At 44.5% G+C, this 576716-nt stretch overlaps 7 protein-coding genes and 4 long non-coding RNA genes across 25 annotated transcripts; 5 read left to right on the forward strand and 6 right to left on the reverse strand.

The window, feature by feature from the left end:
• Nucleotides 1–457: 457 nt before the first annotated feature.
• On the reverse strand, nt 458–84164 carry SLC44A1 (solute carrier family 44 member 1). Of its 2 annotated transcripts, XM_083593270.1 has the most exons (16): nt 83761–84164; nt 55245–55334; nt 52616–52758; nt 44599–44735; nt 37559–37652; nt 29513–29682; nt 26155–26244; nt 23341–23480; nt 21424–21610; nt 20058–20223; nt 16585–16741; nt 15188–15271; nt 14342–14479; nt 11195–11431; nt 9257–9337; nt 458–4447 (listed from the first exon to the last, which is right to left on the reverse strand). In XM_083593270.1, the coding sequence occupies exons 1-16, from the start codon at nt 83788–83790 to the stop codon at nt 4424–4426; spliced, it is 1968 nt and encodes a 655-aa protein (XP_083449396.1). In that variant the 5' UTR covers nt 83791–84164; the 3' UTR covers nt 458–4423. The 2 variants fall into 2 exon arrangements, with proteins under 2 accessions (XP_083449396.1, XP_083449395.1); XM_083593269.1 differs by lacking the exon at nt 458–4447 and having other exon boundaries at nt 9033–9337.
• Nucleotides 61607–63896, forward strand: LOC310753107. The gene is made up of 2 exons (XR_014543188.1): nt 61607–61823; nt 63411–63896. It is a non-coding gene; the product is annotated as an uncharacterized lncRNA (long non-coding RNA).
• Nucleotides 84165–86153: 1989 nt separating the features above from the next.
• On the reverse strand, nt 86154–93256 carry LOC310753056. 4 transcript variants are annotated; one of them, XR_014543126.1, is made up of 5 exons: nt 90547–91068; nt 88970–89096; nt 88355–88674; nt 87509–87607; nt 86154–87367 (listed from the first exon to the last, which is right to left on the reverse strand). It is a non-coding gene; the product is annotated as an uncharacterized lncRNA (long non-coding RNA). The 4 variants fall into 4 exon arrangements; XR_014543127.1 differs by lacking the exon at nt 86154–87367 and adding an exon at nt 92263–93256 and having other exon boundaries at nt 87377–87607; nt 90547–90752; XR_014543128.1 differs by lacking the exon at nt 86154–87367 and having other exon boundaries at nt 87377–87607; nt 88355–88561.
• A 15694-nt stretch (nt 93257–108950) lies between these two features.
• LOC310753153 lies at nt 108951–110775 on the forward strand. The gene is made up of 3 exons (XR_014543237.1): nt 108951–108992; nt 109262–109412; nt 110555–110775. It is a non-coding gene; the product is annotated as an uncharacterized lncRNA (long non-coding RNA).
• A 58991-nt stretch (nt 110776–169766) lies between these two features.
• Nucleotides 169767–278520, forward strand: ABCA1 (ATP binding cassette subfamily A member 1). 2 transcript variants are annotated; one of them, XM_083592615.1, is made up of 50 exons: nt 169767–170106; nt 189663–189804; nt 195746–195839; nt 197002–197143; nt 198428–198546; nt 218780–218901; nt 219058–219249; nt 224669–224755; nt 229880–230120; nt 230574–230713; nt 232511–232627; nt 235923–236111; nt 236600–236805; nt 236901–237077; nt 237720–237942; nt 238970–239191; nt 240551–240755; nt 242465–242575; nt 243275–243446; nt 243541–243672; nt 244214–244353; nt 245654–245791; nt 247206–247426; nt 248915–248987; nt 249792–249994; nt 251086–251134; nt 252750–252860; nt 253748–253896; nt 254348–254472; nt 255272–255370; nt 256399–256588; nt 257226–257320; nt 257517–257549; nt 258003–258108; nt 258917–258991; nt 259284–259453; nt 259693–259870; nt 260373–260488; nt 260578–260722; nt 262673–262796; nt 264205–264334; nt 265090–265210; nt 266977–267039; nt 267330–267436; nt 268529–268670; nt 269823–269957; nt 271084–271187; nt 272202–272294; nt 273946–274189; nt 275705–278520. In XM_083592615.1, the coding sequence occupies exons 2-50, from the start codon at nt 189739–189741 to the stop codon at nt 275843–275845; spliced, it is 6777 nt and encodes a 2258-aa protein (XP_083448741.1). In that variant the 5' UTR covers nt 169767–170106; nt 189663–189738; the 3' UTR covers nt 275846–278520. The 2 variants fall into 2 exon arrangements, 1 of the variants encoding a protein (XP_083448741.1); XR_014542954.1 differs by having other exon boundaries at nt 169770–170106; nt 272202–272622; nt 273084–274189.
• A 370-nt stretch (nt 278521–278890) lies between these two features.
• On the reverse strand, nt 278891–288105 carry LOC310752896 (protein NipSnap homolog 3B-like). The gene is made up of 6 exons (XM_083594048.1): nt 287833–288105; nt 283815–284022; nt 283162–283320; nt 281383–281532; nt 280527–280613; nt 278891–280407 (listed from the first exon to the last, which is right to left on the reverse strand). Exons 1-6 carry the CDS (start codon nt 287893–287895, stop codon nt 280331–280333), a joined length of 744 nt encoding a protein of 247 aa, XP_083450174.1. The 5' UTR covers nt 287896–288105; the 3' UTR covers nt 278891–280330.
• Nucleotides 288106–289643: 1538 nt separating this feature from the next.
• Nucleotides 289644–298468, reverse strand: LOC310752890 (protein NipSnap homolog 3B-like). Of its 2 annotated transcripts, XR_014543034.1 has the most exons (7): nt 298310–298468; nt 296279–296501; nt 294472–294627; nt 293309–293458; nt 291314–291400; nt 290819–291214; nt 289644–290669 (listed from the first exon to the last, which is right to left on the reverse strand). XR_014543034.1 is itself a non-coding variant. In XM_083594035.1 (6 exons), the coding sequence occupies exons 1-6, from the start codon at nt 298367–298369 to the stop codon at nt 291138–291140; spliced, it is 753 nt and encodes a 250-aa protein (XP_083450161.1). In that variant the 5' UTR covers nt 298370–298468; the 3' UTR covers nt 289644–291137. The 2 variants fall into 2 exon arrangements, 1 of the variants encoding a protein (XP_083450161.1); XM_083594035.1 differs by having other exon boundaries at nt 289644–291214.
• Nucleotides 298469–301197: 2729 nt separating this feature from the next.
• On the reverse strand, nt 301198–308005 carry LOC310752855 (E3 ubiquitin-protein ligase TRIM32-like). Its single transcript, XM_083593967.1, has 3 exons — nt 307822–308005; nt 303637–304179; nt 301198–301613 (listed from the first exon to the last, which is right to left on the reverse strand). Exons 1-3 carry the CDS (start codon nt 307831–307833, stop codon nt 301266–301268), a joined length of 903 nt encoding a protein of 300 aa, XP_083450093.1. The 5' UTR covers nt 307834–308005; the 3' UTR covers nt 301198–301265.
• An 11206-nt stretch (nt 308006–319211) lies between these two features.
• PSD3 (pleckstrin and Sec7 domain containing 3) lies at nt 319212–479299 on the forward strand. 7 transcript variants are annotated; one of them, XM_083592970.1, is made up of 16 exons: nt 319343–319464; nt 326253–326364; nt 343460–344486; nt 351545–351913; nt 370637–370849; nt 370981–371061; nt 372806–372918; nt 376394–376452; nt 382930–383019; nt 447314–447357; nt 453837–454030; nt 455123–455193; nt 460199–460356; nt 462963–463107; nt 465767–465910; nt 469439–479299. In XM_083592970.1, the coding sequence occupies exons 1-16, from the start codon at nt 319444–319446 to the stop codon at nt 469652–469654; spliced, it is 3057 nt and encodes a 1018-aa protein (XP_083449096.1). In that variant the 5' UTR covers nt 319343–319443; the 3' UTR covers nt 469655–479299. The 7 variants fall into 7 exon arrangements, with proteins under 7 accessions (XP_083449095.1, XP_083449096.1, XP_083449097.1 ...); XM_083592969.1 differs by lacking the exon at nt 326253–326364 and having other exon boundaries at nt 319212–319464; XM_083592971.1 differs by lacking the exons at nt 319343–319464; nt 326253–326364 and adding an exon at nt 337844–337958.
• LOC310753063 lies at nt 332226–340250 on the reverse strand. Its single transcript, XR_014543139.1, has 3 exons — nt 339962–340250; nt 333970–334105; nt 332226–332605 (listed from the first exon to the last, which is right to left on the reverse strand). It is a non-coding gene; the product is annotated as an uncharacterized lncRNA (long non-coding RNA).
• Nucleotides 479300–544535: 65236 nt separating the features above from the next.
• On the forward strand, nt 544536–567308 carry LPL (lipoprotein lipase). 3 transcript variants are annotated; one of them, XM_083593604.1, is made up of 10 exons: nt 544536–545008; nt 551597–551772; nt 553846–554025; nt 555027–555138; nt 556106–556339; nt 557703–557945; nt 559684–559804; nt 561282–561464; nt 563370–563474; nt 565086–567308. In XM_083593604.1, coding segments are annotated over exons 1-10 (1473 nt in total). In that variant the 5' UTR covers nt 544536–544890; the 3' UTR covers nt 565087–567308. The 3 variants fall into 3 exon arrangements, 1 of the variants encoding a protein (XP_083449730.1); XR_014543008.1 differs by having other exon boundaries at nt 544717–545008; nt 563370–563981; nt 564134–567308; XR_014543009.1 differs by having other exon boundaries at nt 544717–545008; nt 563370–563952; nt 564105–567308.
• Nucleotides 567309–576716: the final 9408 nt, after the last annotated feature.

Consider the following 576716-nt stretch of genomic DNA (forward strand, 5'->3'; position numbering starts at 1 on the left):
ACACAGAAGGGCTGCAATATTTAATTGTTTTAATCATTAGATTATGAATCGGAATCTGATTAATTGGAAGGGGCTGAGACTTAAGGACACACAAGTTAAGGGCACACATTTCTTTTTTAAAACAACTTTCTTAACACCAAACACATAGCCATTGTGCCCTCTGATGTTCCTGCGATGGGCTGAAGTCTTACAGAATACAGCCCCTCTTGAAATTACTAATATTTGATTGGTTACTGTTCTAATACATTAATACTTGGCCAAGTATACGGATTCGTCTACACTCAGAAGTGCATCTGAGAAGTGTCCGGGCTTCAGGTAGCATGACCAGAGCACCTGCACATGGATGAACACTTGGGGGCATGGGTTCACACATCAGCTGCCATTTGTACAGTAGTGTCTTTTGCAGATTGCAGCTGCCTGAGGGAAGTAATAGCCACAAAACTTTTTAAACACCATGTTAAGAAACCAAATTTATTTGTAAAACAGGACCTGTATATAAAAATGCTGCACAATCAAGGTATAAAAAAATACAAAATTTTTGTTTCTGATTACAATTCTAGTTGCAAGTTCAAACTCCGGAAAAGCATCTCTCTTTTCCCAGGGCTTCCGACAAGCAGGGAACACAAGCTGGTGGAACCTGGCGACGCAGGTGTTCGGATGATGTCCAAGGTGAGCCAAATCTAAGCCTCCCGTCTTGAGTGATCCTTTCTAAAACAGGTTAACAGCAGTTAACCTCAGAGGAGCTGCATATAAGTGACCCATTTTCCTTGCTTTGGGATCCAGCTTCCGTGGTTTTCAACCTGCTGAGCCCAGGTCTTCTTCCCACTGTTGTTGCCACACTCCCAGTGACCGAAGCAAACGGTGTCCAAAACCCAGTGCCACGGCACTTCCTCCAACAAATTAAGGCTCCTCTTAATTCTCCTCCTAAATATCCTTACAGTAACATGTAATATATACATTAAAAGAGACTTAAAGCAGTGCTCTAGTTTAAGCCTAGACTAACGCCTTGGTTCCTGCTAACACACATGCATTCAACGTTGATTCATGTCAAAACACCTAATGAAGATTTCATGGCAATAATTATGTTGGAAAAGTTAAGCACGTTGGGTTATAGTGTTAGCAGGAACAGAGGCTAATCTAGTTTCCTAGTCTTAAAATGTACTTCCATGATTGGTTTCTGTGACCGACCGAGAAAGGATTATTGCCCCCCCCCTTTTTTTAAAACTTGTCCTGAAATTTATTGCAAGTAGTCTGAAAAGGTTTTAAGATGTCAGATGATTTATAAAAATGAAACTGAAGCATTTAGTTACACAGCAAAGACCACCGATTAATTACAGAATGCTATGTTTCCTTCAGCAGCAATTTTAAAAGGTCTGATCCTTTGAAAGGAAGCACAGAATCAAAACAGCCATTTATAATAAAAAAATTGGTGGCCATTCAACTCTACTGGGTGTCTGCACCCGTTTAGCTAAGCTTATCTAGAACAATAGCTCTCTTTTTCCAAAAAAAAGAAAGAAAGAAAAAGATTCTCTTAAGGAGTGATCCATCCATTGAGGCATTACTTCTCTCTCTCTCTCCCCACATTTGCATTTAGTGCAATAAATTTTAAAAATTCTGCTCTGAAATATTTAACTTTACATTAACAAAAATAGTTCTTTTAAAAAAATTGTAACAAAACGGAATATATCGCATAAACAGATCATGAAATTATTCTCTGCAATTACACTGTAAGCATTTACTATTACAATAAGCCAAACAATGGAATATTAGCATTCATTATGTAGTTTAAAGTCTCAGGAATGAAGAAAGGAATTTAACACATATAAAAATGGTCAAGTTCTTATTACTGGATAGATGAAAGCTACTTAACTCGTAATGAAGTTCTTCAGGAGGCCTCTGTGCATTTGCATTAATGGGGATTGAGCCCTGTCAAACTTTGGAAGCTTCTGGAAAGCAATGTCTATCTGTAAAGGTCCCACTCTCTGACCTACACAGGCGGCAGGTGAGGTGCTACAATTGTTCCTGTTCGACTTCAGACTACGGGGCGAGATGTCAGGGAGAAGAGTTCTAGCCCAGCCTGACATGCTAGTATTCTACATACGGTGACTGGGCTTGTTCAAGCATGTGACCTACACACACAAACACAAATACCCCTTGCTATTTAAAATGGTATAGTTCAAAAGCAGTCTTGCTACTTGACCTGCTGTATGAGAAAGCCATGTAAGGAATGCAGAGCGCACTCTCAATTCTTTCCTACGAGAACCTTGCACTGTTAAACTAGGACATACATTTAATGGGAAGCCTGTCTACCTAGAAAGGCGCCCCCCTCTCTCTCTCTCAGAAATCCCAGTTACTTAAAGAGCTGGTGTAGCATAAGATTTTAACTTTTGAAGGAATTTCGAGGCACCGGATTAAGTCTTTGAAAGTTAGGCTCTCAGGGATGGGCGGAAATGTTGCCTTTTAGTTTTAGAGAGCAGGCAGCGGTTCTCTCATTTCCCGTCTTAGTGGTGCGGAACCACAGTGCTAAGATCAGAGATAAACCTCTGCCTGCACTCTCACAGCAAAAGGCAGCAGCCAAGATTTCCAGTTAATGTTAGTGCTATGGTGCTGAGTGCTGAGACCCCATATAGGAGAACCGATAGCATTAAGAGATCTTAACACTTACGCCATCAAGTGAGTGACAGGTAGACACAGTTTGCCCAAAATGGCCTTGCGGGTCAAATTCAGGTGGCCTAGCAGTTCCCCGCTGCTGATATACAGGCATAAAATGGCTGTACTGTAAACTGAACGTCCTCAACTCTTTCAATGAAGAACCCCAAGAGATATTCCCACGTGTTTTCACTATGGTAAGGGACAGCCAGACACGAACAGCAGAACTACGTCCAAGTATAGGGGCTATACCAACTTCCTAGGAAGTGGAAAGATCGGAGGCGATTTAAAGTGCAATATGGGTGGAGAACAAAGGCCACTGAACCCTTCTCTCTTAGTGTTTTTTGTCTCACATCTCCTTTTCTCTGGGTGGGGACCAAGATTTTGGATGGGGGGCTATGGGCTGAAGCAGTTTTTGGAAGGGGGAGCATCAACATTGTTCCGCAAGCCAGTGCCATGCTTCAAATACCCCAAATATAGGCATTTGGAGTGATCAAGCATACGGCCTCTGCCACCACAACATGTGTCTCGCCACTCCAATAACCAAGATAGCAGCTCGATCCTTCCTTCTCGGAGTGTGGGAAAGGTAGAAAAGGACAAAAATATTGCTATCTGGAAGTTTCTGAAGTATTCATGTGGCACTCAGGTACCATGAGCATTGAATGCACAGAGGCCACTTCAAGAACTGCTTTAGATACTAAGGCAGTGACATTATTCCCCACCCCACCTGCAAAAGATTTGTCTGCTCTTCCCCACCGTACTCCACTAATAACCAAACGTACAATGAAAACCAAGACCAAGAAATGGTTCCAACTGTAAAGAGAAACTTAAATGACTTACAGTACTTAATTTTTCTTTTTGTGTATAGTTTTGTATGGTCTCTCTCCATGTAGTCATGGATGAACAGTAACGTATATATCTGAGGCCGAGCTTTCGAAGCCTGCTGTCCAACTGCTTATTTAAAGAGTTTGCGTAGTTCAAAGGAACAATGATGTGCAAAGGGCGATACTGAAGTCAAGGGGAAATGATAAGGTGAAACAGGACAAAAATTGCATAATATAAAACTCATCCTCCCTCATATGCCTTTAGTTTGTCCTTCACAGATTCAGGGGCTGTCTCAATATCTAAATACCTGAGGAGTTGGTTAGGTTTTCTTAAAAATGTGTTAGATATAAATTGTCTAATGTGTTAATGAGGAAAAAAACTGGATTAAGTTGAACTTACTGGATCTTATTAGCATCCCATTGCGAAAAAGCAAGCAAAATCCAACATGATTAATGTATTATTCATCCCAGTTCTTTTTTTTCAAAAAAAAATCTATGAAGGATTTCCCCCTCCAGAACAGTCATTATCCATTGAGTTTTAAAGATTTATGCTCATTAAAATAACCACGAGGGAAAATTACTTGACCCACTTACGTTATTCCAAATCGGCAATCTTACACGATTCTTTTAAAATATTATGGAATCCTTCTCCAACTTGTGAAATATCTCAATCGGATTACAATCATAGCACTGCCACAAACCACAATGGTTTAGAATTTGAAATGGAACAATGATAAAAGTTGCTTGTAAAAGCCACCCGTATGAAAAGAGTACATGTTTCACAAAAATAATCATTAAAAAAGTATTAAATCCCTGTTCCTTTTCTCTGATTTTGGCTGCTTTTTAAATAATATATATATATATATATATAGATATATAGAGAGAGATAAGATAAGATAAGATAGATATTGTTTTGGAATGTTGATGGTTTCCATAATGGCTGACCAGCTTCAAGATGAACTTGCTCCAGAGGCCTGGAAAATATAAATAAGTCATAAATGAAGTTAGGAAATGATTAAAAAAGGACCCTGATGTTTACAGGCAGAAAAGCACCATCATAACCAGCACAGTAATTCTGAAAAGTTATCTGCATTTGAAATTCAAGCCGGCAAATTTAATGTAGTGCATTAATTTACTAAAGAATGGGGGGTGGGGACGTTGGTTTTTGCAACAGAATATCCTCAAGAAAATATGCGTACAGAAGTCTCGCTATATGGCAGTTCTTAGGAAATTCTACCATGTTTCATTAATTAATTGTGTTGGTAACGTATAGTGTGCTGTGTAATTACCAGGCATTTAATTTAATAATGCTTGTCTGATTTCCCCTAGTATTCTGATATTAAAAAGTGAAACATTAATTCTGAAAAGCCTCCTTTAAAAATACAAAAAATACAAAAATGCCTTTGTGGAATTCTTCTGAAACTTTAGCAATTGACACTAACGTAAAGGAAGCATAATACTGTACAAAATTTTCAGCAGGTAGCATATTCCAACAGTGGGCAGAGGCGATGGCACATAGCTGGCTTTCTGCTTTCGGTGTTGCTATGACTTACTGGGGGGAGGAAGAGGGGCAAGGGAGGGGCGCAGTGCAAACACCAGAGGGGGCACTGGATTGGCTCTGCCAGTGCATCTGCACCATGCTGAACCTCACTGGTGATGGAAAATCAAGTAAACTCTGCTGCCCCTTCCTGCTGACCAGGGACCTGCATTGAAACTATGCCTTTATTCTAAGGGATACAGTCAGACTGGCTCATACTTTCATCTAGGGTGAGAATGTCCAACAGTGCAGTAGTTTGGGGAAATGGTTGCCGATTACTACCAGAATTTTCTCCAGATTAGTCTACTGCAGGTAACTCCCAAAGATATGCTTCCTCATCATTTTGAACCTAATGACCATGGATTTCTGCATACACCTTCTTAAGCAATCACATACAGCAACAACGTTTCATACAGCACGCAATCTAAAGTATCCAAACAATCATCTAAATGCCAGTGGCTGAATAAAATCTGGGAGACATATGTACAAACTGAATCAACGAGGAATCCTGGTTTTTAAAGAGATATTACGGTACCATGGTTTCTGTTCATTTTCTATATGCAAACCCTTAAAACTTCTAATCAAATTTCAATAAAGTACAAATGCCCATCTTATGCTGATACACATGTCATATATAACTTATATATAAACACCCTATGGTGTTTGCGGGAAGGGGTTTATTGGTTTGTTTTTGTTATGTATTTTGTGTTCTTGCTTTGTATTTTTTATGTTGTGAACCACGCTGTGATCTTTAGATGAAGGATGGTACACCAATTAAATTAATAATAATATAGTTAGTGAGCTAGTTCTCCCAAAGCACAATATAGTAAGGATTGTAATCAGTGATTTTCTTAATTCCTTTAGTAACCTTGCTGGGTTGCGCATGTGTAGAGTTGAGTTTCTTTTTAACTCTGTTTCAAAATAAAATTCCATTAAAGTAACTGTTTTAACACAATTTGTATAAACAATCAATCTGATCACATTGTAAACATAAGAATCTCACACTTTTCCTGCAGTTTCCTTGAATCCTTTAACCCAATTATACATTTTGCCCAAGGATCCCACCAGTGCATTAATTGTTTTTACTACAAAGTACCAGTAGAGATAATTTTTCAGAACAGTGTATATTTAGAACATAGATTCATAAGCATAATTGAAAAATGTATGCTGCACTGACACTAAAAACTTTTCTGCTGCACCGGTTTTCAGTCCTTGGCACAATAAACAGAGATTTGATTGATATGAGAATGAAGGTCTGAAAAATAGACATATTAGTCAAACTTTTTCCAAAGTGGATATATATATATATCTACATAGTGTGATTTTTCTCTCTGGCTGAACCTAGATAAAGCAGCAAGCTGCACTAGGTTTGTTTGTACAAAGTTGTGTGCCCAATTAATAGCCCAGCTTCTGACAGCAGATTTCTAGTTGCGGTAGCGACAGCATTTTTTGGACGGATGCTACATTGCCCTGATCACCATGGGTCACGGTTGGGCCTCCGAGTTTATCGGAACGCTGCTTCCCTCTCCCTCTTTTCACAGCAGCAGAAACAGCAGGGTTGCGGCTGGGATGGGGAAGAGCAGAGGAAGAGATGGGTGGAGAAGAGGAAACTGGCGGGAGCAGTGGAGGGAGCAAGACCGGGCCTGATCAAAAGAGTCTGTGGACCTGCTGATTAGACCTAGAGGCCTCTCCACTTGTTTGTTTTGTCTTTTTCTTTTTTGGTGAACAAGTCAAGATCATAAAACACATTTTGATCTTGGCTTGTTTGAACTAACTCTAAGCAGTTTGGGTTTGGATGTATCAGGAAGCAAGTGCTTCTGATCTTCAGATAGCTATGCCAAGAGAAGAGAGAAAGGAGGAGCATGCAAGCCTGAGGATTGTGCAGAGTTATTTGTTGTTTAGCATTATGTTCCCAAAAAAATAATGTTAATTTTTAGCTTCAGCTTCAAACTGTAGCAATCAGGGCTACCGAGAGGATTGGCAGGTCCCTGAGCAAACATGCAAAAGGAATATTAGGACTTCCTTGCTGAATAAGATCAAATATCTATCTAGTCAAATATTCTGTTTCCAGCCTTGATCATGCAGAAGCTCACAGAAAGCTCAAAAGCAGAGCACCCCCTATTGCCTGGCCCCAAACATCTGGCATGCTGTTATTAGAAGTCTACAGCCTCTGCACACTTAGGTCTCATTCTGAGTGATCATTCATTACTAGTAGCCTCTGAGAAACTGAACTTTCATGAATTTATCTAATGACTTTCAGGAGGCATCTATGTTCATCTTTAATAAAGCAGCCACGTCAATGTGTTAATTGTGCTCTATGAAGCAATATCTCCCTGTGTTTGGCGTGGACCTACTGCCAATCTGTTTTATTGAGTTCTAGTGTTCTGGGAGGCTCTCACAATTTCATAAACATGAATTGGTGTTGCCCTCTGTTTTGAGTGCTATTCCGTGGTCACCCTACCATATTGTCTTCTGGGTAGTTCATATCAGACAAATTAGTCACATGGGCACCAGCACATGGGCACACTTTTAGGAATTATTACATTAATCATGTTGTATGCTTAGTTAGCCAGCAACTAGTCTTTCCTTTTCAGCTCCTTAGACCCCCTGAAGTCTAATGCATGGTTAAGACCATTGAAAAGCAAAGTGAAGGATCTTCTCCTCACTTAACTCTCATGTCAGACTTAGAAACTATTTGTGATAGCTGTCATTTACATTGATGATATCAATTAATCTTATGAGCTACTTCACAAATGCATTTGTATCAACTCATTTTTTGATAACCCACAGCCAAACATTACACCTGCTTTGAGTGAAAAGGAGTGATCAAATTATGGGGAGGGGGGACCCTTAATGAAATCCACAGGCCCCTGCCCCATGTAAATCATTCCCACCTGTGCATTTGAAAAAGAAGAGCACTGCCAACTGAGCGCCGGTGAAAAGGAATCAATACAGCTTTTCCCAATATTGGGTCCCCAGGTATGAATGAACTACAAATTCCATTATCCCTGGCCATCAGCCATGCTGGTGGACATGATGGGGTTGTAGTTCAGCAACATCTGGGGACTTGAGGTTGGAGAAACCTGGGTTAAGAGCTGGGTTAAGAGTTCTCAGTTTTCCAAGGGAGATTATAAGGGTCGCAACATCTAATTCTGAGAGGTATGAGCTCATTTGTATATGTTACTCTTGCCAAGTCAATGTATCTGGCTGCAAAAATTTGCCCCAACGTATAGTATGAACCAGCCACAAGTATTATATTGCGGCAGGGGGACAGGACATGTTTCTTCAGTATTGCTATCAATATGGAGTACATGAAATATATAATTTATTCACACTGTTTCCTGGCTTTCTCTTATCTCCAAGAATTTCATGACTTATCAAAAAGTTACTGCATGTTAAAATGGAAAAAGGACGTGTTTGAAGTGAGGGAGCCCAAATCCACATTTCTCCACCAGGCACAATGTTGAAACGCAGAAAGAACAATGGCAAAGAGAGAAGAATTAGGAGAAATGTTACTTTAGCAGGTTGAAAGGAATAACTGTATCAACTTCCTTGATGATGGAGGAATGCGTGGAAACTTAAAAAATGAGTGTTTAAGCGTCAAAATCAGGCTGAAGTGAATTGGCTTATGTGGCTGGAAATAAACAAGCTAGAATCACTCCAAATCACCTCAGAACTTATCAGCCAGATATATCAGGTACCCAGAGGCAGCAAAGTGGTGTGGAGGGAGGTCAAGTGACTCATAGCGATAGCCACTGTGCCTTCCAGAATCCTATTAGCAACTCAGTGTAATATTTTATTTTCCAACAAAAGGATAGTAAATGTCAAGTTAAAAACATGGACTAAGTTTTGAAACCCTACCACAAATAGGATACCTGGGCGCATAGTTATATATGTTTCATATTGGCTGTTTTCCCCCTCTATGTATACAGCCCAAAGGTAATTTTGAGTACCAGTAACATCACTACTGAGAGAATTCGGTTGCGCTCTGGGGTTACAGAAACACAGTAGAAGCATGAAGATACAGTTCCTTTCAGCTTACTTTTATGGGAGATGGTCTCAGCTGTGACAAAAACTCTGCCATCCAGGTGATAGGCAAGCTCACAAACAAAAAAAGCAGAACATCCTGAGTGACACAAACGACAAAGACTTCTCCTGAAGAAGCATAGTCAGTGAAAACAGAAAGGGACAGGAAGTACATGTGAAACTCTTGGAAGAGAGCAGCCACTTCTTCCAGAGGACCTACCATTGGTTTGAGCTCCCTGCCTTCGGCTCCAACTCCCCTGCCAGCTTCCTTCATTGCTTTTCTGCTGTTCTCCACAAATTCCTGAAAGACAGTAAGGAAAAGGTCCTCCATCATGACTCACGATCATAGAAAATCATTCTTCACCTGGGGGGTTGGGGCCCAATACTGAGCCTCATCTAAGATGGGTCACAATAGCAGCACTACTGCCAACCTAGCAGTTCAAAAGCACGCCAGTGCAAGTAGATATATAGGTAAAGGTAAACGGTGTTTCTGTGCACTCTGGCTTCTGTCACGGTGTCCCGTTGTGCCAGAAGCGGTTTAGTCATGCTGGCCACATGACCTGGAAAGCTGTCTGCAGACAAATGCTGGCTCCCTCGGCCTGAAAGCGAGAGGAGCGCCGCACCCCATAGTCGCCTTTGACTGGACTTAACCGTCCAGGGCTCTTTTACCTTTACCCTTTTACTACTGCCATGTAAGCAGATGATAAAATATTTAAGAAATGGTTCCCCCAAATGCCTGTTTGGGTTGGATCTGAAATGGTTGAAGACCATTGTCACAAACAGTCTTTGGAACACTGGAGAAGATAGTGGAGAGAATTTTCCTCCCTTGATTTGTCTTCCATGCTTTTAAAGAGCTGCCAGGAGGTATGACAGGTACTTGGTTCTCTTCCCCTGTGTTATGAGACCCAGGCTTCCAGATAGGGGAAACCAGTCCCTGTCAGCCAGACCACAGAACTACCACCCACTGTCCTGTTGTTTTCGTGTCCTATTGTCTTCCCAGTGCCAACTGGGTTGCTTGGGCAAGAGGTGCACTCCTGATATGCTTGTTGGGCACCCTCCTCCTCTGGTTGCCCTGGCACATTATTGCCCATGCTCTTGTAAATATTACAAGATGATGAGTTGGCTTGCAAGTAATGTCAAACCACACTTTGGTGCTGCAGGAATAAATCTGGTACTTGTGCACCCTCCCTCCCTCTCTCCACATGCTCTCTGCTTTAATGATTGTTGTTTGTTTATTACACTACTATCCACTCTTCCTCCAATGAACTCAGGGTCGCATGCAAGGTTGTCCATCTCCATGTCAGTCTCACAACAATCCTGTGTTGTGACTGGCCTTGAGGCTCCCCAGGGAACTTCATAGCCGAGTGGTGATATATAAACCACTTTGTCCCCACTCCTAACTTGACACTCTTGAGCACTAGTTTTCCATTAGTTGTGTTCTGGTTTGTGTCAAACAACAGTTTACCACAATATCTAAAGCAGAAAACCATGGTGCAGTGGTACCTCGGGTTACATACCCTTCAGGTTACAGACTCTGCTAACCCAGAAATATTACCTCGGGTTAAGAACTTTGCTTCAGGATAAGAACAGAAATTGTGCTCTGGTGGCGTGGCGGCAGCAGCAGGAGGCCCCGTTAGCTAAAGTGGTGCTTCAGGTTAAGAACAGTTTCAGGTTAAGAACAGACCTCGAGAACGAATTAAGTTCTTAACCCGAGGTACCACTGTATACTGTTTCCCTGCAAAATATGGTCAAGGGTCCAGCAAGATTCCCTAGTGCTTGCTTCTTCAGCAGAGCAAGCAGCTACAGCACAGAACCCTCAAAGAAGCAACTGATTGAGTACATGGCTCTCTCCCCCATATATACTGTACATCTTTATCTTACTGGACTGTTGCCATTAGAATCTATCTATCTATCTATCTATCTATCTATCTATCTATCTATCTATCTTGCTGGACTGCCATCACAGGAAACAAGAACTGAACTTTCAAGCACCTTCCCACGTGCCAGATTTATATGCTAAGAAAATACAGTGGCCCACAAATAGACAAGCCAAATGATGAAGCAAACCAGAACAGAGTTCCTCCTATCACTACTCTTAAGCCCTTTTCACTACACGATTCCTTGTATTCAGAAGCACACCACATTCTAAAGAACTTACCATAAGAACTTTATCCATGTAGAACTCCTTCCCAGGGCTGCCATCGTTATACTTGGTGTCAATGGCAAAACATAAGAAGAGGACGTCCACAACCATTTCATAAATGGATAGGAAGCAGTGAGCGACTAAGAATGCAAACAGGCAGACAATGATGAGCGGCAGCACCCACACCGTGTAGTCCCGTTGGTAGTTCAGCAGCATGATCCCTGCCAGGCCCGTGCAGCACACTATTAGAACCTGAAGAGCAGACAGAGAGCAAACAAAGTTGACAAGGAATATCACAAGCTTCTCGGTGTTGCCAAGCCTCTACTTAAACCAGATCTGGAGAAGACAGGGAGATACAGAAACCCCCCTGCAGAGGCAATTGTGGTCCTTTGCCTTTCTAGAATGGGTGGTGAGATACTGCACACGCATGTCATAAAATGTGTATGAAACACACAAGGAGATTCATTATTTACCATATTTTTCGCTCCATAAGGTGCACCGGACCACAAGGCACACCTAGTTTTTAGAGGGGGAAATCAAGGGGAAAAAGCCTGTCTGCTTCTCCCAGAGCTTCTTGGGGCTGCAGGGGGAAGCCTGGGTTCACCCCCCCCAGCCCCAAAGAGCAAAGAAGCCAAGACAGCCAGCGGGATCTATCCCGCTGGCTGTCTTGGCTTCTGCCATAGCCGCGTGCAGCCTCCCCCGACTGGAGAGGTTGCGCGCGGCTAAAGAGGAAGCCAAGACAACGAGCGGGATGGATCACGCTCGCTGTCTTGGCTTCTTTAGCCGTGCGCAGCCCCTTCGGCTGGGAGAGGCTGAGTACGGCTATGGCAGAAGCCAAGACAGTGAGCGGGATGGATCGCGCTCGCTGTCTTGGCTTCTTTAGCCGCGAGCAGTCTCTGCGGCCGGGAGGCTGCGCACGGCTATGGCAATTCCCCCACCTCCCGCAAAAGCCCACAGGAGCCGCGCGCTCCTTAAAGGGTGCATGGCTCCTGCGGGCTTTTCTGACTGGCCGCGTCAGTGCCTTCTCCCTCCTCGTAGAAAAGCCCGCAAGAGCCGCGTGAAGCTTGTGTGCGGCTCTTGGGGGCTTTTCCTGCCTGCCTCCCCCCTGCATTCGCTCCATAAAGTGCACACACATTTCCCCTTACTTTTTAGGAGGAAAAAAGTGCGTCTTATGGAGTGAAAAATACGGTTATTTCAAAACATTTCACAAATACACACACCGAGGGGTAGCTGAAGTTGTTTCTTAAGTCATACCTATTCTAGAGAACAGCAGCAAGAAAGCATACTGTGATCATTTGGGTAAAAAAAATGGGTATGCATGCGTGGCAAGTATCTCAAGATGACGACTACGCTGCTCTCTGAATCATTAGATTTCTCCAATCTCTTTTCTCACTTGTAAAAGGAAAGTGCTCCTTCTCCCTAAGAATCATTAGTACACGTTTTTGAAAAGTAATGGAAACCATTTCAAAGTTTCTTTTGGAAACATTTCCCCAAGAAATACATGTTAGTTTCATAAAAATTGATTTTCAGTGCATTTCCCGGCACAAATCTTGTTTTTTTAATGATAACTTCGTGCACAAATGGATCGCTGCATCTTACTTCAATCTGTATCTTTGCTTAAGTTGAAAAGCAGAGCTTGTCTGGTATGGGCGGCAGTCTTTCACTGACATTAACGGAGAGTGTTCTGCAGAGCTAATGTCAGCATTTCCCATCGTTCTTTTATTTTCAGCCATCTGAAAAACGTGTTCTCCCTGCCTCGAGGGAGACCTTCATGGTACATGTCAAATCCATTCTAAGCAAACCTCACTGTGCACTCCAGTCCCCCTAAGGCCATTATATCTAATTATGCGCTCACTCCTACCGAGACTTATTGATTTGTTTATTTGGGGGATTACAAAGTCTCCGCTTGGAAGTTGGGTTGGTTGCAGTATGAATTAATGCACAAAGAGCAGGAGGGAAGGAATTCATAAGCAGGACCCTAATGCCATGAGGTGGCGGTAGACATATTTGTCTTTGAAGACTGGTGCAAAGAGCACTGCAGTCAAATAAAACGTGCTTTGAAATAGGAAAAAAAAATACGGTTTGTTCATGGGTTACCTAGCAGCAAAAGTTAAGATCAAAACTGAACCATCTGGGACTTCAGAAAGAGACATCTTGGAATCAAGGGCCAAATCATAAGCTTTCAAATATTTAGAAAAATAAAAGCTCCTTTTTACTCCTCAACATGGATAATGCCTGCATTCCTATAGTCATTCATCCTGGCTAGTTCCTCCTAGCTACTGTCAGCATATGGAAACATCACCAGCCAGATTGTTGGCACCACATGATGCGCTTATCTGTGGGAAAGAAGAATTTCTCAGGACGTTCACAGGCTGGATAAGTCTCTGTGAAGAGTGTAATTTAAAACCTTCTGTGTGCGCATGTTCAGGAAGTCTGTCAGACGTGCTGGAAGAACTGAACTGAAAGGACGTGTTTTTCTCTAGTGCTGTAATGTCAGAAATAAACATCATGTAAATAGATTTCTGACTTATTTTCTTTCCCCTGCGGAAGCAGGAGGGAGGGGTTGTGCATTTTACCCACGCTTGGGAAAATGTCGCCTATCAAAATCTCCCTGGTATGTCCGAGATATCAGCCAGAGGAGGTTACCGGTAAGCAAGCTCCGAGGACAGTGAGAGGGGCCAGCCTCTATGGAGGGGGCTTGCAAATCGACAGCTACATCCACTGAAATGGTCAGACTGGCTCATCCTTTGGTTTATCTTCCAAGAGGAAAGTGAAAACATAAGAACACTAGCTGGGTTGGGCGAATGCCATGATTCTACAAAAGTACAGGATGTGGTCTCAGGTGAAGAATTCAGATTCCTAAGAATCTCAGTCTGCAATTAACTGCCCCCCCCCGAATTATCAGAATTTCTTCCCCCCTACTTTGGGCTCGACTGAGCAATTGCATGGTGTTTCTCTTTCTGGATTTTGATTAGTGATGATTTGTTTCACTGTTGTTTGTTGTTAAGCGCCTTGAATATTACTCTGGTGGGCAAAAAGGCAAGAGGGGAAATGAGAACTCTGTTTACAAGCAATGTTCTGTGCACAGAGTACACACTGCCCAGCATTGTGCAAGAGAAAGAGACCGTTTGAGGAGAACTTCCATTTTTCGCACAGCCCTACCTTTCCTAGAAAGAGCATGAAGTCTCCCACTGTGTTTATGGCAGCCACTCGCAGAGCGTTCTCCACTAGTATCACAAAGGCATCCTTTGCTGAGGTGCAGAAGTTGGTGCTGTTGATAGCTGTGGCTGTATATGCATTCTGGGGAAAGAGAGGCAGAATGCCATTGGTTAGGTTCTCTTCTACTCTTCCACACCCGACATCTAAGACCTTCATAGACATTAACGTGAGTTTTTGATGGATACAACCCTTCACTTAGTCACCGTCGTAGCAAACAGTGAAGGTCTGTGAAAGATCTGATGAACAGACCAAAAAGATAATCTAGATAAACTGGGGAGGGGGGTTATTATCTGGCCCTTCCTGCACATAGAACAGGACGCAACATGCCAGGTTCAACATTAAACTGTCCATTAAACACCCATCCACCTCCATGTTTCTATCAAAGGAAACTTGTGTATGATATAGTTTGTCCACTGCAATTCATTGTGGGTGTCCTGCAAATGAGGACAATCCGCAAATGCTCACTTTCTAAAAGGTTTTCACTCTTATTGCAAGGCGTACACACTGTAATAGACCCATATTTAACCGTTGTACAAAATATGCTTTAGCTCATAGGCAACAGTTTCATGATGGTTTCTCCTCCAAAACATTAGGCTTGTTCTTCTTTACAGCCTCTGAGAAACTACAACGCGTTTTAATTTCAGTAAAGGCTCTATTCCTGCAGTCCGTAACTGCATTCAAACGTTAACATACCATTCGGCATCTTTCAGTTTAGAGCCGATTGCAAGAAGGTTGAAGTGAAACTTTCCAGCCTTTGAAAAGGAATGCCAGGGAAATATAAATTCTTACCTGATTTAAGTAAGTCAGGCACTTTTCTAAACACCAAAGGCAGCAAATGCAGGCTTTCAACATACATCTAGCGCAGGCATTTTCCTAAGATGGGGAGAACGGCGACAACAAAACGGAAATCATAATCAGAGAAAACATTAAATTGCATTAAGTGCTAGGGCGTAGGTTGGTATCTAAATGGTAAGTACTTTCATATACAAGTCTCAATTTACACATATGCTTCCTCTGTAACAAAGGGCTCAGAGCCCAGCTTTAATACAATGGCTCCTGTAATTGGTGGTGATGTAAGACCAAGTCAAACATGCAAAAAAAGCTTCTTTTTCCCGCCATGAGGGAGAGAAGTCATGTGGAAGTTGGAATCAGGCAAAGAAACCTAAGTTTAACCCAGGCAGTACACGGAGACAGTTCATAGCTATTTCCACAGTTGTGGTGACAAAAGTTATTCCTGCAGTTGTGGAAATGGCCCTCTCTGTGTCTAGCCTGGTTCATGCTGAGACACCATCACTCCAGAGGAAAAAGTGGTTGGTAGTCATGCCTGAATCAACCCACAGATCATATGGGACAAGGCTTTGGGGCCCACCCTCCTCATTATCTAGACTCTTGTAGTGGCCAAGAATCTCACCATCCACTTTCCCGTATAAAGTTGTTATAAGGTAAACTTCAGTCATGAAGAAAGCTTGCCGAAAGCTCTCTAAAGTCTGGCTTCATTTCTTTTTCCACAACCTGAAAATTCTGCCGTGTTGAAAAGAACATTGAGATCCCTCCTTTGTATCTGAAACAGCAGCCACGTCATACTGTGACACAGCCTTTATTTTTGACAACCCCTTTTTGAACAGGTTGAGCTTTAAATCATTACAGAAGTCTAAAAAGGTAGGACAAGTGTTTCCGCCAACATCTGGTCCGGCGTTTTCCAAACTCGGGTCTCCAGCCGTTTTTGGACTGCAATTCCCATCATCCCTGACCACTGCGCTCCTGCTAGCTAGGGATGCTGGGAGTCCAAAAACAGCTGGAGACTTAAGTTTGGGAAACACTGATCTTGACTATTAAATTGTCCAAATGACATTCTAAAGATATATGTGCATTTTCTAAATGTGCATTTAGTTAAATAATAAAAAAATCAGGCCCCAACAGAATCTGTTTTTTGCCCTTTTTCTGCACTACCCCCAAATAGGTGTTTTTACCACTTTTGCTTCAGAAGGCTTGTTTTACTCATGAGGGAGAGAAGGCAACTCTCCTTTTTAATCCAGAGGTATATCTGGCTTGTCACTTTGGGAAGCAAAATGCTGAACTAGATCAGTTTTGGGGACCCAGCTGGGCTGTTCTTATTCTCTATTTACATTTTTCATCTGTCAGTTCCACCAATGGCCCACACTTCTATAGCAAAGTGTTCCCCTTACTTTTCCTTTGACTTGGGTATGAATATACATGAGTATCATTCGTGGAATCTTCACTAAGGTAATAATGAAAGCCCCTTTAGCCACAGTTCCTAGGTGGTAACAGATCAAGCGATTGACAGACGCCAGAATAGGTGTGAATGGCAGATTCCGTTTTTCTCTGTAGAGAGAAATTAAAAAATACAAAAACAGTGACAACACATAGCATCAGCAGACAAAAACAGGTAGCAACAGTGTTACTCAGAGGCCAACTTGAGATGTGAAGGACCCTACAATGGTAGTTCTGTAGTGAGTCTCAGCAATCATTAAGACCTCTGTCCGTAAAGCCCAAGAAACAAAGACACTAAAGGGATTCTTGATTAAGAAGGCAGAACTATCTAGTAACATGTCTTGTCTATTACAGTGTTAACTGATACCATGTGTTTTCTTGTTCAAATTAATTTTTTGCATCTCGCATTATGGCAGCCCCTTGCTGGCTTTGAGATGGCTATGAAGTTCTGCTTCATTAGCCGAAAATAAGATTTTGATTTCACACAGAACTGATCCAATTGTCTCCATATACTACGGCAGACAAAATGATGGCACCAATTTCGTAAAAGTATCAAAAGACACAAGCCAAGCTAACCAGGATCTGAAACCAGGATTTTAGAGCCTGGTTAGTAAACTGAGATCAAACCACAGTTTCCCCATTCAGATGTGTAATGGCTTTAGGGGTTGCTTGTGCGTAAGTTACCGCTGCTCTGGGCTAGGTTGCCTGGTTAAACCGTTTCTCTCTGGACAGCCATCCCCTCTGTGGCTGTTCAGTCGCTGGCAGAATCTGTCAGTGGGCGTTTCTTGAACCTCTTCCAGCAAAGAAGTTCTTTGACGCCAAGTCGCCGCCTACTTTCCCTGCGCGGAAGTCTTCTGCGCAGGGTGGGTGTGGGCAGCGGAGGACCTGTGCTCTCCTCGCTGGTCTCCTGCGAAGAGTCCTGGAGCCTCCTCTCTGCTTCCCCCATCGGCCCCCCTCTATCCCTGGTGTTGCACTGATTTTCTTCCCCAGCTGGAGACCTGCCTCTCACCCTGCTTGGCCCCTCTCCAGCATCGCTGTGGAGCCTCGCCTCCTCCTCTAGTCCCGATGGCAGTTCCCTGACAAGATGTAACAGGAAACTGTGATTTAGATTATCCACAACAGAAGCACATCATTTATTAAGCTGAGATTGTTGCATCTGTTTCCTACTATAATGAAGGCTGTTAAAGGAGATCCAGGTGTATCATGATCTTATTGCAGGAGTGAAATTGATTCAAAGAACCGGTATGTGTGTTTAGCTATCTAGACCAAAACAATCAGAGTGCCAGGCTATACATATTATGGGGCTAAAATAAACCAACAGTTTAGATCAGTTTTTCCCAAACTTGGGTCTCCAGTTGTTGTTGGACCACAACTCCCATCATCCCTGACCACTGGTCCTGCTAGCTAAGGATGCTGGGAGTTGTAGTCCAAAAACAGCTGGAGACCCAAGTTTGGGAAACACTGGTTTAGATGAAAGACAAACCTATCCACTTCAAATTAAACCACTAGTACGCTTGGGTAAAAATCCTACAAACCGGACACTAGTTTTCACTTGTGCTTAAAACATCTCATGTGGTCTTTATCCTCTGCTCTGCCTCTTTGCCCATTCTTCTCCTTTCAGACAGGACTGCAATTCATTTCTTAAAAACATAGCTTTAAGAGTTACACAAGTATTCTTGATGAACACAGGAAAAAGTCCCTGACAGAAATAGCAAAGAACATGCAAAACTTGGGTTATTTACAAACAGGCCTGTGAATCAACAACGGCCGATTTCAAGAGAGAGAGAAGCTTAAGGGATGGGTAGGCAAACTAAGGCCCAGGGCTGGATCTGGCCCAATCGCCGCCTCAATCTGGCCCGTGGACGGTCTGGGAATCAGTGTGCTTTTACATGAGTAGAATGTGTCCTTTTATTTAAAATGCATCTCTGGGTTATTTGTGGGGCATAGGAATTTGTTCATTTTTTCTTCTTCAAAATATAGTCTGGCCCCCAACAAGGTCTGAGGGACAGTGGACCGGCCCCCTGCTGAAAAAGCTTGCTGACCCCTGGCTTAAGGTATATGACAGAAATTAAACCATGCCAAGTCACCATGAGGAACCTGTTGCCTCAGGAGCCCAGGATGTAACTTTCATCCATTTTATTCACTTGGGCGTGGTCCACTTGCATGAGGAGCATAACATGAGAGAGACTGCCAGAGAGACAGCCAGAGACTGTGGAAGACGCCAGTGGACACATACTGTTCTCATAAAAACAAAAAAGCCCTCTCTGGTGACACCTGAAGATGTCTAAATTCATGAAGAGACTGGAAGGAGAGTCAATACCCTCATTTAGGGGAATACTTTCAGTCTGCAAGCAGTGATTTGTTGGTTTTAGTGTGCTTTCAGCATTTTAAGCTGCTGTAAATGGAAATGTTGCATTGGTATAGTTCATTCCCTTGAGTTTTACAAGCAAAGTGATTTATAATCATCATCATCTTTGGGTGCTTTAATAAATGTAAGAGAACTTTTGATTTAGAGTTATATTTATAATATAAATAATATCACATTTAATAAATCCCCCCTTCCAATACTGAATTTCATTCACATTAGACAGGAAACTACTCCCTTGAACCTTGAAGGGAACAGTCTTCTGTCTAACTTAAATGAAATAATTTGAAGAATGGTGATTCTTAACAAAATGCACCCTCTCTCATTTGAGACTTGTTCTGACCCACTGCATAGGTCAGGGGTCAGCTAACTTTTTCAGCAGGGGGCTGGTCCACTGTCCCTCAGACCCTTTTTTGGGGGGGCGGACTATATTTTGAAGAAGAAAAAAAATGAACGAATTCCTATGCCCCACAAATAACCCAGGGATGCATTTTAAATAAAAGCACACATTCTACTCATGTAAAAACACGCTGATTCCCGGACCGTCCATGGGCCGCATTGTGAAGACAACTGGGCCGGATCCGGCCCCCGGGCCTTAGTTTGCCTACCCATGGCACAGGTCATACAGATCAGAACAGCGTAACTGCAGGGGTGGGTGGGAACAGTGCTCTCTGTTGCTCATCTAACATACAATATATATTTTTTGTACTTAGCATTTTTTCATATTTAGCCTACAGGCCTCAGCAAACAAAGCACCACACCCAGCAGTATTGAACTTTGATCGCCTCTGATATAGTCATATGCTAAACAGCCACTGCATACGTTATCAGATCCAATATTGACCAAGGTACTGTTTACACAGAAACTGTGTCCTAGGTGAATAATCGAGTGGACTGTATTGGAGCGAATGCATTTATAACAGATCAAAACCAGCCAAGCACATTACTGGAGGCTTTGCCTTCGAGTTTCATCTTCTCATTACACCATCTGCCCATGCCCTGTTTACTTCTGAGGTTTTAGAGAACCAGCCTCTCGTGATTAAACTGCCCCGGAATCTCTCACCTTGTAAAATAATATGTCACAACGGCTCCTGCTACAGTCATCTGTTGACAGGCAAGGATGAATTCACTGATCCAAACTAACCCCACGACGTGATACCACCACATGTACCTCAGTGGGCCTGCAACTTGGAACTCTACAAAGCCCTGGTCGTTTTTGACAGGACTACCTACAAGCAGAAATGAAGAGCAAGGGAGAAAGGCATTCAAAATAGCCATTCCAAAGCAACACAACATGTTTAATATCAGCACAAAAGAATTATGCTCATGGAGCAACTCCTTGCTTTATGAGGCCAGCAATAATGGGTCCAAAAGGGCTTCTTTCAGGAGGCCATTTCAGAACGATGGTGCCACAAAGCAGAAATGTCCCTCTGCTGTGTAACCGCCTGCTAACTCATAAAGAGTGGGGAATGCAGAACTTAATCGAAGCTGGGCTGGGGTCCTTCCTGCCTGTGGGTCTCATTAGGCCTACCAAGCTCCCCCACCAACACCTGATATATCGTGCACACGTCTTACACCTTACACGATACATGACGTCAGGTTTGGAGTGGGTAAAGACCCAGATCAGCCAAAGGGGGTTTGCAGGAACCACCAATCAGCTGATCAGAGGCCTGGGCAAAGGCGTGGGCACTGCAGGCTCCGACGATCAGCTGATTGTCGGGTCCGCAAAGCGCCATGCGCAGCAACGCGCAAGCGCTCGTGGTCAGCTGGTGGTTGGGTCTTGCAACCCCCAGTTGCACGGTGCTTGCTGTTCTGATTTCAAGCGGTTTTTGACTTCAAACTGTGTGTGCAAAAACACGCCGCCCACCTGTCAGACTTGGTCTGGGGGTGAGGTGAGGGAGACAGAAATCTGGCCTGCCAGCCAGAACCAGCTCCTCACCCCTGATTAGGCAGGTAAGAGACAATCCTTCAGCTATTCTAGTAGTGGACTGTTCAGGGCCTTAAAAGCTAAAATCAGCACTCTAATTGGGCTCAGAAACAAATCAGCAAAGGGTGAAGAATTTTAAATATTGGTGAAAGGCATTCACTATCGCAGATCACAGGAAATAAAAGGGCTGTCATATTCAGGATTGGCTGGAGTTTTCACATGCTTTTCCTGCAGACACAAAGCAGCAAAGTTCAGTGCCTGCCTTTAACATCCATGCGCACCTGCTGCGAAGCCACAGCTCAATGTGCTCATACATAAAGATCAGCCATGCTGCATTTAACAGTACTCATGCCTTGTTTTGTTTTCATTTATTTTAATGCAGACTCATTTACTTGGCTGAATTTCATTTGATTCAGTCAATAGAGAAGAGCGACACTAACACTTTCTGAGGTTGCCAAAAAGAAGGAGAAAGGAATTATGAAATTGTGTGGGATTTACATACCTGTGGTACCTAGGAAGAGCAAGACCGCGATCCAATAGATCCAGAAGAGCATGAGGGCAAAAAACGTCCAAAATGGCTGGAAGACGAGTAGTGGCAGGTGAATGAAGACCTTGCCAGCCACGTGGAACAAGGCAATGGTGAGAGATACTCGCTTGCGCATAACTAACATTATCAACAGTAAGATAACCTACAAAAGGAAGGAGACTTGTTTTAGATGAATTTTACCTACTGAGACAAGACTCAAAAGTCTCACCCACAGCTCCGAAATTTAATTTTATATGTAATGTTCCTAGCCTTAGTCTTCATTACAAAATGTATGATGTCATCCTGACTTCATGAGCCACCTACTAACAATAATGGATGCATTTATGGGCATCACAGCACATAACTGGTCAGAGAAACCTGAGGCCACTCACCAATTGATGTGGCCCTTTTGCTGCCCACCAGTGTTTCAAAAAGTGGTAACTTACTGAAGTGTGTATTTAACCAAGGATATTTTACTATACTTCCACTTCCTTACATTTCTGGTTTAAGAGCAAAGCTTACAGTCATACCTCGGGTTGAATGTGCTTCAGGTTGAGCGCGTTTGAGTTGCGCTCCGTGTCGACCTGGAAGTAACAGAGTGCGTTACTTCCGGGTTTCACCGCTCGTTCATGCGCAGACGCTCAAAATGATGTCACGCGCATGCACAGAAGCGGCAAAAAGCGACACGAGTGTGTTCAGACGTGCCGTCGCTAGTTACATTTGCTTCTAGATGCGAACGGGGCTCCAGAACGGATCCCGTTCGTATCCAGAGTACCACTGTACATCACCATGCAGATGAACACTACAACTAGCTCCATATGTAAATTTAAGCTTTATTATTTTATATATCCCTCTCCTTGCCTCCAAACTCATCCTTATGCTAAAAACAAAACAAAAACCCTTCGGTACCACTGACACCTGTCCATCTCTCACTCCCACACATAGAGAAAGAAAACAACAACCGTAACGTTGGTATAACTGCACTGCTGTCAATGGATTTCTATGGGCTGGTTCACATAAGATCTCAGTGCCGGCGGCGGAGGAAGCCGCTTGGGCGCCTGGGGTGGCACGCCCATAGGGGCAGGGCGAGGCAAACCTCTGGGGTCGCCGGAGTCTGCCTGCCTCCTCCCACTCAGCCGCCCTACAGCTGGGGGGGAGGCAGCGGACAGACCGTTTGGGCAGCGTGGAGCCTGCGGGCGCCCAAGCCACCGCGTCTCTCCCAGGAGAGATGCATGGCTAGAGTGTGCTGCAGGCTCCGCGGTGAGTGCCACCTGGCATTTTGTCACCCCCCCCCAGTGGCACCCACGCACCCCCTTCCTCCGCCCCTGCTCAGTTTCACATTTGGCAATATGCAGGAGCAAACCCTGGCTTTGTGCACTTTCCCTACCAAGTATAGAGCTCATAACGTGAATTGGGAGAAAGGGGCACATGGTTGACATGAGAAGGACATATGCACTACGGGTTGCATCAACTAATTTTTCAGAAAAGACCCATTGAAATGAATGCATCTTTGTTGGTCGTGTCCGTTAATTTTCATTAATTCCAGAATCTCAGTATGACTGATGTTGGATACAACCCAGTATCCTAATTGATGTGGCAGGTTCCAGGCCCTGTGGGAGGCAGCATACAAGCCTGCCTGCCTTCTTCCTGCACAGAAAACCTACCTGATACTCCACAACGTACGAGGGTTGCTTCACTTTTTCCTACAGGGACTAGGGGGAAAGGCCTGTACCTGTGTACAGCATTGCACATATGAACTGCAAATGCTTACTGCATGAACGAGAAAGCTGTCATTTGCAGCCGTGAAGCTAAATACTTTGCTTCCTGCTCTGGCCTACACAGATATGCAGCATGTGTCAAGGAGCCCTGACTCCACAGCTATTAAATACGTACCGTGAAGACCGTAGCTGCAATGGCATAGATCAGAAGGGCCTGACGATTGTCTTTGGCTATTTGAAGCTGATCAACTGTAAGAGTATCGCTAGGAGACTTCCGCTGCTTGGCGTACAACCACCACAATACTCCTGTACCACCTGTGCTCACGAAGAAGAAGATATTGTGCATTTCAGTTTCACAGCATATGTGTAATAACGTATAAGGAGCACAATTAGCTTGGCCAGTTTCATCCTTTACCAGGCTAGATTCAGACTTAACTGATCTGCTGCAACATAAATGTCAGGACGGTGTGGCATTCTGATATCGCAAAAGACAACTGATCAAAGAAGGCTTGCTTTTTACAAGACATCTTACCACAGCTATGATGCTGTTCCGTAATTAGAAGCTGAGGAGTTCCAGGCAAGAAAAGGTTAGACACAGGAATTATTAACTAAGACACTCAATAGGCTAGGATAGGATGATCGGCACGAACCAGAATCGCAACTGGCACCTCTCCCTGAAGCGTGCTCATAGATGTCTCTCTATTTCTTGAGGCCTTGCTTTGCATTCCACCTTCATCACTGGTGAGAACTAAGAGGGCTTTTTTTTTTTTTTTAAGCTGGGATCAATGGAGCATTCATTTGCCCTTCCCCCCAAAATACATTTTTTACCCTGGCTGAACTTCCCAGTTCCCTTGGGTGGATGCTGTTTTTGCTGAAATGATAACTTGACAGGAGACAACCATCTTAACTGCTTAATACTCTTTCAAACTATTGTTTTCCCTGGTCCTTTGTATCCTGCTTTGAGCACATTCTGTTTGCTGGAAACTGAAACTCGGAATTCTATAAATAAATGCCCTCTTCTCCGATCTCCAAATCATCTTGGCCAAGGATTCTGAGGTGGGAAGGGTTATCTGCTTCCTTCTCCAACTGCTGGCTTGAAGAAAACTTCCGTTTGTGGGTGGCTTTTCACAAATGCCTCATGCCAATATTGATGCAGCGCAGCAATACAATTAGGGCAAAGACAGCCAAAGAACACTCTTGTAATTTTATTGCTTTTTATCTTGTATCGCTATATTTCCCTTGCCTGCTTCTTTTGCACTTTTCTATTCAGCAAAGTCTTATTCCCTGAAATCATCAATGGGAGGCGATTGTGGAATGTAAATATTGCCAATGCTTTGTCCCTTTATTTTTCTTCTTAATAATTGGCTGCATCCTCATTCAGTCCCATAAATCCTTAAACCAAATGGATATTGCTCCCATGGGCATAGCTTTAATAGTGCAACAATGGCTGCAAATCAATTGTTTCTGAAGTAGAAGGTGAATGGTTTTAAAGGAAGCAAGAAGGACAAAGGGAAGCATCACTTCCCTACTGATCTCTTCCAGTGTCTCTCTTTAAAGGCAGGAAAGTGAACTCCCATCTTTGCAATGCTCATAGAACAACCCAGGAGGACGTATGCGCCCCGTTCTCGAGTCATGCCTCAACATTTGCCTGAGCAGACAAATGCCAATGTGTGAACAGAAGCAGGGGACATACACAAGCCCCACCTCAACAATGCCATTGTGTGCATCCCCCACCCTTGGCTCCGTCCCTGACCTTCCCAGCGTTGCACAGGCTTCACTTGAACACAAGTAAAGTCTTCCAGGTGACCAGAGACCCTGCTTTATCTGGGTTTCTGATCACTCCAAGGGGTTCTACTCGTATTCAAATGTACACAAGTAGAAGCTCCATGCAGTGATTTCCTGCACAACATGGGAAGGGCAGGGGCTGGATGAGGCCCATGACAAGGTTGGGAACGAGGCTTGCATGTGATCTGGATTCTGGCAGATAGTTACCCATAGCTAAGGGACCATTTAGATAGAGGGTGTCCGGCATAGGACCACACTAGTTTAAAAAAACCACAAACACACAAACACACATGGGATTTTCTAGATCCATTTCAATTGGGGTTTAGGCCCAGTTTTAGCATAGAAACTGCTTTGGTCGCCCTGCATTTGTTGGGAGAGAGACAGGGGAAATATGTCCTAGTTAATTCTCCTCGAACTCTTAGCGGCTTTCAATACCACCAACCATAGTATCTGCCTGGAGAAGCTGTCTGAGTTGGGGGTAGGTGTCATCGCTTTGCGGTGCTTCCAGTCCTACTTGGGAGCTCAACAACCAGAGGGTGTTGCTTACGGAGTACTTTTCAACCCCATGGAGCCTTCAATGTGGAGTTCCTCGGGGCTCAATTTGATCCCCTGTGTTATTTAACATCTAGGTGAAACCGCTGAGTGGGGCCATCCAGAGTTTTGGAGGACGTTGTCAGCAATATGACGATGACATACAGCTCTACTTCTTCGTTACGGCTGCAGGAGAGGCAGTGGATGTGCCTTTGTAATGGATTGGATGAAAGCCAACAAACTGGAGGTCAATACAGATAAGACTGAGGAGCTGTTAGTGGGTGGTTCCCTAGACCGGATGGATGGGAGGTTGCCTGCTCTTGATGGGGTTACGTTCTCTCCAAAGGAGTGGGTATGTAGCTTGGCAGTACTCCTGGATCCTTTGCTGTCGCTTGAGGCTCAGCTGGTTCCTTCACTGCAAGAAGTGAGGTTACAGGGAACCAGAGAGAGGGCCTTCTTGGTAGTGGCACCCGCCCTGTGGAACATCCTTCCATCCGATGCCAAGGAAATAAACAACTATCTGTCTTTCAGAAAACATCTGAAGGCAGCCCTGTATAGGGAAGTTTTTAATGTCTGATGTCTTACTATGTTTTAATTTGTTGGAAGCTGCCCAGAGTGGCTAGGGCAACCCAGTCATCATCATCATCATCATCGACCAGCTTCAGCAACTTACCAAGTGATCCCAGAACAACAAGAATTGTTAAAATCCAAACAAGTACTCTTGAAATGTATCTTATTATCACCATCATAATCATGGAAAGCACTGCAGAAAACAAAAGAAAACAAGAAGGGTAATTATTTAAAGTGGAAACAGCAAAAACAAAAAAGAGACTTTATTAATACAAATACAGTTGAATTCACTTTTTAACTGTTTGTACAAAAATGTACAAGATAAACTAGCCATCCTACTCAGTGTCTGATTTGCCAGTTAAACAAACCAACCCTATATGAACATTTGCACATCATGGGACATATGTATTTAACAGAGAGATGCAGACACATACAATGACAGAACTAATGTTGACATGATAGAACTGCAACTTTATTATCATGAGTTGCAAAAATACTGCACAACTCATGTTGAGCACAACCCAAAAAGTTGCATGCAGACACACACATGCTCAAAAAGCACAATTATTATGACAAGTATGAATTAAGATGTCAAGATTGTGATAAGAACCACATGCTACTTTATGCTTGAGCTGCGTTTTTCAGGAGAGGTCATTAAATAAGATCTTTTCACTGTCAATCTTCTACTTGTCTAGCTCTTTGTTGATTTGGAACATGAAGGTCTTGTCTCTTGGCACTTAGGATCATAAGGCCATCATGGGCGAGTTTATCCTACAAACTACAGTGCCTTGGAAAAGCATGAAGAGCTTCAATGGCTTCCAGGTTGCAGGTATAATCTGGGAGGTGGCCACTGTTCCTGAAAGGAACCTGGTTGGTCATTCACATCAAACAAACCAAGTTTGTTTATGTGTGTGCAAATGTAGAGGTATACTATAGCAAAAGCCTAAAATTAGCAAGTATCCAAAAACACAGAAGAACAGGTGAATGCTGACAATCACTTAAATGCGACTCAGAACATACGCCAGTGAATACTGATAAAATGGGGAAATGCCTATCTGTTTTCAGACATTTAGTAACTTCAACTGGGATTGTTAACATTCACACATGCATGCCAGCATTCACCGACATTTGGAATATTCACTGCTGCATGAAATGTGAAGGCTTTTAAGTAAAAATCAGCTACACTGACTGTAACTTGGCAACAATCAATTTAACTTAGTTACCAAGTTTCAGAGGTCTACATTTCCACTATTCCTCCCAAAGTGATGAGTTTAACGTGCTTGTGCTTCGCGGTTATTTTAATTGTCTATTAATCCTATTGTAACAGGCCTTGATATAATCAATAATCAATAACTGATGTAATCATTTCCCCCCTGTGGGGGTATATAACAGCTGGGCCAGTTTGGTTTCCATTTTTAATCAATGGAGTTTTCCATCGGCTTTTTCTATTCTATTCAGTCATCAGATTAGTATATATTTAAACAGAAACTTTAGTATTAATAATTAGAAGCTGTAGGTGAAATTCTGCTTGCGTGACAGGATTTCTTCTTCTTTTACCCCTCTGGCAAGTCCTCCATGTGCCACGATCTGCTTCAGAGGGTCTCTCAACTTTCTGAAGCAGATTTGAGAGGTCCTATTGCACAAGCAGAGTCTCATCTGCAGACAAATGGGAACCATTGGATACCATGCAATATGTTTTGGCAAAGGATTAACACTGGAATTGCTGTTGCTGGCTTCTGTCTGGGTTAATTCATACCAAAACTCCAATGTCACGTAATAATGCAAGTATTGTTTTTATTCCAACTCTGCACAAAATTAAGAAGAGGCTTTAGCTACGGCTGCAATCTCTAATCTATTTAATCGATTATTCAAGTAAGTAGTTGATCAATCACTGAAAGCCGATTTTAATTAAGACTGCACTGAATGTTCACCCTTGAACATTTAAAGTTAAAGTGAAGTTTTATAGGGGGGCGAGCATTCTGCCCAAAACTGCTCTTTATTGCAGTCATTTCTCCTCTATTGCTGTTTCTGTGCCATTTTTTTAATTAAAAAAATAAAAATTCTTTCTCCTTTGCTACATAATCTCAGCCAATTGAGGATCATGTAAAATGATAACATCCTAGAGCCAAACAGATTTGACTACAGGGCGATGCCAAGGAAAGCAAAACTGTGCTGCCCTCATTCTAAAGCCAACCCAGCTGTACCCATGCCAGAATGTGCTTCAGAATGCCCATTCAAGTATGCTGCGTCTCACTGAGAGCAGGCAGAGAACGTCTACACTTGGATAAACATCCCAGGACACATTCTGATGTGCATCTGGGTCTGTGCTCTCCTTTTGCTGCACTTATATGACTTCATTTGGACATTTCGAAGTGTCCTCTCAACTGTCACTGAAAAGGTTATTTTTTAAAAGGGGGGGGGGCGTGTGTGTGTCTGCTCTGCTCTCATTTGAAAGAATCAGATACAATTTTAATTCATGGGACTAGAACATAAGGTACATGCAACTCTTTTTAAGGGTTAGTTAGGTACTGTATTTTTCGCTCTATAAGACGCACCAGACCACAAGACGCACCTAGTTTTTGGAGGAGGAAAACAAGAAAAAAAATATTCTGAATCTCAGATGCCAGAACAGCGAGAGGGATCGCTACGCAGTGAAAGCAGCAATCCCTCTTGCTGTTCTGGCTTCTGGGATAGCTGCACAGCCTGCATTCGCTCCATAAGACGCACACACATTTCCCCTCACTTTTTAGGAGGGGAAAAAGTGAGTCTTATAGAGCAAAAAATACGGTATGTTTCAGAAACAGAGAATAGGAGAGTTATGAAATATGGGCCTTTTCTTCCAATAATGATAGATAGCCTTTGTTTATTAAAGTGCAAGCTCCACAATTCATGCAATCATGATCAAAAAGGGCAGCTATACTAAAGCTACGATAATGTTCACATTTACTAAAATGATATTTTCATTGACTTCTTGTTTTGCTTTGCAAGATCTCTGAGGGAGCACCTTACATGTGGTTCTCAGGTGATCTCCCACTGAACTGGGAGACTGATCAACTAAATAAAAAAATAAAAATATCAGCCCTACTTTTAACCCAAGTCCCTGAAGATATTAAGGGTTAAGTATCAACATTCACTTAGCAATCTGAACCCAAAGCTTAAGCCCAAGGCTTATGAATACTGTACACTTGGGAGGTTGTTTTAAAGGAAAGCAGAGGGTTCAATGACAGTGACACAGAGCTGAGTCAAAATCCCCACATTAGTTACATATAAGGAGAGTCAAATGCACATACATGTTAAAAAAAACATTTAATTCAGCTGCTGGGTAGGAAATATAATTTGGAATCGTCTGCTATAATAGCGAATACTGAACATGCTTTATTTCCACATTGTGGGGACAGAAGATGTTCACATTCTCCTGTTGCAGTACTGTAGAAATAGCTAAGAACGAGAAAAACAATTACCTAGTGATAACAAGCAAAGTCCCAATATAATCTCTCTGCAGGTCATTACTCCACTAATCAGCCTGTGCAAGACACTACTGTCACTGACAAAGGTGATCAGGGCCTCTGCAAACTTGGCATAGCAGGAAATGTTCACAGGAGCACAGCGATGGAAGAATGGAATAGGTGCACTGGTGATACAAGGAAAAAAAAATCAGAAAAAAAAATTACTCCTAGGTAATATAAATGCCACATCAACACACAAATGGAAGGTGAACTGATGCCGTACACTCCACCCTCGTAAACATCTAACCAAGAGCTGCAAGGTTAACGGAAAGGTGCTGCTGTAAATGGAGATGACTGTAATGGGTCGTGATGCTGTTTTTAAAAACCAAGATATCCCAAGAAGAGGGTGGAGTGCACATTCTGATGTTTCCCGTCCCATCAATCAGAACACAGAGCAAAACCCATCAGCCCCAAATACATTTTTTTTTAAAAAAATACACCGCTAGTCCAATATCTCTAGATATAATTAATTATGTGTAACGTAGAGGTTTTCAGACATTTCCAGAAAATATTCAGATTGCGGTGAGCCTCGGGCAGACGATTTTCTGTAACTCCCAGAAGTAAGGCTGCTCACCTTAGACTTTAGAGACTGCAGCATGACATAAAGGCAGTTCAGGGTGTTTTACACGTATACATACCAGGGACCATGACAATTCCCCTGTGGGCAGCAGCTAATGTATTCTCCACCTACAGCGCCACATACAATGCTGAATACTGCTCCGAAAGCTCTGTCGATATTCAGTGGCAGGTTGGGGAAGGGAAAAATAGAGATAGGGCTGTGGGGGTTGGGAAGGGAGTCTTGGAAGTTCTCGGTGCACATGTAGATTATGGTTACCAGATTTTTGTCAATGAATCCGGGGACACTTTTTGAAGCTGAGTAGCAACAGGGAGTCAGTAGTGGGGATGGTGAGGCGAAAGACCCTGGGCCCAAGCACACATGCATATTGTATAAAGGTGCAAAGCCCTTCTTTTGCACCCTGTGAAACATAAATGCACAGTTTTTTAAAAAAACTGGGCAAAGGCACGCTGCCTGCCTGTGACTCCCGAGCCTTCCCTGATCTCCTTGCCCCTTTGTTTTGACAGATCAGGGGAGTCATGGGTGGGCGGCCCTTGCCCAGGAGGGGCCAGCCTAGTAGTGCAGTTGGCTCTGGCTGGCTTCAGGAGCTGCTTGCTGCCGTGGCGCAGGAAAAATGGTGAGCACCACGGCAGCGGGCACCTCCTGAAGCCAGCCAGAGCCAACTGCACTAACAGGCTGGCTCCAGGCTGCTGAGGTTACCACTGCCATTTTTCCCCAGGGACAGATTTGCAAATTTGGGGGCATTCCGGGGACGGAATTTGTCCGGGGACAGATTTGCAAATCCGGGGACTGTCCCCAGGAACCGGAGACGTCTGGTAACCCTAATGTAGATCTCTATGTAAAACTCCTTAGATCAAAGTGGGCAACCTTTTAGCCCCTAAGGGCTATATGGGCACACAGGCGGTGCATGCCAGTGGTGTGCTCTGGGCATGCACGCCCACACACACTCCACATATCTCACACAAACATTATTCACTCTTTCACAAACACCCTCCACACACCAGTGCAATATACCTAGAATTCCAAGCCTAATTCTGCAGCTACCACGCCCAAAGTCTCAAACACAACAATTTGTTTTGCTTTATCCGTATCAAGGAGCCCGGTTAACGACTGTTTCAACTCCGCTATAGCCAAGCAGGAGGGGAAATGTCTTCAAAAGCAGGGGCCCCAATGGCAATAGCCTCCCGGGGCAGAGAAGGGCAGGTTTCCCTCCACCCCAGCACAGAACAGAACGTGTTCCTCCCAGCCTGTCAGACAGCTGTCTGGCAGGCTGAGAGGAGCATGATGTACACATGCACCTTCTTGTGATTTATATATGTTGATGTCCTGTGCTCTTCCTTCCCCCCTTGCAATTGTACTCAGCTCAGCTTAGGCAACTGGCAACACTCTTTACAGGATGCTTGGGCCAGCTGCATGGGAGGCCTGTGTCGGTCACATGAGACCTGCTGGCCACTGATTGATTTAGATCATGGGTAGGCAACCTAAGGCCCGGGGGCCGGATCCGGACCAATCGCCTTCTAAATCCGGCCCCCGGACGGTCCGGGAATCAGCATGTTTTTATATGAGTAGAATGTGCCCTTTTATTTAAAATGCATCTCCGGGTTATTTGTGGGGCCTGCCTGGTGTTTTTACATGAGTACAATGTGTGCTTTTATTTAAAATGAATCTCTGGGTTATTTGTGGGGCATAGGAATTAGTTCATTTTTTTCTCTCTTCAAAATATAGTCCGGCCCCCGACAAGGTCTGAGGGACAGTGGACTGGCCTCCTCCTGATTTAGATCCTGGTTTTAAGATTTCCACTGATCTTAGAACAAAAAGGTGTCCAACAATTGTAGCAAAATAGCATTAAGAAAGAACTGTGTTGGAATGCCAAACATAGCAGACCTTCCCTAAATGTTTTATTTCCATGCTGAAGTCTCCTACTTTGACATACCATAGCTAAATACAAATTTTGCTCCCAGTTTATAATATTACTCCATGTCCTGCAAAAGCATTGCTGAAGTCGTGCTTCGGCAGTGGTGCCGAAGTATCAACTTATTGCTTTTGCAATAATATCCAAATCTCTACCGTAAAGAATGTTAGGAAAATCCCACATTTCAGTCATCAATATTTTGCATGGAATTAGGGCCTACGGAGAAAAGCACAACTTCCTGGCTTGTTAATGTTCCCATCAACCCCCATTCTTCTTACACAGACAGCAGCATTGCTGCCTCCAAAATATATACCAGACTGTCAAACCTATTTTTATTTCCCTTTGCAAAGAGAGAAGCTTTCGCATTTCTATTTGCAAGACACTCGTCTTTCTAATTGGAATCAATGAACAGAATCACTCTTTCATATGCAAAGGGAGCGTTATTTAACCTCTAGGCTCTTCTGTCTCTGAATCAGTTCCTGCTGTCTTACTTGCCAGGTTCAAGCAAGTTATGGCAAGCTGAGTATGCAATGCCTTTTGGGTCCTCGATGGGAAGTCTTTCAAAAAATGCTCAACCTTCGCTTCATGCAGGCAGAGTAGAATATGCTGCCTTCAACAAATCCCTTTCACGATTTATTACTTAATCACTCGCAAACATACTTAACACTCATTGTCTAATTATTATCCCCAAACTGAGAGGAAATTGCAACCTGCCACATCTAGAGAATTTTTAGAGCCTCCATTTCCACAGAGCTGACAAGCAGTTCTAAAGTGTAAGCTCTCAAGCGAGCTGCAATGACTAAAGCGTAGTATGTGCAGATGGAGTGCTAAAACTTCATTGGCTTGTACAACTTCAGATTGCAAAGGCTAGCGAGGCCACAGAGTCAACAGCACACCTTCATGCTCCTCTAAAAGGTAAAGGGACCCCTGACCATTAGGTCCAGTCGTGGCCGACTCTGGGGGTTGTGACGCTCATCTTGCTTTATTGGCCGAGGGAGCTGGCGTACAGCTTCTGGGTCATGTGGCCAGCATGACTAAGCTGCTTCTGGCGAACCAGAGCAGCGCACGGAAACGCCGTTTACCTTCCCGCCAGAGTGGTACCTATTTATCTACTTACACTTTGACATGCTTTCGAACTGTTAGGTTGGCAGGAGCACGGACCGAGCAATGGGAGCTCACCCCGTCGCGGGGATTCGAACCGCCGACCTTCTGATTGGCGAGTCCTAGGCGCTGTTTAACCCACAGCGCCACCCGTGTCCCATGCTCCTCTACTGAAGCCCTATTTAGGAGTTCATTTCCAAATGCCTGAAGGGGCCAGTGAGAACCTCACCCTTTCTACATCATGTCCACCACCACCACCACTCTCCCCAGCAAAAACACGATCACCTCAGCCTGAAGGGAGCTGTTCCAGGATGCATGGAGTTCCTGATGTTGTCCTGTGCATGATGAGGGGGAAGATATAAAATCCCTGAAGCTGTTTGTTTTGCAAAAAGCAATTCTAACCGTAAGTATTACCATTATGTAAGAGTCATTTCCCTTAATTCGGAATACTTTCTTACGAGACACCATACTTTCTAAAACTTTAGCTGTACAGTCAAACCTCGGAACCCGAAAGTAATCCGTTCCGGAAGACGGTTCTATTTCCAAAATGTTCGAGTTCCTGGGCGCAGCTTCCGACTGGTTGCAAGAGCTTCTTGCACTCAAGCGGAAGCCGCGCTGGATGTTCCAAGGAAAGTTTGAAAACCGGAACACTTACTTCCAGGTTTTTGGCGTTCGGGAACTGCGACGTTCGGCAACGGAGCCATTCGAGTTCTCAGGTTTGACTGTATACAGAAAATATACACTTGAGGCAAGAGGATCCCAGTTTCTATGGAAGAAATCTTACCTAGCTCTCATACAACACTGGAGAAAAACACTCAAATATATTGTGGCATTAGGTCCTGTCTATTAGCAACTGCTTCACCTGGATGCACCAGATAGTAGGCCTTGTTCTACTTGCTTGGCTATGAAACTAGCTGCATTTGGTTCTTCTCCTCTCTGAACTGTCTGGGCGGGGGGCTATTCCACCAGGCTACATACGAGAGAGAGAGAAGGAGAGAGGTGAGAGTGCTTCTGTTTGAGCTGGCTACCGCAAGAATGATTTGGGAACCTTAAGAACTGGGGTCTAGATTTACCTCTCTGTCCGCTTCTCCTTTATTAAAATGTGCTTGTTTCATTTTACAATATTTGCAGGACACCCTACAACAAAACGTTCATTGCGACTAACAATGTAAAGCAAAACAAGTAGGAAGCCAAAATAAAAACAAAAACGAAAAACAGGAAAGCAAATGTGTTCTGTCTGCTATATTGTAATGTTATGGGCCGGCATTATCTTGTTTTTTTATCTTTGTGCAGCACTTAGGAATCTTTAGGTGTTATTTAATAATAATAGTAGTAGTAGCAGTAATAATAATAATGTTATATCTATTATTATTATATTTTACTATAAATATTATTACTATATATATTTATACTCTGCCTTTTTCCCTGACATGAGTCAATATAGCTTACAGATAAAAACAAGAATTGCCAAAATATAGGGGGGAAATCATTAAAAACAAGTGAGCATTAATAGAATTAAAAAGATATACATATATAAAATTTTAAAACATACACATAATTACAGCAATAACAGCACTTGTTATTAAAATAATAAATGAATAACATAAAAATAAACATGAATAAACATTTTCATTACCTATGAATTCACAACTTGACTGAGAGAAAGGCACATGAGTCGAAGCATTAGGTACCAAATTTTTGGATTCTTCTCCACCCAAAATATATGAAAATACTCACTGCTGAGAGCAAAGTTTTCATAATTTCCCCCCTATAAAGGGATTTTTGTGGAAAGCAAGGTATTAAAGATAAAACTTATAAAACTTCGCTCATGTAGTGGGCAGTGTGAACAAAAGTTCTTAAACATGGTTTTGCTTTTCTATCTTTACAATGTGAACAGCAGATTCAGGAATAGCAACTTCTGTTATCAGAGAATTACACAAATGTCAAAGATTCGCCACCAGCCAAGGCCCATGAAGTGGAATAGTTTGTACGTGATTTGCATGTTGGTGCAATTTTACGAGGCAATAACTGTTTTCGAACCAGCATGGCATAGGTGAGCTCCTCCTCCTGAAACTTCCCTCCATTTTGAAAGCAGTCTGCTATGCAGCACTGGGCGGCTTGATTGTTGTTTGAGGAAGAGCAAGTGTAAAGCCACCTTGGCTTCACTGAAACCAGTTTCATGGTTGTTCAGGTACTAGCCATAACCCTTTGTTGGCAGGGGAGGCCTGACCCAGCATAAGGCAAAATGAAGCAGTTGCCTCAGGCGGCAGATACTGAGAAGCAGGGAGTGGACACAGATGCATGTGTTACACAGCCTGCTCCATGCCCTATACAGTGGTACCTCGGGTTACATACACTTCAGGCTACATACGCTTCAGGTTACAGACTCTGCTAACCCGGAAATAGTACCTCAGGTTAAGAACTTTGCTTAAGGATGAGAACAGAAATCGTGCTCCGGTGGCGCGGCATCAGCAGGAGGCCCCATTAAGCTAAAGTGGTGCTTCAGGTTAAGAACAGTTTCAGGTTAAGAACGGACCTCCGGAACAAATTAAGTACTTAACCCGAGGTACCACTGTATAAGCTAGCCTGCTGTATTCTGGCCCCATCGTTAAAATAAGATTCACCTGCCAATCTGGCTGGCTACTGTAAATGGCATAGGGGTAGGTGCCATCTTGTCCTTTGCCTCAGGCGGCAAAATCTCTTGATCTGGGACTACTCTTGCTCAGAGATGGCCTTGTCCTCTGCAACCCCAAATTTACCATAGCTAGCCATTACTACACTGAACTCCCTTTTGCTGAAGCCAGGGATTATCTACTACCTGGTTTTATGCGTAGGAGACAAAATCTAACTTTGCTATAATGAATAAAAAATGAGGTCAGTGGTTACTACATGATGTCTTGGAATAAATGGGACTCTTGAGAATCCAGCGCATGAGACTAATTTCTATTTCAGGAGTTCTGACTCTGGTAGGTGTGAGATGTGCTGCCCTTTTTTTTAATAACGAACAGAATAATAAATTTATTCAAAGTGGCCCTCTGTTCTTTTATTAATGGCTGTTGATTATATCCAGGGATATTACATGTCTTAATGGAATTGCAACTTCTCTCAAGTATAATCCTTCGTTTAATAATGTTCTGAGCTCTGTATGGACGGGAGGGATTCTACATTAACACACACACACACACACACACTTTCCAACACATAGATGCATACATACGTATTCAGACCTTCATTTTTACCATGGCATACAAGGTTTTTTGGGAAGGCAGAAGCGCCACAGAACATTAGCATCAAAAATGAGCCTGAAAAACAGAAAGAAGTCTGGGGGGTGGGGTGGAATTCTCCCCCTGTGCTCATTTCACTTTTCAAAAGCTTCCTATCTGGCCCCTTATTACACTGTTTTGCAGTTATTTCAGGGAAAATAGAATACAACCTACTGTTGTCACTTTTACTAATAATAGGTTTCCTTTAATCCAAATTATTGGATCAAATAAACCGTAACACAAACCTACAGAACTGGTTAGGGCTGCCATAAGTTGGGGTTTTACACTTAGGAATACGGGAAAAGAAAATGAAATTAAAGTCTCTGAATTTAAAAATTAAAACTGAGTTTTGCAGATCTCATTCCCTAAAAGTTTTGTTTACTTTCTGTGCTGATGAGGGGCAAAGGCTTGAATGCAAGATAAGTGCTCGTAAATTCAAGAAATCCAACCATTTTAGAGATTTGGGGATTAGAATCGGTCAAAAATTAACTGTTTGAATGTTCAGACCGAATAACCAGTTTAAATTTTTCATTAAGTGGCCTTCAGTTTCCTTCAGTTATGAGGCTATATGCTGATCAGACAAGCTCAATAAACTACGAGCAGTGTCAAAGGTTGTTTCCAGATTAGATGTTAAACCGTGGGTACAAAGGGGATCCCTGCATGGCTATGACTCTAGTTTTCCACATTCTAGACTGAGAAACTCAGGAGCAGGATGTTAGGGGTCCAACAAAAACCAGCCAACAAACCAAGTGTCACTCAGTGAAATACAAGAGAAGACACAACAGTTTTGTCGCAATTGACAAAGAACCATTCTCATGCACGTGCATCAAACACACCCCTAAGCTGTTTATAGCAGAGCATCCTAAAAGCGCTAAACTCCTCCAAGTTCCAGGCTGAGTGGTGTCAGCAGTATCAATATAACACATTTTCCAATGTATTTTTAAATGCTGTCTTAACTTGTAAAGTGTATCAGATAAGAAACTGGTCCTTTTCCTTAGACAAGGGCGTTAAAGGGAACACCTATAAATATACCCTGCGGCTGCATGCTGAGCTAGCGCTAAGGCTGCTGAGTCATTTCATCTCATATTAACAACGACAAAAGTTATGTTTTGACACAAGAATGAGACACAAAGCAGTCATTTCATTACCTCTCTGGAACTGGGAGCTTGGGGCAAAGCTTGGCAGCCCTTGGATCTGTAGTGTATTCAGATGGCTTTAGTTCGTAACTACACAAAGTGGAGCCTGTTTAAAGAAAAAAGAAAGGGAAAAATGGAAAACATGACTTGAGGAGGAATGATCCACCACGTCCATTGATATTATAAGCATGAACAGCTTTAGCGGCAGGGAAGCTAGATCTACAAAATACCAATTTTTCAAAGATAAAGCCTCCCCCCCAAAAAAGCCTAGTTCTCCCCAAGAAAGAACTGGTGTAGTAGTTTACACCTGCAATAGCTCCCCACCCACCTCTACGAATAAAGAGAATCAGGATCTAACCCAATGGATCAAAAGATTATGGAACTCTCCATTCCGCTAGCTGAGTTTGAGCCCCATAGCTAGTGGAGATAAAGCAGCATGGTTCTCCTAAATAATGCCACCCTCTGTGAACTGAAGCAAGCCACCGAATCCCATAGCTTTAAACTTGTATCAAGGGGTGACAAGTTATAAGTAGGAATGGCAGAAGGGCATTAAACATTCATGCCGCAGAGCTCACAGTAGATCAGGTTTTTTTTATCACTGTACATTTTAAGTGTGCTCCCTTTTATCAGCTGCAGAGCCCCTAGGCCTAGTGTGTCTATCTGGAGGCAGTTGCGTTTCTGGGTTGCAAGAAAGCCGCTGAAAAGGCTTCCCTGAGCAGCAAGGTCTCTGTGGGGAAGAAACGGAGATGGCACAATCTATTTGCACATTCAGAGCTTGTTGTCCTGGCAGTTCTCAAACTTTCGCATTTCCACTGAACTCTTTGGACTCTCCAGCAACCGCTCAAGAGAAGTGGATTTCAAACTCTGTGACCTTTTGGAAACCCGTTCTGTAGCTACCGTATTTTTCGCTCTATAAGACGCACCAGACCATAAGACCCACCTAATTTTTGGAAGAGGAAAAAAAAAGAAAAAAATATTCTGAATCGCAGAAGCCAGGACAGTTGCGCAGTGATCCCGCTGGCTGTCCTGGCTTCTTGCTTGGCTGCGCGCAGCCTCTCCCGGGCAGGGGATGAAGGCTCCCACTTCCCAAAGAGGCTGCGCGCGGCTAAGGCTCCCCCAAGAGCCGCGCTCCCTTTAAAGAGTGTGTGGAGTGTGTGTGTGGCTCTTGGGGGCTTTTCCCTGAGGAGGGAGAAGGGCAGCCCTTCTCCCTCCTCGGGGAAAAGCCCCCAAGAGCAGCACACACGCTCCATGCGGCTCTTTAAAGGGAGCGCTGAGCAGAGCCTCCCGCCTGCATTCGCTCCATAAGACGCACACACATTTCCCCTTACTTTTTAGGAGGGGGAAAGTGCGTCTTACAGAGCGAAAAATACAGTATTTATCAGTGCAGGAACCACTACACCGAAACCCTGCACACTACAGGTGATTCTGACAGTGGCATAGTGTGGGGGTGGCCACAGGGGCAGTTGCTCCAGGCACAAAATTGTTTGGGGTGCAAAATTTCAACCCCCAGTGCTGCCTCAATACAACTGTATGCTTCCTGGGCTCTGTTGAAAATGGCTTTTCCAGGAAGTGACCTCTCCTGACAACAGAGTGACTCTTCTTATCTCTGCGGCTGCAATCTCCTGGGTGATGCAGACGCCATTAGGCTGTTGAATGTGCATGCTTACAGTTTCCCTCCCTCTCACCCCCTCCCATCCATGTGGCCCCGGGCACTGGCAACCCACGCAATGCCACTGGATTCCGAGGCACTTACTGGGGTGCAGTCTCCATTTGCGGGACCTACCAGACTTTCTGGGGCTACAAAGAGGACAACCTAAAGCAAACCCACCCTTCTCCATGACCTGTGCATTTTGGTCGAAGATTGGCTATGGTGGACAACTTAATTTTTGCCGTTGCTGATATTTTTCTGGAAGAATCTTGATAAAACCCCTGGTTCTCAGAAACATGGTTCTAGCAACTGACTGCACATGAATTTACACATGACTTACCAGACAGAAGCTCTTCTCCATCATTCTTCCATGGTGAAGCTTCATTGATATGAACAGATTGTTCATATTCATATTTTAAGAATTATTGGAAAATACATAGTTATTTAAATTCCTCTTCTGACAGTGATCCAACTCTGCTGAAGCATATTCACAACAAAGCTTTACCAAGAAGGAATGAGGGAATTGTCATCACATGCCGACATTTCCTTCTTTTTACAAGATCACAGATTCCTTTGAAATTACTCCACAGTTGTCAAACTTCTGACTCAAAAACTAGCTTCACAACAGAGGTTAATGCAGAGAAGAATTTTTATTTTTTTAATTACAGCAGACAAAAGTTGTACCAGAATACTGCAAAGAAATCCTTTTTTGACCCTAAACCCTAGCTACCGAGACACAGAGAATCGGGGTGGGGGGAGGAGAGTACCAAAAATAACAGGAAAGTTTATGGAAAATCTTTGCAAGGTTTGTGATCTTCAAGTCATCAAAAAGCACCTGCAGGTTGAGCGTTTCAGTATAAGAAACAGTCCAATTTCTCCCACTTCTTGACAATCCCTCTGTACATTTTAATGGACCTAAAATGTGCTCAAAAGTGTTTTTCGTTCACTTTGTGATAGGCAGTCGCTGATGTAAACACGATCCATTAAGAAAAGGTACCGCCACTCTCAGCAGCCAAGCACATTGTTTCAAGTTTCTTTCCCCCACAAAGTCTTTTTATATTGTCTCTATAAATGTACATGACAGCACTGACAGATACAGACAGTCCTAGGCTATTATGAAGGACGCTGAAGAAGACCCCCACACAATACCACTGAACCGTGAAATATCAAACCAAAACATCTTATGTATCCATTACAACTTCTCAAAATTGCATTTCTGTTCAAATGACAGCTTGGGGCTACATGCCATCTGGCAAAAATCCAAAGGTTACAAGAAGCCGTTTTCCCCCATAGCACCTTTGACTACTTCTCCTAGGCAACGACCCCATTCACACTTACCGTATTTTTCAGTGTATAAGACAATGCTTTTTGCTAAATTTTGTTAGTCAAAAATTGGGGGTCATCTTATACGTGGAACAATACGGTATTTCCTTGATCTTCCCACAGCTGCCGTGAAAGCTTCTGCTTCACTCAGTGGGCAGCATTGGTGCCCTGCAGAAAGCTCAACAATTTTGAGTAACTTCTTAGTTTTGGATTAAAAAAAAAATAGAGGTCATCTTATACATGGAAAAATATGGTACTTATGAGAAAATATGGCAGAAATTAGCAGGGTTTGCTTAAAATAACCCCATGCCTAGGACTGATTTGGTGCTAAGAATTGCCTTCGGTGACAATTTCTTGGCTCTGATATTAAATTTGATTGGCTTTGATTAAATTTGACAAGTTAAATTTAATTAAAATGCAACTGTTGTTCACCTTGGGATACTCAGGTCTAGATAATGCCGTACTAAATCTAGCATAGATTTAAGCCTCTCTCTTCTTAAACCAGGAGGCTCTGTAATCATTTTCTCTAGAGACAAATACAACTCAGTTGCTTTGACATCGGTAGCATATCTTAACATCTCTAAAGGATTTTCAGTAAACCAGAAGCATGGGATATGTAGACGTGTCACTTAAGACCGATTGTTTAGTCGTTTAGTCGTGTCCGACTCTTTGTGACCCCATGGACCAAAGCACGCCAGGCACTCCTGTCTTCCACTGCCTCCCGCAGTTTGGTCAAACTCATGCTGGTAGCTTCGAGAACACTGTCCAGCCATCTCGTCCTCTGTCGTCCCCTTCTCCTTGTGCCCTCCATCTTTCCCAACATCAGGGTCTTTTCCAGGGAGTCTTCTCTGCTAATGAGGTGGCCAAAGTATTGGAGCCTCAGCTTCACGATCTGTCCTTCCAGTGAGCACTCAGGGCTGATTTCCTTCAGAATGGATAGGTTTGATCTTCTTGCAGTCCATGGGACTCTCAAGAGTCTCCTCCAGCACCATAATTCAAAAGCATCAATTCTTCGGCGATCAGCCTTCTTTATGGTCCAGCTCTCACTTCCATACATCACTACTGGGAAAACCATAGCTTTAACTATACGGACCTTTGTTGGCAAGGTGATGTCTCTGCTTTTTAAGAGGCTGTCTAGGTTTGTCATTGCTTTTCTGCCAAGAAGCAGGCGTCTTTTAATTTCGTGACTGCTGTGTGTGTGTGTACACACACACACACACACACACACAGTGGTACCTCAGGTTACATATGCTTCAGGTTACAGACTCCGCTAACCCAGAAATAGTACCTCGGGTTAAGAACTTTGCTTCAGGATGAGAACAGAAATCGTGCTCCGGTGGCACGGCGGCAGCGGAAAGCCCCATTAGCTAAAGTGGTGCTTCAGGTTAAGAACAGTTTCAGATTAAGAACGGACCTCCGGAACGAATTAAGTACTTAACCCGAGGTACCACTGTGTATATATATGTAGTAAGAGCCAAAATCAATTTTTTAGAAGTCAACATGGCTACATATTTTTACATTCCAACACCACAGGGCAGAGAAAATCCTTCACTACTGTTGGTAACATAATAAATTAAGTGTTGAATGATTGGTTATGATTATAAGCTGTGGGAGATGAGAAACTTCTCAACTTCTTATTAAATGCATTCATCATAAAATGTTTGTGTCACTTGTGTAAGTGTCAGGCTGATGCACTCAGTCAAAATGCCACCACGGTGGCAGGAGAGACAGGTTTTACTAAAGGTGGGGAAGATGAAGGCATCCAGTTTTGCAGCTACAACTCAATATTTATATGCTCTTTAATGATATTTCACCTCTGTTTCATTTTGCGGCAAACCTAAAGCCCAACACTTCAAGGCACTGAATTGCTTCAGAAACAATGCTAAACCATGTTTTGGTGTTAATACCCAAAAAAATCTTAAGTCTTGGGTTCACATGTGGCCTCCTTCCCTCATGTGCAGTGATTTCTGCACTTCTTTTGTAGTTCTTCACAAACCCTTGTTTTGTTATTTTCTCTGAAATGGAAAAAATGGTTTGTTTCAATCCTGGTTTGTGGTGCTGGATTGTGGGCAAACAATGGTTTGCACAAACCATATTTTCCTGGTTTGAATGTAACTGCAAGCATGATTTGCTACTTAAACAGAAGTGAGGGAAGAAAACAGGGTATGCAAGGGGAGGAGAGAGAAGAGACTACTCAAGTACCGGCTTCCTTCATGTTGCACCAAAGCATAATGGCCCACTATTTTTTGTACCTATGTATTAAGCAGAAAGTCTATAAAAACTCAATTACAAACCCTAAACCAGAAATTTTCTCATTTCTACAAGGCAGACAAAATGTCTCCAGTTAAATAAATCAGATTCCGAAGTATTTTAATTATGAAAACTTAACTAAGTCTCCCTTAACAATAATGTCCGTAAGAAATCTTTCCGTGAAATTCCTTTTTTCTTGATTACTTTATCAACACGTTCAATGCACCCAGTGGTTTGTCCCAACCCTCAGCGCTTGCATCTACTTTCTGGTACGCTTACTTCAAACACAAGCAGTTGCCCCCGCAAGGTCACACAAAGTGAAGAGAGATTAGTGTGTCTTTTCTGATAAAATCCAATGCCTTGGTTTAGGATTAACGTGCTAATGCTAATTTAAAAACCTGAGAGGGCTGGCAGAGGAGAGCAGAACTCTGAGGGAAGGGGAAGCTTTTTAAAATAAGAAGAGAAATGGGAATATCACATTATTAAAGAAGCATTTTTCAGCAAATATTAATATTGTTCATTTGTCACATAGAGTCAGAAATACTGGTTTTGGGCTAGCAGAGCATGCTTATTCTCACAGAAGCTTGGGCATCTTCTAAATCAGGAGAGACTATCATCATCATCTGTACACCTCCCTATTCCTGTAGATCTCAGGATGGTTAATAACATTAAAAGGATGCAGGACCTAGGGAGGGAGCCTGTTTGGGATAGGTTACGTCCCCCTGAAGGAACAGGAATGTAGCCTGAGGATCTAATAGGCCAGGGATGTCCAACAGGTCAATCGCGATCTCCTGGTAGATGCCCGTGAGGTTTTGGGAGATCACGGTTGATCACTGGGTCCCTTTCCTTAGTGTTGGTAAAATCGAATCTTGCCCTGCCCCCTCGCCCTGTCCTCCATTGTTGCACAATCTGCTGGATGGAAGATAGAGTTCACTCAGTGTTTGTTTCCCCAGCCTTAAAAACGGAGCTTTCTTCCTCCCTAAAAAAAAGTCAACAACTTTGACCTGAACCCTCCCAAAAACGGGGGTAGATCACTGCCAGTTTTTAGTTTTTAATTCTGTAAGTACTGTAGATCACAGTCTCTTGGTAGCTGGCCACCCCTGTAATAGGCAATCAGTGCAGTTCTATCAACACCAGTGTAATATGCGCACTTCTCACAAATGTCTCACAAAGCATCCTAGCAGCTGCATTTTGCACTAGCCACAGCTTCCAAACCAGATACAAGGGTAGCCCCACATACAGTGCATTACAGTAGTCTGTAATCATGCACACACATTATAGCAGGAACAATCTTAGAGAAGCAGAAAAACCTCTTCTTAGGTAGTGGACCACACTGTTTACTTTTTTTAAAAAAAATGCTCTCTGATTAATATTTTATTATTATTTATTCCACGAAAATTTCTACACTGCTTGATTGTAAGAAACAACAACCAACCTTAGAGTGGTTTACAAAAAGATAAAGCAATAAAACTGACAAAAAATCACAACTGTACTTTAAAACACAGAAAAGTTAAAATACCAGGAAAGCTAAAATACAGTGGAACCTCTATTTGCGACCATAATCCGTTCTGGAGGTCCGTCTGGAGGTTGAAATGGGTCGCTGGGAGAGGCGCCATTGTGCGCAGGCATGGGTGGTGATTGCCCACTCCTGCGCATGCGCAAACGGCGGCAAACCCACCGGTTACTTCCGGGTTTGCCGCGGTCACGACTTGCAACAACTGTAAGAAGAGGCGGTGGTAAGTAGAGGTTCGACTGTACTAAGACAGTATTATAGCCCTCTATAATACTGAGCAGAAATCGAAACAGCACTGTTGTTGTTTTTTTGCCTTACCATTAGTCTCTGCAAAATTCTGAACCTCAGCCAGGGTTTTCAACTCCTTGCGTGGACATGCTGATACGCAAAGAGCGATGGACTTGATCTTCCGTTTCACCAGATCTACATTGCATGGCTCCAAAAAGAACACGTACCTTTAAGAAAACACACACACCGAAACATTCAGAATGGATCAAAAACAGACTTTAAAAGGATTTCTGTCGAGAGATATCCTACGGTAAGGAAACTCCCAAATCGCTAAACAAACTTTCTTCATTTGAAAACTTGCAATCTTTCCCTTTCAGAAGTACACTGTCCACCCAGAATTTAGTAGTGGCTTCCCCTCGCCCCTTTTCCTTTTGAAATGACACTAAAATTTTCATAAGATGAAATGGAGCCCCTTTACAATGATGGATGCATGTCTGGCTATATAAACCATCACCAAAAGGCAAAGAGATAATATATGAAAATAAGGCACTGTTGGCAACTTACATCTCATCTGCTAAAGTACACCATGATTTCTCATTCCTCCTTGAGCTCTCAGGGGGCAGTGGGATGTGTGTGGCATTTCTAGTTACATTTTAAAAGAACATCATACTTTAAAAGTTTATTTCAGGGCGTACCAATAGGATAGGTAAAGGTAAAGGGACCCCTGACCATTAGGTCCAGTCGTGGCCGACTCTGGGGTTGAGGCGCTCATCTCGCTTTATTGGCAGAGGGAGCCGGCGTACAGCTTCCGGGTCATGTGGCCAGCATGACTAAGCCACTTCTGGTGAACCAGAGCAGCGCACGGAAACACCTTTTACCTTCCCGCTGGAGCGGTACCTATTTATCTACTTGCACTTGACGTGCTTTCAAACTGCTAGGTTGGCAGGAGCAGGGACCGAACAACGGGAGCGTACACCCCGTCCTGGGGATTCGAACCACCGACCTTCTGATCGGCAAGTTCTAGGCTCTGTGGTTTAACCCACAGTGCCACCCGCGTCCCATATAGGATATTCAGCAACAAAATCTGGCAGCCACTAGGATATTAGCCAATATATAATAATATATATAATAGCCAATAGGATATTCAGCAACAAAATCTGGCAGCCACACAACACCTGAAGCTGACCATAATTATTTCCTAAATGCTTTTCATTTTTCTGAGAATGGACTCAGCAAGTGCCAAGTTTAGAGAATGATTCACCAGATACTGTAGCAGGGAAGCTTGAAATGTGATACAGAAAAGCAGCAACTTGCTGCAATCGATTGTTCACAGTTACAGATTGATCTCTAGCACATTAAAGTGGTGCCGTCACACACAGCTCCATCTATCCTTTGTAATTGAAGTCACAATGTAAGCACTGAGTGTTTAGTCCACATTGATGTCTTCAGGATGATCCCGGCCACCCCACCTCACCGCCCCCCTCCCATTAAAATACCAAGCAAAAGTCAATTAGTAAAATTATATTGGTAACTTGAAAGCAAAACAGAGATCCCAATGTGTTCCGATGGATACGCATTACGGAAAACAGCTTCTTATTTTAAATAGATTTTCCACATGACTGGTTTCTAATTCAATGGGCAACTTCAGCACATTTTTTGGAAAGATAACTTTGGGTACCCGATTCCCCCCGACAATAGCTTAAAATAACTTATCTTAGAGAACTGCGTGATTTCTGTCGTTTAACAAGTTTTGTGAAACCAGAACCCAATGTCAACTGGAATTCATTTGGATCTATAAAATAATGCATGTACTTTGCTCGAGAGAATAAATATGCACTGATATAAGCTTGTGAACAAAGGCAGAAAACTGTCTTTCTGAATCTGTGTGTGTACTTCTTTTTTTTATCACCAGAAGTGTGTAAAATGTGGCAAGCCCTTAGTTATCATTAGACTATATGGTTTTATTCACACATATATACGACCTGGGCATAGGATGGAGGGACTCAGAGCATCAACACTCCAACAGATCTTGGCTCCCTTTGGTTTCCAGGGAGGCCTCTGAACCCTGAGCTATGCATTCAGCCCACAGAGAAAGTTAAGCTTCCATGTTTCCTTTTTTTTGTTTCCAGGTTCAGCTACACTCATTCCTAGCCTATTGTTCTCCTTCCTAGGATGAGTGGCACCTAGCCAGTTGAGGTGAGAAAAGGCACACTCCCGGAAGCATTTCCAGTTGTCTCTATGGAAACACATTTGTTCTGCACCAACTTCTTCACACGTGCAGAGAAGATGCTTAACAGATTTGGCCAGAGCCAAATGATCTTGAATTCCTTCTGCTACTACCATAGGCTCGGTTGGGATCCAGGGGCATTATCTAAACTAGAGGGGTCCAATGTGTGGCCCTCAAGGACTTCTTTGGTGGCTTTCAGCAGCATTTGACACCCACCCATACCTACACCCTGCAGCCCTCATGCTGGTTTCCCAAAGCCAGGTAAGCAAGGCGCTGGGCTTTGGGAAGGAGGCATGAAGGCTCCAAGAGGGTCCTAGAGTCCTCCCAGCTTCTTCGCAAAGTCCAGTTAGCACTTTTGCAGCATTGGGAAGGAGTTGGGAGGGCTCTAGGACCTCCTCACAGCCTCACACCTCCTTCTGAAAGCCCCAGAGCAGGCATCCCCAAACTCGACGCATCAGCTGTTTTGGGACTACAACTCCCATCATCCCTAGCTAACAGGACCAGTGGTCAGGGATTATGGGAATTGTAGTCCCAAAACAGATGGCGAGCCGAGTTTGGGGATGCCTGCCCCAGAACCTCGCTTAGACTGTATTTTTGGTTTTTATGGAAGGCGCCCAGAGTGGCTGGGGAGGCCCAGCCAGATGGGCGGGGTATAAATAATAAATTATTATTATTATTATTATTATTATTATTATTATTATTATTATTATTATTATTATTATTATTAGACAGCTTTGGGGAGGTAGCATGAGGGCCGGGGAGGGGGTGTCAATTTTGGGCCTCGTTACCTGCACTGCTGCAATGTGTAGCTCATGGGTTCCGTGTCAAAGTGGCCCGCTTGGTATGAAAAGTTGGACCGCCATGTTAAACCAACCCCCAGTCCTATATCACTGCACCTGATCATTTATTTCCTTTGCAATTGTAGTATCTGTCCCACAGATACCTGTCACCTACAGACATGGCGCAATTTGATTGCAAAGGTTTCCTTTTAAAGCACAAATTTACTGTGCAGCATTCCGTTAAATATGGACAAGGCTAACCAAGATTTGGGGAAAGAGTTCTTTAGCTCCTTCACTAGTATTATGGTCATGCTACTGGGAAAGGATGCCTTATGAGCATACAAATCAGGAATCAAAAACTTTTCCACATTAACAATTTAAGAGCTTGCCTATTTTAAGTCGGGAGCACGACTGCAGTGACCAAGTCCGTCTTGAATCTGAGCTTTAAGGTACATGCTCCCTAGGTTTTCCGATTTCATTGATTTTCTGCAATTCCTCTGGACAGCTCTATACTGTCAAACGAGCATGGCGGAGAAACACCAAACAGTATGCTCGATTAGAGTCTCAGGACAATTCTAGAGGCAAGCGTGGTCATATAACGGCTGCTTTGCACGCATCGCTAAGCCTTGATTTAGCATTACGCAGACAAGTCTCAGTCAGCAAGAGTGAAGTGGGGGGCTTGCATGCATCTCCTCTTCTATCCTTCTGCATGGACAGGAAAAGGTCTTCTGGGGAGTTACTTTCGCAGAATCTTGGCTTAGTGTTATCTGCAAACCAGGAATCCTGGTTCAAAACAAACACTAGTCAGCTGCTAAACAAGCCAATTTTAAACCACAGGTTTAAAAGCTTGCTTCTTTAGCAGTTAACAATAGTTCCTTTTAAATTGGGATTCTTGGTTTGCATGTAAAACTAAGCCAAGAGTCTCTGAAACTGAAAGTGCCGTATTTTTCGCTCTATAAGACGCACCAGACCACAAGACGCACCTAGTTTTTGGAGGAGGAAAACAAGAAAAAAAATATTCTGAATCTCAGAAGCCAGAACAGCAAGAGGGATCGCTGCGCAGTGAAAGCAGCAATCCCTCTTGCTGTTCTGGCTTCTGGGATAGCTGCGCAGCCTGCATTTGCTCCAGAAGACGCACACACATTTCCCCTTACTTTTTAGGAGGGAAAAAGTGAGTCTTATAGAGCAAAAAATATGGTAAACTTGGCAAAACCAAGTTTTTACATCACCAGATTTTAAAAATTGCTCATATGGGACCATATTGTTAGATAAGAGGGGGGTGAAGCTGAAAAATCAGGACTGTTGCCTACAGCCACTAAAGCCACTAGGGATTTTCCTAGCTCACAAGCCATCCATGACACTCGTTGCCTCTGTGTTACACCAGCTCTCTTGGAAACAAATTGCATATCAGTTTCACATATTCTAGGGTATCTGAAGGGATGAGGAAGGCAATAGGGAACAGTCATTATGATCTCCCAGGGTATTGGAAGAGGAGATTGTCCAAAGCAGCCTTGCCTTAAATGATGCTCTTCAGATGTTGGAGTCCAATCCCTATCAACCCCAACCAGCCTGGAATGATGGGAGCTGTAGTTCAAAAACATCTGGAAGGCACCAAGTTGGTCCAAGGGGGTGGGTGGGCTATGCTTAAGTTTAAAATGGAATTAGAAGGGTTCTCAGGCAGAAACCTTTTTCGTTTATTTTTGAGAAGGAAAATAAGCTTCCTGTGTTTCAAATTCATTAGATGTTCTGAATCATTACATTTTCTGAAATGGAAAAATTCTACCCATCAAACTATTTTACATCCAGGGATAGTGGGAAGCAAGTCAAGAAACTCGCAAAAAAAAAGTTGTGGCCTTTTTGCTGCCCGTCTTCGGTTCCACGTAATGTTTCCATCTCTTTAAGAAATAAGCATTTTTTATGGATGGAAAAGATGACATTTTTAAAAAACAGATTTTTAATAAACATTTGGACCAAAAAAGGAAGAATATGAAAAAAAATCTGTACGATAAAAATCTTGCAATAAAACCATCTGCTACGTCAGCTGCTGAGCAGATGGAGAACTTTTTGTGGCAATCTCAAGGAAATATATAGTGTATTAATTGCTAGTACTGTTTTATGGAGCACATTTTATTTCCTATAGGCCAAAAGGTTGTGTGTTCCATGGAAAGGTGATGACTGATATAAAGCATAAATAATTTGGTAAGAAGTGACTAGTACTTGTCTTTTGAGATGGGTCCCCGAATATAAATTAAACAAGCTCAAAGTAGGGAACCTCTAGTCCACAAGCAGAAAGTGACCCTCCAGATTTCTCATGGTACTCACCCTAGGCCACGCCCCTCTCCCCAGGTCACACCCCCAGGTCACACCCCATTCTCAGGCCACGCCCCCTAAAAAGCCCTGATCTGTGTCCCCCTCGGGGGCTTTTGTGTCAATGAGCTGGGATAATGTCTCCTGCTTACCTGCAGCTGCTGGGTGGGGTTGCATGGCTTTTGCATGGTTGGAAGGTAGCTGTGGCGATCACACAGGGCCCCGGGACGTTTGATGGTCTATTGACCCTGTGCCACCACTGTCATTGCTTTCTTCGCTGCCACCAACCCGTTTCTCACGGGTACACACGGAGTCCAGTCAGTTGTTAATATTAACAAATACCGTATTTTTCGCCCTATAGGACGCATTTTTCCCCCTCCAAAAATGAAGGGGAAATGTGTGTGCGTCCTATGGGGCGAATGCAGGCTTTCGCTGAAGCCTGGAGAGCAAGAGGGGTCGGTGTGCACCGACCCCTCTCGCTCTCCAGGCTTCAGGAAGCTATCCGCGGGCTCGCAAGGCTTGCAGGCAGCAGCCTGCAGCCCGAAGCACGGGGCGCTCTGCACAGCGCGCCCCGGGCTTCGGTTCCCCGACCTGGTTTGGAGGCTGGTGGCGGGGAGAAGCTTGTGGGGAGAAGCCCCACAAGCTCAGGGGACAGCGGGGAGGCGCAGCGCGACCTGGTCGGAAGGCTCAAACGCCTCAGACCATGAAAACCCCATTTTGTTAGCCTGAAGACAGAGTCAAGAATCAGGTTCTTTGTAGCTTTTCGAAAAGTGGTAGTTTTTATTACTTCTGCACCGTTTGCTCCCTGTGTCTCGCTTTCAACATCTGAACTGCACACAGGGGAAAAGTCAGCGTAGCCATATTGTCACTGCACTAAAACGTGACTGAAGTCGAAAAGGGGTTGAATTCTGTTACCACACATTATGCCACAACGAAAGGTAGCGCAAGAAGAAATTTCAAGACAAATCTTGTTTCTTCCAAGCGTCATTGCTTTCTGCGTCAATGCCTGCATGGCTTCTATCAAATTTCATTTTCTCGTTCACTGAATATATATTTTGCTTTTCAAAGGACTCTGAATTTTAGAGAAAGGAGGAAAGCCAAAAGACATGCCTTGTAATGGAAACTGATAGAATCCAACTGAATTATAACCTATCTTTACCGTATATTGCATCCACACCTTTGGCCTTCCCCATTTTGCTGCTGTTGCTCCCTTATTCTTTTCATTTTGGGTGACTTTTGGCCAGCTAACAATGGCAAGCAGTTACAGGACTAAACAGGAAGGTACCATAGTATGGTTCTCTTTGACTGCAATTAATGCTGTCTCCCATGTGTGCAACAGTATATATCCTTGTTACTTTACAGCATATCCAGGGCTAAAGCCCTGGATATGCACACACTCTCAGTTCTAGCGACCGGCCTAGGTCCAATACCTATCCCTGTTCCTTTGCATCATCTCTATTGTTTGATTTTCAATAGGATGTCCTTCACATTTGCAATGGAAAGGACTTAGGTCATTCTTAAGTATTGTTCCTCAAAGGTCCACATACATACACTTCAGCTATCCCAGAGCCCTTTAAATGTTTCTGAGCTACATAAACTCTGCCTTGCATCACATGACCCTGAAAACATATTCCAAAGCTCCCATAATACTAAAACACCTAAGGGCTTTTCTACAGCACAAGCTCAAGCTGATTTGTTGTTGGTTAGTCATGTCCGACTCTTCGTGACCCCATGGACCAGAGCACGCCAGGCACTCCTGTCTTCCACTGCCTCCCGCAGTTTGGTCAAACTCATGCTGGTAGCTTTGAGAACAAGCTGATTAATGGTCATTATCTATCCTCACTGAACTGTAGTCAGGTAAGAAACAGAGAATTCACTGCACTTTCAGCAGTGATATGGGTCTTCTAGAAAAGCTTGAATTAGAAAAGTTGCCTTTAGGTACATCAGAAAATGTTCAATTTGGTTATATTGTCTAAACACCAAATCAGTTATTGCATATGTTATTATTATGAAAAGTCAATTTTTTGTTTTACAGCTCTTATTTTAGAAAAGTGTTGTTTGTTGTTCACATTGCTAAATTATTTTTAAATGGGGATATGTTTAGTTTGCATCAGAAATTTTTTGTGATGTCCAAGAGAGTAATCTGATTTAGCATGTTTATTTTACATATATTTAGTAAAACCAACACCTTTGAAACTGCCTTACTTAACATCACATTTGCAACTGGTATCCATTCACTGTTACCAATGAACTTATGAACTTCACTGTTCATTCACCATACACTGTTACTAATGAACTAATGAACTTCACAGAAAAATTTCAACCCCATGTCACTACTTCACAGAAAACAATTCCTTTGGCGAAGACTAAACTGGTATATCACTAATATAAGTGCTAAAATAGTGTGTAGCGTATATATTCATATGAATTCTCCACAACAGAAGAGAATTACAAAAACATAATTTTGTAAGTAGTTCAGGAAACCCTGGAGAGGTACTAAGAACTCAGCACTATCTAAACACACAGAAGCATCAAAGGGATTCTAACTTGAAATTTCAGAGTACGTGGTTCACAAGTATGAAAGCCAGGAACACATTAAGGATGCACAAGTACCCAGGTACAAGAAGTGTTCATGAGAAAGTGATCACTTGACATAAAACTATGGTGTCCACACTTAGAGTAAGAAATGCATTAATGTTCTCCCTAATCTTGCCACCCACAGCCAAAATGAAAGAAAACTATATTCCATCAATTAATGAAACAACTGTAGCAGTAATTGGACCCCATTACTCACTTCTTTTTTGTGAGGTCTAAGCCACTGTTGTCTATTCCATCTATTTTTATATTCTTCTGTCCACAGATATTTCCGTAACTATCATATCCTGAAACCAATCTTGCAGCTGCTCCGGTAGCTATTGAAAAGCCACAAATAAGACCCTGGGAAGAAATGAGATGAGAACGAAAGCTTTCCATGGCAAACTGTATTTAAAAAGACCATTCTTTTTAACAGCAGCTTTCGGATATGTTCCCCGCAGAGATATATAAAACAAAAATTACTCCTATCTCGCTTTCATCCTTATTTCAGGATCTTTTAAAAAGGAAAAGTGCCCCCCCAAAAAAACCTCTGTAGCATCATGTGAAGTATGAATATATACCAGTTACATAAAGGCGGTCAAATTAAAACTCTGTGTTGAGAGAGAGAGAGAATCTGATGCATAAGAAATCTAGATGCATCTTGCTCTGAGTTGTCACAAACTTCCTAAAATAGGTTTGTGAACTGCATGAGTTTTAAAAACAGGGCTGCTTTCAGAAGTTCAGGTAATGGTGGAGACCAGCAGTACACATTATAAGTCATATATAATACGGCTGGCTGTGACCCTTCCTTTAGGATAAACATCTTGCACTAGCAGTGCCCATGCCCTAGGGATTTTCAGGCTGGGCTACTGGCACATGATATGGGGCTGACCCATTGCACTCTGTATGAGGCTAAGCCCCTGAAGGTACTACAGAAGCAGCAGCTAGTGCAGAATGCAGCTGCTGGCCTATTGACAGGTACAACAGGCAGAGAAATCATGTTATGCCGATTCTCAGCACTTGCTGCCATTTAGCTTCTTGGTCCAATTCAAAGTGCTGGGGATCGTACTTAAACCTCTTAACACTTTACATCCCTTGAGGGGGACCACCTCACAACTGGAAAGACTCTGCTCCATGTGTCTTCTATTAAAGGTAAAGGTAAAGGGACCCCTGACCATTAGGTCCAGTTGTGACCGACTCTGGGGTTGCGGCGCTCATCTCGCTTTATTGGCCGAGGGAGCCAGCGTACAGCTTCCGGGTCATGTGGCCAGCATGACTAAGCCGCTTCTGGTGAACCAGAGCAGCGCACGGAAACACCGTTTACCTTCCCGCCGGAGCGGTACCTATTTATCTACTTGCACTTTGACGTGCTTTCGAACTGCTAGGTTGGCAGGAGCAGGGACCGAGAAACGGGAGCTCACCCCGTCACGGGGATTCGAACCATCAACCTTCTGATCGGCAAGACCTAGGCTCTGTGTTTTAACCCACAGCACCACCCGAGTCCCAGCCTTCTATTAGGAAGGGAAAAATTAAGAGTGCTGAAAAGGAGTTTCCTCTGAGCCAGTGTTTCCCCAAACTTGGGTCTCCAGATGTTTTTGGACTACAACTCCCATCATCCCTAGCAATAGCTGTCAAATTTTCCCTTTTCTTGCGAGGAATCCTATTCAGAATAAGGGAATTTCCCTTAAAAAAAGGGAAACGTTGACAGCTATGTCCCTAGCTAGCAGGACCAATGGTCAGGAATGATGGGAAATGTAGTAAAAAAATAAAATCAGCTGGAGACCAAGGTTTGGGAAACACTGCTCTATGTGATCACACGAGAACTGAAAAGTCTCTAGGACTCATCTGGCAATATTCTTGCACTGCTTTTGGGTGGAATCCAGCAGAATGCTAAGGCACAAGGATTTCCACTTGCACAATGGAACATTGTCCCCCAACTACTGTCCCTGCACACCCCAAAATTCTGCTCTTGGAGTTCCCTCAATGCTCTGGAGCAGATTTGGGAAGCCTGCAGGGCACAAATGGGGAGAGGAAGAAATTCTTGCACTGATAAGTGAATACCACAGTGTATTCCCCCAGGCTTTTAGTATTCAAGTGTTAACTTTGGCATGATGGTAAGGAGAGGGCAATTGTATTGCAACGGTGCTGGATGTAGTACCGTATTTTTTGCTCTATAAGACTCACTTTTTCCCTCCTAAAAAGTAAGGGGAAATGTGTGTGCGTCTTATGAAGCGAATGCAGGCTGCGCAGCTATCCCAGAAGCCAGAACAGCAAGAGGGATTGCTGCTTTCACTGCGCAGCGATCCCTCTTGCTGTTCTGGCTTCTGAGATTCAGAATATTTTTTTTCTTGTTTTCCTCCTCCAAAAACTAGGTGTGTCTTGTCGTCTGGTGCGTCTTATAGAGAGAAAAATACGGTACTTAATTTCAGTATGTGGTTTTAATGTTGTATTTTAATGTATGCAACTGCCTTAAGGTCTTAAAGAAAGGCAGTCAAAAAGTTCTGAAAAACAAAAGCAAATTGTAGTTCAATGAAAGGTTGAGACTTTTTTTAAAAAAGTAATTGTTGGTGCCAGCATGTTTTAAAGCAGTGTTCAGATAAGTAGGTCAGCATTCTACAATAAGAGGTGTGTTGGCAGAAGAGGAACTGTTGTGTAATTTCTAATGCACAAAACACACTGATCTCAGAGTTGCGCTGAAGCCAGTCACATTAGTATTTTATCACAGCCATTTAACATCACACACACACATACACACACACACACAACCCTGCACCCTAAATAAAGGTTTCGACAAGGAGTCCCTTAAAAAAAGTCCTGCGCTGATTCCCCTTTAGAGCTGTGTTACTTACCATGCCGACGCAAAAGAGAATGAACAGCAACAGCCATGGGATATCTGTGCAGCTGCGATCCTCCAGGGGCTTCCACTCTCGCTTGGAGCTCTAGTATTTTTGGACGGGACAAGGAGAAAAAGAGGATGGAGAAAAGAGAAAGGTTATGCAAGACTAGTCAGAGTCAGACTGTTCTGCGCGAAATAAAAAATGCAACTTAAATAATATTCTCAGACACTGAGTCTATCACTGGTTATTCTACTGCAGACCTCCTGTTGGGTGGGCTCCAACACTTCTAGGCTTCAACGTCCCAGAACAGCTGGAAATTAATTCCTGTGCTTTTTATCACTGTCAGGAGCAGCAATAAAACCACCAGTGCAAATAGTTCAACAGCCAGACACTAATTCAGACATGCATGTGTACCACCTGATGGGAATAAAAAACAGATTGTGAAGCTGTGCTAGAAATTATTATTTTTTACATCTGTTTTTGATCCCTTTTGTGAATCATTCGATCACACAGCATCTGATCATCAACAAAATGTAACTGTCTGTCTGATCTGCAAATGTTCTTTTTACACATGGTACAATAAGCATATCAGTGATCAATCAGCACTGCATTAGTAGTGAAACCCTAATGTATTTATTCTTGTAGAAATATTCAATGTGAACACAGCCATGGACATACATTAATTTTCAAACACGTATACATCAATTCTTCGGCATCACATCCTTACCTGAAGATGCATGAAAACTAAGGTCAAGGCTGTACCATCATCAAATTCGCATTCTGAAACATGTGACCTGGGCAAGATTTTTGTGCAAGGTAAATACCCTACCATCTCATACACCCTTAGGTAGAACTTCCAATATTTCATCATTGTGCTTTTTAAAAGAGCAGAATTGAATTTGGTGGGAAGTTATCTAGTCAAGGCACTCCAGCAAGAACCTACCAAAAGAGCAAGGGGAAAGAAGGCAGGGATGAAAGACATCGTTTCTGTATCCCTGGCTGGAGCAGAAAATAGGAAACAAGCCTGGTCAATCAAGACTTTAGTAATTTCAGCATCCCTCCACAGCCTCTGTACATACAGTAATCTTCTTTACAAGAGGGATAAACAAATAAGCTATTCACAAACTCCTCAGTCTGAACACTACAGGCAGGATTAGCTGCAATAGAGACAAAAAGAGACATACAACTAATAAAAGGAATCGTTTTTCATTGCTGAAGATGAGGACAGGGGTGGCTTTGCAATTTTGGTGAGCAGGAACAAAGGAGGCCAAAGCTTAAAGGGGTGAGATTGAAAACAATCCACACTATTTAGATTGGGCCACTTGCTGATTTTAAGGTACCTATCTTTAACAGCAAAGTGAAATTGAGAAGGTATAATAAGACAAGATTATACTCAAACTTTGTCTGAATCTGTGGCAGGTGCTCAGTGAGTGCAAAGCTACTCTTTCTGGTAGCTAGAAATTCTCCATTAAGGCTCATTTAGATTTATAGTCAACTGTATGAGGCTCTAGACAAGTAGCAATACTTCATCCACCATCACAAAGCAAGGGATCATTATTGCTGTGCTACAAATGGAGAAACTGAGTTTGTTAGCGACCACACTCCAGACGCAAAGGTCGCACCAACCAGCCATCTTGTTTGAACTGCATTTTAAATTCTTCTGACGACTCAAATGTTTCCTTTTTGCTTCCTCCTAAGCAATACTCACACCAAAGTTCTAAATTTTATTAAAACATGCTTCGGGGACATGAGTAAGGAGAGCCCTCTAAAGGAATCCCAAATGATAAGCATGTTCAAAATTTGCACATCCAGATCAACTAGCAAAGAGTCAATAGGTGAGCTGGAATTCGAACTCCAGACCAGCTTCAATTAATCACAAGCACTTTATTCTCCTGCCCAGAGACCTGCTAGCTAACAAGCTCCTTAAGAGGCTTTCATTTTCATGACCACCTGTCTTCTATTTATCCATGCATGCCATGTGCACATACATCCACACACACACTAAAATCCTTTACTAATTGGAGAACCACATGCTAGAAGCCAAATGAAAAGTGTGCATGCAGATTATAGCTAAGTTGTCAAGAGGTTTTATTAAAAACTGACATTTCTTACCCCACATATTTTCCTGACGCTGTTTCTTTATCAGCAGAAGCTGCTTGTGCAAGATCCTCAGATCAGCAGGTGCTGACAGAATGGGGGCGAGGAAGGGAGAAAGCAAGTTCCTTCCCCAGTCATGGTGGTAGCTGACAGCGCCAGGGGATGTGTAGTAGAAGGACTAATTTCTCTCTCCGTGTTAAGGAAAGAAGGAAGTCCAGCTAGCTCCAGGTCTGTGAGAACCAGTAAACATGCAAATCCTACTCCAACCAGTGCATGCTAATTCTTAATATATACTCATCATACAATGCACCTGACAAAAGTGGCCTCAATGTGAACTCCAGCAATAGCCTATTACACTAGATTTATGCCGAGTGAACTTCAGCTTGCTCTGCTCTGCTGACTGTACCCCGGGCAATAAGCCACGGCATTTTGCAAAGCAGTTTGTACTCTTTCAAAAGCATGACTCTGAAAAAGCAAATGCTATTTGATTCATTTTTTCCTCCTTATTCTGTACACAGCCATTTCATGTTGCCCATGATTCCTCCTGTCCAATTACCAGCTCTGCCACTTTTCTTTTTCTAGAAAAAGAGGTGCTGGAACTCACCATGAACTCTGCCCCTGTTCTCTTATAATGGCAATGGTGCACACCTGAGAGGTGCCAGAACTGAGTTCCAGTGAGTTCTGGCTGAAAAGAAGCCCTAACTCCATCATTGTTTTCTGCAAGATGATCCCCTAGCCCCAATGTTCTTCTGTAACTGCTTAAATAAAATAATCGTAGTTTTTTTCCAGTTTACCCCTATCTCCATTCTGCCCTCTATTGTTTCCCTTGCGTCTATATTTAGATTGTAAGCCCCCCAGAGGAAGGGACTTGTCAAACCTGTTCTTTGTAAAGTGCATCCTTTGGGATCAGATCCACTCCACATTTTTCTGTGTGTTACAAGATGCGGTGCTGCAATCAGAAAGGCTTCAGGTGGCCTGAACAGAGGAGACAGGCAGGTGTAGAATTTGTAATACATGGGCAGACCAAGAAGGAAAGAGCAGGTCAAGGTAGTAAGACAGGGAAGCAACAAACAGGCAAAACCGAAGGAGCACAAGGAGATCTAAAACTAGCAGAAGTGGAGCAGGGTTGGCTCTTCATCACCCGCCTTAAACATTCAGGAGGATTCTGGCTAGTAATGTCTGCTGCCCAGCTTAAAATGCTGAAGTTCTCTTCAGCACAATGGCACGGGCAATAGGGAACAAGAATATGGTCCACAGGGCTCCTGGCTTCTTGGAACACCATTGCATTTAAGACTGGGCAACTGTCTCAGCCCACATCTTCCATCTACCGTATTTTTTGCTTTATAGGACGCACATTTTCCCCTCCAAAAATTAAGGAGAAATGTGTGTGCGTCCTATGGAGCGAATGCAGGCTCTTTGGCTTCAGCGATAGCAACACGAAGCCTCCGAAGCAAAGAGGGAGCGCTCCCTCCGTGCTCCAGAGGCTTCGCGTTGCTTTCGCTGAAGCTGGGAGAGCAAGACTCTCCTGGCTTCAGCGAAAGGAACCTGAAGCCTCTGGAGCGCAGCGGGAACTCACGCTTCGCTGAAGGGGCGCTGAGCAGAGAGGGGGAGAATTATTTTTTTTCTTGTTCTCCCCCTCTAAAACAAGGTGCGTCCTATAGAGTGAAAAATACGATATTTCCTTGGTTCAGAAGTGAGTGTCATTGCTTATGCAGTCTAAACAGCACTACTCAGCCACAGAGGGGAGGTATCATCAGGCTTGTGGGGGGGATGGGGACAGGGGGGAAGACAACACCCATGTTTGCAGGAAGTACCAAAAAATATTTAGGGGAACTAACCCTAGGGAAATGGGGGAACCCAAAACAGCCTAACAAGGACAGAGTGTGCTCAGTGGGGATGGCAAACTAACTATTGGGTGCGGGTGAGGTGGAAAGCCAGTCAGGAGAAGGGATGGAATAGTGTATCATGGAGAAGGGTGTAGCCAGGGGTGCCAACTTGAATATAATATTCAATGCATGCACACCATTTGAATGGCAATGCCCATCAACTTGGGGTAAAGGGACCCCTGACCATTAGGTCCAGTCGTGACCGACTCTGGGGTTGCGGCGCTCATCTCGCTTTATTGGTCGAGGGAGCCAGCATACAGCCTCCGGGTCATGTGGCCAGCATGACTAAGCCTCTCCTGGCGAACCAGAGCAGCGCACGGAAACGCCGTTTACCTTCCCACTAGAGCAGTACCTATTTATCTACTTGCACTTCGTCCTTTTGAACTGCTAGGTTGGCAGGAGCAGGGACCGAGCAACGGGAGCTCACCCTGTCGCGGGGATTTGAATCGCCGACCTTCTGATCGGCAAGTCCTAGGCTCTGTGGTTTAACCCACAGCGCCACCCGCGTCCCACCCGAGTACTATAGAAGCTTAATATTTAGGTTTTAGCCATTTTTGAAACTATCTTCTGCACTATTCTTTGTGTTGAGTGTTGCCACTGTACATCCACTGCTATTCTTTGCATCTGAAGCCATTTAGTTTTCTGAAAAGAAAGAACCTTATGACACCTTACCAGGACGTAGGCTTTCATGGGCTAGCATCCACTTATCATATGCATGAAGTGTAATGCTTTGTTGGCAGGAATATATCCAAATGAGTGTAAGGGGTGTGTGGAATGTGATAGTTGAAGTTAAATGGAAATGAAATGTAAAACTGCGACAGTTCAAGCTGAGCTTAAACATAAGCAAAATAAGCACAGTGACCCTTCACAACAGGAAACTATTGTCTCTGTTGGGATTCCAGTAAAGATAATTGAAATCAAGTTGCAATTCAGCAGTTTCATGATAGGGTGTCCCTTTCATGCTCCTTTTGTTCCGTCAGTAACAATTGCAGTAGGCTTAAATGTCCTACTACTACTGGTTTCTATTGCCGTTTCCAATGTCAGGTTTGTGTCCATTTATTATTTTGCACACAGCCTGGCCAGCTGCAACGAGCACAGCTACCGCCCTGGAAACTGACTGATGTGCGAAGTCTCACAACATTCCTACTAAAAAAAAAAAGGAGCGTTTGGAAATTCATATGGCAATTCCTCCAAAGGAAGAAAGCAATAACAATAACAATAAGGCTTTCTATTCTCTTGTGCATTCCACCTGCAAATGCAATCATGTAATAGGATTTTTTAAAGCCAATGAATGGAAAAGCTGGAAAGGGATTTGGGAGTCCAAGCAATCACTCCCAGTTACCCCTGTGTAATCCGCTTCATTGCTTGGTCCATTGAGAACAGCTCACTTTCAAAGGGGGAAAAATAGGTGTGGTTCTAACAGGTGGCTGAAAGGTCACCTGGATGAATTAAATCCACACCCATGATTTTCACCGTGCGTCACATTAAGCCTTATTGCTACACGCCCCCCTGCACCTGAATGATTAAAGCTACCGATAACCCTGCTAATCCAAGCTATTTAACCACTGTTCCCTTTACTCCCCGAGACATCAGAAGCGCTGAAATGAAATCGTGTGTGCAATAAACACAAAAATACTTCCCGGCTTAAAACTATGCTCATTCCAGCAATTTTAATATTTCATTTATGAACAACACATTGTTTTAATCCAAGTATTATTATTACACGCTCTGCAGCAGCTCATTTTGCCCCTTCGTTACTGAAGCACAATAAAGCCGCAGCTGACAAGCCTGGCCAGCTGCCCAAAGTGATTTCAGCCTCTCCTCTCAGCACAAACCAGAATAAGCACTATAGTTTGCCCTGCCAGTTGCCACAGTGAAACAGATTCCCTTCAAAAGTATTCAGGACCCAAGCATGGGGTGGGGTGAACATTTCGTTATGGCCTGGAGATCCAGGGGGAGAAACCCACTACCCAGACCCCTCAAAGTGTCCCTATTTTCCAGTCCCAGATTTACAGAAGCCGTCCGGGTCTCTCATTTTCATTGGAGAAATGTTGGAGGGTATGGAGTTATGAAACCCCAAGCTATCTGAAGGCAGCCCTGTATAGGAAATGAATTTTTTAAAAAATGTTTAGGTTTTTTTTATATGTTGGAAGCTGCCCAGAGTGGTTGGGGCAACCCAGTCAGATGGGTGGGGTATAAATAGTAAAAATAGTGCTGTTGTTGTTAAATAGGACATCTCTATTTTCATTGGAGAAATGTTGGAGGGTGTGCATTACCATGAGGGGGGCAACTGAGGTTATATTGTATAATATGCTTGATGATGATGATGATGATGATGATGATGATGATGGAAACTTTCCCCCTGTATATATGTACTTCCTGGCAAAATCTCATGAGATTTGCTCGACCCAATCGGAAGCAACATTAGACCATAGCAAGCAGCATTCTAAACAGACCCTTGTTGGCCCGGACAATAGAACTGAGAGTATGTGCATATACAGGACTTTAGCCCTGGATATGCTGTAAAGTAACAAGGATACATTGTTGTAAAGTAACTGTTGGACACATTGAGACAGCACTAATTGCAGTCAAAGAGAACCATGCTATGGTACCTTCCTGTTTAGTCCTATAACTGCTTGCCACTGTTAGCTGGCCAAAAATCACCGAAAATGAAAAGAACAAAGGAGCAGCAGCAGCAAAATGGGGGAAGGCCAAAGGGGTAGATGCAATATATGGTAAATATAGGTTATAATTCAGTTGGATTCTATCAGTTTCCCTTATTAGGCCTGTCTTTTGGCTGCCATATCTAACTATAAACACAACTAAGGCAGTCAGAAACCTTGCGTGGCGAGTTCCCGCCCCCCACCAGGATAAATAAAGACACCAGACACCATAATTTAAGGTTAAATGGGCGAATTAGGCCACAACTTTATTGAATTCAGGAATGAGAGGCATTGGCTTAGGCATTGGTCCTATCGACTATCCAGCTCCAGCCCATTTGCTGGAGACACGGGAAGGGTTAACACCATAGAGGGGGAGTCTCCTGCTGAGACACGTCAACTAGGAGCTCCCCCGGGTCACCGCTCGGGGGCGTGCCTTTGGCCCACACCTCCATAGGCTTCGGACAGGGCCACGCCCCCCGGAGTCCTTTATCGGACCACCCTTCGTTCACTGGGGGGAGGTGATGGCGTTCCTCCCCCCCCCCACATCCTCTTAATCCCTTCTTACCAATGCCTAACCGCCAATGCCGAGGAGTTGTGACGAGTTGCTACGAGATAGGCGAAAAACCAAATGGCTGTAAATTGCCAATTGGGAAAAATTCCTACCATGCCCCTTGCGGCGACAGACCGAAGTCCATAGCAAAGTCAGAGACCTACCTAAAGCCTACCCAAAGGGAGGGAGGGTGGGAAAACATGGCGGCTAGCCGGCGAAAAGAGGGCGAGCCCCCTCTGCACCAGCCCTAAATAGGGCAGGCCACGACCCCCAGCCAGCCAATTGGCTGGCCGGGGGGGGGGGGGGGAGATGCGGCCGGGATTCCCCTGCTCTCGCGGGGGCTGAAGCCAGCTGAAGCCAGCCCCCGCTCATGTGGGGGTGGGCGTGAAGCCCGCAACCCCACCTCCTGGGCAGGCCGGAAGTGGCTTAAGTGGGCTAAACAAAGGAAACAAAATGTAGCTAAACACCGCCAATCGATCCTCTAGTTTTTCAAAACAGACAAAGCTTTCTGTAGACTGGCTCAGGCAATACAGTAACTAGGGAAGTAGATGAACGAAAACAGTATGTAAACAATTCCAATGTAGAGACCGTGTCTATGGCAACTGATGAGGAAGCAAAGTTGCCAGATAAAATGCCATACATATATATATATATATATATATATATATATATATATATAGTGTGTGTGTGTGTATATATATAGAGAGAGAGAGTATAATACACACACACACACACACACACACACACACACACACATTTTTAAATAGGTATTAGCACCATAAGCAACGTTAATTTATGATTTTACAATGAAAAGGTCTAGAAAAATAAAGCTTTAAAACCCTTTGTGTGTGTCCCAGTCAGCATGGCCAACGGTTCAAGGATGGTAAGATTTGTAGCCCAAAATTTCTGAAGGGCACCAAGCTGGAGAAAGTTGCTGCAGAATCATTCATCTCATTCCCACTGATACTTTTTTTTAATACAGCCATGCAGGAGCAAAGAAATACAGGTGGTCACTGAAATTGCTTGTGAGCACCTGTGGTGTCTGGAGGAAAGACAGGTGACTGCAATAACCCATTTGATACACTGAACATTGCTATCACGGTGGCAAAAACATGCTGGGGAGCCACAAGAGACATCAGCAGCAGTCCAGGTGTGGAAGTGCCATCCTATTATGATGACTCTTCTGTCTGCTGCTTGATATGGCCCAGAGGTTCAGAAGCAGAGCAGCGTGCGAAACATCTGGAAATTGGGCCAGGGGAGACTTGAAAACACCTTTTCTCTTGTGATTCTTGCATCTGCTGCCAACAGCTGTAAACGTCATAACCGGCAGCCCAGGTGAGGAATCCCTGCCCCGTGAGAGACACGAATTTCTATTTTCATCATTGCTAAATGTTGTAAGCCACTTTGAGAACTTCTGTAATTATACGAGATATAAGTATTTAAAATAAAATATGAATGAAGTGCAAAACTGAAACTCTGTCTAGTGGGTTCTTAATCTTAATGCCTCTCTACCTTTCTCTGCTGAATGCCAAGATCATACACCAGCCGCACATGAAGACACATTTCTTTATTCCAGACACACTCTTGTGACTGATGTATTCCCCATTCTCCAGAGTCTTAAGAGCAGTGTGAACTGCATTTTAGCCACTGGATTTACAGTAGGATTACTTGTCTTTGTTCTCAGCAAATGTATCCAAAATAGGAATGGTTCTTATGCAAAAGGAAAGGAAAGGGAAAATAGCAACATGGTTCTCAGCACAGATGCTGGCTCTCACAGTTATTCTGCACACTGGAATATATAGCACAAAGCGTGCCAATATATTTTTAGTTTTCCTTTTATTTGTTTTCCTCTGATAAACACCTGGGGCAAGTCAGAAGGAGAGCATACAGGGCAAAGTTCTTAAAACATCACATTGAAAGTTGCTTGTTCTCAAGTTATACAAGGTAAGAATCATTCTCATCATCAGCAAAAGCAAAGGACTTATTGGCCCCAAAATGTAGATATGACAGGTGAATAAAATAGACTAGTAGTAAAATTACTGAAACTGCATAGTAAAGAACAGAGATAGGATTTTGGATAACCATTGCTGTAGCCAAAGTGCTGCTAATGTTTCCCCCCCTCCCTGCAAAGACTAAAGAATTGTGTTCCAAATATGCATGAAGGACAGAAGTCAGTGTGGAAATCAGAAGAATTAGTGGGACACACATAGGAAGAAGGGAAAAAAACCATAGGGTGGAACAGAATATAAACAACTTGTAGCACCAAGTAACATTTAGATGATAAATAAGGAGGGCTGTCAAAGTTTAAATATAATACAAGCATGTTTTGGGGTAGGGTAGTTTCTGGGGGGAAAAGTCATTTTCTTCAAGAATTAGCCTTGGATTCTTCAAATAGCGAGCATAACTGAGAAAGAAGATAACAATATGTGTGTATAAAATGCCTTTTCTATTAATACTTTTGTAGACCAACCTCCCCTTCCTTTGAAAGAGTGAAAATTTCCCTTATATTCTAAGAGTACTCTCCAGCTGTTCAAGAATCCACCAATTACTATGCAACTGACTGCAATAATTCCCCAAAGAATTAGCCTTTTCAGTAACACAGAATGGATTGGAGCAAAACCAAACGCACTGGAAAGAAGACTGACAAGGCAAACTAAGATTTTTACACCCAGGGCTCCCAAAGTTCTGCTGTCCCGTGGGAAACGTTACTAGAAAAGACAGACACTTTATACACTGAACCTTTCCTCACGGTCCCAAGCAATCTGAAGAAACATGTTCCAGTAAAAAAAAAGGCCGATGCTTCAGAATGTATAATACAAAAGCACAACAGTTTTATCAACTAGACCAGAAAGCTGGACTCAGACTACCTTTTAGTAACCCAACACCGGAGCTAAAGTGCAAAAATGCAAAAAAATCTCAGGTAGGAGATTAGATAACAGTAGCAAGGCTGTATGACTCAAACAGTGATAGACACAAAATGAAGGCATAACACAAAATGCCCTAGAAATGAGCCTTCTCAGTACATGAGGCTCAAATTGAGGAGGGGGATGTGCATACAGTACAGTGGTACCTCGGGTTAAGTACTTAATTCGTTCCGGAGGTCCGTACTTAACCTGAAACTGTTCTTAACCTGAAGCACCACTTTCGCTAATGGGGCCTCCTGCTGCTGCTGCGCCGCCGGAGCACGATTTCTGTTCTCATCCTGAAGCAAAGTTCTTAACCTGAAGCACTATTTCTGGGTTAGCGGAGTCTGTAACCTGAAGCGTATGTAACCCGAGGTACCACTGTACTAGGTGTGCCTTCTCCACCCCTGAACAAGGCCAGTCCACTCATGAGACAAGGTGAGGTGACCACCTCAGGCAGTGGGATCCACAGGGGCATAGATCCAGCCACCAAGAAAAACATTGCCTGCTGCTGCTGCCGCCGCCACCGCAATGGCAGCAACAGCTGTGGTTTGCCCTTGGGGGCCTCCTCTTCAGCAGCACCCCCCCAATGCCGCCTCTACAACGGCCTCTTGGCAAATAGGAGGCACCGCTGGTCTCCTCCCATCCTTGTTCCTGATGCAGATCTTTATTCCGCCCCCCTTTCTTTCCTTGGCCAGAAGAAGCAGGAAGCATTTTGTGGTTTGTCTCAGCTGCCCAAACGCCCCTGAACTCCCCCCCCCCCCTGAGTGAGGTGGTCTGAAAGGGGCTCCTTAGCACATTCAGGGGAAAGCATGCAAAAGTCTCTGTGCAATGAGGAATTCTGTTATTGCAGAATGCCCTACTGCAGAGAGGCTTCCAAGCAGATTTAGACAGACACACTTAGAACATCCCTTCCGATCATCCCACGCTAAAAGGGAAGGTGGAATAGGTGGGGGCACCCTCCCCCCTTGTGGCGTTCCTACGGAGCCCCCGGTCGTCTCACGGACTACTGACCCGTACACCACTAATCCGCTGCCACCAACCAGGTCCTCCCTGGTAAATCACTTAGTCTCAGTCAGGTTCTCAAATTAGAGTGTAGTTTATTTCAGACACAAACAAACTTTAACTGCATTCCAAACGTTGTTGCTCTTTACCTTCTTAGTCTTGTTTTATCCTGTCTCTGTCTCTTCTACGCCCTCACACAAGAACCCACTGCACTGTCTCTCTATTTCCAACTGCCTGCCAACTGCTTTTCCAACTGCCTTTCCCAACCAACCCACCCACTAAAACCAACAAACTAACCACCAACAACTAACTCAAACCTTGGGCTAAGCCCTTTTATATACAGGTAGGCTCTTTCTCTCTCCCTGTACAGACATTTTTCAAACGAACGGGCAAATGCCACACCCTCTTCTCTAGTTTGAGCCCTCACATGCCAAATTTCGCTCTGAGGGAAAGGGAACTGGCAACTGCGCATTCATACTGCAATTGCCATGTACAATGAGTTTATGCAAGACTCACATTACGTACGTGGCATACTGCCTGCAATTTGAACACTGCCTGCAATTTGAACACAACCTCCTGCATGCCTTTTAAAACTTTGGTCTTTATCGCTTCACTCCAGTATGGGAATCTTCAAGTAGTCTTTTTAAAAAAACAAAAACAAAACCGGACTTGTGAACTTCAGGAAGGTTGCCTTCTCCCTTGGCTCACAGCAACATCCCACTGTTTTTTAAAAGGGGTTTGTTTTTTATGGTTCCCCAATGACTCCACACTTCCTCCTCACACAGAAAACTCAGGAACTTAATATATGGCTGTTTTGTCGGGACACACAGAAGGAAGCATGCAGTTGCTTCCTAAATTCACTGAACTCTGGGGTGTGCTGTAAAATATCCAATATGTTCCATCAAGGACAGTCTTGTTCTTTGATGGGCAATGCAAATCACGCCAGGGAGTTTTTCTCCAAATGTTTTCTCAAGGAAGAAGAAGAAAAAAACCTCGGGTACTTTCAGCTGTTTAGATCACTCCACTATTGATCAAGGAAATGTTCATTCTTTACGAGTTTTAGCTGAAGTTAACAAGATAAGTACTATCCCGAGGCAGTGCTTCAGAGGCACAAGGAATCATTAGGTGACGAATCTGAAAAGTTGTGCATGCTTTGTATTGTCATGTAATTCATGCCATGCAGAGATGCTAAGCAACCTCCAATATTTCAAAGCATTAAAAGGAGTGCATTATTACTACAGAGCATTACACCTATACACCTGAGAGTTCCCTTGCTCTGTACACTACTTTTGGAAATGCTTGGCAACATTTAAGTGGATTTTTGAGAGTATGACCTTGCACTTAAGGGATGTATTATTAATGGTGATAATGAGACTGGGGAAGCGTGTTTACAATCGAGTTGCCTATTTCCATCCGTTACTGTCATGTTCACCCTGTGCCTCGATATACCACCTGCTTGTCAGCCCCTCGGCTGAGTCAATCACATTATCATGTTCTCACCAGGTTAGTGCATCCAATTGCAGGCATGACAAATTATGACTGTCTTTATCAATTTGGAAGGAAATGGCATTCAAGCCATCCTCAAAGCATGCAAACGTGCAGTTCAGGTAACCTTAATGAAACAATAACAGCATACTTCTGCACTGTGACATTCAGAAATCAGAGCGGGGCAGGGGAGAGATGGAAGGGTAGTTAAAGGGACCCTGACCATTAGGTCCAGTCGTGGCTGACTCTGGGGTTGTGGCGCTCATCTCACTTTATTGGCCAAGGGAGCTGGCGTACAGCTTCCGGGTCATGTGGCCAGCATGACTAAGCCGCTTCTGGTGAACCAGAGCAGCGCACAGAAACGCCGTTTACCTTCCCGCTGGAGCGGTACCTATTTATCTACTTGCACTTTGACGTGCTTTCGAACTGCTAGGTTGGCAGGAGGAAGGGCAGTTATATCATTGTGAAAGAGCTCTAGCCTGAAAAATTAAGCCAGTATTAAGTAATTTTAATTCATTCAGGAGCAGATATCTCCCTATTGATGATTCAAAACAATCTCTTTTATTTGCAAGGAAGGAAGTAGAAACTGGATCCAACAGAGCTCTGAGCATGACCCAAGTGTAAAGGTAAAAGATGCCTGGATGGTTAAGTCCAGTCAAAGGCGACTATGGGGTTGCGGCGCTCATCTCGCTTTCAGGCCGAGGGTGCCGGCATTTGTCCACAGACAGCTTTCCAGGTCATATGGTAAGCATGACTAAACCGCTTCTGGCGCAACGGAACACCGTAACGGAAACCAGAGTGCACAGAAACACCGTTTACTTTCCCACCGCAGCAGTACCTATTTATCTACTTGCACTGGTGTGCTTTCGAACTGCTAGGTTGGCAGAAGCTGGGACAGGGCAACAGGAGCTCACCCCGTCGCAGGAATTCAAACCGCCAACCTTCTGATCAGTAAGCCCAAGTGTAGATAAGCTTCCCCATTCAGTTCAAGAGCTGAGGAATAATCAGTGTACACATCTGCTCACATAAGGATGGACTCAGTTCCACAAAGAGGCTTAGTATCCCTTCTCCCTATCAGCCTAGATAGCTTAGTTGGTTAGAGCAGGCATAGGCAACCTTGGCCCTCCAGATGCTTTGGGATTCCCATCATCCCTGACCACTGGTCCTGTTAGCTAGGGATGATGGGAGTTGTAGTCCCAAAACATCTGGAGGGCTGAGGTTGCCTATGCCTGGGTTAGTGTGTGGTGCTGATCATACCAAGGTTGCAGGTTCAATCCCTGTATTGGACAGCTGCCTGTTCCTGTGCTGTAGCAGGTTGGGCCCTCAGACCTATGATTCTATCAGAATGCTTTTGAGCATGCCTCAGCTGAACAACAGTCCCCTGGGCAAGCTCCACTCCTCCCTTTCCCATGGAAAGAAGCTGGCAGGATTCCTGGCTGCCCAAAGCAGCTCAGCCCCACAAAAAAGCTAGGGATTTGAAAAACACAATTTTTCATTTGGCAACTGAGGCCAACTATGAACAGTGGACACTGCATCTTCATTATCAATTTTTTTTTGATGAAAAGATACTAAGTTGCTCTTACAGATCGATAAATATGGTGGTAGCATACCAAGGTTCTGTATATTTTGAACCTTTGGGTCATGAAAAATGCACAAGGATACAGGAGAGGTTAGGAGGAAAGGATCAGCAGGAGTCGCGGGCTGTAGCAAACCTCCGTCAAATTAACTTGAAAAGGCTTTAGGAATATTGTTAAATAAGTTACTTAACAGTAGCATCCACACACTGGTGACATTTCAGTTCAACAGAGAAAATCTGCAATTTCACCCTCGGGGTCAGGGTTTAAAGAAAATTCCTGACCAAATGATATCTCCCCCCCCCTCCTCAGGTTGAATCGAGTCCTTTGTCAATCTGGAGACATTTCTTACCCTTTTATGATTTTTAAGGCTAAAATTTCAGGAGACAAACCACCATAATTTTTGTGAGACCTCGTGATCCCATTCTATACTGCAGAAGAAGTAATGATCTTGCCATCAAATGCAGGCTCCTTTCAAACTAATATTTCAGCAGAGTCTTTGAACTGATTTGTCAATGGGAAGAGAATGCTGAATAAAACCTGACAATTTTAGAAGCAGGCTGTGAACTTTTAATTCAGGGAACATTTTGTTATTTCTGCTACCTGAGACTGGTAGTGTGAAGTGTGTCATGGTGACAGTTTTAGACATTACATGGAACTTCGACTAAAATAAGACACGTAGTTCTTGTATTTTCTGTTTCAAGTGACTGTGGCTTTATGGTCATAACATGACCACTATAAATGGCTCAAGAGGCGAGTGAAAGGAGATATGATGGCCATCTTCAAATATCTGAAGGGCTGTCAAATGGAGGATAGAACAAGCTTGTTTTCTCCTGCTCTGGACAGTAGGACTCGAACCAATGGCTTCAAATTGCAGGAAAGGAGTTTCCGACTAGACATACGAAAAAGCTTTCTGACAGTAAGAGCTGTTCAACAATGGAAAAATCTCCCTTGGGAGGTTGTGGATTCTCCTTCCTTGGAGGTTTATAAGCAGAGGCTGGATGGCCATCTCTGTCATGGATGCTTTAGCTGAGATTCCTGCATTGTAGGGGGTTGGACTAGATGACCCTTGGGTCCCTTCCAACTCTAAGATTTTATGATTCTAAGAGGCTAACTAATCTGCAATAAGGTACTAGCGGTGCAATCCTATACATGGTTACTCAAAAATAAGTTCCACTTGAGTTCAATAGTCACAGATAAGTAGATATTTGTTCTTTAGTCGTTTAGTCGTGTCCGACTCTTCGTGACCCCATGGACCAGAGCACACCAGGCACTCCTGTCTTCCATTGCCTCGCACAGTTTGGTCAAACTCATGCTGGTAGCTTCGAGAACACTTAGCTTAGATAACCATCTCGTCCTCTGTCGTCCCCTTCTCCTTGTGCCCTCAATCTTTCCCAACATCAGGGTCTTTTCCAGGGAGTCTTCTCTTCTCATGAGGTGGCCAAAGTATTGGAGCCTCAGCTTCAGGATCTGTCCTTCCAGTGAGCACTCAGGGCTGATTTCCTTCAGAATGGATAGGTTTGATCTTCTTGCAGTCCATGGGACTCTCAAGAGTCTCCTCCAGCACCATAATTCAAAAGTATCAATTCTTTGGTGATCAGCCTTCTTTATGGTCCAGCTCTCACTTCCATACATCACTACTGGGAAAACCATAATTAATTAATCAATTGAAAGTCTGTATTAATAGCTTAATATTTCAAAAATCGAAGGGCCAATTGCAGCCTAAATAATGCTGACATGCTGGCACCTGCCTGTCTCAAGGGACAATGGAGTGCGCCTCTGGGAGTGAAGTGAAACCGATGCGCTGGCAGCAATGAAGTGACTTCCCGAGGGTGCAGGCCTTTGCAGCATGTATGGGGGTCCTGGGCTGTCAAGATGACAAGACCCCCCTCTCAGCCTCGCTACTGTGGTCCACAGGAAAGCAGAGCAATACGTTTGGCATCCGCTTGGCTGCACGAGTTGCTGGAAGGAAACGTACAAGACACCATCCAACTGATTAGGAACTCCACTCTGGATTTGTGTAGGAGTTAGTCTTAACTTTTTCTTCTCTCAAAGATATCCCACAAGGCAGCAGAATTTAGGATCAGCATTTTCCTTCTCCTGATGAGCTACCTTCCCAAGTTGACGAGCCCAATCTGCCCCCCTCTACAGCAGCGGTTCTCAACTTGTGGGTCCCCATATATTGTTGGACTACAACTCCCCATCATCCCTAGCTAGCAAGGCTCAGGGATGATGGGAGTTGTAGTCCAACAACGTCTGGGGACCCACAGGTTGAGAACCGCTGCTCTACGGCATGGGTAGGCAAACTAAGGCCCGGGGGCCGGATCCGGCCCAATCGCCTTCTAAATCCAGCCCATGGACAGTCCAGGAACCAGTGTGTTTTTACATGAGTAGAATGTGTCTTTTTATTTAAAATGCACCTCTGGGTTATTTGTGGGGCATAGGAATTGGTTCATATTTTTTTTCAAAATATTGTTCAGCCCCCCCACAAGGTCTGAGGGACAGTGGACCGGCCCCCTGCTGAAAAAGTTTGCTGACCCCTGCTCTACAGCACGTGCAGAAACTGCCTTCTTGACCACTGGACCCACTGTTGGTCTCATCTGCTCAATCCGCTGCAGCTGGAAGTCCTTAATTCACCAAGGACCCATCAGCTACTCTCACCTGGTTTAGCCGGCCAGTCAAAGCCATTCCCAGGGTGTGGCTGCTGTTGCATGCTAGAAGCCACAGGTGAGAGCTGAGTTCAGTGTGGGGACGAAAGGGGAACAAACTACTCCAGAAGGAGCATGACGTGTCCCCCACCAGAGGTACTGCCCCTCCCCTAACACCCAATATACCCAGGCCACAAACATCACAGCTGCAAACTAACAACATTCACAGAACTTCAGTCTTCTTCCCTTGATAAACTATTCTGAAACAGTTACAGATAGGTAGCCGTGTTGGTCTGCCATAGTCAAAACAAAAAAGGCTTCTCACCCCTTGCTTTTTCCTGTAAGACCTATTGCAGTCGTTAAGAGTCGTCAACAGGCTCATCACAGCTATCTGCCAATCACCCATTCCCACCACCCTTCTGAGTAATACCCCTCCCCACCTTCTCACTATATAGAAGGATCTGGCAACTTCTGTCTCAGTGTATCTGAAGAAGTGTGCATGCACACGAAAGCTCATACCAAGAACTAACTTAGTTGGTCTTTAAGGTGCTACTGGAAAGAAAAATTTTTTTTTGTTTATTCTGAAACAGGTATCTGAAGAAGTGTGCATGCACACAAAAGCTTATACCAAGAACAAACTTAGTTGGTCTCTAAGGTGCTACTGGACAATTTTTTAATTTTTAAAAAATATATTATTCTGAAACAGTTCTCAGAGTGACTGTGGAGCTATGGATTAAAGTTCCATTGATTCCCTCCATTCTTTTTTTAACCCCCTAATCTATCAGGTTACAATTTGTTAGTATTCAAGCAGCAGTGACAATAATACCTGAGAAATAATGTTTCGCAATTCAAGGGGAGGTTGGGGGGGAATGTGTATAGTGCTGCAGAATACTATACTATTTATTTAATGCTCACCGTGCTCATTAGAGAGCAGAGAAATAGCCTGGCCCCTGACCAAAATGCTTACAACTCAAGGTAGACAGGACAAAGCCGTCCTGAAGAACAATTCTTGCTGTCATCACTGGATAGTGCAAACTCCTGACATATTTTTTTCAATACCTGAGAACTGTCAAGCTATTACCTTGTCTACTCTCAGTTAAACATACTTAGTTCCTTCAGCTTTCTCTGCCATTGTTCTGTCTTTTCCTGGAATATGTTTAAAGTGTCAAATCTTTCTAGAGTTTTGAGAACAAAGTAAGATGCTTACATTTGATTCAGTCAAGTTTTGGAATCAGTGCTATATAAATCAGGAATAGTGTATCCTAAATCTTAAAAAGGTAAAGGGATCCCTGACGGTTAGGTCCAGTCATGGCCGACTCAGGGGTTGCGGCGCTCATCTCGCTTTATCTGGTCGGCGTACAGCTTCCGGGTCATGTGGCCAGCATGACTAAGCCGCTTCTGGCGAACCAGAGCAGCGCACGGAAACGCCGTTTACCTTCCCGCTGAAGCGGTACCTATTTATCTACTTGCACTTGACGTGCTTTCGAACTGCTAGGTTGGCAGGAGCTGGGACAGAGCAGCGGGAGCTCACCCCGTCGCGGGGATTCAAACCGCCAACCTTCTGATCGGCAAATCCTAGGCTCTGTGGTTTAACCCACAGCGCCACCCGCGTCCCATCCTAAATCTTAGACCTGTGTTATTCACTCAATAACTTTTCAATCCTACTTATTAATGATTCGGCTTCACCAGTTATTCTCCATCTGGAAGAACAAACCTGGATTTATTGCAGAATGTTTGGCTACAGCTGCTTGTGATCTGATGACTGTAACTGTATGATGTTCCTTCAAATATTTCCATCTCACAGTTTCTTTAGGTATACCTCTGTGATTGTCGCGAGTGAACGATTAAATCTATGCACATTTAATTTATCCCGATTGATCATTGTTTTGGCAGCCCTGCTTTCTAATTTAATAAGATAATTTTGTGCTCTGGCCAGTCCTTGGAGCAGAAACTTGGGTCATTTCACAAATGGAGAAATGTACACTGTCTTACCTATTTAACCACCCCAACCAATGAGGTTGATGTGGACCTCATCAGCCATACAAAATATTTGTAAAAATTGCTAGAAAAACTGAACCACTTCATATTCCAGGTACTCCCCAACAATTATGGGGTCAGCTTACACATGATAATAGCATTAATTTACAGAACCAGTTGCTGGCAGCATAATAATGGAAGATTTCTTTGTTTACTGTAAGTCCATTTTCTTAAGCGTTCCAAGCACACCGTCACTTATATTTTACAGTCGCATTTTATAGCTCAACTACGTGGCATTCTTCAGCGCCTCATAACTGAATTTAATATTACTGTTTATCAATAAGAATCCCAAGAGTTGCAATCTTCCCGTTGTTTTTTGCACTTGGGTGCACATGTCTAATATTTTTACTTACTAAAAAGAAGATTTGCAAAGCTCTCACAGTCAGTTTCACCTTCAGGACATCTTAATCAGATAAAACCAAAGACAGGTAATTTCCCCTTGCATGATACCCAATTACCTATTTCCCCTCCGAGCATTTCCTCCTAAAAGGTGTATTATGTATCCTATGAAGGCTCACACATTAATTCAAGAATTAAATAGATGGTTGGAGAATTATTTTCAAAGTTCAACGCTCCACCCTGAACGGACCACATGAAAGAGGTTCGGCTGGTTGCTGTGGCATTTATATCCATCAGGGAAGTTGATCAGCAGATGGTACCATACTGTGGACAGAGATAGTGCCCTGAAGCCATCGTGATTGGCATGGTGCTAACAGTCTTAAGAAAAACTGTCGGACTACTTTAAGCCATTAACATCTTCTTCAATTATCTTCTATTGCCACAACTGTTTCATTACAAAGAAGGCAGAGAGTTTTGGAGCTAAGCTAGATGTGACGGGGCAGCCATCTAGTTGTCTGGCCTATTCACACATGAAGGAAGGAACATGCTGGGGGAAGAAAGTAAAACATGCCCCCTGCCCTACCACGCTGTGCTCGGTTACTTAAAAAGCACTTTCCTCCCATCCTGCCACATTTCCAGGATGAGCGAAACTCGGAGAAAGATACTTAAAGTAGTGGAGCACAGATAAGAGGAACAGGGAAAAGGGAGAAGGTTTTGCTCTCTCCATACTGTCTTTTTCACTGAAGGACTAGACAACTCCACCAGCAGGAGGGGCAGAACGGGGATCCCTGAATGGGAGTGCCTGGTTTGTGCCCCCTCAAAATTGTGCACCCAGGGCCACGGCCCCCCTTACCCCGCTAACTACACCCCTGCCCTCACACTTATTTAGCCCTAAGTTTCACATTTCAGTTGTTACCACCTAGAGCAGAAGACTCAATGTACACTACGTAGAGTTGTACTGCCTGCACGTGTTCTTGTTGTGTCTTAATTTCCCATCAAGAAGGGCTTGAGGTATTCCACTTTCATTATAAGAGTCAAACAACAGATCCACGATTTTCAAGCTTTATACCCTCAAGGAAGAACCCTTTTGATCTCTCTTCGTCCGGCTACAAATCCCTGTGGGTTGCAGGGAATTCAGACATGCATTCTAAAGCATATTTCCAGTTTATTTGGGACATCAGCCAGGCCTGCGGAGCCTCACCACTGCCCTAAACACGTAGAGACTTGCCCAATAAGTCCCTGCTGCTATGTATTGCAGGGGAAGATCTGTAGAGGCAGGCAAGCTAACCTTCGGGAAAGCTGAAGAACTCCAGGATTCCCAGGAACACAGCTGGGGGGCGGGGATGGATTAGATCTTATCAGCCAACTCCACCACACAGCTCAGGCACTGAAGCTCTAAGAACAAAGCCTTGTAGTCCAAGTCTAAATAGCCTTGCAACATGCTGGAACAGAATACCAATTCAATATCTACCGGTATGTAGATATACCTAGACTCTCTGTTTTTAAGTAGATAAATAATTTGTTCAAATTTTAGATTAATACAGTGCCTGCTATACTGGCTAGACACTGACAAATTATAGGTATACTACTAGTTCCACATTTCTATGCCATTTTCCCCAGTCACAATCTTAAACTGACCTCTGGATGAAAAAAATCTCAGTCGCTTCATCAGTCAAAATAAATCAAGTATGAAACGTATCCATTTATTAGAAGAAAAAAACCAGAGAATTAAGTTCAGTACCACAAAACTCCCACTACTTTCTTTAGAAGATGAGTAGACCTCAGAACTTTTATAGACTACCTGGAGGCCCCTCATCCCAAAAACAAATTTAATGGGCATGGTGATAGTCCTATTCAACAGGTAACCCTACAAAGGTTGCAAACACCCAAGCATTAGGACTAAGGATCTCCAAGCATGTACACAGAGTCTTTGTTAGGTGAACGATTCTTTGCAACTGCCCTACAGAAACTGACGTTTTGTACCACGGCTTTCACTGAGAATGGCAGCGGCCCAACAGGTGAGTCCTGCCTGAGAAGCTGGTAGTACTTAGACAAAATTTCTAACTCTATTCTGGCTGGACCAACTGACTAATCTATCCAGTATCTGGGAGACCAACATTCAGCCTCCCTGAACAGCCCTTACAAAGTGGAAGCACCCACCCTATAGTTCTCTAAGGGCAGAGTTGCTTGGAACAGCCTTGACATTCACAGTATGAAGACTTCACACAGCAATTGTGTGCACCGAAGTACAACTGCAGCCACAACTAGACCTGTGAGTTCTTCCTTCAGACACACTCCTAAGCCCCGTGTTCCTGTCCAGAGACTGCAGAAATTGAGCAAATGACAAATAGAACAGATGAGGCAATGAAGTGGTGTTGCGAAGGCAAAGTCCAGAAGCATTTTGGAAGAGGCTCTAAGGCTAAGTACAGTGGTAGAACTCCATCTTTACTGGAGAAGTGAATTTCACATTTAATGAGACCACCGGCGGAAAGACTGCATTATAAAATAAAAAGCCACATTGCTAGGAATGACTGGAAAATCATCAGTAAGGAGAAGAAAATAATATTTGAAACTTCAGAAGGAAGCAGCATTCAAAATTTGCCAGGCGCATTTTGCACTTGGCTATCAGCCACTTGAGACCAAGTGAAGATGCCCGGGTGCCAGGATGGCGCCTGACGACTCCACCATCTGGAGGTACATGCCTGGGGATCCTTGAATCTTGACTGTTTTCACACACAAGAAACACATCCTGCAGAATTCTATCCGTTATATTTTATCTGCACAATCAGTACGAATGTCAGGAACCAAAAAGTCATATTGAAAAATACGACTTTTGAGCTGCCTGGCCACAAAATCTCAACCAGGTATTCCATTTTGGCGACTGTAACCCTGGTTTAAGGAGTCACTTGGCGCCTAGCTTATACAGTGGTACCTCGGGTTACATACGCTTCAGGTTACATACGCTTCAGGTTACAGACTCCGCTAACCCAGAAATAGTGCTTCGGGTTAAGAACTTTGCTTCAGGATGAGAACAGAAATTGTTCTCCAGCAGCGCAGCGGCAGCAGAGGCCCCGTTAGCTAAAGTGGTGCTTCAGGTTAAGAACAGTTTCAGGTTAAGAACGGACCTCCAGAACGAATTAAGTACTTAACCCAAGGTACCACTGTATATCTGAGTTTCTATCAGTGGAAGTAAGTTGTGGTTTTTTTTAAAAAAAAGCAGTGGCTAAAAGGCGTAAGACTAACAAACAAAGCATCTTGCAGCACCTTGAAGATTTCATGTATTTATAATATAGCATAAGCTTTTTGTGTAGTACATTGAAATGTATCCTGAGTTACCAGAATATATATGCATAGTTTGCAGGAAAGATTATAAACAGAGGTCAGAGAAAAACGAAATGCAGAAAAGTACACATAATTGTATAATTTATTTATTTTTTACTTATTTTTAAAATGTATTTATACCCTGCTTTTCTCCCAGGCTAGGATAATTAACTGTGATAATTCACAAAGAGTTATTGATACATCCTGGACACTTAACATATGCTATAAAAATCCTTTGTCTCCATTCAGTCCTCAGCTGTCAGCCCTAGACTTCTTGCCACACCGCAATTCAGCACTTGCACAGCGCAGCCTCCCTTTGAAGTTCCTATTTTTTCAAGTGTGGCCATTTTAAGGTCATTTACAAAGTATCCTGGGAGGATGAAATGTCCTTCTGCTGGTTTTTATAATACTGTCACACCAGATCTGTGCCCATTTGTGGCCTGTTTGTGCTATGTAGAATGTGCAAAGCATTGCTGGCAGCCCTTTGTGGATGACATTTTTAAGTCCCGTAATAAAGTTGCCAGAGTAGACCTAGGGGTAGAGCTGGCATCTGGGTCTGCTGCAGAATTGCCACAGGATGTCTGTTATCAACAACTGTTTGCATAGAATCACAGAATGACCACAACCACAAAAGGTGACAACGCCACACACTTAGATACCTGTAACTCAGGATCTGATGAAGTGTATCATCACTTCATGCGTCTGATGAAGTGGCCTCTTGCCCACCAAAGCTTATGCCATACTATAGTTGTTGGGTCTTTAAGGTTGCGCAATACTTTGTTGCAACAGGGGTGCCTATTTGGGAAGAGATTACAGTGGTACCTCGGGTTAAGTACTTAATTCGTTCCAGAGATCTGTTCTTAACCTGAAACTGTTCTTAACCCGAAGCACCACTTTAGCTAATGGGGCCTCCCGCTGCCGGAGCACGATTTCTGTTCTCATCCTGAAGCAAAGTTCTTAACTTGAAGCACTATTTCTGGGTTAGCGGAGTCTGTAACCTGAAGCGTATGTAACCTGAAGCGTATGTAACCCGAGGTACCACTGTACAAGGATTTTACAAGGCTGGATGACATGACCAACTCCTTGTAGAATGTGCCTTGCAGACCAGAAAAAGGTCAGGTCGACAGCAAGCAAACTTGAGCAAAATGGAGATTTCATACAAGAATTTCAATGGAAAAGATTAAGGGAACAATCCCAACTCCTGCCTGAGGAACGGGGGTCTGAATGGAGCCCTGGAGCCACCGCCAATGTGGAGATCTGCTGCTCATGCCGCCAAGGATGGAAGGTGAGGGAGAGGAACCAGCTCCAGAATGGCACAGAAGACAGATCTGGATCAGATAAGTAGCTGGACTGGCTTAAGACTCATCAGATTGTTGGCCAGACAGGTTCTACCCCTTCCTCACACCCAAACTGCCCCATTTTGGGAGATGATGCTGACTACTGACCGTGGTAGCTCCCTGCCTACAAAGGGATACTTCCACCACATTCAAACCCTTGCTAGTGGAGCAAATCAGTGGTTTGGATCCATGGAAGAGGATTCCCAAATTAAGCTGCCTGAAAAACATTAGCAAACATGATCTAAGGCAGCAGGAAAAACCAAGTATGTTCTTATATCTTAAGAAAGCCAAAAAAATAATAATACTTGTACTGCAAGGATAACAAAGCAGAACAAAGTACGGCAGAAAAAGCTTTACATGAAAGGATAAGGAAAATTAGATGGGTAAGCAAATATTAATGACAAGGTTTCTTGCCTTCTCCTACAGCAGATTAAATTCAACCATAGTTTATGTTTTTAAAGGGTAGCTGAGCAAAGATCAATAAATTCAGAGTAAGGAAATAAATTTGAGTGTAGGCTGTTGTTTTTAACTACTATTATGGCATGGCAAAGGAAAAGAACATAAAGAAAAGGAATAGCCTTTGAGACAAGAAGAAAGACTTGAATAACAAGGTTATGAGCAGAGCAATCATTTGCAAACAAGCATAACTGGAAATACTACTTCCACAAAGCAGTAGAGGCAAAACGCACAAGAATGCTGTAATGGTCAAAATTAGAAAAGGGGGGAATCTAGCAATTTGATAGAAGAGACAGATACAAGCAGGCCATGAGGCACAGAGCGGATTCAACCTGAGGAGAAAGCCAGACAGAAAAAGAAAAGCCCAAATGTTGAAAAACTGTGTATATCATGTAAAGAACATGTAATAATAAGAAGCAGTGAACAAACTGAACAACCTGAGTTGCTAATATTAAGCCACTATCAGGAAAGTTAATTTGTTCAAACTTACTCAACTAATACATGTTTGTTTTTCAACACTGTTAATTCAAAAATATGGAATTATGGAGCTGAATGGAACCAAAAAGCCATTGAGTGATCCAGTGCCTGCTGTCACAATGCAGGGCCATCTGCTGATCAATCCAAATCACAGGGGCACACGGTCTCATAATCACAGAGCAGACACACTGCATAATGGATGCCAACCAAGCAGAGAGTTTTAGAAGGTTCAGAGAAGTGAATCACACTATGCAAAAATATGCTCACTGACATTATGAAAAGAAAGGGAACCATTAAGGGAAGGGGATAAGAAGGTTTTGGATACCAGCCTCCAAGACTAATGATGGTTAAGATGATAGCAAGCTGAGAACGGGCTAGGTCCAATTTGTTCAGCCGTCAACAACTTGCAGGTTTTAAAGCAGCAAATTGGAGTAGTGAGTGGAGTTATTTACTGTGGGTTGAATCTAATAGGACGACAATATAACCATGGCAAATAAAAATTGGCTAAAGCTAAGAGAAGGAAAGACGCAGGTGGCGCTGTGGGTTAAACCACAGAGCCTAGGGCTTGCTGATCAGAAGGTTGGCAGTTCAAATCCCTGCGACGGGGAGAGCTCCCGTTGCTCGGTCCCTGCCCCTGCCAACCTAGCAGTTCAAAAGCATGTCAAAGTGCAAGTAGATAAATAGGTACCGCTCCGGCGGGAAGGTAAACGGCATTTCCGTGCGCTGCTCTGGTTCACCAGAAGCGGCTTAGTCATGCTGGCCACATGACCCAGAAACTGTATGCCGGCTACCTCGGCCAATAAAGCAAGATGAGCGCCGCAACCCCAGAGTCGGTCATGACTGGACCTAATGGTCAGGGGTCCCTTTACCCTTTACCTAAGAGAAGGAAAAGAGAATGGGCAGAAAACAAGAAGCCCCTCTATGCATGTTACTTGGACTGAAAAAAGAAAAAGAAAACTCAAATCTCTTGGGTTCAAACCTCTAACTTTTGTGAACATAAAAAAATGCATGACTAAATATGGATTAGTGCAGGGATCAGAAAATGATAGTCATCACAATGCTGTTTTATCACAGGTCGGGTGCTGTGCATTGTAACAGGTACATTATGTTTGTAGTATATATATTCCAACAGCAGACCTAAGTTCCCACGCTTATTCACAAAGATGCTGCCATTATACAGTATTCTTGTCAGTTTCATCATTGGCTACTGAAGTCTCTCTCCAGAGGGCCTAGAGAAAGATGGCATTCTACAGAAGGAATAGATGAGTATGGATAGTGGGAGAGATAGAATACAATACACTGACAAATTGCCTCTTATTCATACAGGCACAAAAAAGACAGAAAATAATCTGAACAGAACTGTAACAAATTAGCCTTGCCTATCATTAGACAATGAAGACTTCACACCCATGCTTCAAGAACAGAAAACATATCTACAAGTTCATCTGTTATCCTTATGAATAGTTATCCTTATGAATATTCCACCTGGAAAAGTTACTGGCACCTCTCTAATGCTGTCCTCACAATGCTATCCTCACAATTACTAGCACCAGTTCTGAACATGCTGTGGAAGTAATCCACCCTTTTACCACCAAGGTTCCATGTAGAAAAATCAAAATGTCTTAAAACTTAAGCGATAATTAGTCCATGTGAAGAGGTCCTGAATGCCTCCCTCAGAGAGTGCCAATAAAGGTAGACAACAAAAGTCCTGTTGGATTATAGGAATATGGTATAGTGGTTAGAGGGCTGTACCTGGATGTGGGGCATTCTGCTTGGCTTTGGACAATTCATTATAGTTCAGTGGAGCCTACCTCAAAAGATTGCAAGGCTAAAACAGAATAAGAAGGGTAGGATCTAGATCAGGGGTCAGCAAACTTTTTCAGCAAGGGGCTGGTCCACTGTCCCTGAGACCTTGTGGGGGACCACACTATATTGGGGGAAGGAATAATGAATGAACTCCTATGCCCCACAAATAACCCAGAGATGCATTTTAAATAAAAGGGCACATGCTACTCATGTAAAAACATGCTGATTCCCGGACCGTCCGTGGGCCGGATTGGAAGGCAATTGGGCCGAATCTGGCTCCTGGGCCTTAGTTTGCCTAACCATGATCTAGATGAAATAAACAGCAGGATGCAGGCATACTTCTCATGAAGGATGGATAAGCAATGTGGGTTGTTAAAGCAAGCACGTGGTATAATGATGGGATGGAACTGGGGTGGGGGGCACAAAGTAGATGAAGAAAGATAAAAAATGGCAAGGATACAGCATTGTGGAGTATTTCAAAATATACAGGCACTGCTGCAGAGAGTGAGGCAAAGGACATACTCTTACAGAGGATGCAGCTGTCAGTGTGGCTACCAGCCACAATAGCTATGTTCTGCCTCTGCTGTTGCCTCTGCCAGCTGCTTGGGATCACAAGAGAGAAGCACACGGTTGCAATCACTGGCCACTGTGAGAACAGGATGCTGGACTAGATGGGCCTTTGGCCTTATGGATATTAAATTAAGCAGATGGGGATGGGTTAGGAGAAAAGGCACTTTTTGAGTGTGTCTGGCAGTGTGCAACAAGGCTATGCACAGTTTAGCAAGAAGGCTAAAGCTTAGGAAGGCTGCTTATGAAATGTTCCCTAAGAGGTGACTTGGAAAGAGACATTTCAACAACAGGGTTCCTACAGGGCAAAGGGGAAGGCATGTAGCTCAGTGGCAAAGCATCCGCCTTGCATGCAGAAGGCTACTGATTCTATCCATTGCATCTTCCAGTAGGACTGGGAGAGTATCTTTGCCTGGAACTCTGGCAAAGCCACTACCAGTCAAGTGTAGACAATTCTCTGCCGGGTGAACCAATGGTCTGACTCAGTGAATAAAGCAGCTTCCTATGCTCCTAAGAAACACCACACCACAATCCAAAGGGTCCACGTATGCAGCAATGGGTCAACGAAAGTTCATACGGACTCAAGGAAAGGAGAACTGCAGAGATACCAAGGCAGCAAAAACAAGAGGTGAGACAGGCATCCGTTGAGCGATTCGAGCGGGGGAGGAATTGCTTATGCTCATTCCTCCTACCAGTTGGTAAAGAAACACTTGAAAACAAGCGGCTGCAGGAGGGATGCATTTGCAACACTGCTTTTGATTCTGTTCCCTTCCCCTTAACGCACAGTGTCCGCTTCGCCCCTCCTTTGCTTCGGGCACTTTTAAAGGCTGCCCCCCCCCGAAACCGATATTATTTATAAATTAATGCCAGGGTCAGAATGGTCGTGACTGGAGGGTGGCAGCAGCGGCAGAGACAATCCAACTGCTAGATTATGACACACCGGGGTTGCAACCGGAGAGCCCTTTCCGAGCAGGCGTGGGTGACAGTAGATGATGGGGCTTAGGAGGCTTCTCCCCCCCTGAAAAAAAAACCAACCCAAAACCAAAATCCTATTCCATTTCGGTTGCATAAGTTTATGCCGACCTACTCCAGAATCTCCAGGAAGAAAAGGAGGAGAAATGAGGGGGTTGAGGGTGTAAAAAAATAATAATCCAGATAAATATAAACATGCCAAGGTGTAAACTGGGAAAAGGGGGGGTGAAGAATTGACGCAAATGGGAAGGGGATGGAAGAGAAGCGCGGGCAGGGCAAGAACCTAGAATAAAATAAAATAAAATAAAAGGTGGAGGAGCTTCTGTTTGCTCTTGATACCGGGGACAGGGGTGCTGTTAAGGATGGGGGGGTCCTGCCCTCGCCTCCCCTCCCCTCCTGACTCACCTGAGAGGCGGCGCTCCCGCAGCAGCCCATGGCGGGCTCGGGGCTGGGTCTCTGCCGCGGGCTCCCGGCATCCAAGCGCCGCGATTCCCCGGCCGCCCGCCCGGCCCCAGGGCGACGGCGGCGGCAGGGGGAGCGGCGGCAAGGCGGCGGGGAAAGGGCGGAGGAGGGAGCGGGAGAGAAGCGGGGTGGGGGGGGGGCTGGGCTGCTGGCTGCTCCTCCGCCGCCTGCCGCCGCCCCGAGGGCTCGCCCGCCCGCTTGTCCGCAGCGGCGCCCCGGAGGATCCCTTCGCCGAGGCGGCTCCTTAGCTCCTCAGCATCCCTCCTCCTCTTCCTCCTTCTCCTCCTCCTCCTCCTCCTCCCGCATCCCGGCGGCAGCGTCGCGCGGCGCTCCTGGGGGCGGGGCTTGGCGCGAGCGAGGGAGGGAGGAGGGAGGGAGGAGAAGCAGTAGCAGCATCAGCAACACAACAGCAGGCGGCCGCCTTCGCCAGCCAACCAAACCAACCAACCAGGCAGCAGCCCCGCGACCTAGAAACAGCCCCGGAACTCTCCGCCCCGGGGATGCGGGGGAGAGCCGAGCCCAATTGCGAAGAGGCACAAGAGCGCTTACTGCGGGCAACGGGAAGGGCCATACTATAGCGCCGCAATGGAACGTTATGAAGAGCGGGCGGACGGCGAGCGCGGCGGGGGTGTCCCGTCCGCTAAACGTGCCCGGCTCACTTCCGGCGTATCATTATTGCTTGCTTTCTCTTTTTCTCTCCTTTTCTTCTGTTTCGCTTGACGCACCTCCTGCTTTTTTCTGTTTCTTTTTTGCAGGAGGAGGAAAGAGTGGAGCGAAGTATTTAGCAGCGCGCCGGCTTGGGACAACAACGGCTCTTGTTGTTGTTGTTGCTTTCATCTCCTGATATAATGCCTGCGTGACCTTGGGAAAGCGCCTTGCACTCCTTTTTCCTGTTCCTGTCGTTATTCATAGGAATATCATTTCCCTATACCCTTCGGTTGCGTGGTGACCTTTGCGTCTCTCCTATGGCGGACGGGTTGGGAAAGGAGCAGGGGAGCGAGAGGGAAACCGGGGTGGGTGGGCGCAGAGGCACAGCTCGTGAGAACCCAGTGATTTTTTGGGGGGGGGAGTTGCTCATTTTTAATTCAAAAGGCAGCGATCGTGGTTTTAAAGCTAAAAAAACAGTGAGGAAGGATCGTGGTTATTTTAAGTCAACGGAGAGCAATCGTGGTATTAAAACTGTAACAGATCAACTATTATTTTGGGGGGGGGGTCTCGTCACAATTATTGCCAAGAAAGTTTTAAGTTTATTCCAAACTCAAAGAGCAGAGAGTTTGCACCTTCGGAGAGGTTTAAAATGAATGCACACCATGCATTTAAAGCACATTGCTTCCCCTCCCCCCTCACAAGAATCCTGAAAACTGTCATTTACCCTTCACAGAGTGACAGGTCCCAGCTGCCTTAACAAACTATACTTCCTAGGGTTCCGTGGGGAGGGTGTCATGTGCTTTACATGTATGGTGTATACACTTACTGGTTTTACATGTTTAAATTGTCACTGTTTCAGTGCATGTGTGCACGCATGAAGCAGCTTTGTGGATTTCTCAGCAAATATCCAGATCACCACTCTCCACCTGCTGAAAAATCTTAGAAAAAGTGGATTGTATTTACAATGAGAAACAATATGGGCACATACAATATTTTACAAACCACAAACCTATTGAGAGGGTCAACCCATGTTGACTCCAAAGCATGAAAATGGGTAATGAGAAATCTTCTTTGTATAACATTTCCCCCTACAGTGGGTCAAACATGAGGAAAAGCAGTTCTGAAATTACAGATGCTCAGATCTTCACCTGCATTATCCTTGCCTTTCTACATGAATCCCAAAGCCATGCTTTCGTTGATTAAGCAGTATGTAACTCTCACTAAATAAATACAGCACGAGAATTCTTATCAAACACAGATTTAAAATCTGAACCAGAGAAAACTTCCAAAGTTTTCTTTCCCTGCCCACCATCCACTACCCTTCCCCTTAAAGCTCTGTTTGACTGAGCAGTGGCAGCACGTGATAGGCATTGTTTCAGAATAGATTAAGGGTGGGGGAAAGCCCCACTGAACACAGTGAGACTTACTTCTGAGCAAATATGTATAAGATTCCTCTGCAAGTGAGAGGCATTATAGTCAAGATTAGACTGTATGAGAATAAGCCATTTGGGCACATCTACACAACAAGCTTAGGACATCCCTACACATGTCAACTCAGAAGGAAGTCTCGTTGAATTCACTGGGACTTATTCTCAAGTAAGTGGACACGGAACAGCAGCCTCAATAATCATTTGCTCTGCCTAACGAATCCTATAAACTTGTATTGTGAGAAAAGCTAGGGAGCATTAACAGAATTCTCAGCACTCACACCAAACAGCAGTTCCCAGTATCCTTTAGGGAAAGCCATGAGAATAAATATGTTATATAAATGACACTACATTTATAGTGCAGAAAGATGTATGAGATCATTCACAATGTAATAAATAATTATCACTCTTTTTTATTACTGTAAGCCACCAAGCCATAAACAACTCAGAAACTGACAAATGTCTCCTTAACGTCCAACACCCTTCTGAAAAAGGCATTTACTGTATATTTAGTATTCAGTAATATGCAGATTTATATAGATCTGTTGATTGCCTTGTAGCTGATTAATTGATCAACTAATTAAAACATTCTTTAATTGATTGACAGCTCTAGTAAATAGTCTTCTTGTGACAGACACCTTAGAAATTGACTCTAAATTGGTAGAAGCCTATAAAAATGCAGCTCACGATAAATCTCTCTCAGGGATCCTGCATTCTCTGAGCCTGTCACCAGGCAAAGCAGTCTGTAGGGCATCATGAGGGAATCCTAGACATGTTTACTAAGCAGTAAGTTCCACTACAGTCAGTGGAGTTTGCTCCCTACTAGGGCTGCGTGATATCTGGTTTTCATCATCACGATATATCACCAGCTAAATATGGTATCTCGTTATATCACAATATATCTGCAGCGACGGAGGGCCTTGCTGGGCCTCCCTGTGGTGGCAGAGGGGCCTGCCATACCTTCCTGCAGCAGCGGAGATTGTGCCACACGTCACTGCAGCAGCAGAGGCTCCCTGTGGTGGCAGAGGGTGTGGCGTGCTTCTCTCATCATCTGAAAGCTTTACACGGTGGGGTGGATCCTCAGGACTTTATCACTATTTGGTGAACTTCCACAACACATATGAACAAACAATCACTTTGTCTCATGTATCCATGCAAGTATGACTTAACTTGTTGGAACTTGTAAGACACAGTGGTACCTCGGGTTAAGTACTTAATTCGTTCCGGAGGTCCGTACTTAACCTGAAACTGTTCTTAACCTGAAGCACCACTTTAGCTAATGGGGCCTCCCGCTGCTGCCATGCCGCCGGAGCACGATTTCTGTTCTCATCCTGAAGCAAAGTTCTTAACCTGAAGCACTATTTCTGGGTTAGCGGAGTCTGTAACCTGAAGCGTATGTAACCCGAGGTACCACTGTACTTTCTTTTGGTGCAGGCTGGTGAGCAATATCTTGCCTCTGTCTGCTCTGGCAGGATCTATACACAGGAAAACCCCCACTATAAATAAGTCATAAATTAAATTGTTATAACAAAAGGGGGGAAACTGTGTAAAATCGCATAGACAAAGTTTTGTACTCTACAGCACCATCTGGTGTCACATGTTTATAACAGTTATACCATTGTAACATGGCTAATGTAGCTGAGTCATCTGTCTTCTTTGACAACACTCTTTTTACCTGGTTCTTGACCCTCTCACTCTTGTCTTCTTGAATAGCACTGTGGAGGAAGAACACAGGTTTCTCTATTTGTATGCTGTATGCTTACATTTTGTATACATACAGATGTATTAATAGAAATAAAGAAACAACAGAAGTAACAAATGAAGGCTGGAACTGGAATACTAATTAGGCAGGCACTACTACTCAAGAACCAATGTGGTGTGAGTGGTTAGAGTGCTGGACTAGGAACCCTGGGAGGTCAGGGTTCAAATTTTCAGCTTATTGAATGACTTTGGGCCAGCCACTGTCCTTCAGCCCAGCCTATCCTGCAGGATTATTGTGAAGATCAGATGGAGAGGGGAGAACCACATACACCACCCTGAGCGACCTTAAGGAAACGTGGTGTGTAATAGTAATGGTAAAGTTAAAGGGACCCCTGACCATTAAGTCCAGTTGCGGACGACTCTGGGGTTGTGGCACTCATCTCGCTTTGCTGGCCGAGGGAGCCAGCGTACAGCTTCCGGGTCATGTGGCCAGCATGACTAAGCTGCTTCTGGAGAACCAGAGCAGCACATGGAAACGTCGTTTACCTTCCTGCCGGAGCGGTACCTATTTATCTACTTGCATTTTGACGTGCTTTCGAACTGCTAGGTGGGCAGGGGCAGGGACTGAGCAATGGGAGCTCACCCCGTCGCAGGGATTCAAACCGCCGACCTTCCGATCAGCAAGCCCTAGGCTCTGTGGTTTAGACCACAGCGTCACCTGCATCCCCAAAATGTAATAATAAACTTAATGAAATAAAGACCTCAGTAGGGTTCTGGACAGCACTGAAGCAGCACCCTCTTTCTCTCAGAATTCCTGCAGGTTCTCTGAAGCACCTGATCCCACCCACTCTTGCTGCTGGTTAGCTCAGGAGATATTCCATGGCCTGTGAGTTCACAGTCTGAATACAGGACAAGTCGTTAACCTGGCTCAGTGGCAGGATAACTCAGTCAAACTTACCCGAATCGCACTATCAGAACGAGAAGACAAGACTTGTATTATTATAGCCATTCTATAAATACAGACCAATCGGAAGCGCAGAGAAGCCAGATGACAGGATGATAGAATCATTTTGCAGTCATCCTAAATAGAACAGATTTGCATGTGAGGAATGAATCATGATGGGAGAAGAATCCTTAGATGCTAATAGCAAGTGTCTTCACCTCTTTGGAATTAGCCCTGACACCTTTTCAGGAGATACAGAGCTTCTCTTAAAACCTAGGTGCTCATAACACTGTCAACAGAAGGTATGCAACTGAAGTGTCTTGCCATCTGTGTGATGCTAATACACTGGCAGCACAAATATCGCTATTATGGCGTGGTTAAGTAGTGATTTTTTTTTGCTAAAATTAGGTCGTTGCCATTGGCTTTCACTTACCCTAATCTGATCTGCCTAAAGATCAGTGGTTTTATCCTTTCCCATTGGTTTTCGCTTGCCACTAAATAACTGGTTAGATTTCACCGGTTGCAGATATGATGTGCCAACAAGCCAGAGAGACCCAACTCTGGAATGATATAAAGTACCTTTCATGTTTGATAAGCATTGTGTATGTGGGCAGGAGAAAGGATCTCACCCTCCTACTGTGCTCTCAACAACTTCCCAACTATTTTTATTCAAGAAAGCAGAATATGGTGAACAGGGGGCAGGGGAGGTAGCAAAGTCCTCATATATTTTGTGCTATATCTTGAATAATAGTCTGAAGACAGGCACCAACATATTTATTAAAGTATCTAATGCAAATGGTGTGGTATTAAACAGATAATCAACCTATAAAGGTAAAGGTACCCCTGACTGTTAGGCCCAGTCGCGAACAACTCTGGGGTTGCATGTTCATCTCGCTTTATAGGCCAAGGGAGCTGGCGTTTGTCCACAGACAGCTTCTGGGTCATGTGGCCAGCATGACTAAGCCGCTTCTGGCAAACCAGAGCAGTGCATGGAAATGCCGTTTACCTTCCTACCGTATTTATCTACTTTTGCACTTTGACATGCTTTCGAACTGCTAAGTGGGCAGGAGCAGGGACCGAGCAACGGGAGCTCACCCCGTTGCGGGGATTCGAACCGCCAACCTTCTGATCGGCAAGTCCTAGGCTCTGTGGTTTAACCCACAGCACCACCCACATCCCTCTCTGGGTGGGTTACGCACTCACAAAATGACTGAGGCAGGACTAAACCGCTTCTGGCGCAATGGGGCACCATGATGGAAACCAGAGCGCACAGAAACGCCACTTGCCTTCTCACTGCAGCGGTACCTATTTATCTACTTGCACTGGTGTGCAAGACTCTCCCGGCTTCAGCGAAAGGAACCCGAAGCGTTTGGAGCGCAGCGCGAGGTCCCGCTGCACTCCAAAGGCTTCAGGTGGCTATCCCTGAAGCCTTTGGAGTGCAGTGGGACCTCGCACTGCACTCCAAAGGCTTCGGGGTTAGCTGCGCAAAGCCTCTGCAGGGCAGCGGGGTGAAGGCACCCCGCTGCCCTGCGGAGGCTTGAAAGGCTGTCCCTGAAGCCAGAACAGTGAGACGGAGCGCTGCGCAGCATCTCGCTGTTCTAGCTTGGAGATGCCGGGGCTTTATGGGGAAACCCCAGGCTTCCTCCTTCAGCCCTGACACTGATTTGATTCAAAATATTTTTTGCTTGTTTTCCTCCTCTAAAAACTAGGTGCGTCCTTTGCTCGGGTGCGAAAAATACGGTAGGTACCACTGCATGGGAAGGTAAACGGCGTTTCCATGTGCTCTGCTTTCCATCACAGTGTCCCAATGCACCTAAGACCAGTGGGTGAGGCATTCCAGGAAGCAGAGCCTAGTTCACTAGCTGGCCAGGTGGGGAAGGACGCATGTGATTCCTCAGCTGGGGCACCTGCCTCATCAAGCGCAGAAGCTGCAATCAACAGACACAGTATAAGAAGGCAGCAGAGCTGAGGTACTGTGTCTATTCAACTGCCCATGTTGAGTGACCTCACCTGGGATTCTCCTCAGACCTTCATGGGTTTCTACTTTGAGATTGACTCTGGTCTGTATCCTGACTGCTGAACTCCCATATTGGCGTACCTGGACTGACCCTGGACTGCGTTTCCTGATCTTTGAACTTGGCTGGTATGGATTGGCTTTTGGACTTGGAACTTTGCCTTGGCACGCTGTCTGCCAGGTAGGCCGGGGGATCAGGACACTTGAAAAGATAAAATACAACAAATAAAGCCAATTTAAAAACAGGGGTGGTGTGGTGTTGAAACTATGAACAATACAATTACATGAAAAGCATGCTCAGTAAAATATGAATAAGGACAAGTCCTATCCACCCTGCTAAAAGATGAGCACAGCCATAGGAGACAATAGTAATAGCTTTATTTATATGGTGCCCATCTGACTGGGTTGCCGCAGCCACTCTTGGCTGCCTTCAGATGTCTTTATTGCCAAAGGTCTTGGTAAACAAAGAAGCCTTTGCCTGGTGCCTAAGGACCGACAAGAATGGCACCAGGCATGTCTCCCACCACACCATAAAGGCCTGTTCTCATGTGGCCACCCTCTGCACCTGTCTTGGGTGGGGCTCCTGGTGAAGGGCCTCTGATGAAGACCACAAGGTCTGGGCTGGTTCATATAGGGAGAAATAACCTCAATGTTCAATTGTGTGGTCATTTCAGTGCTAAGCCTGAACCCCTGCCAACGTGCCAACTACCCAAAGCTTCTCCACATGTGTCCATGTGGAATGTGAGGCTCAAAACTAAGCTATGTCCCTTAGGAACACTTATGTGGAAGGAAACCCAACTGAACAGAGTACAAGATGCTCTCCATGTCACACATGAGGGGCAGGACTTGGGAAGTCAACACACCTCCTCTGGCTCTTAGAACAATTTCCCTGCCCCTTAGCAGGTCCTGATAAGATGCTTCTCTCTGTTACCTGTCTCCTTCTACTTCCACAGCATTCCCATTTCATCAATTTGGGCTTCACTTAGCCCCTCCAAAGGCCTCAGCTAGCAGGAGAGAGACACATCTTTATATGTGGTTCATTTGGAACAGGCCACTAAACATTTGTCACTGCCTATCATCCTGACATATTGAATCTAAGGCACCAGGAACTATATACATATACATAAACACACACACATCTTCCTCAGAGCAGCTCCTTGTGAAAGTCAAACTCATGCCAGATAGTGACAGGATAGCTGCCTTATTTTAATTTATTTGCTGTTGCTTAATTTACTTGGCTTGCATGCACAGCCAGGAAAGCGCCATTTGTTTCGGCGAGGTGAGGAAAAGTTCTGTGCGACCCAAATGAGCTGCTGAAAACGGAACACAATCTTTCTTGCGCAGACAGTATCATCATAATACATTATTAGCCATTGTGATCTTCTATCATTCCACTCTGGGAGAATTATGGCTGTGGCACTGAGGATGTAAGGCTACAGGCTGAGCACTGCTTGCTACAAATCTCTCGCAAAGCTCTTGCAATAAATCTCCAAGAGAAAAGTCATTTAAAGAAAGGAGCGGGGGGGGGGTAGGATGACACTAAGGGGAGCTGTCATTTGTTTTCTTAGGGAAGAGGGGACAAGCAGCTGTGAAGGGACACGACGTACTCTTAACGTCGCAGAAGGTGGCAGCATTCATCACGGCAAAAGCAACGTTCTCGGTGGAGGGCAAGCATGGAGGGGAAACAATATCCAGCCCCCTTGCCCACAGACCTGTGAAATAAATGGCTCTCCTTGACGAAATCATTTCTCTTCCTTTTATTAGCTACATAGGAGACCACAAGTGATTTGGCCATTTCCGACGCTGAGAACCTGTGTGCGCACACCTTGATGGAATTCACCCCGCAAAGAATCATCCGCCGTCCCCTTGTTGGCGTGCCTTCTCACCAAAACGATAGCAGTGGCTTTTGTGGGGTTAAAACAGAATTACGTCGTTAGAAGAAGAAGAGGAGGAGGAGGAGGAGGAAGAAGAAGAAGAAGAAGAAGAAGAAGAAGAAGAAGAAGAGGAGGAGGAGGAGGAGGAGGAGGAGGAGGAGGAGGAGGAGGAGGAGTAGTTTGGATTTGATATCCTGCTTTATCACTACCCGAAGGAGTCTCAAAGCGGCTAACAATCTCCTTTCCCTTCCTCCCCCACAACAAACACTCTGTGAGGTGAGTGAGGCTGAGAGACTTCAAAGAAGTGTAACTAGCCCAAGGTCACCCAGCAGCTGCATGTGGAGGAGCGGGGAAGAGAACCCGGTTCACCAGATTACAAGTCCACCACTCTTAACCACGACACCACACTGGCTCTCATAGGTTTGGAAGCCTATAAGAGATTCCTCAACAAAAAGGTAAGTAATTATACTCGAGCCACATCCTACACAAAGCTGTCAGATCAGTATTATTTACCTGAACTTAAGAAGAGCTCTGCTGGATCACTCCAAAGGCCTGCATTCCGTTCTCACCGTGAGCAACCAGATTCCTATGGGAAGTCCACCGGTACAAGAACCTGCTCCCAATTCTGCCAGCTGGAATTGAGGCAGACTGCCTCAGATGCTGAAGGTCAGAGGGAGCCTTCTGAAGTCCCACCCTCCCATTTTATTTATTTTCATTTACTTATTAAATTTGTAGACCACCCTTCATCCTAAGATCTCAGGGTGGTTCACAGCATAAAAATGCAAGATAAAAACACAAAATGCATAATAGAAACAGTAACAGTAACAGTAACACCCACCACAACAAACACATTTAAAATGACATAGGATGTTAATCAGCCCAAGGCCTGGTTGAAGAGGAATGTTTTTGCCTGGTACCTAAAGGTGTATAACGAAGGCGCCAGATGAGCCTCCTTGGGGAGATTATTCATCATCAACAATTTTTTTAAATTTATATGCCACCCATCTGACCTGGAAATGTAGGGGACAGAACATGAGATTGAAAAACAATTAGGAACGGGGAGAAACTGAAATTCTCATATTCGCTCATCCCTGTAGACATATGATTCTAGGTCTTCATTATCACGGGCTAGGCTCCTGTTACTCTCAGGTGCTAAGACAAAGTGGATAAAAAGTGCTACCTATGATGTAGACATGAATGCCCTTCAACAGCCTGAAGCCCACAAAACTGATAAGCTGCTCAGCAGGAACACCTAATCCGAAAGCCAGTAATTCCTAAACAGTGTGTTGGGATGTACGAGTACTGTTAGAGTGTCTCAGGAATTAAAGGCACAGGTGAAAGGTGCAACTTTCTCACTGCATGTCAGCATGCTTCATTACCCTGGAAGGAGAAGCCCCATCAGGAAGAAAACATCTGGAGAGAGAGAGAGAGAGAGAGAGAGTTTTGGGGAGGCTGCATGGGTGAAGTTCGGCACCCTCTTGATCCAGCCCGTATTGTGCTGGTGCCATTTAGCCTCTTTATCCCCTGCCCTATCGAAATGTGCAGTGAGATGATTCTGACACACAGGTCTATCACCTGTCACATCTGCTTTGCCCGTTACAAGGACAAGATAAATTGTTCCTGAAAGCCCAGAGCTTTCTTGTATCCCTTCCCCCCTCCGCCTCAAGGAGCATAAGTCCTGATCGTTTTGTGAACATCCCCTCCCTGCTGCCCTGCTCTATCAATTCTTGCTTATCCAGAGACTGTATTAGATATCAATTCAATGGACGTGAGTAAACACAGCTGCCTGCTTGATGCTTGCATGGTCCACTCAGCCTCAGTTGGTGCTGTGGTCTAAACTGCTAAGCCTCTTGGGCTTGCTGATCGGAAGGTCAGCGGTTTGAATCCGCACGACGGGGTGAGCTCCAGTTGAAAGCACACCAGTGCAAGTAGATAAATAGGTATCACTGCACTGAGAAGGTAAGCGGCGTTTCTGTGCACTCTGGTTTCTGTCATGGTGCCCCACTGCACCAGAAGCGGTTTAGTCCTGCTGGCCACATGACCTAGAAAGCTGTCTGTAGACAAACGCTGGCTCCCTTGGCCTGAAGTAAGATGAGTACTGCAACCCCATAGTTGTCTTTGACTGGACTTAACTGTTCAGGGGTCCTTTACCTTTTTACCTTTCAGCCTCAGACATTTTGTGGGTGCGTAACCCACCCAGAGAGGGATGTGGGTGGCGCTGTGGGTTAAACCACATAGCCTAGGACTTGCCGATCAGAAGGTTGGCGGTTCGAATCCCCGCAATGGGGTGAGCTCCTGTTGCTCGGTCCCTGCTCCTGCCCACCTAGCAGTTCGAAAGCAGTTGTCAAAGTGCAAGTAGATAAATACCTTCTTCTGTCGGGAAGGTAAACGGCGTTCCCTTGCGCTGTTCTGGTTCACCAGAAGCGGCTTAGTCATGCTGGCCACATGACCTGGAAGCTGTACGCCAGCTCCCTCGGCCAATAAAGCGAGATGAGCACCGCAACCCCAGAGTTGGTCACGACTGGACCTAATGGTCAGGGGTCCCTTTACCTTTACCTTTAACCCACCCAGATATCTTCTCCACTCCTGTCTGCAGCATTCGACGAAATGTCCAACAAAGTACAGGCATAACATCTTTGAGATAAATCGCTTTGTAACAGTCAAGCTGTTGGGAAGTCCATGAGGCTAATGCTTTGTCTTAGAACTTTTGCCCGTATTTCTGGTATACTTTTATCGGGCACTGTGTCAGCTGAACAAGGGGGAGAAACAGTTCGTCTGCATTTCCAGTGTTGGGGAGCAAAGATCAATGACTCCTTCCAAAAAAGTACCTTAGAAAGAGGCGTCATGCCAGCTTCTAACACCACATGTGGTGTTATTGGACTCCAGCTTTAGGAAGAGGACACCAAACTGGGGCTTGTGGAGGGAATACCCTCTTCCTGTTCAGTTATGGAGAGAAAGAATATTATGTTCTGAACTGGCTGGTTGTTCCTAGATCACAGGAATGTTTTTTACGAAGGGGTTCAGCCTCCAGCAGCACTCACAGATGGGGAAAGTAGACCACGCACACATTCAGCAAAAATAGGCCATGAGAATGTTTGGGGCATAGCCTCCAGGATTTGTTTATTATGTCCATGATGGAGTGAACAACTTGTGAAGCTGTTGTTGAGTTACTCTCCAGCCCTAGAGTGATTTCTCAGACTAGCATCTGCCTCTTGACAACACATTGCTAGGACACATAAAGGCAACATGGAGGCCACCCCTGCAAGTCATCAGGCTTCTTAGGCTGTGGACATGTTGCCATTTATTGGGCTCTGCGGGTGGCGCTGTGGGTTAAGCCACAGAGCCTAGCACTTGCCAATCAGAAGGTCGGCGGTTCGAATCCCCGCAACGGAGTGAGCTCCCGTTGCCTGGTCTCAGCTCCTGCCCACCTAGCAGTTCGAAAGCACATCAAAGTGAAGTAGATAAATAGGTACTGCTCTGGCGGGAAGGTAAACGGCGTTTCCGTGCGCTGCTCTGGTTCACCAGAAGTGGCTTAGTCATGCTGGCCACATGACCCGGAAGCTGTACGCCAGCTCCCTCGGCCAGTAAAGTGAGATGAGTGCCGCAACCCCAGAGTCAGCCACGACTGGACCTAATGGTCAGGGGTCCCTTTACCTTTACACATGACTGTAGCCACAATCCATCGCATCCTGTCACTTTTTGAGAAGTACTGCCGATAAATTTTCCCTCAAACCAGCTTCCATCTGATTTGAAAACGTCAGCTGCAGTTAAGCCAGTGTTTCCCAAACTCGGGTCCCCCACTGTTGTTAGACTACAACTCCCATCATCCCTAGCTTGCAGGACCAGTGGTCAGGGATGGTGGGAGTTGTAGTCCAACAGCAGCTGGGAATCATCTAGTCCAGTGTTGGCCAAACTTGGGTCTCCAACTGTTTTTGGGACTACAGTTCCCATCAACCCCGACCACTGGTCCTGTTAGCTAGGGATGATGGGAGTTGTAGTCCAAAAACAGCTGGAGACCCAAGTTTGGCCAACAGTGATCTAGTCCAATGCAGGAATCTTTCACCCGATGTGGGGCTCAAACCCAATGCTCTGAGATTTAAGAGTCTCATGCTCTACTGAGTGCCCAGATGAGAAGTGGAGCTGAAGGTCTTGTGGGTGGGGTGGGAACGACAAATCAAGTTATTCATACTGGGTGATGACATCCTTGCTCTCTCTCTGCTGTGTACAGCAAAGTAATAATGCGAGTTGAAATGTAGCAGGTGGGGGGGGGGGAGAGAGAGAATGACCTCACTGTGTTTCAAGTCACTAATGTGTACATAGCCTCCACCCCCAAATAGTAGAGAGAGAGAGAGAAATATATGTGTGTAAAAAAAACAAGAGGTTATGTGCCTGTCACTTCCAGTTGAAAGGGGGCAATGAAGAACCATTGCCCAAGCAGGAGGCTCTGATTCCTGGAAGATTATCTCACTTGCTCCCTAGCCCCCTGGTCTTGACAATTTATTAAAGTGCCAGTGAAGTCATCCTAGCTGAGCACTAGATGAAAAGGACATCATCTGCAGCCAATGGCAATTTATGCCTGCCTCCCTTTTGGCTCCCACACCGGTGCTGTGAACGCATTTAGTATTGTCTTGTGCGCATTTCGAAGACTCCCATGGGGGGAACGAGCGCTAAGGTGGAGAGGCCACAGCTGTGCCTGCCGTTATAGGGAGACGGAGACTATTGTGCCACTTGGAGATCTTTCTCGAAACCAAAAATGCTGAGGTTAAAATGATTTGTTTCTGCAATCATGCCTTTGGCAGAATTCCAAGCGGAGAGTGGCTGGGAGCGTGAAGCCGTTCCTTTCATTCGGCTAAGAGCTTCTGTGGATTGATGGTCTGCGGAGCAGCGTTGACGTAGGAGACCATTTAAACATAAATAAGGTGTTTTGGGGGTTTTTGGTGTGTGCAGTGATATCTAGTGCACCGATATCAAATGGGCCGGTGGCTTAAAAAGATTATAACAGGGCACAGCCCAGACGTCATGGAGAGATGCAGAAAGGGTGTGCGAGAAAAAGAGTTGTAGAAAGCGTTAAGAAGAGTTTGGATTTGATATCCCGCTTTATCACTACCCGAAGGAGTCTCAAAGCGGCTAACATTCTCCTTTCCCTTCCTCCCCCACAACAAACACTCTGTGAGGTGAGTGAGGCTGAGAGACTTCAGAGAAGTGTGACTAGCCCAAGGTCACCCAGCAGCTGGATGTGGAGGAGCGGGGAAGCGAACCCGGTTCACCAGATTACGAGTCCACCGCACTTAACCACTACACCACACTGGCTCCTTAAGTTTTGTTGGGTTGGAATGTACTTTAATATATAAGCAGGGGAGCCAACCCGCTAGATCGGTGTTTCCCAAACTTGGGTCTCCAGTGGTTTTTGGACTACAACTCCCATCATCCTAGGCTAGCAGGATCAGTGGTAAGGAATGATAGGAACTGTAGTCCAAAAACAGCTGGAGACCCAAGTTTGGGAAACCCTGATCTAGATGTTGTTGGACTCCAAGTATTTATGGGACCGCCTCTCCTGGTATGCTCCGCAGAGGACCTTAAGGTCCATGAATAACAATAGTTTAGAGGTCCCGGGCCCTAAGGAAGTCAGACTACCGTATTTTTCGCTCTATAAGACGCATCTAGTTTTTGGAGAAGGAAAACAAGAAAAGCAATATTCTGAATCTCAGAAGCCAGAACAGCAAGAGGAATCGCTGCACAGTGAAAGCAGCAATCCCTCTTGCTGTTCTGGCTTCTGGGATAGCTGCGCAGCCTGCATTCGCTCCATAAGACGCACACACATTTCCCCTTACTTTTTAGGAGGGAAAAAGTGAGTCTTATAGAGCAAAAAATATGGTATCCTCCACCAGGGCCAGGGCCTTTTCAGTGATGGCTCCGACCTGGTGGAATGCTCTGTCCCATGAGACTAGGGCCCTTCAGGATTTAACCTCCTTCTGTCGGGCCTGTAAGACAGAGCTATTCCGCCTGGCCCTTAATTTGAATTCAGCCTGATCTTTTATTTCCCTTCTCTTCCCTCCCCCTCCCCCTTTATGAAGATTACCCACTCTGGGACCCCACAGCTAATTCTCCCCTGGCCTCCTCGCTGGCCCAAGTAGGACTAATTCAGCCAGCTAGCCCTGATGACTATCTAATGCTTATTAGATGGATTTCCCCCAAATTGATTTCTGAACTTTGAATTTTATTGTTATTCATGTTTTCATAATGTATTTTATGCTGCTGCTTCTACAATTAAGTGTTTTAGATTTGTTGTTAGCTGCCCTGAGCCTGGTTTTCTGAACCGGGAAGGGTGGGGTATAAATAAATTATTATTATTATCATAGCTGTCAAGTGTCCCTTATTTGAAGGGACAGTCCCTTATTCCAGCGCCATGTCCCGCTGCTGTCCCTTATTGATGGATGTCCCTTAAATGTCCCTTAAATGATGTCCCTTAAATTTCAAAGGAAGCAGCTCCTCTCCCTCCCTCCCTGCTGGCCAGGGAGGAGGGAGGCTCCAACTGCGTTGCTTGGCTGTGTTGTTGGGTCATCTTATACACGGATAGTGCAGAGGTCGGATGGGCACTTGGTGGCTGCCATGAGCAGGAGATTGTCAGAGGTGTTTGGGTGGGTGATTGGCGGCTGTGGCAGGGTCTGCTGTTGATTGGCTGTTGCGGCAATTGGGCGGGTGATTGGCAGCTGCTGGCAACCCCCCCCCAAAAAAAAGCTCAACAAGTCTGAGCATTCCCCCCAAAAAAGCTTATCTATCTGGGCAATCTCCCTCCATTTCCTCAAAAAAAAAAAAAAAGATGTCGTCTTATACACGGGGGAGTGTTATCCATGGAAAAATACGGTATGCTGTGGCTGTGATCCTGAGAGTACCTATATAATATATGGTATTTTAAAGAACACAGGCTATATAATAAGCACATCCTGAGTGCACAACTGGGGGTGGGGTGGAACAGTGTGCCACAGGCCTTTGAAACTTGTTTTCTGTGGTTTGTAAAAAGAAAGAATAATTTTGCTTTCAGGGAACTCTCTCACTACTTAGTATTACTCCTCCCCCTTCATCGACAGCGTCTGTATTAAAAAGTGTGCCAACTTTTGGCTCCAGGCAATTTTGTCTCTTATAAAAAAAAAGGAAAAGGGGGGAAAGTAGCCATATACATACACAACATAGCAGCTGTTCTCCCAAAAAGAAAGGATAATTAGACACAGCTCAGATCAAAACTCAGCCAATAATGCCATCAGCTATAACTGTTCTGCTGCTCTAGATTGTGGCTTTGATAAATCTATCCACATCCAGGTATTTCCCCTCTAGGTGCTGTAGGTAGCTGTGGAGGAAACCAAAGAGGAGACAGCAAAGCAAGAGTGGAAGGTTTGCTAGGAGTCAATAAACACAGAACTACACCATTCTGGAATGCCTCTCCCTACATGAACCTACCTGAGCCCTTAGATGTTCATGTGAGGCTCTTCTCCAGCACATAGCTGTCAACTTAGAGATTTGAAAATATGGGACCAGCAGCCTTGAAAATAAGGGACTAGCAGCCAAAATAAGGGATTTTAGTCAACCAGCTGAAATACGAATTTTAAAAGGGACCATATAATTTTGGAGAGCAGCGCTGGTTTTTAGCCCTTTGTTTCCAGAGGTTGCTGCTCAAGACACCAGCCGATGAAACACTGCAATTAAATAACTACAAGCAGCAACCACTTTTCGCGCAAAACGAAGTCCAAGCTACGAAGATGCTGCTGCAGTTCTGTATCTTTTCTCTCGTGCTCCATCTGCAGCTCTCAGTTTCATCAGGTAGGGCTAGAGGAAGGAGGCGGGAATAGTGCCCGAAGTAAACCCGCAGATCAGACCATCTATGCTAGTTTACCACTACAAATCTATGGAAGAAGCACTTGCGGTCCTTCCCTTGTAGCCCTTGGAACACCTGCCCGCGCCTCCGCCTCTGCCGCCTCGTCTTCCTCCTCTCTGAACTGCTTTCTCTATGGTTGCCCTCGCTCTCCTCTCAAGGCTCCTCAGCAATTCATAGGCCATGCCAGGCTGCCCATCTCATCCAGGTCCTTCGGCGGCGCAGCCGCAGTACGGCCTAGCGGGAGCAGTGGCGACGGGCAGAGGGGAGGCCCCAGACAGAGATGCTCAGTTCAGTGGCCGCGAGGAGGATGGCGGCGGAAGGGCCCGAGGCTCCCACCAGTCCCAGCAGGGAGGGGCTCGCGGGGGCCAAGGTTGGTGAGAGGAGGCCGGAGGGGGGCGGGCCGGGCAGCCAAGCAACACAGTTGGAGCCTCCCTCCTCCCTGGCTGGCAGGGAGGGAGGGAGAAGAGCTGCTTCCTTTGAAACCTGGGAAATTTAAGGGACATCCATCAATAAGGGACAGCAGCGGGACATGGCGCTGGGATAAGGGACTGTCCCTCCAAATAAGGGACGCTTGACAGCTATGCTCCAGCATCCCCATCTGAGAAAGGCTTGGAAGGTAGGGAGAGGGCCTTTTCAAGTGTGGCTCCCCATCTGTGGAATATTCTCCTTTGCAACATCCACTTGGTACCTTTGCTAACATATTTCAGGAGCCTTTCTCAATGCTGGAAATGTAAGCAGATAGATGGGCAGTTCTTCAATATGTGACGGACAGGGTGGATAAAAACCAATGATTTTTTTATTACTATTTAAAAAATTGGAATTTTTTTTGTTTAAATGGGATTTTTTAAAATTTAAATTGGATTTTTAAAATAAAATGCTTTTGGAGGAAAAATCTTTCTAAACATAGCTTTCTATTTAAGTTACATTATAGTCCAAAGGCTATTCATCAGGAAATAAGGATTTAGTTTAAGTTTTTCATGTGTGCTAAAACTCAGTCCAAGGTTTTTGTTTTTTTAAAAAAATTGTTTAACCACATCAGTTAACAAACCTGGATACATATGCTATAATGTTATTGTTTTAGTTAAATAAATTGTTTAAATTGTTATTAAGGAAATGATTATTTTTCTCCTTCCAATAAAGGACAGCAGAAAAGTTGCCCTAATATAAACAGTTAACTTATTAAACCTCACAATAATTTCGTAATTATCTATGTATTTCTAAAAGTATAACCAAATCAGTAATTTTTGATATAACTGTAAATACTACTCTGAAAAATTATTATTCCAAAAATGAAACCTTCATCTGATTGTAAATATAAAGATTGTACCAGCAAGAATGATTCCTTCTGTAAAAAAAGGATTTAAATCAAGTCTTACTGACTAGTGATTTAAATTGTGATTTGAATTGATTTGATTTAAATCAAATCCACTCTGGTGGTGGACATGCAAAAAAGCTAAAGGCTTTGGGGAAATGATATATAATGAAACGAAGAATGGCCCGCTTTTCCTTAGGATGTCCCTATTTTCATTGGAGAAATGTTGGAGGGTATGGAGTTATGCGACACACCGAGCCAAAGAGATAAGTAACTATAGAACCTTTAGAAGACATCTGAAGGCAGCCCTGTATAGAAAGGTTTTGTTTAATGTTTAATGTTTTATTATGTTGTTATATATGTTGGAAGCCACCCTGAACGACTACTAGGGCTGTCAGCTGACCAGAAATAATGACCTAGTCTGCTCCTACGCCTTTGAAAGCAGCCTGGTGTTCAAAAACCAGAAGCTGAAACTCATAACAGCATAGATGCAGACATTATAATTTGACAATACTTGTTAAAGGCACAACAATATGGACCTTTTGGAACAGTTGGCAACATTTATTATGATGTCAGAAGTTCTGAGTAAGGAAAGGGGCTGACCCATTTTGAAAGTCCGTTTTCCAGAGATGAATCTTTACTGACAAAAAATATGAAGCCTCATCCTTTGAAGACATAATCAATGTTTTTTTCCTCCCTCGTCTCCACCAAAACATGGACTGATAAGCCTTGCATGCATCAGAGCTGATGTTTCTGCGGCCTTCACAGTGCAAGCCATTGTTCTTTCTGGTATGAAAGTTAGAAGATTTCAAAGGGCATCAAAGCCGCAAGGAGATCCGCTGCCAAGTATCACAATATTTATTTTCTCCGACTTGAATGGATCCGCGAGTCCAGAGGCGAGCAAAAATAATGCGAGGCACGTCCATCGCCCTGCTTAAGATTCATGAGTCAGAGTTCTCTAGGAGGATTCAAAAGAGGAAAAATGGAGCAAATATCTAAATGTGACAACATCACAGCCCACGTTTGACTTTATTGTCGCTTTGGGTGCCTCTGCATATTCCACCCCCCTCCAGCCCCCTTCAGTCCCACAGGCAACTGAGACAGTCAACATTTGCTTTGCTGGAGTAGAAAACATTCCCCCCTGATTGCAGAGCAGCGAAGCCCAATGAGATGAGGGTGTGCTGTGGTTTTAAAAGAGAGATCTAATATTTAGCAGCAAAGAGCCTGCATAATACATGGAGAAAGGAGGAGGGTCAGTAAACATAGAGCTTTACACCTTGTAAGGGAGAGGAGAGGTTCAAGGTAACCTTTTAGTGACCAATTAGGAGAGTAGCCCAGACCCTACAAGTGTCCCTATATTCCAGGGGGCAGTCCTGGATTTACAGAAGCCATCGCGGTTTCTGATTTGATCCTGGAATGTCCCGCTTTTCTTTAGGACGCCCCTGTTTTCATTGGAGAAATATTGGGGGGGGGGGGAGTTATCTGATTCCCCCCCCCCCATGAGCCAAGGAGATAAGTAACTATACAACCTTTAGAAGATATCTGAAGGCAGCCTTGTACTGTATAGGGAAGGTTTTTTTTAATGTTTAGTGTTTTATTATGTTTTTATAGACAGTGGTACAGTGGTACCTCAGGTTATAAACGCTTCGGGTTACAAAGGCTTCAGGTTACAGACTCCGCTAACCTGGAAGTAGCACGTCGGGTTAAGAATTTTACTTTAGGATGAGAACAGAAATCGCGTGGCAGAGGCAGCAGGAGGCCCCATTAGCTAAAGTGGTACCTCAAGTTAAGAACGGTTTCAGGTTAAGAACGGTTTCAGGTTAAGAACGGACCTCTGGAACGAATTAAGTTCTTAACCAGAGGTACCACTGTACCTCGGTTTTCGAACATAATCCGTTCCGGAAGACCGTTCGACTTTCGAAACGTTCGAAAACTGAAGCATTTACTTCTGGAAGCATTTATTTACGGAAAACTCAATACGGAAGCCATGTGGCACGTTCGACATCTGGAAAGCATTTGAAAACCGAAGCAGTTACTTCCGGGTTTTCGGCGTTCGAAAACCGAAACTTTTGACTTTCGAGATTTGAAAACTGAGGGGGCGCTGTATATTGGAAGCCACCCAGCGTGGCTGGGGTAACTGAGCCAGATGAGTGGGATATAAATAATAAAATTATTATTATGAAATAGGATGTCCCTATTTTAATCAGAGAAATGTTGGAGGGTATGGCAGCCATGTGTCCTGCCTTGTAGAGGGTAGTCCTCTGCCTGATGTCATCAGTATTTGAAGCCATCCTTTATTTGAAGGGTTGGCTGATTCAAGTCCAGTTCCAGGATAAAGAATCCCAAGAAGGGACAGCAGGCAGCCCTAGAGATTGCTCCATTAATAGTGAGCACCTGAACAGCAGACAGAACAATTGCGTTTCTGTTTAGATCACAGCAATTATTTCTTACACCTGCCGGTCTAGACATAAATTAGAATATGCAAATCTTACTGAATTTTATATCCTGTTTTCTGCTAAAGTGGCTCCTGTCGTCTTATTATTTTGGCACTCGGTTAAGTCATCACCCTATTGATCTTGGGTATGGCTTTTGGATCAGCAACTCAGGAACCAAAACCATGCTTATAATTAGGGAGGGGGATCTTAATGGCATTCACAAGCCCTGTCCCCCCAATTCCTCCCCGTCTTGGGCAAATCACGCCCCGCAAAGCTTTAAAAACAGAGTCGGCCAGCACCCTTCTTAAAAGGTAAAGGGACCCCTGACCATTAGGTCCAGTCATGACCGACTCTGGGGTTGCGGTGCTCATCTCACTTTATTGGCCGAGGGAGCCGGCGTACAGCTTCCAGGTCATGTGGCCAGCATGACTAAGCTGCTTCTGGCGAACCAAAGCAGCGCACGGAAACACTGTTTACCTTCCCACCGGAGCGGTACCCATTTATCTACTTGCACTTTGACGTGCTTTCGAACTGCTAGGTTGGCAGGAGCAGGGACTGAGCAATGGGAGCTCACCCCATTGTGGGGATTCGAACTGCCTACCTTCTGATTGGCAAGCCCAAGCCTCAGTGGTTTAACCCACAACACCACCCACGTCCCTAGCACCCTTCTTACCTCTCCTGTAATTTGAGAACTTATTAGTTTAGAGAAAAGGCAACTAAGAGGCAACGTGATAGACTCGAGGTTTGCAAATTTATGCATGGCATGGAGAAAGCAGATAGAGAGCATTTTATCTCCACCTCTCATGACACTAAAATTGGTGAAGTATCCAGTGGAGCTGAATGTTGGAAGATTCAGGACAGAAAGAAAAGAATGCACTTCTTTACACGATGCTTAGTTAAATATGGAAAATGCTCCCACAAGAGGCAGCGATGGCTACTGTCAGAGCTACCCTAGGTCCCAGCTCACAAAGGACCAACGCTGCTTCGTTGTTAAGTATAAAAGACTTTATTGAAGTTCAGTTTCACTTCCAGAGCCGCAGCGCGCAGCTCCACGTCTCAAGTGTCAGACCGCTGATGCTCCGTCTGAGTCTCCTCCCCCTTGACACCAATTTAAGATTCTAGCCTTGCTCCACCTTCTCCGCTGCTCCTTCCTCCTCTGGGTCCGCCTGCCCGCCGGGGTCTCGCCCTTTCTAGCCTCTTCTCCCGCTGATTCCCCTGAGCCTTCTCCCTCCCTCCGGCGGGCTTTAGGAGCTGGTTCCCCATCCGGGTCTCCTGCTGTTCCGCGCACCTGCACATTTGAACTTGGCGCGCGCGCCCAGCCAGCAGCTTTCCTCCTGACCGTTCCACTGCTGCTGTCACTGCTTCCCCCTTCGGGGGGGCTAGCTGCAACTGACCTCCCCTCCGTTGGAGGCGTGGTCAGCCCTGACTCCCTCTCTGGAGGAGACACTGCCCCTGACACATGTGACTCTTCCCCCCCCACTACGCTCTGGTGGGGAAACTGGTCCCGATCCTCCACTGCTGCTTTGGGGTTCCCCTCTGGCTCCTTGTTTCTGGTGCGTCCCCCCTGGGACCCCCCTTGCCCTGACCATCGGCGCCCCCTTCTGGGAATCTTCTGATTCGCTGGAGAAGCTCATGGAATCTCTCGGGCCACTGTCATACTCCCCTACGCTGCCCTCGGATTCTTCCCCTTCGCTCTCCCAATTCTCTCTCCCCAGTGCTCCTGCTCCTGATTCCCTGACAGCTACCAACTTTGAAGAGCTTAAAAGAGCATTAGACCAATTCATGAAGGAGAAGGCTGCCAATGACTACTAGTCACAATGGCTGCACGCTGTCCCTAGTTGGAGACAGTATACTTCTGAATCCCAGTTGCAGGGAAAAGCAGGAGGGGAGAGGGGTGTTGCACTCAGGTGGGCTTCCCACGAGCATCTGGTTGGCCACTGTGAGAGCAGGATTCTGGCTTAGACTGGTCACCGTCCTGATTCGGCAGAGCCATGGACAAACCAGCTAAATTGTTTTCCAGTCTCTGATGAAATTGTATCATGGGTTCCGATTTAATATTGGCCACCGAAGATAAATCACGCTGCACAAAAATATCCTTCAACCTGTTTCTTTTTTTTTTAAAAAAAAAATCCAGTTTAGCATCTGACATTTTAGACTGTCGAAAACAAATCTGTGGGAAAGCCATATAATTGGATTGGCTGAGCTATTTTCCGGGATCCAAATGGGCAATCTGGAGGCATTTGATTGTAATTGTTCTTGTAGACGGAATCTCAGGAGCACATAACTGGAGTGCACATTAATAAAAGCCAGTAGTTAAATAGGTACAAATATATTCTTTTGGAAACATTCCTTTTCCGCTTCTCAGCAGTGCCAAGAGCAGACCCTTTGGCACAATGACGTTTTAGAAACGACCCCAGATCACATTTGCTTGGAGAAAGGAGACTTCAACACCAGCTCCAACCTGTGGACATAATTTGGTTTCTAAGAATTGTTATGATCATCACAACTTGTCTTCCCCTGTAAGACTCCAAAACTTTAGTATATACCAGAGACCAACTATACTACCTAATACATTTGCACAGGACTGTAGCCTTTAAAGAAGTGATGATGATGATGATGATGATGTTTCAATTGCTTGGCACATTAGTAGTCTTGAAACAACTTTAAGAGCATAAAACATAACATTATTTTTTTTTTTAAAAAGGAACAATACATTCCAAAAGCTGCAGCAGCAAATAAATAATAAGAATAATAAGAATAATAAGAATAATAAAATAAAATAAAAATAAAAATAATAATAATAATAATAATAATAATAATAATAATAATAATAATAATGTATTTATACCCTGCCCATCTGGCTGGGTTTCCCCAGCCACTCTGGGCAGCTTCCAACAAAATATTGAAATACAATCATCTGTCAAACATTAAAAGCTTCCCTAAGCATATCACCAATAAGCAGCAAAACCATCATAATCCATCACATTGCCTGAGACCAGGTGGACTAGATTGATGGATTGATCATCATTTGCAGTTGCTCTAGTGAAAGATGTTGCAGGTACAACAAAGGGCAAGGTTCCTGCACCTTTTGAGGCTGAGTGGGAAACAGCACTTTCTGTAGGTGTCCTGATCCTGTGCTTTTAACAACTTGCCAGTCAAGCATACAAACAGGGAAGTGGGTGCTTTTTCTGGCAAGGAGGTCAGTGCTCCTGGGGAATGGTTCAGCTGTGTCATTCTGGGTGCCAGGATGTTAGGGAAGGCATAGGAGCCAGGAGGAAAGGTGGCGATCCGGAACTCTTGAGGCCAGATCTGCAGATGCACCAGAACAGGCCTAGGCAAACTCGGCCCTCCAGATGTTTTGGGACTACAACTCCCATCATCCCTGACCACTGGGTCCTGTTAGCTAGGGATGATGGGAGTTGTAGTCCCCAAACGTCTGGAGGGACGAGTTTGCCTAGGCCTGCATCAGAACAAAGTGACAGAGGTGGTAGAATGGATGAATGAAGGTGTCCCCCCCCCCAAAATAGCCACCCCATTAAAATGCAAACAAAAAGTCTTCGGTGGAAGCAGAAAACGAGCATAGCAAGCAGAAAAGATCCAACCTAAGCTGCTCCCTGCTGTATATTTTTTCTATTGAGGGTTAGGGTGTTGTTGGAGGTTGTGCGATTTGTTTGAATGTTCTCCTATATATTTTAAAAGCAAACACAGCATTCTCACCTTCAGCCCGAAGTGCAATTTCACTTTTCCATCTGAGTCTGTACACTCAGGCATAAATCAGTTCTGAAATTAAAGGAGAGGTGGAAGGGAGCTGTCAACTGTAAGCATGGGCTTACAGTCCCTTATTCTAACTTCCAAACAACTGCCTTTACCTCTCTTTCCAGAGCTCAGCACTCATCCTGCTGTATCTCAGTTAGGCCATGCCTTGCAGCTCCTAGGAGAGATTTTGTGCTGGTCCCGAGGGGTTAACCGTGCGGCAAGGTCCAGTCGAAGGTCAAGGATGTGGTATGGAGGCCTTCCGTCAAAGCTGAAGCGGGGTCCAAGGCAGGGAGTCGGGTGACGTCAGGAACTCTGGCAGAAGAGCAGGACAGGGTGCAGGCAGGAACTGGCTACCAACAATGTTGCTCCCGTAACTTGGGACTGGGGCTGGCTGGCTTTTATCTGCCCCGAGGCACAGGGCGGCCCCGGTACACAGGTGACTCACCTCTCCTGGCCTGGAGGTGAGCACTCCTCCTGTGAGAACTTAGTTCCCTCCGCCTCTTTACCCTGAGCCTCTGCTGCTCAGGAGAGGCTGGAGGGTTACCAGACCCAGAGGCAACCTCAGCTTCCCCTGATGGGGCTGAGAGTGGAGCACCTGCAGGCAATGGGTCCTCCATCACCTCAGGGGCCAGAGCAGACTCAGCTGGTGCCTGCACCTGCGGATCCAGCACAGGTGAGGACCCTCCAGGCTCAAGCCCCAGCCCCAGCTCAGCTGGTTCTGGAGGCGGGGACTCCTGTGCAGGCTGGGATTCCTCAGGTTCAGCCTCCAAGTCCGAATCCCAGGCCATCACAGATTTCCACTTTCACCTCCTCCTGCAACTTTGCTCAATTTCTTCTTTCAAGCAGAGAAGCAGCACTCCAACACTCCATTCAACTTAGCAGTGTTCACAGTGGATTCCAAAACACAGTCAGCTTGCTTCACATAAAAGGGAGTCTCTCCTTCACTAGGTGCCTCCCATGTGACCAACATTAGCGAAATCACATGAGAACTACTAGAGACATCTCTAGAATTCAGGGACCAACCAATCAAATTTAAACACATGGTAATGCATACAAGCATTTGCAATCTCAGTGAATTACACTACTGTACTTAACACACAATGATCGAGGGTGTGGAGAAACTCGCCTGTGAGGAAAGCTCAAAGGGGGCGCACATGATTCCCCCCTCACTGAACCCCCACAACAACCCTGTGAGGTAGGTTTCTATGCCAGGATAATTGGCACCTTCTTAATTTCTACAGGTCAGGCTGCCACTAAAAGCACAATGAAAAGTTGGCTCACCTAAATGCATTAATTACAAAGCTATAAAGCTCAAGCATAATTGTCTGAGTAAGTGCTAATTTGAATTAAGGTGCTTCAAGTTAATCTGAATAATTGTCTAGTCAATTTGATTTGCGTACTTTAAAAATCCCCCCCTTATTTACGCAATACAGTGTGCTTACATAATTGCCATGCCTTTTTCAGCAGACTTCCTCTACCTAGTAACAGCCCGACATTCAACAGATACAACATCCAGATCACAGAGAGATATTGTGCGGGGGAAATCCCCTGCTGCAAGCCTGTAAAAGTCTACTCAGAATCAAGCCATGCTGAGCTCAGTGGGACTAAATCCTAGGTGAGCATGAGTGGGATTTGCAGCCAAAATGTATTGCTGTAGAAAATAATGCCTTGTAGGACTTCCCTGGGTTCTGATGTCTCAGTTTTCCACATTTCCTTTCCAGAAGAAGTCAATTACTCCCACACCACCATCCTTGACCATTGTCCATGCCATCTGCAGCAGACAGAAAATGAAATTCAACATCACTAAAAGGCCACAGATTCCCCATCCCTGATCTAAACACACTATTACAGTGGAACATCGGGTTAAGTACTTAATTCGTTCCAGAGATCCGTTCTTAACCTGAAACTGTTCTTGACCTGAAGCACCACTTTAGCTAATGGGGCTCCTGCTGCTGCCACACCGCTGGAGCACGATTTCTGTACTCATCCTGAAGCAAAGTTCTTAACCCGAGGTACAATTTCTGGGTTAGCGGAATCTGTAACCTGAAGCGTATGTAACCTGCAGCATATGTAACCCGAGGTACCACTGTACTCTAGTTGTGTCTGTGGCTAGATCTAGACGCATTAAAAAAAAACCGTTTCAGGAAAATGCGTTGTAAACATCATAACGGGAAATCACGTTGTGGAAAGACAGAACTCTGCAGCGCCATCTGGTGTCTCAGTGTTACAACGCATTTAAAATGCTCCCCCCCTTTTCTCTTTTTACTAATGTAGCTGAGTCCCGTGATTTGTTTTAAGCTGCTTTTAACGCTGTTTCTTTTAAAAATATATATTGCTGTAACCTGCCCTGGCACCTTCTAATCATCATCAAGTTTGTGGGCATCTGATAAGAACTGAGAATTGTCATTTCTGCTCGTCCCAGAACTGTTAAAGGGTATTTATTGCAAAAGAGAAGGCAGCTGCTCTTGTCAAGGATCTGAAAAAAAAACACAGTTTCAACCTCCTCTCCTCAGCCTGGCTCTTGTATCTTCAGCGCTTTTCGCTTGCTGCATTTTTGTGTGCTGAGCGACTGACAAAGTCACATGAGAAGCAGGACCTCATTTTTTATTTTTTATTAAAGAGATGGCAACTCTAAAAGGAAATGATGGTTTGCAAACTCTGGGGTAGGGGCCTAGAGCCCCAGAACATTACCACCCCTAAGGGCCCAGTATTTTTCTCTCTGCAAGCCTGACTGGTGTTAATTTCTCCTTTCTTTAGGTCTGCCACATTTCTAACATTGACACTGAACAGGTGTGACTGTGTGACCGGGCAAATAAAGTCCTGTTTCCTTACAGCTCGGGAGGAATGGCCTCTTAACGCTTAACCACAGGCTCGCAAAGCAAACTCCTGGGAATTGAGCTGTCGAGAATCTGAGCCATCCAGGCAGAGATCAATGGCACAGAGAAGCTAGCAAGACAGCATCTATCATGTTGACGTCGTCTTGCAGAATGAGAGGAAATAGAGACTGTGGTCTGAATGCCATACTGTGCCTCATCCTCACTCGTTCCTTTGCTGCCCTCTCCCAATCTCTGTCCGTCCGTCCTGGTACTTTGCTTGCTATGGTGGGGGGCAGGGGCAAATTAACAGGTTGAGCTGTCCTGTTCAGTTTATCTCCATGCTGGCAAAATGCTTTCCCTGCTAGATCTCGGCATCATCAGCTGCTGTTAATGGCCCAGGACTGGTAAAAAGAAGAACGATGTTCTAGTCCATGGGTAGGCAAACTAAGGCCCAGGGGCCAGATCCGGCCCAATCGCCTTCTCAATCTGGCCCGCAGACGGTCCAGGAATCAGTGTGCTTTTACATGTGTCCATTTATTTAAAATACACCTCTGGGTTATTTGTGGGGCCCACCTGGTGTTTTTACATGAGTAGAATGTGTGCTTTTGTTTAAAATGCATCTCTGGGTTATTTGTGGGGCATCTTCTGCTCTGCTCAGTTGCATGGGAGCCTTTCAGCTGCAAGATGGTGGCATGCCGACGGCAGCTCCAGGTTATAATGCTTTTTACATGAGGACGTGCCCTGCACCTTGATTCTCTGACTGTGGGGGCTGACAGAAATCTGGCTTGGTGAAGGAGGTCTCAGCTGACACCAACTTGTTCTGGCAAATGTAGCGCTGCTCTGCTGTAAATCACTAGCAGGCTGCAGCTGCAATATTTATAACCTCCTTTTTGCCTTCACAACACTTATTGAAAGTCTCTTATTTAAGGCCCTCATAAATTTTAACGGATACGCTGAAAATTCCATTAGGCGGGCTTGCCTGGATCATTCTCGCACCTGCATTTATGTCAGAAATTCATATTTAGTATTTCAGCTACCACCGTTTTTAATTTTACTGTTGTCGTTGCTTTGATATCAATATTTAAGCACCTAAAAACAGCATGATGAGCTACACATAGATTTCATACTCATTCACAACTGCTTGTCATGCGAAGGAGGGTTGCCACTTTTTAAAAACTCGCCCTGCTTCTGACAGCAGCCTGACACACGGGAGTTTTAGCCGGCGAAATGTTACTCACCACTTAATCACCAGGCTAGGAAATGCTTTGCCTGTTAAAATTTCGCTTCCAAATTTCCTCTCCAAGAGGATCATGTAACAAATATGTACTCACGTTGTCATTGTGAACGAGTCTTTTCAGGATCATTACCCACTGACAACAAGAATTTATATGAGTGTAGTAACTTCCATCCTTCCTCAGCCATATTTTTAAAGTACTGCTGCCTCTAAGCTTCAGATGCAGTTCTTTAAAAAAGAAAAAGGAAAAAAAGATTGAGGTGAAAGTAAGGTTGCCAGCGTTTTAACTGGCCTCTGTAGCTGTACTTTTAGCTGTGGTGTGATCTGCAGACATTAATAATAATAATAATAATTTTATTTTTATACCCCACCCATCTGGCTGGGCTTCCCCAGCCACTCTGGGCGGCTTTCAACAAAATATTAAAATGCATCAAACATTAAAAGCTTCCCTAAACAGGGCTGCCTTCAGATGTCTTCTAAAAGTCTGGTAGTTGTTGTTCTCTTTAACATCTGGTGGGAGAGCGTTCCACAGGGCAGGTGCCACTACCAAGAAGGCCCTCTTCCTGGTTCCCTGTAACTTGACTTCTCACAGCGAGCGAACCATCAGAAGGCCCTCAATACTGGACATTAACTGGTGTAATACTTAACTTTTTGTTGTGAAAATCAATCAGCTACTAAGAGCAGAGAAGCAGAGGCAATTCCCCCCGCAACTCTCAGAGTAGCTATAAAACTGCTGAGACACCCTTTTTTTAAACTAGTATACTCTGCAATGTAAAATTATTATCAGTTCAGAAGCTGGGATGGCTTTCCTAATCCCAGGAGTGTCTTTGGAAAATAGGGACACTTGGAGGGTTATAGCAGCAGCATCTTCTGTGGCCTGAGGACAACATGGGGCATGCAGCTGGCTGTCTGGCACACATTGCTCTGTCCTCTAACATCTCAGTTTTGATCCCCGCTGCTTAGTTTCCGCCCCTGAGGCAGCTGCCTCACTCTTCCTGCAAATATGTGCAGCTCTGAAATTCCTTGGACTTAGCTACTGTCAGGGAACTGCCATCGGCTCAGGGGCGAGAGGGGAAAAGCCGGATGAATTACCGAGAGCCCCCAAAGATCGTGGGAAGCAGCACTTCCTCAGCAGAGGAAGGTAGCCACACCTCTAGTGGAGAGGAGATGCAGGGCTCGGAGGAGGTGAGGTGGTGCCAGGACACCTTGGCTGAGCAAAGCGGGGAGGAGAGAGGTCCCCCATTACCCATGCCCTCCTTGCACAGTAGGCTTCCGCGCAGAGAGCGGAGGCGCAGACTGGGCGTCAAGAAACTACTCTGCTGGGGAAGGTTTAAGGACCGCCCACTCGCAGATTCTGCCAGTGAATGAGCAAGACACGGAATAGAGGCGCTCTGCGTTCCAAAGGTTTTTTATCACTGATAAGAAAGCTTTAAAACAGACTATTGAAGCACATTGCCTGATTGCTCTCGAGCGACCAACCTATACCTCTAACAGCTACGTTAGGAAAACACACACGTTTTAAATGCGTTATAACGCAAGGTAGAGGAGTTGGAGCTTATTACCTCTCGGCAGAAAAGTATCCGGGACTGCTGTGTTATGGTCCTTTTAGAGACGTGGCTGGATCCCTCCTTTCCACAGGGACTTCTGCAGCTAGAAGGACGCTCAGTAATTAGAGCGGATAGAACCGCTGAATCCGGGAAGAGCAGAGGAGGAGGAATTTGCGTTTATATAAATAACAACTGGAGCTCGGACATCAAACAAATGGACACGCATTGCTCTCCTGACTTGGAGTACCTAGTGGTGAAGTGCCGCCCTTTTTATTTGCCACGTGAGTTTAATGTTGTTATAATAACAGCGGTGTATATACCTCCCGATGCAAACACTACTACAGCTATGGGCCACCTGCTAACTGCTATTAGCAAACAGCAGCGGGCCCACCCGGATGGAGCATTTGTGGTTGCTGGTGATTTTAACCGAGCCGATTTAAGGACTGTGCTTCCTAAGTTCCACCAGTATGTTGATTGTCCCACTAGGGGGGGAAATACCCTGGACCGAGTATATAGTAACATCATGCATGGATACAAGACCAAGCCCTTGCCCAATTTGGGGCAGTCAGACCACATATCTTTACTTATGATACCATCATATAGACCTCTCGTATGCAGAATTAGACCATCAACTAGAGAGATACGAGTGTGGCCAGTAGGTGCATCTGAGCAACTTCAAGATTGCTTTCGGAGCACCGAGTGGTCGCTTTTTGTGGAGAATAATGTGGACACATACGCTTCAACAGTACTGTTCTACGTTAAAAGCTGCATTGATGTTGTCACTACCACCAAACAAATACGGGTGTTCCCTAACAACAAGCCCTGGCTAAACAGGGATGTGTATCTTCTGTTAAAGGCAAGAAATGCTGCTTTTCATTCTGGTGATGCGCAACAGTATAGAGAAGCCAGAGCCAAATTGAAAAAGGGCATTAGGAATGCCAAAGCTATGTACTGCCGGAGGATTGAAAAACATTTTGAGAGCTCCGACCCTCGTCGAGTATGGCAAGGCCTGCGACAAATCACAGGGCAAAATATTAAAAACGAACTGGCCAGTAGCAGTGCGCACCTGGCTGATCAACTGAATCAATTTTTTAGTCGCTTTGAGGTGGGAACTGGAACTACCGTCACTACAGCATTGGCTACCAGCACATCATCAGAAACTACTACTGATAGACAACCATTTTTATTACAGACCTCTGACGTACAACGTGCCTTTCGGAGCATTAACATTAGGAAGGCAGCTGGACCGGATGGAATTATGGGACGGGTTATTAGGGACTGCGCTGCAGAATTAGCTGGGGTATTTACGGACATTTTTAACCTATCCCTGTTGCAGGGTTCTGTCCCTACCTGCCTGAAGACATCGATTATAGTGCCAGTCCCCAAGCAGTCAGTGGTGGTATCTCTCAATGACTATAGACCAATAGCTCTAACATCTGTTGTTATGAAATGTTTTGAGAGATTGGTGCTAGATCATATTAAGGCTGGTCTTCCATCCACTCTAGACCCGTTCCAGTTTGCATACAGAAGAAACAGATCTACTGATGATGCTATTTCCATCGCTGTCCATACTGTACTGAGTCATCTAGAACGACAGGGAACCTACGCAAGGCTGTTGTTTGTGGACTACAGTTCTGCCTTCAATACAATTCTGCCAGACAGGTTATTTCTTAAAATGACCAATTTGGGTATACATCAGAAGATCTGTCTGTGGGTAAGGAATTTCTTGACTGATAGGCCGCAGACAGTGAGAATGGGACCTTACTATTCTTCTACTCTAGTATTAAGCACAGGAGCCCCTCAGGGATGTGTGCTAAGTCCCTTTCTCTATTCCCTGTACACATTTGATTGCACCCCACTGTATAAGTCCAACACAATCATCAAATTTGCGGATGATACAACAGTGGTGGGGCTCATTAGTGAGAACAATGAGACTGCTTATAGGAAAGAAGTACAGGGGTTAATTCAATGGTGTAAAGAAAACAATCTTATGCTTAACACCAAAAAAACCAAAGAACTCATAATTGACTTTAGGAGAAAGAAAAGTGTATTTTTACCATTGTACATAAATGGCGAGGAGGTGGAGAGGGTTGGTAGTTTTAAATACCTGGGCATTTATATCTCTGAGGACCTCTCATGGACTGCAAATATTAATATGGTTGTGAGGAAGGTGCAGGGGAGGTTGTATTTCCTGAGAATGCTCAGGAGACTGAATCTATCTCAGCACCTACTTCTGTCCTATTATCACAGTACCATTGAGAGTGTCTTAACCTATAGTGTATTATCGTGGTATGGGAGCAGCTCCGAAACGGATAAAAAAGCTTTACAGAGAATAATTAAAATTGCCCAGAATGTTATTGGGCTCCAACTACCAACCCTGGATGAGATCTTCACGTCTCGCACTTTGAAGAAGTCACACAATATCCTGAGAGATCCCACCCATCCTGCTCACAACTTCTTTGAACTGTTGCCTTCGGGCAGAAGATATAGGACAATGAAAACACGAACCACACGCCTTCTGAATAGTTTCTATCCAAGAGCTCTGATTGCACTAAATAATGATCTCAGGGCCAGTTGCAAGAAATAGCAAGCAGGGAGTAGGAAGGAATGAGATAGGTTTTAGGTTATGTTATGCTTTTAAATAGGTTATGTTATATTCTGGATTATGTTATGTTTTATAGATTATGTCTGAATAGGATGAGAGTGTTGGAGATACGTGTAAATGTGTATGTGAACCCGGTCTTTGGGGGGGGTTTGATTTTCGTTGTTGTGTATACTGTGTATATACGGACAATGACAATAAATTTATCTAAACACTGTGGCACCAGATGGCGCTGCAGAGTCTTTCAGCAACGTGATTTCCCATTATGATGTTTACAACGCGTTTTCCTGAAACAGTATTTTCTTTTTTTAATGGGCCTAGATGCAGCCCTTGTTTCCTTTTCCTCTGACTTTTACAAATATGGCCAATGACCTCTTGCTCGACTAAGGAATGTTTCAACTTCTCAAAACTCTTTTGAAAAAAAGTTGGAGGTTGATGGGCTCTGTCCCCCCCCCCCCTTTTAAAAATCCTATAGAATCAAACAGATATATGTAGGTCAGCTGCAAAATAAGTTTGGTCCTGATAGAGGCTACTTCTCCTCAATCCCTCCTCTCTTTCCCGCCCCCCTGCTGTTCAGGAGATAAAGACTGACACTAAGACAGACCAGAGGAGACAGTTAGTGAAAAGTGAGCCGAATGAATGTGACTCTTGTAACAAAGCGTTTGAATTAGCAGCAGATGAAAAGTAAATGGAATTAATTCCAGCGTTCAAACATCCAGTAGATGTTTATCAGTGTAAAGAAACAGATGCCGTGAGAGGCTATTGAACTGCGCAGTGATGCAGAAAACTGGACTGTAGTTTTGCTTTTGAAAAAACAGCAGTGGGAGAAAAGACTTGGTTACAGAATAAGAAAACAACTAGTCAAGAAATGACACTCCTTGATCTTGCAAGATTCCACTGAGGCAAAATTAAACTTTCCCTACTTTTACAGAGAGGATTTGTTCAGCTAGAACTCTGCACATGTTCCATGGATTTAATTTGAGTATCGCACTGAAGAGGAAGCACAGGGATAGCACATGTAATCAGAGTATGCTTAAGCCAGGTATAAGCTAAGCTTGGGGAAAGTTGCAGTAAAGGGTAAAGGGATCCCTGACCATTAAGTCCAGTTGTGGCTAACTCTGGGGTTGCGGCGCTCGTCTCGCTTTATTGGCTGAGGGAGCCGGCGTACAGCTTCCGGGTCATGTGGCCAGCATGAGTAAGCCGCTTCTGGCGAACCAGAGCAGCACACAGAAACGCCATTTACCTTCCCGCCAGAGCGGTACCTATTTATCTACTTGCACTTTGACGTGCTTTTGAACTGCTAGGTGGGCAGGAGCAGGGACCGAGCAACGGGAGCTCACCCCGTTGCGGGGATTCGAACCACCGACCTTCTGATCGGCAAGCCCTAGGCTCTGTGATTTAACCCACAGTCGCAGTAGTTCCTGCCAAATATCTTCCTCAAAATTACTATATAGCAATTTCCCAGCAGTGACCTGGAACTTGACCATCATATATGGATCACAACATTATATGCATGTTTAAGTCATCACCCAAGTCACTGCCATCCCCAGTGCAGAAAACCCCTTGCTTGCGAGTAGTGCTTTCCCTCCAACAAACCCATTCCACAGTTGTTTCCAAAAGCTACGCTCAGTTCCTGCAGAGGTGATGTCTTAAAACATGATCCAGGTTGGGTCACAACTGAGAAACTGAACAGCTGTGACTCGTGACAGCTGCCTTATGACCTGCTTCCTTTGTTATTTAATGTCACCTATGCCCATATCGGGGACGCAGGTGGTGCTGTGGGTTAAACCACAGAGCCTAGGACTTGCTGATCAGAAGGTCGGTGGTTTGAATCCCTGCGGCGGGGTGAGCTCCCGTTGCTCGGTCCCTGCTCCTGCCAACCTAGCAGTTCAAAAGCACATCAAAGTGCAAGTAGATAAATAGGTACCGCTCTGGCGGGAAGGTAAACAGCATTTCCGTGCGCTGCTCTGATTCACCAGAAGCGGCTTAGTCATGCTGGCCACATGACCTGGAAGCTGTACGCCGGCTCCCTCGGCCAATAAAGCAAGATGAGCACCGCAACCCCAGAGTCAGTTACGACTGGACCTAATGGTCAGGGGTCCTTTTTATGCCCATATCAGACGTTAACAGGCTCACCTTGCAAATTTATTTCAGCTCTCACTGATAAGCCACTATTTGGGTGTCAGGGGCTGGTTTGAGGAGGATTGGTGGGGACTGTCCCCCCCTTCTCATGAACCTTCTGGAGAACAGGAGGACAGTATAGATTCAGAACAGTGGTTTGCAGAAGGGCATAGTTCAGAGGCTGCAGAGGGCAGAAGCTGGGAAATATTGAGGAACAGCAGGAAGAAGCAGCAGTACCAGTGGAGAGACAGCTGACAGACTAAGTGTCCTTGGAAAGGTTGGAGGGTTCGCTCTTTCAAGACCCACACTCGACAATTTGCATGTGAACTTTCCCACTTGCTGGGTGATCCTAGTCTCCTTTCAGTTCTTCTTTGTTTAAACGTCCACCACAGAAATCCATAAAAGGCATATATTCACATATTCCTATCGGGAACTGCTTACGTGCGTGGTCCAGGCAACGCGGGGCAGGTACCGTAATTTGCAATCACTATCCCTTTTATTCAATTATGTTTCTGCACTGGCCCTTCAAGCTGCAAAGGCCATTTTTACTCTCAGCTACTTTGTGCAAATAAACACTCTAATCGAAACAAATGGCGTGGTTCTCGCTAATTCCCCCAAGCAAACAAAAAATAACATTGGCATTTATTGGTCGCTGCTGGATTCTCCCCAGAGTGAGCAAGATAATATTGCTGTTTCCTAAGGTAATTGCATCCATTAGAAAGTCTGCGCTGTGCAATGATTTCCAGTAAAGATCCTCAAATTATTAGTTCTATAAACAAATGTATACGGTTCACAAATGTGTGTGTACAGACACACTACCTCGTCTAGTAACGCCTTGCTGAATGGTGGAGCAATTCTGATAATTTCAGAGTCTTAATTCTCATCTTCAGTCAGGGAGTCAGGGTGCGGAGGCAATGCAACTCTGTGCAGAGATCACACACAACCTGTTGCTCCATCTGTCTAGCATCTAGTTGGTTTGGAGCTGCTCAGTCGTTGCCAGCAAAAAAAAGGGGGGGGGGGTTACAGAGATTGCAAAAAGGCAAGTGGCAGCCCCTTTGTTTATAATATTGTTAGGAGTTCCTGACTCCCCCATAGCTGTCAACTGTCCCTTATGTGGCGGGAAAGTCCCTTATCCCAGCGCTGTGTCCCGCTGCTGTCCCTTATTGATGATGTCCCTTAAATTTCCCGAGTTTCAAAGGAAGCAGCTCCTCTCCCTCCCTGGGAGGAGGGAGGCTCCAACTGTGTTGCTTGGCTGCATTGCTCACCCAATAGGGAGTCTAAGAACAACTGGGGGGTGGAGCTTGCATGCCTTGTGCCGATCAAATCGGCCACGTTGCCTGGGGACTCACCTTTGCTCAGCGCTTCCCAGCGGAGAGGTGACGGTGGTTTTCCTTGCTGCATCCCCTTTGCCGGGTTGCTGCACTGTGGGAACCACCGCTTGAGGCTTTGTTTGGCTGCTGGCTGGGCTTTCTGCCTTTGGCTTGGAGGGGCTCAGAAGTTGAACATACCTGTACTGAGAAAATCCCTTATTTTGGCTGCTGATCCCTTATTTTCGAGGCTGCTGGTCCCTTATTTTCAAATCTGTAAGTTGACAGCTATGGACTCCCCTGAGTTCCTGGATCCAGTAACTTCAGGAATTTCATCAAGCTTCCTGAACCCCTAGAACCAACTGATTGATTCTCCTGCAACACAATCCTAGGCGAGTGAGTTTATATAAAGTTTGTATAAAGTTGCAGCGTCAAATGGTCTGGGCTGCTGTTTACAAGTGGAAGAAAATTTAATTTAATTGTTTGTTTGCTTGGCTAAGATGATGAACCTGTAAATATGCAAACAACGACAAAGCAATTTAGCTTAAATCTCAGGTGGAGCAGAAATAAACAGACTCTGACATATTGGGTGGTATTTTACTAAGTTTTGTGCAGAGTGCATTAATTTCGAAGGGTCTACTCTGAGCAAAGGGGACGCGGGTGGCGCTGTGGCTTAAACCACAGAGCCTAGGGCTTGCCGATCAGAAGGTCGGCGGTTCGAATCCCCGTGATGGGGTGAGCTCCCGTTGCTCGGTCCCTGCTCCTGCCAACCTAGCAGTTCGAAAGCATGTCAAAGTGCAAGTAGATAAATAGGTACCGCTCCGGCAGGAAGGTAAATGGCGTTTCCGTGCGCTGCTCTGGTTTGACCGAAGCGGCTTAGTCCTGCTGGCCACATGACCCGGAAGCTGCACGCCGGCTCACTCGGCCAATAAAGTGAGATGAGCGCCGCAACCCCAGAGTCGGCCACAACTGGACCTAATGGTCAGGGGTCCCTTTATCTTTACCTTTACTCTGAGCAAGGTAAAAGGTAAAGGACCTCTGGACGGTAAAGTCTGAGCAAAACTCAGTTGAATACCACCTTTAGTTTGGTTTCATTACTTCAATCACTATCTACTCAGCAAAAAAAAGTCCCATTCAATGGCACTTACTTCCACGTGACATAACAACTTTTGAATCATAGAATTGTAGAGCTGAGAGTGATTCTCCAGGGGTCCCGACCAGATCATACCTAAAGAATCATAGAATTCCTTACAGATCATCGGACAGAAATTTCTGTACAATGTCATGATTTTGCACAGTTTGATGGAATTAATAAGGAAATAAGGGGGCTCTCGCTGTAACCCTGTAACGAAACGAAACTCTCTTTTTCTCTGTTGTTTCTTGTTCACACCGATTGTATGTTGTGCGACCTCTAGTGGAGCTTTGAGACAAATGACACACTGTGCTATTCCCAGAGTTTCCCAAACTTCTGGCTACAAATGAGACAGAGGCTCCCTTTTTTAATCTGAATTAAAATGTAAGACACACTTCAGTTTTATACCCGAAAAGCTTTAGTTTTAGAGCACAGGTGAGGAAAAACTAATCAGTACATACACAAATTATCAAATGTAAAACAACAACAACACAAATTGGCTTATAAGTATAAAACTAAAGTATAAAACTAAAGTGCCATGTGCAAGGCAGATACTGTAAACATGGAGTGGATAAATGTACAACTGTATCTTAATGGATTGCCGTTCTGTATTGGACTTACGCTACTTGTTGAACGGTTCATTTATCCAGTCTGTATAACGTTTACTGCACATGTAACTTGTTAAGATACAGTTGTACATTTATCCACTCCACGTTTACAGTATCTCCAGGCTTTGTCTTGCACATGGCACCTTAGTATGTTTGTTGTTTGAATGGTTTTACAAGTCTTTCTCTATTCTAGCTATTATTCTAGTAAATTTGGTTTTATACTTATAAGCCAGTTTGTGGTGTTGTTGTTTCGTTGAGGAAAAACTAATCGTCACCACATCGCCCTGCTATCCAATGGGGCCCCAGAGTAGCTTAACACAAGCCACAAAAAAGACGATAAAGAAAATTACAACCAAAACAACAAGGCAAGAATATTCAAACACCACAGTACTAATGAGCAGCATTAAAGCAGTCAATGGGGATTAAAACAAACCCCAAACAGCATAAAACCAGTGGGGAACCTTAGAACTACAATTGCCACCAGCCATTGTTGCTGGGGCTGATGGGAAATGTAGACCAGCACCATCTGGTGCAGGGGTCAGCAAACTTTTTCAGCAGGGGGCCGGTCCACTGTCACTCAGACCTTGTGGGGGGCCAGACCATATTTTGAAAGGAAAAAAAAATATGAACGAATTCCTATGCCCCACAAATAACCCAGAGATGCATTATAAATAAAAGGACACATTCTACTCATGTACAAACATACTGATTCCCAGACCATCCGTGGGCTGGATTTAGAAGGCGATTGGGCCGGATCTGGCCCCCGGGCCTTAGTTTGCCTACCCATGATCTGGTGTAACAAAGCCCCTCACAATACCCAATAAGGGAGGATTTAAAAGCCTGCAAAATGTCAGAACATTTGTCTGGTGCTGAAATGACCTTGTGAACCTCCGTCAGAAGCGCATTCTACAAGTGAGGTGCCACCCCTGGCTGGCTTCATCCATCCCATGGGGAGTTCATCTTAGAATCATAGAACCGTAGAGTTCAAAGGGACCCTGAGGATCATCTCGTCTGTTAGGGAACTGCCATTGGCTCAGGGGCGAGAGGGGAAAAGCTGGATGGATTACAGAGAGCCCCCAAAGATAGTGGGAAGCAGCACCTCCTCAGCGGAGGAAGGAAGCCACGCCTCTAGTGGGGAGGAGCTTCAGGGCTCAGAGGAGGAGGCAAGGCGGTGCCAGGACACCTTGCCTGAGCAAAGCGGGGAGGAGAGAGGTCCTCCGTTACCCACGCCTTCCTTGCGCAGTAGGCTTCCACGCAGAGAGGGGAGGCGCAGACTGGGCGTCAAGAAACTACTCTGCTGGGGAAGGTTTAAGGACCGCCCACTCTCAGATTCTGCCAGTGAATGAGTGAGCCACGGAATAGTGGCGCTCTGCATGGTGAAGGTTTTTTTTTGGCACCAATAACAAGGCTTTACAGCCGACCAGGGAGGCATTTGCCTGATTGCTCTCGAGCAACCCCCTGATACCCTTACATCGTCCAACCCCCTGCAATGCAGGAATATGCAGCTGTCCCATATGGGGATCGAACCCTCAACCTTGGTGTTATCAGCACCATGCTCTAACCAACTGAGCTATCCAAAGGAGGCGTGTCTGCATGATTCTGATCTGAGCATATGTCAGGATTGGATAAAGGCAAATCCAGACCATAGACCCATGAAGAGATGCAACAGGAGCACCATCTGAGATCAGGCCATTTGGCTGCTTTCTGAATTGGGAGTGATAGAATGATAGGAATGACGTTGTCGTCATGTATGCCACCTTTTCACAGTTAAAGCCATGCTCAAGGCAACATGAAACATAACAAAAATAGTCACAAACAACAAATAAAACGCATCAAAAAAATGCAACCAAACCGAACAATTCCCACATAAATTATAAAATAAAGATACAAAATTTAATATCAATAAAACCACAAAAAACCCCAACAGCAGCCCTAATCAGTATCCCAGCCCTGAGTGGCTGGGGTGACCCAGTCAGATGAGCGGGGGTACAAATAATGAATTTATTACTATAATTTAAATTATTAAGAGTCTGTTCAGCAGCCTCAGCAACCTTTTGCAGCTGGAGTCAATCAGGCCAGGTGGAAAAGGCCTGCAAGGCAGGGAGCAGGTCTTCCAGGACTCATAGCGAAGTCAGGGTCACGGCAAAATTCCTGACGGGAATCCACTCCAACACCCAAGGAAGTAGCTATTAAGTGAATGGTTGCCACAGGCAAGCCAGCTCTTCTGCATCAAGTAGGCTTCCTCTATTCTCCATCACCCACTTAGGCTTCCTGATGCAACGCTGCCAAGATCCTAATTAAAATCCTGCTGTGTGGGTTTGTTTATGCCTCCACCTTTCTTGGAGCACATTGTTGTGAATGGAGCCAACCTTGACCTAAGCCTGGAGGCAATTGAATGAAATGTATTCCCCCAATGAAGATCAAGAGCAAGGTGCAAACGTTACTAGAGTTCACAGACTATCAGCCGTGGTTAGTCGTCACCCCTTGCAGATCTTCTGTTGGCGAAAGGAGGAGGAAATGTCGGAAGAGTGAATAATATAGCTGTTAACTGCATGTGTAATAATAATAATAATAATAATAATACGCAGGGCTTTTTTTCCAGCCTGTGGATCTTAATCTCAGAATGCACTGGTGCCAACCTAAACAGCAGGAATTTCAGTACAGTGGTACCTCGGGTTGAGAACTTAACTCGTTCTGGAGGTCCGTTCTTAACCTGAAACTGTTCTTAACCTGAGGTACCACTTTAGCTAATGGGGCCTCCCGCTGCCGCCGCACGATTTCTGTTCTCATCCTGAAGCAAAGGTCTTAACCCGAGGTACTACTTCTGGGTTAGCAAAGTCTGTAACCTGACGCGTCTGTAACCAGAAGTCTCTGTAACCTATGGTACCACTGTACAGTGGTACCTCAGGTTAAGAACTAAATTCATTCTGGAGGTCTGTTCTTAACCTGAAACTGTTCTTAACCTGAAGCACCACTTTAGCTAATGGGGCCTCCTGCTGCCGCCACACCACTGCTGCACAATTTATGTTCTCATCCTGAAGCAAAGTTCTTAACCCAAGGTAATATTTCTGGGTTAGCGGAGTCTGTAACCTGAAGCGTATGTAACCCGAGGTACCACTGTATTAGCAAAGTACTGTCTGCACTGAAGTGAACCTGCATAGTTCATGCCTCTCTGTCCTGGCAGTGAAAGGGGCTGGAGGAACCCAGAAAGCTGTCTGTGGACAAACACCAGCTCCCTCGGCCTGAAAGCGAGATGAGCGCCACAACCCCATAGTCGCCTTTGACTGGACTTAACCATCCAGGGGTCCTTTACCTTTACCTTTAATGTTCCTCTAGTTCCCATGTCCACTGAGACTGTAACAAAACCAAAGAAATAGCAGGTGGTGGGAAAGACAAACTTTTCTTCCTTGCTTAGTCCCGCTGCTACTTCCTGCCCTCCTGTGTCAAATTTTAGATTGTAAGCTTTTTTAGGCAATGACCAACCCTCCTGTATTCTGCAAAACTCCATGGATGTTTCCGTCTAAACCTGTTTCACACAGCAAACTAAAGCGGAAGAGGCTACATACGAATGAGGATTGATGAGATTTTGCTCGATTGTTTGCTTTGTTGATCTTAAATGTTTGCATCCAGCTTTGCACTGAGGTCGGCCCCTCAAGGTGGCTTAGAATAAAAACAAAACCTCAGAATGGCATAGAAGCTAATCCTAAACAAGTAAACATCACAAACCATTAAGATGTAGTTCAAAAACAGCAAACATAAAATGCAGTTTTGAAACACAGCATGGAGACAAGTCAGCAAGGAGAAAGGTCGCTTGAGACAGATGGCTCTGTTGTTGACAAAATATTTTCTTTAAAAAAACCCATCAGATAAATACAAATTAAAAAAGAAGTAGCCTAATGGGCTTCTCTGAAGAAAAGAAATTCCGTACGGAGGGCACCATTGTTTGAGAGAGAGCCTTGCTTCTGCATTTCTCAGTCTCACCTCCAGATGGCAGTGGCATTTGCATCAAAGGTGGATTTTTGGCAATGGTCCAAGGTGGGTGCCAGCCTTCCTAGATAATGGGTGAGGTTGCCAACTTTCTAATTGACTGTGCGCTTTATCTGCCATAAAGTGATAATGTTTATATCCATGCTATAAAAAGAACCATTTGCTGACTTCTGTTTATCAGAGGCCCAAGAGAAGGCTGTTGCGTTTTCCCCCTCTGTATACCTGACAGGCCTGCTTATTCGTTTAAATTCTGGGTTATTAGATTTCCGTTCAAGGCACAAGACGAGAGAGGCAGTGGGAAACAAAATAAAAAATGGTTCTGTGATTCTATTAATTATATAATTCTATTTGAGGTATTAAGTTTGAGAGGGCCCTGCGGGACTTGACATCTTTCCGCAGGGCCTGTAAGACAGAGCTGTTCCACCAGACTTTTGGTCAGGGCACAGCCTGACTCCCTCCTTTGGCAATCTCCACAGAATTTTAGCTTAATGCTTGCCAATAATTTGATTTGAATTAATATTGATAATGAAATGTTTTTAGAATCCTGTACTATTTTATTGTTGTTAGCCGCCCTGAGCCCGGCTTCGGCTGGGGAGGGCGGGATATAAATAATTTTATTATTATTATTATTATTATTATTATTATTATTATTATTATTAGAGCTTCGATGGCCCATCGGTTATGGATGGTTTAGTTGAGATTCCTGTATTGCATGGGGTTGGACTAGATGACCCTCAGGGTTCCTTCCAGTTCTAGGATTCTAGGTAATAACCCCAATTAGAGGGATGCATTGAAGGCAGGGATGGGAAACTTGTGACCCTCCAGTCAGTCACAATGGGACCAGTAGCTCCAAGTGTCCCTATTTTCCAGGGACATCCCTGATTTAGAGAAGCCGTCTCGGTTTCTGATTTGATCCCGGAATGTCCCACTTTTCCTTAGGACGTCCCTATTTTCATCAGAGAAATGTTGGAGGGTATGGAGTTATGCAACCCCTGAGCCAAGCAGATAAATAACTATACAACCTTTAGAAGACATCTGAAAACCTTATACAGACCTTGTACTGTATAGGGAAATTTTCTAATATTTAATGTTTTATTATGTTTTTATGTATGTTGGCAGCTTCCCAGAGTGGCTGGGGCAACCCAGTCAGATGGATGGGTTACTAATAATACTATTAATATTTTAATTGAAGAGGACGTCCCTATTTTCATCGGAGAAATGTTGGAGGGTATGTGAGACTGCACATCCCATCATGCCTGACCATTGGCTTTGCTGGTTGGGGCCGGTAGGAGTTGGAGTCCAATGATGTCCAGAGAGCTACAGGGTCCCCTGCCCTGATCATGGGGGAGAGGGGTTATGCTTGAAGGAATTTTTATTTAGAGGTGGGTGGGGGTTTTGGGTGGCTGTGAACGAACATCAAGCGGCATGGGTTTGGCAGAACAAAAGCACTCACTTTCCCCTGAGAATTCTTACGGACAGGAAACAGGCTGGCTGAGTTATTTTGCCTTGTGTTTCCTGTCCTCCATCCTCTTCATTCAACACTCTGAAAGGCCACAGGAGGTGCTTATTTTCTGTTGATTTCCAAGCAGTTGGAATTAGCACTCTAATGCATCTAAAAAGACTCTTCAGATAACAGAGAGGACATCTCGTCCCACATGACCTGAGGTTAACACCCCTATTGCACCGCATATTTCCTGGCATGCTATTTCTGGACTGGACTCAGAACCTTACAAGAAGCCCCTTTTTTGCCTAAAGAGACTACAGTCATACCTTGGATTACAGCTGCTTCAGGTTGTGTTTCTTCAAGTTGCGGACCGCCGAAACCCGGAAGTACTGGAACTGGTTACTTCTGGGTTTTGGCGGTCACGCATGCGCAGAAGCGCTAAATCGCTCTTTGCGCATGCACAGAAGCGTCGAATCGCAACCTGCGAGTGTGCAGATGTGCAGATGCGGGTTGCGAATTCTGCAGGTTGCAAACATGCATCCTGCACAGATCACGTTCGCAACCTGAGCGTCCACTGTATGACATTTCCAGGTCATGATATGGTTTACTCCACCAAGCTAACCACTCTAAAAGAGAGAGAGGAGTCAGGGGTGGGGGTGGGCTGCCCCAGGTGTCACCACTGAGGGGGGGATGACAAAATGCCATGTGGCCTTTATCACGGGGCCTACAGTGCACCCAAGCCACATGTCTCTCCTGGGAGAGGTGCGGTGGCTTGGGTGCACGCAGGCTCCGCGCTGCCCAAACAGTCCGCCCGCTGCCTCCCCCCCAGCTGTAGGGTGGCTGAGTGGAAGGAGGCAGGCAGACTCTGGAGGCCCTGCGGTGTGCCCCGTCCCTATGCGCAGCTCACAACACCCCTGAGCGCACCGCCCCAAGCGCCTGAGCAGCATCCTCTGCCACTGAGAGGAGTAGGAAGTTTGGGCATTTTACAAGCTGTTTTTTTGTTTTTTTTTAAATGATATTTATTAGAAGTTTAAAAATTACAGAAAAAAGAAGAAAAGAAAACAACAAAAAATTAACAAAACATACATTACGATACATAAAAAACAAAGGGAAAAAAAACATAAAACCAATCCAACAATAACAATAACAATAAAAAACACACATCCAATATTCCATATCTTTATCTTTCATTTACTTGTTTCATCGACCTCCTCACACCTCCCTTTTTGTATTCTAGTTTAGTTATTTGTTTCAGCAAATTCTTTCCATCTTTCTCAGTTTTTATTGGGTAATTTATCTTAACAGTCTAACCTATTAATTAACTCAGCAAATCCTTTCCATCTTTCACTATATTCTGTCGTTCAATTTACCTTAATTTATTTTAACCTTATCTTACCATAAAATACCTTAAAGCTTAAAACTTAATACTTATTTATACATAACTCCTTATATCATTTCTACTAAAGCCAAATAGTTTCATTCCAACATTTTTCCTAATACTCGTTAATTTTACACTAATTCCCAAAATAATTTTTTAAAAACTTTCTTCCAATCTTCATCCAACGTCTCTTCTTCCTGGTCTCGGGTTATGTCAGTCCTTACTGTCCATTCCATCTAGTCCATCAACCTGGTAATCTTATGTCCGAGGCTCTTAAGTCTTTTCCATGTCCCTTCTGCAGATCTTCTTCTTGTTTATACCTGCACTTTATCTTGTCTTTTGCTGGTCTCTTTCTTAGTTTCTTTCCTTTCTCATTGAGGAGTAGGTCTCGGGGAGACTCCAACCCAAAAATATCTCCATCTCCCCTCAGCAGATCAGCCCATTCCCCACAGTCCCATTCCCCACAGTCAGCAGTGTAGTCCAGAAAGTATTTAAAAGCATGTTTCAAAGTCCCTCCAAAATTAAGAGCCCCCACAACTCCAGACCCCCCCCTGGCCCACTCCAGATTCAATCTTCAAGAACAGCGGCTTATGCTCCTGTAGTGCCTCGGGTCTCTCCATTTGTGTTACTTGAGGTTCAGCAGCAACCTCCTCCATTGTCTTCTGCATTTGCACTTGCCCTGTCAAAACAGGTTCCTGGGTTGGTTCCTGAATGGTTTCTATATAAGTATTCGCTGTTTGTCCAAAGTTTTTGACTGCAACAGTCATCAAATCCATCTTCTCATGCATCTGGTCCAACAAAGCACTTGTCTTGCAAAAAGCAAGCACCAAAACTTCTTCTAAACACATTTTTATTCAAGGTCAGAGTCTGGTCCCACGATACTAATCTCCACAGCTGTGAAATCCCCAAATTGACTCCAGCAACAATTTAACAAGCTCCCTCTAGAGGAGACAATTTCTATTTGTATCCATCTTTTGAAAGCAGGTCCAACAAAAGAAAATTACTTTCATTTTTCAAATTTTTTGTTTCTTTAAAATGCAAAAGGCAACATTGGAATCAATTTGTTTCTCTTCTTTAACTATCTGTCAAAAAACGTTCCATTCACAGTCAATGAATTTCCCCAAAAATTTCTGTCTCTGACACCCCGTTCCCAGGTTTGAGACGGTGGAAATTTATCTTTCTTTACTCTCTCTCCTGCAGGCTTGAACAACCAAAATTCCCCCTCTTTTCTCCTGCTTCCAAGAGGGGTTTTGGTGGTTAAAACTGAAGGAAATTTAGACCTTTATATACGACTTTCCAGACTTTAGCTTGCACAATTTTTGCTTTAGTCTATTTACAAAAGCGGAAGGCGGACTTCCTGTTTAGAACCTTCCCGCTTCAGTGCCAAATTAAACTGTTTCTTTATCCAATTTTCCGTTCTACTCACGGGTACTTATTTAGAGTCCAATTGTCCACAGGAAAAAGTCAGCGCTCTCCGGCAACGGCTGTGCAGCTTCACTCCGTAAAAATGGCGGTCGATTCAAAACACCGCGCCGCTCACCCCGCATCACTTCGGATCCCCGAAAAAGGGTTTCCCTGCGAGTAGGGGAGGTGCTCCTGGTGTCAGCCGAATCCCACATTCCCAGGCTTCCTCCGCCTGGGATTTTTGAAGGGTCTCCGCCTTCGCGGCGGCAAGACCCGATTTTCGCGGAGCGGGTTCCTCTCGGTCAGAGGAACTTCGCCATTGCCGATGGCGCTAACCCGGAAGTCCTCTACAAGCTGTTGATATTCATAGGATTATGAGTTGGGGCAGGTTGGGTCTAAAGATGTTTGCCCTCTGATTCGGGCATCTGGCAAGTGTTAAAATCTAATCGAGTCTTCTAATTCCTGGAATAGCCAGGCTAACCTCTTGGTGAGGTATAAGGAGAACACAGGAAGGGGCTCTGTGGGAGATACCAAATGGGTGGAAACTATCCCTCAACTCATTAAAAACCAGAGCCAACCCATCTGACTGTGTTGCCCAAGCCGCTCTGGGCGGCTTCCAAAAAATATAAAAGCGTAGTAACAAATATAAAAGCAAATTTCAGGTAAGCACCTGGAACCACTAGAACCTCGCTGCACTTGGAGATTGGGGTGCTGTGCAACAATATGAAGGTTTGCAACGCTTCCCTGTTTTGAGGATGGCTCCCTTCATAACAAGAAGTATTGTGCTGCAGGCAGTATAGGAGAGCGAGTGTCTACAGCAGGCTTATAGACAAAGGACACGGGAGGCACTGTGGTCTAAACCACTGAGCCTCTTGGGCCTGCCAATCAGAAGGTCAGAGGCTCGAATTCCTGTGACGGAGTGAGCTCCCGTTGCTCTGTCCCAGCTCCTGCCAACCTAGCAGTTCGAAAGCACGCCAGCACAAGTAGATAAATAGGTACTGCTGTGGCAGGAAGGTAAACAGTGTTGCCGTGCGCTCTGGTTTCTGTCATGGTGCTCTGTTGCACCAGAAGTGGTTTAGTCATGCTGGCCACATGACCTGGAAAGCTGTCTGTGGACAAACACCGGCTCCCTTGGCCTGAAAGCAAGATGAGCACCACAACCCCATAGTCGCCTTTGACTGGACTTAACCACCCAGTGGTCCTTTATGTTTACCTTAGACAAAGGTCGTGGTTGCTTTGCCTCCTGTAGAATCAGGGAAGTAAAAGACAGATATATGGTCTCTAGCCTGAGACTCGGTACCCTTAGGCCATGATGCCATTTACGCACGATGCCTGTGATGGGCAACAGCCCCTTTATCTCCCCTGTTTTCCTCAGGTGAAGTGAATCTTCCATAATCTTCCTCACTTTCCTCCTTCCATCATTGTTGCTTTGCTTCTTTACCTCCTCTCTGATTTTTTCCACCTTCCCCTTCTTCTGTTCTTTCTCTCCCACTATGAACAAAATATCAGAATCTTATATGTTGGGCAGGGAACTAACCTTTTGGGTGGTTTTTTTGCTTATGGGACGCTAATGGCATAATATAATGACAAACAATAAGCACAGTGACTCATTTGGAAAATTTTCCAAGACTCAAGGACAACGGGAAGGGATGCCCTTTGATCTGGAAGCCCTGCGACTTAATCCCAGGTACGTGTGGGTGATGGTTGCGGTTACTGAGGTTTGTGTGAGAACTTGGAAGTTTCAATGCTGAAGAGTGATTATAACCAGGTTACTAAGATTAGCTCAGTAACCCCCTGCAAAACAGCTCATGTTGTGTTCTAAAGGTAAGCTTTGTTTGGAAGCAGGGTGGGGAGAGGCCTTGGTTTAGCTTTTGATTTGACTCCCTCTGTTTGGAACAAAGTCAGTCGAAACATAAAAGAGGATGCCTCCTCCTTTAGCTTCAGATCCACCTATTTTGGTTCTCAAGCCCCTCATGATGTCAGAATAATTCTGTGAAGTTCTGAATCTGCCACTGGTAATTAGACAGCTTCTGAGATGGGGTGGAATATTCTGTTATTCTCTTTAGATCATCAGGGTATATTTAACCACGCTATAGATTTGTTCGCAGAGATAGTAAATGTGCAAAACTGGTGAAATGTAGTGAGCATTTTGCCTTCAGCATAATAAACCAATGCAGCTCTCAGCACTTTCCTCCATTTGCCCGGCCATCAGGGTCCAAGAGGTCAGCTTGCAGAGACTGCACCCCACTTTCATTCCCGCAACCAGCAATCCTCTTTTATTGCCCTTCATTTTGTTGACCTTTTCCTTACCCACCCTCCATAAATTTCCAGCTGCCGTCCTTTCCCTATTACCCAACATTTTCTGGAAAATAATTCTTTGAACTTTCCCCCTTTAAGTTGGATTTGCTTTAGCTGCGAGCTCTTCTCCCTTTACAACAGCAGTAGAGCTCCAGAACCATGTTTTCCCCATTCTCAGACAGTTTCACTTTCTGGGTACATCAAGGACCAAGTGCTGTTTTGTGGTCTCTCTCATCTTCTTTCTGGGCACTTCCCCACCCCATTTTTAAAAAGAAATCACCCATGTTTTGAAAAGTTCACAGACTGAGGGAAAGAGGGCTTCTTTTTGTAGCTTTAAGGGCAGGAGAAGTTAATCATGGTGAGGTAACCAATTCCTGTTTAAATACAGAGGGACCAAAATTTATTTTTAAATACAGACATTTTATACAGAAGCAGTTTTGCACAAAAATCGATAGCTAGCTATCCATCTATAAAACACACACAGTGTGAACGGTTTGCACATCACCTCTTGCACAAATGCACACACAGAGAGATGTGCATGTAGCAGAGAGGGAGATGGAGTGAAGGAAACCCACCACTTTAACATCGTTCATCTGGATTATTCTCTTCATTGCCACTGTCTTGCCACAGCTGCAGTCATTCTTCAAGTCGTTCAACCCAACTTATGTTATTTTTAGTGGAATGCTCTGCACAGGAGTTTTGCACAGAGCTGGTGTATGAGATAATCTGTGCACGATGAACTTCAGGAGCCCAAGGAAACAGACATACTTGCCTTGCGTGGGCCACAAGAAACAAAACTATTGTGTTGTGTTCAGGTGAGAAGAAAACAGAAGTGAAAAAATGGTAAAGGACCCCTGGATGGTTAATGTCCAGTCAAAGTCGACTCTGGGGTTGCGGCACTCATCTCGCTTTCAGGCCAAGGGAGCCAGCATTTGTCCACAGACAGCTTTCCAGGTCTTGTGGCCAGCACGACTAAAGTGCTTCTGGCACAGCGGGACACAGTGACAGAAGCCAGCATGCATGGAAATGCCGTTTACCTTCCTGCTGCAGTGGTACCTATTTATCTACTTGCACTGGTGTGCTTTTGAACTGCTAGGTTGGCAGGAGCTGGGACAGAGCAACGGGAACTCACCCCGTCATGGGGATTCGAACCTCTGACCTTTCGATTGGCAAGCCCAAGAGGCTCAGTGGTTTAGACCATAGCGCCACTCAATGAAAAGTTGCGAGAAGCGCGACGGTCTGCACAATACTCTGAATTCCCATTAAATGCCTTATAGGAAAAGCCCCTAATGCCAATTGTTTGGAAAAGCACGTTAGCTAGATCACCCACTAACTAATTTTTCTTCAGGTTTCCAAGTCTACGCAAAAATTTGGCTCTTGTAGATACCAGAATATTAGCTACCAATCTACGTGCTAATTAACTCCAACAGGCAGGATTGCTTCACGTTCGCCATGCAACTGAGACTATGATAATAACAGTGTAAAACAAGGTAGGCACATAGCACTTGTCCACACCTGAGTGCACTGTGTGGTTTCAGCTATCTGCATTCCCATTTAATTTGTGTAGTTCACCTGACATCACCCTCAACAGTGATCTCAATGCTTTCCCCCTGTAAATTTGGGTTTACCTGACACAGGGATAATCCAGTAAGTGGAGGGAAATCAGGTTCTAAAGGGCTGATCTCCCAGGGTCACAAATGTTTTGTTTTGGTACTTTGGAATGGGCAGATCAATTGTCACTTTCTGTTCTTTCACTTTCCATACTCGCTGCTTCCTCAATGCTTTTGTTTCTTTTCTGGCTGTGCCCATAATTATTTCTGGTGCACTCACAAATAAAGATTTCCCCCCACGCCACCCATCTTGATCCCTCAGATTTGCACAAAACCAGAAAACTACACAAGTGAACCACATTAAAAAAAAAAACCACACCGGAAATATTAGGCAGCAATCTGAAAACTCTGTGCAGAAAATGCAGCGCTTTAGTATATTTTATTGGTATGTCAAGAACGGCAAACATAATAAAAAGAAGGAAAACAAAATGTAAGGTACAGCACAGTTCCAAAGGAATAATAGGGTATTGACTCATAAAGGGATTCCCTTTAAAAATATATGTAAAATACGTTTTCCCCCATCTGTAAATTTAATCGTTATTGAAAATAAAAGTTATGCAAAGTCTTAGATCAGGGGTCAGTAAACTTTTTCAGGAGGGGGCCGCTCCACTGTCCCTCAGACCTTGTGGGGGGCCAGACTATATTTTGAAGGTGGGGGGAAGAACGAATTCCTATCCCCCACAAATAATCCAGAGATGCATTTTAAATAAAAGGACACATTCCACTCATGTAAAAACACACTGATTCCTGGACCATCCGCGGGCCAGATTTAGAAGGCGATTGGGCCGGATCTGTCCCACGGACCTTAGTTTGCCTATCCATGTCTTTTAGATGAACCAGACATTTGCATATACTGGTGAGACTGAGCAACTTTGAGCCTTGATATTCATATAAGAAAGCACAGAATCATAGAATTGTAGAGTTGGAAGGGCCCATGAGGGTCATCAAGTCCAACCCTCTGCCATGCATGCCATATGGGCGGAACCACCATTTACGGTACACTCTGCCCTTTAGATACCTTCAGTTTATGAGATAGCTTTCCAAGGAGGGCAATTTGCCAAACCCTAGATATCAGCAATCCAAATTAGGGCCGGATTTAGGTTTGCTGAGGACCTAATCTATTGAAGGTAATAGGGCCCTTTATTTGTCCAGCTGTCCTTTGTCAACAACAAATTGTCACTTTTTTGTGTTGGATATATGCTATATGGTAATTTATGGACCTAATAAGTATCTAAAGCCATTTGCACATTACAAAATATTTATTTTATCAAAGTAATTGTTGAGCTGAAATACAATTAAGAAGAAGTGTATTAATAGTGAAATAATACAATTAAGAAGTATATTGGGGGGCAAGAGAGTGGGGCCCTGAGCTATAGCTTGTTTAGCTTATACATAAATCCAGCACTGATCCAAATTATGGACGCTGAAGGTCTTATCAATGGAGCCCCAGGCTGCTTTTAAGAGATGAGAAGTAAGTTAATTACTTTTCAAGTCTCATTCTGTTTTCATGTATAGGTTCTAAAGTGCCACACTGGAAAGATGGAGCAATAGTTTGCATTGCTATCAAAGAGTTCTCAGCAAACACCTTATTTCAAAATTAAGTCTCCTTGAGGCAGTCCACCACATGTGCTAGTATGTACCAGCTACGCGGCAGCCATCTACTGAGAATGTATCACTGCTTTCATTTCTTTTCCAGAATGCTAATAATGCACCAGGAGCTTAACTATATATAGACATTTCTTTTGAGCCTCCGGATTTGCACAAAATCAGAAAATTGTGCAAGCAAGTTTACAATTGCCTAACTGTGCTTTTGCACACTTCTCAGACTGTTATCAGGTTTCAAACAGCTCCATAGTTCATTTCATTTAGCTTATTTGAGCTTGTTGTTTTGTAATTTGAATCCCTAGGTATAATGATTTAAAAAATAAATCAACACTTAAAATAATTTATATTTTAAAATAATTTATATTTTAAGTGTTGTAGATTTATTAGTAGGGAATGAATGTTGCGTGATGGGTTCAATGGCACAAGACACATCATATGGCAAGGCCACAATAAATGAAATCCGGGGACAGATTTTGTCCGGGGACAAATTTGTGAATCCAGGAACTGTCCCTGGGAAATGGGGATGTCTGGTAACCATATCCTAAGAAGACCAATGTCCCATCTAGTCCAGCATCCTGTTCTCACAATGTCCAAGCAGATTCCTGTAGGAAACCGGCAAGCAGGAACTGGACTCAGGGGAGAAGCCAGCTGACAGAAAGCTCAGCAGGGTGTATGTTGCTGAGCTGCTCCTTAGCAGGGCAGGGGAGAGGACTCGTGACTGGTTGAAGAAGTCCAAAATGCATGTGTGCCTGCTTTTCAATGACTGCGTGAGGTCAGGCGTGCAGGGTTCAACCCAACTTTGTGGGTGCCCAGCGTCTGGCGTCAAATGCAGCGGAAGGGACTGAACACCTTGCCACAGCGCATGACGCGTTGGGTCGCCCAGCCAGGTACCCACAATGAAAATTTTGTGGGTGCCCTGGCACCCAGGGTCCCCTGGCACCCATGCGCCTATGCATGAGGCACAGTATTATCTTGGGGGCTTTGTTCTTCCCCTTTACTGTCAGCACAACACAACTTTCAGGTATGGCAACTTCCAGTCTGAATTTTGCCACCACTTAAATTGCTCCCCCATCTGCTGCCTGAGGTGGCAGCTTTGCTCTACCTCACGAGTAGGGCAGGCCGTGGACCAGGCTACCTTTCTGCTGAGGAACGCCTCTCTCAGGTCTTTAAATATAATTAGTTTTTATTATGTCAGTCAGTTTTTGTGGAGCCTTTCCCTTTATGTAGGTCACAGTCTAATTACTTAGTGTTGAAATTGTTCAGGGTTACAAGAAGTCATTCACCTTATACACTGAATGAGACAATGCGGGAGGAGGAGGAGGAGGAGAAGGAGAAGAAGAAGAGGAGGAGGAGAAGGAGAATCATGAAGGAATGTATGAATGTATTTTTGGCCCCTGGGGCTCACGTGATTTTGACTAGCCGCAAAAAATGTCTTGTGCCTAAGGGTTTGCTTATCTTTCATCTTCATGTGTTCAAGAGATCAGCATTAAGCAGCTCCAACTCTGATAACTGGATAGCCAAAGTGGTTTAGCACAAACAAAGGGCACCTTCCACCTTTGGCTCATGATGACATCATCAATAAAAGCTGGAATCATTAAATATTTGCAGGAAGGAAACAGGAAGGTAACATGTCAGAGAGAGTGTAAAATTAAGAGAACTCAAGTGATACACATGCTTGCATCTAGTGCCGTCCCGATACATTCTGCTATCTGAGGCAGAGGAGCAAATAGCGCTCCCTGCTATCGTATCATAAACATCTCTCCCGCCTGCCCACCATCCGGGGGCAAAAATTACAGTGATAATAAATTACATAACTAGTGACTTGCTGCCCTTTCATGACATCAAAAATCAGTTGCCTCAGTCTGCCCAATAGTAGGGACCGGTTCTGCTTAAGTTGACTAGCCAAATTTACCATGGATACTTTAGGACTCGTGCACATGATGCAAAGATTTCAGACCGCAGATTTCATTTTCTGCAACTTTATTTTCTTGGAAATTCCAGAGAAGTAGACACCAAGGGTCTGATGAAGCTACTTCCTTTGAGAACCAAACCATGTGATACATGCATCATACTTGTACTTTTCTCCACGTTTATTCCTATACGCATCTGGGAAAACTGACGTCGCTTTGTGGAGAACTGGTTGCACCTTCACATATGTCATGTCACACACACACACATACACACACACACACACACATATATATATTCCATACTTTTCCGTGTATAAGACTATGTTTTTTTATTATAAAATCATGTTCAAAATTAAGGGCCATCTTATACATGGGTAGTGCATTGTGGGGCATTTTGATTGGTTGCTGCCGTGAGTTGGAGATTGTTATTGGTGGCTTCTGCAAGGGCTGTTGTTGATTGGCTGTCGCTGCAGCAATTGGGCGGCTGATTTGCTGTTTTTTTCAGCGACAGGACAGAGGATAGGTTGCTTTGGTGACGCGCGCGAGGGGCGTTGTCGGTCTGGTGGGTGAGCATTTTTTGGCATTCCCCCCCAAAAGAAGCTCAACAAGTCTGCCCCCCAAAAAACTCAACAACTTTGGGGAATATCCTCCCCATTTTCTTAATTTTGAGTCCCGCAAAATAGGCGGCGTGTTATACATGGAAAAGTACGGTATACGTTTTCCATAATTTTATACATCCATTATACAGTTGTCCTATATGCTTTGGCTTCTCCACACATTCCTCCATGGGTTCTTGTTTAGTCCTTGTTGAGTTGCATCTCCTTAGATACGACCCCTCTTCTAGTTGTTTTTAACTGCTGCTCATATCTGTGGCCCTACTTGGAAATTTATCTGGTCATTATATTTCTTTAACTATTCACCAAAGTATTCCCAATCCTCCCTTCTATCAGTCTCATCCTGATTCCTTCTCTTTACAGTCAACATTGCTAATTCCGCATATTCTATTAACTTGCTCTGCCATTCTTCTTTTGTAGGACTATTTTTGTCCTTCCACCTTTGAGCATAAATAATTCCAGTCGCTGCTATTGCATATAGGAAGAGACCAAGTACTGTGTTTTTCTGTGTATAAGACAAGGGTTTTTTTTACTATAATTGGGTGGGTGACTGGTTGCTTCGGCAAGGGCTGCTGTGGATTGGCTGCCGCTGTGGCAATTGGTTGTGTGATTGCCGGCTGCTGTTGGCGAACGGACAGACGCTTGTTGGCTTCTGCGATGTGAGCAATTCAACAACTCTGGGCAACCCCCTCCCCCAAAAAACTCAACAACCTTGGGCCATCTCTCCCCATTTTCTTAATTTGGAGTACCCAAAAATAGTGGGCGTCTTATACATGAGGACGTGTTATACCCGGAAAAATACGGTACTTCCTTCAGTATTTCACCCTCTATAATGTTCAATAGGAATGTCTCTGGCTTAACATCTTTAACGTACGTCATGTGACTTTCGTGCCACGCTGCACCTCACCATAAAAACATGGAGAAGCAGAAGCATGGAAAAGGAAGAAAAAAGAGCACAGTCCTGGCTGGGGTGATGGTTGTCTATCGGGAGTTCATGATCAGCAAGGAGCCAACCGGTGCAGTGATGGAACAGTCGCCGCATTCACAAGGGCCATGTGGATTGCTCATCAAAGCTACTGACTGACAAAATTCATGCGCAGGCACCGGATTAGAACCTTCTCATCCTATCATGGTAGGTTGATTGGCTTAGGATGCCAAAGGTGGGTGCCTGGACAAAAACAAGGCTTGTGACATCGTCCTGGTTTGCCTGCCCCCCCCCCCTTTGCAAGCTTTTTTTGGATGTGTCTCTCTGATCACCATGGTTCACCAGCCATGACTGGAAGGGCCAGTTTTACCATTTTCCAGACCTGCCTCAAAACCCAATTTATTTTACATTGGGGATGCAGTCCCCCTCCCTCCCCTCCCTGGAGGTACGGATTCCTGCTGCTCTACTGCATTTTTAGTGTAATGTAATGGTTTCATGGGGGGACGCGGGGGCGCTGTGGGTTAAAGCCTCAGCGCCTAGGACTTGCCGATCGAAAGGTCGGTGGTTCGAATCCCCGCGGCGGGGTGCACTCCTGTCGCTCGGTCCCAGCGCCTGCCAACCTAGCAGTTCGAAAGCACCCTCGGGTGCAAGTAGATAAATAGGGACCGCTTACCAGCGGGAAGGTAAACGGCGTTCCGTGTGCTGCGCTGGCTCGCCAGATGCAGCTTGTCACGCTGGCCACGTGACCCGGAAGTGTCTGCGGACAGCGCTGGCTCCCGGCCTCTAGAGTGAGATGAGCGCACAACCCTAGAGTCTGTCGAGACTGGCCCGTACGGGCAGGGGTACCTTTACCTTTACCTTTAATGGTTTCATGGTTTGTTTAGTTTATTTAGATGGCTTGTTTTAGATGGGCACGTTAATGATTTGCTATATGAAGCCACCATGTGCTCTGGGTGTGGTACAAAAACACCCTGCTAAATAAATATTATGGCCCACCTATCCAATTCCCAAACCTTGCCGGATCCGTTATAGTGCTGATTGTTGGCATATGTTGGGAGGTTAGCAAGAGAAAATAGATGGGAAGCTGGAGAAAACTGTATGCTAAGGATATTCCATGGTGGTGCTGCTCCTTCTTCCTACTTCCATGCCATGCAACATTTGCAAGCACTCACAAGTGAGTCACATTATGTTGCAATTCTCCACATCCCCATTCTGAATTTGTCTGTGCCTGCTTGTGTGTCTGTGTGACAGACAGACACTCACAAGATGGAGGTGAGTCATACAGTGAATTATCGCTACATTTAAGATGGGGGGGGGATATTTTGTGTGTGTGTGTATAACATTTCTCTGATGAAAATAGGGACATCCTAGTCTATAATAATAATAATTTTATTATTTATACCCCTGTGCATCTGACTGGGTTGCGCCAGCCATTCTGGATGGCTTCCAACATATATCAAAACACAATAAAACATTAAACACTTCCCTATACAGTGGTACCTCAGGTTACATACGCTTCAGGTTACATATGCTTCAGGTTACAGACTCCGCTAACCCAGAAATAGTGCTTCAGGTTAAGAACTTTGCTTCAGGATGAGAACAGAAATTGTGCCCCAGTGGCGCGGCGGCAGCAGGAGGCCCCATTAGCTAAAGTGGTGCTTCAGGTTAAGAACAGTTTCAGGTTAAAAACAGACCTCCGGAACGAATTAAGTACTTAACCCGAGGTACCACTGTAAAAACATAATAAAACATTAAACACTTCCCTATACAGGGCTGCCTTCAGATCTCTTCTAAAGGTTGTATAGTTATTTATCTCCTTGGCTCGAGGGTGGCATTACTTCATACCCTCCAACATTTCTCCGATGAAAATAGGGACGTCCGAAGGGAACGCGGGACATTCCGGGATCAAATCAGAAACCAGGACGGTTTCTGGCACAGGATGTTGGACACAACATTATGTTTGCTGACTGGGAACAGTTATGGACCACAGGTATGAAGTTTACGGCATGTAATGCCCTAAGAGAAAATTTAATGAAAATGATTTATAGGTGGTACATGACACCAGTCAAGCTTGCAAAAATTTATCACCTGCCCGATAATAAATGTTGGAAATGTAAAGAATGTGAAGGTACCTTTTTTCACCTTTGGTGGACGTGCCCAAAGATTAAGACCTTCTGGGAGATGATTTATAATGAAATGAAAAAGGTATTTAAATATACCTTCCAGAAGAAACCAGAGGCCTTTCTCTTGGGCATGGTCGGCCAGTTGGTGCTAAAGGAGGATAGAATTTTCTTTATGTATGCTACGACAGCAGCAAGAATACTCATCGCAAAGTTTTGAAAAACACAAGATCTACCCACCCGGGAAGAATGGCAGATGAAGGTGATGGACTACATGGAATTGGCTGAGATGACTGGCAGAATCCGAGACCAAGGAGAAGAGTCGGTGGAAGAAGAGTGGAAGAAATTTAAAGTCTATCTACAGAAATATTGTAAAATTAAGGAATGTTAGAAAGAGGTTGGAATTAAACTATGTGGTTTTAGTAGGAAAGATAAAAGGATTAAGTAAAGAGGAAATGTTAACAGGTGAAAATGTAAAGTTACAATACATTAAGATAAAATATTAAGATAAAAGCCAAAAGGGTAAGGATTTGCTGAAACAACTATTGAATTAGAATACAAAAAAAGGGAGGTGTGAGGAGGTCAAGGAAATAAGTAAATGAGAGATAAGATATGGAAAGACTGATTTGTTTTTAATTGTTTTCTACTTTTCTGTATTTTGTATTTTTTGTTCTTTTTTCTTTTTTCTTTTCTTTTTTCTATTTTTGTAATTTCTTTGAAATGTTAATAAATATTATTCAAAGAAAGAAAGAAAGAAAGAAACCAGGACGGTTTCTGTAAATCCGGGACTAACACAGCTTCCCCTTCTCTTCCTACCATTAAGCCCCTAAACATGGGGCATAATTTAGGGGTTCCCCCACCCTCCAAAGCACATTTAGAGGGCACAGTGGGAGGAGAAGTGTGGAAGTCCTGTTGCACAATCAGATTTCGTTTTGTGCATGCAATAACTTCATTGAATCCTGCCTCTTTCTAGCAGTTGCAGAACCTGAGATACGAAATGAAACATATAGGCACTATTCATCTTTCTGCAAGAAATTAGGCTGCACCCCCTCACCTCCTTTCAGTGTTTTATTATGCCTTCCATCCCGCCTAGATAAAATTCCTGCAGCTGCCCATGTCTCCTGCCATAGGGATTTTGCTTAGGGTGGCATCCCTGTGGTGCATTGTTTCTCAGCTGCAGTAATCTTACGGAAAGAGTGAATGTTCACTACAGAACTCATGGCAGTAGTAAAGATCTAAAGTTGAGTGTGGTTCACCATTCAGGTTCAGCTCAGGAACTGAGAGTGAAGGTTGCTAAGATTTGATAGAAGCCCGGCCTAGACAAAGCACAACTTTCAGAAGGGATTAGTGATACATATGGCATACATTGGGTAAACATTTATTTGTTTCCAGAAATTGTATGGCCAGTTAGATGTTCACTGCTGTCTTGCTCCTAGAATTGGTGTTCCTTGTTACAGCTGCAAGTTGATTCTGTTTATCAAAGTGTAGTTTGCTGTTGTCTGGCGAGAATGTGATAAAGTTAGGAGTGCTTAGGGGAAAGTGAAAATGGAGATTAGCAAAATAAGACACACACATATGGCAGGATTTTCCTAAGAAGTGCTGTAAAAACTCATGCTTCTGGCATATATTGTTTTATTTCATAAAAACCACAAAGCAGTTTACAGTTATATGGATGCTCCTCATCCTATATTCTAATTCCAATCCAATTAGTCAAGTGCCATAGTTTATGTAATCAAAATAGCAGCAGGAGAGAATATATTAAAAGACTTAGCCTCACAATTATGCCCTACTATACTTTCTCAGTGTATGTGCAAAATCAATATGACACAGAGGCGAATAGAGGAAGCTTTTCACCAACCCCTGTGATTTCCCAGTTCTTCCCAAAGCATGCTCAGGCCTGCCCTAGCCTACCCGCCATGCTTCAGATTTTATTAGCAACTGGCTTTGCATAAAACCTCTGAGTGCAAAGAGATCACTGTTATGTTGTGGGTGAACATATCAGATGACACAGCGATTCTTCAAACAGCTCTTGTTTATTCACAGGCCAGAACAGAACTGAACTGAAGGGTTCAGCCAGCCTGCTTATATAGAGCTCCACTACAACGCAACAGTAACCACCTTCTGTAAATATCCAATCAATGAACATCACTTTCGATCCCTTATTTGCATATGTGGACCTGAACTATCTACAGTATCCCCCTGCTGGCCCAGGGTGAGAACTTCAGTACATAACAATCACCATTATTATTTGTTGGGATTTCCGATTATTCAGCTCCCATAAAACGTGTCTTTCCAAGCAAATGAACCCAATAAACAAAGAACAGTTATGGAGATAGGCAGGAGGAATGTGTGGAGTTGGGGAGGATTTTTCCCAGCGCATTCTTCAGAGTGTTCATGACTATCTGCCTACTGGAACAAAGTTACAGGTGTACATTTGATGCAAGCAGCTCCTGGCTCTCAGAGAACAAGCTTGTTCTGCTGAGGCCAAGGAAGCTGACCCAGAGAAGCTGAGAGAGAGATCTGTGGGTAAGGCCTTCATAAGGCATCCTCCTCTGTGTACAGATCCTACCTCCAGCAGCAAGCATCTGAATACCAGCAGCTGAGGAACGGGCAAGTGTTGCCAGGTCCCTTCCCACCGACCCCCAAATCCTTTATTATTTTATTCACATAATATACATTCATTTCAACAAACAACTCCAAAATAAACAGAGAACTGCAAAATAAAATCATACGTAACAAAACCATAAGTCTCATGTTTTCATTTACACTGATCTCCTCTCCGATACCTTTACTTGATATTTCTTGCTGCTTTCTGCTTCCCTTATAGAATCTTTATAAAAATTTAAATCTCTTAAATCCTATACCAATCTTTAACAATTTCAATTAATCCCTTCACCTCCCTCCTCACAGCCCACCCGTGTGCGATCTTCTTTACCTACTATTATTTTTGTTATTGTTGCGTTATTCACTTTATTTGTTATTCCACCCTTAATATATTATTATCCTATCTCCTTGAGCCTTTTAACCAGGTCCCATTTTTGGTCTCCCCTTAAGCATCCAAGTTGGCCAGTCTGCGAAAGGGGGTGCTGGACTCGAAGAGCTTTTTGTACGAACCAGCACAGCACTTTTTATGTTCAAAAGTCGGCAACTCTACTTCTGATTAGCTTAAGTGATACTGCTCTTAATAAAAGTTACTCATGACTAATTTTTGCCTTATTGGAGCCAGATGCTATTAAGCAAAAATATGCCAAGTTCAGCCTTTACTTACACTTCCTTCTCTCCAAATCCTATTGCTTCTAAAATTGTAAACAACTGAAGAAAAGATTAAGGGAAAATAACGTAAGAATGTTAAAGCAACTTTGTAAGCAAACAGAAGTTAGAAGAACTTGCTTGTATTCTGAGATCCTTACATACCCTGCATTTTCAAGCCAATTTAAAGAAAAAGGGTGTGGATGTTGATTTCTTTAAAAAGTTACACCACTCCTTGCCCATCTGATGCCAAAGCAGCTCACAACCAAATAATTATTATGATATTAAGCACATAGTTGTTGTTGTTGCTTTAATGAAACAGAAGCAGCAATAGAATAATGACAAGTATGGACCTGCGAAAGAAAAAAATGCACCTCAAAACAGCAGTTCAGAGAGCCGCTAATGCCCTCTGAAATCAAATTGCTTTTACCTGCTCCTAGCAAAAAGGTATAGGAGGAGACTTCCAACATTTGATACCACTTGTCCTGGGTGGCTCCTCAACTCTCAGAACTGGTGAGAAATCCGAAATCAAAACCTCTGAAGCAAATTATAATGAATAGGTAACCTCATGGGCTAATGCCCTCCCACATTTAGTATCTAGTGGGCGAGGTGCTATCTACTTTGTGGAATTCCACAATGGCTAAGCTGCAATTATCGTGGCATACTTTGACTAACTGCGCCCTCTGATCAAGGAGGGCCGGATTTAGGTTTGATGAGGCCCTAAGCTACTGAAGGCAATGTTCAGCTGTCCTTTGTCAACAACAAATTGTCGCTGTTTTTTTGTATTGAATATATGCTATATGGTAATTTATGCACCTAATAGGTATCTAAAGCCATTTGCACATAACAAAATATGTATTTTATCAAAGTAATTGTTGAAGTGAAATACAATTAAGAAGAAGTGTATTAAGAGTGAAACACAATTAAGAAGAATTATATTGGGGGGCAAGAGAGTGGGGCCCTAAGCTATAGCTTGTTTAGCTTATACATAAATCCAGCACTGGTCCAAATTATGGACGCTGAAAGTCTTGGCGATGGAGCCCCAGACTGCTTTTAAGAGATGAAAAGTAAGTTAATTACTTTTCAAGTCTCACTCTGTTTTCATATATAGGTTCTAAAGTACCGCATTGGAAAGATGGAGCAATAGTTTGCATTGTTATCAAAGAGTTTTCATATATAGATTCTAAAGTAACGCATTGGAAAGATGGAGCAATAGTTTGCATTGCTATCAAAGAGTTCTCAGCAAACACCTTATTTCAAAATTAAGCCTCATTGAGACAGTCCACCACATGTGCTAGTATGTACCAGCTACGCAGCAGCCATCTACTGAGAATGTATCATTGCTTTCATTTCTTTCCAGAATGCTAATAATGCTTCAGGAGCTTAACTATATATAGATATTTCTTTTGAGCCTCCAGATTTGCACAAAATCAGAAAATTGTGCAAGCAAATTTACAATTGCCTAACTGTGCTTTTGCACACTTCTCAGACTGTTATCTGATTTCAAAAAGCTCCATAGTTCATTTAATATACAGTGGTACCTCGGGTTACAGACGCTTCAGGTTACAGACTCCGCTAACCCAGAAATAGTACCTCGGGTTAAGAACTTTGCTTCAGGATGAGAACAGAAATTGCAAGGCAGCAGTGCGGCAGCAGCGGGAGGCCCCATAAGCTAAAGTGGTACCTCATGTTAAGAACAGCTTCAGGTTAAGAATGGACCTCCAGAACGAATTAAGTTCTTAACCCGAGGTACCACTGTAAGTAAATCCAGCACTGGAGATGAGGCACAGTTTGAAAGCTAAGAACCAGCAGCCATTGTTTATTCAAGAGCTCCCCTGGCCCACCCTTGAATGTGAATGGAACTCTGCCTCTTTAAACAGCAAGGAGGGAGGAGTGAAGAAGGAAATAGATATAACTCTCCTCCCCTCTTGCCCCACAACTGTTTCCCAGTTAAAATCACACAAATACACCCCTGCTATCTGCCCCACAGCCAAAACATGGGCCTATTATCACCCATTCCATGAAGAACTGCCCAGTCATTATATGAACACAATTTTCTCCCTTCCAAGTCTTAACATAAAATGATCTTTATGCATTTTATTAAAGTCTGAATTATCCAAGATATTACAAATGACTTCATGGTTCCTTGACCCCTCTACCCACCTCCCCATGAAGCAGTCATCTGAGAAAGAAATGAACTCATTTACAGTTATATCTTTAATGACTTTAAAGTGGTACTTTATAGAAATGATCTGTTAAATACATTGTTCACTGATTGTGCCTTTGGAATCTTTCCACGACTTGTCATAATTCCAGAAAAAGCTATACCTGCTTGATTTTGTTTCTGTGCCGGGCTGCTTTTAAAGACACGTGAGCAAAGACAGTAGGAATGGTGCCAATCTAACACCATAACGGTGTGATTTTGTGTGTGTACGTGTGTCAGGCAATTGTTGTGCTCTTGGGAATATTAGTGCCACTTTTGAGTTCATTTTTAATGCAACGCTATTAACTATGGGTAGGCAAACTAAGGCCTGGGGGCCAGATCCGACCCAATCACCTTCTCAATCCGGCCTGCAGACGGTCCGGGAATCAGCATGTTTTTACATGAGTAGAATGTGCCCTTTTATTTAAAATGCATCTCTGGGTTTTTTGTGGGGGCTGCCTGGTGTTTTTACATGAGTAGAATGCGTGCTTTTATTTAAAATGCACCTCTGGGTTATTGGTGGGGCATAAGAATTTGTTCTCCCCCCAGAAAAAATATAGTCCAGCCCCCAACAAGGTCTGAGGAACAGTGGACTGGCCCCCTGCTGAAAAAGTTTACTGACCTCTGCAGTATTAACCCAGAATATTGCAGGAGTAAAGTGATGAAATTTGGGGTGGCATTTCAGTATAAATTTCCTTCCTGCCATTTTGAATCATGGGGGAACAGAAGCACACATGTAGAGGAGAGGTGGGGAAAGAGTGGTGTCATCCAATGACATTTGTTGCAGTGTCACAACACACACACTGGTCTGAATGAAAATTAGTGTGATACACACTGGCATATTGGTCAAAAAGCCACACTTCTAGAAAACAGCATGTGAAAGGAACATTAGAAAACAGAGCAGAAACACTAACACCATACAGTGGTACCTTGGTTCTCAAACACCTTGGTACTCAAACAACTTGGAAACCAAACACTGCAAACCTGGAGGTAAGTGTTGTTTTTAAAAGTCTGGAACGGATTTATCCATTTTGCATTTCTTTCTTTTTTTTAAAGAAATATTTATTAAGATTTTACAAAAAACAGATATACAATAACACATAATAAAAAAGCAATAAAAAAATAAAAGTAAACACACACACAAAAAAACAAAGTACAAAAAATTAAAAACAATTCTTTTTCATAATTTAAAACTCATTTGCTTGTTTCTTTGACTTCCTCACACCTCCCCTTCTTGTATTCCCGTTTAAATAATCAAATCAGCAAATCCTTACCCTCTTTCATTTATCTTATCTCTATAACTTAACATTTTATAACTTAGTATTTTCATCCATTATCAATTCATTTTTGCATATTCTTATTAACTTTGTTACTAATACCACTTATTTCCAATCCAACACCATTTTAGTTATTTTTTTTTTTTACCTTTTTATGCCCTTCTTCCATATTCTTAAAGCATTACAGCTGGAAACCACTTAATTTCTATCCAACATCATTCTAACATTCATTAATTTTGCAAAATTTCTGTAGATAGCCTTTAAATTTCTTCCAATCTTCTTCCACCGCCTCCCATTTTGCATTACTTTCTATGGGAAAGCGCGCCTTGGTTTTGGAAGGCTTTTGTTTTGGAACGGACTTCCAGAACGGATTAAGTTTGAGAACCAAGGTACCACTGTAATCAGGAAAACTAAATATTCCTCATTTCTGATTGCACCCATAGGCTGCTGATCTATGCCACTGGTTGTTAAAAGTGTTGGCAGAGCAGAGGGGAAGTGGGCTGAAGCTGCCATGCTGGAGAGTTGGAACGGAAGAGTCTGTTTCCTTACTCCTGAGGAGGCCACCCATGCAAGACACCCCTGGCATTATGTGACACATTAGTGGGTAGTGGCAGCAGAAAGGACTGGGATGGGTTCCCCAGGGCTATTCGTACCGGATAGGATTGACGCCCCAAACCTCCCTATTACACAAACAAACCAGGATAAAGGCTCAACAAATAGGTCATCTGGAAGCATAAAAAAAAACATCGGAAAGCTCCATGGTTCCAATTTTTAAAATGCTGCTTTAAACCACATGTAGTGGGGGGGGGTGTGCGCATGTTTGCTGCATAAATGTTCCATATACGTAAACAATTGTTGTAGAAAAAATTGGTGTTTTCTTTTGCTACCCAACTCCCCAAGGGACTCTGAGTCCCCTAAATCTATGATTGGATGGAGGCAGGATCCAGCGAAAGCGAGGCAGAGGAACCAGTTGGGGTTATTAAGAGTCAAGATGATTTCAGGATTGCTCTCCTGCACTATTTCAGACATGTGCTTTATATACTGAAGCCTGCGCATTTGCCTTGTGCATTTGTGAACCTTTACTCTATATCTGAGACCTCATGATTCTTGTAACACCAGTGAAATAACCTTACTATAAGAGGGACCCAAGAGGGAACTGACTTTGGGACTCGCAAGGGGTGGGGCACAAGCCAACAGGGAAGTCTGCTTTTTACTCAGATTAGCCGAGTGAAATATTCCCATTCATTATGCTAAACCTGTTCTTATTCCAATGAGTTAAATTTGCATCAATTGTGCATTTCGCCTGCGCCATAGCCTGTATTCGGATTATTTCTGCCAGTAAAGCCGAGGGTGTGGGAGAATCACAAGGGCAGCTTCACGCTGGGGAACCTTGTTGTTGTTTAGTCGTTTAGTCGTGTTTGACTCTTTGTGACCCCCTGGACCAGAGCACGCCAGGCACTCCAGTCTTCCACTGCCTCCTGCAGTTTGGTCAAACTCATGTTGGCAGCCTCGAGAACACTGTCCAACCATCTCGTCCTCTGTCATCCCCTTCTCCTTGTGCCCTCCATCTTTCCCAGCATCAGGGTCTTTTCCAGGGAGTCTTCTCTTCTCATGAGGTGGCCAAAGTATTGGAGCCTCCGCTTCAGGATCTGTCCTTCCAGTGAGCACTCAGGGCTGATTTCCTTCAGAATGGATAGGTTTGATCTTCTTGCAGTCCATGGGACTCTCAAGAGTCTCCTCCAGCACCATAATTCAAAAGCATCAATTCTTTGGCGATCAGCCTTCTTTATGGTCCAGCTCTCACTTCCATACATCACTACTGGGAAAACCATAGCTTTAACTATAAGGACCTTTGTTGGCAAGGTGATGTCTCTGCTTTTTAAGATGCTGTCTAGGTTTGTCATTGCTTACTCAGATTAGCCGAGTGAAATATTCCCATTCGTTATGCTAAACCTGTTCTTATTCCGATGAGTTAAATTTGCATCAATTGTGCATTTCGCCTGCGCCATAGCCTATATTCAGATTATTTCTGCCAGTAAAGCCGAGGGTGTGGGAGAATTGTTGTTGTTTAGTCGTGTCCGACTTTTCGTGACCCCATGGACCAGAGCACACCAGGCACTCCTGTCTTCCACTGCCTCCCGCAGTTTGGTCAAACCCATGCTGGTAGCTTCAAGAACACTGTCCAACCATCTTGTCCTCTGTCGTCCCCTTCTCCTTGTGCCCTCAGTCTTTCCCAGCATCAGGGTCTTTTCCAGGGAGTCTTCTCTTCTCATGAGGTGGCCAAAGTATTGGAGCCTCAGCTTCAGGATCTGTCCTTCCAGTGAGCACTCAGGGCTGATTTCCTTAAGAATGGATAGGTTTGATCTTCTTGCAGTCCATGGGACTCTCAAGAGTCTCCTCCAGCACCATAATTCAAAAGCATCAATTCTTGGGCGATCAGCCTTCTTTATGGTCCAGCTCTCACTTCCATACATCACTACTGGGAAAACCATAGCTTTAACTATACCGACCTTTGTTGGCAAGGTGATGTCTCTGCTTTTTAAGATGCTTCTAGGTTTGTCATTGCTTACTCAGATTAGCCGAGTGAAATAGTCCCATTCGTTACGCTAAACCTGTTCTTATTCCGATGAGTTAAATTTGCATCAGTTGTGCATTTCGCCTGCACCATAGCGTGTATTCGGATTATTTCTGCCAGTAAAGCCGAGGGTGTGGGAGAATCACAAGGGCAGCTCTACGCTGGGGAACCTGCCTGCTTGCAAATAGGGGGGGGGGGCGCAATCTGAAAACAGCAATAAATCAGCGCAGCGACCCTGGATTCCTCGCAACTCTGTAGCAGAGCGAGGACTCATCATCAACTCCCTGAGCCTTGAGCACGGGAATGTCAAGCAAGGAAAGGGTCGTTTTGCAAGGGAAGGGAGTGCGCGCCCGGGCAGGCCGCGAGGGCGCATGCGTAAAATGCCGCGGCTTCCACGCGGAGCAATGACACCGGGTTGCCTTTCACCTACTTCTGCCTCCCCCGGCTCGCCTCGGCGACGGGGTAACTGGAGTTCAAGCTCCGGCGGCTGCACTGAGCCTGCGCGCGGCGCGAGGGAGAGCAGACGGCGCGCGCGCCACGAAGGCCGGCACGTCTTGTGCTCTGCAGCAGCAGCCGCCTCTCCGCGCTCAGCGGCGCTGGGGGAGCTGGTAGAGGAGGAGGAGAAGGGGGGGGCGCTTTGCTGGGAAAGGGGATTGAGCAGGGGCGGATTTATGTATAAGCTAAACAAGCTAGAGCTTAGGGCCCCACTCTCTGGGGGGGGGGGCTAAATAAATTTAAAGGGGGGGGGAACCTGGATGTACATTTCCAAAATATAAGATAAAAAACAAATAAAATAAAACCTACATACAGCAACATTGGCAAATGGCTTTAGATACCTATAAGGTCCATAAATTAACATATAGCACAGGCATCCTCAAACTCAGCCCTCCAGATGTTTTGGGACTACAACTCCCATCATCCTTAGCTTACAGGACCAGTGGTCAGAGATGATGGGAATTGTAGTCCCAAAAACATCTGGAGGGCAGAGTTTGAGGATGGCTGATATAGCAACACAAAAAACAGCGACAATTTGTTGTCGGCAATGGACAGCTGGACATATAAAGGGCCCCATTACCTTCAGTAGCTTAGGGCCTCATCAAACCTAAATCAGGCGCTGGGATGGAGGCTCAGTCACACACACACACACACACACACACACACACACCATCCTCCCTTTGGCAGTGAGAAACAGAAATGCAAATATAGTGAACAGGTACAAAACAAAACAAAACAACAGCAGCAGCAGCAACGGTGGTTTGAATTCCAGATATATAAGATGGTACAGTGGTACCTCGGGTTAAGTACTTAATTCGTTCCGGAGGTCCGTACTTAACCTGAAACTGTTCGTAACCTGAAGCACCACTTTAGCTAATGGGGCCTCCTGCTGCTGCTGCGCCGCTGGAGCACGATTTCTGTTCTCATCCTGAAGCAAAGTTCTTAGCCTGAAGCACTATTTCTGGGTTAGCGGAGTCTGTAACCTGAAGCGTCTGTAACCTGAAGCGTATGTAACCCGAGGTACCACTGTATAGGTATATGAGCAAACAAGGATGGCTCAGTTGGGGATAACATGAGGCTGTTAATCCCAGGGTGGTGGGTTCGAGTGCCACTCTGAGCAAAAGTAACCTGGCATTGCAGGGGGTTGGGCTAGATGACCCCTGGGGTCCCACCCAGCTCTGCAGTTCTATGATACGTGTATTAAAAGTTTGGAAGGAACATGGACCTAGCTAGGATTTATGTTAAGAGGGGTCTGGACACCCATCTGTCCTCATCCTCTGTCTGGCTGACTGGGAATGAAACATCTCCACAGCAGTTATTTTGAGTTACTTCCTTTGGACCCCAAGTGGTGGGGAAAATCTTGTCAAAATCTACCATTTCTGACTTTTATTTAAGTATTTTTATTTACTTACTTGGTTTAGAGAGGGCAGCTGCACCCTCTGCACCCCTGGCTACGCCTATGGGAAGGAATGGAATTGCCTTTGCTGCCATCAGTATGGGGGCCAGGCACATCCCTGATTCACATTTAATTTGCAACTCAGGGGTACAGTGGTTTGCTCAGTGGGCAGAGCGCATGCATTGCACACGGAGCGTCCCAGGGGAGTGGGCACGGCAGGGTTAGAGAACCTTTGGCCCTCCAGAAATTGCCGAACTACAACTCCCATCACCCCTAGCCATTGGACATGCTTGCTAGGGCTGGTGGGAGTTGTAGTTCAGCAACTTCTGGAGGGCCAAAAGTTCCCTGCTTGTGGGCTGCAGATCCCCCTGATTAAGCTAAGCGACTGTGAGGCTGGTCAGAGACTGCATTGTATGCTGAAGGGTCCGCGTTCAAATCCTGGGAGGGCTGAGAATGTCCCCTGCCTGAAATCTTGGAGAGTCAGTGTAGACATTGGTGAGCTAGATGGGCCAATGGTCTAACTCTGTATAGGGCAGTTTCCTGTGTTCCTAAATCTTTTTATTTACAGTGAAATCTATAAATTTCTACTCAGAAGTAAGCCCTGCTCTGTTCCGTGGGTGTGCACAAGTTTCCATCTTATCCCCTAACATAAGTATGTTTAAAGCTGCAGTTATGAGCAAGAGACTCTTAATCTCAAGGTCATGGGTTCAAACCCCACGATGGGCAAAAGATTCCTGGATTGCAAAGGGTTTGGATTTGGTGGCCCTTGTGGTCCCTTCCAACTCTGCAATTCTGTGATTCTATTTCTAAACCCGATACAGACTCACAGTTCCGAAACTGAACTTCAGTAACATCTGAGATAACGAAAAAAGAACTCTTCCCTAATCCACATCATGCTTCAGTTTTTCCCTTGTAACAAAGTTGCATCCATGTTAAAGGAAAAGAAATGGAGATAACAAATTCAAAAGCATTTTTTTAAACAAAACAAAACTGAAAGGATAGTTCCACACATCAGTATGTAGCAGTTGGGATAAAATGAACACACACACACACACACACACACACACACACAAACACACGTTTCTAAATGTTTATTCTCTTTGGTTCAAATCCCATTTCCCCCTGCTCCATTCTCCGAAAAGGTTATATTTTGCATAGCTTAGACTGCACAGAGCCTCCTTCCTTGATCTTGCTGAATGTTGGCAGTAAAATAGCATGTTTTCAATTCTTGCTGAGTCTATTTCTTTGTGTGCTTGAGGTTACTATCGGTCAAATCTTCAGGGTGTGAGTGGTGCCTGCAGCTAGCAACAACCCGATTCCTTTTACAGGAAATTGTAGCTTCATTGTGTGTATTGGTCCAGAAGTTTTATCTCTTTCTCTCTCTTGCTACTTTCCCCCTCCCTTGTTTATGGTAGCGACTGATAAAATCTTGCAACACAGAGAAATTTCCCAGATTCATCCCTAGAATTATCTTTTTAAAATATTTTATTCCTTGGTCCAATGCTCCCCCCTTTTTTAATTGGTACATGTTGCAGGGGAGACACACTCTGCTCCACAAAAAAGGAACAGAAGTCCTGTGATAGTGTAGAGATGAAAAACATAACTTGAAGATGGAGGCCACTGCAAATATTAAAAATTTCCTGGCCCATTTTACACATTTTACACGGCACCAAACCCATATTTGCCATGAAGGACGTGGTTGGCGCTGTGGGTTAAACCACAGAGCCTAGGACTTGCTGATCAGAAGGTCAGTGGTTCAAATCCCCGCGACGGGGTGAGCTCCCATTGCTCGGTCCCTGCTCCTGCCAACATAGCAGTTTGAAAGCACATCAAAGTGCAAGTAGATAAATAGGTACCGCTCCGGCAGGAAGGTAAACAGTGTTTCCGTGCACTGCTCTGGTTCACCAGAAGCAGCATAGTCATGCTGGCCACATGACCCAGAAGCTGTACGCCGGCTCCCTCGGCCAGTAAAGCGAGATGAACGCCGCAACCCCAGAGTCGTCCGCAACTGGACCTAACGGTCAGTGGTCCCTTTACCTTTATATATGTTGGAAGATGACCAGGGTGCTGGGACAACCCAAGAAGATGTGTGGGGTATAAATAGTAAAATTATCATGATGGAATGGGACATCCCTATTTTCATCGGAGAAATGTTGGAGGGTATGTTAGTTTTGCACTGAAAGTGAAATGAATCTCTAAGGGAAAGTATGCACCAGAAAGAGTGGCTTTTATCGTCACAGTAAGGTGGGCAGGATGAAGTAATGGCTTCGAAACTGCAGACATTTAATGTTGCACTTAATGAACAAGGCAGAACTGCCAAAGCTAAAAATAGTGCCTTTAATGTGCAAGTAATTTTTTGCATCCTTCTTCTAATTAGGTGTAGGTTTCTGGCAGGGAGTCCCAGTACCTCCATCCAGTAATGAGGCATATAGAGTCAGCTTGAAGGAGACAGGAAAGGATTTATAGGCACTTGAACTAATGAACATTGTAAGAGCCGTTTCAGGTCTGTAGTATGTTACAGTGGGTTGGTTATATTTCTCCCTAAGGCAGCCTTAAGCAGAGCGGGGAGGGTTTAAATAACCAAGGAAGGGGGGGGGGGATCCTGCCTTTGACATCTGAGTTCTGCATGCCAAAAGAGCTGAGATGTGGACAGAGACCTCTGAGGTCTTACGGGTCGGAACTCATTCAGGGTAAGCCAAAATGTTTTGGCTGTGATAGGCTTGGTCAGTGTGGATGGTTCTGGTCACACATCCAAGGAAAAAATTGGCAGCATCAACTAGGTCCCAGCTGTGAATTCAGGGAGTCGAGGGCAAATGCATAACATGGGTCAATAAGATGTTTGAAGAGCCTCTTTATACAATCAGGTGAAACAAGTGATCAAGATTTTCCTGGACTCTGTTACTTTAGGCAGATGGAGGGGGCAGGCATCACATGTTCAATGGCACTCCTTTTTTTTGGGGGGGGGATAATCAACACACAAAACTGTACCAGCACATGTAAAGGTACCCCTGCCCGTACGGGCCAGTCTTGACAGACTCTAGGGTTGTGCGACCATCTCACTCTAGAGGCCGGGGGCCAGCGCTGTCTGGAGACACTTCCAGGTCACGTGGCCAGCGTGACGAAGCTGTTCTGGCGAGCCAGCACCAGCGCAGCACACGGAAACGCCGTTTACCTTCCCGCTAGAATACCTTCCCGCTATTTATCTACTTGCACTTTAGGGGTGATTTCGAACTGCTAGGTGGGCAGGAGCTGGGACCGTAGACGGGAGCTCACCCCGCCGCGGGGATTCGAACCGCCGACCATGCGATCGGCAAGCCCTAGGCACTGAGGATTTACCCACAGCGCCACCCGCGTCCCACCAGCACAGAGACAAGTGTAAAACCAGCATAAAACTATCACAAGGAAGATAAGATCAATAAGAACATACCTTGCCAATTATCTTGCCATCAATAAAACACTTCCCCACCCCCAGGCATAATTAGACAGGATCTTTTTAAGCTCCAGAGCCCTAGGCAGCCTATTTTGAGGATTGCCTTCTGCTCCTCAACTTTTCCCATCCTGGCACCCTCCACCAGGTTTGTTGTGCCCTCTAATGCTTGGGCTACAATTCCCATCAGTCCCAGCTAGCATGGCCAATGCTCAGGGATTATCAGAGTTGTAGTCCAAAACATCTGGAGGCCTCTGCTTTGGGGAAGCTAACTGTCCCATATGAACCTGCCTGGATGTTCAGATACACTTCTGAGGCCAGGAGTCAGGAGGGACTAGAAACAGGCTCAGCTCCGATTCCTGTGCATTCCTTCACCGCTTCCTGTATAAGTGAATTGGTTGTTACTCACTCCTGTGAGGGGGAAAAAAATACAGTGCTGAACTTAGGAGGTACCCTCATCAGAGCCACAGACAGGATCCAACAGGTCTGTGATGCATTACATCTTCAAGAATCCAGGTGTTTTTCCTAGTTTGTTATAACTTTGTATCACAGTGGTACCTCGTGTTACAGATGCTTCAGGTTACATACGCTTCAGTTTACAGACTCCGCTAACCCAGAAATAGTACCTCGGGTTAAGAACTTTGCTTCAGGGTGAGAACAGAAATCGTGCTCCGGCGGCATGGCAGCAGCAGGTGGCCCCATTAGCTAAAGTGGTGCTTCAGGTTAAGAACAGTTTCAGGTTAAGAATGGACCTCCGGAACGAATTAAGTACTTAATCCGAGGTACCACTGTATGCCTAAGAAGTGAATGCGTTGATGCACATTCTGTATGTTAAATGCCAAAGGTTCACCCCGCTCCATTTGTAGTTACAAAAAGTCCAGCTCATGTTTCAAACAATGGTTTCATTGCAAGAAATATATTGCTGTTCAGACCTCATCTCTAGGAGCTGGAGCCAGTTCAGGACAATTAACTTGTTCACATGTGATTTCTATGGAGAATTGTGCTTTGCAAGTGGCCCTAGTCACTTCTACCTAGTCCTCTCCCCCCCCCCCCCCACAAGAGCAAAAAGAGACTGAAGTCCATTTTCTATGTACTGCTTCTCTCTTTGTTGTACACAATAGCCTGCGTGTTAGAATGAGAGGACTGGAGTGCATAAGCGGATGAAGTCAGTATCAGGGAAAAAGAAAACAGAAACACAGTGAAGAGCTACATTTTCCAGTGCACTTCTTGCCTTTAAAAGATAGGACTTCCACATCTTCTTAAAAGGGCAATGGGTTTGCAATAAAAGCATTGACATAAAGACAAACATTCTCGCCCCAAAAGCTGGCAGCAAGCTTGAAAGGATTTCTGTTTGTGATATGTGTACACCCATTCCACTTTCACCTCTGGTAATTATGTTTTTGCACCATTTTAAAGACATTGCCGTGGAACAAAAGAAGTGTGTGCATTCATAAAGGGAAGTAAACGAAAATCTGGTGACCACAGCAGTTGATAAAAATGCATGTGAAGCTGTGCTGTGCTCAATTTAGGAAAAGGGTTTGCGAAATTGCTCTTGCCTCACGCTTACTGTCATATGAGGGCTGTGTAGGATTTACAGCCAGGAGGGCGAACCTGCTGCCCCCCCCCAGATGTTGTTCGACTCCAGCCCCCATCAGCCCTAGCCAATGTGACCAATTGTCAGGTGTGTGTGCAGGAGCCAGGCCCTGTGACCAAGAGGACTTTGCAGGACTGGGGCCTTCCTAAGTTTGTTCTGGAGAGGCAAGGCGCGGCCTCACAGGTGAGGCTGATTGGTGACTCACAGCACCTGGCGGCAAGAGCTGGGAAGGGATATAAGGTCAGCATTTTCCCTTTGGCTCTTTGCCACAGCAACATGATCCCTGCTTTGCTGTGTTTTGGTTCTTGCTTCCTGATCCTTGAACCTCGGCTTCTTGACTCCCTGCTTCTTGATCTTTGGACCCCTGACTTCATACCTCCTTGCTTCCGGACCCTTGGACCCTTGGCTTCTTGACACCCAGCTCTCTAACCCTCAGACTCCTGGCTTCCAGACTCCTGGCTTCTGGTCCCCCGTTCCTGCTCCCGCCTGGTCCTTGCCCCCGGTCCTGACGTTCCCTGCCAGGACTTCGATCACCCGTGAACCTGACCATGACACCAATGTTGAGGGATCATGGGAGTTGCAGCGTAGAAACATCTGGAAAGTCACAGATTCAGAGAGATGGAAGGGATCCCAAGGGTCATCTAGTCCAACCCCCTGCAATGCAGGAATCTCAGCTACAGCACCCATGACAGAGGGCCATCCAAACTCTGCTAAAATCTTCCAATGAAGGAAAATATCCCGAGGGAGACCATATCCCGAGGAAGTTTCTGTTAGAAACTTCTTCCTGGTGTTTACTTGAAAGCTTTTTCTTGTAACTTGAAGCCATTGGATTGAGCCTTCCAGAGCAGGAGAAACAAGCTTGCTCCATCTTCCATGTGACAGCCCTTGAGATATTTGAAGATGGCTGTCCTATCGCCTCTCGGTCTCCTCTTTTCCAGCTCCCTCAACTGTTCTTCATAAGGCTTGGTTTCCAGACCATTGGTCCTTTTGTTTGCCCTCCTCTGCACACATCCCAGCTTGTCACCATCCTTCTTGAATTGTGGCACCCAGAAGTGGACACAGTATTCCAGGTGTAGTCTGACCACCTTGATCCACAATATAGTGGTCATGGGATGCTTGTGCACAAATTTGTACCGAGTGCAGAATAACAGAATCCTGTGAATCCCAGTCTTCATTGTCTTTAGCAAGTTTCTAGTCCCTGGGTCAATGAAGAGAGGGTTGGAAGATTGTGAACAGCACCTGGTTACATCCAATATGCCAACCATTCACTCGATGGCACAAATCGTGCCCAGGTGGCCACAGGAAAGCAATGCAAACTCTGAAACGCTGGCACAGTCTGACTTTAGTAAAGGGACTTAGATAAATGTTTGGCAGTGATAACCCTATTCTGTCCCCCTGCTCTCAGGCCCACCTGCTGTTGCCTCTGTTTCAATCTATGTTTGCTATTTCACCTACCGTGAGCATTTAAATCCAGAAACATGATAGCCAAGGATCCTGTTTTGGCAGGCACAAGAAAGTCAACAGTTATAGCGACAGTTTTAGCTGCTGCCTAACTGCTGACTGTATGCTGCTGCTTTGTATTAACGTGGCATTTTTTATATGCAATTGTGTCTTTTTGCTTAGCAATGGTTTTCCCAGTAGTGATCTATGGAAGTGAGAGCTGGACCATAAAGAAGGCTGATCACTGAAGAATTGATGCTTTTGAATTACGGTGTTGGAGGAGACTCTTGAGATTCCCATGGACTGCAAGAAGATCAAACCTACCCATTCTGAAGGAAATCAGCCCTGAGTGCTCACTGGAAGAACAGATCGTGAAGCTGAGGCTCCAATATTTTGGCCACCTCATGAGAAGAGAAGACTCCCTGGGAAAGACCCTGATGTTGGGAAAGATTGAGGGCATAAGGAGAAGGGGACGACAGAGGACGAGATGGTTGGACAGTGTTCTTGAAGCTACCAGCATGAGTTTGACCAAACTGCGGGAGGCAGTGGAAGACAGGAGTGCCTGGTGTGCTCTGGTCCATGGGGTCACGAAGAGTCGGACATGACTAAACGACTAAACAACCAAAAAATTGCTTATTGTTGCTTCAGTTTTCTGTACACCACATAGGAGATATTTTTAATACATTAATTGGTGCAGAAATCAAACAGTCACCTAGATGGAGAGGGCATAAGCTGCAGCCAACCGTAATGCCGACATGGCAACAGTAAGAATGCCTTGAAATAACTGCAAGAATTTAGAGGAAATCCGGCCTTTGGTCTGCTTGTGGACCTGGAGTGTCGCTGCTCTTAACAACCTCCATGGTAACAGGAAAGCAAACCATAAAATAGAACAGTAACCGTCCAGAGAAAGAGCACTTAATATTCACAGGCTTCCCCCCTGAAACTGAAATCCTGAGGCTGCAATTTTGTACACAGTTGGGCTGATCAAATCCCACAGACTTTGATGGGATTTAAATAGCGCAATTGCACACAGGATTACAGCCTAAATTTGTGGCTGGTCTGAATGAGAGGGAATCACTCCTCAACTGTTCCATTTATGTTTCTTCAAGTGCTAAGTTTATCTCAGGAGGTTTCTGGGCAAGATGACAAGTGTTCACCCTGGGGGGGAAAGAATAATGAAATGCTTTCTGTGGAATCTCACAGGTGTTTTTGGAATTAACAAAGAAGCAGGGGGAAGTAATTTATTATTATTATTATTATTATTATTATTATTATTATTATTATTAATCAGTGTGGCTTGCAGTAAACGGTGACCTAACCCTCTCAAAGACATACTTTTCCATTTTTCCAACTTTTCCATTTTTAACCAGTGGTCAGTGTTGATGTAAATCGTAGCCCAATATCATATGGAGAGCATCACATTGGCTACCCCTGTTCTACACAGAGATCATAGAACTGTAGAGTTGAAAGGGGCCATGAGAGTCATCTAGTCTGACCCCCTGCAATGTAGGAATCTTTCACCCAACCCAGGGCTTGAACCCACAAACCCTGGGATTAAGAGTCTCATGCTCTACTGACTGAGCTATCCAAGATCAGAAGAATCTGCACACAGTCTTCTATGTGTTTCTGTTCCACTTGCTGCTATTCTCCAGCTAATGAATGCAAAGTTGCTGGGATGAACGACAGCATCTTAGAATTTTAATTTTTTATTAAAATGATACACTTTAGTGTAAGTTGGATCCTACAGCGAAATGTTGCGGCGTGGAGCATTCTGTTCAGTATTCTGGCTAGTCCCTTCCGTTTGATTCCACCTCTGGTTTTCCAGTTCCCTCTCACAACAATCAATCAGCATTCCATGGCAACTGAGCAACCCTAACCCTAACTGAGAACCCTGGAGAGCTGCTGCCAGCCGGAGTAGGCAGTGTACAGGACCTCATTGCACCAATGGTCTGACTCAATAGAAGCTTCCAGTGTTTCTAGACATGTTTAAACCAGTTCTAATGCTAGCTCAACAACACACAAATTATAGTTTAATAATGATAGTGTGCTTGTCAGAGTGATTTCTTTTCTTGGGTAGCTTTGGTTGCAAGATCAAGACTTAACCTCAAGAATGAGCCAAGGTCAAAACTGTTTAACATGCAACTCCATTTTGCATAATTCCCTGAGGTTCCACTCTCTTGGAGTCTCAAATGGTAGAGGAATGTTGCTGGCAGAGCTTGCCTGATCAGTCAGCTCTGTGAGCTGAATAGCGTTCAAATTGTACCCCTTTTCAATATATATATTTAAGCCCCATAGCTTTCCAGCTCTGTAACTCCCTTCAGATATTTAAAAGCAAAACTTTAATGCAGGACTGTGTGTGTAATTATAAAAGTGAATTACCGGTACCTCTTGCTGGCTACTCAGAGAGCACCATCAAAACGCTTAGTTCTTGCTTAAACAGCATATCCCTTTGGGAATTCCTTTTTCAAATCTCCTTACGAGTTTAATGAAGTGATTAAAAATTATTTAACACTCCAAAGGGTCTTTTCAGAGTTTGAAATCTTTCAGGAAGGAACAGAACTGAGCTCAGTTTGTTATTCTTACTTGCAGTTAAGGGGATGAGAAAAAGGAGGTTGCCTTAATTTTTAAGTGTTTTCCTCTCTGCTGGTAAGAATTCTAGCCAATGGCTAGCATACCAGTCTTACTCCATCTTCTGGTTGTGCAAATCTGAACACACCTTCGTTTACAGTCATGCTTCTTGGTGTGCATAATGAATTGAGGTTGGCATAACAGCAAATAGTATTTCTCTGTATGAGATTAACCACCCCAGCTGCAGGAGGTTCTCAGGAGACAATATAAATCAAGCCCTCTTGTAAACTTCAATTGCCTTCTCCTAGTTTTGTTCTTCTGACCACCAGCCTTTCCTTTGAAGTAGATTGTTACTACTATTATTCTTTATAATTTATATGCCACTGACATGCCAAAAGAGCTCCTAAGCCATTTACAGGTATGGAACAAGTTGTAAATTCCACACACAAGGATAAGGCTCTCATGCACAATTTAATCGTTGCTAATTGTGTGCCTGTTGCTCAAAGGAGGAAATAGGTTACCACCCACAGTGAAAGAATGGCTGGCAAAAAAACATGGAAGATGGCAGGCATACATAATTAAAATGCACATTAAAAGAATTCCATCAAAACATTAAATGCATCCGTAATTACTGTAAAATCTACAATGAAGCAAGCCCTATGGAAAGGCATGGCAAATTTAAAAGTTTAAAGTGCAGTTAAAACCAGTGCAGGTTCTGGGGATACTTGACTTAAAAGTTACATCTTGAAGAGCGTGGGTAGGCAAACTAAGGCCCGGGGGCCGGATCTGGCCCAATCGCCCTCTAAATCTGGCCCACAGATAGTCCGGGAATCAGTGTGTTTTTATATGAGTAGAATGTACCTTTTTATTTAAAATGCATCTCTGGCTTATTTGTGGGGCATAGGAATTAGTTCATCCCCCCCAAAAAAATATAGTCTGACCCCCACAAGGTCTGAGGGACAGTGACCAGCCCCCTGCTGAAAAAGTTTGCTGACCTCTGTTGAAGAGCCATCAGATGAGATCATCTTCTGAGGCCCTCCTTCATGTGCCTCCTCCTTGAGATGTCCAGAGGGTGGCAACACAAGAACGGGGCCTTCTCTGCAGTGGCTCCCCATTTGTAGAATGCTCTCCCCAGGTAAGTTCCTTCCTTTTTAACCAGGCCTTTGGTTGATCTGATTTACATACTATGCCCTTTTAAAATGTGGGGTTTTTTGTGGTGGTGGAGGGGTGCTATTGGGTTGTTGTTTTTATTTTTATTATGTATTTTGTGGTTTTATATCTTGATTTTATTCTGTGAACCGCCCTGAGACTCCCGGGTATAAGGCGGTATATAAATTCAATCAATCAATCAATCAATCAATTCTGATGGGGCCTCTTGCATCATTCTGATTTGTGTGGAGGTTCGATGACATCACATCAGGCAATTGTTATCCCACACTTTCCAACGCGTTTTCATGTAACTTTATTCGCAGTAAAATGTTTGTGGGTTTTTAGAAGCGAGTTTGTTGCGCCAGAGTACCAGGTCACTTTATTCATGCGATGAAATTTATTTATTAAATTTGTAGACCGCCCCATACCTATACAGCTCTCAGGGCGGTTACAACATTAAAAAGGTAAAGGGACCCCTGACCATCAGGTCCAGTCATGACCGACTTTGGGGTTGCGGCGCTCATCTTGCTTTATTGGCCGAGGGAGCCAGCGTACAGCTTCCGGGTCATGTGGCCAGCATGACTAAGCCGCTTCTGGCAAACCAGAGCAGCACACGGAAACACCGTTTACCTTCCCGCCGGAGATGCACCTATTTATCTACTTGCACTTTGATGTGCTTTCAAACTGCTAGGTTGACAGGAGCAGGGACCGAGCAACAGGAGCTCACCCCGTCGCGGGGATTTGAACCGCCGACCTTCTGATCGGCAAGTCCCAGGCTCTGTGGTTTAACCCACAGCGCCACCCGCGTCCCAGACAACATAAAACCACAATATCAAAACACAAAATACATAATGAAAGCAAAAACAACCCAGTATAAAAAACCCCATGAATTTGAATATGAATTCACCTATGCAATCAAATCCCATCTGCAAAATACCTGAAAGTGACCTAAGACTGATAGGAGGAGCCAATCATACTTGATGCAGAATTACCTGCCCCCAATGATGGCTGCTTGGGAAGCAGCTGGGGCAGAACACATAATGTTACAAAGTTATAGTGACCAGTTTGCTCTGTTAGGCAGGGGGTACTTTGATCTTAGGGACGCGGGTGGCGCTGTGGGTTAAACCACAGAGCCTAGGACTTGCCGATCAGAAGGTCGGCGGTTCGAATCCCTGCAACAGGGTGAGCTCTCGTTGTTTGGTCCCTGCTCCTGCCAACCTAGCAGTTCGAAAGCACGTCAAAGTGCAAGTAGATAAATAGGTACCACTCCGGCGGGAAGGTAAACGGCGTTTCCGTGCGCTGCTCTGGTTCACCAGAAGCGGCTTAGTCATGCTGGCCACATGACCCAGAAGCTGTACGCCGGCCTCGGCCAGTAAAGCGAGATGAGCGCCGCAACCCCAGAGTCTGTCATGACCGGACCTAATGGTTAGGGGTCCCTTTACCTTTACTTTGATCTTAAAGTAGCCATTGGTTGATTGATTGATTGACTGACTGGCCGACTGACTGGTTTCCTGTACCATGTATGGAATGACTGCCACAGAGTGAAATGCAAGTGTACATTAGCTGAATAACTGATTCAACTGTTTTGATTTGGTTTTAGTCTTAGAGGCACAACTTCTCTTTTGATTTCTTCACTGTTGCCAAATCAAAAGGCTGCTGCTCTAGTATCAATCCAGCAAGACTCTCCGGACCAAAATAAGCTGAGTTAGGCAACAAGCACCCTGAAGCCAATCAGGGATATTAATTTGTCCTCTGGGCAACATACAAAAGTACATGAAATATAAAAGCACGACATGAGTACAGTTGAAACAACATCAGAACAGAACCATGAATGCTGAACATTTAAAAGGCACTTGAGCATGTTTTTTTAAAAGATAAAAGAAAGAAATGAAAGCATGTTCAAGTTCCACAGACTAAGGATGCTTCCAGACAGGTGTTTACCATGGGATGGGATGAATCCACACAACATTGTCAGCATCAAAATGCCAGCACGTGTCCCCCTTTTTAATCTGGATTCATCCAGGCAAATCTGGCAAATTATCAAAGAAAACTGTTACCTGTGACTGTTTTGTGATAACTTAATGGCTAACCTGCAATATTAAGTCCCGCCTGACTGGAAGCATCCTAATTTAATGTAATGGAAAAGTGATGCTTTTGAATAAAAACAGAGAGAACAGGGTGTGATGGTGGTGAGGATATGCTTGATCTCTCTTGTCATCTAATGCCAGAGAGGAAAGGTTAAAAAAATAAAAAAAATATTCTGGAATGCAATTTCCTGAATATGTGTGTTGTTGTTTTCAACCAAAAGGATCATGTTATCTGTCTTGCTTTCTAACTAGGACACAAACTAGGGCATTTGTTTTAAGTTAAAAACGACATGCAAAGTTTAGAATTGAAGAACTGCTTTATGGGACCAAACTAGGATTCGTCTCACTTTGTTTTCTTAAGCTGCAGCTACTTGGATGACTCCAGGAGCAAAGAAGCAAGGGAAGAAAGTGAGGATCTTTCCTTATTGTAGGGTAGCTCGCCAGCAGTTACTTTCTCTGTTCGTTTGATCTCTTTGACTCAGGGTTGGCACTGGGCGTTTTGTCACAAAAGCCACGTGTTCTGTGGTTGTGTGTTGTTGCTGTTAAACAAAATTTCTATTAACTTCCCACAACGTGTACTGGGAGACTCTGCCAAAATGTGGCAGGCCCAATCTCTTGGTACATAGGAGCTAACTCCTAGGGCCCAAGATCCCTTCAGTCAATAAAATAATTGAGGGGGCCAGGGGTCCCCCCCCATTGCCAATCAAATGCTGTATGTGTGCCATGTCTTGTGAACTATTATGTGGGGTGGCTTACCTCATACTCTCCAACATTTCTGTGATGAAAACAGGCACATCCTAATAATAATAATAATAATAATAATAATAATAATAATAATAATAAACAATATTTATACCCTGCCCATCTGATTGGGTTGCTCCAGCCACTCTAGGCAGCTACCAATATGTATAAAAACATAATAAAACGTTAAACTTTTTTAAAAAAACTCTATACAGGTCTGCCTTCAGATGTCTTCAAAAGGTTGTATAGTTACTTATCTCCTTCAGACAGCTTGGGGGTCAGATAACGCCATGCCCTCCAACATTTCTCTGATGAAAATAGGGGTGTCATCAGGAAAAGTGGGACGTTCTGGGATCAAATCAGAAACCAGAACCACATCTGTAAATCTGGGGCTGTCCCTGGAAAATAGGGACACTTGGAGTGTCTGTTACCTGCCCCCCTATTTTATTCAAGTTGGCACTCCTCTCCTGGAGTGTCCATGCTTGGCAGGCAGCAGACTCCATCCTTGTCACATCCAAAATCTCATACTGCACCAGACTTGACAATTCTAAACCTGTCCTGGCTAGACCCCTTAACCAGTTTTTGTTTTTAAATCACAAGTTGATGATCCTTCCCATTTGTCTGCTTCCAGAAGCAAGTATTCAGAAGACTACTGCCTTTGTACACCAAAGTTCAGTGGGCATTATATTTCACACATCTTACCCAAAATAGCCCATGTTTCCAATATCCCAGTGCCTTCAAATAGCTAGAACAGGGACTGGGGAATCCAGATGTTCCTGGCTTCACTTTGGACTCCAGTCAGCATGTCCAATGGTCAGGGAAGACAGGAACGATTGCCTAGCAACATCCAGACAGCCATGGATTCCCCACCCCAGGAGAGAAAGTCACATGTTCTCCATCTGCCTTTATATCCTCCTACTTTCCTCCCTGGACTTTTGCATCTGACATTCCATTGTTCATGCCTTGTGAGAACCATTGTGAGGGAAGTGAGTAGCTTTGGAGTGATGAACTCATTTCCCTGCCTGTGACAGCAATGAAAGACGCCACCCAGGATGTGGTGCTGACTGCCCAGGCTATTCTTTGGATGTGTTCTGGAGAAAAACGGCTTGTGTGAGAGCAGATAACCCCATTATTAGTGGGCTGGGGGAAAGGAGGCTTCTTGTTTTCACTTGCCTGCTTGACAATCCATCTTTTTGTTTGCAGTACAGTATCTCCATTCAACGCATTGATAACTGGAATAAAACTTCCAGTTGATTGATTGATTGATTGAATCTCATTCAGTATAAAATGCACCATTTCAAGAGATTGGCATCTGCTTTGCACAATGAGTGACATGTAGGATTGAAAGCTGGGGCTTATGTTTGTGTATGGTTACCAGACGTCCCCGTTTCCCGGGGACAGCCCCCAGATTTCATTTAATGTCCCCGGATTTATATTTTAAGTGTTGTAGATTTATTAGTAAGGAATGAATGTTGCGTGATTGGTTCAATGGCACAAGACACATCATATGGGGACTTCCGGCAAGGCAAAATGGTGGGCGCCACAGCAGCGAGCAGCTCCTGAAGCCAGCCAGAGCCAACTGCACTACCAGGCTGGCTCCGGGCTGCTGAGACTGCCGTTGCCACTGCAGAGGGGGAATTGGGAACACCCGGCTCATCAACTGGGGGAACCGCTGACACACACACACCCGCGACCCAAATTGAGCCGGGCGCAAGAGCGCCTGGCCACCTGGCCCACTGCCCAGTGGCGCTCTGGGGCCAGGAAAACCCTGGAGCTGACACAAGGAGAAAAGGGGAGAGGAGAAGGAGAAAGGGGGAGAGAGAAAGAGGAAGGAGAAAAAAGAGGGGAGACCCGAGCTTGCCTGCTGCTGCTGCCGCTGCTGAGGAGAAGAGGTAGGAGAGCACCGGGAGGGGAAGGACATGTGGCCGAGCCCAGGCCCGACCCGAGCCTTCTCCATGGTGGGTAGCACTCCAAGAGAGCAGACCGGGACCTAGAGGAAGGCCATGTGACAAAGGAGACCACTGTAGAGAAGATATTACTACTTCTTCTTTTTTTTTAAAAAAAAACTTTTTAAAAAATAACTTCCCCCCCTCTTTAAAAAACAAAAGTGTCCCCAGATTCTTTGAAAAAAATCTGGTAACCTTATGTTTGTGGCATAATTCCCCATTTGAAGTTGAAACATCGCCCACAGACGGATTGTTACAAAGGAAGGGAGGGGACTTGCAATTCCTATTGCAATGCAAACTCTTTTGTGAGCGCTAAAGTTACCACAGTGAAACTTGACTGTGCACGTTTAGTACCTCCTCTGTTTGAAGGTCAAACATTTTCTTGTTCGCTGCGCACATTTTCAAGGGGAAAGAGGAAAGATGCATTGTGCTTGACTAGCTTATTATGAACCGCCCCATGTTACGCTTATCCTGTCAGCTCTCAGTCTGTGAGCTGGGAGTCTCACTAGAGCGCATAAGGCGACTGTAGTGGGACAGCCATTCTGAAATTCTGGAGTGTGTGCTTTCATCCCTCTGGGTCCCTTCAAGCAAAATCCTGACTCCAGTACAGTGGTACCTCGGGTTTTGAACATAATCCATTCCAGAAGACCGTTCGAGTTCCGAAATGTTCGAAAACGGAAAACTCAAAACAAACTCAAAACGAAAGCCATGTTTCCTGTTTGACGTCCAAGGCACATTTGAAAACCGAAGCATTTATTTCCGGGTTTTCAGCGTTCGAGTTCCAAAACATTTGTCAAGGGAAACGTTCAAAAACTGAGGTACCACTGTAAATCCGGTAGACACAGAGGGGCAGAAGTCCACACACTCAGCTTTCAGAACTCCATGTATACTATTGTTGTTGTTTAGTCGTGTCCGACTCTTCGTGACCCCATGGACCAGAGCACGCCAGGCACTCCTGTCTTCCACTGCCTCCCGCAGTTTGGTCAAACTCACGCTGGTAGCTTCGAGAACACTGTCCAACCATCTCGTCCTCTGTCGTCCCCTTCTCCTTGTGCCCTCCATCTTTCCCAACATCAGGGTCTTTTCTAGGGAGTCTTCTCTTCTCATGAGGTGGCCAAAGTATTGGAGTCTCAGCTTCAGGATCTGTCCTTCCAGTGAGCGCTCAGGGCTGATTTCCTGATTTATACTATACAAGTACTAAACTGTGAGAATCCAGACTAGACAAGGTGTGTTCTGTCTCCCCACCCCCCCTTACCTGGAGAGAATGTCTCCTTTACCTTCCAGTCTACCAGATCCTCCACGCAAGTGTTAGGCCTGCCCCCAACCTCATTTTCTTACACACACTGCCTTTCTTCTAGAAAAAAATGGTGTCAGTAGTACTCACCATGAAGTTGTTACAGTTAAGTGCCACACTTTTAACTAGTTATTTTCTTCTTGGTGGGGATGGATGAGAGTGGCAGTACTACATACCCTTGGGCACCCCCAGAAAAAGAGCATTTCTTACTCATTCCAGAGCAGTGGCGTAGCGTGGGGGGTGCAGGGGGGGCCGGCCGCACCGGGCGCAACATCTGGGGGTTAGGGTTAGGGGGCGCAAATCCACGGGTTAGGGGGCGCAAATCCACGGGTTAGGGGGCACAAATTACTTGCCCTGCCCCGGGTGCTGACAACCCACGCTACGCCACTGTTCCAGAGTGTTCTCTGGGGATGAGCACCTGGGACTCTATCTGAGCAGAGCAAACATAGATGCAAACTGAGAGTGAAAGATTAGACACCAGGACCAGCCCTACTTTTAGGCAGAGCAAGGCAGGTGCCCAAGGCAAATAATGTTAGCTTTCAAATCTCAGCAAGAAGCTGTGGTGACTGGGAGAGGGAAAGAGTAGGTGAAAGTAAGCCATGAGTAAAAAAGTCAAAAACCCCAAAACCCACAGACTTCATCTGCCTGTTCCTGTGCGCCACAAATGCCCGCCGGCTGTGCCACATGGCACATCCATGTGGCAGGTCTCTCTGCATTCGTCTGTCTGATTCTGTCTGGTTGTCCAAGATTCCAGCACAGTCTGACGAAGAAACTGAACCCAAGCTGGGTCAAAGCAGTCCGGTGGGGAAGATCAGCCGCAGAGAACAGGTTTTACTCTCACCTCAACGGCACTACCATTTACTTCCTACCCTGTATGTGAATGGCTGTCACGCATCCTTACCGAGGGAAGGAAAAATGCCACAGTCAGGTATACCGTGGAGTGCAAACTTAAGCGCAACCGATAATATGCGTAACAGAGGGCTTAGTGATGTAGCAGTTATAGGACATGGGAGGGAGACCAGGGCTTAAATCCATGCTCAGCCATGAAACCCAATGGGTGACCTTTGGCCAAGCACTGCCTCTCAGCCTACCCTACATCACAGGGTTGTTGTAATGATATTTCAACCTGACGCGAGGGCAGAGGTGGCGGGGCCTCCCCGGGACTGATCCCCACTCTCCCCTTCCTCTTGGGGTAAAAAGGACCTGACCATTAGGTCCAGTCGTGACCGACTCTGGGGTTGCAGCGCTCATCTCGCTTTACTGGCCGAGGGAGCCGGCGTACAGCTTCCGGGTCATGTGGCCAGCATGACTAAGCCGCTTCTGGCGAACCAGAGCAGCGCACGGAAATGCCGTTTACCTTCCCGCCGGAGCGGTACCTATTTATCTACTTGCACTTTGACGTGCTTTCAAACTGCTGGGTGGGCAGGAGCAGGGACCGAGCAAGGAAGCTCACCCCATCGTGGGGATTCGAACCGCCGACCTTCTGATCGGCAAGTCCTAGGCTCTGTGGTTTAACCCACAGCGCCACCCACGTCCCCTTCCTCTCAGGGTAGGTGATCCCAAACCCTCCAAGTGTCCCTCTTTTCCAGTTTACAGGAGCCATCCCAGTTTCTGATTTCCCGCTTTCCCTTACAGTGATGGCCAAACTTGGCCCTCCAGCTGTTTTCGGACTACAGTTCCCATCATCCCCGACCACTGGTCCTGTTATCTAGGGATGATGGGAACTGTAGTCCCAAAACAGCTGGAGGGCCAAGTTTGGCCATCACTGCTGCTTCTATTGGTGAAATGCATGGCATCCCGCGTCGCCCTTTTAAGAGGCGTGCTTGTCCTCCACGTGCTGGCGGTGAGTGACTGAAATACATAAACAGAGGCAGAGCAGCAGCAGCAGCAGCAGCGAGAGCAGAAGGAAGCCGTGGTTGACCGATAATAACCTCCTCCGTGCAGCGCCGGCAGAATCTATATAAGGAGCTCCGGGTTCAACAGATCTCCTGGTCTCCGTCCGTGGGGCAGCTGGCAAGGGGCAGAGGCAGCTCTCCCCGCCGCCTTACTCGCCCCGCCTGCAAATAACAACCACCACACAACAGCCACAACCCCTTTGCCCAAGTCCAGGGGGACTATCATCAGGCTTCGTGGCGAGGACTTTTCTCTTTTCCATTCCCCAGCGAAGGGGACAAGAAAGACACCCTCAGATCAAACTGGCGAGCAGGTAAAATGAGATGTGTTTTTTTGGGCGGGGGAATGGGGTTGCGGCTGGGAAAATGGTTGGGGGTTCAAGAGGATTGTTGAAAATCAGCCCACCCCCGGTTAAGATGGACTTTGGGGGGGCTCCCCCTACTTCCACCCACCCCACACCAGCCGCCCCATAGAAAGCTGCCGGGGCTTCATTTGCGCCTATGCAAAACCGACACAAAGAGCCTCAGCGCTGGCGCCGAAAACAACTCACTTTGGGGGACTTCGCTGTTTTTCTTTCCATGCTTTGCGTGGGGCTGGGGAAGCATACCTCTGAGCATGTGCAGAGTGCGTTTTGTTCTTCTCTCACGCACCCTTCCTCCCCCGCACGTTCCGAGCATGCCTGGGCGCCCCAGCACCCTTATTTTTTTGTTCCGTTTCGTTTCGGTGCCTGTTGGGTGCAACTCCGGCCGGGAATTGGGACTCGTTTGGAGAGGACAAAAGAGGCGAGGCGAGCCTGGCTTGGCGAGGCATGTAAATGTTTGGGGATCTAGCTAGAGACAAAAAGCAACGCCTCAGGTTGCTTGAGGTCCCCCCAGATAATATTTTCCTTTCGTTTCCTTCCTTTCTATCCTGCCCCTCTTTGTTTTCCCCCTGTGTCAAAACAACACATTTAGCTCCTCAGGGTTTAGCTGAGGAGTTGAGTGGAGGCAGCGCGGAAATTTGCTATTTTTCCTTTCAGCAGAAAAGGCTTTCTGCACGAGACTTGGGGCACCTTGAAAACAGACAAATAAGGCTTCTGGCGGGATGGAGGGTTGGTTCCCTTGGAGCCGAGCCTGAGAGAGGGAGCCTGTTTTTCTCTTTTTCTCTCTTTCGACTGCTGCTTTATCAGAAGACGCCTGCAGTTGGGGCTGTTGAGGCAAGACCCAAAAAAAATAGGGCTGCGAGGAGAGACAGACAGATACGAGGAGCTCTTAAGTAGCTAGAAATGACCGAGAGTAACCCCGGGGTACGTATGGCAGCTTAATGAAAGCCATCAGCCTGGCAAATGGAACAATAATAATAATAATAATGGTGCAAATCCATCTCATCTGATGGATTTTGCACCTCAGCCCTGGAAAGAAAGCACTCTGGACACAGGAAAAGTTTTTTTTGTTTGTTTTTTTGCTAAGAGAAGCAACATATAGCAATAACAATATATTTGTAAGAATAGTAGCAATAAGTTTAAAACATGCTTCTGGTCTTTTGGCCCACTGTTGTGGAAACAGATTCCATTCTTTGTGAGTCAGGACCCAACAGGAACTGGGAGTTTTGTTTTGCAAGGGGTGGGATAGAAAAAAGGAAGCCCAAGGGAACAGGGACTAGCAATGATTATTTTCCTGCCCAAGCTGATATACAGTGTGATCCTTCCAATCCATTGGTCTGGGAGCATTGTAAATATGTGAGCAAAAAGGCCATAGTTGTGTTGGGGGTGTGTGTATTGGTGATAAATGAGAGTTTGGTATTGTATGCATATGGTTGTGTTTGTGGATTAGGTTAACAGCCTGGGTAAAAATCCCCCCTCAGCCATGAAGCTTGTTAGGTGAACTGAAGACCCTCACAACTTTCTCTCAGCCTTACCTACTTTACTGGGTTGTTGTTGCTGTGGTGGTGGTGGTGGGGAGGAAAACCATGAATCAAACCCAGCTCTGAGTTTTTTGGAAGAAAGTTGAGAGACAAATGTGGCAAATAAAGAAGAATAAAAAAAAGTTTGAGATGGATAACAGGAGTTTTATTTGTTTGATGCACCTTTTCCTCCACGGACTTCAAGGCAGCATACATGGTTCTCCCCCCTCCCCATTTAATCCCCACAACGATGCTGCAGACCTGTCAGGCTGAGAGGCAGTGAGTGGTCCAAGGTCACCCTGTAATCTTCATGGCGGAGTAGAGATTCAAACCCTGGTCTCTCAGTTCCAACGCTCTAACCACTACGCAACACTGGCTCTCTTAAAAAAACAACAACTCGTGTTTTCAACTTTAAATTTAATGAGTTTGTTTCTACCTAGTGAGCTTGTTGCAATTTCAGGTTTGTTTGTTTTTTATTTTAAAAAAGCATGCTTAGAAATCATTTTCATGAAGCATCACTGTAGATCCTACATGCATGTCTTTAGTTGCCTGCACATACTGTGTAGACCAGTTGCGGTTCCCCAGGGTCAATACCCCTGACTTGTATGACTGGCACACAGCTGTCCACTACACCACCCGGTGATACCATCATTGCAAGTTTTAAATAAGATCTTCCTCAGAAATGAAGATTCCAAACGTTCTTTCTGTGTATGGGGATCTTTTTCTAGGGCCTTGGCGGGCAATGCGTTGGCCCTCAAGACATTGCTGAACTAGGACGTTCATCATCCCTGCCTATTAGTCAGTCTGATGGAGCCTGATAGGAGCTAGACTCCAACAACATCTGCAGGGCCACAGCCTACTCACCAATTGTGAAATTATGCAGAGTGCCTTTTTGATGTTGCTGCACATCTTCTTCATATACATGGAACTAGCAAACTAGGGAGAGGCATTTTAGCTGAACCCTCTCCCCAAATTTCTCCGACTGCAGGAAAGACACAATTATTCTGTCTGTGCGAGGTTAGTTTTGCCTCCTTATAGTGTAGAGTTTCCCCACATCCTGGAATGTCCCTTATTCAAGCCATCCTCCCACTTCTTCTCTGCTGTGTAAGCTTCCCCTGCTCCCTGTCCTGCTTTTCTATCCTGTGGCCTTGTGAAACTCCAGCTGTTTTTGTTCTAAAGCAGCGCTCTTGGTTCATCCAAGGTCACAGTGAGGGCCAGCAGTCCTGGCTGGTTCTCCACGTGGACCAAATGTACATCTTGCAATGTGTCCTAGAACTGCCTGCTTGGCTGCAGCAGGGGAAAGGGTCCCTAAAGGCAGAACAGAGAGGAGTGGACGTTACTGAGCAAATGGAAAGAAGATGCCTCACATCTTCCTATTCTGCCCCACACTACGGCAGAAGTTCTCCTCTTCCAGCCAAGGAACATTCAGTGACGTTAAGAGGGAGGGTAACTAAAATCACTTGCTTGTCCCTTTCCTCCCATGCCTGTGGAGGAAGGTGACTAGAAGCTTAACATCTGCAGCTACTCCTGGGGTCATTTTTAAAGATGTAGGTGCCATGACCTGGCCAGGACCTAGAACCCCTACTTTCACCCAAAGATACTTCAGGAGGCTCACAGTGCTGGGATTACAGCAAAGGAAATGACCACCGACCTGATTCCTAAGGGTCATTGGAATTGCTCTCTGTGAAAGTCAGTTTCATTTTTTCGAATCTGGTTCGATAGTCATCTAGTTTAGCCCCCTGCAACGCAGGAATCTTTTGTCTAACAAAAAACATCTCTGTAGTGAGTTTCCCATTCCAGGACTTCTTCCAGTGAAGTCTGCCTAGAGTTGAAACCATAGGCAACTTCCTGCAAATCGAATAATCATTTCATTTATATCCTACTTTTCTTCCAAGGCAGCATAGCAGTGTGATTGGTACTCTTCCCATTGGCATTCTATTCTACCAACAAACCTGTTAGGTAGGCTAGGCTGAGATATATTAAGTGACCCAAAGTCACTGCATGAGTTTCATGGCAGACTGGGCTTTTTGAACCCAGGTCTTCCTGGTTCAACACACTTAACCACTACACCTCATTGGCCCTCACCAAGTAATAATAATGACAGATAGTCAAATCAATGTTTTGGATTGCAGAACTCCTAAGTAGTCATTCTGTTTATAAAAGACTGCATCCTTTTTCAAATCCTTGCAAGGCAAAAAAAATTAATGAATTATGTAATATAAGTCAATAAGATAATTCCAGCATGCAGAAAGCAATTATGCTGATGACTACAATTATAACAAAAGATTAATGTTTCCTGCTGCAGCTTTCTTTTTAACTTTACCTCTTATCTGCTGCGATAAATATCTTTTAATGAACTTTTGCAGGTGGCAGAACAAACAGACTTTTATGTTTTTATGGTCTTGATTCAAGACACTCGAATTTTCTATGATAGTGACATGGAAATTCACATGGAAATCAAATGCAAGCATTCTTGCGTTCCCATTTGATACTCTTTGTGTGCAACGATTCCATTATCTCTGGATGAAAATATGTCCCTCTCTCTATGTCTCTGTGTGCAATCACGGTCCCTTCCCAGGACAGATGGAGCATTCTGGGCTTCTGTGAGACATTCTGCAGATTTGCGCTAAACACATAGCGTTGGGGTCTCCTGGGGCACCATATTGTTGACATGGCAGATGTAACTGCTCCCTCTGATCTACTGGAGTCCATTGTGTTGATGGGAGCTTGAACACATGCTGTTCTAGCATTCAGCTTGTCTCCTCCTGCATCTGTCTCCTAAGGCAGTGATTTCATCAATGCCCTTAGCATGAATATCTTCTTTTTTATTTTTTTATAATAAATTTTTATTGATTTTACAACATATATTAAAACACAATACAACTAACAATTGACGACACATAAACAAACAAACATGTAAACACGTATAATTTCTTTACCTCTCTTTCTTGAACCTTGTTTCCACGACTTCCCCATACCTCCCTTTTCTGCATCCCTGTTTTAAACTTTTCCAGCAACCCTTAATTTCAGTACTTGTAATTCAGTTTCTAATCTTTTTCCTCTTACCCAATTATTTATCACTGCAATTCTGTTTTACCTTACCCATGACATTTTAGCACTCATTAATTTTACAACAGTTCTTAAGATAAACTTTAAATTTCTTCCAATCTTCTTCCACCGTCTCTTTCCCTTGGTCACGGATTCTGCCAGTCATCTCAGCCAGTCCCATATAATCAATCACTTTCGTCTGCCACTCTTCCAGCGTGGGTAGTTCTTGTGTCTTCCAATACTTTGCTAGAAGAACTCTTGCTGCTGTTGTAGCATACATAAAAAACGTCCTATCTTTCCTTGACACCAATTGGCCTACCATGCCCAGGAGAAAGGCCTCTGGTTTCTTATGAAAGGTACACTTAAGTACCTTCTTAATTTCATTATAGATCATTTCCCAGAAGGCCTTGATCCTTGGGCACGTCCACCAAAGGTGGTAGCATGAATATCTTCTACTATGCTGCAGATAAAATTCACTGCCAAAATGTGTGCCACACAATCATCTAAATCGTTCTAGAGAAAGGTTCTGCCTATTTGTAAAAGTAATAGCTATCCATTAGGGATTCAGTCTGTTCTCCCTCAGTTAAAAATATTAAATAAGGGAGGCTTCCTCTTGTCTTCCTGTGTTATGTTCTATCAGGTTAGATTTGGCTTTTGATAGAATACCACATGGGTGTTACTGCAGGCGGCAAATTGATTGTGTGGTTTTTATAAAGTGGATCGCATATTATTTTTGTTTGAAGAAGAGCCTGACAATTGAAAATGTGTTGGGCCTTAATTCGTTCACCTTGTGATCACTTCTGAACTAAAATGTCTTCACTGCAGTCGCTGAGGATATTTATCTTCACTTTTCTAGTATTCATAGAAAGACTCAGTCGTTATATATATATAAGATGCAGTTCCTTGGTTCTTTCTGTATGTCACATTCTTGGATAACCAGGGGATAGGAAACACCGGATGGGGCTATTGAAATTGAGCTTCGTTCTCAGTGGTTTCCGTTGACTTCCATGGTACAAAATTGTCTGCAGCCAGCAAAATCACACTTTTATAGCAATTGGCTGTAAAGAGATCTTCAAAATGGGAGCCAGAAAGGAAAAGTTTACTGAGCTATGCCTGATGCAGAATATTGGCTAGGAATCCAGGGAACAAAGGAAGTTGCATTATGAAATGTGACACAGACCTCCAATATGGGTTTCACTTCCTCTCTATACCCTAGGAACCCCATATCTAGTCTCCATATAAATGGCACTGAACACTTTTCTTATTCCACACGGTTGCCTTTATAGAGTAGTGCAGCTATGAACCTGTGGGATTGGAGTCCCATTTTGATGGAGTTTGTGTTAAATGCTTGGGAGACTTGGCTGCCACTTTAACATTAGCGTTCCTTTTTCTGTTTTGTGTTATGTATGATTCACGAAGGGGAAAAGTCTGCTCCCTTTGCACTTTTCAGCCTTGGTCACTAGACGTAAACATGTGATCCTCAGTCAAGTACTGTGTCAGAAAGACAAGACAGGCAGGCGGTCGGATAGGATGAAAAACTGTTGACACTGTGTTTTCTCCTTCCAGACAAAGCCGCTTAATTCTGTGAGCAAATAAGTACAAAGGGGGGTGGGGGTGATTCAGAGAGAGACCACTTACAGATTAGCTATCAATTTAAATGACAAGTTTTAATTGTTCCTTCGTTCCTTCTAATAAATTCTTGACTTGGGTTGGGGATAAATGCTTCGCAAAGGTGTAAGCGTCAATATCAGGCTCCTGCTTCTTCTTTAACATGAATGACTACATTGAATTGGACATTTTATCCCCCTAGCTCTGCTCCTAAATAGCTCTTAGGTTAATCCAATAAAGAAACACTTTCTTCACATCATGTTAACTCCATTAGGAAGCAGTTAGTGTGTTAGGTGAGAAAGAGAGTGCTTTTTTAGACATTATGAGTTCGAGCTAGTCTGGACTGGAGTCCCCATCTTTCTTTTGGAAAAGCAGTTTCCCCCCCAAAAAATAAACTCTGGCTTCTACTTCTAATAGGCAATCTGAGGTGTGCTGCAAAAATAAGAAATCAAAATAACATACCAAGCTGACTTGATTGTCTGCATGAAATCAATGGGGTCCCCCCCACTCTTTTAATAGGCTTAGGTTGCAATTCTGTACCTGCTTACCTGGGAGTAAGTCCATTTGAACTCAGTGGGGCTTACTTCTGAGTAAACATTAGATTGTGCTGTTAGATCAATGGGAAGACTAATCAGCTAAAACTTCGCTGATAAATTAGGGGCGGCACTTTGAATCAGGTGGCAAATTATAATCTTAACCCTGAGTACTAGCTTTTGTTTAATAGGCCAGCAGCCTCTTTGGTATATCAAAAAGGCCCCACTGTTGAGTAGAATGCTCGTTTTTTAAAGTAAGTCAAATCAATCATTGAAAAGCTGAAGTATTAACTGAAAATCCTTTAACTGCCCTCCTTCTTTTTAATGCACAACCAAACAAGCATCCTTGATCTTGCACTATTTGTGGTTACGGTTATTAATGTGGGACAGAAGAGATGCATTGTAAAACTATGTGTGCCTTTCAGTGTTGGGCTCACATGGGCAATGCAATACACCAATTCAGCATCTCTGAAACGCGGATTTGACTCCCTTGAGCCAGTCTCAAATCTCTGTTTTGCCTATAGTGGGCTTGTTTGTACTTCTGCTATCTTGTTTAATACGTTGCTGGTACAATGTGAATGTCGCCCCATGTGCTGCTTCTGTTTGTTTGGTGCTCCACTTGTGAGTGGCAACCAGGTGTACAATCTGATTATATGGTTACAGTAGTTCCTGGCCCATGCTAGGACACTGGTGTGCTTCCATTGTGTCTCCTGGTGCTGACATAGGAACAGACCACACAATCTGTGTGTGATTGCCACTTGAAGAATGACAGCCCAGCACTTTCTGAAGACTGTAAAGTTCGGGGAGTGCCCCCTGTCCAGTTCTTTAGAGGTAGATTTTTAAAGTAGTTCCGAGATCTTGACACCAGAGGGCAGAGTATTTACTGGCATACAAACACATGGAGGTATTTATACCCAAAGGACAATTTCTGTAGAAAGATAAACAAGAATTAAGGTTGTACGGTACTGTTGCATGCTTGAACGCTACAGTAATGAGACTTTGAACTAATATGAGTGAGAGACTATACGTATGCATTTTAGGCTGCAATCCTAGACTCACTAACCTAGAGAAAGCTCCATTAAGGTCAATGGGATTTAGTTTTGAATAGACCTTACTGTGATGGCCAGTTCTGTTGGTCCATCTTGTTGCCCCACAACAACTGAGAACAGAAGGTACACCAAAACTCTTGAAACATTTCATTGTGGCTTCTCACTGTGGAGGAGAAAGGACAATGTTGGGCAAGCTGTTGCCCAAGGGCCCATTGATGTTCTTACAAGGAACCAAAGGCTCCTCCTAGGACACACTTTGACAGCAGTTGCCCTAGAGCAAGGTTAGCCAATGTGGTGGCTTCTAGCTGTTGTGGGCTACACCTCCTTGCAACCACAGCCAGCATGGCTGATGCTCAGGGATGATGTTGTAGTTGTAGTCCAAAACTTCTGGCGGGTACCATGTTGGCTACCCTTGCCACCAAGAAACAATTGTTTTTAACGTCATTCAAATAAACCAATTCCCGTGGCTGTAAATCCATATACAGTATATGGGATCCATGTTAAACCTGAAAAATAATCTTGTCATCTGGGACTCTGTCTGGCTTTGGAGATACTGTAGTTTGTCTTGAGTTTATCTTATCTCATTCATGGGCTTATTTATTGGCAATAAAAAGAGGACTAGACATGATTAATTGAACATTTTATTGTATTTCATTTGACTTAGTCAGTCCAGAATCTTGATTAGTCCCCACCACCAAGAACTATTGGCTTCACTTGGAAGTTTGCAAGGTTGGGTGGAGGTATATTGGAAATCTCATTATAGCAAGAGAGCATATTTTATTATGGATGCCATTAATAATGGCTTTTACAGTCCGCGTCATAGCTTACGGTATTCTGTTCTGCATTGATTGGTAAATACTACTTATTCTTTTCTCTGCAATGCATTGCCAGTAATCTCTCATATCTCTTTCAGAGATGAGGTTCACTAAACACTGCTGTCCTCTCTGGCCAGAATTTTACTGAGAGTGAAATATCCTCCACTTTCAGAATGTAAACGATCCTCTCATGGATTGATAAGTTCAGCTCTTGTTTTCACTGGCAACGTTTGGGACTTCCAGCGTTTTATGTGGTGCTGTCTCATAAAATTACATCTGGGTGTTTCATGGTTTTATGCGGATAAAACATAATGCCAGTAAAAAATATCACTTGACTTGTAGAAAGCTCTTGAATTTATGGTGAGGTCATAAGCCAGCCAAGTCAGCCTGTCAGTCAGCCCCATCTTCACTGCTATATGAGCTCATCGATTGGAGAAGCACTGTGAAGTATTTCGCCTGAAATTGTTAGATATCCTGACATAATTTGTGCCCTTTATATATTGCCTCATTTCGCCCTTTCAGAGAAGGAACTATTCCTTTCTTCAGGGGCAGAGCTCCAAAATGTGTTTGAAATTTCAATCTGGCATTCCTGTCGGGGGCCTCTGGGCTGTATGGAGGCCATTCTGTGGGAGGGTGAAGAGAAAAAAGAAGTTTGAGGCTTAGAATCCTGTTTCCTGCTAAGAAAAAGACCTGGAAAAGGCAATGTGGTTGCCGTGTGATTGTACGGTGGTACCTCGGGTTAAGAACTTAATTTGTTCTGGAGGTCTGTTCTTAACCTGAAACTGTTCTTAACCTGAGGTACCACTTTAGCTAATGGGGCCTCCTGCTGCCGCCGCACGATTTCTGTTCTCACCCTGAAGCTAAGTTCTTAACCTTAGGTACTATTTCTGGGTTAGCGGAGTCTGTAACCTGAAGCGTCTCTAACCTGAGGTACCACTGTACATCCTTGGATTGTTGTTTTTAAAGCATTAGAAAGTGGTGGAATGGCATGGTCCAGACTGGGACTATGGTACATAGGGGTGTGGGGTCTGGCTTCAACCCCCCCATGGCATTTTTCTACAAAAAAAAATTGCCCCTTCCTCTCCGCTATGATACCCCAGAAATACCATTCCAGTAAAAGACAGCTTTGGGGCAAATATCAGCTGGAGCCTGGAGGAGAGATTTTAGCAGGAAATGGCAAACCCTCCCCCTTCTTCATACCCTGTGGTCCAGACCCTACCACCACCACCAGCTGCTAAAAATAACAATCCCAGGATGGGTGGTCATGTGGTAAAACCTATCTTCCATCCTGGCTGCAACTCAGTATTCAGTACTGTTGCTACATTTCTGAGGAATTGTGAGAAATCAAAATGGTAGCCTAGCTCCCATCAGGAAGATAATTGTTTAAGGGAGTTATGGGTTTCAGAAGTGAGTCCTGCCGTGATACTGGGTCCCAGCAGTTGCCCAAAGATACTGGGTGCTGACACTAGGCCTGCTACCTTGATCTTGAGGGGAACATGGGATGGAAAAGCTGATGAAGTATATCAATGTACATCCTAGCACCTGGAAAGGAGATTACAGGATAGGCTCTGGATTTCTATCATAATGCTTTGCATACAAAAGAGATTCGTCCTTTCTTCTTTATTGATTGCATTTCCTGACTTATCTAGAGTTTGTCCATTGATGATTTCATCCGCATGTTTCTTTTCCACAAAAAAGAAGAAACATGGCCGAAGCAGGGATACATATCACAACCCAAACAGTGCAAAAACAGTTAGAAAAATGTAACATAATAAATCAGCAACACAATAGCAAATGGAGCAACGTACGGAAAGCAACATTTCAGTACTATAAATATAACCAGATTATATTAACAACATGACACTGTTGCAATAGCAAAAATAACAAGGGAGCCTAACACCTTGATCATTATAAAAAATAAACCCTCCAACAATGTTACTCACAATTTCTCGCCTGCAGCATCTTGCAAAGCTTCCAAAGATGCAAAGCACAGGGTAGCCTCAAAAACCTCTCCCATTTGGCCATTCTCCCATGATATTTAGACCAGCATTATCTAAATTTGTGAAGCTAAACAGGACTTCAGAGTCACATAACTTAGAGTTTTCCCCAAAGATGTTTTATTTTTTTGCAGGAGAAAGTTCTTAGGCACACTGGCCTGTGTTTCTTAAAACCTCATGTTTGTCACTTAGTCAAAGCATATCAAGCTGTGAACGTTTAGAAGCTCTTATCAAGAGAGGTAAACCTGAGAAGTTTACAGTCTGGCGGCAGATTGGCACACAGCCATTCTTAACCATTACACTTTCAAGCTGCTGTAATTAATTTTATGATTTGCCTAGCATGCTTGCCTAAGTGTTGCTGCCTCCTCCTCTGCCCTGACCCACTGGGATGGCACCAGGAACTGACACTGTTACCACCAGGTATGGAGGTGTTTTGAAATCCAACGCTGCCAAGCCTTCTACCTAACAATGTAAAATAAGGCAGGGATGTCAAGTTACTGATAAAGTTAACACAAACTGAACATTATTTCTGTAACAGCAAGGCATGGGAAGATGTGTAATGGCCACAGCATGGCCAGCCATATATATGCTCTTTAATCTGATGCAATGTGTAGAAAATTGCATCTGTCTGCAGTTCTGCAATGTGCTTGCAATTTTTAAGAATGAAAGCTCCCGTTTAAAATGCTTAAACGTCAACAGTGGGATTCATATTGTTCAGATACATTTCACTATCTCAAGGTTGAGGCGAATTATTGTGGAGTTGCTTTGAAATCTAGATAGAAGATGTAGGGAAACTTTAAAATCTGGTTATCAGAAAGCATTGCTCTTGGGATTCCAGAAAGCACATCTGACCGTATCGGCTCCATTCATCTGATAATGACTCAGCCCCAAGGTTTGAGGTTCAAAGCTCACAGCCACTGCTGACATTTGTGACCGGGACAGCACTTGGCGTGGACTACAGTGCTTCATAGAACTTAGATAGCAATAAGCTGGGTCTCTTGGAGGTATTACTAGTTGAAAATCTAGATTTGCGGAGTAGATTCAGGTAAGTCTTTCAGCTTTGTAAGATTTTGAGTGGAACTGCCTGTTTAAATTACAGCTGTGGGTAATTTCATCGATGACATTCCTTACAGTTGCCATGCAATCCTACCGGTTTGTACCTTCTGTACAACATAAAGAGGTAATCGACGACCCTAGCTATTTTTTATTTTATTTTGGGTGGCTGGGAGGTCCTTCCAAAAGGAATCCTTTTGAGAAATGGTGCAACGTGACTGTCGTTCGGTGTTCGTTATTTTGTAGAACTTTTCCGCCTTCCTTTCAGAAAACCAACAAGAAAAATAGCTGATGGTGTCCTTTTTATGAAAAAATTACTTGTTTCAAAAGGTTTGAATGGTACTTCCCTTTCATTTTTATGGTGGTTTTAACGTTTCTCATCTTAACACTGCCTGCATAGGGCAGGCAGGGCTTCATATTTGAAAAACCTAAAATCCTGCTGATCAGCTCTTTGGGAGCTGTAGGGTGTGGGATGATGGTGGCTGAATTTAGATCTCTGCTCAACTCCAAAACTGACCATCAGGACTTTAAAATTTTGATTTTGGTTTCTATGAGCTGTTGAGCCCATGTTTTGTGGCACCATTTTAGGACTTCAGTCTGAAACAGTGTCCATTAGCCCTGCCAGCATCACAATGACAGTTCACTATGACCAGTATATCAATATTCATTCTCTCTCTCTCTCTCACACACACACCAGTTCAACACTATTTTATTATTATTGTTTTTAACTGAAAAATGTACTACATTAGGTGATGTTATTTTGAAAGGAACTTTGCTCAAATTAATTAGGAATCTGATGGCCTTATGGTGTGGATCCTGTCTAGTGTGCTGGTGTGCTGGGCCTCAGCCTTTTAGTCAATCAATCAATCAATCAATCAATCAGTTTCTTATGGTCATAGATCAGCATTTTTAAAATAGCTAAAATACAAAATTATAAAAGCAAGATACAATAAAATCAAGCCAGAATATAGAGCAGGGAGACATGAGTAACTGACCAGCTGGTTAAAACAGCTAGAATTATAACACTTACTAAAGCGATCCAGTTGAAGACTGGGGAAGAAGATTCATGTGTCTGAAACACAAGATTTCATGCCCAGATTATTACTGGTTTATTTTTTGGTAGCCTTTTAGTTAGGAAAATGGTTGGTGGGCTGCGTGTTATTTTTGCTTCTGTTGTTTAATCACTTACCAGATTCTAAGGATCGTAACTGTGCAAATTTAAAAGGAGGAAAAATTTGTTGGTACAACACTGGACTAAAGCATGTAAAAGTCCAATTAAAACAGATCTTAACAGAGGGAAGAGAAGAGAGAAAGGGGAAAGAGGAGAGAGGAAGGGGAAAGGTGCACTAACAGCACAATCCTATGTATGCCTACACAGAAGTAAGTCTCACTGAGTTAAGTGGGACATACTCGTAGTTTAGTTTGTATAGGATTCTACCTTATGGCTGAAAATGGTATGCACACATATCTCTAAGTAAGGGTAAGCCTTATGGACCACAGGTGAACTTACTTCTGAATAAACAAGCATAGGAGCATATTGTTTGGTTCCACTCCTAAGCACACTTACAAGGGAGTAAGTCCCTAGGGACTTAATTAGATTTTCTTCTGACGAGACATACTTAGAAATGCAGCACACAGAGAAGAATTCAGGATATGTATATAACCAAGACCAGTAGTACTGATGCATTTTATTGAAGGCAGCAAAAGCCAACCTGGTTGTCCAAAAATATAACGTTCTTGAAGGCAGCTCATGCACAGGCTGATTCACACATGCACGCACCTCACTTGATTTCTCGTTGCTTGAACATAAATGGTTTGATGAGTTGTGGTTGATTCTATGGACTGACTCCATGGAAGAGCATTGTGTGCTGATGTGATATCAAAATTCTGGTGATTGAACTGGATGGCTTGTTCACACATGCAACACCACCACCTGAAACTGTAGATATAAAGCAATGCAGGTGTGAACCAGCACTAAGTGCCAAGTCAGACCTTTAGGTGGGTAGGCATGGAGTTCCAGTTGAATCAAGATTGGGGTGCAGGTGCTGTTCCCCCAATCTGAAAAGGGCCATGTGTATATAAATGGATAATTATCTGATGCCGTCTCCAACCATAATGGTCGATGGGTGCAAAATAAGAATGGTGGAAGCACTGTTTGGGCAGCTGGCCTGTTTCAAGTGGCTGTTGTAATTTGGTGTTCTTTTCCCCAAAGTTGGAATGGCCAAGAAGAACTCACCTTTGAGAGTTTAATCTTACATTATATTTAAAAGTCAAACACTGCTTGCAAGAGGAGTTGGATCCAACCTTTGATCTTTATTATGAAAGAGCCTGGACTGATTCCTCCCACCACCACCCCAGGCTCAAATAGTTTTATCTGTTCTCGGAGCAAGGACAGCACATCAGAAACAGCAGGGCGAGCTGGCGTTAGCATGCCAAGATCATTTGCAGCTGCCCTGCGGGCCCTGCATTTGGGAGATGGAAGAACAGCTCAGTCTCTCTAGTCCTTTGTTCCTTGTCTTTCATTAGAAGGACGGGAAGTGAGAGGTGCCTTTAATGCAGAGGTGAGAGATGTGTGGCCTGCGATATAGCATGGGCAACCGTTGGGGTTGATGGTAACTGTAGACTGGAAACATCTAAAGGGCCACTCATTCTCCATCCTTGCTCAACACAAGTATGCCAGAGATGAAATAGAAAACTCTATGTACTTCATGGTGGATTGTTTCATAGAATCATAGAATTAGAAGGGACCATGAGGGTCATATACTCCAAACCCTTGTAACGCAGGAATCTTTTGCCCAACGTGGGACTCGAACCCACAACTGTGAGGCTCTCATGCTTAATATTTGCTTCATACTGGACTGCAATACCTGATGTTCATACATTCAGCAATGTCTATACCAGGGATAGATAAGCTGTGCTCCTGCAGTTGTCATGATTATGACTGCTACCATCCCTGGTCATAATGGTTGGCGATTATCCAATCCAACCCCTCATTTATGCCGTCCCCTGGGGTGAGGTATGCTGGTCCACTGGTGGTGGTGTAACTGTGCTATGCTGTGATTATGTAGAGGTGTTCGCCATCTGGGGCACTAACTCTGTTTGGTGCTGATCTGTGGAATTGTGGAGTAGCTCAGTTGGTAGAGCATGAAACTCTTAACTTCAGGGTCATGGGTTCGATCCCAACGTTGGGCAAAATATTCCTGCTTTGTAGGGGTTGGACTAGATGCCCCTTGTGGTCATCTGCTTCCAACTCTACCAGTCTGTGATTCTATCCTGGTGCTGAAATTTGTGCAGTCTTATTGGGAGTTCCTGGGTCATACTATAAGCATCTCCAGACCATGTTAGCTAGATCGCAAACCTGCCAGAAAATCACATCCTGCTCTGTGGAGACCAGTGTTGAAACTTCAGAGTAGAGGTCTTATTACACAGATATAGCAAATTGGGAATCTCAGGAGCCATGAGGGCTATATCCTTCCTTCCGTTCTTCATTTTTAATAATAATTAAAAAATAGAGCTTGGTTTCTCAGAATTATTTCTTTGTTTTTTAAAACATAATTCACAAGTGTGTTTTTAATTGAAACTGCTTTTGGGGTGTTTTTAATTCAATTGGTTTTAGAATGTTTTAACTGTTTTGTTTTTTAATTGTCTATGTTTGTATTGTCCTGGGCGCCTCCAGGAAGAAGGGCAGGATATAAATTTAATGAATAAATAATAATAATAATAAAATGAAGAGAGTGGTATGTTTAAGCCTACTGCCAAGAGCCTTCGCTGTCTGCCCTCGGGTTTTATAACATTGCTCAGTCACTGACTAAATAGTTACTTTTTAGGGGAAAGGTTCTCCCCCCGCCATACCATTTTTTCTCCTAGTCAGAGAGCAAACAACTGTATTGTTTGCCAAAGCTTCCCTCTTCCCTAAGGCTGTTTAATGTTTGTTCAGTACAGCTGTGGTGAAGGATGAGTTGAGAATGAAATGCAACTGCACCGTTTTAATTTCCAACACCCCTTAAACTATACAGCTGTGAAAATGTGGTCATGGGTAATGGGTGTACCCTGCCAAGGTGCAGAGACTGATTTTAGGTTATTGTATGGGGTGTTAGAGGACGGGTAGTACCTCTGGTGGGATACATGTTGTGCTCCTTCTGGGGTAGTTTGTCCACCTTTGGTCCCCACCCTGCATTCATCTCGTGACTCCTAGAAGTTGTCAGCATACAACAGCGGCCACACCTCAGGAATGGCTTTGACTGGCTGGCTAAACCAGGTGAAGGTAGTCAATGGGCCTCAAACCCTTGGTGAGTTGGGGACTTGCCCTTCATGCAAAGACAGGCTCCGGCAGATTGAGCGGATGAGAGCAATAGTGGGTCCAACGGTCAAGAAGGCGGTTTCTGCACATGCTGTAGAGCAGCCTTTCTGAACCTGTGGGTCCCCAGATGTTGTTGAACTACAACTCCCATCACCCCTAGCTAGCAAGGCCAGAGTTCAGGGATGATGGGAGTTGTAGTCCAACAACATCTGGGGACCCACAGGTTGAGAACCGCTGCTGTGGAGAGAAGTGAGGGGCAGGTGTGGCTCATCCACCTTGGAAGGTAGCCCATTTAGCAGAAGGAAACCTGTTCCTAAACCTCCATTGCCTTGCGGGATATCTCCAGGAGAAGAAAAGGCTAAGGAGTAAATTCTACACAAGTCTGGAGTCCCTAAGACAGTTGGATGGCGCCTTGTACGCCTCCTTCCAGTAACTCCTGCAGCCAAACTGGTGCCAAGCATATTGCTGTGCTTTCCTTTGGACCGATCTAGGCCAAGTGAGAGGGTTTTGTCATCTGGGCAGCCCAGGACCTCCATATACACTGCCCAAGCTTGCACCCCAGGGAGTTCACTTTGCTGCTGCTAACACAACAGTTTGACTTCGCTCCCAGAGGTGCACTGTTGAGACTGATGCAAACAATAGGAGGCTGAAAAGGAAGACTTTTAGGGGTTTTTTGGAGCTGCACAAGCATACTGTCCTGGGCTGCCTTTGGGGTGCTCAGAAATGACATCTGGCCACGCCAACCTTCCTAAAGCAAAGGCAAATTTGTGCTTAGAATTTTGCACTTTCTGCTTCGTGGATTTGTCACACTTTCCTCCCTGACAATTGCCACAGGGCAAGTTGCTTGAAAGGTTCGTGGATCAAAACTCCACCTCTTCTGCCCTTTGGTGCAGCTGTATTGAAAATGGGGGGAGGAGGATAAACAGGAGGCATTGTCACATAGCAGGGAGGGGCTTATCGGCCAGTGTCTCTTCCATGCTGCTGAGGCATTTTTCAGTAATCCAATCTGGGGGTTGGGGGAAGGGTGATTGAGAGCTGAGTTCTAATCTTGCATTAGTCACTGTTCTGCTCTGGAAAGAGCTCCCTGCATTTTCTTATATTATATATTTATCTATTAAATTTCTAAACTACTCTTCATCAAGAAGGGGATACAAGCGGGTATACAGCAATGCATCATGTTGCAGGGAGTGCATTGCAGACCATGAATGGTCTGCAGACACTGCAGTAGTTTTAACAAACACTGTTCCGTAGCAGCAATCCTTCTGCTGGTTTGGGTTTAGGGCCAAATTTGATGTGATCAGGGAAATCCATCATCAGATTTCCTGCTTCCCTCCTCTCCCAAGGTAAAAGAAGCCGTAGGCCCCTGAATCAGATTGAGACTATTGCTTTGGAGTAGATGTGTGAAACAAGAATATTGAGGGGTCCCTTCAAGGGGTTCAGCTTCTTAAGGAAGACTGGACCTTCGGAGAGAATGTACCTTTTAGGCTCTAACCGGTCGGGAAATGAACAGAGACCAGACCAGGATATACAAAAGCAAAGCGGCTATAAGCCTGATCTTTATTAACTGTTGCAACAGGGTGCTCACTGCCACAAACAGGAAGCAGGAGGGACCCAGGACAAAGGTGTGCAAGCCCTTAAATAGACTTCTGAACTGCCCATCCTGGAGCCCAAGACCGCCCCTCCATACATCATATGTACATCAGAGAAGGGGCGGTCTACAACAGCCTGGAGAAGAGGAGGTTAAGGGGTGATATGATAGCCATGTTCAAATATATAAAAGGATGTCACATAGAGGAGGGAGAAAGGTTGTTTTCTGCTGCTCCAGAGAAGCGGACACTGAGCAATGGTTCCAAACTACAAGAAAGAAGATTCCACCTAAACATTAGGAAGAACTTCCTGACAGTAAGAGCTGTTCGACAGTGGAATTTGCTGCCAAGGAGTGTGGTGGAGTCTCCTTCTTTGGAGGTCTTTAAGCAGAGGCTTGACAACCAGAGGAGTGCTCTGATGGTGTTTCCTGCTTGGCAGGGGGTTGGACTCGATGGCCCTTGTGGTCTCTTCCAACTCTATGATTCTATGAGAAATCTGAGTGTGTTGTTTTTATCCTGTCTGCCAGGTTACCTGATTGGATTACCTGGGCATCCTGGCCACTTGTTTGTTATGATAACTACTCAGTTCCCAAATCCAGGTCACAGGCTCATCCTATTCATATCTTCAATGTGCCCTTGATACAGGATTTGTGAGCAAAGAGACAATGGGGAGGCTCCCCATTTCCTTTGACCTTGCAGAGAAATGTTTGAGGTCATTTGGGAGAGACAAAATGGTTTCAGGAATTTTCTGTGAGGTTTCAGACATGTGGTTTATACATTTATTTTATAAAGTTCTTATAACAGGTGCCTACATGATAACCAGGGACGCGGGTGGGACCTATAGCACCTAGGGCTTGCCGATCGCATGGTCGGCGGTTCGAATCCCCGCGGTGGTCTTTCGGTCCCAGCTCCTGCCCACCTAGCAGTTCGAAAGCACCCCTAAGTGCAAGTAGATAAATAGGTACCGCTTTATAGCGGGAAGGTAAACGGCGTTTCCGTGTGCTGCGCTGGTGCCGGCTCGCCAGAGCAGCTTCGTCACGCTGGGCACGTGACCCGGAAGTGTCTCTGGACAGCGCTGGCCACCGGCCTCTTAAGTGAGATGGGCGCACAACCCTAGAGTCGGACACGACTGGCCCATACGGGCAGGGGTACCTTTACCTTTACTTTTTACATGATAACCGCATGTTTTGCTCCAGAGGCAAAGAGTACTACTCTCTCTATGTGTGTTTCAGTTATGGAAACAACTGTAGAAGAAAGTGACCCTATCCGGCCCATCAAATGAATCTCCCTGTCACCATTTTTAACACCTTTGCTATTTCTCAAAAACAGCAGGATCTATTCTATTTATGAATCTCCTGCATCACACCTTGTTTGGCTCTCTGTGTGCAGTTTGAATAGAAATTAGAAATACAGTGGTACCTCGGGTTATATACGCTTCAGGTTACATACGCTTCAGGTTACAGACTCCACTAACTCAGAAATAATACCTCGGGTTAAGAATTGCTTCAGGATGAGAACAGAAATCATGCTCTGGTGGCATGGCAGCAGTAGGAGACCCTATTAGCTAAAGTGGTGCTTCAGGTTAAGAACAGTTTCAGGTTAAGAACAGACCTCTGGAATGAATTAAGTACGTAACCAGAGGTACCACTGTACAGAATTACAGGTGCCTCTGTGGAATAGTTACATGTGGCCTTGAACTACAGTGTGTGGTGGATGACAGGGGTTTGTGGGGGAATGTACTTGCATTACTTAAGGGCAGATTATTGACAAAAAGTAAAGTTTGGAAACACTTGGCTTAGAGTTCAAGATCTGGGTTAAGCTCTGTAATCAATCCCCTGCTTCATCTTCCCTAATATTGCTGCTGTGGTTGTGTGGGTGTTATTGGGCTACACAGCCCTATGTTGGGTAAGAACAAAGCAACACACCATAAACAAGGAAGTGGTTTGTTTTGCTTTAAGAATTAACAAATCCTGCTAATCCATTCTTTTGTTGTTTCTAGTTGATGACCAGCCACAGTATCTCTGCTGTGTGCTGTTGCCATCTGTGGTGCTGCCAGTGTAAACAGAGGGAAGAAGATGGTGTTCTGGACACAGCTTGGTTTGCTGCTATGGAAAAATTTCACCTATAGGAGAAGGCAAACGGTAAGATCCCACACTATTGCTTGGTTTTCACAAAGTAGGTAAGGGTACTGGTTGCTTGGTTCCCAATACAGGGCCTTCTTATAAAACCATTTTTTATTTTTTTGTGCCAAACAGTAAACACAGAGTGGTTACTCACATGTGCAAATCTCCCATTGATCTGGGTAGTCTTTTCGATAAAAACAGCTCCAGGATTTGTATAGTGGCTTTGATGTTCTATTGATCTGAAGATAAGTAATCTGTTAGTTGGATCTTACGATGGCCTGAAGAAGTAATGGAAAGCCTTTTTGATCTCTTGGAGGTTCTCGTTAACAGAAGAAGTGGGAGGTAATGTTTGGTGATCCTTCCTCTGTATAGCTACCACCTTCCACACTGTTGCAGAGAATATGGAGCAATTTCTTTTGGACATGGGAGGGTGGGGGATTCTATTAAAAATGCCCCCTCTCCTCTGCTAGTTCGTGCCTAAGCAGAGAACAAGGCAGGCTTATGCTGCTTTTATTTACAATGCTGCCACCAAAAACTTCATAGAGAGATATCTTAATTAAAAAAATAGGTGCACACCCAGCAAAGACATTGTATGAAGAGGTACATATATTGTGTAAAATCAGTTGACTCCTCCCATTAGTGGATCAATCTAGGTAAACCTGGGGGAATCCCCATTTCTCTGGCTGCTGATTTGGCCTCAGCATTTGAAAGCTGATACATACACATATACACCTCAGGATACCTTTGGGTCAAAGCATGTGTGTCCTCAGGCTGAAGAAACTGTAGATTAAGGAGCACACGCTGTGATCACCTGAGCTTTCCCACCCTGCATGTTAGCAGGACACTCAATGCTGACTCCTCTCATGGACAATGCTTGATAATTCCTTAATTCTTACAAGAACTCAGCAGAGGTACCCAGTGGGGTAGCGTTGCCGTAGAACCAAAAGAGCAATAAGACCTGGCGCAAAGAGTTTACATTATGTTAAATTTATCAATTGGGGAAAGATAGTGTCATCACCAGTTGCTGCTGTTGAGAATGAGTTTATTTTATAAGCCTTTTCTTCTCTCTGTGCTCAGGGGGGTCTATGCAGCTCTGAAAGCCACTTCATGCCTCAAACAATGTGGGCATTAGCACACCAGAGCTTCTGCCACAATACATTTGTGAGACTTTAAGGTGCCACTGGTCTTGACTTTTGCTTGCTTGCTTGCTTGAGCTATTCCTGATTGTATACTGTGTTCATATTGCAAGGACAGGGACTGGACTTTTAAACCCTACACAGCTACCTGTTTGGAACTCATCCCAAAGATGGAGGAACTCTACCAGTATATAATTTACACCAGGTGTTGGGAGCCTTTGGCCTTCCAGATGTAACAGCTCCCACCACCCCTGGCCGTTGGCTGTGCTTGCTGAGGCTGATGGGAGTTGTAGATCAGCAACATCTTGAGGGCCAAAGGCTCACCACACCTGCTTAGTGAGGTCACCGATGCTTGCATATGCATCATGCCCATACAGAGATGACACTAACACTGTCTGTGAGCGAGACTACCATCTTTGATAATTTTCCTGGTGGTTGGGGATTAACAGGGGTGGCTAGAGCTTTGGCCAACCAAAAAAGAATTGTACAGGTGTACCGCTACTTATACTAGGGTTGTCATATTTCAAAAAGTTGAGTTGTTGGTTTTTTGCAACATCTCCCCCCCATCAAGTTTTTTAGCTGTTTTTTTAGGAAATCCAGGCACTTTGACTAATTTTCAAAAATTCCACCCAAACGCCGTTTTTGGCAGACAAATCCCGGCTATGTCTGGGAAATTCTGGACGTATGGCAGCCCTAACTTACGGACAATTGACTCGCGCACGAAGCACCAGGAAATAAATAATTTGGTTCGAACCTTGAAATGGCAGGAGAGAGCTGGTGAGTCCTCATGGCTCATGAGGAGACCCTCCCCGGAACCCAAAGAGGACTTCAGCGAGGGCAGAAGAAGCTTTGAAGAGACCGAAGACGCAGCGGGGCTTTGTTTAGGCTGCTCAGCCTCCCCGCCTAACAGCTGATGCGCATGGTAGCACAGCAGCCGAAGCTGCTTTTCTGCACATCCTTCAGCCTCCAGCCAGCCCCAGAGCTCCAATTCTAGTTGTGGATATTTTTGGATGCAGTGTTTTTTGGTTTGGATTGGGGAGAGAGCAGCAGAGAGGGTGTTTAAAGAGTGTTTAGAGGGTGTTCCCCACTTAGCGGTTTTTGCTTATGCGTGCAGGGCCCAGAACGTAACCCCCCTTGTAAATGAGGGGACGCCTATATCAGCAGTCCCCTGGTGGGTTGCAGTCAATATCCTGCCCCTTGCTACATCTAGCACGGTTTGCATCAGCTTCGTAGATAGCTGGCTGCTTTCAAATGCATAAATGAAGAGGAAGAGATGCTGAACAAGGAGGCGAGTGCGTGTGTATTTGCTCAGCTCTCGCCCCTGAAGTTGCTTTTTCCTCCCACAGGGTTCAGCCAGGATATACTTTGTCCTGGCTGCCTTCCAGCAGCACAAATGTAACTCTTGCTCTGCACACGTCAAGCTGAGCTTTGTACCCGGCTTTCGCAATGCTTATTTCAGCTGCTGCTGCTGCTTGGAAAACTGGTGGAGAAGGGAAATGCAGCCCAAGCTATTTACGGGACGAGCTCTTGTGGGAAAAGAATCTTTCACCAAAAAGGAAAAGAAACCCACCCACTCCCCCTGTAAGGTTGAAGCACACATCTGTTTAGGTGTGTATAAAGTGAGCTATCCCAAATTGCAACATTGTTAGTTGCAGAAGAATTAGAATTTTAGCATTTATATAGAAAATATTAATTTAAATATATTGCAAATATGAATTAATGTTTGTAGAATCCTTGTAAGGGAGGCCAGCATTATTGCCTCCTTAATGTAGATACGAGTAGTATGAGTTGAAATAAAAGACGATTGCTCAAGATTACTTACTGAGATGGTATGCACACTCTGAGCCATTGAACTGCACCTTCACAGCAGATACATAGCCTGGCTAGGTGTTTTCATTTCCCCCCTTTTTAAAGACTCTCTAACCAATTTTCTGAAAAGAGCAGCAATAAGCAATTTTTTTCTCTCAATTCCAATAGAATCTGTTTTTTTTTGGGGGGGGACGCAGCAAAACAAGAGTATTTCATAAGGAACAACAGGATTGATATACATCTGTGGCTATTGTTGTGTGTATACCACTTCCCAAACCAGCAGTTGGATAGCACTAGATTTAGAGTACAGTGGTACCTTGGTTGTCAAACGCCTTAGTTGTCAAATGAATCAGCTCCTGAATGTTGCAAGCCTGGGAGCAAGTGTTCTAGTTTGCGAACGTTTTTTGGAAGCCAAACGTTCAACGCAACTTCAGCGGCTTATGATTGAGTGCAGGAAGCTCCTGCAGCCAATCGGAAGCAATTCAAGAACCAAGGTACCACGGCAAACTCGAAAAAACGTGTTTCCTTCAATTTGCCTTGTGGCACACTCCATGGAAAAGGTTGTCTGCAAGTGACATAATACTTCAAGGGATTTAAGACAGACTCTCCAGGTTCAGATTCCAGATTTGGGGGAGATGGGCCAATTCTGGGCCACCTAAAATGGTCCAAAAGGATATCGAATTTGAATTCGCCAGCCTTCAGTTTTTATATGCCTAGTTGTCAAATGAATCAGCTCCTGAATGTTGCAAGCCTGGGAGCGAGTGTTTCAGTTTGCGAACGTTCTTTGCGAACGTTTTGCGAATCTTACCATTCTACTTGTTTTATGTTGCGTTCTTATTTTAATGATACTGTGTTTTTTTTTGCTGTTGTACACTGCTTAGATATATAAAGAAATATTAAGCGGTTTGCAAATGCTGCTATTATTATTATTATTATTTATTATTATTATTATTATTGCCTCCCAGCTTGACCACACCTCTCCTAGTGCAAGTTGGGCTCTTCCCCAACCACTTGAATGATCCCTCTTTCCCTGACTGACCACGTGGGTGATTCTTTGAGGGTGGTAGTGAGGAGGACCCAACATCAGCCACACAAACATCTCAACCTTACAGTTTTAATCTGGGAAGCATATGGATTAACCTCTGAACATCCACCAGGCATCTGAGCCATTAGTCCAGCTTTTCCAGACTAATTTTGTATTGGACCAAGATAGGTCCATCCACCATTAGCTTTGGCTGTGATTTTTTTTGACAGCCAGCATGAATCTGCATTATTTTTAAGCGCTGTAAGTTTCACTGCTGTGGGAGCAAGGAATGCTACCACATTAAAGTCATTTTATTATTTATGCATTTGTTATCATTCTATCGCCCCTTTTTCCCATAGAGACCTAGGTGTGAGAACTGCTAGGTTTGATAGATAGATAGATAGGTAGGTAGATCCCACTGAGTATTTGGTTATCTGATTTTCAGATAAGAAAAGGTTTGGAAAAGGAGAGAAAAAAAAAAGATCCCCAGAAGTAAAATATAGTCAAACCTTGGTTGTCAACTGTAATCAGTTCCAGAAGCCCATTTGGCTTCCGAAATGTTGGCAACCAAGGCATGGCTTCTGATTGGTTGCAGGAGCTTCCTGCCCTCAAACGGAAGCCTCATTGGACATTTGGCTTCCAAAGAACGTTGAAAAAACAGAGCATTTGCTTTCAGGTTTTCAGTGCTTGGGAGCCGAAACGTTCCCAAACGGAGGAGTTCGGGAGCAGAGGTTTGACTGTAACAAAAAGAGAGGTCTAGCTTGCTATGACATGACACATCTATTAAAGGCACCTGAGCTCTGCCTTTTGCTGCCCGCTCACCCCGCCATAGAGCCTCCCATCCGAATGCTGGCCAGACCAGACTTGCTTAGGTTCAGCAAAATTTTCTGTACCTTGTGACTTCAGGCCATGCTGTGGAAATTGCTCTGTTAGTCCCACCGTGTTTGGGGGAAGGTGTAGGATTTATTTACAGTTTAGATTTAGCTACGTTACAGTAACACCCCCAGTCCTTCTTCATACCTTGGCCCTATGTTAAATGTCAGTTGCCTAATTTTAGATACATGTTGATGCCGCTACGAATTTTCTAAACAGCACTCCTGCACTGACATGTAAAACATTATATATATGACAGTTGGCAGTGACTGTGTGGATAAGTATATTGTTACGCTCTCCCAACTGTTTTCCAAGTGGTGCGAAGTTCCAGGACTGCAGTGACCTTACTCAGGTTTGGTTCATTGGAGGCTTCTTAGAATTTTGTAATTTCTGTGCCTATTTACATATATACACATTGACCAAAGAAGGAGTCACACCTTCAATTCTCCAACAGGCACCCAAAGTCCACTGCTCCTGCGTCAGGTTTCTGCTCCAGGGAGACAGCACCCCAAAAACACATTCCAACTTAGATTACAGTTTACCCCGTCGTTTGCTTCACAGATTACACCATCCTTGGTCCCCAACAATTTCCTAGCCATTGTTGGCCCATTTACCTGCAGTTTTCCCAGCAAAGGAGTTTTTTTTGACAACTTTCCTTTGATTATTAAGTCAGCTTCCAGCACTAACTAATAGTTCCATTGAACCTCCCTTGTCCAAACCACCAATCCCACAACACTATGAAGTATTTCCCTGGAGGTTTATGGATTTATTTATTTTTTTCTGGGGCAACTGTATTTTTGTGAGAAAATAACCACATATGCTGTGGTGGGTTGAAAAGCTTGTGGATATGATCAGAGAAAACACTATGTAATTTTTATCCTGTGTTTTCATGAGATACGTGAATTCCAAAAAGCAGCCCGTGCATCAGTGGCCCATTGACGAAGTTTTCATGAAACACTGAAATGCGGTATCTTCTTCAGAAGTGTTTTTACGCTGACATAAAGAGACAACTCTAATACTGCTTGTGAAGGACTTAACCACATTGTCCTCAGTTTCCTATTGATACCAAATGTAGATGATTAATATTTTGTTTCTTCTTTCCTCTTCTCTCTTCTAGTTCCAGCTGCTGATTGAAATCATTTGGCCTTTACTTATCTTCTTTATATTGATCTCTGTACGGCTATCGTTTCCACCCTATGAACAACATGAATGTAAGTATGGAACATGCATATGCTTTGCTTTATATTTGGTGATGATGAGAAAGAAGGAAGGAAGGAAGGAAGGAAGGAAGGAAGGAAGGAAGGAAAAGGAAGGAAGGAAGGAAGAAAGATTGCCTTCATCCTCTCCCTTCTCCTGCACGCATGTTTGGCATCTATAGCACAGATGGACCTAAGGTAGCATGGAAGAGAAACACCTTTGCTGTGCATTATGGCAAAAACAAGCAAACAAAAATGGTAGTACAAAGCTAAGCTTGATAACTTGCAGAGGATACTCGGTCAAATCGGTAGAAAGACACCAAGGATAAATGCAACTAAACTGCCATATAACAGTGACTTTCCGGGTGATTAACAACCTACCATGTTTCTTCCTGTGCCAATGGGTCAACAAATACCAGTTGTTTTAACAATATTGATATTACTGTTTGCCTTCTGAGAAAAGAAGATACTCTTCATTTTATGCATTAAGTGCAGTTCAGTTACATCAAACATTTTGCCAGGTCATGAACACACGCAGGTGTACCTTCCTCCCCCTATACCAAGATCTGGGGCTGTTCAGAGAAACCTTGATTGCAGGTGACTGTGACCTCTTTAGGTCTGCTTATGAATTTAAGGGACAGAACTGTTATCTAATGTTCCAACGTTCTTTGGTGTTTTTTCAACATGAGCTTTGGATAGCTTACCACATAATATTGCGACAGCAGTCAAGCTGTAGGTGCGTAGCTTTTTAAACCACTGGATATTTTAAATATGGCTCGGTTAACGATTTTTAAAGTGATTCAACAACGGGAATTTTTTCAGGCATCAATTCTAGACACACCTATCTGGGAGTGAGTAGTTTTAAGGAAAATTGAAAGAGATCATTCCCCAAGGTATACAAGCACATTTTGTGTGTCCACTGTAATCGCTGTTCAAAAAATTTCTGAAGGTTTTTGAAAGTTCTCTGGGTATTTTCCTGTTGTTGTTTGCTAGCTGTAAACTCTTTGCATACATTAGAAACCTCTGTGATAGAGAGATGCATCTTCTCTCATGGTGGACACGGAATAATATTTTTTTGAGGGGTGGAGACACACTGAGGACAAAGGTTTTTCAAAAGGAGAGAAAGCAACTTGATGGCCTAATATGTACATTCCTAAGTTTTGTCCTTGTGTTTCAGGTCATTTTCCAAACAAGGCCATGCCTTCAGCTGGAACGTTGCCATGGGTCCAAGGGATTATTTGCAATGCCAACAATCCTTGCTTCCGCTACCCAACTCCTGGAGAGTCACCGGGCATTGTTGGAAATTTTAACAAATCTATGTGAGTACCATATCTTCCTTTATGAATCTCTGGCCCAGGGAGTAGTGAAGGGACAAGTATGAAGAACGGAACGGAGGCAAAACCGCTTTGCACTGGTCTGCATTATAAAAGGTGCTGGCTGTTCTTTTTTTTTGGCACCCCTGCAAGAAGCCTTTGTAGAAAAGTACACTTGGTTCTGAGATAGTGGCTGGGCTTGGCAGGGCGAATGTTGGGGCGGAACATACAGGGCAGTGAATCGGGAAAAGTTTCATCCAGGGCAAAACTTTGCAGGTAGGAAGCAGTAGGAAAAGTGGATTAAAGGGGAGGGCAAAACTGCAGCTCTTTAGGACCTTAAGGTAAAGGTAAAGGGACCTCTGACCGTTAGGTCCAGTCGTGGCCGATTCTGGGGTTGCGGTGCTCATCTCGCTTTATTGGCCAAGGGAGCCGGCGTACAGCTTCCGGGTCACGTGGCCAACATGACTAAGCCACTTCTGACGAACCAGAGCAGCGCACGGAAACCTTAGCAGTTCCTATAATTCTGACTTCACTCATTAGATAAGATCACCGACATGGAGAAGCAGCTAGGCTTGCTCAGCACGCAGAAATCACTTGGAAGGGTACCTGCACAGTTTGCGTCATAACTTTCTTTCTATGATGGCTAGAGATGTACATTTTTAAAATGAAAGCTGAGAGTCTGGGGTCCTTGTGTGGGGGCACCAATGAAGGCCTTCGTGGCAACCTTGAGTTATTCAAGTACATTTTTGACTAGTACAAATGAGGATGGTCCTGTTTCTCGCTTGATCCTCTTGGGATCAGATAACTCTGTTCTGTCTTAGCATGCTTATTGCATCTGAGGAGCAAATGACCAGCTGCCCTTTGCTCTGGAACTGTGACCAACCTCTTTAATCACGTGTCCAAGTTGCAACACCTTCTGAGGCCCTGATCCCAAGAGGAAATGGGAAGCATGTTGTCACACCTGGAGTTTTTGATGTAAAAGAATAAAGCATTTATATGAGCAGCTGGTCAGAAAAATACCAAAATTTCATTGGCGAAGGGAGAAAATGCAAATGGCACATCCAGCCACTAATTCACACGGGACACAATCCTGTTGGAACGAGCGCCCACAAAACACGGTGGTGCTCTTCCCCAACCCTCATATGTTTTAGTGGGACATGCAAAACAGATCCATGAGTCTTATTTCCCCACTTTCAATTGTAAATGGGAATGTGCAATACAAAGAACAGAATTTGGGGGTCAAGCGATCTATCCTTCTTTCCCCCTCTTATATTATCCTATCTTCCTTAGCGTTTCCCGCCTGTTCTCTGATGCCAAACGATTGCTACTGTATAGCCAGAAAGACACCAGCATTAAGGATGCACAGAAAGTCGCAGGGAAACTGCAGAAAGTTGGGAAGACTATTTCAGGTAAATGAACAAAGGATGTGCTGTACATTTGGTGTTGCGTCAATAAGATGGAAAGGGCTCACTGATGCTTAAATGTGCACTGGCTAACTTTGTAAGGGGGGCCCCAGCCATACCACAACAAGGAGTTCACCCCCATCTGTCCCTACCCCATGGCTGGACCCCTGTGTTTACCTGAAAAGTAAAGGCACTTTTCAGGTAAAAAAAATAACTGAATCAGAAGCCGGAATTTAAAATATAGCTGCAATCCTGTGCATGCTTAGTTGTAAATCAACCCTTCAAAATCGATAAAAGATCTGTTTTCAGAGAAAGTATGTTTAATGCTTTCATCTTAATGTGAAATAGGCCATTATTTCTTTCAGAGAGCCCCATCATTCTCCCCAAATGTGTTTGGTTTCTTGTGTGTCAGCACCTCTATTTCAGTACTTTCCCCCATCCTCAGCTCTCTGTGGTTTATGTGTTTGTGGAGCCTTTACACTGAGGTGGCAACGGCTTTGTTGTTATTTATTGTTGTTTATATACATATACATATACACACACACATATATCTGTGTGTATGTGTGTGTGTGTGTGTGCGCGCGCGCGCATTCTTATTTACTTACTTATTTATTTACTTAAAGGTAAAGGGACCCCTGACCATTCAGTCCAGTCGTGGCCGACTCTGGGGTTGCGGCACTCATCTCGCTTTATTGGCCGAGGGAGCCGACGTTTGTCCACAGACACTGTACATTGAAAAGTGTGTGTGAACAAATGACTAGCAGAAGCAAGTGTAATAATAATAATAATAATAGTAATAATAATAATAATAGGTAAAGGTAAAGGAAAGGGACCCCTGACTATTAGGTCCAGTCATGACCAACTCTGGGGTTGCGCCGCTCATCTCACTTTATTGGCCAAGGGAGCCGGCTTATAGCTTCCGGGTCATGTAGCCAGCAGGACTAAGCCGCTTCTGGCAAACCAGAGCAGCGCACGGAAACGCTGTTTACCTTCCTGCCTGAGCGGTACCTATCTATCTACTTGCACTTTGACATGCTTTTGAACTGCTAGGTTGGCAGGAGCAGGGACCGAGCAACGGGAGCTCACCCTGTCACAGGGATTCGAACCGCCGACCTTCTGATCGGCAAGTCCTAGGCTCTGTGGTATAACCCAGCGCCACCCGCGTCCCCGATTTACTTACTTACTGCTTATATAGCAGACATAGGGTGTGGTGTGCTATGAAGGGATCAGATATATGTGGCAAAATAAACTTTCAGCCCCAGGACCATTCTTTTGAGCCTTCTGAGAAGATAGGCTTGAATCATGCATTAGGCCCCCTCTTTTTTACCTTCTTGTTTCTGATACAGGAACTGGGCTGGGAGAAATAGCGGCTACTGTCATATGTAAGCAAGGTGGAAGAGGAGGTTCCCTATTGTTGTTGTTAAACCATCACCCTCAACCCCTGTGCTTTATGTGTGAATGGGGAAAACACCTGAACGATAAATATGTTTGCCCTCACTACGTTTCTTCTCTGACATGATGTTCCATTTCTTCACCCTCCCCTCTCATCTTCTCCATTGCAAGAGTTCTTCCGCATTTCTCGTAGTTTTTATTCAGACTTTAAAGGGAGTATGGTTTCTTTGTAATGCAAAACCACACTCCTTGGAAAGCTGCAAGGGAAATTCATTGAAGAAGATGCCTGGGCTGTAGCATCTGTGTGGGTTTTTTTGAATATTTTGCCCATGCTTGGTTGGTTCAGGTTTTATGAGGACGGTGCTTGTAATCTGCTAGCTCATGTTGATGATGGTTGTAAAGAAGTGAGTAAGGTATCCAGTCAAAGTGCAAATCCTGTAAGTTGGCAGAAAACACCTAGTGATTTCGGCAGCTAACGCCATAAAATTACTTGTTGCAGGATTAAATGAGTAATGAGTATCTCTGAGCTTAAATTTTATTGTTAACTCTATTTGTAATTATCCATCTATATAAAACAGTGATATGTATAAAAACAATTTTAAAAAATTACAGCAATGCGGTTTAAAACTACAGTACACACATAATATCAGCTGAAATCCAATTAAGATGAGAATAATAAATTTTATTATTTGTTCCTCGCCCATCTGACAGGGTTGCCTCAGCCACTCTTGAGTGGCTTACAGCATATACAAAAACATAATAAAACACGGTGTGCATGAGTTTGAGAGTGATATACAGTGCTCAAAGTGAGTACGGAAAGGATGGTTAGGCCCAATCTGATTGTTTCCCTCTTTAAACAGAAAAGCGGGGTGATACCTTGTCTCACTTTGAGCATTGGTGGGATGTGCCTGGAGTGCCTGGAGGCAGTTGGAGGATGGATGGCGGCTAATGGATTGAGGTTGAATCCTGACAAGACAGAAGTACTGTTTTTGCGGGACAGGGGACGGGCTGGTGTGGAGGACTCCCTGGTCCTGAATAGGGTAACTGTGCCCCTGAAGAACCAGGTGCGCAGCCTGGGAGTCATTTTGGACTCACAGCTGTCCATGGAGGCGCAGGTCAAATCTGTGTCCAGGGCAGCTGTCTACCAACTCCACCTGGTACGCAGGCTGAGACCCTACCTGCCCGCGGACTGTCTCGCCAGAGTGGTGCATGCTCTGGTTATCTCCCGCTTGGACTACTGCAATGCACTCTACGTGGGGCTACCTTTGAAGGTGACTCGGAAACTACAACTAATCCAGAATGCGGCAGCTAGACTGGTGACTGGGGGTGGCCGCCGAGACCACATAACACCGGTCTTGAAAGACCTACATTGGCTCCCAGTACGTTTCCGAGCACAATTCAAAGTGCTGGTGTTGACCTTTAAAGCCCTAAACGGCCTCGGCCCAGTATACCTGAAGGAGCGTCTCCTCCCCCATCGTTCTGCCCGGATGCTGAGGTCCAGCGCCGAGGGCCTTCTGGCGGTTCCCTCATTGCGAGAAGCAAAGCTACAGGGAACCAGACAGAGGGCCTTCTCGGTAGTGGCGCCTGCCCTGTGGAACGCCCTCCCATCAGATGTCAAAGCGATAAATAACTACCTGACATTCAGAAGACATCTTAAGGCAGCCCTGTTCAGGGAAGTTTTTAATCTGTGATTTTAGTGTATTTTTGGTTTCTATGGAAGCCGCCCAGAGTGGCTGGGGAAACCCAGCCAGATGGGCGGGGTACAAATAATAAATTATTATTATTATTATTATTATTATTATTATTATTATTATTATTATGTGAAGTAGTGTGTGTGCATGGTTAGCATGTGTCGGAAACACATGTGCGTAAGAGTAGTTTGTGTTTGCGTGCATACAACAAAAGATGTTGCACTTCAGAGAACAAGCATGCGCCTCCTCTTGTTCTGCAATAGAGCTGACGTTTCCTGAAAGTCTTCTACAGATAGAAAACACTGACAAGAGTTGAGCGAAATATTAATAAACAGCACTTTGCATTTCAAGTGTATAAGGCACTTCATAAAAGTGATCTTAGTAATCCTGGTGACAGGCCATTGCTGTTCCATCGATATTGCAGATTGGCGGCTGGGCAGGGGCCGAGCTGAGGCTGAGAAAACAGTGACTTTGCTAAGGCCACACAGTGAGCGCATGGCCGATGCGAACTGTGAACTGTCAGCATTTTGCAGCTCATGCTCTTCTTAACCAATACCCTGGTGCTGGGGAAAGGAATGGCAACAGCAGCTTCTCTCTCAAAAGTGAAATGTATGGTATTAATGCTAATAAAACGAAAGCTAGCAAATTGATTGGATAAACAAGGCCTGGGGCAAGCACATGTTTGTTTTATAAGGCAACTTGAGAATGTGCAGTTGAATGTGTATACTTTTTTTTAAAAAAAGAAGAACATTGTGCACTGCAATTCAGAATGTTTGTATGACAGACACCATATTGTTGGTGCGAGCTGTGGTGAACAAAAGGGTGCTTGTCCTTTATGTTACACTCACACAGTCTCCGGGAAAATTCGTCAGAAGCTGTTGTAGCAATGACCTATAGCTTCAGGGTTCTGTTGCCAGCAAATGGAAAAGAAAGACCACGCACAGAAATGAAAAGCACCTTTCAGGATTAGATGGCCATTATTTCTAAAGCATAAAGAGGAGGCCTTGAAAACTTGCATGCTACTTCAGGTTTTCAGTTTCCCCAAGTAGTAGGAAATCTGAGGGCACCTTTTTACAGAGTGACTTCCTCATGATGAGACAGTACAGTGGTACCTTCAGGTTACATACGCTTCAGGTTACAGTCCTAACCCAGAAATAGTACCTCAGGTTAAGAACTTTGCTTCAGGATGAGAACAGAAATCGTGGGGCGGCAGCGGGAGGCCCCATTAGCTAAAGTGGTGCTTCTGGTTAAGAACAGTTTCAGGTTAAGAACGGACCTCCGGAACGAATTAAGTACTTAACCCGAGGTACCACTGTACTTAACAATGCTTTTGTAATATCTGTTTGCTTACGATGGGCAATTACCAACATTGAATCAGTGTTGGCCCCCCAAAAGCAACTGCAGACCCATGCAGCTCCCCTGGGGCTGCAAAACTCAGGCATTTTTCTTTGGCTAGATATGAATGGCAAAAATATTTTCTTTATCCCCCACACTGGCAGGTGGGGTATGATCCAGACTCCATTGGCTTTGAGATGTCACCAGGAACCATAAAGCCATATTAAGCTTTCTCTCCTGCAGCTATCACAAACATCTGGGCAGCTGGCTTTTTCTTCACTTTCCGTGTAAGAACAGTGTGTTCCATAATAACACCATAATTGCATGCCGGTTTTTTATTATTTTTATATTTTGCATTGCTTCATCTGGCCCACAGTGAGACAAAACAGATGAGAAGTTGCAGGGATGGTACAACTGGGAGGAGAGTAGCAGGACCCTTTCACCCTTCCAAACTATGCCCTCCCACTGCCACATTCCGGCCATTCTGCAGCTGCCATGTTTGCTGCCAGTTCTTTACTTCAGCCCTAAAGCTTTCTGGCTTGCCCCATTTTAGCTCATCATAAAATAATATTCTATACAGTGGTACCTCTGGTTAAGAACTTAATTCATTGTGGAGGCCGTTCTTAACCTGAAACCGTTCTTAACCTGAGGTACCACTTTAGCTAATGGGGCCTCCTGCTGCCATCGTGCGATTTCTGTTCTCATCCTGAGGTAAAGTTCTTAACCCGAGGTACTACTTCCGGGTTAGTGGAGTCTGTAACCTGAAGTGTTTGTAACCTTAGGTGTTTGTAACCTGAGGTACCACTGTACTAGATTGGGACATGTCAACAACTATACCAGCACAGTGTCACAACTCCTCACCTGCTCACCCCCACCTCCAGGTACTGTATATGTTTTGCTAGTCTTATCAAAACTGTTTTGGATTCCTCCAGAATTCCTAGGACTATAGAATCGTATAGGGACCCAAAGATTCATCTGCTCCAACCCCCCTGCAGGATGTCTTGCCAAAGCAGAACTCTCCACATTAGTTTTTGCTTTTTGGCAAAACTGTGTTGTGGGTCGAAGCTCTGAAGACCATGTCCCTTTTCAAAGCCACTGTTTGTTCACCTTTCAAAATTCCTTCAGGAGAGAATTCCCAAATGGGACTAGGAATGTTACTTCTTTGAAAAATCAGGGCTGGTATTTGCCTTGGGAAGAAATCCCTCGCTGGCACCAACCACACCCTTCCTCCTGAATGCAAATGTAAGGTTACCAGACGTCCCCGTTTCCTGGGGACACCCCCAGTATTTACAAATCAGTCCCCATACAAAAGTGTCCCCAGATTCATTGAAAAAAATCTGGTAACCTTAAAATAGTGGTGCCAGAGGAGCAGAGGAGAGGAAAGTTCGATTCCTTCTCCCTTTCTGATCCTGATGCCTCCCCATCCCTGCCTCCCCCGTGGCTGCTATTCTTTTTTTAAAAAAAATGATGGTTAAATACAAGGACACTTTAAATATCACAACTAGTATGACCTTCAGTGTCCTAGTGACATTGTTGTGGAAGGTCATTACAATTATTGTTGACTGCAGATATTCAGGGCCTTGAGGCATTTGTGTGCTCTCCTGATCCTTTACTACCGAGAAGAGGTTAAAAGACCTTTGCCTCTCGAGCCTAGGAAAAAGGAAGTTGAGAGAAGATAGGGCTGTGCTCTGCAAATACAATAGGAAGCAACCCTCACACATCACTATGTGCTTAAGTCAGCTGGACTGAAATGTGGATATATGAGGACAGGATTACACCTTTGCCGAATAAAGGTGAAGGAAGGGCCATGAGAGATGGAACTTTTTTGACTTGGGCTACAATGTAGTTGTCAAGTACAAAACCATATATTTTGGAGATTGGAACATCAGAGTGGTGGAATAAATGTTTGGTAAGAGCCATGAACCAGAGCAGTGCTCAAATGGAACTTAATACAGTAGATTGTTTAAGAGATATTAGGGTTGATTCGTAATTGGAGATTATTTGCCTGAAGAAGTCAGGAAGAAACCACCACCAGCCAGGAGAGTCTTCCTGCCTTTCCCATAAAACATCAGCCATGGTGTAAAAAGGACCCATTGGATGGGATGGTTTGTTTTTGAGATAATATCATTTTTTCCTCAAGCAATTGCCTTCTGGTTATTGTCGACAGTTTCTGATGCATTTTAATGCATGGAGGAACATTTTGGACAGAATGAATCCCTTGGGCAAAGCTTTTTTTGGGGGGGGGAAAGGGGAATAAATATGTGGCTTCTTCATTTGAGCTATTGTAAAAATTGCTTCTTGAACCGATGCTCTCTGATCATTCTTGTTTTCTGAGATAACAATGTGATAATAGACTAAGGGTTAAGGGAGCAACCTTTAAAATCAAGGGGAGGTTTGCAGGGGAGAAACACCATTTGTTTTCCCCTCCATTCATTTATTGTATTAGATTTCTTATTTGCCACTTCACACAGGTCCCAAGTCTGGTTACAGCCATATAATATACAATTGTGAAGCAAATAAAACAACTGCAACCATAAAACAAGTCTAAAAACCTCTCCATATGTAAAAATAATACAAACATTTAAAAACTATTCCACACATAAAAATATGCAGATTGAATTGCTCCCGGAACATGGAACTCCAAGAAATGAAAATATTATTTCTACACCATTGTTGAGCACTGTGTTCCAAACTTTACTTGTGCCAGATTCAATTTGCTTCTGTGGCATGACTTAGTGGCTTTGTTTTGATTGATAATCTCAGGGCAGTGATTCCACATTTAGTCTAGCCATTTCTTACAAGGACTAGGAGCCAAGCATTTGTTATCTGTGACTGTATATTGTGTCTCCGTTTCACTGAGTCACTTTTTGGGTCGGAGCCAGAAATAAATCTCAAGAGTGGGTGCAGTTGTAATGCTATTAACTGCCTGTATCCAAAAGGTATGGCTGAGTCAAAACGTTGATATCATGGCACACACAAGCTAGTCTCACATCAGGACATAAAGGCTGCAAGGTCAGACATCATGCTTCCAACCTGCTCCCCTATCAGCCATTTGGCAAAATTGTGTTTCTTAGCTGCTGAAAGACATGGAACTGGCATCAGTTTCTTGAAATTTTGCAACTTGCTTTTCCAGCAGGAATTTCTTGCCTCTGCACTGAGCCTTTAAAAAAAAAAAGGTAAAGGACCCTTGACAGGCCGAGGGAGCTGGCGTTTGTCCGCAGACAGTTCATGTGGCCAGCATGACTGAGCCGCTTCTGGCAAAACCAGAGCAGCGCACGGAAATGCTGTTTACCTTCCCGCCAGAGTGGTACCTATTTATCTACTTGCATTTTTGGCGTGCTTTCGAACTGCTAGGTTGGCAGCAGCTGGGACCGAGCAACGGGAGCTCACCCCGTCGCGGGGATTCGAACCGCCAACCTTCTGATCGGCAAGCCCAAGAGGCTCAGTGGTTTAGACCACAGCACCACCCACGTCCCTGCACTGAGCCTTACCCTTCCTCAAACTTGAGGCTAGTTCACACAGCCCTTCTGAGCTCCCTGCAGCTGAAATAATTGTACTCTGCCCATGCTGACTTTTAGCCATGCTGCCATTAACATGTCAGTCTGCACAGATGAGTTTTTGACATTTCTGTTAGGGTCTCAGGGGCTTCGAATGGGGATCTTGGGCCATGATGTTGGGACTTACTGGACTTCTTGCCGTACTTGTTAATCATGCAAATGGGTGTAGTTATAAGTAGAAAGCACAAGAGGCCTCTCCCGCAACGAGGCTCTGAGACTCAAGCAATATTCAGATCTAATTCTTTGTCTTCCTATTGGAATTTAAATCCCCAGTGGATTGATCAAAACCAAACCAAGGAACAGGCCTCAAGATACAATGTGTTCTGATGAGCTGTGGAACAGTATATTAGAGCACAGCATATATGTTGTAGCCAAGTTCTCTTCCTTGGGAGCAATTTCTCCTACCATAATATCCTTCAGTACAAGAGGTATTGTCTGAGTAGGTTCTTCCTTCAGTTAGTTGCATCCATAGCAAGCTTAGACTAGAGACGGCCATTTTTAAAGATGGAACCAAGTGAGGCATTGGTTCCCATAGTGTACTCTTACCCTTCTCTTGTCCTCTCTCAGGTTTTAAAAACAGCTGTGCAAAGAGGTGACTATCCTGAACCAGGATAGCTCCTTCAGTCAGCTCTTAACAGTAATCTGCCTCCAGCTGAATCTCTCTGCACAGAAGGACCTAAGTTCTGACTGACCTTGTAGCTCTCTTCAGAACTCTGCTATCAGAACGTGCACATGCATTGACTCAGCTACTTTTTTTATGGAGAGCCAAGTACGGGAAATGTACTTCTTATCAATGATGTACCTTTATCTCCAGCTGTTAAAGTTTATCATGCTGAGAACACACACTGGGTAACTTTGCAAGTTAGGGGCTCTGCACTGACAGTTTAGCTCCGAAGAACCACAAAACAAGGGTCTAATCGGCTGATAATGTGTAAACAGCATGGGAAGGGGAATCAATTCAAGCTTTTGCCTATGGTGGTTTTCAGTTATTTCGGAGGCACGATTTGCATGCTATTTTACCTGCTGCAGCTGGTGAGACTCATTGTGAACTGTTAAGGGATATCATAGGGCATGTCATATGTCAATTATGTTCCTACAGTATACCTTTTGTCCAGAACTCCCCCCCCCCCTTTTTAAGAGAAGATTGGAAAACGTTTATTGAATATATGTGGGGGTATTGTGTACACTTGAAAATGTTGGCAGCATTAAGATAAATTCAACAGTGTAAATAAGTTTTGATGGATGCAATAATGGAATCCTGAATGGTTTAGTTTATGTAAAATATGCAGGGATTTATGATATGCAAAATGAAACATGGAAAGAAAAGAAGGGAAGTCACTGGTATTTTGGTATTTTAAGGTTGTTTAAATGAGTATTCTAAAAAGTATATATATATATATATATATATATATATATATATATATATGAGAGAATGTCCTTTTTTTGCTTTTTAAATAATAAATTATGAGGGAGGAAGTAGGAGACCCTTTAAAAACCCACAAATAACAAACACCACCCACTGAGTCCTTCCAGTTTTAACCAAATGATGAGCCACTGGTAGCCTTCTTAGAAAAGCAGTGAAGAGGTTTCTACAAAAAGGTAAGGTTCCGGAAATTTGTCCAACTTCCGAAATGTTCAGAAACCAAAGCACGGCTTCTGGTTGGCTGCAGGAAGCTCCAGGTTTGCGGCATTCGGAAGCCAAAACATTTGAGAACTAAGCTGTTTGAAAACCAAGGTATGACTGTACATTGAAAAGTGTGTGTGTGTACAAATGACTAGCAGAAGCAGGTGTAATAATAATAATAATAATAATAATAATAATAATAATAATAATAAAAAGGTAAAGGGACCCCTGACCATTAGGTCCAATTGTGGCCGACTCTGGGGTTGCGGCGCTCATCTCGCTTTATTGGCCGAGGGAGCCGGCGTACAGCTTCCGGGTCATGTGGCCAGCATGACTAAGCCGCTTCTGGCGAACCAGAGCAGCGCACGGAAACGCTGTTTACCTTCCCGTCGGAGTGGTACCTATTTATCTACTTGCACTTTGACGTGCTTTCGAACTGCTAGGTTGGCAGGAGCAGGGACTGAGCAACAGGAGCTCACCCCGTTGCGGGGATTCAAACCACCGACCTTCTGATCAGCAAGCCCTAGGCTCTGTGGTTTAACCCACAGCACCACTCACGTCCCTAACAATAATAATAAAAATTATATATATATATATATATATATATATATATATATATATATATATATATATATACCCTGCCCATCTGACTGGGTTGCCCCAGCCACTCTGTGAACACCCTGCAAGCAAATCAGGATGAATGCTTATTGTCAGGAGCTGTCCTGCAAATAAATCAAAAGGAATGTTCAATAAAGACCGGACATAGTCTAACCACCATTGAATGCTTTGTGTAAACAAATCAGGATGATTGCTGAACAAACCGGTTGTCTGCAGGAGGCCTCCATTGAGGAGTATGGCTAGTACCAAGAAGAAGCCATAGTGGTCAGCAAATGTCAATACAGCTTTAAATTGCTATGACATCATGGTGATCAAATTTCTAACCGAGACAAACAGCACAGCTACAAAGCTTAATGAAGTGTGGGATTTTTGACTGCTAAAACTTCGCCACTTTAATTTAGTACTGATTAGTGGGATGAGCAGTGCTGTTGAATGATGGTGCTATCATTAGAGGCATCTCATTGAGGTTGATCGATGCCGTACTCTCTCAAGGGAAGATCTATCTCAAATCTTGGCTCTGTGCACTGCATATGCAGCCCTGTGTTGTCTGGAAGTGGAACACTGGTCTTACATCAAAGAACAAAACTGGGAGCAGAGAAAATCCCTGGATGAGTTTCTGTATACCTGAAGGAGCGTCTCCACCCCCATCGTTCAGCCCAGACACTGAGATCCAGCGCCGATGGCCTTCTGGCGGTTCCCTCATTGCGAGAAGTGAGGTTACAGGGAACCAGGAGAGGGCCTTCTCGGTAGTGGCACCTGCCCAGCAGATGTCAAGGCAATAAACAACTATTTTACTTTAAGACAACTGAAGGCAGCCCTCTTTAGGGAAGTTTTTAACGTCTGGTGCTGTATTGTTTTCAATATTCAGTTGGATGCCGCCCAGAGTGGCTGGGAAAACCCAGCCAGATGGGCGGGGTATAAATAATAAATTATTGTTATTACTATTATTTGTGGCAAATTCAATTATACTGTAGAGTGGGGATTGCCCATGTAGTGCCTTGCAGGTGTTGCTTGACTCCAACTCCCATCAGCATCTGTCAACGTGACCTGTGGTCAGGGATGATGGGAGTTGTCATCCAAAAGCATCTGAAGGTTGCTATGTTGGGTACCCTTGCTGTAGATGAACACGGAAACTGGCAGATTTAGGCTCCGCTTGGTTGTTGTTTTTTTAATTCTCACCAAAGGGGATAACACAAAGGTGCCTACAACTTTGGAATATCAGTCGTGTCGTATGGAGAATAAATAAAAAAAGTTGACCCAGTAACTTTTTAAATAAGCAGTTGAGTTTAGTTATTAAGTTATAATTGACATGAGTGGCACTGTGGGGACGTGGGTGGCGCTGTGGGTTAAACCACAGAGCCTAGGACTTGCCGATCAGAAGGTCGGCAGTTCGAATCCCCGTGACGGGGTGAGCTCCCGTTGCTTGGTCCCAGCTCCTGCCCACCTAGCAGTTCGAAAGCACGTCAAAGTCCAAGTAGATAAATAGGTACCACTCCAGTGGGAAGGTAAAACGGTGTTTCTGTGCGCTGCTCTGGTTTGCCAGAAGTGGCTTAGTCCTGCTGGCCACATGACTCGGAAGCTGCACGCCAGCTCCCTCGGCCAATAAAGCGAGATGAGCACCGCAACCCCAGAGTTGGTCACGACTGGACCTAATGGTCAGGGGTCCCTTTACCTTAAGTTATAATTAATTAGGGACAGTTTGTCCCTCCCCTCCCTCTCTTTCTCTCTCTCATTCCATTCACAGATAGTGAACAAAGTTTTAGAATTAATCCAGCTAAAGTAACAGGGTGTTTGATGCACATGGCAAGGCATCGTGACGTTTCTTTGCCATTCCACTCCAGGAGGGTATAGTTGAGTCCTGCCTTAGGACAACCTGAGGAATTTGATGCAAAAAAAATTGTGTGTCGTGAAGATTGTGCACCCTGCCATATCGTACGCAGTTGTGCTGCTTTGAACCAAGGCTGTTGTGTCGGACAGAGAGGATGGTTCAGAAACTCTCGGCACCTCCTTTGCTTACGCCGTAGGCGGATTGGCTGCCAGCGTCCAGACTGGCTGCATGCCTGGTTGGTTTGCATGTTTCAGTGATAGATTTTGCTGAACATGACAAGTGTTGTTCCTGGAGGAAGAGACGGTGCAGCAGCTCAAAGGCGCTGTCTTATTTGCCTCGTGATTACTTATGGGGAAGTAGAATATTTATCAGCCATGATGTCAGATTATTTTAGGGAGAGATGTTGGGGGGGGGCAGGCTTTGCTTTAGTCATCTGAAGTGTTTGAAATCTTGTCTTTTAAACCATACTTGGTCAGTTTGTTGTTGTTGTTTTTAATTGTGATGAATACACAGAGTCTTTCACCTGTGCAACTTCACGTGCACTTTGTAGCATATTCCGCACTTCAATCTAATGATATTTGACCTTCATCCATAGCTACGAATCTTCACGTCTAACCCCCACCCCAAATATAATAGTCTCTACAGGGATCTGATACAGCTTGTTGATAGTTTCATGCACAATCTTAATTATCTCCTCGGCTTTGCTGAGCGGCGGGACCTCTGCTGCATCTGCAACCCTTCCATTCACAAGAACTGCAGTGGAATAAGGGGCCAGGGCAATCGGGAGGGATTCTGGACCCAATTCCTGTGCCAACTTCAGGCTAGCACAGGCCCAGATCAGGTTGGATGTCATTGCACATCAGCTGTGAGACCAACTTGAGATTCAGCAGATCCCTTGCTGGCTGGCTGAGCCCCTCTCTGCCCTTAGAACACCCCACTTCTGCTGGCATGGATTCCACCAGTGGGCCTCCTCGTCGCCTGTACATATTGGTGGCTGGCAGGATGCCAGCTTACCTGGGAGAGCTGGGCAGAGGGACAATTCCACCTCATCCAACCCTCCCATTCCCAGCTCAGAGTATTGGAAGCTTGGATTGCTCTGCTGGTTATTTACCAGACTTTACAGATGGAGATGCGGGTGGCACTGTAGGTTAAACCACAGAGCCTAGGACTTGCTGATCAGAAGGTCGACGGTTCGAATCCCCGCGGCGGGGTGAGCTCCCGTTGCTTGTTCCCTGCTCCTGCCAACCTAGCAGTTTGAAAGCATGTCAAAGTGCAAGTAGATAAATAGGTACCATTGCGGCAGGAAGGTAAACGGAGTTTCCATGCGCTGCTCTGGTTCGCCAGAAGCAGCTTAGTCATGCTGGCCACATGACCCGGAAGCTGTACGCCGGCTCCCTCGGCCAATAAAGCGAGATGAGCGCCGCAACCCCAGAGTCGGCCACGACTGGACCTAATGGTCAGGGGTCCCTTTACCCCTTTACCTTTACCTATTATTCAGATGCACACATATTGTTTCATAAATGAAGGTGATCACTTATATACGGCATACAGTTAAGTCTATGGTTAATGGGGCAGGCTTTTGGTGATCACTGTGGGCACATTGGTTTCTTGTAGAGCTATTGTATCAGAGTGATCTTTGTTTTAAATACTACCCAGTATTGGCAAAGCTCAACATGCCTAAAGACTTTTGGCTTCTGCACAGTTTCAGAACACGCAGAAAGAAGCAGGGATATAAGTTTGGGCATGCCCTAAGCCTGTCAGTCAGAAAGCTCTGGTTTGAAACACTCTGTATGATCCCTATTCCTCAACTGGGGTGAATTTATGAAGGAGTGACCCAAGAAATTATAGGTGTTTAAAGCAAGGGACGTGAGTGGCACTGTGGTCTAAACCACTGAGCCTAGGGCTTGCCGATCAGAAGGTCGGCGGTTCAAATCCCGATGCTCAGTCCCAGCTCCTGCCAACCTAGCAGTTCGAAAGCACGTCAAAGTGCAAGTAGATAAATAGGTACCACTCTGGCGGGAAGGTAAACGGCGTTTCCGTGCGCTGCTCTGGTTTCGCCAGTAGTGGCTTAGTCATGCTGGCCACATGGCCCGGAAAAACTGTCTGTGGACAAACGTCGGCTCCCTCGGCCAGTAAAGCGAGATGAGCGCCGCAACCCCAGCCTCGTTCGCGACTGGACTTAACCGTCAGGGGTCCTTTACCTTTACAGCAAGTGAATCTCCCCTGCTCCTTTCTCCCTTCCCATGTTAGCCTGGCTGATAATTAGGCCTTATAAGATAACCTGAACTTAGGAGGGTCTTTGGGAATGATGAACTCAAAAGAATAAAAAAAGGAAATGTTTCTTTTCTCTCTTGGTTTACCAGAAGTAATTTAGAACAAGGCGTAAAACAGATCCATCTAAAAGTCATGACACAAATGAAAAAGAGAGGAGAAGGGGGGGGGAGCTGTTGCCCCAAGTTTTAATGACGTGGCAAAGTTTGTACAAAGAGCAGCTGGAAAAACAGTTGCGGGAGCAGAGGAGACAAATGGAGCTGTTTTATCACAAGGCTGACAGGGAGGGGGCTGTCCTTGCTTCTCATCTCTCCCTGACAATGAGGGCAAAAGGGAGCCAACAGGATGGAATAACCTTGCTTCCCAACTATTCTACATACCGGGGCCAAATGCAATCATTGTGGCTGGGTGACAGTAAAGCAGTCTCTTTGCTTTCCTAGCTTACCTGTTTAGGGGCAAGTATTCCAACTTAATCTTATCACTAGCCTGGATTTACTGAATCTGGGATTACTTTGTCTTTAAAAGCTTTTGAAGTAATTCAGATGGGGGTAGTTATTATCTGCCTGCCCCCAAAACAATGGGCACTGATATGTTTAAATTCAAGCCACTGTTTCTCCAGCGCTGTTTGCAGTGATAATGGTTTTTCCATTTTAAACTTTCTAGATCTTACATGCAGAGTTCTTTTATACCAATTGTTCCGTGGAATTCAGGGCATGTTCACGATTATAGGCTGGCTGAGCCTGTCTTTGTAGGGAAAGCTGTTCTACTGGTAGGCCAGTACAATTGCCTTTGCTCTTGGGTTGCTAAAATTATGGGTCACTTGAGCATGGTTCAAAATTATTCTGTCACTGCAGAAGGCAGTGGGAAAGCGCTTTATAATTGCTATCAGGAAGAGTTGTGGTTCAGCGGCACAATCCCAGGTTCAGCTTCTTCCTCCTATCTGAAAACCCTGGAGAAATGCTCTCAGCCAGTCAGAGAGTACTGAGTTAGATGCACCGATAGCTTCTGGTATTCCTATTGATAAGAGCAATTCCTTTCATAAGCCTTTCTTTCTTTTTTTTAAAGTGGAAACTGATTTTAAATTGAAAAGGGAAGAGTAAAGGGGGTATTTCTGTCACTTCTGCAGCAACTAGGTATATGAAAACAAACTATATTGTGGATGTTGGATTGTGCTTTTGTTGTTCAATAAGAAACATTGAAAACAATCAAATTAAAAAGGCAGTGTTGAACATTCACGACTTTCTTCATGCTTGCAATGACCCAGCAGAAATAAGAGGTGTAGCGAGGGATGTTTGTCTCTTCCCCTCTTTTGGGAATGAAGAACAGCAGCATAAGAGAAAAGCATCCTCTGGCTATAGGCAGGTGTGTAACAGTTCAGAGAGAGCTAGAAAAACGCATCCATTTGGTGCTATCTCAAGCTGTCCCATAGCCCAAAGGGAACTGCTATGCATTGAGGAAGGAGAAAGCAGACGGTCCCTGGTTATCCTCAGTGGCTCTGGTGCTCCCAGTGCAAGGTGCTGTCCAGGGAGCTGGAGGTATACATTCCTGCTCCAGAGCATCTGCTAATATCATGCTTGAGGGTGCGACCAGCTCCATGCCGGCAATCAAGGAAACTGTGCCATCTGGATCACCTCTTGGAGGCCTTTCTAGCCAATCAGAACGAAGCCATTGCCACCAATTCCTTTGACAGTCTTGTGACATCTCAAAACAAGCCTTTGTGTATGATGATTCCGTGATAAAGATGGCACTCTGAAGCCGAGACAGGAGTGTGTCTGATCCGATATCTAAGTGTCCCTTTCCATTACTTACAGACTGTACCAGAAAGCATTAGTAAATTAGTTACACTCACACTAGACATTGTTGTACTTTCCAACTCCTACCCCCCTTTTTAGTAGGTCTTTATATTTACTGCAGGGGTACTTTGACAAGCCAGGAAAAGCAGGAATGAGCCAGTTTTCTGGGTCAAGTTGCTCTCACTGTATTACACAAGCAGCTCTCTCTGAGTGAGCATTGTTCTCCAAACATATTTGTGAGGCACACTTAGACAATAATACGGAATGCTCTTTTCCACACAGAAGTTTTGCAACTAAACTGGCAGAAAGGGGAATCACAGGCTTGGTTGTTGTTGTTGTTTTAAAAAATTGCATTATAACTAAAAACCCAGTTTATCGTTTCTGTTGCTCTTACTGATTCCGTTCTTCCATTGCCAGTTCAGTGCTAGACCACTGCTCCTTCCTGCTCCAAGTTAACCCTTCACCATGCTACGGTTCCTTCTTATCTGGGATAGCTCAGTGAGTCTCTTAATCTCAGGAATGTGGGTTCGAACCCCACGTTGGGCAAAAAGATTCCTGCATTTGCAGGGTGTTGGATTAGATGACCCTTGTAGTCTCTTCCAACTCTAAAATTCTATGATTCTTGTGTCAGGATCACCCAGGGGTGCTGGCATGGAGAGAGACCACTGTATGGCCTTTAACAATGAGGTTTGCACCTCCCATGTCATCAGAATACAGTGGTACCTCGGGTTACATACGCTTCAGGTTACAGACGCTTCAGGTTATAGACCTAGGCCAGAAATAGTACCTCAGGTTAAGAACTTTGCTTCAGGATGAGAACAGAAATCGCGCTGTGGCAGCAGGAGGCCCCATTAGCTAAAGTGGTGCTTCAGGTTAAGAACAGTTTCAGGTTAAGAACGGACCTCCAGAACAAATTAAGTTCTTAACCCGAGGTACCACTGTATTGAAAGAAGGGTGCCATTCAGAGTAAATCATTCTATCCGTGGTTATAGGTCTAGATCAGTTTTTTACCTTTGAAGTTCCTGGATGTGGCATCAAAGAATAAATTTGTTTCTTTCTCCCCAAGCCTGTTCTTCTCTCCCCAACCCCCACCCTAATCTAAGAGCATGTTGTTAAACAGCCCTGAAAAGATTTCATCCTCAAGTAACCCAGCTTTTCCTCAAGCCCTCTGGTGACAGCGATTATTTTGCTTGTAGAACAAAAAAGCTTCAGGGAACATGTAACCGGAGAACTGGGATAGAGAGCGTTGACCGACAGTAACCCCAGAGCACGGGTATTCGGGAGAAAAATAGGAAGTGTTTCTTTCTTCATAACTTTTCTTCTCCAAACCAGACTGGTGTCCTGCCAAATTAGGGTCTGAGCAATACAATTGCAATGCTTAGCGGCATAAAGGCAGGGGCAGGGTGTGGGAGGGAAGAGGCTGCAAACCACAAAATGCAGAAAACACAGTGCCTCCGCCTTCCTTTCTCGTCTTCCACCCGCCATTCCATTGCGGCGGAGATTTGTGGAGTTCTCCTTCCATCCCTCTTGGCATGCCAAATGTCTCTTGTAAGCGAGCCGGCTAATTAACATTATTTTAAAGTATCAGGCAGCCTCACAGACCAGCATCGGCTGCCCCCTTGGGATCCGGCAACGGCGTTTGGGAATGTGAGCTTCTAAAGGCTGCGTTGGCATCGCATTGCCTCCTCTTTACCCCAGAAGGTGTTCTGCGCTTTGCACTTGAGCTCCTGAAGCCTTCGCAGCCACGTCGTTTTCCGCAGCTCAAAAACACACATACTGAGAACGTGCCTTTATAACATGTTAAGGAACAGGGTTAAAGCTTTCAAGCTACATAAGTCTCCTCATAATACAGTGGTACCTCGGTTAAGAACTTAATTCGTTCTTGTGGTCCATTCTTAACCTGAAACTGTTCTTAACCTGAAGCCCCACTTTAGCTAATGGGGTCTCCTGCTGCCGCTGCACCGCCGGAGCACGATTTCTGTTCTCATCCTGAAGCAAAGTTCTTAACCCGAGGTAATATTTCTGGGTTAGCGGAGTCTGTAACCTGACGCGTCTGTAACCTGAGGTACCACTGTATTCGCTGTTTGAGGGAAAGGGTGGGAGAAGCTGTGCCCATCCATAATGCAATTGTGCCCACCCAGATTATATGATTTAGATCAGTTTGTTTCATAGCGTATTCCAGGGATTCTTCGATATGCTTATCAGTACTGGTGCCATACGTCTTACTCTGCTTTCCTTTGAACCACATCAGTGAGGCCGAGAGGGGGGTCCTGTCATCTGGGCAGCCTGGGACCACCCTACACACTGCCCAGGCTTGTGCCCTAGGGGAAGTCACTTCTGTGCTGCTAACACAGTAGTTTGACTTCACCCTTGGAGGCATACTCCGTTGTCTCTAGAGACGGATGACAACAACAACTGGTGGATGAAGTTCCCCGAAATACATCTTCCCCACTGCCACAAACACCGTGTGTGAATTATGGGAGGGGAGAAGCAGAGGCAGCCCTGAATAATACCCAGTAATAATCACTGACTCCTCCAAATTTTAGGCAGACCCCCCCCCCCAATTCATAGTCTTGTAAAAAGTGTTGTTTTACTTCAAGGTTGTGTTGTATCTGTGGTTCCTACTTCTGTTATCTTTTTTTTTTTTTACTGTAATTTAGTTGAATGCATTGTTTGGTCTAAATGAGATTGTGACTTTAAATGGCTGTAAGCTTCCTAGACACTGGAAGGGTAGGAGAGAAGTTTTTATATTGTATTGTGTTTTTAATATTCGATTGCGAGCCTCCCAGAGTGGCTGGGGAAACCCAGCCAGATGGGTGGGGTATAATTATTATTATTTATATGAAACAAATAAATAGGAACAAAATAAAAACAGCAGCTGGAGGGGTACACATCATAAAGTTGTTGAGGGTTTTTTTAAGGTCAAAGTTGTTGCGTTTGGTTTGTTCAAAGATGTTGAGCTTTTTGGGGGGTACATCTGCCCCAAAACCAATTGTTTTGCCTTTTTTGGAAATTTATAAAGATTTTTAAAAAATATTTAGCACCCCTTCTCGGACATCTTGCCCAATTTGCCAAAAATCCACCTGGACGCCATTTTTCGGACTAGCAGCCCTATGGGAGGACTGTAACTCTCTTGATAATCCCCATTGATATCTAAGCGCTGAACATGGGTGGATCTGAGTGAACAAAGCAATACAGAGCTGGGGACAAGACTGACCCCTTCAGCCAGGTACATGGCCTTAGAGCAAGGGAAGCAAATGTGGAACCTTCCAGATGTTGTGGCCTACAGCTCCCCAGCTGGCATGGCCAATGGTAGGGCATGATGGGAGTGTGGTCCTCAACAAATGGAGGGCATCACATTGGCTGTCCCTGCCTTAGAGGAGGATAGTGGAGAGATCTAGACAAGGGAGCAATGGGAGGTCCTCAGAAGAGGTATGGGGTCAAATCATGCCTCCCCAGAGCCTCCAAAACAGTAGCTAAAGGGGCTCGTTGCAAAGGTTAGAGGGGAAGCATCCCATGCAGTGTACCACCAAACACTACACACTCCATAGTTACAGGATTTATCCTCAATGTATATTATACAGTGTGAAAGGGAAGCCCAGGCTCACATGCCATTTTGTTGTTGCAGTCTGCAAATCCAAAAACTGGTGTAGAAATGTTTTCTGTGCATAAATTATATAAATAAAATGTGACAACGTGAACTGGCTAACCCACCTGGGAGGCCTGAGAAGTCTATCTATGAGATGTGAAGGGCTGTAGCTGGAAAGAAATGTCACCTCTCTCTTCCCATGATTGCAAATAAATATTTTCTACTTATGTACCAGAGCAGGGGAGCGGCTTTTGGCTAAAGGGCACATCTCTGTTACAAAGTGGTGTGATCTTTATTCTAGTATTAACTGTTACACTTTCCCCCTGAACAGCCCTAGCAGTAGTTTGGTAAGGAGAATGATACATAATTTTCTGTTGGACAATTCCTAGCCTCTCACTCCCCCAATTCCATCCAAATTATAGCCTTCAGAGGGGAAAGTGCATGATAGCTGAACAAGTTTGATGCTGTAATATTGACATACCCTCTCTGAGTTTTGATTTGTTTTGAATTTTGAAAAAATGGTTTTCTTGTTATCTGGCAGGTGTGAAAGTCCGGGATTTCCTGGTTGACAATGAGACCTTCTCTGACTTTCTCCATCACAATGCCTCCCTACCAAAGTTTGTTGTAGATGAAATCCTGAATGCCGAGGTTAACCTCCAACAGGTAAGAAGCGTATACTGTCAATGAACAGCACTTGGGAAGAAAGTCCACAGTTCTCAATTTGAATGTCATGAATTGTGAATGTGATGTGGAAAAGATGATTTAGCTCGAGTCCCAGGAGTGATTTATAGATTTACAACCTCTGGTACATGTTTCTAGGTCATTACATCTGGCTACCGGATAAGTGTGAAAGACCTTTGCAATTCAACCAAGCTGTCAAAGTTTGTCAACATCCAAAACCCAGTGGTAGATGTTCTCAGCAGTGCCTTGATTTGCTCCATTCCTAAGGAAAAGCTTTCCGCTGCAGAGAGAGTGTTTCAGGACAATCTAGATGTCATGAAGCCATTTATGGTGAGTGTGTTGGCTTGAGTATTTTGAATTGTATTCACCAAGGTACAGTGCAAGTTTTTAAATCAGCAGAATATCGTGGTTCACATAATATAGCGTACTATGTTACAAAACAAAATGCAAACAAACCCTTTCCACATTACATTTATCATTACACCTGGATTGCAGGAGACCTGTGGCCAAAGATTCAGCTGGTTATTTCAAATCACTGTGTGATTCATTATCTCTGCAAAAAGAAGGGAGAGAGCCCAAAGGTCAAAATTTTCTACTTCTGTGGTCTTAGTATCTAAAGCTAAATATTTAGGTCTGGTCTAGGCATCCCTGTAACCCATGGTTTGAAAACCAGGAGCCAGTCTTTGGGATACATATCCCTTTCCCCTCCTTCCTTCCTTTATTGGCATTTGCCATGGTTTAGAATTACATGTGTTTTGATGTTAGCCAGTTTTATAGTAACCATGGCCCCATCATAACTCCAGTTTGAAACCTTGATTCGAAGTGTATTTGCAAATCATCTTTATGAGGGAACCTGGTTAGCATATGTCCAGCTGTAATTCTAAACCTTAGTTAATACTGATAGAAGAATGGAGGAGTTATTCGCTTCAAAAAATGGAAGAGGGAGGGGGATAGATTTCAGATCTCTGAGACTAGCTTCAGATCTGTAAACCATGGTTTGGGGGGAGCCAGGGTTACATTTGCACCAGTTCCCAATTTAGCATAATAAGGTTGTGTTGCTATTTATTTATTCAGTGTCATCAATGGTAAATAAGCAAAACAGACTAATCCCTGCTCCCAAAGGACTGGGAGACTTAGCTTTTCTTAAGCAGCCTATGAAATGGCACAACTCTGTCCATCAGATTTTTTTTCACCGCCTATTCAAATAGAGCTGTCTGACAAAGGGGCAACTTGCTTCCCACAGGAGCTGTTACTTTCCTTAGCTATAAAGCTATGTTAAAAAGCTAAAGTGGGAGCGAGATGTTCAGAAATGATGGGAGCAACAGAAAGCAACACTCTTATGGACCAGCACGTGAATGCCTGGCTAAGTGCAAAGCAAAAGCCCTTTTTAGTTTTGATATATCTTGGGGAATACAGAATTAAGCCTCAGTTGTTTGGCTATTCGCCTAGCCGAAAGCATAGGATATCTGACACTGGAGTCATATTTCTGCTCTGTCTGGAATGTAAAGGTCAGCTCTTTTTAAACTGTTATTGTTTTTCACTAAACTGCTTGGACTGTTATATTTTTCCTTGTCATTTGCTTGTTTGCTTGTTTGCTTGAAAGCTTATCACCTGTTCTCCAGCCTAAGGGTTACTGAGAGTAGCTGTAGTATAATAAGGCAGCAAGCCAAACAGCAAATGTTGAAAGCTAATAAAATTCCAGCTCATTGAAAACCAATCAGCCTAAATTTTAGTCTCCTAAGGATTGTGCAAATAGAAATGATTTCACCTGGCACCCGAAAGAAATCTTGCTTAACTAGCCCTTCTAGGGAGAGATTTCCAAAGGCAGGGTCTTTTCGGTTGTGGTGCCTTTCTGGCTTTAGGTGACATGGGATCTCGGAGAAGGACATCTGAGGAAAATGTTAATGCTTGACAGGATTATGCAGGAATCTCATTGCACTAGCACTTAAGGGACGGAACATTTTCTTGGGCTTTTCTGTAAGGCGATAATAGTGCTTAATTGAATTAAGTAGTTGTTTGTTACATTGCAATGCTTGGAAATGTTTTTTGATATAAGTATTGTAACTCGCTTTACTTTCCAAATGAAAGGCTTGGGTTTAATGTGGTGAATATAAACCCTTTTCTATATATCATAGTGCAAATTTAGGAGCAGAGCTGGAAGCCAGAAATTAAACAAGTCGAGCTTCCGTTTGCAGCTAAATGAAAAGCTACTTTCTACTAGTAAAAGAAACTTAGGGAAATCTCGTGGTGTTGCAAGTCAGCAATATTATTTATTGGGAAACCAGTGCCATGGGAAATGTGAATGACGTCTGTGTGTTTGTCTCATGCCTGACACTGTTGAAGCTAAGAAGGTTTGAGGTTGATCAGTGGGAGACCTTGGGGAGTTCTACTTAAACCTCTTTGTACTTTCTAAGGAAATGTAGGATTATAAGCATTGTAAATAAATAAAATTATGGTTCAGGAAGCTAGAATAAAAGGGAGGGGAAAGGAGACACAGGAAAAACAGCTTTGATGAGTCAGACCAATGGCCCACTATCCATCATGAACTACGCTTTACCAAACACATGAGTGGAAAACTACCCTCAGTCATGAGATGTTAGCAGTCACTTCCCATTACTTTATTGCCAGGACCAGTACATATGTTGGTGGGAGTCTGGGTTTAGGAATAGACGGAGGTAGTGATTTATATGGCCTTTGCTTATTTATTCATTTATTCCCTTATTTTCAGCTAAGGTTGACTCCCAAAGTCACTACAATTAGAATCCATCATGCATTGCCAAGCTAGACCCAGATATTTGTGTCCCGTGGGTCAAGCTTTCCTACCCAAACCTAGGTGGCTCTTGGCTTGTTCTAAGTAACAGGGACAGTGAACAATGTTGTTGTTGTTGTTGTTGTTGTTGTTGTTGTTGTTTCTATACTGCTCTTCATCCAAGGACCACAGGGCAATTTACAATATAAAAACCACAAAAATACATAACATAGCAACAAAACAAATAACTCCCCCATTGATATCCCAAGCCATCTCACTATTTAAAGTATATAATATTCACCTGCCCCTCACCTCTAGATACTGCTTATTTAGATACATGAACAGGACATAAGGAGATTTCTAAAATTATGAAGAACAGACCAGGAGTATCCGTTATGTAGAATGAGGCAGTGGCCATGTGTCTTACTTTAGAGAGGTCAGTCCTCTGTTTGAAGGTCCTGTTTGAAGGGCTGTTAGGTCCAGGTATGGTTTAAAGGGGCTGGACCCTAAGAAGGGAGAGCAGGGGTTTTCGATGTTGCCCTTCAACAGTTGCTATTCCAACAGCAAACTGGGCATGCAAACATGTCACCTGGTCCCAGCCTTCCATACGATGGTGAGATAGATGTATTGTACCTCGGGTTATGAACGTAATTCGTTCCAGAGGTCCATTCTTAACCTGAGGTACCACTTTAGCTAATGGGGCCTCCTGCTGCCACCGCACTGCCGCCACACAATTTCCGTTCTCATCCTGGGGCAAAGTTCTCAACCTGAGGTACTACTTCCGTGTAAGCGGAGTTTGTAACCCAAAGTGTTTGTGACCCAAACCGTTTGTAACCCAAGGTACCACTGTATTTCTGTTTAAATATTAGTAATGATGTCTGCGTTTGCTTCTACGAATATAAGTTCCCATATAGAAATGTTACGCAAACCTGTGTCCATTTCTTAATCCTCCATGTTCGGTGATACCTTTCCTCTTCTAATGAAAGCTTAAGTGGGCAGACTACTGCTTCAGGTGGTAGATGTAAAAAGACTGGAGAGCAAATATTGCTGTGTTGTGCTACATGGCCTGCCCTCCATTCTCAATCTATCCTGGTGCCCTCAAGTGCATTGGAAGGTGCTGTCTGATCAGCAATGTTGAAATAAGATTGAACTCGCAACCTGATTAGCTTTTGTACAGGCACAAAAATGATTCAGGCCAGCTCTGGAACCGGAAGGAAAGCTGTCATCTCCAAATAAACGTATGTGCTCCAAATAATCATGTGTTCATAAACCAGTAGGGTAGGCTGTTAGGGTGTGACGAACTATGTATGATTAAAAAAGGTTGGAGGGATATTTCTCATGCATAATCTTGAACCAGTCTTTTATTATATTGTGTGGGCGGCTGTTTCAAATGACTGTGATGGTTGTGATTCATGCTTCATTCAGAGGCCACAAAGGAACTTGGAACAGCTCTGAAAGCCCTTGTGTTGTCTGCATGTTTTCTAAATAATTTGGGTGACATTTTAGTGTTCCCATAGCATGAAAGAAACACTGAACAATACCAGCTGGAATGAATGTTGAACACCCAACACATGCAGATGGTCATTGGTACAAACTGCACCCATCTCCAGGTAGAGTTAGGGGGTCAAGATGGCACCAGGGCAGGCAGCTAGCTCTGAAGCTCTGTAGAAACACAAATTTAATTGAGTTTTCATGGGTTCTAATTTCTTTTAAAACAATTATTTTATCAACAATTTATGTTTCGGTGCTGGAAAATAGAGCTATGTGGATCTGTAATGCCAACAGCAATTAAGTTTTAATGAACTCTGTGGTGCTATCGGGTGATACAATGTTTTCGGAGTGATGGGAAGCCAGGTGGACGGATAAATCTCAAAGGTAGAGCTAGGGGAGGTGGCTTATTTCTGAAACCCTGGAGAGCTGTGGCCAATAAGTTTTGACTCTACAATAGCGAGCCAGATGGGCCAATGATCTGACTCAGTAGGAGGCAGCTTCTTCTGTTCCTAGGTGTCATCTGTATTGTAATTCACATGCTATAGTATACATAGGCATCTTTGTCCTTGTAGCTGAGCAAATGGGAAAAATATGTGCCAAAACTCATGCTGTGTAACCTGAATCAAGCCATTAAATATGGTGTTCATCCTTCCTTCCTTCCTTCCTTCCTTCCTTCCTTCCTTCCTTCCTTCCTTCCTTTCCAAAATGAGAACCCGAGACACAGAGCTTCCACAGTTCTGCTTGCCCCACAACTTGTCCCCTAGGAAACCTGCTTTTTACTATTGAATCAGAGCAAATGTCAAATGGGTTTTCCGTGGATTTACAGGTGCTCCCATTTAGTGCTAAAGAGCGGATTTTCCCCAGGGAAAGTGGCAGGGCAAATAGAAAACCACGTGTGGACAAGCCTGCACAATAACGTGATGTCCCGAGGGTGAAGTAACTTTGACTGACTGTCATATCCTGGGGGTTCCATTTTATATGTCCTTGATGGAATTGATTAACGATTGAGGTGCAAAGGCCCAATCTGAGGCACATTGCCAAAATGTGTATCTTGCAAGCATTTGATGTGATTAATTTATTTTTTATGTCCCACCGTAATTGTGGTAGTGTTTTCAGTGCAGTGTAAGCATCCAGAGTTTCTTGAAACAAATGGATTTGTGCTTTCTGCTTGCTTAGCTCATGCCCAGGCCCACTTAATGTAATTGTTTAGAGCAGTAATAATGGGAAGTGAGACGGCCAGAGATGCTGGTTCTCATGAGGAATTTTCAGGAACACAGGAGGGAGGAGGGGGTGTGTGCTTTCCTTCTCTTGCCAAATGGCATCCTTTTTTGAGTGCGTGCTGGCTTCACTTGTGATCCTTGAACTACACGCATGAGAGATGCCCTTGCTGATACAAAATGCCACTATTCGTCCTCCTTTGAGAACTAAATGCAAATGATGATGTTGATTCCTATCTGCTGTGTTGCAATTAAGATTCTTCTAAAACTAAATCCCCATTTGTCATTCCAGAAAGGAATCTCCTCCAACTCCACTCTTCAGGATCTCAAGGAAACCACGGAGACTTTCATGGAGAGCCTCGGGAAGCTCCTTAGGGAGGTAGGCTGTGCCTTTTGTCTCATGCCTCAGATCACTGATACAGCAATGTTCCCAGTTGAGGTATCCAAATTGCTCTGAATCCTGGGCAGCTCAGTGAAGCCTGTGAGTGCATTCCTGCTGCCTCTGGGCAGAGGTTTCTGCTGTGCTGGACGTCACCAATGCATCAAGCCATTAACTTGGCTCTTTAACCAAAGATTGCTTCCCATCTCCAATTTGTGCCACACACGCTACATCTGCCAGAGCCAGGTGCAGGCTGCCCTTCCTTGTGGTGGAGGGAGCCCAGGAGGAGCCATTAGAAGAAGGAGCAGTTCAGCTCTCCCCACCCTGTTGTGGCCACACGGAAGCAGGGGCGAAGGAAGGCATCATGACACCTGGGGCGAGCGTCGCTACGTAGGGCGCGATGTAGCGATGCTGCACATGCGCTGTATAGCGATTTGCCACCAGTGCTGCTCCAGCGCTGTACGGATGGTGCCAGGATCCCTCCATCGCCACTACACCCGCGGCAAACAGCTAAGTACAGCGCATGTGCGGCGTCACACGCATGCGCTGTATGTAGCGATGCTGGACATGCGCTGTATAGCAGTTTGTTGCTGCCGGTGCTGCTCCAGCGCTGTACAGATGGTGCTGGGATCCTCTGCTCACGGCTGCAGCCGCGAACGGAGGATGCTCCACATGCAGCTGCGGCGGTACAATGGTTGCTCGCACCTCTGCGAGACCCCGCGGGGTGACTTCTTGTCACCCCCGCAGACATGGAACCCAGGGCACACTGCCCCACCCCCGTTGCGACACCACTGCATGGAAGCATTCTGATATGCATGCATTTTGGGCACAGAAACACTGGAAGTTCAGTTTAACTCACACACAGCAGTTTAAAGTGCTTTCGATGCATCCTAGGTATGCATGTTTGTCACCTTGTCCACATGGCATTGCCCTCATCTAAGTGGCATGCCACATGCAAGTGGCCCTGTGGTATAAACCACTGACCCTCTTGGGCTTGCAGATTGGAAGGTTGGCAGTTCGAATCCTCACAACGGAGTGTGCTCCTGTTGCTCTGTCCTAGCTCCTGCCAACCTAGCAGTTTGTAAGCACACCAGTACAAATAGATAAATAGGTACCATTGCGGCAGGAAGGTAAATGGCTTTTCCATGCACTCTGGTTTCCGTTTTCCGCTTCTGTTGCACCAGAAGCAGTTTAGTCCTGCTGGCCACATGACCCGGAAAGCTGTCTGCAGACAAACACCGGCTCCCTCGGCCTGAAAGCGAGATGAGCGCCGCAACCCCATAGTCTCCTTGGACTGGACTTTACCGTCCAGGGGTCCTTTACCCTTTACCTACCCCCTCCAATTAATTTGGATCTTCCTGATCTGCAGATGATGTTATAAAAGGGGGGAAACGAGGTAAAGTGGGCTGATAGTTGGGCTGGTTCTGATACACACACATGCATGTTATTGTTTGTAACCAGCTGCTTTGTACAAGTCTGGTATATCGGAAAACTTGTAGCTCGAGAATGAAATTAAAAATTGGCTGTGCACATAGGTGAACAAGTATCTGCGCGCATGCCCACAATGGGCCTCAAGTTTCCAGAACTCTGGGAGGATGGGAAAATACTAACTGGTGGGAGGAAATAACAATACACAATGTGAATTCATCCTATCAAGCCTGTCCACTAGTGTGGGCAGGAAATACTGAGGTCAATTGAATATGCACATGGAAGTGCACATGGAAGAACCAGATCTGCGCAACCCAGATGCGCATTGGTACTCTGGCGCGTACCCAGCCAAAGAGACAGCGGATCTGAACTTCCTTGTCGAAACTGCTTTTGATAGTGGATGGTTTCTTTGGAAATTCGGGTTCATTGTTTTGGCTTGGGGGCTTGGAGCTCCCTTTCCAAGTCCTTTGAATAAATAAAGTTATGCTGTGTGTTCTTTCCTGAGCAAACGAGCTGCCTCTTTTCTTCCGCCTAACCTTTTATGCAAAGTGCTTTTTGTTGTTGTTGTTGCTTTTTCCCATTCTCAAAACGTTTTCTCCTCCAGTTTGAAAGTTGCCGTTTTAAACAAGTAACGAGGGGCGGAGATTCAGCTACACCTATTGTTCTTTCTCTCTTACTGTTCGTTGGTGAAGCTTTTCCTCCCTGAACTATAATAACCTCTCTGCGGAGCTGCGGTGAGGTCACTCGAGGTTGTTAAGAACTGTACTCCTGTGGAGGAGCGGGGGCAATATCCCACCCCCTTTTCCCTGTTGCTTCAGCCACTTTGTTTCCTAGGAGGAGGTTGCCCTCTGTTGAGTTATAGAACCTGCTGTGTTCTTTTTGGCTAGCAAATGGAAATTAGCAGAAAAATCTGGTTGGAATCAAGATAAAACTGCAGCCACTTTTAACTATCCTAAAAGTTTGCCTATGAGTTTCTGGTTACAGCTGTTTCCTGTTACATCATTTGAGCATTGGTGATGTTTCATTCTTTCTCCTTTTCTCTTTTGGTGCGGAGTTAAAAAAAAATCAGAAATCAAAACCATGTGACATTCTCTTTGCTGATGTGGCTGGATTGCTGAGGAATGTGACTTTTCTTTGGCAGTCTTCCCAAACAGCAGTCAGTACCTTTTCTTGCTGTCCTATTCAACTTCGAAACAAAGACAGCTTGGAGGCTTTGCATGAAAACCACTCTGAACTGCATGACCAAAATTTGCTTTTTAATGTCATGGCTCGCTAAATCCTCTCTGACAAATATGTATAGGACTAGAGACATTAAGTCCGGCATTTTTTCTCTCCCTAGGTTAGTGTTGTGTTAGTACGGCTGCCATCTGTCTGGGGAGGGGGAGTGCAGGGCAACCAAGTTTCCAGACGCCACTGATATGCATTTACTAATCTATTTAAATGTATGCAAATTTTAACCACTGTACTTTGAATGGTTGCAGCTTAGCTATATAAAAAAAAAAACAAAAAAAAAAACATGGACAGGTGGCAGCCATAACCAGACAAGTCCATATGAAATTGGACTGGATGTAAAACTGGGCAGCTGGGAACAGGCGGCTTGTTCCGAACGTATCTCGTGAGGCTTTTATTGCAGTAAAAGTTGTTCTGAAATTCCTTCTTCGGGAAACGCTGATGTTTAGAAACCGTTGAGTTTTGTGCCATTGGTGCAGCTCTTAAATCTGGCTTGCACAGCAGCCTGTGAACTGGACTTCCTGTGTTCAGAAGTCTCTGGGTGACTGTAGCAGTCGGAATGGATAGCTGCAAACAATCATGGAGACCCTTTCAGCTTCCTAATACTGTATGCTACTGCACACTGTTGTTCATATTCTCTCTCTTTCTCTCGCTCCCTCTCCCCCCCCCCCCGTAAAATGCCTAGATAAAAAGGGACAGGGCATCTTCGCCTTTAGTAGTTGTGCAAAAATGGGAATTTCAGCATGTGTGACTTATTGTCATAAGAAAGTTATACCTAAGAACTAGTGTGTGAGTTTATTTCCCCCTCCTTTCTCCCTTCTCCTGTTTTTGAACTATATCTTTATAAACCCACTGCCTTGAGTGTTGTCAAGCAATGCAAGAACTTTGCACACTTTTCTCTAGAATGTTCCTGTCACGTCTTGTACAATCACTCTTATGTCAGTTCTCTTCCTTTTAAATTTAGGTGGCAGATCACGACAATTGGGATGTCAGAACTATCAGAACGCCTGAATGTTCTTCGACTTCATGTCATGCCCATGTGATTTTTGAGCAGTGGCGTATAAGCCTTAAAGGAAAGAGGAACAAAGCAGAGTTTAGGACACAGAAAGCCTAACTATGGTGTCATATAACCAGTGCTATTTTTCCTGGAAAAAGAGGTGCCGGAACTCGCCGTGAACACCTCCCTCTTAGAATGGCAGTGGCACCTGAGAGGTGCTGGAATTGAGTTCCAGCAATTTCAGCAATAGGAGCCTTCTTTCTCATCCTTAGCCATCTCATAGGAAGGTCCTGAGGATAAAATGGATTAGCCAAGAGTTTCTTGGAGGAAGAGAGTAGGATACAAATAAAACAAAGGGAGTTGTAGGTTACATTTGGCTGCTGCAATACTTAAAGATCTAATTTCATAGGATTTATTTCCCTGCCAATGGGTCAGAGTAGACTCATTAAAATTAATGGGCCTAACTTAGACAATGATTAAAAATTAGTTGAATACTACCCAGTGGCTTCCCCCCCTGGACGTGTGACTTCATCATTGTACTCATGAAATGCTCACCTAACATCACATGAGTTGCAAATTCCTTTCCAGATATTTGGACATGCACTGCACAATGTAGAAGCAGCTTTTTTAAAATATTTCAGTAGAAGTTCATCTTCTGCTGTATTGACTGTGATTCAAAAAATACCATTGCTTGTGATTAAAAATAATGGAGTTAGTTCAGGCTCACACATTCTGCTTGCTGGTGAAATCAAACTGGGATATCTCCAGTGGCATTTACCGTATTTTTCGCTCTATAAGACGCACCAGACCACAAGACGCACCTAGTTTTTGGAGGAGGAAAACAAGAAAAAAAATATTCGGAATCTCAGAAGCCAGAACAGCAAGAGGGATCGCTGCGCAGCAAAAGCAGCAATCCCTCTTGCTGTTCTGGCTTCTGGGATAGCTGCGCAGCCTGCATTCGCTCCATAAGACGCACACACATTTCCCCTTACTTTTTAGAAGTGAAAAAGTGAGTCTTATAGAGCAAAAAATACGGTAACTAAAGTTGGGTCCAAATTATGGATAGACATAACCCCAAGAAAATTAGTCCTTAGAAATTGGAGAGAAGGGCTTGCTCATTAGTTTGGCCTGTTGATATCCTGTCTTCTTACACTCCACCTGAAAGGAAGGTGACTCTTCTGGGGTGAGAGAATGAATGGATTTTGCTCCCCAAGAAGAATACATTCCACGCCTTCCATGGAATGGTGGGGAATACAATGGAACGCAAGCAGTTTGCACAAATAGAAACTGGTGTGTCCAAGGAACAGTTTCTGTTCCTTGGACACAATAGGAAATCTAAGGTTTGTTCGGGATGCTTTTGAACCAATTGATCTTTGGTGTAATATTTGTTACCAGTTTTACAGGAAAATGGATTGAGCTTTGATCTGTAGATGAACCCCTATTTTTTTCCCTCCCCTTTTGAACTAAAGCTCGGGAGCATGAAAAGCTGGAGCGACATGAGGCAGGAGGTGGTGTTCCTAACCAATGTGAACAGCACAAGTTCTTCTACCGAAATTTACCAGGCGGTATCCCGAATAGTTTGTGGACATCCTGAGGGAGGGGGATTGCAGATCAAGTCTCTCAACTGGTATGAAGACAGCAACTACAAAGCTTTCTTTGGAAGCAACAGCACTGACGAAGATGCTGCCGATTTCTATGACAACTACACAAGTAAGTGGAACTCCGTGCATGCTTATTAATTTTGGGCAGATCATTTGGATTACAGTCCTTTTTTATTTTCAAAGATGCAGGAAGCTACTGTATGATGATGGGTGGATAGCATTTGTCTATACCGCGTGTGCTGTCTAGGATTGAGGTGAGAAAGATACTGTGCACCTAGCTCATCTCCCATAGGAGCCAGTGTGGTATAGTGGTTAAGAGCGGTAGTCTCGTAATCTGGGGAACCGGGTTAGCTTCCCCGCTCCTCCACATGCAGCTGCTGGGTGACCTTGGGCTAGTCACACTTCTTTGAAGTCTCTCAGCCTCACGCACCTCACAGAGTGTTTGTTGTGGGGGAGGAAGGGAAAGGAGAACGTTAGCCTCCTTGAGACTCCTTCGGGTAGTGATAAAGCGGGATATCAAATCCAAACTCTTCTTCTCTTCTTCTTTTAAACTCTTTTAAAGCACCCTACTGCAATGACCTCATGAAGAAGCTGGAGTCCAGCCCACTTTCCAGAATCATATGGAGAGCTCTGAAACCTTTGCTTATGGGGAAGGTCTTGTACACCCCTGACACGCCAGCAACAAGGGCAGTCATGTCTGAGGTAAGATCCCAATTCCACATCGTTCAAAGGAAAGGGGGGGGGCTTTGTACTGTTGCTGTCAGGGCTCCTGCAGCAAATGCACAAGAGGGAACTGAAAATAGTGAGTAGGGCAGCCTTTCTCAACCTGTGGGTCCCCAGATGTTGTTGAACTACAACTCCCATCACCCCTAGCGAACAAAGCCAGAGCTCAGGGATGATGGGAGTTGTAGTCCAACAACATCTGGGGACCCACAGGTTGAGAACCGCTGGAGTAGGGGGTCAAAGCGGACTTGCCGCTTGCCGCATAGTTTGCACTTGGTCGCATTTTCCCAGTCTGGAGGAGGCTGTATTCTGGAGCTTGGAGCACCAATGAGGTTTTCCTTCCAACAATGATTCAACTCTTACTGGCAGCTTATATAGGAACTAGAGGCTGTGTCCACTTCCTGGTTCTTCAGAATGGACTCATGTCTGGCTAACCAGTTTGCTGATGTCCCTGAAGCCCCTGCCTTGCTCTCTGTCCTTGTGACTGTTGGGGTGGGTGGATCTGTGAGCTGGCCAGGAAGCCAAACAACCATTGCAGAGACCTCTGCTCCTGCAGCTGGACTGCAGAGAGAGAGGGAGAGGGAGAGGGAGAGGGAGAGGGAGAGGGAGAGGGAGAGGGAGAGAGAGAGAGAGAGAGAGAGAGAGAGAGAGAAGAAACCTCTGCCATTGTATTTGCTAACATTTTGAAGACTTTAAATCCTTCTCCCAAAACACTCAACTACCCCTTCAAATTGACTGCAAGTGGAATGGCAGATTTAGAAGGTGGCATTTTTGCTTAGCCTTAAAGAACTTCCAGTGACAATACTGGGTTAAATGAAGCAATAACTTGGCTCAGTATAAGGAAGGGTCATGTGTGCAGCCACACTTTTTAAGTGTATACATTATATTCTTGGGCATTTTTTCTGCCTTTCGGGAAACATGGTTTGCACAGCACTTCTTGTCCATAAGAAGACATTGCCGAAGGCCTGACTGAATCCTGTGCCATTGTAACTCTGGCAGATTCTGTGCTGATATGCTGTACTGGAACGTTCTGCTCATTTATGCAATTCTGCTTTAACATTCGTAAGGTCCTCGCTCACATGCTACATTTGCTGACCCAGGCAGATGCTCAAGAACAGCTAGGTTTTATGTTCAAGCACTGCAGTGCTTGATGTTTTGATGTTGCAAAGCTGAAGGGGCAGAAGAGTGGAGAAAGACGTAATAAACTGCTTGACTGATGGGGGTGGGGTGGGGGATATGTTGCAACTGGGTTCTAATGTCCAGAATTGAATCAAGGGCCGTTGATACTGAAAGATAAAGCCAACACTGCTTCTTCTTAGGGCAGAAGTCAGGGAGAGCCACTCTTTTTAGCCTGTTCTGCAGGTTGTCACCTTTTTTGTTTTTTAAAATAAATTTTCAAAAATTTAACATAAATAATAATTTTATATTTTTTCCAACTTTCCACCCCATTTTCCATGGTGTTTTTATTTCTCCCCCTCTGCTACATGCTGCCTTCAAACTCTTATACCGTAACATCAATATTATTCTTCCACAAAGCAAACATTATTAGGTTCTCTTATTTTGGCTGTTGACTTTGCCAGTTCAGCATAGTCCATCACCTTACTTATCCATTCTTCTTTGGTGGGAATTACTTTTTCCATTTTTGTGCATAGAGAACCCTAGCCACTGTTGTTGCATACATAAACAACTTAATCATCTTGGGGGGGGACGGACAAATTTCTGTCCCTGGTTGTTACCTTTTCGATGTCACCTTTGACCGTTTCACTATCCTGGCAGGTAAACAAGACGTTCCAGGAGCTGAGTGTCTTCCGTGATCTCGGAGGGATGTGGGAGGAGATAAGACCAAAGATAAAAGTGTTCATGGAGGAAAGCCAGGAAATGGATCTAGTTCGGGTCAGTATGCCATAACTTCTCGCTCCTCAGATAACATTGGATATTTCTTAGGAGACCAGTTTACAAGAAGTGATTTTAATCTGTTTACTTTGGTATCGTGATTGGCGCTTTGGCCTCGAGCGAGTGCGTGCATGTCTATGTAGTACCTCATTTCTTCTGACAAGCTTGCTTGGGCAGGGCCTCCTTGTCTGTACAATGTGACTCTAACCTGAGATTCGGCAGGAAGGTGATTCCTTCTAGACAATAGCTCTCCCCTCTGTGATTTCCCCAAGTGCCAGGTTGGGTGATTTGTTGTGCACAACTCAGGCAGATTCTGGCCAGCATATAAATCAGGCCTGCATCCTCCCTTCCGCAGGCTGCTGTGTGTGTTCACCTGCCAAGGACATGGCCCATAATGAATGTGAAACGAGGGGCTATTCAAGTACAGGCAGGCTTCACATTCTGTTATGTTGAGTTCTGCCATAATCACATTACATGGGGCACTGAACTAGAGACGAATGTGATTAAATATTACCTCACCCGTTTTAACAGAGGAAACAGACGCAGGTCATACTGGCGCTATCCAGATGTGTGAAAAACAAGCATTGTATTTAAATAACTATTTGGAATAACAACAATAATTCATTTCAACCTTTATGGTATTGTAATATTGCCTTTAAAAAATTCCAATACAAGGTCAGTGTGCTATTTGCTATTGGAGAGCCAGTGTGATGTAGTTTGCATTGCTGGGGGGTTGAAATTCCTTCTCAAGCCATGAAGCTTACTAGGAAGAGAGAGAAGAAAACTGTCCTGCCAGTGACCTAAAGCTCAGGATGTCCCATTAATCACCCTGGAAGCCTAATAACCTGTTCAGATCCAGATCGACCACATAACTCTTTTGTTAAATCCACTGCTTTCTTATGGAGCCTGACTCACCCACAACTTCTATGAGAAAACAGAGAAACTGTAGGGACCGTCACGTGTGAGGAGAACACCTCATTGCTGCCTGTGTACCTGCTGCCAGAAAACAAGAAGTGTCTGGCCAGCTGCCTCAGCAGATACATTTTGCAGCAGCACATATGGTCAGTTGTGACAGTGGGAGAGATGTTCAGGTGGTAGCATTCTCTAAAGACAGACTTTTTGTTTAGAGTTCACAAGAACACAAAGTGTGCTCTGTGATGTCCCGGAGAGGATGCAAGCCAGGTTCTCTGGTGGATGACCTTTCCGCCCAGCCGGATGGTGGTCTTTTTTATGGCTCCCTCTGTTTCCCATTTCTGCACATATTAATCAGAAGGAAAACAAGTGGGTGTTGCAACATGATGTTGTGACTTGTTTCGATGTTTTAACAGGGCGTGTGCCTGTGGACTGTTAGGGACCAAAATCTTCAGTGCTGTACAGCAGGGGAGGGCTCAAAACAACTTTTCTGTCTGGATTTTCGCTTTCTGAAATATGGCAACCCTAATAATCCTGGCAACCCTAATCCTGCCAGAGTTCTATGGAAGCATTAGGACAGTGTCCATGTGCAGTTGTTGATTTTGCTATGTTTTACTCACGTTCCATTTGCAAATTTCAAATATTTTTCTGCATACCTTTCGTTTCACCCACATTTTCAGAAATTCCCTCTCCTTGTGTGTGCGTCCCGTTGTCCTGGCCTGCTGTTTGGAACAGGTCTTCCCCCTTCGCTGATAAGAGGGAAGCATAATGTGTAACACAGAGCCAAAACCATCCTCATTAAGTTCTTCTCTGTGGTCAAACTATAAACATACTAATATGGCATATACAACCCCAAATTTTGGTGCCACTCCCATGGCTGTCCTTCATGGAGCTAAGCATAAGCTGGGAAATAGACATGTTGCTGATTTATGATGATACCTTCCCAAATTGGCCAACGGGGGCACCTCCCACTGCATAATGGCTGGCCCTGCAAACGTGGCCAGAGTTTGGTTACCATGGCACCTCAACTTGTTAACTGAACTCTTTGACACAGTATAAATACGGAACATGCATTTAAAAAGGGGAGGGGGGGGGGAATCTGATATGCCCAGTTTCTGATTTGTTCCTAACTCGTTTGAAGAGCCCTGTAGCTCGCTGTGCGAGAGAGGCTCCCTCTGGCTTCATGGCATCGGAGGAACCCTGTGTTATGACGTTAATATTCCATTTATGCTTCGTTGCCTCTTTGCCTGTGCTCTCTAGACAGTGCTGGCAGTGCTTTTAACAATCGCCAAGCAGCTGAAACACATTTCTTCCCTTGCCCCTCTCCAGTTTTCAACAGGGCCTTGTTTGTTTGCTTTCAGCAACTGCTGTCGCTTCCCTGCTGAGATGTTGTACAAGGCTGCCGCCTAGTGAGCCAAAAATAGAAATTGTGGAAAGGGAAGGCTCAGATCTGACAATCAGCAGAACAAGACCATCATAGAATCTTAGAATTGTAGAGTAGGAAGGGACCCTAAGAATCATCTAGTTCAACCCCTTGCAATACAGGAATATGCAGCTGTCCCATATGATAGCTAACTGAGCTATCATGTGAATGTTCAGCTTACCCAGTTCAATTTATGCCCTGTGTAGCAGTAGTGTCACTAGAGTCCTACTCAGGACCACTGTCACAAGGAAGCCTGAGGGGGCCTGGCCTCTCAGGGGTCTTCCAGGCCCCTCCTTCAGTGATCATAGTGACAGAAATACTGCCTGCAAATTTACGCAGGCAATATTCCACCCAATTGCTCATAACCAGGCAACTGAGAGTTAGGCAACAAGCAGTCTGGGCATGTCCAAAATAGTGGAATACACCATTAAATAATGAGCAGCCTTTCCCACCTAATCTGAATTCTAGTGTAGGTGTAGGAAAGAGGTTTTGTCCAGTAGCAGTAAGCCTGAGATTGAGCTGCAAGTGGGAAGACTGACAGTGACTGTGTTCTCTCGCAATGACAATCCAGACATCTTGACTTGTCATGGTTTACTTTGGATGAGCGGCACGCTTTAGTCGGTTGCCTGATCACTTACTCCTCCCCTGGTACAAGTGTGACAAACAAATCAAGTAGTTTAGGCTTCCCATTCCATCTAAACCCAGGACTATGGTGTGTGGCTTCCTTAGTAAGTTAGCCCCAAACTAATGGCTTCAGCCTGGCCATTGATCACGGTTTGTTAGGGAACAAGAGGCCACCATCCATGAGTTGGGTGTAATGGGAAGCCAAAGCTTCTTGGTTTGTTCATCCTGCTGTTCTGTGCAAACACAGGCAATAGATCTGTGAAATGCTATTTATGCTCTTTGCTCTTACTTCATGGTGAATTTTACTAAGTTTCTTCGCTATGTTGCTAACACCAGACGTTACTGAAGAACAAGTTCCTTTGGAAACACCACTTAATGGGTTCAAGCTGGACCGTAGAAGATCTATCCCTGTTCTTGGCAAAGAACCCGGAGGATGTCCATCCGGTGAATGGCTCAACCCGCACCTGGAGGGAAGCTTTCAATGAAACTGACCATGCTGTTCTGACTATTTCCCGCTTCATGGAAGTGAGTCTCATATTTACTAGTGTTTTGATCTTGTTCATTATTATTGGGGCTATTCCTTTTCTCTCTCCAAGTCAATTCAGAAAGAATGATTTCTGCAATAGACTGCAGAACAGAAACTGGTCCTAAGAGATACACAAGGCCATTTTTCAGGATTTGGGCGGTGGGGGAAGAGCACTCTCAGAAAAGATGTCATCAGTGGGCCTCCTTAGCTGGCCAAATGGACTAGAGCTTAGGTGTCCCTAAGAGTACCCAGTCCGCTGAGCCCACATCTTTTGGGGGGAAAGCTACATTTCGACTTGATGATGTAAGTCAAAGTCCACCATTCTTGATCTTAGTCTTGACACTATGACCACTACACCACACTGGCACTGTAGCATTTAATCGGACAGAAATGGTGCATGCTTCTTATTTCAGTGTTTGCGCAAATATTTGCTTCTCAAAGAAACTTCAGTCCAGGTTCTGATTCATTTTGTCCGTCATGGTTGCAGTGTGTCAATCTGGACAAACTGGAAGCCATGCCTAGTGAAGTGCGGCTTATCGACAAGTCCCTGGAGCTGCTGGATCAGAGGAGGTTTTGGGCAGGCATCGTTTTCTCCGGAATCACTCCTAGCAGCGTGAAGTTGCCGCAACATGTCAAGTACAAGATAAGGATGGACATCGATAGCGTGGAGAGAACAAACAAAATTAAGGACGGGTGAGCAGTCCTCAAAGAGGCCTTGGTAGGTTAGCGATTAACAGGAATGGGCGTGAGAATTCTGACCCAACTATTGTTTTGCTTTGGTGCTATAGGTACTGGGATCCAGGTCCTCGAGCTGATCCTTTTGAGGACATGCGCTACGTCTGGGGAGGCTTTGCTTACTTGCAGGATGTGATAGAGCAGGCGATCATCCGTACTGTGACCGGCTCCGAGAAGAAAACGGGAGTCTACGTTCAGCAGATGCCCTACCCCTGTTATGTGGATGATGTGTAAGTGACAGTCTCTGAGTGAGTGGTCCCCTGGCGTGGCTGACTCTGCTTAAGTCAGAGTGGACCTGAGTTTTAGGGTGGCAGATTTTGGAGAAACGTGAGCTGGTTCTTCACCCGACTGCAGAGGCAGTGACAGGAAAGAACCTCCATGATGGGGTTTGGGAGTCTTCTTCAAGTGGTGACATTTTCTCAAAGATGCCACTTCCTGGGGCAAGGCAAGCTTCTCTATAAAGCCTCCATGGGTCATCTTTGAGGAAGCTTTCAAGATGGTGGCAGGTTAGCCTCCTAGAGCAGCTCATACTTCTTGGGTCCAAGATAGCGCTGGAGGGGGAGGAGAGGGCAATCTAGATTCTGTTTCCAGCAGTGGCTGGACAGATGGCTCTGAAACCAAGCAGAAATGGTCTCCCCCTTGTTTTCCCCAGCATTCAGAACATCGACTTTCTGTTTAGCTATTATGGTAGCCACTCATAGACAAATTCTCATTCTTTAGAAAAGCTTTGTAAGCAGGCAGGCAGCCGCCATCGAATCTTGAAAGGTGAATTACACACTGCATGACGAAGTATTCCTTTTGGTCTGCCTTAAACTTGTTACCAATAAACGATAACCCCAAGTCTTGGCCTTCCTCTGGTTTCCCCTCTGCAGATTCTTGCGTGTCATGAGCGGCTCCATGCCCCTCTTCATGACTCTGGCTTGGATCTACTCTGTGGCCGTGATCGTCAAGGGCATTGTGTACGAAAAGGAGGCCCGCCTGAAAGAGACCATGAGGATTATGGGCCTAAACAACGGCACCCTCTGGCTCAGCTGGTTCATTAGCAGCCTCATCCCCCTTCTCATGAGCGCTGGGCTCCTGACACTCATCCTCAAGGTTAGCCTGGCTCCACGTTCTCACTCCTTTGGTTAATAGGATGTCTAATCCACAACTGTTGATCTACTATAGTGGCTTACCATGCAATATTAGGATCCCCCACCGTTCAATTCTCACCTTAGCTACAGATCTCTTCTTATGTTCTTGAGTAAGTCCCACTGAGTTCCATGGGACTTACTCCCAGGTAAGGGGATAGAAGAATGCATCCTGTGGTATAAATTGCTTGCCTGCGCTCCCTTTAAGGATGAACAAGAACGTAAAAATAATAGCAGAGCATAGTAGTCAATGAATACTGGTTCTGAAACATTGGCTTCCAGTACATTTCCAAGCACAATGTTGGTGCTGATCTTTAAAGCCCTAAACGGCCTCGGCCTTGTATACCTGAAAGAGCATCTCCACACACAAACACACACACACCCATCGTTCAGCCAGACACTGAGGTCCAGCTCCGAGGGCCTTCTGGTGATTCCCTCATTGAGAGAAGTGAGGTGACGGGGGCCTTCTCAGTGGTGGAGCCCACCCTGTGGAATGCCCTCCCATCAAATGTCAAGGAGATAAGTAACTATACAACACATCTGTCTTCAGAAGACATCTGAAGGCAGCCCTGTATCAGGAAGTTTTTGTATATGTTGGAAGCTGCCCAGAGTGGCTAATAATAATAATATTGTCTTCAGAAAGAACACATGAGCTCAGAGGTGACCGTTCTTTTTTTGTAAGATGGGATGGCTAAGCTCCTTTTCACATATTCCACAGTAGCAAATGTGGGTTTGATAGCTAAACACATTGGCCAAGGATCTATATCCTACCCTGCCAGGCCCCATAGGACTGCCTCTGTATGTCTGACACATCAACTTGCTTACTGCAAACACATGTTTGCCCCCACATGTTAATGTAAACCACCGCAGGTGTGTACAAACAATAACAGTAATGCTAGTAATTGTAATAAGTTGTGATAATAATAAAGCAATGATGAAATGTGAATTGTCAAATGTTTCATGGCTGTACAACTGGTCCTCTCTTTCTCCAGAAAGGAAACCTGCTGCCCTACAGTGACCCCAGTGTGGTGTTTGTCTTCCTGTCTATCTTTGGCATAGTGACCATAACACAGTGCTTCCTCATCAGCACCTTTTTCTCAAGGGCCAACTTGGCGGCAGCTTGCGCAGGGATCATCTACTTTACTCTCTACTTGCCTTGCACGTTGAATTTTGCCTGGCATGATTACATGACCTTCTCTCTCAAAACGTTTGCGGTGAGTCAGTGCAAGGGGGATGGGGTGCCGAGGGGAGGGTAGCACTGCCAGCAAGGAGAGATCTTTTTTTAATCCGGTCTGGGCAGACCTTCTTGGACTAATTTCTTTTGGGGGGGTTGGGGGTTGGTCCTGCACATCCCCTTCCCCCATTCCCTAATTCTTTCAACTTTTAATCAAACTTTAATTGGTTTCACTACACCAGTGTAGTTGTTAGAGTATTGAATTAGGACCTGGGAGATCAGAGTTCAAATGACCACATGGCCACGAAACTCACTGGGCAGTGTTGAGCCAGTTACCAACTCTCAGCCTAATCTACCTCCCAGGGTTATTATGAAAATAATATGTATATCACCTACACCCTTTAGCACTTTGGGGGAAAGTTGGGATCAAGTCAGTTCATTGTGTTTTAGCAGGCAGCCATTATACAAATGATAACTATAATAATAATAGTAATAATAATAATAATAATAGAGATTTACATTTCTGCTCCTTAACCTTTAAAGGATAATTCATTTCCCATACCCCCTTTAAGTTTAATAGCACAGATTTGTAGAGCCTTAGCAAGAAATTTAGATATTCTGAAGTATATACAGTGGTACCTCTGGTTGCAAACGGGACCTGTTCCAGAGGCCTATTCACAACCTGAACAGAACGCAACCCACGTCTGTGCGTGCACGGGTTGCAATTCGCCGCGCATGCGCAAGCAGTGAAACCCAAAAGTAACCCATTCTGTTACTTCCGGGTCGCTGTGGGATGCAACCTGAAAATGTGTAACCTGAAGCAAACGTAACATGAGGTATGACTGTATACGTCTCTACATAGGACAGCAAAAAACAAGTCTTTGCTAGGGGTGAGCTTCCCTTCTGTGATCTTAACAATGGGTAAATGTGGTTGTTTCTAAGATCATTATAAAAAGGGCATTCAAGGAGCACATGAGTTGTATCTTCTGTTGAAACAGAGTTGCAGCCACAAACACTGTCCTCAGGAAATCCTGGGATGTGTGTGTATGTTTCCCATAGTGGTGCTGGAAACTCTTCCCCCCAACTTATTCCATATCTGCTCCAGGAATATTTGGTTTTGAGATTACATGAGCAGGCCCAATGGTATAGTTCCTCACCACCTGATTGCCAGCCTCCATACTAAAGAGATGATAACCAGATGGTAAGGAACTGCATCCTTTGTCCCACCCATGTGGATCTAGCTCAGGTACCCATTTGGTCACAGCTGAATCGGCTTTTGCTTTTGTTCCCTGTTGCCATTATGGCAGGGTTAATCTTTTCTTGCACTGAAAACATGAGTGAGTGAGTGAGTGAGTGAGTGAATGCACCCAGGATGTTAACTGGTGTTTTTCCTCTGCAGAGCCTGCTTTCTCCGGTCGCCTTTGGGTTCGGCAGTGAGTACCTTTCCCTGTTTGAAGAGCAGGGTGTTGGATTGCAATGGGACAATGTCTTCATGAGCCCTTTGGAAGGAGACAGCTACAACCTGACAACTTCTGTGTGTATGATGCTGTTCGATAGTCTGCTGTATGGGGTTCTGACTTGGTACATCGAGGCTGTCTTTCCAGGTGAGCAGTAGCACATCAAATCTCTCTCCATCTTAGCCCATTACTTCCCATTACCCCACTTCCCTCCCTTTGGAAGTCAGGGATGCTGCTGTTTCCATATTATTATCCAGCCATGGGAGATCCCAGAAACAGCAGTCTCACAGGAGGAGGAGCGGTGACAGATTCTTGCAGATCCACCAGAGATAGCAAGTACAAGAGCCTTGACGGGGCTGACTGTGCTCTGAAGGAATTGTTTGATTTGTTTATGCGTGTTACAACGGTGGCAAGAATAATCTTTGTGCAAAAAATTGAAAGAAGAAGTCCCACTGAAAGAAGCTTGGCTTATGAAGATGGTGGAATATGTTGAGATGGCTAGACCAACTGTTAGAATTAAAGGAGGGAATTTTTTTTGAAGAATGGAAATAATCTGTGGAATGTTTGGAAGAAAAAATACCATGGTTATGTTAAAACGTATTCAGGATAGCAACAGATGAGAATTGGTAGTTTAATAAGTCAGAATTGATGTACAGTGGTACCTTGGGTTACATACGCTTCAGGTTACAGACGTTTCAGGTTACTGACTCCGCTAACCCAGAAATAGTACCTCGGGTTAAGAACTTTGCTTCAGGATGAGAACAGAAATCACGCGGCGGCAGCACGGCATCACTGGGAGGCCCCATTAGCTTAAGTGGTACCTCAGGTTAAGAACAGTTTCAGGTTAAGAACGGACCTCCAGAACAAATTAAGTACCTAACCAGAGGTACCACTGTAATGGGTAAAATGTAAGTACAGTGGTACCTCAGGTTAAGTACTTAATTCATTCCGGAGGTCCGTTTTTAACCTGAAACTGTTCTTAACCTGAAGCACCACTTTAGCTAATTGGGCCTCCTGCTACTGCCACGCCACCAGAGCCCGATTTCTGTTCTTATCCTGAAGCAAAGTTCTTAAACTGAAGCACTATTTCTGGGTTAGCGGAGTGTGTAACCTGAAGCGTATGTAACCTGAAGCATATGTAACCCGAGGTACCACTGTAACATAGCAGCTTTAGAACACTGTGGAAGGGTGGATGGGAAGTCAGCGGATATGAGAGATTTGTTGTTTAAAAGAACTTGTAAAATCTGAAAATGTAATAAAAAGGTTATGCATTAGACAGGGCTGACTCTGCTGTTGAGCAAAGTGAGCTGGTCACCTAAGGCAGCAGAGGCTATAGGGAAGAGGAGAGGACAGAGCTGCATGTGGCTTGCCCTGTATCCTTGTCCTGCAATGGAGGATGCTGTTCAGGTGCCAGCATTTTAGTAGCTTTCAGGTGCTAACCCAGCCCACTTTTGTGCATGGAACAGGACAGTGGTGTTGTCTTGTCCTTCACCTGAGGCAGTGAAATGCCTTTGGTCCTCTTACATCACTGTTATGAGGCTGCTTCCTCCAAAGATCAAGGGCAGAGTGTTCCTCGCAGCCGTTAGCAATCCTTCCGTTCCCCAGGTCTGTGGTTAGTCCAAGCATATTCACTCCCTTGGCTGGATTGTTTCTGGCGGGTTGAAGCTACTCCATACAAACTACCTTTAGCCACCTCAAGGTGTGGGAAGGGTGTTTGGTAAAGTGACTAGATAATATGGACAGATCGGGCTCCAATCTTTGCAAAATTCAGTACTTGGAGATGCATCTTATCTTCTGCACATCTGAATGATTTCCCCCCGAGTCTCACCCAGGTCATTTTGTCCCTTTTTGTTTAGGTCAATACGGCATCCCCAGACCCTGGTACTTTCCCTTTACGAAGTCCTACTGGTGTGGTGAGCAATCTGGAGAGCAACAGACCCCTTCTCTTCACAAAAATTCATCTGAAAGTAAGCAACTGGTGTTCTCCTACATTTTATTCAGTGGCAAACCAGGCTTCTCTGGTGGAATCCTTTCCAATGGATAAGGTTCCCTGCTGTTCTCAGTTTGATTTCATAAGACCTGCAGCCCCTTGGATTCGGAAAACCCTTTTTTTTTTTTTAGGTCACACCCCAGTTCTCTCTCTGCCCCCTGCTGTCCAGCCCAATGCTGAAGTACCATATTTTTCGCTCTATAAGACACACTTTTTCCCTCCTAAAAAGTAAGGGGAAATGTGTGTGCGTCTTATGGAGCAAATGCAGGCTGCGCGGCTATCTCAGAAGCCAGAACAGCAAGAGGGATCACTGCGCAGTGCTCCCTCTTGCTGTTCTAGCTTCTGGTTTAGCCCTTCTGTCCCTTCCCCCACCTCCCGGAAAAGCCCACAAGAGCCGCGGGGAACGTGTGTGTCAGTGACAGGCTGCCTTTCTCCCTCCTCGGGGAAAAGCCTGCAAGCGCCGCACACACACTCCATGCAGCTCATGAAAGGGAGCGCTGAGCAGAGCCTGGGATGCATACGGGCTCTGCTCAACACTCCCTTTAAAGAATATTTTTTTTCTTGCATTCCCCCTCTAAAAAATAGGTGCATCTTACGGAGCAAAAAATACGGTAGCTTGCAGATATTATAAACACTCCGTGCCTCACTAAGTAGATTTACTTTCCTGTTGCAACAGTCTGCATGGAGGAAGAGCCAAGTCATCTTCACCTTGGGGTGTCGATTCAAAGCCTGGTGAAGGTTTACCGTGATGGCAAGAAACTGGCTGTCGACGGCCTTACTCTGAATTTCTACGAAGGGCAGATTACCTCCTTCCTGGGACACAACGGAGCTGGGAAAACCACCACAATGTAAGAGAGCAAAATTGGTATGGTGGGAAAACACCTTCCAAAGTCATGCTTCGCTTTGCTTGTTTGCACTCAACTTCCCTTTTGTTATATTTAGGTCCATCCTGACTGGGTTATTCCCCCCAACTTCGGGCACAGCCTTCATCCTTGGCAAAGACATCCGTTCTGAGCTCAGCACCATCCGGAAGAATCTGGGTGTCTGCCCCCAGCACAATGTCCTGTTTGATGAGTGAGTCACGCTATGAATCACCATTCCCTTGCACCTTTTCATTTGTTTCTTAACTAGCAAAATTCCCAAGATTGTGATAGGGGGGTGTGTGTTTAGAGAGAGAGAATCAGCAAAGACAATATGTTATCCAACCTGGTATAAGGCAGTTTCCTATCATGCCTAATTTGGGATTCTGCCTCTGAATACCATCGTACCTCAGAAGTCAAACGGAATCTGTTCCGGAAGTCCATTCGACTTCCAAAACATTCAGAAACCAAAGCATGGCTTCTGATTGGCTGAAGGAAGCTCCTGCAGCCAATCGGAAGCTGCAGAAGCCCCGTCGGGCGTTCAGGTTCCAAAGAACATTCGCAAACTGGAACACTCACTTCCGGGTTTGCGGCGTTCGGGAACCAAAACGTCCAAGTACCAAGACATTTGGGATCCAAGGTACAATTATATGTATTTTTATTATCACGTTAGCACTTCAAAACTGGATGACAAGGAACAGACAGTATGTGTGCTTTTTCTTACCAAAATGTGGCTGTTCTCCCCGCACGCCTAGGTTGACAGTGGAGGAACACATCTGGTTCTATGCGCGCCTGAAGGGACTGTCGGAAAAGCTGGTGAAAAAGGAAATGAAGCAGATGGCCATAGATGTTGGTTTGCCTCATAAACTCAAATCAAAGACAAGCAAACTCTCTGGTAAATTTCATTTATTCAGCCAAATGCAACTATTGTTTGCCTTGCCCTGTATACCCCTGCATGCAAAGCATAACAAGAGATCTTCTGGATCAGGCCTGAGACCCATCTAATCTGTCTGTTGGCTTCCAATAATTGGCAGCCAAATGCCCGTGGATGTTTTGGGACTGTGACTCCCACCATCCCTGTGTCTTGCCACATGCAAGGTGGTTCTTTTAAAATGAGATTCAGAAGCAATACAAAACACAAGTGAGAGAGAAGATAAAATATTTTATTCTAAAAAGCAAGCAGTATATGTGTACCAAGCATGCACTTCAACCTGCCACTTGGAAGCCTCAAGAAGTGGCCAAGTGGCTCCCCCAGGTAGCCTCGGGTTGCAAGGCCCCTGCGGCCAATCAGTCCATGCATGGGCTTCTCCAAAACCCTGCCCCAAGCCATCCAATTTATTGATAGCTACATAGCTAGCCCTTGTGGCTTGCCTCACTGGCTATGTGCAGTCCTACATTACTAGCTGTGTGCAGATTATTCATTAGCCACCCTCTCCCAATGCCTTGAGAGGGACGCAGGTGGCGCTGTGGGTTAAACCACAGAGCCTAGGACTTGCCGATGAGAAGGTCGGCGGTTCGAATCCCTGCAACGGGGTGAACTCCCATTGTTTGGTCCCAGCTCCTGCCAACCTAGCAGTTCGAAAGCACATCAAAGTGCAAGTAGATAAATAAGTACCACTCCGGTGGGAAGGTAAACGGTGTTTCCGTGCGCTGCTGTGGTCCGCCAGAAGCGGCTTAGTCATGCTGGCCACATGACCTGGAAGCTGTACGCCGGCTCCCTCGGCCAATAAAGCGAGATGAGCACCACAACCCCAGAGTCGGCCACGGCTAGACCTAATGGGGTCCCTTTACCTTTTACCCAATGTCTCACTTTGTCCAAACCATGTCCAACATCAAAGAAGGTACCCAGCACTATCACTTCTAACCATCAAGGAGCTTAACAAGAGATATGGAGGGGGAAGGAAGAGGAGGCAGGAGAGGGCAATTGAGTCAAATCACTTAACTCCTCAAAATACAAATATATTCCAGATAGATTGCCCATACACCCTGATCATTGACTATTCTGTCTGGAGCTGATGGGAGCCTAAAATACCTGGTGGGCAGTAGGCTGGGGAATGTTGTCTTAGACCTAAATCTCTTCTACCATGCATGCATTCACATAAGTGCATAGCAGCAGTTCCACAGACCACCCCAGGTAAAGCGGAATCGAATCCTAGATTAAATTAGACTGAATCTTGTCTGTTTTTGCTTCGTAGGTGGTATGCAGAGAAAGCTTTCAGTGGCTTTGGCCTTTGTAGGCGGCTCTAAGGTTGTGATTCTGGATGAGCCAACGGCTGGCGTTGACCCTTATTCTCGCAGAGGGATCTGGGAGCTGCTTGTGAAATATCGCCAAGGTACCACTTGCCTTTTCCTCTTGCAACCCAGTGAAAAGTTGCATCTCTATGGTATGGTGGTTCTGCATCGCAGCCATGTTCCCTGACGTCTCTTTGATGACTCCCTTCTGGTTTTGCTGGCCTTTAGAGATTTTAGACCCCCACCTTTCTCCTTCTCCTATATAAGTAAGTTAACGTGCAATTTGAAAATGGATCCACAAATGGAACTGAAGAAAGAAGATTGGCAAACGGTTGGAGAGGACTGTCCTTTTCTTTATTTTTGTATCAGTATTAAAAAGACCCCTGTTCTATTAAAAATCCTGGTTAAATGTGTTTTTCTCATTTTTTAGAATTAAAAAAAAGAGATTTAATTAAAAATTAATTGTTTTTTCTTCTTCAGTAAAATAAAGTTTATTGTGATGTTGATAAGACTCCTATTGCATCAGCCTGTATCAATTTTGGCAAATATCAGTAGAACTTATTTGGCTGAAATCTGTGCATCTGTTAGCTTCATGGTATATGAGACCTTTATATATTTAATTTTTTTACTAAATTTTTATTAGGAATTTAAACAAAACATATTATCTTAAAACATACCATCCTTAATTCCCCCCCTCCTAACTCCCATAAAAAACCCACCCTCCACACCCCTCACTTCCCTCAGTTCCAATCTCTGGTTTCTCTATCAATGCAATTCTCTGCATGTTACAAAATTGTATAGCAATTAAAAATTAATTAATTAAAGTTAGTATGAACAGAGAGCTCAATCATGGGTTGCTGTTTTTAAAGACTTGAGTCAAACTAGACGAATTAGTGGAGATCTGCAACCAGATCCCTCATTTCTATTTGTTGTTGTTTAGTCGTTTAGTCGTGTCCAACTCTTTGTGACCCCATGGACCAGAGAACGCCAGGCACTTCTGTCTTTCACTGCCTCCCGCAGTTTAGTCAAACTCATGCTGGTAGCTTTGAGAACACTATCCAACCATCTCGTCCTCTGTCGTCCCCTTCTCCTTGTGCCCTCAGTCTTTCCCAGCATCAGGGTCTTTTCCAGGGAGTCTTCTCTTCTCATGAGGTTGCCAAAGTATTGGAGCCTCCGCTTCAGGATCTGTCCTTCCAGTGAGCACTCAGGGCTGATTTCCTTCAGAATGGATACGTTTGATCTTCTTGCAGTCCATGGGACTCTCAAGAGTCTCCTCCAGCACCATAATTCAAAAGAATCAATTCTTCGGCGATCAGCCTTCTTTATGGTCTCCAAAAGCAACCACAGCCCCTCCACTCTCCCACAGTTGGACTGGGGCTATGATGCTGTAGGGCTATGCTGTTTCCTTAATGTAAACCAGCTTTCTTTAAGCTGCCATTTGTTAGGAACAATATATGGGTGCACAGTCACTAAACCAGTCTGGTCTATTTGGCTTCTTCTCTTCCTGGTTGTCAGGTCGCACCATCATCCTCTCCACACACCATATGGACGAGGCGGACATCCTCGGAGACCGAATTGCTATCATTTCTCATGGCAAACTGTGCTGCGTTGGCTCTTCGCTGTTCCTGAAGAACCAGTTGGGGACTGGATATTATCTGACCTTAGTCAAGAAGGACGTGGATTCCTCACTCAGCTCCTACAGGAACAGTAGCAGCACCGTGTCTTACCTAAAAAAGGTACTGCTTTCAGAAGTGCTGTCAAGGGGAGAGGAGGAGGGGCACAGTTTGCTGATTTCTTCTAGAAACAATGGGGAGATTTTGGGGTCCCTCAAGTAACATATCCTATTCCTTTAGCCCACGACGAGAAATAGTCTGTACAATAAAAAAGGTTCTAGATTCAGCTAGTTAGCCGTGTTGGTCTGACGCAGTCGAAATATATAAATAATAAAAAAATAGTCCAGTAGCACCTTAAAGGTAAAGGAAAAGGGACCCCTGACCATTAGGTCCAGTCATGACTCTGGGGTTGCGGCGCTCATCTCGCTTCATTGGCCGAGGGAGCCAGCGTTCAGCTTCCGGGTCATGTGGCCAGCATGACTAAGCCACTTCTGGCAAACCAGAGCAGCGCATGGAAATGCCGTTTACCTTCCCGCCGAATCAGTACCTGTTTATCTGCTTGCACTTTGACGTGCTTTCGAACTGCTAGGTGGGCAGGAGCAGGGACCGAGCAACGGGAGCTCACCCCATCATGGGGATTTGAACCGCCGACCTTCTGATCAGCAAGTTCTAGGCTATGTGGTTTAACCCACAGTGCCACCAGCATCCCTAGTAGCACCTTAGAGACCAACTAAGTTTGTTCTTGCTATAATCTTTCCTGTACATGCATGAAAAGCTTAGTGTGTATCTGAAGAAGTGTGCATGCACACGAAAGCTTATACCAAGAACAAACTTTGTTGGTCTCTAAGGTGCTACTGGACAATTTTTTTTATTTTTTTATATGTCTCGAATAAAAAAGGTAAAAGAAAAAAGGTAAAGGACCCCTGGACTTAAGTCCACTCAAAGGCGACTATGGGGTTGCGGCGCTCATCTCACTTCCAAGCTGAGGGAGCCGGCGTTTGTTCATAGACAGCTTTCTGGGTCATGTGGCCAGCATGACTAAACAGCTTCTGGCACAGCGGGACACCGTGACGGAACCCAGAGCACATGGAAACGCCGTTTACCTTCCCGCAACAGCGGTACCTATTTATCTACTGGCACTGGCGTGCTTTCGTACTGCTAGGTTGGGACCGAGCTTTCGAACTGCTAACTGGGACCGAGAAACGGGAGCTCACCCCGTCGCGGGGATTTGAACCGCCAACCTTTCGATTGGCAAGCCCAAGAGGCTCAGTGGTTTAGACCACAGCGCCATCTGCATCCCTATAGTCTGTACAATAATGCAGTTTGATCATAGCGTGTAGTCATAGAAGGAGCTCAGTGTATTGTATGTAAATGGTTCTCCACACCCCATTTTCTCTTGAAGGCTGAGTGGAGATTTCAACTCTGATCTCCTAGGTCCTAGATTGACACTCTAACCACTGCACCACACAGGCTCCTTAGAGACATAATATCAGTGTCCTTTTTGTTTCTTGAGAATTGTATTTTTTCCTCTCCCTCTCTCTCTCTTTTAAAAAGCCACCCTGACTTTGTTCAGATAAGAGATAATTGGATCGCCTTTTCTTTTCTCGTTAGGATGACAGTGTGTCTCAGAGCAGTTCAGATGCTGGACTTGGCAGTGACCATGAAAGTGACACCTTGACAATAGGTAAGGGATTTTAAAAGATAACAAAACATTCAGGTTGTTTCTTGTTTCTCTGCCTTTTATAATTTTAAGCCACCAGAGTGGTGGTTGTTGTATTTTTTTAAATTATTGTTGAGATTAGTCAATAATCTCATCTGCCTGGCTTCCTCAGTGCCTTCTTTTAAAAAAGGTTTTCACCCTGTCACTTTTCTGTTGCTTTCCCCAGCAATTTTTATTTATTGCCTTGGATCCAATACCTCCTCTTCCTCCTCCTCTTCTTCTTCCTCTTCCTCTCCTCCTCCTCCCCTCTCTGTTTCATTTACCATCAATCTTCCATCATTTATTTTACTTTATTTTCGTAATGACATTTGTATACTTCTTAATCACAAAACCTCCAAGTGCCTTACATAAAATATACATTAAAATTATCAATAGAAGTCAGAGTTAAAAACCAACTTAACAAAAAAATAAAATGAAAAGGAGCAGTTTAAAAACACACATTTTAAAGATAAAGCCACCTATTTAAATGCATGTCAACTTTACATATCCGGGCAGGCTTGACTAAACAAAGTTTTTAGCACGTGTCTTAAACAGTACAGTGAAGTTGCCTGCCGAATTTCAATGTGCGGGGAGTTTCAGAGGGTAAGTTCTTCTGTGCTAAAAGATGGGTTCCTTACGAGTGTATACTTGTAAGCCTATATGCAAGGATGTTGCCCAGAGAAATGGATCAAAAATCCTCAAATATTAAAAAAATCTGGTTTTTGATCAGTGTGGTGGAGAGCAAACTTTCAGCAGTGGAGGAATTTGATGATATCTTGGTTCTTCCAGATGTTTCTGCAATTTCTAATCTCATTATGAAGCATGTCCCTGAAGCCAGGCTGGTGGAAGACATTGGCCATGAGATAACTTATGTTCTGCCCTATGAAGCCGCTAAAGAGGGAGCTTTTGTGGAGTTGTTTCATGAGATTGATGACCGCCTCTCTGACCTTGGCATTTCCAGCTATGGCATCTCTGAGACGACTCTGGAAGAGGTATGTGAGCCATGCGCTTCCTATTGAAGAAATACCAGCAATTCTTTTTTCCCTCTCTCTCTCTTTAGCGGTGGTGGAGGAACAATTTGCTATCTAGTTCTCTTACGTATAATAATAATAATAATAATTTATTATTTATTCCCCAGCCACTCTGGGCGGCTTCCAACAAAGTATTAAAATACAATAGTCTGTTAAACATTAAAAGCTTCCCTAAAGAGGGCTGCCTTCAGATGTCTTCTAAAAGTCTGGTAGTTGTTTTTCTCTTTGACATCTGGTGGGAGGGCATTCCACAGGACGGGTGCCACCACCGAGAAGGCCCTCTGCCTGGTTCCCTGTAACTTGGCTTCTCGCAGTGAGGGAACCACCAGAAGGCCCTCGGCACTGGACCTCAGTGTCTGGGCAGAACGATGTGGGTGGAGATGCTCCTTCAGGTATGAAAAGAAGGGGGACCAGGTTTCATCAAAGGTGTCTCTCTTTATAACACCTTTTGCTACCTTTCTAAGCCCAGTTATTCGCACTGAAATAGCCACGTCCCAGATATTGTTGAACCATGCGTTAAGGGGAAGCTCAGCCTGGGATTTCCAAAAGCACACTATCACCAAACGTGCAGCCATCAGTAGAAGGAAAAGTTAGATCTTTATGTTGAATAGTAAGATCAGAATCTAGGTTTAAATGAGAGCAGGGCTATAGCTGGAATTGGCGAGAGAGGTTGTTTTAACAATTTTGGAAATGGTATTGGAGACCCTTTGTCCAAAATGTGTGGGTGAATTTCGATTTCCACCAAGCAGTTCTGGAGGCATGTGCTTTCTCTGCATATTCAGGCAACCCCATCAAAAAGTCTGATTCCCTCACCTGCTGCCTGAAATTATTAATCCAAGAGAAACTTTGCCATGCAATTCTCTCAGTTGTATAAACCTGCCCGAAACTGAAAGCAGTTTGTTGTGGTTCAGATGGCTCACCCCCTGCATGTTCTATTGGTAGTGTGCTCTGAAGCGGGAGGGAGGGAATTACAGAGATCTTTGGGGGAAAGTAGGTCCCATTGTGTGGCTAACAAAGGTGAGTGCAGTCATTTCAACATTTCTCCCTTGCAGATATTTCTCAAAGTGGCAGAGGAACATGGTGTGGATGCAGAAACCTCAGGTAAATATGATGTTGGTGGATCTGACTATTCAGACATTATGGTCCCCAGTGTTGGGCCTGCCAAAAAAAATATATTTCTGCATGGCAGCACTTCATTTGTGTCCATCCTGTTTGCAATCCTTTTTTAAAATATTGATTTTTATTGGAAATTTTTCAGATATGCATTTCCATCATTAAATATCCACCATTGTAGTCATACATTCATCAATTTCCCTCATTCCCCTTCCATGGTTCTTTAAAAAATTTCCATAATTTCTGCATATTCTAAGAAAAAAAAATCCATTTAATTTAGTCCCTTCCCCCTCCCCCCACCCCAATTAAATTTACTTTAATCCTGCTAGCGTTATTTTCCAAATATTCCACACAAAAATTCCACTCCTCTTTATATACTTGATCTTCTTGCTCTCTTATTCTGCTGGTTAGGCCTCTCTCTCACCTTCCACTTTGGGGCTAACAAAATCCGAGCTGCTGTAGTTGCATACATAAACAAGTTTTTCTGGATCCTGGGCACCTCTGTCTCATCACCATTCCCAGAAAGAATGCCTCTGGTTTTGGGGTGAATGTTTTTAAAAACTTTTTCTCCCGCATCTCATTATGTATCGTTTCCCAATACTCCTTAACTATTCTGCATGTTGACTGCGTATGAAAAAAAATGTTTCTTCTACTTCTCTGCATTTCCAACACATATCAGATTCAGATCTGTTTGCAATCCTTTCACCACGTGGTTCAGTTCAAACACAGGTCAAGTCCATGCCAAGCACAGTGAAACTCTACATCAGCAATAGTGACCTTCAGGAATTTGTGGAGTGGTGCTTTGGTGATCCTTTAATGTGGCTGGGTTGGTGGCATTGCTGTTTTCATTTTGGGGTAGCTTTCATTAAGGGGCTATACCATTTGTGTTTACCCTTAGCGTGGCTGCACAGAATATTCAGAAACCCATCAGGGCCGGCCCTGCTCTTAGGCAGAGTGAGGCAGTCAACTCAGGCAGCTGTTTTTGAGTGTCATGAGAAGGCAGCAAATTATTGTTTGTTTGCTTGATTTTTGTTGTGTATGAACTGCTAGGGGAGGGAAAGGCACTTGTGAGATTTTCTGCCTCAGGAGTTGACCTGCTTTGACTGTGCACCTTAACCTGTAAGGGGGGGGGGGGGACATTTGCAGCAAAATGTCTTGGACCAGCCTTGACAAGCCCGAGGGGCTGGAGTTTGGGTGTGATGTTGCTGAACTCCAACTCCCAGCAGCCCCAGTCAACATTGCCAGTGGCCAGGGATGATAGAAGTTGTAGTGAATCAACCTTTGAGGAGGGAGAGGAGGCACAAGTTCCCCTGGCCTAGAGAGGTGTGTCTCTCTCCCTCTATTCAACTCTCAGTTTTGAACCAAACCTGCATTCATCTCATAACACTTTACATTTCCCTTGCAACCTGAAGAATGCACATGCTGTTTCCTTGAAGCTGCATTCCATCTAGGGTTCTTACTACTGAGAAAATGAAACAAAATGGAAGCCCACCTGAAGACTTCCTGCTGCAACAGTTCATTAGTGTCACTTCTCTAGTTAGCGTTAGAAGAAGATGGAGCCAGCTGAACCTCAGTAAGCTAACTCTTGAGCTTTCCCTTTCAGATGGTACGTTACCAGCCAGAAGAAACCGCGTCTTTGGAGACAGGCAAAGCTGCCTCCGTCCATTCACAGAAGATGATGCTTTTGACCCCAATGATTCCGACGTGGACCCAGGTAAAAGATGAAAAGGGTCCCTGTGTGTTTCATGGAGCCAGGCGGATGGGGGCTACTTCAACCCAGAGCGTGTAGGAGGAAATCCAGAACTAGAGGGACCCCTCCCCCTGCAGCAGATGGTTCTCCAACCTCTGCTTGAAAAGTCCAGGAAGGGAGAGCCCATAATTGGTCTCCCTTTACTGAAGTATATTACAGTGGTACCTTGGTTTAAGAACAGCTTAGTTTATGAACAACTCATGTAAAAACACGCTGATTCCCAGACTGTCTGCGGGCTGCATTTAGAAGGCGATTGGGCCAGATTCAGCCCCCAGGCTTTAGTTTGCCTACCCATGATGTACACCCTACATGTTAATCACCTGATGGCCATGTCGGACCATCAGACTGAATCGTCAAATGATGAGTAGTCAAGTGTTTTCCATGCATGTGTGAGCCGGCTCTTAGTCCCAATACAGCCCAAGCCAGCCAACAGAACCCCATAAAACCTCTAGCCAAGTGTGACAATGGACCAAGAAGAGCAGTCCCCAACGCCTTATCTCTGCAGGCTTATAACTGCAAGTTCAGCATTCCATAAATGTAGGCCAGACAAACTGCATTATGGATCCACGTACAAGTCTGTTAGCAATATTGGTGAGGGTTTCTCTGTTGTGTGCCTGCCAGCATTTTCCTTCAGCTACATCAAAGGCAAGAGGAGCTGGCGTGCCTTCAACCTCAAAAGCTTGTAAGAACATTTGGATGATGTAATATATTTCTCCCTGCTTAAATATTCATCCTGCTTCTTGCATTTGATGAACAGGTTAAATCAGAGAACATATCTTGCCTAGGGGAGATTGCTTGGCTTAGGGGATAGAGGGGTGAGTGTTTCATGACCTGCAATTGTTTGCCTGCAGAATCCCGAGAGACCGACCTGCTGAGTGGGATGGATGGCAAAGGATCTAGCCAGATCAAGGGCTGGAAGCTGATGCAGCAGCAGTTTGTAGCTCTCCTCTGGAAGAGGCTGCTTATTGCCAAACGCAGCAGGAAAGGTTTCTTTGCCCAGGTGAGATGGGCTCTGCCTGCTACAAAAGGGGGTGGGTGGGTTGTATTTTATTGGTTTCTCAAAACATTTTCCTCTTGTTTCATAAATGCACCGCTTGAGACAGATTCTGTCTTACAGGCAAGTTTTCACCCAGGTTGTTTTTGGAATTTGATAGAATCCGTTTAGCTGACACTCAATAGCAGCTAGCAGACTTGAAAAAGCAGAACTGATATGAACACCCGTCTAATCCAATCTTAAGCAGGCTACTTTTGCTAGTGAGTTTTGTTTGTCATCATTACCGCCAGAGGGCAGTGTGGTTAAATAAGTCTGCAATTCAGTGACCAAGTTGACTCAGCTGTTGGTGTCAAGGTTTTAGAAGTGGGAAGAACCAAGTCCCAGTGTGAGCGTGAGGGGGCATTCTTATTTCTCAGAACATTTGATGTGAACGACTCTTCCCAATTATAATTTTCAGATTGTTCTCCCAGCGGTCTTCGTCTGCATTGCTCTTATATTCAGTTTGATTGTGCCTCCCTTTGGTAAATATCCCAGCTTGGAGTTGCAACCATGGATGTATGATCAGCAGTACACGTTTATCAGGTACGTATCAAACTCTGCAATGGAGGTGGGAGGGAGGATAGAAGTAAAATGTGAACTGTGCGATGAGAACGCCAGCTGTTTTTTTGTTACTGCACTGGCACCTTGGTTCTCAAACTTAATCCGTTCCAGAAGTCTGTTCCAAAACCAAAGCATTCCTAAACCAAGGCGCGCTTTACCACAGAAAGTAATGCAAAATGGATTAATCAATTCCAGACTTTTAAAAACAACCCCTAAAACAGCCATTTAACATGAATTTTACTATCTAACGAGACCGTTGATCCATAAAATGAAAGCAATAAATAATGTACTGAAGTCACACAATCAATCAATCAATCAATCAATCAGTAGCTGAACTGGGTTCCACACAGTCACAAAAACAAAAGAGCCACAAAAATGTGAAATAAATAGCAAAAACAGACTCACCTCAGCATAACATTCAAAACGGAAGCGTGGCACTCAAATTGGAAGTGTAACACTCAAAACGGAGCACGTTCGGCTTCCGAAAAAAGTTCACAAACCAGAACACTTACTTCCGGATTTGCAGTGTTTGGGTTCCAAATTGTTTGAGTCCCAAGGCATTTGAGAACCAAGGTGCCACTGTATTACCTAGCCTTCCTGCCCAAATAAAATTTGTGCCATTCCAAACAATAAAAGTATTAACAATAAGGCACAGATACTGTTGCTTGAAGCAAAGACTTCATCTCCCTGAATGCTTCTCTGTTCCTATGCCTCAGTGTGTTGGTTGCTTTCTCTGCCTGCACTGTAGTTCAGGCCCCTGATGGTGTCTTTGGTCCCACAGCAATGATGCTCCAGAAGACACTGGAACCCAGAAGCTTTTGGATGCTCTCCTCAACAAACCTGGTTTCGGTACCCGCTGCATGGAAGGATACTCCATTCCGTAAGTGGAACCTTTGCAAAACCCTTGTGGAAAGCGGGGGTTGGCGTTGGAGGAGAAGTCCGCTCTCTTTCCTTAATGCCTCTCTTTGAAGTTATTGTCAAGGCTGCGTGTGTGTATATCTTGATTCTGTGGGAGCTGCCGAAGGTGGCGTTGACTCCAGAATGCAGCTTATGAAAAGGATCTCTGTTTGAAACTTTAGCCTATCAGTTACAATACGTTGGGAAGTGCATGCTATGGTGAAATCATGATAAAATCTCAGCAGCCCAGAGAAGTCGCTGAATAGGGTCGGATCTACACCCGTCATTTACGACGTTAAAAATACGTCACTAAAATGTGACACCAGAGGGCGCTTCAGAGCAGCAAGCCACCAGCAATGGAAAACTGCCATTAAGAGTTATAGAACGTTCTGTTAACAATGTTTAGAAGATCAATATATAGTCATACCTCATGTTACATCTGCTTCATGTTACGTTCTTTCAGGATATGTCCTGTGGCGACCTGGAAGTACCTGGAAAGGGTTACTTCCGGGTTTTGCTGCTTGAGCATGCGCAGAAGCACAAAATGACGTCACACACATGCGCAGAAGGGGCAAATCGCAAGCCACACGTGCGCAGATGCGCCACTGCGGGTTGCGCTCTTTTAATGTTGTGAACAGGCCTCCAGAATGGATCCCATTCACAACCAGAGGTACCGCTGTAGATCCAGCCTAGGCTTCCAGTATTTTAAAGTGGGGCTTCACTGCCCTGTCCCTTCTGGCCACTCATCACATCACAGCATCGTAACTATCACCTGAAGCATGATACCGTTCCTGAAGTTATAAGTTTGGCGAACCATAAACACAACAACAATTGTCATTTTTATTATAACCCATTTCCTCTCAACCGTAATCTACTTAAAGCGCAACTTAGAAGTGCAACAGATGGACTGACCACAACAGCTGCTAGAGCATAGCAGGTGACAAAGACAACCTGGTGGACGATATGATTTCTGAAACGCTTTGATGTTGACTCTGCCTTTTTTCTGTGCAGGAATACTCCTTGCTCAGTAGGCGAAGAGGGCTGGACCACTGACCCTGTGCCTGAGGAATTGATGGAAATCTTCCAGAATGGCAATTGGACTATGGAGAACCCCTCTCCATCGTGCGTCTGTAGCAACGAGAAGGTGAAGAAGATGCTCCCAGTTTGCCCTGCAGCAGCTGGTGGCCTCCCTCCTCCCCAGGTAAAAAATATTTTGGTTACTTTGGTATGTAGAAAAGGCTAGGTTTTTGTGTGTAATGTGACATATGCTTTTTATGTACAATTGTAAGCTGCCCTGGTTTTTTAATAAATAAATTAGCAGCATATAGATATCTTTTTATAAACAAATAATAAAATAAACACTTTCTGCCAACACTTAACAAAGCACACCAGGCAACTCAAAACATCCAATGATGATAATAATGAAGTATAACATATATTTATATTCAAGAGTAACGTTTTATAGTCTGAATAAAAGAGGCTTTTGAGCTATTCACAATAACTAGTCAAAACACTCTCACCGGATCCTGTACAGTTCCAGAGTAAAGGATCAGCCTCTCAGTGCAGCAAGAACTGAACCTTCCTGTGGGCACCTAACATGTGTTTTTAGATATGCCATGGTGCCTTTGTCTAATTTTCTCATTATGGCTATATCTTGTTTTAATCAGCCAAGAGCTGATTAAATTCCATCAGGTTTCCACACAGAAGCTCTATGTTTCTTCATAGCTTTAGATTTCAGGTAGACCAAATGAATGACATACAGCATTCGAGGTATTTCATAGCCAATAAAACCCTTGATTTATCTTTTCGGTTTCTTCTTTCCCCCGCATTGGCCGCAGAGAGTACTGAACACTACAGATATCCTGCAAAACCTGACAGGTCGCAACATTTCTGATTACCTGGTGAAGACCTATGCACAGATCATCGGGAAAAGGTACCTGATGTGCAGTATGCTTTAACAACATGATGTCCTCCCAGTTGTTTTTGGACTCCATCTCCAATTACCCCAGCCTGTCAGGGAGGATGGAAGTTGTAGTCCGAGAACATCTGGAGGTTGCTATGTTTGTCCCTGCTTTACTTCATTGTGTCTGACGTAACAACCCCCTTTTCTCTTCTTTTTGCATTCACAGTTTGAGCAATAAGTTTTGGGTGAACGAATTCAGGTAAATACACCTTTCTCTTTGTCTTTTTTTGGTGAAGCTTGTTCATTCCCAAATGCCCCACTCCTGCCTCTAGTTTCAGAATGATAGGAACTCCTGAAATACATTTGCAGGATTAGACCATTATTTTTACCCAGTAATTATTCACTCAGTGTATCTGACCACTGGGAGATAATGTGACTCACAGGCATGTACGAAATGGCTTTCCACTGTATGTATATATGTCAACAGGCATCTTTATGTCCAAGATTATAGTGTACGTTATTATTTTATTATCTCAGTCAGTGTGAGGCTCCAGAGAGCTGTGCATCCCAACAATTTAATTTCTTTTTGTTGAGTAGCAGACCAGGATTGCAAACCTGAAATTGCTGACAAGAAAAGCAAAAGTCTCTTAATGGAGGGGGAAGACTCATATACGCAAACCATAAAAATTAATCTGGTTTAATGTGTTCCCAGGTATGGTGGCTTTTCATTGGGAGCCAGTAGCTCTCTGGTGCTCCCTCGCCGTGAAGAAGTTAATGAAGCAATCAAGCAAGTGAAGAAAATCTTGGAAATAGCCAAGGTAAACAGAGCAGAGATTTCTATGCGAAAATAAATGGCTTAGGCCTTGCTACTTGATTTGGAATTCAGGTGGTCTTTTGGAAAAGGGTAGGAAGGAATTCTAAAACAGCTAAACAGTGCAAACTTAGGTACGCAAGGAAGACACAAGAGCTACCCACCCTGGAAGAGTGGCAGATGAAGGTGATGGATTATATGGAATTGGCGGAAATGACTGGCAGAATCCGAGACCTGGGAGAAGAGTTGGTGGAAGAAGACTGGAAGAAATTTAAAGACTATCTTCAGAAACACTGTAAAATTAATGAATGTTAAAATGATGTTGGATTGAAAATAAGTGGCATTAGCAACAAAGCTAATAAGAATATGCAAAAATGAATTGATAAATGGATGAAAATATAGAGTTATAATATGTTAAGATATAGAGTTAAGATAAACGAAAGAGGGTAAGGATTTGCTGATTTGATTATTTAAATGGGAATACAAAAAGGGGAGGTGTGAGGAGGCCAAGGAAATAAGATAATGAGTTAGGGTTACAAAAATGGATTTGTTTTTATTTTCCTTTTCTTATTTTATGTATTTTTCTATGTTTCTTTTATTGTATTTCTTTCTTTTTATATGATCTTTTAAATTCATGTCTTTGTAAAACTCCAATAAATATCTTTTTTAAAAAAACAAAAACTTAGGTACGTAAGATTGCAATTCTATAGTAAGCCCTAGTGAACTCAAGGGTATTTCTGAGTATACCTGTGTAGGATTGTTCCCCCCCACACAAGCATATTCCAATTCATGTTCTTTGTTATTATCCCTTTTAGGGGGGCTCTGGAGAACGGTTCCTTAACAGCCTGTCGAGCTTCATGAAGGGCATGGACACGAATGATAATGTAAAGGTAATTCCATCTGCTTGTTCTGTATCCTGGTAGCCCAGGTGCAAGTTGTTCTTGAATGTCCACAGAGGCTTCTCTCAAAGTTTAATAGCTAAAGCACTTGATAATAAAATAAAATCGAAGGCATGCTTCACTGAGACACCCAGAAGCCTTTCCTCTTACTATGTTTGAAATTAACCTGGAAAGAGAAAAGGCCAAATTTGCAATAAACCGGTGGGGAGCGTCTACAGTTTGATTCCCGAAGTGAAGAGCTTCTGCGTTACTCTTTGTTAATTCCACTGTGCGCCCTTTCCAGGTGTGGTTCAACAACAAAGGCTGGCACGCCATCAGCGCCTTTCTCAACATAATGAACAATGCCATTCTGCGCGCCAACCTGCAAGAGGGAGAGGACCCCAGCGCTTACGGCATCACGGCCTTCAACCACCCTCTGAACCTCACCAAGCAGCAGCTCTCGGAAGTTGCCTTGTACGTCCCGGAAGCGGGTGGATGGGGAGAGGATAAGGGGAGAGGGGAAATGACCTCCTTAAAATTAAACAGGAGAGTTAGGGCCAGTTTCTGCTTCGGCAGCTACAGGGCGTGGTAGAAACTGGCCTGTTTCCATGGGTACTCCTAACCAAGGATGTAGCTGAGCAACGGGTTACGGTACACCCGGTCAAATCTACAAGCTCATTTCTCACCCTCTTTTGAAATTTCTCTTTGCTCAGGATGACGACATCGGTGGATGTTTTGGTCTCCATCTGCGTCATCTTTGCCATGTCCTTTGTCCCGGCCAGCTTTGTGGTTTTCTTGATCCAGGAGCGTGTCACTAAGGCCAAGCACCTTCAGTTCATCTGTGGTGTGAAGCCAGTGACCTACTGGCTGGCTAATTTTGTGTGGGATATGGTAAGGCTATATATGTTTCTGCATTATTCCCCCCCCCCCCACTTTTGTCTTTAGAGAGAGAACACATTCTATCAAAGAGTGCATCTGAAGTGTGTATTGCATGCCTATCCCCACACTCTGACCTGCTAAGAGAGTAATATAGGCATCATGAAGTCTCATCAGGCTTCCTTCCCTTTTCTGTCCATCTACCTGACAGTGTTGTGCGAAGGAGAAATAATTCTGCTTCCTGCACCATCTTTGTCTCACTGTGGTTGCAGTCTGGAGAAGCTCAGTTTTGTCCGTTGCTTGACTTTAGGGTTGCTTTCTATGCATAGCTGTCAACTTTTCGCTTTTCTTGCGAGGAATCCTATTCGGAATAAGGGAATTTCCCTTTAAAAAAGGGAAACATTGACAGCTATGTTTCTATGATAGGGGAAAAGCCCTACCCTGCCTATGGTCATTTGAATCCTTTAAGCTGGAGCTATTCTGATTGCATTTTCCTTCCTCTCTTTTCAACTTGCAGTGCAACTATGTAGTTCCAGCCACCTTGGTCATCATCATCTTCGTTGGCTTCCAGCAGAAATCCTACGTGTCCTCAAGCAACCTTCCCGTGCTGGCTCTTCTCCTCTTGCTCTATGGGTAAGGGAGGCCCTTTCGGCTCAGGTGCTGACGACCGATCAAGATGTAGCAATGGGGTTCCTTAATGTCACATCCTTTCTGTTTCCCAGGTGGTCCATAACGCCTCTCATGTACCCGGCATCCTTTGTGTTCAAGATCCCTAGCACAGCATACGTGGTGCTCACCAGTGTGAACCTCTTCATTGGTATTAATGGGAGTGTGGCCACTTTTGTCCTCGAGCTTTTCACCAGCAATGTGAGTTCTTGGTGGCCGCAGCCAGCATGCTTTGCTGTTTGCTGTGCTTTATTTATTTTTTTAAAGATTTGATAAAAGTTGAATTGATTAATTCAGCCTGCTCCGTGGCCTTTCAGATTTCAGCGCAGAAATACTAGATGGTTGCTAAAAGGTGAATTAGTCACATCTTTGTGATTTTGCTTAGATTTCCTGATTTATTCCAATTGAGAAATATTGCCGGAATTCAGAATCCTTTAAAAAAAATACATGTTTGAGTTGATAAGCGAAAGGAATGGATGTACATTCTGTAGCAATAGAGAAGTAGGTGAAAGAGACTAGGAGGAAACTGAAGTATAGATGCTCAGGTAATTCGTTTGCCCTCTATTTTGCTTTAAGGAATTCATCCCTCTCCTCCTAGCCTAACACTGTAACCACAGGGATGTAGCTAGTTCCTCTGGTACCCGGTGCGGTGGGGGCAGAGCAACCTGCCCATGGGGCTGCTGCCGCAATCCTTATGTGGGGGCGGCTGCCGCAAGCCTCGCGTGGGCCCCCCCAAATGGAGCAACATGTCGGCAATCCGCCGAGGGGTGACAAGATTGCTCCCCGAGCGGATCTGCTGCGTCGATTGGTGCGTTGGTGATCCACCCGGGGGGGGGCAATCTTGTCACCCTCCTTAGGCATGACACCCGAGGTGGGGCGCCCCTCAACACCCCATATCCCTAAGCCAGTGTGTACACAAACATGTGAATACATACAGGTAATGGCCTTTGCATGTGACTAGAAATCCAGGCAGGACCTATCAAGATCACATTAAAAATGCAGTCGCAAATACCTCTGGGAGTGAAGAGACATGCTGCTATGCCATCCCTTCCAAGGAAAATGTACGGAAAAAAATATAGCTGGATCCATAGGGGCAACCGCTCTCCTTTTGTACAATGTCCCTGGATGACAAGGAGCCTAGGTGAGCCTTAGGTTCACATGCTCTCACACCCCTCTGGCATGGCCACGAGGAGGAGATTAGAAGTTTTTGCTTCAACTATCTACAGTTCAGCATTACATCCAAACCCTAAACTGAAGTTTCCCTTAATTTATAGTTTGTTGGAACAAGCCAGCTTCATATAACCCATGGTTTGAAGCTGCCTTATTCCAAACAAACCATAGTTCATATTAAGCACAGTTTTGTTGGCTTCAGATGAAACAAAAGCTGCGGTTTATCCAAAACAGTAGCAAAAGCTTCCACACTTCTTGAGGCCATGCTGGAGTAAAAGAAAAGTGTGTGACTCTGACATGCATCTAGGCTCATTCTTGTGTGACATCTGAACCAGATCAGGTTCTGAGTTCAACATTGGAAGGTTCCGGTCCATTTGGATTGAACACAGTGGACCAATTTGCCTGTCAGAGTAAGTCGAGCAGCATGCTAGTGAACACCGCCCAGTTGCTCCTGCCTTGCCCCTCTCCTTGCACAGACAAGAGCAACAAGCCATGGAGCTTGTACTGTTGTCATGTCCAAACTGGGATTGTGATTTGTTTTTTCTGGGGAAAAAGTTGAGGAAGCCAAAGTCTGAACCTGGCATGTTCAGGAAAAACAAAGCACAACCGTGGTTCGTATGTAACAGCAAGCCAAGGCTTGATGGCCTGTTGCTTGTATCAGTGGAAAAGCAGAGCTTCAGGGCTGCATGCACTAGCACCCTGTTCGCTCATGGTAAGCCATTAATTTTGGCTACAGTAATGCGATGTTGCCCTTAAATCTGCCACATTTTTAACCCAAAACCAACCTGAATTCTTTTATGCCAAAGAAATAAGTCCTTAATCTCGAAATCAGTTTAGTCTTTAATTTCAGTGGGTGCATGCTTCACTCTTTCTGGATAAGTTCTCTGAGTTTTTCCATTCTCTGCCTCTTGATATGTGTCCCTTCTTCGTTGTCGTGGTAAATTTCCAAGCAACTGACTGCCACTGATTTTGTATCTTTAGAAGCTGACCAACATCAATGACATCCTGAAGTCAGTATTCCTCATCTTCCCCCATTTCTGCCTGGGCCGGGGCCTGATTGACATGGTGAAAAATCAAGCTATGGCAGATGCCCTAGAAAGATTTGGTAAGTGAACTGTTGGCCTAGTGGCATCATCCTGTTGGCATGTACCCAAGGAAATGGGGGCAGTTGGCAGGCCCCCAGCTGGCTCCAGCCCATCGGCCAGTGTGCCAGGCGAACTCCGGTCCTTGGTGCAGCATAAATCTGCGGCCCAGGCTTCAGAAGACTGAGCACGCTATGCAGCAGAGAAAACGCCGCGCAAACGGAAGCGACACAAGAGGCTGTGTGAGCATATTTACAAGCAGGTTTATTCAGCATAGATCAGGACAAAAGGAAAACATGTCTGATCTCCTTCGTGTCCAAAGCAAAACAGGAAACTATACACAAACGGAAGTTCCCAGCATACTGTGCTGGAATGTAAACAGACATATGACATGCAACAATTCCACACGTCTGTCCCTTAAGGTGGAATGGAATTCTCAACACTTCCTAGATTGTGGAGACTTGGGCTGTAAGGCACTGTTGGGTGGGTACTCTGAAATCAAACAACCCACATTTTGCACTGAGGAAACTGAATTTTACAACCTGTATAAAGTATGCAAATTAAGTGCATTTGTGTACTCTTATTTATTCTGCAATTCTTAACCATTTTACACAGTGTAGAGGGAGGCCAAAAGAATTATGCTCTTCTCCACCCCAACCATTGGAAAACTTAACTGGTCACCTGTTTGTCTTCAGATATTTCAGCAGCCTTTACTCAACGTAGTTCCAAGCATAACTTTGCAACAATTTGGGACAGGAATGTGCTTTCAAAAGTACTGTTTGTCAGGAAGATCAGAATATGAGAACCAATTTGCACACAACCAATCTTTTAGGTGTTCATTCTAAGATGCTTTAATGTACAGTGGTACCTCAGGTTAAAAACTTAATTCATTCTGGAGGTCCGTTCTTAACCTGAGGTACCACTATAGCTACCACTGCCACCATACTGCCGCTGCACGATTTCTGTTCTCATCCTGAAGGCAAAGTTCTTAACCCGAGGTACTATTTCTGGGTTAGCAGAGTCTGTAACCTGAAGTGTCTGTAACCCGAAGTGTCTGTAACCCTTGGTACCACTGTATGTGTAACAAGCGGCAACAAATTCACATTTTCTAGTCGATGTATCATGTTTACAAACTGGGGAGCCAGGATTGACTCTTAGATCAGAGGTAAACTCAGGGGTTTCCTGTGGAAAAAATCCTTGGTAATTTGCAGATGACTGAAATCAGCGTTAGAACATCTCAGATGCCAGCCATCAGGTTTGCTGAGTGTTTGAATTGTGTCTCTGTTGTGATGAACATCTGAGGTATATTAAAGATCAGTACAGTGTGTGTTGCTCTTACGTACGAGCTTGTTGCATACAGTGTTGTAATAGGGAACCTTCCTAGACGTCTGATCGGACAGTTGAATGACAGCCTCTGCTCTTCCCCATTAGGCGAGAACCGCTTTGTCTCTCCTCTCTCCTGGGACCTGGTGGGACGGAATCTTTTCGCCATGGCTGTGGAAGGAGTCGTCTTCTTCCTCATCACTGTGCTTATCCAGTACAGGTTCTTTATCAAATCCAGGTAAGATAGCCTTTGGGACAATGAACACCCATCCTGGGGAAAGGCATATGCAGATTTTGAGGATCCAAATAATTGGGGGGGGGAGCGCGGCCAAGACAAGTGTCTCTACCACCCCTCCCCACAGTAAGTGAAGTCAGAAAAGAGGAAACACAGGGAGCAGTGATAGCACCAGAAACCCATGCTTCATTCATTCAAAAGCATTTTATCCCACTCCTCAGCCAAAAATAAACTCCCTACAAATGTTAAGGTCCACACCTTAAAATGTAAGGTGGGAAGTGGCTCGCGGAATTGTGTGTTAATTTCCAGGGTGTGCGGGGAGCTGACTATTAGCTAAAGAGTGAGTTTCAACCTTAATTAATTACAAAAGAGATTGTGTACACCACCTTTCTCCTGCCAACCTAGCAGTTCGAAAGCATGTCAAAGTGCAAGTAGATAAATAGGTACCGCTCTGGCAGGAAGGTAAACAGCGTTTCCATGCGCTGCTCTGGTTCGCCAGAAGCAGCTTAGTCATGCTGGCCACATGACCCGGAAGCTGTACACCGGCTCCCTTGGCCAATAAAGCGAGATGAGCGCCACAACCCCAGAGTCGACCACGACTGGACCTAATGGTCAGGGGTCCCTTTACCTTTTACACCACCTTTGGAATGGGATCCGGAAGTCTAGGACTGGTCTGCCTGTTACTGAATGCATCTTGAATTATCAGTGCACAAACTTGACCTCCAAGTGATGCATTCCTCCCTCCCCCCGCCCAACAGAACTGGCAATGCTAAGCTGCCGCCTGTGCATGAAGAGGATGAGGACGTGAACAGAGAACGGCAGAGGATCATTGGTGGCGGTGGGCAGAGCGATATCTTAGAAATCAAAGAACTAACCAAGGTGAGAAGACGAGCGAGAAGTTCTTTAGGCGTGCTGTGCATGGGGGAAGCTTGCATTTCCATTGCCACTGACACATGGGGCCTAGCAATCCACCTAATGGTGCTGCTGTACAATTTCCTGCCCCTGAAATTATGGGGCAAGTGTTGATAGGGACTGTGGCGATCACACAGGGTCCCCGGATGTTTCCCCGTCTATTGATCCCTGTGCCACCACTTTATTTCTCGCTGCCACCACCCAGGCCCTACCTGGTACAAAACTGAGTCCAGTCAGGGTTAAATTGGAACATAAACTTCTGTTTATTTATTGCAGTTTAACAAGCATGTGGTTTCATAAACGGTATCGGTCCATTACAATCATGGGGTGCCTATCCAGACCTATAACTTCCGCTACCTGCTCTCACTCACCAAACCACCTCTCAGATATTTACTTGTCTTCCTAGCCCCTAACTGTTCCTGACTCAGCTTATTTCGCTACACTAACAAAACCTACCCACAAACTCTATCCCAATTCGCTCCCACTCCAACCAACCACCCAACGAACTCCTCCCTTTGCCCCTCCCAGAGCTGGTTTTATAGTCCCCCTGACTCCACCCCCCTGGGTTCTGATTGGGTAACCTGTTTAACTATTTCACCCCCAGCACTTTCATATGTTAACATCACAGCGACCATTCCGTGACACCCCAAATACATGGGGTTCACTCTGTATTTTCATGCACTCCCTAGAATCAAAAGGGATTGCCGCTGTTGATAATGGTCTGCATTTCAAACAGAAAGAACCTCTCACTCACTGAATCAACGTATGAACAGGGCTATGCTAACTAGCTCTGCCTCCCAACACTATGCACATCAGATGATTGCCCTACTTCCTGACATCAGTGCTGCTAGGGACAGAGATGGTTTTAGGGTAGTGTGACCCGGTTCAGCTGCACTAGGTGCCACAACAACAATGCAGAACAGAGTGCGGGGGGGGGGGTACGCACCAATTTTTATCACCACACAGAATGCTGCTGAAATTTGAGAGTCCAAAGTCTGCCACTACTAGGGATTAGTTCAGGCAGAGGCAAACTCGGCCCTCCAGAGAGCCAGTGTGGTGTAATGGTTAAGAGTGGTGGACTCGTAATCTGGTTAATGGGGTTCGCATCTCCGCTCCTCCACATGCAGCTGCTGGGTGACCTTGGGCCAGTCACACTTCTTTGAAGTCTCTCAGCCCCACTCACCTCACAGAGTGTTTGTTGTGGGGGAGGAAGGGAAAGGAGAATGTTAGTCGCTTTGAGACTCCTTCAGGTAATGATAAAGCAGGATATCAAATCCAAACTACTACTACTACTACTACTACTACTACTACTACTACTCTTCTTCTTCTTCTTCTTCTTCTTCTTCTTCTTCTTCTTCTTCTTCTTCTTCTTCTTCTTCTTCCAGATGTTTTGGGACTACTTCTCATCATCCCTAACCACTGGTCCTGTTAGCTAGGGGTGATGGGAGTTGTAGTCCCAAAACATCTGGAGGGCCGAGTTTGCCTATGACTGGATTAGTTGGTATGGCCTCATTCATGCATTCGTCGATCGCATAAGTGCTTTTTCCCCATATACGCTTGCTGGGATTTGCCAAATTTACAAACAAATAGGACAAAATCTGGAGGTCCTTTGAGAAACTGAACCGTAGGCAGAGGCCCTACTACTGATTTGGCCGAAGAAGAGAAATGCACTGGTAGACGATGTAAACCTTAGTTGCTGCCAGCTATGAGCAAATTTCTGTTCTTCATTCCAGGTATACAGAATGAAACGAAAGCCTGCTGTGGATAGGATCTGCGTCGGAATTCCACCCGGAGAGGTAAGATTTCCAAGTCATCGTTTGCATGTATTTAGTGAAACATTGCTCAGGATGCAAGGCTCTTCTTGAGGACACTGGAAATCCCACACAAACATATTCTACTCTGGCCAGCACAAGCTCCCTCGGCTAAAAAAAAAGGAAAAAAAGTGGCTGTTTCCCTGCCATGGAATCTCCCACCATTACCAACTGCTGTGCCCATGGCTCCTTCTGTTTTCATGCAACAACACAAGGAATGTGTGAGAGATGAATGCGGCATGCATGTGCTGATCCGGTCTTTTCAATATTTACAGTGCTTTGGACTCCTGGGTGTGAATGGTGCTGGCAAATCCTCCACTTTCAAGATGTTGACAGGAGACACTGATGTTACGGGAGGAGATGCTTTCCTTAAGGGCAACAGGTATGAAAATAAATGGCGGCTCCTTCTGCAGAAAGCCATGTTTTTCATGGGCCTTTCTGTCTACTGCTGCACTTTCAGAGCAGATGTGATTTCATTGCCACTCACAGCAAAAGTTGGTTTGGTCTGTGAGACTGGATTGTGCTGCACTGTTGGGGCAGTGACATGCTCATGGTTGCTGTATGTATTCCATGCAAGGGAAGAACTTGGTATTGGTCACACTATTTAACATCCTGAGAAAACACTCATTTTCATTTTTTTAAACAACCCTGATTTTCTAGGCTGAGAAGTTAAGCTTGTCACAGCCAGTGAAATCTGGGAAGCCAAAAGAAGGGATCAGCAGGATCTCCAGTGATCAGAACACGGCTTAGGCCACAGCTGTGCGCATGCCAAGATTCTGAAGAAGTGCAGGAAAAGTGTAGAATATAATATTGGGTGGATAACTTTTTGAATGGTTTCTGTCCTAGACATAAACCCTGAGAACAAATCCCACAAAACTCAAAGTGGGGGTTGTTTCAGCAGAGACATGCACTGCATGAAATGAAATTACATTTCATCGAATAAAATGAGACTAGTCCTCAAGGTCCTCAAGTTTGCAAGTCCATAACTTGCAAGTGTAGGTGCTAAAAGTTTAGGAGCCTGGAGGGTGGCTGAATAAGATTCTCAGTTGTGGCTTTGGTACTTTGCACAACTCTTGCCCCTCCCTATGGCTAGAAAAACTAGGGTTATACAAATGTGCTTTCACTTCTTAATTTGAATTTTCATAATGTTTGGCAGCTCTGTTCATTAACATGAGCCAGAAGGAAAGGCATAGAATTCAACACCATGATCACAAGCTCTGTATTGAAATGCACCATTTCCAAAAGTTTTGATTGACATTAGTAAGGTTGTTGCCAGCTGCACAATTTTGTTCAGCAGTCTGTTTAGTGCTTCCAATACATCCTTTTAAAATTCTAACTTAATTCCATGTAGTGGTATTTTTTTTTTGTATTAGCTATCAACGTCTGACAATTCCCAATTGGTCGGTCCACCACAATCCACCCTGTGCTAAACCACTAGCAAAACGCTCAAGATCTGCATATTCTCTCATTGCAGTATTTTGTCTAACATCCAAGACGTCCACCAGAATATGGGATACTGCCCTCAGTTCGATGCCATAAACGAGCTGCTGACGGGGAGAGAACACCTGGAATTATTTGCACTCTTAAGAGGCGTCCCTGAGAAAGAAGTCTGCAAGGTAAAAAAATTCAAGGTGGCAGGACAGAGACCACCAGTGCTAATTACTGCAACAAACTCCATAGGGTTGGTGATGAAGGGGGGGGGAGCAAAGGGGGCATTTATCTCTGTTTGCTTTAAAACATTCAGGTAGGTAGCCATGTTGGTCTGACGCAGTCGAAATAAATAAAAAATTGTCCAGTAGCACCTTAGACACCAACTAAGTTTGTTCTGGGTATAAGCTTTTGTGTCTGAAGAAATCTGCATGCACATGAAAGCTTATACCCAGAACAAACTTAGTTGGTCTCTTACTTTATTTATTTAAAGTAAATTATTTTTTTATTTACTTTAAGGCATTTATATCTTGCTTCACCAGAAGCATGTGGTGGCTTGCAACAATGATCTAAAGCAATAAGTACTGTATTTTTTGCTCTATAAGACTCACTTTTTCCCTCCTAAAAAGTAAGGGGAAATGTGTGTGTGTCTCATGGAGCGAATGCAGGCTGTGCAGCTATCCCAGAAGCCAGAACAGCAAGAGGGATTGCTGCTTTCACTGTGCAGCGATCCCTCTTGCTGTTCTGGCTTCTGAGATTCAGAATATTTTTTTTTCTTGTTTTCCTCCTCCAAAAACTAGGTGTGTCTTGTGGTCTGGTGCGTCTTATTAAGCGAAAAATACAGTAAATGCACACACAATAGGAATGTTTGCAAAACAGCAATGCGGCAGCAAAGCCCAATGGGCATAACATTCTGGCTGTGCCATCAGCTCCCTTTGACTGGATATAGACAGTCATGTTTTTCAGAGGATCAAAGGCAGCTTGAAAAAGAGGCCCGCACTTATTATGATGTACAGCAAGCCACTTACGCAACACTGGGCATTTTTGGAATTGTTTCCAATTGAACAGAGGCAGAAGAGGGTAAAAAGGAAGGTGCAAATACACCGTGGGAAGTGAACTGAGCCACTTTCAGCTTTCTTTAGAAAGAAAACTATTGTCAAGTCTCCAACCTTAAAGAACCTGGAGGTGCTTCAGCCTCGTTTGCTGTGCTGAATGGCCTGGAATATATAACAGACTGATAACACTAAGTAGGACTCTGGAGTCACAAATAGCAGCTTTTTAAAGCTGCACAGAGCCTGGAGGTTGTTCTTCTCTGTTCATGTTGCCCTCCTATCTGGCAGGTTGGTGAATGGGCTGTTCGCAAGCTGGGCCTTGTGAAGTATGCAGAAAGATGCGCCGGCACCTACAGCGGTGGGAACAAGCGCAAGCTGTCAACTGCCATGGCCCTAATCGGAGGGCCTCCTGTGGTGTTCCTGGTGAGTAGGGTGTTGCTCACATTAGCAATGCGTATTCTGCAAAAAGGCCATTCTAGTACCAGTTCTTTTTTTTTCCTTTTTCAATAACATTTTATAAATTTTCCAAAATAAATAAATAACAACAATGCATTAAAATATCAACAGTGTATAAAAAAGAGGGGGGAGCAAGTATCATGAACAATTTTTAAAACCATTATTTCAGTTGAGTTCCCTCCACTCCCCTTCTTGGTTTCATTGTTTAGTACTTATTTAGTACTTATTCATGCCCGTCCATGAATATATTCTTAACAATCCAATTTTAAAACCTTTTCATCTTATTACAAGTGAGTTTTAAAAGTTATACCAATGTAGGAATCTATACACAAAGGTTAAAAATAAATAAATACATGCATTAAATAATTGTCCCTGTTTGGGGTTTCAAATTATTTAATATGTCTGACTGATTTATTTTGCCAATCTTCTTTATCTTCTTTGGTGATCTATAGGGATGGGATGGGTCTTGGCCTGGGATCCACTCTCAAATATAGGAACCAAGTTCTTCTCTCAATAAGCCCATCAAATCCTGTACATCTCAGTATCATAACTTCAGGGTTTTTTAACAAGAATCGTTTTCCACATTCTCTTCAAATTTTTATATGTCTTTTCCCAGGCCTCTAGTACCAGTTCTTAAATACAGTGGTACCTCGGGTTACATACGCTTCAGGTTACATACACTTCAGGTTACAGACTCCACTAACCCAGAGATAGTACCTCGGGTTAAGAACTTTGCTTCAGGATGAGAACAGAAATCGTGCTCCGGCGGCGCGGCAGCAGCAGCAGCAGCAGGAGGCCCCATTAGCTAAAGTCGTGCTTCAGGTTAAGAACAGTTTCAGGTTAAGAATGGACCTCCGGAACGAATTAAGTACTTAACCCGAGGTACCACTGTAGTAGTTATTATAATGTCCAGCTGCCACGGGAAACAGCTCAGGGTCAAGGAGGCACTAATGCAGCTGGTCTTTTAGCAAAACTGATGGAATGAGCCCTGCTTCATGATGGTTGAGGAAGGGAAGGCGTGATGGAGCTTATCATCGTGAAATGATGCTCTGACGAGCAAGATCAGTGCTGATTTATTGTTTCTCAATTGTAGGATGAGCCGACCACAGGAATGGACCCCAAGGCCCGTCGTTTCCTTTGGAACTGTGCCTTGAGCGTCATCAAGGAGGGAAGATCTGTGGTCCTTACATCTCACAGGTAAGTGGGGTTGGGGGGCTCTTAGATGCTATTTGCATCACACAGCATAGTGATGTGTTTCAGTCACTGTTTCGTTTTCAGTTGCAAGTGGATTGTGACCAAAAAAAGGAGCTGTCATCATCTAGATAAAGAAGCTGTTTAAAACACCATTTGAGTCCATTGGGAACATAGAATGGATGCTAAAATCCTTTTCATCGAAACGAATGAGACATGTTTAATGTTGGCTGGATTTAGTCTAAATTGTACAAAAACTCCAGACAGACACACAACGTGAAACAGAACACAGCAGGATATCCTAGCAGTACTGAATATATTTTTTTTCATATTCTTTTTTTAAATTGATTTTTAAATTCAAGTTACAAAGCATAGCCATACAAGGAAAAAAGAGAGCTTAGTAGTTGTACAGAAAATGAAGAAAAATAGCAGCTGATAGTAGCAGTTTCAGACATTATAATAATAATAATAATTTTTATTCTTAAGTATCAAGGTCTTGTCACTTAGTGGTAGAGCGCATGTCTGTCCTGAGATATTTCTGTCTCAGCTAGGAGGGTGCCAAAGACCTGAAACTAGACCTGGCACTGCTACCAGCCAGACTTGGCAATACAGTGGTACCTCGGGTTACATACGCTTCAGGTTACAAACTCCACTAACCCAGAAATAATACCTCGGGTTAAGAACTTTGCTTCAGGATGAGAACAGAAATCACGCAGCAGCAGCAGGAAGCCCCATTAACTAAAGTGGTGCTTCAGGTTAAGAACAGTTTCAGGTTAAGAACAGATCTCCAGAACGAATTAAGTACTTAACCCGAGGTACCACTGTATTGAGCTAGCTAGAAGGACAATTGCTCTCTCTTTTTTAAAAAACGCAGCTTCTAGTGTTAAAGATTCTAAAGCCTGCATATCCAGGTCTTCCTTTTTGTTTGAGGATGTAAAACTGTGCCATGCAAAAGTGATTTCGCAAACTTGCTGGAACCTTTATTTGCACAATTTAACTCACTTGTTCTCTTACCCACAGCATGGAAGAATGTGAAGCCCTGTGCACTCGAATGGCGATCATGGTCAATGGGCGGTTCAGGTGCCTTGGCAGTGTCCAGCACCTGAAGAACAGGTAAGCCACTGCTTTATGCTTGCTGCCTTTGCACAGGTGGATGCGCCAAGATAGCTCATGAGAGAATTCCCAGAATCTGTTTCAGAATAGATTGCATGCATCCAACAAATAGGTGTAATTGTACTTATTTTCAAGTCTGTTCTGGATCATCTGATAAATTAATTGATTACATTTATTCACATTGACATAATATCAAAACAACACTATCAGCACCTTTTTGAAAATAATGATGTTTTAGGTACCTTTCAACTTAATAAACAAAAACAGTTAGGAGAAAAGGCCATCATTAATGTGTCCCCCCCCAAATCTCACACCAGAACCAAATACCGTATTTTTCGCCCCATAGGGCGCACCACCCCATAAGACGCACCTAGGTTTTTTTGGGGGGGGGGAAATAAAGGGGAAAAAATATTTTCCCCCCCCCCAGGCACGGGGCTGGCGCAGGGGAAGCCCGAGCTTCCCCCGACCCCAGCCCCCAGAACAGCCTGCTATCCGCAAGCCTAGGGAGCCGCGCCGGTCTCCCCAGGCTTGCGGAGAGCTGCGCAAAGCCCGGGATTGCAGGCAGCTCTGCGCAACCCTTGGGAGCCCGGCGCGGCTTCACGTCAGGTTCCCTGGGGTTGCACAGAGCTGCGCGAAGCCTGGGAGTGCAGGCAGCTCTGCGCAACCCTTGGGAGCCCGGCGCGGCGCAGAGCTTCCTGAAGCCTGGATTTGCCCCATAGGACGCACACACATTTCCCCTTCATTTTTGGAGGGGAAAAGGTGCGTCCTATAAGGCGAAAAATACGGCAGCCTCAAAAATTAACCTGGTTGTCCTTACCTCGCTGTCCTGCCATTTTAAAATTAGCCCCTGTTGATTAATAATCAATTTAAACTTGGGGAGGCTTGCTATGCCCACTTTGAACTTCCCTTGAACTCAAGCGGTTTGCTTCTCAGTACAGTGGTACCTCGGTTTAAGAACAGCCCTGTTTACGAACTGTTCAGTTTACGAACTCCGCAAAACCGGAAGTAGTGTCCCGGTTTGCAAACTTTACCTTGGTCTACGAACGGAAGCCGAACAGTGGAAGGGCACCGGCGGTGGGAGGCCTCATTCGGGAAAGCACGTCTTTTGTTTAAGAATGGCTTCATTTTAAGAACGGACTTCCGGAACAGATTAAGTTCGTAAACTGAGGTACCACTGTAGATATGTTGTACAGTCATACCTCGGGTTGAATGTGCTTCGGGATGAGCACGTTCGAGTTGCGCTCTGCAGCAACCTGGAAGTAACGGAGCGTGTTACTTCCGGGTTTCGCCGCTTGCGCATGAGCAGACGCTCAAAATGATGTCACGCGCATGCGCAGAAGCGGCGAAAAGCGACTCGCACGTGCGCAGACATGCCATCACTAGTTACGTTTGCTTCTAGATTTGAACGGGGCTCCAGAACGGATCCCGTTCACATCTAGAGGTACCTCTGTATACGATTGCGCTGTTGGTTGATTAGCCTAAAAGTTAAATCAGTTGAAGCTCTCCTGCATAGTCTTATGTTCATTATACTTCTGTTAAGATCTTTACCAAACACCTACTGTGTTTTTAAGCTACAGGAATAAAAAACGCCCCATTTTTCGAAGGCTACTCTGTTGAAAGTCCCACACTTTCCTCCGTTTGTTTTTTCCAGGTTTGGAGATGGCTACACAATCATAGTGCGAATAGCAGGGGCAAACCCTGACCTGAAGCCTGTTCAAGACTTCTTTGAGCTCGCCTTCCCGGGCAGTGTGCTGAAGGAGAAGCATTGCAACATGCTGCAGTACCAGCTGCCCTCCTCTCAGTCTTCTCTGGCTCGGATATTTAGCATCCTCTCCCAGAACAAAAAGAGACTCCACATAGAAGACTACTCCGTTTCACAGACCACACTTGACCAAGTAAGTTTCTCATATCTTAAGAGCAGTGCTCATATTGAGTGGAAACCCAGAGGCTCTTCAGTTGCTTTTTGTAGGATTTTTGTGTCCAGGAGAGTTCAGAGGGCCAGACAGGTAGGTCCGGAGAGTCACATTTGGCCCTCAGGCATCTGTCCTGGTGTATCGACATGGAGATGCCACACACACACACACACACACACACACACACACAAAGCTCCTCTCCTCCTTGGACAATTTCAGCCCTGGTCATAGTACGCCAAGTTATCTAGCCCATTCATCATCGCTATCATGTTGCAAAGCACCATGTCCCTCCATCATGTTGCAAAGCACCATGTGCCCAAACCACAGCTGGCAGAAGGAAGATATGTGTAGCCCCTTTCACAGGGCCTAGCTGTGGAGGAACTCTGGGGAATTATTGTTCCATGAGAAGCATGGGGTGAAGTTCCACACGCTTGTGGCTCACTTGATGACCTACTTGCATGTGTGAACCAGTTCATGTCCCCTTAGAGCAGAGCTTTCCAAACTGCGTGTCACGACACGTTAGTGTGTCGGCTGCAGTGTGTAGGTGTGTTGGAACAATATGTGTGCATATCTCTTACAAGGGGTTAGTTTAACCTCTGGTTTGCTAGTAAAACTGAATTACTGTGCCGCAAAATGATGCATGTCTGAAAAGTGTGTCACCAACATGAAAAGTTTGGAAAGCTCTGCCTTAGAGTATCTTTCGCCAGAACCTGAAGACTGGCCTTTTTTCTGTACGCATTTAAATGTGTACTCATCTGTTTGTTTTAAATTTCTGCTTGTTTTAATGTTTAACAGCTGTTCCGATAATTTTGCGTGTGTATATGTTGGGGACTGGGCAGAGGAGGAGGAATGGTGGAGACCGTCTCCTCATCCTAACCCTTCCAGGGAGGAGGAAGAGGAAGACAGTATAGATTTACAACAGGGGTTTGCGGGAGGTCACAGCTCAGAGGCAGATGAGGGGAGAAGTTGGGAAGTCAAGGGAGAGCCAGAACAACAACACCCAGCTGACACGTTGTCATTAGAAAGCATTCCAGACCCTCCATCTCCCAGAACCTGGCGAGCCTTAAAAGTAGGAGAGCAAAGAGCTCAAAGACAGAGGCACCCATAGAGGAGACAATGAGAATGGTGGATGAGGAAGTGGGAGAGAAGGGGTGTGTCAAGATTCCCTCGGGACAATGCCATTATCCAAGAGGCTGGGTTCTATAGCCTCTCTGTGTAAAGATTGAAATAAAAAAGGACAGTAAGAAACTTTTCCTTGTCTTTATACTTTCCTGGACAACCAGCCAGGAGCCACTGACAGCATCCTGATAGTATATTATGATGGTGTGCTTTGTTTTATGTGTGTTGCAACCTGATCTGGGTTCAAAAGTAGACCAGGACCCATTGAAATTAATGTGCATGACTAACTTTAGTGGGCAAAGCTTAGAGGGATATATCCCAATAATAATAAAAATGTCAACAACTTATCCTAGTCTTTCTACCTTTTCTCCCTCTCAGGTATTTGTAAACTTCGCCAAGGACCAAAGCGATGACGACCACACAAAGGACTTGTCGTTGCACAAAAACCAGACTGTTGTAGACGTCTCACTTCTGACTTCCTTTTTGAAAGATGAAAAGGTGAAAGAAAGCTATGTATGAGCAGCCCTGTTGCAAAGGGTGCAGCAGCTGTTCTGAGCAGAAAGGTGAAGGCAGACATCCTTTCTGTGCCATAGTGGGGAGATCGTCCCATGAGCAAAGAGACAAGAGGATACAGAGAGGAAGGAAATAAAACTGAACGTGTGTTTTTTTTACTAGTAACCATTTGATGCAATGCAACTCAATGCAAAGAAATCAATATTCCATTACGGAGGCAGTGCCTCTTGGAGATGTTGCCTTGTTGTACTGTTCTCTAGTGAAAGACTTGAATCTAGTTGTTCTTTCGTTATAATAACTCTGTGAAATTCTGGTATGGTGCCACTTTCTGCTATGTGGTCTTCTGCCATACTCCTGCTTGTTTCTACTTAGTACGTTTCCCGGTCAGGGGTGGCGCAACAACTGCTCAGAGGATTCTTGGCCAGTAATTATTTATTTGCCATTTTAAGGCATGCATTGCCCTTCCAGAGGGCGGGTGGAATTGCTGTAGCGCAACATCCATTGCTGGCAATGAGTGTACCGGCGAAACCAGTGCCAATTCTTCACCACGTAATGCATTGTTGTGGCCTTATTTAAGTATTAGCGGTTGGGCCCCGTTAACTACACAAGTTTAGGGGAACGAGGAGGAAGATCACCGTTGGCCTTACCAGCGGGCCATGAAGCACACCATCTCAAAACACGCATAAAAACAACAACAAATCACTTAGTTTCTTATTAGGGTGCGGCAGAATTAACAATCAACCATGGAAACATTTGAGAGGATTTCTGTCCCAATGGTATGGTGACCAATTGCTCGTTCTTCCACTCTGCTTTCGTTCTGAAGCCGTTGCTGTTTTCAGCTTTTGTTAAGAATCAAGTTTGATGTCTGTTTTCATTGCAACAGTATTATTAAATGTGACCTGGCACCTTCTGGGGATACTTGTCCCAAAGTATCAAATCACTTTCAGTCTTGGGTCTATATTACGCCAAGTGTCTAGAACCTAGATTCATTTGTACAAACAGTCACATTTCTTTTTCTAGTCTAGCAATCCTTTCCCCAGTTTCGGTAATCATACAATATACTGTGATAGGTTTCCCCACGTTAGCAGTCAAGCCATGTTTCTCTGACGCATGGTGGACATTGCTGCCACTTGTTCCTTTCGAAGTCCTGTCATCTATCCCATCCCAGTTTAGGCGTGGCAATCCCAGGCAAAAAAGTTTACCAAACTGAATCAACTGAAAAATGTGATGAAGGGATCTTGTAAAGGTGATTTGCAAAACAGTTGCTCATTTGGGAAGCAATCATAATGTTTTGTTTTAGAAAAAAAGGTCAATTGAGTAGGTACTTTTATGCAAGGCTAGGCTTAGTGGGGAAATGGCTGCGGGCGATTCTTTGTAACACTGGACTGTCTTTCTTTTAAACAAAAACTGGAGTTTACTAAACATCGTCATGCCTGCAACATGACCATGTCCTTATTCCAATATGACAGCGTAAGGCAGAAAAGGCTAGTTAAAGCAAAGGTCTTTGAAAGCAAACGGGACAGGCGTCTGGATCCTACACGTTTATTTAGAAACCATGTCCCGAGTGCCCATACAACTAGCTTTTGCTAGAGTATGCCCAAACGCCTTTTGACATCCTTTTCCATCCCAGCCACTAGTCACAAAATGCCTACAGCTCACGAAACTCAATGCTGGGTGCTTCTCTTTTCCCTGCAGAGGATACTATGAATAGTTAGTACTCAGCCGCTGTTTGGCAATGCTAACGCACAAGAGTGCTTAACTGATTGTACACAATGGTCAGCCTCTCTGGGCATAATATAAACTTAAAGTGCCCTTTTAATGTATTATTTAGAATAACGCTTGCAATTTTGCCCAAGAAAGACACAGTCCAAACAAGAGGTTAAGCTCTTCTACGTGTCTACTCAGAAGTCTTGTTTCATTTGAGTTCACTGACAATTGCTCCCATGCAAATGGTATAGGGTTGCAGCAAGAGTTTGAAATGAGAGACACGTAGAGAGGACTGCACTGTAAATCTCAACTGCTTGCAAGGACACGTGCTTAACTCTTTTCATGAGAAACGAGTTCTTAGCAGTGCTTCCTGGCAGGAGTGGAGATCCAGACTAGCTTTGGCCTCATACTGAACACTTAGCACTGTGTATAATATGGTACAGTTGCCTCAAAATCAGTCACGTTACGCAAGCTTTTTGTGTGGTTATCCTCCGTGCTAAACATATTGTGATACAAAACCACTGATCATGGAACTGTGTTAAGAACACCTACCACTTCAGTATGTGTGTGGCGAAGTTGTTGCATCCCTCTGCAGTATTCGTACCGCTGTAGAGGCTCTTTCCTATCGACACTTTTTTTCCTTATAGAAGTAATATGGTAAACGTCTATTACCATGACTTTCCTCCCAACCCAGTTTCAAACTCCCCTCCCTTTAATACGATTGGTCCTTCATTCCAAGCACTTTATGCTAGCTGTAATGGGATCTATTTTTGCACTGGAATACCCCGTTAACTTTGCAAAAAATCTAAGAGCATTTTTCCTCACACACAAATTAAGTTAATCTTTTCAATGGACATTTTCATGAAAAACGAATATATATTTGTATTGCTAATAACTATTTGTGAAGTATTAATAGGCATTTGTTAATTGCCTTGTATCGAGCATAAAAAAAATAAAGTATTGCTGGTCTACAATTGTGCATTTACTATTAAGACTACTGCACGAATCTGTTGCCAACTTAGAAATCATTTCCAAGTTTACTGGTAAAAAGTGATGTTCAAAAAATCTGCCACCCCATTGCCATTTGAAGTGGCAACAGTCCAAAAGTTCATTTCTGCATCATTAAGTAGCTCAGCACCTAAAGACGATGGATCTCAGCTGCTGCATTCTCCCTTGTGAAGTCTGTAAATGAACACTTCCTGCATCTGCAAAAAAACCCCACCCTTGGGTTTTTAAAATAACTTTACCACCCTGACCTAACTGAAGATAGCCACTTCAGTAAGGATGCTATGTCTAAAATCTGAAGCGCCAGAAGCAATTAAAACAGAAACAAGACCACAGTAGTATGTATAAACGTCCAAAACAAAAAGAGTCATTTTTAATGTTCACATTTCCACATTCACATCCCAGGTATTTGAGATGATTGTTCCAGGTGTGCAAGCATATGCAAGAGAGATGAATGAACAGAGGCCATTCCAGAAATAACAAGTTAATTCACAGTTTCAGCATTTTAGCAAGCCAGCGAGAGCTCCATGCTCATGAAATGAACGAGGTGAACTTTTCCATGTATTGTAAAGGTAATAAAAGCCAGCCTGGGCCCTAAACAGAAATTGACAGATGAGTTCCCATGTTGCATTTAAAAACGTGTGTGTGTGTGTTTAGGGGGGAAGGTCATCTTCATAGTTTCTTATTCACTCAACCACTATGTAAACTGCACTGCAAGGGTTCCTCTGACCCAGATTTAGTCCCAACTGCAGCCAGGCAGTTAATGAGAAATCCAAAAATTACATTGCTTAGGCCAGCATTGGAAATTTATATCATCATAGGCAAACAGATCTCACCACTGGGCTGATGCAGCTTTTGAGCTTTAGAACAGCCGAGGTGGAAACTGTAGGGCTTGTGGAACTGAAAAAAAGAAAGAAATCACTACTCGTGATGTTTGCTATTCTTCCCATTTTGCTCCGTGTGCATAGTTTGAAAGCCTGCAAATAGGGTTTGATTAAAAGAAGCATGTAGACTGTGGGGAAAAGACTGTGTGTCTCTTAAATAACTTTTTAGCTCTCTTAGGGCACAATAGCATGTACTCTTCCCCACTGCAGGTGGAGAAGAGGGTCCACCCATACAAAAGGAGCTCCACTCTGGAATCCCTCCTTTGATCAGCAATGGAAATCTCTGCAAGGCAGTAAGGTTAAAGCAAAGTCATGATGGGATGGGCAGGGGGAAGCTGTGGTTGCAAAGCTGCCTTGTTCCCCAGACATGACCCCCAGAATAGGAAGGAAGCTCTGCTAGCTGTAGAGTTGGCATAACTTGTCTTCCCACTGAAACAAGTTTGGGAGTGTGGAGAAAAAAGGCAGGGGGGAAATATATAGCAGCCTCACCTTCTGCTTTGACCAGCACAAGGCTGACAGGGTTTACAAAGCGGCGTTTTCTCTGCCTTAGACTCTCTTCCCCGGACTTCCCTGACCATTTATTCCCAACACCAGAGCGCTTTGACATCACATCGCTAGCAGCACAGCCCTCGTGCAAAGAATTTATGAGAGCCAATTTTTATAAGTAGTTTAGTAAGCTCTGAATTCTTGTTTAGTGGGTGGGTCGTGCCCTCTGCCATCATGCACTGCAATTCCAACGGGGAGAGGTGTGCTGCTGCAAGCAGAAAGAAAAGATGGGAGATTGGGTTTGCACCAAGCCTTGTAAACAGGCAGCAGTAAGGCTGCATTAGGACATCACTTAAAAGTCTGTGGTTTTTTTGTTTTTAAGAAAACCGCCATTAGTAGGTATAGAAAACTATTTCAGGGGTGAAAATGCTGTAGGTACCAGGAGACAGTTCTGCTGCGATTCCAGGAACTGAACACTTTCCCGAACTGAAAATAAATTAAACAGATAGTTAAAAAGAGAAGGAGGGAGGGAGGACTTAAGCAATGCTGGGGTTTTGATTTAAAGGATTGTAAAAGAAATAAAGAAAGAGAAACCTTTCATTTACCTGCTGCTACTACTCTGGGATCCTCATGGGCAGAGTGTCTTCCAGCAGCGCGACTGTCTGAGTTTTCATTCCACCAAAGCACATGAACTAGGAAGAAAAAGCTATAGCTAAATTATATTGTGAATTAAATACCTGCCTATCTCCTTCTGTTTTGCTGGGAAATCCTGTACTCCGGATAAGGAAAGCATTCACAAAAGTGTTTTGCTGAAAGGGATTATTTTAGAAAGCAGTGCTTATGCAGTACAGTTAGTGTGGTGCAGTGGTTAGAGTGTTGGGCTAGGACCTGGGAGACCAGGGTTCAAATGCCCACTTGGCCACTGGGTGACCTTGGGCCAGCCATGGATTTATTATCATAGAATTGTAGAGTTGGAAAGCACCACAGGGGTCATCTAGCCCAACCCCCAGCAATGCACGGATTTTTTGCCCAACATGGGATTCGAACCCACAACCCTGAGATTAAAAGTCTCACTGCCTCTCAGCCTAACCTACCTCACAGGGTTGTTGTGTAGGGGATTAATTGAGGAGGAGGAGGAGGAGAACCACATACACCACCTTGAGCTGCTTGGAGAAGAAATGCAATAAACAAAGAAACATTAGTAAATGTTCTGGACTTCACTGTTAGTTACAGAGACATGCTTCCGAAGAATGGAATGAAGAGCTAAAATCTGTCGCCGTTCAAATAAGGCAGATAATTTTGCAGCCCCTGTCCAGGTTTCTAGTCCCTATGAGATTCAAGGACGGGGAAGAGCTACATCAGTTCCAACTCAAAAGGAAAACTGCTTGATTATTATACTTTGCCAGAAGACCAGCAGGTGACAAAGCCCAAGTTTGTACTGAAAATGGACAAGTATTGTACCTCTGTTAAGTAGTCCGTATTCTGTGTGGAAGACACCAATCAGTTTAGTGTATCCTGTCTTTATGTGAATACTAATTGCTGCTTTAAAGGATTGGCCCCACACAGCTGGTCCCCCCGGCTTCATCTGGAACGTAACCAACTCATAGACTCCTAGACAGGAAAGAAAGCAAAGCATCATGAACAAATGGATTAATTAGTATTAGGCCTCCAAAAGAACCTAACCAGGGTTATGCAACAGAACAAAATCAGAAAGCACAGTTTCCAGACTACCTCAGTCTTCAACTCTTTAAAAAAAAATAATCTAGTCCTCTGTGGCTGAGCAGGTACAATTTTGTGATTGGCGGGAATTCTGACAAGATCTTCAAAAGGGAAAAAAAAACGCTTAGCAGGATTTCAGCATTAACGGGTTGGGGATTCAATGCCCTGCATAACATCTTGCTGTGCCCCTCAACTAGCAAAATAGAATGAAATGTGCAGAATAAAAATATGCAGGCTAAAAAGCTGCAATCCTATAGCTTCTGCGAGGGTGTTCCAAGGGTGTCTGTTGGATTTCTCTTTCCAAGAGCGGAGAGAAAGAGATGCTCCTCGAGGCCAAATGAAGGTTTGCAGCCATCTTCTCTGTGTTGCTGGTCAAAGAGATGTGGCAAGGGTGTGTCAGGAGAGACACTGAATTTATAGCTCGCCCATTCCTTCAACATACTCCCAGAACAGAAGACATGCCATCTCTGGAGCAGTGAAACAGTGTGAGCCCAGCGGGACATGAGAAAAGGCAATTCCCCCCCTTCCCCACTGGACTGCTCCATAATTGGCTGAATCTGTACCAGCAGCACAATGAATCCTATCTTTGTGTTGGGGGTTCACATTTCTGAGGCGCACAAATATACTTTAGCTCATCTACCATTAACAAGCTTCTAAGGAACCCCAGCCTTGCTTGTGCAGGTTCTTTGCTGTTTGTTTTTCTTCCTAATGTCTCAACAAATGAAACTGATTTGTAAAAATGTTACATGGGGGGGGGGGGAATACGAGAGAGAGAGACATTGCAGACACTTTTGTAAATCAAGAAAATCTTTAATAATAAAAAAAGGAGGTGAGGAGGACAAGGAGTAAACAAAATGCAAAAAGTACAAAATTAGGCTTAAAGTTCATTTGAAGTTTGGGAGAAATATGGATTAAAAGCGACGCGGGTGGCGCTGTGGGTAAAACCTCAGTGCCTAGGACTTGCCGATCGCATGGTTGGCGGTTCGAATCCCCACGGGGGGGTGAGCTCCCGTCTTTCGGTCCCAGCTCCTGCCCACCTAGCAGTTCGAAAGCACCCCCAAGTGCAAGTAGATAAATAGGTACCGCTTTATAGCGGGAAGGTAAACGGTGTTTCCGTGTGTTGCGCTGGTGCTGGCTCGCCAGAGCAGCTTCGTCACGCTGGCCACGTGACCCGGAAGTGTCTCCGGACAGCGCTGGCCCCCGGCCTCTTAAGTGAGATGGGCGCACAACCCTAGAGTCGGACACGACTGGCCCGTACGGGCAGGGGTACCTTTACTTTACCATCCTAGAATCTAAGGAACCGCAGCCTTTTAAAAGCCTATTTCTAGCCCATATGGCTGCAGAGTCAGAACACAGATTGAAAGCCCATTGCGTGACAGAGTTGACTTCAGGAGGGGGGGGGGAAGAGTCTACATAATCAAAGATGCCAACATATCTACAAGTCCCCACTCAATGAAACCATTTAATAGTAGTGAGTCAACAGCTTTAAGCTGGGCTCCACACACACGAAAGAAAGCTTACCATCTTTGGGAGGGCTGCCAAGTTCACACCAGGGCACCAGGTACGCAATTTCGTTGTCTTGTTTGTCTAACAAGGGCAGCATTCGAGACATGTATTTTTCTTGCCATTCTTGGTCCTTGGCCAATGCTGTCCGGACAGCAGATCTCTGAGCAAAGCTCTCTACAAGCCAAAGAGAGGGATGTCAAAGAGAGGGATGCGCGAGGCTGGGCTCGAAGGGCGCACGGTTGCCGCGTCCCCACACCGCCCTCCCTGTGCGGCCTTACAGAGTTTGGATCTGGGGAGGGTGGTGCGAGGAGGGCACAACAGCCATGTGCCCCTCTATGCCAGCCTCACCAGCATTGCTCGTGACTTTTAAATAGTTAAGTTGGTCCAAAATAAAATGCACTCAATTGGAATGAACTAGGGGGGTCAGCAACTGGCGGCGCTTCGACAAAACCTACTCTCCCTGCGTGACGCTCCTTGGCCCACTTCCCAGTTGCCAACTTTAGCATGGTTGTTAAACAACACTGATGACATAGGAGCTCCTAAAGAGCAGCTTCTTCCCATGTTGCACAAGTAACCTGAGTAGATTCACACCCCACAGGAGATCCAGAGCAACAGTCTTAGCTGCTCGGTTACAACCCCAAGGCACTATGTAGAGAAGCTTTGCATACCATATTTCCAAATATGGAAAGCTTTATTCAGTCCCCCAAATTCTGAGGTCCAGTATCCAACCATCTGGGAATGAGCTGTACGAAGGTGAATGTTTTTGCTGGTCAGTTCCAGGAAGTCTTTCATCTTGTCTGGCTTAACAGTATAGGTACGAAATTCGTAGAATGTGCCATCATCTTGCCTGGGCCCTGTGGAAAAAGGCGATGAGACCTGAAAAGAAAATAATTTAGGGGGGAAATACATAAGAATGCAGTCCGCAAGTTACTTAGTTTGCACATGCAATGTGAACTTACAAGGTCAGAGAGAAAGAGAACGGTTGTCATTACTGATGGCAATAGCAGACAAGACCACAAACTCATTCCGTTTGAGCTTCACTCAGCTAAAATTTTAATTAGCTGTCAATGAATAAAATTTACAATCGTACCTTGGTTTCTGAACAGCTTAGTTCTCGAACGTTTCGGCTCCTGAACACCGCAAACCCGGAACTGACTGTTCCGGTTTACGAACTATTTTTGGAAACCGAACGTCAGACAGGGCTTCCGCAGCTTCCAACAGGGCTTCCGTGGCTTCTGATTGGCTGCAGGAGCTTCTTGCAGCCAATCAGAAGCCGCGCTTTGATTTCTAAATGGTTTGGAAGTCAAGTGGACTTCTGGAACAGATTCCATTAAACTTCCAAGGTACGACTGTACTGGAAGTCAATCAAACAACATTTGATCTTCCCACGACTGAAAAAAGCAGCACTACGAGAAAAGCTGCAGTCCTAACCCCCACTTTACTTCTGAGTAGACATGGTTAGGACTGCAGCCTATTAGACTCTCATTTTGGAATTATTCCAAGTCAGAGTGTGAATGCAAAGCAATGGCTTCAGTTGAATCTACTTTACTGTGAAGTGTACAGAGGGACAACAACTGTGTATAAATTAAGAGTCTAGAGTTCCAAGCTGCCCACTCCAGCTGAGCCAAAGCTCAGGGGCAGAGCACATACTTCACATGCCAGTGAAGGTGTCAGGTTTTCTCCCCAGCATCTTCAGGTAGAGCTGGAAGAGAAACCTGTCTGAAGCCCTGGAGTGTCACTGCCAGTCAGTCAATACTGAGCTAGATGAACGGATGGTCTGATTTGCTGTAAGGCAACTTCCAACGTTCTTGCAAATTTTGGGAATCTTTAAGAATCCACCAATGCACTTGCCAGCTTACCACGGGGCTAGTACAGCTTCTACTCTGGCAGGAGTGTGGGATCAAAGAAAACCCCCCACCCATCTTTTGTGCCTGAAGATGCAGGAGGACCCTCCCTGATGCCAGGCTATCGTCAGAGGGCAAGAGACTCAGGGACACTGGGATAGTGGTGGGTATTTATTTAGTACAGTCATACCTCAGGTTACAGATGCTTCAGGTTGCACCACCCCCCCCCCCGACTTCCCTCAGTTCCAGTCTTTGGTTTCTCTAAGAATGCTGTTTTCTGCATGTTACACAGTTATATAGATCCTCAAACTATTTAGCTGATTATTATCAAAAAAAGTTTGTGAATGTTTATTCAAAACCTGCCAAGGAGTCCAGTTCGCTTTGTTGCATCTTCAGATACTTTGTGAAAGGTTCCCATTCATCCTTAAAGTCACAGTTATCCTTGTCCCGTAGTTTATATGTCAGTTTTGCCAGTTCTGCATAGTCCATCAGTTTTTCTTGCCATGATTCTTTAGTTGGGGGCGTTTTTTCAGGTTACGGACGCGCCGAAACTCGGAAGCACCAGAACGGGTTACTTCTGGTTTTCGGGGTTGTGCATGCACAGAAGCGCTGAATCGCAACCCGCGTGTGTGCAGACACGGCAGTGTGGGTTGCGGACGCTGCGGGTTGTGAACGTGCCTCCCCCCTGGGATCACGTTCGCAACCCGAGCATCCACTGTATTACATTTATACCCCATCTTTCCTCCAAGGTACACCAAGAAGGCAGGAAAAATCCCAACTGCGCTTGTATGCGGGCTTTGACTTTAGCTGACACTTGAACAGCCTAATAATAGATTGAATTATATCACTTTTGAGTTCTAAAGGTCTTACTTCCCAGAGTGCTTTCAAGAGAGACGGCAGCCCAGGCTGCATTTCAAGAACTGTACTTTGGTCCTTCCTAATCTCACAGAAGTCAGTGGTACACAAAACACCAGAGAGGACACTACACAGACGTGATCAAACTGGGCTTGTTTCCCAGTGAAATAAAACACACAAGGTCACTTTCCCCTCTTCTCAGTTCAAGCTGCCTACCCAGGACTAGCAGTCATTTATTGCAAAGCGCTCACAACTACCAGCAAAAACCAAAAAGGAAGGTGGGAAATTAATTGCTGCTTCTGCACTGTTTTTAGACTACCCCAAGTGCCAGCAATACCTCCAGGGAAATAAACGAACATGTTATATTTCAGCTGTACTCTTCTGTAAGGTTTCCAGGGAACAATTTGCTTTGTTGCTCGGCTTTCCCCACCCACCCAAGAGAAGCTGCTGGAAATTGCATCTCTCTAGAGGGCTCTATAGACTTCCCTTGGTTCACAGCGCTACAAAGCAGTTAGTTGTACTTTAAATATAGAAAGAGTTGGAGAATTCACTGGAATACAGCAGCTGAACCTCCCAACTGCCCTGGATTTATTCTCTCCAGGATATTATCACCATCACATTGCAAGATTCAAAATTTTGCTTTGCAAACATGTGGCAGGGCCCTGCCTTGGCTGAAGCAGAGTTTTGTTTTCTGCAGTTTTACAAGGCATTGTTTTGTGAAGAAACCACAGTTTTTTCACACAAGTTCCAGAGAGTTCATGCAGTGCAATAGTCATAGTGCTGAACTAGTTAAAGGACTGGATGTAAGCCAGGGAGACCTGAATTTATTTATTTTTACTTTTCATTCAAATTAGACCTTCATTAAATTATGACTTGCACCAAGGTTCTGCGTCTTCTTAGTTTCTCTTCCTTTAATTGCAACTCAGTTTTCCTTATCAAACTTAAGCCATAAATTCTCCCCCAAGCTGCCTTTTGCACCCAGCTCTTGTTAAAAGGTAAAGGGACCCCTGACCATTAGGTCCAGTCGTGGCCGACTCTGGGGTTGCGGCGCTCATCTCGCTTTATTGGCCGAGGGAGCTGGCGTACAGCTTCTGGGTCATGTGGCCAGCAAGACTAAGCCGCTTCTGGTGAACCAGAGCAGCACACGGAAACGCCGTTTACCTTCCCGCCGGAGCAGTACCTATTTATCTACTTGCACTTTGACATACTCTTGTTGGTTTGTAGTAAAAAAGAAAAAAGAAAAAGAAAATCCAACAAGCCTGGAGCCTGTCCTAGAATAGGCAGACCATCACTTTCCAGAAGCATAGTATACTTCTTTTGAATGCACATCACCATATATGCAGATGGGCTAAAAGCAACACAGTGGTGGATTGCCATTGCTGCTGCTCTCTTGATACCTATTCAAAACCCCAGATCATGAGACGCAGTGCAAGAAAGGCTGGCAGCTGCCCCGACCTCTGAAACTGGCACAAGAGGAAGCGCCTCAGCCAAGTTCTTGCCAGGCCCTGAGGTCTTCAAAGCCCACTCCCAGGCTTGGGATCGGATCACATCCCTCCGCCTTCCTTGGGCTTCTGGACTCTCCTTCCTCGGAGGCTTTTAAGCCGAGGTTGAATGTCCATCTGCCATGGATGGTTTAGTCGAGATTCCTGCATTGCAGGGGCTTGGACGAGATACCTCGGGATCCTTTCCAACTCGACAATGCTAGGATTCTTCTATGGGTTGACATTTGCTCCTTCTCTTCCTGCTTCCACTCGTTTCCCCTCCTGCTTAAGTTTTGCTAGCATTTCTAGCAGGCAGGAAACCAAGAGGAGCAGCTTCTCCCCACCCGCTACCCTGGAGAAGGCGGCGCCAGCTAGGTTTCTGCCTGCAGGGCACGCTCATCTAAACACCAGGGCGCCCTAGGGTGCCTCTCCTCGCCTGGTATCCTGCGCCCCTTGTTCCCCCTCCTTCGGGCTCCTTTTCACCCCCTTTCGGGCTCTCCTTTTACCTCAGCGGTGGCCCTTCGCGCCGCTGCGGCGACTCTCCCGAAGAGCGCGCGGGATGCCAGCATGGTCTCCCCGCGGGAGATGGACGAGGCAGCGGCAACTACAATGCAGCCCAGCCGCCCTTAAATGCACCGAAAGGAGCTTCCTGGGTCGCACGGCGGCCGCTGCCCTCGCCCGGCCCGCCCGCAGAAAGCATTGGACGGCGCGCACCCCGTGGCCGCCGCCCAGAAGACGCGCGACTACGGCGGCGACCTTTGCGCGCGCGCGCTTCCCTCGCCATGTCTTTCTTTCCGCAAGCCCGCGGGTTGGGGGGCGCGTGCTGGGCGGCTGGCGTGGGGGGGGGGGGCGCCCGTCCATTACAATTCAAAAGACGGTGGTGGTGAGCGAGGGAGGAGGGTGGCCAGGGCTATGTGGGCGGCGCATTGCGCAGGGGAAAAGTCCTTTTACGCACAGGGGTTTTCGTTTTTGGCGAGGTGTCCTGCGAACAAGGAGGAGGGAATTAGGCAGGACCCCACGCGGAACTGGCAGGAGGAGGCTTCCCTGAGAGGTGCCTGCCTGCTGCCTGGGACCCAAACTTGCTGAAGCTAGGAGGGGAGCCTTTTGGTGCGCAGTGTTCTGCACCCTTCTCCACTGAAGGTGCAAATATGTGTGAGTAAGCCATTTTTCTAAGACGCTGCAGGCTGCTTGATTTTCCAAGGGAAACCCAGCCCTGGGCGAGTGCCTGGAACCTCCCTGGGATCTTCCGCTTGGCAGAGATTGAATTTGGCACTTAACACATGCTGGCATCCATTGTTGGGAGGGTGCCTTTGTGGGTGAAGTCAAACCATCGGAAGGTTACGGCGCCTGCCGTGGCTGTAGAGACCGATACGGGAGAGACGTGTTTTGTTGCAGCTAGGGCAGATGAAGGAGCCAGCTTGTTATTAGGCATGTGTAACAGTATATAAATGAACCTACCCGGACTCTAAGATCATCTTCCAAGGCCCTTTTTCATGTGCCTCCCTCCTCAAGAGGTCCGGAGGGTGACAAAACGAGAAAGGGCCTTCTCTGCAGTGGCTCCCTGTGTGTGGAATGCTCTCCCCAGGGAAGTTCGCCTGGCACTTTCATTATACAGCTTTAGGCACCAGGGGAAAACATTCCTTTTTTACCAGACCTTTGGTTGATCTGATTGACATCTATGCCCTTTTAAAATGTGGTTGTTTTGATTTTGATTTTGCCCTGTGAACTGCACTGAGACCTCCGGGTATAGAGTGGTATATAAATTCAATTAACAACAACGAAAACAAAATGGGTGATGGATCCTGACGTGCACATAACAAAAAGCAGCAGCCTTCCACACACAGCAAGGCACCCTGCATGGTATGTATTGTTCTGAGAGGCAGTTTTTGGTGGTGCTTCCTTAAGCAGCAAGCTCTCTCGGAACCTATCAGTCCCAGACATCCCTCTGCATAGCCAGGGTGGGCAGCTGGTGAGAAGAATGAAGCTCCTTAATTGCCGAGGGCATGGATCCCAGGGGTAGCAGGAATTAGTGCTGCTGGTAGGATTTAAAGGTCCAAAATATATGTAAATATCTAATGTCGTTGTGCATACACACACACTGAAGGTATACAAATCAGGCAGTCTGAAATGCTTGCGAACACATTGATGTATTACAGGCGCCCCCAAACTCGGCCCTCCAGACGTTTTGGGACTACAACTCCCATCATCCCTGAACACTGGTCCTGTTAGCTAGGGGTGATGGGAGTTGTAGTCCCAAAACATCTGGAGGGCCGAATTTGGGGGTGCCTGGTGTATTAGAATAAAAACATCAAAGCGCTGGCAGATTAATATCTTTATTAGAACTAACCAAAAAGAAAGTAACAAAATAATCAGCGAGCTTTATAGAATTCCTGTTCTGTCTGATTATGTTAAATTAAAAAGGGAAATGGGGGAGTGTTGGGGGACATGGTACAAAAGCCCCACTGCTGTGCATGGTGCGATTTTAGAAACAGAAAAACTAATTTCAAAATCAAAACAGAGTTCCTTTTGTGACTCATGGAAATACACCAATGGGGTGAGACAGCGGTATGCATCAGGAAAGGGGCCCAGGCGACTAAACAGTATTGCACCCCTTGAGATTTAGTCTTCGGTTCTATTTCTGCTTTTGCTTATAATTGCCGTATAGGTGCACCATATCTGATAGTGTCATGTGCCAGAATGACATGTTGAAACGGGTTGTAGAGGACACTTTCCCAGAGGTGTGGATGTATGACTTGGGATAGTTGAAGGCTAACCTCTCATTGTGCTATAAAACTTCGGGTTTTTAGAAAAGTTTATTGGGCTTAAAAGCTTAAACCCTGGGGAAATAGTTGTCCTCTAAAATGCAGGGAAAAACCAGTTACTAAAATATTACACAATTCAGTTGGGGGGTGTTTCAGAAGGACTTCATCCATTTTTTAATTTTACATTGACAACCCTGATCGTCATTTCTTCCCATAACAAATCCCACAAAGTAATCAGATGTAGCCTGAACAATCTATTATAGTTACTGTAAAACATTATTAGGAAATGCATCTCTAATTTTAACACTGTTCATGCTTCATTGTAATCTGGATAGTGGATGTTAATCTGTAAAAGCAGTACTAGGAATTATATGTTAATGTATGGTAGATTCCCCATTAAGGCTATGATTAATCCAGTGGGATTCTGGGATGTTTGGGGGTGTAATATTTTATTTTACTTTACTTTTCACGATTTTAAAACGGTATGTGCATAAAACAAAAAGCATCAGCTCAGATTTGTCCTGCATATTTTCACTTATCAATGATAAAAACCTAAGAGCTGATTGTGTGTTAAATGTAACCTAAGATGTTCACAGAATTTGAGAGCCAGTGTGATTAGATATTCAGTCCAGGAACTGAGAGACCAGGGGTTCAAATTCCCATTTGGCCATGAAGTAACCATGAAGTCCGGGTGACCTCGGACTAATCACTATCACTCAGCCTAGCCTACCTCACAGGGCTGATGTGAGGATATAATGGAGAGAAGAAGCATATAAGCCCATTTAAACCCCTTGGAGGACAAATGGGATATAAATGTCATAATAAGTAAATACATAACTATAGTTTGAATCTACATATTTTTAAGGCAAGCAAGCTAGTGTGTATTCTTTGCTAGCAAGCGGCGGGAACATCAAGTTTCGCACACGCAATTCAACATTTTGCAAGACTACACTCAATTTGCATCAAGGCACAAACATTGCAATTGGAGGATAAAAGTGCCGAAATAAAGAAAGGATGTGTTCATCTGTTGCCTTTCATCTGCTAGAGAACTATTTCAAAGGCGAAAATGGTGCAGGAATCAGGAGCATGTTTTGCTGGGATTCCAAGTACTGAACGTTCTCCCGTACTGAAAGTAAATGCAATGTAGGACAAAACCGGGTTAAACTTTCTGAGCAGCGTTAAAGAAATGTTGGCACATATGCCAAGACACACCATCACCTCTTACCTGCTGCTACCACCCTGGCATCTTCGTGGGCAAAATGCCTCCCAGCCGCACGGCTATCAGGATTCTCATACCACCAAAGCACATGAACTGTGAAAACAGGAGCAAAACCAAGGTCAGCTCTGGAAAAAGTTTATCCACGGTTAAGTATAACTGATTCAGTTCAAACAGAAATGAAAAATGTATGTGTACTAATGAAGGTTTAAAATGGAATGTGGCTAAACATGTATTGCTGAAGGGTTGCTAATATTGGGGGTTTTCCAGTATTGTTTTCTAAAGGACTCTGGGCTTTTGCTGAGTGAATCTAATTGTTGTTTTCTGCTAGTTAACATGTGAGTGTTGCAACCTTAGATCACGTAATGAAGGTATTGAGTTGCAAATCTCCATTTTGAAGGGAGCTGCCTTTGAGTCTTGGTCTCCCAAACTCTATGGAGTGAAGATGTAGATGAAGCTCTCAGCCTAAGTGTCAGGTGTGAGTGCAGGAGCCAGGCCCTGTGACCAATAGGACTCTGCAGGACTGGGGCTTTCCTAAGTTTGTTCTGAAGAGGCAAGGCATGGCCACACAGGTGAGGCCGATTGGTAACTCACAGCACCTGGTGGCAAGAGCCGGGAAGGGATATAAGGTCAGCATTTTCCCTTTAGCTCTTTGCCACAGCAACATATTCCCTGCCTTGCTGTGTTTGACTCCTTGCTTCTTGATCCTTGGACCCCTGACTTCGTGACTCATTGCTTCCTGATCCTTGGACCCTTGGCTTCTTGACTCCTGGCTCTCTGACCCTCAGACTCTTGGCTTTCTGGCTTCTGGATTCCCGTTCCTGCTCCCACCCCGCCATCTTGCCCCCGGTCCCGACGTCCCCAGCCGGGACTTTGATCACCCGTGAACCAGACCGTGACACTTAAGGCCAATGAAGGCTGGAAAGCAGGTTGTAGAGAGAGAGGGAGGGAGAGTGACCTTTGCTTATAGGTCTGTTTAGGTTATTTTATATTTTCTAAGATGCAGAGCCTGTGCTGGACAGCACAAGACACTGTATGAATATTTTTGGATATATCATTTGATGTTTCTGTTTTATTTTGAAGAGTTCTGCTAGTAAAATTTGAACAATATTTTCATGGGTCTGGACAATGCTTCATTTCCAAAAGGGGTCAGTTTTCATGCACCCAGTTACTTCAAACTGCACAATAGTAATATCTGCAACACTCAGATCTAGAGAGGAAGATCCTGGGCGCACAAGTCCCAATGGGCATCTGATTGGCTACTGTGAGAACAGTTTGCTGGACGAGACTTTGACCTGACCCAACAGGACTCTTCTTATGTCTTTATGTAAACTCACTCTGTGCATGTTCAGAAGTACCTTTCATCATTACCTCCTATGCACGGCCAAATATGGGACGGTGTGATGATAAATGGAAGTGATTAACAAAGAAGGGGAGAAGTCACAGGATTAAGACAACAGTTTCAAGATATTACTTTCTGCTTCACCACTGGACATAATCCATAGCACAAAGGAATGTCGGTGCATGTCAGATCCCTCCACAGAAATGAATGGAAACTAGCATGTCTAACCGAGCATGACCAACAGCCTGGATAGCTCACTGGGATAGAATGTGGTGCTGATAATGCCAAGGTTGCTGGTTTGATCCCCATATGGGACAGCTGCATATTCCTGCATTGCAGAGCATTGGGCTAGATGATCTTGGTTCTCCCTATGGTGTCCAAACTTTTTTCAAAGAGGGCCAGATTTGATGAAGTGAAGGGCCATGAGGGCCAACCAAAATCGTTGACCTTTTTTTAGGATTGAAGTTTTTTTTTAGGATTTTACCCCAGGAAATAAACTGCCACAGGGGCCGGATTACACAGGCAGGCGGGCCGAATTAGGCCCCCGAAACGGACTTTGGACATGCCTGGGCTAGATGATAGTCGGGGTCCCTTCCAACTCTACAGTTCTATGATTCTATGTGTGAAACTACAGATCATAACACAGGGAATAGGTTTTGTACCTGTATTAAGTAATCCGTATTCTGTATGGAAGACACCAATCAGTTTAGAATAGTCTTTGCTGATGTGCGCATCAATCGCTGCTTTAAATGACTTTCCCCACAAAGCGGGTCCACCTGGTTTCAACTGATAAGTAACCAACTCATAAACTCCTAGACAGGTGGGGTGGGGAGAGGGAGGAGACAGAAATTATCAGCTAGATACAAAAATACAAAATAAAAAGCTGCTCACCCTATGCTGATCTCTTCACCAACAATTTATTTTCAGCCTACTTTTTAGTTCTTTGATGATGACCCAAAATTTCTGCATTTCATGAACATCTATGCTTCCCTCTCTTTGAACAGCGTGCTTAGGTTTCTAATTTATTTTTTGTTTTTGAGCAGTTACAACCATGTACCCGTCACTGCCAATTCTTCCCTGCAAATCCATATAAGGGTAGTTCTTCTACCCTTATCTGTGGGTAAGTGTATTTTAGAGAAGGGGAATAAAAACCTCTCAAGATCTGAAGTGGGCAAAACAATTTTATCTCGGGGAAGCTACGGATATGGAAAGATATTCTACCGATATGAACGATGAAATATACTGGGAGACATGGACTGTTTTTTGAATCGCTACGAAAGATGGATGTTTTGAACCAAAGCTATAGCTTAGGTCCATTAATGGGGGGGGAGGGGGAGATCAGGCTATGAAAAATTCCACTTCTGTTTCTCCTGCTTACCTCCTTGCATGTCTGTTTTATTTTTGACCAAATGATTCTACTACAGTATGAAGCGTGTTTCAAATTCAACTGCAAACAATGAAGAGCTTTGGCATGGACATAGGAATTTTGTTGCGGGGGCAGGCAGGCCTTTTGTTAGGAGGGGCAGAACCTCAGTTAGCTATGTATTTTTATTGATTGGGGGGCAGCGGCCCCCCTGCCCCCCGGCTACGCCCATGAGCTTTGGAGTGGCTTCTTCCAGAAATTAGGAATCTGCACAGCACTACATTTGCAGGGCACTTCTCATAGGAATTCCTCTTCCCCCTTGACCCAGTGACCAGAAAGGGCCAGAGCAGCCTGTGGTGGCACAGTAATGTTACTTATGCCCTCTCCTCGAAATGCTCCCTGAAATTTGTTCCAATACTAAAGACCAGTACCGTATACTGTTAGTGCAGTAAGACAGCTCACCTGGCTTTGGAGAACTCCCGAGCTCACACCAGGGGACCATGTAAGCAATTTCCATATGCTGCTTGTCTAGGAATTGAAGAAGTACTGACAGTCTTTCCTGCCATTCTTTATCAGCGACCACAGCTTTCCTTACAGCTCTCCTGTGGGCAAAGTTGTCTATATAAGAAAGCAAAGAAGTGTTAGAACTCCTTTGGCCAGGTTCAATGGGCAGGCTAATAATAATAATAATAATAATAGTAATAATAATAATACAGTGGTACATCGGGTTAAGCCACAGAGCCTATGACTTGCTGATCAGAAGGTCGGCGGTTCGAATCCCCGCGACGGGGTGAGATCCCGTCGCTCTGTCCCTTCTCCTGCCAACCTAGCAGTTCAAAAGCACGTCAAAGTGCAAGTAGATATATAGGTACCGCTCCGGTGGGAAGGTAAACTGCTCTGGTTCCCCAGAAGCGGCTTAGTCATGCTGGCCATATGACCCGGAAGCTGTATGCCAGCTCCCTCGGCCAGTAAAGCGAGATGAGCGCCGCAACCCCAGAGTCGGCCACGACTGGACCTAATGGTCAGGGATCCCTTTACCTTTACCTCGGGTTAAGAATTTAATTCGTTCTGGAGGTCCATTCTTAACCTGAAACTGTTCTTAACCTGAGGTACCACTTCAGCTAATGGGGCCTCCTGCTGCTGTCGTGCGATTTCTGTTCTCATCCTGAAGCAAAGTTCTTAACCTGATGTACTATTTCTGTGTTAGCGGAGTCTGTAACCTGAAGCGTCTGTAACCCGAGGTACCACTGTAATAATAATCTGGTTTGATGGAATTTTGTTCTTGCACAAGGACAGTTTGTTCTTGCACAAGGACCTTTAAGTAGGTGCATAGAGGTAAATACTTATGTGCATACCCAAGAAACCCATCAGGTTTTCAGAATTTATGGTGGGTAGGGAAATATCAATGGAAAGGATGGCACAACACACAGCACAAATACATCCCGTTGAGCACTGGCTGCCAGCGTGGGTGGGAAACATTGAGGATGATTTTGGAGCACAAGACCGAAAGTGCTCGTGTGTGAATGAAGCTACAAAAACACGCACACAAAATATTTGGTTCACCTTTGCATGAATGCTCTAACGTGGGCACAGCCTAGGTGTGCAATATCAAGTTCTGTGATTGACAAGCCATTGGAAGTCTCTGTGCTGACTAGGACTGATACAAATACTAGGAGTCTGGCCTATTGCTTGGTCAAACACAGCACTGCTTCTGATCTCTTGCTTCAGCCACCTGGACTCCAGAACCCCAGGTCTAAATTTGGATACAGACACCTACAATAATTGCAGCGACGTGGGTGGTGCTGTGGGTTAAACCACAGAGCCTAGGACTTGCCAATCAGAAGGTTGGCGGTTCGAATCCCCGCGATGGGGTGAGCTCCCATTGCTCGGTCCCTGCTCCTGCCAACCTAGCAGTTCAAAAGCACATCAAAGTGCAAGTAGATAAACAGGTACCGCTCGAGCGGGAAGGTAAACGGCGTTTCCGTGCGCTGCTCTGGTTCACCAGAAGCGGCTTAGTCATGCTGGCCACATGACCTGGAAGCTGTACGCCAGCTCCCTCGGCCAATAAAACGAGATGAGCGCTGCAACCCCAGAGCCGGTCACGACTGGACCTAATGGTCAGGGGTCCCTTTACCTTTACCTACAACAATTGCAGCGAATTAACCTGGCAGTAAACCTTCCCGAAATATCTACAATCGCTTGAGAAATATCCTACTCAGGATCTGCATAGAGGTCCCACATGGTTAAAGCGCTACCACGCAGTACCTACCATATTTCCAAATATGGAAAGCCTTATTCATTGACCCAAACTCCGCGGTCCAGAATCCAATCATCTCAGAGTGAGCCACGCGAATGTTGATGCTTTTATTGACCAACTCGAGGAATTCCTTTGCCTTTGCTGGTTTGATATCATAAGTACGGAGTTCATAGAAGGTGCCAACATCTTGCCTGGGTCCTGTGGCAAGAGACGAGCAAACCTGATACAGACTTGGCTTAAAAGAGAGACATAAAAGCAAGAATTCCAGTTAGAAAATGAAATGAGGGTTTTGTTTCTAAGTTTGCAGCCATGCTAATAATTATTTGGATCAGTAGTATGCTCTATTACAAGGTATAGTTTTAGTATGTGAAGCTGCAAATGCTTCTTTAATTTTTTAATCTACTTAGTGCAACAAACCTAAATTAATAACAATAACAACAACAATAATAATAATTAACAATTTATTATTTAAACCCTGCCCACCTGGCTGAGTTTCCCCAGACACTCTGGGCAGCTTCCAACAGAATATTAAAAACACCATAAAACATTAAAAAATTCCCTAAACAAGTTTGATCTTGTTTGCTCACTAGCTTTTCATCTTCAGCGGCTACACATATAAATTTAAATTCATAGCACATCCTGAAGACAAGTTTGGGGAAGAAAAAACAGCAGAGAGAGAAGAATCGCATAAAAACATTTTATCAACTTCCTTGAAATTTCCCACCTTTTCCTGACTTATTCCTAAATTCCAAAGGACAGCACTGGGTCTTACAATATATTTTTTTTAAATGCTCTGTAATATCAACAGAAGGAGAATTCTGTAACTTGGGCAGTGGTGAGGGAGAGGCAGTCATGGGAACATCTGTCTTTAATCCAGTTGCCTTCTGATGCACATATGGCCTCGGAAAAGGGCATCCTCAAAAAGATTCATTATCTTGGAGATTGTAATAGGATACAAAGAAGCGAACGCACTGGGAAACCTGTAGATTAGGATCAGTAGCTTGAATCCTTTCCGCAAGAGAACAAGGGGCCAGTGTAGACCCTGAAGGGCAGCAATACAGTGGTACCTCATGTTACAGATGCTTCAGGTTACATACACTTCAGGTTACAGACTCCGCTAAGACTCTGGCTAAGCCAGCAATAGTAACTCAGGTTAAGAACTTTGCTTCAGGATGAGAACAGAAATTGTGCTCTGACGGCGCGGTGGCAGTGGGAGGCCCCATTAGCTAAAGTGGTGCTTCAGGTTAAGAGCAGTTTCAGTTTAAGAACGGACTTCCGGAACGAATTAAGTACTTAACCCGAGGTACCACTGTACTGCCAAGGGGAAGAAATTGCCTCTTTGCAGTGCAGAGTTTGCAGGAAATATCTCAACCCAGCAATGCAATGTGCTGTGTGTGCGTTTTTTGGTGGGGCCTTTGCCAATGATCACTTCTGGCCTGCAACCTTCCGGTTGGCTAACCTTGACGGCAGTTCTTGAGCTGAAGAAGGTGAATCACCTGTATCTTAAAGGCACAGGGGCCAGTTAGAAAGCTGGAAATCCAAACCGAATGAGGCAACTAATCTATGAGAGTCAGCAATGGTGGAGATTTATACTGAAGGAATATTATCCTTTCCAGCGTGCCTCTGCTTTCCTCCTCTCCGGGCAGGCTCCTGCACTGTTAAAGATTCACGTAGCAGGCAGAAATCCAACAGGTAACACCTACCCATCTTAGAAGCGCCACACACCTGTTGGGTGCCTGCCTGTTATAGGCAGGGGGACCCTACAAGCGTGTCCGCCTCCCCACGTGGGAACTGGGAACCTTCCTTTCCCCAAATCCCGGGTGTATGAAACAGGAGCTCGCTGCGTGAAAATGAGCAGGTGACGATTTCCCCCTACCCTTCCCGGAAAATGTGATACGGTTAAAAATGGTATGGTCTCCATACCCATGGGCGCGCAGCTGCACAGAAATGAAAAGCAGTTTAAAAGTTGGCAGCCTCGTTCCCGATGGACTTGGGAAGTCAGGAGAAGAAATCTGAAGCCTGGCGCCTCTTTCCCGGCTTTACCTGGGCTTTGCACCCCGATAACGCAGCTCTGCGGAGGGAGCCGAGGACGTGCGAGCCCATCGTGCAGCGCCCGCCGACAGCTTTGCTGCGAAGGAAGCAAAAGGCTCCTTGCACGGCTTCGCCCCGACCCTTTGCCTATGGAGGCTGCAGGGAGACAAAAAGACTCGTGGCGCTTTCCAAGAATAGCAGCTGCAGGAAGATCTTCCTGCAAGACCAAACCGGGAAGGTAGACTGCAATCGCCCATAAATGTTTGGGGGTTCCAGTTTGGTAGTTAAAACGCTTTGCAAACCAGAAGCAATGAACTCAGCTGTTGTATCCAAACAGATTATAATTGCGTGCCTTTTTTTTTTTAATGCCTTATGGTCATTCTGGAAAGATTGGGTGAGGGTGATAATGAATGAATAAACCTGTTTGTCGGCTCACAAGGCTCTTCCCCCGCCTTGCGAAAAGGCAGAAATATTGATCTCATCCGGACTATGTTGACATTTTCGTTTCAAATGAACAGGATCCAGTGGATTCAAATGGCGTGTGTGACCACATATTGCGATTGATTTTGTGTGGGGGTGGGGGTGTCTTACCTGGGTCCCCCAATATTTTATTCAAGAGTTGGCACCCCACTTCCGTGGTGCCAAAAAGGTAGTTTGTCCACCTTTGGTCCCCCACCCCCCTGCACTCAACAGTGGCTCCTAGATGCTGTCAGCGTGGACCGTGGCCACATCCCAGGAAATGGCTAAACCAGGTGAGGGTAGCAGATGGGTGTCAAAACCTTGGTGAGTTAGGGACATCTCCTGCATGTGAAGACAGGCTCCATCAGATTGAGTGGACCAGAGCCATAGTGGGTCCAACGGTCAAGAAGGTGGTCTTCACATGCTGTAGAGGGAAGTGAGGGGCAGATGGGGCTGGTCCACCTGGGAAGGTAGCCCATGTAGGAGAAGGAAAACTCTGATCCTGAACCTCTGCTGCCTTGCTACCTTTGAAGGTGACCCGGAAACTACAACTAATCCAGAATGCGGCAGCTAGACTGGTGACTGGGAGCGGCCGCCGAGACCATATAACACCGGTCTTGAAAGACCTACATTGGCTCCCAGTACGTTTCCGAGCACAATTCAAAGTGTTGGTGCTGACCTTTAAAGCCCTAAACGGCCTCGGTCCAATATATCGGAAGGAGCGTCTCCACCCCCATTGTTCTACCCGGACACTGAGGTCCAGCACCGAGGGCCTTCTGGCGGTTCCCTCACTGCAAGAAGCCAAGTTACAGGGAACCAGGCAGAGGGCCTTCTCGGTAGTGGCGCCCTCCCTGTGGAACACCCTCCCATCAGATGTCAAAGAGAACAACAACTACCAGACTTTTAGAAGACATCTGAAGGCAGCCCTGTTTAGGGAAGCTTTTAATGTTTGATGTAGTACAGTATTTTAATATTTTTTTTTTGGAAGCCACCCAGAGTGGCTGGGGTATAAATAATAAAGTATTATTATTATTATTATTATTATTATTATTATTATTATTATTACTTGCAGGACACCTTCGGGAGAAGAAAAGGCTATGGAGGCAATGCAGGAATCTCACCTAGATCTTAGTTGCAAGCAGGGATATTTTTCTAGAAAAAGAGGTGCTGGAGCTCACCACGAACTTCTCCCTTGTTCTCTTCAAATGACAATGGCGCCCACCTGAGAGGTGCCGGAATGGGGTTCTGGTGAGCTTTGGCTGAAAAAAAGAAGCAGCACTGGGTGCAAGTATAGCTCAGTTGGTAGAGCATGAGACTCAGGGTTGTGTGTTTGGGCCCCACATTGGGCAAGATATTCCTGCATTGCAAGGGGGTTGGACTAGATGACCCCAAGGGATCTCTTCCAACTCTACAATTATGATTTTATACATGACCATCCAGCCTCTGTTTACAAGTCTCCAAGGAAGGAGAGTCCACCACCTCTCATCTGCTCCGCTGTCAAAACAGCTTCTTACCAAGAGGTTTTTAGGAACGGGGCAGGCATGTGCTTGTTCCTTTTATTTCTTTCCCTCCCTCGCCCATGCTCAGCTTTCTAACTGCAGGCTGACAGTGTATGTGAACGTAATTTGTTTTAACTATTCTGTAAAGGTGGCCATGAAGCTTAATCTTTTTAGAACAGGAAACATAAGCATATTGCTGCAAAATAGCCAATGGGGTGTGCCCATCCAGCCTGCCTCCGAAGGACATTACAGAAACAGAATCACGCCTTTTCTTCCCGTGTCAGCAAGCATGGATGTGCTGCATTGGGATGGAAAATCAGCTACAGATTTTGTTCTCTGGGACCTTCCAAAATGGCTGCAGGAGTGGGAATATTTGCCACGCATCGGTTTGGGCCAAACATTGCAGACTGTATACATAAGTACAGTGGTACCTCGGGTTACAGACGCTTCAGGTTACAGACTCCGCTAACCCAGAAATAGCACCTCGGGTTAAGAACTTTGCTTCAGGATGAGAACAGAAATCGTGTGCCAGCAGCGTGGCAGCAGCAGGAGGCCCCATTAGCTAAAGTGGTGCTTCAGGTTAAGAACAGTTTCAGGTTAAGAATGGACCCCTAGAACGAATTAAGTTCTTAACCCAAGATACCACTGTAATATATCACAGGCTTTAGGGATGTTATGGATTGGGGTGGGTGGTTAGGCTACATGCCAAGACTCTTCTAATTCCTGGATCCAGCAAGCAAGAATTCAAATTCCTGGACTAGCCAGCGTAGCATCCTGATGAGGCAATAGCCTAAGTATGGGCCATTAAAGTAACAAAGGAAGTGGCTTTGTGCCAGATAACAAACGGGTGGGCCCCCTCCCTCCCTTAGCTAGCTGGTAGTTAGAAAAGCAAAGACCAGAGTGAATAGTTGAGTTATGTGAGCTAGAAGCTGGAAGCAAGGCTGGGAAGACAGAGAGTCAGCTGTGTTTATTCCAGTGAGTTCCCTTGCTCATTGAAGGCGGCGACTTGCTCATTTGTACCGATAGATTTTAACACAGTGGTTGTAGCAGTCGGTGACAGCTATCATCCCATGGTCCAGCATGGAGAGTCCGCTTGGTCCTAGCAGGCCCTCGTTCACCAATACAGTACTGAGGGATGAGTCGGGATTAAACATCACAATGCAGTTTTCTCCTTCATCGGATACGAAGATGTTCCCGTGCCCATCCTCACAGATGCCAGAAGGGTTTTCGAAGGTATGAACACGCCCGTACCGCGGGCCTATAGTCCTTTTCACCTTATTTCCCTTGTCGAGAACTTTGATGCAGCAGCCCTGGTACCTTCCGAAAAGCTGCCCTTCTGTAACTAAGATTTCGTCGTTCTGTGGGGGCGAAGTTGTGGAGCAAAGGGGGTGGAAGAGAGAACAATGTTAACAGTATTTCACACAGGTCTTAGAAAAGCTGCTTTGTAACTCAAAAAACAGTGCCTTTATTTCTCACCCAGCTATCCCTCCCACCTTCCAAAATAATTTAGGGAAATAGTCTCACAACAGCCTTGCAAAGTAGGATGTGGTGAGAGTTAGTAACTGGCCCAAGGTCACTAGGGATGAGGCTCTGAGCACAGAACAAGTCCTGAAGTTGTGACCTGAGGGCCGTCAGGCAAGGATTCAACCTGTGTGATCTGATTCAGGCTTGCCCAAAGGATGAAACTGCACAAAGAACAGACAAATTAACTCCTTATCCCAACAGACCAGGTGAAAGACTAGGTCAGGTGATACTCTCTGACCTGAAGAACTAAGGAACTTCTTATTTGCTCTCCTCCTTTTTCTTCATTCTCAACTCCACATGATCCAAGTCTGACACCCTGTGGTTTCTGTGGTTGTGCAGAGATTTGAACACCAAACCTGAGTCCAGTGCTCTTCTGACACTATACCACACACCGACTCATAGGGAGAACCAAGTTTGCTATTTGTCAAAGGTTTAGGCAGAAACCAGCACATACTTCACCGGGATGCGTATTGGATTGAAAACCTTTAATTGGGTGATTCAGAGAGCAAATGTCCACCTACTTCAATGGGCCGATACAAATGAGATTAAATAGGGAAAAGAGAAAGAAAGAAGTAGCCAACTGACAGGGCCAGAAAGCAGCTGGGGCAGCTTGAAAATCTTGGCCCCATCTACAATAGGTCCATCCAGGGGCAGTTGTGAATGCCATCCATAGTGCATCCAACCCATCCATTGGGATCCACATCAACATCAGCCATGCCTGTACATGCACATTTCTGCCTGTGGGTCAGAAGGACTCTGCGCACATAGAATCATAGAATCGAAGAGTTGGAAGGGACCTTGAGCATCATCAAGCCCAACTCCCTTGCAATGCAGGAATATGCAGCTGTCCCATCCGGGGATCGAAACTGCAGCCTTGGCATTATCAGCACCATGCTCTAACCCATGGATAGGCAAACTAAGGTCCAGGGGCTGGATACAGCCCAATCGCCTTCTAAATCTGGCCCATGGATTGTCTGGGAATCAGCGTGTTTTTACATGAGTAGAATGTGCGCTTTTATTTAAAATGCATCTTTGGGTTATTTGTGGGGCATAGATATTCGTTCATCCCCCCCAAAATATATATATATAGTCTGGCCCCCCACAAGGTCTGAGGGACAGTGGACTGGCAGCCCCCTGCTGAAAATGTTTGCTGACCCATGCTCTAACCAACTGAGCTATCTGTGCATCAAGTGAAACATATCCCCCACTTGGGCTCATGGGCACTCAATATGGATAATATGTGGGGTGGGGGGAACCCCCAACCAAAGGCCTTTCCTGAGGCCAGTCAATTTTATATCTGATGAAATGGTTCCATTGTTTTTAGGGTGCATATGTTGTTGTTTTAGAGTTGGTTGAATCAACTTTATTGTTCTCAGATATTGCGTTTTTGTGGTGTGTTTTTTTTAATGTGTACAGTGCTCCAGTGTGAAGCGGCCTATCAATTTGATTAACTTTGAGCCGATCAAAAGGCATCAATCCAAGCCAAAGCTTGGCACGTACATCTTGTTGAGATACGTTCTGGTTTCTGCCTGCATCTTTCACAAACCACAAGCTGCGTACTCCTTTTCTCTCTCAGTTGCCTTGATCCATCCAGCTCTCTGACACTCAACCAGGTGCTACAGGTAAGGTTGCGTGGAACCCTGAGCAGCTGGGATGCTCAAACAGTCCTTTACAAGGGTGCCAAGAGGAGTAAACAGAAGGAGGCCCTCCTGCTGCCTTCCTTTCCAAAGCCCCCAATGCCCCCATTTCTCTAGTTGCTGCCCACTTCACTGTCTAAACTTAGGCTAGAGGCTTGAAGCATTCTGTGCTACCAACCAATAAGCAGATATTTGGCCTTTCTGGGGTCTCATACTGTACCTTATTGGCTACCACCCGCACCGGCCTATGAAACCCTTCTATGGAACTTGTCTTCAGAACGGCGTTCATTCTCCAGTCCACTCCAATGATGTTAATTTTCCCTCCGTCACTCCAGTCTGTCACTGCAATTTTGTTCGCTTTCAAGACGGCTATCCCATATGAATTAGGCCAGGTGATTTTCGGAGACTTCAGCTCATGGATCAGCTCCCCATCTTTGCTGAAAAGCTGGATGATTCTGGTCCCGTTGGTAACGAGAAGCACGCCATTTTTCATGCAGGTAATGTCCCCCAGCCCTTTAATTGGTTCGAATCCATAAGGGAACCTTTGCTTAACCTGACCATCTGCGCTAAAGATCTGGATCTGCCCAGTTCCACTGTCTTTCACGGCCAAGTCACCTTCGGGAGTTGTTGTCAGGCTGTTTGGCCAAATCAGCTTGCCGGGGATTGTGCCATATCCTCCCACTATCTTTTCTAGAGAGTTGTAGTGGATCTTCTGGATTCCGGAAAGTTTCCATTTGTTGTTAAATCTGAGAACTTGTTCTAACTAACAAACAGAAAAGGAACAGGCAGCAATGAGTCGGATGGCACCTTTTAGGCTAGCGAAACATATTTTGTGGCCAAAGCTTTTGTCCGTTAGACGTTCCACTTTGTTCGGATGCAACAAGTGGTCCCTTAAATTAGGCTCAGGCTGAAGAGAAATGCTGCACCGCCTATACTCTAGCATTTAAACTTACAAAGCAGCAGGGCATATTCTGGACCTCTTTAAAGTTAAGGCACAGCTAATATGATCCTGCATATGAACTCTTGCTTAAGAACGTAAGCATCACATTTCAAGATCCAAACAAGAGTCCACCCAGTCTTGCTTCTAATAGTGGCTAGAAAGACGCCTCTGCAAAGCCTGTATGTGCAGAATAGCTACCTTTTGTTGTCATTAGTCCCCAGTATAATTGCTAATTAAGGGTATGCTGTATCTGCACATGGAGGCTGCATTTGGGGCTGCTTTATCTATTAGCCATTGATGGACTTTTCCTCCTTGAATTCATCTCAGCCTTCTCCAAAGCCCTCTTGAGGCCAAAGCAAACAATCCATTCTCCATCTGCTTTCTAGCAATACAGTGGAGATGGCATGGGAACATGAGACTACACGGCTCTGTCTAGCCAGTAGGGCTGGGTGATATATCAATATATCGTCCAAACTGGATTTGAAGTCCACATCGTGGTATCGGTTTCCTAATTTATGACCTGGCAAAATATCACAAAATGTGATGTTTGTTAAGAGCAGGCGATGTATCACCCCAAACCAGTTTGAAGTCCATTTCTACATACTGGGTTCATAATTTTTGTGACCTGGCAATATATCACAAATCATGACATGTGTGTGTGCTAGGCAAAAATCACAAGGTGGGGAAAACCGTGAAGCCAGCCAGTGCCTCTACATTGCACCATCCTTATTTCAGACACCATGATAAATCACAATGTTTAGCTGGAGGTAGGTAGCCGTGTTGGTCTGATGCAGTCGAAATAAATTTAAAAATTGTCCAGTAGCACCTTAGAGACCAACTAAGTTTGTTCTGGGTTTAAGTTTTGTGTGCATGCACACTTCTTCAGATATCTTAAAGGTAAAGGGCCCCTGACGGTTAGGTCCAGTCGCAGACGACTCTGGGGTTGCAGCGGTCATCTCGCTTTATTTGCCAAGGGAGCTGGCGTACAGATTCCGGGTCATGTGGCCAGCAGCTTCCAGGTCATGTGGCCAGTCATGTGAACCAGAGCAGCATATGGAAATGCCATTTACCTTCCCGCCAGAGCAGTACCTATTTATCTACTTGCACTTTGACATGCTTTCGAATTGCTAGGTTGGCAGGAGCAGGGACTGAGCAATGGGAGCTCACACCGTTGCGGGGATTCGAACCGCCGACCTTCTGATCGGCAAGCCCTAGGCTCTGTGGTTTAACCCACAGCACCACCTGCGTCCCTTCTCAGATATCTTAGTTGGTCTCTAAGGTGCTACAGGACAATTTTTAAATTTTTAAAAAATGTTTAGCTGGTGATATACATATCACAATGCTGAAAACCAGACAACGCCCAGGCCTGCTAGCCAGCCAGTGCCTCTACATAGCTCCATCCTTATTTCAGACGCCGTGATAAATCAAAATGTTTAGCTGGTAATATATATCACAATGTTGAAAACCAGATGGCGCCCAGGCCTGCTAGCCAGCCAAGCAACCCATCTCAGAGCCAGAGCAAAGCAAAGCAAAAGCATTCTCAGTTTGGAGGAGCCACCCAGTGGAAACATGTGGCAGTGACTGTAATGGCTGTGGTGGGGAAGAGACAAGCTGCTGTGTGTGCTTTGGGTTGCAAGAACCCCAGGAACAAGCTGGTGTGACCTAAATGGGAAGTGTTGGGGCAGGATTTGGGGGGCAGAAGTCCAGAGCGCACCCACCCACAGCAAAGTGAGCAGGAGGGTGCCCCAATTCCTAAAGTAATACACAGTTCCATCTCAGGAGTGGGGAGTTCCTATAAAACCTTAAAAGGAGCTTCTGTACTGTCACTGTTTTGCAAGAGGGATTCAAGCAGTTTACAGCCTTTCTCAACCTGTGGGTCCCCAGGTGTTGTTGAACTATAACTCCCATCACCCCTAGCTAGCAAGGCCAGAGCTCAGGGATGATGGGAGTTGTAGTCCAACAACATCTGGGGACCCACAGGTTGAGAACCACTGCGCCTAGTATAATAAACCTACCTTTTTTTAAAAAAAGACAACTTTAACTTTTTGTGGTTTAGAAAGTAACAGGGCACAGGGGGAAGAAATGTCATGAAAAGACCGGGACGGAGGAATGGCTGGTGGGAAGATGTGTAAACAACCGGCAAGCAAATCAGAATGAATGCAGATAAATGTTGTTGTGTAACTGCCCTGCACACAAATCAGGACAAAAGCTCAATTGAGAGCAAATATAACCTAACCTTCAATCGAAGCTTGGTGCAAGCAAATCAGGGCGAATGCTCAATAAATGGGTCCTCTGGAAGGGCCCTTAGTGAATCCTGGAGTCTAAAAACTATGCCACTGTATGCATTTATACATATACACATGTGCACAGCTAAATTTCCAGACCCTTCAAGTGTTAATATTTTCCAGGGACCGTCTCAGATTCACAGAAGCCATCCCAGTTTCTGATTTGATCCCAGAAAGCCCTGATTTTCCCTAAGAGATCCCTATTTCCGTCAGAGAAATGTTGGATGGTATGGAGTTATGCGGCGAGCCCAGCCATCTGAAGGTAGCCCTGTATAGCGAAGGTTTTTTAAAAATGTTTAATGCTTTATGATGCTTTTATAAATATGTTGGAAGCTGCCCAGAGTGGCTGGGGCAACCCAGTCAGATAGGCAGGGTATAAATGGTATTATTATTATTATTATTATTATTATTATGGGATAGGACATCCTGATTTTCATCAGAGAAATGTTGGAGGTTATGCACCCAACCGCACCTTTTCCAGAGCTACATTTCTTGGAGTGGTTTAACAGCCAGTCCCTCTTCCCAGGGGAGCACCCAATTATTTGAGAATGAACCCTGTTAAAATCTACGGGGCTTAGTTCTGAGTATACATCTACCGTATTTTTCGCTCCATAAGATGCACATTTTTCCTCTTAAAAAGTAAGGGAAAATGTCTGTGTGTCTTATGGAGTGAATGTGTGGTCCCTGGAGCCAAATCGCCTGAGTGTGGTGCGCGCCGATAGCCCGCCCTCCCGGGTTGCCAGCAGCCTCCCCTTTCCCCTGAAGCCCCGGGAAGGTTTGGGAGCAGCTGGCAGGTTGTTTGCCGAGAGAGGGGAGGAAGAGGACGGAGAGGAGGGGGACCAAGAAGCTGGGTGAAGGGAGAGGGGGTAGGTTGCCGTGAGTGGAGAGTCATGGTAGAGGGCAAAGGAGAGGCAGCAACGAAGGGGAGAAAGGGATGGAGACTGGAAAAGGGGACCGTGCTGCTTGGGGAGGGGGAGAAAAAAGTGAGGAGAAGGAAAGCCTCCCAAGCTGTGATTCAGAATATTTTTTCTTCTTGTTTTCCTGCTCTAAAAACTAGGTGCGTCTTATGGTTAGGTGCGTGTTATGGAGCGAAAAATACGGTATCTAACAGTACCTGGAAAATGGGGTGATGGTGATGGAAAGAGGTCTGCTCAACTACAGGTCTACAGGGTCAAATTACCTCTTTGTGCATAGTGCATGCAGAGCAGGGTAGATGTCCCAACTCTTATACATCCAGGAATCCGGGTTCACCAAAATGCTGGCACACTGCCCACTGGCCTCCCTACGGGCTCTGTTCTTCTCTTGCAAGCTGTCCATCATGGCTGCCTCCTGCTTCCCTTCCTCTGTACACCCCAGCTCCCTGCCCTCTCCCCTCTCCCATTGTTACATCAGTGTTGCAAACTGTATGAAGTGTGCAGAGGCAGGATCAGGATCCAGGTAAGGCACATAAAACAAGCAAGGCAGGTGTCGATACCTGTTCATCCTCTAGCTCCTTCAAAAAATAAGAATCTAGCATTGTTCCTTGGACAACTGTGGGGAATGTCCCTAGAATACAAAGAGGGGGAAGGGGGGCATATGAATTACAGATTGGTGCATTATTATTATTATTATTATTATTATTATTATATTTTACAATTGCATACACAAACTCAAAGTCAGTAGTCACATCCACCCCAAGTGTTTAACGCACACATAAAGCACATTTTAATTTTTTTTTTATTTAGTTTGTCAATCGCTATATCTTGCTCAGGGAAACCCAAAGTGGCCTAAAACCAAACAAATAGACAATAAGCCCTGCATAGATACGTTAAAACCAAGAGGAATTATAAGTACATTAAAAAAAAAATCCCACCCACTTCTAAAAGGCCACAGAAAGTTAAAGGCCTGGTTATAGAGGAAAGTTTTTGCCTGGCGTGTAAAGATATATAATGATGAGGCCAAGCGAGCCTCCCTGGGGATAGCATTCCACAAATGGGGAGCCACCACAGAAAAGGCCCTGTTCTTGTGTTGACACCCTCCCCCAAACACTCATGGAGGGGATTTCCCCAAAAGAACCCTGGGAAATGTGGTTTGTTATAGGTGAGGGGAGTGTAGCTTTGTGAGAGGTAAACTACAGAGGAGCATGTGGTTCACAAGGCTGCCGATACAGTGGTACTTCGGGTTAAGAAGAACTTAATTTGTTCTGGAGGTCCGTTCTTAACCTGAAACTGTTCTTAACCTGAGGTACCACTTTAGCTTATGGGGCCTCCCACGGCTGCTGCGCCACTGCTGCACGATTTCTGTTCTCACCCTGAAGCAAAGTTCTTAACCCGAGGTACTATTTCTGGGTTAGCGGAGTCTGTAACCTGAGGTACCACTGTACGTCATTGGCATCCATCTGTCTCGAAAGACAGTGGAGTGCGCCTCTGAGGGTGAAGTAAAACTGCTGTGTTAGCAACACTGAAGACACCTCCCTGGGGCGCAAGCAGTGTGTATGGAGGTCCTGGGTTGCCCAGACAACAAGATCCGCCCCCCCTCGACCTCGCTGATGACTGGCCCAAAGGAAAGCAGAGCAATACGTTTGGCACCAGCTTAGCTGCAGGGTCAAATGAGTGACCTGATGACCAGATAGGAGGAAATTTGCAGTTCCATCAAGACACTAGTCTTTGTCTAGCTACAGAACAATCTATATTCTCCCCCCGCTCCCGTTACTGCCTCTGCCACCAAAACCAGTGAAGTCTTGGGAGGTGAGGGCGGAAAAAAATGCTTGCAGGCAAAGATTAAGTCCCTGAACTGTGGGTTGGTCATTCCTTCTTTGTTGGTTTTAACCATCGGTCATAATAAAAGGTAAGAATTATAATAAAAGAGACAGATACAATTGCCACCTGGTAAACAATCATCCAGATCCCATCTAATAAAAACAACTCATTTTGTGCACATCTCCAGACACAAATATGAAAGAGGTTCCCTCTCTCCAATCTCTCTCTCGTGCAACTGGCTAAAAGAAATCCATTTTTTGTTTGGCAGCTTGACCATTGTGACCTTTCTAGCAAAAACACACAGAGATCTTAATCTTTTGTCTGTACAGCGTTGCAATAGCTCTTCAACACCCCCTTGGGATACAGAGACAGAACCTTAAATTTTAAATGATGTTTCAGTAACGGCCATCTTGAACTGCAGACAGCATCTGTTGAAACAGCAGGGGAGTCATTGTTCTCCTGACTGAACACTTGAAAAGAATCAATACAGAAGTCGCGGATTCCCGAGAAAATGTGATCATGTAATGCTATGGGACTTCTTACGCTGTTTCGTTTGTTCATTATGTCTGTTTTATTTTCTGCCTGTCTTCCAAGCGTAAAGAGCACACTCGCAGTCCCTCAGTTTAGTTTTCTGTTCAAACACCTACCAGGTGAAGACCTACTTAACTTCAGCGAGGCTAGTGTGTTGTGTGCTTTTGAGCTCTTAGCTTAACCATATTCATTTGCACAAAAAACATACCGTATTTTTCGCTCTATAAGACGCACCAGACCAGAAGACGCACCTAGTTTTTGGAGGAGGAAAACAAGAAAAAAAATATTCTGAATCTCAGAAGCCAGAACAGCAAGAGGGATCGCTGTGCAGTGAAAGCAGCAGTCCCTCTTGTTGTTCTGGCTTCTGGGATAGCTGCGCAGCCTGCATTCGCTCCATAAGACGCACACACATTTCCCCTTACTTTTTAGGAGGGAAAAAGTGAGTCTCATAGAGCAAAAAATACGGTATTTTGCCTTTCTTTCTAAAGCACATGTAACAGAGAAAGCCAGATATTTCATCATCATCATCATCATCAATAATATTTTTGCTAGAGACATCCATGCAGTTAAAGAAATCCATCATTCAGCATCCATGAACTGAAGGCTGCAATTATGGCCAAAACACTTTACAGGAGATCCATTTCTAAGACTATCATCCTTTGACCCCTTTTGTCTTCGACTTCAGCAATATGTTGTACTGAAGGAAATCTGCACCAACTCTAAGTACCCCAGGTCTGCAGCTACCCCTGTGACTCCTGCAAAGTGCTGGGGGAATGACTTTTTGAGCCATCTTAATAAAACAAGATAAACTTACTTAGCTCCTGGATATAGCGCAGTTGTAGCTGAGATCCAGCCGCAGCTTCTGTTCCTATAGCTTCATACCCAAGAGAATGATCTCCAATATCACCGTGCAACAGGATACTCCCGTCTGTTCAGCGCAGCTCTTTGTTCTGGTTTCTGGAGCTCCTGCTCTTTGAAAGGAAACTGCAATGTGCCATTTCAGAAGGACGGCGAAGAAAATGGCTCCTTTCTTGTTGCTGCATGTAGCTGGGGTATTATAGCGGGTATCTAGGCTGTGACTGCTTTGGATGGCCTTAGAAAAGTTATTGGCTTGCCAGCCCTGCCCTCTCTACCTATTATATGTAGATATAAACGGTCTCGGCCCAGTATACCTGAAGGAGCATCTCTACCCCATAGTCTAGCTCAGACACTGAGGTCCAGCTCCAGGGGCCTTCTGGCAGTTCCCTCACTGCGAGGTGTGAAGTTCCAGGGAACCAGGCAGAGGGCCTTCTTGGCAATGGCGCCCTCCCATCAGGTGTCAAGGAGATAACTACACAACTTTTAGAAGACATCTGAAGGCAGCCCTGTATCATGAAGTTTTTTATGTTTGGACTTTTATTATGTTTTTATATGTGCTGGAAGCCCCCCAGAGTGGCTGGGGAAACCCAGCCAGATGGGCGGGGTATAAATCATAAAAATATTGCTATTGTTATTAGGCCTACTTTACAAGGATAGTGTGACGATGAGTGAGGCAACGTCTGTGCAATGCTTTGATCCATTACGAAATGTGCTACATAAGCACAACAAAGATGGAAGTCAAGGAAATGAACTCTTAGATCCTAAGGTAGTATTTAATATAGGACACTTCTGGACTGTGGCTATTTCAGAGGTGGGATTCAGTCACTTACTGGCACATTTAGCCTTTCTGAACCTGATGCCTTCCAGTTGTTCTGGGGCTACAACTTCCAGCACCACCAACTATTTGCCATGCTGGCTGAACTAATAGGAGTCATAGTACCAAACATTGGGAGAAGACCAGGCTGGGTAGGCTTTGGGGGTGAGGAAAGCCAGATATTTACTCGTCCTGAGATAAGAGTTGATTCCAGCATGCCCCCATTCAGCAAACCCTATGTTTCAGTAGAGTGCATTGTGCCTGGGGTTGCCTCCTGTCCCTAGAAAAACGTGAGGGGTGGGAAGAGGTGGGGGGGAAATCAAAGAGAGTGTTATGTACTGAGTTGAATAGGATCCAAAATGCAGAAGTCTGATTGGTCCTAGAACTATAGGATTCAGAATGCAGCAGTCTGATTGGTCCTAGGACAATAGGATCCAGAATGCAGCAGTCTGATTGGTCCACAGGAGCCACCCAATCCAGCTCCAGGTGGAAGTGACTCCGCATCCTGACTGGCCTACAGGTGAATCCGGGAATTAGCCAATCACGTAAGGCCCATTGTGTAAATAAAGCAGACATTCTGGGGGAACTTCCATTCCTCCTCACCACTATGAGCTGAATAAAGAGCATGAAATCCACTCTCGACTCTGAGTATATTTCAGAGAGAGAAAGAAGGTCTTTGCACTTTGTACAGGCCTGACCCATTCAGTCTGGTGGAGAGTTTGCATAGGCAACGAGGAGGAAGGGCAGCTGGCTGAAGAGAAAGAATGGAAGAAAAATAAATCACTGACCGCAGCGTAGCAGCTAAAATGTGAGGGCACTTGCCCCCAAACTCCTTTGTTGCAAAGGTGGTGGTGTGTTGGCTCATTGGTGGCGAGTGGGCTTTGAAGCTGTTTCTGCACCAGGTAAAGTCATTTTTAGCTCCCTAGTTCCCCGCACAACCTGTCTTGTATTTTGCCCGGCCAAAAGTGGCAACCCTAATTGTGCCTTAGCTCCTGTGTAATGAAACTCTGACCTTTGCACAGAATGCTGGCTCCCTAATGCTGCCAGAACCGTGTATCATGGGATTTGTAATAAAACCCTGAGCTAGCAGTCAAATTCCAGAAGAATGTGCTAACAGCGTTACCTTCTGGAATTCATAAAGCTTCACTAAAACGTGATGGGGTAGAAAGTTCTACAGACCTGCGGTGGGGATTACTTCTTTCCTTGCTGAAACAAAGTTGTTTGAGACTGCTTTATCGCCCAACACGACACACACAGAAAGTTAGCAAGGGTATGCTGTTGTTGCTTATTGATAATTTTCTGTTGGGCAAGCTTTCTATTCAAAGAGAATTTTGCACACGAGGAAGATTCGAAATATTGTACTTTCCCTATCTGCAGTTTGAAGTGGTACAGTCCATTCTGCCTTGCCAGTACTCCACCACAGAGGTTTGGAGTAGAGACAGGATGATGGGAACAATCTGACAGCTTGACATGTTATAAGCAGTCAGAAAAAGGACGGCAGCCAACAAACCTTGTAGGTTGTGCTTATATCCCTCCCCACTCCTCATGCTGTTTCGGAACAGAATGCAAAATATTGTTGTGCACCACCCCAGTCTCTGAATGGTGCGAGATTCTGGGAGTATACAACCTGAGACTACAATGGAGGGCTTCATAGTGTTAAGACCCCAAGAGGGCCTTGCTTCTGCCCTAGCCACAACCTTGGGTTCCTGCAGAAATCAGGCATATCTCTGACTCTCTGCCTTCCCAGCCTGCTGTCTTGCTTCTAGCTTTGACTTCACATACATCTAAACTCTCAACTTTGTCTTTCTAATTGCCAGCTAGCTGTGCCATCTGGCACAGAGCCAGTTGCTTTGTTACCTTAACAACCCATGCTTAAGGGGTGATCACCAAGAAACTTGTCTGGCTATTCCAGTAACTGGGTCCTTGTTAGATCCAGGAATTGTAAGGAACTCGGGCATCCAGCCTACCCCCGCCCATGACAACTCAGATATATGCACCAGGTTTTCCTTGGTGATTTACTGGACTAGACTAGGAACCTGGAGGTTTCTAGTTCATCTCTTACCTTGCTTTCAGTGAGAGTCAGTGTGGTGTAGTGGTTAAGAGTGGTAGACTCGTAATCTGGTGAACCGGGTTCTCTTCCCCGCTCCTCCACATGCAGCTGCTGGGTGACCTTGGGCTAGTCATGCTTCTCTGAAGTCACTCAGCCCCACTCACCTCACAGAGTGTTTGTTGTGGGGGAGGAAGGGAAAGGAGAATGTTAGCCACTTTGAGACTCCTTAGGGTAGTGATAAAGGGGGATATCAAATCCAAAATACTCCTCCTCCCCCCCTCCTCCTCCTCTTCTTCTTCTTCTATGAACTTACCATGAGTGCAGCTCTCCCAGTCTCAGCCCTGCCTCCAATCTGCGGCATCCTGCCTTTGTGCCTTCTAGTAGCAAACTCAGCAGGTGAGTGCTGCTGGCAGGATTGTAATATAGATGGGTCCACTGGGAAATGAGAGGGAGGCATCAACATGCTCATAAAATCATAAAATTGTAGAGCTGGAAGGGACCTAAGGGGTTATCTAGTCCAAGCCCCTGCAATGCTCGATAGCCCCTGGTCTCTCAGGTGCAACACTCTAAGCACTACTACTCCATTGCCTTTAGATGTTTAAATTTTGCTTTTAGTTTATTTTAATGGTATGGTTTTAACTTTTGGGTGTTGGCTACCCTGGGCTCCTTTGAGAGCTGGGCAGGATGTAAATTTAATAAATAACATACAGTGGTACCTCGGTTTTCGAACAGCTTAGTTCACGAACAACATGGAACCCGAACGCTGCAAAACCGGAAGGTGTTCTGGTTTTTGAACTTTTTTTTTTAGAAGCTGAACATGCTCCATTTTGAGTCCCCCTGTGTTTCCTGTTCCACTGCTAATTTGCGTCCTTCCAATACTTTGGCCACCTCTTGAGAAGAGAAGACTCCCTGGAGAAGACCCTGATGTTGGGAAAGATGGAGGGCACAAGGAGAAGGGGACGACAGAGGACGAGATGGTTGGACAGTGTTCTCGAAGCTACCAGCATGAGTTTGACCAAACTGCGGGAGGCAGTGGAAGACAGGAGTGCCTGGCATGCTCTGGTCCATGGGGTCACGAAGAGTCGGACACGACTAAACGACTAAACAACAACAACAACACAATTGTAATTCAAGCCTTCTGTTTCCAATTGCAGTGTTCTGAGGTGGTGATATTTGGAGCTTATTTGGTGCTTTTGTTTTTGCTATTTATTTTGCGTTTTTTTGTTTTGAGGCTTTTCCAGTTAATTTGTTTTTGTGACTGTGTGGAACCCAGTTCAGCTACTGATTAATTGATTGTGTGACTATGGAAATGGATAAAAGCCCCCCATCCAAACAATGACTATCATCAGTGCAGGTAAGATTTTTTTTTTAATTTTAATTTTTATCATCTACAATACTGTTTTATTTATTTTATAGTACAGTACATTGCTTATTAGGGACGTGGGTGGCGCTGTGGGTTAAACCACAGAGCCTAGGGCTTTCCTATCAGAAGGTCGGCGGTTCGATTCTCCGCGACAGGGTGAGCTCCCGTTGCTCGGTCCCTGCTCCTGCCAACCTATCAGTTCAAAAGCACGTCAAAGTGCAAGTAGATAAATAGGTACCACTCCGGCGGGAAGGTAAACAGCGTTTCTGTGCGCTGCTCTGGTTCACCAGAAGCGGCTTAGTCATGCTGGCCACATGACCCGGAAGCGGTACACCGGCTCCCTCGGCCAATAAAGCAAGATGAGCGCTGCTGCCCCAGAGTCGTCCGCAACTGGACCTAATGGTCAGAGGTCCCTTTACCTTTCTAAATTGCTCATTGCTTTCATTTTATGGATCAATGGTCTCGTAAAATAGTAAAATTCATGTTAAATTGCTGCTTGAGGGGTTGTTTTTAAAAGTCTGGATTAATCCGTTTTACATTACGTTCTATGGGAAAGCATGCCTTGGTTTTGGAACTCTTTGGTTTTGGAACAGACTTGCGAAACGGATTAAGTTTGAGAACCAAGGTACCACTGTAATGTTGAAGTTGATGATTATCTAGCTTCTGTGATATATGGCAAGCCAGATATTCTGCTCCCCTCTGCCTGCCCCCTGCCCTGTACTGCAGCCCAATACTTTTCTTTCCAGCACTGTTCATTCATCTGCAAAACTCGCTGATCAGGCCATCACGTGCTGTGATACTCTGCAACATGCCGTCTCCAGCCAAATTCAAACCATATGTCTTTCCGTACAGTAAGATTTCCAGATCAGCTCGTCACACCACTCTCTGTGTGCAGCTGGCTAACTTGCGGCTGGAGGCTAGCAGCAAGACATGTAAACGGAGGAGCAGGCCGGCCCCACCCTGTGCTTCAAAACTTTGCCCTGGAGGCACAATGCTCTCACCTGGCTTCTCTGAACTGGTGTATCTCTTTGGGCTCCACCTAGAGAGATCTGAAACTGGAATACTTCCTGACTTTTGCAGAAGAAACAAGGCCCTAAAAATCAAACCAACCAACTGGCTACTTCAGTAAATTGGGAATGGAAAGGTTTTTCCAGGTCCACTGGTAGATCATGTGACATGTTTGTATAGGGCTGAGTCCTGACTGTCAGCACTTTGCAGCAGATTCAAGGGCACACTTGAAATTTGGGACTGTGCAACTGAAGTATGTGAAGATGCTCTATTGCCCTGGTGTAACAGACCTGCTTTTTAAATAAAAAAAAAAAAAAACAGATATTCTGCAGTTTGAAAAGTTATGGGGAAATGCACTGAAAAGTGTGGTATGGATGAGTGATTGAGAAATTGCACAAGAAATTCAGCCAGAATTCAGGTTGCATGCTCACTGTCGTCCAACTTCCCTGCAATCAGAACAAAAGCTTGGTAAAGATTGGACACGGTCTAACCTCCATGTTGACTCTGTGAATGCAAAGCAGGATTAATGTTCACCATACAAGACTGCAGATAGCTTACTGTCTGCCCGCGGGTGAGTTGGTCTCTCTGGTCATAAAGCAGCACTCTAACCATTACACCACACTGTCTTTCTTTCCCTTCTATGTTTTTATAGACTGACTAAGCCTGAAAAAGATATACACTTTCCTTTTTCTGAATATTTTAAACTACAGATGTATTGATAATGAGAACACAGATAAATTGTCTGAAGCAACGTTGACAGCATTTTTAATGACATCATCGAGATGTAATTGTTATTTAGTGGCATTTATTTATTTACACTATTGATAACGACTTTCCCCAGGCTCAGTGTTTATGTAATGTTTACATAAATATTAATAAATAAACCCATTCATTTTTATTCCTCTTAATACCTCGCATTGCAGTTAGATGTTGATCTTGTCATAGCTTGGTTGGCACTAAAGTGACGTAACAGATTGTGCGCTTTGTGATGTATAGCAACAAAACAATAGCATTGTTTATATCCTATTATTCTTCCAAGGACCTCAAGTTTCTCCCCTCCACAACAACGCTATGAGGTAGGTTAGGTTGGAGATAGGTTAAGTTGTGAGGCAATGACTAGCTCAAGGTCACCCAGTGATCTTCTTGGCTGAGTGGGGATTTGAACCCAAGTCTCTTAAGTCCATCACACTGACCTCTTCCCCATGCTGGCTCTTGGTCAGTATTCTGTTAATATCATTACCACCCATAGCCTGAAATAATGTGCTTGATAAATGGATAAAGTCCCTCGTGTTCTTTGAAGAATTGTTCTGCCCTCTGTGGAAAGAGTGTTGTTTGAAATGCTAGAATCCAGAAAGGGAAGGAAAAGAAACCAATATGTGTTTAAAACCACATGACTTTCAGTTTTTAATGGACTGGTTTTGCTCACGACACTGGTTATAGGCAACTTGCAACTACCATGGCTTTTGTTGGTGAGGGCAGGGAATAAACTGAATATAGGACCAACAACAAAACAACAATTTATGATGTGCACTTTCATGTTATTAATTTTATTTGAAAGTGTGAGTGCAGAAAGCAAAAATGAAATTACAAGGTGGCCTTCCCTGGGAAATGAAATGATCCCTCCTGTGGCTCAGTGGGTCAGTATGGCTGGCTGTATAGACACGTAAGCACAGATATACATAAATACAGTACACACACAGAGAAGAGAAGGTAAGTGAGAGAGCATGTAGAATATAGCTGTGCACAAATGTGACATAGATTAATTTTTGTCTTTCTTATACGTAGAGCCTGTAAGAGTGAGTCACACTTGTGTCAACAAGCTGATGACTCTCCTTCCCTGTGGTGTACGACTGCACTGCTGCTGCCTTCGTTGGCTCATCGGTGGCAAATCTGTTGTGTTTATTTCTTTTTTGATACAGAAGGCACTAAATGTCACAGAGGGAGGGGAAAGCTTAGATCTTTGCAAACAGAGACAGGCCAAGGCAGGAAGTCCAAACGGCAGGAAAAATATAATAAACTAACTGCACAATCCTATTATACACGTCTGCTCAAAAGTCCCATTGTTCACTGGGGATTACTCCCAGGTATAGGAGTACAGTATAGGATGGCAGCCTAAATCATTTGCTGTTTCTTTAACAATCTTCCGTAATCTCTGCTTGTAGCGCCACATCTCACTTTGCCCAACAGTAGGGCTGGCTCTGCTTATTCAGGGCATCGGTTGGAATCACATTCCAGTGGATACCAATGGGATATAAAAGATTCCTGGTTATTCTCCTTTGTTGCAGACTGCCTACCCTTCAACACTTCTCTGATGAAAATAGGGACACCCTATGTATTATTAATAATAATAATAATAATATATTTTACTATTCACACCCCACCCATCTGACTGGGTTGCCCCCAGCCACTTTGTACGGCCTCCAACATATATAAAAACATAATTAAACATTAAACAAACTTCCCTTATACAGGGCTGTCTTGGGGGTCGAATAATTATGATCCTGGACACACAAAATCAAAACATTAAATATCAACGCCTTCCCTTCTTTTCATGGTTCATTTTACATATCATAAATCCCTGCACATTTTGCAGAAACGAAACAATCCAGTATAGCCATTGATATTTTAAGGATGTAAAAATGAGTGTACTTTAAATTGTAAAACTGACAATTTAATAAAAAATATATTAAAAAACAAATCAAAATCAAAACATTAAATAAATTCCTGGCTGCACGTTCTCCTGCCGCCTTGGAGATATTAGGATAAAACTTGTCTGTCTGTGTGTGGTTTTTTTATTTTAATGCAGCCTTAACCGTTCATCAACCCGAACCGCCCGAACCAACCTCGACCTCGCTTCGCCTCTCAGCGAAGCCAGACCCAGCGGCAGCCAGAACAGCTGCGCTTTCTCAGCAGGCGGCCAAAGTGCGGGCAAAGGAACCTCCCCCGGCGGCTTCACTGCCCCGCACTGCACATGTGCAGCCGCTTGGAGGCACCACCGGAGCGAGGCGGAGGGCTTTGCACATGCCCAGAAGAACCGCCTCACCTTCCCTCCCTGTGCAGGAGCTTCTGCCGCTTGCCCAGCGTGAAGTTCTTGCGGGCGGCCGCGCCCCCCCCCCGCCTCGTTGTCATGCCGACTCCTCGCCGCCGCCGCCCCCTCGCCGCGTGAGAGGAGCGCGCGCGCGCGCGGGTCCCCGTCTCTCTCTCCCCCCCCCCCCCCCGGCACATGCCCGCCTCCCGGCCGCCGGCAGGAGCAGCAGTTGCAATCCCCGCGCATCACCCTCGGCTGCCGGGCGCTCCTGCCTCGGCGTGCTTCCCTCTTTCTCCGCCTCTAACAAAGGGATCGTCGGCGAGGGAGGCGAGGCAGCCCCCTCCCCACGCGACCACCCACCCACCCCGGGCTATTGTTGCAGCTTCATCGGACGAGGGCCGGGAGATGGAAGATGGAAGGAGGCGACGGTGGGGTAAGGGAGTCCCGCCACCCGCCCTGCTCCGCGCCTTATTCCTTCGCCTTTCTTCGTGCGCCCTGGTAACGCCAGGCGCCCGTGGCTGAGTTTTGCTTTCTTACATAAATGCTGCCTGGGAACAGTTTCCTCTTTATGCGCTGCTTGGAGCCGCCGAGGCAAAGCCGCCCCCCCCCTGCCAACCCCTCTCCCGTTCCCGCTGCTTCTGATGTGTGTGTAAGAGAGCGAATGAATGAGAGAGAAAAGGAAATATATAGGGCGATGCGCCTTGCGCTTTTACGCATTTCTGGGGTGCTTTGGAAGCTGTCGGGGGTTCTGTTGGCAACCGCGCCGGCGTCTTCAGGCGAGTTCCATTCCCAGGGGGCGCGGGTGGGGAGCGCGGTTTACTTAGGCTGGGGGGAAAGGCATAGCTCAAATCCCTGCTCCTCTAAGACATCTGGATATAGTGGAGAAGGCGGTCGTGTTTAGACTGGCTTTCCTTCCAGGGTTGTTGTGAGGAAAAAGAGGGGCGCAGGGGGGTGGGGCTTGGAACCATGAGCACCACCACCTGAGCTCACCTGAGGACGAGCGACCTGTTTTGAAATAGTACAGAGGTCCCCGGCTTTGAAGTTTCCTGCTAAAATCTAAGCTTTGATCTGCAAGCTGTTCTGTGTTTGACCATCCCTACCCCCGAAGCATGAGTTTAGAACTGCCCTACCTCGCAGGCTTGTTGTAAAGATTACTGGGAATGTAAATGACGATGATGTTAATGTGAAGTGTATTTAACAAAGATTGGGTTTTGTTTTGTTTTTTGCTATGTTTATGCTCCAGAGGCCAGAGCTTCGTTGTGTTTCAGCAGAGCAGCGAAAGTAGAACGATGTGGCTGTGATTTCTCCCCCGCCTCTTTTGATATTTAGCACCTGTGGATAAAAACTGCACAGGCCACTAAAATTATAATGGAAATGCTTCGACAGCCAAAACAAAGTTGCAAGTTGGCATGTTTTTGCATCTAATTTGCTTTGGTCGTCGCTTTGACTTTCTCTTCCTCCAGTTTTGTAACTTTGTTCTCTAGGGCTGCAATCCTTTTCCTGCTTAACCAGGAATAAATCCCACTGAACTCAATGGGACTTATTTTTCAGTGCGCATGTATTGGGACGGGGCCTGTCCCTTTGTATTTTGCATAGCATCTAGGTCTTTAGGCACATATCTACAACACTGGTAATTGTTAGGTTAACTGGGCTGTAGCCAACTTAAGTTCCACTCAGAGTTAACCCGTTGAAATTAATAGACCTAAGTTATTAGCAGTGCCCATTCAATCTCAGCGGGTCTGTTCTGAGTATGACTAACATTTGGATACAGCTCAGTGTATTTAGCTAATTTAAAGGATGCATTTCTGTGTTTTGACATCTGGGCACACTTGGGCCATACATCTTATAATTGCCGCAGGTCTTTGTCCCATATGGTCTTTACTCCCCCATTCTTAGTTGGTTGACAGCCTGCATCTGTCCCAGTTCATTCTAATTATATGCAAAAGAGTGCTCTGTGTGTGTGTGAGAGAGCGAGAGCGAGAGAGTGCACTCTTTTCTGTTTCATCTGATTGCTTGAAACCTATTTTTAGTTCCAGAGATCAGGCTCAGTTTAACACATTGCAATGATGAACCTGGGGAATTTCCTGCAATAGCTCCCCAAAAGTCTGGACTACATTAAAGGCACTACTGTGAAAGAGAGAACTTTTGTTGAGGGTGGCCGTTGATAAAAACAACGTGTAACTCCTTACTGACAGCTTTTCAATGACTGGAAGAAGTATCAAGCGCTGCAGCCACACAGCTGACTTAGACATGACTTTGGGTCATGCGTTCTTGATTTAAGGGAGACATCTTTCCCCATGAGCAATGTGAGGCTGTTCTCAGAAGAACTGTCCTGTGAAGGGTCTGGCTCACCCTAGGGGGATTTCGGACCTTCCTCAGGTTTTTAATAAATGATTCTCCAGTTTTTTTCTTTTGTAGAAACAAGGGAAAAAATCCACTGGCTGCATTCTGTCCACTGGCTGAGCAAGACTCCTGTACCCATTTATCAAATGGAACACAGCCATTGCCGCCTGCTAGCATTTGGTGGGATTCTTAAATATCCAGTGGATGGGGATTTGTGGCTCCCTATTGCATGTCCCTGAGGATGTATTTAGCAATGTGTGTCTGCCTTTTTGTAGTGGAACCCCAGTGCAAGACATGGAGAGCTCCGGCCAACACGCTGGCTGTGTCAAATGTGCAGTGATTCAGTTTGTGCCCACCTTGGCTACCATGATCTGGATTTGCCTTTCCTCTCTTCCAGTCTTGTGTACATGTTTGGTCCCACTGAGGTCAGCAGTGCACTTGGTGTACTTGATTCAGAAGAAACCCTTAAATAATACTTGGAATATATACAGCACCACAATGTGTGTCACGTATGTTCTTTAGGTAGCCCTTGCAAAAGTAATACAACAAAAGAACAACACCACAAACTGGCTTATAAGTATAAAACCAAATTTACTAGAATAGAGATAGACTTGTAACCATTCAAACAACAAACATACTAAGGTGCCATGTGCAAGACAAAGCCTGGAGATGCTGTAAACATGGAGTGAATAAATGTACAACTGTATCTTAAGAAGTTACATGTGCAGTAAACGTTATACAGACTGGATAAATGAACATGATTACATGGTTAAAGGTGCAGCATCACTTTTTGGACTGATGAAGCGTTATTCTCACCAAGGTGGTGGCTTTGATTTGCCTTCCCGTGATTGCCTTCCCGTGGTTCAATCTTTGAAAAACAGCTTTGAAAAACTTTTTCATATTCTCCAGGGTGCTACCCTTGCCGTTATGGTGGCATGGGGTTCCCGTTCTGTGATTGGACTTACGCTACTTGTTGAACGGTTCATTTAACCAGTCTGTATAACGTTTACTGCACATGTAACTTGTTAAGATACAGTTGTACATTTATCCACATGTTTACAGTATCTCCAGGCTTTGTTTTGCACATGGCACTTTAGTATGTTTGTTGTTGAATAGTTACAAGTCTATCTCTATTCTAGCTATTCTAGTAAATTTGGTTTTATACTTATAAGCCAGTTTGTGGTGTTGTTGTTTTGTTGTATTATTATTACTGTCACCACATTTGATACTTTGTGTACATACATTGCAGCCCTTGCAAAAGGCCCGCTGCAAAATATTTCAGTGTATTTTCACCTGTTTCTAGGTTCCAGATGCACTTTCCTTCAGGATATTTACTTCATTCTTTTCTCCACCTCCTTTCTCATTTTTCTTTTCCAACTGACACCAACATTCTGTGGCCAACTGAGCTGTCCTTCCTTCCTTCCTTCCTTTCCTGTATCTTGTTTATGCTAATACCACCTCTTTGTTTTTTGACTTACCATGTTTTGGCTGTACAGTGGTACCTCTGGTTGTGGACGGGATCCGTTCTGGAGCTCCGGTCGGATTCCGAGGTTTTTGCAACCGGAGGCATCTGTTCTGCGCATGCGCGTGGTAGAGCGCTTCTGCACATGTGCACGCGGTGAAACCCGGAAAAATACTTCTGGGTTTGCTGCGTGCGTATCCTGAAGGATATTTAACCAGAGGTGCTTGTAAGTAGAGGTACCACTGTAATTCTGTTTGCACTCAGTATCTGAATTAGAAGTGGTGGTATTGGAGCCAGAAGATGAGACCAAGATAGAAAGCCAAGGAGTTAACCAGGAAGTCCAGGGGTCTACATTATAGACTCATAATGATGCAGAGCAATCCATGCATGTTTGCTCAGAAGTAAGTTCTGGGGCTGGGCGACATCTTGTTTTCGACATCACGATATATCACCAGCTAAATATCGCAATATACGGATATAACGCGATGTCTGAAATAAGGATGGAACTATGTACAGGCAGACAGTAGGGTTGGGCAAATATATGATTCTCAACTTTGTGATATAACACCAGCTAAACGGCGTGATAGACTGTTGTATCTCAAGTCTGAAATAAGGATAAAATTGTGCAGAAGCACTGGCTGGCTTCACAGTTTCCCCTACATTGTGATTTTTGTATAGCACACACGCACATCTTGAGTTGCAATATATTGCCAGGTCGAAAACTATGAAACCGATATGACAATATGGACTTTGAACAGGTTTTGAATAATATATTAATCTATCACCCAGTCCTTGTAAGTTCCACTTGTACTTAAAGGTAAAGGTAAAGGGATCCCTGACCATTAGGTCCAGTCGTGACCGACTCTGGGGTTGCGGTGCTCATCTCGCTTTATTGGCCGAGGGAGCCAGCGTACAGCTTCTGGGTCATGTGGCCAGCATGACTAAGCCGCTTCTGGCGAGCCAGAGCAGCACACAGAAATGCCGTTTACCTTCCCGCCAGAGCGGTACCTATTTATCTACTTGCACTTTGACGTGCTTTAGAACTGCTAGGTTGGCAGGAGCAGGGACCGAGCAACAGGAGCTCACCCTGTTGCGGGGATTCGAACCGCCGACCTTCTGATCGGCAAGTCCTAGGTTCTGTGGTTTAACCCACAGCGCCACCTGCGTCCCTTTCCCTCTTGTACTTACTTTCAGATTAATTCTGCCTGTGTTTGCTGCTTTAGTGACACTACCTCAGTGTCTTCCTGACCATGCTTTTGAGCGGCATTTCATACATGACGGTGCACATGATCTCTGAGCAGGAAAAGCGTCAAGTAAAATGTGACTTAAGGGCATTTAACTGGTCAGAGGACTGTAGTCTTTATGTGCAGGCCTTGTGAGATAAATGGCATGCGAAGCTAAAGACCCACAGGCTGCAATCCGGCCCAATTTGTTTCGTGAAAGCCTGCATACCCTCAAGATCCAAATTATAAGACGAGGAGCAGTAGTTTGTTCTGAGGTTTGCACCAGATCAGCAGCGGAGGCAAAAAAATAGCAGCTGGACTCCCTGACAATCTTTTCTGTGCTTCCTAGCCGAGACCACACTGCCTTCCATATTATCGCTCCCTACGTCTGACCAGAAGATCCTCATAAAATTGCTTGACAGCACAGGAAGTCGCAAAGCAGGGTTGCCAGAACAGATCTTATTTAGGCTCTGAATGACTTCAGAGTTCCATTAACTTTTTAAAGGGAGAAGCCATATTCTGAGAATATCCGGCTCATTGCTGGAACTGATGAGATGCAACCGCTAATGCGCTGGTGGAAGGAAAAGAAGGGCAGCCAGCACCGAAAGCTCTGGGAGATACACCTAAAAGCTTAAAGTAACAAGACAGTGGAATAAGTTTTGCAGAAGACTGCCTGCTTCAGAGGCAGCAGCAAATCAGCTGAAAAACACACTGGGCATCTTCAGCGCCACCACAAACTTCTGCTTGTTCAGAATCAAGTTTGTGGCCTTGCCTCTCGCTTATTTATTTCCCCCTCCCTATTGTAAATTCACTGAGCTATCCCGCTTTTACGGTTTCATGCTGTCAAAACAGGCATCTTTAAGAGTTGAGGCATGGCTGCTGTATATGCACCCAGACTTGGTACCTGATGGGATTAAGAGATGCTGCAGAACAGCATTTCAGATGCTGTTGGGTTGATGGGGGACAAGGAGGTTCCCCTGTGGCCCAGTGTTGGCCCTCCAGAAATTGGGCAATGGTTGTATGGGAAGGAGCTATAGCATGGTCCTGGGGCATTTCATAAGAACAGAGGAAGCTGCCTTGAATCAGATCATTGGTCCATCTATCTGGTAGAGCTTTGTCTGCAGAAGGTCCCAGGTTCCATTCCTGACATCTTCCGGTGAGGTTGGAAGAGACCCTGGTCTGCAATCCCAGAGAGTCATTGCCGTCAGGGTGGATAAAAATCAATAATCTTTCTAAAGGAAAAATCTTTCTAAAGATAGTATTCTATTCAAGTTACATTATAGTCCAAAGGCTATTAATCAGGAAATGAGATTTTTTCATGTGCGCTAAAACTCAGTCTTAAATTGTTGTTTTTTACATTGTTTAACCACATCAGTTAACAAACATGCATATGCTATAATGTTATTGTTTTAGTTAAATAAATTGTTTAAATTGTTATTAAGGAAATGATTATTTTTCTCCTTCCAATAAAGTACAGCAGAAAAGTTGTCCAAATATAAACAGTGAGCTTATTAAACCTCACAATAAAATTTGTAATTATCTGTCTATGTATTTCTTAGTATAACCAAATCAGTAATTTTTTATATAACTGTGAAAACTGCTCTGAAAATTTATTCCGGTACTTTCGGGTTCGGCATGGTGCGCAACCCGAAATCGCACAACCTGAAGCATCTGTAACCCGAGGTATGGCTGTATACCGTCTTTTTAACATGTGCCAGATTGTGATGTGTCCAGATGTGTGTTGGGTGGAGAGAAATGGTGCCTATCTCCCAGACAATCTGGTATGCTTTGACAATGTATACATAAGAATAGAAAAATGTGATTTAAGAGATTTCTAGGTCAAGCTTATGCATGTTTACTGAAAAGTAAGCCTTGGTGAGTTCAGCCCTAGAAAGTGCGCATAGGATTGCTGTATAAGTTGTGTAACTAATAATTGGAAAGCGTTTTGCCGAAGAGCAAGGAAATGAGAGGGGTGTGTATGTTTGCCATTGCAAAAATAGTTCCCACCCAACCCCCTCTGTGTGTTTAAGAGAGAAAGAGGGAGATAAGCAAGGATCTTGCTTTGCAGGGTGTTCAAGGTCAGTCTGCTGTTTTTAAAAAATAAATAAATCCCACTCCCGCTTTGAGATGAGGATTGCCAGTGGAATGTGTCACAGTGAACTGAACATGTTTTTCTTCTATTTTTGTTTGCAGGGAGAAGCATTTGTTTGGGTTAACGGTGCATCGGCTCATTCTCAGAGTGTTGCCAAGGCCAAATATGAGTTTTTATTTGGTGGATCAGAAAATGAAAATATTTCAGAATCTGGTAAGCGTTGATCATTTCCCAAGTGCTGACTCTTGGGTGCAAGATTGTGCACTCCTTCAGTACTGGATATATATTTGTTTGTTTGTTTAAGTTGGACATATTGGTGTTGACACATCCTTGATCTGAAATTAAGGCAGGTATAGGAAAGGGAGCTCCTGGTCTCTCAACTGTGATTATGATTGCCTCCCTTCATTTCCTCTACATAAGCCAAGAATGGAGACATGTGGACCTCAAGATTGTGGTTTGACTCCATCTCCAGTGGTCAGGGAAGATGGGAATTGTAGTCTAATAACAACTGGAGGACCACCTGCCTTAAGAGTCTCCCTGGCAATTCACACCACCTTGGATGAGCAGTGAGTGGATCTACTGGAAGTCTGATTCTTCACACCCAGAAAAGTCCCCAAGGCAAATTGAGCAGATTAGTGAAACCCCAATCTGGATATATGATATGGCAGTAGGACAACCAGCCCCCACCCAATAGTTTGTATCCTGCCTTCCTACAAGGTTCATATGAATTTACCTGAATTTTTTGGAGGGCAGTGGGCATAGTCCACAGATGGGGCTGGAGATCAGGCTCTAGACTGGGCAGACAAGAATAAGAGGGCCAGAAGCAGGTGCAGATCTGAAGCCAAACAGAAGGTCTAGATTCAAGGCAACAATGGAGGACATGAGGGAGCCAGAAACAAACACAAGGTCAAAGGCAGGCATGGGTTCACTATTGACTTATTTATTTGTTTCACAGATTTATATACAGTGGTACCTTGGTTTACGAACTTAATCCATTCCGGAAGTCCATTCTTAAACCAAAACGTTCTTAAACCAAGGCGTGCTTTCCCTTTGCAGCGGGGGACTCAGTTTGCAAATAGAACACACTCAACAGGAAGCGAAACATGTTCTACTTCCAAGGCAAAGCTCACAAACCAAAACACCTACTTCTGGGTTTGCAGTGTTCTTAATCCAAGTTGTTCATAAACTAGGCTGTTTTTAAACCAAGGTACCACTGTACCACTTAACATAAAATGTCAAAGTGGTGTGCAAGAAAGGATAAGGACGAAATAAAATTCTGAATAAATTGCCTTAATCAATGATACGCCAACAGCTGGGGCCACACTTCAGGGGAATCCTGAAGTCTCTGAAGCATCTGAATGTGAGAGGAGACTCCTGGATCAACCTATCCAGTTCAACAGTGGCGTAGCTTGGGTTGTCAGCACCCGGGGCAAGGCAAGTAATTTGCGCCCCCTAACCCGTGGATTTGCGCCCCCTAACCCTAACCCCCAGATGTTGCGCCCGGTGCGGCCGGCCCCCCCTGCACCCCCCACGCTACGCCACTGCAGTTCAACATCCTGTTCTCAAAGTAGCCAATCAGATGCCTCTGTTAAAAATTGCAGGCAGGACCTGAGCTTAGCAGCACTCTCCCCTCCTGCGGCTTCCAGCAATTGGTATTCAGGACCATTCCTCCCTCTGATTGTGGAAGCTGAGAATTTGGAGAGTCAGCTGACCATATTCAAGCTGGGAGGTCAGCTGACTCTCAGTTCAGTTAGAAGCTGCAACCTATTTTGCCTGGCTTCTTGAGGACCCAAGATAGTGGTGTCTCACAGAAGGTAGGGTGCTGGAGACTAGCTGCCGGCCCCTTGCATTGCCGAATGCTCGGTTCCCATGACTCTCCTCTTCCCCTGCAGCACGTTGGTCCCCAGATGTTGTTGCACTACAACTCCCATCATCCCTGACCACTGGTCATGCTGGCTAGGAATGATGGGAGTTGTAGTCCAACAGCATCTGGGGACCCACAGGTTGAGAAACACTGGTTAGCTGAACACGGGAAATGCTGTGCTTTTCCTGTCCCCTGTCGGAAAACCATTGGCAGTCTGTGCTAGAGGCAGTGCACATCAACAGGTCCTTGCTTTGCAGATTGTGTTAAGCTAAGGATTGCAAGGGAAGTTGGGAAGGGTGGAACAGAAATGGAACAGCAGGAGCACCGAGTCTGTGCTACTACTGTCTGTTTAGACACTGAGGTGTGTGATGGATAGTTGGTTTTTAGGAGAAGGTGGTAGAACATCGGGTGTAGTATGCTTCTGTCTCTCGTTACACTCAATGGTTTCTGAAGTCCGCAAAGCTTGGAGGTAATACCAGGGTCCGCGTGGACATACTATAGCAAACGATCACTCCCATACTTCTCCAGAGAGCTGGACAGCTGTCACATGTGAACAGATAGCTGACTGATACACATCCACTTCTGCTGTAAGAAGCGCAGGGGGCTTGGATCTGGAAAACCAAAGATCTCAGGGCTGCTCCTGCAGGTACTTCAATGTGGAAGCGCCCTCGGACCACAGTCAGTTCTTCTGCACATTGGGCAGGGGTTTTAAATACCGTATTGGCCCGAATATAAGCCGCACCCGAATATAAGCCGCACCTTTAAAATTGGAGGGGGGGAAATACCTGAATATAAGCTGCTCCATTCCTCGCTGCTCCTGGCTGCATACTGGGGGGGAGCTACACTGCGTTGCCGGCGGAGGCCTTTCCCCTTCTTTGCTCTCTCCCTTCCCAGTCTTGGGGGAGAGGACAGGGGACTACGCACGGGGCGGGCACCGCTTTGCCGCGCTCCTGGCGCTCTTTGCCCCACGCTCCTGGTTGCATACTTTAAGGTTGCAAATATAAGCTGCAGTTTAACTTTTCACGGTCAGAATTTGGGGGGAAAGTGAGGCTTATATTCAGGCCAGTACTGTAATTCTAGGTGGTGGTTTGTGTCTGTGTTTGCACATTAGGCTAATTTTGGCAGACCTGGGGAAGAAGGTTCTCTCTCACGCAGTCCCATCCTCGCTCTTTTAGGAAACAGAAGAAAGAGGAAAACTAAAGGAGCTTTTATCTGGAGCGAGGGGAGAAGAAAGGGGCCATTGATTCATTAGTGAAAGTTCCCAAGCGTTGGCGTTTCAAGTGAGGAAAACTCTTGAAGTGCCTCATAAGAAACATTTACTGACTTGTAGAACTTGGCTCGTGTCAAGAAGGTTTTTTAAAAAAATTAAAAACCCATATTTGTTTATGGAACAGTCTTTATTCAAGAACCCCAGAGTATTGCTCACATTAGTAGTGCAGTCATCATAGCATTCAGTCCACCATAATCTCATGGTGGAGGTGAAAAGAGATACGATTAGATTACTTAATAGAAGGGATGCCAACTGACTAAAGAATTTTGTACTCAGTCACCTGCCTTTTAGCGGATTGACTGCTTTTTTTCCGTATGAGCCAAACAATATAGATGCCCTTGAAGAAAGTGCAATAAACTTACAACTGCAGAAAGGACTTTATGGTCTGAAAATAGAGATGATGTATGTACTTTTGTAACCCAAGATAATCTTTAATAAAAACAATTTAAAAAGAAAACTTAATAAACCAAAGCTCTCACTTTGCAAGAAAGGGGATCTAGAACATTTTTTTCATGCTCTGTTACAGTAAGACACTAGCACTAATGCAGACCAGAAAGAAAATAAAAGGTGTACCCTCAACTTTCACTTCCACCAATAAAGATTACCCCCCACTCACCAATTAATCAGATAAAATTTTGGTTGATTAATTTACTAGCTGTACTGATGAACTGCTTAAGGATCCCTGCTCCCCAATAGTATCTCATAGACTTACAGGTGTTGGAGGGAACTATATATCCATGGCTAGACTTAGACTGTTATTATGAATTCTAATATCTATACCGCTGAAATTCACTATTCACTTCAGGACTGATTCTAAACTCAAGCCAATGTGCTTGAAGTGTGGCTAGGTATGTGTAAAAGGGAAAGGGACTCCTGAGCGTTAAGTCCAGCTGCGGACGACTCTGGGGTTGTGGTGCTCATCTCGCTTTACTGGCCGAGGGAGCCAGCATTTGTCCGCAGGCAGCTTCCAGGTCATGTGGCTAGCATGACTAAGCCGCTTCTGGCGAACCTTCTGGCCGGAGCGGTACCTATTTATCTTCTTGCACTTTGACGTGCTTTCAAACTGCTAGGTTGGCAGGAGCAGGCACTGAGCAACAGGAGCTCACCCCGTAACCGGGATTTGAACCACTGACCTTCTGATCGGCAAGCCCTAGGCTCTGTGGTTTAACCTATAGTGCCATCCACGTCCCTTAGGTATGTGTACATATCTCTGTATCTTTCCTTCTCCATACTGAATGCCATAAAGTATGCCACCTTAATACACCTCCGCTGCTGCAGTTTGTTAAATGGTTATCTGTGCACTGCAGCCTGTGCCAACCTGTAGCCGATCCAGTTGGTTTGGATTGCAATTCCCAACTACCCTGTGCTGGCCGTGGCAGAGTTGGGGTCTCATATTTCAACTGGTGCTCTATGTGATGCCCAAACCTGCTGCCCTCACTTCTCTCTATCCATTCTAAATCATAGTTGCAGTGCCCCCCAAGGCTCTTTGCCCAGTGTGACTGGACTGGTTTTGCCCCCCTAAATCCGCTCTGGTCTTGGCTGCGGCTGATGGAAGTTTGGTCTAAGCAACAGCTGCAGGGGCCACATATTCCCCACCAAGAGACATCCATTCCCCCCTCAAATTTAGGCCCTGAAGAAGGAGATAAATCTCCAAATGGCAGCTCTACTAGCAACTCACTAGGAACAAAATGTTGTCAACACCCAAAGAGGAAACTGTGTCAGCCAGAGACTCTATTCTGTGAAAGCTAAACGCTACAATAAATCTTCTGATCCCTAAGATGCCATGGTTTTTTTAAACGTTTTTTTAAACAAGCCGTCCATCAAAGGCAAAAATGGGGATGAAATAGGGAATACCAGTTATTTGTGATAGATGCCTGCTGGGGAAATGAGCTGTATGCCTCCGATGTTCTACTGTGGTTGTCGTTAGCAGAAAAAAATTAGTAGTTTCACCCGGAACAACAAGCTATGTGACAGCTTTGCAAGGAGGAGAGCCAGCGTGGTGTAGTGGTTAAGAGCAGTGGACTCGTAATCTGGTGAACCGGGTTCGATTCCCTGCTCCTCCACATGCAGCTGCTGGGTAACCTTGGGCTAGTCACACTTCTCTGAAGTCTCTCAGCCCCACTGTTGTTGTTGTTGTTGTTCTTCTTCTTCTTCTTCTTCTTCTTCTGTTTTCAAGTTTCTTTTCATTGGATCTGAAACAGATGCATCTTCTCCTTCAATCTTGCATCATGAAGGTCCTGCAAGAATTCACAGACCTAGAGCTTTCATTTGTTATTGGCCCCCCGGCTTAATTTTGTGATCGGTTTTAATCTGCAATTAATTCTTTAAGGTGATTAGCCGCACTGATTATTTGATTAAAACATGGAGCTCTGCTTATTAAGGTTTAGCCATGAAAATATTTGCTCAGATATTGCCAAAGAGTTTAAAGGGGCATGTGATTAAGAAGGGCATGTTGTTCTCTAAATATGTGAACCCACCTCCCCAATTTGACCCCCCCCCATTAAAAAATGAGGAGTATGCCACCTGCAGACATTTGAGTTGTCAGAAACGTCCCTTATGAATTAGCACAAAGTATCCTATGCTCCTCTGGCTTTGCAAAAACGACAAGTTAATTAGCACGCAGAAGCAAAGTTTGTGCACGTGCTTTAAATTTGTTTTTGGTTGTCGTTTTGTTCAGGGCCCACTTGCTTCCACACAGGCCTCAAGTTTAGAGCTGCAAGCATTCCTCAGTAGCTCTATCAAAGCTTTACGTGATAATCAGTGAAGATCAATTTTAACGGGTGAGGCTGTGAATTGAGAAGGTGGGGCCTTTGCACAGTCGGGCAGTACTGGGGTGGCGGCACTTTGACATCGAAAAGAGGACACAGATTCGCAAATGCTTGTTTAGATGTATAGATACAACTTTATTAATAATTGCTAGAATTTCGAAAAAAGTACAATACAGTGGTACCTCGGGTTAAGTACTTAATTCGTTCCGGAGGTCCGTTCTTAACCTGAAACTGTTCTTAACCTGAAGCACCACTTTAGCTAATGGGGCCTCCTGCTGCTGCCGTGCCGCTGGAGCACGATTTTTGTTCTCATCCTGAAGCAAAGTTCTTAACCTGAGGTACTATTTCTGGGTTAGCGGAGTCTGTAACCTGAAGCATCTGTAACCTGAAGCATATGTAACCCGAGGTACCACTATACATCTTGCCACAGTGGGAGAAAATAAGCAAGTGGTCTGTGTGCCTTCTCATCTTGCTATTAAGGCGCTAACTGTTGGTGGGAACCTTCAACACCGCTTGTTCTTCGTTCTTACGGTTCTTTGTCTCTGAAACAAACTTGGGCCAGACACCCATTTGGCTATTATTATGATTTTACTTATTACATTTATTCATTGCTTACTCCAAAAATGTCTCAAAGTGATGTACAGTTTTAAAAACATACATGATACAGGCTTTGTTCGAAATTCACAAGTTGCTATTGGCCACTTGCAACCAAGCAAAGATGCCCGGATGCCAAGATGGCGCCTGACGTCTCTACCATCTGGAGGTACATGCCTGAGGATCCTTGGATCTTGACTGTTTTCACACACTAGTAACACATCCTGTAGAAGTCTATCTGTTGTATTTTATTTGCACAATCGCAACGAATTTTGGGAACCAAAAAGTCATGTGGAAAAATACGACTTTTGAGCCGCCTGGCCCCCAATGGCAACTAGGCATTCTAGTTTTGGCGACTGTAAGCCTGGTTTAAGGAGCCATTTGGCGCCTAGCTTATATACCTAGTTTCTAACACTGGATACAGGATTTAAAATGCATCAAAAATATATAGAACATTAATTGACTGAGAACGATAATAAAAAGGACAAATTGTACCGAACCATATGAAAAGTTTAACACCAATATGGGCTTCTCGTTGTACCCTTTGACCCCAGTTATGAGCTAAGTGCCCGGGTGAACAGAGACATCTCCCAGTCTCACTATTTCTCATGTCCCCAAATTCTCCTCTCCTGCCTTCGCATGCCTCTTGCCTAAGTGAGCAACCTGGCTACCGAATTCTGCGCCGGTGGACGTTTCCGGACGGAAACTTTTTCCTTCATATTTTCTCCCTTTCCTAATGTTTTATTTCTCTTTTCTCTCTCCTTTGCTTGTCAGACTGTTTTTTTGGGTGGGTGTGTGTGTGTTTTTTTGCAGTTGATACCATCAACAGAAACAGAGCATCTGGTTCCTAGCAGATTTGTTCTTTCAAAAGCAGTTGTTTCAATGTCCAAGCTATATACCCTCACAGTAGTTAGGAGAAAATAGTGTTTTGTGTGCTTGTGTTCTTCAGACACTTAATTTTGACTGCATAATCCTATGTGCGTCCACTTAGAAGAAAGCCCCACTGAATTCAGTGGGACTTACAGAAGATTAGAGCTCTATTACTGGCATTTTCTCCCTGTAGCAAAGTACTTCTGTCCATAAGGTTAATGTTGTAAAGTGGCACCTCTAAAGCAGCTAATGAACCCTTTTGCCCATCTCCACTCCACAGTATATTTTCCACTGGAGATGTTGTGGTTTTATATACAGTAATGCAGATTTTAATATGATAGGCTTCATAACCATGTTTATGATGCTGGAGGACTGCAAAAAGAGATGTCATCTGTACCATCATTTTTTCAGGATAGCGTGATCATCTGCAAAGCTACCTCCCGTGTACTTACCATACGTAGACCACTTTCCGCTCCTCCCATATAAACTGTGGTTTTGTCTCAAATGGCACGGTTGCTGGAGTGACAGCCTCGCCCCATTCCGGAGGTGATGATTTCTTTGTCACGAGCAAATGGCTTGGAACAAATCCTGAAAAGGTTTGTCAGGAGAGCTGCAGGATTATCGTAGCCAATCATTACAGAGAGATTTGGTTATTTGCAGCTTGGCTAATGGGATGTGTGTGTTTTTACATTAATATATTAATGCAAATCGCTTTACTCCGATTGGTTACGTCTCACTGAGGAGCTTTACTGCAACACTCAGAATGCTGTTGAGAATTCCGGTCGCTCAAGCAGTTGGGGAAATGGCTTCAGGAAGTCAGGGCTGCCTCACTCCTCTTTTCTAAAACATATTCTTGGGTTTGGGGAATGGCACTCACACCTGATTCAGGAAGTGGTTACAGAAAATGGAAGGAAGGAAGCATTGTATTTTCTCTAGGGGGCTTCGTTTGGTCCAAATTGAGTACAGTGGTACCTTGGGTTACAGACGCTTCGGGTTACAGACTCTGCTAACCCAGAAATAGTACCTCGGGTTAAGAACTTTGCTTCAGGATGAGAACAGAAATTGTGCGGCAGCGGCATGGTGGCAGCGGGAGGCCCCATTAGCTAAAGTGGTACCTCAGGTTAAGAACAGTTTCAGGTTAAGAACGGACCTCCGGAATGAATTAAGTTCTTAACCCGAGGTACCACTGTATACATTTCCAGAGTTAACACTAAATACATTACTTTTGGTAAATGAGCCACTGTAGCTGCTAGAGGGCCGTGAAAATTTGTGTCCCGGGCATTTTAGAAACCGAAGGGGCGGCACATTGATTGCCAGATGTGAAATACATTGGCATTGTTTCCAACTCTCCCATCCCATTCAACACTTCATAGCCCAAAGCAGCACGCAGGGGCGTAGCTAGCTGCTCCGGCACCCAGAGCGGTGTGGGTGGGGTGAGCCGCCCACGGGAGTGGTGTAGTGAGCTGCCCACGGAGTCCGCCTGGTGGATGCAAGCCCCACGCTGCCGTTTCGGGCAGCGCAGGGCCCCGAGCCACCACATCACTCCCAGCAGAGATGCGCGGCTCCTGCGAGCTGCAGGCAGTAAGTGTCGACCACCGTGGTGTGCCACTTTGTCACCCCCCTCAAGGATGACACCCGGGGCGGACCGTACCCCCCCACCCTTCCTATGCCCCTGGCAGCGCGCATGTGTTTGGGTAAATATCCTCTTGCCTGCTTTGAGCCTCAGTTCCCTCTCTGGCCTCTGTGTTGCAACTGACCACGTCAGGCTTCCAAAGGGCAACACCACACAGTTGCTTGATGAGAACATAATTCCTTATGGACCCTTTGCTCAAGTTATCCTGTGTGACGCACAAGTATGTGTCAAAAAGGCAAGCTGGCAATGTTTGTGATTGTTTAACTGCGAGCTTCTGATAGGCATCAGGGGGGGCCACTGTGAGAATGGGATACAGTGGTACCTCGGGTTACATACGCTTCAGGTTACAGACACTTCAGGTTACAGACTCCGCTAACCCAGAAATAGTACCTCGGGTTAAGAACTTTGCTTCAGGATGAGAACAGAAATCGTGCTCCGGCAGCGCAGCAGCAGTGGGAGGCCCCATTAGCTAAAGTGGGGCTTCAGGTTAAGAACAGTTTCAGGTTAAGAACAGACCTCCGGAGCGAATTAAGTTCTCAACCCAAGGTACCAATGGGCCATTCTCTGAAGCCAGCAGGGCTCGTCTTACGTTCTAGTTGAATTTGCAAATTGTAGCAAACCGGCTTTCCTGTAATTTCCCGCAATGAAATACAGTAATCCTAATAAATTATAGTAAAATGTTACACCAGTAACTGCATTTTTAATTAATGCTGAAATATTTTAGTCGATGTATGGGTGTAATTAAAAAAGATGAAAGGCATAACGATAGGCAAAACATTTGTTTTGATTGTGGTTTTAGTAGCTGCTATTTTTTTTTCTTCTTCTGTATTTCCTTTGTGAACCACCAAGTGAAACCATATTATGGAGCGACTATAAACAGTTAGTATGCAAATAAATAACGTAGTTCCTGTTTTACTTCCCATTAAGTTGTATTCCACAGTCAGGCTTCCTTTGTCCCGCTTAAATTATCTGGCTGAGATTCTCTCACATACAGATTAGTAATGTTCACTTTTTGCTGCTTATTAATTGAGATCCATTTGTAGCTTTTGGATTACCCTGATGTTCAGCTGTGGGCTTCCGATAGGCACCTGGGTGACAGCATTTGAATTACCCTGATGTTCTTGTTTTAAATCACAAAATTGGGAGGGGTTTCTCCCCTTTGTGCTAACAACATTGAAGTTTTGTGATAAGACAACTGCATCCTGTATAGCCTTTATAATTATGCCAAATTGTTTTTGTGTATGCTTTACAACTCTGCATACTGTACTCTGGTCTGGTTACTTATGAAGTGAAGCATGGAGCTTTACATGGCTCACAGTATGGCCTAGTTCTTGAGTCACACTCGAGAACTAGTTAAAAGCAAACCATGGTTTACTGTGACCGCAAAGCATGCTGGTACATGCTACTGACAAATTCTTGTGCTTATCTGCTGCTCCTTCTGCTGTTGTCATCTTTTATTGTCAAAACCCAGGATCACGGTCTGTTTCTCCCCAAACAAACTGCAAATGCTAAGACAAGAACAAACTTTGGTTACCACTCATGAGAGAGAAACAAATCATGAGCCTGGGTTTGGACACGACAAGCCAACATCTGGCTTGTTTCCTGATGGCGCAGCAGCTGGAGAAGAGCCCAGTGAGGATTTTTCAGCGGCATGCCCCTGCATGTTTCTCATTTATAGTAAACATAATTTGCATTTAACTATGGTCTATTGTGACATGCGAACCAGGCTAATTCAAGTATATTTTTGTGAAGTCATGAAGGAAAGATACTTGAGTGTGAGTGTGTGATTTTTTTTTATAAGAAGATATCTGATATTCTATGCTCAGTACAGTGGTACCTCAGGTTAAGTACTTAATTCGTTCCGGAGGTCCGTTTTTAACCTGAAACTGTTCTTAACCTGAGGTACCACTTTAGCTAATGGGGCCTCCTGCTGCTGCCGCACCGCCGGAGCACAATTTCTGTTCTCATCCTGAAGCAAAGTTCTTAACCTGAAGCACTATTTCTGGGTTAGCGGAGTCTGTAACCTGAAGCGTATGTAACCTGAAGCGTATGTAACCCGAGGTACCACTGTATTGTCTTTAGCAGTTTTCCCCTTTGCTCCTGCACAGTCCTGGAATATACATTGCCCTGACTATCCTGCATTCTGTGTGCACATGTATGCATAGCACGGGGGGGGGGGGCGCACCAATATTGTAAAAAAATATTCAGAACCGGAATAGACATCATATAAAAGCAGCAGACAAGCATGGTGAGCTTGCTTTCATTTGTAAATCCATAAAAGAAAATGCTCAATTACGGCGTGCCATCATTGATTGTGTGTGCGTTGCTGTGTCACTGGTATTAATGCACCGGAACTTCTCCTCCTTGCTTTTATTTGGTTTTTGCTTTACGATGACGCCCAGCAAGGAATAAAATTAACTCTCATTAATCATTAATGTCGGCTGCAAAAATCATATCCAGACAGTAGATCTTGATTTTTATTTTTATTTCAAGAAAAGCTTACTGTAGCTATTCTGCTACAAGCTGCTGAGGTGGACTCATCTTCAGCCATAGCTGGAATGAGACTGCAGTCCTTTCTCCAGTTTCATAATGCTCAGAATGCTTCCATTTACATCACTGTGTGCAATGCAGGGCAACGGGCTGCTGCTGCTGCTGCTGCCGCCACCGCCAGGAAATTTGAAACTATTCTGAAATCCCGTTGACTTAGAACGGCAGCAATTGAATTAAGCTTGCATCCTTATTAGATAAACTGATGATCTGTGTGTTTTCATTGACCAATGGGTAACTGCTGGAGCTACAGTAATCTCTGTGAGTAGTAGCCTCTGTTCAACAAAATTATATCTTATTTGTTCAGGGAGATGATAGGGATTTAGGGACACGCGCAAACTCACGCACCCACAGACGTGTGTGTAAAAGAGCACACTCATTTTCTGCGGTGGGGAGGTCTATGAATGTGCTTTGCTTCCCGAGCTAGTTTCGGGCATTCAGCTGACGGTCTCCCTTCGGCTTTTTAACGTGTGACATATAGATCATATTTATTCCAATGCTCAATTAAGTTTTTGGATTCTTAAAAGCCCCCGTCATCAGGAAAGACGCCAGCTGCTTCCAGGCTATATTCGCTGCACTGGCTCAGCTTTCTCATGCAGTCTTATACCTCAAGGCATAAATATGTTTACCAGAAAGAAATAAAACTTAAGTTGGGAGGGGGAAGAGATAGACGGCAAAAGGGTTTACCTGGGGGGCGGGAAGGGAGATTTACCCAGTTCCTTTTCAATATGCATGATTTCTCTGGTTTTCTTCCATGGAGTGGCACCTAAAATGTTGTAGCTGTGTTCCTTTTACTGGTCTTGTTTGTGAGGCAGTTATATTGGGCTGTCGGGCCGGGGAGGGTGGGTGAGTGGAGGATTGACGTGATATGCTCGTTGTTGAACAAGACATGATGCTGTGTGGCTTGATGGGAACGAGGGAGGAGTTTCTCTTAAAGAGCTTGGAACACTTTTTAAAAAAGCTTTTGTACCTGAATAGAATGAGGCGCTCTTAGATGGGGAGCAGAGGACTTTTAAAGAAGAGAGCGGACAGACTTTTAAAGAATAATTGCATTACTGCTAGCACAGCGAAGCCAGAGCACAGCTTTAATCCTCCCATAAGTTCATTTGCAAGTGAAATTAGAAATTGAAAGTGAGGCTGGCATTTGCTCATTGCTCCTGATTGACAAGTGGTAAACTGTCCAATTTTTTTTTTTTTTAATGCTACCATACGTTTCAGCTATCGGTAATTATATCAGTGCTAACACCTGCTTGGTGCTGTCGAGTATTTCAGAGTGTTTCCTATTGTTACGTTATTCTTACAACTACCCTGTGAGGTGGTATTATTCCCATTTTGCGCTAGGGTGGGCTGATGGAATCAGGCTGCCGTGCGAGTTTGTGGATGAGCCGTGATCCAAATCTGGAGCTTTAATGATTCATAGCTCAGCCTCTCAACTACAAGATTATATTGAAGAGGCGTTGAAAAGTGTCGACTGGTAGGGTATCAAGTGGTATGAGTGGAAATCAGTCTCTGAATCTTACGACTTTGGTTTTGCTCTATCTCATATAATGCTTAGAGCAGCAGTTCTGAAATCTCATGGTTTTCTGGACCATTTAAAAATTGCCAGAGGGCTTGGCAGACCACTTAATATACTCCCCACCCGCTTTAGCCCCATTGTCATAAAAAAACAACAAAAACCCAGCTCTCTTATGGAATCAGAGCCCCTTTAATAGGTAAAAAGCTTTTTTGGGAAATGGATGATTGTACCAGCACCGTAATATGGAAATACAGTGGTACCTCAGGTTAAGAACTTAATTCGTTCTGGAAGTCGGTTCTTAACCTGAAACTGTTCTTAACCTGAGGTACCACTTTAGCTAATGGGGCCTTGTGCCGCTGCTGCACGATTTCTGTTCTCATCCTGAAGCAAAGTTCTTAATCCAAGGTACTATTTCTGGGTTAGCAGAGTCCGTAACATGAAGCGTCTATGACCTGAAGCGTCTGTAACCCGAGGTACCACTGTAATGGGATCTAGGCCAGAACCCTTTTACCCTGCTTGATAAATCCAGTCCAGGTCAAAAGCCACTGATCCCTATTGTCATAAAAAATAAGGCCAAGTAAAGTATTCTTGACTGCTCTTCCATAACCTTTCATGGACCACCTGGATGGACTGCCATTCCTACCATAGTTCCGTAAACCACACTTTAGGAACCCAAAGATTGGGCTTAGGGATTCCATGGTTATTGTGCAGGACAGATTTAGATCTGCACTAGCCCTTGAAGCCTTACCTCTAGCCTGTGGTTTTCTCTTTTTGGGTTTCCTCATTGCCTAACAGCAGAAGACTAAGTTACTCTGTTTCAGATACAGTTAGCTGGAGATTTTTTAATTGGCAGAGAAAATTCACCTGCAGCAGGCAGAATGCAAAATTATATGACTGCCTGAGTGGCCATTGTCTCACCACCGGTGATTGTGTCAGTGTGACCTCAGGTCCACTTGAATTGTTTCCTAAGCGACAATTGTTCAGTTGTCCTATAGCAGCTATTGGACACATGGCTCTGGGATAAGGCAAAGGAAGCCGCCTGTCAACAGGCTGCCAATCAGCACTTAGTGGCCTGGACCACCTGTCACCAGGCTGCCAATCAGCACTTAGTGGCCTCGACCATCTGCCAACAGACTGCCAATCAGCAATTAGTGGCCTGGACCACCTGTCAACAGGCTGCCAATCAGCACTTAGTGGCCTGGACCATCTGCCAACAGGCTGCCAATCAGCACTTAGTGGCCTGGACCACCTGTCAACAGGCTGCCAATCAGCAATTAGTGGCCTGGACCACCTGTCAACAGGCTGCCAATCAACACTTAGTGGCCTGGACCACCTGTCAACAGGCTGCCAATCAGCACTTAGTGGCCTGGACCATCTGCCAACAGGCTGCCAATCAGCACTTAGTGGCCTGGACCACCTGTCAACAGGCTGCCAATCAGCAATTAGTGGCTCGGCCACTGAGCTATAAAGCAGGAATGCCCTACTTTAAATTTTGCCTCTGCTATGGCCCCACTAGAGCCAAGGTCTCACTAGTATGGTAAACACAGGTGTTAAGCTGTACACATCTGACTGAAGGTTGAGGCCTATGTGACTGAGTAAATACTGATCCATACAAGACATGAAGGACAATATAAGTTATTTGCGCATTAAGCCAGATACCAAGAGTGTCTAGACCAGCCTTCCTCAGCCTTGTGCGCTCTAGATTTTTTGGAATATAGCTCCCCAACCTCTGCCCTAGGTTGGGGGAAGCCTGGCCTGAAGTGGAACTCTTCTCCCCTGAAACTCATTCTTTGGCAAGCTGCTTCCTTAACTTGCAAATTTCCAGACCTGAGCCCTTGAGAGTTGGGGGAGAAATGTCTGGAATCCTGTTGGGTGGTGTTGGGAAGCATGTTGGAGGGAGGTGGGGGGTGGGAAAGAGTTTTTGAAGAAAAGCAACGGAAGGGATTAGTGAGAAGACGGTGCTTTCTGAGTGTGTCTCAGACTGTCCCAGAGAGAGCCTCTACCTCACCCTAGACCCAGACTGGAGCTTGTGAGTGGAACAGGGGCATCCCTCTGTGGTTGCCGTGGGCATCAGAACTACTCAAGGTGCCACTGCAGAGCCTCATGATGTTACAGACGAGAGCAAGGCCCCTCTTCTCCCACCTGGTGGAAGGTGAAGGGCAGTGGCAAGCACACATTTGGGCAAGCCACCTAGCCTCTCCCTAAGCCATTGTTCCATGGGTTACTGAGAAACTGTATCTAAGGACACCGAACACTTAAGAAGCATTATACGCAAGTGTAAAGAGGATGCAGAGCAATCTAGAAACTGAATAGCAGTTTTCTGTCCTTTGAGCAATGCCTTGGTACTTTGCCGATCAGGAAAGCATCCTTTAAACTTGCTACTCAGGAGAAGGACTCAGCGGCTTCTGTTTATAAACAATCGAAGCCATTATTGAATCCGAACAATGGGTGCTACTGAGTGCTGATCTCCTTTGGGAGATCTGCCTTGTTGGCTTGCTAAGTAGTTCAGTTTTCAGCCATCTGGAAGAAAAAGAAAGGTAAACCTACTATCCTAAGCAGCATTGGGGATAACTATGTCTTCTAACATTTATGGCACATAATACAACCCCAACCACCCCCAAAACAAAAACAAGTAACATTAAGTAGCGTGGTTCATATACCACCCTAAACAATGGTTCATTCATTCATTCATTCATTAATCATTTTATTTGTATGCCGCCTTTCCATAATTAAAACAATGCTCAAGGCGGCTCACATGACATGATTTACATAATTTCCAACATAACAAAAGTCATAAACAATAAATAAAACACATCAAAAAGTACACAACCAAATGGAACACAATTTCCACATAAATAATAAAATCTAGACGTGGGTGGCGCTGTGGGTCACAGAGCCTAGGATTTGCCGATCAGAAGGTCAGCGGTTTGAATCCCTGGGACGGGGTGAGCTCCCATTGTTTGGTCCCTGCTCCTGCCAACCTAGCAGTTCAAAAGCACGTCAAAGTGCAAGTAGATAAATAGGTACCGCTCCGGCGGGAAGGTAAACGCCGTTTCCGTGCGCTGCTCTGGTTCGCCAAAAGTGCCTTAGTCATGCTGGCCACATGACCCGGAAGCTGTACGCTGACTCCCTCAGCCAATAAAGCGAGATGAGCACCGCAACCCCAGAGTCGGTCACGACTGGACCTAATGGTCAGGGGTCCCTTTATCTTTACCTTAAGAATACAGCATTAATATAAATCACAATTTAAAATGACATAGATAAAAAAATAAAAGCAATTTAAAAACAAAACAAACAAAAATGGAGCCCTCTCTGCCTAGCAGCAGCCTCAGCAGTCCTTTATGGTGCCTGTCAGGCCCTGCCCCAAGCCAGGTGGAGAGAAGCAGGGCTGGGCCCTTCAGACTCCCAGCAGGTCAGTCCTGGGCAGCAGCAGCAGCAGCAGCAGGTCAGTCCTGGTTTAAAGTAAACACTTAGTATTTTGGGGCACACTGCTTAAAAGCCCCTGCAGTTTTGCTCTCCCACTCCTGCTGATGCTCACAGGGAAGGAATGAAGAGAGGCTTGTCATTATATGGGAACCTAGCCTCGTGGTTTGTTTCTCTGCAAACAGCCAGGAGTGGAAGTCAAAGGTTGTTCATGGCCTTCTGCACGTGTTTTTTTCCAGTGGAAACAAAGCACCTGTCCAGTTCTTATGTAGTGACAACACAAACTGCGACTTGCTTCCTCCCCAGCGTGTCATCAACAGGAGCAGGGAAGGAGCAAAGTGTGAGGTGGTAGGTGTGGCTTCAGTCTCTTCCTGCTGGGTGTTTTTAAGAAGCACCAGTGGTACAGAAGGGGATCTTTGTGTGGTGCAGGTGTGCATGATGCTGGCAAGCAGGTGAGTGGATTTATTGAGCCAGTTTAGCTTGAACGGCTTCCTTTGAAGTGTCTGGCTCTTGGGGGTTTTCAGCTGGTGAAGAGAATTCTTTGTCAGGCAATTCCTAGCCCCTCTCTCAGAACTGCAGCTCCCCAGAAAGAGGTGATGGCAGACTGTTTGGAACTTTTAAAACTTGGAAGCCTGGCCTTCCAAAATGCAATGCTGTCCCAAACCGCAAAGCTGTATTAAAAGCAAGCCCAGTAATAAGACTGAATGAGAAATGACATCATGCAAGAGGGACCGAAATGGAACACTGTTTCTATGTAATAGGAATGCAGACAAAATATCGGTGCTGGAATTAAGTCCTTCTTATTCTGCTTATTTTTTTGCAGGCAGCCATGGAGGTAGCACTCTCCTTCCACACAACATCAACAACGAATTCCCGGAATATGGGGCTGTGGAGGAAGGTGCCAAAACTTCGGAAATTCCCTCTGAGGCTCACGAAGACGAACTAGTGTGTGTTCCTGAAGGGCAGCCATGTGACCAGCTGCCTTCTGAGAATGGCAGACCTAGTGATAAGGTAGAGTTTTTCTCTGAGGGGTTACAAATGGCTCCCCAAGAGGAAGAAGTGTCAGAACAGTTTGGTAGGCCGAGTGAGACTATAGAAACCTCCCAAGATTTAGAATCTGAAAAGGCACTTGACAGGGAAAACGATGCTTTTGCTTCGGAGATGCAAATGGAAAAAGAGAGGAAAGCTGGCAGTGGGGCTGAGGACGCAGCCAGGGAGATGGTTCTTGCAGGCCAAGAAAAACCTCCAGAAATGCCTCTTCCATCTGAAGCAACAGCGGAGAGAAAATTGTATTGGATCGCAGAAGAAGACTCTATGGTCTTAACTGTGGAAATACAGCCCGAGACCTTACGAACTGCTGGCGGTGGAACTGAGGAGGCCCACAAAATATGTGAAACCAGTTGCCATAAAGCTCTGGCCCAGCCAGAGGACAGAAAGGTGGGTGCTTCAGGAGTCCTTGGCGGTGCCTGGGCAGACTTTGAGCGGGAGTTTTCTGTGTTTGATTCAGACAAGGAAGAAAGAGCGCCTGAGAGGAGGATATCCAAAGAGGCGGCTGTGAGCAAACATGTGGAATTTCAAGGGGTGGAAATCCTTTGGATCCAAAAAGCAGAGGAGCAGAAGGAAACCGGACTCTCTGACACGGATAGTGTAGAAAGAAGATTCTCAAAACACCACACACCACCTGCAGTCTCATCAGAATTGGACTGTTTGCCGGAACGCTCCTGGAATGTATCCTGGGAAAACTTCAGGCCTTTAACTTCGCTGGCCGAAGGTGGAGAGGATGAAGTCTTCATAGTAGAGGAAAAGAAGAACTGGGCACTGGAGAGGAAATCTATGTCGGACAAGAGCAGGTAAAAAAGAAAAAAGAATGAGAGAATGAGTCTCTCACTCTGTCTCTACAGATTTGGGAGGGAACACAGTCCATACTTAAAAGTGCTACTAGGCAACATGTTAGGTACAGTCGTACCTTGGTTGTTGAACGGAATCCATTCCTGAAGTCCGTTTGACTTTGGAAAATGTTTAACAACCAAGGCGCGGCTTCCAATTGGCTGCAGGAGCTTCCTGCACTCAATCAGAAGCCGCGTTGGACGTTTGGCTTTCAAAGAACATTCACAAACCAGAACACTCACTTCGGGTTTGCGGCGTTCAGGAGTCAAAATGTTCAAGTCACAAGGCATTCGGGATCCAAGGTATGACTGCATTGGCTTCATAATGTTCTTGGGATGGTATCCTGTTGTTCAACACAAGGATTGTATTGATCAATACAAACAGTGTATACTGTTGTGCGTAAGGCAGGGCATGATACAAAACACCCACAACACCCCGTCCCCCTGCGGCAATAAAAGCAACCGCCAGAAAACCTTATCTTAAGCAGTTTTCTCAAAGCTTGGTCTTAAAACATTTTTTGTTCAGGCAACCCTATTCAGACATGTTTTATCCAGGGCTTTTTTCAGCCACAATTTGATGGAGCTCAGTCCCAGCACCTCTCAGGTGGGCACCATTGCTATTATAAGAGAACAAGGGAGGTGTTCGTGGTGAGTTCCAACACCTCTTTTTCTAGAAAAATAGCACTGGTCTTACCTCTTTTTCGCTGCTGTTTGCTTTAATCATCCTTTGAATGCTTTTAAATACTTGTTGTAACTAAGTATTTTAGTGATTTAATTTAAATTTTTGTAAACTGCTTAATTTTTGTTTTGTTCTGCAGTCAATACTGCTGAATAAATAACTAAAACAAATAACACCAAAGAACACAATAACTGTGGGTGACCAGGAAATCTCTTGTTTCTTCAGTGGCTAAGGGCTGTAGGTTTAGGAGAATTAAGAACTGTTTATCAAGCTGCCTAAAACCATTCAGTGGGTGCAGCTTGCTGAGTCTCTAGAGGGAGATTGGTTCACAGTCTTTGTGCTACAACTACGTCTCGGGTGTTTGCCAAAGAAACTTTCAGTGGGCAAAGAACCCTGAACTAAGTTTCTCTGTAGAAGAGGCTTGCTTTGGCGGAAGCATTCCTGAAGCTATGGTAACTAGCTAGGAGGGGACTTGAGCATTATGGTGACCTGCTGCCATACAAATGAATATTTTTGCCCATTATTTATTTTCAACTACAACCACATAGTTAATCTTCAAACTGTGTGTTTAGCAATGGGAACAGCACGAAACTCTCTCCCCTTATTCCAATACCTGAATGCTCATTATTTAACCCAACTTTTTACAAACAACTGCCTCAAAACAACAGCATGTCTCTCTGTCATGTATTAACTGCACTAGAATGGTTTGTGCATTTTTTAAAAAAAGGTTAACAGATTTTGCAGATATTTTTTTCTGAGCACTTCGGCTGTGAAACTCTGCACCCCCCCCTCCCCACCGTCTTTCATTTCTTTGGATGCTTCTATCATAGCAACAGGAAAGCTCTACCAGCAAGCAGCAAACAAATTCTGGTTCAAGGCCAGTCACAAGCTGCTTTTTGAAATGCTAAACGAATGCATCCGGCGTCACTCCCTTTTGATTATTCAGGTTATTTCAAAGCTGGTCAGAATGTTCAGCCTGGCTTCCTGACTGCAGGCAAGCTATGAATGAGAATGAGAGTTTTGCAGGAACGTGGCGGGTGAAGAGGGGGGAGACACTCCCCTCCCCATCACCTTGGTTTTACGTCCAGCAGAAGGGGAAGCAGGGTCTAAGTGCAGACTGGGGGGTGGAGAAACTGGGTTATGAGGAGTTTGGATTTGACTACCCTAAGGAGTCTCAAAGCGGCTAACATTCTCCTTTCCCTTCCTCCCCCACAACAAACACTTTGAGGTGAGTGAGGCTGAGAGACTTCAAAGAAATGTGACTAGCCCAAGGTCACCCAGCAGCTGGATGTGGAGGAGCAGGGAATCAAACCTGGTTCACCAGATTACGAGACTACCACTCTTAACCACTACACCACACTGGTTCTCTCATCTCATGAGTAGATGAAGCGTTGGAATAGCCTCTGCTGAATGTGTGGGAAGGGAAATAGGTGAAACTGAGACACCTCTCAGTATCTTTGTCCTGAGACATATCTGTAGTTGGCAGAGACCACTTGGCTGGCATCTTGACAGCATTGATTGTCTCTGTTTGCTTGCCACCTGGTGTGTAAATATGCCAAGAGGAGTTTGAGCGAGTTCCATTGTGCATGTGGGCTCTTCCCCACCACGCACAGAGCTTTGGATAGGAACTGAGCGCTATTACCTTATTTAAATCGTTCATCCCCCACCCTTCATTAACCCCAGAGAGGCAAACAACATTACAAATGATACCATGAAACAATATTTCATTTAAATGCAGCTTAGTCCATTGTCTGGTTTTACATTCACAACACAACTGCACTTGCCAAATGAGAGGCACCACTGGAGTCAAAATGTTTGGCTGCAGAGCATCAGAGCTCCATCCATTTTGGTGCCGCTCACGCCAGAGAGGGGCAGTGTTTGAGATTCAGGCTGCTGCTATTGAGAACGCCCTTCCTGACTTCCTCTGTCCCAGCCTTGCTATGGTTTGGAATTTGAGGGAAGAAGGGCAAATCTCTGTTGTACCTTTATTTCACGGGCACATTAGGGGGTTCTCCTTCTATGAACCTATTTTGTTTTTTTAGAACAGCTCGCTTTAGCCGCTCCTAGTCCAGAAGCAGAACCAGTTTGCTGCTCCAGCTTGGTTTCAGTTTCCTCTAATGCTGTAAACCAGGGGTCAGCAAACTTACCGCGCCTTGGGCTGGTGTCTCCAGCGCCAATCGTGCAACGGGCCTCCTCCGACCTGGATGTGCACCGGAAATAAAGCTTGCACATGTGCAAATAATGCTTGCGCATGCGCAGAAGCTACTTCCGGTGTTCCTCCAACCTGGAAGTGGGCAGCCGTGCAGTGCAGCGCCGGTAAGAGTGGGCGGCGGGTGTTGCTGCGGGCCGGATAAACAAGTCCCTTGGGCCTTATCCAGCCTGCGGGCCTTAGTTTGGGGACCCCTGAGGTAAAATATGAAGCACCAGTAGGCAACTTCTTTAGTTGTAGCTTGCATTCTGTCTTCATCTATATGGTAAGCAAGTAATAAACTGTATAAACATGATGGAGGAATGAGTAATATGTGTGACCAACCGTTAGAAGCAGAATATAATCAGGTTTATTTTACTTTATTATTATTTTTTGTAGAATTTTTTTAATTAGTTTTCAATTACATTCCAATAATAGCCTCTTTATAACAATGCCAATTTATTTTGAAATTATTAATACCAATCATTCAAACACCAAATTATATAATTTAATTAAAGTGGCTAAATTTGATGGCTTTCTAATTTTCTTTATTTCTGCGTTCCAAAACCTTACTAGTTTCAATTACATTCCGGTCATAATAATAATCCCTTATACAACAGCTGCAATGTTAATAACTTCTATATGTGTTGACACATTAAATGATTTATAAAACTTCAAGTGAGGGACTCAAAACTATATTATTGTTCTTTCCTGTGGGTAGCAATTATTCTGTCCGTGGTGTTTCTTCCTGTCCTTGTAAGACATTATATCTTTCTCTCCCCCCCCGCCCCCCCGGCTTGTTGCTGTTATCCATCATTCCTTGGGCAGAGCTGATATCCCATTGTTATAATGAAGTTTAGCTTAAACTGTTTGAACAACTAACCTCCTGGATCAAACGGCAGCTGCTATATCAAATATTATTTGGTTGGCTCCATGCCTCTCAATGGAGTGTGGCTACCCCTTTATCTGAAAAGGTAATCACCTGGGCCAGATGCAATTCCTCACAAGAGTAGTTCTTAAAATTAAATTTATTCCAGTAGACTGACTCGTGAAAGGACAGAATTTATACAGAGTCACTAGAACACCTTATTGCATGGTTAGGCAAACTAAGGCCTGGGGGCCGGATCCTGCCCAGTCGCCTTCTAAATCCGGCCCGCGGACAGTCCGGGAATCAGCGTGTTTTTACATGAGTAGAATGTGTCCTTTCATTTAAAATGCATCTCTGGGTTATTTGTGGGGCATAGGAATCCGTTCCTTATTATTGTTTTTCAAAATATAGTCCAGCCTCCCACAAGGTCTGAGGGACAGTGGACCGGCCCCCTCCTGAAAAAGTTTGCTGACCCCTGGGCTGGTGCAGACAGGATGATCCTGACTCAGTTACATGACGACAATGAATCCCCCCTTCTCTTCTCCTGCTGGTCTGAAGTGTTACACTGGCCTCCATGTTGACCACAGTTAGGTCCCCTCTTAACCAGGATTTTCATCATAGCTAAAAAAAGAACACTGGTTTGCATTATCTACCTTTAACCTACTTAAACCATGCAGTCCTTAACCATTAGTAAACGTTGTGAAGGAAGAGTGGGGGACTGTTCATAGCAGAGGAGAGGAAAAAATAAATATTCTCCCCTGTCCTGCTCCTGCTGTTTTTACCATTCTTACAGGTCAAACTACATGTGGCATTCATTAGTCAGTGAAACCAATGGGACCTTTTTTGACAATACAAATGAAAGGTGCACGAGACCAGTTCCGATCAGGCGGGATGCAAAGGGTCAAAGCCCCGCTGCCTCCCATGCTAAGGTTTCAATGTGAAACAGCCCCCCCCTTCCATATATACTTCCCAAGCAAATGGAATTATGTGCCTAATGTCATGTGCAGTTCATATCTGTAAGACCAGGAGTTCTATGCTTCTGTGTTGGGGCCTAGTGCTGTTTTAGTCAGAGATATTAAGGCTCTGAAAGCTAGTAGATTATGGGTTTCTAAAGCAAAATCCAGTGCCAAAAGCAGATTTTGAAGGATTATCTAAATATTCTTACTATTCTGCTACCCCACCCCATCCTGAGCCATAGTCATTTGACCAAATTGCTTGGTTTACTAACAGATATTTATGGTTTTCATCAAACAGGATTCCTCTTCTCTCTCATCTTAATGGAACAATATGAGGACTGGGTTAGAAGGAAGCTGGTCTGGCGTTACGTAGAGCGTCAGTTATAATCTTTGCCGCTTTCAGAGTGACTTTGAATGTGACAGTTATTTTGATAGCCTTGTTGTGCCCAGCATTGCTGAGGAATATAGTGCAGTTTTCAAATTGGTGGTTAAAATCAATGCAGTTTTGGAAGGGTTCACAAAGCCATTTGATTCAAAATGGCATTCAGTTGCATCCAGACTTAGCTAGAAATCTGCTTCTTGATCTCAGGAACCAACTTGTAAAATTTGGTTCCGATATCTTAAAAAGTGTCCAAATGCATGGTGGACAAACAAAACAAATTTCCAAAATATATAGTAGATGGAGATATCAGCAAGCACAATAGTCTTTTGCTTCCCTTTTGTTCATATCTTCCTAAATACCGTATTGGCCCAAATATAAGCTGCACTCAAATAGAAGCCGTAACTTTAAAATTGGAGGAGGGGGGGAGGAAAAAAAAAGAAAACATACCCGAATATAAGCCACTCCATTCCTGGCGCTGTTTGCTGTGCGCTCCTGGCTGCATACCGTAAGGTCGCGAATATCAGCCACACTTTAACTTTTCACGGTCGGTATTTGGGGGAAAAGTAAGGCTTATATTCAGACCAGTACGGTAGAACTTTTGAACTCACATGCAAACAAACCACTTTAGCACTTTGCACAAATCCTGCATGCTAGAGGCATCATTGCTTGTGGTATGCACACCCATCCCACTCTTGTCTCCATCCATAGGTTATATAGAGCTTCAAAATCACAGAATCATAGAGCTGGAAGGGACCGTGAGGGTCATTTAGTCCATCCCCTTGTAATGCAGGAATCTTTTGCTCGAACCCATGTCCCTGAGATTAAGAGTCTGATGCTCTACCAACTGAGCAAAGCCAAGCCTGCGGGTTAATTATTTTATTTTATTTTATAGATTTTTTATTGTTAAAAAGAATCCCGCAACACAATAATGTTACAACATATTAAAATTATAAAATAACAAACAGCTGTGAGCAATATTAAAATAATAGTGAGGTAAAGGGACCCCTGACCGTTAGGTCCAGTTGTGGCCGACTCTGGGATTGCGGCGCTCATCTCGCTTTATTGGCCAAGGGAGCCGGCGTACAGCTTCCGGGTCATGTGGCCAGCATGACTAAGCCGCTTCTGGCGAACCAGAGCAGCGCACGGAAACGCCATTTACCTTCCCGCCAGAGCGGTACCTATTTATCTACTTGTACTTTGAGGTGCTTTCGAACTGCTAGGTTGGCAGGAGCAGGGACTGAGCAACGGGAGCTCACCCCGTTGCGGGGATTCGAACCGCTGACCTTCTGATCGGCAAGCCATAGGCTCTGTGGTTTAATCCACAGCGCCACCCGCATCCCATTAAAATAACAGCAGACAATAAAACCATTTGTTACAATGTAGTCCTTTTTTTGTTTTAGAAAGTTTTAGGATTCTTCTAAAAACAAATAAACAGGGGATCACACTTATCTCCCCATGGAAGTTATTACATGGATGGGGAGAAGTGTCTAGGGAAAGGAAGTCTGTGTTTTGCCACCTTCAACTCTGAATAACCATTGTCTGTCGTTTTGTTCTGTGACTTGGCTGCGATGTTTGGAGAACAGACCCAGAAGCTTCAGAATCTCCAAAAGCTAATCTAGAGTAGAGACACAAAGTGTGTCTTTTCTATGAACACAATGAGCTGATGTTCTTTCTTAGTACACATCATAATGTGCAAGCCACTTTTGTTTCTACTCGAGTACAGGGACCGGGTGGGGGGTGGAGGGAGCCAGAGGGAAAGACAAGGGTGTCTGTTCTTCATTAACACAATTGAAACCAGACGTGTAAACATTGGTACCTGGTCATCAAAAGCAAAGGCTAGTTATGTGTGTGTATGTGTACGCATGAAACATCCGCAGAAGATCTGAGTGTGCCCACATGAAAACCTTAAAGCAGAAACTGAAGAGGCTGTCTTTGGTTTTGAATCCTAGGCTCATGGAGGAGGAGGAGGAAGAGGACGACGAAGAAGAAGCCATCAGTGGAAGAGTGGAAGATGTCCTTGGGCAACCGCACTCCGAAGTCTCAACAGATGTGTACAGCTCCCAGTTTGAAAGCATTCTGGACAATGCCTCTTTATATTATAGCGCGGAGTCTCTGGAAACTTTATATTCTGAGCCGGATAGCTACTTCAGCTTCGAAATGCCGCTCACTCCCATGATTCAGCAGCGTATCAAAGAAGACGCTCAATTTTTAGAAAGGACTCCTGATGGGGCAATAAGAAAAGGCCACAGCGACGGGATTGCCAATGGACTAGGAGATGTGAAGGAGACGGACATCACAGAAGCTTGTCATTTAGAAAGGTAACTAAGAAATGGCTTCCGTATTACATTTGCTGTTGCCTTTGCACTGATAATGAGCTTTTTAATCCTCACGGGTAGAAGAAAGTGTTAGCTGAGTGGCACATCACAAAAAAGTGTGTGTGTGTGTGTGTGTGTGTGTGTGTGTGTGTGTGTTTAATTAGTTGCTAGTATAATGGACCTTGGTGTGAGAAGAGTCTCTATGCTGCAGAGACCTCTGAGCGGCTGTGTGTGCTATGTGCACAGAGCCATACAGTGCTGCTGGGTGTTCTGCTTTCTGAAGGCTAGGCCGCTCAATGATAGAGGCATGTTTACGTGCACTCTCTGTGGACGAGGTTTTTGAGCAGGCTTCCTCAACCTCCGCCCTCCAGATGTTTTTGGCTTACAACTCCCATGATCCCTAGCTAGCAGGACCAGTGGTCAGGGATTATGGGAATTGTAGTCTGAAAACATCTGGAGGGCCGAGGTTGAGGTAGCCTGTTTTTGAGCCTCTCTTTATCTGCACAGTGTTCGTGGTTAAGCTAACAGTAGAACCAAATCTTGGAGACATTGGCTCTTTTTAATACCTGGATGGGCATGCAGTATGTTCAGTCAACTGCTTGGAACTTAAATACCATATGTGCTATTAGCAAGAACCTATTTTGCCTGGTATACGAAGTAGATGGGATAAGCCTTGGTCCCAGTTTCGGTGAATCCCTTCTACCTGTGGCAAAATTTAAAAAGAAGTGGATTAATCTCTCCATGACTTCGCCAGTTTCCCATAAGCATGGAGATTTTGATGTTGGGAAATGTCCAAACTTATGACCTTCCCTATCCTAGCAGTGTGCAGCAGTACAGACACAGGAACGCTGTGCCACATATTCTGTCAAAGGGCCAGATATAAAGTAATGTGAAGCTTGCCACTTCAAGCACTAGGACTCTTTTAATTTAAAACTGTAAATAGCATTTGCTCACAGTTACCCCTTGTTCGCCTTCTCTTCCTCTCTGTCTTGCTGACAGCTAGAATTTAGATTGTAAGCTTCTCTAGGCAGGGACCTCTCTGTCTGTCTGCCCTGCTTACGTTACCTTATAAAGTTCGGTGCACAGCGATGGTACAATATAAACAAACCTTTAGTGCAGATGAGTTGATAGGCAATCTATAGCCATTGTGTCAGCTGTAGGCCTCTCCCAGTGTATTATTGGTAGAATGGAAGGCATGCACGCTGGCTCAGATATCTGGGTGGGTATGTGTTGCCATTGCCATGGACAGTCTGTTAATCTTATTCATTATGAGAATAAGCCTTCAGCTCATTTAAGGAAATTCGAAGATCTGCCTTGGAACCACCAAGGCTAGAAGTGTAAGCAAATGCTGAACTAGCTGTCATAAGAAGCTTAACTCCGCATTTTCTATTTGCTGTTGGACTGTCTTATCAACAAAGGCTTTTGGATTTCATTTTACTTTCTCTTATTAAGCCTGTGTGGTGGAAGAAAATAAGTTAACAGATAGGTGGGGCTTCTCTGCGCTTTGATGTACAGCTTCAAGGCATGGTGCACTCAGTCCTATCTCCTAATAAAAAGTGCGGGGCGGGGGGGGGGATGAAAGCTTTTAGCTTAAGCATCTTGAGTGCTGGCAGTACAGCTTCCCGGTTCTGCATGTTGTAACAGAATGGAAGCTAGGGCTGAACTAATCTTCCCAGGGGAAGTTAGCAAGCCAGATTTACTTGGAAATTGGAACATAAGCTAAATATACCTCACATTTCCCCCAACTGAATGTGCTTTTAAGCTTGGCTGTGTTGTCAGTTGCTAGTTGGACTTTTGTTTCTGTTTACCTATATTTTTAATTTATTTGTGCTATTTATACTATGCCTACTAACCAAACTCAATGGATATTAAAGCCTTTAACGCTCATCTGTTCCTTAGGATTTTGCAGTTTGATGCACTTGTAATGTGTACCTTTTAGAAATGTATTAGTCAGCGTCTCCTATATTGGCTGAATTTCCACATAAAGCCATGTTTTGGCAGTGCTGTGTGGATGAGCTTCAGCAGTATGCTGTGCTTGCCTGCTCTTTCCTTCCATTAGAACCCGGGATCCCTAAGCTTCATAACAAGCCAGGGGAATATGATCTGCAGACCATGATGCATTTTCAAGAAGTCCTTGAGACCACAAGAGAAATCGAGGAATATGTTAAAAGACCTTTGGCAAGCAGAGGCTGAAATAAAATCACCCTTAAATAGCAGTGCCTTGACTGACAAACAACTTTGTGACGTTTCGCCCTGTCCGTTCACCATGCTTGTTTAGTGCAGCTGCATTCGAGTTCTGAACTGAGACGTTTTTAAAGCAGCCTCCCACATGGTTGCTGTAACGTGGAGAGAGAAAAAGAATTAGTACATGTTAGGGCTCAGAACAGGCAAAGGAGAATAGCGGCCTTCAAGACAATGGAGTTTTAACAATTGCTCGATGTGGCAGCCTGTGCTGATTCATTAGTATAAGTCATGCTGTCAGTAGAAGCAAAAAATGTTTAAAAAGGAAAAGGAAACCTGGAAGAACGCTGAGCAGCCAATAGGTGTCCCCTTTGAGCTGCTGTGAGGAGTTCAGTATGGTATTCAGAACAGCATGTTTTTGTAGCTTCTTGGTTCAAAGGTAGCTCAGGCTCCAAATGATACGGTCAACAACAACTTAGCAACCCCATCTATATACTCAGTGCAGGTTGGGGATCAACTGACTTGCATGGGAGACGAAATGGGCTGCAATAAGGGAGGCACAGTTGAAGAGAGGCAGAATACACAACAGATTTCAGCTCTTAGTACTGAGTGGGGCCTGCTGGAAACTGAGCCTTTTTTTGTGGCCTGTGCAAACTCACCTTCCGTTTTGTTCTTGCTCACACTAGAGCGTGACAAAGAGACTGAACCTAGGAACTGACTTTACGTACTTATTTTTATATTGCACTGTGCTTGTGGCTGAGTAGGTGTGATAGCTAAGCTCACTGTGCAGTTACTTAAAGCAGTTTGCAATCCAGTTTATGCAGCGGAACAGGAAGTTTGCTGGATGCGCAGAGATCAAAACCTCACATGGGGTGGCTTATGACTGAGAACAGGTCCAAGGAGAGAAACTAAGGGAGACTTAAGAGCAAGAATTTGAAAGGAAGGTGCAGAGTAAGCAATGAATTGAGAGATGAAGGGATCAGTGGAGAATGAGGTTTGAGGACAAGGAAAGAGGAGACAAAGAATTGATGCAGTGTGATAACATGGGAAACACAACAGTGCTAAAACCTGTTTTATAAGTCCACAAAAGTTATTAGCCTCCGTAATATTTGGCTAGCCTGGTGGGGGCTGACAGAAGAGGGTTGGAGTGAGGCATCTGATCAAGACTTGTATTTTAAAATGAGCTTAAATATATATATATATATTTGCAGATGCTTGTGTGTTTTTATGCCAGGCAGAAGACCAGCTGGCTAAAAGACTTTGGCAGATGTTTATCCTCATGGACAAAGGCCCCCCTGATTTATTTATAGCAGGAGCCAAAATTCTCAAAGTTGTAAAAAAGGGAATTACAGGCTGGGAGCAAAGGTTACTAGGTTACTGACCCTACAGAATACAATCAAGCTGCAAAAGCACTAATTAAGAGTTGGTAAATAGTAGGATTCATTGTTTAACAAAATATAATACCATGTGTCTGCCATTAGAGACTTGAGTCACATTTTCCTAAGGTTAAAGGGCAAGAGCTAATGGGAAAAGCAGCTGGCCAGGAAAGGGGAGGTGTAAACTGAAGAAGTTTTACTTTGAAAAGGATCTATGTTAATATATAAGATTTGTTGGCTTAAATGTAATTATGCAAAGGATTTAGAAAGTAAGAAATGTTAGGTTCTTATGTTAGATTCTTATTTCATTGATGGTGTGTGAGAATGTGAACCCAAGATCTCTGTTCTAAGACAAAATGTAAGACAGAATGAGCATCTGTTTTAACCATCTGTTTTGGAGGGCAACAGGGCAAGAAGGGCAAAAGGTGATCTGGTAATTAAGGTGCCTTGTTGAGGCAAATGTAAGATATATGGCTACTTGTTTGCCATTTACAGATAGAAGGAAATATAGCTCTTTGTCTCCCATAAAAGGTAATAGGAAATGGGTGTATCTTTTATGATTGGTTCTAGCAAACAGCCAATAGGAATTTCAACCAGGCTGATTGGATAGAGGCAGCCAAAGGAGGAGCAAGGGGGCTGGGCTGAGGAAATATAAGTGTTGGCCATCAGGGCTGGAGGGGGCAGAGCTTTGGTAACCATATACCACTGTGTCTCTCATTTATTTGTCTGACAAATAAATTATTATTTTAATTTCTCTATTGCTGCGTTGAATATTTCATTCCAGCTAAGCGTTAACCACAAGCAGGGTGCTACAGGAGAGCTACATTTCCTCCTTTAGTAGCAGCCCATTTGGTTTCCATGTTAGGCACAGAGGAGGGATCCTCACTTACCAACTTGAAATTCCTGATCACCTATGGTTACTGGGCTAGTATTTAAATGAAAATCTCTTTGTGTGGATGTTTTGGAAAAAACAACAACCCCAATATCTTTATTAAATACTGTATGATCAAACAAAAAAGTGAAAGGCAAGGTTTAATAACTTCAGAACTCTGTGGAACGTGGTCCCCTAATAATAGAGGTCTGGTTTTCTTAATTGTGATTGAATTGATGTGCTTAATCTCCGTTTTGAGCTTCTGTTCTTGTGCTACTTGCCCTTCTAGCTTTTATATGAAGTGTTTTCGGTTTGCTGTTTGCCATGTTAGAAAACTCCAGTACAATATATGTTATAATAATAATAATTCCAGAACGGTTGAATGTGAAAGGAGCAACAACATCTTTGAAGCACTTGAGATGAAGAAGGGCTAAATACTGTGGGGAAAGAGAATGTGAAACGCTAGGGAGACTGTTGAGGGACAGGGTAGAAGACGGAAGTGGAACAAAGTAGGCTGTGGCCTGAAAAGGCATAAATCTGAGGAAATTATTTTTTGGGGTGGAGACGTGAACAACAGCAGAACCAAAGGGTAAGTGGGACTGAGGTAGAATTACACATAAGGGGTTAGAGGTAGGAGAAGTTGTGCTTTCTTGAAGGAAGTGGATGGGCAAGGGGAGGAACTGGAGATTGGGGGGTAGGGATAGGTTTCCTTTGAGGAGAATTTATCGACCCGAATATTGGAATTTTGCCCCAGAAGGGTTTGTGACCTGGCCATCTTAAGGGGCCCCAGTGCGGACTAGGAAGCAGTGAGCGATGGCGGGGGCTGAATGTCACAGACTGGCTTGAAGTAGCCAGCGCATACTTTGACTCTAGACTTCCAACATTCATGTACACTTGCATGCAAAATACCTATCAGTATCATGGGCAGGTTGGTGTTGAGGGAAGGGCTTTTTACTATGAAGACTTCCAGCAGAAACAGTTTGCCCCGTACACGAAATTTTATTGCGATCCCCTGAAGGATCCCTGACAGTGAGGGTTAGGTCGCACAGAGTCAGGGATCCGTGGCAATTTTTTGCCGTTAGGACAGTAGCGTTCCCTCCTCCCTCAGAACTCGACGGTTGCCTTTGGCGACTGTTCCTGTTCTCTGCCTCAATTATTTCAGCTACTGGAAATCAGGCCACGTCACGCCACATCCACTTAGTCCCATCTTGAGTTCTCTGTTTTGGTCATGCTAGGGGCAGGCTGTGTGAGAAAAGAGACCACTTCCCTTTTTGGTGCCTTACTACTCTTGTCTAACGATATACCGTTCCTCACACGTTTAAGTCCTCACATATATGTGAATTTATCTCAGGTAAACACAGGTGAGAGGATTTCAAGCTCCCTTCAGCCAGGAGAGTTGTCCTCAAAACAAAGGAAGAAAATGGCCTCAGTCAGAGGGAGCCTCTCTGAACTTAAGACACAATATCTCAATATCTGCCTGCTCTCTATGGAAGCCAGTAATCCGATAAAGGTTTATGTCTTTGTGGCCTGTCCTGTTATGGTGCTGATGGCTGACTCCCATTGACCACCTTTTATCAGGGCTTCCACATCTGGAACCAGTACAAAGTGGCAAAGTAATGTTCTTACTCCTGCTGACTCCAACCCACCTGCTTCCTAGTTTCTCTCATTCTCCTCAGGAAAGACAGCAGCCACTGTAAGGAGAACGAGAGAAGTGGTTTGGGACGCAGGCAGGCACATGAATGAGCTCAGGTGCTCAATCCCAGGAAACAGCAGGTAGAGTTCATGTGTGTGTGTGTGTGTGTGCCTCCCTGTCTATCTCCTCACAGGGGCCATTGCGTTTCCTGAGGGAAAAAACAAGTCAGTTGCATGCATGAGCTCAGAGGCCCAAGCATGGAGCACAGCTGTAAGAGCATCATGGGGTCCTTCAGAAATATGCTCCAGTTGCTGAGTTGCTTCACTCTGTGACTAGGCCTCCAAGCTCGTGTGTGTTTTTACCCGCCTTCCATTCTTTTAGGGAATAGTAGGAACAGCTGCCTTCCTACTATTTCTGTGTGTGGCACTGGTGCTGGCTCGCCAGTTGCAGCTTCGTCACGCTGGCCACGTGACCCGGAAGTGTCTTCGGACGGTGCCGGCTCCCGGTCTCTTGAGCGAGATGAGCGCGCAACCCTAGAGTCGGTCACGACTGGCCCGTACGGGCAGGGGTACCTTTACCTTTACCATAGGAACAGCTGCAGAGCAAAACCCAGGCAACATCAAGGCAGGGTCTGCTTGCTGCACCCTCCCTTCTGCTCACAACCTGGCCCCTATGGTCTTGGGCCAGTTGGTCTCTTTCCCACCTTTATTCTGTTCTAGTTGCAAAGGAATCCCCTCCACAATATCCCTCCTATTCCTACAAATAGCACAGATCGGCTCATAGCAGCTGTCAGACCCCTCTCCTCCTGGAAACGTATAACCCCCCTGTGCCACTATTTTTGGTATTCAGCTTGCCATTAGCAGGGAGCTCACAGAGGGAGAGAAAAGGTTTGATTCTCCCCATCCTTGGTCCCACATAAAAGACCCGAACCCTGAGAAAAGACAACCCTAGTCTACATAAAAAGGTTTTCCTACTTAGGCTTAGCTGATCAAATTTATTTTCTGCCTTTCTTCCAGGGACCTTAGGGCAACATACATAGGGCTACCCCATTCCAGCATTGCCACAGTCTTAGATTGGCTGAGAATGATTTGCCCAAGGCTGCCTAGTGAGCTTGGTGGCTTAGTGGAGACTGAAGACTGCTTGTGTAAGAACAGACTTTGGCTAGCTGCTGCCGACTGACCAGTAATGGCCAGCAGGTAATTGTTTTTCCGAGTTGCTTCATTGCTTCCAACAGAAGCAATGCAGAAGATAGCACATCTTCTCCTTGAAGACATCATCTTAAATCCTGTGTGTGTTTATAGGTCCGGAGAGGGGCCAGACATAGAACTCGAAGCCTGCACCAGGCCACAAAACTACTACCTATTTAGTAAATTCAGTACTGATAGTGCCCTCTTCATTGACCCATTTCTGCTGTCCTTGAGTGCCCTTCATGTATTTGATCTAGGTAAGGAACATAGGAAGTTTCCTTATACAAGAATCGTCTGTCCTTTCTGGCCATGGAGTTCAGGCAGAGGTCTATCCCAGTCTTACCTGGAGATGCCAAGGAATGCAAATTATGACATTTGACTCCGTTTAGAAATATTTTTTAACTTTAACGTGGACTTGAAGCGTCCAAACAGGTTGGTAAGCATGTCTGATAGCTAGTGGATGTACAGAGGACCAGATTGGAGAAACCAGCTGGTCCTTTGAAAGCCAAAATATGAGCAAGAGGACCAGAGCTCAGCAGGAAACGGATTTTCTGTCTCAATACTGAAGAATCTGTCAGAAGGGAGATGCAATCCCTTTGTATCCCCCCCTTTTTTTTAAGATGCCAGGTAGATTTTAGATCAGAGGCCAATTGCCTAAGTGTGTGTGTGGTCATTTATGAAGCTCTGACGGCTGTGGTGCAAAGCAGAGCCAGGCTCTAAATGTTGGTTAGAGATCAGCTGATCGACAGGAGGGGTGATGTGTGGCAGTGATGTTATCCAATCCTTTAAATGAATGAGCAGAAGGGGACCAACCTTTTTCTTCATGCGGTTCAGCTGTTAGGGGCTGAGTTTCAGGGAGAGGGGGGCTTGAGAGGCGAAGCCGCTCTGTGAAAGTGAGTCACATGGCTTTGAAATTAAAAAGACTGATTAGTAGCTTGTGGGCTAAGGAGTCCCTATGGGCTCCTTTGTGTCTGGGTGTTTCTCTCCGCCTGGCCTATCAGCTGCTGACCTTGGCTACGTTCAGTAAGTCTGCGCCCAAACTCTGCATGGCTTCAGTGTACTTGCTGTGACATTGGGGGGGGGGGGAAGCAGTGTTCTTTTGATCGCAAGGTGGGAGAGGCATGGCTGGGAAAGAGAGAGGCCTTGGCTGCTCTGAAATCAGTTAGCATGCATGTTTTATGTAGGATCTTGGCTGAGTTTCCCCTAAAGGGCGAGGTTGTTTTTGAAAAGGGGAACTCTCTCTTAAACATAGTTCGGTTACTATGTGATCTCACTTCTAAATAAGGTGCAGCATCCAACAAAAGAGTTGGGAGCTAAAGAGAGAGAGAGAGAACAAACCTGCTATTTCTGGAAGGATATTTCTACTCTTGTGTTTCTGTTTTTGTTTTGTTTTGCCTTGGAGTTCGCTAGCTAGCATTTGAAGAGACAGGGCAGCTATTGCAGGAGGTTTAGCCATCGCCAGTTTTGGCTCATTGAATGGATGTGAGCCAGCTTTTTATAGGATGCACAGATAAGATATAGATACACACACACACACACACACACACACACCCCCCACAGCAAATTGATCCAGATCTGCTCCTATGGTTGCCATCCCAGAAATGAAAAAGGGAGGGGGCAGGGGAATGAATGATGTCTGTGGCGTTTAGAGGCCACTTAGGGGTATGAAAAGGGGAATTGGGGCCTTGTCTCACCACCAGCACAGACACATGATATTTTGCACCCTCTTCTCTTTAATTAAGATAGGATTAAAGTCTACTTGGAATGTCTTCTGTTCAAGCCTCACTGGAAGGAAGCCTGTCTGTGGCTAGTACAACAGTTGTATATCTTGTTTGTTTTTTTTAAAAAAAAAAACAGCTTTGAGACCTACATGGTTTAAAGCAGGATACATTAAAAAAATAAAAATAATGACACATATGCAATTAATTCAGTATCTCTTCTGAGCCTCAGAGCAAGACTGTTTTTACATTAGGGCAATTCCATTGTTCTGCACATGTTTCCTATCTATTAAGAATTCAGTAAGAGTCCCACTGGATCAAACCAGGATCCATCTAGTCTAGCAGCCTCTGTGACAGCTGCAGAGCAATCTGACTTTGGGAAACTGACAAGCAGGGCATGAAATCAACAACCCCTTTCCTGTTCTTTGGCTCCAGCAGCTGGTACTTGGAGGTATCCAAACTATGAAGTGGATGTATGTGTATTAGAAGGTGGGACTCTGTGTGTGTACGTACGTACATGTACTTACATGGCGTTATAGGCACCTAGGAGCAGAGGATATGGAGATGTGTATGTGTATGTACACAAGCAGGATGTGAAAGTGGTGTAGGAGGTGACAAACTGAGACCCAATTTCTCGCTGGTTATTGTTTTGCGTCCTAGCTCAGATGAAATAGGCAACTTTTCATGCACACACTTAAATAAAATGGCCATTGCACTGAATGAAGTGACAACTTTTGATGTAGGCTGGGAGTACAGCACGTGTTGCAGGGTAGGAAGGTAGATAGAAGAACCTGCCTTATTCAGAGTTAGAATGATGGCCTGCACCTATTTCACTGGTCTTCAGTTCATGGGTCAAGACTCACTACGGGGTCACAGCTTGACCTATGGTGGTTTACAACACAGCAGCGGCACTACCACCCCACGTGTATTTGGTGAACTATTAAAATATGGGTACCCAAATGCACATTTGAGATAAAGGCGAGCCCCAGGTCTAAAATGGTTGAAGACTATTGCTGAATCTCTTCCTGCCTTGTACCCAGTTCAGCTTTGAAGGGGGAGGGAGAGGGGTTTATGCGTATGTTTCATATATTTGTTTATAAAGTACTGGTTACATGCATGATATTTTACAACGCAAGATAAACACAAAACAATTTTTTTTTAAAAAATGGACTGCCTCAAGGTTCCTTCTGTTCCTTCCTAATGAGAAATGTGACATTCTAATGTTTTATGTGGAAGAAACATAGAGGAAGGAGGGATGGAAGAGAGAAGGATAACATGTACCATCCGTTAGACTTAGCTGTAGTTTTTGGATACAGGCAACATTTATGTGGGGGTTACGTTCCAAGACACTGCATTTAAGTGAAATTGTGTATATTGGTAACACCACTGGAAGAGCTTGCAAACGCTCTCTAAACTTCCTTGCTCAAACCTCAACTCTCCATAGGCTTCAAAGCTTAGTGTGAAGGATCCCGAGAGTTAATACTGTATATTCTATCTTCACAGCAACCCTGTGAGGTAGGTTAAGCTGAGGGGGACCTTGGGACCGCCACACATGCCTAATCAGTCTACCTCACAGGGTTGTCGTGAGGATGGTGGGAGTAAGAGCACAGTGCCTGCTACCTTGAGCTTCTCGAAGGAAAGGTGGGGCGTAAGTAATTTGGGGCTATATAGAAGAGGCAAGGGATGCGGGTGGCGCTGTAGGTTAAACCACAGAGCCTAGGACTTGCCGATCAGAAGGTTGGCGGTTCGAATCCCCGCGACGGGGTGAGCTCCCGTTGCTCGGTCCCTGCTCCTGCCAACCTAGCAGTTCGAAAGCATGTGAAAGTGCAAGTAGATAAATAGGTACCGCTCCGGCGGGAAGGTAAACAGCGTTTCCGTGCGCTGCTCTGGTTCGCCAGAAGCGGCTTAGTCATGCTGGCCACATGACCCAGAAGCTGTACGCCGGCTCCCTCGGCCAATAAAGCGAGATGAGCACAGCAACCCCAGAGTCGGTCACGACTGGACCTAATGGTCAGGGGTCCCTTTACCTTTTTATATAGAAGAGGCAGGTTTTAAGATGGGTTTTCAAAGAACAGTGAGTTGTAGTACCATTTGAGGAAGGGAGATTTGGGGTGAAGAGACAGGAAGGGAGAATTGATAGAGTTGTTTGAGAGCAGGTGAGAACAGAAAATAGCTGGGCTTTTAAGTGACAAAAATAGAAATATTAATAGTATATATAACAAGGGAGTGAAATTCCTAGGTGGAAAAACTGCTCCAGCTTTGTAGAATCCCAGTACCTTTCAATCTCTGCAGCATAGCTCTTTTCATCTGTCTTTTAGTGAGACGCTAGTCAGACTGGTGCATGCAGGCTCAGAATTTAACAGCGTAGCTTCTCTGATCCATTAGTTAGGTCTGTCAGTAAAAAAAAGAAAAATGCCACAACCCTTTGCATTCTTGCTAGTTAACTCTGCTGTTCTCAGCTGTCTACCTAGAGTGATAGCTGCAATCACTTGCACTGAAATTCAGGGTTCTCCTTTCTCCTCACCCCTCCAAACTTAGCCTGACCACTAGGAACCAGTATTCAAGCTGTTTGGCGGCATAGCTGATAAAGAAGCTGATTTGCAAAGTGGAAAGGTTAGTTTGCTGGAGCTGCTCGTGTTTTGTTTGCAGCCGGCAAGCATGAGACGTTTATATTCCATTACGCCCCCCCTCCGGGAAAAAACACCACCACCTATTTGAAAAGGAATTGTAAATGCTGTATTTTTGGAGCAGCTGTTTCTCTCCTCCAGAGGACAGAATTTAATCCAGAAGCAATTGTAGAAATAGCTTGAGCTACTCTTTGTTCTGGTCTCCAAATGGTTAAAGGGAATGTTAAGTGGGGGGGTGTTAGGGGTGACTTCATTGTATATTGTGCTTGATTGAAGCAGGTCTGTTGGAGGGATGTTATGTTAGGGAACTAGGAAGAAGGGGAAGGAAGTCCTTAAATTTGTTTTAAGTTTTGATTCCTTCTCCCCAAGGGATGCATGAAAGTAGAAACTTGTGTATGATGTGTGTTTATTCCTCTTTCTGAAGCATGAGAAGGTATCTGTGGAGAGAAAAGAATTGCTGAGCAGATAGAATGCACTGATAACACGTTTGTCAAGGGCATAGTTACCGGCTGACCATTTTCCAAGCCAGGTAATTAGATATTTCCCTACTTCTTTTTCAGTTAACTGTGATTTAGCAGGGGGGAAAATGCAATTTCACTCTGAGAATCAGCCTAAGACATGCTGCTTTTGAAAATCAAGTTTGTGACTATAAAGTCAAGAACTGTGTCTATATCTAGCAATGCATTAACAATGCATTGTGAGGTAATTAAAATGTTATTCTCCCTGCACCAATTAAGGTTTCATTTCTAAATCCGCTTGCTAGGGAGTAAGCACCATTGGAGATAGTGTGACTTAACCACTTTGAGGTTGAATAAATCCTTGTGTTTATATACAGTTAATTAAGACGAATCATTAGGGATTAGTGAAGCTACCAAGGCCCATAATTACTTTCTACTATTTACCTGGGCCTAAGATGCCAGGAATTCTCCTTTTAGCTGAACTTCGATAGCCTGCTGATAGATTTCAATAAGCTTGACCCCATAATGCTATACAGCCTTATATTGCCCCGCCAATTGTAAATTAAATCAAACCTTAAATTCTTCTTCTTACAATTACCTTGTTTTTCTTATGATTGAGAGAGGCACAATGTATACATGATGAAGTTCTTGCGCATACAGACACAATTCCACTTTGGGAAGTGTGGTGCAAATGGTACAGAGGCTGTTCATGAAAACAAGAATTTGTTTTACACATGATTCTATCAAACCTTTCAAAAATTAGATTTTAAGGAGCAGCAAACTGTCATTATCAGTAAAATATCAAACAAACTGCCCATTGTGGCAAGAGTTGTGTTTATTGGTTTAATTCTACTTTCATGCATGGGATAGCCTTGATCCTCTTATCATAGTTATCCTATAAAGTTAGGCTTTGCGTCCACTAATCTAGACACCCACTAAGGTGCTTGAGAGTGTGTGGATGGACACTTAATAGATGTACCTGGATGAAACAGAGTACCTGCCACTCTGGGCAGGTCCCAACAAAATATTAAAAACATGATAAAACCTCAAACATTAAAAACTTCCCTGTACAGGGCTGCCTTCAGATGCCTTCTAAAAGTCATATACTGTGGTTGTTTATCTGTTTGACATCTGGTGGGAGGGCGTTCCACAGGGCGGGCGCCACTACCGAGAAGGCCCTCTGCCTGGCTCCCTGTAACTTTGCTTCTTGCAGTGAGGGAACTGCCAGAAATATAAATAAGTAATCTGCTCATTAATTAGGGATTTTCTCCTGTTTTACTTGCTGGCTGCTAATAGAAACCAGCGTTTTAAAATGTTTAAGTATATATATTTGTCAGAGAGAAAGCGGAGGAAGGGAGGAGGATGTTGGTGTAGTGAGTCCATGATTCTCTTGGGCTACAGCAAAGCAGACAGACCTCAGATGTGCGCCAGCACACCTTAGTATGACTTGACAGAGTCAGTTAAGTGCTGTGGGAAATAAGTATGTTAGTATCAAATTTTATTTCGGTCACAGACCAGCATAAGATAAAACATACGGATAAACTGAACACATAAGGCTTAAAACAGGTAAGGAATAAAAACTAGTAATTAAAAGGTGATTATATCATACAGATTTAAAAAGATAGAAACAGAGACAAACCGTTAAAAGCATCTATAAGGGAGGGAGCATGAAGGTCTTGCATTTGGGGCCTAGTTTGTGTTAAATAATGAAGGGATCCCAAGAGGCGCCGCTTATCCCAATTGTCTCCTCTCAGTGCAGGTAATTCTGTGTGTCTCATCAGGTTCAGTGCCTGAATTACCTAACTTACCATTTAAAATATTGCAATGCACGTAAGAATTTATATTGGCAACATTATTTAAACGTGCACCCTAAAAGCAAACTCATTGCCTATAAGAGTGTAGTGCAGGGGTCCTCAATTTTTTTCAGCAGGGGGCTGGTACACGGTCCCTCAGACCTTGTGGGGGGCCGGACTATATTTTTTTTTGGAAAAACGGCAGCGGAGGGATGACGAGCCGCACGTGAAAGGGCTCTGGAGAGGGGCTGGCAGCAACAAAGCCCAGCCCCTTTCCTCCTCTAGGCAGGGCAGGGAGAAGCCAGGAGGAGGGAGGGAGGAGGCGCCGCCGCTGTGTGAGGGAGAGGGAAAGAACGCACATGCTGGCGATCCACGCAGCAATTCCTGGACCGTCCGCGGGCCGGATTTAGAAGGCAATTGGGCCTGATCCAGCCTGCGGGCCTTAGTTTGCCGACCTATGGTGTAGTGTACCAACAATTCTAAATAAAACAAACAAACGTGTCCCAGCTACCAGTATGCTGGAAACACAGCAGTAAGGAGTTAAGGGTCGGTCCGTCTGTCCACCTCAGATTTAGCCTGCTTTTTCCTGCAGCAGCATATAGTAGGCTCGTTTGAGCCTTACAAACAACCCTTTGAGGTAGGTTTGCTTAGCCTGAAACACAGGCACTTCACCATAGCAACTCAGCTTGCTCCCTGTTAGACTTGAGGCTTTTCAGCTGTGGATGAGAATGCTTTGTAAGCCAGAATGCGTAAGTTACTTTAAGGGAAACCTATAACTGTTCCTTTGCAGTGTGGTGAGTTCAGCAGGTTGGTGCGGTTCTTTCCCTCTCTTCTCTCGCCCTCCCCGTCCCCTCCTTGTCATCGTCTTTTTGGCAGATTTCCACTGTGTGAGTGAGTGAATGACACAGAAGTTCTGTTCATAGGCTGATAGGCGCAGAGCGACTTTGCAGCATTATTCTGGAGTTGTGTGTGGGAGTAGCTGGGTCACTCCTATCACAGAAGTGTGAGCTTCTTCAAAGCATACCTTTTGAAGGCCATTCTCATGTAGGACTTCAAAGTGCAGCAGCAAATGATGTGTAAGCCAGGTTAATGCAGGGTAATGCAATTTATCAAATACTGAGAGTGGGGATTTGTTTACTGTCTTGATTCTTTTTTCAAGAGAAAAAGTTAATTAACAAGGAAGTCGTTGCTTCGCATCTGATGAATTTCAATCCTATGCAGAAGCCTCCTCAGTCTGTCATGTTGATTGTCACATGCGACATTCTTACGCATATGGTGTTCTATCTGTATGCTGCAACTGTTGGTAGGATATTTGCAACTAAAGATAAATTGCAGGGTGTGTTCTTTTAATCTTTTATATGAAACAAGTTTCAAGTTCACCATTTTGAAAGCAGAACTTTATTTTTGCCGTGAGAGCTGTTCTGAGAATATTCACACTGATCAGAGGCATTCAGATGTTTTTCAGACCAATCCCATAAAATGAAACAATAAAAAATAAACAAAAAGAGAGAGAACTGTCCTACATAACACTATGCCTTGACTGATTGTGAGGGGGAAATACTGCACACTTTTTGGAAGGCAAAGATGCAGAGCTAATCAGATGGTTGCAAGCCACTGATTAAAAATCTGGATGTCTAAAACTTTGAGGGGATCAGCAGTTGTTTTTAGTTTTTGTTCAGTATTTTTTTTACTGTAATTTAATTTTTTTAAAGATGCCTTTAACAGTTTTTATCCAGCCTTTCCGCCTAGTTTTATAACATTTATTTCAAAAGATGATGTGTCCCCAGAACAGGGAAAAGCGAGGGAGGAGGTTATCAAGGACACGTGTGTATACACATCTATACTAGGAAGTAAATATACACATTCAGCACTGCTGGACATGCTAGCATCCAGTTATCAAAGAGTTCCATATGGGCTAGTCTTCCATATTGGTTTCTATTCACTCTGCCAAATGATCAAAAAACTCCTTTGCTAGTCTGTTGCTTTCTGGTTGAGTATAGAGGCGTAGTAGAATCATAGAATTGTAGGGTTGGAAAGGGACCCCAGGGGTCATCTAGTCCAACCCCCACTCCATTTCTTCTCCACTCCACTCCACTGAGAAGTGGAGAGAAGCAGTTCTGAATTTGAATCCGCCCTTGGTTCTTCCACCGGGCTGAAGAGTAAGACAAATTAGCTCTTCCATACCCACCTCAATTCTCAGGTACTCCAGCAATGAAGAAGCGAATCTGAAATAATCATATCTTCATGGGCCTTTTTGCAGCATCGCAAATAGCATCTCAGTTAGCTGAAATGCAAATCCACTCATTTATTTATTCTGTGTGGGCTGATTCCTGGGACAATGCAAATGTGTATTCTGTTATTGCTGGCCGTAATCCAAGCGCCTGGTTCCTGGCAGCAACACTGAGCGATGGCCACACAGTGCTGTTGTGGCCGCAGCGGCAACAAAGGCATGTTTTTCAGGCCACTTTACAAGTGTTGCAGCCTGTCAGCCCATATGAACAGGTGGCAGACTTTTTTTGTTGTTATTCTTTTGCATTTGGTGCTACGAGGCACCTAGATATTTGATGCTGGCCCCTAGGAATGTGTCGGTGTGGGTTTTCTTTGGACAAGTTCTATGCATTGCTACGTCCCAGGAATTTCAAACATTTTTTCCTGGATTATAGATATAAACACAAATTTGCCTGGTAAGTAACCAGACTCCCTAGAACTCACATCCTGCTTGTGAGCTTCCCAGAAGCATCTGTCGGACTCCTGTTAGAAATGGAAAGCTGGGTTAGATGGACTTTGGTTTGAGCCAGCAAGGCATTTCTTATATTCAGAAATACAAATTTATCCGAGGCGTTCCAGTTTCCTCACTGTGAGCTTTCCCCCTTCCCTTATTTTATCATACTTGCATTCCACATTTTGCCCAAGGAGCTCAGGGTAGTGTGCCCCTTATTTATACATACAACAACCTTGTGATGTAGGTAGAGAAAATAAGGCGTGCTTTGCCCAGAAACTTGAATGCAGGCCTCGTTAAGTTCAGATCCAGTGTGCCATGCTAGAGAGTATGATCTAGTTGAGATTCCTGTGATGTAGGGGTTAAAAGGTAAAGGTACCCCTGACTGTTAGGTCCAGTCGCGGATGACTCTGGGGTTGCACGCTCATCTCGCTCTACAGGCCAAGGGAGCCGGCGTTTGTCCGCAGACAGCTTCCAGGTCATGTGGCCAGCATGATTACGCCACTTACGGCGAACCAGAGCAGTGCACGGAAACGCCGTTTACCTTCCCGCCAGAGCGGTACCTATTTATCTACTTGCACTCTGATGTGCTTTCGAACTGCTAGGTTGGCAGGAGCAGGGACCGAGCAACGGGAGCTCACCCCGTCGCGGGGATTCGAACCATCGACCTTCTGATCGGCAAGCCCTAGGCTCTGTGGTTTAGACCACAGCGCCACCCTCGTCGATGTAGGGGTTAGGACTAGGTTATTACAGTGGTACCTCGGGTTAAATATGCTCCAGGTTACATACGCTTCAGGTTACAGATTCCGCTAACCCAGAAATAGTACCTCGGGTTGAGAACTTTGCTTCAGGATGAGAACAGAAATTGTGCTCCGGCGGCGCGGCAGCAGCAGGAGGCCCCATTAGCTAAAGTGGTGCTTCAGGTTAAGAACAGTTTCAGGTTAAGAACAGATCTCTAGAACGAATTAAGTACTCAACCCGAGGTACCACTGTATCAGGGTCCCTTCTAAATCTACAGTTCTATGATTCCAATGACTCAGCTCTTGAGTGGTCAGGTGAGCATTGCTGCCCCCCATGGTCTTGCATTGGTCTGGGTCTTTAGATGTCGCTTACACAAGCGTGTCCAACTATGTCTCACCCACTATGGAACAGAATTCCTTGTGATGTAATTTCTGCAGAATGCCACCCGTCTGGAATGTCCAGTGGAACTTCCTCAAGTCATGTGGGGGTGTGCATGGCAGGCATAGATATCAGCCATCTTGACATGGCGATGATAGAGACCTTTCCCCCTTCTCTGAACTTCCTGGTGCACACCAGTACCAGTTTGGGTTTCCTATAAACTAACGAGAGGGGATCTCCTAGCTCGCCTCCCTGAAGAGAGAGCGCTGCGTACTGCCAGTACATGGGCACACTGCGTGTGTGCCCAGTGCTTAATCTTTGTTTGAGAGGAATGAAAAAACATGAACAAGCCGGTGACGTGGATGGCTCTAATGGGAGATTGAACAGGTATGATAAGATAGGTGCCAAAGTTGAATAAGGGCCATGATTTGATATGACTCGCTTGCCCATAGTAGGTGCTATTAGAAAGGCCTTCAGTGGCTTCCCCATATACATGGTTGACAAATATAACCAGAATTTGAGGAAGGACAAAGGAAGCTCAAGTGAAGAAACTGCTACCTGTGTCCTATACATGGAATTGTTTAGAATTATCTTCACTATTAGCATGTGAACTTTTTCTTCTTATTGTATTAGTTTGCTTTATGCAAAAAAAGAAAAAAAGTCTCAAAGTGACTTAATAATAATAATAATAATAATAATTTTTATTTATACCCCGCCCTCCCCAGCCAAGGCCGGGCTCAGGGCGGCTAACAAGCAATAATAAAAACAAGTTGAATGAATACAACTTAAAAACAAGATTAAAATAGAACATTAAAATATTGAAACATTAAAATATTAAAATGCAGCCTCATCACAGGAGGAGAAAGGGAAAAGAAAAAAGAAAGAGGGGGAGGGAATAGAACGCGAACAGATATTTAAAGAGTAGTGCTTATTGTTTGATGTAGTCTTCTTTTGCTGTTAAAAGGGATTTCTTCTTGAAAAACATTTTTTTAAAAAAGGATATTTACCTCCCCAGTTCCCTTAATATTCCTGTTTGTTTCATAGCAATGCAAGACTGGAATGCACAACGGCGCCAGATGCCGTAGGGGACATGGGAAGCAACGATTTCCTGGAGAAAGATGGGCACGAAAACCTGGGGCACGACTTCATCAATGGGACCACCAGCGGCAATGCGGAAGCAGCCCGGAGGCTGGCAAAGCGCCTGTATCATCTGGATCGATTCAAGCGGTCTGATGTAGCGAAGCACTTGGGGAAAAAGTAAGGACCTGGCTTTCTGTCTCAAAGGGTGTTCATGTTGCATCTGCAGAATGATAAAAAAAAACATGAAAAGTTCACTTTTTAGTAATGTGGCTTGTTTCTTTTCCTTCTTTCTTTTCCTGCGTCTTAAGCAATGAGTTCAGCAAACTTGTCGCTGAGGAATACCTCAAGTTCTTTGATTTCACAGGCATGTCTTTGGATCACTCACTCAGGTAGGAAATCTCTGTGTCTTTTCCTGGGTTGTGTCTCATCCACTGATAATCCTGTATGTGCCCATTTTAAGGTGTGCCTTCTCACTTTAAGGTGGGTTGGCACGATTGCCCCCGACCCACCCAGCAAGAAGCCTCTTCCCACTCTGTCCTGGGCCTGACTTGCCTACATGCATTGAATATAATGCATAATCCTGCACACCTAGGCCTTGCTGGCCCATAATCCAGGCCTGGCAAGACACCAGCATGGATTCTAGTGTTTTGCATCTATGCATGGACTGTTTGTCCACCCTCTGACCTTCCCATCACTTGATTATTGGGAAGTCCCCAGGTTTGCATGCCAGGTATTGAACTTGGAGATTTGTAAATGCAAAGTGTGTTTCTTATGACTGAGCTATGATTCCTTCTCTGCCTATGAGCTTCTTACCCAAGCTGGGGCTTGGAGCAGAATGGTCAGAAAGGAGCAGGAGCTGGAATCTGGCAGACATGATCCGTCAGACCCTCTTAAGGCTTTTTTTAAGAAACCACAGATAGGTCTGCATTCTCTGTGCTTTGTAATTTTTGAGTGGCGAAGACTTGAAACCCATGAAACACCTTCCTGAACCCCACAAGAGCTTTATTTTTTTAAGAAAAGGAAGAAGAAAGGGGGAAGGGAGAGAATAATAGCAAATTTGGAAAGGCTTGCCATTGTGTGATCCAAAGACTGAGGGAGACAAGAGGTAACAAGATCTCTCTGAAATATATATAGGGAGGGGAGATGAGAGACCCTAACAGCTGTGTTACCTTAAAAAATATACAGCTATTTGGATTAGCTGGATTTTGGAATGTGTATCTGAACAGTGTGTTCTCTCTGCTGGAAGGAAGATTTAAAGGAAGCTCAGCACCCAGCAAGTCCTAAGTGTGTGCAAGAAAGATAGGACTGCATTTGGAGAAAAAGTAATCACAGCCAGTCCTAGCCCCATCCCTCAAATGTCTGGGGTGCAAGAAGTGTAACAGTGGTTTACACGATCTCTCATTTTGTGGGGGTTGTATTGGGGTTGTTTTTTCCTTTCCCTCCCCCACCCCCTTTACTTCAAGACATTTATTGAGAAGCAACACATTCTGAGGCTGGAAACAGGTAACAGCTTTTTAAAAGTGGTTTGAGAGACATAGTACTTCCCATTGTGTTTATACATCTAATTTTTCTCCCACTGTTTCCTCTGCTGAAACAGCTTCTGCGGGTTTTTGGAACAATATTAAAAACCTGCAATATTTGTTTGACTAGGTTGGGGTAAAAGTGGGAGTTGCCAAGCTAACAGTTTGAAAGCATACCAGTGCATACCAGATGAATAGGTACCGCTGTGGCAGGAAGGTAAATGGTGTTTCCATGTGCTCTGGCTTCTGTCACAGAGTCCTGTTGCACCAGAAGCGGTTTAATCATTCTGGCCACACGACCCAGAAAGCTGTCTGTGGACAAATACTGACTCCCCCAACCTGAAAGTGGAGACAAGCACCGCATCCCGTAGTCAGTTTTCAACTGGACTTAACCGTCCAGGGGTCCTTTACCTTTTCACTTTACAAACGTTGGATAATGTGTGGTTGCTCTTTTGAACCATGTTCAGTTCTCTGAAAATGCTGTCCTCTGTTTCCAACCTCAGTACAAACATCTTTAAAGGCTACAGAAATTTCTGGTCATTGACTGTAGTAAAATGACTTGACTTTAAAGGCTGGTTTAACTTCCCCCTCCTCTTTTTACATTTTTTCTCAGGACATTCTTCAAAGCCTTTTCTCTTATTGGAGAAACTCAGGAAAGAGAGCGAGTTTTAGTTCATTTCTCCAACAGATACTACCAGTGCAACCCAAATGCCATTTCCACACAAGGTAATTTTACTTCCATTGCTTTTAAAACATTTCCATTCCTACCTTTCCTCAGGCAGAATTCAAGGTGGCTAGCAACAGTAGAAAATTAAAGCAACATCACAGTAATGCAAAGATAATAATGCAGGAATGACAACAAAGTCAAGGGAAAACAAACGCACCCACTCAAAGCAATTCCCAGTAAAATTAGAACAATTTCCCAGCGAAGCATAAACTCACTGAAGGCCACAGTTTGGCTTTGGCACTTGTCAGATCAAACGGCCACTGTGATTGCAACTGAGTCACTCCAGTCTTTTGAGATCTAGTTGGGGAACAAAGGAAACCTAGAAAACTCAAAGCAATAAGGCAAGATAGAATATGCTATTTGTTGTCAGGTTCAAGAATTGGTTAGGACTAGTGTTAGGTATTTCCATTTACAGGAGGGAGATACCTGGAGAGCAGCCCCCCCCCCACCTGATGCTCTCTAGATGTTTTGGGCTTCAGCAATCCCAGTCAGCATCTGAAGAGCTCTGGCTTGGGAAATGATTAATAATAATACATCATATTTGGGTGTTGAATGCCCTTGTCTCCCACTTACAGCACCATATCTTCTGCCACATTGTTTGGTGTATGTGGACCAGCTTATTTCTCTCTCTACGAGGAATGTATTTTAAAGAGGTGGGCTGCTAGTGTGTGCTGAACTCTCCCCCTGCCCCTGTGCTTTTGCCCTGTAGCTCCTTGGCCTCAGGTTCTTTTGTCCCAGCTAGGTTCAATGGAGCAAAAAAGTACCGGGGTGGTTGGACTGTGCAGCATATAATCAGCAGGTGTGGATGGGTTCTGCACCACCTGATTTCGTTCCTCTTTGCAGCCATTTGTTGCACAGGTGACCTAAGGGAGCACACCCAAACCTCTAGATGTGTCTCAGTCACTGTCACATGCAGTCTGAGCTAAGAAGCTGAACAGAGAACCACATTTAAAACTTCCCTCTACTATAACTCAGTGCAGGACTCTAATCAAATCCAATTGAATCTGCCCACTCCCCACATCTGCAGTGGGTTAACAGCAGCAGCAGCAGCAGCAGCAGCAACAACAACAACAACAGCAGTGATAGTAATAGTACTGGCCTGCCTCACAAGACTTACTGAGATAAAATTAACACCCTAAAGCACTATAGAAATGCTATACTGTCCATGAAGCATTATATCTTGTCCCACTTCTCCTTTGCCACCAAAGGCTTTCCTGAGCCCTTCTGGTCCCATCTTACCTGTCTCTCTTCTGCCATTCTGGCTGTCCTTTGGCTGATCACTGACCCTCCATTCCTTGCTCCTGCTTTGCTCTGCTGTTCAGTATAGGTGGTGATAAGGATATGCCAGAGGCATTGTTGATCTCCATTTATCTGCAGCCTGTCCTACATTACTGGGGACACAGGTGGCGCTGTGGTCTAAACCACTTAACCTCTTGGGCTTGCTGATCAGAAGGTCGGCGGTTCAAATCCCCGCGACGGGGTGAGCTCTGTCCCAGCTCCTGCCAACCTAGCAGTTCAAAAGCACACTAGTGCAAGTAGATAAATAGGTACCACTGTGACGGTAAGGTAAATGGAGTTTCTGTGCGCTCTGTTTTCCGTCATGTGTCCTGTTGCGCCAGAAGCGGTTTAGACATGCTGGCCACATGACCCGGAAAGCTGTCTACGGACAAACGCCGGCATCCTCGGCCTGAAAGCGAGACGAGCGCCACAACCCCATAGTCACCTTTGACTGGACTTAACTGTCCAGGTATAGTGTAACTTTTACCTATCCTACATTACTGTTAAAAGCATATCCCACTTTCCTCCCCCCGCCCCATGGACTTTATCCAGGTACTGATCACATTCACACCTTGGTTTCACAAGTCCTACAGTACAGTATTGGGGTACTCCCAGACTATTTATCTGTAAATAGCTGCAGTAATCTCTAAAGGCAACAGTAGTGAGCACTAATGATCTAAACTGAATACAGTGGTACCTCGGGTTAAGAACTTAATTCGTTCTGGAGGTCTGTTCTTAACCTGCAACTGTTCTTAACCTGAAGCACCACTTTAGCTAATGGGGCCTCCTGCTGCTGCCACACTGCCGCTGCACGATTTTTGTTCTCATCCTGAAGCAAAGTTCTTAACCCGAGGTAATATTTCTGGGTTAGCGGAGTCTGTAACCTGAAGCGCATGTAACCCGAGGTACCACTGTATATAACATGTAGCTCCAGAGGCAGTTTATCTCTCATTGCCAGATGCTGGAAATAAACAACATGGGGTGACTGTTATTGCTGTGCCCTGCTTAGGAGCTTCCCCACTTGTGCCAGGCACTGTCTCTCAGCATAACCTACCTACCTCACAGGGTTGTTGTGAGGATAAAATGGGGAGCTGGAGAGCCATGTGTACTACTTTGAGCTCCCTGGAGGAAAAGGTGGTGTATAAATGTAATAAATAAACAAACCAATAAGACATTAAAAAATAAATATGCCCAGCCACCTTGGAGGCAGCGCTGAGCTGATGGAACAAGGCAGTTATTTTCTTCTCCGATTATTCCCCCTCCTTTGTGCATTTGCTTTATAGAATAAGGCAGCCCCCCGCCAAACACTCTATGATTTAATGTTGTCATTGGGGGAGCACAACGGGAGAATGAAAAGGAAAGGCAAAGGTAACAAGGTGAACAAGTGGAGCTACATAGGCTTCTTTAGTTTCTATTGGAGGAGTGTGGATTAAGGAATCTAGTTAATGGCTTTTGTGATGATGTAGGTTTAAAGACAGGGAGGTAGTAGAAGACAGGAGTGCCTGGCGTGCTCAGGTCCATGGGGTCATGAAGAGTCAGACACAACTAATCGACTAAACAACAACAACAAGGTTTAAAGACAGGAATTTAATGGGGGCAGGAACAGAAAGAGGTGGCACCCTGTGGGTGTTCTGCGGGGGTGGGGTGTTGTTGAAGGTATCAAAAGGGCCAATCCTTTTACACTGAATTTGGGCTAGTCTGGTGTTAGGGACAATGACTTCAGTGAGACTGAATTTGGTTAAAACCATTGGCTTAACTGGACTGTAGATTGGGTTGTAAAAAGTCAGACAAAACCTTTGGAAGGTCAGCTTACATGGCTGAGGTTGATATTCACGGATCTTTGACATTTGTGGAGCTTTCCTTCAAAGCGTTTGGGTCCTAAACTTTAGGAGGTTTCACCTTTCCCCCCACAAAGGAACAAATTGGGCTAGCTGTTTCTCCCTTCCTCCTTATCAACCCTTATGACTTCATCTCATGAGACGGTCTCTCTTGATTAATGTCATGCATTTCTTTATAAGCAAATTGCTTTTGGAAGAAGAAGGGAGTGTTAATTAGGCTTCAGGGGGGTCCCAACTCAACGTGAATCATTCTTTCATAAGCAGATGTGAGTAGTAGGAAGTGTGATTTCTCTCCCCCACCCCACCTGCCTGTGTGACTTTCTGTGTGTCATGCTTGGGGTGTTTTCCCCCCCTACAGATGGAGTCCATTGCCTCACATGCGCAATCATGCTGCTGAACACTGACCTCCACGGCCATGTGAGTATTCTGCAAATTGTCCTGTTTGCTCAGAAATTTTGAACTGCTCTTTCAATACGCTTGTTGCGGTTGAGTACTCCCTGCTCAAGTCCTCGCAGGGTCGGGTTGAAGCAGCCAGAAAGATTTCAGGTGACATTAGCAGAGGTGGAAGGCAATTGTGTGAAGAGCTTGTGAAACTGGCAAGGGAGCCAAAACCAATATGAATGCGTCCCATAAGAATGAGGGCCAGGCTGGATGCTGTGAATTGGGCAAGTCTGGAAACCCAGTAGCTTGTAAGAGGAAGGCAGGTAGAAGAACAGTTTCACAAGCACAGAGGACCAGCCAGATTGAGGGCACCGGAAAATCGCCCAGACTAATGGATTTCAGGAGACCCTGAAAGATCCAATGCAAGGAGTGGATTGAGATGGGCTCTCCTTGATCACCTGATTTCCTTACTTAGGGTGATGTGCCTGAAAAGCTGGATGTTCCCTCTTGGCCCCACTTGTATAGGGAGCTGATGTCTGGCCTGCCAGACCATTCAAGCCCCAGTGCAAGCAGAGCTTGTAAATCATCCTCACAGCACAAACTACTCCCGCTTCGGAATCTGAATGCTTGGCATCCCTGGCTTGTGCATAAAGGGAGGCTATATATAGATGGCAACATCTCAGAGATTTGGCAGCCATATTACAGACCCATTCTTATCCAAGATACAAATGGTCATGTTTTTTTCTTTGTCCTACCAGGACCTCTGTCAACCAAATTCTGTCATGCTTATTTAGTTGTACTCTGGGGAAAAAACTGTCAATAACTCTACAGAAGTGTGAGCATCATTTCTGCAGGAGACATGTATAAGTTCTGTTGCGGCTGTTTTTCGTGTTTAGCAGAAAGTTCCCATGGGCACTAACACACAACCATACACCGTATTTTTTGCCCTATAGGGAGCACCGGCCCATAGGGCGCACCGAGTTTTTTTGGGGGAAAATAAAGAAACACCCCCCCCCAGGTGCGGGGCTGGGACGGGGGAAGCCCTAGCTTTCCCGACCCCAGCCCCCAGAACAGGCTGCTATCTGCAAGCCTGGGGAGCCCCAGGCTTCGGGATGCAGGCTGCTATCCGCAAGCCTTGGGAGCCCGGCGGGAACTCCCGCGGGCTCCCAAGGCTTGCGGATAGCTTCCTGAAGCCTGCATTCGCCCCATAGGACGCACACACATTTCCTCTTCATTTTTGGAGGGGGAAAAAGTGTGTCCTATAGGGCGAAAAATACGGTGCCCCAACAGTTTTGAACAACTATTTTAAAATGAGTTTTTTAAAATGTTCTTATGTGACCTTTAAAAAAGAAAAAGTACAAAGCTGTATCTTATCTCAAGTGTTCTTTTTTTTTTATAATATTTTTATTTTTTCCATATAAACACAACACAACAAACATAAACATACAAAGACAAAAACAGAACAAAAAACATGTATCATTTCATATCCTAATTTCTTATACCTTTCTTCCCCGACTTCCTCATGCCTCCCCTTTCTGTATTCCAAATTCTTATCGATTGTTCAGCGAATCTTCCCTTATTTTAATTTAAATTTAGACTATTCTTCCTTATTCTCCTTGTCTTAACCATTGCTAATAGTAACCATTTACTTTCCAGTCCAACATCATTCTAACTTTCATTAACTTTGTAATATTTCTTTAAATAGTCCTTGATTTTTTTCCATTCTTCTTGCGCTGCTTCTCTTCCCTGGTTTCGGATTCTGCTCGTCATTTCTGCCAAGCCCATGTAGTCTATCACCTTCATCTGCCATTCTTCCAGTGTGGGTAGCTCTTGCGTCTTCCAGTACTTCGCAATGAGTATTCTAGCTGCTGTTGTAGCATACATAAAGAAAGTTATATCCGTCTTTAACACCCCTTGGCCGACAATACCCAAGAGAAAGGCCTCTGGTTTCTTGGGAAAAGTATATTTAAATACCTTTTTAAGTTCATTATAGATCATTTCCCAGAATGCCTTAATCTTCGGGCAAGTCCACCAAAGATGAAAAAATGTACCTTCAGTTTCTTTACATTTCCAACATTTATTGTCAGGCAAATGGTAAATCTTTTCAAGCTTGACTGGGGTTATGTACCACCTATATATCATTTTCATAATGTTTTCTCTTAAGGCATTACATGCCGTAAATTTCATCCCGGTGGTCCACAACTTTTCCCAATCAGCAAACAAAATATTATGACCAATGTCCTGAGCCCATTTAATCATGACCGATTTAACCGTTTCATCTTGTGTATTCCATTTCAGCAGCAAATTATACATTTTTGACAAATTCTTAGTACTGGGTCTTATCTCAAGTGTTCAACCTGGGTTGGGGTTAAAACTGACTGGGACAATAGTTGTGCGCCACTTGGTCACATTGTTGACTGGCTGCCCACAACTATGGCAAGTGCCTGCAGCTGAGAGTGGCTGAAAAGGGAGTAGTGACTCACCTTCATTAGGTTTGTACAGTTACCCATCAGCCAAGGCTGGATCAGTGTTAGTGACCTCATAGAGGTGAGGGGGAAGTCGCTATTCTTGCTTCATTAAAGTTACAAAGGAAAGAGAAAAGATCTACACGTATCCTGAATATTAAAATGTAATTTTCCCTGGCATTGCTTTGCTGCAGTGTCAGGATAACTTATGGGCACTAGGTGGCAGAACATGCATAGCGTTCTCTGAACTGTTCATGCATCATCAGATGAATGTGCAAATTCCTATCTGGGCCTTGCATTTTAAATCCACATGTAAAACAGGTATCACCATTGGCCAGAAAGCAAAGGGTCACATACTTGAGCTCTGGCTGTCTGGGTAAAGAAGAGGTCAGATGCCAAGAGGCCCACCTGAACCAACCTGAAACTAGCTACCTAATTTCGTGCTTGTTTCCCTGAGTGCCAGAAAAGGTGTCTTGTTTTGGGCAACTTTCTGCTCTCATCACAAACTTAGGGCTACGTATAAAATAGGGTTACCAGACGTCCCTGTTTCCTGGGGAGAGTCCCCGTATTTGCGAATAAGTCTCTGGACAAATTCCATCCTCGGAATGTCCCCGGATTTCATCTAATGTCCCCGGGAACCGCAGCAGCGGCAGTCTCAGCAGCCTGGAGCAGTTGGCTCTGGCTGGCTTCAGGAGCTGCTCAGAAGTCCCCATATGATGGTGGTGCAGGGACTCTAAGATGCAGCTTCCGGGCTGCCTCCACCTTCCCTCCAAAAGGCAGTGTGAAGCCTCGCTTCCCAGCTGAGGGATCCCTGCCCCCTGCTGCTTGCACGCAAGTAGGAATGGGATTGGGGCTGCTCCGATGGAAAGGGAGGCATCACGCTGCCTGAGCCGAGCCGCTGCTGCCACTCTCGGCCCTCCTTCTCCGCCTTGTATGCCTGACCCACCCCATTACCACCAAAGAACGAACAACTCAGGGGCTGCCCAGGCTCTTGGAAAAAGGAGATAGAAGCCTCAGAGGAAGGGAAAACGTGGTGGTTGAGGTGGCGGCTGCCCCTCTGCCACCGCCATCGTTGCAGCACCAACATCCCGAATGTGTATTAATTAATTAATTAAAGTGTCCCCGGATTCATTGGAGGAAAAAAAATTGGTAACCTTAGTATATGGACTGTAACTCTTATTTGTGGTGGTGGCATTTCACTGAATTTCTTTACAGGGGGTTAGAAATTCCCCCAAGAGTTTCATGTGGTTGGGACTTGCCATCAGTGGTGGCAAGTCCCACAGCTTTTTAAGGGCACAGCTTTTCTTAAGGGGTAGGATGTAGGGGAGAGGGTTGTTAAAAAAAGAGAAAAGAAGCCTTTTGGCTTGACTTCATTGCAAACTCAACCCTATTTTCCCAGAGCTGCTTATCTCAGCTAAGTTTCCATCGCCTTCTTTCTGTTGCCGCCCTCTGCCTCATTTGCCCACACTCCCATTTAATTCTACTGGCTGCGGCAACTCATGTGGTTTTGTGAATGACATCATGATGTACTTCGGATCTGATGATATCACGTGTGCTCATCAACAAAATTATGTGGAGTGCCACAGCCAGTAGGATTAAGCAGCCACCTGGGCAAGTGAGGTCGAGGAGAACGGAGGTGGCAATGGAGAAGAAGGGAAATGGTGCAGAGTAGCAGCAACAGCCATGAAAACAGAAAGGGTGTCAAACAGCATTGAAACCGCACAAATATTTGTTAAGGTGAGTAGTTTGCTGTTAATCTGGCTGTTGTGAATGAGCAGGTTCTGAAGTTGCTTGCACAAGCTGCTTCCACATGGTTTTTAGCATTTTGCTTCTCCCACTACAACTCCCAGACACTACCTGAGGGACCCATGGCTTTGCGGGGAGTGCAGGGGACTTCACTAGGGAGTTGGAGAGCAGAAAAGCCCCTCTGCCTGCATACTCTGGACTGAAATCCAATCTGATTTGGTGATTTAGCCATTGGTGAAGCCTGAGAGATACGTAACTGGAGATTTGGTTTCCAGCATTTTAGATGGCATCTGAAGCTGAAATGCACTTCCTTTCTGCCACCTCGTTTTCTAAGTGTGAGAAATGCGTAGGGCCAACTTGATAAAGCAATATTTCCCCATCACTTTTGTGTCTTCCCTTTCCTTCGGAATGCTTATCCTAACTGATAATACTTTTTGTTTTTTGTATTGCATTGTTTTTCTAGGTGGTAAGTTGGGCATTTATTGCTTGGAATGTAAAACATAGCTTGGAATGCATTGAACCAGATTATTTGTTTCCTAACTATAATTCAGTGCTTCATCCTGTAAGCATGTATCAGGATTTTAAAGATTTATATACATCTTTTTTCTTTTTGAGCCCAGAGTGGTTCACTGTACATGAAGACACCCATCAATTGCAGTATTTTTCCATGTATAAGGTGCCCCCATGTATAAGATGACCCCTAGTTTTTTGAACCCAAAATTAAGGGGCAGGAAACCCTAAAATAGTAGTAACATTCTGGACAATCTGCAGCAGCAAATTGTTGATCTTTCTTTGGGCAATCGCCCTCCAATTTTCCAGCATGAGGTGCATGCAGTGCATGGTGGTGCAAATGCAGTGGCTAGAGCACCACACGCTCACCACACACTGAGAGCCAGTGTGGTGTAGTGGTTAAGAGCGGTAGACTCATAATCTGGTGAACCGGGTTCGATTCCCTGATCCTCCACATGCAGCTGCTGGGTGACCTTGGGCCAGTCACACTTCTCTGAAGTCTCTCAGCCTCACTCACCTCACAGAGCGTTTGTTGTGGGGGGGGGGAGGGAAAGGATAATGTTAGCCGCTTTGAGACTCCTTCGGGTAATGATAAAGTTGGATATCAAATCCAAACTCTTCCTTGGTGGTGGCTGCTGCTGTGGGGAAGGAGGCTCCTGAATCGGACGCTGAGGGAGAGCCTAGGGAAGGCAGTGCTCGCTCTACGCCGGCCCATGCCGTTGAGCAAGCCTAGCTGAGGAAGGTGGTGAACGGGCTGGGGGTTTGAGAGGAGAAGAGAGAGAAAAAGGAAAGAAGGGTGAGGAAAGGTAGCCGAGGCAGTTCTCGGTGGCGGCGGCTGCTCTTAATCCGGTGGTCAAGCCAGTGGGGGCTTCAGGAGGCGAGAGAGGGAGGGGAAAGAGGGGTGGCGGCCCCAGGGAACGCCTCAGCCCACCCAAGCCAAAATCCCAAACATTTGCTCAAATATTTTAAACCTCACCCCCCAATGCCCATGTTCTGTGTATAAGATGACCCCCAATTTTTTTACTTTCTTTTTTTAAAAAACAAAACCAATATGGTGCATAGTGCAAGTGCTTGAATTACACAGGGCTGTATGAGAAGGAGGTCCAGGGTTTCCACTTTCACCAGGTTTTGGATCCAGCTTGGTTAAAGAGGAACCCTGGTTTGCTTTCAAAGTGGCTTAATGTTGCTGTTGATGAAAAGGGAGTCCTTGATCCCACAGTCCACTGGCTGAAAAAGAGGGCTTTAAAAGAAAACCTCATAATTGGCAATAGAAAAGCTTCTTTCCCCTCTTTTGGAACTTAATTTTGTAGAGATATGTTCCATTTTTGTGAGGTTTTAAAATATATATATCTACCATAACTTTCTTTTCAGCTTGTCAATTTCAAGCTCTCGCTCTGGCCGCATGATTCCAGCTTTTGTTTGTGGCAAGACCTTAACGTTCTTGGAATGCAACTCAGTTCCATAAAGTGCTTTGATGGCCATGGTTGAAAAGCCTGTGCAATTGTTAAGATTCATCACCACCATTATCCTAGCAGGATCACTTTCCCACTGATTCCCCTCTTCCAAGTAGGGTTGCCTGTCTATGCTGATTTGTATTTTGCAGCTGTGTTCATGCAGACACCCTTCCAAACTATGTCTCTTACCCTGGGATTGCTGCTAACAACTTGGTTTTTAACTTAACGGGGGGGGGGGAATATCAATTAGAGCTTTTAATATGCAACTCATTTTATAGGCAACTGTCCTTTTCTTTTCTGAGAATTGCATTAATATTTATGTGTCATTTATCTTTCAGAATATTGGCAAAAAGATGTCCTGTCAAGAATTCATTGCCAACCTTCAGGGAATGAATGAAGGCAAAGATTTCCCAAGGGAACTCTTGAAGGTGAGGCACTATATTATCTTTCCGTTGTGGGAATACAGCATTAACTCTAACTCTGCCGTCCGGCTGTGCTAGGGTGATGCTTTCAAAATGATCAAGCTTCTTGTATTTTAATGATTTTTATTTGTACGTTAGAATGAATGGTAATACATTGATAGTGCCTTCTATATGCCAATCACATTTATCTTTGCTATTCTACAGTTATGGACATTTACTTTGACCACTCCTAGTGCAGCTGTTCCCATACTCTGCACTGGGAGAGGGGCTGAAGACATTACACCAACACATTGGATTCTGCCGCCATTCTAGGACAGGGATGGACAAGCCTGAGGCTTGAAGGGCCTCCTTTGTTTTTGTTTTTTACTAGAATCTCAAGCTTCACCGGAGCCAAATGATGGTGCATGGCGGCTTTTGGATATTTAGGACGGTATGCACCTTAAATAATTTTGCACAAGCAATTATTGCTTACTCAGTGGGACTTTCCCCCTCTTCCCCTCTCCTTCCTCTGCTTGTACCTTGTGCCATCCTCAAGTCTGCTCCAGGGGGTTGGGGAAACCCCCAGAACAGATTTAGGGGTGCGGGAAGGAGAAGGGAAGAACATTCAGTTGCACTGATGGAATGTTCTCCTTAGTTCTGTGTTGAATTCTCCTCGTAAGGCTGTATCCACTGATAGTCATATTCAGAGTAAACCCATTGAAACTAAGGGGTCTGACTAACTTAGGCTTCTTAATTTCAGTGGGTCTACTTGGAATAGGACTAGCATTGAATACAACCCTTAGCATTAAGGACCAGAGTTCCTGTGAGCACATGTTTAGAGCAGACATTTGTTTTCAGGATTAGATCTGACCTGACAGTCGTTTCTCAGGCATATGTGCACACACACACATAGTTTCCCTGCAAGCTTTTTCTTGGTTCAGTAACCTAATGGGGGTGGAGGACCATTTTCGTGGTTGCTGCTGTTTAAACCATTGGGAGACGAAACCTCACTTGCCAATCTACTAAAAACTACTCCCATGGTCTACCAATAGATCACAATCTGCCTATCCCTGCAATATGATACTTGGAGCAGGAAAATGTGATGTACCATTGATGTGTCATGGCTGCCAGTGCTTACCCAGCAGCATTGTACCAAGGGAGGAAGTAACAGAAGAACATGGGAGCTGATTGAGACAATATATGCCCTTCCTTTTCAAGTGTAAGAGTGAACAGTGCACCTCCAGTTTTAATTTAGAAAACATGTGGCTTGAGTATCAAAACTTTGGCAAACATTGCCTTAATATTAAAAAGGTAAAGGGACCCTGACCATTAGGTCCTGTCGTGACCAACTCTGGGGTTGCAGCGCTCATCTTGCTTTATTGGCCGAGGGAGCTGGCGTACAGCTTCCGGGTCATGTGGCCAGCATGACTAAGCCGCTTCTGGCGAACCAGAGCAGCACATGGAAACGCCGTTTACCTTCCCACCAGAGCGGTACCTATTTATCTACTTGCACTTTGATGTGCTTTTGAACTGCTAGGTTGGCAGGAGCAGGGACCGAGCAACGGGAGCTCACCCTGTCACGGGGATTTGAACCGCTGACCTTCTGATCAGCAAGTCCTAGGCTCTGTGGTTTAAACCACAGTGCCACCCGTGCCCCTTTGCCTTAATATTAGTCCATGCTTAAGTCTTCCGAGGATCATGGATCTGGTGTGTGTGTTTACAGGAAAATGAGTTTAGAGGTGTGAGTGAAATTGTTTCTGGCCCAGTTGTGCTCGCAGGCATCTTTGCATGCCTTAGACTTCCATGTGCTTGTTGATCAATAAGATCAGAACAGAAGAAACTGGATTCCTCTCTAGGCTTCTTGATCAGGACTGTTTTTATGCAGCATTGGAACTTGCACGGCTCCAGAGGCCCGATGTAGCAAGGACAATGCACAACAGGGGCCATTTGTTCATATACGACTCCCAATCCAATAAGGCATATGGAGGCAGATCTTGCTTCAGCCCTTGAATTCTCCAAACTGGATTGAGACTAGCAAGTGCCTTGTGTAATAAGCGAAAGCAGAGAAAGCCAGACAGGCTTTTTATTAGAAAGCTAAGGCTGCCTGCGGAGTATTTATGGTAACAGGCTTTTTTCTAGGTAGCTTTGGAAAGAAGGTGCCTTTGGGCTTTTACATTTGAATGGAAGATATAATTTGAGATCGGGACATTCTGTATGGTACACATTACTGCTTTTCTCCCCTTGCGTGCCGAGTTGTATATGTGTTCACTCAATTTGTTCCAGCAGACGAATCTGAATAGTTGGTGAAGCCTGAGTTTGAGGTGCTGAACATTCCCCATTGTCGGCACTAATAGGAATGTTTCTCTTTCTTTTGTCCGATTTGCTTGTGCAGGAAGTGCTGGTTGCTACTGCATTTGGTTTGCAATGGAAGATTTTTTTTAAAATAATGTTTTGGTGCACAAAGAAGTGTGGCTTGAAGTCTTTAACAGCAGCAAAGGAAGACTTATGTTGATTTTGTTGTCTTTCCTTTTGTTGTGATCCTGAATGAAACATATTGATACTTGGAATAGAAAATTGCTGTAAACTGTTGATGCCCCCTGCACTGCAGTTGGAATCTGGAGGGTAAACTGGCCTAGAATATGGTCTAGGGAGGGTTAGGAATAGCAAATCATTTCTATATGTGAAGCAATGCAGATCTGGGCCTGAGCGGAATTGGAATGGGAGAATTACGGAAAGTTTCAGATAAGCTGCTATAAGTTCCTTGGAGGGTGGGTGAGAAATGAGTGCAAGAAACAAGTCTAGTCCAACTTTACTCAGTGCTGGATTTCTCTGCAGTAGAAGTGGCCAACTTGGTGCTCTCCCGATATCGAGGGCTACAGCTCCAGTCTGCTCCAGCCACCATAACCAGCGGTCAGGGATGATGGGGAGTTGTAGTCCACAACATCTGGAGGGCACCCTGTGGCTTTCCGATTTTTTCCACTTTGAGGGAGGCCTCTCCCCTTGAAGAATCTACCTGCATGATGCAAATAGGTTTGTGGGGCATATTCCAGGGAGAATACTCAGCTTGCCCAGGGTACTGGGGTGGGGGGGGTCTCAGTGTTTGCCCACATGAACTGAAGATCACACTGTAGAATACAGTCTGCACTCTCCTACAGCTGCATTGAAGAGTGATCAGAAGTGATGGACAAGCTGCCTTTCTTGAACTTCTGATGAGCTGCTGAAGTTCTCAGAATGTGGTGTGAAAGCCCTGTTGTAGATAAAGGGGCAGTCTACACGCATCCTAGAGAATTATATTCTGCACATAGAGTGCATCATGAGGTCTACCCGTATATGTAGCTCAAATTGTACAATTAGGTGTTCATGCATGTCCATACTGCCCACCCATTTTGTCCCCTACCACAAGTAAGGGGGCTGCATCCCCTCGGCGTGTTTCCCATGCTTGCCAGGTGAAGTGACAATGTGCTATTGGGAGCTTATTGTGCCATACTGTGTGTCAAAGAGGGCTTGCTGTCAGGGATGGGGAAGCTCACCGTGTGATGACACCGCAATACATGGTGGGTGTTTCATACAGTTCAGTGTGAGGGGGAAAGTTGTCCATGTGAAAGTTGCCATTGGCATGTTGGACCCTGGGGCCTGGTGTGAAGGGCAGCCAAAGCGCCAGGCTGAAAAATGGTTTGGTTAAGAAGACAACTGATTGTGGGGACTTCTCATGTTTACTCCATGATCTGCGAGGCTTCTAAGCAGCACTGCAAGGGAGGCAGATTCCGCCCCTAAGTGACCCTACTTACTGCATTGGGGCATTGTGTGAAGCTTTAAAAACACATTTCAGAAATGTTTGCTACTTATTTTTCACTGGAGACAAAGACTTCCAATGTGCTCTAGTTCCATTAAAGTCAATAGCCATTGATTTCCACAAGATTTTACCCTTTGGTTGATACCTGTTATTGCTTCAACTGAGGGCTTTTCACAAGACTTTGGAACACTGTAAGAATAATTTACAGTAAAATCCAAGAATTGTCTTTGCCTGGATCAGACCACTTGCATGCTAGCTCTTTCTTACACCAGTAGTGGCCAGCCAGAATCTCATATGGCAGGCTTGAAGGTATGGGCCTCCCTGCTATGGCTTGGCACCTGGTTTTTGAAGATATACTGTTTCTGCACATGGAGGATAAGGTAAAGGGACCCCTGACCATTAGGTCCAGTCATGGCCGACTCTGGGGTTGCGGCGCTCATCTCGCTTTATTGGCTGAGGGAGCCGGCGTACAGCTTCTGGGTCATGTGGCCAGCATGACTAAGCCGCTTCTGGCTAACCAAAGCAGCGTACGGAAACACCGTTTACCTTCCCGCCGGAGCAGTACCTATTTATCTACTTGCACTTTGACGTGCTTTCGAACTGCTAGGTTGGCAGGAGCAGGGACCGAGCAACGGGAGCTCACCCCATTGTGGGGATTCGAACTGCCAACCTTCTGATCGGCAAGTCCTAGGCTCTGTGGTTTAACCCACAGTGCCACCTGCGCTAGTGGTACATGTACCCTCTGTAAATTTATTTAATTTACAGTATTTATTTAATTTACAGTATTTTAAAAAGCTGTTTAAGGTGGTGGCCACCATCATATCGTGAGGCAATGAAATCTATAAGTTACACATTGTTTTGAAAGTTCTTCCTTTTATCCATCCTCATTTCTACTCTCTGCATCCCTATACCGTATCTCCTAATAGTCATTCCCCCCCCCCAACAAGAAATGATCCATGCACTTCATAACACTGGGTTTTATTGGATTGTTCTTTTTGTTTTGATTTTATGTATTTGATATTTCATGTGAACCGCCCTGAGACCTTCGGGTATAGGGCGGTATAGAAATACATACATACATGCTTATGGCTGCACTAGAGACAAATGGGAATGTATATTGCTTAAGGTCTAAAACTTTTCATTTCTCCATCCATGTCATCTGTCATGCATGCTTTAGCTGAGTTTCCTGCATTGAAGGGGGTTGGACTAGATGACCACTGGGATCCATTCCAACTCTGCAATTCTATGATACACTTTTAATAAATAAAATAAAAGCGAAACTGGTGCTTTTATTTAGGCTGGTACCCTTAGGTGGAAGAATATCAGCTCTTGAGCCTCAGCAACCCAAAATAATTTCCAGCCAATATGTTTTGGGGCAGAAAGGCCTAGCTCTGATGAAGGTTGCTCATCTGGTCTCCCCACATCCCTCCCTGGTTCTCTCGATTGGAGCTGCTGCTTCTTGCTTGGCTTCTGTCCTAGACAAGTATGTAGGAATTATTCAAACATGTGTTTTTAAAGATACTGGCTCTGGCTGTTTGTGACTGAGAAAGCTTCAGCCAATGCTGACAAATCAGCTTATTTATAATGCTGTCTTGGAGAGGTGCAACGGAATGGCCCCAGACTCTAATTACAGGCTCTTATTGACTGGATCGATCTCTAGCGCCGTATTTAAGCAGCCCACTTAGTGTAATAAAGGCAGCTTCCTCTTCATCCCTCTCTCCCAGATGTATATCTTTCTGCGAGCAGATTGTACTTTTTATGACCATATTCCAGACATAGTCCTCCCAGCTGCTCTAAATGAATTGGCCAATATCCCCCAGTTCCTTCAGCTGGAATGAAGATTAAAGACCTGTCTAGGCTAAACGTGTGGCGAGGATGTTGCATTCCATCAGATCTTTGGCTGGTGTAGCTCAGTTCTAAAAAACCCGACAACGGTTGCCTTAATTTGGATGTGCCTTGCATATCTTCTGAAATGAGAAGAGAAAGGAGGTTGTTGGAATTGTGTGGTTTCTTCTTCCAACAAGCCTTGAACTTCCTTTGCTCCTTCTTAGGTAAAGGTAAAGGTAAAGGGACCCCTGACCATTAGGTCCAGTCGTGACCGACTCTGGGGTTGCTGCGCTCATCTTGCTTTATTGGCCGAGGGAGCCGGCGTACAGCTTCTGGGTCATGTGGCCAGCATGACTAAGCCGCTTCTGGCGAGCCAGAGCACCGCACGGAAACGCCATTTACCTTCCCGCCGGAGCGGTACCTATTTATCTACTTGCACTTTGATGTGCTTTCGAACTGCTAGGTTGGCAGGAGCTGGGACCGAGCAACGGGAGCTCACCCCATCGCGGGGATTCGAACCGCTGACCTTCTGATCGACAAGTCCTAGGCTCTGTGGTTTAACCCACAGCGCCACCCGCGTCCCTTGCTCCTTCTTACATTTGGTCAAATAAACTCAAGTCTCTTGTGAAAGGGGGCTTATTTGTATGTTATATAAAGGGATTAAATGGTTCCTCTGGTAAGAGTTTTCAGGTGTGGGTATGTACCACCAGGGGAGATTTGATTTAAATCAAATTGATTCACGATTTAAACCACAATTTAAATGACTAGTCAGTAAGACTTGATTTAAATCATTTTTCTACATTTTCCTACATTGTTGCTGATATAATCTTAATATTTACAACCAGATGAAGTTTTCATTTTTGGAATAATAAATTTTCAGAGTAGTTTTTACAGCCATTTCAAAAATTACTGATTTGGTTATACTATTTGAAATACAAGACAGATCATTGTGAAATCATTGCGAGGTTTAATAAGTTAACTGTTTATATTTGGACAACTTTTCTGCTGTACTTCATTGGAAGGAGAAAAATAATCATTTCCTTAATAACAATTTCAACAACTTATTTACCTAAAACAATAACATTATAGCATATGTATCCATGTTTGTTAACTGATGTGGTTAAACAAAAAAACAAAACTTAGATTGAGTTTTAGCACACATGAAAAATTTAAAACAAATCCTTATTTCCTGATGAATAGTCTTTTTGGACTATACTATAACTTAAATAGGAAACTATATTTAGAAAGATTTTTCCTCCAAAAGCATTTTATTTAAAAAATCTGATTTAAATTTTAAAAATCCAATTTAAATTTTTTAAAAATCTGTTTATCATTATATATATATATTTAAAAATCATTGATTTTTATCCATCCTGTGTGCCACGCATAGAGCAAAACCAGCTCTTTTCTAATCTCTTGCATGGGAATGGCTGCAGTGTAGCTCAGGGCCCTGGGGGAAGGGGAGCCCCCACTGCAGCTCCTGGGGGGGGGGGCGCTGGCAGAGGGAGAAGCTGGTGTCTGGGGTTTCTCACATTACATTGTGACTTGGGAAGGAGCAACATTGCAAGAACGTGGCCAGAACTGCCTTGTTCCACCTTGCAACCACTTTTATCAGGGACTGTGAAGCATCTTTCTGATGCTACAAACAGAAAACTTTGGTCATGTTTGGTCAAGAGTATTAATCTCTAGGGCAGGCACCCCCAACCTGTGGCCTTCCAGATGTTTTGGCCTACAACTCCCATGATCCCTAGCTAACAGGACCAGTGGTCAGGGATGATGGGAACTTTAGTCCTGAAACATCTGGAGGGCTGAAGGTTGGGGATGCCTGCTCTAGGTGCTGTCTATTTTGGAGGTATGGTTTCTGGCAGTTTTGGAGAAGTTTATGGCTAAAGTGTGATTATTTAGGGAGCAATTTAAAAGAGACAAATTTTACAGCATTCGGTCTGACTGTTGCTTATATAGCAGAATCAGAAGATCTCAACAGAACACTAGTGCAATACACATTTATATGAAACCAATAACATAAACTAGACCTTCTTTTCAGAGTCTAGATACACAGTGACTTATCACAGAATTGTAGCATTGGAAGGGACCCCAAGGGTCATCTAGTCTAACCCCTTGCAATGCAGGAATCCCAACTAAAACATCCATGACAGATAACCATCCAACCTCTGCTTATGAAGGAAAGTCCATAACCTCCCAAGGGAGACTGTTCCACTGTCAAACCACTCTTAACTTACGATGTAGTATACATTTCTGTGAAGCAGCAGACAGATAAGAATCTCATTTTTTATTTTTCATTTGATTAATATATGTATTATGAAAAGAAGTGCTGGGAAAAATTCTAGTTGTTTGCAATTATATCTGTCTTGTTAAATTCAATTGAGTTCCTATTGAACGAGAGAAAAGAAAGCCCCATTTGGGATCTGATGCATAAAGATGTAGAAAGAAAGTTACATGTTGCAGGGAGTTAACACAGTGCACAGTAAGCCCATGGAACTTGCTGCCACAAGGTGTGGTGATGGCCACCAATTTAGAAGGCTTTAAAAGGGATTAGATCAGGGGTCAGCAAACTTTTTCAGTGCTGCTCCACTGTCCCTCAGACCTTGTGGGGGGGGGGGTGGTGGAGCTGGACTGTATTTTGAAGAAAAAAATGAACAAATTCCTATGTCCCACAAATAACCCAGAGATGCATTTTAAATAAAAGGACACATTCTACTAATGTAAAAACACGCGATTCCTGGACCGCCCACAGGACGGATTTAGAAGGCGATTGGGCCGGATCCAGCCCCTGGACCTTAGTTTGCCGGTGTGGTGTAGTGGTTAAGAGTGGTGGACTCATAATTTGGTGAACTGGGTTCGCTTCCCCACTCCTCCACATGCAGCTGCTGGGTGACCTTGGGCTAGTCACACTTCTCTGAAGTCTCTCAGCCTCACTCACCTCACAGTGTTTGTTGTGGGGGAGGAAGGGAAAGGAGATTGTTAGCCTCTTTGAGACTCCTTAGGGTAGTGATAAAGTGGAGTATCAAATCCAAACAACAACTCCTCCTCCTCTTCTTCTTCTTCTTCCCATGGATTAGACTACATAATGTAGGATAAAGCTATAAGTCCTGATGGTTATATGCTAATCCAAAGATCAGAGGCAGCATTCTCTGAAATACCAGTTGCTGGTGGGGTGGGAGGCAGAAGGGGGGGGCATAGCCTGCTTGTGGTGTTCCAGAGGGGCAACTGGTTGGCCCCCGTGAGAAACAGGATGCTGGACTGGAGAAGCTTTTGGGATGCTCTTGAGACATGTCTGCAGCTGATAATGCTGCCAATGGAAAATAGATGTGGCAGTCTGCCCTTCCTCAAGGGCATTTTTCATACAACTTAAGAGGCGCAGGTATGTGAAATATCACTTTCTAAATTAAATATGGGAGGTGGCTTAGAGGGAACTCCTGAATACCTACTTTCCCCCAAAGCCTCCCAATGTTTCCTATTGGATTTGCTTGGTATCTGTGGGCCCACCAGATGGCACTAGGCCACCGTGGTAGCAGCATACCAGTTGTGTTGGAATATCTTATCTCCTGTGGGACTAGAGACGCCCACTGCCTGTAATTAATAATAAAACAGGAAGCGTGGAATAGATTTTATCTCTGAGTCATAGCTCTCCCTCTTTCTCTAGCTGTAGTCCCATTTTGGAGGTTTCTGCTTCATCAGTAGCTGCATCTGAAGGAATGGTGTAGTCTCTTAATAACCTTTCTGAAGGCTTAGTAATAGATGGTGGGGGTCAATTCTACTTTTCTAGAAGAGCTCACCACGAACTTCTCCCTGTTCTCTTAGAATGCCAATGGCGTCCACCTGAGAGGTGGATGAGATGAGCTCCTGTGAACTCTGACTGAAAAAAAAAGCTCTGGTGGTAATCATAAGAAGCTATAAAACTATAGAGTTGTTTTTTTAAAAATTTAACCCTATGAGTTAAACTTGGCTCCAATAGTTCACTGTACAGCTCTGACCACTCTGCCACCTTGCTCCTCCCTTTCCCCATCCCAGTAAGCATCAGTGAGGCTATTGCTGTGGCTTCCCCTCAACTGGGCTTCTTCTGTAGCCCAAGGGCAGCTATCAGAGCTGATGTTTCTGGCAGGGAGGAGAGAAGCAGAACCCTGTAGCCAGCGTGATGTAGTGGTTAAGAGCGGTGGACTCGTAATCTGGTGAACTGGGTTCGCTTCCCCACTCTTCCACATGCAGCTGCTGGGTGACCTTGGGCTAGTCACACTTCTCTGAAGCCCCTCAGCCTCACTCACCTCACAGAGTGTTTGTTATGGGGGAGGAGGGGAAAGGAGACTGTTGGCCGCTTTGAGACTCTTTAAGGGGAGTGAAAGGCGGGATATCAAGTCCAAACTCTTCTTCTTCTTCCTCTTCTTCCTCTTCTTCTTCTCCCTTTCTGGCCTTTGGAAGGGGAACCAGGCAAGTCTTCCATCTGCTGTAATGTTCTCTGAGGTGTGTGTATGTCTAGTCAGTTGATGGGTGAATCCAGAGTGTGTTTCTTTGCTCTATAGTTCCAGGAGTAAAGGTTACCTGGTTTGGATCTGCCCAGTATCTGAATGAGAGAGTGCCTGGAAGTGTCACTTACTCTCCTGGAAGCTTCTTGTGATGGACAGGATATAAATATATCAAAACCAGCCCAATGCCTTGTAGTTTCAGACTTGCTAGGCATAAACTGAACCTGATGGCTCCTTGGCTGTATTTTTTTGTTTTTTGTTTAAAGGCCGCCATATCTGGTAATCAGAGATTCCTGGTTTATTTATTACTGTGTCATTTCATAAATATGTATCATCTTCCTTTTCTGAATAGAAATATTTTATTCAAAATAGTGGGCAAAAATAGAAGAAAAGCACAGTGGCATAATAAAATAACATTATAATAGCAAGAGGGATGATAAGGCAGTTAAAGGAGAACAAAATACAGTCATACCTCGGGTTGAATGTGCTTCGGGTTGAGCGCGTTCAAGTTGCGCTCCGCAGCAACCCGGAAGTAACGGAGTGCATTACTTCCGGGTTTCACCGCTTGCGCATGCGCAGACGCTCAAAATGACATCACGCGCATGCACAGAAGTGGCGAAAAGCAATGCGGGCGTGCGCAGACGTGCCATCGCTAGTTATGTTTGCTTCTGGATGCGAACGGGGCTCCGGAACGGATCCCGTTCATATTCAGAGGTACCACTGTAATAGACCACCTGCCTGAAAGTAGGAGACAGTCAATTCTCAACAGAGAGAGGATCCCACAGCAAAAGTGAGCAGGTCCTATCTCTGGTATACATCAGCCATCTTCCTGGTGGTGATGGGCAAGAGAGCAGAGCCATCATAAAACATGGGCAGGTTCATATGGGCCTTAAGGTGACATTCTTCTAGTCTGATTTTGGTGCTTCAAAGACTAGTACTAGCCCTTTGGCCCAGCTAGCCCTTGGGGCTCACTTGAGGTTGCATTATTATCATTTTTAAATTGGACACAACAAGCCGAGGTGGAGTGGGGGCAAACAAAATTGGAGAAGTGCAGTAGTGGTGGATTTTGAGCTTTTCCTCCTGCTCGGCAGTCCTGACAAGAATTGCCTCTAGCTGTTATTCGACTTTCAAAGGTTGCTTCCATTGGCACCAATAGGAGCTCCCTTCTCAGGCCAAACATCAGAGTGTATTGGAGTGAAGGTGCAAAGATTTGATGGTTGCCAAAAGCATACATCTGTTTGCTTAAAAAAACAAGGTGTGTGTGTGTTTGTGTCTTGGTGAATCGTTAATATTCATATGTAGGTGTTTTGAGGTGTTAAAAAAAGAAAGAAAGATGCAGCAGCGAGCATTTGTAAAAGGCCCTGCTTGCTTCCTGGCTGTCATGTTCGCTTCTGTTCTCAACTTGGGTTTTGTTATCTACTGCAGTATTTTCATATTATTGTGACTTAAGAGTTTTGATTGATATTTGTTTATTTTACTTTGGATTGTTTTTAGCCCTCTGGTGGGCCATCTTGAGCGTCTCATTGAAAAGCAGGAAAGAACTGGTTTAAAAAGTAAATGTTTGTGTTTTTTGTTTCGGTAATCTAATCTTGAAAATACCTAGCAGTACCCCTTTATCAAAATCTTAAATGATGCCCCTGCTGTTGCTTCTTCTGCTCGAGACCACTCTAGCCTCTTTGCCTGATTTTTGTCTGCTCAAAATTAGCTGTTGTTAGAACAGTAGAGTCTTCAGAGGTTTTCGTGATGAGTACAGCTAGTACTTCAGGAAGTTACCCCAAGCCATATGCCACCAGCGGCATATGCCTTGCAAATGCAACACACATACGGTCGTGGCAAAAACCCCACAGCTTATAATATGTGTAGGTAGTTCTGAAAGCACTGCGTTCACACGGCATTTAAAAAAAATAGACAGCACCACCACCTAAAATCCAAGGAGATCTGGCTTCATATGTCTGCAGTTCCACCAAGTTTTTTAGGTTTGATATGTAAGTGTAGGTGGGTTTAAGATGGACAGCTGTGTGCAGAATAAGCAGCCAGATCAAAAATAATCGAAATATATGCTTAATATGCATGTAATGAAAATGAGTGAACACAGATGTGGCTGTCACAAGCAGGTGCATTTGTGCATTTTCTCAGAATAGTTTCCAATGTTTAATCACAGCATATTCGTAAATAGGGGCATGCAAAGAAACTTTGCGTCAAAGCATTGTGTGTGTGTGTGTGTGTGTGTGTGTGTGTGTGTGAGAGAGAGAGAGAGAGAGAGAGAGAGAGAGAGAGTTGTGTGCTGTATCCATACATGGTACGCAAACCTGTTTTTTCTTGTTATCTTTTTGCTTTGGGAAACACCAGACACCAGAACAGGGTTGAAAATTCAAGGATCAGATTTTACCCTGTATTGGAAATGGAGGGAGAGAGAGAGAGAGAGAGAGAGAGAGAGAGAGAGAAGGAAGGAAGGAAGGAAGGAAGGAAGGAAGGAAGGAAGGAAGGAAGGACTTGTGAGGGAAATGGAAATGTATGTGCCTAAATGAAGCTGTATACTGTAGTTGGGTGTGAGTAGAATAAACAGGCATGTTGATGATAGTGGATGCAATGTACAGTAGGTGTAGAGTGGGAAAGAGCCAAATTAGAGGGAGATTTTACAGTCTAATCTATGTGACTATGCATAAGAAACAGAGCAAGTACAAGACAGATTCTCTGCAGTGTATATGCATATGTATGTACTGGTGCAGATATGATTTCGGAGTTTAGTTAAGTGAAAGCTAACTCTTTCCTTATTCAATAATTGGGAGTAGAAAGGAGGATCTTATGCTCTTATACACCACAGGCTTTATCCATGGTTTAAAATCGCACTCACAATTAAAGGGAGAAGCCGGTGATTTAGCCAGGCCTCTCATTTAGCCAAGATTCTGACCTAGGGCTTGAAGCTGGGTTGTAAACCCTACTTAACTAGGTTAATCTAACTACAAATTGTGCTATTTGCAGTTAGGGTGGGACTGGAGAATGAGCAGATACTGGAGAGTGAGAGTATGTGACCTGAAATTTCAAGTAAGGGAGCCCCAGCATTACATCAGTATCAGCCTAATTGTATGTGAGACTTTGTTGAGCAGGGCCAGCTCTGCCGTTTGGCAGAGTGGGCAGTTGCCTCAGGGTTGCAGAAGTGAACAAGGCAATGTTCTGCCCCCTCGCCTCCCAAAAGATAACTAAGTCTTTGCTTTTTGACACTAGGGAGAACAACATACCGGGGGCCAGAGGAGAATGGGAGACTGGAAAGTAACAATGGGCAAATAGTAACTGATGTGGTTAGCGCATCAGCTTCATCCAGCTGGCGAGAAAGATGGAAGGCGTCAGGCCAAAGGTTCCATGAGGAAAGTGGGTTTGGAGGAGGGGTTTGACGGAAAAGAGAGGCCTTTTTCAGGTGTTTTTTAAAAGATATTATGTGAGGGGTGGTGAACTAGCTCTGCCTTACTCCCACAATGCCTGTTTTCAAGTTGGAAGGAGATTGTCTGCCGTGTGGAACCTCTTGTCTGAGAGGAGGGTTTCTATGCAGTTTGGAGTCCCTTTGTTTCAAAGCATGTGGGTGAAGAAGGTTTCAAAAACCGTGGGGTGTCTCCATGGATACAAGAGGGTCTCCATTGTAGACACTCCCTTGCCAGCTCAGAGAAGGTGACCAAAACTGTCACGGGGCAGATCTAACACTTGTCTCTACTATTCCCCCACCTTCCTAGGGTGGAAACTTAGGTGTTTACATAATGCTTGAACAGGGCTTGGACACTGCGTAGATCCTCTGAGAAAGAATTCCAGGCATAAGGAGCAGCAAGGGAGAATGGGAGAACCATGGTTAGAGTGTCATGCTAGCATTGTGGGCAACCCAGGTTCAGTTCCCGAGCCAGCAATGAAGCTCCCTTGGTGACCTTGGGCCAGTCACCCTCAGCCCCTCCTACCTCACTAGTGATGTGAGGATAAAATGTTTGCAGGTTGAGGTGCAGAGGAAGAACCATGTATGCCACCCTTAGAATTAATCACAGATTCAGGTGAACTTCCACTGTGCAGAGGTGGCTGAAAAACAGCAACCTGAGTAGCAGCTGTTGCCACGAACCGGTAGTCTACCTGGTCTGTCTTTTCACTGCTTCTGTCCTCCACTTCAGCTGTCTGTGTGCTTTGCTGTGTTCCAAGAGTGGTTAGTGGCCTTGGCACATGCAGGAGACGACAGTTTCCAGACACAGTGGCTGTATCTCTGCCTGGAGCAGTACAGCTTGCGAGAGCAGAAATAAAATGCAGCCAGCTAGAACGTGCTGTTGCAGCCAGATTTTATTGTTGTGTCTCCTCTCTGTGTCTTCACACCCATCACTTCTTGAACTTGGGGACAAAAAGTACCCAGACTTTTAAGTGGCAAAATACGCATATGGCTCAGTCACTTGTAAATGGTGTGTACACATTTAAATGGCCATGTTTCCCTACTATGTACATGGGTTTGGGGTCTCTATCCTTTTCCAGTTGTTGCTTCCAAGCATTTAATGAGGACTCTGCCTTCATTGTCTGCTTTATTAAATCTTTCTTAAAAATAAAATAAAATAATGACCAGGTTTATAACCGATTTTACTTGGCAGGTGCTGTTTTATTGATCTGTGTTGACATCCAGTTGTTTTCTCTTTATAGTGTTTCTGTTATTTCTTATTGGTACTGACTTATTTTTATCTACCTTGCTGTTGCAATCCAAGGTTTGCTACCTTAGAGAACATAAGAACATTAAAAAAGAGCCCAGCTAAATCAAGCCAGGGACCCATCTAGTCCAGCATCCTGGTCTCACAGTGGCCAACCACTGACGTCTTGGGAGAAACCTGTTACCAGGACCTGAGCACAAGAGGACTCTCCCCTCCTGCATTTTCCAGCAATTGGCATTCATACGCATAGTGCCTCTGACTGTGGAGGCAGCTCATAGTCAACATGGCTAATAGCCATGGGTAGCCTTATCCTCTATGAATTTCTTTAATGCTCTGTTAATGCCATTAGATTAAGTGCATCACTGCCTCCTCTAAGAGCGAGTTCCATAGTTCAACTTAAGTGCTGTGCAAAAAACAACAACTCAAAGCTTTCTTTTATCTTTCTTGAATCTTTCTACATTCAGCTTCATGGGACGTCTACTAGTTCAAGTGTTAGGGAATGGGGGGTGGGGAAGGCTTTTCTGTATCCACTTTATCCATGCCTTGCATATTTTCACACACTTCTAATATGTTACTTCTCACTTAGGGAAGCTTTTAATGTTTAATAGGTTATTGTATTTTAGTGTTTTGTTGGAAGCCGCCCAGAGTGGCTGGGGGGGACCCAGCCAGATGGGTGGGGTATAAATAATAAATTATTATTATTATTATTATTATTATTATTATTATTATTATTACTACTACTACTACTACTACTACTCCCTATTTCTCTTAAGTTAAAAAGTACAAATTGCAAGGTTTCCATATAGGGGATTTTGATCATTTTGGTTGCCCTTTTCTGAACCTTAACCAGCTCTGCAATACTCCTTTTTAAGGCGATGCAACCAGAATTGTGCACAGTATTCCAAATGCAGTCGCAGCCATAGATTTGTATAATGGCATTATGCTATCTGAAGTTTGATTTTCAATTCCTTTCCTAATGATCCCTAGCAATGGAATTTACATCCTTCCCCCCCAAGCTATCTCACACTGGGTCTAAAACTACATTCAGCTATCCACTGCAACCCCAAGTTCTTGTTCCTAGTCAGTCACCGCTAGTTCCGAACTCTTGAGCACGTGTGTGGAATCTAGCACCTGTGTGAAATTTTGCCCCAAAATGCACCACTTGTTTACACTGAATTGCATTTGTCATTTTGCTGCCTGTTCACTCAGTTTTGCAATGTCCTTCTGGAGCTCTTCACAATCTCTTTTTGTTTTGACAACCCTGAGCAACCTATAGTATCATCAGCAGACTTGGGCACCTCACTGCTCAACACTAACTCTAAATGGTTTGCAAACAAGTTCAAAATCACAGGTTCCAATACGAATGGTTGGTGGGCTCCATTTTCTGCATCTCTCTGTTTGAAATGCTAGGCAAATACACACACGCTTACATATGCCCGTCTTTTTAAACATGCACAAACCATTCGCAAATGACACATCTGGGGATGTGCTCTGCCATGTATATTCTACCAGAGTTCAAAATATAAAATCTGTATTGGTACCTAGGCGGTGTCTATATCACAGCAGGTTTGCACTGATGTTTGTGTGTGACATATGTTTCATCATGTTTCATACTGTTTTGCCGGTGTTGGCTATTTGGTTGTCCTTTACAGTGTTGCTTTTTAAAAAATATATATATATTTTGTGGCAGTGACCATCTTTCAGCATGATGGATATACCCAGTGGTCCAAAATTGAGCGAGGAAAATGGGACAATCACGCCCCCCTAGGATACCCCAAACAGGATATTGCTTCAGCTTCTTATATAAACCTGCCTACTTCGCATTATCTCGTCCTCAAAGGGCCCTTAAAAATTATTTGCACGTGGTCCATGTTTCCATGAGCAGCTTCCATATGGTTCAGATAACATTTAAATAACAGAGCCATGTGTGAAAGTGACAGTCATGTGGGTCTTGATCATGGACTCATCACCTCTCCAGGAGGGAGAGCGGGGAAGACCCGGGTGGTCCATTCTCTCTTGCTTGGCTGAGTCATTTAAATGTCATCCAAACCATACTGGAGCTGCTTCCATGCAGCTTCCTGGCATTGTTTCAAAGGGTCCTTAAACGGTAAAGTGTTGGGGTTGGTAGGCATCTCTATATGCGTTCATAGCAAGCAGCAATAGATTGAAAGGGAATTTAGACTGCATTTCCACCATTTCCGTAAAGATGGTTCTGCTATATTCTCTCCCTGCCCCACTGCCCAATGATCTTTGCTTTAAGACTCCCACCCACCCTCCAACGCTGCTTGAGTTAAATCAGAGAGATTCAAATGAGTAATTTTAAATTTAAATCCACTTTTCCATTGCACTTTAGATATTCCTAGAAAAAGAAAGAAACATCACACATTTATTGGCCTGATATAACCTTTACAAATGTTGATTTTCAATGGAATACAGCCATACAGGGGATATAATTTAACTATATATCATTGCTTAAATCATATAGAATTTTACTCTCTTTTTTGAAACTTGTGCCTGATATTACTTAAATGATAAATTGCTCTTTCCTTGTGACTTTTTTCCAGTTGTGTAGGATAATAAGTAAACTGCACACATTCCACAATATATTTAAAAATACAGATTTCTGTTTGCCTTTATTCCTGTGTATACATGAAATAACACTGAGCAAGACAACCTCTTGTAGATAACATGTTCAGAAATTTTTAGAAGCAAGCGTTGGTAGATTGAGAAGTGCTTTTTTTCTATTAGATGGTTTGTAAATTTGGTTAGTGTCAGGGAACTGTCATCTGAGACGAAGGAAGTGAAAGGGCTCATGGAGGGTGAGAGAGACCACTCAGCGGAGGAGGGGACCAGCAGGGGGAGAAGTGGAGTTCCAAGGGAAAGTGAGTCGGAGGGAGAGCTCAGAGATACTTCTAGCGAGAACAGTGGGGGGGTTTCAGGACCTCCCGTAGGAACACCCACTCCTCGGCGGAAACTGTCACGCCGAGAGTCCAGAAGACGTGTTTCCGTTAAGGAGCTTTTATGCTGGAAGAAGTTCCGTAAACGCCCACTGTCCGATTCAACGAGCGATTGATGGAGCCACGCTTAAGGAGCTCCATCACAGACAGAGGTTTGGGAACTTAGCCAAACTCTGAGGGATCAGGATTTTACGCACAAGCAGCTCACCATCCCATCACAGCAATCGGACAGTCCCTGAAAGCAGCTTGTGCAGAGAGGCATCATGAGTGACCCAGCCGGAGCCGGAGGAGCAGGAGGAGCTGGAGAAGGTCCAACTCTGGAAGAAAGGTACAGAATGTTGGAACTCCAGCTAGCAATGCAAACGGCGAGGCTAGAAGAAAGGAGGGCGCAGGATGCAGAAAAGGCAAAAGGCGCTACACTAGCAAGAAAGATGCCAGGAATGGTGCAGAAGTTTGGGGGGGACCCCAGGAACTACCAAGCCTTTAGGACAGAGATGCAGTATGCTCTTGAACTGCAGTTTAATGACTTTCCCGATGAGGCATCGCGAGTGGCGTTTGTGATTGGCCATCTCGAAGGAGGGGCGAGAGACTGGGTCAGGCCCCTGATGGCAGGGAATAGTGACATGCTGAAGGACGCGAGGAAGTTTTTTCGCGCCATGGATTTGATGTTTTCCAGCGAGATTGAACAGGGACTGGTACGCAGACAATTGATGGCTTGCAAACAGGGGAGTCGATCGGTTCGTGAGTACTGGACTGAGTTTACAATGTTGATACATAGATTGGGGTGGGACCTATCGGCGGAACCCATTCAAATGCTATTTGAAGAGGGGCTTTCTTCGGCGGTGAAAGACGAACTTTCCCGGGCGCCCAGGGCGGAGTCTATGGACCAGCTGACCAAATCAGCGCTGACCATTGGAGCGCGCCAGGAGGCAAGAGCCTTGGAGAAGCGGGAGGGGAAAGGAGAGCGTTGGAGGGATTTCCGCATTCCAGAGATTCCAGAGCCAAGTTTCCCGCCTGGAGAGCCGATGGAAGTTGGAACAGCGCGCGCGCGCGCAGTTTCAAATCCCAGTGAAGGGAGGAAGAAGGAGGGAAAGAGCGCCAAGAAATGTTACCTCTGCCAGCAGCCAGGTCACTTTGCCAGAGTCTGCCCGCAAAGAAAGGAATGGCAAGGGATGGCGGGGGCTGTTGGGGGAAAGGAGGAGGAAGTCCAGGAGCCAGTAAAAGCCAACGCCTGTCTGCCTCTGTCAGGGCACTGCAGACAGGCCAAGGAGCAGTAAAAGTGCCCACTCCGGAACCTCCAAGACCAGCCCTAGTAATAGAGGTGTTGCTAGAGCTGGCAAACGGATACCCACTAAAGACCAAGGCGCTGTTAGACTCAGGCAGCTCCTGTAATTTTATGAGCAAGGAGTTTGCAGCGGAACACCAGATACAGACACTCCCTTTAAGCAACCCCCTGCAGGTCACCACGATCGATGGGAGGGAGCTGTTGGGGGGAGAAGTTAGCCTACAGACCGTCCCAATGGTTATGAGGGTGGCAAGGCACACCGAAAGGATAGCGTTCAATGTAGCCACCCTGGGAGGGGCGCCAGTCATTTTGGGAATGAGCTGGCTAGCGTTGCATGACCCGCTAGTGGGCTGGCATCAGAGAGTGGTGTCCTTTGGGTCAGGACATTGCCTGGAACACTGCAAAGAGGGAAAGGTGCCAGAAGGGGCAAAAGCCTCCATAGCAGGGACGGAAGTGGCGAACAAAGGGAAGGTGCCCAAACAATACGCTGACCTGAGCAAGGTCTTCAGCGAAAGGGAAGCAGATAAACTACCACCGCATAGAGACTTTGACTGCCAGATTAACCTGGTCCCTGGGGCCCAGCTACCCGTGGGCAAGCTGTACGCCATGTCAGACAGGGAAATGCAGGAGTTGAGGGAGTTTATTGACAAAAACCTGAAGAGAGGTTTCATCAGAGAGTCCAGAGCGGTGGGGGGCAGTCCAGTGTTTTTTGTGGACAAAAAAAACACGGATAAACCGAGATTGGTCGTGGACTACCGGGCCCTGAATGCCGTGTCAGAACCAGTGACTTTCCCCATGCCCAGGATTGATGACATTTTGACCAGGGTGAGGAAGGGAAAGATATTCACGAAACTGGACTTGAGAGGAGCGTACAACCTGATACGAATAAAGAAGGGGGATGAATGGAAGACAACGATGTTCACCCCCCTAGGGGCTTTCGAATATCTCGTTATGCCATTCGGATTGCAATCAGGCTCCGCCTGTTTTCAATCGCTCATGAACCATGTACTGGGACCTTTGCTCTACAAGAATTGCGTGGCATTCCTCGATGACGTGCTGATATATTCGGAGAATGAGGAGCAGCATGTGAAGGATGTCAGGGAAGTGCTGAGCCAGCTGCAAGCAAACCAGTTGTGGGTGAAATTGGAGAAGTGTCAGTTCCACACCAAGGAGGTGGAATTCCTGGGGTACCGCTTATCAGACAAGGGATTAGCCATGGATCCAGGCAAGGTCCAGGCGGTGCTGGAATGGAAGACACCGAAAACCAAAAAAGATGTGCAAAGGTTCTTAGGGTTTGGGAACTTTTACCGTAAGTTCATCAAGAACTTTGCCCACTTAACGGCTCCCATCACGGACTGTCTAAGCAGCAAGAAGAAATTCGTTTGGACGGCAGAGGCGGAGCACGCTTTTGAGGAATTGAAAAAGGCATTCGCTTCGGAAGAACAGCTTCTGCATGTGGATTTACAAAAACCCATGAGAGTGGAAACTGATGCCTCAGACCGGGCGGTGGGGGCAGTGCTGCTTCAGCCAGGGAGCAATAAGTCGGAATGGAGACCGTGTGCCTTCTTTTCGCGTAAGCTGAACAAATCCGAGAGGAACTACACGGTATATGACCGAGAACTACTCGCCATTCACGAAGCGTTCCGGAGATGGAGACACTTACTAATTGGCGCACAGCATAAGGTGCAAGTGTGTACGGACCACAAGAATTTGGAGTATTGGAGAACAGCACGAGTGCTCAACCAACGACAAGTGAGATGGGCCCAGGAGTTCTCCAAATTCCATTTTGAAATCTGCTACGTGCCAGGTCCAGAAAACATCAGAGCGGACGCTCTCTCTCGCAAACCTGAATATTTGGAGGGGGAGGGAGCGCCAGAAGAGAGACATATTATCCCAGAGGACCACTGGGTGTGTGGTGCGGCCTGGGTGGGGCAAAGAGAACTGGTAGAGGGGACGGTCAATGATGAGTACGCCCAGGATAAGCTCAGAGGTTTAAGGAGAGAGGGAGAAGACCCCGGAGGTTTTGAAGAAAGAAACGGGGCATTGTATTACAAAGGGGCACTATATATACCCGAAGGGGAATTGAGGGGGAGAGTACTCAAACAGTTGCACGACAATCCCACAGCGGGGCATTTTGGGCAACACAAGACCATGTGGTTGGTGACCAGGGAGTTTTGGTGGCCCAAGGTGAGGGAGGATGTACGGGAGTATGTGAGAAGGTGTGACCAATGCCAGAGAGCCAAAGGAGAAAGGCGGGCACCAGCGGGTTTATTAGAACCGTTACCCACACCAGAACGACCGTGGGAGGCGGTGTCGATAGATTTTATGACTGATCTGCCCAAATCCCAGGGGAAAACCGCCATACTAGTCGTAGTAGACCAGTTAACTAAGATGGGTCACTTTGTAGCTTGCTCACATGCAGTCACGGCGGAAGAGACAGCGAAATTGTTTGTAGAACATATTTTTAGGCTGCATGGCGCCCCCTTGAGGCTGGTGTCCGACAGAGGGAAACAGTTCACGTCCAGATTCTGGAGGAAGCTTATGAGCTTGTTGCACGTAGAGGTCAACTTTTCGACTGCCAGGCACCCTGAGACCAATGGGCAGGCGGAGAGGGCAAACGGTATCCTTCAACAATACCTGAGGTGCTATGTCAATGACAGAGAAAACGATTGGGTCGAAAAGTTGGCACTAGCGGAATTTGCTTACAATAATGCAGAGAATGTGTCCACCGGGATGAGCCCATTTTTGGCTAATTATGGGTGCCACCCCAGGGCGTTTCCAGGGGAAGGAGGAGAGAGATGGAGTGTTCCGGCCGCTGAACTTTTTGTAGAAGAAATGGAAGCGATCCATCGTCAACTCCAACACAACTTAGAAAGGGCCAAAGAAGAATATAAGAGGCAGGCAGACAAGAGCAGAAGGGAAGGTGAAACAATTAGGGTGGGGAGTCGGGTCTGGCTATCAACCCAAGGGTTGCCGTACAAGGGGGGTTGCAAGAAATTGAGACCCAAAAGATTGGGACCATTTGAGGTCATCCAACAGATCAACCCAGTGGCTTTCAGACTCCGGTTACCGAACCACATGAAACTGCACCCAGTATTCCACAGGTCATTACTGTCACCATACCGGGGGGAAGGTGAAGGGGTATCCACACGGGGGCCAGCCATAGAAGAAAGGGAAAGCCGCAACTATGTGGCGGAAATCATCGACTCCAGGTGGAAGGGGAATCAGGTGGAGTATTTGGTCGCGTGGGAAGGGGAACCAGAGTCAGAAAACACCTGGGTGAAGGCAGAGGAGGTCCATGACGAGGTCTTGATCGAAACGTTCCACCAAAGGTTCCCCAGGAAACCTCAGCCAGTAGCGAGGTTCCGAAGGGAGTACTTTGGCACCACCGACGATGAGGAGGAACTGGAGGGATTCAGGGAATCGGAGTTGGAAGGAGGTACCGACTCCGAGGAGGAGGAGTACTTGGAAACCGGGAACAGCAAAAGGTGGAGGGAAGTGTTCGAAACTTCGGAAGATGAGGGAGGTTCCTTCAGGGGTTTTGCTCCCTCGCCTCCCGCAGAGGAGGGGAGGGAAGGGGGTGAAGGGGGCCCTGGAGGGGAGGTGGATGTCAGGGAACTGTCATCTGAGACGAAGGAAGTGAAAGGGCTCATGGAGGGTGAGAGAGACCACTCAGCGGAGGAGGGGACCAGCAGGGGGAGAAGTGGAGTTCCAAGGGAAAGTGAGTCGGAGGGAGAGCTCAGAGATACTTCTAGCGAGAACAGTGGGGGGGTTTCAGGACCTCCCGTAGGAACACCCACTCCTCGGCGGAAACTGTCACGCCGAGAGTCCAGAAGACGTGTTTCCGTTAAGGAGCTTTTATGCTGGAAGAAGTTCCGTAAACGCCCACTGTCCGATTCAACGAGCGATTGATGGAGCCACGCTTAAGGAGCTCCATCACAGACAGAGGTTTGGGAACTTAGCCAAACTCTGAGGGATCAGGATTTTACGCACAAGCAGCTCACCATCCCATCACAGTTAGTAGTAATAAATATTTATGATTTTGAGAACTGTGCAAATTTCAGGCCCCAGACAGCTAAGGGGCATAAAAAGCCACCCAGATAAGCTCAGAAGAAGAACAATTTTATTGGGATTCCACAAATCTCTGATTTGAAACTACGTCTTTCTAATATTTGACCTAAAGGCCAACCTATAAACATATAAACATATTTCTTTTTCTTATTAATGGTTATGCCAGTGTGGTGTAGTGGTTAAGAGCGGTAGTCTCGTAATCTGGGGAACCGGGTTCGCGTCTCCGCTCCTCCACATGCAGCTGCTGGGTGACCTTGGGCCAGTCACGCTTCTCTGAAGTCTCTCAGCCCCACTCACCTCACAGAGTGTTTGTTGTGGGGGAGGAAGGGAAAGGAGAATGTTAGCCGCTTTGAGACTCCTTAAAGGGAGTGAAAGGCGGGATATCAAATCCAAACTCTTCTTCTTCTTCTTCTTATGCACTGGAAGAACTCATCATTTTCTATTTTGTTATACAGTATTTCCACCCCTTTAGCTCTTTGTATCCTGTTGCCTATTGTAGGTTTCTGCCTCTAATATTCTTACTGTCTGGCATTGATTGTCTTACGGCATATGCCAGTAAGCGTAACAGAGAAAGCTATATTTAAAATGTCCCATGTGAACAGAAACTGACTTGTTTCAGATGTGCCAAAACAGTTTAAAAAAACTTTTACTGGCCTGAACTGGAAACAAACCGGAAAAAGAGGTGAACATGATCTAGAATTGCACTAGAAAGTTTAATGATATGGCTCCCTGTGGTTCACAACTCTTCCTCCAAATCTCTGTAGTCTTGAAATCCACAGACATAGATTTTGTGATCAAAAATGGACAAAAGAAATAGTGCATTGGGATCATATAGTTTCATTCTAAGCCCCTGAGGATGTTTATTTTAAAAATCAACTCATTACTGGGAGAAAAGTCCTTTTCCAGTTCATTGTTAAGTCTAGAGAAGCACTGAGATAATAGGAAATGTCAGTTACCAAATGTTTCTATGGTTCCCACTGACTCTGAAATGTCCTTAAGGAGAGATATATGTACTCTCTACTGCTGAAACCTGTTAACTACTTAGCACAACTCCTGGATGAGATAACTGGCAAGTGCAAGACTGCATTGTGCCATACTGTCCATCTTAAATTCCTTCCTTCATCCTTCCTTCCTTCCTTCCTTCCTTCCTTCCTTCCTTCCTTCCTTCCTCTCCTCCCTCCCTCCCTCCCTCCCTCCCTCCCTCCCTTCCTTCCTTCCTTCCCCTCTCCATTTTCCAAAGAACAACTGTTGTATCAAGTTAGGGCCAAATATATTTAAAACAAACTTGGAAAGGAGAAAACTGCAGCAATCCCTAAATGTGTCCTCGTTTAATAAATAATTATGGCAGAAAAAGAAGAAATGCAAATTTTGCACACAAAATGTTGCTGTTTTGGTTTTGTGTTTGTGCTGGAAATAGCAAGGAGTTTACTAGCTAAACATTTTAGGTCAGGCTTTCTGCTGAATTTTATCTTTGAAGCAAGGTTCCCCCCACCCCTGTACAATAAAAGCCATTTGTTCCTGAATTCTTAATTTTTCCCAACTGGTCTGCTTGCTTGCTCAGTCTTCTTGTTGCCTGCCCTCCCCATCTTCCCCTTTTGGAAGCTGCAGAGAGGTATTTATATCATTTTGCTGTCATTCTTTTGCACTTTAATTAAAGATCTGTTTATCGGACTCTTGATTTTTCTGTCTGTCATGGGTCCTACCCGCCCTGTCCCTGCAAAATAAACCTTTGATTAAAGTGAATTAGTGACATTGTGTGTGATCCAGACCATTCATTTCAGATGGCTAAAGGCAAAAGGGAACAAATGTCCATTCACTTGCTTTACATAATGCAAAGTCATCCAGGGTTTGACTGCAGTGTACGTAAGAGGCTTAGAAAGCAGAAACCTGGTTGCTGAGTGGAGCTAGCTGTAAAGACCACATTGCACTTATCATTTAAGCACTTGCTTTCGTTACCAGTTAGTTTTGGGGTCCAATTCAGAGCGAAGTCCCTAATTTTTAAGGCTGAAAAAAAAAGGGTTATCTGAAGGAATGCCTTTCCCCATATATTCCCCTGTGGACCTCAATATAATTTGGAGAGTCTCTTCTGGTGTCCACAAAGTGTGGCTGGTGAGATCTATGGTTGAAAGCCCGCTCAGAGAAGTATTTTTTATGTAGGCAAACTCACCAAGCTGACTCCTTCTCATCCTTATTTAGCTGGGCCTTTGATGTGTGGAATTGGATGCTAGATCAGGTTGTTAATCTTGGTATACAACTGGCATCTATTTTAATGGTTTCTGCTGGAGCTTTTAATGACTGTTATTGTTGTGACTGATTTTTATTGGTTTTGCTCATGCTGCTTGATTTGTATTTGCATTTTTAAATATGAGCCTGTGTGAGAGCTGTGCCACCGAAGAGGAATATAGTCTGAAAATGAGAAAATAAATGTTGAATGCTGCGTGTTGTGTATCATCCTAAGTTTTGCCACATTACTATGGCCTAGTTCTTGCAAACAGTAAATGAGGATGTATATTTGTATCTTATCTGCACCACTTTAGATGGAAAGTGCAGTTCCCATGACTGAATCATTCGCATAACACCTGGCCCATATCCTTGCACATCAAAAACTATATGACTGTCTGATTGACATCATAGTTCTCTGTGTGATGAGACATTTGTATTTGTGAAAGAGAATTCAGTTATGTGGGTCTTCTGTAATCACAGATTTGCAATCTCATCTGCTCTGCATGAGAAACAGGCTCCTGCTTTTGTAAGGGCAGAGGAGATAGACATTGCTGTTTAAAACTATGGATATTGCTGAAGGGTAATGGTCTAGTTCAACCTTCTCTAACCTAGTGCCCTCCGAGCACAATTCAAAGTGTTGCTGCTGACCCTTAAAGCCCTACATGGCCTCGGCCCAGTATACCTGAAGAAGTGTCTCTACCCCCATTGTTCAGCCCGGACACTGAGGTCCAGCTCTGAGGGCCTTCTGCAGTTCCCTCCCTGTGAGAAGTGAGGTTACAGGGAACCAGGCAGAGGGCCTTCTCGGTCGAGTGGTGCCTGCCCCGTGGAACGCCCTCCCGTATGCACTGTGTACTTTATCTGTCCTGAATCTTTCAACATTCAGCCCACAAATTCTGGTGTTATTGGAGACAGAGAAAAGCTCTTCTCTCCATCCACTTTCTCCATGCCATTAATAATTTTACAGACTTCTATCATGTCACCTTTTACTCAACTTTAAACTAAAAAGTCCCAAATGCTGCAATCTTTTCTCACAAGGGTGTTTGCTCCATCCCTGTTGATTATTTTTGTTGCTCTTTTGGGGGCCTTTTCCAAGTCTACAATAGCTTTTTGTCCTGAACATGTGCAGAATGTTTCTGTTATTTTTTTTATTACCCCTTTGTCACCACAGCCAGCACCTACCACTCCCCATTAAGAGAAATGATTTCCAAAGTAATTCTCCTTTAATTAAAAACGCCCGTGCCCTAACCCTGAGAGAGGCAGAGATAAAATCTTTGTTACCTCCCAAAATGAAGGGAGTTGAATAAACTCTGCCTGCTTTATTGTTCAGTGTTTCAGTTAGTGATGAAGCATGCAGGCTGTTTTTTGTTGCCTGTTGCTATCTGAATTACACATTCAGACATTTCAATAAAAGCCACTTACTAGAACCCACTTAAAGTTGCTAAGTGATAGTAAATGCCAAATCCCAAATCAGGAAAGCACATAATAGGAACCATGTATTTGCATGCCTTGCTCATCATTGCTCTCAAAACTCAGAAGCTTTGTTTCAAGCAAAATCAGCCTTTCCCAAGCACAGCAGGGTTCTAAATAAATAGCCTTATAGCTAACCGTTTGTTATTGTTCGTGTTATTATTACTTAGGGAAATAAAGGAATAACCCAAAGCCCTGGCCAGGAGCAATAGGCCAGAACAAAGCAGCAGATCCATCAGCACAGCAAAAGTCTTGCCATTTTGCGTCAGGGTACAAGGGTTGTGTGTGTGGCTCTACTGTTTTTGCTGCACAAGGCCCAGTCGGGTACAACAAATGGGCCAGCTTTGGATCCATTTCCAACCCTGCTGTGCTCCATCGTTGGGCCTTATGATGGCTGCTGCTACTGGGAACACCTCTGGCGATAGCTACACGTTTCTGCTACACGTTTAGTGGGCACAGCCTCCACCACCCTACCCACCCACACTGGTTGAGCCTAGCAGAGACAGATGCCTCTGCCTTTTCCTGACCCCTTCCTGCAGCACAGCAAGAGATTAGGATTGCTCTGTCCATGTCCATTGTTTTATCTTGCAAATTATGCATCCATTATGTGGGACAGAACAGAGGCTTCAGAACATTTAGTTTCCCTTCACACACTTTTGACATTGAAGTAAATTTCATTTCTGACAGACATGAAGCGTGGAGGTGATGGCTGAGATCTACTGTGGCATAGTGACTGTGTATTGATTTACGAAGGCATGAGCATATTGGGTCTAGGGCACCTCAGGGATTGCCTGAACCCTAATATTCCAGCTCGATCACTGATATCATTTTCAGGAGTATTTCGGTCGTTTCCTGTGTTGGTGAGGCTCGTTTGACCACAATGAGAAATTGGGCCTTTAGTGTCATTGGCCCAGTCTTGTGGAACAAACACTTGTAGAGATTCAGTAGGCGCCAACTTTTAAACGCCCACTGAACACTTTTCTATTCCACCAGGGCTATGCAGGCAATTAAGAGTACATCCCACACAATCGTCTATTTATGTTTGTTTTTAATTTATGTTTTGCTTTTAACTTGTTTTCAACTTTTTATGATGTTATTGTTTTTATATTGTTTTATGTTTTTATATTGATGAAACCTAGTGTCAAATATATTAAGCCTGTTTTGGGTTGTAGAAACTTAGTTTCTTTGTCCTCTTTAATATCCCCGGTTACAGTCAAACTTGTTACATTACATATTGTAGTTGTTTTATTAGGAGATAAAGCCCAAGCTCCCTATTAAACGTTGTTGTATTCAGGTTTGTTTGTTTTTTAAAGGGGAAAAAAGGCATTTGGGGAAATAGCATGTTCCTGAATATTTTGAATCTTTCTTTGGAATTGGGAAATCTCTTAATTCAATGTCACATATATTCCGGTCCCTGTGACATATTACTCCCACTTCAGTGTGGGAAGGAAACAAATTGCCAAATATGTCCTTTGATGGTCCTCCCACTGATCTGCTAGAAAATATAAGTTCCAGCCTGCAAGTAGACTGAAGGAGAAGAAGAGAGATAATTTACACCAGCTCCTTTAAAAGATTCACCCCCCTCCCCATTCCCTACTGTTTTGGGAATTATTAGCATGCAAATCTGTTTTTTAAAATGGCAAGGGTAATTCTGTGTAAACAGCTTAAAATGTTTCTTTCCTTAACTGATGAGATTGGTTGTTATTTGGATATTACTGTTTTACCTCATTACCGAGCAGCTTCGTTTGGCTTCAGTCAGGAGGATATTTGTCACCATGCAATTAGCATAGGAGGTCGCATGGCTATTTTAAAAAAATCATACATTTCAGGAATCAAACAAGATTTGAGCATTGTCATGATTAGAATTATTATCTTCTGATTCAGGAATTGCGCCTGAAAAGTAGGTTTGAGGGGCAGGGAGACCGCCTGGGGCAAGGAGACCTTCTACCCCAGGGGTGCTGAGGCTGGATTTGACAGTCAGCTGTCCAGTTACTGGACCAATGTGCATATCGTTTTCTGAACAATATCTTCCTGTCCCAGAAGCACTTAAAAGAAGCATTCATTCAGAAGTGGCAGCATTTCTGATGGCCAAAGAGCCAGGGTTATGACTGGAATGGACATAGCCATTCCACCCATCTATCAGTGAGCTGCCATTTTGCTTGGAGTTTGCCCACATGAAAAATACCATATTCTGGTGCATGCACCTCCAGCAATATAGCATGAATAATGTGTGAGGTGTCCCAAAGAATTATGGTGCAAAAGCACTCTTCAAGCCCATCTAAGTGAATGCCTTCTTTCATATGAACTCCCTGAGACCTTCTATGGAGCCCTTGCTCCATCTTTGAGCTGTGGAGAACAGGGGTGGCAAGCAAGAACTGCTCTGTTGTGGTGTAGCATTTTTCATGAGGAAGTCTGCCAGGCTTAGCACCTTGATGGTTTTAGGCGGCACTAGTTCCACCCTTTCCCTTTGCACTGGCATTGTCCCACTGCTCCTCGGGCTTCCTCTGACAAAATGGCCCTGCTGTTCCAGGATGACTTTGTGTCCTATTGGTTTGGTTCTGATTTTATCCACTTCCAGCCATTGTAGCAGTGGTATGATTGCACCATCATTCATTCAAGACGGCAGTACTGTGCGTAACTCCTATTGGCTTCAGCGAAATTGGTTACTGCGAAACAAGCAGAACATTGTGCAGTTGTTGGCATCTGTCTATCTTGGGAGACAGTGGATGGGTTTGCCATTAGGGGTAAAGTCAAACCGTTGGAGAGTTACAGCGCCTGCTGTGGCTGTAGAGACCAATGTGGGAGAGACATGTTTTATTGCAGCTGGGGCAGGTGAAGGCATGTTGTTTCGCTGTTACATATGCACCACGGTGTTTCTTCTTCCAATGCAAATACTAGAAATACATATTTATATGGAAAACTAAATGATGTTCCCTGTCGGATAGGGTGTGTATCTTTGGGACCAAGGAAAGGCCTAAAGAGTGAAAATCTGAAAGCTGTAATGATATTAGTCATTTCCACATCATGCATGAAACATATTATCTTATCCTGTTATTGGAAACCATTTTGGTCTTTGCGCACTTAAAGGATAAATAGTTGCTCTTGGGTATCATTGGTTCCTATAGGCACACAAACAGTACTGGTAAAGCTCGAGAATTCATATAAGTGATAGATATCAAACTGGTAAAACACCTCAGCAATTGCCGCCATGACACTGTTGCACAATTAAGGTTAGAAGCCACAAGGCCATGGTTTGGTGACTGCCGCTAATGCTTTTGTTTGGGGAAAATCCATAGTTCAGTGGTAAAGCACATGTTTTCTACCCAGAAGGTTTTGGGCTCAATCCTGGGCATCTTCAGGTAGGGCTGAGAAAGACTCCTGTCTATAACCCTAGAGATCTGCTTCCAGTTAGTGTGAGCTAGATGGACCACTTGACTGACTTGGTACAAGGTAGTTTCCCTATGTTACAGTTTACTACAGATAGTAAGATGTAGAGCTGGGCGGGATAAATCTTGTGATGGAGAGGACATGAAATTAATCCATTATTGCTTTCTATGTTATAAGAACTTTGTCCAGTACAAACATGTCACTTGGTTACTATAGTTTATTAGAAGGTTTCAAAAAAAGGTTTTTTATTTTTTTGTCACTTGACTCGGGCTTAAAAACTGTGGTAATGGATTCTTCTCCTTTTGTTTGTGTAGAAAGCGGAGCCCTTCTGAAAGCGCCATAGGTAGAGTTTCTCCAACTCTGCATCACAAAGGCCATCTAGGATTTCTTTCCACAGTGAAGGGCAGGTCTTTACACCAGTGTTACAGTTTAACATCTCTGGGTATAGAGTTCCATTCATCTCAGCTAATTTAGATATCCAGTTCGGCCTAATTTATACAAATGGCTTGGGAGGCATCCAAAACTTTGGGAAGATCAGAAGCTAGCAGAGCCGTTTACTTGGACACTTGTTTTTATGTAGTCCTACATGGTTCAAGGTCTGCACAACACACAGCTCCTCCCCAAACGGACTCAACCATTCTTCTCCAGCGATGGCGAGTCCCTCTTTGAGAGAGGTAAAGGCACTTATGGAAGGAAGTTGGGCGTTGTGCCTCCTCCCCTGGGGGAGTTGCACATTGAATCCACCTTGTTTCATATTCCCATAGGTGTTCCAGCCAGGGATGAACTTTCAGGCCAGAAGTCTCATTCCCATCTCCCTGTCATGTAGCCTACATGACTTAATAATGCCACATTGAGTGTTCTCTTTTTGCTTGGTGGCCAGTGATGGATATTGTGGGATGGAGGGAGCATCACAGATTCATTACTACAGTGGTACCTTGGGTTAAGTACTTAATTCGTTCCAGAGGTCCGTACTTAACCTGAAACTGTTCTTAACCTGAAGCACCACTTTAGCTAATGGGGCCTCCTCCTGCTGCTGCCGCTCCGCCAGAGCACAATTTCTGTTCTCATCCTGAAGCAAAGTTCTTAACCTGAAGCAGTATTTCTGGGTTAGCGGAGGCTGTAACCTGAAGCGTATGTAACCTGAAGCGTATGTAACCCGAGGTACCACTGTATATATTATGTGGTGTCAGGGAACTTGATACCAGTCAGCTATTTTCAGCACCTGCCCTGTGCTTTGAGTAGTGTCTGTTTCTTCCCTCAGGAATGTTTATTCTGTTTTGTAGTCTGCTTGGAACAAAATACACGTACCTTGCAACAGTTGGAATTGTTGCATTACACGTTCAGATTCTTGCAGTTGTTGGCAAAATGCTTGGAGGTGGGAGCCTAATCCTTCCAAGGGTTGATGTAGTTCACCATAAAAGGTTCTCTCTCTCTCTGTCTTTCTCCCCTACCCCTCCAATATGTCCTCATTCCTACAATCAAAGATCATGGCAGTACTTGCATTAATGAAACCTCCTTTGCAAGCAGCCTCCCAAATCTTAGTTTCATTGAAGGTTCAAATGTGAATCATTTAAACCTGACACTTAAGAAATTTCTAAGGATCCCAGTCCCCTGGAATTCATGGAAGATTTAGTTTACTGTCAATAAGTGTAAAAGCCAGTTATGAAGATTGTTGAATCTGTATCACTGATTGAGTGACACAGGTAGAATAGGATTTAAATAGTACTTTAATTTAAAGCATTTAAAGTATGAAAAGAATAATTCTAGTAGATGTTTCTCAGTACTTTCTGAGTGTCTAAGCTGATAATTAGAGTGCGTTCTGTGTTCTACTGATAGAAAAGGTACAGTATATCTAAAAGCCTTCTTGATGATACTAAGGAACAAAATTGAGAATAAAACTTTATGTTGAGGTCCCACTCCAGCCTTGGTGTGTGTGCATCGATTTGTACAAGATCGTGTTAATAGACTATTAAACACACACATAATTGATATTAAGGAAAGATTGAAAATAAATGTGATGTTTATCATATTGTGTTGCCATGTCAACATTACTTTATAGGGGGGAAAATGGAAATTCTTAACTTGAATTTCTATTCTCATTGGCTCCTAGAAGGCAGTCATTGTACTTGGGGTGGCTCCTTTCACTGGTTGTGTAGGCAGGACCCCCCCCCCCGTTCAGATGATCTGTCACCTGGTGGGGAGGTCTTTTCCACCCTCCAGACCAGCTGGTGGAGCAAGGACTACCCTTCAACCTCAACCAAGACCCCATTACTGTAGCAGGGCTTCATGATTGACAGCCCACCATTCTGACAGGGCAAGAAGCTTTAGAAATAGAGAAGCACCTAAGCAGTGAATGAAGACAACAGCAATAAACACATTATCAATAGAAGAACAACAGTAAAGTGTGCTAGGAAATCTCCAGGAGGCCCTGACTGCTGCCTCATATGTATGGTGTTGTCAGAAGCCACTTGTACAAACATGACCAGGAGCCAGAAGGAAGAGGTAGGAACTCTTCTCCAGGAACCTCTCGGAATAGAATTTCACCGTTAAGGAGAGACCAAAGGAAAGACTACTTCATACAACACATAATCAGCTTTGGAATTCATTCATACAAGGTGTGTTGATGACCACTAACTTTATGTTTTTAAAGAGAATTACTCATCCATCGAGGACACTTCTGTTAGCCCACATAGCTACATTGAGCCACTCATGTTCAGACACATCTGACTACCAGAAGCTGAAGATAGGCAAGGAAATGGTTGTTCACTTCATGCTCCCAGAGACATCTGACTAGCCAGAATAGCAGAGTATCCAGTTGGACGGTTGTTCTTACAATATACTTTTGATGGAAGCTCTATGTTACTCTGGATCTTTCCCTTCTAATAAGGGAATACAGAGTAATGGCCTTATGAATCCACTTGTGAAAACTAGGTTACTTCAAATAAAGGGCAAATAGGTTAGTGAATTATTTTTGGACATGGACTGTGTACTTGTCAGAGCTTGTTTAAATTAATTGAAGCTGTCTGGCTTGCACCGGAATGCAAATTTATGGAATGATTTTCAACAGCAGAGTTGCTGAGCCTTTAATATGGTTAATTCTCCAGTGAGGAGTTGTATTATTCTACGTCATTCTCCATTATAATTGTCTCTAATATTCTACAAAGGATACATTTCCTTACGCCCAGGCATTCTGTCCTAAGTGCAGTAAGCCCAAATCGTATCTACCTGGATGGTTTTAAAAGAGGATTGGACGAATTGATAGAGGATAAGACTATTAATGACTACTAGCTATGATGGTATGTTCTACACCAGCTGTCAGAGGCACTGTGCCTCTGAATATCAGCTTCTAGGAATTGCAAGAGTACAGGCAGCGACTGATTTATGCTTGTCCAATATGTTCATGACCACGTATGCACTCATCGGCCCAAACCTAGAAGTAACCTAAAAGCATCACAAAAAGGTTACAAAAGGGGCAGCACAGAGCAGCCTTACACGGCCTCATCCATGCATGTGGGGGTCTGGAATGTGGCTCCCATGCAAATGTGTCGCTGCCTATACAGTACTATTGTGTTCAGGTCCTGCCTGAAGCCTTTGCATGTTATTGGACTAGGTGAAGCCTTTGGCCTGATCCAGTAGGTTCTACTCATGTTCTTTCTGCCCCTCCTCCCCAAACCTGGTTCCATTCCAATACCCTCCATGCTCTTCCAAGCAGCATTGGATAGCATCATAAGGAAGGAGTTTCCAAACAGCTGCGAGTGCATTTGAATCCTGCTTTTTGTTCATCATTGGTTTCATAAAAACATAAGAACACTTGCGTGATCATACTGAAGTTCCATCCGTTCCAGCTGTATGAGCTGTAGGTCCAGTAGTGGCTAACCACACACCCCTTGGAAGCACATAACCAGGGCTTGATAGACATGGTAATCCTCTGTTGTTTCTTACCAGTCTCTGGTTACCCAATAGTGCCACTAAGTATGGAGCCCAGACATAGCTATCATGACTAACAGCTATTGATAGTCCTCTGCTGTATGATCTGGAGCATGCTCATTTAAGTGCCGGAGGTTTGATGAGTGTGATTCAACCACCAACATAATACCTTGCTTTTTAAAAAAAATCTCGGGGGAATAGCACCACTGGTAATTATCCTCGCCTCTCTTGGAATAGTTTTATTTCCACTGCTGAAAGTGGAAAATAATGATCCCAGGGCTGTCCACATAAGCAGCAGGGAAAAGATAACACCTGTCCTTCCCCCCTTTCTCCCAGTGGCACGTTGATATATCACCTTTTTATAAGTACTTTTCACAGCGAGGCCCTGATGGGTAATTTGTGTGTGTGATCAGACAAATCAGAAAGGCAATGTAGACTGGGGTGTGTTCTTTGACCGTAAAGATTCTAGGTGACAGGAAAATAACACTTCCTTAGAATACACATAAAATTATCCCAGAACAAACAATAGCCCTTTACAGTGCCCAGGAATGCTGAACTTGCCCATGGCATGCGTTCTTGGCAGCTGCCATTGATGCCAGCTGGGCTTTGGCATAGCTCCTTTCTGGAAATAGCAAAGAGGGACTCGGCGTTTATTTAGAATGTATTTCTCTCACCATTAGATAACCATAATTGCCATCTATCTCTTCAAGGGAGGCAAGGTAAGGCAAGGAGTGAAATGTACGACTGACAGATTTTTTTACAGACTGAAGTCCTAGCACCTGAGTATTAAGGGCTAAAGGGATCTTGGAAGACAAGTGGTCTTCCAAGGATGAGTGAAATGCAGAAGAAAAAAGCATGGAGTTGGGGGAGGTCTTAAAAAGGAGCTTAAAGGAGAGGAGGTCCAGGCTATTGTGGAGCATAGCTGTCAAGCGTCCCTTATTTGAAGGGACAGTCCCTTATTCCAGTGCCATGTCCCGCTGCTGTCCCTTATTGATGGATGTCCCTTAAATGTCCCTTAAATGATGTCCCTTAAATTTCAAAGGAAGCAACTCCTCTCCCTCCCTCCCTGCCGGCCAGGGAGGAGGGAGGCTCCAACTGTGTTGCTTGGCTGTGTTGCTCACCCAATAAGAAGTCTAAGAACGACTGGGGGGTGGAGCTTGCATGCCTTGTGCTGATCAAATCGGCTGCGTTGCCTGGGGACTCGCCTTTGCTCAGCGCTTCCCAGCGGAGAGGTGACAGTGGTTTTCCTTGAGGCTTCGTTTGGCTGCTGGCTGGGCTTTCTGCCTTTGGCTCAGAGGTGCTCAGAAGTTGAACATACCTGTGCTGAGGGATGGATACGTCATCGACGGCCCACTCACTCTTGCCGGCGAAAAGGTCTGTCTGGAGCGGGGGCACATGGTGGGGGAAAAGGAAAGAAGATCTCGTGGAAGGGGGGGCTTTAGAATTTGTTTTGGAGGCTCCTTCGATTGACTTATGGGGGAAAAGAAAGGAGCTGGTTGACTAAAATGGTGGGTGACTGTTGATCTCGTGGCGAGGGGGGGAGGCTGTGTGTGTGTGGCTAGTTAATGCAAGCTGAAGGGGTTTTTGAATGCTGGACCCCATTTTGTTGCACGTGCTGCTGCAAACTTTGCAGTGCAAAGCCAGGCCGGGGAGCCATCTTAAGTTGAGGCTGCATAGGCCTTGTGGTGCATGTGATTCAGATTCTATTCAGTTGAATCTCTGGTTACAAAGTTGGTTGGACAGTGTTCTCGAAGCTACCAGCATGAGTTTGACCAGACTGCAGGAGGACAGGGAGACTGGAGTGCCTGGAACAGGTGAGACTGCAGGTCCCTTATTTTGGTGGCTGATCCCTTATTTTCAAGGCTGCTGGTCCCTTATTTTCAAATCTGTAAGTTGACAGCTATGTTGTGGAGAGTGGAAGAATAACTACCAAGTGTGTCGTTGGGGGCCAGATGACATTAGATGATGGAAAAGTGAATTGATGTACATGTTAGTTGGAAGGACGTCTAAGGAAGAAAGATTGTGCTGTTTGGATATGAGGAAACTGGAATGTGATTCAGCCAATGTGGGCCTTCAGGGAAAGAGAAGGAAGGGAAAGAAACAAAAAAGAACATTCAGTTTTGTTCAAGGTCAAAGCAGTTTTCCTCTTTTGTCCTGAACTTACCAATCCTTAGTGTTGGTTGGTAAAGCCTGAAAAGGAGAGAAAGGAAAACTCCCTGACAAAATTCATATATAGGATCCCCTAGTCCTTACGGCTTGCTTGCAAGATGAAAAGAAACTGGCCAGCTGGCTAACTTCCTATTCAACAGCAGCCTGACAGGTGACATCTATCCTGATTCAACATTTCTACTAAGACAGAGTTTATTGCGCTCCCTGTCCATGGTTACTTACGGCAAGATTGGAAGCTGCCTTATACCAAGTCAGACTATCTGACACAGTATTGTTGACACTGACTGCCAGGGTTTCAGGCAGGAAGTTATTTCCCAGCTCTGCCTAGAGAGCCCAGGGATTGACAAACAACCAGATTGAAAATGAAAGTTCTAAAGCTTTATTTCCTAAACACATGTTTCCATAGCAAGGTGTTCTCTCCCTCGTGGAGACTGACTCTGGGAAAAGGGGAAATAGGAGTGAAGATACTGCCCTACCTTGTAAGGTAAAGGTAAAGGGACCCCTGACCATTAGGTCTAGTCGTGGCCGACTCTGGGGTTGCGGCGCTCATCTTGCTTTATTGGCCGAGGGAGCCGGCATACAGCTTCCGGGTCATGTGGCCAGCATGACTAAGCCGCTTCTGGCGAACCAGAGCAGCCCACGGAAATGCTGTTTACCTTCCCACTGGAGCGGTACCTATTTATCTACTTGCACTTTGACTTGCTTTTGAACTGCTAGGTTGGCAGGAGCAGGGACCGAGCAACAGGAGCTCACCCCGTCACGGGGATTTGAACCGCTAACCTTCTGATCGGCAAGTCCTAGGCTCTGTGGTTTAACCCACAGCGCCACCCACATCCCTGCCCTGCCTTGTACACTAGTCCTAAATTCATACACACAAAAGATGGGGTATAATCACACCCATCCACCCGTCAATGGCCTGGGCTAAGAATCCTGTAACAAACAAAAAGAGGGAAAAGGCGAGTGCTGCAGACACATGTTGCCTCTTCGGATTATGCTGTGATAGTCTTCTCCAAATTGGTGCCTCCAAATTGGCACTGAGACAGTCCTGCCTTTATATAAGCATGGAAAACGGAAGTTCCATCCCACAGGATCTAAAATGCCATTGGGTTGAAAAAGTAGCTTCACCTTTGTCAAAATTCATTATTGTCTCATATTTGTCCTTTTGATGTACGTGGAAACTTCCATTTATGTAGGTTCAAACTTAGCAGCAAAGCCCAAATCAGTCCTTGCTCATCTGCTTGGCCAAACCTGCTCATTTTGCTCCTTAGCCTTTGCTTAGGAAGAAAACTGTTCATTCCACTCTCACACACAAATGTTTCAGTATGGTTGTCATGCAGTTGCTAAGGCTTGAACTGTTTCTTATCATCAGGGTCAGCATACACTGCTCTGCACAGCTCATAACTTAAGTTTTTAATCCAACTGGGTTTAAAATACAGCTTACTTAACAATTAAAAATAGGAGGATAGAATACATGCTTTTAAAAGTATTCTATCTGAATATAACATAAGCATAAATGTCTCTGATAAACATTTAAAAAGGTAAAGGGACCCCTGGCAATTAAGTCCAGTTGCGAACGACTGTGGGGTTGCGGCGCTTATCTCGCTTTTACAGGCCGAAGGAATGATAAACATTTACTCCATTTTAATTGTGGCAAGCCCCGCACCAAAAGGACCCTTGGGGCAACAGGGTCATTGCTTGTGACGTTATCTTCACTCCCAGCCATTTTGTTTTGTTTTGTTTTGTTTTTAAGGTAAAAAGGGTAAAGGTACCCCTGCCCATACGGGCCAATCGTGTCCGACTCTAGGGTTGCGCACTCATCTCGCTCAAGAGGCTGGGAGCCAGCGCTGTCCGGAGACACTTCCGGGTCACGTGGCCAGCGTGACTAAGCAGCATCTGGCGAGCCAGCACCAGCGCCGCACACGGAAATGCCGTTTACCTTCCCGCTATAAAGCGGTACCTACTTATCTACTTGCACTTAGGGGTGCTTTCGAACTGCTAGGTGGGCAGGAGCTGGGACCGAACGACGGGAGCTCACTCTACCGCGGGGATTCGAACCGCCGACCTTGCGATCAGCAAGTCTTAGGCACTGAGGTTTTACCCACAGCGTCACCCGCGTCCCTTTGTTTTGTTTTTAGTATAGCTTTTACTTTTCTTCTCTTCTGACAAACACATTGATATGTGCCCTCAGAGCTGTTCCTCCTTGCACTGTGTTGGCATAAGCATGTACTGCTTGCTGTGAAGGCACACTCTTGAAACTGACAGCTCCTCCAGGACCTTACAAAGTGTTGTAGTTGGTCTGAAGCTTTGGGATCAACCTTCACTTTAAGACTGCTCCAAGGACATCCACATACCTCCAAATGGGGCAGCTTTGGTTTGGTATTTGTGCTTCTTCCAAAGTGGATGCACACCACTTTTTCACGGGCATTGTGAAGATTGGTTTTTACTAACACAGAAAATGAGGAGGCAAGAAAGTTTCTGAAGTTTTATCTGCTGCTGCTACTGTATTATTCTTATTTTTATATTTGTCAGAGCAGCAGGCAGAGGTGCAGTGAAGTCCCTAAACTGTGCAAAAGCAGAGAATCTGTTGATGAGGCTGCAAAGAAGCATTTAGGCAACCTGTTAAGCTTGTGTTCTCTAGGACAAAGCTCTTAGCCACTTTCAAAAGGACCTTTATGACCCTGCCTTTTAATTTTTCATAGCTCCACATCGGTTTCTGTTGTTACAGTGATTGTGGAAAACTTTCACCTACTCTTTAAAGTAACCCTGTCATATCCCAGGGGTGCTAGCATAATAAGGTAACTGAACTTAAACATTCACCACTGTGGTGGAAAAGTCATGTGCCGATGATGGCAGTGCTGGCAGCAGCTTAACATAAAAACATCAAAACTCAGTAAAACATCGCCCCCCCCATCACACACCAGTGTTTTAAAAGGCACTGACAAAGTTTAGGTACTTCCCTAACAGATAAAAAACTGGCCTCTGCTGTTTGCGGATTACGTATATTTACCCGGAAATATGCCCAGTTCTCTTCATAGACTGATTATGCGCACATTATCCAGGAGCTGTGGTGAATATGCACAATAACTAGTTGTTATGTACTGCTCATCTTAAATTACCCCCAATGTGGTACCTCAGGTTACATACCCTTCAGGTTACATACGCTTCAGGTTACAGACTCTGCTAACCCAGAAATAGTGCTTCAGGTAAAGAACTTTGCTTCAGGATGAGAACAGAAATCATGCTCCGGTGGCACGGCAGCAGCAGGAGGCCCCATTAGCTAAAGTGGTGCTTCAGGTTAAGAACAGTTTCAGGTTAAGAACGGACCTCCGGAACGAATTAAGTACTTAACCCGAGGTACCACTGTATATAAAATGTCCTTGGTAAATCATGGCCTTTAATTAGTCTTCTGTGTGCACTGTTTAATTAATTTAAAATCTTTTAAATGATTTCCTTGGGCTTCATATCCTTCCCCAGGGTCACCAGAATTGAAAACCCCAGATGGGAGTGGGAATATATTTTGACTCTTAGTGCACATAGTTGTCTATGCAGACACACACAGGAACAAAATGCCAATGTACCCCTTCCCTTCCACCTGATAGCTGCCTCCTCAGGTGGCAATTGTTGCTAAATGCATTGTAATAAGTGCAAATCAAGTGCATTGTGAGAGAAAACATTCTGTTAAATGACTTCATTTAAAAAGGAAACTGGCTTGCTAATACTCGGCTTCAGAAGGCATTGGGGGGAAATATTACTGGGTAAACCTCAACATATAGCAAGGTGGACAAGAGTCATTTGCCATTTATTGTGGGGGGAGGGGGAGATGTGGTGTTGGTTCAGAATGTTGTGATAACATGAAAATGTGCCTATCTCGTCTGCATTTTGTACATTTCAGTGCTCAATATGCACATTTTGTGGCCAATACTGTGTATATCTCAAGAGTGTTACTCTGGTCAGTATGCATAGCCTTCATGAAACACTGGAGATTGTTCACACTTCAGCATAATCTTTCTCTTAACTCATGCAAGAAGAATAGTTCCTAACTTGAGAGAGTGTCCAGAACGCAGCAATTTATGAAGGAGTGTTGTATATTGGTGGTTCAGTAAACTTTGTAAGTGATGGTGGACAGTGTTCATAAATACCTGGTAGTTGTAGATTCATCTGAAGGAGTGTGTTTGTGTGTGTGTGTGTGTGTGTGTGTGTGTGTGTGTGTGTGTTATTAGATAGATAGATATAACAATAGATCTAGCTATTAGGGAACTGTGCCTGGTAAACTGGAACAGTTGGCGTATGTGTGCCCTTCCTGGCATATTCAGTCATATGCAGTTCAACTTTTGTCTTTACCTTCTCCAGCCAGTGCTACCAGCTGATACTCCCCCTGTGTGCCAACGTACTAGGGATCAGTTCTCATCTGAGCTTGGTTGCTATGGTTACATGCAATCTGCTGTGTTCTGGGTCTCCAGGAGCTAGAAATGATTTGGGGGGTGGGGTGGGGGGTTGGACTTCGTAGCCTTTAGGTAAGCACCGCCGTTCCCTTATATGGAGCTTACTTCCCCTTACGCCGTTTGAAACACTGATTGGGCAAAAAAACCCACTCCTCTTGTGCAGCGGTTTACGGGCTGCTTTAGTTGGCGAAACAGATCCAGGACTTGGACTACCATCATAGCCTCTGCCTTTTTGTTCACTTGTGCTGATTTGAAGGCAGAACTGGCCACACTTTTTAAGCCTCTTCCACTAGTTATTTTGGGAACAAAGGTTCACATACGAGCCTTCACTGCCAAGGCTGGGGCAGTGCGGTTTTGCTACTGAGCTGTGTGACCTTGTGTCTCAGTTAACGAATCTGAAAATTGAGAATGAGCATGTATGTGAGCCATTCATGCCTCTTCCCACCCCCCCCACAACCCCCCACTCTAAAATTTGAATTGAGACGCAAGTTCTAAATCTGCAAACCTATGCACAAATTACCTGGGAGTTCATTATAATGATTAGGTTTTAATAAATAATAATAATAATAATAATAGCATTTAACATATATTGCCCTGGTAATCCTAGTTGTAGGTGTGGAGCTGGCAGAAAGAAGCTTGCCTTAAGGCGAGACAAGACTTGAATGGGGGATTTCTTGATTCCCAGTACCATACCATAGCTACCAAGTGCTTCTGTGTATAAATGCACAGGGCTGCCCAGTAAATCCCACTTGTAATTGAAGCTAGTGTCTGCAGACCATCCTGTGAAAAAGCAGCATCTTTTTTTACATGCTTGTCTTTCCTAAGGTGTTTTGCAATCCATTTAGCCCCCACCCCACCCCAATTTTCTTTTCGAAGCAGCGGCTACCTGGCAGGCTCGTCTCCTTCGGGGCAGTCTTTTATTTGTGCCGTCTTAATTTTATTGCACCCAGCTTAATGCACTTTGACATGGTATGGCTGGAATACAAGTGTTGCCTGTCTGCAGTCAGAAATGAATTGCTTTTTTGCTTGGCCTTTTGCCATCTGTTCCGCTCTTTGAAACTGATACCCTTGAGCCGCACTGGAGAATGCACTCCCCCTCTGTGTGTGTGTGTGTGTGTGTGTGTGTGTGTATTGGGAAAGGATGGCGATATGTGCTGAGCAGCAGGGTAGTGAGTAGGGGTGGGGTTTCCACCCTTTTATATTTTGCAGCCAGTGACGTAGGCAGTGCCTGGAACAATCACGCTGCCTCAAAACAGTGTAGTTGAAGATGCTCTGTGTGTGTATGTGTGTGGTGGCTGGTAGTGGGGGACCAGCTTGGTGCATTTTTAAGCAAACACTGATTGCTGCAGCTCAGGCTCCACAGAGATTCCTCTCCTTCTAAACTACCTTGAAGAGAATTTGTGAAGTGTGGTTTATTTCTCCTCTTCTGCCCCCCGCTTCATATATATATATATATATAATACATATAGGAGAGAGAGAGAATATTTATTTGCTTTGTGGAAATGATTGGAGTTAATAGCGTCCAGAGCACCAGCAAGGTCCGAGTGAGAGCTACAGGTTCGGTGAAATACCCGCGAGAGGACCCAGTCTGGCGGCAAACTCACCGCTCAAAGTCCATGAAAATTTCCAACTCCACGGAGTTTTCTGCTAAAGAAGCCAAGGTAAATGGATGCAACATTGCATATAAATCTCCACAACATTTCTGGCAGTCTTGAAAAGGGGACGCTGCCCTTGAGTCTTTGGCTGATAGTGCCTTTTATTTCTTACAAAATACCGTGGGGAAGGAATAAGCCGGCAGGTGGGGGTGGAGGGACAAATCCCAGATTGAAGGTAGGTGCTGGATGGATTTGATAGACTTTCAGAGAATGTCTCTTCATGGAGCTGGGTCAGTGCTGCCAACTTGGTAGCCGATCCAATCCAGCCGGTGTTTTTCTCTTTGGCCATTTACCTGTGTTACATGGGGTGCTGGTGGAGCTGAAGGGGAAAGATCTACATTGCAATTTCTAGACAGAAATGCTCTACATGCTGATTGCATTTCCCTTCTCCCTTAGTGCGTGTCTGAGTGGGTGGCTTGCATGATTCAGGTGATGTTTTTTAAAATGCATGGCTAAATATTGCAATAAAATATTTATTATTACATTTCTCTCTCTGTTTGTGTGCATGGCATTTTTTTTTAACATTGTCATCTGTGTACTTGGTTTGTCACCGTAGACAGTACAGTATCCAGCTGGCTCCAGCCACCTGCTTTAGGAGCTGTTTGGAATGCCTTTAAACTGTCGTACTGCGTTCTGTTCTGCTGATGTTGTTGTTGTTGTTTTAAAAGCAACATTGTGTAGCCTAGTCTGGGCATCTGCATGTGGGCATGATTGAGCACAAATTTAACCATTTCCCTCTCTGTCTCTTTCCCCCTGTTGCAACACATAATGGCAATGTTTTTCCACTAGCATGCACGTCAGGAAGTACGGTAGCCTTTTATAAAGGAGGGTGGTAAAAAAATAAAATTTTAAAAAGCGTCCCCAGTAAATCTGCAGTATTGGAAGTCAGATGTAAATGCTGCTACTGTTATACCTGTATATGCTTGGTGTTTATGCACACGTTTCATTTCCCTGTTCTTCTTCCCTCTTGCATCATGTTGCCTTCAGGGTGCTAGGTTTGAAATATCCATCTGCATGAGAACCTCACCAGTATGGGTGGGGAGGGTGAGCGGGCATGCCAAAATCATGTGGACTTAGCAAGGATCTTTAAACTTGCGACCATCCTGTTGTGATTCTTCAAGGCAGACATTTAAGCTTTCTTGCCCCTTTGCAGGGAAGGAACAGGACTGGAATCCTCAAGGTTGCACACACTTTTATAGAGGTTCGGTTTCATTCAGGTCCTCCCCACCCCCCAAAGGAATGCCATTGTGGGGGAAAAACAATAGAACCTCTCAGTTGGTGTTCGCTTCCTGCGGCGAGATCTAGCTGGTTTGCAGCAAATGAACGATATAATGAAACCCTAGCATTTTTACTGATAACCGTTGCCGAATGCATGAAGAGGTGTATATATAAATATAACATTGCTGAGCTGGTGTGCTACTAAGCATGCTATGATCATGATTAGTCACAAGGGGCATCCCCAGGGGAAGGGCCACAGCTCAGTGACCGGGCACATGCTTTTCATGCAAAAGGTCTCCAATTAGATCCTTAGCTGGAGAAGGCACCTGTCTGAAGGAAGGGCTTTGCTCGGGCAGCATAGACAACACTGAGCTAAGATCTGAGGCTATAAGGCAGCTTTCTCTGTTTCTTTCCCCTAATATACTATCATAAAACAAGTGCCCTACCCCCTTTTCCTGTGAGCCTCTGGTAGCCTGAAATTACTAATTCTCAGTTCTCTACTGGTTGTAATCTAAAGCCAGTTCATACATGCTTATTTGTTTACCATATTAACACATGGTAAGCCATCAGAGTTTACTCAGCCCAAGTCGGCTCAATCATGATACTTTCGAACTGAGGCAGTTTGTAGACTTGACCGATAGTCACCACGTGATGGTTCATAGTCACCAAGAGAATTGGGTAACACGTTAAAGGTGAACAGCTATATTGCGGGAGAACTTTTTGTAGTCTTGAGAAGTAGTCTTCCACCTTTTTGGACGTGGGACTTACCTTTAACCCACACATGCATTTGGGGACCCATGTCTTTTCTCTCTCTCTCCCTTTTGCCATATATTTATAGGGCAGAAGTGCTGCTATTGCAACCCACATTGGATCTGGCAGTGATTTCATAGTGGGTCCCAGGCAGCCCACCACTTGAAGACCAATGCCCTAGTCCAGTGGTGGACTGGACTATATTTTTTGGGGGAGGGAATGAATGAATTCCCATGCCCCACAAATAACCCAGAGATGCATTTTAAATAAAAGGACACATTCTACTTGTGTAAAAACACGCTGATTCCTGGACCGTCCACGGGCCGGATTGAGAAGGCGATTGGGCTGCATCCGGCCCCCGGGTCTTAGGTTGCCTACCCCTTCCTCAGAACCTACTTTAGCCGTAATGAGAAACAAGCGTTCAAGGAATGTAGGAATGTAGATGTGCTTGTGTGAGCCAGGCCTTCAAAGAGTTTCTTTATGCATCTCAGTCCCCCAGCTTAATTTAGTGAAATGATTTGTGAGTGTGTGTGTGTGTGTGTGTGTGTGTGTAGTAATCCTATTTGAGGGCTAGGTCTCTCATTTACGGAATCAATCTCTCACTTTTGTTGTTGTTATTAACTCTATACAGAATATTATCAAAAATACTTGACATACAATAAAAAGGTAAAGCGTAAACATTGAATTAGGCACAGCACTAAGTAAAAAAGCGATGGAGGGTCAGCCAGGAAAAGAGACAACAGAATGACCTTCAGCATATTCTTGTGAAAGTCATTTAACCACTGAGGGACTTAGTTTCTCTCCTGCCCCCACCCATGTGGTCCATTTCTATCACTCTCCCTATTATTTCAGTGAGTAACTAGAACGTGGACAAACTGAGTGGAGAGAGCGAGCAGGAGTACAGCCCTGAAGCTAATGGTGCAAGGAGATGCCTAATATATTCTGGGAAACCTTGTCTTAGGAGAGAGCCTCCACCAACTCTTCTCCAGCCCTCCCAAAAGCTGTAGGCTAAGGGCTGTGAATGAGTGGACTCTTGTTGCAGACAAATGTTCATAACAAGTAGGAGAGCCCCAGATCTCAGTCGCTGGAGCTGGGAATTATCCTAATGCACCCTTCTCCCATATAAATGAATAGCGGCTGCCCAGTTTAGTGGGTGATCTAAAAGTGGGAGTACTGTTGTGATGAGGGCAAAGCCTGTCCACTCAAATACTCAGCAGTCCTGCAGAGGCATATGCTGACACATTGCAGTGTCCTTTGTGATGCTCCCTACGTACACAGACCAACCACCTATCCATTCTAATGAAGTGCATTTACTGGTTTATAGTGAGCGCTCAGCAAGCCGGGGTAGTACTAGTTGAAGGTGTTGCTCCTCAGAAGGGTGGGAGGGAGGGCAGGACCAGCCCTATCATGAAGCACCATTCTTTGGGTTGCACCCTGAGGGAGCATATAGATGAGGGCAGGAAATGAAAGTCTGAATAGTACAACAAGACTCTTTAAAGTGGTGGCCGTTGTGGGAGTTGGGCTCTGCTTTAGACAAAATATATTAGGCTGGTGAGTGACATGTTACATCTCAGTAATCCAATGAAGTCACACTGAGATGGAAACAAGCTGCCCAGATGCTGTTTTCTGGAATACAGTAGAAAATGCCCCTCTCAGCCATAGTAGGAAGAAGTGAGATTATGAAATCAGAAATGAGATTATCCAGTTTTGCTTCAAACTCTTCCCCTGCTACCCCAGCCCCCCAGAACTAAAGATTTAGCTGCTGCTGCTGCTGCTGCTGCTGCTGCTGCTGCTGCTTCTTCTTCTTCTTCTTCCTCTTCTTCTTCTTCTTCTTCTTCTTCTTCTTCTTCTTCTTCTTCTTCTTCTTCTTTAATTGCTTTCTTCAACACACAAAACAGAAGTTATTTATAGATATCTGTTAGCATTTCTATAGGGCTTTTAGTGCAAAATGCTATGCAAGGTTTAATTCATTCATCATTGCACGGAGCTGGTAAATTGAAATTGCACAATGAGATAGTTTAAGAAGCTGTAAAAAGCCCACAGTTCTGGTTGAGACCAAATACCTTAAGTTGTCAAATCTCTTGAGTGCTATATCCCTTGGAACACACTGTGTATTGGGGCGGTGGTGGGGAGGGAGAGAGAACTATAAGTGGACAAATGGGATCACTTCCCCTAACAGCACCGCTCCTGTTTACAGAGCCAGCCATCCATTTCTTCCTCTGGGATACTTCAAGCTATTTGGTGCTCAAGCAAGGCAGGTTATCATCTCCTCCCACCCTGCTTTTCTGTTTTTCCTTTTCCAGTTGGCAGACAACATTCCACGGATCTTGGCAACCATGGGCATTTTGAGTCCCCATTGAGCTGTTTGGGACATGGGGGGCGGGGAGGTTGTCCCCATTGGGTTTGGTTTTTTTTAAGGGTCTGTTCTTGGTTTTTTAGTGATTTTGTAGACTGGGGTTCTACTATTCCCAGACATAGTGATGCCTCCTCCTTGTTTCTCAGTGGCTGGTTTGTCTTCGATCCTGTTGGCATGGGGACACTAAGTTCATTATTTGAGGGAGTAATGATGAAATGCAAATCCACAAGTGCACCCCCATTCTCTGCTGCCCTGCCTACAAGGCTGCTGCATTTTGTTCCAGAGTTTCTGGCTTCCTAAAATTCTTTGGCACCTCTGGCATAATGATTGTGAGAATGCACAGAATGCATTTTCCTGAGTGAGGCAGTTGATTTTGCTTGTTAAGGATCTAAGATCTAATCCAATTTGAGGCTTTGCAAAGTGCGGTTTCCCCCTAGGGGAGCAGCTTTTAAAATGTAATGGCAAAGTGTGCCTTTGAAGAGCCTATTTATTTATTTATTTTGGTGGGAAGGGAAACATATCTTATGGAAAATAGGAAAATAACAAAGCCACCCAATGATGGATCTTTTCTTTTATGTTTTACACCCTCTTATTCTGGCCAGGAGGATGAAATTGTGGCCAGGCAGGTACAATTCTGGCCAGTTAGCGGTCTTGCCATGACAATCCAGGATAGATGTAAGGTTCTACTCCAGATTTCATCTTCAAAGCATACAATTTCATTAGTATAGCCATTGCTATTTTTCATATGACTCGAACATGCCTATTACCGCACAGTGACTCAGGGGTGGAGCTAAGAACGGACGCCAGCTGTCCCGACTCCTACTCATCCCATTTCAAAATGCCAAAACATCACCACACACACACACACACACACAGAGAGAGAGAGAGAGAGAGAGAGAGAGAGAGAGAGAGATTTAGGCTTAGTTTAGCTAATCCAAAGCTAACATGGACAACAAATTGCCTAGTCAGTTGTATGCGTCACTCTCTCTCTCTCTCTCTCTCTCTCTCTCTCTCTCTCTGTGTGTGTGTGTGTGTGTGTGTGAGAGAGAGAGAGAGAGAGAGAGAGAGAGAGAGAGAGAGAAGTGTGTTGCACACTAAATCAATCTATTTTCTCCCACATGGAGCAGATTTGGTTCATGCCGAGTTATATGCTAGCTTGAGTTTCATTCTCAGCGTACAGCAGTCAATCACAAGTAGGAACGAAACAAAGCTGGCATTGTTTAAAAGTATTGCAGTTCAGGATTTTGAACTACAAGAAGCTAATCCCTAGACTGGTACGTCATCAATCAAACATAAACATAAAAGCTTTGCAGGCTAAAGCCCAGCTCTTCTTCTTGCCAGTCAGTCATTGCTTCATAAAACTCACCAGCTGGTGTTGTTAAGTGTAATAATGCTCCTTTCTCCCCTCCCTTTTGCTGCAGCTCTTGGTGCAAGGTCTGCTCTGTTAGTCACTCAGATCTTTTTAACTAGCCTGTCCTCGTAACCCTCAGCCATTGTGGGATGAGATTTAACAATTCCAGTTTTCAGTCAGCAATGACGATAGATGGACACTTTTTATTCCATGGATCACTTTTTAAAGGGACTCATCAAAAACAAAGGCGCTCCGGTTGGTGCAAAACTCCACAAGAAATATGATTTGACACAGGATCCTTTTACATTGCATGCCCAAGATACTTTGCACCTCACCACATTTTTGCAATAACAATACATTAAACAGCTAACAACTGGCTGCCCTTTCATGACACCCAAAATCAGCTGCCTGAAGCAGCCACCTCACTCTGTCTTCTGATAGAGCCAGACGTGCTTTGACGTTAAATGGGCAACGAAAGGTAAAATCTCGGAAACCAGAAAGGCGGCTTGATAAATTTTTGGGTTGTTTATTGTGGCATCTGGTGCTCCTCATGCATGCACGTTCTGTGCAGCATGTACATAAAGCCACTGTCATCAAATGCTAACCTATATTCCACCCCTCATTTAATCTGGATTTACTCTTTCCAGGGAATAGTTCATAATTTCCTGTTGCTTACCCATTTGTGATATTACCCATAAGCAATATTAAACCCCCATCTAGAAGCACTCTTACAGTGGTCACAAACCTGGAAATCTTATTTATCCCATGATTATAAACTTTGCACTGAATTCTGCAATAAATTGTGCACAGTATTAACAATTACGGAATTGGTGGGTTATTGCAAAAAAATAAAAATAAAGATAGTGTAATGGCTTTAGGGCTTGCTTGTGCGTAAGTTACCGCCGCTCTGGGCTAGGTTGCCTGGTTAAACCGTTTCTCGCTGGACAGCTATCCACTCCGTGGCTGTTCAGTCGCTGGCAGAATCCGTCAGTGGGCGTTTCTTGAACCTCGTCCAGCAAAGAAGTTCTTTGACGCCAAGTCACTGCCTACTTTCCCTGCGCGGAAGTCTTCTGCGCAGGGTGGGTGTGGGCAGCGGAGGACCTGTGCTCTCCTCGCTGGTCTCCTGCGAAGAGTCCTGGAGCCTCGTCTCTGCTTCCCCCATCGGCCCCCCTCTATCCCTGGTGTTGCGCTGATTTTCTTCCCCAGCCGGAGACCTGCCTCTCTCCCTGCTTGGCCCCTCTCCAGCATCGCTGTGGAGGCTCGCCTCCTCCGCTAGTTCCGATGGCAGTTCCCTGACAGATAGATTTACAATCTTATGAAGATTACTTGTTCAAATTTAGCATAAGGTGTCTCAGGAGTAGAGAACCTCTGGCCTGTGGCTCAATCTTGGCCCAAATCAGCTCATGAGGCCATTTGTTTGAAAATAGCTCAGAGAATGTGCAGGCAAAGCAGACCCCTCCCCACACGTTGCAGGCCAACTTGACAGGTGAACGAGACACCTAATGTCATCGTGATATCAAATGATTGATAAGTGGGTGGCCCCGCCCACCTGCTGAAGTTGGTCCACATGGTGAGGGAAGATATCGATATTGCCCATTGGGCCAAAAAAGGGCCATCTAATATATTAGATTACTGAATTAAGCACGTCTTAATCACAAAATGACCAAGGAGCCCTAAGAAAGTGTGGCTCACCCACAGTAGACCATGAAAGATTATGAACCATATGTTTGTATGTGCCAGAGGAAAATACTATTGCACTTTAGAAATAATGGAAACTGATCATCACACAAAGGAGTGAACTCCCGAGGTCCTTCTAAATACTGAAGTTTCAGTGTGCAAGTTCTAGTTAACAAGATCCATTGATTTCAGCAGAAGAGTTGTCCATTTCAGCCGAAATCATTGAGACTTCAGAATGCTCAACTTCGGTCGGATTGTGTCCAAAACATGTAATGCTTTTTCAAATTGAATGCTACATTCCTGTGCTTCAAATACGATCCAGTTCATCCCATGCACATATGCACAATTTGGGTATCCTTTGTATGGTAATGTGGTTATTACTATTATTGTTTTTTAGGGCAGAGTATTTGCAGCCCAAGCCCCTGGTTTTCATCTCTTCCCCCAGCGGCTTTGAAAGGATGTAGCCAGGACAGGTCGTGGTGTAATCACGAGTGGGAAATGCTTTCTTCTTAAAAAATAAATAAATGAGTTGGAGGCTGGTTCTTTTGTGCCCTGAACTTAGACAAGCACTCAGCTAGCAGTTCCCTCTTCCCGCAGCCTGAAGTGATTCAAAGAAAATGCTTTGTAATTTGATTTTACAGATACTATAGACTGCCCGGGAGATGAGGTGGGGTGGAGGGGCAGGGAAGGAAGGGAGTGTTAGAATAGTCGCATAGTGATTTTGATGGTGTGGGGGTGTCACACACCCTCGTAGCCTTGCGGATAGGCATGCAGTTGAGCCTCTTCGGAGGACCATGGAAAGCTGCCTGGTCATCACAATACTTGTTTGCTTAACCCAAAACTCTGGACTCAGGTACAGGGTTTTTACCTGTTCCTTCTTAAACTGGAGATGCCCACGAGTGCACCTGCATCCTTCTATATTCAAAGCACGCACTCCCCAGTCTTTGATTCAACAGACTTGCCCAAGTCAAAGATGGCTTTGGAATAACACATTTCCCCCGTCGTCATATATTTTTAAAATGTTTAAAAGGACACAGCAAGGACGGTTGTCTCTAAGCAGTATTATGTGTGAACTTAGACTTGCAAGGTTTCCTCTTCCTGCTTTTTAATGGAGTCAGCATCACTTTTCTCTTTAAGAGACCCTTTGGCTGACTTAGCAGGCTTAAAAGCCTCCTGCGGTACCAGCCACCTAATAAGTAAAGGGTCTCCCACGGAGCAGTTCCTCAGCATTCAGTGGCTTAGGATAGCTGGGCTTTTTGTTTACCAAAATGATTTTCCTCTCCACAAATAAACAGCTGGGATAATTAGTTCAATCTTCATCTTTCCCTGCACACCTGGTTGTGCTTTTCATTTCCCTTGCTGCTTTCACCTCAATGGATACTTACAAGTGCTTGTCTGCTTAGCCTTGTCAGGTGTTTACAGATGCTGCTGTTCAGCATTTTGCTTTTGAGAGTGAGTCCGAATGGAAAAAAGACTCGTGTGACACACAGCCTGAATGTGTGGTAAACATCGGAAGCTGCTGTTGCCCATGATTCTCTGTGGGCACACCATAGCATCCTTTTTTATCCCTTGGTTTTTCTCCAGCGAAAACCCAATACATGTTTCACTGGAGATCAGAATGGAAAACTCGTTCAATTTCAGTGCCAACCAGGACTGTGCATGAATCTGCTGTTTTTCCACTCCCATGTTTCAAATGGCTCCAGGGATTCCTTCGTCTTAAGATTTGCGTTCCTTGCCACGCTGCAACATGAAGGGGCCTACTTTAGATGACACCATGCAGCGGGCGGTGGGGGATGAAGGTAGGAATTGCTGTTTGAATAGGGCAGAAAGACTTTTTAAAGTATTGCCCCTAGCCGAGGGTGGGTGAGTGGGTTGGGTTTGGGATCCATTTCAGACAGTAAAGTATATTATTGGGTGGCATTCAAGAGACCACATACAGCCATGTCTGAATGTTGGCCTTAATTGGAATGTAGCCAAATAAATACCCTCCAGATATTTTGGACTACAACTCCCATCAGCTCCAGGCAGTATGGCCAATGATCAGGGAAGATGAGACTAATAGTCCACAATTTCTGGAGGGCAGCATGTTGGCTAACCCTGGCCTTAGCCTCACAGGTGGGCTATGTCACGCATTATCTTAGGTGCACATCTCAGAATGCAAAAGGTGAATGTAACTGAGTATACCATAACTATTAAGCAGGTACTCAGTGACAAATCTGGGTTTGCCTCTGTGTAATGGATCGGCGCCGGACTTAATCTTTGGAGACCTTGGTTCAAATTGCTGCTTATCCCCCAAATCACTGTTATGGCAGAACTGAATCTGAGCCAGTGCTCATACAGATCCGTCTCTAGAGATTGCTTTCAGTGCTGGAATTTCAGCTGGAGCTGATCAGTAATAAAGGAGAGAGCCTCTGACCACGTGCAAAAGGCTTCTTCCAACAAAGTTTCATGATCTAACCGATGTTTCATCACAGATATCGATAGAGGTTTGCTGAGGGATAGAGGGAAGCTTTTAATGTTTGATGCATTACTGTGTTTTAATATTTTGTTGGAAGCCTCCCAGAGTGGCTGGGGAAGCCCAGCCAGATGGATGGGGTATAAATAAATATAATAATAATAATAGTAATAATAATAATAATTCATTTGTAGCTGTTTTGTAGTAGGCGTATTTTTCATAGAGTGGCTTGGACTTCAATGAGAACAATTTTTGAGCAATTCTAAATGTTCACCTATGTAATATTTTTACCTGTAATCTTCCTGGAACAGGAGCTCGAAAGCAGATCAGCAGCCAGCTCTCTCCCTCCAAACAGCAACAGCATTTCCCCAGGTCTTGAGAACTCCACCTACTCATTTGTCAGCAGGAACTGTTTCCTATGGTTTCAACTAGCAATTTCAGCCATTTAAGATTCAAATTAAAATAATTAATTTTCTTGTCTGATTGCAGTTAGGTTTTTCTTCAGGGTTTCAACCCTCAGTCTCCAACCTGCTTCCCTTTTCAAAATACATACATTCATTCATTTTCGAAGGGTTAGGTTCTGGGGTGGTGAGGGTGTTCTTCAAAAATATTTCCCCAAACCTTTCTAAGGGCTCGGAAGCCTTAAGTCAATGATACTACATGCTTTTTGCAAATTCTGGATCATCCTTAAGCCTAGCACTTACATTAAGGAAGCAATTTTGTGTTAATGTTTCAGGGCTGTGGGTGGGCACCCTACATCTGCTGGGCAACAGGGATGGTCCGATCCATGAAATTCCAGTCTGTCTCTGTTCTGCATGAAAACAAGACTAAATCCTTTCCTTCCTGGTTCTGCATGGGCTTTTAAGGGGAAACAGGCTGTGCAGAACCCAAAAGGCAAAAAAACCATGGCTTGTTTGTTTTTATTAAAAAAAAACTATTCAATGAGGTGGTTCAAGGACTGCTGCGCTGCCTCTGTTCCTATAAAATACATTTATTTTTAAAAAGTTTAAACAGGTAATCTAGCCACCCACAGCCTGGAGCGGCTAGCATGCAGAGTTCCTTGCTGCTGCCTGCTTTGAATGCAATACAACAAGTCCACCTGGGAGTGATGGGTTTTAATGACCTGTTGTTCTCGGGTGGAATGGCTGCCCCTAATAACGCAGCCATGGGTTGTTGTTTTTTTGTTCCTGTGAAGTTCCTCCTAAGAGCAATGCAATGTTATCAAGTCCTGTTGCTCTCATACGGGTTTGCAGTGTGCAGTGACAAGGAACCCCATGCACTAGCTAAACGCTCCAGGCTGTGAGTGTTTGGCTTACCTGTCATGACAAGAAATATGTTTTATAGGAACAGAGGCACTGCTGCAGCACTCAGACTGCCTCGTGACCTGGTCCAGGTCATGATCCTTCCGGATTGAATCAGGCGAGTCTGCTTCAGAATCTGAGTTTGGTAGATTTAGAGCCAATTTAAGCATGGTGTTCTCCTACAAGGGCTTCTCAGCAGCCACAGACATGGCTAAAGGTAAAGGGACCCCTGACTGTTAGGTTCAGTCGTGGACGACTCTGGGGTTGCGGGACTCATCTTGCTTTACTGGCCGAGGAAGCTGCCGTACAGCTTCCAGGTCATGTGGCCAGCATGATTAAGCTGCTTCTGGCGAACCAGAGCAGCTCACAGAAATGCCGTTTACCTTCCCGCTGGAGTGGAACCTATTCATCTACTTGCACTTTAACGTGCTTTCGAACTGGTAGGTTGGCAGGAGCAGGGACTGAGCAACGGGAGCTCACCCTGTCCCAGGGATTCGAACTGCCGACCTTCTGATCAGCAGGCCCTAGGCTCTGTGGTTTAGACCACAGCGCCACTGTCCTGTAAATATGAAGGATGCACCTATCAAGTTGTGACCTGCAGGCTTTCCTCATGCTAGTCAAAGGCTAGAGTGAGTGATGGTTTGCTCTCATTATTAGGTACCATATTAACATTTGAGTAGTAGGAGCATGGCTTAAATAAGGGGAGCTGCTTTATCCCCCATATAGGACTACAGTAAATGCAGTACCTTCTTGATGTTTGTTTTTATCCAGCTTGAAGCATTCTGTTTAAAACCCGAAATCCCTATTATACTATATTGGAACTGATGTTAACAGACCTCCTTAGTGTACTCTCCACTTGCTTCTATAGCAAGGTCTAAATATGTCTGTGGCTATAGTTTGCCAAAGTGTAAATTTCATCCAGTTATTAATTTGCCTAATTCATTAATTTAAGTACAGTGCGCACAACCCCTTTCACGTGATTTGAATCTCAGGATGCCCATAATAGGGATGCAGTTTTAATAGGCTTAATTGGGATATTAATCAATTGCAGCTTTAGCTGATTGATCTGTGAGGCTGCAGATTTAATCGATGGAGCTGTGTGATGCTTCATTTTGAGGCTGTTGCAGTTCTGGTGCTGAAACCTCCCAGTTTTGCACCAGTGCCCTCTTGTATGCCATGCAGAATAAATAATTAAAAGTCTCTCTGGGCTCGAAGTGCCCACCCTCATAGGTGTCTGCATGATTGGAGTGCTTAAGTGTGTCTTCATGATTTGCTGCTCTGAGGTTGGCTTTTATTTATCACCATCTGTGTTTCTGCATCATGTGTGATGGGTTCATTCCGTTGCTTCCAGGTCAAAGACAGAACAAAGTTACCTGTGCCTCAAGGGAGGCTGTGTCATATGTCTCTGTCTTGAGTTGATAGCCACTCCCGGTTTAATAAGGTAAAAAAAAAAGGCCTCAATATCAAGAACTGGGTTTCTGTTTCTATGTTTGTTTTTCTTCCAGTCTGTAAACTGTTTTTCTTGCATCTTTTCCTGTCAGCTACATCATCTGCTGCTATTTGTGAAGACTGAATAGCCATTTCATTGCCGTATCCGGTTCTGTTTAGGGCAAGTGAAGATTAATGGTTGTGCTGGTTAAATGGTTTAAAAGTATTCATTTTATTAGAGTGATTTAATTAAAAGTCATAATGTGAAATCGTTTATTATTTAAAATCATAGCAGTAAGATATGAGAGAGAGGACAATAAATTGAGGCTAACAGCTAACAAATTATGTGTTCTTTAGTTGCTGATAATAACCCATGCAAAGTCCTACTTATTTGAATGAAAGATAATTATGTGGAGTTGGTAATGAGTAGTGAAGTTGCTAAAGTTTGCAATTTGTTGATCCATAATACTAACATTGGCAACTTACTGGGGAACCTGCGGCTCTCTAGAAGTTGCAGACCACATCTCCCATCATCCCTGACCATTAGCCACGTTGTTTGGGGCTGATGGGAGTTGCAGTCCAACAGCATCTGGAGAGCTACAGGTTTCCTCACCCTTCTTAGAATACTTGTTCTGTCCTGAGATGAGCGTTATGATCCAAGAGATCTTCACAGATTGTATCTCGGATTGTAATCCAGATTGTTGAGAAACTCATCCCTCATGCTCGCTCACCTGTTTATCTGGTACCTTGAACTGCCCTGAGTTCTATGGATGAAGGGTGCTATGCAGAGTTAAAAAATAATTATAATTATAACCCTGCTACAGCAGCTTTTCAGGCACCAGGTATCCTGGAAAATGTCACTGCTACCAGCAATCTGATAAGTGGGAAGCAGGCTGTGGAGTTGGGGCTCCAAGGGCAGTTGATATTATTGAGATCAGGAATATGGCTTGGAATAAATAAATCTTTCTTTCTTTCTTTCTTGCGGTGTGGGGAGCTTGGTTTTCAAGCCCAATTCTGAATTGAATCGGGTTGTGAGGTGCTTATTCCATCATTAGGAGTGAAAGATAGTGGTATGTGTCATTTGAGATCCTGTAGTTGGAATTAATGAGATAATTGAACATGTGCTTCTCTCTGCCATTGAATCTAAATGAGCAGAGGATCTATTTCGCTATAACGTTTTGTAAACGGCCAAGTGCTTCTATTGCTAACTAAACAAGTCCAACCCTTGTAGACCGTGTGGCAACCATATGTAAGCTGCTCTGAGTTCTTTGGAAGAAATGTGGGGCTTTAGTATTCATACGTTAAACTAGGTTCAATTAAAGAGGCTGCTTCTATCACAAACAGGCATATGGCCAGGACATCCAAGGGCAGATAGAGCTCAGGGTCATACAGACAGTCACAGGCCTTTGTGTTTGTTTTTTTGGATGGCAGCAACATCCTACTGGATGGCACCTGTAGTAAACAGATGGTAGCTGTAATAAATACATTTTGCTGGCATATTAAGACCGCATGGTTTGATCTGCATGTTTATTCCCTTGAACAGGAGACTTGTAATAGAGAGGGTGTTCTGAAAGGCCATTCAATCTTTGTGTGATTTATATTGCCTCGGAGTTAAGGAAACTGGCTGATTCTGTGGCAGAAAGTTTGTGTATCTCTAGCAAGAGGGAGTTGTTGCTGTCAGAAGATGTTCTTTAAAAACATGTGAAATTGTTTAGAGCCTCAGGTCTTTCAGAGTCAGATTAAATACAGCTCTTTTGTGTGCATTCTGTTTTATGAAACCAGTATTGTCCTGAGCAACAGCTACAGGCGTTTGAAATGGGCTGCTTGCTTTTTACATCATAGGGATGGCTAGCTTGATATGCTAAAAGGCATTATATTTGTATATGTCTGAGAGAATTTGACATCAGTCCATCAGTAGGTGCCAACAGAGGTGCGCTGGTGCTAACATGATCTTGTACTACTGAAAAACAAGCATGGAAAGAGAAAAAGTAGTGTCCTTTCTAGAGACAGTGGTGTAACCCAGCACAACAAGGCCAACATGGGGTACCCCAGATGTTGTTGAACTACAGCTCCCATCATCCCTGAGCATTGGGTCATGCTGGCAGAGCAACATTTGGAGGGCACCATATTGGTTACCCCTACAGAATAGGGTGAGCTCCTGTTGCTCGGTCCCTGCTCCTGCCAACCTAGCAGTTCGAAAGCACAGCGGGAAGGTAAACGCCGTTTCTGTGCACTGCTCTGGTTTGCCAGAAGCGGCTTAGTCATGCTGGCCACATGACTGCAGACAAACTCCAGCTCCCTCGGCCAATAAAGCAAGATGAGCGCCGCAACCCCAGAGTTGGTCACGACTGGACCTAATGGTCAGGAGTACCTTTACCTTTACCTTTATAGAATAGGAACCTTCTGGAGATTCTCCCATCAGGGCCAGCCATAACTAAATTTTGACTAGGTGGGTGTGTTTTCTAGACCAAGAGTCCAAGAGTTAAGTTGCTGGAAGTGGAGCTGGAGGCTTGGCCTTAGATGGGGGGGGGCGTCCTGGGGTCTGTAGGCAGCAAATATTGCTTTGAGAAGGCAAAGGCAGACTGCCAGGCCCCTAGTATTTATACTAAGGCTGGTCAATGCAGAGTCTTCATGCTGCTTGCCTATAGCAGCGGCCATTGTTGTACACTCTTTCCCCCTACTTTGTCAGAATTCTGTGACAGCATATGCCATCCATGGTGGTTCGCTAGACTAAATCCCAGAATCAAGTCAAGAGGTTACTGGAGGTCTCCGACACCCACACCCTCCCTCAGTGGACTCAAAGTTTCCTCAAGCCACGAGTAGTTGAATTCTGTTCCTCACATATCCCCTGGTGTAGTGGGAAGGGGTGGATGGTGAAGATGACAAGGAAATTGGTTCATGATCTATTCATTTTCTTTCAGGAAGTGTCACTAATGTATTGCATGATTTAAAAATGGAGGATTCTTGTCTGTAAAAGTTTCAGAACACCACAGGGAGGCTGCAGTTGACTCTAGGAAGGTTCACATGTCCCCCATCACTACCACCAGTATGGTGAAAGTACATGTCAGGAGGTTATTGAGTTATGTCAGCTTTGGTCCAGAGAACTGGTAGGTGTGGAAGTCTGAATGCACAATGGAGGATGGGTTGATTGCTACGTACTGTCGTCATGATTGTGGGATTAGCTGGCACCCTCTGGCCCTGTCTTGCATCCTTTGAATGCATGAAGGAAGTCATATGACATACATACACCCGCCATCCGGGTGGGACTACCTGAATAGGATATTATAGAAATGCTGAATAAGATATTATAAAAACAAAGAACCTCAGGGGATGTTAAGATTATCTGGCAGCCAGGAAATAGAAACAGACTGAAGAAAATAACGATTGACGTTAGGGAGCAGAAGGATGCAATCCAGGGGGGAAACAAATCAGTGCAACAACACAAATGCACAATCCTTCATTCGTATGGGGAAAGCTATAGCTCGGTAAAGCTGTCTACTTTACACACACGAGGTCCCAAGCCCAATTCTTGGCACCTGCAAAGATGGCTGAGATCGACCCCAGTTTGTTGTTTTGGCTATGCATGGTCAGCATAATCAGTCAGCCTTGGTTCCTGAGCTGTATAAAACGGAACAGTGTGTTATGGTTCTTTTGTAAAGAGAAGGTGTAAAGAATCTTCCTCCATGCCCTATCCCTATCAGCTAAACTAAATGCCTTTTGGCTTATAGGTTGGACCCCCAGTTCGTAATTAAAATTGTGTTTTCTAGAACCTTCTGTGTTTTCTAGAACATTCTGTAACTCCGGTTTCAGGCATGCAAGAACTTTTAGAGGGATTAAAATCAAGCTTGAAATCAGGTCTGGGACTGGACTCTGCTTTCATCTGGAAGGAAGATGAAAGGAGGGTGGACACCAGGTCCTTGAAAGAAAGGAGAGGCATGCTGAGTGCAATAAGTAGTGTCAAAGAAATAGCAAAAAATTAGCATTTTTGCCAAATCAGGCAGCACTTGTTGCTAAGAACCCAGCATTCATATATGACTGTACATACATAGTGAATAGCCTCCTGAGTGACGTTATGTATCCAAAACTCCAATAGATATCTTATAGAGGTGTTTACTTAAATACAAAATGCATGTCTAGGTGATACAGTCTACATGTTGCGGATATTTCTGCCATACTTTTTATACTTCCATTCCTCTAGGTTGGGGAACATTTGTCCCCTTGCTAAATTTCATCTTGCACCTAGGCATTTTCAGAAAACTTAACGTATGCCCCCGGTGTGGAACTACTATGAAACTAATCAAGCTTAAGTTTCAAGGCTCCTAATCCTGGAGGGGCCCCAAAAGAAACTATAATACATACCCAGTGCTTTAAAAAGTGCATCTTGCATGTCTTAGAACATTCCCTAATTTTCACACACACACACACACAACTCAAAAACTATAAAGCATACCAAATTTTTATTTACTCCAGTAACTTTGACATGTGATATAATCCAGTACAGCAATTTTAATCAAAATCTGAGCTGTAGTAGTTTATTTTTTAAAAAAATAAATAAATGGTGGTGATCTATCATGGAACAACCCCATTGAAGAAGAAAACAGTGGTCACACAGAGCTCATTGCTGGTTGTGAAGAGGCCCCCATGACAGTTCAGGGCCCCCAAATGGAGATCTTCCACTGTATGCCCCCCTCCTTAGGAAGAGCATGTTTAAAGAACAGCTGGCAGGCATCATTCTTGTGGGCACATATTCCAGAAGTGGCACCCAATGCCACCCCCAGCCCTGCTGATTTTTTCTGAGGGAAGGGCAATTAACTAACACTGCTTTTGTGTGTGTGACAGTACTCACAATTGCCTCTTAATTTGCTGCCTATTTCATATGGGTACCCATGGCACTTTTAGGGAGATAGGAGTACCAGCACTTTTTTTTTAAAGCTAAATAAACCCCAACTCCTGCTAGTGGCTAGTTCGGCACTGCTATTGAGAGGCATTCCAAGATGGCAACACCCTAGTATTATCTTTGTAGGCTTTTGTATTTATTTATGGTATTTTAATAGACTAAGAATATTTAACAGTGAAGAGCACAATTAAAGATAGTGTTGATTCTGCTGTGGGTCAGTGGCTTTGAATAGGAAAAGAAAGTTTCTTCACCCCTACTCAAGAAAATGAGGGAAAGGTTTGGCAGTAAGGTATTGCCAACTTTCTTTCCTGGCTAGGTTCCTAGACCTATGACAGCTGCTTGACACACAGAAATTTTGGCAATGGAAGCTTTTCCTGGCAAAGGGATAAAGGCATAGAAAACTCCATCCACTGAACCTTGTCAGGAAGCTGTTAAAGGCAAGGAAGCATGGCCAACTTTAAAAATAAAAATGATCCTACTGGTAAGAAATAGTTGAACTTTCTCTGTAGCTTAGACTCATCTAGGTTAAAAAAATAATCCACATGGACTGAAGTGGTGAAAGAATGATTTATTAAAGACAACCTTAATAGTACTATATTGCACTTGTATGTTTATTTGATTTTATGTTTGATAAACTATATAATAATATATAGCATAACGAGTGATTCCTGTTTCATATGGTATTTTTCTTCTTTGGGTACTGGGAGTCCAAAAGCATTGACATGTTTTTAGGTAGCCTTAGCTGGTTGTTTTCTATTGTGTGTCAAAAGATGGCAGTCTGTTTTTGTGATGTGCAAGTGGAACATTATTAGTTTAACTAGGGACTAGTGTATTATCTGTGGCATCCTGACAGGCCTCTGGGACTTCCCATAGTGTGGCTACTCCCCCCCCCCCAAACCAGAGTTGTGAAGGTGTGATTGATGCCCGCCAGCTGGGAATCATTCTCATCAAGGACATCCCGCCCTCCGCAATAAAATATTGCTTGCTCATGCCAACTCATACTCAGAGACTGGGCTAACAATTGATCTGGGCTGAATTGCCATTAAGAATAAGACAGAAACTAATACGTTCGGCACTGGAAGATTACCAAGTGAGAGAAAGAGCAGCCACTGGAAACAGGGAAAGCAATAATGGATTTCTAGCAATCATTTAGGTTTGTTTTTGTTTCTTCCAAATGGTTTCATATACCCCGCTTGTTAATCTCAATTAGTTACAGTGGTACCTTGGGTTAGAAACACTTCGGGTTACAGACTCCGCTAACCCGGAAGTAGTACCTCAGGTTAAGAACAGACCTCCAGAACGAATTAAGTTTGTAACCCAAGGTACCACTGTATTAGATATGTTGCTTGTTTAAGGGGTGAAGAATTGAGGTGGAGTGATTGTCTTTGGAATGCCCCTCTCTATATGTACACAGAAGTGTTCTAAGTTTGAGATGGGCAATTGCTGTGGTCCTCCAAAGAGGTCAGGCTAGCAGAGTCTTCGGGCACCTCCAGGGTGCCTGCCTTTTGTGCAGATCTGCCTCGCATTTGGGTAGATGCCCGTAGGTACCCTTTTCACAATAAATTAAGGTTACCAGATTCCCCCCCCCCCCCATGAATCCGGGGACACTTTTCAACTTCCTACTAAATAGATGGATTTGTAAATCTGGGGACTGTCCCCAGGAAACGGGGACGTCTGGTAACCTTACAATAAATGCACCTTAATCACCCACCACAGAGCATGTGAGTATATTGCGATAAATAGCAACAACTGAACAGCACTCTTTTGCAACGAAATCCACTTCCAGAAAAGAAAAATGGATTTCCTGAGGCATAAAAAGTGATGGAAAAACATGGCAGAAAGTGCTACAACCACTTGATGGCACCATTGTGGACTCAGCTATACAGCTACAAATAAAACGTTTTAAGTGTGTTGTAAAGTTCCTCATGAGAAGAGAAGACTCCCTGGAAAAGACCCTGATGTTGGGAAAGATGGAGGGCACAAGGAGAAGGGGACAACAGAGGACGAGATGGTTGGACAGTGTTCTCGAAGCTACGAACATGAGTTTGACCAAACTGCGGGAGGCAGTGGACGGCAGGAGTGCCTGCCGTGCTCTGGTCCATGGGGTCACGAAGAGTTGGACATGACTAAACGACTAAACAACAACAACAGAAGTTCAGTATACAAATGTGGCACTAGATAGTGACAGTGAGCTGTGGAAATTTCAACGTATTTTTCAAAACTTTTTTTTAAATCCATTTTCACAGCGTTTTTTTTCATGTGTGTAGATTCCACCTGTGTAACCACTGCATTATTTTTGTGAAAATAAATCAGCACTATAGTTCAAAGTGTGCCTCTTCTGGTAGCGACCTTAGAAGTGATATTTGTGCCTTTGAGCAACCACTGGGAGAATGATGCTCATCCTGTTCTGGACAGGAATGAATCCCCCTAAGACCTGAAGCAGCAAAGCTGGGGGTGGGGCAGCTCCTAGAATCAAGCTTTGTTACCTTAGCCCCAAGAGCCCCTGTGGTGAAGAACATCTTCCATCTGCTGAATCTGGCGTGCCAGTTCTGGCCAGAGATTGCCTGGGACTGGTAATCTATAGTAACATTTAAAATTGGCTATGGTTTAAAGCATTATATTTGGGACTACCCTATATTTGGGACTGCTATGTGAAACTGTAGTTAACTCAGAACACAGCTGCTATGACCAGACTGGATGTTGGGAACAAATTTAGACTAGTGCTTAAAGAACTGGACTGGCTTCTGGTGCATTTCTGAGCACAATCCAACATGTTTGCACTTAATATGGTGAGATATCTGGGGATTGGGACCTCTCAGCAGTGGTGGTGCCTTGTTTATGGAATTCTGTTTCCGGAGACACACACCTTTTCAGTGTGATCTGTTTGTTTTCCTAAAGATTGTTTAAAGTTTTGAGTTTTCAATTATTTTAATCTGTTGCTTTTGATTGTTGGTCTTGATTGTGCTTGTTTGATTTTTGTATAGATTCTTATTGATCCTTTTCGCTGCAGGACAGTGCATAGATGGCATTAAATAATACTAATATAGTGTGTGTGCATACATGTGTTTGTTTAAAACCTGTCTGCATATCAAAGAGGCCTAAAATGCAATCTCTTACTGAAACTAACATTCAAGACTTTTAACAGTCACACTATAGGTTTCTCTTGCTGGAGATAACTGATTGCAGTATCGTAATTTAATATTATTATTTTTAAGTATACTATTTGATATAGGCACCGCAGAGTAGGGATCGACCCTCACCATATGGGATTGGCATAGTGTTTAATAATATAATGGAATTCTGTCAAGTAAAACTGCCCGTCTGTCTTCACAGGGCACTATACCACCTGCACTTTAAACAGCAATAGACAGCAGTATGTGAAATGATGATGATGATGATGACAGTCAATTGAGAGATGTCTGAAATGTACTGATTGAACTCTCAGCTTCGATTTTCATTTGTATGTGTGTTTGTGTGTTATTTGGTAGAAGATCACAATCTGGTATGAGGGTAAATAATGTGGGATATTTTTTGTTTGCACAACATTAGCTACTTTACAACTGCATGAACTACAGGCAAGCCACAGACAAAGGGCTCAACAAAAAGAACAGAAGAGGCTGTGGTTGAACATCTTGCCTTAAGTGGACACCAGCTGCTCTTGCTTAATTGGCTTGTTTCTTGACTTACCAAGGCCTCTGGCGCTGTTCGGCTAGGGAGAGGCATGGGGTTAAAGAGCCCCTTTACCTGTGTCTGGAGAAGTCAAATGTGTTGCTTTTTTTAAAAAAGGATTGAGCTCAGGTTGTGTGTTGTGGCTCCAAATGGAAAGCCCCAGGAAAGCCTAGAAGCAAAATGTGGACTGCTGGTTTCCTAATTCTGTAAACAATCCAGCATTAAACTTGGTTTGTGGCATCACTTGGTCTGTGGCATCACTGTTCAGGACATTGCTTTTGATTTCTCTTACTTGCAGGACAGAACCCCAAAATTCTATACACATATATATCAACAGTTATTCATTATTCTTTGATATGAAGGGTCAGCAGATTTTGATTGCTTGGTATTTCTGCTGTCCATCATTGACCCTGCTCTTCCTCCAAAAGGTGAGAGCTAGTTGTCTCAATGATCTAATGGGCCCAGCATAAGCTCCTTCATCCAACCCAGGATCTAGACTGGGCAAGGGGTTGGTGGGGACTTTGACCTTCACTCTATGGCTTTAAGGACCTTGGAAGTCAGTGTGACATCTCTGTGTGACTTTGGAGAGCCTCCAAAGTCAGTGCAAGGTCACAGAGACCATCTGGTGTTCTCTCGACTTGGGTAAAAAGCGAGTGCTCTCAGCAGAATTAAAAAATGGCAAGCACATTTGTGCCACCCTGCTCTTGAATAATATTTTCATTTGTGCTTGATTTTGCCGTATATGGGTGCTTTCATGATCAAAAGCAGCTTGCTTGTGACATTTAGGTCTTTTTTTCCTAAATAAAAAAAATCAGCAATCTTCTGTGTGCGGTCAAGACGAACCCAGTAATTTCTTCTTCCTTTCCTTTTACAGGCTCTCTACAATTCAATCAAAAACGAGAAGCTTGAGTGGGCAGTGTAAGTATATTGTGCAGAATTAATGAGTTTTAAAAATGACGCCTGTTATGGCATTCCGCTTGATATGCAGGCAGCATATGGAACAGATTCTAGATCTTGCAGAAATCCACCCCAGCAATCCAGGGGATCAACCCACCAAGTCCTCTTGCATTAATTTGCTGTATAGTCATTATTCATTCAGGAGAGCTAGGAGAGCAGTATGCCAATTAAGAGACCAAGCTGCAGTGGACTTGAAAGGTCACGGGTTCAAATCCAGCCCAAGCCAAGAACTCATTAGGTGGCCTTAGCCAAGCCAAGCACCTCTCAGCTTCAGTCTTTCCTTCTATTTGCAATGTAAGGATAATAATGCTGACACCACCTTACAGTAGTGTTGCAAGGATTACTGAAGTATGTTTTGTGAAGCGCTTCAAATACTGTAAAACAGACATTTGATGGACAGGGTTATCTAGTCCAAACCTCCAATGCAGAAATATGCACCTGTCCCATACAGGGATCGAACCTGCAACCTTGGCATTATCAGTACCGCACTCTAACCAACTGAGCTATCTTCTCTCTCTTTCTCTCTCTCTCTCTCTCTCTCTCTCTCTCTCTCTCTCTCACACACACACACACACACACACACACACACACACTTACTTTATTTATTTATGGTCACCTTTCAATCTTATTTCCAGGACTGTTCCCAGAATAAAACAATTAAAGTGCAAATACAAAAAGCCAGTAAACTAAAAGTCACAGAATCATAAAAGCCACCACTGAGAAGGCCCGGCCCGCCCAGTAGCCACCTGCCTCACTCAGCAAAGTCACTTGAAAGAGGCCCTGCTCCAAAGATCTTAATGTACAGCTAGATGCATATGGAGACACGTGATTCTTCAAGTTCTCCCTCTCCTAAATCATGATGGGCTTTATAGGTTCAAACTTTGGGGAGTGGCATGGCTCAGTGGTAAGAGCATGGATACAAAACGCCCCAGGTTCCAACTCTGGCATCTCCATTTAGGACTGGGAAAGACGTCTGAAACTCTGGAGACCCACTGCTGGTTGATGTTGTCAGCACTGAGTGAGATGGACCAGTGGTCTGACTTCTTATAAGGCAGTTTCTGATGTTCTTAGACTGCCACTTTCAATTGAATCTGGAAATGGTTCATAACGCCCAGTCCCAGTTGGTAATCTAAGTAGCCTCATACTACACTAAGTGAAGTCTTCAAACTGTCTTCAAAGTAAGCCTCATGTAGCTCATTACAGTAATCCTGCCTGTAATATATATGTGATTTTTGTCTCTCAAAACAAATGCCTTGTACATACACTCAGGGCAGCTTGATGGTTTTTGCCTCCTCGACTCCTTATCTCCCCTTTGCCTAGTCACTTGTGCTCAAGCACTGGAGACACTTTTTAATTATTGTTGCTTTTTTGTGCCGTAGTAATTTAACAGATTTATAGACTGCTTCATAACATAAAGCCCATTGAAGTGGCTCATGAGATAAACAACAAAATAAAATTCAAACACACAACTTCTAAAAGCAAGAAAACAATTTACTGAGAGATACAACTGTGCCACAAACGCCTGGGTCATTTCAGAAAGCCTTCTTAAAGAAAAATGTCTTCAATAGGCATCTAAACACCATGACAGTAGGTGTCTCCTAATTTCGGCTTGTGATCGATTGCAGAGAACTGGAGCTGTGACATCAAGAACCTGGTTTCTAGTACAAGATGAGCACACCTCCGGGGCATAGAGTGCTCTCAAGGGAGCCCAGCAGAGAACATACAGGAGAAGGCAGTCCTCTAGATACCCTAATCCCAAGTTGTTTAATGTGTATCCAGAAATCGCAGTGTGCCTTTGTTCATTCCCTTGAGATTATGCAATTGCTCATGTTACTGGTTGAGGGGGAGATCATTCTACTGCACTGAGTTTTGTTGTTCCAATGTGAAATGTGTCCTTGATGGATTCTTCTCATGGCACAGTTTCAGAGTTTCTACTCTGCCTTACAGTTGTGCTGTTTTGATGGTGTTTTATGGGAATTTTTTGAAATAGTGGAGATGGCACATCAGGAAAATGTGCTGATTTGTGCATTTGGACCTTAACTCCCTGGTCCACAGAACACTGGATGAGCTGTCCTCAAAGCTGTAACAAGAGTGCAGGTTGTCAAGCCCTTATTATATCATGAAATCCACATGCCTGCTGTTACTCCGGCTAGCAGAACGAGTTGTTAGTGATGAAAGGCCACTTGTAAGGGTGGAGGACATTTTTATTTGGCTCGGAAACTTCATCTTAGAGAGAGAAATTAAATCCTCAGTTAATCTGTGGCAGCATGAATAAAACACGTGCTTAGTTTTCGGCCTTTTATCTTCCAGGACATTGTGTCAGAACTTGCTGAGTAGAAAACACGTCTCGGGTCAGATTTCTTCCTGTTGGCTTGTTGTCTCGTGTTTGTCTCTTGATTAACTATGGATAGCTTGACAGCGAACTGATATCAAAGATAATTAATTGCGGAAGGCCTAATGTACCCCACTTCGGCTGCTTTCAGGAAGCTAACAATTGGAATTCAAAGCCAAGCATGAGGAGTCCAGTGTCTGCCAAGACACTTTAATCATTCCTCTCTGTCATCCCTGCTTGCTTGACTTCCTTATGACGCTGGTGCTTTCTGTAGTGAGAGAGAATCGTGGCTGTTGTGTGAAGGCTGTGGCAGAACAGAGGATGTCAGTTTAAATGCAGCCGTGCCCATTTTGATGTTGGTAAGAAGGCTGCTTTTATGGAGCCAGCTTTTGCTGCTCTAAGAGCTTTCAAGTTACACCAACTGCAGTGGAACATCTGCAGGCTCTTTTCCTGCACTGATGGTGGTTTGCGGGATGAAAGATGCCATAATTACCCCTTCAGTATTACTGAGTCCTTTGCACTCCCATGACAGTAGCAGTCACTATCAAATTGCTCCTGATGATAATGGAAGTTAATTATTATTATGTATTATTATTTATACAGTCCCATTAGTGTACAGTTACAGAGGGGGGGAAATAGCCAAGACCCTCACTTCAAGGAGCATCCAATTTAAAGCAAATGGGGGGGCAGGCAGGGTGGGAATGAGAGGGATGAGAGGTAGGGATGACTTTAGGGATAGGGCAATGTGGGCAAGTGCAGTTGCATTGGTACCTAAAAGCAGATTGTTGGAGTAGCTGTGGTCCTTCAGGATCTTCATTTAAATCAGCTGCTGCTTTTGACATCATGCAGTTTCATCACTGTTGAAATCAGCTGCTAGCCTCCACTGTCTGAACTCTGCCTTCTACCCTGTCCTTCATTTAACCTTCATCCATGTACTTAAGAGTGGCCACAAGAACTTACCTCTCTGCTCCTCTTTCTTCTTCTCTACTGACGGAGAAAGCCGTTTCCCTCTCAGTGGCACTTACAAGAGTACCCAGTTTTCTAGGGCCATCTTGCTTGTGATAGCATCACGGAGTAGAAACCAGCCAATTTAGGACACATGTGTCATTGTGGAGACTCTGCCCTGAATAACCAGGGAAGGTGGAGAAGTGAGAAGGCAAATGACCAGGATGTGGGGGGGGGGCAGGGTATAGCAGAGGATGACAGAGGATGGGTAGAACTCTGTGTTCTTTTAACTATACCTTTTTAGAACAGTGCAGTTTAGATTGCAGTTCTTTGCCAAGAGCTCCTTGTTGGGCAAATCCCTCTGTAATGGAGAGGAAGCCCCTCCCCTACTACCTTAGTGAAACTCATACCTCTCAGGCTTGGACATGGGCTTTGCAGGTTCATAATGTTCATCACAAATAAGAGGTGAGTGCATTTGGACCTTAATTCCAAACTCCAAATTATTTTCCAGCTCTGGAGCCAAAGAATTTTGGGCCAGAGAAGAATCCCTGCCAGAAAACAATTATTTGGGGCTGGAGCACTGGAACACAAGATTTAGATGGCGCTTGGGAAATGTAGAATCTACAGAATCAAACTTATAGGACTAGATCTTGTTTTGAAAGTGCCCTGCAGCTCAGTGGTTGGGCAGATCTTTTGCATGAAGAATGCTTCCAGCATCTTTGTCTAAAATGGTCTTGGCCCTAGATTAACAGGAAAGACCTCTTTGAAGAGCCACTACCAGTCAGGATAGACAGTGCTGAAACAGATGGCCAAGTGACCAAAGTTAAATGAGGTAGCTTTTTACTTTGATAGAATCATGGAATCTTAGAGTTGGAAGGGACCCTGAGGATCATCTAGTCCAACCCCCTGCAATGCAGGAATATGTAGCTGTCCCTTTTGGGGATTGAACCTGTGACCTTGGCGTTATCAGCAGCACACTCTAACCAACTGAGTTATCCAACCTGTTTGATCAGCAAGCATATTCTGTACAGTCTACACCACTCGAACTCCTGACATTATACAGGTACTCCACACTTGACAAGGACACTTGCGGAATTACTTGGTTCTGTTTGGAGTAATTTATAAACATCTTAACATTTAGAGGGTAGAATTGCTTTTCTTGATTAGGGCCAAGGGGCTTGGGGAAATGAGTATTAGCTGATAAAACTCGAAATAAGTGACGGCTGCTGTGTTTTTCTTCTACGGTTAGGAAGCAAAGGAGATATTGCAGAGGACTGATTTATCGTCCATCTATGTCAGACTCCTTAAGATGACAGAATTTCCACCAGGAAAGATGTCTTCAAAGGGTGCATTTTATGGTTTAGATAGCAGTTCTGTTAATTGAGACCTGGGCTGTGACTGATTTCAGCACAGAGGGAAAGACAGAATACATGTATGGCTTTTCTACAGCTGTGACAACAAACCTATCCCAGATCCAGGCTCTCCTACCAAGAAAGCATCCAGGTTGTAGACCTGAGAAAGGTCTTTCTTTCTCTCTAACCTTAGTGAGTTGCTGTCAACTGGAGCAAACTACATTGGGCTAGACAGACTCTGTAAGGGGCAGCTTCGTGCATTCAAATGACTGTGGCCTCTCTCCACTGGAGCTCCAAAGTGAGCCCTGTGCCCTGTGGGAAACATTGTGCTGTGCTGCTATGGGTGCAGCAGATGGCTCTTACATTTTAGATCAAATAACAGCCCTCGCTCCCCTTAGTTGATGTCACTCCAGTAGTATTGGAACAGAATGAACTAGTGCGTTGCTGATGAAACAGAGGGGGAGAACTTGTTGACAGTCAGTTGGACAAGAGGCGTTCTCTGTCTAACCGCTCTTGTTCTGTGCTTTAAACCAGAATCTTGAAGTTGTTTGCTGCAGTCGTTATTTGCAGGATTAAACCGAGTCAATAAGTCCTTGGTCAAAAATGTATGATACACAGAGAGCTGCTGCCCCTGGTTAGCATTCCGACATTTTGCCATTTAAAAAAACGTTATGTCATAGTTCATACATTTTTTTAAAAAAAACAACTGGAATCCTACATGCCTTTACAACTACATTCTACCTTCTCTTCCTTCATAATCTTTACACTCAAGCGAGAGACGTCTTCTTAACGATACCAAATCTGGCATTTTTTTTTACAACAGTGGCATATAGCAGTGATGATGAGGATGATAGTATACCACCTTTATCTTCTAAGGATCTCAAGGTGGTGTATATGGTCGTCCCCCCAATGTCATCCTCACTACAACCCTGTAAAGTAGGTTAGGCTAAGAGATGGTGACTGGCCCAGGGTCATGCAGTGAGTTCCATGGCTGAGTGGGAATTCGAACCCTGCTCTCCCAGGTCCTAGTCCAACACTCTTAACCATTACGTCACACTGGCTCTAGTTACATGCCTTACATAGTTAATGCTCTCTTGGGGTAGAAATGTTGATACCAGCGAATTAAAACATGCAGCCCCAGGGGAATGGTGCAGAGGTTTTGGTTCTGATTCATATCTCTAAATATAAATATATGAGCCATCCCGCTGAAACTAATAAGATTTCTTGCAGGTTTAAAATTAGGTGTATGTTAGAAGTACTGCAGTTCGTTTTAGACCACAGCGCCTAACATGAAGGAAGTGTCTTTCCACTTACTTGGTAGGCTGAGGTGATAAAAAAAGTGTTCCTCTCCTTAATCTGATTTTAAAAAGATAAAGATTGCATTGGGCTCGCCAACTGAATTTAGGTGTATGTATGTAGGGACGCGGGTGGCGCTGTGGGTTAAACTACAGAGCCTAGGACTTGCCGATCAGAAGGTTGGCGGTTCGAATCCCTGTGATGGGGTGAGCTCCTGTTGCTCGGTCCCTGCTCCTGCCAACCTAGCAGTTCAAAAGCACGTCAAAGTGCAAGTAGATAAATAGGTACTGCTCCAGCGGGAAGGTAAACGGCATTTCCATGCGCTGCTCTGGTTCGCCAGAAGCGCCTTAGTCATGCTGGCCACATGACCCGGAAGCTGTACACCGGCTCCCTCGGCTAATAAAGCAAGATGAGTGCCGCAACCCCAGAGTAGGCCATGACTGGTCCTAATGGTCAGGGGTCCCTTTACCTTTACTATGTATGTATGTGTTGTTGTTTTTCCAAATTTGCTTTAGAGATGATGAAGAAAAGAAAAAATCCCCCTCGGATGGTACCGATGAGAAGGATAATGGAACTCAGTCGAAGTCTGGCAACCGCATAGGCAATTCTGGTAACCCTTTCCTGGACATTCCTCACGACCCCAATGCTGCTGTATACAAAACTGGATTCCTGGCACGTAAAATCCACGCTGATATGGATGGGAAGAAGAGTGAGTGCATTTCAATGAGAACTGTTTTCTCTACATGCTGCAATGGAGAGGGAGGAGGGGATGAAATGACCGGAAAGCTACATGGGTGCAGCTGCCCAGTCCAGCTCACTTGCCCCCACCCCCACTGCTGCGTGGGAATTGGAAGTAAAGGGTGCCGGCAGATGAGTCCAGGGTTTCAGAGCAGCCTTTGCACCTTGCAAGCTGGAAGGAGAACCGAAGGAATGTTCACACTGTACTAATCTATGTGAAGCTTACCAAGGAGGGAGCCCCCAGATGCTCAGAGCATTCTGTAAGCAAGGCCTTGTACAAGGAGGAGGTGGGAGGGTTAGTGTAGGGCTCCAGCCCCTTCCTCTCTGACTGAATATTTTTGCTGTTTCACCAGAGCTCTCCATTTTTCACCTGGCTATTTCTCTTGCACCCGACAAGCTGTAAGAAAAGCCCCTTCCCCTCTCCCTTCTTCACCAGGGCTTTCTTGAAGGGGAGGCTGATCACTTCCTATACTTCTGATGGCTTCCCCTGCTTAGGCCTGGCTCCTTACTTAGACCCTAGTCCCTCACATATTCCGGCCCAGGCTACACCAAGCATGAGAGACATGACAAATGGCTTTCTCTGCACCCATTTTCATACCCTCCACCAAACTGAAGGGCTTTCTGTCACTGTCTCGGAGGAAGTGGCTTCAGTGAAAATAGGGCTGGTATATCAATAAGTAGCTGGTAGAATCACAAGTTTAACAGCAATGTTTCTTCCAAGGATGAATTCAGAGGGCCTTCTCGGTAGTGGCACCTGCCCTGTGGAAGTTTTTAATGTTTAATGCTGTACTGTGTTTTTAATATTCAATTGGGAGCCGCCCAGAGTGGCTGGGGAAACCCATCCAGATGGGCAGGGTATAAATAAATTATTATTATTATTATTATTATTATTATTATTATTATTATTATTATTATTAACAAGACATATGCACTGTTGCTTATTTCTGTTCCTGCCCCCATAATATTAAACAAGGGGTAGATCCTGAACAGAGCACACTCTTGATTTATATTACCAATGGTTACTTATGCATATATATTTTTTGTCCATGTTCTACTTTGATAGCTCCACGAGGGAAGAGGGGATGGAAAGCCTTTTATGCTGTTCTTAAAGGAACTGTGCTTTATTTGCAAAAGGTAAGAGGTTCCCTGTCCAATACACTCCCTTGAACTCCTTATTGGATGAAGAATAAAGGAGAGACGTTTCACCCTGTCTTCTTGCTTTGTTGGCTTGTGTGTGTGTGCTGTGCCCACAAGCCAAGTGAATGATAGTATGGTCTGCAATTACTTCACCTCTCTGAGGCGCTTTAGATGCTCCCTGTATCTGAGCTGCATTTGGCTGTTTCAAGGAAGGGAGCAGAAGCTGGAGTACTTCATCTCCACATACTTTATGGCAGGAATGGGAGGCCCTCCAGATGTTGCTGGTCTATGAATCCCATCACTCCTGTCCACTGGCCATGCTAGCTGGGTCTGATGGGAGTTGGAGTCTAACAATAATTGGGAGGGCCAGAGGCTCCGCAATATCAGCTACTCTAAAATGAGGCTGCATTTTAAATTGCATTTTAACCTGTATTTTAAATTGGTCCCCCCCCCCCGCTCTCTTTTTCCCCTATTATGTTTTTACTGTGTTTTTATTGGTGGTAGCCGCCCTGAGCCAGGCTCTGGCCAGGGAGGGCAGGATATAAATAAAATTTATTATTATTATTATTATTATTATTATTATTATTATTATTATTCCTGCAGTAAGGTCTTATGTGAAGTCAGGGGTGAAGATGAAGGAGCACATACTGTCTCCCCAACTCCCCCAGAGATACTTAAACTTTCACAAGTTTGGGAAATTCTTCCTCTTTCCCCAGCACTGCATGTGAAACCTGGAAGCACAGGGTACTCGAAAGAGTGATGCATGTTAAGTCACAAACATTTCCTCTTTGCTTGTTTCCTTGAAATACCCAGAACACCAAAGTTTTGCCATGAAATAGACACTATGTAATTAGCAAGTGCCAAATGTTTTCACATCTGAAGGAAATTTATGGAGACTGAGGCAGAGATAGAAGGTTACAGGAAACATTTTCTCCCATTATAGATGATAATCCTATCCCTGTTTACAATTAAAAACGAACAGATGGTACTCAGGTTTCTTTGTTTCTTTTTTTTTATCCCAACTTTCACAGCAACCGCATTTCATTCTAAGACAGAGAGATGAGCTCCTTTTCTTTTTGATATGTGTGTTAGCTAATCCCAAATTCAGCCATTACAAAAGCAATTTTTCAAAAACTGATTTGAAAAATGGAGGATTTTAGCCGACAAGGCAATTGCAGGATTCATTTTTGAAGGAGAGGTCTTTAAGGACATGAATGGAAAGGCACGTGCGGCTTTGAAAAATTACCGAGTGTGTCGGAGTTTGCTACACTTTTGTCATGGCCACTCGACTGCTCTTTGATCTCTTTGGGGCTTTTTTTTTTTAAAAAAAGATAATGTTGTGCAGATGGGCAAATTGCTTACATTTTTCTTTTAAATGGTGGTCCGTCTTCAAGGGAGGGTGCCCAGCCGTGGAAAATGAGCCAATAACTGGAACATTTTTGAAGGATTATTGCTTCCTACACAGGAACCTGCCATACTGAGTGAGACAATTGGTTTGTCTAACTCAGTATTGTCAACATTGATTGGCAGAAGCTGCACAGGCAGGAGATATTCTCAGGCCTACCTGGAGATGCTGGAGATTGAATTTGAGATCTTCTGCATGTAAGGCAGGTGTTCTATCAGCGAGCTATGACCCTTCCCAGATATTAATGGAGGAACCCAAGGGTAGCTCAATTGGTTAGAACGTGGTGCTGATAACGCCAAGGTTGCAGGTACGAACCCCGTAAGGGACAGCTGCATGTTCCTGTATTGCAGGCGGTTGGGCTGGATGATCCTCAGGGTATCTTCCAACTCTGTGATTCTATGATAGGTTCTTTAGGTAAGTTTTGATAATACAAGGCCCAACTAGTGAACTTTTAGACTGGGAAGGAGCTTGAATTCAGGTTTCCCTGTCTGATACACTATCCACCAAAAGGGTCCGGGTTGACACGTTAACTTCATGGCACTGGGATCACTTTAGTGTGGTTTCTTCTCACTTCTGTGAGAGTAACATGAGAAGCTCTGAGCCGCTGCCACTCCTGGTAACTGGAACAACATGGTTGTGGAAGGGGAGCTGCAATATGGGACCTTTCCATTTAGGGCCAGGGCTTCTGACATAGCTTTTGCTGCAGTGGCTCTCACAACATGAAGGTAATGTGAAAGGAGCCCTAAGAGGAAAAGAATTTGCATTCTTAACAGGAATGAAAGTAGCTTCAACTGTGGACTTTTTTTCCTAGCAAACATCTCAAGCTTCAACTCCTTTTTCAACGTGATAGCTTCAGAAAGGCATCACTTTTCCACCATCTTGCTCTATGACCTTGACTCAGCCAGTTCACCTCTGGATGCCTCTGCTTTCCTGCTCAGTATTTTTTAAAAAAGAAATGCCTTGATTCATCTCTGCTTCTGTAGCCTGAAGATTGTATCGGCCACAAGCTTAGTCACTGAATGCCAGAGATTCCCTTTTCTGAAGCGGAAAAGAAAAGAAACATGGTAAAAGTGGAGAAAAGGAATCTACACAACCTGCAGAACAAACATGCAAAGTCATAGCCTTCAAATGCCATGTTTAATGCCACAGGCCTTGTTTTGAAATATAATTTCTCAGTGGGGGATAATGGAAAATCGAAGAAGTAAGCTGTGAAGAGGAACGAGACACAGAAATTGTGTGACACGGCATCCAGGGTTCTTTACAATGAAGCTGAAGGTAGAAGATACGTAAGGGGCAAGCTTGAACAATTCTGGGAACTGCCAGCTTTTTGGTCAGAGCTAACATTGTCGGACAGCGACTCACAAAGCACTGGTACAAATACCATAAAATCAAGTTCAGGAAATGCTTTCAGTACTATGGCTAGGCATCTGGAATAGCTTAGTGAGGCAGGGAATGAGTCTATTGTTTTTTGGCAACTTGCTTATTGGAACTAGCAACATCCAGATTTTTCTCCTGAAAGCATTAAGTGGCATAGATTGGGGCAGGCTGAAACTGCCTGCAGTTCCTAAACAACTTAGCAACAAGTGTCCCATGGGTTCAGGAGTGGAGCAAATATATCAATATACATAAGAATGCATAAAGTTCCATCACTTGTGTGGTTAACAGATGACGCAGAATGTGGTTGCGCAGATAAGAACAGGCTTGGTTCTCAATGGCTGGGGCCTGTTCATGACAAAGAGTGCAGGAGAGTTCTGTTATTGTTACCTTTATATTTCGCCTTTCTCCCAAATGAGCGCAGGTGGGTATGCAAAACAAGTCCATGGGATTGCAGTCCAAGGCTCTAATCCTATGTACACTTATTTGGAATAGGCCCTGTAATAGACAGTGGGGTTTATGTCTGAGTAAACACCTCTTATAAAACTCTAGGGAAACACCAGATCCATGGGAACAAGGGACCAGTGAAGTCCCTGAGATTGATTGCTCAAGCTCCCAGACCCAAAGGAGCCGCTGCCTAAGCAGAAAGATTTTATTCATTGCCAGACATACCCCCATCTCTTTTCTTGATCTTTTCTGTTGATGTCAAAAACTTTCCTCCTCCAACCTTCATTGTGAAACACGAATTGGAATCATTTACTACTAAAATTGTAGGTCTGTTAATAGCAGAAGCAATGTCAGTAAAAAAACCAACCGGGGTGTCATGTCCATTGTCAACAGCAGGTGACAGATTATATAGACTAATAAGACTTAGAGGAGGACAGAACTCATGTACCATTGACAGTTTTATAGAAGAGTGGATTTCAGCAAGAGCAGATTCTCTTGTAGGGTTGGGAGAAGATGGCCCTGCTGAAATTCTCTCTTTTACGCAACTATTAAAAGGCACAGCAGCTACTCCTCTGTTTCCTGAGCTGTGTTTTTGCCTTGCCATACTACTGTTAACAAGCACACAGGCACAGATCCACTCGCTTGATTTTTATAGCATTGTTTCCCATCCTAAAAAACATACTTTGACTTCCAGTTAGCCTTCCTATATAGGATACATTGCATATTAGTCAAAACCCATCTCCGGAACATGGAGGAATCTTTGATTTACCTTTCTTAATATGCTGGCCGCAGGCTGTTCTACGGTGAATTTGCTATGGGTCAGTACTGAGCTGAAATTGATTTAATGAAGAGCTGACCTGTAATGTCTGTCTGCTGAAGACACATTATGTAACCAGTGTGGACGCTACTGGAAGTTGTTTTTATGTTATTTTTTCCTTAATAATGTTAAAAAAACAAGCAGCCCCCAACAATGTACTTTGGAGATGTCATATAAGCAAAGCATTCACTGCTGGGGATGGGAAATGGAAACCACAGTGGCAGATCAGGGGATCTTGCTACAGAGCAGCCTACTGCTGTGTAAATGTGGGGTTATTTTTTTACTCATCAAGAGTTTTCAAAAGTAGACGGCCAGATCCAACAGTGATTAAGCCCTTAAGAACACAAGACAATCCAAACTTGTGCTATGGTAGGATCTCTCAATCTCTCTCTCTCTCTCTGTTTCATAGAGAAACTCCTTCTTGAACATTGCACATCACTCTAGCAGATGCTAGGCAACGGTGTCTTGTACATTAGGAAAATTGTAATTGGGGAAATATTAGGAGATTATAATGTGGTAGTAGAGCTTACGTTTTGCTTGCAGAAGGATCCAAGTTCAAATCCTGGCATCTCCAGTTAAAGATTATTAGGTTGCAAATGCTTGTTTTGAATCTGAAATGCTAAAAAAAACCCCCCAAACATTTAAATAGCAGCATTTTTGTTTTTAAATAAGTTAATCCTATGCAGATTTACTCCAAAGAAAGTCCCAAAGAGTTCAACAGTGTTTACCCCCAATTGTTTGCATGGGATTGCAGTCTTAAGTCTCAGTGCAGTGGGATTTATCTCTGAATAAACATACACAGGGTTGTAGCTGGATATGGGATTGTTGGTTTGTTTTTTGCCAAGTTAGATGACTCTTTTAAATAAACTTTTGTTTATTGCCTTCTTTTGAAATGTAATCAGGCTTTAAAAACACCGGCACTATATAATAATTTGTACTCTTAATTTGGGCTTCTGCAGGATGAATACAAACCAGATAAAGCTTTATCAGAGGAAGATCTTAAGAATGCAGTCAGCGTGCACCATGCATTAGCATCGAAGGCGACAGACTATGAGAAGAAGCCAAATGTTCTGAAGCTCAAGACAGCTGACTGGAGGGTCCTGCTTTTCCAAGCCCAGTAGGTACCCTTTTGGTTCCTTTAGGGATTCAAGCAAAATATGCTCACAGTCAAGGGTGGTGTGTCTTCTCACACTGGATTTAAAAAAATAAATAAATTATTCTTGAATATAAGATAGTATGAAAATGAAAAGAAGAAGAAGAGTTTGGATTTGATATCCTGCATTATCACTACCCTAAGGAGTCTCAAAGCGGCTAACATTCTCCTTTCCCTTCCTCCCCCACAACAAACACTCTGTGAGGTGAGTGGGGCTGAGAGACTTCAAAGAAGTGTGACTAGCCCAAGGTCACCCAGCAGCTGCATGTGGAGGAGTGGAGACACGAACCCGGTTCCCCAGATTACGAGACTACCGCTCTTAACCACTACACCACAAAGGCATAGACTCCATACTGTAGCTCAGTAACTCAAACTAGTTTTGAGCCAGCAAGCTGAATGTATCACAGGATAGGCTCTCCATCTTTTTGTTCTTATTGCTTGTGGAATATTTTTTTAATTTGCATGGCAGAATAGTTGCTTGTAGCTGAGAGTAGAGTATGCCAGGAAAGAGGAGAAAAGAGCCAGGCCCCTCTTCCAGCTCATCAAACCCCTGCTGTTCTGTCAGTCACTCATCAGCCTGACAGCTGGTGCAGTTTAGTATCAGTTCAAATTCCAGTAACACAGCTGTGATCCCTTATTTGAACTTGCGTGAAGGCATAGACCTGGTGTGCAGCACCCCAACCCTGTTCAGATGTGGCAGCAGATCCTGTTTTGACCCTGATGCTACTGATTGGATAATCAATGCAGCAGCAAGACAGAGGTGGGGTTGGGGTCACTAAAACTCCTAAACGTTCTGTTTTCCTCACTGGGCACCCTGTCCATTCTTTGTTCGGTGTCTGTACTTGGTTTGGGGCACTGCTATGAATTCAGTTGCTATGCCACCCACCTTCTGTGGTGTAGTGGTTAAGAGCGGTAGTCTCGTAATCTGGGGAACCGGGTTCGCATCTCCGCTCTTCCACCTGCAGCTGCTGGGTGACTTTGGGCTAGTCACACTTCTCTGAAGTCTCTCAGCCCCACTCACCTCACAGAGTGTTTGTTGTGGGGGAGGAAGGGAAAGGAGAACGTTAGCCGCTTTGAGACTCCTTTGGGTAGTGATAAAGCGGGATATCAAATCCAAACTCCTCTTCTTCTTCTTCTAATAGACTCAGGGTTTTTTTTAATATTAATATTTTTATTGAAATAATTTCAATTTTAAAGAAATAATGTGGTAGAAATGAAAAAAGGGAAAGGGGGGTGAGAACAAAGATGCATATAAAAGAGAAAGAGAGAAAACAATGATAGCTGAGGTGACAGAGATAGTACTAAGCTTGACTACACCCTCCAAACCAAACATGATTCTCACCAAACAAAGGAAGTTAATGCCCAAATAGAGCTTTAGTCGTTTTCTGGAGTAGGGAGTCCAACCAAAAAGCAGTAGAAAACTGATGGTGTTTTGTTTTGGCCAAAACCAAAGCATCATCTCCATGCTGTTCTATTTTGAATCGTAAAGAAACATTTACAACCCAATACCCAAGGTAGTATTGAGGAACAATCTGGCTGGAATTATCCTTGGCCCTTGCTGGTCACAATTGCTTGTTAGCTTTGGGGTTTTGTTTTGTTTTTACTCTTGAGGAAGCTGGCAAGGATCTGGTGGAGTGCAGCCAAGCACTAACATTCTTGTCATTTCGCCCCATGGAAGTTTCAAGCCAGCATAAGAAACTATAACCAAGCCTTTGGCTGATTATCGTTCTGTGGTATTTTAGATGTGTTTGTGTGGTGTGGTGTGGGTGGGTGTTTTGTATTGTATTTTGTGTTCTCGTATGCAAATTCAATAAATAAATAAACTGGAGGCAATAAATACTTCACTGAGAGAGAAAGTTGCCTTGTCTCAGTGAACGAAGCGATGAGTAGACTGCAGTTGAAAACCATCACTGAAGTCATTTAATATTGCAACCTATAGATACATCTCTCTATTGTGCCATTCTTTGGGAAGGTGATTGAATGTGCAACAGTGCCCAGCTGTAAGCAATCCCAGTTGAGCAGATTATCTAGCCCCTTATCCTTCTGGTTTCCCGGGGACTGTTTATGGGCTTCCTACTGCTCTGGTGGATGACTTCTGCTGGGAGAATTAAAGAAAGAGTGCCATTCTGTTTAATTATCCTAGATGAATTGATTGTGGTACCCTTCTGGATAGCTTTTGTGGTTTGGGAGCACTGCCATGCGGTAATGATCCCTGAAGATGCTAGGCTGCTGCAGCTCCTCTTCTCCCGTGGCTCTGGCCCTTTCCAGGTTAAATATTTCAGCTGCATTTGAAGCTTAGTGATAAAGCACCAAGTATTAAGACAAGGTAAACATTTCACCTATTAGGAGAAGGGGGGCTTCTGGGCTTAGACCAACCTCTAGCAAAGGATGGAGAAAGAAGCAGGTGGGATCTTCCAAGCTGTGCAGTCAGTGCCCACTGTCCAGTATTGAAATGCTGAAGTAGGAAATATGATTCAGAGCGGCAGTTCCTTTTAGGGCAGAGCAGATGCTGGAGAGAAAGCAAAACAGACAAGCTCCCAGACTGACTGACCTTTTGCTCTCTTCTGCAGGAGCCCGGAAGAAATGGAGTTGTGGATCAACAAGATCAATTCTGTGGCAGCCGTTTTTTCTGCCCCACCATTTCCAGCTGCTATTGGATCCCAGAAGAAGTTTAGCCGCCCACTGTTACCTGCTTCCACAACCAAATTGTCTCAGGTGATTAATATACAATCCTAAAATCCCCCTGTTTGAGGACATTTTTCAGATTAGTCCAGACCCATGTGAGCTGAAGCAAAACGCTGTAGCAAAGGGGAGCAGAGCTTGCAGTAGGAGGTGCTCAGTCTTCCATGAAGGCTAGCCCCAGAACTTGAAATGATGTTCTTGAGCATGCCTGAAACATTGGACACTTTTGAGGGTGGGTAGAAATATTTCAAGTAATAACCAGTAAAATGTTGTTGCACAATCGGTTGGAATATATAGAGGGGAGGGCAAGAGAGGCACTGCCTGCAGCCTTCTGCATTCAATACCTTTGTTAGTCTTGATAACCCATTACTGGGGAAAAGGTAGGTTTTGCCCTCATAGTGAGTGGCAACTACTTAACTTGTACAGGAGAAAGTTTAGGGGTTTACTTGGAAACAGAGTTTGGCTGGAGGCAAAAGTCTTTGCTTGCTCTGCTGGACCCACCCTCCTTCCACCCTTTGAGAATCAATCATGTTTTGATCTGGCCCTACCATATCATCTGCAGAACTTCCTTAATTCTGTTAAATTGTGACAAGAGTGCTGAGACTGATATTTATACATAGGCACTTCCAGACAACCTGTTTATTGAGCGTTCATCCTTATATCATGACAATGGCTATATAATGAGCATACATTCTCAGTTGTTTGCAGGGTGGTTAGATGATGTGGCATCAAAGCAAGTGTTATCCCACACTTTCCAGTTCTTCTGTCACTTTCCTTACACCAAAAAGTGCAATCTTTTGGGGAAGCAGATTTGTTTCACAAATCATTGTGCAATCTGAATTTGCTAGTACATGATGGAATCCTACCCCAAAATAGCCACTGTCCAGAAGCACACAAACAGACAGAGCCACTTTTGTGGCCAGCTCTCTTGTTCACTCGTTCTTTCTCTTCCTTGCTGCTATCAACTGGGCCTGCAATATTATTTTAGCCTGTATTAAATCTCAGTTTAGCTTACAGATTTTAATTATATTTTGATTTGCCACAGTACAGAAACTGGTGTCTGGCTGCATAATTTCCTGCTTCAGCTACCCATTCAGGAAAGTAGGGCCTTGCGTGTTGGTAGAAAGAAGAGAAGGAGAAGCGAAAGGACAGGAGCTGTTTTAAGCCAAAAGGCAGGGACAAAAAGTGTTATGCTTTCCAAGGAGATAAATTCAGGCATAATCTGAGAACCGTCTGTTTTTATCTGTGAGATAGAGAACTTGCCAGTAGGCTCCTGCGTATACTGCAGAGGATGAAATGTGCACTGTCAACTCTGCCTGGCTGCTGTATTAGAAGTTGCTGCTCATATCAAGATGTGACTACACATAGAGTTGCTTTCGCAGGCTCTGTTTCTGTACCCAAGATCCAGAATGGAGTAGAGAAGGAAGGAAGGAAGGAAGGAAGGAAGGAAGGAAGGAAGGAAGGAAGGAAGGAAGGACAAGTAACTGCAGATCAGGACCATGGCATGTGGGGAAAGCAGAATCTGCCTATTTCCCTGCACAATTTTTCTCCATGAAACCCCCACCTGCTTATTTGCCTCTAAAGATGCCATTTTCTGCAACAGGGGGAAATAGCACCTTGGAGGGTGGTGGGGGGTTTTCAGGGGTTGCCTGAAGATGCCAGATTAAGGCCCCTCCAGTTGTTATCTCTCTTCCTTTTTTTTCTTTTTCTTTTAAAGAAGCTCAGGATAGAGGATTCTGTGGTAAACATGTAGTCCAGCCAGGGTGACCATTTTTACTGTAGTGACCCAGTTCAGACATTTAATCTCCCAGTTCCCCAGTGCACTGTGGGCTCCCCCCCCCCCGCATTGTATGTGAATTGCCTCCCCTTCTCCATGGTTTACCATAACAGTAGTTTTGTTTGCTATGCCAGAATTGGGCAAGCTCTAATTAGCATTAACCAGAAATAGCTTTGAAATCATGCTTAAATAGGTTTATAGACCAGAATTTTGAGGAGTCCTCATTTGTTCTGACCTTAATTGCTCCTGAACGAGAGGCATAATAGTTGTGTTTGCATGCAACGCTAACCTATGGTTTAGTGCAAGCATCCCCAAACTCAGCCCTCCAGATGTTTTGGGACTACGACTCCCATCATCCCTAGCTAACAGGACCAGTGGTCAGGGATGATGGGAATTGTAGTCCCAAAACATCTGGAGGGCTGAGTATGGGGATGCCTGGTTTAGTGCTACATGGGCAGGTTGCAGCAACCACTGGGCTCATGCATTCCCCCTTCTCCCAGCATTGTCACAAGAAAAAGATAAGCGGCTTTGAGTTTTGATTACCTGCCGTTTAGCGGTCTGAACCATAGAATGTGCTTAAATTTTACTAAAGTTTGTTGGAAAAAGCCAACTTCATAGCAGTTCATTAGCCACTGTTGTCTGAGTTTGGACTTCAAGATAAGCCGCAGTTCATCTAAAATAGAAGTGAAGTATAAATAAATGAGCATCCAATAGTTACAGTTAGCTGACCAGGTCTCTTGACTGACCCTCCAGAAAGTTATTTGTTGGTAACATTTCTCTGTATTTGTGTTACCTGGTTCAAAACAGCCCCTAGCAATATATTATGATACCTGTAGTTCATATTCTTGTTCCTTTCCTTTACATTTTCTAAATCTACTAGAGGTTCGCTGTGACATATACTATTGTCTCCTGCAGGATGATCAGCTGAAATCACATGAAAGTAAACTGAAGCAAATCTCCACTGAACTAGCTGAGCATCGTTCCTACCCACCAGATAAGAAACTTAAAGGCAAGGAAGTGGAGGACTACAAACTGAAAGATCATTATCTGGAATTTGAGGTATGTCTGGGTCAGCCATGGCAGAGTACCGTTACAAAGATAGCCACTGCAGAAACAGTGGAAATTATCCTGTTTCATAGGATAATTAATAGTGGGTTGGCATTTAAATAACTGTTTCAAAGCAAAATTGCAGAATGTCATGTTGTGTGGGCAGTAGCCAGATAAAAACGTTAGTAGTTCAAAGTATCTGGATGTATGTGGAATCCAGCAAAAGTGAGAACCATAAATGCTAAATAGAAAAGTAAACTTGAAGGGAGAAGCAGCTGTGTGAGTTTAGTCCCCTTCCTTTGGCTGCTGGCTTAAAGGCTGTAAGGGCAGGTACATATTCAGAAGAGAAACTCCTTCGGTGCAGAGTCCTCAGCTGACCTAGAAGGATCAGTTGAGGATTGGGGGTTGTTGCCTGTGTGTTTGTTGTGTATGTGAGTGAGAGTGGGGTGGTCACACCGACCATTGCCACACAACTTCTTTAGGGTTAGCCGAGGGTGAATGCATTCTTTGAGCCAAGAAAAAATCCGCATCTGTTGCAAAGCGTTCTGGGGCACGTTCTGGGTCTTGTTGATCGCCTCGTGTCAACTGAGGGTGCACTGTCAAGCATCGACTCCCGCGGTTGGTTGTGTGAGAAGATAAACAGATGAGTGAACTGTCTTTCAGGAAAGCTTCTCTGCCTTCAGTGCTTTTCTAATTGAAAGACCTTTATAAGTTTCCCAAGAGCCCTGTAGATTGGGGTGGGGGGTTGGGGGAGGCGAGAAAGATGCCACAACATTTTGACTGACAGCAGCGCAGGCAGAAAAACACCAGGACTTTAGAATTACTGTATGATGACCCAGCATCTGTAGCCCCGTTTCCTCTTATTACAGCTCTCTGGCGTATACATTATCTGATGAAAAATGAATCAGCCCAGAGCACTATCAGCATTCATCTCACAAGTTCCCTTATTTGTGAGTGACATGCTTTAGCTATTTAATTTATTTGTCTCCTCACTGCTGGTGGAAGTATAGATACCAAGTGTATGGCTGTCTTTCTTCATTTAATTTTAAAGTGGATTTTTCTTGCGATCTTTTTCTGCATGAATCTATCTCTTCAAAAGCTCTTTGGAAAGGCCATTCATAGCCTTTTTCTCTCTCTCTCTCGCCTCCCCTTTCATAAAGGCCTTGAAGTCCTCTTGCATTTGAATAATAATGATTACCTGAATTTTGTTTTTTGAATTAAGAGTGTGTGCATTTTCCCCCTCATTGTGGCATGCAAATAACTTGACAATCAGTTTTTCTCCCCTTTGAAAACCGTGTGGGCAACTGGTGGAACTTCATCAACATTTGCACTGATTCATTGGAGACGGGTCAGAAGACGGCATTGTTAAATAAAATTATTCTGGAAGGCCAGAGTGTGCATTTTGCAACTCTTAATAGCCTTTTTCTGAATCCCAGCTAATCACTAGTTATTTGAGTTAATCACAGAGCCATTGTATGAGGCTGCAGATAGAACTGCCCTACAACAGAGGGCTGCGTGCTGTTCTAGACAGTGAATAAATTCAGCAGTTTGCTCCTTGCAGAAATACATAGGGTCTCCTGCAGCTCAGTATTTTGGGCCTGGTGTGCTTAGTAGATTTGTACCTGGAACAGAATGTGCTTGAAATGCCACAGTCCTCCCAGCCGAGGGTCTGTACCTTAAAAATTAATTCAGAGCGAGGCCATAGCTCATTGGTATGCAATGCACAGAGAAGAGCCAAAGTTCTTGCCTTGGCTTCTCTAGGAATGCCATTTTGACATCATGATACCGAATGCCTAAAAATCTGAACAGAAAGGCAAGAACCAGCTATGTGCTTAAGGGTTCGTTGAAATCTTTTGCAGTCAAGCACCCACCCACCCATCTGTGTGAAAGCCTCTCTTTTGACATACAGATAAAGATATTTACTGCTCAGAAATGGGCAGAAAACAATAAATGGCTCCTGTGTTTTCAGACTTCCTAGCCTATAGCAGTAAAAAGTATCCAGGTCCTATAGCACCTTAAAAACAAAGTATGCTGAATTACATCCTTCTCCAGCCTTGGGTCTCCAGAAGTTGTTGGACTAGATCTTCTATCACCCTGGACCATTGGCCATGTTGACTGGCCAAATTTGCCCATTTCATTTCCCCTCTTTTTGAGACTTGTTGGCTAGTTCATCATCGGGGAAACTTTCCAGGTTGATAGTAATTACCATAATCTAATGCCCTAAAGCCCTTGGAAGTATTAGTCCAATTATTCTGTAGGACAGAAATGTTTAACAGTTGGACACGTATAAATGTACAGGTTCTCATTGGCTCTTGGGGATCTAATTGTGTCAATGTTCAGTGTAAATATGCAGTTCCAAAATGAAGGGGAGGCTGCTCTGATTCATGGAGAAGGGCATTATCTACTTCATCAAAGAGATGGGGGTTTGTCTTGCTGTACCTAAAATTACAGTGCTTGCGACTGATCCGGTATATTTTCCATATTAATATTATGGACTGATTGTAAAGACTAGTAACTGGATTTCAAAACTTTGCAACAAAACCTTGTTGAAGCCTTGCTATATAAATAGACGGCATCCAAGGATTACAGATAAAACAATCCAGGGTTGTTGTTGTTGTTTTGATGGTGTGTACCTTAAAGAACAATAGTTGCATGCACACCCAGACGTTTTACACATCTTACGAGCTAGCTCCCTGTTTGTTTTCTTAAAAATTATTCTGGTATATTGCCCAAGAAGACATATTCTAACTTCTGTATGTTTTCCCCACCCACCACCAGATAGACATTCCATCATAGAGGGGGCAGACATTTATTCCACTTGGACTCCTGCTCTCCTCCCCCCATATACCCCCATGCCCCCCAAAATTGGTTTGTGTCAGGAAAATCCACAAAACAACATGTGAGGGGAGGAAAGAGGGGGATCATTTAGTCAGGCAAGTTGAAATACTTGTGCTGACAGAGGAAGCAGAAGAGTATGATGTTGAATTCCTACCATAGAAGAAGACCTTCCTCCCTTAAACCACACGTAGCTGTTGATCTACCCAAATTAGGTTGGAATGATGGAGAAAGTGTTGGAGTGATCACAGCTGTAAATCTGTTCCCTAGAACTTGTTACCGATCCACCTCTTCCAGATGTTCCACACACCCCAAGTGAGGCCCGTCCGCAGTATGGGAACCACTACTTTAGGCAAAATCCAATGGTAACTTAGGGATGTGTGGGACATCTCCACCTCCCCTCTCCCACAACGTTGATAATCTTGGTGAGACTCTTTAGATTTTCCTCAAATTTCCTCAAAGGTTTTGCCTGAGGAGGAACCACTATCCCCCCCCCCCCAGTTTCACTTCAGGGGAAATTTCTGTGGCATCTCAGTTTTCTTGCTACCCATAAGGCAATTTGCTATAGTTATGCTGTGCACTTGCTGTGCAGGTGAGTAGGTCCTCTCACCTGGGAAGAAATCGCCTTGCTTGACTTCCTTCATGTATCACTGAAGTTACGCTGTAGATTGAGTCTTTCTTTTTCTCACCTTTTTTCTTTTTCAGAAAACTCGGTACGAAACCTACGTGTCTCTTCTCACAGAGGGAGCCGGCAAGGAGTTGCTGAGCACCAATGAGAATGACGGCCCGGGACTGAAGAAATGCCACTCAAGCCCCTCATTAAATCAGGAGTCCCCTCTTAGTGCCAAGGTGAAGCGTAACATCTCCGAGAGGAAAGACTATAGACCCGAAACACCAAGCATCAAGCAGAAGGTTACTTAGGGCAACTGGGGCAGGCTGGAGGAACAACATTATCACTCGCTCTTTGATAACCTGTCCTTTGCAAAAACAAAACAAACAAAAATTAACACATCTGCCTGAATGGGGTGTTAGTGACATTTTCAATTGTAAATTTTTGTTGTTTCTGTACAGGTTGTTGGAGATGTTTTGGCTTCTGACTTGCATTTGCCTAGTTCATTTATCATAAAGCAATTGATCCAGTCCTTTTAAAAAGAGAGAGAGAGAGAGAAGGAAAATAAGGTACAGCAAGGGAGAGATTTGATGATGTATTCATCTCTCTCATCTTTTTATCTTACTTTGTTGGCTTGTAATTTTCATATCTCAAGTCATCTGCTGCTTTCCTGCAGTAGGGCAAGTTAGCTGGACAAACCGAAGCTTACTGAGTCGTTTAGCTTTGTGAACGGATTCTTGCATTTCCCAAGGTGGCACATTAGTAGTCTCACTATTAAAAGAGATTAGGTGAAACTGCACATCCTTGGAGAAAATTAAGTTTCCAAGTGCTGCAGAGCTCTGTAACTAGCATGTGGTGGGAGCCATGTGAATTGCTAGACTGTGAAAAAAACCCAGTTGTGATCTCTGAGCCCCACACGCTGTAAGGGGCTGAAAAGCAAAGGAGAAAAAATGGAGTTAACAAAGCTAGCATACTAGATTTAGACACCAAGGAAGGCTTTTGGTGATCTGAAATGGCTCCAACCAAAACTGGGTTATTTTTCCATTTCATTGAAGGTCTTATCCATGGACTTCTCTGTTTTATCAGCAAGTTGTGCTACCTGTACAGTTTTCAGCAGTATCTTAGTCATACAATTGCTGTACAGACAGCTGTAATGTGTATTTATTTTCCATTGGCATTACGATCCTCCTCCAGAAGTATGTTCAGGCACTTTATAGTCTAAAAGACTGCAGCTGAGAATTTCTCTCTGAATGCTGGAATGTCTGAAGGGACAGCATGTTACTCAGTTCCCTTCTGTAACTAAAAGTCACGGAGACCTAGAGATACGGTGTTTGGAATGACAGCTAGATTCTTTCTTCCTACAAATGAAAAACTGGCTCCATTCCAGCCACCCTGTGCCAGCCAGCAGATCCCTCCAGCTAAAATATCACCCACCATAGATAATGCCCTCCACATTCTGTTTCCTTTCATCGCAAAGAGAACATGGGCTAAGAATAAAAAAGATAGATTTTCCCGTTGGCTCCCAGAACAGGCAGCTCAAAGTTAAGGACACACATTGCTCCCGTATGTGATGGATGAGGAACCTGCGGCTGTTCAGCTGTCGTTGGACTGCAACTGGCATAATCTCTGGCCATTGGCTATGCTGCCTGAGCCTGATGGGAATTCAGCAAAGTGTCCACGGGTTCCCCATCCCTGCTGTTGATCTGGGGGCAGTGTGTGTGTATGTGTTTCTGTCTGTCACAGACAGGGTAAAGGGTGACTTTCCCATGAAGCCATCTGCCTCAGAGATTAGGAAGAAGGACTATAGTGACATGCTGTACTAAGTCAAAAGCCGCCATTTGCCAGGACACAGGCTAGGCGCAACTAGAAGTGTTGCTCTATCCCTCAGTCTCTGTGGCGAAAGGCGCATGTTCCTGGCATTGGCGGTCAGAGGGGCAACTAGTTGAGATTAATCCAAGAAGTGGGACAGGAATCCCTTGCCACCTGCACCTTCCTAGGGAGACCCAACCTATAGCTGAGAATTGTCAGTCCTGTTACGTTATGAAGGGCGAAACCAGCCATTAATGTAGACCGGTTGATAGTTACTGTGAGAATGAATGAGCCCAGAAGTGTGGCATTTGTGAGGCAGTGGCTCGCAAGTTCTTCTGCCGTAGCTCATTTTTCACCAGTGGTTCAGAAAAGTCAGCAAGCTGTCCAGTTATAATGAGAAGAGAGAGACAGCAATAAAGTGACAGAACCGATTAGCATTGTCTGAGAAGGAAGAGGTGACCTTGGCTTCACTGCTCTGTGTATCGTCTCTGGTGGAGTGCAGGCAAAAAGTGAAGATGACTTTAAAAATATGGGGGGGGGGGGAGGAAACACCCACTGTTTTGAAAGCTAGGGAAGCAGGTAGAGGTGAGAAAAAAAGAGAGATTGCAGTTACCAACATGTGCAAAGCCATGATATTGCATTGTGATTCTCTCTGGCGTTTTCCATAGATGGAACAAATTGAATTATTCAGGAGCCTTCTGTGTTGCTTGGCTGTTGGCCTCTATGGCTGTTTGCGGAGTGTTACTGAGTGGTGTTTGCAAACTCTAGAATAGCAGTTTTTCTTGGAATGGCTGCGACGTAAGTTCTGACATGGTGTTCATCCTAAAGCTTGGAGTAGGAATTATCAGGTGGTGGGTGGTATTCACCTTGCTTCCACTGAAGAAGTCACGGGGTGGTCACTATGCCTTCGCACAGTTAAACCACTGTAGTCTGATGATCAAAGGAGAGGTAGCGACTCTTTATACCCTTCCCTTGGAGGTTAATGAGCTTTGCATCAGCTAAGATTTGGGAAGGGAGGATACATATTGCAGTCATGCAACAACTGGGTGACCCAGTTATGACTCTTTTGAAGGAGAGATGACTGTGTGTGTGTGTGTGAGAGAGAGAGAGAGAGAGAGAGGGAGTGCACAGAGGAGCTGATCCAGTATAATGCCCATATTTGCGTTGGCTACAGTATGCTTTAGGGTGCCCAGATGCAAAGGAGAGCTGGGCTCTTGTATATTTCTAACAGCTTTGTAGGAGTTTCAGGCTGAGAAAAGCTGCTCCTTCTGAGTCTACCTCTTCTTCAACTGTTTAAAGGCACACAAGCACTATCTTCTTTTGCATTTCCCCCATATACACCCACCCCTTGACAATCTGCACTGTGGGGCAGAGAGCTTTTCTCTTGGCCAGATAGCACTGTCTTGGGGGGTCTCATCTGAGAGGTGGGTGATGCAGACATTGTTGGAGGCTTAGGGTTGTACTCACTGTAATGCCTACTCAGAATAGACCCAGTGAAATTAATAGACACAACTAATTTTGGGCCATTAATTGCAGCAGGTCTGTTTTGAGTGAAGCTTAGTTGAATGCAACCCTTAGTACTTGGTACCACTTTCCAGGTGCAAATTGGCAGTGTCTTTTAGAGCAGTGGGTGGCTTTGTATTTTGGGGGACAGGAGTACTTGTTTTGTTTGCCTGACAGTGGTCCTTGGGCTGGAACTGCCTTTTGTCCAAACCTGATCCCTTCACTGATGGTTCTATGAGTCTAAGGATGGTTTGAGTTTGAGCATGGCTTCTAAAGAGAATGAAAGAACTTTAAATTATAGAATATATATATATATATATATATATATATATATATATATATATATTCTCTACACACACACACACACACACACACACACACTTTGAGTATTATTTTCTTTACTGAATGAATGAATCTGTGGGTGTTTTAGTGACCTGGATTGGCCCAAAGGCCAATGGCCATCTTTGCTTTAGAAAATTGGCAGGGAGAGGAGAGCTGAAAACAGTAAAAGAGCTGAGTACTGGTAGTTCAGGGAAAGGAAGGAAGGAAGGAAGGAAGGAAGGAAGGGCACCTGGGGAGATCCGTATCCTCAAAGGAAGGTTCCCCAGTGAAACATTCACCTTGCTCTTTTGCCCATGGATAAAACATAGCTACTACTGACATGCCATCCTCTTTTCCCCCCACTTCCTGTTGTTGAGAAGCTAAGGATGCAAACTGAGCCCGTTGTACACCGCGTTCCTGTGTGGTAGCTTAAAAAGGCTGGGTAACCGCAGAGAAACCTTCTGCTGATCATTTTGCAGTACTACAGGGCACCAAAATAGCCCCCGAGATGGCAGTTTTAAGTTGCACAATTGAAAGCTGGAGTGTGCTTCACACGTGCTCTCGTTCGCAATGTGTACCATAATGAATGCCGAAGCCTCATTGTGAACGTTGGCGGAGCAAATAAATTGAAATGTTGCATTTTATATCTGTTCTTATTTATTTATTTTAAGAACCGTAGGGGAATTCTAATTATTTATTACTAGCAAAATGTCCGTCATGATGACGGAAAATTTGTGTTGAGGGAATGCTTGTAAATTGCAAGGACAACCCCCACCCCACCCCCTTTCCCACCCTGCGCCTCTCAGACAGCATCTCTGTTAGGCCCAAGAAGGTTTTGCTTTCAGTGCAGCATTGTTCCCAAGAGTAGCTCTTTGCTTTTTCTCAAAGCACTACATTTATTTTTCCTGTATATTTGCTTCACGGGAGAAAAATGAAAAATGCACTTGAGGAAGCTAAGCTTTTGTCCCACCCCTGGTGACACGAGGACTCCTGCCATTTGGGGCTCTGTTTCTTGGTCACGCTAGAATGTGACTGAACTGTGGGTTACGGCTTTTATATACATTCAGATACTTCTTTTATATTCACTTGAGAAGCAAGCTATAGTTGTTCTGATCTAGCCTTTCCATAGTGGTGATAGGGACATACATACTCAGACAAAGGTGAACGTTGATACAAAAGTACATCCCTACCTGGAATTATAAGCCATGTGCTTGACCTTAATTGGGGCTGGTTATTCCTTGAAATTATGCCTTGTTATTCTTTTAATCCCTTCTCTTTCTTCTTCTCACCCCTCTTGGCCTTAACTTTCACCCCTGGATCTGTTCTCTGCGCAACAGCTCCACATTCCACAACACAACAGTGCAGAGTAGTTTCTACATCCATGTGTATGTTAACTTGGCTTGTACAGTATATTTATAAATACTCTGTTGGTTGTACAGTATATTTATAAATACTTGGTTGGTTGGTTGGTTGCTTGCTTGCTTGCTTTTAAAATTGAGAATCCACATAGTCCACAGTGTAGTAGCAATCTGGGTTTTCAAAAGGAAATAGGATTGCAAGCAGCGCTTAACCTTCTGTACAAGAATTGACCTTTAATGGAGGGTGGCCGACTAGGCTCAATGGGGCACTGCTCCACCCATGTTAGTCTCTCCTCAGCCAGTTCCCACTAGCCTACCTTCTTACTTAAAACCAGTCCAGGGAGAGACACTGGCTGTCAGCTTCTTCCCCCTTAGTCTCCGTGTTGCCCTTGCAAAACTCAGCGCGGGGGGGGGGGGGAGAATTGGAATAAAAGTAGAATTAGTTGGCTCTACCTCTCATTGGCACTGGTTCTGTCTACTGTTTGGGCTCCCTGCATTCCACCCCACCACCTTCGATGGGCACCAGCCAGAACTGATGATGAGGTTATGATGAGATGGCCAAAACAGATTTGTAAAGTGTTGCTTTGTCTGCTCACCTACCGCAAGTAAGAATTGTCTCCAGGGAAACCATTCAGGATAGCTTTAGAAAATTCATTTACACAAATGACTAGCGTGGGTATGTGTGGGGAGATAGGCTTATAGAACTTTGGGTGTTAGTGGTTTCTGTGGTCTAACTTGCAAAACTGGCCCAAATGCATCTTCAGCCGATGGGTTTTTGCCTAATCAGGTTGCTCTCACACAAACTGAAATGGTTGGAAAGTATTCCAAATGCTGATTGCTCCCCATCATGTGCACATGCGCACAGCTCTCTAAGTCAGTATTTCAATTTTCCTCTGAGGAGTCTATAAGTAAACTAAGTTCTGCTAAGCTGAGATCTTGCATCTGTTCCTGTTTTATTGCAATTAAATGCTAAGTAAAAATTATGTTAAAGAAAAGAAAGAAAGCTCTTCGTTCATTTAAAAAAGACGATTTGCAGCCTAGCCATTGTTCAAGGAGTCATTTATATTCTCCTTTAATTGTGAATATGACATTCCTGAGCTCAGGAAGCTTCTGGCAGACAGTTTGTATGGCATATGTGCTTGCTTTTAACATCTTGCAGTCATATCTTGCAGCTTCTACAACTTGGCACCTTCCCTTTGCCAAATTTGTGATCTGTTCCCAGGATCACTCCAAATGGTGGATTAAATCAACTTAATTTTCCGATTTGCAGTGTGCCCTAGGTACCATTGTCTGCAAAGAGGTAATGCGCTCACGTTTCTCAGCAGACAGACTTGTCTGAAAATCAGTGATTGATTTAAATTCCTCTTTCAGACTGTCAAGACTGCTTTAACTGGTACACAGCAGAACAAAACTGTCTTTTCATCAGGCACTGTGCTAGAGTTTACTAGGTTGCCAGACATGGCTGCAATTTTCGGAAGAGATTGGGGTCTTTATGTGAATATTTTTAAGCAAGCCTCCCTCTCTAAGCCTCAGCTCCCCGTCTGCAATAGGCAGAAGATAGCACTGGGCTGCCAGATAGGGTTGTTGCATGGCTTGCTGTGATAATTTATGTTCAGTGCTTTGACCACTCTGGAAATGTTCAAGTGCTAAGAATGATTCTATCCAAATTTCTGGATTTCATTTTGAATTTGGGCAGAATGAAAAGATGAGGATGGGAGGAGCATAGTGGTTCAGAACCACGTCTGGGCTATTGCCAAGGAAAACGGGCAAGATCATGAGGCAAAACATGAACCTTTGCTAAATAATGGGTCTTGTATTCTTGATGAAAAGGCCTGTAAAATATTTTGGACAACTGGCTAGTGTCTCCTCAAAATAAAAAAACAACAACAATTCTTTATAGAGGCATATGGTAGCACTTAGGAGGTCATACTGCATGTGAATTTTGCCTTGAGAACTTGAATAGACTGGCAAATTTAGAACTTAAATTTCACCTTTGTACTAGTAACGTGTGCCATGCCTTTTAAGTGACTGTGTGTTGTATGACAGGTAGCTGTTGTGGCAGAATACAATAGGTCTCCTCTTGTATAATGAGCTTATTGTTTCTGGGTGTTTTGTTTTAGTCATCATTTCCTATCTCCCTCCCCCCCCCCAAAAAAAATCAGCTGTGAATGGATGTAAACTACAGCAAGCAGTTTCCTCTTTTTCAGATGCGGCTTTAGGAAGGAATCGGCCAGATGCATTAGCTATTTTGTTCAATTTACATAAGGATTGCTGGATAGTAATTCCAGAAATGTTCCCTTTAGTCCAAGCCTTTTCCGACTTCTGTGTTCATAGCAGAGATGGCATTTAAACAGCATGTCCTTCCCACTTGTTGCGACTTACGTTTAAAGTTTTTCTGTGTTTAGAATAGCGGTTTGTCTGAAGCAGCTGTAGCCACCTTTGCTCAATACATAGCTGCAGTGAGCTTTCCATCCTCCCTTACGCAGAGGTATGTGAGATTCAAAAGCTTACATATTCATGTGACATTAGAAGTTAGTCCAGTCGGGGCCCACTTTATTTCTTTGTTACCTCTTGAAGAAATGGCGTAGCTGACTTGACATTTGCAGTGACTCTGAGGGTGAGGTTTTATTTATTATTTCTAACAGGGAAATGCCAACTCAAGGAGATCTTTCTGTACCATTGTTTTGTGGTTATTCATTTGATTTCTTGGTGGAGACATTTCCCTGTCAAAGCTGATTGTAAACGGTTAGTGGGAGTTTAAATTAGTACTGCTGCATAATGTGTCGGCATATGAATCAATCGGTTGTGCATAGCAGTACTGAAATGTGCTCATGGGATCAGAAATACCATTAACAGGGACTTCATGCCTTGCTTCTGTTTCAGTAAAATGCCCTTAACACTTGCTGAGTTCCTCCACTGAAATTATACACAAGGGCTGGGCTGGACCCTGCTCTAGGTCTTGAAAGCCCATGTCCTGAGCGGTGAAGCTTTCACCATAGCAACACCGAAAAGGTAGCACTCCATTTCTCTTCTCTTGGATCGCCCAATGTCAAGGAAGAACATTTAGAGCTTACCCACACTTTAACTTTTGTCCCCCTCTTTCCAAGCACAGGTCTGCACTTAAAAGTTCAGGGTCCAAGCGTTTTATTTTTCCTCCGGAGCTTTTCCTGCAAAAACCTGCTCTTTAGCACTCAATCAAAGCAAACATCCATTTGGCTTGTCGTTTGCTCCGATTAAGCTTTAAAGAGCGGGTTTTTGTGGGGACACCTCAGGAGCAAAAGCGGGGGGCGCTTGGACAGAGAGCTTTAAAACATGGACTGTACCTGGAAAGAGCAGAGGAACGCATGGATAAGCCCTTAAAGTCAAGGCAGAACATGGAGCTCTTCCCTTCCTCCTAAGCTTCCCCTCTCACCTCTAGTTCATCTGAGGCCTGCACACAGAAGAATCAGAGTTAAGATGGAAAGCATATCTCTCAAGTATCCCTCACATTGAGGGACATAGTGCATTACGCACCACTGCCAACCTCCAATGACTTGATGATCTTATCTCAAGACAAGGAGAGTAGGCCAGACTTTTATCAAAGGTAATCAAAAGGGTGTCCTAATGAAAAACATGTGGATACTATTGTAGAAGGCAGCATGTGGAAGAGTTGGTGGTGGTGTTGAAGACTGCCATCGGCTGTGGTGGCTTTTGACAGGTCTTCAGAGCCACACACAGTCAAGAGCATCAGCCTTGAGTTCAGTTGATGGAACTCCCTCCTACAATTCCAGCAACCATTGAGAATGCTGGTGTCGAGGTTGAACTTCAGCAGTCCTATACACAGTTGCCACCAAAATGGTTTGTTCTTGCTGGTACGAGTTTGTAGAACATGACCTCTCTGGGGAATGTTGATCATAAGCATAATAGGAAGACAAAACAATTGTTCCTGTGCACTCATGCACACACATACACACAAACCTGCGTGCATGCAAACCAACTGGTGCAAATTCCTTTGTTACCCCCTTTATTTTTATTTTTTTTAAGGAATTGTCCGTGTATATTCTAAGCTAAAATCTAAACAACAACTGAGGTTGAATTGTAGACTATACTGGCCTTCATCCCGTTACACGACTTGAGGTTGGAATAACAGACTATAACCCTAACCATGTAGGTTACCTGGCCTCCATCAGTCTTGGTTCATGACCAACCCTTTCCCCTAATTGTTGTCCTTCCTCTACTGTTCATTGGCCAATTGTACTATTGACCAGTCATTTTCTTCTTAGATACGGAGTAGATTTTGTTATGCCAGGCAGGATCCTGAAGCTACCCTATGTGCCAGGATTCTGCCCATGAAGGTTAATTTCTCCCTATGGGAACAAGAAGGGGCAAAGCACAACCTACTTCCTTCATACCAGTAGCCAAAGGGTCCAAAGCATTTTGTTAATATTCTCTACAGGTACTATAGCATTTCCTTTAAAATCTCTATTCCCTCTTTACAGGTACTAGAAAGGCAATTTCATATTTAATGAAGGCACTTATGGAGATCCTCTTCCACATGGTAGATGGACTCACTTATGTGGATATTGTTTTTATATCATTGAAATAATATTTTGGGGATTAAGTTTACATTTGCTTTTGGTTTTTTTCCTGTATATAAATACATTTCTGTCTGTTTTACCATTGCTGGAGTCTCCCTTCTATGGTATGCAGACAATAATTTGCCTGATGTTACAAAGCTGTGAGATATCGTAGTTTTTCCCCCAGCCCCTTTCTTGTGTACATGTTCATGACCATGACAACTACGTTTTTTAAAAAATGAGTTGGAATATTCTTGCTTTGGTGCAACGAAAACATAAAGCCTCTTGGATGGATTTTTGTTTATGGAAGTGAACAAGCTGGTGAAGGATTTCACTTATGTATATGATATATGTATATGTAAAAACAAAACAAAAAAAACTAGAAAAGAAATAAACCAAATGTATTTCATCTGCTGGAACGGAAGGTCATTATTTTAGCTTGCCCTATGGTACCGTTGCCAAAGAACAGCATAATTATCTAATTGGTTTTCACTTTCTCTGAACATCCCCACATTGTGTGTCATGTGTAATAATAATAATAATAAGGCACAAATCCCCATTCAGTTAATTTTTTAATTTTCCCCCCAATTTTTAAAAATTGATATTCAGTTTAAGGTAACATTTCGTTTTGCAGCTCCATCAGCTTTCACTCCCAAGTTTTTGTGGGCTCTTGACCCAGTGGGCTGTCAGCGAACACTGCTAGTGTCCTGAGGAAGATTTTGAGCATTTATCAAGCATGGTAGTCCACTGGAAAAGCTATTAATTCATATTGTGTTCGTTTGTGCATTTTTCACCCATTGAATAAAGGCATATCACTGGCCTATGAAACCATCCTCATAGTCTAATCCTCTCAATGCTCAGATTTCCTTGGCCAGCTTCTCTGCTAATGCATTAGACCATTCTTGTCCTGTACACCCAGTCTTTTCTCCATGGAATAAATACACTTGTTGACAAACCTGGTGACACTTATGACAATTGTTTATTTCTTCCTTAAATCACTATTTAAAACAAATCCGGTCACATAACAAAAAGCATAAGGACAACAGGTTGATTTTTTTAGGCTGATAATTTCAGGGTAAACATTTCACATGAAAGACTGACCACTGGATAAGACCCAACTACTTCAACCATTCGTGAAATATTTCGCTTCACCTATGTGTAAAAATAGCAAGCAAATACATGGCAAAGTTCTAGTATGTTTTAAAGGCTCCCTGGGACCACACTACCTCATAAGACATTGGTATATATTTCCCAAACAACATATATAACCTCTGAACCCCATTCCCAAGCCTGGTATCCCCTCCTTGCACCTTTCATCCCCTGTGCTTATTGACCTTGGGTGGTTGCCTCTGGATCATGTTTTGACCTGAACTGAGTCTCTGCACTGGACCCTGACTTGCTTGGATGGTGTTGCACCTTCAAACCTGCTGTCCTTGGTAAGTGTTCTGGTAAGAGGCTTCTATCTCCTGGCACTGGGACATTAGCCCCCACTGGAGTTTGACAGTCAGCATCATAAACCCTTCCCAGCACATCTCTTGCCCAACACAGAGAAGGGCTACTTTAAATGGCCAAGCTGCCTTTCTTCTGGGAGAGAACCCAAGATAGCATACACGTGATTCTCAGGCAGTCAACCCTCCAGGAACTGACCAGATGCAAACCTGCTTAGCTTCAGTAAACTGGTGGCCTTCAAACCATATTCTGGGACCGTGTTTATCTGTCTTAACGATTTGGAATTGATGGAAGAAGTTGAAGTTCTTGCTTTTCCCATCTTGCCCCGAGAAGTAGGTATGGTGATGAGAAGTTTTACCAATAAGATTCCTGTTTGCCATTCGGTAGTTAAAATTAACCTGATATGCCAGCCAGCCAGTAAGAGTCACGCTCTTGATTTTACCCAGTTTTGATCAGGCTGTTCACCTATCCCAAAATATTACGCTATTACATGAATGTTAATGTCATGGATATTCACCATCTCTATATCATCTTCTCTCTCCCCCACCCTGCCACTGACAGCTCTGATAAGCATTTTCTGCTGATCCCTTTAATCTTTACTCATCTCGATTGCTCAGAATACATTAAGAAAGAATGGAATGGAATGACAAAGCAGTAGCTTCAGATTGCAGACTGGAAGACAGGTGTGCCTATTTTGACTGGGGCTGTATATTGTGCATTCAAGCCAAGGGCAGCCTTTGTTCGTTCATTTAAGAAACTCACATCCCACCTTTCGAGTGGGGGGGGGGGAGGAAAGGAAAGGAAGAAATTCTTGCAAGGCAGCTTTACAAAATCTTTAAAGCAGGATCCAATAAATGCACTTAAAACCAACCAAATCCCAAAAAATAACAGCAGTCACTAACAACCAGCATGCATCATGTGTCAATCAAATGCTGAATGAGTAAGAAGCTTGCACACTATTAGATTATTGCACTATCAAAGCCATCTTTGTTTGTTACTTGCGTGTCAAGGTATGCATGTTGACATTGGGGGCAGGGCATTTAGCTCTGCCCTCCCCAAGCCATGCAGCTAGAAGAAGAAGAGTTTGGATTTGATATCCCGCTTTATCACTACCCTAAGGAGTCTCAAAGCGGCTAACATTCTCCTTTCCCTTCCTCCCCCACAACAAACACTCTGTGAGGTGAGTGGGGCTGAGAGACTTCAGAGAAGTGTGACTAGCCCAAGGTCATCCAGCAGCTGCATGTGGAGGAGCGGGGAATCAAACCCGGTTCACTAGATTACAAGTCTACCGCTCTTAACGACTACACCACACTGGCTCTTCCTACAGCTGGATACCTATTTTGGGAGTTCTAACAAACCTGGTAATGGTAGGAGTCACATAACTTCAGGCATGCAGCTAAATGTGAATAACGTGAAGAGGACTTGGGTGACGACTCGCCTATTGAAATGCAGCTTTGGAGATCAAACATCACAAATCACGCTTCCATATAACCATCCTAAATCCAGTGTTTTTCAATGGCATACATTTAGTTGTCAGTTATCAAGTATAGAGAAGAGATCGACGGATGAACAAGCATGTGTGAACCAGCCCTTTGAGACACATTGAAACAGGTGTGATGGGTAGTAGGCTACATTTTTGTACTAGTAAATAAATACGACACCCACCCCTCTTCAGGGCAACTTCCCTCAGTCAAACTTTTCCAGGGCTCTTCCCCCATTCCCGCAAACTGTGTGTTCGTGTACAGTGGTACCTCAGGTTAAGTACTTAATTCGTTCCAGAGGTCCGTTCTTAACCTGAAGCACCACTTTAGCTAATAGGGCCTCCTGCTGCCGCTGTGCCACCGGAGCAGAATTTCTGTTCTCATCCTGAAGCAAAGTTCTTAACCTGAAGCAATATTTCTGGGTTAGTGGAGTCTGTAACCTGAAGCGTATGTAACCTGAAGCGTATGTAACCACTGTATATGTCAACATAGGTACCACTGTATATGTCAACAGTGAACCGCAGCAAACCCAAAACACATTTGCAAGCTTATCTTTGTCGCATGTGCATGTTGGTCCAGAAGGACTCAGAAAGAGAATATGGGAAAGAACAGAATTTCCAGCCGTTCAGCTTATAGGCACAGTTCGTGATTTAAAGCACTGTGTCTGAATGCCATTTTTTTGTTGTTGTTCCGGAGTTTCCCCTGCTAAAATCTCTTTAAAGTGCAATCGGAACAAACGTCAATCCACAGTATACCTGAATTGATGTTTGCTCCAGTTCAGCTTTAAAGAGCGGGTTTTCATGTTGAATGCCTGGGCCAAAAAATATTTTAAATGCTCGACACAGAGTGTTAGCTTGCAGACCTCTGTCTGGAAAGAGTGATGTGAAAGCCAAGTATGAATAAACCCACAGTCTCTCAGCCTGTTACCTCTTTCCACCCCCCGATTATATCATCAACATTTTTAGCATATACAGTCAAAACACAATTCCGTCTTTTATTTTTGTAGACTCTCCATCCTGTTTTCCATGGAGTTGTTGTTTCTCCCCTTCTGCTGCACCCTATCTTCTATCAAATCATAACCACAATATTATAATCTAATTACTTCTGTTGCTCAAAGCTCTAATCCTCCTTGCGAGCTCATCACAGTGGCGGAGGAACAGGGGGGGACACGGGGGGAGCGCACCGCTCCCTGCACCATCGGGGCCACCCCCTGACACGCGCCATGCACCCCCTGTGCTGGGCACCACGCCCCTGCAGGCGGCATGCCACACCCCCAGGACGCATGCCACACCCAGCAGGTGGCATGTCACACCCCCATGGGCGACATGCCACACCCCCGGGACGCATGCCAGCCACACCCCTGCCTTCTCTCCGCCCCCGGTGACAGAGCGTGCAGCTTCGCCACTGGCTCATCATACAGTGGTACCTCGGGTTAAGTACTTAATTTGGTCCGGAGGTCCGTACTTAACCTGAAACTGTTCTTAACCTGAAGCACCACTTTAGCTAATGAGGCCTCCTCCTGCTGCTGCACCGCCGGAGCCCGATTTCTGTTTTCATCCTGAAGCAAAGTTCTTAACCTGAAGCACTATTTCTGGGTTAGCGGAGTCTGTAACCTGAAGCGTATGTAACCCGAGATACCACTGTACTATAATATTTCTTTAAATAGTCCGAAAAAGGCATCCATTCTTCCATAAAGCACCCATCCTTTTGCTGTTAATGTTGCCAGTTCTGCCTTGTTCATCACCTTACTTATCTATGCTTCTTTGGTTGGAATTTCTTCTTCCTTCCATTTCTGCGCATACAGAATCCTAGCTGCTATTGCTATGTACATAAAAGTCTAAACTACCTCAAAGAGTTGTGAGGATAAAATGGAGAGAGGAAGAGCCATGTATGCTGTCTTGAGCATGGTGGAATAAATGCTTTAAAAAATAATAATGAATCATTAAATTAAAGAATACTGCCACCAGCATTTGTAATGCCAAAGAAGAGATGAGTAGGGTTGGCACGTTACTTCCAGCAGACCTGAAATCTTACCAGCTGCGTGACAGTCATGCAGTTGTTAAAGGCACCAAAGATGTGGCAGGGTAGAAAGTTGGCATGGTACCCTTTTGCTCTCTGGTGCCAGAAGGAGGACCAGCCTAGTCTTGCTGTATCTGTGAAAACGAGACTCATCCTGCCAGATGCCAGGAACAAGTGCTCTCCAATGCGAACGGAGGAATGTTTGCTCAAATGCTTAAGTCCAGGCAAAAAGCCAAACTGTACTTCTGGTTTTAAAAGGGGGGCGGGGAGTGGGAGGCTACTGAAGAGCAACCAAAAGGAAGGATAAGGTAATCTCAGGCCCTGGGCAAATTCTTGTGTATCTGGAGTGATGCAAATGATTCCCCCCCCCCCTTCTCTGCGGCACCAAGTTGGAATGATCATCAGTAGCCTTGCGGCTGTGCAATTGCAATTGAGAAGAGTGTGAGAAGAGTCACTGAGAAGCAGGGGAGGCCAACTGGCTCTGTTTTCCTAATGCTAATCTCCCACTTCCCAGAATACAACTGAAAATTAACTGGACCAAATAACTAGTGGCCTTTCTGGTCTGGTCAATTTCAGTTTTAGGGTGATAGAAAGTGCCCCAAGAGGTGAGCAAATCTGTCGGCTTTGGTTTCTTGTAGTTTGTCATTTTTTCCAATACTGTGGTACCTCGGGTTAAGAACTTAATTCGTTCTGGAAGTCCGTTCTTAACCTGAAACTGTTCTTACCCTGAAGCACCACTTTAGCTAATGGGGCCTCCTGCTGCCACCACACCGCCGGAGCACGATTTCTGTTCTCATCCTGAAGCAAAGTTCTTAACCCGAGGTACTATTTCTGGGTTAGCGGAGTCTGTAACCTGAAGCGTCTGTAACCTGAAGTGTCTGTAACCTGAAGCATATGTAACCTGAGGTACCACTGTACATTTTGCCACATTTCCTTATCAGTTTGCAGTCATCATGAAAATCATCCCAGTATGCAATTTTGTTTGCGTTCCCCCCTAATACAATGCCTTATGCTATTTTCACTAATCTATACAGTTTTTTTTACACACTTTCCCAAATACACAATTTTTTACACGTTTTTTTTTAGGGCTGGAGAACTGCATCACAACATTCAAAAAGTGGGAATTTCAATGGACAGCTGCATTTTGGTTTGTGCATTGTTGGAGGGAGCGCAAGCAAGGTAGGTTTGCATTAAAATGTGAAAAGTACAAACTCCCCCTCATGCCTTCACACACTTAGAAAAAAACAAATATTTTAACACATTAATAAAAATGCTCTGAGCATGCAGTGGGAGAAGGAATTTTAACACATGGTTTCTGTTCAGTAAGTGGTCATCATAGTTGCACCCAGTGCTATTTTTCTGGAAAAAGAGGTGCCGGAACTCACCACGAATCCCTCCCTTGTTCTCCTATAATGATACCCACCTGAGAAGTGCCGGAACTGAAATCCAGTGAGTTCTGGCTGGGGAAAAAAGCCCTTGTTGCACCAAAGCAGTGACACAAACACAAAGGTGTTCCTAACTGGACACTTGTGAAATCAGGTGGTGAGTTGCATGTGTTGTTGTTTTTTGAAATCATTTTTGTTTGATTTTACAAATATAAGTTTATAACAATCCAAATACATATCCATATACAGTGGTACCTCAGGTTACATACGCTTCAGGTTACATACACTTCAGGTTACAGACTCCGCTAACCCAGAAATAGTACCTTGGGTTAAGAACTTTGCTTCAGGATGAGAACAGAAATTGCGCAGCAGTGGTGCAGCGGCAGCAGGAGGCCCCATTAGCTAAAGTGGTGCTTCAGGTTAAGAACAGTTTCAGGTTAAGAACAGACCTCCAGAACGAATTAAGTACTTAACCAGAGGTACCACTGTATAGAGATTACTCAGAATCTCGAGGCTTCCCCCCCATCCCCTTCATGGGTCCTATTGTTAACATTTAAAACTGCATATTATAATCCATATTTTATATCAGTCCATATTCCATAGCATTTGTTACATTACAAGTGTGGTTAAAATCCTTCTAGTTTTTTCATCTGTTTGCAGTGGTCTCCTAATTGGATTATAAATTTTCCCATTCTTTTTTTAAAGCTTTTGTCCTCTTGGTTCCTGAGCTTTCCAGTCAACTTTGCCATTTCAGCATAGTCCATCAACTCGATTTGCCATTCCTCTTTTGGTAGGTTTTATTTTATTTGTTTTTTATCTTGTATTTTGGAAATGTACATCCAGTTTTTTCCCCTTTAACTTTTTTAGAGAGTGAGGCCCTAAGCTAAAGCTTGTTTAGCTTATACGTAAATCCGGCACTGGCTATACCAACCTCTGGCATGTGGCTTTCAGACTGAAGAAGGCTCCTCACCCCTGCTCTATATACTACTGGAGCAGAGGAACTTCCTTCCACCGATGGGGAGTGTTGAAGTGAAGGTAGCATCAGAGGATGTGTGCTGTCTTGCCGTTCAAAACGAATGCTCTTTCCACCTTTTGTGCAACAATGCATTATAAAAGGAAGCGATGTCTGCAGCCTGAACACTAAGCTGAGCCACAACGACTCTTTGTTAGCGCCAGTGCCTTTTATTTTAACAGTATTTCTTAAGCACCGGGAATCAAGAATTGTCAGTCTGCATATGCAGGGTGGAATATTCATGCCAAGCTACCAGGGAGTTACATGCTGTGTATAAATGTCAGAATGTACTTGCTTTCCATCTCGCCTCTGAAGCCAAATTTCTCTCAGCCAGCCAAGGGACTGTATCAGACCCTCCTGCTGAGATAGCTGTGGGTCTCGACCTCCTCTAAGAACATCAAGTTTCTCAGCTGCCACCCGTCTCACCTAGCTTTCCCCCCGCCCCTTAGGAGTTTGTAATTCTAAGCATGCCGTGCTCAAACAGGCCCCATCATGCTAGATCCTCTTGCACTCATGTGCTTCTCAAGCTAGTTCAGTACTTTGGCTTTCTTTGAGAGGGGATCTCTTTGTTCATGACTGAGAAACACATGCAACTCAAGAACAGCATTCCAAGTAGATGCTGTAAGCCACATTGAGCACGGAAAGGCAGCATACAAGTAAAATTATGTATGTATGTATTCTTTCTTTCTTGTTCCAGAAGGCAGTGGGTACAGATTTTTCCTCAGGGTTTACTCTCAAAGCCACAAGGCAGTGGAGGTTTAGGACCAGAGTTTTCCTTTTCCTAGATGGGCTATGAAGTGTAGGTGGGTTCCCATGAGGCAAGACACAGTGATAACAGCAAGAACCTTGATTGAATCAACAGAACTGAACAACAGGGGCAAAGTAACTGCTTACATACATTTCTGAAGGCCCGGGCCACTCCCACTCCCAACATGATTGGCTATCTAAACTTCCAAGCTGCGAATCATAACTCTGAGTTGAAGGGCCAATGGCAGAGGCCCAAATCCTGAAATGTTCTGTGATTGGATATCATGTATCGAATCAGAACACAGGGGCTCATAATCCTTAGTTCAAACGCAAGCTCAGGCAAACACAGACCACTGAATACATAACAGGCTACCTTCCCATGTTGATGATCCCATGTTGATGATGCAAAGTGCAAGTAGATAAATAGGTTCTGGTTCGCCAGAAGCGGCTTAGTCATGCTGGCCACATGACCCGGAAGCTGTACGCCGGCTTCCTCGGCCAATAAAGCGAGATGAGCGCCACAACCCCAGAGTCGGTCACGACTGGACCTAATGGTCAGGGGTCCCTTTACCTTTACCTTATATGTGTGGAGTAGAAGGAAGTGTGGAGGGTGTCAGTCCCTAGTCACACACACACACACACACACACACACACACACACACACACCGTTCTCATCTACTATCACAGGTGACATCCAAGGGTAAAAGGTCATTCTGCCATGTGCTGAGCCCTGCTTTGAAAAGCAGCAAACACCTCCCCAGAAAAAGCAGCAAACCCAGAAGAGTTATTGAGCCCCGTAATACGTAGCTAGAGGGTCATGACATTCTTGGGCCAGAGCTAAAACCCAGCTCCGATAGAAAACTGCCTAAGAAGGAATGAGAACTGAATTTCAGTCATGGAACTCATGCCCACGTTGTGTTTCTCAGGCAACTGAGACACTTGAGTGGTGGGTGGTAGCTAGCAGTTTCAGCTGTATCCAAGAAACCAAGAAAATCCCAGTCCTCTGTGTGTGTGTGTGTGTGTGCACGCAATTTGTGACTACATTTAAGACAGGCTGGTGTAGTTCAACTCAGGCTGACCGAAAAGCAAAATTCTTCAGAAGGCCAATAAAACAGCATAGTCACGAAACAAAGGGGCGGAGGCTGGAATCGAATTTGTTTGGCCCTTTCTGGCAGAGTGACCTGCCATTTTGTGTGCTCTGTGGAGGCAGCAGCTGACATCTGTTGATCTTTTTCTGCTTCCTGCTCGTTGCACAGATTACGGTTTTTTACCTGTGGCAAATCGGTTCCCCCCAGAGATAGCTGACATCCATGCTGGTGTTACAGTGCACTCACAGTTAGGAATTTTGATAAACGATTTGATGTGTAAAACCTTTGGGCTGATTAAGTGTGAAGAGCTCCATTGCTCTGGCATCCAGACGGATGCTCACAATGCTGTTTTGACCAGCTGGTGGGGAAATGGGGGGGGGGGAAGCTTCACGCTAATTAACAAGAAGCTTGGCAATGATGATTTATTACCCTCCTTTCCACACACCACACCCCCAAACTTTGTCGTGAAAGGGGAAAAGCTACGTAACCCTTTGAATTTCAAAAGTGGGCTTTGCTGTTTGTGACTTCCACACAACCTATTTAGCATTCATCCCGATTTGTTTGCATGGAGATTAGACAATGTTGGCTATTTAATGAGCATTTGTTTATATTTGTTTGCAGAGAGGCTAGATGACATTGCTTCGAAGCAAGTGTTATCTCACACTTTCCAGGGCATTTTCCTTACTGCAAAAAGTCTAGCCTTTCAGAGGAAATGGATTTGTTGCGCTAGACATCCTAATCAACCATAATTGTGCAACCTGAATTTGCCAGATTGTGACAGTGTCGGTGAGAGTCTGGGCACGCCGTGACTGTAACTGCTGGGGGAAGACATGCTCTCAGTCCCAAATTGGGTGTGTGTGTGTGTCTTGTCACTAGAAATAACCATCCAAAGAACAACAGCACTGAGAACAATTATATGCCAGAACAATGAGCATACAGATGAAATAGAATCCAGAATGTGAAACCAAAGGAACATTTTTATAACAAGTTATTGTACTCTGACTGTTCCACCTAAAACCAGCAATTTCCAGCATGCCAGGACATGCTGTGGCGCTGAGAAATGATTTAACGAAAGGACACAAGGCTTTTGCAAACACAAAGACAGAAACTGTGGAGAAGCGTACTCGTTGTGTCCTTGGGACTTAAGGTCCCTTTACCTTTTATAGATTCAGTCAGACTATATGTTAATCTAGCCCAGCATTGCTTGCTCTGACTGCCAGCAGCTCTCTAGAGTCCCAAGAAGAAAGTCTTTCCCATCACCTGCTCTCTGACCCATTTTAAGTGGAGACGCCAGGGAGTGAACTTCTGAATACACAACATGTGAACTACTACTGAGCATGACCGGATGCTCTGATCTTGCCTTTTTGGGGTGGCGGGTATTTTGCCTGTCGCTCTAAGGTAAAGGTAAAGGGACCCCTGACCATTAGGTCCAGTTGTGGCCGACTCTGGGGTTGCAACGCTCATCTGGCTTTATTGGCCGAGGGAGCCGGCATACAGCTTCCGGGTCTTGTGGCCAGCATAACTAGGCTGCTTCTGGCTAACCAAAGCAGTGCACGGAAACGCCGTTTACCTTCCTGCTGGAGCGGTACCTATTTATCTACTTGCACTTTGACGTGCTTTCGAACTGCTAGGTTGGCAGGAGCAGGGACCGAGCAACGGGAGCTCACCCTGGTGTGGGGATTCGAACCACCGACCTTCTGATCGGCAAGTCCTAGGTTCTGTGGTTTAACCCACAGCGCCACCCGCGTCCTGCCTGTCGCTCTAGATGCAGATAAATTGGCAGATCCATCCCTCCTCAGAGAAGGCTGTACATTTTGTTGCTGGCTGAATGGCAACCTATCAGAGACTCTGTAGGAACCATAGAATCGTAGAATTGTACAGTTGGAAGGGTCCCTGAGGGTCCTCTAGTCCATCCCCCTGCAACACAGGAATAGCAATAAATGCTTCCTCTGTGCCAGGTTCAGAACAGAGGCCAGCGGGCCTCCATTGCCCCTAAGCACAGATCTAGACAGCTTCCTGAAGCACTCCAAGACCAGGAAATACCACAAGAAACATTATTTTATTACAAAAACCTCACTCAAAATGGTGTGGCTGTCTTGCATCGGCAGGGACTGGACTAGATGAAATTTGAGTTCCCTTCCAGCTCTATGATAGCGTGATTCCACCTGGAGCAATGATTCGCACAGCAACAAACACAAATCCTCTGAGAATGGATCGTTCTTATTCTTACACACTTGAAAGTAAGGCTCTCCTGTACAGTATTTGAGAGTGAAGTGGTTTTGCTTCAGAAAAAAAAGTATGTACCCTGGGGTATGAGAAGTTAGAAAACATTGATCTAAACAGAACTCTGACTTGACTGTGCCTCACAGTCCTGGGATTATTTATCCTTTTTATTTATTTAAAGAAGAAATGTATTCTGATTATGATGGGGTTCCTCAACAAATCCCTTCACAAGTATAGAGAGTTGGGTTCTCTGAAAGACCAACTGCCCTGATACTGCCTACTAATGTGTTTTGGTAAGTGTGTTATTAAAAAAAAGTCACTGGCTACCTCAGGTGTGGATAGCTTGTTATAAAGAATAACTCGTGTTGTGGACAGATGTCCTGATCCAGTATCCAGGCCAAATACATGGGACAACTCATATGTAACTATGCCAGCTTGCGATCAGGCCATTCCCAGTAGTATCTCAAGATGGACAAGCATCTTCTCTGGTCAATTTGGCCTTCCTGTTTCCTTGGCCTGTTGATTTACTTCAGGCCCTTACTGTTTCTGTCCCTTTTTCTCCTTTTCTTAAATTCCAACAGTGGCACATTCTTCAACATTTTCCCAGAGTTACCACAGAACTTTTTACATGCTTATTTTGCTCTCTAGATACCAACCATGGTCACACAGAGTCTTTCTCTATGTGGTGCAGTGATGTTAATGCAGAAACACTCCTATCTGGACATTTCAGCAGCCCATTGGGTTGTTGCCAGAGGGACGATAACCTCACCTCTGGGTTGGACAGCACCATATAGTCTTTGCCTTCTGTTTTTTTTTTGATCAGCAACAGAAGTTTAAGCTTGAAGTCTTTGAAAGCGTTGAAAGAGAGACATTCGAGACAGCTGCTTTTTAGGCAGTCTAACAATCAAAGCTTGAAGCAACTGCTCCTTCGAGGAAGAGGCATGTTTTGCTTCGCTGTGACGTCTTTGGACAGTTGTCTCATTCTCATAGCATCTGTTTTCCGTGTCTTGTAGGTGGTAGCTGCTTTCAAGCGAGAATCCGGCTTGTGTGTGTGGAAAACCATGGTTTATCAGCGTGCTTGACATAGGAGAGTTTGCAATAATGGGTAACAAAGTCTTGACAGATGCACCAACTCTAGGGGCTGAGCTGTCTTCCGACCCCTCAATATTTGTTTGATGAGGGTCTGGCACCCTCGACGTTGAGAGGGCCAAGCACGCTGCCACAGAAGGCTACACCAGGCTGCACAGCCTTGGGAGACACTGCAGGGACTGGTCTTGCTGCTCCATGTTTTGGGATCGGACAGAGAAGGCTCTGGATGGTTGTTTTGCATTCTCTAAAATGGAATGAAGTTTCAAGAGAAACATTTCCTTTGTGGGGGTGAATGTCAGGAGCTTCCTTGTGGGAGTAGCTATAAGCAATCAAAAGAGAAGAGAAGGGAAATTGGGGTCTGGGCTGGTCTACTCCTTAAGTCTCTTCTTGGTGAGAGATCTTTCATATACCTTTCCGGTCTTTGAGAGGAGACACTCGCCATATTCCTGAAAGTTGCAAACACTTCCCTTTGTCATTCTCAATTTCCCCAGTAAGTGGTCAGCTACACAATTGTTTTGTTTTTACTCTTGCAAAGACATTGTTTCTCATTAGATGACTGGTATCTTTTTTTTTTTTTTCATTTTTGGTGTTCTTGCCAAGATACCTTTTATTTATGGGAACAATGGGTAAATTGGATTGTTGTGTTTACTGATATTTTAGAGCAATATTCATTTGTACAGAGCATATCTGGCCAAGTGCATCAACGGTATCACCCTCATTCCTATTGGGAATTAAGCTTGAGACTTCAAACCCCCACCCCCCTTGCGCCATTGTAAGATGTAACTTCCATTAAAGGAAGGAAGGAAGGAAAGAGATTGTATAAATGGCCTAACCAGCTATTAAGATCTCAGTGTGGAGCAGCAAGGTTTTCCTTGATTTTGTAAAAGGTTTCTAAAATGGCATAGCACTTTGTTCTTGATCGCATCTTACTGGAGCCTGAATTCTCATTACTGCTCCGTCTGACAAAATGGTTAGTCAAAGCCTTCACCATTCCATACTTAAAAGGGGAAATATGGCCAATATGCAACATGGGAAGCAATGAGGCAACACAAAGAATATCCTTCTCTTATTACTAAATTGTGGTCACTGTTAAGAAACTTGCCTAGATTGTGGGTGTTATGTACTGAAGTTCTCACCCTGGGCCAGCAGGGGGATACTGTAGATAGTTCAGGTCCACATATGCAAATAAGGGATCGAAAGTGACGTTCAGTGATTGGCTAGTTACAGAAAATGGTTATTGTTGCGTTCTAGTGGAGCTCTATATAAGCAGGCTGGCTGAACCCTTCAGTTCAGTTCTGTTCTGTTCTGTGAATAAACAAGAGCTGTTTAAAGAATCGCTGTGTCATCTGATATGTTCACCCACAACTTAACAGTGGGCTTTTCCATCCACCTCAGGAAATACAGGCACCATCCTGTAGGTTCGCAACAACAGAAAATCTTCCATGTCTAGCAGCTGATTTGGATAGGCTGAAATCCAGCAAGGGTATGGGGAAGCATTGGCCCTCCAGGTGGTGCTGAACTACAACTCCCATCAGCCCTAGCAAGCATGGTCAGTAGCCAGGGAGGATGAGAGTTGTAAAAGGCAAAAGGTTCCTCGCAATGGGTATAACAGATTGGTTACAAATGTGATTTCAAAATCAATATTAATTTTGATCTTACAACAGGAATAGGGAACTGTCACAGGAGTCAGTAATCACACAGTTCGAAGTCAGAGTTGTCTTTATTAGCAAAAACACCATCTCTACAGACTTGGTTGAGTGTCAGGCCTAATGAGAAGAGCAGCTCGTTCCTGGCTGTCTTATTCTATGAAAATCAGTTGATAAGACTGAAAGACCCCGCCTCCCCACAGGGATCTAATACCCTTCTCCAAGGCTTTTCCCAAGCACCCGCAGACTATGCCTGCATGCAGCCAACCTCTCCTCTGCCCTTTTCATGCCTCTTCTGGTTCTGGTAGACAAGTATTGCAGCAGGAGGGGGAGGCACCCATGACTCATCAGCAGCCTGACTCATCTCTACTTCTGGGCCTCCCTCCCCCCACGCTCCTGCTTCAGCTTCGACCTCTTATTCTGGACTGCTCTCTGCCACAGACTCTTCCAGCTCACTAAGCCCTGTTACCTCTTCAACATCCAACACCTCCTCTTCCCAATCTTCTCTCTCTGGCCACTCATCATTGTCCCACCAACCCTCCCTGGGCTCTGAGCCTTCTTCCCTTGGGGGTTCCCCAGCTCGTTCCTCCCACCATTCCTCTGTGTCCAATCAGTCCGTCCATGACAGGAACCTTAACCCCAGAGGCCAAGTATTCCCAATATCTCTGAGAACCTTCCCAAGCCACACACCTCACTGATCCTGCTTCCTGCCTTCCTCAAATTACTTTGCCAGGCTGAAATACAGACTTGTAGAAGGGCAATGTCTCTTGCTTGCCAGAATGGGGTGTGTGTATAGAAATCTCCGGCTTTTGCATGGCTGGGACGTAGCCTACCAAACAAAAGGTAAGAGTTGCACCTGTTGCTCCAACCACTTTGTCTCTGTTTTTGAAAGTACAGTTGGAAGTACCTTGGAAGTCGAACAGGTTAGTTCTCGAACGTATTGGCTCCCGCACGCTGCAAACCCCGAAGTGAGTGCTCCGGTTTGCGAACTACTTTTGGAAGTAAAACGTCCGATGGGGCTTCCGCGGCTTCCGTTGGCTGCAGGAACTTTCTGCAGCCAATAAGAAGCTGTACTTTGGTTTCTGAACATTTTGGAAGTTGAATGGACTTCCGGGACAGATTCTATTCCACTTCCAAGGTATGACTGTACTTGTAGTAAAATATCCTTTTCAAGTTTTCAGATCTGTTGTCCAGTTAATTGGGGCCTCTTTATACTCGATCAAAAGGTTTGTATTCATGGCCGTACTAGTGGCACTGTTTCTGCCTTGGACCCCTGCTTGGGTTTATGTGAAATATGAGTCCTGGCAATCCAAGAATCTCACCAGACAAAACAGATGACGAGTGGGAGGATTGTGATGTGGAGCAACCGATATGTGCTATTATTCAGATTTGCTTCTCCCTCCTTGCCGGTAAAATGAATAAGTGCTCATCAGGTGCTTCGACCAAGTCAAGAACCTCATGCGAAAGGTTAATAAGGGTCACCTCTCTGAATCTTCACCTGTCGTAATTCTTCCTGGCAAGAGCTAAATTCTTAGAGATATGCGAAGTCGTTAAAAAAGCTCCAAGGAGTTCTTTAAAATTTTGCTGGGAAGATTCATGCCAATAAAAACGACCCTTCAATGAGCCCATCTTTCCTTCTCCTTAACAGCTTGGAACTATTTTAAAATATTCCACAAGGGGTTATCTCTTTTCAAGTTAGCCTGCAGTGACACTGCAGTGCCAGTCAGTAAAACAAGCGACCTTGCTAGCTAGGAATATATTTGTGCCAACGAATGTTCATCTGTGTTAAAGGCCCTTCTGCAAAATAACGGAGGAGGACTAAAAGGAATAATGCATCTCTATTAGGATGATTAAGAACAATAATGAACGTTGTTATTATCAGTTCTGATTATTATTTATGAAGACTCCCGAGCTTTATATGCTGGATGCTCCCATCAGCCCCAGCTAGCACGGCCATGTTGCCAGCAGCTAATGTTTGGCGCAGTCCAATACCCACTGCAGGGCCACAGATTCCCCTTCTCTGTCCTAGGAAATAAAGTTTCCTGATTGGTGGAGGATAGTGAGAACAAGTTGATGACTCAGTCCTTCAGCTCTCCTCCTATGGGATGGAGCCAAGGTGGAATGGATGGTGAAATGTGAGAAATGGCCTTTGGTGCGTTACACACATAAGGCAAACGAGTTTGCCAAGCCTCCTTATTAATTTGACGCTGTGAGCAGCCATGAAACATTTAGAGCCTGTATGAAATATTCAGATTCCTCTGTGGCGATTTTTGAAAGGCCGTGTGCATAATTTAAAGGTAAGTGTGATAACACCAACGTCATTAGGAGCATCAGTGCTCAGTTTAGGGAGGCAGGAACAGAACCGGAACAATATGGATGTATGATCTTAGAAAAACACCCTCTTGAGCATAAGGCCACACACCAAAATAATGTCTATCGCCCACACATTTTTAGCTACTATTTAGTTACGTGTTTTGTCCTACATTCAAAGAGCCCAGAGCATTGTGTATATCCACCCCCCATGGCGTTTGCCCTCCTAGGTGGGTCATAAGGAAAGGGTTAAATGAGTGTGAAGTGATTGGCCAGTGGGAACCCAGGGGGAGGAGTTAGAGTTGGAGTTGTTGGGAAGTCAGTTGGGAGTTGGAGAAGGAAAAGGGAGGATAAGTCTATGGGTTGGTCTAGTTTTGATGTGTGAGAGTGAGGGAAACTGTTAGGAGGAGTCAGATAGATAGTTGGGATAATCATTTAGAAGCTATTAGGAAGGTATAGGCCGGTAAAGAAACTAAGATTAAGAAACTGACAAGAAAAATTATCTGAAACCATAAACTTGTTAAGGCTTATTAAAATAAACTTGCTTATTTGATTTAATGTTAACAGCTGTCTGGACTCCATGTGTACCCGAGAGAAACGGGTTGGTGGCAGCGGTGAAGCAATCACAGTGGTGGCACAGGGATCAATAGACCGTCAAACATCCGGGGACCCTGTGTGATCGCCACCCCCCCCATTATCTTCACAATAGCCTTGTGAGGTAGGCTGGAAGACAGAGAAGTGGCAGCTTGCCCAAGTTCAGCCAGTAAGCTTTGTGACTGTGTAATTTGAACTTGGTTTAGAACTTGGTTCCTGTGGCTATGAGTACAGTTTGAATTCAGATAGCTCCTGCACAACTTCCAGAATGAAGAGTTTAACATAAAAGAAAGAACCAGGGGTCTAGTCCTTGAGCTAAATTAAAGGTAAAAATTAATTCAGAAATTATGCATATCACTTGTCTTAATGTCGTTTATCTACAGCAACTCAATACTGCTAGTAGCCCATAAATTGCTTTATATTTTAATTCCAAACTGAAAAAGAAGACAAATCCTAGGTAATACTTAACTCAGTGGGGCTTACTTCTGAGTAGCCATATTTAGGATTGCACTGTTTGTGTAACAAAATTGTACGGAGAGGAAATATACAGATTTTTTGAATAATTGCAAAGTACAGTGACATATTTCTGGCACCCGTCAAACGCACTTCTCTTCCTACACTATAGATTTTTAACTTTTTAATTTGGCTTGAATCAAATGTTTACAAGAAAGGAAACAGAAAAGAAAAGAAAACCCCAACGCAGTAACTGAAATGTATCATGTCATTCAAATCAGGACCAACAGATCTAATGATTCTAAATCCAAATTCTGATTCCAATAATTTTGTAAGGCTGCCATTTCTGAAAAGCCAGAGAATGATCTCTTTAATCACTGCCCCTCGGAAGGATGACAGTAAATCTATCCATATATATGATGTCTAATAGTTTTGTCAGCCTGCCTGTAGTTATGGATAGACATTGCAAGCAATGAGCTAAGGCCATTTTTGCAGAAAGTTCATAAACCAAAGCTGAGTTCTCTAATAAGGTTCATCATCAAGGTAAAGCATGAGAAGAATCGAGACAATATTCTTCCATCGTACTCACAACATAAATCTGCTGACTTGAGAATCACGTCCCACAGTTAAATGGGTTCACATGGTAAGTCTCTGGGGGAAGGGGTCATTGTTCAACATATTTTTAATGTTTTTTTAAAAATAAATTTATTAAAGAAAGAACAACACAAAAAAGAGAAGGGGATGAGAGGAAAGCAACTAAACAAAGACAACACTGTCAGCTCATCTTCGCAATATATCAATACATCTGTCATCATTTATACATACAGATCCAAATGTCTGAATATGTATCCAGGCATGGTTGATGTTTCTAGAAAGTGCATTCAAATGTAGAAAGGGTATTAACATCTTCAAAATATTGCATAACAGATGGTGACTATTTACCCTCCCAAGCTCAAACTATCTTAGAAAGGACAACAAGTTAGTCACCGCTGCTCTGAGGTACCATTTTACATGAGCCTATGCTGTGTCTCCTGTAAATTAAGAGATTATAAACTGCTTAATTGTTTTGTGGATCTTGCCCCACATCTGATTGGATGTAGCATTCCCTGTGTCTCTAAACCACAATCTTAAGAACAATCTCTCTTTCCCTTTTCAAATTCCAGATGATCTGACAGACCATTCGTTCAATGGCTGAGCAGCTGCTTTTTTTTTACAGTCTATGGCAAGAATCTGCATTTGCAAAATTGCACAAACCCAAACAGAAAGGAGTCATCATGAAATTATAAAACCATATTTTAAAATCAAAGTGCTCAAACAGTAAAACACATCCGAAGGCAGATGTCATTCATAATTATGCAAGGAGAAAGGCTTGACTAGGAAGGGAAATGACACTATGCGTGGCTTCAAGTTTCAGTCGTGCAGTCTTCTCCAATAAGGTCATATTGACTGAGGCTGATGGAAGTTGTCCAAAATATCTTGGTGGCCATCAGTTTGGAGAAAGCTTCAGCAGTGGCTGGATGGCAAGATTTACCAGAAGGGGGAAAGACCTGATCTTGGATGTGCCCAAATACTTCATTTTATGACCCTTTGTCGTGGTTCAGTTTTTTAAATATTTCACAATAACCAATGGTGCAAATATTCCTGATGCAGTGTTAGGGGAGGGGTGGTACCCCTGGTGGGGGACATGTTGTGCTCCTTCTGGAATAGTTTGTCCACCTTTGGTCCCCAATTAGCTCCTAGAAGTTGTCAGAATGCAACAGCAGCTACACCCCGGGAACAGCTTCAACTGGCCAGTTCTTCTTTCTCTTTGGTGATCACTTGTAGCTGAATAAGATTGTCTTACGCTCTGAAAGCCAAGATAGACTTCCCGCTCCTCCCCGGCTCGGGTGGCGAACCTATTTGGGCTCGTCCACGAAAACTGATGGATCCTGATAGATTCCGACAAGCCTTGCGGAACCCTGCTCCTCCTGGCGACTCATTAGATGACCTTGTTGAGGACTGGAATAACCGGCTCTTGGCAGCCATTGATGAGATCGCACCTAAGCACCCTCTGCGACCCCGTCAAAACCGGGCACCTTGGTTTACTGAGGAGCTCCGGAAAATAAAGCGGGATCTCAGACGGCTAGAGCGAGTATGGCGACGGACTCGTGACGGAGCCTCAAGAACATCTTATAGGACGCTTATGAAAGCCTATGAGATGGCTATAAAAGCTGCTAAGAAATCTTACTTTGCAGCTTCCGTTGCATCCGCTAGCTCTCGCCCGACACAACTTTTTAGAATAATTAGGTCAATAACGTCCTTAGGAGGACAACCAAATTTAAGCACAAATTCGACCCACAGCTGTGAGGCATTCGCGAGCTTTTTTGCGGAGAAAGTCTTGTTGCTCCGCCGTGACCTCCCTGCCAATTTAGATACAATGACTGAACTGGAGGCCCCTCGACTGACTTCAGGTCCAGTGTTGGACCATTTCGATCGGATACTCCCTGCTGATGTGGATAGATTCCTCCAAGGTGGTAGACCCACCACCTGCCTCCTTGATCCGTGCCCATCTTGGCTGATTAGGGAGTGTCCAGATGTTGCGCGGACCGCCCTGGTTGAAATTATCAATTTGTCCCTTGACACGGGGACATTCCCAGGGGAACTGAAGGAAGCAGTGGTGTGTCCACTCTTAAAGAAAACTTCATTAGATCCCTTAGACCTATCCAATTACCGCCCAGTTTCAAATCTTTCATACCTGGGTAAGGTAATTGAGAGAGCGGTTGCTGAACAGCTTGGTAGGTTTCTAGAGGAAACATTGGCATTAGATCCATTTCAGTCCGGTTTCCGTCCTGGTTTTGGGACGGAGACGGCTCTGGTTGCCCTAACAGATGATCTTCGTAGACAACTGGATCGAGGCGGGTCAGGACTGCTGATCCTTTTAGATTTGTCAGCAGCCTTTGACATGGTCGATCATGATCTTCTGGACCACCGCCTCGCAGACGTGGGGATACAGGGCATAGCCCGTAACTGGCTGTGCTCTTTTATCTCTGGTCGGGGACAGAGGGTGGCACTAGGGAGGGAAATGTCGTCGCGCCACTCCTTGGTGTGTGGAGTGCCGCAGGGCGCAATTCTCTCCCCGATGCTTTTTAACATCTTTATGCGCCCCCTTGCCCAGATTATCCGGAGCTTTGGGCTGGGCTGTCACCAATATGCTGATGACACTCAGCTCTATCTGCTGATGGATGGCCACACCGACTCGGCCCCGAACACACTGACCAGATGCTTGGAAGCTGTGGCTGGATGGTTTCGTGGGAGCCGATTGAAACTAAATCCTTCGAAGACAGAGGTCCTATGGCTAGGTCGGGATGGCATGGGGATGAGGGACCAACTCCCTTCTCTTGCGGGGGCCCAATTAGTGCCATTGCCTTCCGTTAAGAGTTTGGGTGTAATCCTTGACGCCTCCCTTTCCATGGAGGCACAAGTTACAGCAACAGCCAAGGCGACATTTTTCCACCTTCGCCGCATCAAGCAGTTGGTCCCTTACCTTTCCCGCCCCGACCTGGCCACAGTGATCCATGCGACGGTCATCTCCAGGCTTGACTACTGTAATTCGCTCTACGCGGAGCTGCCCTTGAAGCTGTCCCAGAAACTCCAGCGGGTGCAGAATGCTGCAGCGAGGCTCCTCACGGGGTCTCTGCCATGGGAGCATATTCACCCAGTGCTTTTCAAGCTGCACTGGCTCCCGGTGGAGTACAGGGTCAGATTTAAGGTGCTGCTTTTGACCTTTGAAGCCCTTCACGGCCTAGGACCCTCGTACCTACGGGACCGCCTCTCCTGGTATGCCCCACGGAGAGCCTCAAGGTCCATAAATAACAACACCCTAGTGGTCCCAGGCCCTAAGGAAGTTAGATTAGACTCAACCAGAGCCAGGGCCTTTTCAACTCTGGCTCCGGCCTGGTGGAACGCTCTGCCTCATGAGACCAGGGCCCTGCAGGATCTGATTTCTTTCCGCAGGGCCTGTAAGACAGAGTTGTTCCGCCTGGCCTTTGGCTTGGAGCCAATTTGATTCCCTCCCTCCCTCCCTCTCTTTCTTTTTTCTTTTCCTTCTCCTCCTGCAATGAGGCTACATTTTAATATTTTAATGTTCCATTATTTTAATGTTGTATTTTATTTTTGTTTTTAAGTTGTAATCATTCATCTTGTTTTTATTATTGCTTGTAAGCCGCTCTGAGCCCGGCCTTGGCTGGGGAGGGCGGGGTATAAATGAAAAATTATTATTATTATTATTATTATTATTATTATTATTATTCCATTAATGTGGTCTTAGCAGTGTGTCCATAAGTGACTGTGGAGGCCAATTGTGGATCCACACATCCTTCCACAGTGGGGACATCCTCAAGGTGAGGATCTGCCACATGTGCCTTCCTCTTAGCTCGTTTCTCCCTTTCGTGCTTCTTCAAAGTTCACAACGCCTTTGGTGAAGGCTGCTCTCCAGTGAAGTGCTTGCAGGCCAGTAATTCCCAGTTGCCAGTGCTTAAACTACATTTTTTAATATTTGCCCTGAGAGCATCTTTCAACCTCTATTGTTGTCCACCGGCATTACTTTCCATTCTTAAGTTGGGAATAGAGTACAGTGGTACCTCTAATTACAGACTCGATCCATTCCGGGGGGCGTTCGCACCCCGAAAAGTCCATAACTAGAGCGCTGCTTCTGCGCACGCACTTGGCGTGATGGAGTGCTTCTGTGCATGTGTGAAGCGCACACAACGCTTCTGCGCACACACACGTGGCGAAACCTGGAAGTATACACTTCAGGGTTTGCTGCGTTCGCAAGCCGAAAAGATGCAACATGAACCTAACACAACATGAGGTATGACTGTAGTCGCTTTGGAAGACGATAATCAGGCATCTGAACAACATGACCAGTTAAACCAGGTGATCAGCCATTTGCTTGCCACTGCATCTCACTGGTTCTCAGAGTTAGGGTTGTCAACACTGATTCTGGCCAAGAAGTGAGGAGCATGTGACAGATCCCACAGCCAGTCCAGCAGCAGAGCCTGGGGAACATCTCCAGATACTATTTTTAATGGCACAATAGTTACCCATTTATTTTGGGGGTACAGTTAAGATAGGGGGATTGCTGTTGGGGAAAGAAAGCCATGGCCTTGCCCCTTGCTTTTCTGGCAACTCCCCTTAAGTCGGGGGGGGGGCAAGGTGGCTCTTTACCTGGTTGGGCCTCGCAGTAGGTGAGCAGCTGAACCAAAGATCCACAGCCCTCCCCACTTGGGCCTCCCTGGACCGCGTATCCACAAGGCTGGGGCATGAACGGGATACGCAGCATGAATATTTCATTCCCCGTTCTCCGAGCGAACTCCAGGCTCCCATCAACAGCACCAGTGTGTCAACATCATCAACAACTCCTTCTACCTTGTTCCTGTCACAGCAGACAGTAGAGTACAGCGGATTCCCTCCTGAACAAGACCTGCATAGTATATGCTCCAGCAGTTATTAAACACATCACTCACGGAATGATGTGACCTTCACAGGGGATCAGGCAGTAGAGTTGGCGATGCAAAAACTGATACTCTGTACCTGATCGGAATTATTTCTGAGGGAGGCAGGAGGACTGCTGAGGGGAGGGTGGAAAACTCCAGTCACGCTGCATAGCCGCCGCTCTCCAAACAACCGCAATCCTGCCATGCCTTATTTCCCTGTTTATCACAGATGGGTGCCTATTCAGCTCAGTTTTGAGAGTGGAAATATAACACCCTGTGTGACTTGGATGTTTTAGGATGCTGATAGATGGAGGTGGGAGTGTAATGCTTAGGGGTATGGCCATGAATGCATTAGCTGCCTCCAGGTATACTAAAACACTGTGCTGTAAGCCTCTTCCCTTCCCTCCACACTGCTTAATCTCAGGGGAGCTGTTATGGGCCAGCCTAGGGCCTTTTCATTTGCTCCCTCCCCCTACTGAAATCTTGATTTTAAAAACAACTTTACTTACTTATTATTATTATTATTATTATTACCTCAGCCACTCTAGACAGCTTCCAGCAAAATATAAAAACATAATAAAACATCACAAAAAAAATTTTTCCCTTCCAGTAGCACCTTAAAGACCAACTAAGTTAGTTCTTGGTAAGAGCTTTCGTGTGCATGCACACTTCTTCAGATACTTTTGTTTTGACTATGGCAGACCAACACGGCTACCTATCTGTAAATAAAACATCAAACATCAAAAAAATTCCTGATACAGGGCTGCCTTCAGATGTCTTCTAAAAGTTGTGTAGTTCTTTATCTCCTTGACATCTGACAGGAGGATCTTCCACGGGGAATGTGCCACTGCTGAGAAGGCCCTTTACCTGGTTCCCTGTGACCTCACTCCTTGCAGTGAGGGAATCGCCAGAAGACCCTGGACCTCAGTGTCCAGGATGTACGATGGGGGTGGAGACGCTTTAACAACAAGAGACAAGAGTTCATCACTGTCGCCTTAAAGTGGCTTAAGTCTTCATATTTCCTTATAACTTAGCATATGATATTATGCAAATTTTTGCCATGGCCCAGTGCCCCAAATATTTTAATTACCTAGAAACAGGCAGCCTGTCTGTCATATGGGGGTAAGGTAAAAGGTAAAAGATAAAGGACCCCTGGACGGTTAAGTCCAGTCAAAGGTGACTATGGGGTTGCAGCGCTCATCTCACTTTCAGGCCGAGGGAGCCGGCATTTGTCCAGACAGCTTTCTGAGTCATGTGGCCAGCATGACTCAACTGCTTTTGGTGCAGCGGGACACCATGATGAAAACCAGAGCGCACGGAAATGCCATTTACTTTTCTGCCTATTTATCTACTTGCACTGGCGTGCTTTCAACTGCTAGGTTGGCAGGCGCTGGGACAGAGCAACGGGAGCTCACTCTGTCGCGGGGATTAGAACCTCCAACCTTCCAATCGGCAAGCCCGAGAGGCTCAGGGTTTAGACCACAGCATCACCCGCGTCCCGATGATAATACTAGTCTACCTATTACTATGGTAATACAGTACTAGGCTATCTTACAGGGTTGCTATGAGGATGAAATCATATGCACAAATCACTTTGAACAGTCAGAGGGCTTCTCCAGATCACTCATTTATGGAGCATCCTCTTGATATGTTTGAACAAAATTTACATGGGGATTGTACTTACTACATGGAAGGTTGTATTTCTATTTGATGTGCATTTGTTCTGATACGTTTGCAGGGAGGTTATAAGGCAATGAGCATTCATCCTGCTAACACGATTTCTTTATGCATTCCACATACTTCAATGCATTTACTCATCCCTTTCCAAGCCACAAAAGTCTATTTCTTTTTTTAAAAATGGACTTACACTTTCATCCACTCTAACTGCAGAAGCCTAAATTTTCTGATATGTGGCATGTGCTTGAACCCCTTCCAGAAAGTGCTCAATGTATAAAACACTAATGTCTCACAACAAATGTAATCAATCTGTAGAAAATACAACCCGAAAAAGAGATGTTGCATGTACTTTTGTAAACCAAGAATTTTTAAAACAAAAATTATTATAAAATAAAAGCAGTGATCACTTAAGGTCCTGCCAGAGGTTTATTTTAGCTTATCTTCTCCTGTGTGCACATTTTATTTTGATACTTTTCGTGATGGTCTTTTTTAAATGTAGACTGCAGATTTGAAGTACAAATTATATTATTTTGCTATTTGTCATGTCTGCTCTGTCCTTTGGCTGCCAGCAGTGTAATGAACTTTAACTTAATGGGTGCTGCAGTCTAACCAACACCCGTCTGCTCAGGCCGTATGTCTGCAGAATTCATTAGTTGAACTCGGCTGTGAATTTTGTGACTCGAAGGCCAAAGATTGATAGCTGCAGGGTGGGGTGGAGGGATACATTAAACAGCGATGTGGAAGTACTTCAGACAAAGAGCGGCAGGTCCTAAGAGTAACGCCCAAACAGGGGCACTTATTTGCCATGTTGGCGTTGCTGGAAGGAATCTTCCCTATCCATTACTGGTATGCTGATTCGCAGGCCATAAGAATTGTCTCTATGTGCATCTGTAAACAAGGAAGTTGAGGTGATGGCACCACCACAGCAAATAATTATAAGGTGAAAAAGAACGGGAAGTAGCAGAACTTCAGGATACTTCAGGCAGGATACTTCAGGCAGTTATCAGACTAGCTCTGTGTTTCAAATACCTGCAAACGTGACACGAAGGCTAGCAACAGCAAATGTGGGAATCCCTTGCAGACCACAGCACTGCCTGGAGACAGTCAAGCTGGGATCAGAGGAGAAATGACCCCTGGGAGAAGAAATGCCGTGGTGCATCTGCAGCAGCACAACCGGACACCTTCATCTGCCCCAGCTGCAGCAAAACACGTCTCTCCCGCATCAGTCTCTACAGCTACAGCAGGCACTGCAACCTTCCAACAGTTTGGCTTCACCCTCAAAAGTGCACTCCTCCATCGTTCCCCAAGACAGATGGATGCCAACCAAATTGATGGCCATTCTTTGAGTTCCGCCCTGTGCTGCTGGAGGAACCAGTTTTGGAGCTTGAACTAGCCAGAGCACTCCTGAAAGTGCTCTGGGTAGTTCATGGAGGAAAACAGCAGAGGGGTGATATATTCTAGGCATTACTATTCCAGCCGCCCAGAGTGGCTGTGGGGTATTTCAGCTAAAGCATCAGTGACAGATAGCCATCCAACCTCTGCTTAAAAACCTCAAAGGAAGGTGAGTCCTAAACCTTTCAATAATCTAAGTGATTGCAGTTCTCTCCTTTCAGACGGTGGGCAGTAGTGGTACATGGTCTAAATCCAAAAGCAAATATTATTGTAAGGTCACAGAGCTGGCAACCTAACTCCCATTCTGCCATGCTTCAGCTCATCACTTTTAAGAGCTGACGTGGACTTGAGTCCTGACTCACAAGGGTTAGGCCCCCAGAGCAGCGGGAGGGAACTTGAATGCTTATTTTTACTAGGCTGACAAAACCATGCCACTGACTCTGCTTGCTACACTGCTGATCTTGTCCCAGGATGGGAAACCTAGGGCCGTCCAAATTTTGCTTGACTACAACTCCCATCACCCTGTAACCAAGCTGGCTGGAGCTGATGGGATTTGGAGTCCAACAACAGCTGGAGATGAGCTCAAGTTTCCTATTCCTGGTCTGACCACCATGGTGCTCTCTCAGCCAACGTTACAGGCAAGAGGAAGCCAATGCGATTGGATATGTTCTATAATGAATATTCATGGGATGTTCTGCTTATTGCCTGCTTTGCCTCTCCCATCACCCTTCTTTATGTGGTGAGGCTAGTGGAGGTTCGCTTTTGACTCGGTCCTACTTACCTCATACAAAAGATACTGGCAGCCAAAATGCACATCTACAGAAGGATCTCTCAGGGCAAAGAATAAAGGCTTACTGTGCAAAACGGCGGCTGTGCTGGCGCTAATCGATACTTGCCTGATGGATGGCCTGCCAGGAGTCTTTCAAGCACATCAGTTCAGCAGCGAGATTTTCTGCTTGCTCACTGCTTAACAAAATAAATAGAGATGAATCCAGGCATTTAACATTAAGTTCTGATTCAGGACTCAGATTGTTTAAGATGCATTGCCGTCGCTGCTGGGTTTCATCCTTGTAAAAGCATGCTACGCTCTGAATTGTTTTTAAAAGTGTTTTTGTGTGAATGTTTTTATAAAAAAAGAACTGTGCCCTAAATATAAGAATGCTTGGGAAGTAAACATTTTTCTTCGAGGGAGGGGAGGAGCAGAGTTCTGTTTTTCAAAAGAATCAGGCCAAGTATTCCCTTCAGTTTTATAAACTTTGGTTTCTTGCACTAGGCATAAAGAAGGCTGATCGCCGAAGAATTGATGCTTTTGAATTATGGTGCTGGAGGAGACTCTTGAGAGTCCCATGGACTGCAAGAAGAACAAACCTATCCATTCTTAAGGAAATCAGCCCTGAGTGCTCACTGGAAGGACAGATTGTGAAGCTGAGGCTCCAATACTTTGGCCACCTCATGAGAAGAGAAGACTCCTTGGAAAAGACCCTGATGTTGGGAAAGATTGAGGGCACAAGGAAAAGGGACGACAGAGGACGAGATGGTTGGACAGTGTTCTCGAAGCTACCAGCATGAGTTTGACCAAACTGCAGGAGGCAGTGGAAGACAGGAGTGCCTGGCGTGCTCTGGTCCATGGGGTCTCGAAGAGTTGGATACGACTAAACGACTAAACAACAACAACAACTAGGCATAAGCAGCTGCAACTTGGGGAGTAGCTGAGATTGCTCAGCTAGTAGAGCATGAGATTCTTGATCCTTAGGGTTGTGGGTTCAAGCCTCACGTTGGGTGAAATATTCCTGCATTGCAGGGAGTTGGAATAGATGACCCTTGACTCCATGATTCTCAGAAGGGGGTCAAATCCAGCCCCCACCTTACATGCTGTCACTGCCTTCAGAAATCTGGCTTGAGGTGGATAGAAACAGGGTCTTTTAAAAAATAATAATATTACTGTCTCATTGAATGTTCTGCCTACCAGACCTGACCTGGCCAGTTCAATGAGACAGAAATCAGCGGGCCTAAGCTAGTTGCAACTCCCTAGTGATTTCAATTTAACCTAAGCAAAATTAAAGGAAAATCATTTGGATTGGGGTCCGTATGCTTTAACGATAACGATATCTTTATTGTCATTGTCCCATGCGGAACAATGAAATTGAAAAACTACATAAAACTGTAGCACCCTGCTTGTGGTTAACGCTTAGCTGGAATGAAATATTCAACGCAGCAATAGAGAAATTAAAATAATAATTTATTTGTCAGACAAATAAATGATAGGCACAGTGGTATATGGTTACCAAAGCTCTGCCCCCTCCAGCCCTGATGGCCAACACTTATATTTCCTCAGCCCAGCCCCCTTGCTCCTCCTTTGGCTGCCTCTGTCCAATCAGCCTGGTTGAAATTCCTATTGGCTGTTTGCTAGAACCAATCATAAAAGATACACCCATTTCCTATTACCTTTTATGGGAGACAAAGAGCTATATTTCCTTCTATCCATAAATGGCAGACAAGTAGCCATATATCTTACATTTGCCTCAACAAGGCACCTTAATTACCAGATCACCTTTTGCCCCTGTTGCCCCTGCATTCCAAAACAAATGGCTAAAACAGATGGCTCATGGTATTAAATTCTATCTAAACAGAGATCTTGGGTTCACATTCTCACACACCATCAATGAAATAAGAATCTAACATAAGAATCTAACATTTCTTACTTTCTAAATCCTTTGCATAATTACATTAAGCCAACAAATCTCATACATAACATAGATAGCTTTTTAGAAGAAAAGGCCTTTGCAAAGAAAAAAAGGAACTCAGTAAAAACAGCTTCAAAGAAGCCTCTTCAGTTTACACCCCCCTTTCCCAGCCAGCTGCTTTTCCCATTAGCTCTTTGCCCTTTAACTTTAGGAAAATATGGCTAGAGTCTGATGGGAGGCACATGGTATTATTTTCTGTTAAACAATAAATCTTACTATTTACCAACTCTTAATTAGTGTTTTTGCAGCTTGATTGTATTCTGTAATATGTAGGGTCAGTATAACCTTTGCTCCCAGCCTGTAATTCCCTTTTACAACTTTGAGAAACTTGTCTCCTGCTACTGCTATAAATCAGGGGGGCCCTTTTCAGGAGGATAAACAACTGCCAAAGTACTTAGCCAGCTGCTTTCTGCCTGGCATGAAACATACAAACATTTGCAAATATATCTTTAAGCTCATTTTAAAATACAGGCCTTGATCAGATGCCTCAAAACTACATGAAAACTACATGAAAACTACCACAAAACTACATAAAACTACTACAAAACTACATAAAACTACTACAAAACTACATAAAACTACTACAAAACTACATAAAACATTTAAAAACCCCTAAAAACTCTAAAACCCCATTTTAAAATACACTATACTATAGAGACCCCTTATGCTCCATCTAGAACCAGAATTGCATTTGCATAGTAACTGTGCGGTAGCCACCACAAAAGTTAAAGCAGCCCCATGTTGGTACCAAGTAAATTTTGAAATGACAAGACAAAAGAAGGGGATTTAAAAAAATGCAAAAACACCAAATAACACCAGTGTTTGGGTGGTTGTTGCTTAAATCAGATGGATGCTTTTAAGAAAGAAATGTAAACACCGCTCAGAATATAGTTGTATTTGTCTGATATGCTATGCATCATTTCACTAGAAAATTTGCATTATGTTTTGCAATGGAAAATGTGGATTGTGTGAGTGAGCAACAGCTTAGGTTTCGGTTGGCTTGTGTTTTAATATGATAGGATTAACATCTCTGCCAGGAGAGAATGAATGCAGAGCCTTAGAACTTTTGTTTGCAATTTCAAAACTTCTCCATCTCTAGCTGAAGAGTCTCCCCGAAAAGCTGGGGGAATATAATACAATTTAGGCTGCGATGTCATATGTACATATTTATGAGCAAGTCCCACTGAACTCAGCAGAATTGAGTAGGATTGCAGGATTGCTTTAAAAGTAAATTAGGCAAATTAAATGGAGGTTAAGGCTGTCATTGGCTTCTATCCAAGAGGAGTTTGGATTTGGATTTGATATCCCGCTTTATCACTACCCGAAGGAGTCTCAAAGCGGCTAACATTCTCCTTTCCCTTCCTCCCCCACAACAAACACTCTGTGAGGTGAGTGGGGCTGAGAGACTTCAGAGAAGTGTGACTAGCCCAAGGTCACCCAGCAGCTGCATGTGGAGGAGCGGAGGCGCGAACCCGGTTCCCCAGATTACGAGTCTATCGCTCTTAACCACTACACCACACTGGTTGGTTATCTTCTGCCTTGACGGTTGGAGGCAGTATGAACCTGAAAACTAGTTGCTGGGAATCCCAAGTTGGAAAAGTGTTGTTGTGCTCAGGTTCTGCTTTTCAGTTTGTGATGGGTGCCTGGTTGTAAGAACAGGCTGCTAGAGTAGATGGAGCTTTGGCCTGGTCTGAAGCTTTGGCTCTTCTTACATTTTTATGCCTGAGATCATGTTCTCAGCAGAATAGAGAAACTCACCTAGCAGCTTTGAGCAAGCCATAGAGGGCTTCTGCATTTTCAAAAGCAGTAAATGGGAAATGATATGTAATGAATTAAAAAGGATGTTCAAAATAACCTTTGTGTAAAAAACAAACAAAACCAGAAGTTTTCCTTCTGGGAATTATAGGGACCGAAATACCTAAATTGTCTAGAAATTTATTTATGTATGCTACTACAGCAGCAAGAATGCTACTTGCCCCAAAATGGAAAGAAGCAGAAGTCCCAGCAAAGGAAAAACGGATACAAAAATTTATGGAATATGCAGAAATGTCGAAACTTACCGGAAGAATAAAAAATCAAGATAACAAACTTTTAAATAAAAGAATGGAAATGGTTTGTTGAAGATTTATAGATAAATTGCAAACAGATAAAAACATTGGCAGGATTATAGAAATAACCTGCAGTTTCATAAGAGTACATATTTAAAGTAGATGAACAAATGAGCAAATTAAATGAGTTTGGATATGCAGAAGATATTTAAAAAATAATAATTTAAGGAACCGCAGAAAGAGGTGGAAGGAAGTCAAGTTTTGAAATGTCAAAATGATTGTAAAATTAGTGAAATGTATAAACTTGAAAAGTATAGATAAATTTAAAAAAATAGAAAAGGAGGCCTTAAATACCCTGAGATCGGACTTGAGGGAAACCTACGTACTCTTTCAGGTTCATCCCCAAGGAGAACCCTGTCTCCAGGCCTGCCTCCAGGCCAATCTGTAGGTAGGGGACTTCCACATGTTCAAAAGCATTTGCATAGTGTAAAAGATTGATATGTGAGCAGGATATGCAGGAAAGGGTAGGAGAGTCAGATGCAATGCAGGACAAAGCTTGATGTGGTTGGTTGATAATTCTATATCTGGACAGATGCAGCCATCAGTGATGGTGGTGGTGGTGATTTTATTATTTGTACCCCGCCTACCTGACTGGGTTGCCCCAGCCACTCTGGGCGGCTTCCAGCATATACAAAAAACATAACAAAACATTAAAAGCAAAAAGTTGTATAGTTACTTATCTTGTTGACATCTGATGGGAGGACATTCCACAGGGAGGGCGCCACTACCAAGAAGGCCCTGGTTCCGTGTAACCTCACTTCTCACAGTGAGGGAAATGCCAGAAGACCTCAGAGCCTCAGGGTCCTGGCTGAATGACAGGAGTGGAGATGCTCCTGATGTGTACATGCCCTTCCCAAACTGTCTCAGATCCTGATAAATCTTGTGTCCTACACAGGCATTATCCAATCACCTGCTCTGAATCCATGCATGGTACTTACCAGCTAAAGAGTTTCAGGGCATCGGGAGTGTTTGATTAAACTGCATCTCTTCTCTCCTCTAGGCTGTGCTTTGCTCTGTCATTGTCACCTTCCTGCCATTTCTGATCTTGTCTGCTATGCTTTCCAGAGTAAGTGGCAACATTAACTCTAATGGCATTTAGACTAATAGGACTCACTTACTCCCAGTTCCAGCCCAGTGCTTTTGCTTGACAAAAGAGAAGGGGCTAGAACATAAATTAAGCATCTTGTGTTTGGTGAGAATGCATTGGAATGGCCCTGATGTCTACTCTATCCTCCTGCCCCTTCCTATCAGCAAAATCTAGCTAAATATTTTCCAGGCAATACAGTGGTACCTCGAGTTACAAACACCTTGGGTTGCAAACACTTCGGGTTATAGACTCTGCTAACCCGGAAGTAGTACCTTGGGTTAAGAACTTTACTTCAGGATGAGAACAGAAATGGTGTGGCAGCAGCGGGAGGCCCCATTGCTAAAGTGGTGCCTCAGGTTAAGAACAGTTTCAGGTTAAGAACAGACCTCTGGAACGAATTAAGTTTGTAACCAGAGTTACCACTGTAGTGAATTTCTAGTCTTGGGGGAAAGTGTCATGGGAAAGCTTAGAGGAGACACCAGTCAAGAAGCTAGACAAGAACTTGATTGTCTCTCTCCAACAAGAATGGAACAGTGAGGTGAAAATTCGGATTCCCCCTACATGCTACCAAGTCCAGGGCCACCTAGTGTTTAACCACATGATGACACTATGTATAGACAAAAGGACAGCAGATAGGAGGAAATGAGAAGATAATATTGTCTTTAGAGAAATGTAGTAGATTTTGTAGCATTATTTTGTGGGCATCCAGGGCTAGCCCTGACCGGCAGCAGAGTGAAGTGACCGGCTTCATGTGGCACCATCAGAAGAGGATAGATGAAGGCAGGAATAGTGCAGGAAGACATTTTCAAAAGCTGGACCCATCTAGGAAGCAATGGATCTGTTAATTTTGGTTTTTTGAATGTATCAATTTATTCAATCAACAATTCAGTTCTCTACATGTCTGATGCAATCTTTCTTTCTTTCTCCTTCCTTCCTTCCTCCCTCCCTCCCTCCCTCCCTCCCTCCCTTCCTTCCTTCCTTCCTTCTCCTCATGAAAATTGGTGAGCTTTTTGGTCCACATTTTGCCCCAGTTTCCTCCAGCTATTTTTTGTGATTAGTTTAGCCATAGTTCCTGAATTTTGAAAAATGTGCTTTAGATATGCACATTTATATTAATGTCAGCAATGGTTTATATGGAAAGCAAATATATATGGACCTAGCTGTATGCTTGACCACCCACTTGCCAGCTACAAATTACTCCAATAAAACACATGTAGGCTAGAAGCTAAATAATTCAGCTTACCCTAAATCTCAAGATAAATGGATTCTTTATTGCATTTTGCTTAAGATGCCCAGTAGCAAGTTGGGCTTTTTATGCTTTGGGGAGGGAAAATAACATAGCCCATGCAAACAAAGGATTCCTTAAGTGTTCCACCCTGGTTAGTTTCTTCAGTGGGCTATTGGAAATTCAACAGAGCATTTAGGATCATGGGATGCTGTCTTGTGCTGAGTCAGTGAGACCATTGGTCTAGCTAGCTCACAATGGTCCATGCTGATTGGCAGTGGCTCTTGGGAGATTCAGATAGGGTCTCTCCCATCCGTACCTGGAGAGGGCAGGGGTCCAACTTGGGACCTCCTGGAAGCAAAGCCTTTCAACGTCTGCCCAATTGTAATCATGCACTAGCTTGTTTTCAGCCTCAAATGAAGCTTTTTGGTGTGACTTCCCTCCAAGCCCACGGGTATGAAGACCACCAGAACATCTTGACTGCCCATTACTTCATTCAGCCTGAAGTTCAGAAGCACACAGAGCAGGACCCATCATTCTATATGCTTAGTTATATAAACCCTTTAACCTGGGTTTACTCCCTGGTTAAAGCAGCGATAGGGCTCTACATGCGGCTACCTTTGAAGGTGACCCAGAAACTACAACTAATCCAGAATGCGGCAGCTAGACTGGTGACTGGGAGCGGCTGCCGAGACCACGTAACACTGGTCTAGAAAGACCTACAGTGGCTCCCAGTACGTTTCCGAGCACAATTCAAAGTGTTGGTACTGACCTTTAAAGCCCTAAACGGCCTTGGCCCAGTATACTTGAAGGAGCGTCTCCACCCCCCATCGTTCAGCTCACTGAGGTCCAGCTCCGAGGGAACCAGGCAGAGGGCCTTCTCGGTAGTGGCGCCTGCCCTGTGGAACACCCTCCCATCAGATGTCAAGGAAATAAACAACTATCTGACTTTCAGAAGACATCTGAAGGCAGCCCTGTTTAGGGAAGTTTTTATTGTTTGATATTTTATCATGTTTTTAATGTTCTGTTGGGAGCTGCCCAGAGTGGCTGGGGAATAAATAAATACATAAATAAATAATAAGATCTGTGGCATCCCCAGATGGCGTTGGACTCCAACCTTCATCAGCCCCAGCCAGCATGTCTAGTGGCCAGGGATGATGAGAGGTGGCCCAGCACCATCTGGCCCTTTAAATAATCCTCTACCCTGTTCTTGTTTGCATAAATTGATGGGCAGAGATGAGCATGGAACTCTCCCACAAACACTACCCTATGTACCTGTTGCTTTAAGTCTGCAGTCCTCCCAACTGACTGGGAAGTAAGGCCTACTGAAATCAACAAGACTTATTTTGCAATCCTCACCCACCTACCAAGGAGTAAGCTCCATTGAATTCAGTGGGACTTACTTCTGAGTAGGCATGTTGAGGATTGTAGCCTTAGTTCTCAGTCAATGGAATTAGGACAAGGCAAAGGCAGCAGGCAGGTCAGAAGTTAGATGCTCCTCCATGATACATATCCCCTCATACACCTATGGATGTCAGATGTGTAGGACCACCCTCAGCAACACAGCCCAAGCTTTCAATTGTACATGCCTGGGATTCATAGCACATTGAATAAGCTTACAGTTTTCAAGTCAGGGTGAAGCTAGCTTGCAGGGAAATGCCTCACAATGCAATATTTCAAAAGCAACTATAAGATACCTGTGGGTTGTGAGTAATCTCTGTTGCAGAAAACAGGTGGGAACACACTGGGACCAGAGTGAATGACAATGTGCACACAGCCTGATTCTCTAGTGCCAGTTTCTAGACCATTTAAATATCATACAGCAAAGAAGGTATTTCTGAGTCTATAAGTCATTAAAATTACAGGTAATAGCAAGATTGCATACTTATCAGCTTCTGTAGTGCCTGATACTTGCTAAATATTAATGCATGTCAGGCAGGAAAATTAACAGCAGCAAATTGTGTCTATACATATTTAATAAAGCGTTCCAATGTATTAAACCATATGATTTATGCTTAAACATGAATATTTATTGCTTAGTACGATTATTGAGGGCCTGGGTCAAATCAACAGATGATTTAACCCAGTGCTAGTCCAATGATGTCAATATAGCAATGATAATCTCATACCCTTCAACATTTCTCTGATGAAAATAGGGATGTCCTGTTCAATAATAATAATAATAATAATAATAATAATAATAATAATAATAATACCCTGCCCATCTGACTGGGTTGCCCAAGCCACTCTGGGAAGCTTCCAACATTTTAAAGAACATAATAAAACGTTAAACACCTGCCGTATACAGGGATGCCTTCAGATGTCTTCTAAAGGTTGTACAGTTACTTATCTCATTGGCTTGGGGGACCCTCCAACATTTCTCTGATGAAGATAGCGACGTCCTAAAGGAAAAGTGAGACGTTCCAGGATCAAATCAGAAACTGGGACAAGACTGTTCCTGGAAAAGAAGGACACTTGGAGGGTCTGAAAGGATATGGTGTTAGACTTTCGGAGGAAGAGAGGAGAACTAGCCCCGCTGTACATCAGGGAGGGCTGTGTGGAGACAGTCTCTTCCTTTATATTCCTAGGAGTTTATCTCAGTGAAGACCTTACTTGGAAAATAAATACAACCCAGGGGGTTAAGAAAGCCCAACAGAGACTCCATCTCCTCAGAGTATTGCGAAAGAACAATGTCAATCAACATTTGATTATCTCCTTCTACCGGTCAACAATAGAAAGTGTCCTTTCATACTGCATCACAGTGTGGTATGCTGGTTTGACATCAACTGATAGGAAGTGCCTACAGAGGGTAGTGAATACAGCACAAGATATTATGGGCTGTCCCGTGAATCCGCTGGATGAAATAGCGGAAGAATGTTGCTTCAGGAGAGTGAGGAAAATTCTCAGGGATTATTCACACCCTGGCCAGCACTTTCTTGATCTCCTGCCCTCAGGCAGAAGATATAGAACCATGATTAGTCGCACCAACAGGGTAAAGAGCAGCTTCTATTCATGGGCTGTTAGGCTGCTGAATGAAAATATAACAATAGGGCAACTGACTTCTGGGTTTGGTGGGTGTGCGTCAGTAAACGAGGGGAATAAAGACTAAGAGAGCTGAGTGGGGGGTGCTTGTGTAATCTCACTGTATACAAGTTGTACAAGTGACAATAAAATATTTCAATCAATCAAAGTCTGGAACTTGGATGAGAGTGGTTGGTTCAATAATGAAGCAGCTCAGCCTGGTAACTTACAAAGACTCTGTAGGCTCCAACTCTTCCTGGTCCGCAACCAACCTTCTTATGTTCTTATGGCACCACCTCAGTTGCTTTCAGGTGGACCAACCACCATCTCACTTCTTCACAGACAGACAAAATGGAGTCTGGCCTAAGCAACTTGTTCTTCCACCGCTTATGGCACTGAAGTGAACTTCTGTAAATCTGGGACTGTCCCTGGAAAATAGGGACCCTTGGAGGTCTGCATGTGCAAGATCTTCAGAAATGGCTGTAGGAAAGACAATAGTTGGTTGTCTAGTTTCTCCCAAAGACCACTGTGATGGGCAGGGCAGGCTCAGCCACTGCCTAGAAATAACCTCTTACACCAGTGAATGATATGCTTCCAAAACAAAACAGTATTTAGCAACCTGAGTGCAAGATAAGCAGGCTCCTCTGGGATAGATCAACGATCTATCTCAACTCACTACTTTTAAATCAATAAATCGCCTACCCACTTACGTTGCCCTTGAGTGCTTATTAAAACGCTCTGGCTCAGTGTTATTGAAAGCACTGACCTTATCCAGTTTGTAATTCTAATTTTTATTCTTTGTTTGAAACTTGGCTCTTTGCCTCAGCAATAATGGAGAATTCGCAGCTTGGGTATATAGCTCGTGAAAAGATTTCACTGCAACTGCCTGAGGTTTATGGCCTGCAAACTTGGGTGCCGGCTGGTCCTGGCTTTAGAGATTAGTGGAATTATCTAGCTGAACCTCACCAGACAGTAGATTATTTCATACATCTCTATCAGCCTCTTTGAGGATATGTGGTCTCATTTTAAATAAGGACCTGGCTGTAATAATTTGCTATGGTGAGTAACTTTATATAAGCAGTTTCTTTAAACTCCAGAGGGGTTAACTAACAGGGTAAAGTTCATAAGTATGAGTATTTTATAGATCGAATCTGTATTAAGCTTCTTCTAAGCATGGCTATAAATGTGGGAAAGGTGTAGGGAACCTTTGGCTATCAAGATGATGCTGAACAAACTACAACTCCCATCACCCTGAACCATTGGCTATTGTTAATGGGAGCGAATGGGAATTGTTGTGGATCCAATCTGGCCCTCCCAGTGGTGAGTTTGGACCATTTGAACCTTGCCCCTCCCACTCTCCCCCCTGTTAAGCAGCAGCAGGAGGTCAGATGAGTCTGGCCATAATAAAACGGTACCATTAGTGTTTGCGAACTAGGCATATACTTCTGTTGATGCTGTCTAGAATTGCATTAGCTTTCTAAATCACTGCATCACAGTGCTGACTCATGTTTAGCTCGTGGTCTACCAATACATCCTCTTCCCCCTCCTCTCTCCTTTAATTTTGAGTTAAACCCTACATTTTAAATTCCAAAGTGTCAAAGTTTCTCATCCCTAAATTCAAATGGCAAAACTGGAAATTTGGGTCTCTGTGTGTGTCAGTGAAATTCATTTCAGCTCTATAGAAGACACGGTAATGTGGTAAAATTCTAGGTAGGTTTGCAAGGGTAAGGATGCCAGGATTAGTTCAGCATCCCTCCAGTAACAGATGAACTATGCAGTGTACACCAGTGGTCATGTCCACAAAATGCAAGGTGGCAGGATCCCCAAGGACATGCTCTACGGGGAATTGGCTTCTGTGACTAGGCCTGTTGGCAGACCAACTCTGTGCTATAGAGAAAGGCTGGCAACACCAACACTGCCATATGGGAATCTCTTGCAGGTGACCACAGGGCCTGGAGACAAGCAGTCATGTCATGTATCTGTTAGAATTCCTGCTCCATGACTGCAGTCATGGGATTGTTGTCTATCACATGACGGTGTATGTTTTGACTCCACAGAGTGGGATGTGACGGAGACAGGATGTTTCTGTTTCTGTGTTCCGTGAAGTGGGACTATTGTCCTTTGTTTTTTCTCTCTTTGCTGTCTGATGCTAGAGAGAGAGGGAGCCATGTTGCAGTGCTCGTGTGTGTTTATATGTAAATAAAGTAGATTAGCCAAAATGCTGAGTTGCTGAGGTCTGTTACGCATGATGAACAAACTCTGCGGATCCCTAAGTGTGCCAGCGTCTGTTGGCATTGTTCGCTCTGATGTTCAGGCTGAAGAAAGCTTTTGAAGCTCCCGAACGATTGACCAGGAGGGAGAGAACATGCCAGTGAGGCATGTGTCTCTACCAGGGTCCTACTCAAGTGTAGGCTTAGCTCTTGACAGTATCCATAGCTGTGACCAGAGCAGAAATGACCGCTGCAGGGAGCACAGAGAGAATAAATGCCGTGGTGCATCTCCAGCAGCACAACTGGACACCTTCATCTGCCCCAGCTGCAACAAAACATGTCTCTCCTTTATCATTCTGTACAGCCACAGCAGGTGCTGTGAATCTCCAATGGTTTGACTTCACCCCCGAAGGTGCACCTTTGCCATTGTCTCCTGAGACAGACAGATGCCAAAACTAACAGCGCCAGACCAGCATCCCTCCAGACAGTCCAGTCCAGTCCATGCACGCCCCTGTAAGTGAGTATACTGCGTTTAGAACAAATACAGTGCAGGAAACAATCTTCTGTCACTCCAATTCAAATTTTTTCCCCACCTACACAACCTACCCAAACATCTCCTCTTTTTAGAAATTATTAAACGTATCATCACAACCCCACAGAATTTATGGGAGTATACGATTTCATGTAGCATGGGTTTCTTTTTTCATATTTGAATGTTCCTACATGCAAGAAAAACTCTCTTTATGTGGAAAATGAATTCGCCAAGAAGAAACCCACACTAGAATGCTTCTCCCTGACTTGCCAGTTTCCCACAGACAGGAAGATTTTTTGTGTGTGGGAGAGCATTCAAACACGTTTTTCTCCACTTGCGATCTGAAATGGTGCAGTCCCAGAAATTCTGTGTATCAGCTCTAAATTGAAGGATGGGCAGAATTTTCAGACGTGCCCCAATTAGAATGTGAAAAGCTGTTAGGTAAAGGTAAAGGGACCCCTGACCATTAGGTCCAGTTGTGACCGACTCTGGGGTTGCGGCGCTCATCTCGCTTTATTGGCCGAGGGAGCCGGCGTACAGCTTCTGGGTCATGTGGCCAGCATGACTAAGCCACTTCCGGCGAACCAGAGCAGCGCACGGAAACGCCGCTTACCTTCCCACTGGAGCGGTACCTATTTATCTACTTGCACTTTGACGTGCTTTTGAACTGCTAGGTTGGTAGGAGCAGGGACCGAGCAACGGGAGCTCACCCTGTCGCGGGGATTAGAACTGCCGACCTTCTGATCGGCAAGCCCTACGCTCTGTGGTTTAACCCACAGTGCCACCTGCGTCCCGTGAAAAGCTGTTAAATGGTTGCAAATATGCACATACATTAGACTGGGATCTATGGCCTTTATATGCCTGTGTACGTATGCGTTTGTCTGTATACGTGTGAAAAGCTTTAAGGCTGTGTGGGCCATCAAAATCAGTGTGCCGCCTATTGACTCAGAGCTCACTGAAATGCTCAGGCAGACATGTGTTACAGTCCTCCATCTGGCTGATCCGCTCAGAAGCCATGTGTCCCACGTTTAAAAAAATCTTCTTCCGTATGCAAAGCAGGCATATCAAGAAGAATGTTTGTTCATGGTCCTGTGAGAGGACTGTACCACATGCACGTTTGACCTATGGATGGTTTTAAGCAAGCAGTCTTCCATGGGCATTCTGGTACATCACAGAGACAACTTTCCAAGTATCTCTTGCTTAAAAATGAGTTTATTTAGGATTAGAGTGCTAGCCATTTTTCAGAGTAAGAGGTGGTATTTTGGCTTGTTTGCCATTTGGGATGCTTGGGAGCAGGGAGGAGCCGAATGTAAAGGTGGGAATTTCACAAACTTTCTTTTAAAAATTCCCTAAAGACTTCATATTTGATTCTCTTAAACCGATGAAACGTAAAGTGGGTTTTTAAAATAATAATAAAAATCCTCAACATTGCCACTAGGGGGCATTGCTTACTTTCATATGGCTGTAAAGAATTCTTGGAAGGTTATGCAAGTTTCTGTGAAGATGCGCGTGTGTTATAAAAGACAAATGGGACTTGCAACAAATTCTTGTAGTGAATTCCTGACACCCCTCCTTCCCCTCAGGAGCACTCATGTTCAGTGTTTCAGCCATCCTAGCCATGTCCTTCTCTACAGTACTATAAACTACAGTATTGGGGCTCAAGCAAGCCAAATGACCCCAACCCTGGCTGTCTGCTTTTCCTTTAGAACTGACACTCAATATTCTATGGTTCATCCTGTAAATGAAGAATGCTCAGTCTTCACTGGGCTGCTATTTATTTATTTATTTATTTATTTATACATACATACATACATACATACATACCTTGCCCATCTGGCTGGGTTTCCCCAGCCACTCTGGGCTGCTTCCAACAAAAGATTAAAAATACATTAAAACATCAGTCATTAAAAACTTCCCTAAACAGGGCTGCCTTCACATGTCTTCTAAATGTCAGGTAGTTGTTTATTTCCTTGATATCTGGTGGGAGGGCGTTCCACAGGGTGGATGCCACTACCAAGAAAGCCCTCTGTCTGGTTTCCTGTAACTTCGCTTCTCGCAGTGAGGGAACCACCAGAAGTCCCTTGGCGCTGGACCTCAGTGTCCAGGTTGAATGATGGGGGTGGAGACACTTCTTCAGGTATACTGGGCCGAGGCCGTTTAGGGCTTTAAAGGTCAGCACCAACACTGTGAATTGTGCTTGGAAACGTACTGGGAACCAATGTAGGTCTTTCAAGACTGGTAGTCTTGGCAGCCGCTCCCAGTCACCAGTCTAGATTAGTTGTAGTTTCCAGGTTGCCTTCAAAGATAGCCCCACGTAGAGCGCGTTGCAGTAATCCAAGCGGGAGATAACTAGAACATGCACCACTCTGGTGAGACAGTCTGCAGGCAGGCAGGGACTCAGATGGAGCTGGTAGACAGCTGCCCTGCACACAGAACTGACCTGCGCCTCCATGGACAGCTGTGAGTCCAAAATGACTCCCTGGCTGCGCACCTGCTCCTTCAGGGGCACAGTTACCCCATTCAGGACCAGGGAGTCCCCCACACCTGCCCGCTCCGTCCCTCCAAAACAGTACTTCTGTCTTGTCAGGATTCAGCCTCAATTCGTCAGCTGCCATCCATCCTTTTAGGGTTTTTTAGGGATTTCCTCCCTGCCCAATTGCATTTCTGCAAGGCTCAAGTCCCTCCCAGGTGTCTTGATATACCTTTTGCTTGTAACTCAGTGGCCTTATTTTGGCTCACGCCCTGTGGGGCTACTGAGTTCGCATTTCTAGGAGAGATTGCTGAAGTAGGCTCTAGGCAGCCTCCCCCAACGTGGTACCCTCCAGTGTTTTGGGCTATAACTCCCATCAACCCCAGCCAGCATGTAAAGTCCCGAGGGGGATGGCTAATAATAGGATGAGAGGAAATGTCAGTGGCACAAAGGGAAGTGGGAATGGATGCTAAATGTGGGGGAAATGCAGAAGTGTGGAGGCCAGTCACCAGTGCCCTTGGATGCTCATAAGTGATCATCCGATGAGAACAATCTGTTTCTAATTCTGGAGAAGTCACATGTGAAATCCCAGATGCAGAAATGCATCATTGATGCTGCTACTGATGTTCAGTTAACATGAGTGGCAAAGAGGTTTGGAAAAACTAATAGTTAAACCACGGGGTGGGATTTTTATTTATTTATTTTCCACTGAGATTTGCTGTGGTGGAACTAAAGACTGTGATTGGCTACCGGACGCTTCATGGGCATCATCCTGTAGTCATTTGGGCTCATTTACAGTGCACTCCGCAGCCCAGAACCTACCAGGTCTACTGCTGGAGTCCGGCAGCAGTTAACAGGTCCCGGTAGCAATACTGTTTCTGCAGGACCTGGGAGAGCTCCTAGGAAAGAAGGATGTAGCTCCAGCAATGTCCAAAGCTCATTTGAGGTCTATATTTTCCTCTTCCCATCTTAGGCTTCATCCGCACCAAACTTGTAAAGTTCTTGGAAGAGCCACTATCCTTTGGAGGCGTCGCTACCAAAATAGGTGGGTTAGTTCTATTTGGTGGGTTCACGTGTTCAGCTGCTCCTGTTCCCTTGTCTGACAGGCCTTTGGGCAGTTCTTGGCATGGATGGCAAGTTCTGGAGGCAGAGCTGTCAATGACCAAGCAAGCTGTCAAGCTAGCAGACAGAGTAAACAGTCAGAAAGATGAACACTCTTGAGACGAGACCAGTGTTTATAAATTGTGCAGATGGGTGAGCCAGGACAGTGTCGAAGGCATAACAGGCACACATGAAGACACACCAACACCCTGTGCTGCCTGACCATTGCTGAGTTGGTAGCTGTGGCACCACCCTACAGCCATCTTCCTTTGCAGTGCCAAAGGACAACTGGTGGGCCAGCAGCTTTCTCCCCTAGGAAGGTGCAGAGAGTGAAGGTACCTGGTCCAGTTGAAGGTCACTGGTGTGAGAATGTCTACAGTTCCCTGGGGATTCTAGGTCAGGAGCATCTGAGAACTGTAAGACCTCTTGAGGAATGGGATGGCCCTAGCTTATTATCAGAGCAGTCACCGTCAAGCCATGTCAGGGGTACAAGAGCCAAAAAATTATTTAGCTGAAGATTAGGCTGGTATAGTACAAGAAGCACAGTTCAAAGTGTTGGTGCTGACCTTTAAGGCCCTAAACAGCTTTGGCCTGAAGGAGCATCTCCATCTCCATCGTTCAGCCCAGTTCGTTCTGGCGGTTCCCTCACTGCGAGAAGCGAAGCTGCATGGAACCAGGCAGAGGGCCTTCTCGGCAGTGGCACCCGCCCTGTGGAACACCTTCCCATCAAATGGCAAGGAAATCAACAACTATCTTACTTTTAGAAGACATCTAAGGGCAGCCCTGTATAGGGGAGTTTTTAATGTTTTATGTTTTACTGTGCTTGATGTTTTAATTTGTTGCAAGCTGTCCAGAGTGGCTGGGGCAACCCAGTCAGATGGGTGGCATATAAATAAATTATATCTTCATCATCATTCCTCTCATTCAGATCATGAGAAGGGCCATGATTCACAGGGTTGCTTCATAACTCAAAGACAGCATAAGGGCACCTGTTCCTCAGCTCAGGACCAGATGACAGACTTCTTCACTGCTGACATTAGTTTATTATCATTTAAAAAAAACCCGTAGCTCTTTTCATCGTTTAAAGTGCTTCAGCTGAACTTACTCCAGATTCTCCCAATGTCAGAGTGACGTCTCCTTTTCCGATTGTTTGGACAACAAGGCATTGATGGCTCTTTTGTGTCTGTACAGAAAGTTCCCTGGTCTCTCTGCAGGGATTCATTAAGAGCTGCCGCGAGGCAAGGAGAGAGGAAAACCACAGAGTCGAGTGTTGGACTTGGCGTTTAGCTGGGACTATACGAAAAGAAGTTTTAATGTTCAGTGAGTCAACTTGCAAAAGGCTGCCGGCTGCCTCTTCCTCTCCCCTACTGTTACTTGCTCTCGTTACGGTTTTGCAAAATATAGATTATTTTCTTAATGCAAATCCTTTGGCTGTTACTCAAGTTCCCATGTGGAGTATTGTGCATGACATACCATGCTGGAACCAGTTCCATTCTACATTTGATCTTAGCCAAAAGGCCGAGTTCCATTCTGCCCCTCCTTCTCCTGTTCCCTTCGAGGGAGACAGTGCCTGAGATTAGCTTTGCTTCATTTCTGAGAATAACTCTAGGGGACTCTGTGGTTCCGTTTCAATTGAAATGGCACAGAATAAACCATTTCCACAGAATAAACAAGCATGGATGACAGGCCAGGAGAAACGGCTGAGTCAGAAAGTTCCTTTTCCTTCCTTCCCACCCACCCACACTAGATCAGGGTCCATAATTTGTGCTGGGGCTTCTCAGCACTTAGCACATTTTCAGCGCCATAGCTCAGGGCTTGCTCCAGGTTCTGAGGAGGCCCTGAGAAAGGAGACTTCTTGCAGGAACCCTCCTCTGGTCAGTGAGGCCTGATGGATTCACCTGAGCTCCAAGCACTGCTGGGAATTTGGGTCTCGCTCGCCACCCTTTTGATTCCCCACAATGCCCCACAGCAGTGCTAGGTCAGAGGTGCAGTGGGAACTTGAAAGGAAGGCTTAGTCCCATAGCTCCCTGGGAGAGCATCTGCTTTGCATGTAGTGAGTCCCAGGTTCAAATCCTGGCATCTCTAGGTGGGGCTGGGAGGGAAGCCTTCCTGAAATCCCTGGAGAGTCAGTGTGGACATTATGGATGAAATATACTCGGAGTTGAGAGTAGATTTCATGCTCTTTATTCAGCTCATAGTGGTGAGGAGGAATGGAAGTTCCCCCAGAATGTCTTATTTATATACATTACTTACACAATGGGCCCCACGTGATTGGCTAATTCTGGGATTCACCTGTAGGCCAATCAGGTTGTGGATTCCCTTCCACCTGGAGCTGGATTGGGTGGCTCCTGTGGACCAATCAGACTGCTGCATTCTGGATCCTATTGTTCTAGGACCAATCAGACTGCTGCATTTTGGATCCTATTCAACTCAGTATTTATCAATGGAGGTAGATGAACTGATATTCTGATTCTGAATATGGCAGCTTCCTATGTTCCAAGATCCAGCCACCTGACACTGCTCAGTGCCAGACTAGAAAAAATGAGATAGATAGGTGATAGATGCTAGAGGCCTCCATCAGCTGTGCCCCACTCCACCAGGGTACTGGGGGTCTGACAGTTGCCCAGTGGGGTCTGACAGTTGCTGCAGCATAACCCTGGAAAGAAAATACGATCATGTCCCTGAGCAGGTGCAGAGTGCAGAGTACGTTGTTGCTCAGTTGTAGAATAAAATCTTCCACAGAGTTAGAGGCCCTCAACCCCAATGATCACAATGGCCTCTGTTAACTGTACGATGCTTCTCAATTGTGTAATGATTGTGCCTTTAATTTATTTTCCAGTGTGGGTTCATAAGTTGCCCAAATCTTGTTTACTGGAAGGGCATTTTGTTTGCTCTTTTGTGCTCTGAGTTTCCCTGGAAGTCCCACAGGACTACTGCGGCTGTTTAGATTGGATGCTTCTCCTCTCTACCTCTCTGCAGAGAATCCTGCCTATGCTCTTCTGTTATCTCTGGTGCTCCACTGCATACAGAAAAACCTCTTCACCCCTCATCTGGTATTGACACAAGCCTTACCAGTGCATCACAGCTGCCCTTGGGCATCTTGCCTAGCACACGAGAGGCTTTTGATGAGGCAAATACACACAGAGCGACGGAAGTGTGCAAGATGTGTACTTGTATAACTTGGAAAAGGAGACCCAGCCAGCGGTAGTAGTTCTGTTGACTTAACCGCAGATAACCACAGGCCAAATATGCAATGGAAACAGATGCGCCCAGCACTGTGGCATAACAAGCGGGAAACCACACAGGTAGTTGCCCCGGGCACCAAATTCTTAGGGGTGCAAAAATTTCAATACCCAGTGCTGCCTCTATACAGCTATGCACTTCCACCACTGTGCTCCATTGAAACTGACTTCTCCATGCAAACCAGGAAGTGACTTCTCCAGGCAATGGAATGACTCTTCTTTTCTTATCTCTGCGTCTCCGATTTCCTGGGTGACAAGGACGCCATTAGGCAGTTGAATGTGCATGTGTATTCCAGCTGTTTCCCTCCCTCCCACTGCCCCTCGGTGCTGGACACCCACGCTATGCCACTGGTCCAGCATAATTGAATACAAATAGTTTTTTTTCCTATATAGAAATTTGCATTTGTTACTCTACAGTTATATTCCAATTCAACAAAACCAGTGATTTCCTGCTCAAGCATAGGAAGGGTGGAAAGAAAAGAGACGGAAAGAAGATAAAGTCCCTAGCAGAGAAGAATGGCAGGTCAAGTTGTTGGATTCTGCTGAAATGGCTAAAATGACTGGAAGAATCAGAAATCAGGAAGACCGAAATTTTAATAAGGAATGGGGAAAATTTATAACTTACCTTAAAGACCATTGTAAACACTTAAAATCGTTAGTGGGATTGGGATATCACTTGTAGTTTAATGGTGAATTTTGGATACAATGGAGAGATAAAAGATTTGGATTATTATAAAAGATGCAGAAGGAAATGATTAACAATGGGACCCATAAAGGGGAGGATGGAAGTCTAGGAGATGCCTTGGAATCTTGTTTTTACGTTGTATGTTGGATATGTGACTGTAAAATGTTAATCTGAAAAACCAAATAAACAATTTTCTTTAAAAAAAAAAGAATTCCTGCTCACCCAACATCAATGTTTATAACTCAAATTACACACAATTGCATTTTAAGTTTCTGCCTTTCACCCTCTCTAACATGTTTCATGGTCAAACTTGGTGTGAGGCAGCTTCCTATAGACAACATCTCATTTATTCTGAAATGAGAAACTTTTACATCTCTCTCCTCAAATTACTTATTAGTATTAGTGCACTACGCTTGCATCTTTACCCCTTCCTCTGAGGAGCTCAGCCTGATTTCCTGGGAGTTATGGCATTTTATCTCCACAACGTCCCTGTAAGACAGGCCAGGCCAAATGACCCAAGAGGGAGATGCTCCTGCTAAATGCAGATGGGAAGAGCAAGTGAGGCCACTTCGGGGGAACACGAGGGCAGAGTTCTCCTGCTGCAACGCCGACAGTAGCTGCCTTGGAATGTGGCACTAGGACTTGCCGATCAAAAGGTCGGCAGTTCGAATCCCTGCAACAGGGTGAGCTCCCGTTGCTCGGTCCCTGCTCCTGACAACCTAGCAGTTCGAAAGCACACCAGTGCAAGTAGATAAATAGTTACTGCTCCAGCGGGAAGGTAAACAGCATTTCCGTGAGCTGCTCTGGTTCACCAGAAGCGGCTTAGTCGTGCTGGCCACATGACCCGGAAGCTGTATGCCGGTTCCCTTGGCCAATAAAGCGAGATGAGCACCGCAACCCCAGAGTTGGGTACGACTGGACTGAATGGTCAGGGGTCCCTTTACCTTTACCTTTACGAACCACCAAGGATGTGTCCACCAGCCATGCAAACGTGTCCAGAAACAAACAAGAGCTTTGCACATATGGACAAAAGGCATCAAGGCCTTGAGGGGGAAGCTTGGGAGCTCTGAACGAGCTCACAGAGAAGCCCTGTGCTCACAAGGGTTTCCCTGCTCTCTTCCCGGAGCGGCAGAATGATCCATGGCCAGGGCGATAAATGACCGGGGAAATGCAAAGCATGTTCTGTCAGAGAGGGAAAGGGGGAATCCCTTTCAGCTGCCCTCTGACCTGGGAGAGCAGACATGCCGTTGAAACAGGGAAAATCCATTCAGAGGGGAGAATTTGGAGTGGGGGAAAAGGATTTGGAGTGGGCAGGGAAAGAGAAGGTGTCTCTTCCTGCTTCCACATCTATGCCGCTTGCAGCTGTAACCTCCCAAAGCAGCTTTTTCAATCATGGAAGGGTGCATTGGTGAGGCACTGCCTTCCCTCCCCCACCCCAGTCCTTAGATGGTATTATCACACTTTGCAATGTGATAAGCAAGCCCTTGTTGTTTCTCATTCTGCTGAGTTTGGGTCCTGGACTTCTGCCACAAAATCCTGCCCTGACGACATCACTGATTTGCACAAGAACATGTAACGTTGCCTCGGTGGTGGTACTAGATGTCCCAGACAGCAGCGAACAAATGCCAGAATCTCATGCCCCATTGCCCATCCTCTTCCATAATGTCAAGTTCAATTCACCTTGTGTCCTCCTCAGGAAGAACTTTCGGGTGGTAAGAGCTGTTTGACAGTGGAATGGTTTCGCTCGGGAAGTGGAAGACTCTCGTTCCTTGGAGGTTTTTAAGCAGAGGTTGGTTTGGCCATATGTCATGGATGCTTTAGCGGATATTCCTGCATATTAGAGAGTTGGAATAGAGGACTCTTGGGGTCCCTTCCAGATTTATGATTCTATGATTCCTGCTGGCGATATGCTGAGCATTCCCTTTGCCCTTGTCAGTGACGGCCAATCTATGCTCTGGAGCAACGGCAGGTCACCACAAACTGTAATAATAACATTAAGACTGAGAGGTAAATTTACCTAGGCATTGCAGAGAAGGAGGAACCCAACTTAAGGCTGCAGCTTTTGGCAACAGTTCCACGTGCATTTTGGTTATATCTCCTTAAATTGACAAGTAAAAAATGAGATTTCACCCACAGAAGAGTTCTCATTGCACAGCAAATTGGAATGTTGCTTACCAACACTTTAGAAGACATCTGAAGGCAGCCCTGTTTAGGGAAGCTTTTAATGTTTGATGCTTTATCGTATTTTTAATATTCTGTTGGGAGCCGCCTGGAGTGGCTGGGGAAACCCAGCCAGATGGGCAGAATATAAATATTATTATTATTATTATTATTATTATTATTATTATTATTATTATTGTTATTACCACCATTGATGGTAATACCACCATTACCACTACCACCAGTAGTGCGATCCCATGCAGGTCTACTCAGATCAGAAGTAAATCCCATTTAATTTAATGGGATTTACTCACAGGTAACTTTGTACGCCTGAATCGTGAGCAATGAAGAGCCTTCTGCAGGAATGTAAAGACTAACAAATTTATTACAGCATAAGCGTAACTCATGATAACATTCCATGCATCTGATGAGTTGGGCAGCAATCCATGGAAGATGATGGCATAATAAATCTGTAGGGTTGTATCGAACACTGACAGAACTTCCCTCTCCTCTGCAACCAGTGCTATTTTTGTAGAAGAGGAGGTGCCCAAACTCACCCTTGTTCTCTTAGAATGGCAGCGGCATCCACCTGAGAGGTGCCAGAACTGAGTTCTGGTGAGTTCCAGCTGAAAAAAAGCCCTGTCTGCAACCCCTCAGGTTTGAGAAACTGTCTGGAGCAGGTTGGGTTGGATCCAGCTCTTAATCTTTGAAGTTCCACAAGACTCCTTGCTGCAGCACACCACTGTGGCTCTCTCTGAAAACCTGAGAAAATGAATGTTACTTTTAAAAAGCTAAGTTGAGAACAATATTAAAGCAGAAACATGTTTCGACAGTCATTTCCCCTCAAACTGGCCTACTTTAATAATCCAAAGAACACATATCTCTAGGTTGCATGGATTTTAGTTAAGAGTATTGAGCACATGCTTAAATCTCCCCCTTGGAGAGCAGTAGGTCAGAGAACTTTAACTGGGCCATATGTGCTCTGTTTTCATAGGGTGTTTTATTTTATTTTATTTTACAGTGGTACCTCGGGTTAAGAACTTAATTCGTTCTGGAGGTCTGTTCTTAACCTGAAACTGTTCTTAACCTGAAGCACCACTTTAGGTAATGGGGCCTCCTGCTGCCGCTGCGCCACTGGTACGCGATTTCTGTTCTTATCCTGAAGCAAAGTTCTTAACCTGAAGCACTATTTCTGGGTTAGCGGAGTCTGTAACCTGAAGTATCTGTAGCGTGAAGCGTCTTTTCACCCGAGGTACCACTGTATTTGCAAATATTTACCACCTGAAAGGACTGACCAAATTCTTGAAATTCACAGCTGAACTGTAATTTTCAGTGAATCCACAGTTCTTATCAAACCATGTTTGTTTTGTTTCTAGAATTGTCATGGCAAGCCAATTAAGGACGAAACCCTATACACACTAACCTGGAGAGTGATTTTTAACTGAGCTTAGTGGGATTTACTTCTGAGTAGATGCGCCTAAGATTTGTGAGAGTGGCTACCACTCATTGCAGTGGAGATTGTGCATGAGAATTTCCCAGCGGATCATGCCCTAAACTTCTGATAAATCCACTAGAAGTGGATTTTCTTTGCATTGCATTCCATGAGATCTGAGTAGCAACATCTGAAAACCAAGATTCTCCCCAAGAGCTTGTTTTCTTCTGCTAAATCAGGTAGCTAATACGGTGCACCCCACCTGAAAGGGCCTTTTCAGTTGTGGTACCATGACTCTAGAATGCACTGTGTGTGTGTGTGTGTGTGTGTGTGTGTGTGTGTATGCATGCGCATGCCATCATCTTATTGGGTCATATTTCTATTGGTTTTAACTGTAATTGTTGTTGTTTAGTCGTTTAGTCGTGTCCGACTCTTCATGACCCCATGGACCAGAGCATGCCAGGCACTTCTGTCTTCCACTGCCTCCCGCAGTGTAACTGTAAACTGCCCTGCTAATCCCAACTGAAAGACAGGGTGTGCATTTTACTAAATAAATAGAGGCTCATGGTAACTCCAGGAACATTATCGACACAGTTCAATGACTTGCCTTTTTTCTGATGAAAGCAAATGTGCGCCTTTGGCACGCATGCCTCGCGTACGGGTCTGTTTGCTTGTTTGGAATGGTGTGTGTTGACAGAACCTGTGGGCTAAGCTGATCGGAGATGGATGTACTTCTGGAAAGTAATCACCTGTGGTCTGAAACAAGCGAGTGATAAATGTCCCTCCCTCTCCCTAAACAATGCCCCTGAGAATCATAGCTGTCAACTTTCCCCTTTTTTTTAAGGGAAATTCCCTTGTTGCGAATAGGATTCCTTGCAAGAAAAGGGAAAAGCTGACAGCTATGCTGAGAATTATGTGTTAACATGTATACTGATCCTAGACACATTAATTGGGAAATGAATATGAACTGGTTATTTTAGGCGGACTTCAGGTTTATGAGATTATTATTTTTATTAATTAGATCCCAAGATCTACCAACCAGATCCAGATGCAAAGGATATCAATGTAGAACTATACTGTTAGAATTAGAGGTGGGGGATAAATTTGATCCTGTTTGCTTTTAAAAGCGAACCAAACTGATTCACACTTTCTGGAACAAAACAAAGCCACCTTCAGAATCCTCACTTTTCTGAATTTTGCAATGTTGTTCTCTGGCCAAGAAACACACAAATATGCATATACTAAGGTAAAGTGTGCACCGTGATGCATATATTAGTGAAAATACCATACAGAAATGTATTTATATTTGGGGAAACTTCCTTGCAAAAAATGTGCATGTTAGGCAAAAATTGCATACAAACATGGATATATAAAGGGGAATTTTCACTAAAATGCTGGTGAATTTTCAGGAGGATATTTCTTTTTTTTTAATCAGAGAACTGATGCAGAATTGCAGAGAACTGAATTTAAGACTGCAAAAGTGAGAAACTAGGAGAAAATGAAATGGACAGATACACCCATCCCTAGTTGGAATTAAAGAACAGGGTTCCTTTGAGCACATTCTGAGCCTAGGCATTTGATTTCGGTAACAGAATTGCACTGCACACAGTCCTTTCACACAAAACCCCACTCCTGGTTATCTTCCTTCATTAATTTATTGTGGGGGAGCCATTTTCTCATTGTTATTAATGGGAGTCAGAAACCTTTACTGCAAATCACCCAAAGATCTAACAGGAGATCCTGATCTACCGCCCACCCATCCTGGTCTTAGGAAACCAAGGATAATAACAACAAAGTCACCGGGGGGGGGGGGCTACATTATAATGACAGCTAAAACATTCATTATCTTCCCTCTTGCTGTAAGACACTTCATTAATTCTCTTTGCCCTCCAAGGGAACAACGGATTCCGCCTCCTGTAGCGTTAAGTGGCTGGCAACTGGAGCCTGAATTTGATTATTACAACTGAGAGCCAAATTGCACCCCCGAGAGCCACACTTGGAGAGGAGGCAAACCACGTCAGCACATGCTAAAAGTGCCTGGTATGTGTGGGCGTCTTGGAAAAGAGACGGAAACGCCATTGGCAGGCATCCATCTCCTGTACACACATGCAAATACACTGAAAGAAAGCAGTTTGCAGTTGCAAAGCTTAGAGGTAGCCATGGCAAGGATGCATTTTTCTCTCCATCGCCCCAGGCATCCCATTGCCAGTTTCAGAGGAAAGGAAGAAAATGTCATCTTGTAAAGGAGACCCAAAAAATGATAATTGAGAAGATGTATGAGAAAAGGGACGCAGGTGGTGCTGTGGTCTAAACCACAGAGCCTAGGGCTTGCCGATCAAAAGGGCAGTGGTTCAAATCCCCACGACGGGGTGAGCTCCCGTTGCTCGGTCCCTGCTCCTGCCAATCTAGCAGTTCGAAAGCATGTCAAAGTGCAAGTAGATAAATAGGTACCGCCCTGGTGGGAAGGTAAACGGCATTTCCATTCGCTGCTCTGGTTCGCCAGAAGCGGCTTAGTCATGCTGGCCACATGACCCGGAAGCTGTACGCAGGCTCCCTCGGCCAATAAAGCGAGACAAGCGCCGCAACCCCAGAGTCCTGGACCTAACGGTCAGGGGTCCCTTTACCTTTATGAGAAAAGGCAAAGTCATAGCTTGCATGATTTTCAAAGATCTCTTCCTCTCTCTTCAGCCTAATTATGTTTACAATGCATAAATAATTTCAGATCATAGGCCATAAATGATGCAGTCCACGCTTAAGGACATGATGCACAGAAAAAGCCTCGGACTGTACTGAAACAAGACCTTATTGGACAAACTGCCCCAGAAGGAGCATGATGTGTCCCCCACCAGAGGTACTCCTCCTCCCCTAATTCTCCATACACCCCAAATGACTCCTGTTAAATGTAATAGTTGAGCAGGAGAGGGAATTTCAGCATGTGCCGCTTTTCTCAGTCCTGTATGGCTCAAGTCACACCTTCCAAAATTCCCCCATCTATAGGACTATTAAACAGGAACCCCAGCAGGACCCCTGCTGCTGAGTCCCTCCTCCAAAATCCTTTGGCCCATTCCTTCATCTTGCTGATGTTGCATCTTCATCTGGCCTCTCCAGGAGACAAGAGGTCCAAAGGAAGGAGAAGCCGTGCACGCTCTCCTTCTGGGAAGTGGTGCAGATTGGGGCCAGAGGGCAAGCGAATGGGTAGTGGTGACAACGGCAATGAGCTGAGTCCACGTGGCCTAAAATCTGGAGCCAATGCTGCTGTTCCAGGCTAGCAATGCGTACATCGCCGCATCCACCCAACCCCAGAAGACGCGATGTGTCTTTATGTCCTCTGCGCATGCAAAAGCACGTCATCTCACAGGGGGGTCTCTGTCAGCAAGGATCAGGGGGTCTGGTCCTGGCTGCAACACTGTCCCCAAGTGCTGTGCTTTCTTGTTTTCCTGTAGGAGTGAATGTCACATTCACAGATATGGGATAAAATAATGGTCTTCCCGGGACTGGGGCACAGGCTAAATCTGCTCCCTGGATGCCCATCCACTAACTATCAAGCCAAAATTTATCTCCATGGACCCAGCATGGTTTCTGTTTCTGCGTCACAGGATGGAGTGTGTTTTTATTTATTTATCCCACTAATTTTTGTCCATCAATCTCTTTCCATGAGTTGCTTCCAGAAGCATTACACAACAATAATAACAACAAAAAACCATCAGCAATAAAAACATCAGTAAATACGATTTCTAGGACCAACATGGGTGAAGGCCACGATCAAAATCTCCACTTAGAAGGCTTGTTGGAAGAGGAAGTTCTTTAATAGTTGTAAAGACAATGAAGGCAATGGGTATCTAATATATAATGGAAGAGTGTTCTAAAGGCTGGTGCTTCAACAGGGTGGGTGCTTCCTGATAAGAAGTTATCCACAGGAGGCTGTCTCCTGGCACAGCCCAATGACCGAATGGGTATTCAAATGGGTGGGGTGGTATTTCAGGTATCCTGGTGCTGAGCTATATAAGGCTTTGTTTGACAGCACTAGCACCTTTAAGTGATCCCAGCTGCTGATTGGCTGCCTGTCCTTCAGCAGCGACTTAACCTGATGGTGACTTTCTGCCCCAGCAAGCTGCTGCATTTTGCACTAGCAGCAGCTTCTGGCTCAACCTCAGGGCAGCTCCACATACAGCACATTGCAGTAGCTCAACCAAGAGGTTACCAGCACATGGATGACAGTGGTCAGGCTGCTCCTGTCCAAGAGCATCCCTAGTTGACTTACCAGTTGAAACTGCTAAAGGGCACTCCTAGACGTCCCCTGCAACAAACACCAGCTGGGCCGAATCAGGGGCCTAAGCCTGCCCTGGCTCTAGATGCGGGGATTACCTTGTTGCCTTCAGCTGCTCCACTACCAGTTTGGTCAGGGGAGGCTGAGGAGGCCCCTGGGTCTAGTAACCCACCGACATCTCCCGAGCTCCAGAGACTAAAGTCTGAGAGAAGGAGAGACCTGAGTACTCGCAGGAGGAGTGCTCGCCTTCGGGCGAAGCAGGGAGGTGAGTCGCTGGGGGATCAGGACTGGCCGCTACCCCGACAAAGATAACAGGCTGTCGGACCCTGCTCCAAGTTGCAGGAGCAACATTGCTGTATGCTAGATCCTGCCTGAGACCCTGTTCCTGTCCTTGCCTGGTTTCCTGCCTCGTGTCCTGCCTTGGCCCTGTCGAACTGACTCCTAGAGAAACGTCCAGATTCTGGACAAGTCCTGGACCGCGTTTTGTGGGTTACGCCCAGGCCCAGGACACCGTGGCCTCTAGAGAAAGATGGTTCTAGGACGACCTCCAGACTACAAACCGATTCCGTCATGGGGTGTATGGCTCCTTCCAAAGCAGGCAATTGACCAGTTACCTGGACTTGTGAACTGAGCTCACCCAGGGTGCCTTCCCCAGGATTCAGAGCCAGTTTGCTAGTACTCCTCCAGCCCACCGCAGAGTCCAGGCACTTGTCTAAGACTTTCACAGCCTCTCCTGATTCAGTTGTTGCAGAGAAGTAGAGCTGTGTATCATCAACAAACTGATGGTATCGAAATCACCGTAACACAGTGGCCCCAATACCCTGTTCACTGAATTTCTTCAGGTCAATGGTATCAAAAGCCATTGAGATATCAAGCAAAAATAACAACACCTCCTGTTCTTCTCCAGATAAAGGTCATTCAACAAATTGATGAAGGCCAATTCAGTCCCCAAACCAGACTGGAGCCTGGACCAAAATGGCTTGAGATAATTAGTTATCATGGCTGAGCTGGGACGGGGGAGTTCTGTCGGTCCAGGCTCAGCTGGGACATTCCAAGAGCTGCCTATTCCAGACTTGCTCATCCTGAGGGGACCTTGGGCTGGCTTCAATTAAACAAGCAGGAGCCGGCACAGTGTGCCCATTCCACTACCCTGTGCTCCCTGCACCTCTCAAATAAGCTCTGGAGGGAGGAGGAGAGGGGAGACTGTTTCGTCTGGCAAGCAGAACTGCTTGTACAGACGGAGCAACAATAATAGCCCAATGTTGAATTCCTCTCCTTGCATTTGGATCTTACTGTTACATGGAAGTGTTATGTTGATAATTTCCCATTGCCAATTGCAGTACAAGGTGACATCTTTGTGGTAGGTCATGACTCTGGGCCCCAGAAATCATGCCTTCAGGGGGAGATGCATTTGCATTTCTGTCTTTTATCCATGTAGAAAATATAGGAGCTACATTCCCCTTTGCATCTGGTGACATCAGTCCAGAATCTTAACCCCAAACCCTGGTGCAAAATGAAGAGAAGTCAAACTCTTCCAAGATGCTTTTGCTCTACTCTCTTTACTATTTTCTTTCCTCCCCCCTCCCCAAAGAAAAATTATATTAAGCAATTGCTCGGTCTGTTTCCTAAGCAAGTCCCGCCATGCAATCAAATGTCAGACTTTCTCAGGGGGGTTGGTTGTGCCACAAAGTCCAAGCTCAGAACTGTGGAATGTATTTTAAGTACAGCAACCACCAGCTGCCTCTGAACCTCCCATGCTGCAGACCTTGGTTTCCTCGCTTGTGAAATAAGCAGCCCTTCTGAGCATCTGGGGCAAAGATCCTGGAAAGAGCTTGGGAGGAAAAAAGCCAGCAGATTTTGAGAGTACCCATGCATGATATGAGACGACAGACAGACCATTGCATATTTGAAAGTTAAAGGTAGTTTGTACGACTGAACAGTGGCATGGGGGGAGGGGAGGGAGCACAGGAGCAGTTGTCCCGAGTGCAAAATTGTGTGCTCTGTTTCCCTTTCTCCCACCCATCCACTCTGCACGGCCCCTGGCAACCCACGCTACGGCACTGCAGTAGACCTGGGGTGGTGGTGAGGACTTCTCCTCTATGACCCGATCAAATTGGGCTCAGTGAAAAAGTAGGTCCCTTGGTGAGCATTGCTCAAATTCCTAGTGGCCCAGCTAGTTAGCTATTCCAATGGGCAACATTGCAGGGCAATGTTTCTCATACTACACAAAACAACTACTGTGTTGTTTTAATGGCTGCATCGTCTATTTTAATGGTGGGTGCCTATATTTTAATGTTTGTGTAAAGGTAAAGGGACCCCTGACCATTAGGTCCAGTCGTGGCCGACTTTGGGGTTGTGGCGCTCATCTCGCTTTATTGGCCGAGGGAGCCGGCGTACAGCTTCTGGGTCATGTGGCCAGCATGACTAAGCCGCTTCTGGCGAACCAGAGCAGCGCACGGAAACGCCGTTTACCTTCCTGCCAGAACAGTACCTATTTATCTACTTGCACTTTGACGTGCTTTCGAATTGCTAGGTTGGCAGGAGCAGGGACCGAGCAACGGGAGCTCACCCCCTCGTGGGGATTCGAACCGCCGACCTTCTGATCGGCAAGTCCTAGGCGCCACCCGTGTCCCTCTCAATGTTTGTGTAGCTGGTTGCTATACTTTGTAAACCACCTAGAAATCCATTTTGGCATTAAGCAGCATATCACATCTTAAGTTGGAAAGGCAGATAGCAAGATAAGATCATTGGAAAGGTGTGCTAAAGAAAGAGGTTGCTATGAAACAAATCCCACAAAAAACACATTACTAATGAATGGGGATGTTTTCATGACCTCGTTTGCTGCTTATCTGAGGGTGGGGCAACTTATCTTTCTTCTCTTGGCAGCTGCATCCTTATGCTTACCATTGTATTTCCACATAATACCCTGGATGTTGCATTTTCCCAGAGCATTCTGGGGGAAATGGTGACTGCCATCGAGACTGCTGATTTTCTTGTGTTGACCACTACCCCACCACACCCTCAGAATGCTCCCAGAAGAGCGTACTCTAGGAAAATAAAATTGCTGCTACCAGGAAACAGTCCCTGGAAAACTCTGCTCCCACCACTTCTATAAGCTATGTAAAAAAACCACAAATAAGTACAAATGCATTTTTTAATGAATTAATGCAGGCAAACTTATTTTACAATGGGGTCATTCAGGAGAACTTCATGACGGACTGTGCCCAGCGAATGAATAAGATTGCGACCAAACCAAATGCTTCGGCTACATTCATGTGGACTGACATTGAACTGTAGCATAAAATGCCCTCTTCAAATACACATTTCCCCTACAATCCGTGAAAGGCCATCTTCACATTTAAATGACACGAATGCCATATTTTATTTTCCAACACACTACATTCCAAAAAACACAAAGGAATTGAGAAACTGAAAATTCAGCACATAGGGGCATGTGCTGTTTTGGATCTAATTAAGTCCTGGGGTTCGTCATAGTATGTATTATGGTGTATGCAGAACAAATCAAATCAAAACATGATTTGCTAAAAGGGGTGGTGGCAGAACACAATGAAATTACAATGCTTCGTTCCAGTGGAATTTTGATCCACCCTGGATAGTTTTAAAAATAACAACCAATTCTCCCAGGCCTTTGGCTAATTAATCTATGACCTTTTTTGAATTGCGTGTACAAGGGGAGCTTATTGTTTTGTTTGTTATTATGTTATGTATCATTGTGTCTTTTATATTGTATACCACCTTCCAATCCTCAGATGAAGGGTGGCATATACCTTGAATGAATGAATGAATGAATGAATGAATGAATATCAACTGCCAGGGAGTAGAAGAGACAGCCATACACACATCCCTGGCTTCCTACCACCTTGTATCTTTCTTTCCGTTAGATTATAATGGATTGTACACCAGGCAAAATACAACCATGCGCAGAATTGCAGCTGTGCTTCTGCCCTCTGCGCCTGTCCTCAAGTCAACTGATTAATTCTGTGAACTCAGATTAGGTGAATGCCAAGGTTTGCTTTTGCAAACAGCTGGAACAGCTTCTATGAGCTTCTAGTTAGGCTCCCCCCCCCCCGGGATGGTCCACATAGAGAGGTGCAAATATGTGCTGGGGTAGTAGCTACCCTTTTTCTAGGTTCACAAAACTCTCTTCTAATCTCCGCCCCCCCCCTCCAGAGGTCCTGTACCTTTAGCAACAGAGCTCTGGGGCCTGTGCCATTGCAGGCCACTGGTGGAAGAGGACAGGTCTGAAAGCTCAACCACATTGAATAAATAAATAGACTTTCCCTACATACAGGAAATTAGACAATTTGGGACTATCAGTATCTACGTATTAAAAACAAAAACACCTTAGGCTCCAATCCCATGCTAATTTACTTGGTAGTAATTGTACTCAGGGGTGTTTCTTCAAATAGGTGTACATATGTATTGGGCTGCATGTTATCAAACTATAACCCCCAAAGTGCCCTCATGGAACAAACTGCAAACTCACCTGTTTCACAGGTATTTGTGGTGCCATTTTCTTCTATACAATGCTGTCAACAGCTCATCCAAGGCAGACTGTGTAATAACTATGACTTGTAGTTAATTCATACTTGGAGTTTGATCTTTGCGGAGCATTTAAGCCTCTTAGGAAGACACTGAATGGGGTCTTTATGTATGTCAAACACAGAGTCATTTATTGCCTCTTTGGGGGTCATTGCATAGTGAGTTAGCAAAGGGATCTGCAAGAGCAACTGTTTTCATTTCTTGGCATTCCTCTATGACAGCATAACAATCATATAAACCCTAGACGAGGCCTACAATTGTAGATTAGCTATTGTACCACGTGGTAGACTCTTTATGGAATACAGTGCAGTGAAATTTAGGTCATCTCCAGAATGACGGTATTTTGTGGGAGGGATTCAGGTGCATACAAAAAATGTAAAGGTAAAGGTACCCCTGACCATAAGGTCCAGTTGCAGACGACTCTGGGTTTGCGTGCTCATCTCGCTCTATAGGCCGAGGGAGCCGGCATTTGTCCACAGACAGCTTCCGGGTCATGTGGCCAGCATGACTAAGCCGCTTCTGGCGAAACCAGAGCAGTGCACGGAAACGCTGTTTACCTTCCTGCCAGAGTGGTACCTATTTATCTACTTGCACTTTGACGTGCTTTCGAACTGCTAGGTGGGCAGGAGCAGGGACCGAGCAACGGGAGCTCATCCCGTTGCAGGGATTTGAACCGCTGACCTTCTGATCGGCAAGTCCTAGGCTCTGTGGTTTATGTAGGTTTGCACGAAATGAGTTTAAATGCTCTGTTACCCTGCCACAAATTCATTTTTGCTGTTAGGAAAGTGATAGGGCAATGGGATTAATGGGAAGACGCAGGACTACAGCACAAACAAATCAGAATGAATTAAGGGACAACGTTGTTTGTCGTGTAACCCCCCATTCCGCAAACAAATGGAGAGGAATGCGCAATAAAGACCAGAGATTGTGTAAGTTTTGTGCAAGCAAATCAGGATAAATGCTCAATAAACAGGTCTTCTGGGGGAACCCTGAGAGGAGAGGGAATGGCCTATTCCTAGAAAAGCTGCTTGATCTTTTTTCACCGCACAGAGATCAACATTATTGCTTGCCAATGACCAAACATCAGGTTTCTGTTAAAGGCACAGCTACAGTTGAAAAGCTGGCAATCCTAGCTTGTGGGGGTTGAATGAGAAAGGGCAGCGGCAGTCCAGAAACTTAAACTGGAGAATTATCCAAAGCTCACCATGGCACTAATGCCCTCTGTGGATATGCCATTTGTTGGCAATCTGGCGGACTCTGTTTGGCAGACTCTTGCGGCATTTCAGTCCACTGTTTCTGTAGCAGAATTGCTTAGGCAGGGTTTGTTGAAAAAGAGATGCAAAATTCTGAACAGCAAGGAGATGTTTCCATGTAATTTTTGTTGCTGGCAACCTCATTACCAAAACTTCAGATTTCTGAATTTCTGTGGCAGCCCCCTCCTCACACCAACCAGTGCCAAAATGTTAGTATTTCACATGCCCAAGAAGATGAGAAGCCGTTTTAGATCTTGGCACATTATTCCACTATAAGCATTTCACTAAAACTATAGGACACCAAAAGGTGCTTCGGAGGTGAGGGAAGCTAACTGAATTAAATGGTTCCAAGAAATGTTGAATGAGTTTGGCCCAGCTGGCTGAAATTCAATTTAGCACTCGACATCGACCTAAATCTGAAAAAGTTGCAAGGACCTGGAGGCAGGGAAAGGTTAGAATTGAATTCAGCATTAACAGGAAGCGTGTGCAGCAATCGCCAGAAGATACGTTTAGAATTGTAGGAAGGCTCCATACAAAGTTAATTGCCTTTCAGGAGGTGACCAGCGTTACTGAAAAACTAAGGAAAAGCATACATAAATGCTGTAATTCGGAACCAGGTCTAAGATAAGCAAAAGTGACTTAGGATATGAACACCCTGGAATATAAGAAGCTGCATTTATTCATTACTGAGTATTCTTTACTGTGCGTGGGTGCTCCTCTACTTCTCCTAATTTTATTTTGTTTGGAGAGAAAGGCTGTGGTCAACAGAATGAAGAGAATCTGTTCCCATGGCTCAAACAATTTGTTTAATAAATATATGTAGGATGGAAGGGAGAGGGGTGGGGAATTGGCTGGTTCAGAGAGGGCTGGCAAGGGAAGCGACTTTGTCCGTGAGGAAGACAGAGCTCCGCAGGAACTAAACGTTTTTCTCTTGGACCAAAATAAATAAATAAAACAAAAGCCATCATTCCCCACCCTCCTTTCCCACCAGCCAATCATTTCCTCACTCTTGCACTTTTATGCAGCCTGGCAAAGGGCTGGAGGGACGATGTCTTTCCCATGCTGCAGAAATAGCCAAGGAACCATGTGAGCCTGATCAACAGAGGAGGGAAAGAACCAATGGCAGAAGGGACTCGGGCTCCACACCCACCACCCACCCCTGTAGTGGGAAGGGGCCGGCACCCGGCTGTCTCTCTGCATTGCATGCTTTTAAAAAATGGCTGGCAAGACAACCAGATACACTTGGCGGGTGGTATCTGCCTCTCTGGCATTATGAACTAGACCGTACTCAAAAAATGCAGCACGGGCTGTTTTAAATCCAGTGTCTGGATTTTCCTGGAATCTGGCTTTTGTTGTCTAAATCGACTTCTTTCCCTACATGAAACAGAAGATTCCCTCCTGCTTACAGTGAAAGTGTTAAACATGCCTCTAAATTGACCCATGGGTGAAAGAGATGGAGACTGGAAGTTAGAGAAGGAGAAAAGACAGAAAGAGAAAGAGAGAGAGTTAAGGGCATCTGAAGGACTAGAGCAGAGCGTCACTATTCTACCTGGTAGAAGAGAGATATAAAAAACCTGCCCAGAAACTGAAAGCTGGATTCAGACTAAGTTAGTTGAACTTAGTTCACATTGAAATCAATGGGACTGATGTTAAACCATGACTGACTTGACCCACTTATTTCAATGGGACCTACATTCAACTAATTTAACCAGGATCCACCACGGAGTAATTTGGACAGCCTATAATGCAAACAAAGAAATAGGTCACCAAGGGTCATACCACAACAAGAACCCTATTCGCTTTTCCAGTGCCAAAACTTTATCTCTCTTGTCTCAATTATGACAACCCCAAATATTCTCTTCCTGCCCTTGTTGGTTTCTCTATTGCTGGGTGTGTGAAATTGTTAATTAATTAATTAATTAATTAATTAATTAATAAATAATAATAATATATAGCCTACCCACCTGGCTGGGTTTTCCCAGCCACTCTGGCTGGCTCCCAAGAGAATATTAATATTAATAATAATAATAAAGTGACAAAACATCAAACATTAAAAACTTCCCTAAACAGGGCTGCCTTCAGATGTCTTCTAAAAGTCAGATAGTTGTTTATTTCCTTGACATCTGATGGGAGGGCATTCCACAGGGCCGGTGCCACTGCCGAGAATGCCCTCTGCCTGGTTCCCTGTAACTTGGCTTCTCACAGTGAGGGAACCGCCAGAAGGGCCTTGGCACTGGACCTCAGTGTCTGGGCAGAACAATGGGGGTGGAGATGCTCCTTCAGGTACAGTGGGCCAAGGCTGTTTAGGTCTGTGAAGGTCCGCACCAACACTTTGAACTGTGCTCAGACTGTGCTGGTCCCATATGGGCCAATAGAAAGAGCCAAGGAGGCCACTTACATACAGGGTCCCATAGAAAGAAGGGGGTCAGACTGGGCCCGGACCAAAGGCCTGGCAGAACAGCTCCGTCTTGCAGGCCCTGTGGAAAAATGTCAAATCCCACAGGGCCTTGGTCTCTTGTGACAGAGCGTTCCACCAGACTGGGGCCAGGGCTGAAAAGGCTCTGACCCTGGTCGATGCAAATACATATGTAATACATTGGATTAATTAAAACAGGTCAATATGCCTGTCTGCCTAGCTATCTGCTATGTGTTCTGCTCTCCTTTTAGGGTATTTAAGACAGGGCGGTTTCCATTTTATCTTCACAACAACCTTGCGAAGTAGATTAGGGTGAGCACTGATGTCTTGACAAGGCCACCCAGTCAGCTGCAGGACATGTATCTCTTATTGTGGTTGGGTCTGTAAACATACACATTCCTTGAGCAAGTGAGCTACGCAGAATCAATCATTTCCCAAGTAGTTTATATGAAAATCTAGCTAACGCAATGTGTATCGTATTACTCCAGGATGCTTGCTCAGTCCTGGCTCTGCAACTCTTTAGATATTTCTGAGAGTTTTCTTCCAGCTGCAGATAATTGTAATCAGGTTGAGAAGTGTTTTGTGCCATGGCCTAAATATGCTCAGTCCAATGTTAGCTGGCTTTGAGCCTCAAATCCCCGGCGAAGTACGTAGCCTTAATATGCTAAACATTATTAGATCTTCAACTTAACTCTCCCACTGACACCACTGATATTTCAAAGTGCTTAACTAAGGTTGGATCACAGAATCGTAGAGCTCAAAGGGGTCCCTCAAGGGCCATCTAGTCCAACCCCTTGCAAAAGCAGGTGCCCATGGAGAAGTCAGCAAAGGCAGTATGGCAAAGGCAACCAGTTTATTATGGTCATAGACCAGCAATTTAAAAATGGCCAAAAATATAATAGTTATAAGAACAAGATACAATAGTTATCAGAACAAGCCAGAATAAAAGCAGGCAGACAAAAGAGTTGCTAACCAACTAGAATTTTAGTTGTTACAAAAACAATTCAATTGCATGCCCAAGAAAAATATGAATGCAGCTTTTTTGGGGGGAGGGGCGTCAAACTGTGTGTTCTCTCTCACTTGTCTTCTCAGGAGTGTAGAGCTTGGTGACTGGACAAATAGAAGCAATAGAGCATGTGCTTCTCCAGTGCCTATACTATAGAGACCAGGCATCCCCAAACTTGGCCCTCCAGGTGTTTTGGGACTACAACTGCCATCATCCCTAGCTAACAGGACCAGTGGTCAGGGATGATGGGAACTGTAGTCCCAAAACAGCTGGAGGGCCAAGTTTGGGGATGCCTGATAGAGACATTCGTATTAGCCTCCCCTCCCCACTACTCCATAAGTACCCAGAGTGCACAGGACAATTTTATACCTCCCTGCTGCTGTCAGATACCAATTCTGCTACAACATACAATGTTGCCAGATTCCGCACAGCAGCATTCAAAATTTGTCATATGATGACGACCTGTGCCACAAACTAGATTTAATGAACACTCACATCAGGGTGCTCTCTAAACTGATAGTTGTAGTCTTTTATATACTAACCTTTCACGCTATCCATTTAATGTTCCTAACCCTTCTTTTAGATTCTTATAGTCTGTTAGACATACCTTCTGTTTTAATACTTTTTAGCCTTTTACAGATTCTAAATGATTGTACCCCAGCCTAATTATGCTGGTCTATGACCGTAATAAAGATTTGATCGATTGGTGAAGAAACTCTCCATGCAGTTTGGAAAGTTGCAAAGTCCTGGGACTAAGGTTACCAGTGATTTTGGCTGTAGTGAAAATTCTGGAGCAAGTTTGGAGGCCTCTGTTCGGGGGGGGGGGGGGATTTACAAGGAAGAATGCGAGAGAAGTTCAGGAAGGTTTGTGATATTCCTTGGGCGGGGCAGGGGGGCAGGGAGGGCTCTGCATGTTCCAAATTGCGAAACAGGAGAACATTAGAAAATAAGATGAGCCTGCTGGATCAGACCAATGGGCCAACTAGCCTAGCATCCTGCTTTTGCAGGGGCTGACTAGATGCAACAGCACTCTGCCCACTTATGATTCCCAGAAACCAAGAGGCAACCTTTGCAAACTCTGGAACATCTTACCAATGAATTTTGGGCACAATACCTCAGGAAACTCTCCTGCGAAAGCCAATTGAAATAAATCTACTTTCATGTGGGACATGTGCAGGAGAAATTCTTGATGGATATTGCCCTTTATCTTTAAGGTGCATTTTCCCAGACCATATGGAACACACATTTGACGCTTTTTCCTTTAAATGCCTAACACCTGTATATTTTCCCAGTGTATACTACCATGTGTGCGTAACTGCGGGTTTTTTTAGAAGTTTAAATGCAATGCACTATATCTGAAGTTAGTTCTACCTAAATGCAAGTTTTCTGTCCCAGGTTGTAGTCTGGCTGACTGCTGATAACAAAGCAAGCAAGCATTTTTAAAAGTCATTTAAGTCGGAGATGAGTGGGCAGATTTCAAGATGCACTTTTACAGTATTCTGAGCTCCATAATTTGATTGAAGTACTAGAACAGAAAAGAGATCTCCTGTCCCTTTCTTAACAAAAACCGTGTTCTAGAAAATTCATCTCCATTTTTCTTTATTTCAGCAGAGGGTGGGGTTTTCTTGGGGAGGGGCTCATTTTCGTATTGGTTAGCAATTGTGACTGCATTAGAAATCTTGCTCCTAACTTCTGTCATGTGCAGTGTGAGTCCGATCGATGAAGGTATTGCATCTGCCCCGCTCCACCTTTGCGGGAGTAAGGCTGCAACCTTGCGCAAAACTCCCCCAGTTCCCCTGGCCTGAACACAGTGGGATTCCACTTTGGCAGGCACAGGTATTGATGAAAGTATGGTAGCTTTGGGGAGGAGATACCAGGTGGGAAACCAAACCAGTCCGTCCGGTCCCGCTCATGAATCTCCCCCATCAAGTCTGGTTTAGCAAGGATTTTCCTATATCCACGTCGTGACTTCGGGGACGGGGAGACACCTGAGCATCTTAATTCAATTCCCCAGGGGTTTCCTTCCGCGCCTTTGCAGCCCCTCGTCCTTTAAGTTTCGGGCTTGCAAGGCATTCCTCCGCCCACTGCCTTCATGGCTCCCAGCAACTCCAGCTGCGCCAAAAGGAAGCGAGCCTTGCAGAACTGTTTGAGCGAAGCCTTCCTCGCGCGCCTTGCGCAGCCGAGGGGTCGGGCCCCTCCTCCCCTCCTCGAACCAATAGGTGCCGAGCTTCATTTGCATATTTCTATAAAGCGCCGGCTTGGGCGGGGTGGGGGGCAAGCGCGAGTATCTTGCCGTCGTGCCATTCCGAGGGCGCCCTCCGAATCCTCCCCGCCTTCGCACGGCACAACTTGAGGGGAAACTTTCGCGCACGGACGCCGCCCGCCACCTTGCGCTCGCGGAGCTTCTACCCGGCCTCTGCTACCCCGGTCTCCGGAGCGATGGACAGGCGAGCGCTGCTGGCAGCCCTGTGCCTCGTCGCTCTCGCCTCCGAGCCCGGCGCCCCGAGCAGCAGCAGCAGCAACGCCGCCTCCGCCACCAGCACCACCTCGGTCCCAAGTAAGTGCAGACCCGCACGCAGCCCAGAGAGCGAGGCGGCCACGCGACCAGCGAGCGCTCTGCGAAGCGAACCTGGCTGCGGTTGGCGGGAGAGAAGGAGCGTTGCGCGGCGCCCGCGCTGGCTTTGAGGTGGCGGGAGGGCGAGCAGTAGTAGCAGGTAGACGCGTCGAGCGGGCGAAGTGGAAGGGAACCCGCGGAGGCGGCTGAGGAGCAGAGAGGGCGGGAGGAGGACAAGCGGACGTCTGGAGCGCGAGGATAAGGCGCTGGTCAGTCAGAAGCGGGCGCCAATTTTTGCGGCGGGTCTTGGAAGGGCGGCTGACAGGGCGAGCGAGCTCGGAAGTAATGCGCGCCGACGTCAGGGGACTTGGCTCCCAAGTTTGAGTGCATGGGCGCCTCCGGTATCCCGGGACGGTGCCAAGTGTCAAGCCGGTGTGGGGGGGGGGGGATGTTCGGAGAAGTTCATACCTTAGGATGGTAGGGAAAGGTATGAGCGGAAGCGCGGAGGACCCTGTAAGGGCTTGTGGCACAGTCCGCGTTTCCGCAAGCAATCCAGCCACGCGCCCGGCGCGCGCGGGATGAGGCGACTTGAGTTTTTGCCGCCTGCCCGCGACTGCGGAAGAAGCAGGTGTGCTGTTTGGTGGTGAACCCGCCCCGCCCGCTAGGGCTTCTAGGTGATGAGGCGCCCTTAAGAGAAGTGCCTGCCGGTTGGACCATTGCGCGGCAGTTTTGTGCGTATTGGCGGGGAAATGTGAGGCGCCGCGGAAGGGAGAGAGGGGAAGAAGGGTGAAAGGAATGGGAGTGGCGGCGGCGGCGGGTTAGGATACATAAAGAAGTTTGGGAACGCTTGACGGGGTTACGATGCCGCAGCTCGACGCCCTGCGGAACTTGAGCCGAAAAGGAAAGGCGCGCTGAGGCGAAGGGTTTGTGGGGCTCGGCGTGCGCGTCGGGGAGGCGCAGGTTCTGTGGCGAGCTTCCTTCCCGCCCCTCGGCTGCTTTTGCGCGCTTCCTTGTTGCTGCCCGCCGCCCTTCCTCGTGTCAGCGCCGCCGCCGCCGCGTCAGGAGTGGGCAGGGCGGCTCTCCTCCGGCACCCGCGCGCTCCGAAGGAGTGTGCTGGGCGGGGAAGGGGCCCGCCGGCTGACGGCTGCTGCTGGTGACCGCTAGTAACTCCTCCGCTCGCGAGCCCAGGAATGCCTGGAACGTGGGCCAAGGTCACCCTGGTTCAAGGGCTGCTGGGAGCCGGTGCAGGCCGGGAAGGAGGGAGGGATCGTGCGGAGGGAGAGCGGCTGCCGCCTCGGCTCCAGCTTCCGTGCCGGGGAAAGCCTGGCTGGGATGCTCCCTGGAGGATGAAAGCGCCACTCAAGGGAGGGAGGGGGGAGGAAGTGGAAAGCGCTGTTTCGCGGGTGTTTTGGTCTTCACAAGGTGCGTTGGAAGTCAGTCGTCTAATCCTCATGCACGCGCATTTATGTTCTTGTGCCTGATGGAGACAAATATAGCCACACACACCTCAATCTCCAGATGCAACCCTTAGAGAGCCGGGAAGAAAGCTGAAAGGATGGAAGAGAGATTGGCCATACACTAGATTTGCAGTTCAAGGCAGATAGATGGACAGTGGCTAAAATTCTCCTTTCCACCCCTCACACAACCCACACAAAACTTGGCAAAGTGTTACCAGAGGGCTTCTCTAATCACACTGTGCACACTGCATGTTTTCTGTCTGCAAGATGTAGCCCTTGTTTTCTGGTATATATGCTCCTAGTAAAGTACTTTTGCTGACTACCACCACCCCATTGAGCTCCTTGGGGACGTTATTATTATTATTGCTTTTAAAAAGTGTTAGTAGGAGTTGCTAGAGTTGGTGAAAGTCCAGAGTTGCTTGTCCAGAAAAAACACCTATTCATTGCTTTTTAGAAGCACCTTTCATGACTGTAGGCAACAAGTTACCATCTGGTAAGTTAATGTTCAGCATTCAGGCCTAGTCACCCTGTGACCACATTCCAATTTTCATATGTTGCATTATTCGTCTTATGGCTGCATGAGCAAAATGGCAGGACTAATGTGCTTTTAACAGATTTGTGATGGGTAGAAACAGCAAGTTCTGCCTTCCCTAGCTTCACATATTCTGAAGTCAAGGTTCATTTTACAGTTTGTTTGCTTGCTTAACAGGTTGTAGTGAAGAAGGAGATCCTTTAACCATGATCCTGGGTTCACACAACACACAAAACCAAACCTTGGCTTAGTTGCTGTGCCATACTGACATAATAAGCCTGGGAAGGAACAAAACAGAGGGAAATTCTCCTCTGGGAGGTAGCATGTTTGCATGATAATGGCAAACCAAATTCTGACTTACCGTGGCATGTGAAGAAGGCAATAATTTGAGCACATGTGGATTCTTTCAGAGTTTCTGTCTCATGCTGCTTTGTGAATAACACTAGCATGCATGTCCTGCTCAGGCTTCTTTATATTTGGGGGGGGGACCATTCACATCTATTTTGCATGTGTAAGATGGCAGTTCCATTCCAGAAGTTACTACAATGGATTCAAACGCAGTGCAAGCATACCTGTGCTGTACCACTGCCCGCTGGGAGGCCAGCATAATAGACCAGCATTGTAGATCTAGAGGACATTGCGGGCAGCAGACATTTGGCCATGTCTCTGTTTATGAACTTAATCAGTTCCGGAAGTCTGTTCTTAAACCAAAACTGTTCTTAAACCGAGGCTCACTTTCCCTAATGAGGCCTTCCGCTGCCGGTGCCCTTCCACCATTTAGATTCCGTTCTTAGACCGAGGTAAAGTTCTCAAACTGGGATACTGTTTCCGGTTTTGCCGAGATTGTAAACCAAATCGTTCTTAAACTGGACTGTTCTTAAACCGGGGTACTACTGTACTGTTAAGTCCTGTGTACTTCACCAGCAAAAGTTTAGGCCACCAGTCTAAACTGGGCAGAACAGGACCACACATCATCAGCTTGAAACGTTCTGTGCTATGCTCTGAAAGCATACATAGCTAAAATGCAGAAAATGAAAAGAATGACAAGGAGAACTCTTTAGTCAAGTAGGAAAACCCCCAAAGATTTTCTTAATCCCCCTTGCAAAATACCTCACTTGCAACCAAGTTAAACACCCATTTCTCAAAGATTAGGCTTGGCCTCTGGTTCACCATTGGGTGTCAGTCGGTGGGCTTTTGTTCCTAATCAGTGAAGCTGTTTTCAACATACCACTTGCCAGCCATCTTTTTTGTGTCCTTCCTAGCATGTTAGATCATAAAGTCAGTGAGTTACACTGCAGGAAGGTAAGTTAATAATGTAGCTTATTTAATACATATTTTCCCTATTTCGATAATAGGGGAAAATAACTACTTGAAAGAAACTTGGCAAAGCTTCATTTTATTGTGAATTGTAGAATTATAGAAAGTTTGTGACTGATAACTTAACATAACATTGGTCAGTTAACAGCTGAATTGAACTTCTTATTTGTAGCAATTGTTTCCAGAATACAGTTTGTGTAAATGCTGATACAGTAGTTGCAAATTTTGAGTATTGTTGTTCATGTAAATTGCAGCAGTTTTGTGCACAAAGTTCAATAAATGCTCTCCTTCTGTGCTCAGCTGATATGAATGGTGGTTGCAGTGTTTTATAGAGAATACTCTTTCCCTGGTTTTAAACTAGCAGCCTTCTTTTCATTTTTAGTGGCTAATGAAGCTTCTCTCCTGGGATTAATAACAGTGTCAGGTGGAGAGGGTGGGGCTTCACTGGAAAACATTAACTCTATCCCTGATTGGAGGTTTTGATTGGGCCTCCAGATGGTTGGCATTACAAATTGCAGCAATAAAATAATAATTATAATGCAAGTGATGTGTTAGTGTTGCATCCTGCTTTTGGTGCTTGACTCTGCTTTTGATGGTTACTAGCATTCCTACTATAAGTAATTGTACTTCAAAGGTAGGAAAAACATTCCCACTAAACTTTACTTGCTTGGCAAATTCTATGATTCTAGGGCAGAGCTTTCAGAACTTTTTGTGGGGGTGACACACTTTTTAGACATGCATCATTTCGCAACACAGTACTGTAATTCAGTTTTACTAGAAAACCAGAGGTTAAACTAACCCCTTTCCACCAGCCCCGGGAGGAGGCAACACACCTGCACACTGCAGCTGACACACTAACGTGTCACGACTCAGTTTCTAAAGCTCTATTCTAGGGTGTATAGACTGTTAGTCGGTCTAGACAGTTCATATTTATTTGAGCTCTTCAAAGGTGCTGTAGAAATCTTAACAGTCATATATGCATAAAGGCAGTATATGTGTATGCTGTGTATACTTAGCTGGCAGGCAGCAATTCAAATGAAATAAGCTTGGCTTTTCATGCCAAGATGTCTTGCTAGGTATAAACTGGTAAGTTTTGTGTTTATGAAATTATATGAACTTACTGGAGTTGTAGAGTAGCTAAATATAGAAATGCAAAGGTGTAAATAAAATACAGACAGGGTGTTCTTCTTTGTGTTCCTGTTTGGAACAAGAACCTTTCATGACCAGAAGTCTATTATGGGGTTTCCTGTGTGCATTCTGTATAGTTGAAGGCTCTTTTTATTCCATCCAGAAGTCTGTCGATTCATCACTTAATAGAGCAGCAAAGAGTTTGTTTTAACTTGGCTTAAGACCTACTCAACTATGAATTTCCTTCTCTTAGCGGGTAAAATGAATATTTATTTAGCAATCTGTGATAAACCTAAAGATGTACTTAGGAACTGACAATAGGTTGAGGAGACAACGCATTTGTTTTGCAAGGCTACTGTGAGTAGTACTTGAGACTGAGAACAATGAGGTGCAAAAGCTGCCATAAAATATCATAAGCAGTAATATGAACTAGCACCAGTCAGCTTAAAAAACCCCACAACCCTATACCATTAAACAGCATAAACCTGGGAATGCCTGCCTGAAGCAAAATTCTTCACCTAGGACTGAAGGAATAAAATGTATTTCTCTTGAAAGGGAGCTCCCTGAAGATGGCAGTGAGTCCTAGCAAGTTGAAAGGCATTATGTAAAATAAACAAATGGAAAAAAATTCATTCTAAAATTTATTTAGTTCTAATAAATGCACAATATGGTATGTGTGATCCCAGCCATACTAAAATATTTTCCTTCAGAGGCAGGGGAGCCAAAGAGTCACAGATTCCAAAGTCTGAGAATAATTTCCACAAAAATAAATGAGTTTAATTGCTTCCTTTACTTCCCTTCCACTACACACACCTTTTAGCCTTCCTGGCACCAATGCACAGAAGCCAGTGAGACAAAAGTCCTACTGATTTCAACCCAAGGAATATAGCACTGGACTCATTTTGCAAATATACACATGCTTAACTTTTAAATGGGAAAACACCCTTTGAAAATGCTGGCATTTCTTCACCTAGAGCTTAGGTTTGGGTATTAAACATATATCTGTTAGAGGGACCATTAGCCTGCTTGGATATGATGGGCTGAATCACCCTGAGACCTCCAGGTGTAAGGTGGTATAATAATAATAATAATAATAATAATAATAATAATAATAATAATTAATAATAATAAATAAATTCCAGCTCAACATTCGTGATTTCAGTGGGAAAACCTGTCAGTTCAATATTTTTGTGTATATACATCCTAGGATACATTTAATAGAATGGTAGTTTTTGTAAGGGTCATAGAAAATAAAATCTCAGCCTAATCCAAGTCTCTGTTGTATTTGTACACATATATTAGACGCTGTGGTTTCGTCATTTCCTTTGCTAGTTCTGAACAGCACTCCACAAATACGTTCCCAGAACATTGTGAAACTCTTATGTGAAACAACGAATTGAATACACAGTTAGATAAACAAGGCAGCTGTAGTACCAACATTTGCTATGTTATGAAAAGGTGAATAAATATTTGATAGGTAGAAGCAGATCAAGAGCAGCCTATTCAGCAAAGAACTGAGATTAGACCATGCTTAATGTTAAAATTAAGCAACCTTCACTGCAAAATATATTGTCTGCCCCTTTTGTTAAAGAGCAAGATGGAAGCTGCTAGTGAAGTCTAAATGTCTTGATTCATGTAAAGTAAAATATTTGACGGTAGGGTTTATAGATAGCCAGGCACACAAGCCAGGAAAGCTTTTATAAACTGTGTTTTGTGAACTGTGCTGTGTACACACACATGCAGACAGGCTACTAATGTTTGTGAATCAACTTACAAGGCTGAGCTAAGAAAAAAAAACCATTGGTAATGTGATAAAGTTTTAAATTATAATGGTATGCGTTTTCTTTGTGCAGCAAATGATTTACATGCGGATGCATTCCATCGTAGCTAGGGATCAGAAACAGGGTGGCCCATCTGCCTCTGTAGCTGCTAATACAGTTGCTAAAGCAATGGTAGCTGTGGGCATTGGTCTTGCCAGCATCCTAGGATGGGCAGGGGACAGTGGTCTACCACCCTCCATACCATCCTCAAGGAAGACCCTTCAAGAGAACTATGGCCACGCAGGCTGTGTGTGCAATGCAGAACGATCACATTATTTGCTGGCATTCCTTTTCTTTCAAGTCATTTTAATGTTTTCATGTTTTGTTCTCACATTAGGGAGCACTACGGACAAAAAGTGGGACTTCAGCAGCATTGAGAGCAAATTTTCTTTAAGGACACCTGGGAAACCTGATGAAGACACCTGCCTCATAGTTCCTGGCCAGGAAACCAGTGTAGCGCAGTGCAGCTTCAATCACACCAGTAAAACCTTTGTGGTTATACATGGATGGACGGTAAGAGGAGATGCACTTCTCCTGGTGCTTCACAGTTGCTTTCTGATTCAGAGCGGTTTGAATAGAGTCTATTAGCGAATTTTCTGTATCATTCTCATATGCTATACCACTTCAAATAGTTGTCACATTTGTGGGTGGCAGATAGCCTTCTGAGCTCCGTTTAGTGTTAAAAAGTCTTTAGACTTGTTCTTAGAAATACATATTATGTATTTATAAGTAATTTGCAGCAAATATAACATTAAGCTTAAAAAATAACTGTATCATAACCTTTAGCAAAATAAGAGCAGCAGAGTTCAATGAGAAAGCAAGGGCCAGTCTAGTGCAGGGTTTCTCAAACTTGGTTCTTCAGCTGTTTCTGGGACTACAACTCCCATCATCCCTAGCTATCAAGGCCAGTGGTAAGGGATGATGGGAATTGTAGTCCCAAAACAGCTGGAGGCCCAAGGTTGGGAAACACTGGTCTAGTCCACCATTCTGTTTCCACCATTGGCCAGCCAGATACTTCTGGAAGCCAAGAAGCTGTCAAGGGTGAGTTGTAGGCAGCTGTCAGAGGTGGTTCAAGAGCCAGAGAGTCAGGGCTAAGGGGCGAAGTCAGGCACAGAAGAAACACACCACTGTTGAAAGACCTTACTATTCAGGTAGTGTCCCAGCCCAAACAGGGAAGGCTTTCTGATTCAGCAGGGCCCAGTAAGGCAGGGCCACCCAGAGCTTGAGAATACTTCATTGCTGGGAAGATGTTCTTAGCTGCATCACTTGCCAGGGCCCCATATGGAACTGAAGGTTCCTAGTCCCAGCCCTGGTCCTTAAACAAGCAGGGCATTAAGACAAGGGCATTGTTCTTGTTTGACTCCAGCACCTGATATTCAAGGGATATATTGCCTTGAGTTTCCATTTAGCTTTCATGGTGAATAGTAGACGTATCCATCGTAAATGTGTCCAGTTCTGTTTAGGTAGATTTTCATGTTCTGCCTCCATTCCATTGCCTCCACATGCCTCCAAATGACAGTTGCTGGGAATTGCACGTGGGCAGACCTTGTGCTCAGGTCTCGCTTGCAGGCTTTGCACAGGCAGTGAGAGAACAGGTTAGCAATTGTCAGAATAGGACGCTGGACTAGACGAGCAGAGTTTTATATTCTTATTTAAATCCATCTAGACTACAGCTGATCACCACATCTTGTGACAGGGAATTTTGTGTGTGTTCACTATACTAATAATAGGTCTAAATTGGAAAATTGTGTATTCTGCGTGGAGTCCCCAGTCTAGGTGTGCATCTGCATTCTATGATTTTGATAGTTCAGGCAGTGGCTGTATATATATATATATATATATATATATATATATATATATATATGTGTGTGTGTGTGTGTGTGTGTGTGTGTACACACACACACACACACACACACACACACACACACAGAGCTATATATGGGACGTGGGTGGTGCTGTGGGTTAAACCACAGAGCCTAGGGCTTGCCGATCAGAAGGTCGGCGGTTCGAATCCCCGCGATGGGGTGAGCTCCTGTTGCTCAGTCCCTGCTCCTGCCAACCTAGCAGTTCGAAAGCACGTCAAAATGCAAGTAGATAAATAGGTGGGAAGGTAAATGGCGTTTCTGTGTGCTGCTCTGGTTCACCAGAAGTGGCTTAGTCATGCTGGCCACATGAACCGGAAGCTGTACATCGGCTCCCTTGGCCAATAAAGCAAGATGAGCGCTGCAACCCCAGAGTCGGTCACAACTGGACCTAATGGTCAGGGGTCCCTTTACCTTTACAGCTATATATATATATTTCTTTTCTATAGTTTTGTCATGGCATTTGGCTCGCACTGTAAAGCTTACTTACTTACTATACTAATACTGCTGAAATCTGTCCTCAGTGATTCCCATCCCCCTAAAATATACCTTAGATGCTGCTGTGATATAATTCCCTAATCAAATATGCTTTCCTTTTAGGTTCCCACACTGGAAACCTTTGAAAATTGTGTTAATCTTGTGTGTTCATACACTGCTTCCTTGGTTGGGGGGTCCCTGTGACAGCTTGAGACAGAATAATGTGGTTTCTATTCCTGTCTTGCAGGTGATTGGCATGTACGAGAGCTGGGTCCCCAAGCTGGTAAAGGCTCTGTATCAAAGGGAACCCCATTCAAATGTTATTGTCGTCGATTGGCTGTCTCGATCCAGCTTACATTATCCAGATTCTGCTGCCTACACAAAGGAGGTGGGAGAAGACGTTGCCAAGTTTGTTGACTGGCTGGAGGTAAGCAGTTGCATTCCATTTTAGTGCATAATACATTCAAGGAAGGTTAAAGGTGTAGAATATGTACTACAAACGCTATATATTAAAGCATAGCTATGCAGTCAGCGAAATCTAGCGATGCATCTCTTGTTGAAGTGTGCCACATGGGGCTGCAGGTGGGGCAATTACATGTTTAAATATTCTCCCAATGGAGGGAACGTTCTGCATACAGACCATTACCTACTGGGCAGAAGGCCAGACTGGAGAACCTTCTTTCCGTCCTATTGGATTTCTGTCCAGGGATTTTTTAATATGGAAGAACATCTGAGAATCTGAGCTGCAGCTCGAAGCGGTACACTTTGGCAAGGATCACACCTCTTTGTCCTTTTTTCATGCGTAGATTGTCTCTTAGTTTCCTGGATATATGAATAGTAGCCATGCTCCAGTGCAGTGTCCCCCAGCCTTGGGTCTCCAGCTGTTTTTGGACTACAACTCCCATCATCCCTGACCACTGGTCTTGCTGGCTAGGGATGATGGGAGTTGTACCCTGCTCTAGCGCAAGTTGAGTGGGTTTGTGGTAGGCTTCCTGCTGTAGTATTTTTGGACTAAATCAGGGGTGAGGGTCACATTCTTGTATAGATAACCTTCTGGGAGCCTCATTCCTGTGCTGGGAAGCACCGGAAGCAAAAGTGGGCATAGCAGTCAATGTGAACTTTACCTTTGTACTGTAGGTTGGTATCTATCCACACACACACACACAAACTCACACACTGTTCTGCAGCCTCCATCCAAGCAGGAAAGAGGCGTGGTCAGAGTTCAAGGAGTCAATCCAGGCAGGCAAAAGCAGACAGTGAAGGTGCAAAGCAGCGCTGGGCATGACTTGGGAGTGTGTGTGTAGTCTGGGGGCAGCCCAAGTGCCAGGCTGGCCCCTGTCGCAAATCAGTTCATTGGCTGTTCAGTGTCAAGCAAGATAAAAACTATAGATTTAGAGCTTAATCTTTTTAATATGATTTTTTTCATAGGAGCAATTCAGTTACTCACTGAACAAAGTCCATTTGCTGGGATACAGCCTTGGTGCCCATGTTGCTGGCATTGCTGGGAGTCTGACCACTAATAAGATTAACAGAATTACTGGTAAGCTAATATTGATGCCATTGAGTTAAAAAAGGAAAGGTTGAATGCCGTGGTTCCTTCCACGTTACAAAATGAATTATCCTCAGAACAAAACCAGGAAAGGGTCATTAAAATGTTACATAAAGGCTTTACAACCTTTCTGAAATGGGAAGTAGTGCTAATAGTTATAGGATTCTGTTTCTAGCATCATCATCATCATCATCATCATTTATTATACCCCGCCCATCTGGCTAGGTTTCCCCAGTCATTCTGGGCGGCTCCCAACAGATTAAAAACAGAATAAAACATCACATATTAAAATCTTTCCTAACAGGGCTGCCTTCAGATATCTTCTAAAAGTCAGATAGTTGTTTATTTCCTTGACATCTGATGGGAGGGCATTCCACAGGGCAGGTGCAGTTGAGAGCTATTTATATCCGTGGGAATTTTCCCATTGAACTGAATGAGAGATGGGGAGGAATTCAATGTTACACCAATCCATTGGTACAAGTATTTCTGCTTTCCTGACAAAACAAATCTCCCCTGTCCTCCCACTAGGGTTCTTCCAATCCTCTAGAGTGAATTTGCGGAAAGAGAGGGGGCAAAGGCCCATTGTTCTAGCGGGAGACCTTGCACTGGCTTCTGCTAGAATGCAAGGTTAGGTGAATCCAGCCTATGGAACTCTACCACTAATATTCATTCTTTTAGACCAGAGTTTTCCAAATTGTGTGTTGCGACACGTTAGTGTGCTGGCTTCAGTGTGTAGGTGTGTCATGTGAACGCTCCCTGCGCTCCTCTTGTGGCTGCAAAGGGGTTAGTTTAACTTCAGGTTTGCTAGTAAAACTGAATTACTGTATCACGAAATGATGTATGTCTTTAAAAAAGGGTATCACCAACATGAAAAGTTTGGGAAGCTCTGTTTTAGACAATGTGCCGTACAAAAGCATCGTACTTACAGGGATTTCTAACAGTTTTCTTCCCTCCTAAGGTTTAGATCCTGCTGGCCCTAACTTTGAATATGCTGAGGCATCCGTACGCCTTTCCCCAGATGACGCTGTCTTTGTAGATGTCTTGCACACTTTCACAAGGGGGTCCCCAGATCGCAGCATTGGAATACAGAAACCTGTTGGGCATGTTGATATCTACCCTAATGGAGGTATCTTCCAACCTGGTTGCAACGTCGCGCAAGCCCTGCTCCTGATTGCAGAAGGAGGACTTCAAGGTGAGTTTTCAAGTCTGGTTGTTAATAAAGGCATAAATATGATCGAAAGCTAGTGGTTAATTGTGTTCATATGTGCTACTGAACATTAAATTCTTCTGAAAACTTGCTTCCCTTTTTTCAGATCCTTTGCAGAAACATCCATTAATTTTATACTTTTTCTTGTTTGAATTCACGCTTATTCCAAGTTTAGCTAGATTTTTTTTTTTTTTTTTTAGTTTCCCAATCACATTATCAATTCTCGACTGGGGAATTCAAGAGATGCAGTGGATGAATGGTTAAGACAACACTCAATATTCTCCAGAGGTGTTATGCATTAGAGAGCTGCTTATTTTTATGTTGGATGGCTAGGTCCAGCATATCCACTGCAAATGGGGGCTTGACCCACAATATTTTACAAGTAAAATACAATCAACAGTCTCATAGAATGCATCATTCTTAAATGTGTCAGAAACACTCGTTTTTAATTTATGATAGCTTAATCAATTATAGGCTTCAAGGTGATAGTATTTAACCTATATCATATATATGTGAGAATTAATCTTCATGCTCGTCCCTATTACAGTGGTTATTTTTTATCTATAGTGAAAATCCTTACATTGGAATGAGCAGAAAAATCACATTTCTTCAATGGCATTTTCAGAAGTGCCAAAATCATCTCCACACTGTAACACTTTGTCAGACCTCATTCTAAAAGTTTTTGCTCGTTTGCATTGACTTCATTTGACTTGACTTCAGTTAGAAGAGAATGACATTATCATGCAGCCGAATCTGATTGGTTACAGAGCTGTTCAGCATTATGGGATACAGAGCGGGATCTACTATGAAACTATTGAAGCTTAACTACTTTAGTCTACTTAAGGTAGACATGGTTTGAGTCGCACAACTCAACGTGATTTCATTTTTTGTTGTGTGTATTTCAATAATCCCAAAGTCTGAGGGTCAGTATCACAGATGTTTTAAAGGTTGTTGTGAACAACGCCATTGAAGAAGATAACAGTTGGTTACCCAGACCTTGTTACTGGTTACAAACTGGCCCCCATAACAGTTCAAGCTTCAAGGCCCCCAGAATGGATTTGCCACTGATTGGATGCACTGTGTGTGTCTCCTTATTGGAGGGAGATGACTGATGTGACTAAAGTGAGGGTGGGAGGAGTCACACTGAGAAAGCAGCAGCCAGGAGAAACTTTGCTTTTTCGGGGGGGGGGGGGAAATCTGCGTCATTGAAACTTGCTGATTTTGGCCTCCATAAAGTCAAAACTGGAGGCCATTTACTGCGCCTGCATATATTGTATATGTTGTTTAACAAAGGGCACACATCTCTAAACTGTGCATCCGTAACATAATGGCTTCCTTTTCCTTAAAGACGCAGATCAGCTGCTGAAATGCTCCCATGAGCGCTCCATTCACCTCTTCATTGATTCCCTCTTGTACGAGGAGAAACCAATCATGGCCTATCGCTGCAACTCAAAAGAAGCGTTTGACAAAGGGCTCTGCTTGAGCTGCAGAAAGAACCGCTGCAACAACTTGGGCTACAAAGCCAACAGAGTAAGAAGCAAGAGGGGCACCAAGATGTATCTGAAGACTCGAAGTCAAATGCCTTACAAAGGTAAACGTGGTGACTTTCTCTATTCTAATAATCTCTGGGGTTTTTGTGCGTGAATATAAATAATTTAAACAGAATGATGGAAAAGCCTGGTAGTTCTCTTGCATAGGCACTACTTATTCAAAGGAGCTTGTGCAGGAACCTTCCACCTGAATCATGTCTCTCTTTCCCTGAGTTAAGGAGAGAAGCAGGATGCAGCCGTACCAGCTGTTTTGTCTGGATCTGAAATTGTTAATTCTGCTGGTGGCCCACCTCAGAACTGAGTTGGATCTCTCCTTGATAACAGCCGGAATTGATCTAGCCTACCTTAGATACTAAGGGACGCAGGTGGCACTGTGGTCTAAAATACAAAGCCTAGGGCTTGCTGATCAGAAGGTTGGCGGTTCGAATCCCCACGATGGGGTGAGCTCCCGTTGTTCGGTCCCAGCTCCTGCCAACCCAGCAGTTCGAAAGCACGTCAAAGTGCAAGTAGATAAATAGGTACCACTCCGGCGGGAAGGTAAACAGCTTTCCCGTGCTTCTCTGGTTCGCCAGAAGTGGCTTAGTTATCCTGGCTACATGACCTGGAAGCTGTACGCCAGCTCCCTTGGCCAGTAAAGCGAGATGAGCGCCGCAACTCCAGAGTCATCCGTGACTGGACCTAATGGTCAGGGGTCCCTTTACGTTTACCTTAGATACTGGCACAGACTCAATGCCTCTGAGGGCCATATTCCTACTAAGCTCTTCTGGTTAGCGCAACTAAAAGCAAGTGGCTGGGTGCAAAAGTGTCACAATAAGTTTAGGGCTTAAAATCTCCAAATGGAGAAATATTTGGCCCTGAGTTCACATGACCCTAGAAATTGGATCTTTGACCAGAATGCCAATCAAGATAGAGCATCCATTATAGCTGCCCATTACTCTACCTGGTACCCCCAAATTAAGATCAACCCTTCAAGACCTTGAGACACTGACTTTCCCGTGACTGAGTGGGGCATTTGTTGAACTAAGGTTCCAACAGATGCCCTCAGCATACTTAGAGGGGAGATACCTGGGAATTCCCAATATGGAACGCAATGCATTGATGGATGCAATCAGGTTGAGGATATCATGTGCTACCTGCTAATTTGCCCCCACTGTATACAGTATAGGGCCAATCCCCCTAGGAAGTGGCAGTCGAACTCTTATAAAGATCTACAGATGACACACCTGGTAGCCAAATTTGCTCTGGCAGCTAAGAAGCTCCGTTCCAGACATGTTAATGCTCTCTAATTTTAAAATTTTATGCTGTAAACTTTTTACGCTGTAGACCTTTATAGGGTATGTCATGCAATTTCAGAGGAAAGCTTTGCCTTGCCCTCAGCTGTACGTTGTAAAGGCCTTTGGCTATGCACAATAAATTGACTGATTGATTGACATTGTTAATTCATTCCTTTATTGTTGAGAATCCAGTCACAATGCAAAAAACAACATTGTTTGCAGATATGAGATAATCAGATAAAATTCTATGATTGGGTATAAATTGATTTATTTGTTAAATTTATACCCTACCTTTCCATCACATTATACAGAAGGTGATTATCAATGGATTTTATGATCTTTTGTTAACTGATGGTGAATAAATCTTACAAAACTGACTTTGTGACTTGGATGCAGAAGTATTGATATGCTTGAATAAAAGTAGTGGCTTCTAACTCAAGATAATTAAAAAGAATTGAATTTAGGTTTTTCATCTGTTGCTTTTGTCTCTCTTTTTGTTGCTTAGTCTATCATTACCAAGTCAAGATCCATTTTTTCGCAAAGGTGAATACAACCAAGAAAGACCAGCAATTCCGTCTCTCTTTCTATGGCACAAAGGATGAAAGTGAGAATATTGCAATTTCACTGTGAGTATTGACAAACAACTGCATTTATTTTGGGTAGTAGAAAAATGTTAAATGTATGGACATACAGACAGACACACAGTTATGCAGAGACTCTATAATCAATCAGTCATGCAGAGGCTTGCTTCTCAGTCTGCATCTTGTAGTCTGCCTGAGTCCAAAACACACACCTCAGAACACTTCCACATACAAAGGCAGCCATCCAGTTTGAGAAATAGTTAAGGAGCTAAGCAGCTATGCAGGGCAGAGAGTAAAATCACTTTGCCTCTTTCTGTATTGTGGGACTCAACTGACCAGGTATGGCAAAAGCTTCAAATTACTTAGGAGTTGTGTTGTGTAAATGATAAAGCTATGAGTTGTGTATGCAGATCTCCACTCATTCACTTTAAAATAAAATAAAATGAAGAGTTCAGCTTCAATAGATGCTGTATTTTTATGCCCTTATGTCTCGTGACTTAATCACATAGATAACTGAATTTTTATTGCCGAGTTCCTCTAATCGTATCTTTGTGTACAAAGATTACAGTCACAAGACAGTTAGTGGCACCTAAGTCCACCACAGATTTAAAATTAAATCTGAACTTCCTTCTCCCATGTGAGACGTAGTCTAATAATGCTAATGAACAATGTGTTCTGTCTCTACTTCTTGCTCTCGTTTTGAGTTGTCTAAGCTTGGTATGTTGCAAGCCACTGTCCTACTTTCTCTCTATGTGGGGCTCTCTATGCACTCTATGTGGGGCTACCTTTGAAGGTGACCCGGAAACTACAACTAATCCAGAATGCGGCAGCTAGACTGGTGACTGGGAGTGGCCGCCGAGACCATATAACACCGGTCTTGAAAGACCTACACTGGCTCCCAGTACATTTCTGAGCACAATTCAAAGTGTTGGTGCTGACCTTTAAGGCCCTAAATGGCCTTGGTCCAGTATACCTGAAGGAGCGTCTCCACCTCCATTGTTCTGCCCGGACACCGAGGTCCAGCGCCAAGGGCCTTCTGGCGATTCCCTCACTGTGAGAAGCCAAGTTACAGGGAACCAGGCAGAGGGCCTTCTTGGTAGTGGCACGCGCCCTGTGGAATGCCCTCCCACCAAATGTCAAAGAGAAAAATAACTACCAAACTTTTAGAAGACATCTGAATGCAGCCCTATTTAGGGAAGCTTTTAATGTTTAATAGGTTATTGTATTTTAGTGTTTTGTTGGAAGCCGCCCAGAGTGGCTGGGGAATAAATCATAAATTATTATTATTCTCTCTAGTGTGCCTGCGTGGTTGCTACAATAAGGATTGACATAGTGGGTGGAATTGATTATTTAGTGGCACATCTTTGCTCCTATACGTGTTTGATACAATGTGTGATATGTCCTATGAGCCAGCACCTTAGTCTTTTCCATGTTTCCTCATTTAAGAAACAACTGCATTCTTAGATAACTGAATTCTTATGTTTCAGAGACGTATTGCCTAAGCATAGATTTTCTTTAACAGGCCCGAGATCTCCACAAACAAAACCCATTCATTCCTGATATACACAGAAGTTGACATTGGGGACTTGCTCATTGTCAAAATCCAGTGGGAGAAAGGCTCATTTCTCGACTGGGCCGATTGGTGGGGTACTCCTGAGTTTGGCATCCAAAAAGTCAGAGTCAAGGCTGGAGAAACCCAGAAAAGGTAAGAGAATGGATTGTGCCTTATGACACTCTCTCTCTCTCTCTCTCTCTCTCTCTCTCTCTCTCTGTGTGTGTGTGTGTGTGTGTGTGTGTGATTTACCTTGCAGCGCATTTTGCTTTCATCTAGGACTAGTTGCCATCTATTAATTCTCTATGAAAGTGGTATGCTGAAATTTTCTGTAGATGGGAAACCCAGATGTGTTCAGGCAGAGCTGGTGAACCTGTGGCCCTCTAGCATGGCCCATGGTCAGGGAACATGGGATTTATAGTCCAGCAATATCAGAGTTCCACGGGTCCACCAGACTTGAGTTAAAACATCTCTACTAGTAGAGTTGAGAGAGACCTTGGCACCATGAGGTGTACCATGTGAGCGAAAGGCAGTTCTTCTCATGCAAGGGAGGCTGACCCCCCCCCCACCACCAGCCTGCTACACCATATCCCACATTGTTTGAGGGTCCTCTGATTCTTGTGATAAGCTGCTTTGGGGATGCTGGAGGATGGAGAGGAACAGCCCATTCAGTGAGCAGAATTCTTGGCGCTCTCTGGACGCTTTAGACCATGGGTTGGCAAACTAAGGCCCGGGGGCTGGATCTGGCCCAATTGCCTTCTAAATCTGGCCCACGGACAATCCGGGAATCAGCATGTTTTTACACGAGTAGAATGTGTGCTTTTATTTAAAATGCATCTTTGGGTTATTTGTGGGGGTTCATTTCTTTCCCCAAAATATAGCCCGACCCCCCCCACAAGGTCTGAGGGACAGTGAACCGGCTCCCTGCTGAAAAGTTTGCTGACCCCTGCTGTAGAGTGTCTCCCAATCAGTAGACAATATTGAGCTCGATTAGCCAATGGACTGTCTTGATATAAGGTAGTTTCATATAGTCCCAGAGAGAGCATAGAGGTGGGCTTCCTGTCCTCTAGAGTGCAAGGAATCATCAATACATTGTGCAGAAAGCAAGGAGGAAATGCTGTGGTAGGTCCAGTAAAAGTTTTACCATATAGGTTTGCTGACAGTGTCAATAGGATAATCGGCAAGCAACATTCCCCCCCCCCCCCGCCCAGTGTTTTTCAATTTAGTCTTCTGCTAAAGATCAGACTTCAGTGGGGGTATATAATTGTAATACTCTGCTCTGCTCTATACAATGGAAACTTGCAGTATTAAATGTTTTACAAAATATGGACCAGGTCCCTGCCGCAAAATCTTTGTGGTTTGTAAGCAGAACTTGCGTCTCTAGAATAATTAAAAGTGCCATATGTATAATTTCATCATAGGTTTTTGAGAAATGAAAAATTTATTACGGCCATAGGCCCATACAGGTAAAAACAACACCTAAATAACAGCTTGTGCCGTAGGGAAATAATAAAAAAAAAACAATCGCTAAAACACCACTATAACAATAAAATACTATAAAATGGAAAGGCATACTACGCCTTAATTTGCTTGTAGTGCTCCTTGGCGTCGCTTTTGGGAAAGGACAGCAACTAGGAACCTAGCCACCTTCAGGGTCGTGTGGGTATCCTTGTCCTGCAAGATTTGGGCAAGGTGGAATTTTGGTGGGGTACCCTCTAGTTTCTGTATGATTGATCCCAACAAATTTGCCCGTGGCACATTGAACAAGGGGCAAGTGAACATAATGTGCTGGAGCGACTCCGGCGTCACCTTATCACATTCGCACACGGCAGGGGCTTGGCCCTTTGAGAACCTATGTCTCAGGACATTGGTCATCATAGGTTATGTTCATCATGTTACTTTATTTCTTCTATCTCAATTATAAAATGCCACTATTCAGAAGACTTTTCCAGTGTAAGAAACAGATTAAATAACAAGAGAATAAGACGTTGCATTTAGGATGGTGTATTAATAGCTGTTTTGGGAAAGAGCTATGGTAATATTCTGTGTACTCTGCAGGTTGGTGTTCTGCTCTCGCGATGGATTCTCTTACCTCAAAAAAGGAGGCGGAGCTGTGGAATTCGTGAGATGCCTTGGAAAAAACTCCGTTGATCACGATTCATGGTAAGAACTTTGCAGCTGTTATCACTGAGAACTCGGTCATGAGTGATGAGTTGCCACCACCTTTCTCACAGTGGGTGGGGTAGGGCAGTGGTGGGTTTGGAACTGCACAGGAACAGTGGCGGACATGATCCAGCAGCACTTCTGCCGGTGCGCCCTCACAGCCCTTACATCATCACTGCTCTGCCCCATCTCAGTCTGATTCAGGCAAGCTGCAGCAGAGGCATTGTTAGTTAGCAAGGTTAGTATCTTGAGTACAGCGGCTCCACCCCACCACACAGGTCATTGTAGAATCCAACCCATGCCTGCTCTTCCTAAATGGTGATTAAGAGCCAAGTTCCATTATAAGCAAAATCAGGTGATGCACTCTTGCTAGACTGTACCTCAGTGACAGGGGGCCAGTTAGGGCCAGAGGTGCCACCTTGAGAGTGATTGGGTCGGTGTGTGTTGTGTGAGCATCGTGCCTCCCTCCCTAAGCTGGGCAGAATCTTTCTGGGGTTTGGGAAGGAGGTGCCAGGCCTCTGACAGGGTGCTGGAGCTCTGCTGCCTCTTTCCCAATGCTACCTGGATTTGAGAAGGTGGAAGGAGGGCTTTTGGACCCATTGGAGCAGCGTGCTCCTCTCCCTAAGCCAGGCAGAAGCTTCCTGGGCTTTGGGAAGGAGGTGCCAGAGGAACATTTAAGGGGCTAGCCTAGACCCCCCCTAGTCCACTGACGGCACATACTGCAGGGTTCTCCTCGTTCTGTACGTAACCTGCTAGGGCATTGTAGAGAAAGTCAAACATAACACTTCTCTCTGATGTGTGCAGGCGTCCTCCCATGGGATGTAATTCAAACATATGCTCTGCATTCTGAAGGAGAGGAAAAAAAGCACAAACCACCAAATACTTGTGGGAATGTTCAGGGAATCAGGAGAGGATATATTGTTTGATTATACCCTTTCCAACTTCTGTTAACAAGTTCTACAATTTAGTTGAGTAACATTCCCCTTTTTAAACTTGCACAGCGGATGCATTTGCTCAGGCTCGCTAAAGCCTCTAAAATACGTTTCCTTGGTAATTCCCCATTTAGTCCCTCACAAAAAGATAGACGTGACACAGTCTTCTGTAAAAGTATAAAAAGAGTTTACTCACACATTCTGTTCACAAATGGATCCCAGAAGGCAGACCTAAGTTACAAAAGTAATATACACCTGGAAACAATCCCATAAGGAGACAGCTCCTTTGTCCTCTCTTGGCTGGAAGCAAAGACGAATGTGGTCACAGAGAGAGAGATGGCTGACCAGTCCTGCTCTTTGGTTACCTTTGCAGGCGAGGTCACACCTAACTCTAGTCACATGCAGAGGAAGTCTGTCCCAGCCTAGGAGAAACAGGAAGTTCCGACTGGCTGGTCCAGACATCCCCTTTGATGTCCACTCTAGGGATGTTGTACTTGACTGCTCTTGTGTTTACATCCCACAATACTGAACCCTGGTGGGCTCATGCCGACAAGCTATTTTAACTGCCCCCTCTTCTGCCTTCTGTCAGCAGTTCCCACCTCCACCCCCAAGTTCAATCCTGCTGTGCCCATGGATCTCATGTTCCTCTTTCTTTGCAACCCCATTGTTTTCTTTTTAGAGACCAGGTCAAGTCACGAAATAAATATCAGCGCTTGAGTTCCTCGAAGACTAGCAAGTGGGTGAAGAAGTTCCATTCAGGGAAAGAGCCAATATGTTGGCTGTTCGGGGGCTGAACCCATTGAAATATTTATTGGTCTTCTGCAATGCTGTCTACTTTCTTCATTGCTCTAAGAGACTCTCACCCAACCCAGGCTCTAGACTGGTTGCACCAGAATGCGGTTGGGGTTGCCCAGTTGAACGCACACCCAACTGAAATGAATGCAGTGCAATAGACAACATTTTCAACGAGAATTCAAATCCTCACTGTATTCCCGATCCAGCAAATGATATGCGTGCAGAAGCCTACTTTAAAATATGGGGATGCCCTTCTCTGGGTCAGAGCATTTTTGTTTGATCTCAGTATGCAAAAAAGCGCACACTAGCCAACTGTTCTTTTTTTAAAGAAGCCTCTCACATTGCATTGAGAGCAAACTACCATAATTGTCACACCACCTTGTTACAAAGTTTCTCACTTTTTTATAATGTACTGTGTGTAAAAAAAACCAAAACTATTTATTGAAAGGCTAGATATTTCAGCTGATGAGTTTGTATTTTTATAGGTTTTTTTAATGATCACTTGGACATTATGCTGGACAATTTCCATTCAGGTCATTCATTCAGTGTTGCATCCTTTGACTGAAAGGCAGTAATTTCACTTGAAGGGGGAGGGCAATAGATAGAGTTCTCACTTAACATATTCCTGTTATATACATTTCTCCTCCAACCTTGAGCATGACTGAAAGACTGCAGGGTAAAGTCTCTGCAGTTGGTCAGCACTTATGTACACTTAGGTATTACTTATTGAACACTTAACTTTTTAAATAGGATAATAAATTTTCCAGAGAAGAAGCTAGCATTTTTTTTAAATGTCCTGTCTTCATTTTTTAAAACAAGAATGCAGTGCATCTGTATAAAAACATATGCACTCTCTGGCACTGTACCAAGCAATTAGTAAAAAGGAGTAACAGTTTGTTAAAAGATTGCAGGAACACTATTTCCGTTATCAATTTCAATTTGACAACTCCTAGTCTTGAGCAATTGTTACAGCTGCAATCATTGTTCCTAGGACTAGGATAAAGGACAAACACCTCTTTGTTGCTGGTATTCTTAAATTTGGGGATGGAACCTCTTTTGTTGCTCAGCAATATGAAGAACAGCAGAAGCTTGAATCACAGTGTTTGTCTGAAATCATCCAGGTTTTAACAAAAAGCAGTATTGCACACTTTTAGAATATGCACACTTTCAGATTATGCACAAGCATTACACCCTTTGAATCAGAAAGTCATGGACGCATGGACAAGCTGTAAAACAAAAGGGTCTTAAGAAGTATTTACGAGAATGCTCAAAATACTTTAGTAATCATTTCAGTTTTGTAGCTGATAACTCAGTTAAAACAAAAAGCTGTTTTATGAGGATACCGGAAAAAGCATACCTGGAAATATATATGTACTGATCTTCTATCTCTTGTTCCGAGGGGCTACCTGACATTTAATATTCATTGTTTGAGCAAAAACATGTCACAAATAAATTGTTACCAAAATCCTGTGTGTGGTGACAAAACTGTGGTCCAGGACGCATGTACCCCAGTCTAACACAACAGAAACTGCATCCTTCAAGAACATTCTTTTTAAAAAAGAATTTATAATAGTTTAGCTGGCTCAAAAATGATTTCTATGCCCTGATGAACTATGGTGTAGGCATGATAATTTTGAGTTTGATAACTAAGTACTGAAGGAGATCTATAGATGAGGCAGTGTTTCTTCTTGACAAAAGTTCATACTTCCATTTTCAAATTCCTGAAAAGTGAGGGTTCAGTATCTATAAATGTATTATGAATTGCACATTTCAAGGCAAAATCAAATATAAATATCAACAGCATTTGATCACCAAATGGTGAAGTATTTTATATGTGAGAAAATAAAACTAGGCTTTAAATGTTCTTATTTATTATCTGTAAAATACCTGTATGTATATGTGCCAAAAGGTTAGTTTGTATATATTGCTGAAGTTATCACGGCTATATGCATAATAAAAAAAAGTGCCAATTTTTCTAAATGAGAAATTATCAATCAGTTATATGAAAAATGCTGCAATGAAAAACCTTTCCCCCTCCCCAAGATGCATCTCCATTTTGTACTACACTGAAATATGAAAGCTTATTAAAAGTTAATTTAGAATGAAATCACTGGCATGACTTTCTTTGGAACAGGTGGGGAACTAGAACAGATCATACTTACAAAAAGAAATTTAGCAATGCACTGGAATATATGTGTGTAATCAACACTTTCATCCCGTCTGCAAGCAACACCCTGTCTCCATAAACATGCCCTCTAAATAGGATGGGCAGTCCATTCATATAACTAAAATCCCAGCAAAATATTGAGAAAATGAAAACTTGGTGTGATACATTAGGACAGTCCATGGGAGGGGAAATCATTCCTTTGTTGCTTCGAGGTATTTCACATCAATTGTTCATAAGGTGCAAATTGTCCTAGGATCCCTACCAGAAGCTAACTCAATTATGTAGAACGTTTGTGTTTTTTCTTAAACCACTTGGCACTAAGGACATATCTTACATGCTGTTAACAGTTTCACATTAATTAACTGTTGTGGCATCCCTCAAAGAATATCATCATCATCACAATTTATTATTTATACTTTGTCCTTTGGGCTGGGGTTCCCCAGCTATTCTGGGCGGCTTCCAACAAAATATTAAAAATACAATAAAACATCAAACATGAAAAACTTCCCTAAAAAGAACTGCCTTCAAATGTCTTCTAAAAGTCAGATAGTTGTTTATTTCCTTGACATTTGATGGGAGGGTGTTTCACAGGGCGGGCGCCACTACCAAGAAGGCCCTCTGCTTGGTTCCTGTAACCTCACGTCTCGCAGTGAGGGAACTGCCAGAAGGCCCTCAGAGCTGGACCTTAGTTTCTGAGCTGAACAATGGGGTGGAGATGCTCCTTCAGGTCTACTTGACCGAGGTCATTTAGGGCTTTAAAGGTCAGCACCAACACTTTGAATTGTGCTCGGAAATGTACTGGGAGCCAATGTAGGTTATGTGTTAGGTCATTTTAATTTGGCGAGGGTGCAGAAAAAGAGGTCCCTGTCTCACTCCTCTCCACAGAACTACAGTTACTTTTAAGGTCATGAGGCAAGTTGAGGTTGAAAAGCCTTGGGCGGCAGAATCCACAGGGTTTAGCAGATCTGGCCTCTGAGGAATGCATCACTCAGTGCCACAGTGTCAGTGACAGCTGCGGCTCACTTCTTGGAAGTCAGATCTGCCATCTGTCCAGCAGCCTCTTCCTCCACGACATCTCACAGCCCTAGTGAAGGAATGCCATTTAGTGGTTCGCCTCGGGTGCCAGAATGTGTTGGGGGCTGGCCTTGTTTTAGTTGCTTCCAGTGTGGAAGTGTGTGCTAAATATTGCAAATGGGTATCGCAAATGGGTCGTTGGCAGCTGGCTGGTGTCTTGTTTTAAACAAACTTGCTGCAGTTTCCATGGAAGGGATCAGTCGATTAAACTGGGAAGAATGAGGGCTGACATTCTGATGCCAGTGATTACGGTATATGAAAAACTTAAGTGCGTGAGGAGCACCCATCACACAACAAACAACCACCTGGAACCCCCACCCACAGGGAGTGGAAACTGTCGTGAAACCAGTTTATTCAATGGTTTTCATGTGGCAGGAAATAAATTCAAAACAGTAGCGAGGAGCACAGGAGTCTGTAAATTGGGCTGATGGTGTTTTGTTTTGTTTTCATTTATATTCTAAAGCTTTATGTATTGCCCTTCTCCGTCATTGATTCTATGATGGCTCTGACTGAGAGCACCCAAATGCAGAGGCCATAAAAGTCTTACCAGTTTCATAAATTTAGGACAAATGAGCCAAAAGGCAGCTCTTTTAATGCTGATGCTCTATTTTTAGTTTTCTAGCTCCCTGATTTTCAGGACCATTTTTTGTGAGCTGTTGTTATCAGGATATATACCGGTAATCTGTTGCCCACTTATCCAAATAGCTTGGCTAAATAGTTAGGTAATTTTATTTAGCAATAAAATTGTGAGATATCCTGTTGTGAATGGGAGATATAAGAAGCATGCATATGGTCGAAGCTTTCACTATAAGGCCACGTAGCTTCAGTGGCAAGGAATGTTTATTCCCAGCTTCAGCTGATGCACTAGCTACAATAATTTCTGAACTGGGATAGCTTCGTGTAAGTAACCTATGCTCTAATATGTCCAGACATCGGGCTGTCCGTGAAGATTGTCTGGAAGCTTAAGCTAATGTTTGAAAACACTGCAGCCAGTCCCTGTGTGCCATCCACAAGGCTCAATTCAAGGCTCTATACCCAAGTATAGAGCTGCTGACATCTCTTTAAAAAAAGACAGGGTCTTTTTTCAAAATGAAAGTTGGTATATACTGCAAATAAGAGAAGGCAATGATTTATTCAAAGCCAAAAAAGCTCTCAAAACTACCGACAAAGATCAGTAGTAAGACAGCCCCTGATCTCAGGCTTGCAATCTAAAAATCCTTCTCCAGAATCTCCTGAAATTAAATCTCCTAAGGGGTCAGTAGATGCCGCCCAACAACCTTCAAGGAATAACCAGTTTCCACTAAGGGTAGAAGTACTGCACTTTCTTCTAAATGGACTTGCATAGGACTGTTAGAAAGCACAACTCAGATTGCTGTTGTTACTTGGCTAAACAATTAAAGTAAAAATAACCTGGGCAAGCTCAGAAGCACTGATCTCATTACTCCGCTGTGAGTGAATATTTAGTTAATAATAGCGCTCCACTGTCTGAATTGGTGCTGCCTCCTTAAATAAACTAATATTTTACCAATAGCTTCCCTTCTACATTCTTCGCTCGTTCTCACCATTCATATAAAAATACCCTGCATATGCTCAGAGGGATTTTTCCATGGCCAGGGAATATGTTTTTGAGACTGAAAAACCCTCTTGAGAAATTTAATTAGTCATACTGAAACTCTTCTAGCTCCACTTTAAATTACTCTCCCCCCCCCCCGAAGTAGGAACCTCTTTGGGAGCCTAGAAGTGTGAAGATGGTGAGGGGAAACAGCTGAGGAATTTTGCTGGTCTTATCAAAACTTGTTTGGCTTGCTTTGAAATTCCCCGGACGTTTTGCACAATCAAGAGGTCCAAAATGTGCCTCAAATCTGGCTTTAGGCAATACTTGAGGCCAAGCTATAGGTATTCTAGAAGCCAAGGGGATTATACGGTGGTGAGCACTGCTGAGATAATATATGTGGTATGTTCTAAAGTACGATATGGATGACATATATTGATATTTCTAGTAGTAATAGCACTAGCACCATTGTGGTAGTGGTTACAGGAGGAACCTGTTGACAAAATATCCATCACTTTAGTCCCGTGTGAGTGAAAGCTGAATTGCAGAGTCAAGACAGTAGACACAGATCTTTGTCCTCCTCATATGATCCTCACAACAGCCCTGTGAGGTGGTTGGACCTGAGAGATGGTGGCTGACGCAAGGTCATTCCAACAAGTTTCAGGGCTGAGTGGGGATTCGAACAGGCCTCTCCACTCCTGGTCTGTCACAGAACACAAGGGGGGACCTTATCCAGAAGGAGGGACTCATACAATCCTTGGCAGCCTTCAAGGAGCCACATGCAAGTGGTGGGTGGTTCCAAAGGCAAAAGTGGACAGGTGTGTTGAACCAAATGTGAGCTGCTCCTGAAGCTCTGATAGTGCTAGCTTGGCACTCAAGATGACCCCACAATCAATTGGTAGCGGTTGTAGCCAAGAGCTCATATAGGTTTATGTTCAGCTTCCTTTGAGGGTACCCTTTTGGGCTTGGGATACTGGGCTCTGAGGCCAGAGAGACGGCTATCTGTGGTGTTTTGGGTACTGGTTACCTGCCAGTCAGGTGATTTACATATTTTGCTTTGCTGTATGAAGAAGCTAGGAGTATCCGTGCTGCTTTTGTCGCATACATAATTAATCGTCTCTGCTCCTTTGGTATCTCTGCACCTAAATTCATAACAAAAAGGCCTCTGGATACTATTGGCCCAGAAATGGAAAGAAGATAAAGTCCCAACCAGAGATGAATGGCTGATGAAGATGATGGACTACGCCAAAATGGCGAAATTGACTGGGGAAATCAGAAACCAGGAAGAGAAGAACTTTAAGAAGGAATGGGGGAAATTGACAATGTACTTAAGAGAACACTGTAAACAACTAAAAACTTTGGCGGGATTTGAATAACATTTGTAATGTACTGAAAACTAAGGTAAAATTGGATTATATAAGAAAAATAGAGAAAATAAGTGAAGCAGTGGAAAAAGATTGAAAATGGGTAACCATGGAAGGGTAGGGGGAGTGAAAGGATGCAGGGAATCCTAAATGATGGTGATGATTGTTTGAATTTAAATTTGCAATGTAAAATTCAATTAAAAAGATTTATAAAAGAAAAAAGAAAAGAGAAGAAGCTATGCCCTTTTGCTTGCATGCGGACAAGCCATCTCCTTGCTGCAATGCCTGCAGGCTGCAGAGTCTGTCCTGTGTCTGTAAGGGCAAGGGGAACTAGCAGGCTGTTTCACTGTAAGTCTATGCCTTTCTTTAATAAAACATTAGAACTGATCGCTCTGATGTTTCAGAATTCTTCCTTGGAACTCTTGCGTATCACAAGCTCCCAAGAGCCCTGCTCTGGCTCTGTGCCGAACAGTGACAGAGCAACAGACGTAGCGTTTCCTCTGTGCAGTGCTTGCACACAGATACTTGCACTCCAGTAGTTTCTACTCATCCACATCTCTCTCCATCCCGAGAAGAAAGAGGCTTTCTCTTTCAGTTCAAAGACACATCCCAGCCACGCAATTGCCAGAGAGCAAAGCATTTCTGCAAGAAAAGAATCCACTGGAGGGAACAAAATCGCTCAAGATCTACTATTTCCAATAGCCAGCATCCCCCAGATCATCAGTCCAAACTGGCCTGAGTTCTAGGAGGACTGAGGCGAATGTTGTGGTGAAAATGTTTAGAAAAGAGGTTAGAGCAGATTGTTGTTGTTTAGTCGTTTAGTCGTGTCCGACTCTTCGTGACCCCATGGACCAGAGCACGCCAGGCACTCCTGTCTTTCACTGCCTCCTGCAGTTTGGTCAAACTCATGCTGGTAGCTTCGAGAACACTCTCCAACCATCTCGTCCTCTGTCATCCCCTTCTCCTTGTGCCCTCCATCTTTCCCAACATCAGGGTCTTTCCCAGGGAGTCTTCTCTTCTCATGAGGTGGCCAAAGTATTGGAGCCTCAGCTTCAGGATCTGTCCTTCCAGTGAGCACTCTGGGCTGATTTCCTTAAGAATGGATAAGTTTGATCTTCTTGCAGTCCCTGGGACTCTCAAGAGTCTCCTCCAGCACCATAATTCAAAAGCATCGATTCTTCAGCAATCAGCCTTCTTTATGGTCCAGCTCTGCAGGGCCACCCAAGATGGACAGGTCATAGTGGAGAGTTTTGACAAACGTGATTCACCTGGAGCAGGAACTGGCAAGCCACTCCAGTATCCCTGCCAAGAAAACTCTATGGAGAAAGTTAGAGTAGATATTCCCCCCCAAAAAACCCTCTGACAGTGACAAGAGGAGTTCACGATGGAAAAAACTCCACCACATGTGGAAATATGTGCCTGGCAAATTACAGCCCTTCCAAAACCCAAGAAGGAAGAGATCTTTTTTATTAATGCATCAATGCTGGGCTGTTGCTGTACAATTCCACCACTATACCAGTCAAGCATCTTCTCTAATCCTTGCCAAGACTTATTTCAACAGTAGTTTTTAATGATCTACCATTCTAGTTGTAATCTAGCTTGCTTCCTACATTGACTTTCCCCACCTCCTTCAGCCCGGCTGCACAGTTCTTTATCTTTAAAATGTGCAGCTCATCGATGGAGGACTGTCCTTTAAAGAGAGAACTGTGGGACACATGTCAAAAGCATCAATTCTTCGGCAATCAGCCTTCTTTATGGTCCAGCTCTCACTTCCATACATCACTACTGGGAAAACCATAGCTTTTACTATACGGACCTTTGTATTGAGTATTAGAGATATATTAAAGAAGGTGGGGGGAGTGTATCTGAGTGTGGAGAGCACTGTTGCACTCAGATCCTGCCTGCCAGCTTCTCTTGGGCATCTGGTTTTGAAGGAATGGCCACTGTGACAACAGAATGCTTGGCGGAACGAGCCTTGGGTCTGATCCAGCAGGGCTTTGCTTAGGGTTTTAAGCATCCAACAAAAGGGAGGCAGATTGAGGCCATGGGCATAAGCATAATGGGGCAATATCTGGTAATATGCCTACTGGGAATGAGGAAATGTTAAAAAGATGACAAAATATGGCCAGGGGACCGTGCACTTATCTGGAAGCAAGACAACAATGCAAAAGGAGCTAGATATGGATAGCAGGCTGTCTGATCTGAAAGCAGAAGATTAGGAAAGCGTTTGCTGTCTGCGTCCTGAAAAGTTCAGCACATCAGCTCTAGACATTTGGCTGCCCCCAGGCAGCTGCACCGCACAATTCAGAAGTACATTTCCTTATTCCACCATGTTGTGGTGTGTGTTTTTTTTTAAATGAAGCCTTTCTCACCAGGCATGTAGGTCAGATATAACAATAATGTATAAAACCCATAACTTAGAATTAAAACATTCAATGGCATTAAAAATAGTCGACATAGTTAAAATTATTGGAAATTCCACAACCAAGTTTAAAAAGTCAATAATTTTTGAGTAGTTGTTTGCCAAGAAAAACTAAATTATATTAAATTCAAGTAGGTAAACGTGTTGGTCTGCCGCAGTCAAAATAAATTTTAAAAATTCTTTTAAAAGATAGTTAAAAAGACTTTTCTTAAAAACCTAAAAACTCCCTTAAAAGAATCAAGTATTCAAAAAAGTTATATGATCTAAGAAAGTCTTTAAAAGAATCCTTCTAAAAGAATTTGAAAATTATAAAGTAGCACCTTAGAGACCAACTGAGTTGTTTTAGGTATACGCTTTTGTGTGCATGCACACTTCTTCAGATACATATAAATTATATTAATTTAGCCAGCTTTTTAGCACCCATCATTTTTGGAATTTGAAAGCTGAAAAATTCAACACTCCCTATTTATATAGTTATATACAGAGAATGCATTAAAACAGCAATCAGCCCCAGTAGAACTATGTAATTACAATATAATATGCATGGTTGGAAAAGAAGATTTGCAACACAAAGAGCAGAGGACTAAAGAGGACACCAATTTGCATTAAAAATGCATACGGTAATTTTATATGTGTAGGCACAAAGTTAGCAGTGATCACTATAATTAGAAAAGCAGTAAATCTCAATATAATCAAGAAGACACCAGGAAACTTGCATGCTTGCTCATTCTGCTGACCAGGTGGTGCTGTTGATGGCAACTTCAAAGCTCTCACCCTTCCTTTTTCTAGCTCTTTATCTTTAAACCAGTCTCAGACTTGGACAGCTGTCAAACAGAGTATGCTTTCAAACAGGATTCGGCAGCCTGATTAAAACCATCACCAAAAACCCAGTTTTCAAAGCCTGCTTAAAGGCTTGGCAAGGGGGAGCCTGTCTATTCACACTTTGAACACAGTTCCACAAAGGTGGGGCCACCGCTAAAAAAGCCCTCTCCCTCGTCCCTGCCAGAACGTTTGCTCTCCCAGGTGGGTACACAAACCAGGCCTCAGAAGCAGAACTCAAAGTGTGGGCAGGCTGCTCCAAGTCCAGTATAAAAATTAAGAACCTCAGTAATTATTTCTGAATTTCCATCTATGTATATAAATTAGCAAATACAAATCTGTGTCCTTCATGGTTCTACCCCTTGTATGGTCACACATTTCTTCATTTTTGGCTGTGCATACACCTTGGGTCAGCAAGTTGGGGGGGGGAGTTTTTTATTATGTATGTGTGAAAGTTTGGAAAACGTAATTTTTAAAAAATGGAAACAAGTCCTGAGAGATTTTGCATGAAGCAAAATTCTCTGGTGTGCAGATGCACACACACATACACACAAAGAGCCAGAAAACAGCGTGGAGAAAAATCAGTTTGTTTGCCAGAATCAAATGGGAGGATGAAGAAAACATATTTCCTTGTCAAGCTTCGTAACATGACAAATATTCAATTAATTTCAGACCATTTTTATTATTCTTGCTTTACAGCCATCTTCAGCCAGCTGAGGAAGAGAGATCTGAAAGTGGATCAAGATAAAAAGAAAATCCAATATAAAGTTATCTTTACTCCTCTTAAAAACAGTCATGCAACGGAATGTTATCATATGTTGGCACAATGCCTAGTGACATAGGAAGTTTGATCTTGGCTGAGGTCCCAACACAGTATCAAAGAAATGATGGAGAAGAAACTGGTTTGCTTTCTTTATCCTGCTCAGTTAGACGTCGTAGAGACGTCTCTAGAGGCCCATTTGAAATATCAGTCTTAAAATGCAGCCTTCTTCATTAATTCATTTTATGGAGCTTCATGGAGAGATTTAGTAATCTGCATGATATGTCTGTCTGAACCCTACAGAAATTCTTTTCACTTCCCTCAAGGCTCGAGGCCCACAGCTGAAGATTCACACCTGGTTTTCCAAAAAGTTTGCTTTGCCACAAAATGCAATATTTTGAATAAAAACAACCAAAAATACTGTTCAAAGGAGAGTAACTCCTTGAAACCCTGTGAGATACGGTTGCATTCACCCCACTTGAAAGTCAGCATGGTATAGTGGTTCAAGAGTCAGACCAGAACGTGGGAGGCCACGATTCAAATCCCCATTCAGCCATGAAGCTCACCTTGGGACAGTCACCACCATAGCGGTCAACTTTTCCCTTTTCTTGCGAGGAATCCTATTATGAATAAGGGAATTTCCCTTTAAAAAAGGGAAACGTTGACAGCTATGGTCACCACCTCTCTGCCTAACCTACCGCTCAGGGTTGTTTGTGGGGATTAACTGAGGAGCAGGGAGAATCATGTACGTTACCTTGAGCATCTTGGGGGAAAAGGTGGGTTATAAATGCAATAAGTGATAAATACCGTATTTTTTGCTCTGTAAGACTCACTTTTTCCCTCCTAAAAAGTAAGGGGAAATGTGTGTGCGTCTTATGGAGCGAATGCAGGCTGCGCAGCTATCCCAGAAGCCAGAACAGCAAGAGGGATTGCTGCTTTCACTGCGCAGCGATCCCTCTTGCTGTTCTGGCTTCTGAGATTCAGAATATTTTTTTTCTTGTTTTCCTCCTCCAAAAACTATGTGCGTCTTGTGGTCTGGTGCATCTTATAGAGTGAAAAATATGGTAAATTTCTTGTGGTGACAGGTTCCAGGGGCTTAACCAGGATTGGCTACCTTTAGAAGGAGGTCATGGGAGGCTAATTATCTCACCACATTTGAACATGACTGCAATATATAGTTTTTGCAAACACAAAAACTTTTAGTAATTACACCACAATAAAACACTTTCGTGAGGAAGGTCAAATGAATGCTTTAGAAATGAATGGCAAAGGTGTCAAAAGCAAAGGAAGAAGAGATTTTTTCAGAATGACATTGAGACAACAACGCCACAAGGCATGATGGGGAATAACCAAGATA

The sequence above is a fragment of the Podarcis filfolensis genome (genome assembly GCF_964270895.1).
Source record: "Podarcis filfolensis genome assembly, chromosome: 17".
Classification (NCBI taxonomy): domain Eukaryota; kingdom Metazoa; phylum Chordata; class Lepidosauria; order Squamata; family Lacertidae; genus Podarcis; species Podarcis filfolensis.

Coding starts and splice junctions, on each gene's coding strand:
- LOC310752896 (XM_083594048.1), bottom strand. CDS start 287,895: ATGCTGGCATCCCGCGCGCTCTTCGGGAGAGTCGCCGCAGCGGCGCGA. Junction 283,321..283,814: donor TTTCCATATTTGGAAATATG/GTATGCAAAGCT, acceptor TTTGGCTTGTAG/AGAGCTTTGCTCAGAGATCT. Junction 280,614..281,382: donor ATACGGACTACTTAACAGAG/GTACAATACTTG, acceptor TTTTCTTCCTAG/TTCATGTGCTTTGGTGGAAT.
- LOC310752890 (XM_083594035.1), bottom strand. CDS start 298,369: ATGGGCTCGCACGTCCTCGGCTCCCTCCGCAGAGCTGCGTTATCGGGG. Junction 294,628..296,278: donor TTTCCATATTTGGAAATATG/GTAGGTACTGCG, acceptor TTTCTTATATAG/ACAACTTTGCCCACAGGAGA. Junction 291,215..291,313: donor TGCCAGGGTGGTAGCAGCAG/GTAAGAGGTGAT, acceptor ATTTACTTTCAG/TACGGGAGAACGTTCAGTAC.
- SLC44A1 (XM_083593269.1), bottom strand. CDS start 83,790: ATGGGCTGCTGCGGGAGCGCCGCCTCTCAG. Junction 52,759..55,244: donor TTCTCTTTTGCGTCGGCATG/GTAAGTAACACA, acceptor ATTTCTTCCCAG/GGTCTTATTTGTGGCTTTTC. Junction 16,742..20,057: donor GTGACATATTATTTTACAAG/GTGAGAGATTCC, acceptor TTCTCTCTACAG/AGAAAAACGGAATCTGCCAT.
- LOC310752855 (XM_083593967.1), bottom strand. Junction 301,614..303,636: donor TGCGGGTGGTAGCCAATAAG/GTACAGTATGAG, acceptor TCGCCCCCACAG/AACGACGAAATCTTAGTTAC.
- ABCA1 (XM_083592615.1), top strand. CDS start 189,739: ATGGTGTTCTGGACACAGCTTGGTTTGCTGCTATGGAAAAATTTCACC. Junction 239,192..240,550: donor TCTCTCTCAAAACGTTTGCG/GTGAGTCAGTGC, acceptor TTTCCTCTGCAG/AGCCTGCTTTCTCCGGTCGC. Junction 247,427..248,914: donor CCGTGTCTTACCTAAAAAAG/GTACTGCTTTCA, acceptor TTTTCTCGTTAG/GATGACAGTGTGTCTCAGAG.
- PSD3 (XM_083592969.1), top strand. CDS start 319,227: ATGCCCGCCTCCCGGCCGCCGGCAGGAGCAGCAGTTGCAATCCCCGCG. Junction 454,031..455,122: donor TGATATGGATGGGAAGAAGA/GTGAGTGCATTT, acceptor CTACTTTGATAG/CTCCACGAGGGAAGAGGGGA. Junction 465,911..469,438: donor ATCATTATCTGGAATTTGAG/GTATGTCTGGGT, acceptor TTTCTTTTTCAG/AAAACTCGGTACGAAACCTA.
- LPL (XM_083593604.1), top strand. CDS start 544,891: ATGGACAGGCGAGCGCTGCTGGCAGCCCTGTGCCTCGTCGCTCTCGCC. Junction 545,009..551,596: donor CAGCACCACCTCGGTCCCAA/GTAAGTGCAGAC, acceptor TTCTCACATTAG/GGAGCACTACGGACAAAAAG. Junction 557,946..559,683: donor AAGTCAAATGCCTTACAAAG/GTAAACGTGGTG, acceptor TTTGTTGCTTAG/TCTATCATTACCAAGTCAAG.